At 41.1% G+C, this 524,219-nt stretch overlaps 2 protein-coding genes across 6 annotated transcripts; one reads left to right on the forward strand and one right to left on the reverse strand.

The window, feature by feature from the left end:
* Positions 1–43,642: 43,642 nt before the first annotated feature.
* On the forward strand, positions 43,643–348,582 carry LOC145353312 (glutamate receptor ionotropic, kainate 1). 5 transcript variants are annotated; one of them, XM_080203957.1, is made up of 18 exons: positions 43,643–44,095; positions 207,809–207,976; positions 208,103–208,360; positions 218,900–219,081; positions 226,044–226,097; positions 245,029–245,202; positions 264,852–264,995; positions 267,647–267,754; positions 271,253–271,297; positions 272,239–272,352; positions 272,769–272,972; positions 282,492–282,715; positions 301,810–301,928; positions 306,533–306,750; positions 323,184–323,409; positions 331,842–332,092; positions 335,230–335,394; positions 347,573–347,658. In XM_080203957.1, the coding sequence occupies exons 1-17, from the start codon at positions 43,975–43,977 to the stop codon at positions 335,377–335,379; spliced, it is 2,760 nt and encodes a 919-aa protein (XP_080060083.1). In that variant the 5' UTR covers positions 43,643–43,974; the 3' UTR covers positions 335,380–335,394; positions 347,573–347,658. The 5 variants fall into 5 exon arrangements, with proteins under 5 accessions (XP_080060083.1, XP_080060082.1, XP_080060085.1 ...); XM_080203956.1 differs by lacking the exon at positions 335,230–335,394 and having other exon boundaries at positions 347,573–348,582; XM_080203959.1 differs by lacking the exon at positions 271,253–271,297.
* A 107,596-nt stretch (positions 348,583–456,178) lies between these two features.
* Positions 456,179–524,085, reverse strand: LOC145353313 (transcription regulator protein BACH1-like). Its single transcript, XM_080203961.1, has 5 exons — positions 523,946–524,085; positions 480,910–481,164; positions 470,824–472,293; positions 460,889–461,095; positions 456,179–460,613 (listed from the first exon to the last, which is right to left on the reverse strand). Exons 2-5 carry the CDS (start codon positions 481,150–481,152, stop codon positions 460,179–460,181), a joined length of 2,355 nt encoding a protein of 784 aa, XP_080060087.1. The 5' UTR covers positions 481,153–481,164; positions 523,946–524,085; the 3' UTR covers positions 456,179–460,178.
* Positions 524,086–524,219: the final 134 nt, after the last annotated feature.

A 524,219-nucleotide genomic window follows, 5' to 3' on the forward strand; every position in this document is an offset into this window, starting at 1 on the left:
GATTGTGGACAAGTCCCCGGGACCAGATGGAATGCACCCAAGGGTTCTGAAAGAAATGGCGGAGGTGATAGTGGATGCCTTGGTGGTTATTTTCCAAACGTCGCTAGATTCCGGGGAAGTGCCGGAAGATTGGAAAACGGCTAATGTTACGCCGTTGTTTAAGAAGGGTGGCAGGCAAAAGGCAGGGAATTATAGGCCGGTTAGTTTAACGTCTGTTGTAGATAAAATGTTAGAATCCGTCATCAAGGAGGAAATAGCGAGGCATCTTGAGGGGAATTGCTTGATAGAGCAGACGCAGCACGGTTTCGTTAAGGGGAAGTCGTGTCTGACAAATTTATTGAAGTTCTATGAGGATGTGTCTAGGGCAGTGGTTAGACGAGAGCCGGTGGATGTGGTCTTTCTTGATTTTCAGAAGGCGTTTGACAAGGTACCTCACAAGAGGTTATTGCAGAAGGTAAGGGGGCATGGAGTTGGGGGTAGGGTGTTAGCGTGGATAGAGGACTGACTGTCAAATAAGAGGCAAAGAGTGGGGGTCAATGGGTGCTATTTGGATTGGCGGTTGGTGACTAGTGGAGTGCCCCAGGGGTCGGTGCTGGGGCCTCAGCTTTTTACCATTTATATAGATGATCTGGAGGAGGGAACCGAGTGTATGGTGTTGAAATTTGCTGATGACACCAAGATTGGTGGAACGGCAAATTGCGCAGAGGGTGTGGAGAGTCTGCAGAAGGATCTAGATAGGCTGGGCGAATGGGCCAGGAACTGGCAAATGGAATTTAATGTTGGCAAATGCGAGGTGGTCCACTTTGGTAGGAATAAATGTAGGAAGGACTATTACTTATGTGGCGAAAAACTGCAGCAGGCGACGGTGCAGAGGGACCTCGGGGTCCTTGTGCATGAGTTGCAAAAACCCAGCCTGCAGGTGCAGCAGGTGGTCTTGAAGGCGAATGGGATGCTGGCCTTCATAGCGAGGGGGATTGAATATAAAAGTAGGGAGGTCTTGCTGCAGCTGTATAGGGCATTGGTGAGGCCGCAGCTGGAGTACTGTGTGCAGTTTTGGTCACCGCACTTACGCAAGGATATTTTGGTCTTGGAGGGAGTGCAGAGGAGGTTTACTAGGCTGATGCCAGAGTTGAGGGGGTTGAGCTATGAGGAGAGGCTGAATAAACTAGGCTTGTACTAGTTAGAGTTTAGAAGAATGAGGGGAGATCTCATTGAGACATATAAGATGATGACTGGGATTGATAGGATAGAGGTGGAGAGACTCTTCCCGCTCAGAAAGGATAGTAGGACTAGGGGGCACAGCCTCAAGATAAAGGGGGGGTGGTTTAGAACAGAGTTGAGGAGGAACTTCTTCACTCAAAGGGTGGTGAATCTCTGGAATTCTCTGCCCGTTGAAGTGGTGGAGGCTGCCTCGCTAAATATTTTTAAGACGTGGGTTGATGGGTTTTTGATAAGCGAGGGGATTAAGCGTTATGGGGAGAGGGCGGGAAAGTGGAACTGAGCCACGACAGATCAGCCATGATCTTATTGAATGGCGGGGCAGGCTCGAAGGGCTAGATGGCCTACTCCTGCTCCTATTTCTTATGTTCTTATGTTCTTAATGGTTCTACTGGGGGAACAAAGACTTCAAGGATGGAGCTAAGGATGTGCTTGAACAAGTCTGTGTAGTATAAAGGCCTGGCATACAAAGGGTTAATGTGGCATATTACCTACAGTGTGATATAAAGGAATGCATGATCCAAGTCTAGAGGGTTTTGTACTGAACACAGAAATGTGCATAAAGGCAAGCATGGAAAACAATTTCTAGCTTAGACCAAATACAGCACTGATGAAGGGTTATCCAGAATCAAAACGTTAACTCTGTTCTCTCTCCCCAGATATTGTCAAATCTGCTGACATTTTCCAACATTTTCTATTTGAGTTTCAGATTCTCTCATCCACAGTATTTTGCCTTTATCATGCTGTATAAATCTATATTGTTGTAAGTAGTTGTTAAACTACACAAAACTCAAAACCTCTTCATGGGAGCTACTGGACTACACAAATCTTACTACAGTATGTTACAGCAGGAATATCAATGAATAGAGGACCATTGGCCAGATATTTATGATTCATCCAGAATAAAAAGTGACATAATAGAACCTCAAATAATAGAATCATACTGTATTCTGTAAGCAATCCCTATAGGTTGAGCAGCCTCTGAGGTCAAGCAAGATTTTGAAAGAAAATTAATGAATTTTTTTAGTATCTTATTAATAATTCATTTTCCAAAATTAAAGTTGCATACAGGTGATACATTAATTCCATTTCTCATTTAAAAGCAGCCCCATGGCATCATCCTCCAAAAACATAGTGATTAGAATTTTAACTGCCAAGAGAAAGGAGTTACAGCGTTAAAAGATATGAAAACTCTGCACTGGCAAGAATTGTGCCGAACACAAAGGAAGATGATATGGTTGTCGAAAGTAAACCTCTGAATCAGAACTTTGCTTTGGCATTGCTGGGTAGAGTGTCCTAAGCCCAACCACCATCAGTTGCTTTATCAATAATCATTTCTCCATCATGAAGTCAGAAGTGGGGATATTCACTGGGATTGTACAATGTTCAGCCCCATTTGTAACACCTCCTAATTAAGCAGTTCATGCCTGGAGCTGGACAACATTGTGGAGCAAATTTTTCCATTCCGCCCACCAAGGGAATAGTAGCAGGCGAAGGGTAGTTCATAGAAAGGCCTGTTGACCTTGGGCTGGATTTTCCGGTTTTAGGGTGAACACAACCTGAAAATCCTGTCTTTGGTCTTCAGCTGTGAAGTGGCAAGTAGAATTCATGCCATACTTCTGCTTAGCAAGACCATCTGCAGCAAGAGAGAATTTAACCACCTCCTTCAGTGCGTGACCAACACTGAATCCCCTACCATCAACATCTTGAGGGTTAATATTGACCAGTAACCTAATTGTTTAGGTTAGCCAAATAAATACTGTGGCTACAGGGCAGATTGGAGGCTGGGATTTCTGTGATGAGTAACTCATCTTCTAACTTCCTGTCCACCGTTTCCAAGGAACAAGTCTGGAATATGATGGAATACTTTTCGCTTGCCCGGATAAGTGCAACTCTAAACACCTCACTCTCTGTAGCTCTGGTGTATAGTGGCAACAGTTTATATCATCAACAGGATGCTCTGTAACAACACCTAATGACAGCACCTTCCAAACCCAAGGGAACGCAACCCACCTGCAAGCTCCCTTCCAAGCTACACACTATCCTGACTTGGGCCTATATCACTGTTCCTTCACTGTCACTGGGGCTAATCCTTGAACTCCTTCCCAAACAGAAGTGTGGGTGTATATCATAAGCACTGCTGCAGTTCAAAAAGGCAGGTTGCCACCACTTTCTCAGTTACTTGCCTTATTATCTACAAAAGTGGCTCTTTGCCAAATTGTATTTGCTAATGTTACTGTGAAGCACCTTTTACTTTGTTAAAGCTGTTTTATAAATGCAAGCTGTTGTTGCTGTTGTAATTAATCATGCATCAAATTGAAATCTTACTTGGTGTGTTTATTTCTTCTGATTACTGTGCCCTGAACTTGCCTGGTGACTGGAGAGAAATGTTTTATACCTCTCACACAACATGCTGGCAGGAAGAGTTATTTGCAGTCGTGACAAATATTATGGAGTTCAATATGCAAATTCAAAACATTGTAACAGATCAGTATTCGATCTAAAATATTTCAAAAGGAATGATCATAAGGTCCTCAGTTTTCACACTAACACGACTCTGCAGGTATTAAGAATTCCCTCAAGGATTATATTCATCAGCTAACACACCAATAAGAATACTACATCTCCAATTAAATAATGTAGAACGTCAATCCAATAATATTTCTTGGGACTCGAGAAAGATGTATAGTGATAATTTTGTCACGGCTTGTCTTATGTTACCAATACCCTGTATTTACACAGTGAATGAAGTGCCGCTTTGTGGTTACCATCCACAAGTCAAAGCCCCAAGACCTACAGTGCTTGGTCTGGGTTGAGACAACTGGTTTTAAATTGCAGCTGCTCCTTTCTTATTGGGCGAGACTTCGCTCGCTCAACAGGGGAATTCATACTCTACCACGTCCACAGGAAAATCTATTGATGATCCCCTGTGACCTCTGTGGCTACCACAACATATAGAGATGTATTGGGAAGAAATTCAACTTACAGCTGTGAGTTTTGTGCCTGACAAATGTATTTCTACCCCGCAGTTGAAAATTGAGCAGGCAGGGACACCCCCTATCGGGTGAGAGATGAAAAATCAGAAATGTGCACAGTTTTTCACCTCTCCTGATTGTACTGGCCCTGTTTTGCTGATGATTACCAATTCTCTTCAATTTTCTCGCTCATTTGGCACTTGGAAATATTTTCTTTCATAAGGTCAGTTTACACATGTCGAATCAAGCAAACACACAATAGGTTATACATAGCGCTGTCAGGCTCTCTGCATTGCATCAAGTACAAAACTGAAAGTAAAACAACATTCTAAACACACCCAAATTACATCACTACTAAATCATGAGATCATAAAATATAGGAGCAGAATTAGGCCATTTGGCCATTGGGTCTGCTCCACCTTTCAATCATGGCTGATAAGTTTCTCAGCCCCGTTCTCCCACCTTTTCCCCATAACCTTTGATTCCCTTACCAATCAACAACCCATCTATCTCTGATGTGATCTGTTCTTCACGCAACCTTGCAACCTTTTTCAATATCCCTCTCTGCTTTAATCCTTCTCCCAAATACTTCGAATTAAAATTTTCCAGTCCTGGCAGATTTCTTGTAAATCTCCTCTGTATCCTCTCCAGTGCAATCACATCCATCACGTAAGGCAGTGAGCAAAACTGTTTGCTGTGTCCTAGCCATGGCTTAACTAGGGTTTTTTACAGTTCTGGTATAGCCTCCCAGTTCTTATATTCTATACCTTGGCCAATAAAGGTAATTATTGTTTTTGCCTTCTTAAGCACCTTATCTACCTATCCTACTACCCTTTAGGGATCTGCAGACATGCATCCCTTTGTTCCTTTGCAAGTTTCAATTTCATATCATTTATTGTGTATTTTGTTTTCCCCCCCCCCCAAATGATCTGTGGTTTGGATTCCATTTGACATTTTTCTGCCATCTCACCAGTCCATCGTACCTTCCTGCAGTCTTCCAACTTTCTTCCTCATGGCTGATATTTGTATCACCTGCAAAGTTAATTATGTCTCATAAGTTTTAGTATAAATCATTGATCTATATTATGAAAAGCAAGGGACCTAGTACTGTGCCCTGTGAAATCCCAGTGGAAACAGCCTTCCAGTCACAAAAAGCCTGTCAATCATTGCTCTTTGCTTCATGCCACTGAGGCAATTTTGAATCAAGCTTTCACTTATCTTAGATTCCATGGGCTTTCCTTTTTTGACCAGTCTGTCATGTGGGACCCTGGCTTTGCTAAAATTCATATAGACTACATCAAACATTGACTCTCCTTGCTGCATCCTCAAAAAGAAATCAGTTGAATTAATCAGATACAAACTTCCCTTGAAAAATCCTTGGTGACAGTCCTCAATTAATTTGTACCCATTTAAATAATAATTTATACTGTTCCTCAGAATTTTTTACAACAATTTTTCCCAAAGACAGGCTAACTTGCTGTAATTTCTTGCTGCGTATCCCTTCCTCCCTTTATAAACAACAGTAAAATGTTAGCAGTCCTCCAGTCTCATCGTTAGCCAGTGAGAATTAAAGAAGGATGGTCAAAGGCTTCACTATTTCCTCCCTTTGGGGTGGAGATTCCAGCATTGGACTGGAGTGGGCAACACCAGGTTAAAGTCCAATTATTTGGTATCACGAGATTTGGAGCATTGCTCCTTCATTTAATACATTTACATTTAATGTGGACCTGGAATTATATACATAATTGAAGATAGTAACTCCTTAAATGCTTCATTTCCCACTTTGTTTATCCAATCCAATTTTTCATATTCATCTTCATGAACATAATGTCTGAATTTTCTCCCTCTCTGTGCCCGAACGATGTTCATGCCTTCTGTTTCCATTCACAAGTTACCTCATTGGTCTATAATTAGCCCTACCCTTTTCTTTGTTATCCTCTTATTGGTTATGTTTTGAAATGACATCTTTGTGTTTTCATTGATTTTGCTTGCTAATATATTTTTCATGCCTCCTTTGTGCTTTCCTAATTTCATTGTTAATTTCTCCCCTGCACTTGTTATATCTAACTGAATTATAATCACTATTAACAAATTGCAGTCCTATTGATACCTTTCCATTTCCCATCTTCATTTCCAAAACCTAAATCCAGGACTGCTCCTTTTCCTTTTGGGTTTACTGTGTACTGGCTAAAATATTCTACTGAGTGCAGATTAAACATTCTGCACCCTTTGTACCTTTTACACTGATTTTATCCAGTTGATGTCAAGTTAGCTGCAATCCCCAACTATTACTACACTTTTGTTTCCGCACTTCTCAGCAATGTCCCTACATATCAAGTAAGATTTTCTGGTCATGCCCACCTTGAAACTGGAAACCTCTGGCTGACCATTAAATAGTCCATCAAATGTTCTGTCCCACCCAAGGTGATTCCTACAATGGATCAGGAAAATTTACCCCATTTTCTCTTCTATCCCCCTCTGACTGTTTGGGAATCAATAAATTTCTTGCAGTGTAATTCATAAAATCCCATAGAATCCCTACAGTGTAGAAGGAGGCCATTTGGCCCATTGAATCTGCACTGACTACAATCCCACCCAGCCCATATCCTCATAACCCAATGTATTTAGTCTAGCAGTTCCCCTGGCTCTAAGGGACAATTTAGCATGGCAAATCCACCTGACCTGCACATTTTTGAACTTTGGATTATCTGTGGATAATTGCCTTTTTTTTTGTTCCTCAGTTTAACCCATGTGGTAATCCTGCTAGTATATCATCCCTCCTCACAGCTGTGATTGTTTTATTAGTCAATTTTGCAACCAATCCCTCCCCCCTCCGCCACCCCCCCCCCCCCCTCCTTTTTATCTTTCTGTCCATCTGGTTGGAAAATCCTGTATCCAGGAATGCTGAGCTGTCATTCTCATCCTTTTTTCAGCTGAGTTTTAGTGATTATTGAGATGTCAAATTTCCCAACTGGCTCCTGAACCTATCCTCCTCCTGGCAGGGTTGGTCCCTGGACAACCCAGTAATGTGCTTCTTGGAGTCAGCGAGCTGCTACATGGTGATCATTTAGTGCCCCCAGGGCTAGCAGGCCCATGGAGAGGCTGCACGTTTACTTGGTACTCATTTTAGATTAAGGATAAGCCTCCCTCCATTAAATATAGAACTTACATAGCGCTGTCAGTAATGCTGTGCTTGGTGAAGTTTTGAGCTTGGAATGGAGCTGCTTTTATGGAAGTTGAAATAGAATAGAGAAAAGTTGGACAACATTTCAAACACTATACTCACATCAACCACTGTTTGCAACATGAAGGGAGTCTGTTAGTAGTGATTAATGAATTCTGGTGAGCAGTCCCTCATTATAGCAAAGGTATTGCAAATACTCCTTGAAAATACTCAACATCTGAAACGTACTGAAAATATGCTATTGCTGAAGGCTACAGTACAGTCCTACTTGCCAACATGGAATCATTGTGACTATTTCATTTGAAACATGTCAGTGCTATCTTCCCCATATTGTTTTGGGGATAGCAAATGGAATAGCCTATCAATTCAACCATGCCGGAAAATAAATGCATTTCCATTTTCTTGCTTGTAAAGCAGCCTAATATTTGTGCTACATGCTGATGTCAGATTAAGCATGTAGTCAGAACTGTCAATGCTGCAAACTATCTGCATTCCTATTTGTGGGGTGGGAGGGGGGAGGGCTGCTTATTGGGTCTCTCTGATATCACTGAGAGATAACCAGCATCTCCACTCTAGGTTCGCCAATGCTGCCTTGGAAACCCTGTTCAAGGTATAGGACAGGAAGAGAAGCATCTTCGTTCTCTCAAGCGGCAGGAAAAGCTCCAGGCACCAACTCTATCAGCGGTAGAAAGAGTTTATAGAGAAACTGATAGCTGCTTCGCACCCAGGGTGCAGCTGCAATGCAGCACAAACTTTAATGACCGCAATAGAGATGTCACGGTAACAAAATACCTACAACAAAAACAGAAAATGCTGGAAAATCTCAACAGGTTTGACAGCATCTGTGGAGCGAGAACAGAGCCAACGTTTCGAGTCTGGATGAACCTTCATCAGAGGGTATCTAGTTTACTCTCTGTTTTCACTTGCAGCTGCACTATTCTTAATACATCCTGTTCCACTTTAATTCACACTCCTGCTTAACTCCTCTTCATTAGGTTATGCTCCATTATACTTTGCTTTTCTGAATGGAACAGTATTTCTTTTGAAAGGTTTTTTTGAAAGAAGGGAAGACTGACTTACGTTTTTGTTGCACCTTTCACTATCACTTAGAAATACAGAAACTAGAAGCAGGGCTAGGCCATTCAATCCTTCAAGCTTGCTCCGTCATTCAATACGATCATGGCTGATCCTCTATCTCAATATCATATTCCTGCACTCTCCTCATATTGATGTCACTAAAACTTCAAAAATATCTATCCCTTTCTCGAATACATTCAGTGATTTGCCTTCACAGCCTTCTGTGGTGGAGAATTCCACTGGTTCACTACACCTTGAGCGAAGATATTGTTTCTCATCTCAGTCCTAGATGGTCTACCATGTATCCTGAGATGGTGTCCCCTGTTTCTAGATTCTCCAACTAGGGAAAACATTTTCCCTACGTCTAGTCTGTCAGGCTCTGTTAGAATTTTATACATTTCAATCAGATCGTCTCTTATTCTTCTAACCTCTAGTGAATACAGGTCCAATTGAACCAATTTCCCCTTATAGGACAGTTTCACCAACCCGGGTATCATCCTAGAGAATCCCTGCTGCACTCCCTCAATGGCAAATACATCCTTTCTGAGATAGAGAGACCAAATCTGCAAACAATATTGCAGGTGTGGTCTCACCAAGGCCCTGTATAGCTGCAATAAAACATCCCTACTTCAGAACTCAAATCCTCTTGCAACAAAGGCCAACATACCATTTGCCTCTCTATTTTTATTGACTGGTATGCTGGATACCCAGATCCCTTTGTACATCACAATAGATCCCTGTTTAAATAATACTTTTCCTTTGTGTTTTTCACACTGAAGTATATAATTTTAGCTTTGTTGTACTGCATCTGCCGTTTGTTTACTCACTCATTCAACTTGTTTAAATCACCTTGAAGCCTCCTCACAACTCGTAATTCTGCCCAGTTTTGTGATGTCAGCAAACTTATAATCTTACATGTGGTTCCCTCATTCAGGTCATTTAGATACAGTGTGAACAGCTGGGGTGCAAGCACTGATCCCTGTGGTGCCACATTAGTGCCTGCCTGCCATTCATAAAAAGACTAATTTATTCCCACTCTCTGGGCGCAGTTTTGCTGCACCCAGTGAACAGCATGGCACTAGCGTGAAATGCTAAAAATCTGATTGGCACCTGACACCGTTTGCTATGTTCTTGGCCCCTCTCCAATGGAATGAACCAAATAGCATTTAAATGTACATAGCTCATTTGAAACACTGGGCACTGAATCTTCTGGCCTTTGGGCATGGTGCCAAAATGCCAAGAATCATAATCTCCACTAGTGCAAACATGGCAGGACACTGAATATCCTGGCTAGTTGAGGACATGGTTGCACAGTGCCCATCAGGCAGTGTTCACTGGACAGCCTGGTAATGGCCAACAAACATTCCGGCAATGACCACTGGACACCCTGGCAGTGGCAGGGCAACCTGTGTTGGAGGGGGATGCGTGAGGGGAGAGTCCCAATCTCTATAGGAGCAGGGAGGAGGTGTCCCAGTACACTGTGAAATCAGGGCGCCCTTGATAAAGTGCACCTGAGCTCTCAGCAGCCAGCTCCTTGTGTATTTAGGCCCTGCTCCCTAGTCCTGGTACACAACTCACCACTCTCCAAAAAAGTGACTGTAGAAAGATTGTGACACTTGAGAGACTGGCGTGGTTCACCCCATTTTCCATGTTGTTATGACACTTAGAAGTATTTTGGGATAATTCTGCCCTCCATTTCAGTTTGGCAACCAATTCTCAATCCATGCCAATAAGTTACCCCCACCCCATGTGCTTTAATTTTGCCCACTAACCTCTTATGAAGGACCTTATCAAAAGCCTTCTGAAAGTCCAAATACACCTCATCAACTGGTTTTCCCTTATCTATTCTACTAGTTATATTCTCAAAAAACTCTAATAGATTTGTTAAGCATGATTTGCTTTTCATATACCATGCTTGTTTTGTCTAATCCTATTAATCTTTCTGTTATCCTGTCTTTTGTAATAGGCTCTAGCATCTTCCCCACTACGGATGTCAAGCCAACTGGTCTGTAATTCTCTCTCTTTTCTCTACCACCCTTTCTAAATAGTGGGGTTACATTTGTCTCCAATCCGTAGGAACTACTCCAGAGTCTATAAAATTTTGGAAGATGACCAATGTATTCAATATTTCCAGGGCCTCTTCTTTTAGTACTCCGGATGTAGATCATCAGGTCTTGCTGATTTGACTGCCTTTAATCCCAGAACACTTTACATCCACTGAAGTATTCATGAAGTGTAGTCACTGTTGTAATAACAACACAATGGGTGTGCCTACACCACATGGACCCAATGGTTCAAGTAGGCGGCTCATCACGCCTTCTCCAGGACAATTATGGATGGGCAATTAATGCCGGCCCAGCCATGATGTTCATGTACCATGAAAGAATAATTCTAAAAGTATAGAAAGCATGGCAAACAAATTGACCACCGTACACTCCCACGAACAGTAATGTGATAATGACCTGATAATTTGTTTCAGTGGTACTCATTGAGGGCTAAATGTTGGGCAGAACACTGGGACTAGCATTCCTGCTCTTCTTCAAGGGATAATTTATGTGTGCCCCAGACCTCAGTTTAATCTCTCATTTGAAAGATAACACATCTGACAGTACCTCAGTACTGCATTGAAGAATCAACCTGCATTTTTATTTATATTAAAGAGTGTAGTGACTTCAATGAAGCTCTTAGAAGTCATAGAATCCCTACAGTACAGGAGGAAACCATTCAGCCCATCAAGTCTATACCAACCACAATTCCACCCAGGCCCTATTCCTGTAACCCCACATATTTACCCTACTAATCCCCCTGGCACTAAGGGGCAATTTAGCATGGCCAATCAACCTAACCCACACATCTTTGGACTGTGGGAGGAAACCGAGCACCCAGAGAAAACCCACACAGATACAAGGAGAAAGTGCAAACTCCACACAGGCAGTGACCTGAGGCTGGAATTGAACTTGGGATCCTGGCACTTTGAGGCAGCAGTGCTAACCACAGTGCCACCCATGTGAGTGGCCTCTTAGAATGTGAACTTCCTGATTGAGCTCTTCATTGCTTGTCCAATCAGGGAGTCTTTGTTGGATGTATAACTGAGAGTGGCAGGTCCCTAGCAATCTGAAAGTTAACTCAGAGCTTGTAACACTCTATGAACATTAATAGAGCTTGTAAATAAAAGGGAATCTGGTGAAAGAATACTGGCCTCTGCTGACCTGTCTCAAAATTCTTGTTTGGAACTTGGAACCCACAACCTCCTGACTTAAATGTTCGCGTGATAGACATGAAGTGTTGTGACATCTTCTAAGTTACCCATAAGCAACAGGACAGCAAATTCTTTCTGAAAGTTCTCAAACCTTACATCTGATGTATAGCTATTTACATATTTATCGTGATACATTTCCTGCCAAAAGCCATTTCCCTTTCTTTGCATTTTGTCTACGAATTTAGCAATATTTATAGTTAAATTACTGCAGTTCTGAAGTGTCTCTAAATTGATGCTGCCCTACTCTCTTCTTAATTGTTCCAACATTTATATTAAATGCTCACTCTTAATAAACAGAACATCTTGCCACAATTTAATTTCCTCCCTAGGCTTTGTGGTGTTATATTAAATCATCAATAATACTAAATACAATGTATGAAACACTCCAAGGATTGCATAAAATAATCATGACAGAAAAATAAATGTACATTGTATTTCTCATAGTTTCAAATGGCAAAATCCATTCAGTCTGTGAATTCAAAAATAGCATACTTGCCAACACATTAGCATTAAGCAATGACTTGTACTGCTTTAAGCCTTGGGAATTGGCTAAGTGTTTAAGTGATCAAGTACTGCTTGGGAAAATATGAGCTTATACTGACAGTTTGTTGTAGCATGTATGTGACCAGAGCACTGCTGAACATTGTGAGAAATGGCATGTACCATCCAGTAGGATGGGTTTTGAATGATTAATTCTTTGATACTGAGCATTGTTAGCTTGGGAGAGGATGCTGCTATTGGACTGACTTTCTTGCCACCAGATTTGGAGCATCTTGCCAAAGCATTGTTGGTGATATTTCCCCAGTGTGTTGCAGTTCATGCTGCAAACCCAACTCAGGAGAAACTTCCCCAAATGGCCAGATTTTCATGCTAACTGGAGTTGGGCCCAATGACCCAGGAAAGTGCCTAGGCAGCCACAAAGGTTACTACGTGCGGATCCAGGCTGGTTAAAAGGTCTGCCTGTTATGAACAGAACAGTAAGGCCCTCTGGTCTTCATCCCTCACACCCACTTAGTTTTCTGGGCATTGAGCGAAAGGCTCATTTTTCCTGTGCTTTGGAGAAGGAATAAACAATGACATGGGGTTCAGTTTTCGTGTGAACACAAAAAAAAGACATCATCTGCATTTTGAAGCTGTATGAATGAGGTTGGAGTGCTTTTGATTTTGAATTGATGGTTGATCAGATTTCCATCTGCTCAGTACATTATCTCCATTGAGGAGATTTTTATGCGTCCCCACCTTCCCCAGCCCCCCAGCCCCCATCCTGCACACCCCACTCCCCAACCCCACCCTCCCCACCACCCTCGCCAGCACCCCCACCCCCCACCTCCACCCTCCCCATACCCCCCACCCCCCCACCCTCCCTACCTCCCCACCCTCCACCCCCACTCCCACCTTCCCCAACCCACTCCCCCAGCCCCACCCTCCCCACCTCACCACCCCCACTCTCACCCTCCCCCGACCGACCCCCAACACCACCCCCGACCCCACCACTCCCACCCCCCACCCCCACAGCCCACGCCCCCACCCCCCATCACCACCCCCACCCCCCATCCCTCACCCAACCACCCCCCCACCCCACCCCACCCCCTCACCCCCCCCACCCCACCCCCTCACCCCCCATCACCACCCCCCCCCCCACCCCCCATCCCTCACCCAACCACCCCCCCACCCCACCCCCTCCCCACTCCTTCCACCCTCCACCCTCCCCACCCCCCCACTCTCCACCCTCCCACTCTCCACCCCCTTCTTCCTGCTGGCATATTTGCCGGCAGGGTGCATGTAAAATAGGACTGGTGCCTTCCTGCCCATCCTCGAGCTGTCCCCTATTGCCCAACCCTTATACATATTGAGGCTCTTAACTGGTCAATAAATGGTCACATAAGGGTCTGTTCCCTCCCCCACTGCAATGCCCCTCTCCCCCAAAATTTTGTGAATCCTGGGCCTCCAAATCCCAACCTCCCTACACCTGCCCCCCAATCCCCATACAGGATCCATGATCCTCTCCCTCAACCAAGAAACCTGGACATACCACTAAGTCCAGCCACCATCGATCTTCTCTTTGGGACTTCTTTGTAACTCATTGGATACTATGGATACTTTGGGCGCCGCACCTGCGCAAGGACATTTTGGCCCTGGAGGGAGTGCAGAGGAGGTTTACTAGGCTGATACCGGAGTTGAGGGGATTGAGCTATGAGGAGAGGATGAATAAACTAGGCTTGTACTCGTTAGAGTTTAGAAGAATGAGGGGAGATCTCATTGAGACGTATAAGATGATGAATGGGATGGATAGGATAGAGGTGGAGAGACTCTTCCCGCTCAAAAAAGACAGTAGGACTAGGGGGCACAGCCTCAAGATAAAGGGGAGGTGGTTTAGAACGGAGTTGAGGAGGAACTTCTTCACTCAAAGGGTGGTGAATCTCTGGAATTCTCTGCCCGTTGAAGTGGTGGAGGCTGCCTCGCTAAATATTTTTAAGAAGCGGGTTGATGGGTTCTTGATAAGAGAGGGGATTAAGGGTTATGGGGAGAGGGCGGGAAAGTGGAACTGAGCCACAACAGATCAGCCATGATCTTATTGAATGGCGGGGCAGGCTCGAAGGGCTAGATGGCCTCCTCCTGCTCCTATTTCTTATGTTCTTATGTTCTTATGTACTATGGCTTGTGACTGACCAAAATGTAGAATGTTCATTCAGGAAGGCAACAAACACATCCAGAGACTTCATTGGCAATGTGCAGAGACCGCAGAGGGAGGACATAAACCTCTAAGGAACTGACCTACCTAACCCTACAAGCACTTTCTGCCCCACATGTGACTGAGCCTGTGAATCGCACATTGGATACATCAACCATCTCAGAACCCATCAAACCAGAGTGAAGTGATCCTCATTCCCAAGGGACTGCCTAGGAAGAAGAATTCTAAGAAAGATGTGTCCTGTAATATGGCTCTGTTTTCTATATTGCTACTACAAATATTTTATGCAAATCTTTCTAATTAATTAATGGTTCTGTAATAGCAGAGATTGAAATGTCTGGCATTATCTCTCTAATCAGTTCAGATCAATTACCTGAGTTATAATTACACCTGTGGGCTTTATTTTGTCATAAAGATATACCTGATCTTTATTATATCATTTTTAAAATGTTTGAAAACATAACGCAAGGGTTCATGTTAGATTCATTTCTGGACTAAAGAACTGTTGTATTTCCCATTCTGGCCCTAAGTCAATTACAACTTAAATACTTGTACATAAATGCCATCAGCTATTAGAATTACATTATTACACATTAACAACAAACATAGTTACCCATTTGAATTGAAAATACTGAGATTAGGTGGGATTTATTGCTATCTCAAAAGCAGATTGTCATTAATGAGATGCACAAGTTCCAATTTTGTGAGATGCATAGGAGGCGATCTTACTAACTCACCACACCGGTCGATCAGTGTGATGAATTGGTAAGATCGCGAGAGGAGCGAAAAACCAGGTTCCCACATGATTTTTGCCTCTCACGGTATTACTGGCCTTCTTAAGCCAGCATAATCAGCCTGGCTAAATTTAAATATTTATTAGTGAGTCCTGGATGTAATTGTGACAATGCTCTGCTCCATCTTCTTCGCAGTAACATTCCACACTATCACCCTGTAGCTCCCCACTAGAGTACAGATAAGCAGGAAACCATTCAATCCAGGCCAGAACTAAGACCACCCCAACTTCTGTCATTGAACTGCAGTGTGCAGATGATGCTTGTGTGTCTGCACACTTAGAGGCTGAGCTACAAACCATTGTCAATGCATTCACTGAGGCATATGAGAAAATGGGCTTCAGACTAAACACTGAGAAAACGGCTGTTGACTACCAGCCTGCACCTGGCACACAAAACTGCTTCCTAACCATCAAGATCCATGATGAACCCCTGGACAACGTGGATCAGTTTCCATACCTCTGGAGCGTCCTCTTAATATGAATAAACATCAACGAAATCCAGCATCAACTCCAATGTGCCAATGCAGTCTTCGGACGCCTGAGGAACAGAGTGTGCAAAGTCCAAGACCTCAAATCTGGTACCAAGTTCTTGGTCTATGAAGCAACTGTGGTCACAATCCTCCTGCATCAGAAACATGGAAAAAGCACATCAGACATCTCAAATCCCTGAAGCGATATCACGAAATTAAAAAAATGATATTCACAAAATCCTGCAAATCCACTAGCAGGATAAGCATCCCAGTGTGAGAGGCCACTCCCATGCTGATATCCTCAGCATCAAGGCACTGGTCATACTTGACCAGCTGTGATGGGTGGGCCACATTGTCCACATGCCCCTCACATGACTCCTGAAACAAGTGCTCCATTTCGAGCTCCACAATGACAAGGAGGGCAGAGGGAAGGCTACAAGGACACACGTAAATCTTTCCCATCAACATGCAGGAATCGCATGCCTTAGAGTGCACAAACTGGAAAAGAAGCATCCATGAAGGCACCTATCACCTTGAGTGTCAATGAGTGGAGCACACGGAGGCCAAGCATAAACAATGGAAAGAGACCACAGAATCCAGAGCGGCCCATCTCCATCTCGATCACCATCACATCATTTCTGGCAAAAATTATTGAAAGTGTCATCTGCCAGTAAGGGACCAGTGGAATGGTTACCTGCAGAGTTGCTATTTGCACTCGCCCTGGCATCACCCAAAATCCACTTAAATACAAGGGGCAAATTCCAGGCATTATTGTTTTGAAAGACACACTGGGAGTAAATTGGACTTTTAACAAAATTGTCATTGTTGATGCCCATTAAACAATCACTTCAGGATTTTAACTCTATTAACTTCACATTTGAGGCTTTGAACCTGCTTTTACCTACTGCCAGCCTAGCTGGAATAGAATCTGAAAGCTGGTTTTGATCAGTGTTAATCAAAAGTATTTATTTATCCTCAATGAGATGTATTGAAATGATTTGTATTTATACACAGACCCATTAACACAGAAAAATGTTCCAAGATGCTTCACAAAGATCATAATCAGCCAAAGGTCTTGAGAGGTCAAAGAAAGCGATATTAGGAGGATGACTGAATGCTTAGTTAATGAGGGGCTTTTAAGAAGCAAAATGTTTATTCTTCTGTCATAAAATAATCCTGAACCACTACCTATTTTCTTCATTCCCACTGGAGATGGAACTAATAGTAAAATATATAATTCTGTAATGATTTTCTAAAAATGTGGAAGTTATTTTAAAAGGTGCAAAACAAGTTGGAAACAAGTTTTTAACCTTTGAAATCCTAAACCATTGCATTGGAAGTGTTATTGATAAGTGACTGAAGAACAAGATGAGTTGGGAATGTTTCATTCTATACCTCCACCTGGTTAGCACATAAGGTACTGGGTTTGAGTTAAATACTCCTGGTGGGTATTTTTTATACCAGGTAGCCTTTATCTACTGTTTAAATTAATGCTTAATTTAATATATTCATGTATTACTTCCTGGGATTCTCACTTCCATGTTAAAAATTGACTGGTAATCTGTTGTCACTTGAAACATCTCAAGCTGATGCCAGTTTATATATTATCACTTTGATCTAGTTGGGATTTTTATTTCTTATTAAATGTTTTTTAAAAGTTAATGGAAGAATATTTAAGTAATAACAGTAGAGATTTCTGAACTAGCACAGACATTCTTGTTTATATGAAGTACGTAAAGTGGATGTAACTCTTACTTTGGTAAGAGTTTTTTTTAATATCGATATATAATTTAGGACTCCAGGAGAATCACCACTGCTCTCTGTATTAATAAGATGTAGAAGGTTTAGATTGTTACTGAGGATGAGACCAAGGGTCCAAACAAAATCAGGAAGAAAGGGGAAGATCACCGAAGTGTGAACAGAGTAGCCTGTATGTCTACACTAGTTTACCAAATGAGCTATTCACTTTGTGCTTCTGCCTTCTCCCTGTCACCTTGCACATTCTTCTTTTTCAGTCTAATTTCCTTTTGAATGCCTCAATTGAACCTGCCTCCTTCATACTCTCAGGCAATGCATTCTAGACCTTAACTACTCACTGTGCAAAACAAATTCTTATGTCACTTTTCATTCTTTTCCAATTATTTTTAACCTGTGCCCTCTCATTCTAGATCCTCCCATGACTGGGAACAGTTTCTCCCTATTCACTTTGTCCAGATCCCTGATAACTTTGAATACCGGTATCAAATCTCCTTTCAACCTTCTTTTCTTCAAGGAAAACAGTCCCAACTTTTCCAATCTAGCTTCACAACTGAAGTTCCTTATTCCCAAAGCAATTCTCGTGAATCTGTTCTGCATTCTCTTTATTGCCTTAATATCCATTCTGAGCAGGATTGCCAACTGAGGAATTCATTTACTGAGGGGAGTGTGGGAAATAAAGAGAGTCAGGGATTTAAAAGGATGGAAGGAGTTGGCGAAAGATGGAAGGGAAGAGGAAGAGAAAGACCAAGTGCCAAGGTGGGAAAAGGAGATTGGAGAGCAGGAGAGGTTAAGAGTGAAGCAATGGGAAGGGGATGAAAAGAATTGAGAAAGCACCATCTACTGACGGCACGGGAAGATTGGAGAATTGCCCTCAAAATATTTTCAGTGAGGCGCAGTAAAAGGGAGAGATATACAATGGATTGGAGGCAAAGATCCTGTGTGCTACATTGTGAGATTTAGTTCAATGCTTGATCTAGTAGGTCACCTCTGTAATGTCACAGAAAATTCAATGATCTAACAGCAATAACGAAGGTAGGTGGCTTTTTCAGCTAAGTGTCAACATTAATTAGTACCATAGAACTACAGAGACAAGTGGTGTGCACTGGCTGCCATAACTGATCTAGCAGCAGTCACCTTATCACCTGGATTCTTTCAAATCACTTATTCATTCATCTATTAACACATGCCTGTTTTCTTACCATCTTTCATGTCAGCTGCCAATTTTAGATTTCAAGGTTGAAAAGTGATTGAAATTTAATAGGAAGGGTGAGTGAATGTTAAATGTCTACAAAAGTACTGCCTCAGTAGGAGAACTTTCTCGTAGTGCAGGTGAACATTAGGCAACAGCAAACAAACTCATCAGCAACAGGGGAAATCTGGCACGACAGTGATACAGACAGACTCACAATATTGATGGGCAGGATAAGATCAACTGGCCCATCAAGCCTGTCCTAAATCATGGTTGATGAAATTCCATGATCAAAATACTTCCTCCCTGCTCACTACCCCCTCACCTCCCCCACACCCCCTGTAGTTTTTTGGAAGAGACAGCAAAAAAAAAGAGAATCAACATCAATGAGAAAAATGAATACATTGAAAAATACATCTCTGACCTCCTAATGCAATTGAAACCAATCCTGGAGATTTTGTGGACTGTATTTTATTCATAAAGACATTTGTTTTATAAATGATGTGATCTTCGCCTCAGGCAAAAACTGATCCAGCTCCCTCTTGAAGGCAGAGAATCAGCACCCACTATGTAAGCCAGCAGGGTGCAGTGTCACCCAGTGGCCATACTATGTAAGTTCAAGCAGATCCAACATAAATGGGGTGTAGCGGGCTGAGAGACATAAGCAGAGGCTACGTAGTGGGCTTCCCACTGCATGCCATGGCCTCTGTGCATCTCTGGCCGCAGGATTTCCACATCACCCATTCCATGCCAGAAATCAGCACGGAGCTTCTTTAAATATTTAAATCCTAATTTGTCCCATTAATGGGCCCAGGACTGAAGTCTCTCGGCCCACTAGCCTCTTCCCCCACTGTCCCAGCCAGAGGTGTTTCACTCCAGCAGGGTTTACAACAGCTCTCCACTAACGGGGAGATGGTGACCCGACCCCGCAAGAGTGAAGAGGTTCATGAAGGATGTGGGGAGTAAGGGGGGGTGTCCCCTGTGCATTGCCAGCCTAGCCCCCGGCAATGTCCAAGGGACACTTGGCACTGCCCAGTGCCAAGAAGGGGGCAGGGCCTCAGGGGGAGATGGGTGCCACTCTAGGATTCATGACCATAAGACAAAGGAGCAGAACTAGGCTACTCGGCCTAATGAGCCTGCTTGCCATCCAATCATGGCTGATATTTTTCTCATCCCCGTTCTCCTGCCTTTTCCCCATAACCCCTGATCCCCTTATTAATCAAGAATCTACCTATCTCTGTCTTAAAGATACTCAATGACCTGCCTCCACAGCCGTCTATGACAAAGAGCTCCACAGATTCACCACTCTCTGGCTGAAGAAATTCCTCCTCATCTCTGTTTTAAAGGATTAGTCTGAAGTTGTGCCCTCTGGTTCTAGATTTTCCTATTGGTGGAAACATCCTCTCCACGTCCACTCTATCCGGTCCTCGCAGTATCCTGTAAGTTTCAAAAAGATACCTCCTTCATCCTTCTAAACTCCAAAGAGTACAGACCCAGGATCCTCAATTGTTCTTCATTTGACAAGCTCGTCATTCCAGGGATCATTCTTGTGAACCTCCTCTGGACCATTTCCAAGGCCAGCACATCCTTCCTTAGATATGGGGCCCAAAACTGCTCATGATAATCCAAATGGGGTCTGACCAGAGATTTATACAGCCTCAGAAGTACATCCTTGTATTCTAGCCCTCTTGACATGAATGCTAACATTGCATTTGCCTTCCTAACTGCTGACTGAACCTGCATGTTAACCTGAAGATAATCTTAAACAATGACTCCCAAGTACCTTTGCATTTCTGATTTCCTTAGCATGCTCCCATTTAGAAAATAGTCTATGCCTCCATTCCTCTGTCAAAGTGCACAATCTCACACTTTTCCACATTGTATTCCATTTGCCACTTCTTTGCCCACTATCCTAATCTGTCCAAGTCTTTTTACAGCACCCCCCCCTCCTCCTTCCTCGATACTATCTTTCCCTCTACATGACAGAGGGAGAAAAGGACTGATCAGGGCTGCCATCAGGGTGGGGTGATGGCAAGATTGAGGCAGGTCGGGGGGACGGTTGGGGCTGGATAGGACACACCAAAGAGCCCAGCGAGGGTTGAGGGGGGGAGACTTGGAGGGGCAGTGATAGGGCGTTGCTGAGCTGGCCAGTGATTGGGAAGCTGGCAGTGTGGGCACATGCACAAATTTCTGCACTGACAGATCGGTACATGTGCTGTGGCCTGCTTACTGCTATGCTGCCAGCCTCCCCAAAGATCCAGTCCAAAGATGTGCGGGTTAGGTTGATTGGCCATGCTATAATTGCCCCTTAGTGTCCTGAGATGCATAGGTTAGTGGGATTAGTGGGTAAATATGTAGAGATGTGGGGGTAGGACCTGGATGGGATTGTGGTCAGTGCACGAAGGGCCAAATGGCCTCTTTCTGCACTGTAAGGTTTCTATGATTTCTATGATTTCTCCAGTGGGAATAGGCACTGCCCACTGATTTTTATCATGATTCATGCTAGGGCACTCTGTGATGCCCAGAGTGTTAGATTCATTTTGCAAATCCCCCTAAAAAATCAGCAGCATTTACTCCAGTTTTTACACAAATTCGGCACTTAGAATTTTTTGGGGAGATTTCCTCCCAAGCTTTTTAGTAAGGAATAAGCAGCTCAAGGGAGTGTTTCCTGGGCAGCCATAGTGCAGAAGACAATGGCAACCTACTGCAGTACTTACCAAGCATGAACACGGACCAACAGAAGTGTATGGTTGCCCATACCCTCATAGGGCATAGTACCAAAAAGAGGAGGAGGAAGGACTCTAAAGCAAAGTATGATTAGCAGATACTTTGGGAATCTTAATCACACACTCCTTGCAGGTGTGTTGCTTATGACATCCTGTGCATCCCAACATTCAATCACTCCACCATTGTCAATTGTGTCTTAGCTTTAAGGCCCTAAGCTTATTTCTTCCCTAAAATTTCAGTCTCTCTTCCTCATGCTGTGCACCTTTCAGGCATTGATTGAAATCCACTTCTTTGGTCAAGCTTTGGTCATCTGTCTAATATCTGCTCACATGGCTTGTTGTCATATTTTGTTTGATACCCACTTCAGGGAAGGGCCATGATGACCACCAGAATAAGTTATCTTGAATTGAGAGGTAGAGGGATACTTCACTCAACTCCATGATAAACCATGGGCAATTTCAGGTCACTACAGATTGAAGAGTGGTAGGAAAAAGATATGCATGGATCTGAGAGGAAGCATGTTCAAGGACACTGGAGAGAAAATGAAGGTCAGAGATGGGGCAGAACTCTACAAGGATAGAGGGGACTCAGTTCTTTTTAAAGAAGGGGTGGTGCTCCCAGTTGTGAAAGAGAGGGAGGGCAACAGTGCTTGAAGCAAGTGAACGGTTATAGTCAGCTGGCTCCCTGGCCAGCAGTGTAGTAAGGATGGGACCACAAAACAGCACAAGATGCACCCAGAGGGCATAATGGGAGATTGGAGAGAAATGTGTTCAGGGCGAAGGCAATGGGACACCAGGGGAAGCTGGGCATTGTTGATGAGGAGAATAGGAGAAACTGATTGCATTGTTTAAGTCTTTGTGACAAAGGTTTGTGAACTTAAATTCGTTGTTGAAAGTGAGGGTAGAGAGAGACAGTATCAACGGAGGCGGTTACTAATGGAGAAGTCTGATATGGTCCAGTCTGAAGCAGATGGACTTGTGAGAACAAGGATGTGGGCCATAACGGGGGAATGACCAGGGTAGGAGAGAATAAAATGTTTCATAAACAGCAAGACATCAAAGGTGGAGGACAGGGTGCAGATGGATATCTCCAGAAGTATCAAAGTGCAGGGCCAAAGGCTAGCAGGTAGGAGTGAGTTCATGGAGAATAGCCACGGGCAGGGGAGCTTCATTTAGGGGCAAGATGAGCAAATTCTGAGCCCGGTTTCAGTCAGGAAGAATTGTGCTTCAAGAGTAAAAATCAAAACAAATTTTACAACCATTGCAATTTTAATGAAATATTTTAAACCTGCGAACATGATCATTTTAGTAAGAAATTAATTCCTTGTCAGAATTTAATATATTTTTGATTAGTAACTACATTAATAAATAGTTAGTAAAGGAATTAGCCTGGAGTGATTGCTTTTCATTTCATTTCTTCAGTGAAATGTAACCAAATTCTTGTTTTCACAAGTACAGTATTGAAGGCTCACATATTATAAATGGGACCAAGTTCAGCGGGGAAATAAAAATAAAACTGGTGGAAATGCAAGGCAGGTCCATCAGCTTGTGAAACAGAAAGATGACCTTTTGTGTGAAGTGACTATATATGAAATTGTTGACGACAAATGTACCCTTACTTTTGAAGAGTTAGGAATGGCAGAGCGTGGTTGGCAATTGGCCACCTGGCCCATTCCCTACTCATATCCCATAGCTCTGATTTCTCTTATTGTCCTAGTTATTGCTACAATGATTGAACACAGCTCCATACTATGGACAGGAATTCCCATCCACATGGTCGCGTTCAATCAATTTGTCTTTTACAAATGCAGCGAAGTATCGTGAAAACAGAAAATGGTGGAAATGCACAAGTTGGTCAGCATCTAAAATGAAAAGATGCATTAAATGTGCCTGGACTCAAACTGTATTCGCTGAGGCAGTGTTGTCCAATGCTGTTTTCAAACATTTGCTTTTTATAAAAAGGATACTGACGTAACTCTAAGGGCTGGGTTTTCTGATGGAGATGGGAAGCATGTGTGGGGAGGGAAGACTGAGGGAGTGCAGCACTTTTGGAGGGGCTAGCTCTCAATGAGACTTTAAACCAAGGCTCCATCCAGTCTCTCAAATGTAACAAATCCTATAGCACAATTAGAATTAGGGGAATACTTCACTTTGTTTTGGCCAATACTTATCGCTCAACCAAGATCACGAGATAAAGATTATCTAGTAATTTATCTAACCCTACTGTGCACAATTTGACTGCTATGTCCAAAGGTACTTTATTGACTATAAATTTGTTCGTGATGTCCTGACATTATGAAAAGCACTGAATAAATGCAAGTTTTTTTCATATTCATCGTGGAAAATTATGGACCTATTTTTCCGAAGGTGAATTGCATGCAAGTAACAGTTCCAATTGGGGTGTCGGATTACAAAGTCAGTGCCTTTATTCAAGATATAACTAACTTATTAGAGTCTCTAAACATTAATGATCAAAAGAGAAACTTCTGGTACCATGGGGATAGGAAATGCCTTTCAGAAAAATAAGAATGTTAGAAAATAGGTCAGTTCTGTCACCCTGAGACTGCTAGATAGTGAGATACTTTCTTGCCCTTGGTGAAAGGTGACTGCTAGTTTTGTGGGACTTAATATAACAACTCTAGCTGAAATTATACCCGGAACAAATTCATTTAATAAAATCATAGAATTCCTACAGTTCAGAAGGAGGCCATTTGGTCCATCGAGCCTGCACTTACAATAACCCTACCCAGGCACTATCCCTGCAACGCCACATATTTATCCTGCTAATCCCCCTGACACTAAGGGGCAATTTAGCATGGCTAATCCACCTACCCTGAACATCTTTGTGCTGCAGGAGGAAACTAAAACCAACAAAGGAAACCCATGCAGACACAGGGAGAATGTGCAGACTCCAGAAAGACGTCACCCAAGACTGGAATTGAACCCGGGTCCCTGAAGCTGTAGGCAGCAGTGATTTCCCCAAAACAGTCAAAGCAGTTACAATGATGAAGATGGTTTAAAAAAAAGTAAACAGTAGGCTGGTGGAAAGAAACAGTCATTTTCATAACACTACAGCTTGATTGTTAAAAAAGACCCTGAAAACAAAAATAGGTAGGATTTGCTGCTATATGGTGAGTTTAATGGCGCACCTCATTATTGCCTAAATCATCCAGCTATTAGTTTGTGAAGAGGAGAGTCCATCTGGTGTGAATTGATACAAATTGCCGAATAACGTGTGTTGCTTTGTGGTCAGTCTCGGCAAAATGACAGCTCATTGTCAACCTCTCCGTCAGGTTCATAAATTTCCTGCATAAGCACAATAATTACCCATTACCCAAAACTCTCTGCAGAATATTAGGTTGGTACTTAATAGCTTAAGCATTTTAATGATGAGATTTATGTTCCTGTAATGCCCATCAACCTCTGCGATTCAAAACAGGAACAAGATAAATTGTAGAATTTCAATCCTGCCAATATTAAATTGTTCCTACGTGTTTTTAAATAAAAAAAATACACTTTATTTTAATTTTTTTCTTACTTTTCTATTCTGTGCGTGTCTCTCTCAATCCAATCTTTCTTTCCTTGTTTTCATTTATCTTTCTCTACTTGATTTGATTGTAATGCACCCTATCCCCTTTTCTATCAATCTTCTGTTTCCCTCCCAATTGTTGAATCTATTTGTTAGGGAGATAAACTGTTAAAACTGTCATTCACCAAGACCCCACATGCTCCACTGGCCTTGCCACACCATTATCAGTTCACAGTTTAGCAATTTCACAACAGATCAGTTCACATCCAGTTGTGAGTTGTGAGAAATGGGTACTATTCTGGTTGACAGTTGTTGACTAGTGGAGTGCCGCAGGGATTGGTGCTGGGGCCTCAGCTATTTACCATTTACATAGATGATCTGGAGGAGGGGGCCGAGTGTAGGGTAACGAAATTTGCTGATGACACGAAGATGAGTGGAAAAACAAATTGTGTGGAGGGTGTGGAAAGTCTGCAGAGAGATCTGGATAGGCTGAGTGAGTGGGCAAGGACCTGGCAGATGGAGTATAATGTTAGCAAATGTGAGGTTATCCACTTTGGTAGAAATAATAGTAGGAGGGATTATTATTTAAAGGGCGAAAAGCTGCAGTATGCTACGGTGCAGAGGGACTTGGGGGGTCCTTGTGCACGAATCGCAAAAACCCAGTCTGCAGGTGCAGCAGGTGATCAAGAAGGCGAATAGGATGCTGGCCTTTATAGCGAGGGGGATAGAATATAAAAGCAGGGAGGTCTTGCTGCAACTGTACAGGGCACTGGTGAGGCCGCAGCTGGAGTACTGTGTGCAGTTTTGGTCGCCGCACTTGCGCAAGGATATTTTGGCCTTGGAGGGAGTGCAGAGGAGGTTCACTAGGCTGATACCGGAGATGAAGGGGTTGGACTATGAAGAGAGACTAAATAGACTGGGTCTGTACTCGTTGGAGTTTAGAAGGATGAGGGGGGATCTTATCGAGACGTATAAGATAATAAAAGGGATGGATAGGGTAGAGGTAGAGAGGTTCTTCCCGCTCAGAAAGGATAGCAGGATGAGAGGGCACAGCCTCAAGATAAGGGGGGGGTGCAGTTTAGAATGGAGTTGAGGAGGAACTTCTTCACTCAAAGGGTGGTGAATTTCTGGAATTCTCTGCCCATTGAAGTGGTGGAGGCTACCTCGCTAAATATATTTAAGTCACGGGTAGATAGATATCTGATAGACAAGGGAATTAAGGGTTATGGGGAGAAAGTGGGAAAGTGGAACTGATCCACTTCAGACCAGCCATGATCTTATTGAATGGTGGGGCAGGCTCGAGGGGCTAGATGGCCTACTCCTGCTCCTATTTCTTATGTCCTTATGAGACAATCAAACAGTTAATGGGAGGAGGAGGCCCCATGAGTATGCCCATTCGCAATGATGGGGGAACCTAGCACATCACTGCAAAAATCTACAGCCAAAAGTTTTGAGTGAATGATCCAGCTCAGCATCCCTCTGAGGTCCCCACCAACATCAGCTAATTCCATCCAGTCCATGTGAAATCAAGAAATTGAAAAGCAATTGGACATAGCAAGGTTTATGGGCTGTATCCCAGCTCCAATGCTGTACATAGTACAGCGGAAGAATTCATCACCCCCCTCCCTCCCACTCCCCTTCTCCCGGATATCGTTCCTTCTCTCACCATGAACATTGAGCACCCCCCCCACCCCCCACCACCAATTGTGGCCCTGTCCAACTGTCCTCCTTCCCACCTCCATGTGGAGCTCCTAAATCCAGCATCACCCCATCCTGGCCCTGCTCCCTCAAGCTCTATACCACCCCCCCCCCCTTAGACCCTGCCACTCAAGTCTGCCCCAGTAGGCCGCACCCACTTGGCATGCCAGGTGCCTGGTGAGCAGTGCCAGGCTCGCAGGCTGTCACTGCCAGGATGCCAAGTTGGCATTTCTCCTGGCTCTACCCACAACCACCCTGGGGGCTTCAATGTCCTCTGGTCTCACTGGTGAGGCCATCACATCTGGTCCCTGTATGTGGGGACCACCTGTGATTCCTGCTGGTGAGGAGCTTGACTGGCGAGCAGACTAAGGTAAGGGAACCCAGACTATTGCATCCTGGGCTTGCGAATGACATGCCATGCATTTCATCAATTTTTGATCTGCCTCACGCCCAGAGAGGGTGCAAGGCTGTTTTCACTGCCAGAACAGAGCCGGAAAGATCGCAAGAGGTGTGAACCTGATTTTTTTTTAACCTCTCGCCCTATCCTACCAGCTTACCGTGCACGGTAAGATCCTGCCCCATATGTTTGAAGATGCTTGCATGAGAAAAATCCCCCGTAGTTCATGACCCTGATCGCTATCCAGTTCAGCCTGCTGACATGTGCACGTGTGCATGCATTTGTGGAGTAAGGCTGGCTTGCTTCTATGCCCCCATTTTGAAAAAACCTGCATAACAATTACAGCAACTCATCTTATTATTGCCATGCTGCATCGAGCTGACAATTAACATCACCTTTACATTGTTCAGGTTAGTCACACTTATAAACGCAAAAATGATAAAGAAATATTGTCAAAGGAATCCGTACTCATTTACCTGTACTGCTAGGATTCAAAGGTCTATTTAACCGAAGCAATTTTTAAGTGAAGGGCTAATACATTCGTATTTATTGATAAACCAGAACACAAGACAATGCACGGAAGTAAATTACATACAGAATGGGGCAGACATCTGTGAAAACCACTAACTTTAAGATCTGCACTTTAAAAATGCAGAAGCCTCTCCCCTCAAATGCTGAGTCAAGTCTGCAATTAGTGTTTTCTAAGTAAATATTTGGCAAAATATATTTTTTTCCTCTTCACTTTGTGGCATGCTACAGACAGCTGACAAATAGAGAGGAGGGAATTATAATGATTGTCAATGGTTCCTAAGGAGAAAACAGATGTAATAGAAAAACACAACCAATTTATTGCAATCAGCCATGGACAGCGATGCACAAGAAAAATATCTCTTCAAATATTATCAATACAGAATATAAAATCTGCAAATGAGTATTCCTTTGTTCATCTGTTTAGTACCATTATGTTATTTAAGCAGAACAATTTAATCCATGTTCACTCAAAATCTATTTTTTCCTCAAGTGTTGCAGTTTGTCAATATAAAACTTACTGATAACTTTGAGACATAAGAAACTGAATTACCAATAAATCAGTTGAAAAAAATGATTTGTTGACAAACTTATCAAACTTATAGCATAATAATAGAGGATGTGATTTGAGGATGAAGCCTAATTTAAAGTTCAAATCATTACTCCATTTTGGTAGCTTGTGGCATAATCATAACTTTCAAGTAGGTGACCACCTTGTAACCTCTTCCTATTATTCTGTGTAATCCAGCAAACAGGTTAGATAGAAAGGGTGAACACCCTTGCAGTTAACATGTACGATTGGCAGTACCTTTCTTTTAGTAAGGAAATTCAGATGGAAATTGTTTCTACCTAATCTTGACCATTGGAAGGCTTTCTCTGAGTTTCCTTGAAGTATTTGAGCAAAATGTTGAGTCACCACCATTCTAATTTTCTTCTGTCCATGAGAGTCAATGGCTAATTAAAATCTGCCAGAGTTTCTGTTTTTAATTATTATACAATTACTCCCACTCAAAGAACATCTATGGATTAAACTGGACTTGGATGTGTTCTTCTCCAATACTGCATCACCCCACCTCATTCCAGCATGGTTAGTGACCTACAAAAACTCAGCACAAAGACTTACACATGAAGAATAATTACATGGTTGTGATACAAGCAGCCTGAGCGTTATTCCCAATCATTAATCAATGACTTTAAGATTAGAGGGGAGAGAACATTTGCAAAGAAAAAGCACAGGATAATGACTAATCCTACAATTTTAATTAAGTGTGATTTGATCTATTTTGAGGAGTTAAATGGAATTTTATGACAATTTATTTTCAGTCCCAATTTTGTGCATGTCAGTAATTTGATTAAAGTATGAATTTCAAATGGAGGTATAGAGCTCTATTAATTCTTTCACTCCTTTTACTTCTCATAATAAGAGACAAGTATGAAATTGCTTAAGGGAAAGCTGTAACCTGCAGATATGTATACTTGTTAAATTCAAAATTTATTTCATCCTATAAAGTTTAAATTGCAAGCATTTCGAGGCATATAATAAAATTAAGTATAACCCTGGTGTGGATTGGCTTCATTGAAACAATTTGTGTGCTAACTTCATCTCAGTTATTATGGATAAACTCCATTATCATCAAATCATAAAATGTTTACAGAACAAAAGAGACTATTTAGCCCTATGAGTACACACTAGCTCTCTGCAAGATTGGCTAATCCACTTCCAAGATCGTTCCCCATAGACTTCAATTATTTTATCTTCAGTTGAATTTGCTTCCACCACCCTCTCAAGTAGTGCATTCAAGATGCTAATCATGAACTTCGTAAAATCGTCCTCTTAGTTTGCCTTTTCTTCTTTAGTTAATCATCTTAGATCTGTGTCCTCAGGTTCTTGACCGCTACTGTCGAAGGCAACAGTTTCTGTCAGAGAGTCACAGTGAAGAGGGGTGAACCATGAAAGGTCCATGGACTTTGAGTGGGATTTTTCCGTTTCGGGGCAAGCGTGGCTGGAAAATCCTGCCCACTGAGTTTTACAGCACAGATAAAGGCCTTTTGGCCCATCGTGTCTCAGCCAGCCAGCTATTCTAATTCCATTTCCCTGCATTTGGTCCATAGCCTTGTACGCTATGGCATTTCAAGCGTTCATCTTAATGCTTCTTAAGTATCGTGAATGTTCCTGCCTCGACTACACCCTCATGCACTGAGTTCCAGATTCCCACCACCCTCTGGGTGAAAAGATTTTTCCTCAAATTCCCTTTAAATCTCCTGCTCCTTAGCTTAAATATATGCTCCCTGTACTAAAGGGAAAAGTTTCTTCTTATTCACCCTATGACCCTCATAATTTTCTACACCTCAATAAGGTCCCCCCTCAGCCTTCTCTGCACTCAGGAAAACAACCCCAGTCTATCCAATCTGTCTTCAAAGCTGAAACGCTCCAGCCCAGGCAACATTCTCTACACATCCTTTCTAGTGCAATCACATCCTTCCTATAGTGTGGTGACTAGAACTGCACACAGTCCTCTGGCTGTGGCAAAACAAGCATTTTATACAGCTCCATCATAATCTTCCAGCATTTATATTCTCTACCTCAGCTAATAACGGCCAATAAATACCCCATTTGCCCTCTTATTCACCTTATCTACCTGTCCTGTTGCCACCAGTGACATTTGAGCATGCATCTCAAGGTCCTCTGTATTTCCTAGTGTCCTTGTGTATTTCAGTGGCCTGTAATTATTTGTTTTGTTCTCTACTTTCGTTCTTGAATAATGGTACCACATTAGCTATCCTGCAGTTCTCTGATACTTTTCCTGTGGCCAGAGAGGATTTAAAATTTTGCATCAGAGAGCTTGCAATCTTCTCCTTTACCTCACATAGCAGCCTACATTGGATACAATTTTTGAGGTCAAGCCACTGTTTTCTAAAGGTTCATCAGAATCTTCTTGCTTTTGAACTCTGTGTTGATTAACAAAGTCCAAGATCCCATGTGGCTTTTTAACATTCATCTCAACCTGTCTGACACCTTCAATGGTTGGTGCGCATATAATTACAATTCTCTCTGTATCAGCACCTCCTTATTTCATATTGACTCTCTTTCTTCCTACTGAAATCAATCACTTCACATTTCGCCACATTGTATCTCACCTGTTTTGTGTCCACCCATTCCATGGTGCATCTTCCTCACAGTTCACAATACTTCAAAGTTTTGTGTAATCTGCAAAATTTGAAATTGTGCCTTGCACACCCAAGGCTAAGTCATTAATAAAGATCAGGAAAAGCAGTGGTCCCTGGAGAACATTCACTACACGGGCAGAATTTTACCAATTTGCCGCATCCATTGACGGGTGGAACGAGCTGGTAAAATTGTCCGAGACCCAAGCAATCAGGATCACATCTGAGTTCTTGCTCTTGCGATCTTACCAAAACCGGACTTCTGGTAATTTTAGCCTCTCACCCATTTCCATTAAGAGGCTGAAGAATTTATTTAAATTTATTTAAATTTTTATTTCTATGGTATTAGAGAGCTTGGTGCTCAATCATCTGCTTCTGCTTCCGCTGTGCATCACATTGCGATCGGTGCGAGGGTTTACGATCAGTTTGGGTGGCGGAGACTACATTTTCGGGTAGCGTGGGGCTCTTGATCGGCCGTAGGCCCCCACGATTGCAGGCAGGGTGTTGGTTCAGGCTGGCTGCAATGCAATGGCCTGACATATCTTTGTCTGTCAGGACTCTGCTGTTGGAATTGTGCATGTGCAGCCACATGCGAAATAATTCCCTCTGCTGCTGGCTGGCAAATTAAGCTCCGCTCACTGCCTGTAGTAGCTAGAAACAGTCTGGCTCATTTTTTCATGCACCATGTGCATAAGATTGGGCATAAAAAGTCATCCAAAAAATGGATCTGCAACTTTCCCATTTTCATGCTAGCTGGACACTGAGAATTTTTCTTGTAAAATTCCCCATGTGTGCCTCCAATCTGAAAAGCAACCATTCTGTTTTCTGTCACTAAGCCAACTTTGTATCCATCCCTTAAATTCTGTGGGATTCGACTTTATTGACAAGTCTGTGAGATGGCACTTTACCAAATGCATTTTAGAATTTTGTATACACCAAACCAATCTTTATTGATTACCCATGTAAGTACTTTTTTGAACAAGGATGCAACATTTGCAATTCTCCAGTTCTCCAACACCACACCCTTATCTAAGGAGGATTAGAAGATTACAGCCAGTGCCTCTACAATTTCCACCTTTATTTCCCTTAATAACCATGGATGCAACCCATTTGGTTCTGGTGATTTCACAATGAATAGTACAGCCAGCATTTCTAATGTCTCCTTTATAATTTTCTTGCCATCCAGAGTCTCAAATACTTCCTTCTTTGGTATGACCTTGGTAGTATCTTGATTCTTGACAGGTCCTCATTCAGCACTTTAGCCATGCTCTCGGGTTCCATGTTTGGATCCTCTTCATGGTCCATTGCTGCCAATCCTCCTCTTACTACAATTTTTGTATTTATTTTCCTATAGAAGACTTTTGCATTCACGTTTTGATAATTGCCTGTTTCTTTTTGCTGGTTCATGGAAGATTTTATGCTTGTGAGTACGCAAATCAGTTTGGGAGAAACCTAGACTCTAGTTGCTCTTTAGAAAAATTGTGCAACTTTAAGCACAGTTTATATCCATAAGATCATAAGAAATAGAAGCAAAAGTAGGTTATTCAGCCCATTGAGTCTGCTCTGCTTTTTGTTAAGATTGGACTGGTACGAACTTTGGACTTAACTCCACTTTTCTGTCAGTCCACTAATACCCTTAACTCTGCTGCTGATCAAAAATCTGTCTAATTCAACCATGAATATATTCAATGACCTAGCCTCCACTGCTCTCAGTGGAATAGCACAACCCACAAAGTGAAGAAATTTTTCCTCATTTCCTCCTCAAATGAGAGACCCTTTATTTTTAAATTGTGTCCCCTTGTTCTAGAATATCCCATGAGAGCAAACATCATCTCAGAGTCTACCTGTTAATGCCCCTCAAAATCCTATATGTTTCAATAAGATCACTCCTCATTCTTCTAAATATAGTTCCAACTTTCCTCATAAGACAACCCTTCATCCCAGGAAATCAGCCCATAAATCTTCTCTGAACTGCTTCCAATGCAAGAATATCCCTCCTCAAGTAAAGAGACTAAAACTGTACACACTACTCCAGGTGCAGTTTTACCAATACCCTGTACAGTGTGGCAAAATGTTCTTACATTCATATTAAATCCTATTACAATAAAGACTAATATTCAAATTGCCATCCAAATTAATTGCTGTACTGCATCTAATGTTTCATGATTCATGTATAAAGATGTCCAGATACATCTGTACTGCAGTATTCTGTGGTCTCTCGTTGTTTAAATAATATTCTTTTTTTTATTCTTCCTGCCAAAGTGGTCAATCTCACATTTTCCTACATTAGACTCTGTCTGCCAAGCTTTTGCCCACTCGCTTAGCCTATATTTATCCCTTTGTATCCTCTTCACAACTTGCTTTCCTAACTAATTTGGCTACAATACATTTGGTTCCCTCATCCAAGTCATTAATACATTTCATAAATTGTTGGGGCCCAGCAATGATCATTGAGGCACTTCACTAGTTACTATTGCCAACCTGAAAATGACTGACTTATCATAACTCCCTGTTTGTTAGCAAACACTTTATCCTTGCTAATTTTTCACCCCAACATCTTGAGTTCTTATCTTGTACAATAACATTTTATGTGATACCTTATTAAATGCTTTTGGAAATCCAAATACACCACTACTGGTTTATCCACCCTGCTTGTTACATCTTCAAAGATTTCTGATAATTTAGTCAAACGTAAGAACATAAGAAATAGGAGCAGGAGTAGGCCATTTAGCCCTTCGAGCCTTCCCCGCCATTCAATAAGATCATGGCTGATCTGTCGTGGCTCAGTTTCACATTCCCGCCCTCTCCCCATAACCCTCTCTTATCAAAAACCCATCAACCCGCTTCTTAAAAATATTTAGCAAGGTAGCCTCCACCACTTCAACGGGCAGAGAATTCCAGAGATTCACCACCCTTTGAGTGAAGAAATTCTTCCTTAACTCTGTTCTAAACCACCCCCCCCCCTTTATCTTGAGGCTGTGCCCCCTAGTCCTACTGTCCTTTCTGAGTGGGAAGAGTCTCTCCACCTCTATCCTATCCATCCCATTCATCATCTTATACGTCTCAATGAGATCTCCCCTCATTCTTCTAAACTCTAACGAGTACAAGCCTAGTTTATTCAGCCTCTCCTCATAGCTCAACCCCCTCAACTCCGGCATCAGCCTAGTAAACCTCCTCTGCACTCCCTCCAAGGCCAAAATATCCTTGCATAAGTACGGCGCCCAAAACTGCACACAGTACTCCAGCTGCGGCCTCACCAATGCCCTATACAGCCGCAGCAAGACCTCCCTACTTGTATATTCAATCCCCCTCGCTATGAAGGCCAGCATCCCATTAGCCTTCCTGACCACCTGCTGCACCTGCAAGCTGGGTTTTTGCGACTCATGCACAAGGACCCCAAGGTCCCTCTGCACCGTCGCCTGCTGCAGTTTTTCGCCACGTAAGTAATAATCCTTCCTACCATTATTCCTACCAAAGTGGACCACCTCGCACTTGCCAACATTAAATTCCATTTGCCATTTCCTGGCCCATTTGCCCAGCCTATCTAGATCCTTCTGTAGACTCTCCACACCCTCCGCACAATTTGCCGTTCCACCAATCTTGGTGTCATCAGCAAATTTCGACACCATACACTCGGTTCCCTCCTCCAGATCATCTATATAAATGGTAAATAGCTGAGGCCCCAGCACCGACCCCTGGGGCACTCCACTAGTCACCGATTAGTGATCTTCCTTTCACAAAACCATGTTGACTCTGCTTGATTTTATTATGATTTTCTAAATGTCTTGCTACTATACAATAATGGATTTGAATACTTTCCCAATGATAGATGTTACAACTACTGATCTTTAGTTTCCTGCTTTCTGTCTCCCTCTCTTGAATTTCCAAACTCTATCTTAAATTACTTGCATAATCTTGTTAACTGAATACTAGATGGCCTCCTGGTGGGAGTAAGCATACTGTAGCAATGAGACCCACGATTACTTACATCCCTGGCCCTAGTTCTGGTCAGTCACAGAACTATTATCCTCCTGGTCTTTTATAGCCTGTCATCCAAGTTTATGTTGACTCCTCTAATTTCAGTAATGTTGGAGGATATTGTTCAATCCCCCATTCGTTCCTATTAACGTCTGAAATATTTTGGCACTCCAAAAGTCTACTTGATAATCCAACCATTATATTTGTTCTCTACTCCAGTATGCAGGAGTTTAGTAGGATTGTCAATTATCTGATAAGCAACATCTGAAAAGCAAAATGTGTCATCTGCCATTCCTTCAAGGTATAGCATACAATAGCATCAGATAAAAAGCAGCCAATGTAATTTTTGGGAACTGTGCATTAAGGTGTGTTAGTTTCTAACAGGAGTTGTATGTGGTATTTTCTATTTTGCTATGCCAGAAACTTGTTACTGGGTGCATGAATGTTTGTACATATATAGTCAATGCCCTGTGGCTTGAGGATATCAATTTGGAAAAGTCTTAGCTGCTTAAACGTATGCATCATGGTGCATGAAATTGCCTTATGGAAAAGGAACTCATTCAAAAAATGTCTCCTGGGATGTCTGGACAGTTTCTGTGGCACAATAGCTGAGTGCAGTTGTATTTTCACTGCCATGGATAAAGCAATGCAAATGATATTCTCTATAGGACTTCTTTGACCAGCTGGCACACTTCAGTCATAAATGCCCTGTTAATCCTGAGCCTCTTGTGGATCTCTCCACCAGCTGAATTAGTCTCCCTGCTGTACAATAGGATATTAGGAATGGCTGTTGCATCCCTGCTGTAGGGAAAATAAAATCCATTATACTTTTTAATTGCTATCATTGCTGTGATATTCCTCCAAGACTTTATCCTTCATTAAGTTCTCTAATATCAAGACTGACCTTGAATAAATATCACTTTTTGATTATGTCCTACAGCTGCACAATTTTACACAAGTTATTTTTTCCATTGGCTTGCTAGCCAAGAGTAAAAGACAGAGATGGTTTTTGCTTATGAATATTCATGAATCCATTTTAGATTAATCCTACATGTCCTGTTAAGTGAATGTAAAAGATGCCACAGACTTGTTTTAAAAAAAAAAGCAAAGACTTATTCTCATTTCTCAACCAAGCAGATTAGCCATTTGTCACCCTTCTGTTTTGGGAATGCTGCTATGGACAAATTGGTTGCCATGTTTGCTTACGTTACAGAGGTGTTTGATTGGCTGTGAAACACCAAGGAAGATCTTGATGACATAAGAGGAGCTACATATTGGATAAATACTTGAAGGTATTTTTCCCACAGAAAATACTTTTCGGTGCGAAAAGAGACTGCATAAATGGGGGACAGATAGGAATTTCTGTAACTGTCATCATGTGTTTCACATGGTCTCCCTGATGACAGGCTGCAAAATATTCTACCGGGGGAAGGGAGTGAGACAGAAGTTACAGTGTATATTAATACCAGCAACATAAAAAGGACAGCTTTCGAGGTCATATGGTCAGATTCTATGGAGCTAAGGACGGTGAGTCAATGATACAATGATATCACTTTTCCTTTGAATTTAAGCTAGTCAACACCCAGTTATATTCCTACATGAAATGGGATAGTCTTTTCTTTTGTATCACCGTATAATTTCTGAAGCTATATCATTGTGTTTCTCAACTGGGGATATATTAGGCTCTATGTTATGTCTGAGATATTTGTTAAGACAGCCAGAAGATTCCCTACTTTTCTCCAGGCCTATTTTGAAAAAGCTCCCTATACCAACAGAAAGATTTTGCAGAGGATAACTTTGCAAATGATCACTTCCCATTATTCATGGTAGTTGAATCCTTGTCATTTCAGTCTGCCTGTATTAAACTTAATCTCATCCCTAATCCTTTTATCATTTAATTCAAATCAGACTTTGCAAAGTTGACATTTTAAAAGACCTCAAGGTGCTCAGTCTTGAAGGTTATTCCGAAGTCAGGTTATTTAGATTATGCATTAAATTATATTGGAAAGAACCTCCTTGTACTAGTCCAGTTTCATTTTAGATATGTGTGAAAGGATCTAGTTAGATGGGGTGCTCCTGAGGTTCATTAAATCCCTTTTTTGGAAACTCCTCATGGTATTTTATTGTTTATGCTGATGTACTATGTCCTCCCAACACACTCAGATCCCAACACCTCCCATTTTCTAACCTTACAAGGGAAAGGAGATAAGTGGTCTCAGCATCTGAAACATTTACACCAATCCTAATTGGAACATGCATGAATTCTAAATTTGTCAGTCATTCTGTTGTCTGCAAGGTAACAATTCCCCTTTGTTAAATACACCCTCACCACTATCCACTTTACTCCTGTGGTCAAATCAAATCAAAGTAGGCATCTCATTTATTGATGTTTGAGGAATGAAACAGACCATTGTTAAAATAACAATGTGAAGAGACTTCCTTCAACTGGAAAATAAATTCAGAGACACTAAGGAAGAAATCTTCACATATTGTTGTCTTTTCCCTCTGCTTCTCAGGGGGTCACCCGAATGGGACAGACCTCCACAATTCCAATTTCAAATTTTTATGGTACCCTGGTATTGATTTTTTTGCAGTGGCAAACAACATTCACCCATTACTTTGATCTCAAATTATGTTCAACTTTCCTGTCAATCTTGGTCATAAATGGTCAACCATATAAATAAGGATCAATCATCTAAAACAATTGCAGAAAAGCACTGAATTCACACCATAATAAGTATGGTAAGTAAGATTTTAATTCATTCAAACCCCATCCTCTTACACAGATTTAAAATCGGGCCACATATATTCCCTCTTTCAGTACGCAGATTAAAATTTCATCTGATCTAATTATTATTCTGAAATCAGAATCTGAAATCAGAGCATACTGGCACAATTATAATATAAACGAAAAAATAAAAAGCACAGAGCAAGCCTCGTGAGACTTTTGAGAAAACACTTCACATAATTACCAGAAAAAAGGGCTGAAAAATGTATGTTTTTTGTTGTGCCTAAATATATGGCCATAATGACACTGGTCTGGTGGTGGTAATGTGAGCAAACTTTCAACACTTACCATTATTGCCCCACTGATACTGAATCAACTTTGGGAGCTCAGGTACGCTCAGAAGTCCAGACATTGCTTTCAGAAAGTTCATGTTCCCCCTTAGGGCACACTGTGGTGATTCTCACAGCGTGCTATTTCCCTTGTAATCTTGCATTGGCAAGAAGTTCAGTCTAATGCTTTTAATCTTATAATAAAAATCCTAGAACATAAGAAATAGGAGCAGGAGTAGGCCATCCAGCCCTTCAAGCCTGCCCCGCCATTCAATAAGATCATGGCTGATCTGAAGTGGCTCAGTTCCACTTTCCCGCTTTCTCCCCATAACCCTTAATTCCCTTGTCTGTCAAAAACCTATCTACCCGTGTCTTAAATATATTTAGCGAGGTAGCCTCCGCTACTTCAACAGGCAGAGAATTCCAGAGATTCACCACCCTTTGAGTGAAGAAGTTCCTCCTCAACTCTGTTCTATAGTGCCCCCCCCCCCCCCCCCCATCTTGAGGCTGTGCCCTCTAGTCCTGCTGTCCTTTCTGAGCGGGAAGAATCTCTCTACCTCTACCCTATCCATCCCTTTCATTATCTTATACGTCTCTATAAGATCCCCCCTCATCCTTCTAAACTCCAACGAGTACAGACCCAGTCTATTTAGTCTCTCTTCATAGTCTAACCCCCTCATCTCTGGTATCAGCCTAGTGAACCTCTTCTGCACCCCCTCCAAGGCCAAAATATCCTTGCGCAAGTGTGGCGACCAAAACTGCACACAGTACTCCAGCTGTGGCCTCACCAATGCCCTGTACAGTTGCAGCAAGACCTCCCTGCTTTTATATTCTATCCCCCTCGCTATAAAGGCCAGCATCCCATTCGCCTTCTTGATCACCTGCTGCACCTGCAGACTGGGTTTCTGCGACTCATGCACAAGGACCCCCAGGTCCGTCTGCACCATAGCATGCTGCAGCTTTTTACCCTTTAAGTAGTAATCCCTCCTACTATTATTCCTGCGAAAGTGGATAACCTCACACTTGCTAACATTGTACTCCATCTGCACCTTGCTGAAGTTGCACCTTGCTGAATGAGGTGTAACTGGGTTTTTAATAGCTTACAAATGTCATAACTTCTGTTGAACACCCTCAGGTGAGTTGAGAAGCTCATTTTATATTTGTGGAATGATAAATTTAATTACAATTAGTAAAATATTTCATATTTTTAAAAGCATTTTTAAAGTCTTTCAAGATTCATTTTAACTTCAAAGACCCATTTATTTTGCTACGTAAAATTTAAAATAAGTGTGACGGCTTGCAAATGCATACTTCCTGGTTTGGTATGTAAGAACACTTCAGCGAGATTACCCCTTCAACTGCTTGCTGACATCATGCACTACAAAACATCCTCTTGCCTTATAGCCAGATTGAAACTCCTACAACAGAGGTCACTAACTCTTTGCAGGCAACTTTTTTTGAGGTCAGAGATGACAGGCCTTAATTATTTGCAGATCACAAAATCCAGGAAATTGGGAAGAACCTTTGAGCAAACATCTTCGTCAGCACCTTCCAAATCCACAACCTCTACTGCCTCGAAAGACAAGGGCAACTAACGAATGGGTTCCTCTCTACTGATATTTTTTCAGGGGATAAGCATTGAGTTTAACTTTAACTAATACAAAGACTCGTGACTACAGTATCCTGGTGAAAGACATTTCTTTACTGACCAACATATGCTAGGAGAGAAGGACAGTGCGATCCAATACTTCTCTGAAGTTACATTAGATCGACAATATAATTATACAACTTTCAAAAGTCATTTTACACACCGACTGGCTTATCCCAGTTAGAAATAAACCAATCATCATTAGTACAGATCAATCATTATTAATAAATGTCATATATCTTGGCCAATTACATTTATTCTCTGACAGAATGGGAACAATGGTTATGAGTGATTTCTGACTGCCTTTCCCATGGCCACCTGTTATAGTTCTGGAGCATCTTATCTCATTAAAGGCTTTGTTTATTCATTAAGCTGTCTGAGTTTGCTAGCATTGTCCTTCGCTTATGAATTTTCTATTCATAAAGACTGTCTAGAGTCCATGCTGATAAAAGCTATGCTTCAGTGAATGTATTGTTATAAAGAATGTGATCCACTTTACTTGACTATTTTCCCATGATGCCTTAGAACTCTAATGTCATTAGCCAAGCCCTTTCAATAACACACTTTTCAGAAATCCATGTTTAAATTCTCTAACTGTGGTTATATGAGTTTCTATGCAGACAATACCTCTGTAATATATATATGTGTCAGTCTGTGATTCTTATCCTATGTTAATCCACTCTGTTTCAAGAGTCTTTATTAGTGTTTTAGTCCCAGGGTATTTTGAATCCCTCTAACACCCTCCAAGTCACTTGCCATCCTGACTTGCAATATATATCATCATTCCTTCACTGTTGCTAAACCAAAGTCTTGGAACTCCCTCACTAACAGCACCATGGATGTACCTATATCACATTGCTGCAGTGGTTCAAGAATTTAGTTCCCTCCCAATGCTTCATAGGCATTTAGGGATGGGCAAAAAAACATTGGCCTAAGCAGCGATGCCCATATCCTGGAAAAGGATAAAAAATGTTGTATGTATCATGTGTAAAACTCTGAACTTGGCTGTAGCATCATTATTATGGGTGGAGGAAGATTGAAGGGATCAATAGATCATTAAAAAAGACTTGGGAGATTCTACTTACATACAGTACTTGTGTCCAGAATTCTTTGTTTTGGGCTCCAGTTATGTGCATCTGTAAGTACAAATACATAAGAAATTCTCGGTTAATGTATCCATGGAAGACCAAGATTAGTGTGTCAATGCCACTACTGATGGACATGTCATTAGTTTGCATGTGTTAAATTTGGGTGTAAATGTCTGAGTCAGCCTTATTCTTTATTTTGTCAGCTAAACCTGGCTCCATCATTTTCTCAGAGTGCAAATGTCTGTCAGTCTAAATTGGGCTCAGTACATGCACACATAAAAGGTTGAACCAGATCATGAACCTGTGAAAATCATGAAGCTAAGAAAGGAGGTAACTGTAGAAGAGGCTTACATCCACAGTTAATGCTTTTTAGTTTGTAAATGGTGGCAGACAGTCTTTTAATTATAGATTCATAGAAGGCTTAAGGCAGGGAAGGAGGTAATGCAGCTATTGTCTCTGCTAGTTCACTACAAGATCAATTGACTCGTCCCACCCCTCTGTTCTTCCCCGTGGCCCTGCAAGTATTTTCTATTCAGCTAATTATCAAATTATCTTTCAAAAGCAATGATTGAAACTGCGTCCTCTACGTACACGGGTGGTGCATTCCAGATGGAAATATAGAGATTAGGAACTGGAGTAGGCCATTTGGCCCATCAAGCCTGTTCCACCATTCAATCTGATCATGGCTGATCCTGTATCTCAATGCTATACTCCCACACTCTCCCCTTACCCATTGATGGCTTTAATGTTTCAAAATCTATTTCTTTCTTAAATACATTCAGTGACTTGGCCTCTATAGGCTTAATTGATGTAGAATTCTAAAGTTTTATGATGCTCTGAGTGAAGAAATTTCTCTTCATCTCAGTTTGAAATGGCCTAACCTGTATGCAGACATTCAGTTCTAGACCCTCAGCCTGGAGAAATATTTCATTTAACATATTGTTGTCATATTTATTGGGATACTGTGAAAATTATTGTTTCTTGTGCTATATAGACAAAACATACTATTCATAGAGTACATAGGGGAAAAGGAAAGGATAGGGTGCAGAACATAGAACAGGAGTAAAAGATGGTATTAGAGGGTATGCAGGGGACAGCTCGCAAGAAGTTGCCATGCTCCAGCACGATCTTGATTAGACCTGCATCCAGTTAGTCCAACCCTGTCAGAAGTTGATATGTTTCAAAGAGGTCTCCTCTCATTCTTTTAAACTCTTGTGAATACATGCCTAGTCAACCCAATCTCTCTTCATACAACAGTCCTGCCATCCCAGGAATCAGTCGGTGAATCTTCACTGCACTCCGTCCATGGCATATAAATCAATTCTGAGTTAAGGAGATGGAAACTGTGCAAATACTCCAGGTGTGGTCTCACCAAAGCCCCGTTACAGCTGCAGTAAGACATCTTTGCTCCTGTACTCAAATCCTCTTGCAATGAAGGCCAATATACATCTCCTAACTGCTTGGTATACTTGCATGCTTGCTTTCAGTGACTAATGTACAAGGACATCCAGGTTCTAACCACACAGTGTGTTTAAAAAACCTTTTCCTCTTTTCACTGTTGATTGTTTTGCCAATCACACTATATCAGTTCTCTCTGCTTTTCAACTCTGTAGCCAATGAGAATAGTTTTGCTTTATCTGCTTGGTCTCCCTCATGACTTTCAGATCTATCAAATCATCTCTCAATATTGTCTTCTCCAAAGAGAACCGCCCCAGCATCCCCAATTATAACTGAAATCTCTCAACCCTTGAACCATCCTCATAATTGTTTTCTGCACCCCTTCCAATGTACCTGCATAGCTCCTGAAAATCTGGTGATCAGAATTGGAGACAATACTCCAGTGGAAGCCAAACCAGTGTTGTATAAATGTTCATCAATGCATCCTTGCTTTGGGCTCTTATACCTCTATTCATAAAGCCTTTTAAATCACTTTCTCAACCTGCCCTGTCACCTTCACCAATGTGTGTGCATTTATCCTCAGGTGTCCCTGTTCCTGCACCCCCTTTAGCATTGCATCATTTAGGTTACACTGTCCCTCCTCCTTTTGGCTACTAAAACATGCCACTTCACATTTCTCTGTTAAACTTAATCTGCTATATATTCACTCATTCCACCAACCTGTCAATGTCCATTGATATCTACTAACATCATCTTCAAAGAATTGAGTTGACAGCTGCAATGTAAAGAGAGTTACCTTTTTTTAAATAATTGTTTACTAACTGGGTAAGAAGAAATGTTTGCTATGGAGGTGAATAAATATTACGTCCCTCTGGGATCAAAAATTAAATTTTGCTCAACATGTACATTTCTTGCACCAAAATCCCGCACACTCAGCACTCGGAAAGAGCAATAGTTTGAAAAATAAATATCCCTACAGTCTGCATTGAGGTTCTAACCCTTAGTAGTGGAATCTGGTAGCCAATAATTTCCACTTCAATCAGAGTAATTCCAACGGCGCAGGAAGCCAATTTTCAAAGGTTCAGATGACTTTTAACATCAAGTATTACCAATGGCTGACTTTTGAAATGTGTTTAGAAATAGTTACCGAAATCTAAACGGAAGCGCTGATGTTGTGAGAACATGCTAATTGGTTAAGACTATACAGGGTAGAGTGCGGCTAACCATTGCTGGGTAGGTTAGGTACTCCATTGTTGCAGGAAAACATTCAATTCAAACATTGTAAAAAAAGGAATTTAGTGTAAGCTAGTGGTTGGCATGGGGCTGTAAGGGAAGATTGGCAACAGCATTTAGGGCTAAGATAACTGAATGTAGGTTCTCAGTTCTGTCAATTGGTTTGAACTGGGATGGCCAAAAGTCATGAAAAGGAGTTGGGCTGGGGGATGGCGGGGAAGAGTTGTAGCAGTTCACACAGGCAAAACCTATAGTTCAATGCCCGCGGAGTACAGGTCAGATCAGGAACAACTATTCATCATTGTATTACAGAAACAAATTTATCTATGCAGAACAACAAGGACAATGATTCTATGTTGTGTAGATGTGTCTGAAGTTGAGTGTGTCGTTCCAGCTCTGTCAGTACAAAGGTTTGACTGCAGTTCTGAGCCCAGTAGCGTCACCGGTGGGAATGAGGATTAAATGTGAGGTTGGGATTTCTCTCTCTCTCCCTGGCTGATCCCCATCGCTTTGCTGATGTATAACCGCGGGCTGGTGCACACTGAGCCCGGACGCTGCGGCGAGGCACCTCCTCTCCGACGGTGTTTCACAGCCACCCGCCCATTCATGTCACTGAACGGCCAGCCCTGACCCAGCTGTGGGACATAAGCACTGGCCAGCTCCAGCTCCTAGAGGACGGGTAGCGGTGTGTATGTGTGTGTGAGGGGGACGAGTGAGTGTGTGTCTCGCAGACTCCTCCGAGCCCTGTGTGTGTGTGTGTGTGCTTGGTGCATTGAGGAGGGGATAGGCGGCCAGGATTATTCAGTGACTCCAGCCGTACACCCAGCAGGGTTAATATGAAATGGGGACAGAGTCGCCGAGTGCCGGATCCCAACAAATCCTGTCGTCTGATTTAGAGTGAGCGAGAACAAGCCATGAGAAGAACCATGTGCTGCGATCCGAACGTGTTATTCCGGGATACGAAATCTGCACTTTGCTTACTCCTGTATATCTTTGTAGTTCCCTCGCAGAGTTCTCAACAAGTCCTCAGGATTGGTAAGTTTCTTCCAACTTGGTTTCATTGAACACTTTCCGCTTATGGTGATGAGCACAGTTAGTGTTTTTTTTATAAATTGTAAATATTTTTTAGTGATCTTGGTGTTGGAGGAAAATGAGGATTAAGTGCGAGTGTTTGCGAGTCTCTTTCTTGCCTGTAGCAGACAATGCGGTAAAGTGTTAACACAGCAAAGCGGCCGGTTGTATGTCTTGGAAAGTTGAAAATGTCAGCAGCATTGATTTGATCTTTGTCTCTGGGATCCCAGCCCCAGCTGATTCAGATCCCGGGAGAATGCAGATCCTACTGAGCCTGTCCCCTCGATGGATTTTAATGTTTGGATCCGTTGTTTATAAGGATTGTTTCAGTCCCCCAACGCAACTTCCACAATCTTTAACAAAAAAAAGACATTGACCAATATAGTGGAGTAAGTTCCCAATTTTACAAAGGAGTGTGTGTGTGCTGTCGGCTCATGGTTCAAGCTGACGGCAGAATTAAGCCATTGGTGAATTGACAACTGTCTGTTAAGAGCTGGCACTTTCCAAAGGTTAAGAGTGAGGATATGTGTTCCAGTTCCAAGTCAGCATGGGTACACGTTTCAATGAGGCGGCTGGAGATACAGTATTTACCCTTGGATGGAAGGGCTCGGGGGTTCCAGATGTTATCTATCCACTCAGTCAGCTCACCTATTACAGATATTGCTAACCACCCGGAAAGGTGGCCGAAAATATGATTCTTAAACCCTGGAAACCTTCTAAAAACCGTCTGGATTTGCCGACGGTAAATCTGTTGACTATCAAGTCATCTCCCTCCTCAGTCGTTTCCCTCTCATGTAAGCAGCTCCATACGGTCCAGTTTGGAATTAATGTTTGCTGACTTCAAACTTCCCTGTCACAGAAGCTGATCGGACGGGTTCTTTTGATTTGAGCCGTTTAATGTGTTTAAATATCTCCGCAAGAGCGCTAAGCTGAGATCTGTAATCTTTTCTCGGAAATGCTTGACCTGACTGCTTTGCTTCCCAAGTTTATACTGAAAACAAGGATACAACCAAACCGTGGGGCAGTTGGATTGCTTCCACTCGAAAATATCGGATTTGGCGTCTCTTTGTCAACTACGATGGGACACATTCAATTGAGATCTTTTTTTCTTCTGTGATGAGTGACTTTATTCAGCATTTATCCAGTAGCAGAATGTACCAGTACCAGTCAGCAGAATGGACAGCTCCTTAGCTGTCCTTTCCTAGATGTGAACGCTGGAGTGGGTGGCCTGTTTTTACCTTGATCAATAGCAGTAGGAGCAGCGCCATAAAGCAGTCAATCAGTACTGCAACCCTTCTAGCATCTCCTATGACCAAGTCGGACCAATAATATGAAATTGTGAAACTTATTGTATTTTATTTGCATCACTGACACTGTAATTGTCCTTTGGAATAGATTAAAGGGTTGCATTTTTTTAATTCAGAATATGAAACAATAATAGTAAAGATGATACCAAAAGATTTTTTTCAATTAAAACTGGCTGGCCACCGTTCCCATTATTACCACCTTTTCAAAACTCAAATATCAAGGGTTGTTGCCATCTGAACACCAACTGTCAATTAAATAGAACTAATTCTCATGGATGGAAGTACAAATGTGTTCATTTGTCATACATACATTCAAATGGATGGACAGGTCCATTACTTTAGCTATTTGCTTTCAGGAGAGGAACATTATTCGTGGCAGTATGATTGGGTAGTCATGTGTTCATACACATTACCTACTGGGTTATCAAAAAGGCTGTAAAGATTCGTAGTGTTGAGTAAGTCTCTCTGAATTTGTATTGTTCACATGATAAACACCACAGCACCTTTTGCAGACTGCACGGTAGACTGGATGTACAAAAGCTCTAGAGAACTCCTGATCTCAGCTGACTTTTGCGAAAGAGGTACCAAGTAGCTGCAGTGAAGGGCCCCGTGCCCAAGTGTGGTAGAAAGAAAGGAATAGTGCCGTAGTGAACAACCCACTAGAGGGAGCTCCTGATCTCGACTGGGCTGTATTGTATGGGGAGAAGTGGTAATAAAGGAGGGTGCTACTTTTTTTAGTAGGGGAGGAAGGGAGCAGTGGGGAGGGGAGGTGGAAGTGAGCAGGCTGATGGAATGATGTTGTGATTACTTTCTTGGTGGATGATTCAAAAATATATGGCTAGAGACCTGGAAACAGATCAGCCTCCCATTATTTTTACTTGTAACACTGTACATGATTTGGAGGATCATGAATAGAAAAGGGCTGAAAAACCAAGAGGAGTGAAACATAACAAAAAGTGCTTAGGGGGCATGATGTGATTGGTGGCACTCATTGGAGATAATGGGTATGCAATTGGAATGGACGGGTACAATTGCACAGTTGAGACAGTGAATTTCTCACCTGGATTGTACAATGATAGGGAGTGCCTGGTGGAGGTTAAGAACGTCCCCACTTGAAGGTAAAAGAAGCCTAATGGTTGGCTAAAGAGCCTACTGGCAAAATCCTGAGTTTCAGCAAATTAATTACATGCTGGAAGCAGAATTTGGAAGAGGGAAATAATGGAGTAAATACAAAAAGCCTACCAAAAAGCAGAGGGAGATGAATAAACATTTCAGGTACAGATGGGATATGAATGAACAGCTGCTAATCAAACATCAGCAAAGTTGTTCTCCATTTTGGCATGCAAATTACAAAATGACCTCTGAAATAGAAATGATAAAGCTAGTCATCTTGCTATTGAAAATTATAAAAAAAATTCTTTAGCCTTGTCTATTTGTCTTTAACAATAAATCCACACTAAAGTACTAGAATCCAGATATACTTACTGCTGTATTTTATTCCTCAATTAATTTCTTGTCTGCTTTTATTCTTACAGGCAAAAACAGATGGTTGATAGTCATAAATGAAAATCCTGGGCAATAGTTCAGAATTCATTGTGCGTTTAATTACATTCCTACTTTCTTTTTTGCATTCCAACTAAACATTGAAAGCCGTTTCAGAAATGTACAATTCATGATCTCAGCATTAAAATTTTAGCCTTGCCCAGAATGAAATAATATTTAAATGATTTTGTAAACTAAAAATGAAGAATTTTATCCATGCTTTTTGCTGTACTGCTATTTAGCCCACAGTCTTATTGCCTCTTTACTTTCTCAAACAAGTTCCTTGCCCTCTCAGTTGTCCCCTCAGTTGACGGTTCTTTGATTTATTGGTTAGCTATCATCTTTGTTTCTATCAGATTTTACAGTAATTGCTAAAAGTAATGAATGTTAATTGCAATCTGTTCTTGCCTACAAAATGGAAAAAATATGTATACCAAAATAAGCCTTATACAAAAATCAGACAGACTAAAAATAAGAAGAAAGGCAAACAAAGAAACACACACAGGTAAATTTAAAAAAAATGAATGATTTCTATGATTTTTATTGTCACCTTTTCATCTCACTTTTTAACTTTTGATTTAAAATCGAGGGGATTTCTATCCCTTTAAAAAAGCCAATCTTATTTAAACATTAATATATTAGATTGAGTCAAATAAAGTTTTGATTTATTTTCTAGATAAGATTACCAATATATTGATGATCGTGTTGTGCATCGCGATTATGTTGCAACCTGACCTCTGCGCTTGTAGTGTATTTTGTGCCTTTATTGTTTTAAGTGAATGTTTTTTCATTAGTAGTTCCCAAAGGATTCAAAACACAATTTGGATTGGATAGTTCAGCATATTCAGCACCCATTTAAAATCAACAAGATCAACTTATTTCTTTTGATTTCAAAGGAGACCAGCAGATCAGCATGACGTTAGTTCCCTTTAAGAGAGTTTTTTAAACACGATTTCTGCAGCTCACAGCTTCGGCAATATCATTGTCGTTGACTTGACTAGAATTGTCCTTTTATTGCTTCTTAAGTGATAAATGGGGCTGTTTGTGTTTACTCTGGGATTAGTTTTATGATCCTGCATTGTTAGGAGAAAAGGTCATGTGCTTTTGGACAGTTTTTCTTTCCAGTGAATTTAAGGTTTCAGCTTTGACAGTTCTGAGGCTGCAGTTTAGTTTTAGCAGGGGCATCAAGCAAGGAAGAAGCTGAAGTCTCTCTCTCTCTCCCCCTGTTCTGTTTGGAAATTCTGCTGGGTATCTCAAGGCAATATTTTGCCTTCTGGAAGGAAAATGCAGGCTTCAAAAAAGATCAGTTTCAACCAAGTGAGATTTTAATCTATGCTATGTTAAGCCTGTGTAAAGAATTTTGTCTATGAAAGATTTTGATTTGTTGGAACAGCTTTAATATTCAATTAAGGCTTAATACATTATTGTGTTTTTTTTGTAATTGGTAAAAGGTATTGCTAATTTTCTTTTTATATGTGTTTATTATCTTCTTAAACAAACTTTGTTTGATAAAGGCTCTCTAATGGATTATCGAATCATACCTGAAGTGAAAATATGCTCATCCTAGCCAAATTCAAGATGCAAAACTTATTGTTCAGGTGATCTCCATAAAGTATTTTGGAGTTTCTAACCTGACCCATAACAATAGGAAATAGGTCAAGCAGGTGTTTCAGCAGCTTGGAATTATGAAAGTGCAGTATTATTTCATCCATACACTGAAAGTTAAGTCAAGTATTAAATTCCAATTCTGCAACATTAGTTATACTTTAGCCGTTAAGTACTTCATGATTTAAGAATATGCAAATTACAAAATACCTCTGAAATAGAAATGATGAAGATAGTGACCTTGCTATTGAAAATTATGACGAACTTTAGCCTTGTCCTTTTGCCTTTAACAGTAAAATCCACCCTGCAGTACTAAAAAATTTCAGGTATATCTATTGTTGCATTTCATTCTGCAATTCATTTCTTGTCTGCTTTTATTCTCACAGACAAAAGCAGATGGTTGATCGTCATAAATGAAAATCCTGGGCAATAGTTCAGCATTCATTGTGCTTTAATTACATTTCTATTAAACCTTAGATCAACCCTAACTTCTCACCTAACCTTCACCAGGGCCCTCAATCTTTTCTGTCATTTAAGATAATTTATCACAATTCTCTTGAACTTTTTTTTTGCTAACATCCTCATTTGATTTTCCCAGTTACTTATCTCACGTTCATACTATTAAGTGGAAAAAAGTTTTGCCTGTCTTGGCTTCCTGTTGATTTCATAATTTCAAAATTAGCATTTGACATCTGAATTATTTGAAATAGTGAATTATTTGTCTACGTTGACTTTGTCAATTCCTGTCACCTCAAAAGCTTCATTTTGCTCCCTCTTACAGCAGCCTTCATGTTCATGCTGAGTTTGCGTTGCAATGAAATGCATGCCTTACAATGGTAATTAAGCACAGCTGTTCCCAACTGGGGAAGGATTAGGGATCATTGAAAGACAATATAATTCAGTCTACTCTGACTGTCTGGGACTCTGTGATTCACTACCTTGGAAATAAACCCCATTCTTCCTCAATATACAATTATTGGAATTAACTTTGCACTGTGTCAAATCTTCCTGTTTTCCTCTCACTGGCATTTTGGAGAAGGTATTCCCTACAATAAGAATGTGAAAGTCTTTTCTGATACATTTGTTCTGGGATTTTTGTAATGACAAATCTTCCCAAATACATGTTGGCTTGACATAACTTGGGTAAAAAGAATACAAAAAAATCTGTTGCACCAAGGAACAACTAGAGGCCAGCTCTTTCTGGGAACGTGCAGACCAGGATTAAGGACTTCCTTTGCAGGACTAATTCCTCCACATTAATAAGCATCAGGGAAGGGAAAATTTAATATATTTTAAAATTACTGGTCTAGACACAGGTTCCAGGAGTAGTTAAATTAAATAATTTAGGTTAACTTCCAATAAACCTTTCAGTGGTTACATGTTTTGAATGCTGTCATATATATTTCAGTACAATATAAAGTGAAGCTGCCTGCGGAAGCTAACAAAATGAGTGTTGTTTATCATTCCTAAGAAGTTTATATTTAAGTACTCTGTAGCACTAATTATATGGATTTTTAAAATATTAATTATGCCTATCAACAGTGACAGCGACAGAAATAGACCATCAAAAGCTGCTATTCCGGACATGCCATAAGTTAAGAATCTTGGAAAGCTTCCTGTACATTTCTCCAAAAAGTGTGGTTAACCATTTTAATATTGAAATCTTCAAGTGAAAACTCTGAAGTGGAACATTCAATCCAATTTTTATCATGGACGGGATCACCAAGATTGAAAAGATGCTGAGAGAAGACGACCAAATGGGGAAATGATGTTTTAGTGGGGGCAAGATTGAGTCTTTATTTTAACATTTGTGGATTGAGAGAGTGTTTTTGGAGCTTGGCAAGAGTAAAACGTTCAAAATGGCACTAAGCTGAGTAATTAAAGTATAGAGAAACTAAAAAAGGTTGTAATGGAGAAAAGAAGTTGGAAATGAGGGTGAAATTAGAATTGTGAGCTGAATAACAATGATGTTGTATCTTACCTGAGATTATAAGAGAAGATTTGAGAGAATATCTCTTGATATAAGAGCAACATTTAAGCCTTGGATAGACTAGAAAGAATTCAGTTCTTGGATCCAAAAGTATATTTTTGACATGAAACAGGATTCTAAACTTTGTGGAGGTTCTTTAGCACTATCTGTGGAGATAGTAAAACCAAGATTGCCAATACTTCAATAAGGTGGAGCATTCAAACACAAAAGGCAATAACTATTGACTGAGTCTGTGAAAGCAATGAAGAAATAGTTTCTTTCAAGCACAGTGGTTAGTTTACTGGACCTATTAGAAATGCAAGTTCAAATCCTACCATTTCAATTCTATAAGGAAGCAAATATGAACAGAATAAACAAGTATCAATAAAAATGGAATCATGAATTGTAAAAATCTGACTGATTCTCTATAACCGTTTATCATGAAAACCAATAGGTCTTGTCCATTCTTGCCTATTTCTGATTCCAGTTCCACAACAATGTGGTTCACTCTTTACTGCCCTTTGAAGTAGCTTAGCGAGCCACTGAACTGTAGGGATGGGCAATAAATTCCAACAATGCAACAATGTAAAAGTAAATTAAAACATTTTTAAGTAAAACAGTTTTTCTTAGCCCAGGTGAAAGAAATAGATAGATGAGATTTAAAATATGAGTTCAGATATTGTGTTGTCCTTAGAATAAAAAGAGAACAGCAAATGCACTAGTTTAAGAGGAAAACTCAACCAAATGCTGAACAAAGCTATCCACAGGGATGCTACTTTTTCTAACCCCTCCACCACCAGCATGTTGCGGCTACAGAGTGTCCCACCTACAAGATGCACTGAATCACCTTGCTAGAGCCTCCCAAACCTGTGACATCCATCTCAAAGTGCACAAAGCAGGTACATGGGAATGCAGGTACCTCCCAATTGCACACAACTCTGATTTGGACATATGTCATTGATATTTCATCATCAGTGGATCAAAATTCTGGAACATGCTACTAAACCAATTTGTGGCAGAATTTTCATTACAGAAATGGCAACAGTTCAAGAAGAAAGTTTCACCTTCATCTTGTCAAGGGCAATAACTGACAGGCAATTGATGTTGACCTTGCTACGACAACCAATTCCGAGAAGGGATTAAATAAGTAACTCATCTTGAGCGAATTTGTTCTTAATGATTTTCCTTTTGTACATTAATATTTTGCAACGTAAGATTGTATTATAATGCAGGAAATCCTATGATTTCTGGGATAAATTATACATGTGTCATTGTAGCTAGAATAGGTTCCTTATACATTCCTGTTACTCCAGGAACTGCACTTGTTTGAGGATAAAGTTTTACATCTTCTCTCTTGATTTCTAATCTGATAAAAAGTGAATTGGTTCAGGCTCTGGTTGATTTACCTTACTTTTTAATCTTTAATCTAAATTTTACTTCTTAGTGATGTGTTCCATTGTGTTTCTGCTAAGTATCCTGAAAGAGGTTTTCATAGTAGCTTCTTATTTCTTCTTTTTTCAGTTTCTCCCATTTCACTTGATGTCACCACAAAACTGATTAATTTTACTCTTCTCCACCACCCCTTGCCAGTCACCCATTGCTCTTCCAATCCCACTGTGTTTAAACCTCTCACCGTTGTTTCCATCTGGTCTTTGGCCTTCCTCTAATCCTTCTTCCTGGCAGTCCCATTTTCATCACTTGCCTCACCACACTTTCCCTCTCTCACTCTCTCTGCAGCAATCCCACCGCCTCCCTGCCTCTTCATTTCTCCACACATCTAAATTGGCTTCCTCATCTCATAAGAACATAAGAAATAGGAGCAGGAGTAGGCCATCTAGCCCCTCGAGCCTGCCCTGCCATTCAATAAGATCATGGCTGATCTGTCGTGGCTCAGTTCCACATTCCCACCCTCTCCCCATAACCCTTAATCCCCTTGCCTATCAAAAATCTATCAACCCGCGTCTTAAAAATATTGAGCGAGGCAGCCTCCACCACCTCAACGGGCAGAGAATTCCAGAGATTCACCACGCTTTGAGTGAAGAAGTTCCTCCTCAACTCCGTTCTAAACCCCCCCCCCTTTATCCTGAGGCTGTGCCCTCTAGTCCTACTGTCCTTTCTGAGCGGGAAGAGCCTCTCCACCTCTATCCTATCCATCCCATTCAACATCTTATACGTCTCAATGAGATCTCCCCTCATTCTTCTAAACTCTAACGAGTACAAGCCTAGTTTATTCAGCCTCTCCTCATAGCTCAACCCCCTCAACTCCGGCATCAGCCTAGTAAACCTCCTCTGCACTCCCTCCAAGGCCAAAATATCCTTGCGTAAGTACGGCGCCCAAAACTGCACACAGTACTCCAGCTGCGGCCTCACCAATGCCCTATACAGCTGCAGCAAGACCTCCCTACTTTCATATTCAATTCCCCTCGCTATGAAGGCCAGCATCCCATTCGCCTTCCTGACCACCTGCTGCACCTGCAGGCTGGGTTTTTGCGACTCATGCACAAGGACCCCGAGGTCCCTCTGCACCGTCGCATGCTGCAGTTTTTCGCCACGTAAATAATAGTCCTTCCTACCATTATTCCTACCAAAGTGGACAACTTCACATTTGCCACCATTAAATTCCATTTACCATTTCCTGGCCCATTTGCCCAGCCTATCTAGATCCTTCTGCAGACTCCCCACATCCTCCGCACAATTTGCCGTTCCACCAATCTTGGTGTCATCAGCAAATTTCAACACCATACACTCGGTTCCCTCCTCCAGATCATCTGTATAAATGGTGAATAGCTGAGGCCCCAGCACCGACCCCTGGGGCACTCCACTAGTCACCAACCGCCAATGCGAATAGCACCCATTGACCCCCACTCCCTGCCTCCTATTTGACAGCCAATCCTCTATCCACGCTAACACCCTACCCCCCACTCCATGCCCCCTTACCTTCTGCAATAACCTCTTGTGAGGCACCTTGTCAAACGCCTTCTGAAAATCAAGAAAGACCACATCCACTGGCTCTCCTCTATCCACCGCCCTAGACACATCCTCATAGAACTCCAATAAGTTCATCAGACACGACTTCCCCTTAACAAAACTGTGCTGCGTCTGCTCTACCAAACAATTCTCCTCAAGATGCCTCGCTATTTTCTCCTTGATCACGGATTCTAACATTTTTCCTACAACAGACGTTAAACTAACCGGCCTATAATTCCCTGCCTTTTGCCTGCCACCCTTCTTAAACAACGGCGTAACATTAGCCGTTTTCCAATCTTCCGGCACTTCCCCGGAATCCAGCAACATTTGGAAAATAATCACCAAGGCATCCACTATCACCTCTGCCATTTCCTTCAGAACCCTTGGATGCATTCCATCCAGTCCTGGGGACTTGTCCACAATCAGTCCCTCCAGTCTGTCGAGCACCGCCTCTCTAGTAACAATAATATCATTCAGGCCTTCCACTCCTACCATCTTTCCATCGCTAACACCCGGCAAATTACTCACTTCCTCCTCCATGAAGACCGAAACAAAAAAGTTATTCAGGGCCTCAGCCATTTCCTCATCCCCTACCACTAAGTCCCCCCTCTCATCCTCTAAAGGTTCAACGTTCACCCTAGCCAGCCTCTTCCTTTTTATGTATTTATAAAAACTCTTGCTATCCTTTTTTATCTGAAGCGCTAGCCCAGCTTCATAGTTCATCCTACCCTTCTTTATCAATTTCTTTGTCATTCTTTGTTGACATTTAAACCTCTCCCAATCCTCGTCTCGCCCACTACTCTTAGCTACTCTAAATGCATCCGCTTTTAATTTAACACTAGCCTTCACCTCCTTCGTTATCTCATCACTATCCGATCACTGTTCCTTTCTTCTTCATGTTGTCCAAGTTTCTGCACTACATAACAAGATTATCATCACAACTTCCTCTTCTCTTCACTTTCACTTAACTGCTTACTTCAATCGGGGTCATGCTGAGTTAGAGTCTATCCTGACAGACACTGGGCATTAAGCAAGATACACACAGGATGGGATGCCAATCCATCACAGCATACATTTACGCAGACATAGACAAACTAAGGGGCACTTTCCTGTGTCCAATCCACCTAACCTGCACATTTCTGGAGTATCTGCCAAAAACCCACACAGACCCAGGGAGAACATGCAAGCTCCCCACAGACGGACATCTGAGGCTAGAACTGAAGCTGTGTCTCTGGAGCTGTGAGGCATCAGTGCTAACCACTGTGCCGCTCTGCTCTCTCAACTGTAGATTTCTCCTTTCAGTTTTAGCAATTCTTTTCTATTAATCAACTCTCAACTGCACTTTTTGAAGTTTCTTCAACCAGAGCTAACCTCTTGCCTAATTTCCTTCTCCATCTTTTTCCACCACTGACCCCAAGTACTTGAAACTACTCAGTTTCTCCCATTCTTCACTGATAAGCTTTGCATTGTCACTTTGATCCTCTTCCCCAGACTCAAACTGACTGTTGGATCTTTGGTCAATTGATCTTCATAGCCTTGTCTTCCAGTGCCTTTCTCCATCCAGTTCTTCAGACACTTGATCATGTTCTCTTCATTTCCATCACACAGCTCAGTGTCATCTGCAAACATCATTGACTTCCTGGCTCACTTGCTGATTTAGACATATATGACAATCAGGAAGAGGCTCAAGCGTTGATTTTTTGCTAAAATCTAACATTGAAACTCTCACTCTCCCAGAGTCTCCGGGCAATATTTTCTCATCTCGCCCACCATCATAGCAGATGGGACAGGACCATGCAAAGATCTGTTGGCCTCGGGTAGGATTTTCAGATCTTGGGATGAGTGCGGCTTGAAAATTCCATCCTCTGACTCTTGTTTGGTATGTGTACGTGCCCTGTAATAATCATATGTACCTCTCAGGGACTCCACAAATTCTAGCACATTTCCAGATTTCCTACCTACGCATCTGGTCATAGCCTTCCTTAGATTGATGAATACAATTATCATATTAAATTGCTTTCCCAATATTCCTCCATCACTTGTATCAAAATAAAAATGGTAACAGAAGTGGTTCCTCTGGGCATGAATGTGAATTGACCTTCATGAGTTTCCATGACTTTTCTAAATCTCTGGCCCATGACTCTGTCCAATATCTTGAAGATACTTGGTAGAATTTAACATTTTTCAGCAGCTTTTGCAACCTTGAATATCTCCCTTTCCTTTGAAGATTTTTTTTCTCTTTTGTTATATTTGTAGCACTTGTTGCAGGATAAAAGAATAGAAAATGACAGTGTGTGGGTTTTAGGCCTAAGAATAGAACAGCTTTATTCGGTTGTTGTTAACTCCACATTGGCTGGATCTAGACTGAACAATGCCCACAAAGTAGTCAATGACATCACAGACTGGCCACGTCACCAAATCCTCAAAGGGACCATGCAACACACAATAGCTCTAATATATAGCAATCATAACACAGCATCTGATGCTGCTTTGCTGGTTTCCTTTCGGTGCTATTCTAATTTCTTTCAGTTTGTAGTTAGTTGTCATTTCTTGACTTGCAGCTACCTCTTCTGTCTTTGTTCATGAATTTTCTCCATTCATAAGGCAATTAAAATATTGGCCCCACCTCTCTTTGGTTTCATCCTCTTTCACTAAAGTTGTACTACCTGCAGTCCTGATTTCATGTATATTTCTCACTTCCTTTGTTAACCTATCTCCAGTGGCTGCTATTTTGAAGATGTGTTTTTATCCCTCTTTGGTATCAACATTTCAACATCTTTCTTCCATGACTTGCTTACTGTTTACCCTTGCTCATACTGTTGGTATCAAAGTTTTTATAGGCCATCAGTCACACATAAGCAGCGGTAAAAAAAATGCAAGTACAGTATAGAATGTGCTTTCCAGTTGATCTTGACCCATTCAACATTGCTGGCCATGCAAGGGGTGGTGGTCTAAATTGTGATGTGGAACATTCATTGAGTTTTGGTCATACTACTTTATTCAAGGCACTGAATTCAATTTTAAGAAACAATGTATCTCTGTATAAATGTTAAGATATATGTACTGGGAAACTCTGCTGCTGACCTGGACTTTTGGGGTTTAACACAAATCTTTGCTAATATGCTTGTTTGCCAAATGCCACTTACGGAGCATCTGTAACACCTCCCATAGCAAGGCCATTGGAAAATCTGGCAGAGATGTTTTAGCTGTGGAGTGTTGAAGGCGATCTTCCTTGTAAATAAAAGACAGCTGTCTCCACCTTTTACCTCTGCCAAGTATAGTTCCCGTTGTAAGAAGACTTTCGGAGAAACTTCCACTCTGGTCAATGTTCATGCATCATATCCCTCTGAGGGCCTGGGAACACTGTCCTGTTCTATAATTATGGTTATGAGTGAGAAGTAAAGTCATGTGATCAAAAATAAACTGAAGACAGACATAGACAAAGAAATTCATCATTAGCTCCAATGTGCCAAATTAACCTTCAGCTAAGCTGGGAAAAATTATTACAGGACCAGTATTTCAAACCCAAGACTATGGTCATTATTCACTGGGCATGATGGGTTCCCAAGTTCTTGAATGCCTCAGAGTCTTGGACAGCCTACAATGGATGACGCAAAGCACCGGAAAAGTATCACGCATGGTGCCTTTGCAAGATTTTCCACAACTAGAGCTAAGAAAAGCAATCCAAAGCAGAGTCCTTTCCCAAGCCAACATGCTGAATATCAAGGTGCAAATCATTCACAACCTGCTTCACAGTGCAGGACACATCATTTGTGTGCTTGACAACAGACTCACAAAGCAACTGTTCTACTTGGAATTCAGTCGTGGCAGGAGACTCTCAGGAGGATGATGGAATGACTTTAGAGATGTACACACAGCATTGCTGAAGAGGACAAACATCATCAACAGTTCATCGGAGTCCCTGGCTTGTGACCGACTAAAGGAGAAAGTTAATTTGAGAAGGCACTGAACACATTCAGGAACTTCAGAAACACTCTGAGACATCAGAGTGAAAGCACGAACCTCTAAACAATTCATTTACCCAATCTTTCAAGAACCATCTGTGTTCAAGTCATCCACAATCCTGAAGGACTGTCTAAGAACAGAGAAGATTTTAAAAAAAGTCATTATCTTTCCATAAAAATTTATTTGCACATCAGCGAAGGCTTATCTGTGCATCAGCTTGTGCCAGGTACCATGATTCCATGAAACTCGATCCTAAAAATCAACTGAAGGGAAGGAAGATGTGAAATGATGTTGAAAGGTGCTGGAAATTAAATTAGTGAGATAAACCATTTTAAGTAAGAAAAGTGGACAACAATTTAACTCCATGATTCAGGTGAGTTTGTGTTCGGTTTTAATTTATTGTACTATGAAAAGCAATCAAGATTTCTTTTTGTATCTCTTTTCACAACAAAATCAACTATATATAAGCTGTAAGAAGTTTTTTTTATTGTAATTGCATAAAATATCTATTTCAATTGGAAGCCTCTAGGGTGTTTAAAACTATAGTTATCAACCTTTTAAAGATACAGGCTTTGAACAGAAGATGCATATATGTATGTAAATAGCACACCAAAGTTAGAGAGTGGATACTGACATTGAAACGTAGGAAATCGAGTTATGTTGGCAATACTGATCAAACTGGAAGGTGGTGAATTTCTATCAAATGGCATAAAATACTGTTTACATTGTTACTTACATGTCTTCTGCTAGAAGTATTTTGGATGATCAAACAACCCTTACAGAAATCCAACTTGCATGTATTTAATCATTTCAGCAAATGTTAAAGCAACCTGTTCAATACATCCATCAATCCAGTTAACCATAAAAAGTAGATTCAATGGAGCCTATGTGGGGCAGTAAGCTATAGCTTTATCCAGTATCGCTGGAACGGACTTTGAATCTGGTCTAAACTGACAGAGGTAGAGTTAGAGAAGCAACCTTTTGTCTTTTGATAAGTCCAGCAACCAAATTGGTTTTCATACTGAAGCAAAAACACACAATACTAGAAGAGTTCAGATCAGCAGCATCCACAGGAAAAAGAACAGAATTTCAGGTTGATTACTTATCTTCCACTGTATTTTGCTTTCATTTCTATATTAGTTTTTCCTTTGCTCATTATCATTGTAGAGTGCACATTTCACTGCCATTAAGGTTGACTGGAGTGATCAGTTGACAAAGCCTTCAATTGCACTGTTATCAATTCTGATTTCTGGACTGTATCCAGTCTTTTTCAATTGTCCTAAGGGTAACTGAATCTCTCTGAACATCCACAAGTTTCTGTAATGAGCCAATCCAAGGTGAAAAATGTCTACTTGTTTTAGCTTCCGATTTAGTGCAATCATGTCCATATCCAAACTTTACTTTTGGACATCATCTCGTGACTTTAATGTTGATACAAAATGTGAAATATCTGTGTGAAGTTTATCTTGCTGTCATTAGGACCTGCAGGTCACCATTATCTCCATTTATCCCTTCTCTTTGCAAACCACAAAATTGTTGTTTTTGCTTGAGACAGTGTCATCCATCCCAATAATTTCTGAGCCCATTACCACTTTGCGTATTGAATAGCTAAAATAATAGCCACATCTGGCGTTTTATTGAAATCAGGCTGTAAATGTACCCACATGTAATGATTTGTGGAAATTGCAGAGCTGTGAATGGGACAGATTTATTTTTGAAATGTTGCAAATTCCTTATTTAAAATGCGATTCCCTCAGAATTCAGTCACTTGTTTGAAAAAATGAAAATGTCACATGTCTGCATTGGTGGATGATCCACTTGAGGTAAGGTGAAACACTAAGCAGGTCAACAATATCACATTGCATTCATATAGTGCGTTTCATGTAATAAAATGGTGCAGTTGGAACCAGCTTCAGCCATAAGTGCCAAGTGGCTGATCCATCTCAGCTGCCTCCTGAGGCCAGCCTTCAGATAATTCAGTTCACTCCATATATTATCAACGGATGCTGAAGCCACTGGTTTCAGCAAAAGCTATGGATCCTGATAACATTCTAACAGTAGGACTGAAGTATGCTTAGCCAAGCTGTTACAGTTCAGCCACAACACAGAAATCTACCTAGGAGTGTGGAAAATCGCGGAAATATGTCCTGTCTACAGAAAGTAGGACAAGTACAATCTGGCCAATTACTACCACATCTGTCCACTCTCAATCATTGGAAAAATGATGCAAGGTGTTGTCGACAGTGCTATCAACGAACATTCATTGAGTAATATCCTGCTCACTAGTCTGGGTTCCATCAGGTCCATTTGGTCCTGACCTCATTATAGCCTTGGCCCAAATATGGACAGCAAAAGCTGAATTCACTAGGTTCAGTGGGAGTGACTGCCTTTGACATCAAGGTACCAATTGGCTGAGTATGGCATCAAGGAATCCTAGCAAAATCAAAGTCAACTGAATTCAGGAGCATGGAGAGGTAGTGGCGGGGGAAGGGGTGGTCACTCACTCTCTCTGTCACACACACACACACACACACACACACACACACACACACACACACACACACACACACACACACACACACACACACACACACACACTTAACTGACTTGAGTCATACCTAACACAAAGGAGAATGGTTGTGGTTGTTGGAGCCCAATCATCTCAGTTAGCTTTTTCATTAATGACCTTCTGTTCAAAATTATGTCAGAAGTAGGGATGCCTGCTAATGATTCCACAGTGTCCAGCACCATTTGCAACTTCTCTGATACTAAAAGGCTCATGCCTGCATGAAGCAGGACCACAGCAAATATGTTTGGGTTCTAGGGAATTTGTTGCCACCCTGAGCAATACCATGTTTGCAGCTTATTCATGAGCTGCCACTGGTAAAATCATCGGGAATATCTCACCTGCCAGCCATGAATGTTGCTGATACACGTTTCTGGCTGCTCTCAGAACCCTGACTCAATTGATAAAATACTGACCTTTATTTTTCTTTCTGACTGGATGTTAAATGAATTTACCCATTTTCATTTATACTTGCTTCTCAGTCCTTGTGCTTTCACAATCCTTCAATATGATTTGTTAAGGAGATACACAACTGCTTGCTCTGTTCTGCCAGCTCCCTGCATTTCTTGCTGTGATTTTATCAGCTTGTGCTTTCAGCAATGTGCCATGCAAAAAGTTTGAAAAGTCTAAACCTGCAACAGTAAGTCTAACTAATGATAGACACTATTAGATGCCCCATTCCAGCAAATTATGGCCCAGTATGTTCAAAAGAATACTTTTATACAATGGGTGAAGAGAGGGAGGAAAGCCATTTTCAGGATCAATCCATAAACCCACTCAAAAGCTAATGCAGCAAATGATGTATGTGCATCATGCCTGTGTGTTCACCTTACACTAGTCATCACATGCAATTACTTCACCAAGCATGCCTGCAGTCACTGTGGTTAGCTCTAATGATGTGACTGCAGTGCTGTTTGCATCCTGGAATATCCTACAATGTGCTTGGGAGTGACTAGTTCACTAACACGTTTATCAATCCTTTGGCAGGCAAGAATAGACAGGAGTATTTTACTTTTATGGATTAGTAGCACACCACATGATGGGAGAGGGACAGCAAATAAAACAACCGCTCTTGGCAACTATTGTGATTTGTGGGCAGTGGTTCCAATTGACAATATTTCCATATATGTGTAGGATTAACAAGTACCTTGCTAGAGGGGATCACTAGTAAGAGTTCTAATAAAAAAAGACATGCATTACTACAAAACTATATTTTTTAAAAAATTCAAATGACTTGTTGATACCCATAATATGATTACAGAGATTTCAAGCCATATTGAATTTATTGATCTTTGTGCCATTACTCTGAGCTAATTATTTGGAAGTTGTTCCTTTTCAGTTCTGGTGAAAGACTGATTAAATACATTGAAAAGCTGTCCAGATTTGGCACCATGGACAATTGACAAAGAAAGTCATGGACTTTAACTGGAGTGAATGCATTTACATTGGTGATCTCACACAACTAATATCTCCTGTAATTTGTCTAGGTTGGCTGTCGTTTAGGCCACTGTGGCTAAACATATCACCAGCTAATTAGAAACACACATTAATGCCACAATTGAAAGAGTTAAAGTATGGCCTACAAAAGAATCAGTTTAGAATTTCTGGAATATGACGGGTATAGTAAGTAAATTGATTTTTTATGATCTTGAACCTTGTCCAAATTGCAGATACTTGGAAATAATACTGATACTGGCTAGTGCACTCCTATTAATTCAATACTATTTTCTGCTTAAAAAACTGTGATCCCTTGCAATTCAACTACTTCAAATCAAATGCCACAGGAAGGGCTCAATTCCCAGCGATTTCAACAACACCACAACTATGGGTGTGGGTGAGGGGGAAGATAATCATTTTGAGCAGCTTTTACAGGACTGTTAGTTGGCATTAAAGGAAGAAATTTCTTAAGCATTCAAAAATGTTTTCATAACCAGGATGTGCAACCTTTACTGCACAACTTTGATGGATGTTTCCTTAGTGATGAAAGGCACCATCTTGTGTTAAGCTGAAATTCAAAGTACCTTGATGGAATTGGTGTGTAAATGCGATCTGTGGTTCTGGAAACAAACAGTCATCAGAATGAAAAGTTTATCTAAATTTGGACAGATTATTATGAATGGAGTGTTACAGTGCACAATGTAAGCATTTCTAGTCTCCTGCTATTTTTAACTTATTTCATCTCAGAGGACGATGGAGATGAAACATTGACCTCCATACTTTTACATGCATGCATTCATGTCAACATAGCATGCTTTGTATGTGACACTAGAAATCCTGTAGCTTGATCCAACATTGCTAGCACATACAACATTCATGTTGTACAATGAAGTCCCTGAAGGTGAGATGCAGATTTGTCACAGACTTCAGTCATGATCATCACTCATATCTAGATGTGCAACATATGGTTTTGAGGTGAGGCAGCCTGTAATCATCATGAAAGAACAGGCTGGAAAGGTGCCCAAGAACTTTAAGCCACTGTCCTGTTTGAAATTGCTCCAAACCACTCTTTTTTAAAAAAAAGGGAGATGAAATGGGGATGTTCTATCACCAAATTGCAAACATTCCACATGTATTAGCCATATTGTTTCATGCTTTCAGTGACAGAGCCATATCTCTCAATCAGGCAGATGTCCATGCTAGACACTCTGACCTGATGCAGACACCACCGCTAATACAAACTCTGTTGAGCATTTAGTTGATGACTATCAGGAGGGAGGGATGGGTTAAGCACATTTAACAAGTGAGGAAAAGTAAGTGGGCCTGACAGCAAAGGAATGGAAAGTAGCTGGTACTGTACCAGTTTCATGTTTCCATCGACTGCATGGGGCTGACAACCCCAGTAGGCCTGCCTTCAAACGAATTTGTCAGAAAAGGAATTTGTAAGAAAAAAACAATGTAGACTGTTCCAAACAGTAGATATAAAGATTGTTGACACCAACATCTTTTCAACAGATGAATCAAAAATTCTCTCAACTTTAGTGTATCTAAGTGTATGGGTAACTCCCCAAGGATAGAGGACCTTCATTCAGTGTGTTTAACAATTTTATTTTTCTAAGATGTAACATGAAATTAGCTCCTTGAATTATGCCCATGTGCATTGAGGTATAAAATATCTCTTATGTTCTTATGTTCTTAGAATGGCATCAAAAAGCCTAGGAAAATTAGAGTCAATGATAATCCGGGGTAAACTCTCCACTCATTGGAGTCATATTCAACACAACTAAAGATGGTTGTGGTTGTTGAAAGCCAAACATCACTGCAGGAGTTCCTCAGGATGGTGTCTGAGATTCAACCATCTTCAGATGCTTCAGCAAAGATCTTGTCTCCATCATTAGGTTAGAAGTGCAGATGTTCGCTGAAGACTGCGTAAGTCATTACTGTTCATGATTCCTCAGATAATGAAATGGCCAATGTCCAAATGCAGCAGGACCTGGACCATATTCTGACTTGGGCTGATGTGTGGTGTGAATGTTTTTTGCCATCACCTTCCCTTGACATTCAATGGCGTTAACATCACTGAATTTCCCTCTGTCAAAATGCTGGGGGTTACCATTGACCTGAAGCTGAACAAAACCAGCCATATAAATATTATGCCTACAAGATCAGGTCAGATATCGGGAATTTTGTAGTAGTAATTCACCTCCCTGACTCTCCAAAGACTGTCCACCATCTGGAAGGCACAAGTCAAGAGTGTGATTGGCTCCAAGAAGCTTGACACCACCCAGGACAAAACAGCCACTTGATCAGCACACCAACCACCCATCACCTTAAACATTCACTCCCTCCAGCAATGATGCAACGTAGCCTCAGGGGGGTGCCATATTCAAGGTCCACTGCAGTAATTCATATAGATTTCTTCAGCAGCATATTCCAAACACGTGACTTCTACCACCTAAAAGGGTGAGGCTAGCAAATCCATTGGAACCCTGAGATTCCCCTCAACACCATACACCATACATCATCCTGACTTGGATCTTTATATCACCACCTTCTTGAGGGAAACTAACAATGAGCAACAAATGTTGACCTTGCCAATAACACTCCCATTTCAGGAAAGAATTTAAAAAATGAATCAGAACCAGTAATACAAAGGAGAAGTATATCATTCAGTCAAATTAAAAGAAGTGCAAAATAAGCATATGAAGTCCTAGCAAAAACAAAGGGAACCTTCCCAAATAAATCATAGTGGCATTAGTGTTATGACATTCCATACACTGCAGTCACCACTAATGGTTAAGGGGATGTTGAGCGAGGATCACATTGTTACTTGAGGTTTTTTAATTTTGTACTTGCATCCTCTTTCTTTGAGTTCACAGTACAGATTAAACTGACTGCTTACAACTACAGTTGTCAGCATTTAAACCCAAATGTGGCAACCCAGCATCACCACCACTGAATGGAATGATGTATTAGATAAACTTCCCTGCTAGATTAGGCGATTATACAGCTGCTACTTCACTGTATTTGGCAGATTTTTATTACTGTTTGCATTTCAGTCCAGTAGATTAGCTGATGCTTGAAGGCTCATTAATTGATGGCTTTTTTTAGTTCTAATTTAAGTTGAAGGATGTGTTAGTACTGACAAGTGGAGTCCTTCTTTTGAGATATATTGAGTGCATCTAGACGGGTTTATGGAATATATATTGCAATAGACAGAAATAATGTATTGTTCACACAATGCAAGCTGAACCAGATTTTTAAATTTAATACAGAGTGTACTGTTCCAAGACTTGACAGTGTCACAATGTGCACATCTGTTCAATAATTTGGAGTGCTTGATCTGTGCTGCTCAATGCTGACAGTTATGTCAAATCACTAGCAAAATTGAGAAATAGAGATGAGAAGCTACAACAATATGTTGTTACATTTCTACTGGTCTGTCAGACTATTGATTGGATTATTAAAGATCATGTCCTGAACTTAAACCAATGGACTCTTCAGTTTAAAGCTGTCATTGTTGTTATAGTTATGATGGGATTTTCAGAAGTGAAATTATGTACACAGAGACTATTCACCCATCATTTTGTTAGCAATGACAGCTCAATCTTCTAATCTCTCAATTTCCTTCAATATGCCTTAATCTTGCTGCTTCCCGTCTAAATATCTATCACCCTTAATCATCTCAGCTGATCCCTTTTCTATGACCTGTCAGGACAGTATTTCTCTAGCATCAGAATGCATTGTGTATTACGAAGACTTATTCCTTCTAGTAAAGAAATCCAAAACAACATATCCCCTTGCTTTGAATTTCCCTACTAGAAGGAAGGCCTTTCCTTGTTTTTCTTTTCCATTTAATTCATTCACACAATTTAAGTATCACTGGTAAGATCAGCATTTTCTCCCTCCAGTACAAGTGAGTGCCTTTCGAGGCTATTTCAGAGTCAGTTAAGCCACATTGCTGAGGGTCTAGAGTCATATCTAAGCTAGACCAGGTAAGGACAGCAGATTTCCTTCACTAAAGACATTAATGAATGGTAATCAAAAAGATGCAAGCTCGCCATTACCAACGCTAGCTTTATTCCAGATTTTATTTATTTAATTGAATTTAAATTCTCCAGCGGCTCTGGTCAGGCTTGAATATGTATCTGTGGAAATAGCCCAGGCTTCAGGATTACTAGGCCAATGAAGTATTACTGTGCTACTGGAACCTAGATGCCCAAATCCCACTTGTTTTTAAACATGTCAATTAGATTTTTCTTTTACCAACTTGGAAAATAAACCAAAATTTATTCAGTTTCTTATACTTAGATAACATGCTGAATAATTGCTTCATTTGTAATCAAGTTTAGAGCTGAGAAATTCTGGAGTACTTCATGAACAAGTTGACTCCCACATGAACTTGTTCTAACTAGGCAACCCCAAATTATGCTAGTGTTCTTACCAATTAGAAGGAATTACTGCTAAACTGAAGGGACTGACAGAACATTTTTTTCCCATAACAGTGAACAACTTACCAATTACATGTAGCTTATTGAGAGTATACTGAAGCGAGTTATATGATCAACTTAGGCTCATGTATGTAGACTATAGAATAGCTTGTAGACAGAAGCTTAAAATCAAACAGAGGAAAATCAAGGTCCAGATTCATCATTCACGTCTATTCCCCTCCACATGGTGCCACAGGTAATTAAACATCAGATTCCTTCCACCAAATCATCAAAAACAAGGGTTCTTCACAGTTATTTCTTACATGAGGCAGCAGTTAAATTCCAATTAAGTTTAATTAGATTAGGAAGGCCTGCAATTTCATACTCTTAAATGGAAGCAGCAATTAAACTAAATGACGCATATATATTTAAATATTTTTTCTGCTTAAGCTCCAGAATTGTTTAATTGCAGTCAAAGCTGTGCCTCTAAATTGAACCTTCTACAACTCAATTGATGTATGACACTTGTAATTACCATCAATAAGGAGAACATTTTGTAACTCACTCCTTATCTGAAGAGGCGATCAATTTCCCTTCAAATTTCAAAACATCTTGTAGCCTCGCTTTAATAAAACCCTTTCTCCAGCCAATTTTCTCATCTCATATCCTGATGATGTTTGTCCAGGGCAAGGTTCCATTGTCACCAACTGGCCTTTGGTAACTCACTTAAGTGGCTGTTCTTAACATTGGACTTTGCACAGTAAGTGTTGTCAGGGAAGATGTCAATCTGCTGCCTAATGTTTACTCAACTGCACAAATCGCTAAACAGCAATTAGGAGCAGGACCCTGGCTCATATTCCAACACTGCCATATTGAAGCTGAAGTGTAATCAAGTAAAGTAGCAGTGATTGGGAAGGAGAATTGTGGAGATTTGTGGAGGATTATTTTGAAGGGGGAAAATTAAACTGATAGTAAACATATGTCTTAGAAGAGACAAACAGTACCCAAAGATACAATTCTTTCATATGAACTGCATCACTGGTGTTCCCTGAGCATATCTGACCATACTGATGGTCTGGACAAAAAGATCAAGTTCCTTTCTCCTAAATAAAGTAATGCTTGCCTGATCTTTTCTACATTTTGACAGTGACTACACCTGAAAAATACTTTGTTGGCTACAAACATGCTTTGGCACATCGAGGTCATGATACATAAATGTGAGTCTTTTTGATCAATTCCTGATCCTATTCAGCTGAAATTGTTTACAAGCATTGTATTGGCATGATGATGTTCAATTCTATTGGGGGATTATATTATTTTCCTCTTATTTTCACCCAGAGAGAGGCAAGCCTGTGGAATTCATTACCTCAGCAAGCAATTGAGGACAAAACATTGAATGTATTCAAGAAAAAATTAGATATAGCTCTTGAGGCAAAGGGGATCAAAGGATATGGGGGGGTAGGCGAGGGCATGAGCAGATGCTGAGTTGGATGATTGACTATGACCATAAAGAATGGCGGAGCAGGCTCAAAGGGCCAAATGGCCAACTCCTGTTCCTAGTTTCTCTGTTTCTGCCCCGGCTGTTGTCTCCCATCACACACGCTGCTGTTAAACTGGAGGCAGATGGCTAGTGTTTGAACAAGCTTTGTTGTTTTCACACTGAATACTTTATGGAAAGTATTCACTTCATATACAGTTGGCCAGCAATGTAATGAGATTTTTAGTGATCTTTTATCAGTCCCCTTGATATTTTATCTTCAAAAAATGATAAATCACTCTTTCGGCAAATCATCTTGTAGGTAGGTAATCTTGTAGGTTGTATTATTTTTAATTTAAAAGTTGGAAGCAGTATTTTTTTCTGTGTGATGGCAATAGTCTGGACTTTATAGTAGAAATAAATAACTGTATTTCTATCAGTGCTCAGAGTTATTGAGCAGAAAATTGGACTGCAACTTCCAAAATCTACACATATGTCGTTAAATAACAATATCAGGATGCTGCAGTCCAAGTTGCCCTGCTCCTCCACAGCTTTGCTACAGTGGAATCTCGTGGGGATATTTCTTTTTTGCTTTCTGTACAGTATTTGATAGTGAGTTCACTATTCTAACTTAACTTCCCGATTCAGTCTGGGGCCATGAAATTTGATAACACCTAAAATCAAGTATGGTGACCCTGATTTGTGATTAAACTGCATCCATGGCTTCTGATAAAGGCAGTGTGTAAACTTCCTGCTGCATGTTCATTTATAAGGATTATAGTGTGCAGCCAATACCAATTGAGCTGGTAAGTGGCTGCATACCTGAGCGGGAGGCATTCAAAATTGTATGAGACTAACACAAGTTCATGCTAGCCTCCAGCTCTTAAAAAGGGCAGTTGCATCTTGGCTGCAGCAGGTGCAGGAAGTCATTTTGAAAGATGATTTTGACATGAGAAACAAGAATGGTACAGCATGGCTGAAAGTGGACTCCAAGATATTTCAACACTGCACTGGAGGCCTTGGTACAGGGGAATGGCGATGTGTTCTATCCATGGGCAGACAGAAAGGCCCCCAGACAATCTTTAGAAAGGCAGTGGGACCGGATAGTCTTGGCAGTTAATAACACGTGTAGTCCCTGATGACCTGGATGCAGCACCTCACAATTGTTCAAGGTCAGAGGATGTATCTTCAAATCCCACATTCCACCAACTGCACACTAGTTTCACACACCATCAGTCACCTATCAAGGATCACCATCAATCACATTCATACCTGCAATTCATAGATGCATCTCGCCCTCAAACATTAAGCATTGCTGCAAGCCTCACACCCATATCTCACAGTTCGCACAATTCAACCTCGAGAACATCTAATGGTCGATGTCTCAACTTCCATGTAACAGAAACAATAAAAACTAAATACTACAGTGGAAGCTCAGCTTGTTGCCATACTGGCTCAAACTGTTTCCAGCATGGCTATGGATGCCAGTTTTCAAAGGGTAAAAGGTGTCAGAGCAGCCTAGCAATTTGTTCACCAATACATTGCTAGGATTGCTAAGCTCCCACCCTAAGGAGCAGTCATGCTCCCATAACTGTTTTCTGCACATAGCTATTTAAGAAGATAAGAAATAGGAGCAGGAGTAGGCCATCTAGCCCTTCGAGCCTGCCCCGCCATTCAATAAGATCATGGCTGATCTGTCGTGGCTCAGTTCCACATTCCCACCCTCTCCCCATAACCCTTAGTCCCCTTGCCTATCAAAAACCTATCAACCCGCGTCTTAAATATATTTAGCGAGGCAGCCTCCACCACTTCAACGGGCAGAGAATTCCAGAGATTCACCACCCTTTGAGTGAAGAAGTTCCTCCTCTGAAGGTGGTTGAATCTCTGACACCATCCTGGGGAACTCCTGCTGTGATGTTTGGCTTTCAATAACCACAACTATCTTTAGTTGTGTTGAGTATGACTCCAATGAGTGGAGAGTTTACCCTGGATTACCATTGACTCTAATTTTCCTAGGCTCTTTGATGCCATTCTCATTCAAATGCTCTAAGAAGTCTTACAACGCTAGGTTAAAGTACAACAGGTTTATCTGGAATCTCAAGGTTTCAGAGCACTGCTCCTTCATTAGGGGAGCAGCACTCCAGAAGCTCGTGATTCCAAATAAACCTGTTGTACTTTAACTTAGAGTTGTGAGACTTCTTACTGTCTCCACCCCAGTCCAACGCCAGCATCTCCACATCATTCAGCTGCTGTCAAGGGCAGTCACTCTCACCACATCTCTTCATTTCAACTCTTCTGTCTATGTTTGGGCCAAAGCTTTAATGAGATCTGGTGCTCTAGCAGAATCCATTCTGAGTGTCAGTGAGCAGGTTTTTCTCTGTAGGTGTTGCTTGATGATACTGTTGATAACTCTTTCCAGAACTTTGATACAGAGTAGACTGATGGGGTGATGATTGGCTGGATTGAATTTCTCCTGCTTTTTGTGGACAATTTGAACAATTCTCAACATTGTTGTACGCTGTAGCTGTATTGGAACAGCTTGGTTAAGGGAGCAACTGTTCTGGAGCTTCTGTCCTACTCAGATAGATCATCCACTTGGCATTTCTGGCTAGAGGTATTGCAAATGTTTTTGATTTGTCATTTGCACTGACATGCTGGGCTTATAAGGATCATGATTTTTGGAATCTCTACCTTCAGTTAGTTGTTTGATTGCTCACCACCATTCATGACTGGATGTGACAGGATTGCAGAGGTTTGAGCTGATCCATTGGTTGTGGGACCATTTAGCTCCGTTTACCACTTGTTTCCTGACACTGTTTGGCATGTATATAGTCCTGTGTTCTAGCCTCACTAGGTTGGCATCACATTTTTAGGTATACCTGATGCTGCTCCTTGCATGCTCTCCTTAGTGAACCAGATAATGGTAAAGTGATGGAAATGTGGGCAGTGAGGTTAAGGATTGTGGTTGAATGCAATTTTGCTGATGCTGATGGTCCGCTATCTTGGTTTTGAGCTGCTGGATCTGTTCTGAATCTATCCCATTTACCAGCATGGTGGTAGCACAGAATATGATGAATGGTATCTTGAGTGTGAAGACAGGTCTTTGTCTCCTCGCAGACTGTACAGTGATTGCTTTTACCAGTATTGTCATGGAAAGATGCATCTACAAAAGTCGGATTGGTGAGGGCAAGGTTTTCCCTCTTGATGGTTTTCTCAACACTTGCTGCAGGCCCGGTATATCCTTGAGGACTTGGTGAGCTCAGTTAATAGTGAGCAACTCAGGCATTCTTGGTGATGAACGTTGAAATCCTCTACCAGAGTACATTCTGTGTGCTTAGTGTCTTCAGTGCTTTTTCCAAGTGCTGTTCAACAGGGAGGAACACTGATTCATTAGCTGAGGGAAGGTAGTAGGTAGTAATCAGCAGGAGGTTTCCTTGTCTGTGTTTGACTGATGCCACGAGATTTCATGGATTCCAAGCAATGTTGCAGGCTCCCAAGGCAAGTCCACCCCCACCACAGTGTCACCACCCAAGCTGGTTCTGTCCTGCAAGTGAAATGGTGAAGTCTGGGACTTGGTAAGTTATGATTTGGTGTGTATGACTGTGTCAGACTGTTGCTTGTCTGTGAGACAACTCTTCCAAATTTGGCACAAGTTTCCAGATGTTAGTAAGGAGTCTGGAGGGCATGCTGTGCCATTGTAATTTATGGTGCATTAATTTGACTTTTTTTATTCATTCATAGGACATGGGCGTCACTGGCTGTTTTTATTTTATTGCCTATCCCTTGTTGGTTGTCCGGTTTTAATTTTTTACTTTTCTGCAGATGTTTAGTACAACTGAGAGTGATTTGTGAGCCATTTGAGAAGGCAGTTCAAAGTAAGCCACATTGGTTTTTATGACAATCTAATAGTTTCATAGTTATCATTGCTAAGACTTTTAATTCCACTTAACATCATGAGATTTGAACCCATATCCTCAGTATTAGCCTGAGGTTCTGGGTTATATATCATTGACATTACCATTATGTCCCCTTTCCCCTGTTTGGGTGACAATGTGGTAAACCCAATGCTCTCCTCTTGGTCCATTAATTTGGCCCGGAACCATTGCTTTTTGGGCACCATGAATGGTGCGTCTTACTGATCTTGCACTTTAGGGTCCACTCACTAGATTAAAATTAAAATGATCTGTGCGCTCGGTGCACTGCACACACCATGTTGAAAACATTGTAGGTCCTGGGGATAATTTATTTGACACCAGTAGCTCTTAAAGAACAGCTTGTTGCAAATTAAAGTTGTCCTGAGACAAACACAGTAAGAACATTGCACCCGTGTCTATGTTTTTGTGATAATGCAACAGGAAACCTTATACAGAAATAATGGCTCCTTCTGGAGATGGGAGCAAAGTAGCATGGACGAAGGCACGAGGGAGCGGGGGAGAGTGTGAACCCTTTCTCATTTGTATCGCTGGTGTTCAGCAGGTGAAAAATATATTTTCTAGGCTGTTCAAAAGTTTCCACCTGCTGTGTAAACATTGAGCAACATCAGTGCCGATGTGTAATACATCAGAGCTGCATTTCACACACAGCCTGGTGCAGCAACAGAAATGTGAGAATGCACTGCAGCTTTTCAACTGTCCATGTATTTTCAAACTTCTCCACTTCACATACTTTGTCGACACATCTAGGGTTGCATAAAATCCGGATCGGACCCGGAGTCTCTCGAAATTCACGATCAATTTTCCATCCACAACTCTGGCAGGCCTGAAGAAGAATCAGAGCCGCATTAAAAATGATAATTGTTTGACATTTTCTAGGGGTATTTCTCTCTATCAGGTATAAAAATATTGAAAATGGGTGTGGATGGTGGAGGGGTGGATGGGGGGAATTGTTGGGCTGATTATTAAGCATCGTCCAACTGGGTTATGAGTCCTTTTGCTTTCCAGGAATACACTTAATCCTAGTTAGCACCCCAATTCACATTATACCAGAGAAAATGCCATAATGTTGGAATATACCCTGTGCCTCCTCAAGTCTGGCAAATGACAGGTACACCAATGGAGGTGCCAGCATAAGGTAACCAAGTATTGCATATTTGTACAGTAACTACGGGAATTGATAAACTTTTTTTTATTCATTTATGGGACATGGATATCGCTGGCAATCCAGCTTTTATTGTCTATCCCTTGTTGCTTGGGGGCAGATGAATGCCAACCACATTGTTGTGGCTCTGTAGTCACATGTAGGCTGGACAAGGTAAGTATAATCTGCTATAATCCTTCCCTAAAGAACATTAATAACCAGGTGAGTTTTTCCGATTACTGACAATGGTTTCATGGTTATCAGTAGATTCTTAATTCCAGGTATTTTTATTGAATTCAAATTCTACCATCTGCTGTGGTGGGATTTGAACCCAAGACCCCAGAACATTAGCTGAGTTCCTGGATTAATAGTTTAGTGGTAATATCACCCAGCCATCGCCTCCCCAGTAATGATTATACATCTTCTCTCAATGAAATATAATACAACATTTCATGAACAATTCCCACATGCAACAGTTCCATTCTTTTGAGCTCAACAGGGGTCGTCAAATGCTTCTGATTTATTGTCTATTACCATTCTCAAGCTAGTCTCAAATTTGATAGACAGCATTCCTGTCAGAGCGAGACAGAAGGTTCATCAGTGCAACAAGCAGCTTTTTAAGAGCTGCTGGTGCCATGCCCCGGATCTACAGTGCTTTCAACATGGTTTGTGCAGTATACTGAGTGAATAGATCACATTTATTCTAATTTAATGAGCTGATCTCAGAGTGGAAGATCAGTAAGATGTACCAGGCAAGCATGGTGCCCAAAGAGCAATCGTAAATGTAATTAGGAAACAGACTGCAATCTGTTTGAGATAAATCGTTTCTAAATGATAATTTATTTTAAGGAATTACAATATTTGCAATGCAAAACATGAGCAGCATAACTATGACTGATATCTTTGTTATTTTAATTGTGTTAAGCGTCGCACCGGTTACAACCTGAACCTATTCACTCCACGGAGAAGGAAATAGCGAGGGCGAGCATCTCAAGGGATTCTTGGAAGCTGACCCAGCAATTTAAAGACAAAAGATAGGATTCGGCAGCTGTATTGATTCAATTTTACCATGGGCTGAATCTTTTGAGGAGTGGCAATACCATTGATTGCTCCTTCAATGTGCACTGGAACTTCATGTTTCTTGCCCAGTATTCCGAACCGGGCCTTCTAAGAAATGTGTAGCATATCTGCTCCTGGAGTCTTTCTTAGGTACTGCAAGAGAGTTGAGGGAGGCCTAGCCATGCCACCTGTTTACAGCACTAGCTGCCATATACTGATAAGTTTAAGTATCCCAAAGCCAGTTTGACAAACTACCGAGAGATGGTAAGTGTGTAAGTTAAGTTAGAGTGGGGGCTATAATCAATGAGGTTGGGACAGAGAGGTAGTTGGGGAATGGGGTGTAGTTGGAGGTCGGGGTGAGAGTGGTCAAGGGGTGCTTGGGGATGGGTGTAGTTGGGGGTTAGGGGATGTTCAGAGGTGTAGGTAGTGGGTGTAGTGAAATACTTTGGGTCTAGTTGGTAGATCAAGTGAGTGGCCGGGGGGGGGGGGGTGGGTTTGCGGGTGGAGGGGGTGGCTAGGGAAGAGATTTGGGATGTAGTTAAGGGGAGAACAGAAGGATGTCAGTAGTACAGTTACCCAGAAATTAGAACTAGCTTAAATTCTTCTAACTCTTCTTGCATAACTATTCTGTTAGGTAAGTTGGAACCATTCAAAGTCTCCCACTTTAAATCAGAGTTTTGTAGGATTCCAGGTGCAGGCAAATTGTTCACCAGACATTGAAACTTCCCAAGCAATTCCTGTGGAGTTCTTGCATTGGGACTTCTGAGGCAACACCACCATCCTGGCATCTACCAGGGTACCAGGAGACACAATGATCTGGAGACTGGAAGATCTGGGCATATAACACACAATGCTCTTCCTGCCTCTTGTTTATAATCCTCTGCCTCTTTAAAACATAAGAACACCATAATCCTTAATTCATTTACTGTTCAAAAATTTTCATTGTTTCCTCACTTCTTCCTGAATTTGGCCTATTTGTTCTTAGCTTTCAGCTGCATTCTGTGCCACCACCAGACTTCCACCCTGTCAAAGGATCAAACTACCTATCAGGACTAGAAGAATGTTGCACAACTTACCACAGAATGCATATGGACACTCAACCATCAAAATGGTTCAGGTCTCTCACTGGCAACATAGAGAAAGCATTCTGGTTGTTCTACCTTTCACCAGCCTGATAATGAAGAAGATGAAAGAAGATTCAGATTTATGATTTTTAAAGTTGAGGTTCTTCCCTCAGATATTTAAGTTCCATATTTCAGATAACCCTCAGAAGTGCGTCCAAAGATAGAGTCATAGATGTTTACAGCATGGAAACTGGCCCTAAGGCCCAACTTGTCCTTTTTTGTTTAAAACTCTTAAGCTAATCCCAATTGCCCGCATTTGGCCCATATCCCTCCATACCCATCGTACCCATATAACTATCTAAATGCTTCTTTAAAAATAAAAATGTACGCATCTCTACTACCACCTTTGGCAGCTTGTTCCAGACAGTCACCACCCTCTGTGTGAAAAAAATTGCCCCTCTGGACATTTTTGTATCTCTCCCCTCTCACCTTAAACCCATGCCCTCTAGTTTTAGACTCCCCTACCTTTGGGAAAAAGTATTGACTATCTACCTTGTCTTTGCCCCCCATTATTTTATAGACCTCTATAAGGTCACCCCCAGCCTCTTCCGCTCCAGAGAAAAGAGTCCCAGTCTATTCAGCCTCTCCTTATAACTCAATCCATCAAGTCCCAGTAGCATCCTAATAAATCTTTTCTGCACTCTTTCTAGTCTAATAATATCGTTTCTATAATAGGGTGACCAGAATTGCACACAGTATTCCAAGTGTGGCCTTACCAATGTCTTGTACAACTTCAACAAGACATCCCAACTCCTATATTCAATGTTCTGACTGATGAAACCAAGCATGCCAAATGTCTTCTTCACCACTCTGTCCACCTGTGACTGCACGTTCGAGGAGCTATGAACATGTACCCCTAGATCGCTTTGTTTTGTAACTCTCCCCAATGCCTTACCATTAACTGAGTAAGTCCTGCCCTGGTTCAATCTACCAAAATGCATCACCTCACATTTGTCTAAATTAAACTCTATCTGCCATTCGTCAGCCCACTGGCCCAATTGACCAAGATCCAGTTGTAATTGAAGATAACTTTCTTCATTGTCCACTATGCCATCAATCTTGGTGTCATCTGCAAACTTACTAACCATGCCTCCTATATTCTCATCCAAATCATTCAAATAAATGAGAAATAACATGATCCCTGAGGCACACTGCTGATCACAAGCCTCCAGTTTGAAAAACAACTCTCTATAACCATCCTCTGGCTTCTGTCAAGAACAGTAAAAAGTCTGACAACACCTGGTGTTGTCAGACTTTTTACTGTGTTTACCCCAGTCCAACGCCGGCACATCCACATTCTGTCAAGAAGCCAATTTTGTATCCATTTAGATACCTCACTCTGGATCCCGTGAGATTTAATTTTATGCAACAACCTACCATGCAGTACCTTGTCAAAGGCCTTGCTAAAGTCCATGTAGTAAACATCAACTGCATTGCCCTCAGCTACCTTCTTGGTTACCCCTTCAAAAAACTCAGTCAAATTTGTGAGACATAATTTTCCACTCACAAAGCCATGCTGTCACTAATCAGTCCTTGCATCTCTAAATGCCTGTAGATCCTGTCTCTCAAAATACTTTCCAACAATTTACCCACCACAGATGTGAGGCTCATTGACCTGTGGTTCCCTCTTTAAACAAAGGCACAACATTTGCCACTCTCCAATCTTCAGGCACCTCACCCGTGACTATCGATGATTCAAATGTCTCGGCTAGGCGACCCGCAATTTCCTCCCTAGCCTCCCACAACATCCTGGCATCAGGTCCTGGGGACTTACCTACCTTGATGCGCTTTAAGACTTCCAGCACCTCCTTCTCTGTAATATGTACATTCCTCAAGACATCACTATTTATTTCCCCAAATTCTCTAACATCCATGCTTTTCTCAACAGTAAATACTGATAGGAAATATTCATTTAGGATCTCACCCATCTCTTGTAGATCCACACATAGATGACCTTTTTGATCCTCAAGAGGCCCTACTCACTCCCTTTTTAATCTTTTGCCCTTTGAATTCTCCTTTGCCTTTTCTGCCAAAACAATTTTGTTTCCCCTTTTTGCCCTCCCGATTTCTCTCTTAACTCTACTCCTACACCCCCTATACTCTTCAAGAGATTCACTTGATCCCAGCTGCCTATGCATTGTCATGTGCCTCTTTCTTTTTCTTGACCAGGAGTTCAATATCCCAAGTCATCCAGAGTTCCCGACTTCTGCCAGCCTTGACCTTCACGGGTTAGCCTTGACCTTCACGGTTTAGGTTGATTGGTCATGTGAAATTGCCCCTTAGTGTCAGGGGGATTAACAAGGAAAATACATGGGGTTAAATGGATAGAGCTTCCTTCTCTACTGTAGGAATACTATGATTCTGGGCACTTCTCTAGGTAAATGTGGAGTGTGTCTCGAAACAGAAAGTACTGTTCGAGTGCCAGTCTCAAGTGATCCTTCTGACCCTCACAGAGCTTGACACAACGGGCAGGATTTTACGGCCTTGCTCATCTCAAGACTGGAAATCCTGCCCGAGGTGAACAGACATTTCCATTCCATTGTCTGCCCTTCGCCCACTCCAATTCCATGGCAGACGGGGCAGTAGGATTGCAGTGTACATTCCAGTCAAATGCAAATATTAAATTAACAGCAGTTGCAATATCTTTCCTAGCAGTTAATCCTAATAGACTTATAGTGTAGTTAAAAATAGCAAAGAATTGTCAATTGTAATGCTCAAGAATGTTAAAGTATGGGTGACAATTATTGTTCAGAAGTTATGAAGTCTGGTTATCTCTTTTTGAAGGCTTCAGATAGGCAATCTACAACAAACTTCTCACTGCTGCTCATTTATGCAATGCAGCCAGCGCTGAGCATATCACATGCCTGAGCATCTCACAGTTTGTACACCGTGTCGACCATGGTAACCACATCACTCAAACTGTTTGTACTAAATTCACTGGCACACTTCAATCACTCTTCTGGAACAAGCTGGTGAAAAACAAGGGGCAACAGGAGCTCACCGTTTTGGACGAGTCAGGAACTTGTAAATAGCTGCCACAGACTTGTGGGCTGAAAGGCTGAGTCTTCTGTGCTATAATCATTCACTGATTCCATGACAGCCTCGGGAATCCTGGGAAATTACCAGGTGAGTTTGCGTATAGGTTGTTTGGTTGGCAATTGTCTAGTTTTCCAAAACAGAAGCAAAATATAGTGCACTTATCGTATTAGCCTCGTAGCGTAATACAGAATGAAATTAACCAAATTGCACTCAGGCAGGGTTCGTCTTGTCACTCTGCTTTATTCCAAAGGCAGTAATTATAATTTTGAAACAAAGTTTTCAGAATGTTTATGACACTGTTGGCAAATTTTCTAAATTAATTTTTAACTTTTTTCATGTTGGCTAGGACATGATGGGACCATTTACCCTTGGCTAACTTATTTTTTAATTAAAATCCTGGAACTGTATGATAGTATATACCCCACACTCCTTTTCAACATTTACACGTTAAAGTCTGATGGCATCTAATCAGCATAAATACCATTCACAATTTGGCACAATCTATAACTTTCCCATTGCAAGTTTGAAAACAATCTCTAAGAAATTATTGTTTCTAGAGCAGGTTTGATAACTCCTTTTATTGTATATAAAAGAATGACTTGCATTTGTGTTGCACCTTATATAACAACCACACATCTCAAAACATTTTCTAGCCAATGAAGTAGTTTTGAAGTTTAATTGTTGTAACTAGAAAAGAAACTATGATCCTATTGAGATAAGTCATTTCTAAATTATAAAGCTTATTTATTAGTCACAAGTAAGGCTTACATTAACACTGCAATGAAGTTACTGTGAAATTCCCCTAGTTGCCACGCTCCTGCACCTGTTCGGGTCAATGCACCAACCAGCACGTCTTTCAGACTGTGGGAGGAAACTGGAACACCCGGAGGAAACCCACACAGACACGGGAAGAACATGCAAACGCCACACAGACAGCAACCCAAGCCGCGAGTCAAACCTAGTCCCCTGGTGCTGTGAGGCAGCATTACCACTGTGTCAGCGAACCGCCCCCATTTCTTACCATAAATTATCATTTATGATAAGGAATTTCAATGATTGCATTGTGCAGCATTAAGACAACTGTTAATGGATGAGATAAATTTTATGTCTGAAACCATTTTAAAAAGACTACAATTGCTCTATTCAGTACTTTTTCCATCTAGTGTTAAATCTATTCAGTCTGACTCCTAAAGGCTATTTTTTCCAATTTTCTTTCTTATTTATCCCCATGTGATCTAAGATTTCTGAAGACTTATAATCAAAATGCAACTTGCTACAAATTGTGATAAAATAAATATATATTAATGCAAGCCCTTTTCAGAGCTTGATAAGACTTTGATTTTGCCAATAAGTGAATAAGAGGAATGGAATTGCTGAGGCAGACTAAATCCCGAATGAGTCAGCATCTTTGGCAGAATTTTAAAGTAGTTGATTTCTTCTGGAAAGGTATCATGGTTTGAGATTCTTTTACAAATGGTAGCAAACCAGTTTTTATATTCTGGGTGATAAATAGCCACATTTGTAACATATTGTCACATTTGGATGTAGTTTACTTTGCAATGTTGCAGTATTCTGGAAATACTTGAATTTCTATTGTGTTTTTGGCATTCCAAGACCATTCACTAGATTATTATTAAACAAAATTTGATGCAGAGTCACATGAAGACATATCAGGCAAGATGACCAGAAGCTTGGTCCAAGAGGTAGGTTTTGAGGAGCTTCCCCCTGTGTCTGCGGGGGTTTCCTCCGGATGCTCCAGTTTCCTCCTTCACTCCAAAGACGTGCGGGTTAGGTTGATTGGCCATGCTAAATTTCCCCTTAGTGTCAGGGGAATTTTCAGGGTAAATGCATGTGGTTACAGGGATAGAGCCTGGGTTAGGTTGTTGTCAATGCAGCTCAGTGGGCCGAATGGCCTCCTTTTGCATTGTAGAGCTTCCATGATTTTAAACAAAGAAAGACGGATGGAGAGGTGTGGGGAGGAAATTTCTTAAGAGTAGGACCTGGGCATTTGAAGGTATGGTCACTAATAGTGAAGTGATTACAATTGGGGATGCTCAAGGGACCAGAATTGGAGAAGTGCAGCTATCTATATGTTGTGGGACTGGAAGAGATTATGGGGATATTAAAATCAAGGCATTGCTTAATTGGGAGCCAGTGTGGGTCATTGAGCACAGAGACAATAGGTGAATAGGACTTGGTGTGTGCTAGGATACAGGCAACAGTGCTTTGCATGGTGTCAAGTTCATGGAAGATAGAACATGGGAGACCAGTCAGGAGTAGGTTGGAATAGTCAAATCTTAGATAACAAAGACACAAATGATATATTCACTGGTAGAGACTTTTAGTTGCAAGGTAATAAATAACCCAAGATACACAACATTTCAACTAGGCAGGTGGAGTAGAAAAAGATGACGAAAAGCCCTGGGTATAAAGAACAGTAATAAAAAAAATCTTGTCTCAATATCAGGAAATAGAATCAATATAGCTGGTGATTAGGAATAAGGGGATAGGAAATGCTGTTCATAGGATGCTAACAGTCATTACACAGCTGGACAGAGCATTAAGAAGTAAATAATTGGAACTGACACCAAAGGCAATGTAATAATCATGAGTGACTTCAAATGGACTAAGGTAGTATAACACTGAAGTATTATAAGGGTTCAGATCTGAACAGATCAAATAATGAAATTGGCAAAGGTGTAGGATTATAAAATTCTTAAACTAATTTTATTGAACAATCCTATCCATGAAAAACAAAACTTACAAACTGGTTTCTTTCACTGCAATTGTGTCCTCAATTTATAAATGCCTGAGAAAAGCTAAATCCTTTACATTCAGTTTGCGTTTTATGTTTAAACTACAGGACAACTGGCCTCTTTCATCCAGCTCCCCATCTTACTTTAAACTAGGGATATCAAATGTTTAACTATCCAAATGTCTTGATGAAACCCACAAAGTTGAATCACCCACATAGACTTGCCACTCAAGCTTTACTCTAACTCACAAAAAACACTGCTCTCTTTTACCTAGGCCTGCTCTCTGTGACTCAGTCAGAAAACTGAAAAAGTTACATATTCCTTGAAAGATCATTACGATATTCTAATCCCTCTTCCTACCTGGAGCACTGGATCAGACACTCATGGGGTAAAGAAATGCAACTTATGATGTGTTACCCTATGTCCATCATCATGGGATGATCAGAAATTGATCACTCCTTGCATGGTCAACTATGTGAGCACTCAAAAAAAGGGGGAAATGTTTCGCTCCCATTTTTGGGGACCATCAATGGCGGTTGGCTGGAAAATCCCATAGGAGTTCCAAAACAACCTTTATGTTGGTGGGATTTCCCCGATCGATTGCCCCCGTCCTTTCCAGTGACATAATGGGAATCCCAACTTTGAAAGTTTGGATCCCCATTCGCAATCAGGCCTTTATACTGATGGCCCCATGTTCACCCCAACGTGTCCCCTGCCCCCCCCCACCCTGTCCCGCAGCCCCCAACTATCCCATTGTTGGATTGTCCATTAACGGCAATGCAAATAGCAACAAATTTTCCACAATGTGTGCCTGGCATGCAAGATTAGCCACAGGCAAGTGTAGCCCCCAGAAGGACAAGGTCATGATGGGCAAGCATCCTGGCAGTGCCTCAGGCAATGTTGGGGTGGTGTTGCATGGGAGAGGGCTCCAATTTAGTTGGGGGGGTACGCGGTCTCTGTGGTAATTTGGTGGGGGGGGGATGTCTTGTGGGGAAGTCTGGTGCAGAGAAGTGCAGGTGGCTGAGTTTGGGGGGCAGGGCAGTTCCACGGAGGAGGGTTGCATTGGGGGAGTTGGCAATGGGGGAGGGTTTATTTTCATTTTTAAAATCAGAGAAATTTTAAAAAGCTAAGCCATTTGTGGGGTGGGCTTTCATTGAGTGCTTTATACATTGCAATAGACAAAAAGGTGAATTTATAGAATGTTTTCATGACAGTTTCCTTGGATAATATGTTGTGGAATGAGCTATGGATGTAGCTATTTTGGATCTAGTACAGGTGTTGTGTAATGAAGCAGGGTTAATTAGTTATCTCATCATCAAAGGTCCTCTGGTAAAAGTGATCACAAGTTAACTAAATTCCATATTAATTTCAAGCACAACATACTTGAGTCCAAAAGAAAAATCTTAGAATAAAACACAGCCAATTAATTTGTTGGAGGAGGGGGCTGGCTAAGGATTGATTAGAAAAATTGACCAAAGGTCATAGCAGTAAACTAATAAATGGGAAACATTTAAAGAAGTTATTCAAAATGTTCAGCAAAATTATGTTTCATTTAAAAAAACAAAAACTTACAATGTGACATACATGCTTGGCATAATGGGAGTTGAAGTAAGAATTAAATTAAAGGAAGAGGCTTATAATGTTGCAAAGAAATGCCTGAGGATTGGGAGAGCTTTAACAACCAGCAAAGGATAGCATACGTTGCTAAGAAGCAGAAAAGTACAATATAAGCCTAAACTAGCCAGGAATATACAAATACAGGAGGTGATTTTGGACACTTGCTCAAATCAGGCGAGCCGGCGAGTTTGCGAATTCTGATGTCACCGGTCTCTTGCTGGTGGAGTGGAGTGAAGCATTGTACATGATTGCAGAAAGCTTATTTTAATACATTAACATGTCAGTACCAAGCACTCTCTCTGGGACTCCCCCCATCAAATATTCAGCGGGCACCAGAATGACGCCAAGCAGGTCATATTCAACAGGTCTCCTCATCCTTCTAAACTCCAGTGAGTACAGACCCAGATACCTCAACTGTTCCTCATACGACAAGCTCTTCATTCCAGGGATTATTCTTGTGAACCTCCTCTGGACCCCTTCCAAGGCCAGCACATCTTTCCTTAAGTACAGGGCCCAAAACTGCTCACCATACTCCAAATGGGGTCTGACCTGAGCCTTATACAGCATCAGAAGTACATCCCTGCTCTTGTATTCTAGCCGTCACGACATGAATGCTAACATTGCATTTGTTTTCATAACTGCCATCTGAATCTGCATGCTTGGTTTTCACATGACAGCACCCAGTTTAGCGTCACCTCATTCAGCCCTTCCACTGTTGCTAAATTATCAGATTATTTGTCCAACATTCAGTTTAATGAAAGGAATTTCTGTATCTCCTTTCAGTCTCCTTTTTGCTTAGGGCGGCATGGTGGCACAGTGGTTAGCACTGCTGCCTCACAGCACCAGGGATCCAGGTACAATTCTGGCCTCAGGTCACTGCCTCCACATTTTCTCTGTGTCTGTGTGGGTTTCCTCCAGATGTTCAGGTTTGGTCCCACAGTTAATGGATGTGCGGGTTAAGTTGATTGGTCATGCTAAATTGCCCCTTAGTGTCAGAGGAGTAGCAGAGTAAAAACCTGGGATTACAGAGATAGGGCTTGGGTTGGACTGACGTTGGTGCAGGCTCAATGAGCCAAATTATCTCCTTCTATGATTCTTTGTATATTTTTCACAGCTGCCAATCGCATCTAGCTTTGTATCCTCAGCAGCTTGGATACATTAGTCTTGATCTCTTTGTCTGTGTCATTGATGTATATTGTAAGTAACTGAAAATCTGACACTCAACTAGCCTGCAACTGGAAATTGCCACATTTACTCCTACTTTCTGATTTTAACCAATCCTCCATTTATGCTAATATATTACCTCCAACTTCATGCTCCATGAGACCTTACCATGCCTATTAACATAGGGGGCGGTGACCCTGATGGAAAGCCATCTCCTGGGGCAGGACTGGAGTGTGTCCCACCTTTGCTCCGCTCCATCCAGCATCCTTCTGAGGGCCCCCTCTGAAAAACGCTGTGCTGCTTTCTTGCTTGCCAGCTCCAGCAGTCAATCTGGAGAGACATTTATATGGAGCTCCCCAGTGATTGCAGCAGTTAAGTCACTGTGGGGCAAGCAAATCAGATGGAACTGTGACATGAAACTTGTGGGTGTAAAGATTATTGCTAATGAGGCATAAGGATCAGCCCAAAAACATATTGGCGCCAAAACAAACACTGCTGTTTTTTGGTAAGATTTTGCCAAGAATGTAAGAGCTTTTACAAGTATATAAAAAGGGACGGAAGGAAGTAAAGTAAACATTGGTCCCTGAGCCACAGCGACAGGAGAAATCATCGTGGGAAAAGACACGGACATTGAAGAAATATTTTGTCCCAGTCTTCACAACATAATAGAAATAGAGGGTAATTAATAAGCTAATAAGAGAGGAGATTAAGGTAATTAATATCAAAAGAAAAAAGATACTCAAGAAATTTAAGAGACTAAAAGTAGACAAATCCCTAAGACATGATGGCTTGTACCCTATGATTTTAAAAATGGTAACAGTACAGATAGTAGATACACTTGTTATGATTTTTCAAAATTCCCTAGGTTCCTGAAAGATCCCAGTGGATTGGACGTTAGCATATGCAACACCACTACTCAATAAATAAGGAAGGAAAAATTAGGGAACGAAAAGCCAGTTAGTCCGACATGAATTTTTGACAAAATGCTGAAATCAATTAAGAAAATCTTAACAGTGCTCTTAGAAAATCCTTGCTTGATCAAAATTAAGCTGATCAAAATCAAGGGCGGCACAGTGGTCAGCACTGCTGCTTCACAGCTCCAGGAACTTGGGTTCGATTCCCAGCTTGGGTCACTGTCTGTGTGGAGTTTGTACATTTTCCTCATGTCTGCGTGGGTTTCCTCTGGGTGATCCGGGTTTCCTCCCACAGTCCAAAGATGTGCAGGTTAGGTTGATTGGCCATGCTAAAATTATCCCTTAGCGTCTTGAGATGCGTAGGTTAGAGGGATTAGCAGGTAAATGTGTAGGGATATGGGGGGAGGGCCTGGGTGGAATTGTAGTTGGTGCGGACTCAATGGGCCAGATGGCTTTTTTCTGCACTGTAGGGTTTCTGTGATTCTAAAATCAACCTGGTTTTATGAAAGGGAAATTATGTTGGAGAAACGTAGTTGAGATTTTTGAAGAAGCAATTGATGTGGTAGGTAAAAAAGAGCTGGTCAGTGTAGTATACTTGGATTTTCAAAAAGACATTTGACAAGATGCCACACAAAATGTTAATAGGCATGATAAGGGCTCATGGAGCATGTGTTAGATGTAATATATTAGCATAGATGGAGGATTGATTAAAGGACAGAAAGTAAGAATAAATATGGCAATTTTCAGTTGCAGGCTAGTTGAGCATCAGATTTTCAGCTATTTACAATATACATCAATAACACAGAGAGATCAAGACTAATGTGTCTAAGCTGCTGATGATACAAAGCTGGGTGTGATTGATAGCCGTGAAAAGTACACAAAGAATCATAGAAAGAGGTCATTTGACCCATCAGGCCTTCACCAAAAATATTCTTATGCAGGCCCTACCCCTGTAATCTGAGATATTTACTCTACTAACCCCCTGACACTAAGGGGCAATTCAGCATGACCAATCGACCTAACCTGCACATCCATTAACTGTGGGAGCAAACCTGAGCACCCGGAGAAACCCACACAGACATGGAGAGAATGTGCAGACAGTCACCTGAGGCTGGAATTGAACCCAGATCCCTAGTGCTGTGAGGTAGCAGTGCTAACCACTGTGCCACCATGCCTCTCTAGGCGAAAAAGAGACTGAAAGAAGATATGGAAATTCTACTCATTAAACTGGACATTGGACAAATAATCTGATAATTTAGCGACAGTGGAAGGGCAGAATGAGGTAATGCTGAGCTGAGTGCTGTCATGTGAAAACTGAATTCTGTTTTTGGATAATGTTGTTGAGCATACAGGTAAAAATGCAGTGCAGACCTGGTGTTTTACCTCTTACGCATAAAGATGGGAGTTCCTTTGATATGTTGTGCTGGAATCTATGGTTTCAAAGCTTATCTATATTTACTTAAGCCCTAACTGAAAGGGAAACTGAACCTTCGGGTTTCTGGAGAAATTGAGGCTCATTGAGACCACAGATAAGAAGCACAGAACCATGTCAGCTCAGATCACCCAGTGGTGCAGGTGATGAAAGGTGAATAGGAAGGCTGGGTCTGAGTTCAGAGATAAAGAAAAGCAAAGTTACTGCTCCTGCTTCAGTTATTTTTAAAGGAACTGATTGAGCAGAAAAGGCTGTTACTGAGAGTCCAGATTAAAAGTGCCATTAAGACTGTTGTGAGGAGACCTGAAGAGGTTCCACAGATATGCACTGTTTTGGTGAGCACCACGCCAATGGAATGTGGGTTGGTTACATTGCTAAGAATTGGAGGCTAAATGCTCAATGAAATGGAACTGGATTTGTAATGGAGAAACTTCATAGCTTTGAATTAGTTTGTGGTTGAAGATAATGTCATGTGTGCTAAGTGGTCTGCCTGGTAAACCTGAGAGTCTATATTTGTTGTATCCACTACTTAGTGTGTGATTTGTAGTTTATAATGACTGCAATTTGTGTTCATTTTGATTAAATTGTTAAAGTAAATATCATAAAAAGTGAAATCTTATCCATTGGCTTTCTTGTTGGGGTCATTTGGTTTGTTGGTCCCCATTTGAATCATAACAATACAGAGATAACCTCCGAGCATTCCTTAAGAAAATTTAGCATAGTTGAGTCCCAGTGACTGAAGACATAATATTATTTGATGTATTAAGACTTCTACTGCAACGAACAAACCAAAATCAATATTGACTAACCATTACTTGGTAGGCAACTAATGCACTAAGCTATAGAAAAGATATCATCCGTTAATTTTCGAATGTGACTGAAAATCTCATGCTACATCTAATTATATGCAGGCAAATGGGGTTAGCTTAGATGGGCATTTTAGTTGGTATGGACCAGTTTGAGCCAAATGGCCCATATCCATGCTGTACATTCTATGTTCTATATATTATGTTCCACTTACCACAGAATTGTAGCTTTACAGGAACCAATCCAACAAGCTTGTTTCTCTTTGTTTCAGAGATTTATAACCACCAATGTCCATGGAAGTTGTTTTGCTTTTGTGAATTCCTGAATCAACTTCTAGTCTTTCAGTGGGCATGTTAATCCTGGACAAAATTAACCACCAATTGGACAGGGTTGGATTAATTTTTTAAAAAGCATGAATTTGTTAAAGGCAAATTGTGCTTAAATTCTTCGGTTGAATTTTTTTGATGAGGTAACAGGGAGGGTTGATGTAGTGTGTTTGGACTTCCAAAAGGTGCTGATAAAGTGTTCCATGATAGGCTTGTTAGCAAAATTAAGACTCATGGTAAAATGGGGCAATGACAGCAAACATATGAAGTTGCCTTTGTGATAGGAAAGAGAATAGTGGTGAACACTTATTTTTCAGGTTAAGTAAGGTGTACAGTGGATGTCCACTGATAGTGGACTTCTACATGAAATATATTCATGACCTAGACTTGGTTATATTGGACACAATTTCAACATCTGCAGATGACACAAAACGTGGAAGTTTTGAGAGCTGTGAGGAGGATAGAAAAAGATTTTGAGAGGAATGGTTTGGTAGAATGACTATACACGTCACAAATGAAATCTAATGCAGAAAAATGTAGTGATACATTTTGCCACGAAGAGTGAGGAGAGGCAGTGTAAACTAAAGGGAACAATTCTCAAGGGAGTAGAGGAACAGAGACACCTGGGGATATATGTGTAAAAAATCATTGATGGTGTCAGGGCAGGTTGAAAAATCGGTTAAAAACCCATTTATATCCTGAACACTCTAAATTGTGGCATAGACTACAATACTGGTTCAACTCAACTGGAGTATTATGTCTAATTTTGACATCATTCTTCAGGGAAGGATGTGAAGGTTTTCCTTTGCCAGTATGATCACAAATCATAGCACATAAGTTTAAGGTGATTGATGAAAGAACAAAATGCAACATTGGAAAATATTTTTTCATGCAGTGAGGGGTTAGGATCTGGAATTCACCACCTGGGAACGTGGTGAAGGCTGGTTCACTTGTGGCTTTCAAAAATAAATTAATATTGGAAGCTGAGCCCAATGGGTATGAAAGGGTTTGGATTATCAAGAAAGGTTGGGCCTAAATTCATTCAAGCTTTCAAGAATGAGAGAAAACATTATCTCAAGGGACTTGATAGGGAAGATGCTGAGAGGCTGTTTTATCATGGGGAATCTAAAACTAGGGGGCATGGTTTACAAATCAGGGGTGTCCATTTAAGATGTGATGAGGAGGACTTTTTTTTTATCAGATGCTGTTTAGTCTGTAGAATTCTCTTCTCCAGAGGGCTTGGAAGTTGTGTCATTGAAATGTTTAAGACTTAGTTAAACAAATTTTTGATCAACAAAAAAGTCAGGGGTTATGTGAGGAAAATGGAGGTAAAGCCACAAACAGATCAGATTATTGAATGGTGTAGCAGGCTCAAGGTGCTGAATGGCCTACTCTTGCTTCTATTTATTATGTTCTTATAAGCAGTTGATAAAACTTTGCATGATTATGAAGAAAAGGTGAGGGAGTGGGACCAGCTAAGCTGCTCTTATAGGGAGTCAATGTGGATGCAATTGATCTAATAACCTCCCTCTGTGCTGCATAATTCCATGATTGTGTTAACTGCTGTAAAGGAAGCTAAAGAAAAAGGTAATAGTGTTTCCTTTGAGCTTTATCTACACCAAATGGATTCTAAAATACAAATGAGGTGTGCTTGCTGTGATTATTTTTAAATGCTGAGCAAGTGTTTTAAAAGAAAATTTGCAAGAATTGCAGAGTAGAATCCTAACCTTCCGAAGAATCTTATTGTTGGTTTATAGCTGTCCTTGAAAAAATAAATTAGTTTTACATCTACTTTTCTCTCATATGGCAGCATATTTTATTATTTGAGTTCTCCAGTGACTCCTTCTAGGTTTTAAGAGGTAATTGGGACCATGGAGCGAGCTGTTGATATAAAATGCTTTATGGAACACGACAAGTCTATCAAGGAACTCTGTAGTGACTGTCACTTCTCTAATCCTTACTGTGCTTACCCCACATACCAATAGAGCTGCTCTTTATTATATGTTTTCTATCTGTCAAATTATCCTGCCTCAGAATGATATGCTTAACTATTGTACTTTTGGGCATACAGATTGTATATCATGCAAATTGTTTAATGTAATTTTGGCACTTGACTCAGTGGTGCTATTTTCTACAAGTTTACCCGCTGAGAGAGTTTGATTGGCCCAGTGAATATTTGTGGTGTCTTTCATTCACATGGTAAAATAAATTGGTGTCCCTGACGGTTCAGTCAATTTGTCTAGTTTGTGTAGCTGAGCCACTGACAGCAGGAAGCTGCATTCAGTCAAGGCGCTGTGAGGCTGCGAAGGTGAAAAATCAGCCACGTTTCTCTCCTGGATTGCTGTCTGACAGATGTAGCTGCAAGGGGGTGGGTACTAATTTAGAAGTAATAATGCTGTCTTTCTTCTGGACAAGTGAGCCAGATTTGTGCCAATGGCTTACTTGGAAAGGTCCTGCAATATTTCACTTCTTGTCCATTGTGTCTTTTCACCCAACTCATTCCCAGAAGTATGTTGAGCCCATGGGAAAATTTAAGTCTTTCTATTTCATTTTGGCAAGGTTTTTGATTTTAAAAAAAGTAAGAACATTTTCTATTTTATGCTGCCATGACACAGTTTAGATTATCAGTAATGCTAAACTGGCATGATGTAAATCAAAAGTAAAGGCGGCACGATGGCACAGTAGTTAGAGGGCAGCACAGTGGCACAATGGTTAGCACTGCTGCCTCACAGGGACACCCTATCATTAATTCAATTCTGGCCTCAGGTCACTGTCGGTGTGGAGTTTGCACATTCTCCCCGTGTCTGCATGGGTTTTCACCGGGTGCTTCGGTTTCCTCCCACACTCCAGAGATGTGCGAGTTAGGTTGATTGGCCATGCTAAATTGACCCTAGTGTCAGGGGAATAGCAGGGTGACTGTATAGGATTGCGGGAGTTGGGCCTGGGTGGGAATGTGGTTTGTGCAGACTTGTCGGGTTATCGGTTTCATGATTAAAAAAAAGCATTTTGGTACATTTGGCAATTCCAATAATGTCACAAGAATAGATGATGTGAAGAGTGTAAGATTTGATACTGTGGAAGCAGAGATTGAGCATCTAAAATTGGGGTAAGAAACAGATTTTAGATAGTATAGAAGAAATTGCAATGTAACGAGAGCTTATGGTTAATGATTCTTGATGAAAGATGCTTTTTGGCCCATCACTGGTACTCTTTGTATGGATGAACACAAACCATGAATTAAAAAGTTTTAACTATTTTTGTTATTCTCATAGCCAAACACTACGTAATAGTATTAGATTTGAGGGGTGTTGTGGGGGTCTTCCTTTTTTATTTGGTGCGATAGGAAGTCTTCCGTCTTGTTGAGGTTTTGACAGTATGGTGAAAAGAAGTTGGAAATCTGAAATAAAAGCAGTAAATGCTGTCAGTCTCCATATCTACTGAGAATGGACTAATGTACATGAGAGATGTAGACAACTCAAAACTGAATAAGAGATAGATGGCTATTTTAGTATCTGTATTGGTCACTCATGGTACAGGTTCCTCCATATTGCAGAGATTAAACTGAGATTACATTTACAAACACTTCCGTTATGTTCATAAGTATGACCCCACTTTAACTACCAACACCCTTCCTATTTTGATTGCCCTTTATTTCTCTCATTGGGTTCAAACACTTGAGTGAAGCTCAATTTCAGCTTCAAGAACGAGATATCTTCTTTCTCAACACTATAATCCAAACATTAACTTTAGCATTATTGTAATTTTTCAGTCAACTTTAATTTCACACCATGACCCAAAGGTCTTTAGTTTCTTCCATTTTCCTATGTTCTTCCACTTTCTTCACTATTTACATTCCTTTTGTTTCTTTTATACTTTAATGCTTCAGTTCATTACTTGCTTGAAATGAAATATAATTCCTGCTAATATTTTGTCTCTGCGTGCTACCAAATACGTATTTGTGGTATCATGTATCTGTGATAATGGGGATCTCAGGAGGTGGTTGAATATATCTTAAATCAGAGCATAAGAGTTTATAATGGTGGTCAGGGATAGAACGGAGGAAGGGGCTGCGGGGATAGAATAGAGGAAGGGGCTGCGGGGATAGAATAGAGGAAGGGGCTGGGGGGATAGAATAGAGGAAGGGGCTGGGGGGATAGAATAGAGGAAGGGGCTGGGGGGATAGAATAGAGGAAGGGGCTGCAAGGATAGAATGGAGGAAGGGGCTGCAGGGGTAGAATAGAGGAGGGGCTGGAGGGTAGAATGGAGGAAGGGGCAGGAGGTAGAATGGAGGAAGGGGCTGGGGGGTAGAATAGAGGAAGGGACTGGGGAGTAGAATAGAGGAAGGGGCTGAGGGGTATTATATAGGAAGGGGCTGGAGGGGTATTATATAGGAGGGGGCTGGAGGGGTATTATAGAGGAAGGGGCTGGGGGGTATTATAGAGGAAGGGGCTGGGGGGTATTATAGAGGAAGGGGCTGGGGGGTATTATATAGGAAGGGGCTGGAGGGGTATTATATAGGAGGGGGCTGGAGGGGTATTATAGAGGAAGGGGCTGGGGGGTATTATAGAGGAAGGGGCTGGGGGGGTATTATAGAGAACAGGGCTCTGGGATAGAATAGAGGAAGGGGCTATGGGGTATTATAAAGGAAGGGGCCAAGGGTTAGTATACCGGAAATGTGAGCTTGGAGCCTATACAAGAAGTGTCCGCCAATGTAAGAATTTTATTTACCTGTGCACATCTGCTAATTTTTCTGACTGTAAATCATGTCTACATCAATAATGGAAATCGCCTTGGTGAATATATAACGCTGTAACAAAAGAAGTCCTCACCTCCACCATTGATAGTCTTACAGTGGTTTCTGTACAAGTATAATTGCTGTAAGCTTTGTTATTTTACCTGTAATATCCAAAGAATAAAGACAATGCATGACTTTAAAATGGAGACTGAACTACATCATGGTCCGGTCTAATTGTTGAGCTTTATGCTCAATTTACATGAGATCCGATTCAGCTTCGCTAAATCCATTATTTCACTTAATTAGATATAACTATTTTCTTTAATTGATACTACTCTCTATAATAATGCATAAAATGCCTTGAAACTGGACTTTTGGGGACATCTGGTTTCACTCACTTAATTCAAAATCCTGCGAACCTATACATTTTAAATTTATTCAATAAAATTAAACTGCTATAAATCTTTTTAATTACAGGAATGGGTACATCTTCTGTGATCTCTAATTAGAGCCTTTGTGTCCCATTGTCTGTCGAATTTATGAAAAGTTGGCTTTTCACTGTTTGATACAATAGGAGTTTTCTTCTGAAAATGTCAAAATAAAGTCTGAGCACGCACAGTGAAAATAAAGATCCTAATCAGAAAACTCACGGCATTTTCAAATTGGATTTCATAACCTGCCGTGAAATTTAGAGGGTTTATCAGAAAGAGAATATGAATAGTTTAGAGGCAGTTATGAACAAGTAATTTTTAGTGTGACTTCCTCAGGTTATTTGTTCACATACCAAATATATTGCACATACCGCAAAAAAAAACTTCTCAATTGCAATTTATTTAATCTAAGTTCTGAGAGACCTGAATGGCAACAAAAACAAGCATATCTGGTGCTGATGCTTCTGTGACTAATAAATACCCCTCGCTCCTTTTGCACACTTCATCTCTCTGATAATATTTACCTGAATTAATTTCTTCTTTTGTAATGCTAGCAAAATTATATGGGAATAAATAACATTTCTGAATTTATTATCTGGATTTAAACTAAAGCAATTTTAAGCTTGGTGCAAAAAGTCTTATCTTAAAACAATTATTATAAACATCAGAAACAGATTTTTTTAAAAAACCTTTTCAGATAAAGCCAACATAAAGCCCTGCCTGTCAAGTTTATGAAAAGTTGGCTTTTAATTCTTTTCACTGTATGATACAAATGGAGTTTGTGGAGCAGCTCAAAGACAATGACTTCTAGATGCAGAAGAAAGACCTGTTAACACTAGGGCAATGGAGTGGTCGAGAAAGGTGGTGAAGTGTTAGAGCCTGGTGCCATCAGCATACGTGTAAAACCTGATCCTGTGTCTTTAGATCTTGTTGTTGAGATCTTGGGGCTAAAGGAATCAACGGATATGGGGGCGGTGGGGGGTCGGGGAGTGTGCAGGATCAAGATATTGAATTTGGTGATCAGCCATGATCAAAATGAATGGTGGAACAGACCCGAAAGGCTGAATGGCCTATTCCTGCTTCTATTTTCTATGTTTCCAAGGGTGCATTCCAAAGTGGCAGTCCGTAGAGTTGAATCCTTAGAGTAATCCAGAGTTAGTGGTGTAGGGGTAAAGGGACAAGCCTCATTTCTGAAGATGCTATTGCAGGAGTGGATGGGTGAGAATGGAACCAATGCATGACAGTTCCACTGGGCAATGGAAGCTAGGCTTTGGAAGTTAATAATATGGTTGGTTGTTTCAAAAGCTGAAAAGGTTGGGAATGATGAGGGATAGTTTGCTAGTCATAGTCACATAAAATGTCATTTGTGATTTTGATGAGGCCTGTTTCAGACTGTGCCAGGGCAGAAGCTTGGTTGGAGAGATTCAGACATAGTGTTGCAGGTAAGTGGATGGCAAAAACACATTTGAAGATGTTGAAGAGGAAAGGGAGACTGGAAGTATTTTTTCTGTCAGTCATCATGAATGCAATACAAAGCAGCACTCAAAAGGGATTTAACATTACAATCAGATATTAATCCGCCACTAACCTAATTTGTATAATTGAAATAGTGTAATGTCTTATCAGTGTCAGCATTACGCATAGACTTGTGGTGCTAAAACTTTGCCTAGGGACTAGGTATTTAAATTCATTATATTGTGTTTCTTTCACCATAAATCACTGCAGGCTCTCCTGCTTGCTTTGAAATATGGAGTATAACAAAGGCTTGTATGTTGTATGGTTTTCTTTGATCAAATAGTTTGATGATACTGTCTGCTCAGACTTGTTCATAAGAATCAACACTGTGTTCAACTTGTGGAAGTTTGCTGATGTCCATGAAACTGTTCTTCAACATTAGCCAGGGATTGTAGTAGAGTGCTAATGTTACTGATCTAGTAATCCAGAGGTTTGAACTGATGATTTGGAGACATCAGATGCAGTTAAATGTTAATCATGTGTGCTTTGGGCGCCGCACCTGCGCAAAGATATTTTGGCCTTGGAGGGAGTGCAGAGGAGGTTTACTAGGCTGATACCGGAGTTGAAGGGGTTGAGCTATGAGGAGAGGCTGAATAAACTGGGCTTGTACTCGTTAGAGTTTAGAAGAATGAGGGGAGATCTCATTGAGACGTATAAGATGATGAATGGGATGGATAGGATAGAGGTGGAGAGACTCTTCCCGCTCAAAAAAGACAGTAGGACTAGGGGGCACAGCCTCAAGATAAAAGGGGGGCGGTTTAGAACGGAGTTGAGGAGGAACTTCTTCACTCAAAGGGTGGTGAATCTCTGGAATTCTCTGCCCGTTGAAGTGGTGGAGGCTGCCTCGCTAAATATTTTTAAGACGCGGGTTGATGGGTTTTTGATAAGAGAGGGGATTAAGGGTTATGGGGAGAAAGCGGGAAAGTGGAACTGAGCAGCAACAGATCAGCCATGATCTTATTGAATGGCAGGGCAGGCTCGAAGGGCTGGATGGCCTACTCCTGCTCCTATTTCTTATGTTCTTATGTTCTTATGTTAAAGGCAGGTCCTTGGTTTATTATCTGCTCATCATTCATCCTGAGCCTTTTTCCCTGGCAGTTGTCAGTGGTTGTTTGCTATTGCTTTCCACATTCGGGGACAGTGAAAGGAAGTAGGTCTCAGGACTATCATGGCCAGGTTGGGAATCAAGCCCATGTTGTTGGTATTATTCTGACCCAAACAGTAACTATCTAACTGGTGTCTGGTAGTTAAATATATCTGTAGCTATGTAACTACCGGATTGTCTTTAAAAATCCATCTGGCTCAGGAAAGGAAATCTGCCCTCATCTCCCTGTACATGACATCAGACTCAGAGCAATGGGTTTGATGGTCATCTAAAATGGTCTAGCAAGCAACTCTGTTGTACCAAACTGCAATGAAGAAGTGCAATTAAAATGGACAAGTGCCTAGCACTGACCTAGGCACAAGTTTCAGCCACAACAAAGGTATAGCCCAATTGTTCCTGCAGTCCTCCTTACTAACATTTGGGAATTTCTGCCAAAGTAGGAAAGCTATCCTCCAAATATATCCTATTCCACCAGCAGGACAGACCCACCAGAGATGTACAATTAGGAAAAAGTGGCCCCAAGGGTCCTCAAGTTTGACTCTGGAACCCATTAAGTCTCATGTTATTGGATCAAACATCAGTAAGGCAGCTTGACTCTGGAACCCATTAAGTCTCATGTTATTGGATCAAACATCAGTAAGGCAGCCTAATGGTTACTGGGCAGTATTTAATAATCATGCTTAGCATCAAGCTTTGAGAAAAATTCGCAGCTGCAAATCTAATACTTTACTCTTGTGTATATTTTGGAGGACATCATTCCAAAGCTGTGTTTAAATGTTGAGGATCAAGGCATTCACTCAATGATCTGTTCTTCTACATGACACATGATGGAGCTACACCAATCTATGTGCTCTTGTACTGTCCTAACGATTCCGTTATTCTCCATTTTGCAAGTTGATGCTGTACTTGATATGGTGGATTAATTGATGGACTTGCATTCTCCTGCAAGTATAATGTTGCAGTTCCGTTAGAAGTGTCAATTTTGTAAAAGCATTTTTTGATGTTGGGTCATGAACTGAGATGATGGTTGTAATTTCTGAGATTGATCCACTATGTGATCTTTGACTGATTCCATGGATTGTTACAACTGTTACAACGATATGCTGGTAATCACCCTGGCCTTTAGTTTCCACAATTGAGAACATCCATGACATTGATTGTACTTTCACACCAGTACTATTACCAGTAGATCTTGTACATGGAATTAGTGAAAATTTCACAAATAGGTTTTGCCATGGCCTTCCATGAATATGGGTACATGTCTTTTAGAATTTACAGAGGAAGTATATTGGCATGTGTCCTGTGTCAGTTTTGGCCAATAACAAATAGTTACCTTAGTTATCTTAAGACATTTTGGCAAACACTTTAGATAGTATGATGGTATCTATATTTTCCACAAGATTGATGGTGTGAAACTAGTGTTCATCACTCTCCACCTCATTATGCATGTCATAGGCATTTTCTAGTTCAACCACCTCTATATGTTTCTGGGATTTTGCATGGTCATTCTTATTGCTTGAAGGTGCCCATCTTGTATGCTTTGTTTGGATCAGTGCATAGCTCTTTGTAATTGCATCAGCCTTTGCTGGAGTGTAATGTTGCTGCCAATGACCTTTTTTGCCATATGTATTGTAGAATTGATGAAAAGCTGGCATTTTCTTTGTGCATGTAGAAGTCGAAACTTTCCACACGTCTTGTTTAGTTTGGGTGTGCGAATGAATGCATCAGTAATTGTGATTGTAGTTAGGATCTATAAACATTGTTGATAAAGAACAAAGAACAACCCAGCACGGGAAACAGGCCCTTCGGCCCAACGAGCCCGCGCCGCCGCATCACCCTACACCTATTTTACCCTGCGTGTCTACAACTGGAACCCCTAACTTAGCCAGATTCAGGGGAGAATAGTGTCAATTTGGTAAAACCAATCAGCCTAAGAGCACATCTTTGGGGTGTGGGAGGAAACCCACGCAACCACAGGGAGAATGCACAAACTCCCACAGACACAGGCCCAAATCCATGTATCTGCACAGCTAGCAGTGCTAGTCACCGAGCTGTTGCGGCGCCCGTCTACCGGTCCAGGATCAAGCACACACACCGACACGAAGTAGTAGGCCACTCCCGGAACCTCCAAGAGCAGCCCACGCACGACCCACCGTGTGCATGCCCCTTGTTTGACAACGAGGTGGACCTCCACCTGCGGAATAAAAAGACAAAGACATTAATTTACAAATCTGCATTTCCGGTGTCTCCCGAGGTTCTGATCTTATTTAATAGCCCCTACTATAATCCTCCATCCTCGTTTCACTCATGTGTCTGTCTAACTGAACCTCAAACGAGTCCAACGTTCCTGCCTCCACCACCCTAGTCAGTAGCGCGTTCCATACCCCCACAACTCTTTGCGTAAAGAACCTTCCTCTCACGTCCAAATTATACCGCTCCCCCCTCACCCTTAAATCATGGCCTCTCGTATTTGTACCTAGTCTAGGGAACAGTCTCTCACTATTGACTCTATCTATTCCCTTCAGTATCTTATATACCTCTATCATGTCCCCCCTCAATCTCCGTCTTTCCAAGGAGAAAAGTCCCAGTTTCTCCAACCTTTCCTCGTAACCCAGCCCCTCCATTCCAGGCAATGATCCACAAGGATCATTTCATACTTGCATCCATCTTTGAGTAGCTCTTTGACGCTACACTTTTTGGGCTTGTTTAACAGACCTTTCTGGAATGCTCCATGCAAGTGAGTGTATTCGTTAACGCAACTCAACAATGCCGTTTGCTGGCTCTGCATTTGAAAAATCATAATATGTACCATTTTCTCTGCACCTGCTGATGAAGTACTCGCTGGGTTATGTAAGCTGTTGTCAAAATGACATGAACTCTGGTCAATGAATATGGAAGTTCAACCTGATTCTGAACCGGTCTTCCAGTGTAGTCCATATCTTGTGGGGATTCTTCATCTCTTCTGCTGTTAGCCTTGACATGTTCAGAATTGGATTCAGAAGACTGGATCACATGACACTTCATTTCTGGTGCTGTCATGCTGATAGATTATAAAGGCACTTTGCCTTTAAAGATTATCAGCATGATAGCCTACAGTGTTTTGTAGTATGCACTGAATCTTTTGAGATCTTAAAGCAATCAGTATGAATACTTGGATGCTATTGATTGTACTTGCATTAATTAAATTTGCCTGTTTAGAGGGCTATTTCGGTGCTCATGTTTTTAAAATTTTGACAATGTTGGATCTCAATGGAAAATCCTGCAATTATGTTGCACCTCAGGATATCCCAAATCACTTATGGGCCAATGGATTGCTTTGGGATGTGTAATCATTGATTTTTTGGAACTGTGGTGGCCAATTTCGCACATGGCAAGACTTCACAAATAACAGTGAGATTAATGGACAGTAATCTGTTTCAATGGTGTTGGCTAAGTGCTAAAGACCGACCAGTATAATGCCTCTGCTCTTCTTTGACCAGTGTCACATAGTAGTAATGTCTGCCTGAACAGACAAAGTGCATCCATTTAATGTCTCATCCCAAAGACGAGTCAGAATTTTTTCTGAACCCTTATAGCAAGTTTGGTATTACGGTGCAGAAGGCAGCCATTCAGCTCATTGTATCTACACTGGCTCTCCAAATCAGCATTATGACTTAGTGCCAATCTCCTGCCTTTTCCCATACCTAGCACCGCAGGGGCTGAGGTGCCTTATAGACCCCGACAATTACATTTTGATTTGATGTGTCTTACGTTTCCTTTGTACTTTTTGTTTCTGTTCAGGCTGTTCCCCCTGCTTTTGGGGAGCCGCCCCCTCTTTCTTTGTCCGAATGTAATTTGAGTTTGTTTACTTGGTTTGACCCAAAAGACTTGACCTGAAAGAACCCCCCCCCCCCCCGCATACCTATGCACATTATATGATTATTTAAATAGAAATAATGCCTCTATTGAATCTGTCTCCACCATACTTCCAGACAGTGCTTTTCAGACCTGAACCACCTGCTGTGTAAAAAAAGGCTTCTCACATCATACTTGTTTCTTTTGCAAATCAGTTTAAGCCTGTGCCCTCTCATTCTTGATTCTTTTATAAGCAGGAACAGTTTTTCCCCATCTACGTTTGTCCAATCCCTTCATGATTTTGAACATCTCTATCAAACTTCCTCCAAGCCTTCTTCCCTCCAAGGAGCAGAGTCCCAACCTCTCCAATCTATCTTCATAAATGAGATTTCTCATCCCTGGAACAATGTTTATAAACGTCTTCTGCATTCTCTCCAATATGTTCACATCCTTCCTATAGTATATCATCCAGAACTGTAGAGAATAACCCAACTGAAGTCTTAATTAGTGTCTTGCATAAATTCAGCATAACGTCTCTGCTCTTGTACGCCATATCCCAATTAATAAAGTCCAAGATATATGCTTTATCATCTGCTCCCTCAGCCTGTGCTGCTACATTCAACAATCTAAATAGGTATACACTCAGATCTGTCTGTTCCTGCACTGCCTTAAGAATTGTACTCCTTTTTTATATTGTCTATCAATGTTTTTCATATCAAAACATATCACCGCACAGTTCTCCAAATGGATCTTTAACTGCCACTTATCTGCCCAATCCATCAACTTGTCCTTTTGAAATTCTACACTGTTCTCCTCACAGTTTACAATACTTCCCAAAATTTCAAATTATCCCCGAACACCAAGATCTAAATCATTGATATATACCAGGAAAAGCAAGGGTTCAATACTGACCTTTGGGGACTCCACTACAAATTTTTCCCCAGTCCATATTCTGTTTCCTATTACACAACCAATTTTGTAACCACATTACCACTGTCTCTTTTTATTCCTTGAGCTTTAATTTTTCTCTCAAGTCTGTTGTGTGGCATTGTATCAAATGACTTTTGATAGTCCATGTACACCACATCAACAGCATTACCCTCATCGACCCTTTCAAAAAATCTCCAGAAAGTTAGTTAACTTTTCCAATTTATCCTCATCCACTGAATTTTTTAACCAAAACTCTTTGATTTTGACAAAAAAAAGGTCAGGACAAATTATTTTTTCTTATAAAGCTGAAAATAGATCAAATCACAAGTTTCTCAAGCTGTACTGCAAGAGTCTCACTTACAGATAAATGGTTTTGCCACAAGATTAAGTGTGTAATTTTACTTAGATGTTAATTTATGTTGTTTGATTTCCCAGTTCTCATGCTTTAGTTGGTGAATTTTCTTCCTATGTATCACAAGGGAAGTGAAAGCTAGGCATTAAGAAACAGAAAGAGATTGTAATAGGCACTAGACAATTTAGCAACTCCCATAAAAAATGGTCCCAAAGTAAATGTTTGCCAACAGCTCAATCTGTTCCCTAGTAAATTGTCTTCTCCACTAGCTCATTCAATTTAAATTAAAGCTGAATTAATTGCAGGCTGCATCCGGAGCTATTGGTTAATGAAATAGGACTCGGCACACCTGTGAAATAGAGACCTCCCTGCTGGATAGTTGTACTTGATAATTGTGCTAGTTTAAACTGCCTGCAGCAGCTATTTGCTCATCTGTGCTTAAATATGATCAAAACTCTTTAGCTACCATCACAATTCACATTTATCATCAATCTAAAATTAACGCTTTAATTGTTATAATTTTGTGCAACAAGAGGATAAAACCGACGAGGGCACATATTCTTTTGGACCATAATTAGACTATGTTGTTTGAATCCTTTTTTTCAGATTCAGCCTTTTTTGTGGAATCCATGGAGCATCCGTGTGTATGGCTTGTGGTAGACAAACTATATAAGCACACTTGTAAACTCATGTATCTTTGGACTGTGGAAAGAAACTCACAGACACGTAGAGAATGTGCAAATACTACTCTGTCACCAAAAGCCTGAAGTTGAACCCAAGTCCCTGGTGCTGAGAGACACAGCACCTTGACTGGGTGACCAACTGACTAAAGAAAATACTTGCTGGAATTTTTTTGAAACAGTAAAGGGGTTGAGGTGGGTAATGTTGTTGATGTAGTGTACGTGGACTTTCAAGAGACGTTCTATATGGAGCTAGACAATAGATTGTGAGGAATGTGAAAGCTCAAGGAATAAAAGGGATGGTGGTAATGTGGATACAAAATATGAAGCAGAGGGTAATGGTTAATTTTTTTTGGACTGGATGTAAGTATGTAGTGGAGTTCCCTAGGATCAGTATCAAGACCCTTGCTCTTCCTGATATAAATTAATATCTTGGTGGGCTTTGACAGTTTGCAGCTGACATGCAACTTGGAAGTAATTTTAAACTGTAAAGAGGACACTAGAATTTCAAAAGGGGCATAGGAAAGTGATGGAGTCGGCAGATAGGTGGCAGATAAAGTTCCATGCAGAGAAGTGCAAGGTGATGCATTTTGACAGGAAGCGTGTGGAGAGACAAAATATAAAGTGAGTACAATTCTTAAGGCAGGAACAAAGGTACCTGAATGTATAGGTGCATTGATCATTGAAGGTAGGTGTAAAGAGCACTTTGCAAAGTGTATAATGTCCTGGGTGCTATTAACAAGGGCAAAGAGTTAAGATGAATTTATGCAAGACACTAGTTAGACCTCACCTGGATTATTCTGGCCACCACCCTGTAAGAAAGGTGTAAATGCACTGGAGAGAGTGCAGAGGAGATGTACAAGTATTGTTCCAAGGATGAGAAACTTCAATTATGAAGATAAATTAGAGATGTTGGAACTGTTTCCCTTGAAGAGAAGGCTAAGATGAGATTTGATAGAGGTACTCAAAATCACAAGGGGGATTGGAAAGAGTATGTGGGGAGAAACTTTTCTTGTAAAATGATCAAGAATAAGAGGGTACAGATTTAAAGTGATTTGTGAAAGAAGCCAATGTGATGTAAGAAAAAAGTGTTCTGAATGGTTCCAGTCTGGAATACACTGCCTGGAAGTGTGAATTTATCTGCCGACTCCAGGCCTGGAATGCACTGCCTGGAAGCAGGTTGAATCGAGACATCTGGAAAGCATCCCCCACATTCCTAAGATTTCTTACCTGGCAGGTTTTCCAAAGAAAATATTGTGGGACATTTCCCTAGGTCTGTCAATGGTGATCCTGATTTCACAGAACTTAACTTGAATCTTTCCCCAGCTGAGGTCTAACCATCATTTTACTTGTTGCTTTTCTCTCTGCATAAAATGCAGGTTTCCACCACTCTGTGTTGCTGCTCCCACTCTATATATTGTTCTTCCTGTTGGTCTTCACTCTGCAGGAAATGCAGGTTTCCCATCTGACCCAATCCTGCCTGAGCCCTCCTAACTGAGTCTTCACCAATAGAAGAGAGATGACCCAATTCAAAACCTTTCTTGACCTGGTCCTGGGAAATACAATAGAAAACAATAATGGATTTCAAGGGCTCCTATGCATGGCAGTAAGTGATGTTCTTAATCAGGGTTGGAAGATGCATTTGATAATGCAACATCCTCCTATATCTACAGCGTTAGCTGCCAAACTGTGTTGGAACCTTGAGTGACATGTCAATTCCCCAGTCTCCCCCTCCCCGACCCCTGCAAAATCCGACTGAGTCCCAAGTTGTTAAGGGGTTGCTTATTCCCAAATGCATTTATGCAATGGTGTACAGAATTGTGGGAAGGAAAGTTGGCTACTTGTTCAATTTTTATTCTCTTTAGCCACTTCTCAAACTGCATCCCATCTTTCTACTTGGAGTTATCAAGTTTTCACAGCTTTGGTTAATTTTAGGAATACTTTACCTGTTTACTCACACAATCAGTCCTTGCTTTGTTTCTGAGTTCCTGCCACTCAGAACTGAGCCCCAGGTGAGAAGAGTAAAGGCTGTAGTCTGAGCACACAGGCTCCCTGGAGACTCTGAAAAAGAGTCATCCTGACTTGGAACATTGGTTCTATTCTCTCTCTAGAGAGGCTGTCAGACTTGCTGAGGTTTTCCAGCATTTTCTTTTGTTTTTGCTTCTGCAGTATTTTGTTTTTAAATTCCTGTGGTAAATATTGCCTTGCAGGCTGCTTTCAGGTTAGTTATTCCATGGCTATGAGGGGCTGTGAATTAAAAGGAAAATGTCCTACTTTCAATCAGTATTTGCAGGGGAATATTGGCCACATGTCAAAACACCTGAAAGCATGCAATCTGATATTATCTGATGAGCCATAGACTGAGGTTGATGAACCTCATTAAAGACTATAAAACCTATAAATGATAAGTGAGACTTCCATCTCCTTCATGTTCTTCTGATTTGGTCCAAATTAGCTCATTCATTTGGAATTACTCTTCAAGTGGTGTATTTAAAAATAGACTGCCTGGTAATGAACTACTTGCAACTATAATGCCTCTTGTGCTGCTAAGTCTAAGCCATATAAGATCATTAGAACCACATCAAATAATGTGTTCCAATTATCCTGTAAGCTGAAGTGCTGTAGATAGATAAGATGTCCTGAGATCGCAAAAGATCTCGGCGTAAATGGAAGTTCTGTGTTTTATTCCATAGCTATCGACAGTCTAATCATCTAACAATACTCCTGTTCTGGTTAGATGGTTGAATACCCAGAGATCATGAACCATGATGATGATGCTATTAAAGAATGGAAAAAAACCAAGGGTGTATTCTAAGGATGATAGGATGCACGATTTGTTGTTTCTTGAGCCATTTATCATGCCAGAAGACAGTTGTCTATCAGGGCAAAGCGTTAAAATTCAATTGACGGGGCATTATTTTAAGATGAGCAATAACTTTTACTGCCTGCCCCTCAAAATGGCAGTAGCGAACTTATTGCCTGCCTTGCTGGCCGAGATGTAATTTCCAACATTTTGATTTGATGTGTCTTAAGTTTCCTTTGTACTTATTGTTTCTGTTCGGGCCATTCCCCCTCCTTTTGGGGAGCCGCCCACTTTTTCTTTGTCCGAATGTAATTTAAGTTTGTTTACTTGGTTTGACCTGAAAGACGCCCAGAATAAATTTCTGCCCTTTTAATGTGTAAATTTAAATATGTAATTACATGCAATGTGGTATTATTTCATCCATAAAAAAGCATTGCTGAACTGTCTGTTAACTTCTGATAATACTTCCAGACACTTGACATATTTGTGGTATGAGTCAAGGCACATTGACTCTGTGCGCCCCAGCTCTTCACCTTTATTCATTTTCATGAATGCGCCACAGTTATGCTGATGGTAGAATCATGAGTCCATGAAAATATGGGTCTGTAATTCTGCCAATGAGGGGAACAAACCATTTGGTACCTTTTTTATATTATTATTTAGTGTCACAAGTGGGCTTACAATAACATTTCAATGAGGTTAGTGTGAAAATCCCCTAGTCGCCTCATTTTGGCACCTACTCAAAGACACTGAGGGAGAATTAGCATGGACAATGCATTTAACCAAATAAGAAATAGAAGCAGGCCATCTGGCCCCTCGAACCTGCTCCGCCATTCAATAAGATCGTGGCTGATCTTTTCGTGGACTCAGCTTCACTTACCTGCCCAATCACCATAACCCTTAATTTCTTTGCTGTTCTATCCTTGTCTTTAAAAACATTCAATGAAATAACCTCAGCTGCTTCATTGGGCAGGTAATTCCACAAATTCACAACCCTGTGAAGAAGTTCTTCCTCAACTTCGTCCTAAATCTGCTCCCCCTTATTTTGAGGCTATGCCTCCTAGTTCTAGTTCATCCATCAGTGGAAGCTACTTCCCTGCTTCTATCTTATCTATTCCCTTCATAGTCTTGTGTTTCTATAAGATCTCCCCTCATTCTTCTGAATTCCAATGAGCATAGCCCCAGTCTACTCAGTCTCTTTTCATAAGCCAACCCAGTCAACACCGAAATCAACCTAGTGAATCTCCTTTGCACTCCCTCCAGTTCCAGTATATCCTTTCTCAAGTAAGGAGACCAAAACTTACTCCAGGTATAACCACACCAGCATTTTATACAGCTGCAACAAAACCTTGCTGTTTTTAAACTCCATCCCTCTAGCAATGGAGGACAAAATTCCATTTGCCATCTTAATTACCTTCTGCACCTGCAGACCAACTCCTTGAGATTCCTGCACAAGGACACCCAGGTCCCTCTGCACAGCAGCATGCTGCAATTGTTTACCATTTAAATAATAGTCCGTTTTGTTGTTATTCCTACCAAAATGGATGATCTCATATTTACCAATATTGTACTCCATCTGCCAGACCCTCGCCCATTCACTTAACTATCTATATCCCTTTGCAAACTTCAGCATCCTCTGTACACTTTGCTCTGCCACTCATCTTAATGTTATCTGTGAATTTTGACACTTGCATTTGGTCCCCAACTCCAAATCATCTATGTAAATTGTAAACAATTGCAGTCCCAACACATCCCTGAGGCACACAACTAGTCACTGATCACCAACCAGAAAAACACCCATTTATCCCCAACTAGCACATCTTTCGGATTGTGGGAGGAAACTGGAGCACCCGCAGCAAACCCACACAGACATGGGAGGAACGTGCGGACTCTGCACAGACAGTGACCCAAACCGGGAATCGAACCTGGGTCCCTGGCGCTAAGGTAGCATTGCTGACCACTGTGCTGTCTAATACCCAGGCAGCATTTTACAGAAGAAGAATTAATAAAATTACAATAGCCCCTGTTGTAGTGACAGTGAGGGAAAATGTCTTAATTTATTTTACAGGAAAATATCAGTTTAACATAAATAAAAGAACCCTCAGAAGGCTTAAGATGGTTAACAAGTATTCAGAAAGAGCAAGTATTTGTAATTGAGATCCAATGGACACGGGGCTATGAATATGTAGTCTGAGTGCAGCAGATGGGATCATGGCTCTGGTATGTTGTGTGTTCTTGTCCATTGTGTGGGCATTGAGCTGTAGTGTGAAGTTGGTTTATTTAAACACCATTTCCAATGTTCAATATATGCTCCACTGGGTGTGCCCAAAGATTGAGCTTTGGGTAAAGGATTTGTTATCCAGCAGCAGTTTTGGTCAATCTAGAAGCAACAATGACATTCCAAGATGCTTGTTCAGAGTTAGTAAAGGGAAATGTGTATAGTTTGTTGGGAATCTGTATTGTTTGGTTCTAGTTTCATTCAGAGAAAAGGAACACATTAACTAAGATTTATCTGGTCTTTGGCAATCTGGAAGTCTGATGTTCACCACTGTGTGTCTGACAGATTTCTATGACCTTTGGACAACAGTAAGACTCAGGAATTTTAGTTTTATAAATGGATATTATTTGAAAATGATGTAATCATGTTTTGTCCTGCTGTACTGCTTGATAATGTTGCATCTTATGTACCTTAGTGTGATTAACTCATGAAGTTTAATACAGTTGAAAACTTTCCAATTATGCCAATCATCCCTTAATGTGTGGCACTGTAAACCCAGTACATTTTCCTCAAGCTCACATATGCAGTAGGAAAGAAACTGAGCTTAGTGAAATGTTATAAAACATTTCAAACTGCCAAGTGAATTTAAATTAATGAAATACATTATTTAAATAGGGCTGTTACAAGAACATCTAATCCAGGCGTATGCTTCATGAATGTTCATATGGCAGCTGTGAGCTCCATGGTAATGCTTACATTTTTTGGCAAACACGTGTTTTTCAATCGCTGATCTGATTGTTGGTGGAATTTGTTTTGGAGATGTCCTGCCTATTAGGACCATAAATGTCTGTCCTGACAACTAATAATTGAACTGGATGAAATTAATCACTGTAAACAAATGAACGAGTCTTAATATAAAAACTACATGAACTTCCTCCCTTGTGTCACTGGAGAGACTTTAATGGCTGTGCACAGCAGATTACATAGATTGGGAATTTACTTTTAAGGGTGACATATAATTGCTATTGTTTCTCTCTATGAGCACTGTCAAATTATTCCAGATTTTTTGGAACATTGATGCATTTTGTAGTTCAATCAGTCCAAAATGTGTATGTTTCTTCATAGGCTATAGTTGCTTTTAGTCTGATGTTTGTACTTGAAGCAAAATGCCATTGAATAGTGGGTGGTATAGCCTACTAATGGTTCTACTTAGGAAACACGATTTCAATATTGTCATATGCTCATGCAATAAGTCCCAAACAACTTAAAAATAGCACTTACAAATGGCATTAATGCTTGCCTGATAATTCCAAGCTACACGTGTATGAGGCAGGAATTGACAAATTCAAGTCCTACTGACCTGAAGTTTCTATTGGAATGCAGGTTTGTTGTTCAGCATGTGTCATTGGAATATGGCTTATTTATTACTGAGCAATACCACTGCAGCTGGAACAGCATCAGTTTTGTATTTGAAAGTCAGGAGGTTATGCTTCAGTTGTACAGGGCACTAATGAGGCTACATCTGGAATACTGTGAATAGTATTATTCACCTTATTTAAGGAAGGATGTAAATGCATTGGAAACAGTTTGGAGAAGGTTTACCAGACTAAAAACCTGAAGTGAGCAGGTTGCTTTGAGGATGGTTGCCCTTGAGAAGGTGATGGTGAGCTGTCTTCTTGAAATGCTGCTGTCCACGTGCAGCGGGTTGACCCACAGTGCTGTTAGGGGGGGGAATTCCAGGATTGTGATGATTGTGAAGGAATGGCAACACAATTCCAAGTCAGGATGGTGAGTAGCTTGGAAGGGACCTTTCAGTGGTGGTGTTCCCACGTATCTGTTGCCCTTGTCGTTTTAGATTGAAGTGATTGTAGGTTTGGAAGGTACTGTCTGAGGATCTTTGGGGAATTCCTGCAGTGCATTTTGGAGATAGTACACACTGCTGATACTGAGCGTTGGTGATGGGGTGAGTGGATATTTGTGGATGTGGTGCCAGTCTAGTGGGCTCATTTGTCCTGGATGGTGTCAAGCTTCTTGAGTGTTATTGTGGAGCTACACTCATCCAGGCAAGTGAGAAGTACCCCATCACACACCTGACTTATGCCTTGTGGATGATAGACTGGCCTTGGGAGTCAGGAATTGAGCTGCTTGTCGCAGTATTCATAACCTTTGACCTGCTCTTGACGCCATGTGTTTATATAGTCCAGTTGAGTTTCTGGTCAATGGTAACCCCAAGGATGTTGACAGTGGGGGAATTCAGTGATAATAGCACCATGGAATGTCAAGGAGCAGTGGGTATATTGTCTCTCGTTGCTGATGGTCATTGTCATGTTGTTTTCTCAACCAAATGAAATCAGATGACACAATGACTATTGATATGAATTGTTGGAACATTGAATGTTCCTACATGAAATAGTGACAGGAATATAATCCATTGTGTGTTTCACATCTGAAATGAAGAGTATGGGAAATAGGAAAAAATGGATTGCTCTTTCTTGGAGCTGTACAGTTACAATGCTTAGCTAAGTAGCTTCTTTCTGTGCTGTGAAGTTCTATGGTTCCCACATGGAAGTAAAATCTCAGGAGTACTTCCCAACATGTTGAGCAATTCTTTCCTACATCCTCAGCTATCTTTTCCCTGCTACGCTATCTATTAAATAAGATAACACACCTGTTATTTCTCGCTATTATCATTATTTTGTCATGTACCTAGCAGTTTCATTTTGGGTATTGCAGTTATGCTTTAAATGGGATAAATGAAATGATTGACAAAACTTCTGGTGTCAAAAGAAACCCTTATATTCCCAGAGCTGTTCCATTGGCTTAATTATGACCAGTCTTGATCCTTACAAAGTCTTTTTTGGATTCAAAAATGGAGGCCCTTCCTGGATTTGCTCCCGCTTGCAATAATACAAAGGAAGAAAGGACATTACTTGACAAGCGGAATACGTTGTTCTTTCTGAGAGAATGAAGGCTTTGAATAGTCTGATTCGGCCTCACTTCAGTGCTTGGGTAGGGTGAAGGATTTATCTGCAGGTGGCACACTCTGTCTGCCATATCCTACAGTGATGGCGGCTGACGTTGAACACTTCCAGTAGACAACTGCATCGCAATGTCAGGTGGCACCTCCCCTGGTGGAGGCTGCTGTCAGGAATGGCTCATTCCTGTTGAAGCATTGCTTATTTCCCAGGTATAAATGGGTCATGCACCTTTGCAACATTCACTGCTGCAAACCTAGCTGTTATCTGTGAGGGTGTCCCAACTTGGAACACCAGTTTGTGGTCGTGTATAATTTTGTTTATGGGAATGGTATGAGGAGTTACGTGGAAGACCCAGTGTGAAGTAACCAGCTCAGTATAGTATAACACTTATTAAAAATTACTTATTTCAATAAAGAGAAGACACATGCGCAAACAGAACTATAATGATCCAAGACAGCTAAAAATCATAGAATCCCTACAGTGCAGACAGGAGGCCATTCAGCCCATTGAATTTGCAGCCCCCACCATTATTTGGACCATGAAGCTAACCTTTTTTTCCCACAGGGCTCCAGGTCTTCTTCTTAGTTTTGGAACCTATAAGGGTTGTGCCAGAAGTTACCTTACCTACAATTGTGCAGAAGCAAACTTGGCCACTGGGACAAGATGCAGTTTATGGGCTCTTGCTGCTTGTGTGAAGTGGAGGGGAGATGGGCAAGAGGTCAGGATTGGAAGCATTCTGAAGAGTACTCTTGTTTCCACTTGCCCTTTCTTCCATCCTCTTTATGACACACTTACGCTTACCTGCTAGCTATCAGTTGGAAAGCACTTAGCTGCACTTCAGTCAAATGCTGAATGGCCAAGGCAGGGTTTCCCTCGATCTTCAGAAGGTGGAATTATGAGTATGCAGGCCATTGGTGGCTGCCATGCCTGATGCTCCAGGCAGTGGCCAGTCTTTCCATGACTATAAACTCTCTTTTATTCAATTGTGTATGGTGCTTCTGGAAATGAGACAGCCTCACGTACATTCAACTGCTGCTCCTGAATAGTCCATTTTGTAAATGTTCCCTAAGACTTAATATCTGCATCCAGCTGAGCAGAGCTTGTAGGGTCCCACGCTCTCCAACAGGAGCTCTCCACTACAATACCTCTAACATCTACTCCAGCTCATTTGTGATGTGTGCTTTATTTTGGTATGGATATACCCCAGCTTCTGCCACCATACTTTGGCATTTTGTGTTTAAAGTCAAGCATCGGTGAGGTTGCACTGTGCTATCTTCACTTGCCTAACCTCAATGAGGCTTTGTTTCCCTTTAGACAGACTTGAGATAGTATGGTTTAATTTCAAACCCCCATTACAAATAATTTACTCTGAGTAAGTATACGGGACATGGGACACAATGTGTGTGGTGCTGAATTGGTGGAATATGTGCATGGGTTGTTTGATAATACTTCCTCGGAGTGAGTGACCTGCTCTGAGAAATCTTCATCTTCATCTAACATCAGCTCTTGAGGGACAAACCTGCTCCCCATCCCCCACCACCCTGCCCCCAGTCTGATGTAAGTGGCCACGTTAAAAACCATAGACAAATATGCTGCTGAAACCTTTGGGTTTGTGACATGCTTTTGGACTTTCCCCGCTGTGAGCAGGTCTGACAGTTAAAATGCAGCCTTCTGTCTCAGTGTCTCACATGGTTGCCTCTTGCAGCTCAATTCAATCTTGGCATTGTGCTCTGAGTATAAATTTGGATTTATAGCAAGCATTAAATAATGGATCATTAATCATTCCTGCACAGTCAGATATTTGGTCCCTCTGGTCAAAACTAAAATATAGCTGAGGTAAATCCAATACCTACGTGGTGTCTGCACATCTCAGTGTAGGCAGTGTGGTTACCAGAAATTGGAGCTCTATTTTTTATGGTACCTCTTAATTTTTAAAGAATTGTTTCCACAAAATCCCCCAGAGTTTGGTGCTGTGCCTATTTAATAATCTTATTATTGGTCTTTTTAAATAAATTTTGCCCTGAAATTAAATTCTCTCTTGCACAAAGGTTGGACTGAGAATAAGGGATAACTTATTTCAAGGACAACTTTATTTTAAAGGGGAAACATTGGACTGGATTGATTTTCTGGAATAAATGGACATTTCAGCTTTAATGCTGCCATGCTTCCTTTTTTTTTGCAGTCTTCTACCTTGAAAAAACTCTTAGAATATAAAAGCAGGAAGGTCTTGCTGCAACTGTACAAGGCAATGATGAGGCTGCAACTGGAGTACTGTGTGCAGTTTTGGTCCCCTTATTTGCGTAAGGATATATTGGCCTTAGAGGGAGTACAGAGAAGGTTCACCAGGCTGATACTGGAGATGAGGGGGTTAGCTTATGAGGAGAGATTAAATAGACTGGGTCTGTACTTGTTGGAGTTTAGAAGGCTGAGGAGGGATCTTATAGAGACTTCCAAGATAATGAAGGGGCTAGATAGGGTAGAGGTAGAGAGATTCTTTCCGATTAGAAAGGAAAAAAGAACTAGAGGTCACGGTCTCAAAATAAGAGGGGGGGGGGAGGAGCAGTTTAGAACGGAGTTGAGGAGGAACTTCTTCACTCAAAGGGTGGTGAATCTCTGGAATTCTCTGCCCATTGAAGTGGTGGAGGCTACCTCGTTGAATATATTTAAGTCACGGGTAGATAGATTTCTGATAGACAAGGAAATTAAGGGTTATGGGGAGAAAGCAGGAAAGTGGAACTGATCCACTTCAGATCAGCCATGACCTTATTGAATGGCGGGGCAGGCTCGAAGGGCTAGATGGTCTACTCCTGCTCCTATTTCTTATGTTCTTATGTTCTGTTATTCCTGAAATTAAAGCTTTCAAGTGTAGGATTCAAGTTTATGGATAAGAGCAGTGATTACAGGGGAAGATTCAAAGGTTGGATGAAGGATGGTTTGCTTATCCCTTCTTAACCAGTTCTACATTACCATGAGTATGCCTTTTTGTCGATGGCTATAAAAATGAATAGGGCTGACACAGGGAACAACTGAGCAATATCAAGATTGCTGGCAAAGTACTTGTACCTTTATTGTGAGAAGGTAATATAGTCACAAAAAGTCTTGATCTGTGGAGGAAGCAGTCTAACTCTTTGGGCTAGATTTTCATTTACTGATGGAGGTGGGAATGGGGTCAGGAATCCTGGAATCCTGAAACCCTGAAGTTATTGGCTGAAAAAACAAATTTCTTCATCCTTCCCAAGCCTGCACTATTTTCATGCGGCCTTTTCACAGGTTAAGAAAGCTATGATTCATGACCTCGTACACACCTCTTCTGAGATTGGGGTCAGCATTGTGAGCCATATAGGACATTTGAATTTTCTGTTCTACGTTTTTTATGTGTGCTGGTGCAGTGTTCGGAAGCACAGTTTAAAAAAAATCTGCCTTATTGTAGGGCTCCTGTTCACTGGGGAAAGCCTGCTGAGGGCCTGTAACATTCTGACAGGTAAATGTTTTGACAACTTCAATTATCACTATTAGGTGCTGTATTGGAATATAAATGTGTTTTATCTGCAGTGACTTTTTTACTAGATCATTGGCCTCTGTTTTGGAAAGGTTAGTTGATCATTATGTTGGTCATTTATTGCTCAAGTGTTGAGAAGCGTTAGTGTACTTTCCCTTATGCATTTAAAACTGAAGAAAACACTGCTTCTCATCTCTAGTGTAATAATTTTAAATGATTTAAATGCTCAGAGCCCTGCTAAGTTGGAAATAAAAGCTTGACTTAAAAAGCAAAAGTAGCCACGTGCTCCAGGGCTGCTTTGATTAACATGGCATCTAGTGTAGCTTAGAGAAACTAATTTTTCCCTGGTTTTAATGAACTCTATTGATTATACTTCCCAGGGTTTGCTTTGACAGCTGAGACCATTTTGAATGTTTTGCTGAGTTTTAAAAGCTAATGAATGAGGAAACTGCTCTTATTTTGATGGTTTTAATATTTTTTTGTTTAAGGATTTTCTGCCTTTGATTTGAGGTGTATTCTTTTAACACCAGATTGGTCACTTGAGTGGATTTTTAATGGTTTTTGAGTTTTTTCGGTGTGAAGTGTGTTTTATAAGATTTATAGAAGTTAATTTGTTAATTTCCATTTCAAAGACATCCTGAGGTCATCCCATCGTGATACTGGATGAGTGGCTATGAATGACACATGGAGCATGGAGGGGACAGATAGAGTATGAAGGAATATGGAGGCAACATGAGAAGACGAGGGGTCACAGGAGTATAAAGAGACATGGAGGGGACATGGGAATGGCTGTGAGGGTTGAAGGGGTGAGTTATGAGATTTAGGGGGCATAAGAATGATGTCAGGAGCTGGGCTGGCCAAGAAACATAATGGACCTTCCAACCAATGTGCCTTTACACACACATTTGCACTGTATTTGTGGCTTACAAAACCCAACTCAGAATTCTGAGTGGGAAAAGTCTGATGGAAATGGGTTTTTCAGGCTGGGGCATGTTTCAGAAGCTGCTAAGGATCTGACTCACTCTTTCCTATCCCTAAATGAAAATTCACCCCCTTCAGTTGAAGATTTGGACTTTGTCATTATTCAGAAAGCATTCATTTGTCTTTAAATTACTTTGTTGTTAGACAGCAACTCAGTAATATATTAATTTCCAGTTTACACAAAGCAAGTAAAGCTAAAGTTTATTTATTAGTCACAAGTAGGCTTACATTAACACTGCAATGAAGTTACTGGGAAAATTCCATAGTTGCTGGACTCCGGCACTTGTTTGGGTGCAATGAAGGAGAATTTAGCATGGTCAATGCACCTAACCAGTACATCTTTCGGACTGTGGGAGGAAACTGGAGCGCCCGGAGGAAACTCTCACAGACACGGAGAGAACATGCAAACTCTGCACAGACATTTGACTAAGCTGTATTTACCTAGCATAAGATTGCAGTGTCATCAAAAGTGTTCTTCACAATTCACCTGCTGTGGCACATCAAAAATGTTTAATGCTATTTCACATTTCACAGCTAGTTGGGCTCTTTGCAAATACTTCACAGTCCTTATTCATCTTGCAATAGTTATCATTTATGCTCTGCATAGACAGTAAAAATGTTTGATGTATCAGACTGGAAAGCCTGCTCAAGGAGTTTAGCATAATTATACATGAGGGGTTGTTGCTATTTGAATTGCATCATCTTGGTGTGAGCTTCATATAATTGGTATATTGCTTCTACCTCATTGTTAAAGTGCATTTAGCAATGTAAAGTTCAGGATTTGTGGAACAGCTACAAACTAAACTTGCTATGGAAAGTTAAATCTTGTCCGATCCAGTCTCAATGCCCTTCTAACAATGTGATGTGTTAATTATTACCAAACTATCTTTCTGTCACTGAAAATCCAATATGAAGTCTCATTCTTTCAGGGTTCATTGTGGTTGGAGATGTGAAAAAACATCTACTGTTGCTGTTTTTATTTTTCTCTCTTAATCCAATATGTATTTTCCCCTCTTTATTTGCACCCGATTTGACATTTTATTCCCCCAACCTAATTTATACTTTCCTGGCTATCCTTGTGATTTTTTTTTTAAAAATCAGCATTCAATCCGGTTCCCCTGGTGCAATGTTGTCAGTTCACACTTTCAGCACAAAATACCATCATGATTGAATGGACAAATCTAACTAATGGCTGATGCCATTCATTACCCTCTTTCAACAAAACATGGCTCATGTAAGGCATGACAACATAATTGTACCTTGAGGAATGTGGCTTTGTAACCAAACAGTGGCAAGAGGAATTAGCTTAGAAAAACATTACAATGACAACCAATATGCAATCAGAAACAGAACTATGGAACAACTTGGAAAAGAGAAAGGAATATTTCATCAATTGAAGTCAAAAGCTGTAACAGAATTGCTTTCAAACTATCTGGGACTACATGATCTGAGCATTTAATGTATATAGACTGCTTTAACCCCACCCGAGCCAAAAGAATGGGTGAATAAGGACTTGATCTAAAAGAGAGTTCGACGTGAGTAATAATCCTCCCCAGAGCAATTGGAGATCTGGTAATATTTATAAAGAGGCTGAAACTTCGGTTGCTGCTTTTATAAAACAAAAAAATCAAGGTAGCTGCTGAAAACTCGTCGCAACGTGCGTATTAGGGAAACCTCCATTTAGTAAGAAATTGACAGGGCTTTAGATATCGTGGAACCTTTTGATGAAAATGTGGAACCATAGAGCTCCTATACGGGGCATTTTGACAAAATGCAAAAGATATTAGGGTGCCCATGTTCCAGAGAGCAACTGGGAGGAGGCAGGGTGGAGGAAAATCTAATCTCCTCAGATGTTTAGTGCAACTGGGGAAGCCATGCACTAAAACATTTGAACAAATCCCAATATTTTGCCAGCACATTTTTCACTGGAGTCCTTGGTAGTAATAGAATGTTTCAGATTCCACAAAACAAATCAAGAGGGGGAATCAAATGTGCAATTCATGGCTGCGTTAAAAGACTTGCAGAATATCGTGAGTTTGGAGATGTGCTGAATGACACAATTCTGTGGTTTGCAAAGTGAAGTAATAAAGAAATAATTGCTAATCGAGAGCAGCCTTACTGGGAAAAAGGCCATGGAAATTGCTATCTTCATGGAACTGGCAGAAAATAAGCTCTGCAACTGAGTTCATGTACTCGTGCACAAAATGTCAGCTGAATCAACAGTTTTAAAACTTGTACATATCACTGATGGGCAAAGCCAGGGCACTCAGCTGTGGAATGCTAACATAAAGATATAGAATGCAGAAGCTGTGATGGTGGGTGGGGGTCGGGGGGGGGGGGGGGGGTGGGAGAGGAGGAAGGGGAAGCGAAGACACAAGAAGACATCTGCTGGAAGAAAAAGCAACCAAAATAGCATGTAAACAGAAAAAAAGAAAAAGTGTTCATGCTGTGCAAAAGGGTTGAGAGAAATGAAGTGACTCTAAGGACAAATTATCACTGAGTGCTCTAGCCATTTTTGATGCTATAAATAGACATTGGGTCATCCTGTTGCTGGATGGACAGCCAGTAACGTAGGAAGTTGACACTGGGGCGGCAGTGTCTCTGATGCCAGACTGTATATAAAAAACATCTCAAACTCATACTCCCTTGAAAGCTTCAAGAATAGTGTTGAAGACCTATACAGGTGACGTGGTTCCGCTGAAGGGCCGTGTTGAGCGGCACGGTGGAATAGTGGTCAGCACTGCTGCCTTACAGTGCCAGGGACCAAGATTCGATTCTGCCTTGGATCACTGTCTGTGCGGCATTTTCACATTCTCTCTGCATGCATTGGTTTCCTCCCATAGTCTGGTTATGTAGATTGGTCATGCTAAATTGTCCCTCATTGTACCTGAACAGGCGCCAGGGGATTTTCACAGTAACTTCACTGCAGTCTTAATGTAAGCCTACTTGTGACACTAATACATAAAAATGGAATTAACTGTGCAACTTAACAGACAAACAACAGCAGATTTGTCTCTACATGTAGTGAAGAGCAGTATTGATGGTTTGAACATATTTAGGGAAGATTTGACTAGACTGGGCTGAAGTTAGCCTGATGACTGTTGGAGAATCAGGCCGAACAAGAAGAAACACATGGTTGTGTTTGGAGGACTTGGGGAATATGAAATACATTTCAGTTAAATTTAAGATTTAAAGAAGGAAGGCAAGCAAAGTGCTTGAAGGCAAAGTCGGTATCCTATGCTATCAGGCTGAAAGTGGAGGCTGACTTGCAAATACTTGTGAAAACAGAAGTCTTGGAACTTGTTGGCATTAATGAATGGGCCACAGCAATATTACCAGTCATCGAGAGGGATGGATCTGTAAGGATTTTCGGGGATTTCAAAGTTGCCCTGAATTGAGTATTATGTGTGGAACTATACCCATTACTTCACATCAATGACCTGTTGGCGGGATTGGTAGGAGGCCAACATTTTAGCAAATGAAGCTAAACCAGGCTCATTAACAGATGAATATGGACCGGAAGTCGCAGGAACTTCTGACAATTGTGACGCAAAGGTTTGTTCTGGTTTCAAAGATAGCTGTTTGTCATCACATTAGCTCCTGTGTTTCAAAGAGCAATGGATCAGATCCTGAGTGGACTAAGTGGAGTCCGGTACTATCTGGATGACATCCTAGTCACTGGAAGAAATGAAGAGGAACATCTTCAGAATTTGGATGCCACTCTTCAGAGATTGGAAGATTATAGGCTGAGAGTTTGCAAGGACAAGTGAGTTCTTTTGAGTCCTCCATTGAGTATTTGGGACACTGATGCCATGTGCTATCACAGAGGCACCTGCACCACAGAATATGAACCTTTTGAACTACTACAGAAGATCTGTCCCAGATTTGGTAACCATTTTAAAACCACTGCATAACTTGTGCCAGAACAAGAGGTGGAAATGGTCAGGTCAAAGCAATAATCTGAAGTCCCTACACATTTTGATCCTACTCTACCCCCATAGTAAGCATGTGGTGCATCCCCTTAGTGTTGCAGCAGCGGTATCCCACATCATGCAACAGGCAGGTGAAGAAAGATCCATTGCTTTTGCATTTCAAATCTTGAACAAGGCTGAAGGTAACTACGAACCAACTGAAAGAGAAGCATCAGCGATTATCTTTAGTGTAAAGAAATTCCATTAATTCCTATATGGAAGAAAGTCCACTGACAGACCATCCATTGACCACCATTTTTGGACCACATATGGGAATTGCGTCACTGGCAGCAAGTATAATGCAGAAATGGAAATTGCTGATATCTGCAGATATTTATACCATCAAGTATCAACAAACAAGTCTATGTTGTAATGCGGATTGACTGTCAAGATTACTACTACTACCAAGTAGTTTGTCAGCTAGTAATTCAACCAACTACTCAAACAGAAGTATCTTCTACTTTGAACACCCGGTTGCAATGAGAATATCACTGTTGCAAAAGATCATGAACGGTGCTAAGAAAAATCGCAAGGACCTGGCCATTATCTGTCTTTGTTGATTTGGCAAAGGCGTTCGACTTGATTGGCCATAAGCTTCTCATTAAAGCTTTAGAGCGTGTTAAACTCCCATAAGTCTTTGTGGATCTCATTCAAGTTCACTACACTGGCAATACAACAGTGATCAAGGGTGATAAGTCCAAGACCGCTCCAATAAGTATAGAGAGGGGTGTAAAGCAAAGAGACCCACTCTTATCCATTCTGTTCAACATTGCGATGGATCCACTGATTTGCAGTCTCAAAGAGGCCAATTCTGGTGTCTTTATGACCCTAGACGGAGCAAGAATCAACTGCTCGACCCTGGCTTTGGCAGATGACACTGCCCTCTTGAGTGATTCTTACACCGGGATGGCGAGCAATTTAAAGATCTTGCAATCCTTCTGTGATCTCACAGCTTTGTCTATTAACATCAACAAGACGAAAGGCTTCCATTTTACTTATAAGCGGAAGACCTTCCTGTACAATCATTGTAAAAACTGGCAGATCCAGAAAGAGGTAATCGCCTATATCCCCCCCAGCTGAAATTGAAATACTTGGGTGCCTGGATAGATCCATGGGTAGGCATAGAGGAAGGTGCTTGGGAGAATAAATTTGAAGGTCTGGATATGCAGCTTGCAGGCCGCAGGTCTCCAGTCAAGACAACGCGTGGAGATTTTAACTGCTTATGTCAACCCGAGACTGTGTATTTTCACTTGATCCTCTCTGAGGCATCGCAGAACATGCTCATCATATTAGACTGAATCATCCGGAATGCTGTCGAACAATTCCTACACCACCTTCCACCACATATAACAGATGGCATCCTCTATTCCCGTATGAGGAATGGAGGCTTGGGGATTCCCAAACTGGAAATACAGATACCACCGGCAGTTATTCATAAATGGTAATCATTATCTGCCTCCACTGATCGAATCATTTGTGCTCCCTTCCAGTATTGTGAGCAGAACATAGGCGACAACATCCAAGAGCTGAGATCTCTCAACATCCTGAGGGAAATAGAAGATTTTCTGCCTGATGCTGGCGAGGTAACAATGATGCTACAGAGTCAGTGGATATGATCAGGGCGGTAATGCCAATACTTGGGGAAGAGGAAGCAGGTCCCTGGAAGCCACTGAACATGTATGCAGGATGGAGGGAGTGGGAATTTGACAAATGGAGACAGTTACAATGCCAAGGAATCCATTACTACAATAATGATAAGATATCAAACTGCTGGGTTAAAACTGGATTTGAGCTGGACTGCAATCGGTTCATTAACAATTTACTCTTACAATGCAATCTGTATCCCACGAGGGATGACCCCAACAAGAGGTAAATCCCTTGCCAATAAAACCTGCTGACGCTGTGAAGCAGGGACTGAAACACTTGGACACTTTTCCGGTTTTTGCCCATTTCATTAAGAATTGCAGGATTAAATGCCACGATAAGATCTTGGATCAACTGCACAAGTTTGTTGGACAATACGGTTGGACATCCTACCTAGAGCCACGACTTTACGCCAAGGATGGCTCTCTCTGGGAGCCAGATATCATCATCTTGGGATAAAGATCAGCGTGTTGCGGTGGTGGATGTGACCATCCGGTTCGAAGACAACTGCGGCAGTTTAGAGAAGGTGTGGGAAGAAAAGTGTGTGCAAAGTACAACCATCTGGGACCCGAAATCATGAAGTTAACTGGAGACCTGGGAATACGATACTTTGGATTTGTAATGGGCACCAGGGGCAAATGGCTCAAAGAACAACAGCCTTATGTTCGTGGGGATTAAAAAGTTTTAATCATTCGCCCAATAAATCTCAAGACTCACTCTGTCATTAACGTTGGAGTTATTAGCTATCTTCAACGACAGGTGAGAGACATCTCTATTATCAACAGAGTTAACTAGCTCTGCGCTTATTGACTATTTGGCTCTTTAAGCCTTAGGAGACCATATGAACTTTATATGGTGGACTCCATTATTTGTTTGATTTTGTACTAGAATTGTTTGTCTGTTGCTTATGAAAATAACATGCCTTTCCATCCTAAGATCTTGGTCCCCCTTGGCTCAGTCGGCGTGGGAATGCCACCACCAAGGACCACCCATGCGTTCAGTTGCGTTGGTGGCTTCAGGACATCATGCACACAATGCCTGTACTGTTGGAAGGGCTTCATCATTGTGTCGCACATAATGCTACAGGGTGTCTTTGCAGTTTGCTCTTGGGGTTGGGGTGCTGCTGGTACTCCCTCGTCCATGTGGCTTCTGCCTAGTCTGCTGGTTGGTGCGATGTCTTCAGCATCCGCACCGATCCTTGGCGCGGCACGGGTGTGTGTTTCTGTTGCCACTTTGTGCTCCATGTCCGTGTGGGTTTACCATGTTGGACCCTGTTACAGGCAGCACGATAGCTCAGTGATTAGCACTGTAGCTGCACAGCCCTAGTGACCTGGGTCCGAATTGTGGTCTGTGGGAGTTTGCACACTTTCCTTGTCTGCGTGGGTTTCCTCCGGGTACTCCAGTTTCCTCCCACAATCCAAAGATGTGCTCCCTAGGTTGATTGGCAACACTAAATTGACACTGATTCGTTCGGCTGGTTTGCATTGCATGCTGCAAGCCGGCCTATTTGTAGTTTGGATTGTCTGGTCATACTGCATGTTGTAGTCCCATACAATCCTTTTGTTCTAATATTTCAATTTGATTTTCATCTGTTTTATTTTATTATTTCATTAAAATTTAAATATTCACTTTTTCTAATTCAGCTTGCCCCATCACTCCCAATCATTTATTCCTTTTCCTGATAATGGGGTTTTGTGCGCTGGCAATTGACAGCCCGGCTCATTAGGCCCAATTAGATCTCGGGATGTTAGTGTAGCTTAGCTGCCTTTTAATTTGACCTTATAAATCTGGCCTCAATTTAGATCAGCGGTCCCTTGGCTGTGGACTCGCTAGAGGTAGGCAACCACATTGATGAGCGACGTAAAGACTCAAAGTTGGCACTCCTTTTGAATGTGTTAAAATAGACAGTACACCAGTCACTCTGGACAAATGAGGAAGGTCATTTGGAGCGATCCGACACTCTCAGAAGTGACAGACATTGTATTACGAGGGATGACTTCAGAACTAACATCTGACTTGAAATCATACTCTAGAAGATTGGAGCAGTCAATACAGTCACAGTGATTTATTTGGGGGCTCAGTGATCATTCCACCACCACCTGAGAAAATGAGTGTTACATGAAGGCCATTGCAGAATTGTACACTAAGGAAATAGCCAGGAATTTTTTTCTGGTGGTCTGAATTAGACACAGAAATTGAAGAGACTGCTGGAAGATGTTCTTCATGACGAAGGTAAGAAACCTGCCACCTTTTAGCATTACTACACCCATGGAAATAGTCAGATGAGACTTGCCAATGATCGCGTGTAGACTCTGCAGGACCTTTTGAAGGACATGCGTTCTTAATAACAGTCCAAGTACCCAGAAGTCACCATAATAAAATTTACTTAATTGGAAAAGACTATTGAGAGACTAGGAGAAGTCTTTAATATGGATTCCCCAAATAAGTAGCAAATGAGCAGACATCAATTTTTCTCCCAAGAATTTGAAAAGTTCTTGAGAATGGTATTCAACACATTAGGACTATAACGTACCATCCTGCTATGAACAGACTAGCTGAACATTTTGCCCAACAATGAAAAATATATTGAGAAACTACGGAAATGTCTTAGCCAATTCCTACTATTGTATAGGAATACTACACAGTCTATGACCAAAACCTCTCCTGCATTATTAATGATGAGGAATCAATTATGATCGGAATTCGATCTGTTGCAATCACTGAAAAATAAAGCAATTGTACAACAGCATGGACAGAGAGAAAGGTGGGAAAGCAAAGTAAAACGTTGTGTGGGTTCCTACGACAAATGTCGCACAGACTAAACCTGTCTCATACACCGTCCAAGACAAAGATGAGGCAAGTGGACCAGTTGTTGGCAGGAAATGGAACCTGCTGAAAATCTGGGTTCATCTGTGCAAAGCCCTGACCTGAATCTCCCTGTAACCCTGACACTGGTTTACAGGTGAGGTGTTGCTTTCCACAATCACAGTCAATCTCTAGTTACAATGTCAATCAGTGTTCAGGTCAGGGCTTTGCACAGATGAACCCAGATTTTCAGCAGGTTCCAGCTTAAGTGAGTAGGACTGAGGAATGGCCTTTAGTTCAATGTAAAAACAATATTTTGTACAAGCTCTCTTGTCTTTAGCACTTTATCTCTCCCTAAGCCCTTTCCTGAAGATGGCTGCCTTACTTGCCGTTGTTCCCTTAGCACCTCATCTGTGTCTAAACTTCTCTCTTGCTCACAGCACTCTAACTACTAATTGTATCAATTGCAAAGAACACCCTGTTCCCTATTCTGTTCTTCTCCTAGATGGTGCCTAGACATGGTGTATCAAATACATGGCAGATTGATTTTACTTGTGCCAAAATAATATTAATTTTCATGGGATCCTACCATTTTGTGACACCATACAGTGAACACCGCCCTGTAAATAAAGCTCCTGGTGTCAATTCTCCACTGTACAACACAACCTTTCCTTATTTAACTCTATTGATCCTAACACTTGTTTCTTTGTTCCCCCATATGCTTACCTTGCCTCCACTTAATTCATCTTTACTATTCACTTCAATCACTTCCAAACGATCATCACTTTGGGTAACAAAGATTTTTTTTCTGAATTCCTTAGTTCTTGGTGAGCGTTTTATCTCGATTATCCTAATTTTTTGTTTTCCCACAATCAAAATATTTTCTGTGTCCGCTGAATCAAAACCTTTCCTGATTTTACGGAACTCTAAGTCACCCCTCACCCCACATTCCTGATATAACGAGCCTCATTTTCCCATCACTCTGCACCTGTTTTCGGGCACGAAAACTTTGATAAATTTGCATGCATTTAAATTGACTTAATAGGCTGCATGCCCAACCTTAATGGCACTTCCCCTTTTACCACCACATTTGCCCATTCAGAATTAGTCTGAAACAGACACGCTCCATAGAAATCCAATTCGGGTGCTTCAGTTAGTGAGGAGGTAGGTCCATCAGATGGTCGGCACCTAAGAGGAGATGCAGGGGGAGAAGGTGGGTCCACTGCCACTCTGAGATTAGTGGAGGAAAAGGGGGATCCCCTGCCACAGTGCCTGAGATCAGTGGAAGGAAAGAGGGGTTCGCTGCCATTCTGCCTGAGATCGGTAGGGAGAAGTGGAGAGGGGCCCTCGATTAGTCTAGGTGATGTTGGGGTAGGGGGTTAAGGGGGTCACTAATGTTGTGCAGGTGGGGCAATGTCTGTGGGGCCAGAAGGAGGCATTATCCAGCCCGGAGGAATGTGGCATTCTATCACGCGCAGTTGGAGGCGCCGATCAGGGCTGCAGGATTTCTGGCACGTTAAGCTCTGCCCCATAGGCTTCTGCAGCACGATTCAGAATGGCTGATGTTTTTGCAGGCGGAGTGCACATGGTGGTGTCTGAGAATGGCTCTAAAAGTCGGATTTGAAACACTCCCAGTTTCAAGTCTGCGCAGCGGTTAGAATCCAAATGGTAAAATAGGACCCAATGTTTGTAAAACTTTTTGGCACAGTGCCTTGACACATTTCTTTATAACATGGTGACCAGAATTGTACACAGTACTTGGTCTAATCAAGATTTGATCCAAGTTTAACATAACTTCAGATTATTCTATCATTCTACAAATAAACCTTGTGGACAATTTTGAGCCTGTGTTCTCTGTCAGTTTAAATGGTGACATGGGCTTAATTTTGACCCCCAATGCTTGTGGTTGGAGGGAGGGGTAAGGGAGCATGGTGAGGTCGCCTCAATACTTGCTTGGTGAGTGAAGTGGGCATTAGCCCTGATGCTTGTTGGAGGAGGTTGGGGGGGGGGTTGGTGGGGGTGATGAGAGGAATTCATTTTCAACTCCAATTGGGGTGCCCTCTCTGTGAACTCTGTCTTGCCAGCTCTATCAGGCTCCATCCAGTCAGACTGAACAATGCCCCCAGATTCTCTGTGCATTGAGTGCCAGAAAATCTAATCTGTTGACACTTGTACTCTGACAAATTTTGGTAAAATTCCATCCATTGTTTCCTTTTTCTGCCGTTGTTAAGTGTTCCCTTTTAAAATTCTGCTCAACCTGTTCTTTCCAGTGTATGGCTCCTTTTAAATATCAGCCATGCACAGCATTATTTCCAGAGAGCCCTGGTTGTTCAGATACTGGCCCAGTTGTTGTGGGCCTGCGCAACTTAGCAGAAACATTTCTTGTTAATCTGTGGTTTGTATATTTGTTCTCCAGATCCCTTTTGTGTCTCTATCCAATTTTTAGAATCTTATTTTCTTAGTGCTTATGTAGTGTCCTTACTTACTGACTTATTTTATATATTTTGAAATACATTCACCAGCAATGTGCCCATTTTACAAGTTTGTTCGTATCTTGTTTTCCTCTGTATTGACTATTTTCCCCCCACTCCCAACAACAATTTTTGGTGTTGCATGTTAATTCAGTAATTGTAATTTTGATACCAAAGTCTAAATTGTTAATATCAATTGTGAACACCACTTCCCGCATCTGTTACCCTGAATTGCTACTCTTCAATCCTACTCTCTGCTTTCTGTTTTCAAGCCAGATGGCTGGCCATTCTGCTGCTTGTATCCATCATTAAGTGGCCCTTTTCCCATCCTGAATCATTTTTCTCATTTATGTGCCTGTAAAATATTCTACTATTTTGTTTTATGTTCCTTGATGATTAAATGATACAGTTTTTCTTTGCCCTCCTATTGTATTTTGGCATTTATTCTTACCTCTTCATATTCTCAATGCCAATACTTTGCCTTGGAAGAAATTACTGTATGTCTCTTCCCTTACTCTCAATTCTTTCACTCTGTATTTATTCGTATGGTGACTCTGTATGAATTTAGATTGTTCTTTTTTTTAGTACAATGTATTTCCTGGACTCTGAACACATTTTAAAAGTTTACCATTGATATTCTACATTTTTTGTTGGCGTGTGCTAATCACCAAGCCAGGCAATAACTTCCACAGTGGCTGAATAGATCTTTCTGAGGCCTGTGCTGAATTTTGTCAGAGGACAGTCTTCAATGATGAGAATCATTGGGGTACAACACAGCTACAGTCTAGTTTCCCTACAAGGTACCACTTGTGCTGATTGCCACAAAAAGTCCTTGGCTATTGTGGAAATGGTTGCCCAATGTTGAGGCAGGTTGAAGCTGGTGGGTTGGACTATGAGATCGGTGATGAGGAAGTGGTTTTTACTGATGGCGTGTTGGTTCCATTCCTGCTGCCCCATGGCTTCTGCTGCTATTCTTTGGTATGGGGTCTTAGTCATACAAGCTGGCATGATGGGAGGTGAGCAGCAGGTGGATTGGTAATGTCCTTGTGTTGTGGCTAACTTGGGTTGATGTAAACCCTCTCCAGGAGCTTTCTTGTCGCAAGCAATCTCCCTCCTTATGTGAGGGAGTGGGATATTGCTCAGGACTCTGAATCAGGGGATTTGAGTTGATTGGAGGATATCCGAGATGATACTTATTGTTGTGTTGAGCCGCATGCCTCCAAGACTGGTATGGGATGAGTTGTACTAAACTGGTGCACAATACAGTTGAGCAAACAAGGGCAAGAACCGAGGATTTTAAGCATCTACACCACATGAAGAGCCAGTACGTTTGCCAAGGAGGTTGTTTCAAGTTTTGATCTTTGCTGCTGTCTTGCTCAGAAGTCTTTCAAGTGTTCAGTCAAGGGTAACATCATGATAAACGGGATGTTGTTTGTAATTCAGTCTCTTGCCATTCAAAGAGATGTTGAGTTCCCTCTTGGCGCTGGCATTGTGAAGGTGGAATATACTTGAGACTATTTTGTTGCTGCTGATGCCATGTCTTGCAGTGACTGGCCAGCTTTGTAACATTTAGTGTTATTCTACATCATTTAATTGTCAATATCATTGCCCATTTTATTTTCCCAAGTGCTACTCTTAACCTCCTCAGAATTGGCTTTTTTCCAATCTGTTCTAGTCTTTATCATTATGTCCTTCTCTATCTAAAGCGTATGGTATAATTGTTGGTATTCCTTTGGTATTTCACAACTTTTACTACTTTTATCTGCTTCAGGTTATTCCCCAGTATTAAATCTAGCATCAGAGCCTCCTTGTTGATCTCTATAGTAACTGATTTTTTGAAGGGTGTTTTGCACACATTGTAGGAGCCTGATTGATTCTTTGTCTTTTTTCTCTATCTATATGGATTTTGCTTTCGTCTTTCTTTGAGCCATGTCACTATATTCTACAGCCACTTGGTTTTCTCTAATAAATACAATATTCCTAACTTTTTATTCTATTTTCCTTAAATATGTTATCCCCTACAATGTTTAATTCTGGGTCCTGATTTTTTTTTCTGTAGCCGTATTCCATTTTTGCCATTACAGCAATTAAATTAACATTGTTGTAGTGATGTTGAATACACTTGTTATTTTGTGGTTCAAAAATGTTTATCACAATTGTATAATTTGTATAAGACATTTTTCATTAGTTATCATTAATAGTTTTAGTTGATAGATTTCTAGATAGTTTAACATGTGAGTTGTGGAATTTGAAATGTTAAGTCTTCAAATCTAGATGTGCCAAATGTGATACATCTTAAAGAGAACAGTTTTAGTAGTTTTCTGTACCTTAATGTACACATTTGCAAATTCTAATAAAAAATAATTTAAAGATGTGTTGTGCCTGCTGCACACTCCGTTTTAATCCTTATACGATGGACAAAGAATTGCAAGTGGACTTCTTGTTAGTACAACCAATCAATAATCACTCGCGCAACCAACAATAAGTTATCTTAAAGAAAATACTGAAGTTCAAGTTCAATATTAGACCTTGACTTGACTTTGCTTGACTAGTGAGTACCCAAGCAGAGATTGGCCTTCATCTGTGCGCTGGTCTTGGTAGTCCTCTGCATAGCCTGACCCTTTGGTTCTGGTCTTCCTTCCTGCTCAGATGTTGTGGCTCTCCTTGTATTGGTCACTGCTGGTGATGGTCACCATTGTTATAGCTCATTCGTGGAGAGAGAGAGGGGTAGCTTCTTCTGTTGTGCAGCACCTTTTTATCCCTCCTTGGTTTTGTGACTTTTTTTGGGTGGTTTCCTGAATCTTGTCAATCAATTGATCAGAGCTTGATCATTCTGATCAATAAGAATCCAATCAGGTGCTGCTGCACTGATCTGTAGGTGTGTATCCATTGACCATGCCTGTATGTGCCTCCAGCACTTAAGACACATACCTCCTTCCCAAATAAGGGGTTAAGTTCCCCAGACAAAGAGGAGCCAAGTATGTTTGACCACAGAGTGTCCATTGTCTTTAGGATGGCCTATTCCCAAATCCAGTATCCAGTCGTCTGAGCTGCAGCCTGTTTAATCCCTTTCTTTCAGGCTTCAGCCTGCTGTTTTAGTTCTTGCCCAATTATCCCAGAGTGCTTTATAAATCACCATTTTAGGTGCCCAGTTTGGCCACAGATGTAAGCATATCCCAGATATTTATGTTCGCCATAGAGAAATAATGAGCTGAATCTGTTTATTAATGCAAAGTTTGTGTCATTGAAAACAGTACTTACTTGCCTAGCATTATTGATTTGTATTTTATTGCTCTTTAGAGCTTCACATGTTGATTTGCAACGTTTTCACCCATGGACCTAAGCAAACACCAATCTCCCCTTCCTATTGTTGGTTTTGACTTAGATTTTCCAGGCGTTGTGAATCTGCATGTGGGTTTCAATGCAATGCTGCAAATGTTTGGTGCTGTAAGCACAATTCTTATTATTTTTGGATATGTCAGAAAGCTATATGTCTTTTTGCAAGTCCTGCAGAAATAATGGATCGCATAAGTGGATTTGATGAATTTTTCATGGCCTGCTGAACTTTATTGAACTCTGAGCAGCATACTGAGATGCCGGGTATGCATCTCGCAGCCACTTCATTCATCACCATCGCTAGCTTGTGTTCCTGCTCGGTTGGTGCAATCAGTCAGTGCCGGCATAATCGAATCCAGTCACGTGACAGAGCACCACCCACGGCAGTGTTTCAGGTTGCACTGTTCTACACCAGGACACCTAGTGATTATCAATGTACATTGTTAGTCATTTCTACATTTTTTTGTTCTTGCTGCATATGCACCAATCCATTTTTAAAACAAAATATATTACTCTATTTCACTTCAGAACGCCACCATGAAGATCTGCATTCCACAGTCTTCCTTGTACACGTTTAATGCTGATAAGTGTAACCTCCATGAGGAATCTGGAAATAGAGCACTGTACTCTGAAAAATATTGGCAGTAGGACATCTGTCTGCCTCATTCACTCCAGAATATCTTATTAATGAAGAGAAATAGCTTAACATAGAAAGATTTTCCAACCAATATATATGACGACCTGGAACACGCTCTACATTTGAGGAATCATATCATGAATTTGATTTGGGCACTGATTTCACACTTAGATTTTTTTAATGTTGTATACATTATACTGATATACAAATTATTTAGGCACCGTTGTTGCTTTACATCAGTCATGTTTTAACATTGCTTAATGTTAAAACAGTCACATAATTTATTATTTTAATGGTATCAACTGTGGAGGATGATATAAAGCAAATTCTCTTGATATGACCAGAGGAGTCTTCAGACAGAATGACCCTGAAAATCCTGTTGCCTCTCAGCACTGCTGGATAGGCAATAGGATAACACTTCTGCCTGCCAGTTTACCTAGACCCTGTCTCAAATCTCAGGGTTTTCAATCATTGGAACAGAAGGATGTGTCTCCTTCTATATTAAATATCTCTAGGACATTTTCCCTGTTGATGGTGAGAGGTTGCAGACTTTGTGTTTACCCACTTGTCTGAATGTCAAAACTTGCAGGAACTGGCTCAACCAGAGATGAGACAAAGATGAGTAATTTTAAAGATGCCACATTTGACTATGTTGGCGCCACTTCAGACAGAATCTTATCTTGGCACTCAGTTTGTACTGGGGAATAGCAATGCAATTGTTTAAACCTCTAGTTGATATTGTCAACATTAGACTTGCTTGCAATAACACTTTGATCTATGTAAGCATTGCCTGCTAACCTATAGGTGGAGGTTTGTAAATACGAGATTAACCTGTAGAGTTTCTATATCCCCTAAGAAGATCAGAATGCTGGTGGATCTAGATCATGTCTAAATGCTGGGCCCTGGCCAGCTTAATCTGGTAAAGTGCTCTTCCAGGAATTTCTGAGTCAATACCTTTTGGAAATTCAGTCTAATTCCAAGTATACAAAGCCTGCAGACAAAATGAATGAAAAATTGAACAAAAAAAAATCTTATTTAGGCTGATTATAGTGTAATTTGAGCCAATCAGATACCAATATTCAGAAAAGGGGTAGAGGAGCCACTGTGAAATGCAGACCCACCAGTCTCAGTTTCATTTCATGTAAGATTATGTAATTGATTATGGGGAGTCAACTTTTGAATATCTGTGCACTTATAATCTAGAAGACTGTAGCCAACATGCATCTCAAAGAGGGACATCATGTCTGACAAACGTTTTCAAGTTCTAACGTTGACTTTGGAAAACTCTACATTTTGCTACAACTTGTGGCAATTTTTAGCCCACGTTTACCATCAGAGAAAATGGTGGACAGGATGAGAAAGTGGAGAGAATAGGGAAATGGATTCTGTCCGGAGAGATTGTGTTCCATGAATTTCCCTGCTCCTCACTGGTGATGTCATGAAGTTTACACCCACAAAGGGCAAGAGCTTCATTTAAATGACTTTTAATATTTGAATCTGATTAAACACCCATCTTTGCTGCACTTTTAAACTTCACCAACCAATTTCAAACCTGGGAGTACTAACCTACGCCAGGGGCAGTGACAGGGTGGACCCAGTGGGAGCCTCATGGGGGGGATTCATTTTATTTGTGATGATTGGGGGGTGGGGGTGGAAGCGGATGTGGGAGAAATGGGGATTGTGGCATTGACTGTTTGTGGGGGTAAGGGTCAAGTGACGGTGATTGTTTATGGGGAAGGGATGGTGGGGATGGTGTTGACTATTTGTGGGGGATGCGGTGATGACTGTGCGGTGGATGATTGGGAAAGGGTCCAACAGTAGCAGTGATGACTGTTGGTTGGGTGGGGGGAAGAGAGAGGGTGATGTTGGAGGGGGGTGTGATGTGCTTTGGGGCTGGGGGAAGGGGTTTAGTGGCAGTTGTGACTGCTGGGGGGAAGGGGTCTAATTCTGGCAGCTACCGTGGTGAAAATGGGGGAATAATAGTGATGATTGCTAATCGGAAGAGGTGTGAGCAAGAGAGAGGGATGCCAGCATGTTATGAGGGCTGGGGGAGAGGGCACGTTGGTTTTCATTCTTGGAGGGGATGGCAGATGCCAACTTTGATCGCAACGGGATCGTGCAAGGTTTGATTGTTGGAGGGAGGCAGGGTGATGAGAGAGCCAGATGTGGTTCTGGCTTTGATTCTGGGGGGCAGGGAAGAGAGACAGAGATACTGGCTTTGATTGTGGGGTTAGGGGTGCCCCTTAGACCTCTCTTGGGATGGGGGGGTATTTTTTCCCCCTGATAAAAACAGCACCCTGATCTCTGTGCAGCTGGCTTTGCTGGCATGTTTAGACCCTTCAACATGACAACGATAAACACTTTTTTTGATGAGGTGTCACAAGGCCTGGTGAGAAAATCGACCTGTTTTCAGTCAAACCCTGATACTTTGCCATTTATTTGGTAACATTCCATCTTGAGCATTTTGGAGCTATGCTTTATAAAAAAAAATTACTTTGAATTTACTGGCTGGAAGCCATTAATAAAAATTTTTAAAAGCAAAATTCCAATGAATTGAACTCATAGTCAGAGACTGTTTAACATTTACACCACTCTATTTTCTACATCCGGAACCCACTGAAATGGAGATAACCAATCTGCAAAGCCTCAGCTGGAACAAATGCCTTGAAGGAGTATGAATGGAACACATCTCCTAACCCATTAGCAAAGCATCTAAACAATCACGTGGGTACTCAACTGGGTGGAGACAAACTACTAGATGAAATCAGTCGGACAATGGATTTCTGGATATGAAAGGAATCTGCCCAGCTGTAATTCAATCATGTAAGCAAGGCAACTGGAATCCACCAGACATGCCCATATTTGGGTCACTGGGTGATTGGAAAGAGAAGGTCACAGGACAAGCCAGCTAACCCTTTGTGTGGTTTAACACCTGTTTTCTCTGCAGACCAGTACGTGAGCAAATGAGAAGAAGCAAAACCCTGAGTGGGTTCATTATCTCTTTTTTTTTCTCTCTCTCTCTCTCTCTACCCCCTCCCACCTCCAGCACCGTCAGCCTGCAAGTTTTGAACTCTGCCTGCTGATTTTGATCATCCATGTACTACAGGTGGAGACCTTTTAAAAGAACTCAATCCAGCAGCTGCTTTCTCCAGAAGAACAGAGAAATACATTTATCCTCATCTTTTGCAGAATTCAGAAGGACCACCAAGTACACCTTTAAAGTCAGGAACCTTCAGGAACCATATGCCTTAAACTTAACTTTAATGAACATTAAATTGCTTGATCTATTCTCCCACTCTGCAATTTATTTGTATGTGTGCGTGCGTGATGGAGTATCATATTTTATTTAGACTGGGTTAAGTGTGATGTGTACTATTCCCTTTTCATGAACCCTGTCCTTGTCTTTTCTAGTCACAGCTTGCAAACAATTAAACACTCGTTGAATTGGGAAGTGTCTTTGCATTTAAAAATAAACCTGTTGTGCTCAAACAGGGGGTGGGATTCTCCTGGTTAGTAGGACTCCAGCCGACCCCGCATCAGGGTTTTCGAGGTCCAGGTAGTATCCACATGTGGCCATAGACTCCTCTGCCACTGTATGCCTGTGTGTGTCTTTCATCTGCCAAGGAAGACCGCATCCAGCTGCCTTTGCTTCAGTAGACTTGCAGGACTCTGGCATTCCCACTTCACATCAGAACCTGTGTGAGACACAAGAAGAGGCCTCGGATTGTACTGCACCCACTTTCTTTATTTTTCGGATTGTACTGCACCCACTTTCTATATATTTCAGCAGAAATTCCCAACTATTCTTCCCTGATTTGGTCCTTGAGATCTCCTTGGCCTCCTTCTCCAAGGTAGTCACTGTAAGGAGAGGGGTCACCCTCTGCCTGTGAGAGCGCCTCTTGCACTCCTGCAAAGGTGAAAAAGGAAGTGAAATAAGGCTTAGAGATCTCACATCCTCATTACAGGAAGGATGTGGAAGCCATTGAAAGGGTGCAGAGGAGATTTACAAGGATGTTGCCTGGATTGGGTGGCATGCCTGATGAGGATAGGTTGAGAGAGCTTGGTCTTTTCTCCTTGGAGAGACGAAGGGCGAGAGGTGACCTGGTAGAGGTGTATAAGATGTGGAGAGGTATTGATCGGGTGGATTCTCAGAGGCTTTTTCCCAGGGCTGAGATGGCTGCCACAAGAGGACACAGGTTTAGGTTGCTGGGCAGTAGGTACAGAGGAGATATCAGGGTTAAATTTTTCCCTCAGAGGGTGGTGGGTGCGTGGAATCAGCTGCTGGCGGTGGTGATGGAAGCGGATTCGATAGGGTCTTTTAAGAGACTTCTGGATGAGTACGTAGGACTTAGTAAGATTGAGGGTTATAGGTAAGCCTAGTAGGTAGAGATGTTCAGCGCAACCTGTGGGCCAATGGGCCTGTTTGTGCTGTAGTTTTTCTGTGTTCTATGTTCTATCATCTCTGACTAATGTTAGCTGCTCATTGATATCAGCACTGATATACAAGTCGTCAACAGCATTAAAGTTCTAGGCCTTGCGTAGGAGTCAGTAGGTAGCCTGAGCACATATTACTCCTGGTTTCAGGGGCTCCATGGACTCCTCTGCTTAAATATTTAGAGGCCTATCATGACGGTCTGCCACTGACTGTCTGTGCTAAATTGAAGAATGTCATTGGAACTTTGCCAGCATTGGACTCAACTCCTGTGGAACACATTCTGCTGCTTGCTGTCTCAGCCACCTGCAGTCACGTCAGATTTGTCAGGACGGCACCCGCCCCCCCCTTCTCTCGCTCATTGTCTCCAGGAGGGCCTTAAGGTTGAGTCAAAGAATTGAGAGTGAGCCTTGCCCTGGTGCCAGTCCTCAGTCTCTCTTCCTTGATCCCTGGTGATTGCAGTTTCTTTCAGAGTAATAGTTTAAATGGGCACTTAAACCCCAGTTCTATTCACCAACTGCTGTCAAGAGTTGGTCACCAACCCACTTCTAGCCAGTTAACCCACTTTCATAAAAATCAGGGGCTGAACTCCTTCACCCCCAGGCTGGAGTCAGGATCCAGAGAATGATTCTGGTATCAGTTTTCCAATCCTGTATGAAAGGTCCTATCCAAGAATGCCTTTAAAAAATAATTGAGTGCTGCAATGAGGGGACTGCAATGTGCTTCTGGTAAGACGAAATAATGTGGGTCAAATTGACTTCGTCATCCATAATTATCTTATGATCTTGTAACAGACACAATTGAGCATTGACCCTGAAACTGTGAAAATATCTGGAATGAACAATCAGCCTAGTTTTCAGCAAGTGTAGACCCACTACACAAATCTTCCTCTAATTTGGCATAAATCGCATTAAATTGGCAATCTTACTGCACTGAACCAGATGGACAGCTATTATGGGAAATGGAAATGTTTAAACTTATGCAGCGTGGTATTTTTACAGGATGGTGCGGATACGACTTTTTTTGTATCCAACCACGCTGCACCTGACTTAGGAATTCTCAATACATAACACTAGGTGAGGAAAGGTGTCTTTCACTGGCATTGATATCTCTTAGGTTAGTCTTCACAAAAATGTAAAAGAAACTGAATAAGATTTTAAACTAGTAATGCTGATAATTGAACAGCAATAGATTCAAAACGTACTGTTTTATTCGGTCATGGGATGGGGGCAGTGCTAGTAAGGCCACTGTTTATTATCCATCCTTGATGGGTGAAATGGGCTGAGTGTCTTTGACAAACACACAAATTCACTGAAGAAAATTCGAGGGTTTCCCCCCAAGCCATGAAACACAGCATAGGTATCCGACGAACAGGTAATGAAGAATGATTAATTAATGGGTGCACACTTAATTCACTTTATAACTATGTATTTGTCTTTATTGCAGGTTAAGATGGGCCAGCTGGCCTTCTGTTTCCACACCATTAAACAAACTAATATGCTTATTATTAATGACCTTGCGACTGCCAGCAAGTGTATCTGCCTACCTATTCAATCACAATAAATACAGATTCCTCGTTTGTCACTTGAGTATGACTTTTAGCTATTAGCTACTTGAAATTTTTTTTATGGTTACTTTTTCTCCCTGTTCTCATCCAATAATTAAATAGTGATCATTGTCTAAACATAAGTGGGATATTTGGTGAATATCCCACTTATGTTTCAGCAGGTATTGGCTTGTTTTTCTGACTCCAGATAACTTATTTTGGGCATTTTTTTATTGGCTACCATCAGGTCAAGTGTCAGTAATCCAGCAGAACATGTATTTAGCGTATCCCAACTTGCTATTTCCAGCCATTTTAGGCACTTTTCATCAGTAATGCGCAAAGTGCATAGGTCACTAGATGGTTCAGCTGCTGTGTAGGATTCAGTGACTGGATATGGTTTTGTCTTCAAAGACATTTGTCATTGTCACAAAGGCCTTGTAGGTAAAGATTTTAGATTTTCCAATCTGCAATTTTACACAAGGCAGATTGGCAACATATGCAGAAGGCACGCCCAATCCTGCCAAATCCCATGGTCAGGCCACTATTATGTGCTAGATGGCAAGTTAACAGCTGAGCAACAGGAATGCCAACAAATTGGAGGATCAGGGCAGGAAGTAAGGCAGTGAATGTGGCAGGCGATGGCCAGGGAGGAACTGCTGTCAGGTGGGCTAAAGGTCTGCTGGCAGCAGACCCACTGAGCAGCAGCATCAGGAGTACTGAGTGAGTAACTGCTCCAGATAAAGGGGCCAACGCCATCTCTGACAGCTCAAATCCTGCTCGGATTCTCACCATGATTGTTGATTATTCCACTTGCATAACCATTGGTTAACCAGATGAAAAGGCCATATAACCACCTCGCGAAGCAGTCTCAGACAAATGGGCATGGCTGCCTCTACAGTTTGATAATGACTTCCTACTCTCCTTTAGGTTATGATTGAATGGCAAGAGCTTCTCCTCCCATAGCAAGGGAAGAGGAGATGAACGTGTCTGCCAACCAACCCTGGATGGAGGTCACAGAAGGTCAATAGCCATGGGGTCATCCATAGGATCTGCTTCATTGTCACAAAAGATGAATAGATTTCTCTATGCTGTAAAGGAATGAGAACATCCTCAATATTAAAGTGGGCACACACCTCCGGGAGGGTATGCTGTGTTGTGCATAGAAGTATTAGCCAGGAGCGTGGATGAGTGCGTCACACCCACCTGCAATGGCAATTCAAGGTTTCAAAAAGGACCCACAATGCATGTGAGGAGATGTGGACCACTGGGTGAGAAATCTGATCTTCCTAACAAAATGGAGAAAGACATCCTGGATCTGAAGGGAGCAGATGTATTGGACAAGAAGATCCAAAGTTAATGCAGGGGTGTTGAGCACCTGAGGGAATTGTACTTGACGTGTGTGCGTGCGTGCATCTGTCTGAGATGTAGCAGTGTTACCTTCGTTCTCTCTTCAACAGATCATCTTCAGCTACCAGCCCTGAGGGACTGGTGTTCATCTCTGAGGAGGCCCTGTAAGGATGAAATATCCCATCCCCCCTCTACACCTTCCACCATCACAGATACTGCAGCTCGGTGGTTATGCATGTGTCAGCCAGTAAGGGTGCACAAATTGGTTTTAGCATCACAAGCCCTGGATCAGCTGCAGAGATTACGACATTCCAGCCCTCTGACCTAGACCAGAAAGATGCTGAGCCCCAGGCAATTGAGTCACGGTCATCTGTGAGGGGGCATATTTTGGATGTCCAAGAGGAAGTATGTGAAGAATATGCATGTCCTGGCAAGGACAGTGGAGGAAGGCATCAAGGTCATGAGTGCTTTAAACTCTCCCTCATCCACATGTGTAGCTTCCTACATTGAGAGACTAGCAACTTTCACGGAAAGCCACACCCAAGCGATCAATCAATGGATTCTGGGTTTAGATGCAGACCTTCAAGCTATTCCATTGATATTGAAGATAGTGTAGCGCAAGAGAGGGATCAGGTACCTGGTTTCACCATCAGGTCCCCTGCCAGCTCAGCTAAAGAGGGACAGCCATTTGGACTGCACGTTGATGGATGAGCTACAGTGTTCAGCATCTGGGAGTTTCCCTTGGGCGCATCTGACGGTGATAGTGTCTCCTCTGTCTCTCTGCCAGTGACGCAGTGCCTCTGGGTACCATGGCAAACCACTGGGCAGAACTCATGCAGAATTCCAGAGCCCTCAAGCAATCAGAAACCAAGCTACTCAAGTAATGCTGTTTAAAGCACTGTGGGAATATTTTATGACATGAGATTAAACTGTTTGATGATTAGTCAAATCTAACAAGATGACTTGAGTTTGTGGATCTGAATCCCTAAAACAAAGTGACACCACAGGATGCTGTTTATGACAGGAACTTGATGAAATAGCTGCAAGTGCCCAGATATAGGCAGCAGATTTGTCACAACTATGAAGAAAGAACATAGGTTAACATTTATGTTTGGATCCTTTTGATTTTTCTTTGTTTAAACTGGTGACTCTCAGTTTTATTTTGATTACAGGGAAAAGCCCATTCTATTTGTAACTTAAATTAAGTATGTAAATTAGCTGCATGTGTTTATTTTTCCAGGATCAAATCAAGTTGGTTGCATCATGAAAATAATGTACTTACACATGTGCAATTAAATCCTGATGAATGTTTACTGAAACTCATTTCACAGGGAAATCTTACAGTCAGTAGACTGATGAGTTCTATCCCATGGGCTGAGCTGGATTTGAAATAATGTACCAGGGATGACACAAATCCACTGCACATCCTTCCACTTGACAATGAATCCTATTTAAAACATTGCTGTCCTCCAAAAAATAGAAGTTGCTGCATGAGCAAAGCTCCATGTCAAACTGCAGCTGCACTTTGAACTGTAATGTAAATAGAAATTAAAATAAAACTCAGTTCAACCATTAAATTCCAATGAGTTAGGATTTCAAGTTCAGTTCTGGTATCTTCCCCATTAAGTCTAAGTGACAGTTACATGAATTTGTTTATTCTATTTGGTAAAACATGAGGCTAATATATATTTATCCCCTAGGCTGCAGTTCATTGGAGGGCTATTTGTGAATTATGCTGCAAAATACAATAGCATTTCATTTAAACTTTAAGTTGACCCCTCACTGTTACAGTACAGTTTTTGCAATCTCTGCCGCTAACATCTACAATAACTATAATTTACAGATTACATTCAGTGAATGAACATTCACAACCTGGAGGAGCCGCCTCAGAATCTTCCAGGATCATTTGGCCTCAGAATGTTCCCAAATACCCATCTTCTTTTTCAGGAACTCCACCTTCTTTCTTGAATGGTGGGTCAGTGATGTTGAATGTCTTTTCAATTGGGCACTTGGACACAATGGTGGACAGCACACCATCCAGGCCTGTCATGCCACTGAATATGGCATGAAACACCTGATGGTGCATAATTAATAAGGTCAGGGCTGCAAGATTCGACACGTTTTTCTGCCAGCTTCCAGAGCAGGAAGCATTCCATGTTCCCAACCTGCCACATTACTTAGTCTCCAAATGGGAGAATTCCCTCCATTTTGTGGATCAATATACATCTCTTTCATGTCTAAGATGTTATTTGAATACAGCCCTGACAGATGGGATGAAATTCTCTCATCTGCTGGCTTTCAGGATTATTCCATGTAGGTTTAATCTTGTTCATGTAGTAATGAATCAGTTGGTCAAGAACCAGATGTTTAGCTCTGTTCAATCCTCACCCTTGCTCTTCAAATTAATTTTACTCCTGCTCCTTTACCCTCAAATCAAAAGATAATTAAAAAATATTGCAGGCAAATCATTACTGGTTCCAACTGGCATCTGTCTCATTGGCCTTTGGTGTGGACAGGACTGTATGTCAACCACAATGTATGAGATTTATGTATTTTTAACACGCAGTGGCAGTTGAGTTAGCCTGTGTGCGTGTAAATATTTTTGCTCCCCAATGTGCTACTACTTTCTCAGGAGGCTAAGGAAATTTGGCATGTCCGTTACAACTTTCACCAACTTTCACAGATATTACCAGAAAGAATGCTTTCTAAGGTGCATCGCAGCTTGGTATGATGCCTGCTTTGTCTAAGACCGCAAGAAACTACAAAAGGGTTGTAAACGAAACCCAATCCATCATGCAAACCAGCCCCCCATCCATTGACTCCACCTACACTTCCTGCTGACTCAAAAAAGCAGCCAGCATAATTAAGGACCCTACACACCCCAGACATTCTCTCTTCCACCTCCTTCTGTCAGGGAAAAAGATACAAAAGCCTGAGGTCATGTACCAACTGACTCAAGAACAGTTTCTTCCCTGCTGCTATCAGACATTTGAATGGACCCACCTCAGATTAAATAGATCTTCCTCTACACTCTAGCTATGACTGAAACAATACATTCTGCACCCTTTCCTTTCCTTCTCTATGAACAATATACTTTGTCTGTAGGGTGTGCAAGAAACAGTACTTTTCACTGTATACATGTGATACATATAATACATGTGACAATAATAAATCAAATCAAAATCAGCTTAGCTGGACTTACGCATACGGAGGTGTGAAACATATATTTGTAGGACTGTGACTTCCAGCTATGGTGCTTGATAAGACATCTGATATGCTCAACATATACACTTCCACTAATACCCAAGCAACCTTGCATTAAAAGAAGGCTGATGAGCACACCTCCCACAATGACCATGTAAACATTCTGTACAATGACTTTGTGACATATGTCTGAATGTTAATGCCTGAAAGTTTTAATTGGAAAACAAAATTCTAACTTTTGTTTACCACAAGGTGGTAGGGAGATCTCCATGTGCAATTTGATACAGATTGATAGTGATGCTACAAAATGGCTGCACGTTCATACCCATGAGTACCTACACACACAATTGCTAATCTGATTTGAGTAAGTTGCTGAAATTTAGAACGGAGAAGCTAACCCAGAGAGACTGGAACGCCTAAGGGAAAAATTGGAGTGTTAACCATAGTGGTGTGATTTTTATGTACCTTCAAGCAGCTGTCAAAAAGTGACTTAAGCTGAGTACTGAAAAGGTTACCATTCAGCCTCCAGATCAGATATTACTGCAGCCAAAAACAATAGCAAAATAATTAATTTATGTTTTTAGTAAAAAAGCTAGGTTGTCTATAATGAGAAATGTATGTAAGGCATTAAAATGTAACTAAATTATTGATTATATTTGAGCACCGTTGCACAACATTAAATAGGGAATATTCATGCATTTTTCAATAAATTTATACCGTGATAATTTGCTGAAAAGTTCATATTTTCAATCACAATCAAAAGAGTGAGCTAGCTGTTTAATTTGGATCTAAAGTTTTTACCTGCATCTATCCTTCAAATAGCATCTTAAACTTAAATTACTGTATTGCCTGCCCCCAAGTTAGATTTGCTCATTTTGGTTTTAAAATAACTGATTTTGATGTACATCACTCATAAGCGCAAGTGGTATTTCACAAGTTTAAAGACATCTCTAAATCATGTTTCTTTTGCTATCAAAAATGTCCATTTTATTTCTCTATGTAGACATGCCTGATCCAATTGTGGGAATGGGAATATCAAGTGTATACCCGGGGCACGAGCTTGTCCTAAAACATGTACAATTTATCACTTTAAACCACATTCATAACATAGGGGCCATATGGATCTGTATGTGCTTCACTGTCCAATTATCATTAATGAAATGGCTGAACATCCCATTGTCTTCTTACCAAAGCTTTGTGTTTTCTGTTGAGCAGTTAAAGAAGTACATAGAGGACGTATATATACATATGCACCAGCATGAATCTCTCTTAGTCAACTTCCGAATGTAGTTTTTTGCTTTTATCCCTTAAGCATTTCCCAGGCACCATGCGGAGAGGAAAAAAGGTCTCATTCCAGTAACAGAGTCTGCCTGATTTTGATTCCATTTAACTTAATGATTGGAAAATAGGATGGGCTCCATTCCCATCGTGTGCACATACCCTACTCACCTTTTTGTCTGTTCTGCCTTAGTAGTGGTTTAATGTAAAAATGAATAGCCACTCAAATCTCTCTTTTTTTCTTGCTTGATATCTTGCTTTCTGACACATATACAGAATTGGTACTAGCAGGAGGAGGTTATTTGGCCTATTGTGTTTGTACCAACTCTTGAGATGAGCGTCATGACTTAGAGCCATTCCCCTGCCTTTTCCTCGTACCCCTGCACATTGTTTATATTATGTCCCTCTTTCACTTTTTCATAATGGTATTCTTTATCTGTTATTCATATCTGTGGAAAATGATGGAGTATGTAGATCAATAAAAAACGTCCAAGATATTCAACTGCTAATTATTTGTGTATTTCCTCATGATGTACTCGGCAATATATGTCTATGAGATCCCTGGATCTAAAAATCAAAGGCAGATCAAATTGAAAACTAATAAGCAGATTAGGCTTTTTGCATTGTCCCTGAATGAGTGCTGTGCCCTTTGGTTAAAGTTTATTTATTACTGTCATAAGTAGGCTTACCTTAACACTGCAAAGATGTTATTGTGAAAATCCTCTAGTTGCCACGCTCTAGCGCCTGTTCAGGTATACTGAGGGAGAACTTAGCATGACCAATCCACCTAAGCAGCACATCTTTTGATCTGTGGGAGGAAACTGGAGCATCCAGAAGAAACCCATGCAGACACAGGGAGAATGTGCAAACTCCACACAGACAGTGACCCAAGTCACAAATTGATCCCGGGTCCTTGGTGCTGTGAGGCAGCAGTGCTAACCACTGTGCCATTGTGCTGCCCCTGTCACCATGTCAGGTGATTGAAAGTTGTCAAAATTCAAGGACTACGTGCAGACTTGAAATTGATCCTTTTTTAACAGAGCCAATTTCAGTTTATCTGCCTCATGATTTCTGGGTGAGCAATTCAAATTGTATGGAAAATTATCTTCAAAAATGTTGTCAATTCCCTTTCACAGAGACTACACCATGGGTGGAACATAAGCTGGCAAGAACTTTCAGTCAGATTTGAAGAGCTTTGTGTTACACTCTGGCTAACAGATTGGTGGCTCAAACCAATGTTTTGAGATTGAAAGAATCTATTGCATGTCAAGTGTTTGGATTGAATATTGAGTTACTGGTTGATCCTTTCTAATCTGCACATTTCATAGTTACATTTTGACAGCAAAGTGTTTCTGCCAAGTTATACTTAGATGGTCACATAACATGGCAGACATGTGCATGTTTATTGTTTATCTGCATGACAAGTTAATCTGGGTGTTTTTCTCTCAAGTTTGTACCAATGCTATATTTGAGACTTAACCCTAAACTGACTGTCCAAAGCAAAGTGGAGTGAGGCTCCACCATCTTGGAATTATCCATGCAATTCACTGTAATGTTGGATCGACTTTGAATTCAGACTGCGATTACACTGTAACTGAACCTTGATGCAAAGTGAGACAACTTCACGTGGATGCTATAATTATAATGCAAATACTTGTTTCGATGGAGAGGAAAAAAACTGACTGCTGGTGTAAGATTAGTATTTCTTGACTCTGAAGGGTTGTCAGATTCAAAAATCCTAGAATTATATTTTCACGGCAAAAATCCTGCCAAAATGATAGAAACACAGCTGCGTATGGCTGTGATGAAATCATAGTGTTCTTACTGAACAAGATATCTGCTAATTCTGACTTAGATTGATGTCCTGAGGTTAGAAAAGATGTCAAAGACTCAATAAAATCCATTTTGTGCAGCAAATCCATCAATATTCAATTGAAAATAGTAATTTGTAGCTTGTGTTTACTCACCCAATACTTAATAATATGCCCATCAAACACACCACCCAGTCTGGTAATTTAAATAATTTTAGTCAGGTTTCTTTTTGGCTAAAATTTGAATCATGGTAACAGAAAAGGGTCAGAGCTTGTAGCTACTTTGTGACTGTCTCCTGCAACTCTACAAGTAGTTCTGTGCTCTAGCCAGCATTGAATTTATCACCAAGGGGATGATTTTTGTCTTGGAGCCAGGACTGACTGCAATTTTAACCTGTTCAGCTGAAAAATTGGCAGATGATACCACTGAGACTCAATTGCTATTATTATTTCATAGGCAATCTGAACAGAAATTGAGTGGGTTTCCTGTCAGGTCAGTCCAATCAGGAAGCAGATCATGGCAATAGCACCAAAAGTTATGTCGCTATCATTGCCTACTGTCAACAGCCAGCCTGTGCCACTTCCCTTTGGCTGATTCTCATTCTATGAGAAAAGTTAGTGTCCTTTTAATTAAGGCCCAACCATTAAAATGGACCTTAGCTGGAATTCTCCATCTCATACACCCTGCCACCGCTGCCAATGAGAGCAGGGAATTTGGCGCTTGGCCAAAGCTTCATTCACATGAATCAGAGAAGCTAAGACAGTTCATAAGTCTACACACTCTTATGGGAGCAATTTTAAGTCCGCATTAGCCGTGCACAGGATTGCTGACATGGGCACAGAATCTGGCCAGGTATGGAAAATGCAAATTTTGCCAGTGAGATTGTGATTTCCGATTTTCAACGTCTTCACTGATGGAGTAACGTGAAAAACAGCACAGATCCTGGGAACCTCACTTTAGTACATTAGCATGTCATTAATGAGTACTCAATCCGGCACTTCCCCCTAACTGAATGTTCAATGAGTTTGTAGCAGCTTTATAAGAATGTGAACTTGGCAGTAGGGGAAGGGGATATTGGAGGTGAGCGCTCAGATCACCCTTACATTCATGGTGCTTGTTGCAGAAGAAGAAATGAAGAGGACGTGAGGAACCCAGATAAATTCAAGTCAGGGTTCAGAAGAGCGATGTTGCGAGTGTTGGGGGCGGGGGGGTCACTCACAAGCCATACCTTCCCTTCATGTCGGGGCACATCTGGGTATAAAAAGGTCTGGTGGCTGGCACGCAGGCAGCTCCTCCTACGTCCTTCGTGCTGGATCTGTGTCGCTATCGACGCTGAGAGCCTTTCCAAAGTTGGAGCTGGAAAGCAGGTGGGAGGAGGCACTGGGGGCGATGTGAAGTTCTTGGGAGGGGTTCCATGAGATGCCAGGCTGCAAGGTCAGAATGGGTGACTCAGAAAAGGCATGCCTCCCTATCTCATGAGGTGCAAAGACTCTTTCACTTGGGGGGAGAATGACTGCTGTGAGATTTTAAACCCACACTGAGATACCATTGTGAAGCCAAAGGGGATAAGCTGCTGGAAGTTCAAGCTCATTGCCTGTGGAGGTTTGACTGTCAGGGATTAGTGTCAGGAGAGGAGGCTGTAACAGTTGGATGGCTCCTTTATTCTGCAGTCCTTGAGCTCGGGGAATGAGGGAGCCCTCCAAGGATGAGATTGACATGCTAATTGCTGTCTTCACACAATTAGATGTGCCTTGCTTTCCACAGGGGAAAGCTGGCTGCCTGATCAGTCCCCTGGCCCTTCCTTGAGCCATTCGTGCCAAATAAGTCAGCATAGCAATACAAAGTGTGTCACTGATTGGAGTTCAGTTCTTAACCCTTTTCCCCTCAGTTTGTTAAATTGTTTACCAAGAAAAAAAGTAGGGAACCGTTGGTCCCAAGCATTGAACTCCAAGAAAACTCCAAAGTCATTCTTTGGTGGATAGGCCATGCTAAATAGCCCCTTAGTGTCCAAAGATGTGTAGGTTTGGGTTGATTAGCCATGGTAAATGCACAATTTATGTGGATAGGGCGGGGAGGGTGGTGGGAGGGGGGGTGCATCTGGGTGAGATGCTCTTTCAGAGACTCAGTGCAGATTCAATGGGCCAAATGGTCTTCTGAACTGTAGGGATTCTATGAATTGTATACTAACATCGACATTGGAGAGATCACAAATGTGGACCCCAATGCAAGACATTATGAAGTTTGTCCTCACTCACCCCATTCCAAAGTGGTGACAGAGGTCATTATAGAGGTCTGCCGTGAGGTTACAATACTGACCTCTTGCATGTGCTTAACATCTCTAATACCTCATGCTTATGGATGTGAATGGTTGGGGCTGTGGTTCCACTGAGCTTCTCAGCACGGGGAGCCTGTGCTTGCTGTGAGTCTGTACTGCATCACCCATGTGGAAGGTGGCAGAAACATAGCAATTCATCGGATTGAAGCATCAAGTGTGCACAGGAGTTTGCAGAGCGTGGCGCCGTGAAATGACAGGTTGGAGGATCTGTATGGGTGAACAAAATGATTTTAAATTTTAGAGCAGTATTACAAACCTTGGGGTGGGGGAATGTTCAATGCTTTGAAATAAAGTAACTAAGGAAGCTCAATTAGGGCTCAGACAGCAAGGTAAAGTCAGTGTTTTATTAATGCAAATTTCAATGTCATTTGATTTTTTTTATTTGAAGCAATAACCGTGAACAGCTGTCCCATTTTACACTGCTGCCTTTGATCTTTGATTTCTCATGAAAGAACACTGAGGTAGATTTTCCTCTCTTTTACTTGGGATGGATGCACTTTAATTGAAATGGTTCTCCACTCAATCGGAAATGAGAGTTACTTACAACTAAATTTATACTTTAAGTCAGCCAATGATTGCAGTCATACGTGAATTTTATTGATAGTGACAATTAAAAGTACCAGGCAATGGTTATCTCCCCTTGACAATCAGTGGCATTACCATTACTAAATCCCCCAGCATCAATGTTCTGGGGATTATCATTGACCAGAAACTTTAACTGAACCATAAATACTGTGGCTACAAGAGAAGATCAGAGGCTGCAGCGTGTAACTCACCTCTTGACTCTCAGAGCCTGTCCAGAATCTACAAGTATTAGGATGCCCAACCAGAACCCCAAGTTAAAGTAGGACACCAGGCTAGACCCCAAAAATTTTCTTTTTATTTTGGCATAAATGTGAGGATAGGATGCTTTGTTCTAGGGAAAATCCACTGATAAATTAGATACATTTTATAATAAAACAAACTTTTATTTAATAGTTTATAGTTATAGTTTAACTATAACAAATGGAACAGATTAACTATTAACAATTCAATGGTATTTTAAAAGCAAAAGGAAACAATTTTAACTTATCACTGTTTCAGTTCCAAATAAGCAACGTTCCTCTTACAGACTTACAATGCCACTTTAAATAATTATCAGCCATAAATATGCTTGCTGTATTGAATATAAACAGTCTTGAAGCTTTCAGAAAGAGAATGAGTTTCAGCGCAGCTTGTAGACCTCTGTCTTCAAACAAACCCCGAACAGAATTAAAAAGTTGTTTCTTTCTGCTACAGACCTAGCACCTTCCATTTACCACATCATCATATGATCCTACCTAAACCTACATTCCATTCTTTTAATCAAAAACCCCAGCACCCTCTTTTTGTAAACAAAAGACCATTAGCTCTATCATGTAGCTCAAACACTACATGGCTAAAATGAGTAATTATCCTGCCCTCTCAGCATCTGAACTAAATGTTTTCTGAACATACCAACTACCTGCAACAAAAAGCTGAATTTTAAACATTAAACATTCTCTTTAAACAGAACAATAGCACACGATCATCAGGCAAGGCACACGTCAGGAGTGTGATGGAATACTCCACAGTTGCCTGCGTGAGTGAAGCTCCAAAACACTTAAGTATCTTGATCCAATCAACACAAAGCAGCCCACATGATCGACACCTATCCACCACTAAATATTCACCTATACCAGGAAAACACAATTAAAATAGTATCACCAGCAAGATGCACTACAGCAATTTGTCAAGCCTCCTTGGACAGCACTTTCCAAACCTGTGATCTCTACAATCTTGAGGGACAAAGGCAGCAGATGCATGAGAACAATATGATGGCAAGTTCCCCTCTGAGCCACACAGTACCCTGACTTGGAAATATACCACTGCTCCTTCAATGTTGCTGGGTCAAGATCATGCAACTCCCTCTTTTACAGCTGTGCAAATGTTCGTAAATCACATGGACTGCAACAGTTCAAGGCAGCAGCTCACTATCACCTTCTCAAGAGCAAAGAGGGATGAGCAATAATTGCTGGATTTACCGGTGATGATCAAATCCATGAACGTACACAGGAAACCACTGAGTATTGTTTTGTAGCAGTGAATTGATACTAGTGAAAAGTGTTATTCTTACTGCCTTCAGCTCTGTTAGTCTCCAAAGTGATTTATGTGTTCAAATTAAGTAGCTGTTACAAGAAGTTGCAATTTAATTTATTGTCTATCTCCAGAGACTAGCTGCATGAATCTCAAGTTAATTATGCATTGTTAGTGTGGGTTGAGATGCATGAACCCATTCGAGCTTCATTTATTAAATATATTAAATATAATTTATTGTTTTTATTTTGGTGCAGAACTATTCAACTAATGTTTCTTAAGGTATGATTTTGTTTTAAACTGGGATCTTTTACTGCCCACTTTGCTGTTTGTAATTAATTCCTTGAGCTGTGAATCTCCTCCATCTAGAGACTGCAAATGTGAGGAGGAGGCAACCTGCCCCAAGCCTTTGCCAATGCCCTTCCTCAACTAGCTGCCAGCAACCATGTAAATGTGCCTTTAATTTCAGCCTGGCAATTGTTCCCCTCTCATCTCTGGCTTCTACAACTTATCCTTGGCATCACATGGAAAGACAAAGTCACTAATATAATCGTCCTTTATAGGGCAAACACACCAAGCATGCTGGTGCTAATTAAACAAAGGCTTTGTTGGATTGGCCAATGGCATAGAATGGATGATGTCTGCGTCCCCAAGCCCCAAGGAAATATGATATCAGGAGGTAGCCTTACCAAGCAACCAGCAAGATGCTGTCAAAAGGGACATGAGATCCCTCAACATCAATCATGGCAAGGAAGAAACTCTAGCTGACGATTGATACAAATGAAGACACAAGATGTGGACAGGAGTTTGCCACCACAATAATGTGATTTCAAAAGCTCCGAAGCAGTCACTAGTCCTCCCAATAAGTCACCAACACAGAGCATCCCACACTACTGGCAAGGGACAACTCATATGTGGCACTTGTGGTTGAACTTGCCTTTTCAGAAGGGCAATAGATAATTACCAAAGTTCAGAAGTTGCACTCATGTCTGACAAATGGAAGAATGGCAATCATTTTTGCCCCTCCCCCAACATGTACACCAACCATGCCCATCCCATAACCATTCAACTTCATAACTTCCCTGCAGCTGAGATTAAATGTCCCTTTAGAGGTGTCAAAGATTGGCCAATTGCTCCTGATGTACACATAATTAGTCTTTGGATGTGCTTATAATGGCCATTGATTGGACTGAAAATACATCTTGTGATTCACCAAATTGGTGACCGTTATCAAAGACATGTTTATTAATAGCAGGAGATTTCCTTTGGTATTGATGAATTGACTTGAACATGCACTGTTTCTTAATGATGACAGTGTTATGCTACATAACGCGCATTATTCTGCTGCTAAAGTGGAGCTCAGTGTAAAGCGGACAATTCTTAAGATACCTGGCTGAATTTTCAAAGAGGTTTGGGGTCAGGGTTGAAAGTAGGCTGGCCTGACGCTGTGGTCTGTCAAGTCAATGTGATGGCATGATCTTGACTTCAAGTCATTCAGAAAAGTTAGGTCAACGATGAATGGCTATCTGCAGCTTGCTAATGGGAGGTCAATTTAGATCAATTTCATCTAATTAAATTACCTATAAATACTCTGATACCTGTTGGCATTGCAGGCAACCCACTTCAGCCTGGAACACAAAGGCTAATGTGGTGGACTCAAATCCAGAAAGTGAGAGGACATGCTTGAACTTGTGAAGGATCCTTCTACCCTTGTAATTGACATTGGGCCAGAGTGGCAGCCAATAGTTGGCTTGTGGAGGAGTAGCCCCTCCAGGGCTCTCCCTCTCTTCATCTTCAGATTGGCAGCTCCCACCTTGACCAGTAGGGTTGTTGATGTGCCAGTGTTGCAGCTCACCTGTCGTCCCTAACGGGGTGACCTTCAATTGTTTGTTTCTCTAAAAATGGATACTTCCTTTACAAAATAGCCATGTAAGTGTCTTGAACTGTTTTCCCAACACCAAAAGGAAGGTTCAACCCACAGACTCTCAGCAGAGTCACATGCTTAGGTCAGCGGGTTCATTCTTATGCACTGCCTAAGCATAATGGGAAAGACCATTCTTTCCTTATGAATTGAAAACTGCTGATTCATTCCTCAATCCTTCAAAAGGTTAGAAAAATATCAGGAAACAATTGGCAACATTTTCATTTTAAATTTAAAGGGGCGAATCTTGTAAGGGCCTGGGAGCGTATTACTTGGCACTCAGTAATGGCCATTGCTGGCACTATAAGCAGTCCCACGTGGAATCCATGGATTCTGGACTTAACGGGTGAGTTCAGGATTTTTGATCAGGGAGGCATCAGGAATACTAGGGGTGGCAGGGGGTGGGGAGGGTTGTGGGGGTGTTGGGTGGGGAGGGAAAGTGGCTGAGGGGTGTTGGGAACTGGAGATCCGGCTTAGAGGGACAAAATGAGGTACTACTAGGATGTATACTCCTTTCTTCCCGCCTTTGAGCCCCTTCACTCAGCGGGTTAATAAAAGTTTCCCACATGAAATGCAAATTATGTCCACAGTTTATTTCACATCATTGATGCTCAATTCAGGGTCTGGATGTTATAAAAGCCCTGGTTATGACATTGGCAGTAGAGCAAACTGAATGAAGGCTCTCACTACACACACACGGCTACCCCAGCATGAGTGAGTTAGGAATCAGTGTGCCAGAGCAGATTGTCGTGAACTTAAAGAAAAGAGTTGCAGACCACATCAGTTGGATTTGGTTTAGTCTCAGTTTCTTGGTTCCTCCAAGAAAGAGAATAAATCAGTTTTTGGTTAATATTCTATTTAATGTCAGGACAGCATTGGCACTGACCAATAGAACCCACCACTAACCAGATCAGACTATGGAGAAAGCGGGTGATGACTTGAAGACAACCATGTTCAATCCATCCTATTCGATGGATCTGGCAGGAAAATTCCTTATTAACCAATTATCAGCAGCACCCGTTCTCTCTCTCTCTCTCTCTTCCCCCCCACCTCCAGGGTGAACCTGGAATCCCAATCTGGGGGCTAAATGGCCATTAACACTGAAAAACCTGGAATCATTTTATGCTTTGAATGTCTGCAAGACCTTAAATTCCATCTAATATTTCTTTTTAATTAGCATATGATTTGTACAAATACATAACAACATCTCGTATGCATGTTTAAGGAAGTTTGATATCTAGGGTGCATCTGTGTCAGTCTTACTTTAGTGCCAGAATTTTACCGCCTCACCTGCCCTAGGCTCGTAAGATCCCACCTGAGACCAAAAGAGAATGCCATTCTGCAAGTGGCAGTAAAATTCCAGCTAGCCAAGCTGTCACATTTTGGCAGGAACTGATGCTCCCCACCTCAACCGCCAGCATATTTGCTCATGTTTTTCAACATTAATCACATTGTACTTTGACTAGAAGCAGAAACAGGGAGTGTGATTTATTTACTTGGGACGTTATCTGTCTCCTGCAGACAGAATCTACTTTCTGTGTATGTAAGAGAAAGAAAGAGGAGTTTGTATAGTGCTCATTAGGATTTCAAAGAGGAGCTGGGGGATACCAAATAACAATACCCAGGAAACTTAGGTATATCTCTCACTAGAGACCTGTGGCAGATATATCGCAATAGTGATGTAAATCACACTGAAGAAATGCTGCATCATAATTTAACAGCGGCTTGCTAGTATATAATAACACAGTTTATTGCTATGTTAATAGTACAGTTATCCCTTCAAGCAATGCATTATTTTTGGAACACTATTTCTGACACACTGCTTGTTTTCTGGAGATACTCTGAAAGATTTGTATTTTGTCTCCTTTAACTTTCAAAAAATAGACAGGTAGGTGTTCATGATCAGTTAGTCCCTGCACCCACATGCCTTGTTTTGTTGTCTTCATGAATGGCATAACGAGTGGCAAAATTTATGAAGGGTTTGGGTAAGAGTGAATAAGGAGACACTGTTTACGTTATGTGGGGCTTGTTAAATAGAGGGCAAAGATTTAAGATAAGGAACCAGAAAGGTGATGAAGAGAATTGTTTTAAGCAGTGTGTGTTGTGATGTGGAATGCATGCCTGAAAGGACGGGGGAAACATTCACTAATAACACTCTGAAGAGAATTTGATATATATCTGAAACAGAAATAATTGCAGGACCATGGGGAAAGAGAGGGGACGTGGGAGTAATCCACAGACATGATACTGCTTTCTGTGCTGCAAAATTCTTGGTTTGATCTGAGAACGGGATGTGGGAATCAAATGCTACCGAGGAAATGCACTCATCCAGATGCATCCTTTCCCGATATGGGTGAGTGGTAGCTATGTGAGCCTCTCAGGCTATGTTCCAAAGTGATGGAACCAGCAGCACACTAACCGCCACCAAGAAGAGTGAATGGGGAATAAATTGTCTGGAAATTCTCAGCTGGACAGACAGCATCTGTAGACAAAGAAGCCAGAGGTAACTTTTCAGGTCAATGATCTTTCATTACAGCCTTGGAAGCGAGTACATCCACAACTAAGAGGCGTTGATGTCCAATAGCACTGCATTCCCAGCCCCTGGGAAGGACCAATTCTGATGTATGGAATCGTGGCTGAAACAGGATAGGAGGAAGGCAGGAGGAGTTCTTTGAAAGAACTATATATTAGTCCCACTCACCAATCCTTTCTCTTAGCCCTACAATTTTTTCCTTTCAAATATTTACCCGATATCTTTTGGAAATTCATTTTGACCTCTCAGGAAGTTCGTAAGCTTGAGATCAAAGTGCTGCTCCTTGTGGTCTAAGTCACACCACGTTCCATTCATTCATTACCAGCGCTTACTGATCCACATTAGCTCTTGCAAAAGCACTTTTGTCTGTAAATTTTCATCTTCATTTTCAATCCATCCATGGTTTACCACTTTTAACATCTATAAACCTAGAAACCTCCAAAATAGTTGTGATCCTCTAATTCTGGCCTCTTGTGTATCCCTATTTTAATAGTTCACTTGATGGGGATGCTTTCAGCTGCCAAGATCCTAAACAGTGGATTGCCCCCTAAGTCACTCCACCAGTCTACCTCTCTTTCCTGCTCTAAGACACACTTGAAAACCTATTTTTCCTACTATCTTCTTATTTGATTTAATTTATTATTGTCATGTATTGGTATACAGTGAAAAGTATTGTTTCTTGCACACTATACAGACAAAGCATGCCATACATAAAGTAAATAGGGGAGAAGGAAAGAAGAAGGTGCAGAATGTAGTGTTACAGCCATAGCTTGGGTGTAGAGAAAGATCAACTTAATGCGAGGTAAGTCCATTCAAAAGTCTGATGGCAGCCAGGAAGAAGCTGTTCTCGGTTGGTATGTGACCTCAGACTTTTGTATCTTTTTCCTGATGGAAGGAGGTGAAAGAGACTATGCTTGATTATGCTGACTGCTTTTCTGAAGCAGCAGGAAGTGTAGACAGAGTCAATGGGTGGGTGGCTGGTTTGCCTGATGGACTGGACTTCATTCACGACCAGATAAGTGATATAATTCATGCCCTGGTACCATTTCATCTCCTTTATACCCTTGCTAAGGCCTAGCCATCCTCCCTAAAGTGTGGTGTCAGATTTAGACACAAATATTCCAGTTGGGGCCTAAACAGTGATGTATTTGTTCTCTATGCCCTTTTTTTGTATTCTCTATGATACTGTTCATAAAGCTAAGAATGCTGTATCTTTTAGTAGCTTTCTCAACTTGTTCTATCACCTTCAAAGATTTGGTTGCATACACCTCCAGATCTCTGAATTCCTGCATCCCTCTCTAAATTTGTAGCAATTAGTTCATATTGCTATTTCTCACTCTTCCTATCAAAATGTATCCTCCCCGACAACTTCAGAAGTTTCAAATCATTGCCAATGCATTAGATCAGTGAGTCAACACTGATCTAATGCATTGGCAATGATTTGAAACTTCTGAAGTTGTCAGGGAGGATACATTTTGATAGGAAGAGTGAGAAATAGCAATATGAACTAATTGCTACAAATTTAGAGAGGGATGCAGGAATTGAGAGATCTGGAGGTGTATGCAACCAAATCTTTGAAGTGGTTCAAAGTAACACAGGCTTATTGCCAACAATAAAGAAGAACATACATAAAACATCAGACTGAATCAAATATGCGGCTAAACAGCTCTCCTCCCCAGGTTCCAACTGCAGGAGCTCATTGACCCAGTGTGCACGCCCTCGCTCAACAAATGGCTCAACTTCTAGCTTTGACAATCCACAGGATTTGACCTGATCATGTGACCCTCAAGTAATGCAGCCTTAAAGGGCCATGCTACCACAGACTGTAGAGTCAATGTTAAGTAAGCCACGTCCTTTTTTAACAACAGCAGCTGCTAAAAACTAGGCAAGTTCAACATCTTTGACAATTTAAGTGTATAAAGCAAGTGGGTAGGATTTTTGGGGAAGATGGGGGTGTGAAACGAGTCCTATGATATGATGCCATGGATCTCATAAGTTATGTCCCAATTAATTTGCCATTAATAAATCTATGCTGCCTGACATTTATGAGCCCTATTTATCCACTTGACCAGTAACTTAATCACGGATAATTGTCCCAAAATGTTTCCCCAATAACAACATGATTTGTAACCAACCCCACGATCTGGTCAAAATGTCTGTAGTATCTGGCAATGTGACAGTTCCACTAAACTAAGTCTGTGGGCCACAGACTGTGAGCAAAATAACCCCTCCCTTTTCTTCAGCTGTTAGTTCATTTGCTACAAAGAAGTAAATCAACCTTTCAATATACTGCCCTCAGTAGGCAGATTCCCAGTGGCAAAATGGCAAGCTCCCCAAAATGTTCCTGAGTTTGGCTTATTGCCTATTTTTGTATAAATAAAATCCTTTGGCCTGCAATTTTAAACCAGTTATTGTTTTGTGAAAGAATGTTTCTTGAACTTTACACAATGAAGGAAATACACCCTTAAAATATTTGAAGTTATCTGGAAACTCTAACATAACGAAAGTCTGTGAACTTTAGTATGATGTTACACTTATTTACAGGTGAGGGTTTTAAACTCATTGTTGTATTTAATATTATTTATGTAAATTGTTTTTCAATCTTTCCTAAAGAAAATGTGAACCTAGTATCAGTCCAAAAGCCTCCATAAACAGAATCTTCTTCAATATTTAAATAATGACCCGATGCCACAAACTCAATGTTAAGAAAATTGACTGAAAGTTGAAAGATTAAATTTGAATTTGCATCCTGCAGAAGCAAGATTATAATCAGTAACTTGTATTTGTATAGTGTCTTCAATATAGAAAAATGCCTTGAGGTACTTCACCCACAGAATGGACTGCATTCTTGTGGCCTTTGGGATCCTGATGTTGGGAACAACTGGGGATCCCAATTCTGCACTTGCCGGCAGCAGGACCAGGCTCAGCTGTTTTCCTGGAGGCAGCCTCCTAATTGCTGCCTCTGGGCCTGCTGTCCAATTAAGGATGGTGCGTGGGCTCCAAATACAGCCAACCCAGTCAGAGAGCAGCCCCACTGGTAGGTACTGCTGAGGCAGGTAGGATACCTCAAAATGGAGGCATTCTGCTGAGGTCAGTATAATGTCAAGTACTGAATGGCTGAGGGTGGAAGGCCTTGCCAATTAAAGGGGTAACCCCTTTCAGGGGGATTGTTAGGGCCATAGGGGCTCCACATTTTAGAATATAGAACATAGAAAAACTACAGCACAAACAGGCCCTTTGGCCCACAAGTTGCGCCGATGATATCCCTACCTACTAGGCATACCTATAACCCTCAATTCTATTAATTCCCATGTACTCATCCAGAAGTCTCTTAAAAGACGCTATTGAATTTGCCTCCACCACCACCGATGGCAGCCAATTCCACTCACCCACTACCCTCTTGAAAAACTTACCCCTGATATCTCCTCTGTTCCCACTCCCCAGCACCTTAAACCTGTGTCCTCTCGTAGCAACCATTTCAGCCCTGGAAAAAAGCCTCTGAGAATCCACCCGATCTATACCTCCCAACATCTTATACACTTCTATCAGGTCATCTCTCATCCTTTGTCTCTCTAAGGAGAAAAGACTGAGCTCCCTCAACCTATCCTCATAAGGCATGCCACCCAATCCAGGCAACATCTTTGTAAATCTGTTCTGCACCGTCTCAATAGCTTCCACATCCCTCCTGTAATGAGGCGACCAGAACTGAGCATAGTACTCCAAGAGGGGTCTGACTAGGGTCTTATAAAGCTGCAGCATTATCTTCCGACTCCTAAACTCAATCCCTCGATTGATGGAGGCCAGTACACCATATGCCTTCTTAACCATATTCTCTACCTGCGAGGCTGATTTAAGAGTCCTATGGACGTGGACCCCAAGGTCCTTCTGATCCTCTATGCTGCTAAGACTCTTACCCTTGATATTATACTCCTTCATTTGACCTGCCAAAATGGACCACTACACATTTATCCGGGTTGAAGTCCATCTGCCACTCCCCCACCCAGCCTTGCATCCTATCTATGTCACGCTGCAAACAATTTTGCATGAGACTCTCTTGGTGGACATGAAGCTTCATTATTAAGTTGGTGGCCTTGCCATGTGGCAGTGGCCCTTGTCATGCACTGACCAAATGCTGACAGCACTGAATATGGCTTCTAATTGCAGCCTTGATTATGCAAATTGACAGCCCTTCTCAATACAGAATGTTGCAGCGATGGGTTAGATGCTCTGATGAGAATATTCATCAAGGGAGCCTGACAAATTTTCAACCCCTCTGCCATTCACAGAATTGTAAAGTTTACTGGCTAATGTTTAGTTAGGAGAGAATAATACCTAAATTTGGCTAATTGAACTGGCTTCTGTCAAGAATTCAAATTGCATTAACATTTGCTCTACTATTCTCCCATCAGGGTTCAAACGAGCTGAGAGAATGAATGACCCTTAAGTGTCAATTATCAAAGATCCCTGACATCAAAGCTATGAATTAACAATTCTCAATTAACTTCAGAATCGTAATCAGTAGCACCTAAGCTTAAATGGTGAATAATTAGTAGATAGGGTTACTTGAAGGAACAAATAAGACAGTTCAGTTGTTTTAAAGGATTTCAACTTCATTTGTGATCTGCACATAAATTTACAGCTAAGATCAATGTCTAAAATTAATAGAAATTGGTGAGATGAATTCAGAATTAAAGCCTATGGATAGATGACAATTTAACAACATTATATCGTTTATTAAATAATTTTAATCCATATGCTTTTGGTCAGCAATGTTTCCAAAATGACCTTGTCCTTGTTAAATGGAATGCTTGAATAGGTTGCCTCACTTTCCTCTGGGAGGATGATGCTAGCCTTCTGAGACTACAGTGATAAACTTCTACCTGTAAAAATCCTATTTATTCCCCCGGATTCTCTGCTTTGAGGTAAATGTACCTTTTTGGCTGGTTGCTGCATCTAGCCTAGCTGCCTTTATTCTCACCTCCCTTGAATTCAGGGAAACTTCTAAATCCAAGTGACACATTTATATCTGACCATCTGTTTACATAACTGTGTAATCTTAATTTCTATAATGGTCTTTGCAAGGTAATGCAATGTGAAATGCGATATCTAATCATAGCTGATTTGTCTTCAGTACCTTTAAGACATGATATGATGCATGACATAGTGTTGAGTCACGGGGTGAATTTTTCAGGTGCATTTGAAGACGGGGTCCTTTAAATAAAGTGGATAGCTTTCCCTGAGCCTACCCACTTGCCGCTGATCTGTGTCCCAAATTATGGACAGTGGGTAAGGTGTCTAATAGCTCTCCCACATCTAGGCCAATTAATGCTTTTTAGTGGACATTTAACTACCACTTATAGGCTTCATTCCACCTCCACTATCCTTTTCTGGTCCATGTGGGGAAGACAGACGCAAGAGGGACATCTTTGTCAGTACAGGCTGCTATCAAGCAGGAAGGAATAGTACCGCCTTTTGGGGAGAGTTCCCTGTTCCCATTATGAACACCCCCCAAAATGGTACCCCTCCTTTGTCTCTCCTCTCTCTAACCTGACTCCCACTCTGCACACCCCTCCCATCCCCTCCCAACCCCGCTTGCTGGTGTCTCCCAGCCCTGCCCAACTCAAATCCCAAGACTTACCTGAAGACCTGATCTCCACTTCTTTATGGACTGCTTGTGGTCCCAACAGTAGCCACTACTCAGTTCTGGTCTAATCAGATTGGCTAGAGCTGCCCAGGGGAGAGCATCCTGTCCCTGAGGGGTGGAAGTTTCACTCTGCTCTAATTAAGGTCAGCCTCCAGTTATCACTGCGGGGCAATGCAGATTTTGTGTTAATGAGGTGCCAACCAGTTTGTAGTCTGAGGGAGTATAGCATAGATAATCTGTTCCCCTCCTTGGCTAAAATCTGACCTCGTAATATTATAAGACTGTGCTCAGGTGGAATGTGTTTTATGTATTTCAGTGAGACTTCATAATCCACCAAATATTCCATTGACGAGAGGGTTGGTAACAGGAGGATATAGATTTAAGGAGGCAGAGGAGAAATGCAGCAAGATTTGCAATGTCATTCCTGAAGCACATAAAATAGCAATTTTTCAAAAGACAATGGATAAATATTTAATGAAAGAAAAACATTTTCAGGAAAATAGGGGAGAACAGGGGAGTGGGATAATTGGATAGCTCTTTCAAAATGCAACACAGGAATGATGGTCTGAATCTCCTGTGCTGTAACATTCTGTGATTTGATTTCAGATGGGAATATCCAAATGTAGATTAAAGTTGTATATTTTAATAGTCATCATGTGCTAAGATCGCCTGGTGAGGAAGTTCCAAATCTAAACAAATGACATAATTTTCAAGTCATTATCCCATTGGATTGCTAAAATTTTGTTTAGTTGACAGTTTCCACCAAAGATGGATTAATACCTCTCGACTGGCTGCTGGTTTTTGGTTTTCTTTTAGTGTCTGATGTCTCCTGAGGTACATTGAACCCTGTAAGCATTAGGAAGATTGTGCATTCCATACGTAATACCTCTACTATTTTAAGACTGTGTTCCATCTGCCAAGGGACAAGAAATTGTTCCACTCTACAAAACTGTAACCAGGGGAAGCTTACCACTTAACGAGTAAAAAAATCTCCTGTGTACTTGCTTTATACAATAATTGTGATGTCTGATATTTTGCCCACATTTTTCCTCAATGAATCATTTAACTATAAATCAACTTAGTAGTAGATTAGATTAGATTTGATTTGAAAAGGGGCTTAACATTGTTAAAATTCCACTTCTGGAATGATGGGGACGTATTGGGTAGTTGACCTCCTCTCCAGTAAACAATTTACTATGATTGGAATCAACTGCTAGACCCAGACAAGACTAATTTGGTGTGATAGAGTGGAAAAGTGATAGGATTAAATTTGTAAGAGATGTGATCGTCTTATTGAAGCCATGATTAAACTGTTAACACACAAAACAAACCAACACCAATAACTATTTATTTTGGCAGCTTAACCTTGATCTGAGGCAAGTTTTTGTAAGCATTTTTGTTGCACGGGAAACATATGTCGAAGTAAAGGTATTGGTAGATGCACATGTAAGTCAGAATACATAACCAAAACAAATCTGACTGTAATTTCTAAAGAACCAATAGCACAAATATGACTCATTACCCAACAACAGAAACAGTTTTTTAAAAACTGTATTAGAATTTTTAAAACAAAAGAAGATCTGGGCATTTTCTGTCTCCCTTGTGTTGGCCACCTTCATAAAGTTTTCACATTGTGCACTGTTATACTAAAACAACACATTGTATTAATAATGAGTGGGATTTTCCATGCTCTCCCCAAAACCAGAATATTATTCTCCTTTTTTACTTTCTGTTCTAGATGTTATTATTTTGTTAACCTGGTCTATCTATTGCAGCGTCTTTTAATCTTATATGAAGCTTTCATAGCTATAGTAAGATAGAAATGTTTATCTGGCATTGATCTGATGCCATGTTTATGGATGGCTCCTTTTCCAATGCCTGTACCGAATGGGCAAAAATATGATTCAATTAAACAATGAGAAGATGACAGCCCCAAACATAAACTAAACACCCTATTCTCTGATTCCATTCCCCTCCCTGACCATTGCCTACAGGTGAACCAAACTAATTTTGAATCCCACTTTGACCTCACTCCTCCACATCTCTGTAATCTCCTCAAAAACCAAAAGCTTGCTATACATATTATTTGATTGCGAACTGACATTCCACCCCTTATCACCTCCATCATCAGGAATGTCAACTTCCACTCCATAATATCACCTGTTTCCATTTGATGCTGAAATGTTCATTCTTCATTTATTCCCTTCAGGATCTATTATATTAATGCTGCCCTGATCAATTTCTCATATTTCACCCTCCATTTGAGCTCATCCAATACTCTGTGGCACTTTCTACAACCAAATTCCCATCCAGGCTTCTTTATCTATCACCCCTGTTTTCACCAACCAACTTTGAATCCTGGTCTACCAGTGTCTTGAATATGAAATTCTCATCCTTGTTTTCAAATCCATCTTTGGCCTTGCTCCTCCCATTCTGTAATCTCTACCAGCCTTACAACCCACTGAGATTTCCTTTAATTCTGGCCTCTTGAGCATTCTTACTTTCCTTTGCCTCCCATAATATGCAGTTGTGCCTTTAGCTCCTGAGATTCTAAGATCTGAAATTCTTTGCTTAAATCTCTCTACCTCTCTCCTTTTAAGAACCTCCTTCTTTGATCAAGCTTTTGGTCACCTGTCCTAACCTCTTCCCCTTTAGCTCAAATCAAATTTTGTCTCATAAAAGGATGTTTGGCAATATTGCTATACAGATGCAAGTTGTAGTTGTATCTAGTCCCTAATCATCAAGTCGTTGCTTTAACTGCCTCCCCGTGTTACGAGACATGAGATAGATTCAACCCAGTGATCCAAAAATGGACATCCATGAGGCACTGCAGACCTTCAGCAGCAGCAGAATCTGTAACCACATGGCCTGACGTAATCCTCATTCTACCATTACCATCAAGCAAGGCAGCCAACTCTATTTCAATGAGGTGTGTAGATGAGTACATTGGCTATGACAAAAAGCATACCTGAAAATGGATTGCCAACAATGTTCAGTTGCAATATAGACCACATATGCACTAAATGGCATATTCAGCACGCTGTAGACAGAGCTAAGCTTCCCACAGTCAACAGATCAAATTGAAGCTCTACAGTCCTACCAGATCAAGTTATGAATGATGCTGGAAAATTAACTAACTAATTGAGGAAATGGTGCCATGAATGTCCCCAGCATTTGAGTACAAAATATAACACTGAACACCTCCAGTCAAAAGTGTCAAGTGGATGATCCACCATGGCCCCCATCTGAGGTCACTGACAAAACAGAACCCAGTCCCAATTAGATTGCTATTAAGGAAAGGCTGATCATATTGGGTACGGCGAAGGCTCTGGACTCCCAAAATATCCCAGTTGTATACTGTAGACTTATGCTCCAGAATTGGCAATACCACTAATGAAAATCTTCCAACACACTGACACCTTACCAACAAAATGGAAAATTACCCAGTATGTTCTATCCACAAAAGCAAGACAAATCCAGACTTACAATTACCACTCCATCAATTTACTCTCAATTATCAACAAAGCGATGGAAAGGCTTGAAGACAGTGCAATCAAGCACTCATCAATAACTTGCTTACCAATACACAGTTTGGCTCGGCCAGTACTACCTAATGTAGATCACATTCCAGATTTGTTCAAAAATTATAAATGGCTGAACTCCGGATGTGAAATGAAAGTGACCTCCTTTGATGTTAAGGCAACATTTGACTGTGTTGTTGTTGTGAGTCCTTGGATAGACAGAGTTCAATAGCCTCACCTTAAAGTCGATGTACTGGAAGATAGAAATGCAACCTTGGAGAATGAAAGCAATAATGAAGGGGACATATTTGCATCATTTCTACCATCCCATCAATGAAGGGGAGTTACGGATTAACAACTAAAGCCATTTGTCAGTGGCCAAATGGATTCCACTCATTGACTCAACTGAGAGAATATGGTTATTCCAATTCAAAGAATTGGATGCAGAGCAACTTTTGTTTAATCATTTTATTCACAGCTTATCACCCCGCATCAGGCTCCAGATGTCACATCCCTGGAATGGAATGGGTGTGCTAGAGTCTCTCGGGTAAGACTGCATCAGGCACAATGCAATCAAGACTCCCAAAGCTGTGCAGCCCCTCATCCCCTATAAGTCCCTCAATCACAGCTTCCCATTCTACAGTCTTTAACCATTGTTGTCTTCGATGTTTGATTACACAAAAAAAGCAAAATTGCAAATAGATCCCGGCTATGTTTTTCAGAATCCTCAAAGAGAAAGGAGTTAGTGCATGGGGTTCCAGCAAGAGGCACTACCTCGGGGATATGACCAAGGGAGTCTGAGCATTATCAGGAGCGACTCAAACAGCAGGGTGACTCACCACACCAAAGGTTTATCATCAAAGGGTCTTCTCCTTGCAGTTGAGTGAGAGACAATACCGGACATGACTACGACTGTCCAGAGACCTCATATGTCAGGTATACCACATCCTTCACAAAGACTTGAAATAACATGGGCTTGGAGGCTTCCCTCTGCCATTGGCCATGAAGGCGATGGAAGCAGTCAATATCTTTGCCTTTGGGTCACAGGGGACCTGTGTGGCATTTCTCAGTCAGCAGCTCATTGCTGCAAAAGGAAGTTTGTTGATGCTATTAATAGGAAGGCCCATCATTATGTCAGGTTTGATCTTGATGAGGATAGCCAGGCTCAAAGATTCACCAGCTTTGCAGCCATCTCCGCTTCCCAAGACTGCAGGGTGCAATAAACTGCACCCATGTGGTTCATAGGCTCCAGGGTAGCAATCCCTAATGGTTATGAACCGCAAGGGCTACCCATTTCTCAGTCTGCAATGAGTGCGTGATCATCACAAGCACATGCTGCACGTGTATGCACGTTATTCTGAGAGTTTCCACAACTCCTACGTCCTCAAAGGCTAGAATGTCTGCTGGAATAAATGGGTGACAGGAGCTACTCATTTAACCACTGGCTGATGACTCTGGTGTGTTGCCCTCAGACACAAGTCAAGAAGAGACATTATGATGCTCACACCCCCAGAAGCTCCATCATAGAGCAAACCATAGGAATTCTGAAGATGCGATTCAGATGCCTGGACCATTCAGGTGGCTTTCTGCAATATTCATCAGAGATGGTTTCTCCCACGATCATGGTGTGCTGTGCCCTTCACAATCTGGCTATGCAAAGAGGTGAGTCTTTGCCAGAGGGTGAACTGGAGGAGGATGAAAGATAAAGATAAGGTACAGGAAGCCACGGGGCTGCAGAGGGATAATATGAACGCACTGATGCCATGAAGGAAGAAAGAGGTGGAAGACATGCCTGTGATACTTTAATAGCCAACAGGTTCCAGGAGTGGTAAAATCAAATCAGGTCATCCCAAAACATCTCCCCTAGCCCTCCAAGCCATCCTGCCATCTCGGGCAATAGTTGAACCATCGCTGGGAAGATGGTTACTGCATTCACACGTGGACATTCTGATATCATGACTCACTAGGATTTGATCTTAGCTGTGGCTATTGATGACCCACTAATTATTCTGTGAACTTGAGCACAGTGAGGAATGGCAGCGATGTGTGATGAGGCTTGAAGCTTTTGACATGACTTAATGATGGAAACACCGCCATGAATGAAATGTGGACCAGCCCAGGCCTCTCATTCTAATGTGCTTATCTTGGCTTCGGTCACTAACACTGAAGAGCCTCAGATGCTGCTACAGTATCATTGCTGATTAGCTATCCTGACCATTGCTGTCCCTTGAGGAATAAAGGTTCAAAACACATCCATTATACCCTCTTAATAAAGATTTAATCAAGCCCAAACATTTTTATGAATGACCTTCCCTCCATCATAAGATCAGAAGTGGGATGTTGGCTGAAGATGCATAGTGTTCAATTCCAATTTTAATTCGACAAATAATGCTCACATGCAGCTAGATCTGAATATTTAGGCTTGCACTGATAGGTGTAAGTAACATTCATAGCACACAGTTGCCAGGCAATGATGCCAACAAGAGAGAATCTAACCACCTGGTCTTGACATTGAGTGGTATTACCATCTCCAAGTTCCCCGACATCAACACCCTGGGGGTCACTATTGACCAGAAGCATAACTGGACAAGCCAAATAAATACAAGGGCAAGTCAGAGGCTTGGTATTCCATGCTGAATGACTTGCCTCCCCAAAGTCTTCTGATCACTTTACTAGATGCGTAACAGAATACTCTTTGTCTGGATCTGTCAGCTGCAATAACGCTTGAGAAACTTGACACCACCCAAAACATAGCAGCCCACTTAATTGGCACCACATTCACAACTTAAACATTCACTTCCTCCACTACAAACACACAATGGTTGCATGGTGTACCACCTAGAAGATGCGCTGCATCAGTTTGCCAGAGCCTCCAAAACTTGTGACCTTCATCTCAAAGCAGAAGTATCCTTCAATGACTCTTTCCAAACCCACAACCTCTAACATCTTTGAAGTCAAGAAGGGACAGCAGGCACATGGGAAAATCAACACCTGCACTTTCATTGCTAACTCATATGTCTTTTGATTTGGAAATATTGCTGTTGCTTCATGATCATTTGATCAAAATCCTGGAACTTTACAGCATTATGGGGGTACCTTCACTTCACCTATTACAATGATTCAAGAAGATAACTGATCACCACCACCTCAAAGGCAGTTAGGAATGGGCAATAAATGCTGTGGCCTTGTCAAACCCACATCCCAGCAACAAATATTGTTTCTAAATTATTGTTTCAAATTGCTAAAATGCAGATTAGCATAATTCCATTTTATTTGAATAGTGTAGATTATTTCCATTTGTATATTACTATGCAGAAATGTGAATGAGTCTAATCTTAAAGAGTTAGGAGTTAATAAACGTAGCTTGCAGTAAAATAACTGCACAGCATGAAATTGTTAATATATCTTTTAAAACTGGTGAAGCATACTTGAATTGAAATTGTTTTTCAAAGCTCACCTGTCATAAATAAGTACTCAACATCCATCAGATGAAGGACTTGAGATTCTGAGTTTGTATGACTCAAAGCACGCCCATATTTAGGAAAATAATATTTTGTCAGCGTGTGACAGTATAAACCAGCCAGGGTAGCAAACCTTCATCTGTCTTGGATAGCCATTTTAGCAGGTAGAAGCAGAACAATATCAGTTTGTCTTATTCAATAAGAAGTCGCACAATACCAGGTTAAAAGTTCAACAGATTTATTTGAAATCATGAGCTTTCAGGTGAGTGATGAAGGAGCAGTGCTCTGAAAACTCGTGATTCAACTAAACCTGTTGGACTTTAACCTGATGTTACGAGGCTTTTTATTGTGCCCACCCCAGTTCAACACCAGCATCTCCACATTATGGATTATTTAAGATGTGATATCCATGAACAGCTGAGGTCGCTGAACACAGCAAAGGCTTTTTTACAACAAGCTACATTTAATAACTCCTAACCCCTTAAGATTAGACTCCTCCACATTCCTGCATAATTTACAAAAGGAAATAATTTACATGATTCAAATAAAATGGAATAATGCTAATCTGCATTTTAGCAATTTGAAATAATTACTTTTCAAAATGTGTTCGTTACTGGGATGTGGGTCTCTCTGATATGGCCACAGCATCTATCGCCCATCTTTTCTTTATTTAACCAATTCATCCAAATACACTACAATCCAAATACAGTATAAATTACAATCCAAATACATTATAATTTCACAATGATAAATTATTAAAACATCAAGCTGATATAATATGAACAGCGAATTTACTGTCCTTAATACAGCAGCAAACAGCCTCCAATGAAAATAGAATCCATTGTAAGTTATCTTTTGCCTTCTGGGGTTTTGCCTTCCATGGTTACGCCTTCTGGGGTGTCGCCATCTGGGGTGTCACCTTCTAGGACACATGAATCCCAACCAGGGATAATAGTTCAAGGCTCTATAACTGAAAACCTTTACTCCATAACTAGCAAGACTGAACTGGAATGCTCAGTTCAGCTGCATCTACGCAGCAAAGTGGAAAATTACATAGTTATATCCTATCTACAAAAACAGAATAAATCCAATCTGGCCACCAGTCTGCTCTCAATCATTAGCAAAGAGATAGAAGGTATTATTGACATTGCATGAAAACAACATCTAATTTCCTCATTGCTCAACAATGCTTAATTTGGGTTTTCCGCTCTAGACCTCATTGCAGACTTGGCCCAAAAGTAGACAAAAAAAGTCAAATCCAACTGAGAGTGACTGTCCTTGAAATCAAGATAGCATTTTGCCGTATGTGGCATCAAGGAAAACTAAAGTCTATAGGAATCTGGGGGAATGTATCTACTAGTTGGAGTCATGCCTAGCAAAAGCAGGTTGACTTGAGTGGGCAAGAATCTGGCAGATGGAGTATAATGAGGAAAATATGAAGTTGTTCACTTTGGCTGGAAGAGTAAGAAAGCAGAGCATGACTTGAATGGAGAACAGCTGCAGTATGCTGATGTGCAGAGGAATCTAGGTGTTCTAGTGCACAAGTTATAAAAGGTTAGTATGTAGGTACAATAGTAAGGAAGAAGGCTAATGGAGTGCTATCTTTTATTGCAAAAGGAATTGAACATTGAAGATGGATGCTATGTTTCCGTTCTACAGGACATTGGTGAGACCCACATCTCGAATATTGTGTGCAGTTTTGGTCTCCTTATTTAAGGAAGGATGTAAATGCATTGGAGATAATTCAGAGGAGGTTTACAGGGGCGGCACAGTAGCACAACAGTTAGCACTGTTGCCTCACAACGCCAGACACCCTTGTTCGATTCTTAGCTTGGGTCACTTCTGTGTGGAGTTTGCACATTCTCCCTGTGTCTACGTGGTTTCCTCCAGGTTCTCCGGTTTCCTCCCACAGTCCAAAGATGTGCAGGTTAGGTGGATTGGCCATGCTAAATTGCCCCTTATTGTCAGGGGCACCAGCTAGGGTAAATGCATGGAGTTATGGAGATAGGGCTTGGGTGGGATTGTAGTTGATGGAGACACAAAAGGCCGAATGTTCTCCATCTGCACTGTGAGATTCTATGATTCTATACTAGACTGATGAATGATAGTGAATGGATCGTCTTATGAGCTGAATATTGTGCAATCATCTGTGGTCAGGCACATTAATGAGGATGAGGTCAATTATGTTTTTTCAACTTGTTGGTTCCCTCACAACCTGCTGCAGACCTACTCTAGAAGTAATGTCTTCTAGAATTTAGCCAGCTCACTCAGGAGTCATGCTTCCGAGCCATTGTTGTGATGAATATCCAAGTTACCCAGAGAACATTCTGCATTCTTTTCCACTCTTAGTGCTTCCTGCAAGTGGTGGAGTACTAATTCATCAGCTGACGGTAGGTGATGAGAGGTTTCTTTGCCACGACATGAGATTTCATGGGGTGCTGAATCGATACTGTGAGAACTTCCAAAGCAGCTCCCTCCCAACTGTATACCACCATGCTGCCACTGCTGGTGGGTCTGTCTTGTCAATGGGACAGGACATACCCAGGGATGGTGATGGTGGTGTCTGGAACATTATCTATAAGGTATAATTTTGTGAGTATGGCTATGTCATGCTGTTGCTTTACTAGTCTGTGGAATAGCTCTCCCAATTTTTGCACAAGCCCTTGGATGTTAGTTGGGAGGATTTTGCAGGGTTGACATGGCTGGGATTGCAGTTGTAGTTTCCAGTGTCTAGGTCGATGTTGGATGATCCGTCTGGGTTCATTCCCTTTTTTAAGGTTCGTAGCAGTTAGATACAAATGACTTTCCAAGGGCATTTAAACCACATTGCTGTGGATTTGGAGTCACATGTAGGCTAGACCAGTAAAGACAGTTCCAATGGCATCCATTACCAAAACTTGCTTTTTTAAAACAACCTAGATTTATTAGCTGAATTTAAATTCCATCAGCTGCCTTGGTGGGATTCAAGCCAGAACATTAGTCTGACCTTCTGAGTTACTAGTCCAATGACACTGCCTGACAGCATTACCTTCCTGGGATGAAAATGTAAAATTCAGCAAGATTTTTTAATGAGCATTCAACATCAAATTGTTGTTAAACAATAGATTCCTTTATTCTGCTTTGTGTCTATATATGCGTGTGTGTGTGTGTGTGTGTGTGTGTGTGTGTGTGTGTGTGCGCGTGTGTGTGTCTGTCTGTGTGTGTTCCCAATACACTACAGGCAGCAGGTGATTGGGAACACCACCACCTGCAATCTCTCCCCCGATTCACATACAATGATGACATGGGGTTAAAAAGATGGAATTCCTTGTCAGGGTACCTACACCATATGAATTGCAACAGTGGTTCACCACTACAGAAAGGAAGGATAGACAATGAAGCTAAACTAGCACTAAATTTAAAAAAGGACAGTAAGAGTTTTTACAAATATATAAAGAGGAGGTGGCTGGCTAGAGTGAATGTTGGACCCTTAGAGGATGAGAGGGGGGATTTGGTGGTGGGAGATGAGGAAATGGCTGAGGCCTTAAATAAGTTTTTTGCCTCGGTTTTCACAGAGGAGGACGCGAATAGTTTGCCAGATATTAAAGATAGAAGGATGGTAGGAGTTGAGGGCCTGAATGCGATCACTGTCACTAGAGAGGTAGTGCTTGATCGACTAGCGGGACTGATGGTGGACAAGTCCCCAGGACCGGATGGAATGCATCCCAGAGTTCTGAAGGAAATGGCAGAGGTGATAGTGGATGCCTTAGTGATTATTTACCAAACTTCGCTGGATTCCAGGGAAGTGCCGGAAGATTGGAAAACGGCTAATGTTACGCCGCTGTTTAAAAAAGGTAGCAGGCAAAAGGCAGGGAATTATAGGCCAGTTAGTTTAACGTCTGTTGTTGGAAAAATGCTTGAATCTGTCATCTTTGTTCTTTGTTCTTTGTCATCTCAGGTAAAAAATTGGTAACTGCACCACTCGCTTAGACTATGGCCATACAGACCAGAAACAGTCCCAAGTTCAAGAACTAATTTATCTCAGCCCTAGTAATTACTGCAATTGGTACAATAATGGGAAAATCAGCAAAGTTTCCCACTTCTCTTTGCCATTTATTGACTTTTCTTGTAAAGCATGCCAATGTGGCTATCAAGTGCGAGAATCAGGCTTTAGGATGGTGCCCCACCTTGACTAACTAGTCTTGTTATTAATTATGGACTATGAAAAATGGCCACCTGGATGAGATATTGAACAATGTTTCCCATCTTCCAACAGTGCTTCAGCAGAAGGTGCCATCTTCAAGGAAGCAGCAGAAACATTGGTGGGATAGGGAATGGAACATTGCCTGAAAATTTATATCCCATTTGTTACTCAATATTACATCTGACCAAAAATAGGATCTGCAAAATAACATTTTAGTCTAAATACGTATCATATCATAAAATCACCGCAGTGCAGAAGCGGAACATTTGGCCCATCAATTCCACACTGACTCCCCAATGAGCATCAGCCACTGCCTCCATTGCCCCCAACTGCTGCCTTACCATAATCCCAAGTATTTACTTTGCTAATCCACCAACCTACACATCAAGAGACACTGAGGGGAAATTTTAGTATTGCAATCCTCCTAACTTGCACATCTTTAGACTATGGGAGGAAACCAGAGAATCCAGAGGAAACCCAAACAGAGGGAGAATGTGCAGACTCCACAGAGATAGTGATCCATGCTGGGAATCGAACACAATCCCTGGCTCTGTGAGGCAGCAGTGCTAACCACTGTGCCATTGTGCCACCCCTTCTTGCGTCTTTTCTACAATTTCTAATGCTGTAAAACTTCAAGTTTTGAAGGTTAGTGGCATTTGCTACTAAATAAACCTGTTGGACTTTAACCTAGTGTTGTGAGACTTCTTACTAACTTCAGGTCCTGCAGGTACCCTAGCCCCACAGAAATAAACAAATGGTTGTCAACCGCAAATGCAAAAATAATCAAAGAGCAAATGCATTCAGTAAAGTGCTCATTCCCAAGAGCCTCACAGGATGTCATTCTATCATTTTCATGTCAGCTTTTAAAAGCATTTTACAATGCCAATATCACTAAATGGCAGCAAAAGACAAGAAACTAACACAATAAACTAAAGTTTAAGAGATGCTTGATTTTACTGAAGTAAAATATGACATAAATTTTGAGGCCAACAATTTGACTTTATTATTGTGCCACTTCCCCTTTGAATAAATTGTACATACAAAGCTTATTTGAAAGCTTCCCCTTCCAGCACTATTGTAGTTTGTGTAGTGCAGAGCTTTATAAACATACTAATCGATCAAAATTAATTGTAAACATGCATGGATGTGTATATTATCGTTTTGCACAGCTTCTTGGTCACCCCTGATTTTAATAGTTCAATTTGTGGCTGTGCTTTCAGCTGCAGAGTCTCTAAACACCAGAATGGTTGTCTAAAATTCTCCACTACACACTCCTACTTTAAGGTGCCCCTTAAAACATATCTCTTTATTAAGCTACTGGTCATCTGCCCCTCGTAACTCTTTGTGAGGCTAAGAGTCAAAGTTTGTTCAATAACTATTGTGAAGCATATTGGGACATTTTAACATGTCAAAGTTGCTACATAAATACAAATTATTGTTGCTATGTGGTAGGCAAGTTGAGATCAAAATCCATAAGCCTCTCGTGGTGATCTCAGACAAATCTCATCATTCTCTTTCTTTACTATATATTATAGCACACATTAGTTTTGTTTTCATCATGTGCCAATTAATGTAACTTATGAACTGGCAGCAGTTATTTTTTCTCGGGTATAACCTTTGTTTTGTTTATGACTCATGTGTTTTAGGTTATACCTTTTTCTTTCCATACGTAACTTATAGTTTTAAGAATTAAAGTTTTAACTATAGAAAATGGAATCATTGCAATTTAATTAAACTTGGAAGTTATATTACACTGAAATGGTCAGAATAAAAAAAGATAGAGATGTTAAAATAGGTGGAGAAACTAAAACAAAGCATGACCTAACTGAACACAGAGACTAAAAATGGGAACAGAAAAGGGAAAGAATGAAAAATCATACCCCCTGTTTCTAAGGAAACAAAACTGAACCTGAGGTTTGAAAATCAAAATTTTTAGTCAGATTGAAACTGGTTGAGGCCAAATAAAGGCACAGAAAGCCACCCAAGCTTAGGTGTTGCAATTTGGAACAGGTGTGTGCAGTTTGCTGCTCACTGACAGAAGATAGCCAAAACAAACAACTGTTAAATAGACCTGCACTGTAAGCAGAGTGAGAAACTAACTTTATCAGTGAACATGTGGAATACAGGGTGAAACTCAATGTCAGTTTGAATTTTATATGGGGACGTAAACTGAAAGATTGCCTAGTGGGACAATTTAGAATGGTCCTCACCAAACTTTGTGACAAAGAATGCAATCAGCATATTAGCTTAGAATTATTGAGGAAGTAACAAGAACAGGAAACTGAGGCATCCACAGTCAAGATTTTTTTTGCTGAAGTATACTTTATTCATCATTCGATCCATTCTGTGTTTGTTTCCCAGTGGCTAGATCCTATGAAAAGGAGCCGGTCGCTAAAGGTTGAGGGTGTCCCTGACTTTCAATTCCACAGATAGCGGATACCCTCCAAGGCTATGTGATGCCAACTCTTGCAGAAGGTTGCATAAGTGGAGCACTGTGCCTCTCGCCAGGCATAGTCTTCTCTGACACTGGCTGTTGCTAATCTGCAGGAAGGTCAGCCACCATTAGAATTGACCTTGTTAGTTGGAACCTTGGTTCCCCTTAATCCAAAGATGTGCAGGATAAGTTGATTGGCAATGCTAAATTGCCCCTTAGTGTCAGAGGGATTAGCAGGGTAAATACGTGGGATTATAGGAAAGGGACTGGGTGGGATTGTTATCGGTGTAGACTCGATGGGCCAAAAACCCTCCTTCTGCACTGAAAGGATTCTATGGTAAACTCTCGGGCACAACTGAGTGGATTAACCCATGATTACTGGTCACCCAACCAAACACTAGCCCAGGCTTCCCTTCCCAGTATCAGGGCACTGCACAAGGGTAGACACCCAGCAGTGAAGAATGAAGCCTTACATTTGCTCACCCTTCTAGCGCTGAGTCTTCCCCTTTCAGTATCCAATTCCGCTCCCCACCACCCCCCCCACCTTTCTGGCATTGAGGCAGTTCCCCTTTTCCACTGGATCCATTGCCCCTACAGTCCCTGATCCCTTTGACATGATGCATGGGCCCCTTCTGCAATCCGTCCCTCTGCCAGATGTCTCCCTCTGCCTGTCGGCCCTGTCTGCTGGAACACCACTGTGGCTGAGAAGACTTGCCACCTCAACCAGCAGCCACTGTCTGAGCTGGTTTGTTAGTCGGCTTCTCTCTGCTGAGACACACCCTCACCTCTGGTCCCACTGTTAAGTCTCTTTGCACCACAACACCCCCCCCCAAACAAACTTTCCCCTGCATGGTGAGGCCCTTTGCTGGTTCCCCTTGCCCTTACTCGTGCCCTCTCTCCCCGGTAGACAGCTGTGGCCCATGGCTAGCTGCATTCTCATCTCCAGACATCCCTCGGATGTAAGCACACCGAGTTCCCATTTTGAAAAGCTGTTGTAAATGGCGTCATGGTAATGCCACACCACAGTGAGCAGATATTTAAGCCTCGGGGGGATGATAGCTCTGAAACGCCTAATAATGATATGCTAGTGTATTATAATAAAGTTCCTGATATTGTATAATGGAACCCCATTACATCACTGGCAGGGGCTGGGTATAATTGCATCTGGAAATCCTGTTGATGTAAAATGTGATTTGGTCCTCTTGTGATATTTTGGGTTCCTGTCACCATTCATAACCGATGCAAATTGGGCAGCAAAATTCCATCCATAGAGCTCCTTACACTCAAAACACTTTGGGAGATGTTTGATGTCAAACTACTAGAGTTGAAATGTATGAATGTCAGTTTAGGTCATAACCTGGCTCCCTTAAGAGCCCTAAAGCCAAGTGATGTGACACCTACGTGAATGTCAGTTTTCACAGTTCATGATGATTCTGTTGCAAATCTGCACAAACATAAATGTGCAGGAGCACCCATTTAGCAACTTGGGAACCATGGAAACTATGCTTGAAGTCATTTTAATATTAGGAGAAAGCAGTTATTCACACCTACGGTCTCCTGACTTTAAAGTTTAGCTGACCACGAATCAATGATCACTTAGATGATCGAGATTTTTACACAATGGTCTTGGTAAATCAACATTATATAAATATGCACATTGACGTGGCTGCAGATTGTTTAATAATGAGTAGAGACATGTACTTTTAACTGAGAACACCGTTCAGTTGAAAATTGAGTGTGTGAGGTGTTACAAATGGGGTGTGATGTCCAATATAAGGGTAAGCCCCTCACATTACCCATTGTTGTAGTGAGGTATGTCAACAAACCAATACTAATGGGCAAAGACAGGCTTCGCAAGCTGCAGTTAGACTCAAAAAGTTTGATTGGCATCACATCTACAAACATTTAATCCCTCCACCACTGACATTCAGTAGCAGCAGTGTGTACTATCTATAAGATGCACTGCAGCAATTCACCAAATATCCTTAGACAGCATCTTCCAAACCCATGATCACTTCCATCTAGAAGGACAAAGGCAGCAGATATATGGGTATGCAGCCACCCTCAAGTTCCCCTCCAAGCTACTCACTTGGAAATATATTGCTGTTCCTTCACAGTCATGGGTCAAAATCCTGGAATTGCTTCCCTAATGACACTGTGGGTCAACCTGCAGAATATGGACTGCAACGATCCAAGTAGGTAGCTCACCACCACCCTCTCCAGGGCAACTAGAGATGGGCAATAAATGCTGACCAACCAGCGACACCCACATCCCATGAATGAATTTTTAAAAATAGCCGTAGCAACATTTTCAAAGACAGTTAAGAAGATGTAATCATTGTGAAAGCTTACATCCTAATCAGGCTTGATGCAAAGCCAATATATTGCAAGGTTAAGTCAGTACCTTAACATTGGTGAAGAACTAAAGAGGCTAGAGAGGAATGGTGTGCTAGTGAAAATGATCAGTGATTCAGCAGTCCCAACCTTTTAGCATCTAAGTCAAATAAAATTGACACTATGCAGAGACTGTAAAGTCATGATAAGCAGGTAGTGGATGAATATAAAGATTTGTATGCAGAATTTGGGAAATCCAAGATATTCACAACGTTCAATTTGTCCCAATACACAGAGTTAACAGTATTTCACGATAAACACATACTGGGGTTCTACACCTATTCCAAGCTTCCCTAGGTGTAATGTCTTCTCCAAAAATATTCCAAGCTACAATGGAGAAGGCTTTACCAAAATGCTGTGTTGCATATGCAATCAGGATTATGTATTTATCACAGCCACAAAGGTTGAATCTTCAAGTTTTAACGAAGAATTAAAAAGGCTTAATGATCAGAATACAAAGACATTTATATAAATGACATAGATGACGATGTGACCGGTAGAATTAGTAAGTTTGAGGATGACACAAAGATTGGCCAGATGGTTAACAGTGAAGCAAAATGTCCTGGGCTACAAGAAGATATAGACAGAATGGTAAAAATGAACTGATAAGTGGCAGATGGAATTTAATCCAGAAAAGCGTGAGGTAATACACTTTGGAAGGGGTAATTTGACAAGGAAGTATTCGATGAATGGTAAGATAATAGGAAGTTCTGTGGAACAGAAGGACATTGGCATGTTTGTCCACAGATCTCTGAAGGCAGAAGACCATATTAGTAGGATGGTGAAAAAAGCATTTGGGACATTTGCCTTTATCAATCGAGGCATAGGTTACAAAAGTAGGCAAGTCATGTTGATGTTGTATAGAATTTTGGTGAGGCCACAGCTAGCTTACTGTGTGCAATTCTGGTCAACCCATTACAGAAAGGATGTGCTTGCACTGGAGGGGTTCAGAGAAGATTCACCAGGACACTGCCAGGGATGGAACATTTAAATTATGAAAAGAGGTTGGGTAGGCTCAGGTTGTTTTTGTTGAAGCAGAAAAGACTGAGGAGGCGACCTGATCAAGGTGTACAAGATTATAAGGGACATGGACAGAATGGATAAGGGGAAACTATTATTTGAAGGGTCAATCGCGAGGGAACATAGCTTCAAGGTGAGGGGCAGGAGGCTTAAAGGGGATGTGAAGAAAAATGTTTTTACCCAGAGGGTGGTGATGGTCTGAAATGCACTGCCTGGAAGGATGGTAGAGGCAGGTTGCCTCACATCTTTAAAAAAGTACTAATGAGCATTTGGCAGGTCATAACATTCAGGGCTATGTCCAAGTGCTAGCAGATGGGACTAGGTGGAAGTTCTGGTGTTTCTAATGTGTCAGTGTGGATTTGATGGGATGAAGGGCCTCTTCTGCATTGTATGATTCTATGAAGGTTGAAAAAGAGCAAGTACACACTTGTACAAATTGAGTTAGTGTATTTTGGCCTGTAAATCAATAAAAAGGCCAGCGAAAGTAAAGAAATAGGCTGTAGTAAATGCTCCTAAACCAAAAAATGCCTGAGTTTAGCTCTCTGGGCATGGATCAATACTACTCACAATTTCTGCCTGAACTTGCAACAGTGTTCACTTCACTATATGAGTTGTTGAAGAAAAATGTGAAATGGGGATGTTCTAAAATACATCAAAATGCTTATGATGCTTACAAGAAAAACTTGAACATTGATGCACTACTCATTCATAACAAATTAAATGGCAACCTGAAGCTAACATGTGATTTCAAACTATGGAGTTGGGGAATGATCAGCCATGTCATAGATGATGGTCAAGAGAAGCCCAGAGCTTCCTAGGTGCATTCCTTACACCAACGAAGCATGAATGTAGCTATCAACAGATAGGAAAGGAAGAGCTTGGAATAATTTTCAGAGTCAAAATGTTTCATCAGTTTTTATTACATAGAAACTTTATGCTGGTTACAGCTCATAAATTCCCAGTTGCTATTCTGGGTCCAAAGTCTGCAATAATGACAATGGCAATATCAAAGATGCAGCAGTGGGGTATATTTCTCACTGTATGTCTACAATATTGAGCTTAGTTCAAAAGAGAATGCTATTGAGGACGCACACTTGCATTTGCCGCATAAGGATTCAACTATAGATTGTGAAGGATTTATGAATGAGGACTTTCAATCACTGCAACTGAAATTCCAACTGAAGCTCAGAAAGATCTAGTTTTAAAAAGAATCTGGGATCTGGCTTTGAAAGGATGAACATAAGAACATAAGAAATAGGTGCAAGAGTAGGCCATCTAGCCCTTCGAGCCTGCCCCGCCATTCAATAAGATCATGGCTGATCTGTCGTGGCTCAGTTCCACATTCCCGCCCTCTCCCCATAACCCTTAATCCCCTTGCTTATCAAAAACCCATCAACCCACGTCTTAAAAATATTTAGCGAGGCAGCCTCCACCACTTCAACGGGCAGAGAATTCCAGAGATTCACCACCCTTTGAGTGAAGAAGTTCCTCCTCAACTCCGTTCTAAACCGCCCCCCCCCCTTTATCTTGAGGCTGTGCCCCCTAGTCCTACTGTCCTTTCTGAGCGGGAAGAGTCTCTCCACCTCTATCCTATCCATCCCATTCATCATCTTATACGTCTCAATGAGATCTCCCCTCATTCTTCTAAACTCTAACGAGTACAAGCCTAGTTTATTCAGCCTTTCCTCATAGCTCAACCCCCTCAACTCCGGTATCAGCCTAGTAAACCTTCTCTGCACTCCCTCCAAGGCCAAAATATCCTTGCGTAAGTGCGGCGAACAAAACTGCACACAGTACTCCAGCTGCGGCCTCACCAATGCCCTATACAGCTGCAGCAAGACCTCCCTACTTTTATATTCAATCCCCCTCGCTACGAAGGCCAGCATCCCATTTGCCTTCCTGACCACCTGCTGCACCTGCAGGCTGGGTTTTTGCGACTCATGCACAAGGACCCAGAGGTCCCTCTGCACCGTCACCTGCTGCAGTTTTTCGCCACATAAGTAATAGTCCTTCCTACCATTATTCCTACCAAAGTGGACCACCTTGCACTTGCCAACATTGAATTCCATTTGCCAGTTCCTGGCCCATTTGCCCAGCCTATCTAGATCCTTCTGCAGACTCTCCACATCCTCCGCGCAATTTGCCGTTCCACCAATCTTGGTGTCATCAGCAAATTTCGACACCATACACTCGGTTCCCTCCTCCAGATCATCTATATAAATGGTAAATAGCTGAGGCCCCAGCACCGACCCCTGGGGCACTCCACTAGTCACCAACCGCCAATCCGAATAGCACCCATTAACCCCCACTCTCTGTCTCCTATTTGACAGCCAATCCTCTATCCACGCTAACACCCTACCCCAACTCCATGCCCCCTTACCTTCTGCAATAACCTCTTGTGAGGTACCTTGTCAAACGCCTTCTGAAAATCAAGGAAGACCACATCCACTGGCTGTCCTCTATCCACCGCCCTTAAGGCTGTGCCCTCTAGTCCTGCTATCCTTTCTGTGTGGGAAGAATCTCTCTACCTCTACCCTATCCACCCCCTTCATTATTTTATACGTCTCTATAAGATCCCACCTCATCCTTCTAAACTCCAACGAGCACAGACCCAGTCTATTTAGTCTCTCTTCATAGTCCAACCCCCTCATCTCCGGTATCAGCCTAGTGAACCTCCTCTGCACTCCCTCCAAGGCCAATATATCCTTCCACAAGTGTCCCTTTCTCTTACGTTTTAACTGAGTCCATACTTGCTTGTCCAGATAGTTACTTATTTTGTAAGTCAATAGTTTCATGTGTGGAGTAATTGCTCTTTATGTTACATTTGCCTTAAATAATGAAAATTTAAGTAATGATTAGTGTCAAGCTAGAACACATTCAATTTTATGCACACAACAGGTCTTCTTCATAGAAAGTTACAACTTCTCTGCAGGTTAAAACTGGGCTACCAACATTTTCCATTCTGTGAGTCATGTGTTTGGTGTTTCAGTAATTCCTAACCTTTGTCATCCTTTCACTGGAAGATGTGATACTGGAGTGATCTTCCCTCCAAAACATTCATTTGGCTTTGGTATGTACATGGTCTGTAATTCAAATAGACAAAAGCTGATTATTTTCTTTAGGATGCACACTGTATTTCCAACTGCTTCCAAGTGCAGTGACGAAAACTGCACACAGTACTCCAGCTGCGGCCTCACCAGTGCCCTGTACAGTTGCAGCAAGACCTCCCTGCTTTTATATTCTATCCCCCTCGCTATAAAGGCCAACATTCCATTTGACTTCTTGATCACCTGCTGCACCTGCATTCTGGATAAGGTCCACCTGAGATAAGGTTTGAGGGTGTGCAAATGAGAAATTGAAACTATTTTCCAATGTAATGAGTTATCATGTATATATAGTGATGCATTAGTGGCGTCACTGAGTGGTGGTACATAGTTTTTTAAGAGATAAGATTCTGGCAGAACTGCATAATGAGAAAATGGATATAGTTAATACGAAACCCATAGCCAAAAGTGTTGGCTATGTTCCGTTGGAGCAGAGTCGAGAGGCAGCGATTTTTGCGAGTAAGGAGGCAGTAAAAAGGTGCGTTTTTTTTTCTGTTTATTTTGCTTAACTGTTTAATTCTAGTTTCAGTTGCGAGTTTTTTCGGCGGTTTTTTTTTAAATTAGTTAGAAACCGGAAGTCGTCACTAGGGCGTCGACCGGTAGTTGTAGTTTTTTTTTTCAAGCCCCTAACCCTATAAATTAGTCCAGAGAGGATACCCGATTCTCTACACTAGTAGAGAATCCCACCCTCCCACCTCCTCTAACCTAATTATAAGTGTGGGGAAGTTTTTTTTTTGTTTTTTTTTACTTTTTTTTTGCTGTTACCTGTTTCAGGGATGGCAGTTCGGGCAGTGTGCTGCATCTCCTGTGGGATGTATGTGGTGAGGGAATCCAGTAGTGTTTCAGGGGATTTTACTTGTAGGAAGTGTCTTAGATTGAAGCTTCTGGAGGAGCGTGTTAAGGAGCTGGAGGTGGTATTAGATGAGCTCCGCATAATTCGTGAGGCTGAGAGAGACATTGATAGGAGTTTTAAGGAAATAGTCACTCCTAGTAATCAGTCTTGGGTCAATGTCAAGAGGAGGGGAAAGAAGCATGTGGGAGGAGAATCCCCTGGGCCTGTTCCCCTCCAAAATAGGTTTTCGGTCCTGGAGGCTACAGTTGAGGAAGCATCAACTGGGGATAGCCAGAGGGAGCAGGACTCTGGGGGTGAGCCTATTGTAAAAGCTCAGGTGTCTAGGGGATGCAAGAGATTGGGCCTCGTGATTGGGGACTCTACAGTTAAAGGGACGGATAGGAGAGTTGGTAGTAAGGGTAGGGATTCAGGGCTGGTGTGTTGCCTACCAGGGGCTGGGGTCCGGGATGTGTCAGAGAGGATATTCAAGACTCTTAGGGGAGAGGGTGATCAACCCCAAGTTATAATTCATGTGGGGACACATGACATAGGGAGGCTAAGGGAAGGGGATATTAAGCAGAGTTTCATGGAGTTGGGATGGAAACTAAAGGCCAAGTCAAACAGAGTGGTTATCTCTGGACTCTTGCCTGTGCCACGGGATAGTTTAGAGAGGAATAGGGAGAGGGAAAGTTTGAACTTGTGGCTGAGGGGATGGTGCAGGAGGGAGGGGTTTAATTACTTGAGCAATTGGGGCTCATTCTGGGGAAGATGGGATCTCTATAAGAGTGATGGTATACATCTGAACCAGAGGGGAACAAATATCCTGGGGGGTAAATTTGTGAAGGCTATGCGGAGTGGTTTAAACTGATTCAGAGGGGGGGTGGGATCCTGGGTAGAGGGGGTGAAAGTGAGGGGGGCATAGAAGGGGATGGCATTGCACGGCATTGTGAGGGTGGGGCGGAGCGAGGTTTGAAATGTATATACTTTAACGCGAGGAGTATTCGCAATAAGGTGGATGAACTTGCAGCGTGGACCAGTACCTGGGACTTTGATGTTGTGGCCATTTCAGAGACGTGGATAGAGCAGGGTCAGGAATGGATGTTGCAGGTGCCAGGGTACAAGTGCTTTAGTCGGAGTAGAGAAGGAGGTAGAAGGGGGGGTGGAGTAGCATTATTGGTCAAGGACTATATCACAGTGTCAGAGAGGAAGTTTAATGAGGATTTGTCTGTTGAGGTAGTATGGGCAGAAATTAGAAATAGGAGAGGAGAGGTCACCCTGTTGGGAGTCTTTTATAGACCTCCAAAAAGTTCTAGAGAGGTTGAGGAAAGGATTGCAGAGACGATCCTGGTTAGGAGTGAAAGTAATAGGGTAATTGTTATGGGGGATTTTAACTTTACTAACATTGATTGGAATAGCTATAGCTCTAGCTCGTTAGAGGGGTCAGTTTTTGTTCAAAGTGTGCAGGAAGGTTTTTTAACTCAATATGTAGATAGGCCAACTAGAGGTGAGGCTATATTGGACTTGGTGCTGGGAAATGAGCCAGACCAGGTGCTAGACTTGGAAGTTGGTGTGCTTTTTGGTGATAGTGACCACAATTCGGTTACGTTCACCTTAGTGATGGAAAGGGATAGGCATGAACCTCGGGTCAGTAGTTTTAGCTGGGGGAAGGGTAACTATGAGGCCATTAGGAGAGAATTAGGAAGCATTGGTTGGACTAGGAGATTACAGGGACTAGGAACGTCTGAAATGTGGAGTTTGTTCAAGGAGCAGCTACTGTGGGTCTGTGATAGGTATGTCCCTGTCAGGCAAGGAGGAATTGGTAGGGCTAGGGAACCGTGGTGCACGAAAAAAGTTGATTTGTTGGTTAGGAAGAAGAAGGAGGCTTATGTTCGGATGAGGCTTGAGGGCTCGGGTAGTGCAGTAGAAAGCTTTAGATTGGCTAGGAGGGAGTTGAAGAGGGAGTTAAGAAGGGCTAGAAGAGGGCATGAGATGACTTTGGCTGATAGGATTAAGGAGAATCCTAAGGCGTTCTATAGGTACGTCAAGAATAGAAGGTTGGTCAGGGCAAGATTAGGGCCAGTTACAGACAGTAGGGGGAAGTTGTGTGTGGAACCGGAAGAGATTGGAGAGGCATTGAACCATTATTTCTCTTCGGTGTTCACACAGGACGATATGAATGTAGCTGAGGAGGTCACTGGGGTGAAGGGGTGTAAAATAGAAAGTATTGTAGTTGATACAGAGGATGTGTTGGATATTCTAGAAGGGTTGAAAATAGATAAGTCCCCTGGTCCTGACGGGATTTACCCTAGGATTCTATGGGAGGCAAGAGAGGTGATTGCAGAGCCACTGGCTCTGATCTTCAGGTCGTCGTTGGTCTCTGGTATAGTACCGGATGATTGGAGGACAGCGAATGTTGTCCCGTTGTTTAAGAAGGGGAGCAGAGACTTCCCTGGGAATTATAGACCAGTGAGTCTTACTTCTGTAGTGGGCAAGGTTTTAGAAAGAATTATTAGGGATAGGATTTATAGTTATTTGGAGATTAATGAATTGATTAGAGATAGTCAGCATGGTTTTGTAGCGGGAAGGTCGTGCCTTACTAACCTTATTGAGTTCTTTGAGAAGGTGACCAAAGAGGTGGATAGGGGTAAGGCAGTAGATGTGGTATATATGGATTTTAGTAAGGCGTTTGATAAGGTTCACCATGGTATGCTTCTGCAGAAAATGCAGATGTATGGGATTGGTGGTAATTTAGGTACTTGGATCAGGAATTGGTTAGCAGATAGGAGACAGAGGGTGGTGGTTGATGGTAATTATTCATCATGGAGTTCGGTTACGAGTGGTGTGCCTCAGGGATCTGTTTTGGGGCCACTGCTGTTCATAATCTTTATTAATGATCTGGATGAGGGTATAGTTGGGTGGATTAGTAAGTTTGCTGATGACACCAAAGTCGGAGGTGTGGTAGATTGTGAGGAAGGGTGTCGAAGTTTGCAGGGTGACTTGGACAGGTTGCAGAGCTGGGCCGCGAGGTGGCGGATGGAGTTTAATGCGGAGAAGTGTGAGGTAATCCATTTCGGTAGGAATAACAGATGTGTTGAGTATAGGGCTAACGGGAGGACTTTGAATAGAGTGGAGGAGCAGAGGGATCTAGGTGTATGTGTACATAGATCCCTGAAAGTTGGGAATCAAGTAGATAAGGTTGTTAAGAAGGCATACGGTGTCTTGGCGTTTATTGGTAGGGGGATTGAATTTAGGAGTCGCAGCGTCATGTTGCAACTGTACACAACTCTGGTGCGGCCGCACTTGGAGTACTGTGTGCAGTTCTGGTCCCCACATTACAGGAAGGATGTGGAGGCTTTGGAGAGGGTGCAGAGGAGGTTTACCAGGATGTTGCCTGGTATGCAGGGGAGGTCCTATGAGGAGAGACTGAGGGATTTGGGGTTGTTTTCACTGGAAAGAAGGCGGCTAAGAGGGGATCTTATAGAAACATATAAGATGATTAGAGGTTTAGATAGGGTGGATGGTGATAGCCTGTTTCCTCGGATGGAGAAATCTAGCACGAGGGGGCATGGCTTTAAATTAAGGGGGGGTAGTTATAGGACGGATGTCAGGGGTAGGTTCTTTACCCAGAGGGTGGTGAGGGACTGGAATGCCCTGCCTGCTGCAGTTGTAAATGTGCCTAGTTTGGGGGCGTTTAAGAGATTGGTGGATAGGTTTATGGACGAAAAAGGAGTGGTTTAGATTAGTGGGTCAATGTTTTTTTTTAAAAATAAGACTGGTCGGCGCAACATTGTGGGCCGAAGGGCCTGTTCCGCGCTGTAATGTTCTATGTTCTATGTTCTATGTTTGTCTGGTCTAGATTGTGATCAAGAGTTACTGGGTAGCAAATGCCCCATTTATCAAAACTGTAGAAATAAGCCACCAAAAATTTATTTACAATCATGGTTATGGTTGAACTGATCATTTCAAAGAGGGCACATAGACTTTTGCAAAAAAGAAATATAAAATTGCAACTGGAATTGAACCAAGAGGGAGACGAAGATTTAGGAACGTGTAAGCTAATTACGAAAAGATAATTAAACAGGAACATGCACAAAAAGCATAAGTAGTTAATAAGCTTTCTGAAATTAAGAACCACTAAAATAGTCGTGCGATAGTAGAATTCTTGTGTATTGTTGAAAAAAGAGACATTCTGCTAAAGTTTTTCATCTTGCACTCATCAGGATAGATGCAAGAATACAAAATTTCAAAGAGAACAACAATTGGTACTATAACAGATGGAAAGTATTGCGGATGCTGGAATCTGAAACAAAAACAGAAAAATGCTGGAAAATCTCAGCATCTGTAGAGGGAGAGTAAAGCCAACCTTTCAAATCTGGATGACTCTTCGTTAGAGTTCATTGGTACAATTGGTACTACATGATAAACGGATCCTGATTGGTTTGCAAATTGATTCTGATTGACTGAATGCACCAGGGAATAGTCCCCCATACTTTTGTTTAATTCAAAAAGTGTGCATTGCCTGGATAAGTTATTTCTGCTTTCAGAGATCAGGGCCCTGCATATGAATATGTGTAACTTTTAGCAAGAAACAATACTTTTCACTGTATGTTAATACATGTGACAATAATAAATCAAATCAAATCAAATCAAAGCAAAATTTAACCTTGAAGCATTAACCGTTCATTATTGATACTCTAAATGTCCATATTATCATTTTTTTAAGTTCACATTGCAACTTGGTTGCAATCTGTATTGACTTTATTTTAGATTCTTATCATTTTATCATAGATGTCTTCACTGAATATTTTGCACTCATTGCAAATTTGGTGGCGCATAACAATATTATATTTTGATCCAAATTGTCCTTTTGCCAATGGAGCAAAAATAAGCAATTCCTTATCAATTATGAATTACTTTAATGCCCATCTTATTTGTCTGTCCTAGTATGTTGATTAGTGATAATGTATTCCACCTATTATCCTTCATTTGGTTAAAGTATTTTAATATCCATTTTATCCTCAATCACGAAATAACATTTCATTCTGCTTCTTTCTGTCCAAATGTTTAATAAAGTCACAGTGTAGATGACTGCCAGTGTTTTTTAGAAAGCTTTATTAGGTTTTATATATTTTATGAGTAATGCTTTCCATGCATGAATAATGAGGCAGGATAAGAACCCATATTAGGATTTAGCACTTTAAATAACAGAGCTACAGCAGTAAGTTCCAGAGCTTTCATTCCATTTCTGTTCTGAGCTTCTACCTGTTGAGATACATGTTGAACTCACTTTATTTATGTTAATGGAAATATGTTTATTTGAATGCAGAATTAGATGTACAAATAGTGTTTTAAATAATGAACTAAGGAGGAAATGGCTGCTTTCGAGAACCAGTTCTCCTCATTTAATACAGACCATTTAGACCTTCTCTTGTGAATTGACAACCTACAATCCACCATTACAATGAGCCTCCATCAGCCTCGTCCCAAAATCCCTGCCACCATGGTCCCTCTCAAAGTTGGGATATGTCCCTTTCTCTTAACGTTTTAACTGAGTCCATACTTGCTTGTCCAGATAGTCACTTATTTTGTAAGTCAATAGTTTCATGTGTGGAGTAATTGCTCTTTATGTTACATTTGCCTTAAATAATGAAAATTTAAGTAATGATTAGTGTCAAGCTAGAACACATTCAATTTTATGCACACAACAGGTCTTCTTCATAGAAAGTTACAACTTCTCTGCAGGTTAAAACTGGGCTACCAACATTTTCCATTCTGTGAGTCATGTGTTTGGTGTTTCAGTAATTCCTAACCTTTGTCATCCTTTCACTGGAAGATGTGATACTGGGTGAGCTTCCCTCCAAACCATTCATTTGGCTTTGGTATGTACATGGTCTGTAATTCAAATAGACAAAAGCTGATTATTTTCTTTAGGGTGCACACTGTATCTGCAACTGCTTCCGGCATGGACCCTGAGGAAAAGACATGTGCATGGGAGTCCTTGGTGTGCACCACAATCAGCTGAGCTAGTGCGATCCTGATGTCGCACAGCCTAACCAGTTTATGTGATATCCATTGCCCAAATTTGAACAATGCAGATCCATTCAACAAATTCACACACAACTCATAAAAGATCAAGCATTCAGCTGTAAGAGGGACAGAAGCAATGTTATTTAAAGGGCCAAGTATGGCCAGAGAAGATATCTTTAGGACTAGGGGGCACAGCTTCAAGATAAAAGGGGGGCGGTTTAGAATGGAGTTGAGGAGGAACTTCTTCACTCAAAGGGTGGTGAATCTCTGGAATTCTCCGCCCGTTGAAGTGGTGGAGGCTACCTCGCTAAATATTTTTAAGACGCGGTTTGATGGGTTTTTGATAAGAGAGGGGATTAAGGGTTATGGGGAGAGGGCGGGAAAGTGGAACTGAGCAGTGACAGATCAGCCATGATCTTACTGAATGGCGGGGCAGGCTCGAGGGGCTAGATGGCCTACTCCTGCTCCTATTTCTTATGTTCTTATGTTCTTATTATTATGTAATGTCTGCAAGTAATTGAGAGTGTTTTTGGATTTGGTTTTTGAGAGCTGGTGCTTATGATAGGTGAGAATAGATGCACAGTAGTGGCAGTATCCCTTAATCCACAACATGACCAGGAACTGGGCAAAAGCAAATTACTGCAGATGCTGGAATCTGAAACCAAAAGAGAAAATGCTGGAAAATCTCAGCTGGAAAGCTTTGACAAAGGGTCATCTGGGCTCAAAACATCAGCTCTTTTCTCTCCTTACAGATGCTGAGATTTTCCAGCATTTTCTCTTTTGATGATTAGGAACTGATACTTGAGGGAGAGAGAGGAGAAGCTCTGAAAAGAGTGAGGAAGAGAATGTTGACTGGAAATTAAATACTTCAACCAGTTTGTATTAAAGTTCATTTACCCAGGTGCCCTTATTCATGAGACAAACAAAGGACAAGAGTCAATTCGCAATTATACTTAAAATAAATTTTGGTCTTTATTTCAATATTCATGGTACCAAGCTCCTAACAACACTTAAAAAACACTTTAAGGTAGAGTTGTTTATGAGTTAAAAAACAGCTCTACCTTAAATTATCTGAGGCCTAGAAACTACCTGTGAAATTGAATTGACTAGGCTCATTGCACGAGAGATGAATCCTGTCTTGGGTCTTTGCTGAGTTCTGAACTCAGGGTCTTGTACACGGCAAAGGTTGGTCTCGAATCTTTGCTGTTTCCTCGCTGGATCCACGCTGCATCTCTGTTGCCAACACAGTCTTCACTGCAGGTGACCTCCAGTGTCTGTCCTTTTCCTCGTCTTTGTGCTGTTCTGGAAGTTTCTCCGACTTCCAGCCAATGAAATTATGGATGGAGGTCGCAGCACCCAATGGGAGTGCTGATTACATATATGAAAGATGCCAGGGCTCCCTAAATGTCCACCCACAGGTGCACAGGTGCATGTAGCCCCTTTTCTATGTAAGGTAATGGTGGGAATTTGAGCTGCCAGAGAGTGTGGCTGAAACTGAGGAATAAGGAAGCACTGTCCTTATTTGGTCAGGGTTGAGCACTTCTGATTCCAGATTCCAGGGCAAGTTCAGACTTGCCCTTGGTCACCTCTGATCTCTGTGTGTGTGTGTGTGTGTGTGTGTGTGTGTGTGTGTGTGTGTGTGTGTGTGTGTGTGTGTGTGTGTGTGTGTGTGTGTGTGTGTGACCACGAATATTAAAATAAAGACCGAAGTTTATTTTAAATATAAAATTTGGCCTGTCCAAATTCCTATCAGGCCTGACTGCTGTTTAATTTAGATTGTCCAATTCTGAATTTAGCCTAGCTGCTCAACTTGTTGGCTACTTGGCCACAGGAGGAATAGGTTAAGGTAGGGAGGAGACATCCTGGGCAGGCTGTTACAGCTAAGAATATTAGGCTCCATTTTCAACTTCCCCTGATCAACATGGACCTAACATTCCACGTCCTTACATAAAATAGAAGCAAAATACTGCATCCACCACCTCTGGCTGAACTGGTTCTCTCATACAATTTGTCATTTAACTCATCTTGCTCCCTCTAAATAAAAGGTGTTGCTATGGGTACCCGCATAGGTCCCAGTTATGCCTGTCTCTTTATGGGTTATGTGGAGCATTTCCTGTTCCAGTCCTACTCTGGCCCCTCCCAAAACTCCTTTATCGGTACGTCGCCAACTATTTTGGTACTACTTCATGCTCTTGTCTGGTCCTGGAAAAATTTATCAATTATGCTTCCAATTCCCACCCCTCTATCACCTCCACTTGATCCATCTCTGACACTCCCCTTCCTTGACCTTTCAGTTTTCATTTCTGGTGATGAACTGTCCATCAGTATCCATTACAAGCCCAATGACTCCCACAACTACCTTGACCACAGCTCTTCACATCCCACATCTTGTAAAGACTCCATTCCATTCTCTCAGTTCCTCCACCTCCACTGCCTCTGATCTGATGATGCCCCTTTCCAAACTGGTGCTGCTGATATGACTTTCTTCTTCCTCAATCATGGTTTTCCACCCAGTGTAGTTAACAGGGCTCATGACTGCATTTGCCCCATACCCCGGGCCACTGTTCTCACCCCCTCCCCTCCCTCTTAGAACTAGGATAGGGTTCCTCTTGTCCTCACCTTTCCCCCCACCAGCCTCTGCATTCAAAGAATCATTCTCCGCCATTTCTGCCAAATCCAACATGATGCCACTACTTAACACAACTTCCCCTCAGTGTTCCCCCTGGTCAAAATTCCACAGGGACTGTTCTCTCTGGGACACCCTGGTCCACTCCTCCATCATACCCAACACCTCACCCCCTGCCTATGGCACCTTCCCTTGCAATCGTAGAAGGTGCAACACCTGCCCCTTTACCTCCTCCCTGCCCACCGGCCCAGGTCTAAACACACCTTTCGGGTAAAGCAGTGCTTCACATGCACCTCCTTCAATCTGGTCTGTTGCATCTGCTGCTCCCAATGCAGTTTACTCTACATCAGAGAGACCAAATGCAGCCTTGGTGACTGCTTTGCTGAACACCTTCGGTGGGTCCACAAGCAGAACCAGAGCTTCCTGTTGCTTGCCACTTCAACAACCTGTCCTGCTCTCCTGTCCACATGGCCATCCTTGGCCTTTTGCAATGTTCTAATGAACCCCAAAGTAAACTGGAAGAACAGCACCTCACCTTCCGACTGGACACTTTACAGCCTTCTGGAGTGAACATTGAGTTCAACAGGTTCAGAGTATGAATTCTCTCCTCCACCTCTACCCCATTTCCATTTATTTTACTTCATTTTGTTTCTTCTTTTCATCTCGCTCATCCATTTTTATCATCTTTCTTTCTCACTTCCATCTCGCCATCTTTCTACACACACACACCACACACACACAAACATACACACACACACACACACACACACACATGCACACGCACACGTTTAGAGCAACTACCTTAACCATCTGTATCTCTGTTCTCTACTCGCGTATTCTGATCACTTAATGGATACTTTAAGCACCTTCTCAGCCTTCTTCATCCTCATTTACATTTCCTTTGTCCAAATACAGCACCTCCACCACCACCCTAACCCCCCTCCCCCCCCAACAAACCCTCATAATATAAATCTCTTCTGATTTTCTTTGTTCTTAACTCTGACAAAAGGTCATCTGGACTCGAAACATTGGTTTTATTCTCTGTTCCTCAGATGCTGTCAGACCTGCTGAGATTTTCCAGCATTTTCTGCTTTTATTCCACATCCTAACATCTGCCAAAGCCACCCTATCAAAGCCAACTACGCAAGCTGCAAGTTTCATATTGGTTTTCTCATCTGTGCATTTTTGGGGAGATTTTGACCAAAAAGACTTAATAGCCAGATCTTCCCTCAACACTTGACATTCATCAGGATTATGATTTGATTTGATTTATTATTGTCACGTGCATTAATGTACAGTGAAAAGTATTGTTTCTTGCACACTATACAGAGAAAGTATACCATTCGTTGAGAAGGAAAGGAGAGAGAGCAGAATGCAGTGTTCCAGTCATAGCTGGGGTGTACAGAAAGATCAACTTAATACGGGGTAGGACCATTTAAAAATTTGACAGCAGCAGGGAAGAAGCTGGTCTTGAGTCGGTTGGTCCATGACTTTAGACTTTTGTATCTTTTTCCCGACAGAAGGTGGAAGAGAGAATGCTTCTGGTCCTTAATTATGCTGTTTTGCCGAGGCAGCATAAAGTGTAGACAGAATCAATGGATGGGAGGCTGATTTGCGTGATGGATTGGGCCACATTCTTTTGTAGTTTTTTCCAGTCCTGGGCAGAGCAGGAGCCAAACCAAGCTGTGATACAACCAGAGAGAATGCTTTCTATCGTGCATTTGTAAAAGTTAGTGAGAGTCATAGGCTGATATGTCAAATTTTCTTAGTCTTCTGAGAAACTAGAGGCATTGGTGGGCTTTCTTAACTATATTGTCAGCAGGGGGGAACCAGGACAGGTTACTGGTGATCTGGACTCCTAAAATCTTGAAGCTTTCATTTGATTTGATTTGATTTATTGCCATATGTATTAATAAACAAACCCTTTCTGGGTCACAATCTGTCCACTCTCCCCTGGGCATCCTGCTTCATTAGTTGAAAGAACATGCCTCCCACTATCTCCTGAAGTTGTTGGCCACTATACTTATTCTTCAACATCTTTAGTGGGAGTTGGCGATCAATTGACTTCCGGAGTGGACTCCTGCCCGCCACCAGGGTAAAATTCAACTGTACTTTCCCAACTTCTCTCCTTCATCATTTCTTTTTCTTTTATTCTATTGTTGCGGCATGCGGCATCCCTAGAATTCACAGCACACAAAGAGGCCATTCAGCCCACTAAACATTCTCCTACACTGCTTTTTTTGTTTCATCTCACCAATCAGCAGAATCCTCTATGGTTTTTTGCCTCACATACTCATCTAGCCTCCCCTTAAATGCATGGAGCTATGTGTCTCAACCACTCTTTGTGGTAGAGAATTCCACATTCTCACTTCTCCTGAATAAGCAGTATGGTGGCCCAGAGGTTAATACAGCTGCCTCGCAGCACCAGGGACCCGTGTTTGATTCTGGCTTGGTTTTTCTCCCTGTGTCTGCGTGGCTTTCCTCCAAGTCCTCTGGCTTCCTCCCACAGTCCAAAGATGTGTAGATTAGGTGGATTAGCCATTGTAAATGCACAGGAAGGGGAAGGCCTTGTGGGATACACTTTTGGAGAATCAGTACAGACTTGATGGCCTCTTTCTATACTGTAGGGATTCTATAATTCTAATTTCTTACTGGATTTATTGGTGACTATTGAATTTATGAGCCTTAGCTTTATCTCCTTATAAGTGAAAACAGCCTCTTTATATCTACCCTATCGAATCCTTTTTAAAGATTCCATTAAGTTGGCCTTGAGACTCTGCTTTTACCAGCTTGTGATACTTTTTCTAATCAGTAAAGCCCATGTTTTGGTGGCTTTCTTATAAATCTTCTTTACATTTTCTCCAGTGCTCCTATATCTTTTTTTAAGCCTGGCCTGTGCAGAATTGCATGTGTATAGTTTAATCACACTTATTTCTTTTCAATACCATGCAGTCTTACAGACATTTTGTCAAAGCTTTTCATCTTATTATGGGATCATGTAGAAGTCTCAATCTTTTATCTTTCAACTGTAAGATTTCTTCTAGAGGAAATGGCAAATAACTACTGAATTGGGTTGCGCTTATCAGCTGATGGGTTGAGTCTTCTCTGTTGAATTCTTGGCTTTCATTATTGCTGACTTTTAAATCTAATCTGTATGTTTAGGGAGCTCAAGTGCATTATATTTTTAGTTGGAGGACAATTTTTAATCTTCATTCTTAAGTCATTTTATGTTCGTTGGGAGACAAGAGAAACAGTTTTCCTTAGTAGAGAAAGGGTTAAGTAGTGATTTAATTGAGGATTTCAAAATTATGATTGAATTGATAGAGGAAAACTATTTCCGGGGCTGGGGTTCAGTGAGAGGACACAGGTTTGAGATAATTTGATTAAGAATTGATGGAGGGAGTGTGATGAAAAAAATGTTTGCTCAAAAGACTTATGATCTGAAATGCACCACCTCAAAAGATGGCTGGAGTAGATTCTGAAGTGATTTTCAAAAGTGAATTGGATATTTTCTTGACAGGAAAAATGTTACTTGGAACTCAGCAAAGGACAGGGCTGCGTGACAAATTGAATAACTCTATCAAACAGACCACACAGGTATGATGGGCCAAATGGTCTCCCCTTCACTCTTTAAAATTGGAATGCAATGGAAGATGCAAGGCAGCTCAGGAAGAAAGATAAAGATGGGCTAGTGTTGAGTATCAGTTTGCTGAAAGATCATTAGCTAAATAGTTGAACTATTATTTTATTCCCTCTTTGCTGGCATACTTTCCCTGTGTTTCTGGTATGTTGCGTTTTAAATTAAGATTCCACCTCAATTTTTTGTCGATTTTTTTCGGATTTTTAAAAAATTTTTATTCTTAAAATATCATGTTCATTCTCCTTCAATTGCAGCTCTGGTAAATTGTTAAATGTCAAATCATAATTTTTTAAAAATCCAGAGAGGACAATTGTTGTCAACATGATGTAAAATATTGTAGTTTGTAGATCACATTTTAAAATGTACTGAAACACATAGTATTTGCCTAAGTAACAAGTGACTGTTCAAAAATAATCTATTCATTATTGCTGAAAAAAAACATTTTGTCAAAGCTTTTTGTCTTTCATTCATCAGGACTGTCGCAAAAATACTAGTATCAGGAGTAACAACTTGACACTGGTATTCTTGCATTTACCTTGATGCATACAAAATGAAAAGCTTTTGACAAAATGTCTAGTTTTTCTGCAATGCTCAGGTTCTGTATTACCAAACAACTACTTGTAAATCTATTCATAGTGGTGCATTTTGGGACATTGCTGGGACATAATAAGGTCATCTAAAAGCCAAAACTTTCCTTCCAGTTATGTACTAAACTTAATAACTCTTTCCTCAGGTAAAGGACTTGGTGACATCCAGTTTTCTTTAGTTTTATTTACTGCACCACTGAGAGACTCTTGCACATTTTTAGTCTTGTAACTACTGCATTGGGAATTATATTTAACTGTGTTTTTGACTAGTAGCCATATGCGCCAACAATTAAATTGCCAGTAACAGCTTTGTTTGTGGCTCTACTGGGGCAATGTGCATCTGTGTGCTCATGCCACATGGAAGGTTTTGCCCATTCTGGTAATGTTCTGTGCATCTGCATTGCAGACACTCCCTCCTCCACCTCCCAAAAGGAACACCTATCATTTTGGTAGTAAAATATAAAAGTGCCAACTCAGAACTAAATGTATATGTATCAGAATAATGTGACCACAAAAGTAATATGAGACTGGGGAATGAGCAATTGGACATTTGCACACAACGCTATAAAGGATACTTTCATCATGGTCATGCCCAATGGTATTTCAGTGTAATGTTGATTGCAAATGTTGCTATAGGAAATCCACTCTGGTAAAAAAATGCAAACTGAGCTTGGATTTTGTTTAAAAAAACACAATTTAGTTAACAAGGATAGAACATTGAGACATATTTTGTAGAGACTAAATGAACATTAACACGTGGTTCCATCCATGTACATTTGCAAAGATATTTTTATTCTATAGCAAATTCTCCCAGCAGCTGAAGCACAAGTGATTTTTTTTTAAATCATGCACACCTGTCAGCCATTTGAAACAAATTTTCCCCTAATTATGTTTCTTATAGGCAGCTAAAAACGGAGATGCAGCAGCAGCAATACCAGCTTGTTCTCAAGAGATTCAGGTGGGAGTATCTCTAAAGTGCTTTGCGTTTGTTTGACATCTAAAAGGTGTCACTACAAAAGCCAGAAAATGAAAAAACAATATGAACAATTTTGATGATAAAAATGCAAATTGCATGGCATAATGTTAATCTCACAAAAAGTGCTAGTCTATTATAATGATGAGGATTGAGTGCATCTTGATGAAATACAGCAATCAAGTTTAAAGTCATTTAGAAGTCGTTGCCACAGCACAAGCAGAATGCTTTGTTTCTTTCGTTGTTCTGCTGTTACATTCTGATGCCCACTGCAACACAGAGCAATGACTGCTTGTGACTATACCACACGTCGGGCCTATGGTTCCCAGTGAGACAGCTAAATATAAAGGAGTGCATTATAGTATTAAGCCGCTGTCCAGTGTGTACATTCTTCTTTGTGTTTCACAAATGCACTACAAGAGTCTCCTTGGAAACGCTTTTCTCAAAACTCATGGCAAAGTTGTTGTTAACAGACTGTAACAGGTTTAGTAGAATTACTACAAATGCATCTGAGGTAGGGAACCAAGACTTAAGTATCTCTGACTTCAGCAAAGCAAAAAATACTCTTCCAGAATAAAACTGGGGACGTATCTGAATATGCAAAGGCCTTTGTGAAGTATATGAGAATCAAGTAACCAGAAAATAGAATTACTGTTCTGTCTTAAATTTGGTGTTTGTTTTCATTAGCATTTCCAATTTTAATGTATTTGGGTAAGTAGCACTCCACAAATATTGCCATTTTAATCAAAGGGCCTTTTTTGTTATTACACTTCAGGATGCATTGAGGACGATTTACCTACCTTAACTTATTTGCACTCTTAGCACATGTGGCATACTGTCACCTTCACAAGCTGTATTTCTTTTAGTTATACAACCAGTTATCTGGCAGTTGCATAAAGCACATCTGTCCCAAAAGGTTCTTAAAATGAAAACTAATCTTTTACTGAGCTGTTGCCCTGACTTCTCTATGTTCTGAACACTGGGGAAGGAATATTAGAAAATCGTTAGGTGGCAGAGGGATGAAACATTGATCAAATTCTAACCAACAGATAATTTAGTTTGATTTACAAGGATTGATGATGCATCATTTCATTTTTCATTTGTGCAGAAAAATGAGGCTGACTTTTCCTTTAATCTTGGGAGTACGAAGAGACGGTTAACTTTTAAAATACATCTGGTTGTAAACAGTTGCAAATTTTGGGCGGGATTTTCCCCTCGGTGCACTATGAGTGTGAAAATCGATTTTCTTTTTTAATCATCCGGCCACAATGGTGGGTTTTCATGCCATATTGTCTGCTTGCCACCTCACTGCTTCCTCACTCCAGGTGGCATGTTTAAACTGCAGCCATGTGTAGCATTCTCAATGCTTACAGCCCAGGACTGATCCACTGAAGACATGACCTCGAAAGCCAAAAAGACGGGAACTCCCAAATTCAGTGACACCACGCCTCACTGGAATGTTATTTGGATGCCGTGGAGGCCCACCGAGATGTCCCACTCTAACCATAAGAGGTCCAGCAATCTCTCTAACCCAGCTTAGGTGGCAGTGACTGAGGTGGTTAATGCCAATGCTGCACAGAAGAAGTCAGGCAAACAATGCAAAAAAAGAATAATTGACCTCATTCATGTTCTCGTGGTAAGCCAACCATCTCACCACATACAACTCACACGCTCACAAATCCCTCACACATTCATTGGCAACTCACTCGATTCCGGCTCAAGGGACGCCACCAATCACTCTCTCACTTACACCTCCATCTGGGATCATCTCCTCTGGAGTCTGGTTTCTCATCACATCGATGGCTCCACTTACCACCCACACATACCAGACATCCTTATCTGCCATGGCATCCATCTTGCTCACACTCCATCTTTTTTTGCGGGAAATGCTTGCATACAATTGCAGGGAGGGGTCCCAGACATGGGCTGGGGGGAAGGGAATGTGGAGAGGATGTTTCCACTAGTAGGAAAAGTTAGAACTGGAGGGCATAACCTCAGACTAAGAGATGATCCTTTAAAACAGTGATGAGAAGGAATTTCTTCAGCCAGAGTGGTGAACCTGTGGAACTCTTTGCTGCAGAAGGCTGTGGAGGTCATTGAGTGTCTTTAAGACAGAGATAGATAGGTTTTTGATTAATAAGGGGATCAAGGGTTATGGGGAAAAGTCAGGAGAATGGGGATGAGAAAAAATAGCAGCCATGATTAAATGGTGGAGAAGACTCCATGGGCCGAGTGGCCTAATTCTGCTTCTATGTCTTATGGTCTTATGGTCTAACGGGGGATGTGATTGAAATGCTGGAACTCAAGATCTGCTCTCAGTTCAAAAACAAAGCCATTTTACTGCCAGAGAGGACATGGTCTTTGCCTGCAGTGACACTGAGGTGAGCATCAAGTAACCAAGTAAGGATAATATATCAGCCATGAAAGGCACCTACACTCAATGGGCCCTATTTTACCATTTTGATTCTAAGTGCTGGGTGGACTTGAAACTGGAAATGTTTCAGACCTGACTTTTAGACCCGTTCTGAGGCATCCCATGCGCACTCTGCCTGCAAAGATATCAGTGATTCTGAATCACACTGCAGAAGCCTGTGCGCGGGGCTTAAATTAACACCCCCAAAATCCTGCAGCTCCAACCAGTGCCTCCAACTGCGCATACACAGAAAAAAGATGTTAGAATGCTGCTCCCCTGCCACATCCCTCCTGAGCTGAATAATGCCTCCCTGTGGCCCCCACAGAAATTACCTCACCACCAATACATTACTGACCCCCCTTATTCTCCCACACCCCTGCCAACCAGACCGATTGCAACACCCGCTCCCCCCCCCGCCCCCCCCACTGAACTCAGGCAGAGTGACCCCCTTTCCCTCCACCAATCTCAAGCAGGGTGGCAGCAGAACACCGCCCCCCCCCAACACCCCCCGCCCCACACGATCTCAAGCAGAGAGTCATTAGACACTAGACACTTCTCCTCACTAACTGGAGCCCCCAAATCAGACTTCTATGGAACATGTCTGTTTCACGGCAATTCTGGATGCGCAAATGTGGTGATAAAGGCAGAAATGCCAGCAACATTGGGCGTGCAGCTCATTAAGTCAATTTAAGTGCATGCAACTAAATTGGGCCCGATGTCTCTATGAGCCTCATCCTCTGCGACCAGAGGGGGTGCTGCTGCCCTTTGATCTTGTGTGTTTAGCTCCTCTCATTGGCAAACTTGGCGCCTTTGTTCCAATGTTCTCATCGTTGTCTCCTGCCTGTTCGTGATGATGCAGGCAGCAATAAATCCAGGCTTTTTCATTCTGTTATTCCTTTCTCTGCAACATCAATGAGAAGCAGACATGACTCAGCATCAGCCTCCAAAGGTTCTCTTTCTGTCAATGATTCGTCAGTGAATATGGGTTCGAGGGCTTTATTCCTGTGTCAGAAACTAATCATCTCAAAAGAGTAGGCTTTGTTCCAAAGTGCGCCTTGTCCCACCCTTCGTTTTGCATGATTGACTGGTATGCAATTGCTTTGTCCAGACACTTGGTTGCTCTCAGCTGAGGTATTTGCATCCTCACTCGCTGCAGTCTAATACCACACACTTTGGAAACACACAAAAGAAAATAATTAATCAGGAATTTAGATTATTTTGAGGGGTGGGAATGGGGACAATCATGCCTGCAGCTTCTCTTTGATTAAGTTGTAACACTACGATTGTAACGCACATCTGAAGCTTGTCCAGTCTGCCAATTGCTCCAGAGTTCATTACAGTTCTGGGGAATCTTCATACTGTGAACAAGAGGTTAAAACAAGGAGATTGATTTGTGGATCTTTGCTCAATCAGTCTTGCATGAAAGCATTTAGTTTGCTGATTCCCTACATTGTCAATTAAAGGCCTCGAACGTGTGTCAACCATGCACCTCTCCTCATTTAGGAATGTATAATCAGTTGAGCGCCTCTTTAATAGGCCTGCCCATGCACCTTCTCTCAAATCATCCCTCAGATCCCTTGCAGCGGAGTATCTCTGTGTTTTAATTTTGGACTGCAGATTGGAAACTGGTAGTGTTGAGGTCTCACTACCAGACTGACTTGGACCCTCCTGTGTAAGTGTGGAAATTCCTCCCATCATCCTGAAGGAGCTTAAACGTTCAGGTTTCCCTCCCTCCAGGAATCTTTGAATCCTCCCCATGTATTCCTTAATCCCATTGTTACTGTGGTGGATATTCCTTTGTTTCCTCAGAACATGATGAGATAGATGTGCCTATGCCCAGTGTGGACCTCACTCTTCTCCATCTTGAGGAACCTTGCATAGTCCAAAATTTATTCCCCTCACTGCTCAACATCCTGACAATACTTTTTCCCATCTATAAGCATATGAAATAGGAGCAAAAGTAGGCCATCAATCCCTCAAGCCTGCTCCCCCATTTGATAAGATTATGGCTGATCTGTTTGTATTGAGTTCCATATTCCCCATCTACCCCTGGTAAATGTTGATTCACTTGCCTAACAAGAATCTCTCTACCTCCACCTTAAACATATTAAATAGCACTTCCCCCTCGCTTCCCCACCCCCTCCCATCACCTTCTGAGGCAGAGTTCCAAAGTCACACAAGCCGTTCAGAGATAAAGATTCTCCTCATCTCTGTCTCATAAGGACAACACCTGATTTTAAAACAGTGTCCCCCTAGTTCTGGATTCACAAGAGGAAACACCTTTTCAACATCCACCTTGTTAATATTGTTCATATATTGCCTATATTACGATATATATTACTCATACATATATATATCACTACATATATTACACTTCTAAACTCCAGTGAAACTCTAGTGAAAACAAGCCTTGCCTGTCCTATTATCCTGATAAGACAACTCGCTCATTCCAGGTGTTAATCTAGTAAACCTCCTCTGAATCGCCAATACCGCATTTACATCCTTCCTTAAAAATGGAGACCAAAACTGCACACACATTTGAGATGTGTCTCACCAATGCCCTGTAAATTTGAAGCTTAACTTTCTTACCTTTAAGTTCAATTCCTCTCACAATAAAGGGTAGTATTCCATTGGCCTTCTTGATTACATGCTGCATCTGTACACTAAATTTCTTGTGACTCGTGCATGAGAAAATCGAAATCTCACTGCACCTCTGCATTCTGCTGTTATTCCTCATTTAAGTAATACTCTGCTTTTCTATTCTTCCTGCAAAAATGAACTTCACACTCTCCCACATTGTAGTCCATCTATAAACTCTATATGGCTTCTTCACAACATACTTTACTACTTAGCTTTGTATCATTGCAAACTTAGCTACCATGCCTTCACTCCCCTCATATAAGTTGTTGATGTAAATTGTAAAAAGTTGAAGCCACAGCACAAATCCCTATGAGACTCCACTTGTCACTTCGTGTCAGTCAGACAAAGACCCAGTTATGCTCTCTGTTTCTGCCAACCAGCCAATCCAGGTCGCTACCCACTACATCAGGAGCTTTTATATTGTGCAATAACCTTTGATATGGCACCTGATCAAATGCTTTCTAGGAATCCAAGTACAGTACAGTTTACAAGCTCCTAAAGATTGCCAGATATCCCTAGACCAGCATGTGTGATGTTAGCACAGTGCCTTCTGCACAACACCCAGGCACGACTGAGGCTGGATTGGGACCCTTTGCTAGCTCAACACTGAAGTGTTTTTCACTCAGCAGTGCTCCCATTATGGCCCAAAATTACTTACGTCATTCTCTCTCTCCATCCTTGCACTGAGGACAACTCCCTACCTTATCACCAGCTCCCTCCCACCCACCCCAATTCAGAAAGCAATCTAGTGCTTCCTGCTTCCTGAGTTGCTGAGTGCTGCGCAATGCAAAGAAGGCAGATGAACCTCAAAGTCACAAGAAAAGTGCAGGTCATCAGTTGCACGTTGCTTACATACTATTATGTGGAGATGCTGGCGTTGGACTGGGGTGGGCACAGTAAGAAGTCTCACAACATCAGGTTAAAGTCCAACAGGTTTATTTGATAACATGGTTTATTTGGTATCGCGGTGAATGACTCACCATATGAAGGAGCAGCGTTCCAAAGGTTTGTGATACCAAATAAACCTATTGGACTTAACTTGGTGTTGTGAGACTTCTTACTGTATATACCATTATGAAACATATTGGTCTGATTGGATGTTGACGTGTCCTGTTGATCCAGAATGGGGGATGAGTCTGGTGAGCAGCCCTTATAATGAGATGCAAATATATTAAAGTACGTCCCCAGTGTTCCACGGTGGGAAATAATGCCTGCTAATGTCAACTGGGGCAGACTATCCCAGATTGTTTTTGTGACAGCTCTAAATTGATTTTTCCAGTCCTGCCCACCATAACCCCCACTAAGGGCTGGGCTGGAAAATTCCGCATTGAGTTTTTAAAAAGTTATTTTGCTGAATCAAATCACAAAGTCAAATTAGAGATACAGAAAAAGGGGAATGTTTCCTAATTTATACTATTAGCATTTTATTGTAAAAATTATAAACTATAAACACAGTTCCATTCAAATTAACTAAACAATCTGTTTTTGCTTCGATTTTAAAATTAAAATCTAATGATTCACTCAGTAAGTTGAACTTCTAAACATAGCAAAATATGGGGACCTGACAGGTTTTGGACATTGATGTCTTACTTTCTAATCTTGTTTTTATCACTTATTCAGCCGTTGAAGGAGGACTGTGGTGTGCTGGTCATGTTGTTGATTGAATAATTAAAACAAAGCAAAGGAATGTGGATGCTAAGAGTCTAAAATGTAAACTGAAAATATTCAGCAGATCAGACAGCATCTGTGTGGGGAGGAAGAGAGTTAATGGGTAACAGAGTTAACTTTACAGGCCCTGTGGTGCTGGGCCAACCAAAAGTCCATTGACTTTCAGTAATAACCCAAGGTCCTGGCAGGAGGCAGGTGTCGGAAAATCCCAGCCAATATTTCACGTCCGTGACCTTTCATCAGAATTGTTCTGATCTGAAATGTAGACTCTGTTTCACTCTGCACAGGTGCAGTCTGAGCTGCTGAGTATTTCCAGTTTTTATATTAGTATTTGAAAACATGAGTTCAGATTTCATCATCTCCATTTGAGAATTTGATATCTCTAGGCATAACCATAAAGCTGCTGGACTGTTGTTGTAATAAATTGAAGGTGACTCAATGTGGCTCAAAGTGTAAAAGGGCTTATTGCCAATGGTAACTAATTATTTGCAAACAAGTGTTGAATAGAACTAACTATGTAACTATTCTCCACTCCACCTGGCTCCAACTGGGACACTGACTGTCTATTCTTTTGATTTCTTTATCAATGCCCACCATCAAGATTAACTTTGGGGGAATGCTTTCATCCTGCTTTGCCTTGGATGAGAGTTGTGCAATTTCTGTAACAAAAGACATCTATTTCCCTTTGGATGGGACTTTAACACAAGCCCTCCACAACACACAATCCTCACATGTTGGGTGAAATTTTGCTAACCCACCCACCCTGGGATTTGTAATGGGTGGGACAGGAGCATGCACAGATCCGTTGACCTCAGACAGGATTTTCTGGTCTTGGGAGAGTGCTACCAGAAAATCCCAAATGTTATCCTGTTCTTTTTTGTTGGTAGGGTTTAAGCAGCTCTAAATTATATTGGCATCACCATATTTTTAACTTCTGTTAACACCAGGTCTCTTTCTGTCCACAGCTTCCTGTGTTTAGCTGAGATTGACAAAGTTTTTATCAAGTGTAGTGCCAGCATTATCTCTTGTGTGACCAGTAGTGATGATACTGTCTCAAGATCAATTAGCTGAGTGCATCCACATTTGATTTTTGTGTCCCTGGGTGATGCTGGAGCGTATAACTGAATGTTGCAAGTAATAGAGCCCATCTCTGTACCCTTGCAGAGGCAATTGGCTTATCTTCTCTGAAGAAACCTAAACATCATTTGTGATCTGTTACTATTGTGAAATGTCATCCAAAATATACTGATGAAACTTTCTGACTGCATAAATAACCACCTAGCTTTCTTTATCAATCTGGGAATACTGTTTTTTCTGCAGCTGATAATGTTCTTGACACATAGACTATTGACCTTTCTACTCCATCAGGCATTTTGTGGAACAACACTGCTCCAGTCCATAAGTGATGTATCGCAGGTTACTACCAATGGCTTTGTTAGACCAAAAGTAATGATGACTGCAAAGTGTGCTTTATTTTTGTTCCTCTCCTCACCTCCAATTCTGATATTCCTTTAACAGCTGGTGAAGTGGGGTTAAGTTTGTAGACACATTTTATGCAGTCTTCCAAGTTCAACTTCAACCGTATGATGAAGTGCATAAAGTAATGAGTGGGCCCAAAACAATGCAGTAGAATTCAGATCATTTTTGGCTTTAGCACCCCTAATGCATTCAAGCTTATTTTGGAAGACTTCAAAATATTTGCACAGCAGCTCCTGGAAACCTACATCCCATATGTTTAATATTTCTAACCAATTAAATGTTATCTGCTTGAATCAATCATTGGCCAATAGCCAAGGTCTGTGACTCTCAATTACCAGGTCAGGTAGCTGTACCATTTGGTTCTTGTAGGGCATGGTAACTGTTGCAGACCCTATGGTCTTCAATGTTTCTCCTGGATATGTAAACAATATGGCTTCTGACTTGCCCAGTCTCAATGGCTGGGATCTTTTTGAAGGTCACAAAATGCCTACTCCCCTATGACTGTGGCTGCAGCCCTTATGTCGATTTCCATTTTAAGAGATCTGCCATTTACCACCATTACAGGGGGCACTTTATTTAGTTGAACTTGGTTTTGGGTAAATGACTCACGTCCTTTGTTGGGATCCTCCTCCAGTTTTTTTTAATGGAGCTTAACCAACCATTGTGGAGTTTTTTTACATGTTCTGTCTTGATGTTTCACTTTGCAACTTGTTGTAAATGATCCCCACACTGAAAACAAGCTCCTGCCCTCAACAATGTGCTCCCTTTCTCAGGCTCTGCTACTTCCTCATTTGAGCTGTCCTTCATAACTGCCGTTTCCCCGCCAAAACAGTTCACTTCATTCGGCATAATTTGTAACTCACTTACACCTGCTCAACGAATTCAGTCAACTGGGCCAACTCCACGGCTTTCTCTAAAGAGATGTTGGTCTCAAGCAGGGGCTATTTCTATTTGATGAGACTGTTCATACCAAATGGTCTCTTAACATGTCTCCTGAGGCTGGGCCAAATTCACCCTTTCAGTCTGGCTGCAAACCCTGAGACTGTCTCCCCTGGCTCCCAGACTGCAATTTGTACCTCAAAATAATGACTGAAGATCAGGGGATTAAAATGATTTTTGACCAATTCAGTTATATGATGAAAAGACTTGTGTCTAAAACATCAAGCGATGTTAGACTTCTTACTAAGCTGTAAGTCTGTTGTACATAGACTGTCAGCAGAATAACCATTCAATTTTCTTCAGCTGTTATTTCATCTGCTACAAAGTATTAACACAGTCTTTCAATATACTGTCCCCAGTTTTCCACTTCTGGGTCAAATGTTTCAATCATTCCAATCAAAGGCACATTAATATGCTACTTACTACTTCATAGTTTTGACGTTGAAGTCTCCCCCCCCCCCACCTTTAGCTGATCACTTTGATTCCCGATGACTTCAAAAGTTTTTCCTTGTTACCAGTGTGATAAATCGAGGGCAACTCAATGAGGCTCAAAATATGCCAACGGTAAATAATTATTTATAAACAAGGGTCTAACAGAGCTAACTATGCTGCAATTCTCCACTCCTCCCTGGCTCCAAACTGTGGATTATTCCTTCTTCCCAGGCAGCCCCTCACCCCACCCAATCCCGGACCCGGAATATGTGTCCTTGTACCGATTGGCTTGGGGAGGGTGTAGTCAGAGGGTGGGGAGAGCAACTAGGGGTTCCATGGGGAGGGCTGTCAGGGGATCCCATGGAGAGTCAGGAAGGAGTGGAACCCTATGGATTGAGAGATGGTCAGTAATATAATTATCCAGAAGTTAGAAGCGGTTAACATTGATGTAATGCAGGCGGCACAGTGGCACAATGATTAGCACCGCTGCCTCACAGCATCAGACTCAGGTACATTTCCCGGCTTGGGTCACTTGTGTGTGGAGATTGCACATTCTCCTCATGTCCACATGGGTTTCCTCCCACAATCTGAAAGATGTTCTGGTTAGATGCATTAACCCAAGCAGGCGCCAGAGTGTGGTGACTAGGGGAATTTAACAGTAACTTCATTGCAGTGTTAAAGTGGGCCTTACTTGTGACTAATAAATAAACTTTAAGACTTTAAAAGAATCACCCAAACCTTTGTAATTTAAATCACAGTATCAGGTGGTTCCCATTGTAGGGTCAATGGAAGTTTGAACTTCACGGACAATTGTCATGCAATCCGAACATGGGAACTTCCTGAATGGGAAAAGGGCGCTTCCCAGCACAACTTCGGGGTACGTCCCCAGGTACAACTCCCCAGGGAACAGAAGTTAAGAATAATGTTATGGTGGTGTAAGTCCCAAAACTGGACACTTGCATCAGCCATTCCTGCTTGCTTCATCACTAAGCTGCTGTAGTGATTGTGCTCTGCCCTCTAATCAATGTATTGAATGGTTGGCTTCCTCCTAGGTCTTATTGCTGCCGGTGTTGTTGTGGTTGTGTTTCGAAACCTGCTCGTTTAGTGAATGGCTGATCCTTTCACTTCTTAACCCAATCAGACACCATTCCATATCATGCAGATGGAGGAAGGGATAACTGATAAATGAGAATGTCGTCTGCTATGAAGTGACATTGAATGGGACGAGTAAGGCTGGGGAGACAGGGAGCATGTCAGTGTGTCTCAGGGTGCGGTGGGATAAATAGGGAGGCAATCTTAGTCCAACACAGTAGGTGGTCCACCCTTGGAAAACCTTCTGGAACAATGTGATGAAGCCATCTATTTCCAGATCATAGTAGGCATGAAAGTAGAGCAGTTTTGAATTGGAAGCAAATCTATTGATGGCTTGCTTCATTGCTTTTTCAACTCAAACTGAGTGCCAGGAGAGTGTGAAATATTGATATTTTTATGTAAAGTTTGAATTATTAATGTTGTGAAAAGTTACCTTGCCACTGTGACTGAAATAGAGTTCAGCAGGGAAAACAAATAGTTGTCAGGGAATTGGCGTGGGGTACATGGAGACTTGATACCACAATTCTGTACCAGTGCCTTTTCACATTATCATTATCCATCACTTTTGACTTAGGAAGGGTCTATCACAGTGCCACCTCGAGGTGTGGCAGATACTGTTTATCAACTAGTCTAAAGTTGAAGTTTGTAATGCATTTTGAAATTGAGTGTTGCGACACCAGCATAGATTTTGACATATAATAGATATACTTATATACTTCGAGGTGCACTAATCTTGGATGGAGAGCTCAGTTTTGTTAAAAAAAGGTGCGCCTGACAAGCTCAATGGAATTCTTTGAGGCAATAAAGGAATACATTGATGAAGGAATTGTGGTGATTGTGGGTGATCAAATGCATTTTATAAGATGCCACATACAAGGCTTGATAAAAGTAAAGGAAATATGCCAGGCTGGACACTGGCTAAAAGACTGAAAACGGAAAGTAATGGTGATGGATATCATTTTGACTTTATACATATAAATGACATTGGTCATCAGGGACCAATGTTAGGATCAGCAAGGAAGAGAAGGGAGGCTGGTTCGTAGATCAGTGAAAAGCCATCAATGAACAGGAGCAGTGCTGAAGGTGGCTAGATAATCTCAGGATAATTAGAACAGCCAGAAGCCGCTGCAAAACATAAAGAGAGATGAGCAGCCACAGGGCCAGTCCAGTAAACTATTGATTCTGAAAAGAAAAAAGTAGGCATATTTGTACACAGTGCACATGTCTGTCTATGGCAGTCAATCACAGACATCATCAACACTGTCTCAATGACCCGGTGTGCTGATACCCTCCTCTGGACCTTGTATGTGTCTTAAATAGAAACTAAACGATGAGCGTTAAATATCACCATACAGTAGGAGTACATATTTATGAGGGAAAGTTGAAGGTACAAAAGAGACACATGTTGTATTGACACAAAGCAATATTAACAAGAGTTGAGTCAGTTAGGATAATGGAATTGAGAAGAGCGTGGTTGCAGAAAATAAATTATACCTGCCATAGGCAGCACAGTGGCACCGCTGCCTCACAGCACCAGGGGCCTAGGTTCAATTCTGGCTTTGGGTACAGTCTGTGTGGAGCTTGCACATTGTCCCCATGTGGATTTCCTCTGGGTGCTCTGGTTTCCTCCCATAGTCCAAAGATGTGCGAGTTATGTTGATTGGTCATGCTAAATTGACCCTTAGTGACAGAGAGACTAGATAGGGTAAACACATCGGGTTATGGGGATTGTGTTTGGGATTGTGGTCGGTGCAGACTTGATAGACCAAATGGCCTTAAGAACATAAGAAATAGGAGCAGGCGTAGGCCATCTAGCCCTTCGACCCCACCATTCAATAAGATCATGGCTGATCTGAAGTGGATCAGTTCCACTTTCCCACTTTCTCCCCATAACCCTTAATTCCCCTGTCTATCAGAAACCTATCTACCTGTGACTTAAATATATTTAGCGAGGTAGCCTCCACCACTTCAACGGGCAGAGAATTCCAGAAATTCACCACCCTTTGAGTGAAGAAGTTCCTCCTGAACTCTGATCTAAACTGCACCCCCCTTATCTTGAGGCTGTGTCCTCTAGTCCTGCTATTCTTTCTAAGTGGGAAGAATCTCTCTACCTCTACCCTATCCATCCCCTTCATTATCTTATATGTCTCTATAAGATCCCCCCTCATCCTTCTAAACTCCAACGAGTACAGACCCAGTCTATTTAGTCTCTCTTCATAGGCCAACCCCCTCATCTCCAGTATCAGCCTAGTGAACCTCCTTTGCACTCCCTCCAAGGCCAATATATACTTCCGCAAGTGCGGCAACCAAAATTGCACACAGTACTCCAGTTGCGGCCTCACCAGTGCCCTGTACAGTTGCAGCAAGACCTCCCTGCTTTTATATTCTATCCCCCTTGCTATGAAGGCCAACATTCCATTCGCCTTCTTGATCACCTGCTGCACCTGCAGACTGGGTTTTTACGACCCGTGCACAAGGACCCCTAGGTCCCTCTGCACCATAGCATGCTGCAGCTTTTCGCCTTTTAAATAATAATCCCTCCTCCTATTATTTCTGCCAAAGTGGATAACCTCACACTTGCTAACATTATACTCCATCTACCAGGTCCTCGCTCACTTGCTTAGCCTATCCAGATCTCTTTGCAGACTTTCCACACCCTCCACGCAATTTGCTTCTTCTGCACTGTATAATTCCATGGAGAGATAAGCGAATGTATTACTGAAAGGAACCTTGATCAGCTGTAATTGTTAACTCAGGACATTTTAGTTATTTTAAGAACCCACATGTTGTTAGGATTGCGATTCCTCCAACCTGATATAATCAGATTAAAACTGAAATGCTTATAGTTAAAAATCTTGTGAATTGCGACCACATCTTCAGTGGCTAAAGTAACCTGTTAAATGTTCTCAAAGCAGGAAACGGCAAATGTTATACTTTTCTGATTACCCAAATAAGGAACTTCAATCTGCTTTTTTACTAGACCAGGAAACGCTCAAAGAATCAGTTCACTTTATATTTTTCAGACAATTATATTGGTTAATTTATCTTTAATGTGGTTCCAGACATGTTATAGTATGATAAAACTCAATGTATAACATAAATGACATTTCTAGTAGAACACCAACAAAAATTAAATGAATTTGAACAAAATTTACATGAAAGTGTAATTTAGATCACCCATAATCCTAATCTTAGAAATCACTACAATAAGTTTCAGCAGTACAGGTCAACACCTAATTGTTGAAAGCAAAGGGTGAAGGAGAATGTCGGGAGGGGAGAGGAACACCTTTACTTTCTCAGAAGGCTAAGGACAGTTGGCATGTGTACTACAATCCTCACCAATTTTTACAGATGTACCATAGAAAGCATCCTCTCTGGCTGTATCATATATTGGTATAGCTCCTGCTCTGACCAAGACCACCAGAAACTACAATGGGTTGTGAATGTAGCCCGGTCTGCACCCTTTCCTTTCCTTCTCCCCATGTACTCTATGAACAGAATGCTTTCTTTGTATAGCATGCAAGTAACAATATTTTTCACTATATCCCAATACATGTGACAATAATGAATCAAATCAAAATGTTTGGGTGGGAAGTCATGTTCTGATAATCAAACCAATACTCAGTGGGAGTGGGGGTGGTTTTCAGCTGAATGTTTGGGTTTCATTCACCAAAACAATGGTCAGTGTAGGAATATTGCTAAGGCATTGTGGGTACCATTCATATATTAAGGACATTTGAAATTGCAGCAGGAATATCCATTTGGCCTGATCTGCCACTGAATAAAATCATGGCTGATCCCTATCTTGAATTCTACTTTACCATCTGATCCCCACATCCCTTGATTCCTCTAGAGTCCAAAAATCTATCCATCTCTGCCTTGAATATACTGAACATCGACAACTCTCTGGAGTAGAGAATTCCAAAGATTCACAGTGAAGAAATTTCTCCTCATTTACAGACTCAGTGAGCCGAATGGCCTCCTTCTGCACTGCACTGATTCTATGATTCTATCTAGCAGTGAAAGTTGTGTGAGATAGAGCTTCATTTCTTGCATTTGTGAGAAAGATTAGGGCAACATGCCGTCTTTCCTTCCATGGGAGACAGGGGTGATGGATGGTTCCACTGTGGACTGGAGATACGTTTGTGACACTTGTGTCTGTGGGGACATGTTGTCATTGCTGGTGGTTGATTGCTCTTTCTGTTAAATGTCAGGGATGGAAACCAAAGGGAAACTTTTATATGGGTTTTATGAATATTTCATGGAAGGATAGAGACATGAGGATTAGATGTGGGTTTCTGCTTTCAATCTGTAACTTCTGCTCAGCGTAACAAGGAGCGAATTTTCAATTTCAATTCCTATTTCAATATTTCTCAACCTGGGGAGGTAGTTGAATTAAGTTTTCTTTTTCTGAAATTTAGGTTTAGTTTACCAAGGGGATACAATTCAAAGCTTTCCTATCCTGAATTCCTTTTTAACCATTATGTGAAGGGCACACGTTTGTTTTGCTCTTGGCAAGGGAGGTAATGGTGAGAGTATGTTATGGGTCCTGCCTTGGAGATTATTTTTCATGAATGGAGAAGGAGTCGTCCAACTGCATCCGATCTTAATCATGAATGAACGAACACTATGGGCGGGATTTTATGGCATTACTCATCCCAAAATTGTAAAATCCTGCCCGAGGTCAACGAACCTTTCCATGGTTCACCCCCTTGCCCATGCTGATTCCTGTGAGGGATGGGGCAGTAAAACTCCAGCCTATGTCATCCATTCCATCCAGGTTATCAACTTATCAGAATTGTCCTGGGATCTCCAAGATTTTGGGATTAATCTCCTGGACACTACTGCAAGCAACCCAGGGGAGAGAAAACATATAGCCTTAAAATATTGTTTGTTATTTTAAAGAAGATATTGGCAATGCGGGGAACAAAGGCTGACAGGACAATTAGAGTCAGGTGGCCAAAAGACATTTAACAACATTTGGCAACAACAGCCAGAGTTGGCAACTCCTGTGGTTCATGTCTCTTGTGCGTCCAGCAGTTCACATTTATATTCTCTTCTGCAGCTAAGGTACAGTCTTGTGAATCTGTTCCTGTGGGTCATCAGCTACAGAAATATCAGTTTTTTGTTGTTCAATTGCTTGAATGCCATAAGAGAGTGATCCCCTTAATAATCCATTATTGCAGCAATGTCCATTTGAGACACATCTTCATCTTCTTCCCAATTTGTACAGATTGCAGCCTTGTTTTGTGTTTCTGATTGTATTTGTATCTGAAGTAAACTAGCTCTTGCTCATCTATAACCAGTCATTAAGCAAAGGAATTCTGCTGTGTACCTAAAGGCCAAAGTTGGAATTATATTCAAATTTCCTAAGATAAGTTGATTGCTTGTCATGTAACGTTAGGTGTGATGCCACCTAATGTAACAAGTTTACATAATATTTCCTTGACCACTCTATCCACATACACAAGATCAATAGGACGTTGCAATGTTACCAATTTAAATAAATAGAATGTAGATAGCTGGGCATAAATTGAAAATAAGAGGTTTGTGGAGGAAAATACAACGTCACTTGCAGGTATTATAAATATATCTGTTAGGCTCAGAGGTTTATGTGGCAGTGCTTTCATGTTGTATTAATATACACATGGGAGAATATTCCAGTCCCACATGCTGTGGGAATTGTTGCAGGCGGGACAGAAAACTTGGTGGATTATTTAAAGGTCCGCTGATCTTGGGTAGGAATTTCTGGTCTTGGGGTGGGCACGACAGGAAAATCCTACCCTAATTATCTATATATTACAAGAGGCTGTCACATAACCATTGCAAACTTCAGAAATTGACTTCCAGACCCGGGGTTATTAGAATTATTTATAATACTAAAATGGGATAGATGATTTTCTAATATTTTATCAAATTAATAAATAAAAGATCTGCCTATGTGTGATATTTCATCTTTAAGATGATGCAGATAACAGCATTCATTGTATTAAAGTGGCGAATAAAGAACTTTTAAAAAAATTGTTCATGAGAAGTAGGCATCATTGGCTGCCCAATGTTTATTGCCTGTCCCTAATTGCCCTTGTAACTACAACTCTACCTTTCCATCGATCTTGAAAGTAACTCTTACAAAAATGTCATGGGGTCAGGATGCACAAGAAAACTGAGTTTCCTAAAAAAAACTCAGTATTTTGCAACCCCATTTACACCGCTGTTGGAGATTAAAAAATCTGGCCCTATATAGAAATTTTTTTGCCATTCTGTCTACAGGAAGCAGGCTTGAAGTTCACCTACTGTACATCTTACCAGAAGGAACATTTTATATAACAGCATAATTGTTTTAAACACTTTCTATCAAAATACATTTCAGAAAAAAATGTATTTATTTTAAAATAAAAAGTTTGTTTTTACCTGTCATGGCTAAAATTTTGAACGATTAAGGTACCACAGTGAATATGTATAAAATATTATATTTTGCCTGAAAATTGCCAATGTGAACATTGCCTTTGTCTCCAAAAATCTGTACCAGCCATGTTGAATACTCTATCTGTTTTCTTTTAGGTGGTATTTTTGAAACTACTGAAAATGAACCTATTAGCATTGAAGAGATGGCCTTCAAATTTGCAATCACTAATATAAACAGAAATAGGACGTTAATGCCTAATACCACACTGACATACGATGTACAAAGAATTAATCTTTACGACAGCTTTGAAGCTTCTAGGCGGGGTGAGTGCTGTATATTCCAAATCATTAGTTTCTGAAGCCATACTTTTGGAGAAGCTTTATTTTCAGTTCAGAGAGATATGTGTCAGATTTATAATGAAACAAAACTGTTTCTTTAAAACCCAACAGCTTGCGATCAGCTTACACTTGGAGTAGCAGCTGTATTTGGACCTTCTCATAGTTCTTCAATCAGTGCAGTGCAGTCTATCTCTAATGCAATGGAAGTTCCACACATTCAGACCCGTTGGAAACATCGTATAGTAGATCAGAAAGAATCATTCTACATTAACCTCTATCCAGAATATACATCTATTAGCAGAGCCATCTTGGACCTTGTGCAGTATTACAAGTGGAAGACAATCACTGTAGTTTATGAAGATAGTACAGGTATGTCATTAAATATTCAAACACTATTAGATATCCAACGCATCCCATCCTACTCATTTCAATGTCATAGTCAGAACTTCTGCACTTTATAATGTTAAGTCATGATCCACTGAGCTGGAACAGAGCAAACTTCAGTTAATGTGCAGAAAGCCTATTTTTGTATAAATACTTTAATACATTACTGACTTTGTAGTTCTCATTGGATTTATCTGACAGTAAATCTAGAATTGTTCCAATGCCATTCAATTACAGCAATCTGCTTTTGTTTTGTTCTAATCTGACAAAATGCCTGTGAGAATTGTTGCACTATTGATATACATTTAATTTAATTTAAAAATAAACTGAAGGCCTGCGTTGCTTGTAGCAAAGCTAATTTAAATGGTAAATTGAAGAAAGCTTTAATGTACTAATAAGGATTATGAGTTGAAGTCTGTTTAGGGATTAAGTTCACATGCTTTCCTTTCCAATTATAACTATCTCTATTGAAGCTTCTCAAGGCCAATTAGGGATAGGCAACTCCTTTGCCCATGGTGCTCAGATCCTGTGAGCAAACAAAAATAGCTGTTGTTGAGTTTCACATTATGGATTTAACTGGAGTTTTCAGCTTTTATTCTGCTGTGATTTTCAAACCAAATGCATAGGCCCAGAGTAGCATCAGTTCAAGAGAAAATTGGTAGCTCAGATCAGTAGGCTTTCAACCCAACACTCTTATTTCATCTTCAACCAGACTCCTTGGTAAGTGGATTGGAAATGGAACATCAGCATGTCATGAGTCATGATGTAATGTGCTTCACTTGTGCCAGCCAAGAAAGCTCAAATCTATATTAAAATTACCTTCCCCCCTAATTATCCACTGTCTGTTTTGGTTTTCAATAAATTGTTTCTAACTCCTATTGTGGAAAGTGTAAAAAGCTTTGCATTGAAAATAAGTTTTAATTTTATTAGATCGGTTGTATATTTTGTTATTCTCTTTCTCACTGTGATGCCTCACCTGAAGCCAATCTGACTTACCCTTTACAAATTTTCTTGAAAAGGGATAAAACATTCTCTTATTAGCAGTGATTATTTATAAATGATGTAATTGGCAGTTAGGATATGACCAAAGTGAATGCAATATCGTCCGCAGTTACACAGATCAATCTGGTTTCAATGGGGAAGAATAAGAATAATTGTCTAGAGACTTAATAATTCTTGAGCTACTGTACACTAGCAACCAACAGTCGAAAGACACAGGCCATAAAGTTAGCTAAATAATCTAGAATTGTATCTGTTGAACTTTGGGGGAAGGTGATTCTATTTAATCTTTTTATTGTCATTCAAAAAATTGTGCAGAGACCATGATGTAACAAATTGCACGTGTGTAGAAGGAACAAGTGTGATTTGATCTTACTTGCTATGCATTCCTGATGTTTATAGAACCATGAAATAGTAAAGGTCATTTGACCCATTATGTATGTGCCAATATTTTTCTGGCATTATCAATAGTCTAATTTCATGCTCCTGTACTTCTTAACATTTCTCTTTTTCAATGAACAATCTAATTCCATTTTAATAGGATATTATGACTTGTGCTGAGAGTTCCATAGCATAAACATCTCTGCAAAGATTCATAGGCCCAAATTCTCTGATCAGGATTGGAACCTGATCAGACAATGAAACTGCCAATATATCTTCCTCCAATTTTTTTGTGGCCAGTCTTCTGATGGAGGATCCTGCAGAACCCATTCAGTGTAGGAAACCTCAGAGGGAGCAGTGGAGAGAAACAGTTCAAAAGCCTTGCTCCTTTTACTAGCTGCAGTGTTCTAGTATGTAAGCATTTAAATATTCCAAAGAATGTGTGAGTGAATGTGTGCATGGGTGAATGTGTGGATAGGGTAAGTGAGGTAAATGAATAAGGAAGTAGAGTGACAGCTAGTTAGGAGGCTAGGTACAATGGGAGTGAATTAAGGTGGCAGCTGGCTACAGTAGTGAACACAGTAAGAAGTCTCACAACACCAGGTTAAAGTCCAACAGGTTCATTTGGCAGCATAAGCTTTTGGAGTGTCACTCCTTCTTCAGGTCAGTGAGGAGTTGTGTTCACAAACAGGGCATATACAGATACAAACACAATAACAAGATAATGGTTGGAACTCGAGTCTTTACAGGTAATCAAGTCTTAAAGGTATAGGTACTCAAATGTGAGTGGAGAGAAGATCAAGCACAAGTTAAAGAGGTGTGTATTGTCTCCAGACAGGACAGTTAGGGAGATTTTGCAAGCCTAGACAAGTCATGGGAGTTACAGATAGTGTGACATGAACCCAAGATCCTGGTTGAAGCTGTCCTCATGTGTGGGATTTGGCTATCAGTTTCTGCTCAGCAATTCTGCGTTGTTGTATGTCGTGAAGGTCGCCTTGAAGAACGCTTAACCAAAGATCAGAGGCTCAATGCCTATGACTGTTGAAGTGTTCCCCAACAGGAAGGGAACATTCCTGCTGGTGATTGTCGAGCAGTGTTCATTCATCCGTTGTTGTAGCATCTACACAGTCTCCCCAATGTACCATGCTTTGGGGGACATCCTTTCCTGCAGTATATCAGGTAGACAACGTTGGTCGAGTCACAAGAATATGTACCATGTACCTGGTGGATGGTGTTCTCAAGTGAGATGATGGCATCCATGTCGATGATCCGGCACGTCTTGCAGAGGTTATTGTGGCAAGGTTGTGTAGTGTCGTGGTCCCTGTTCTCCTGAAGGCTAGATAGTTTGCTGTGGACAATGGTCATTTGAAGTTGTATGTTTGTTTGAAGGCAAGAAGTGGGGGCATGGGGATGGCCTTGGTAAGATGTTCATCTTCATTGATGATATGTTGAAGGCTTCAAAGAAGATGTCGCAACTTCTCTGTTCTGGGGAAGTGCTGGACAACAAAGGATACTCTGTCCGCCGTGTCTTGTGTTTGTCTTTTGAGGAGGTCGGTGCGGTTTCTTGCTGTGGCATGTCGGAACTGTCGATTGATGAGTCAAGCGCCATATCCTGTTCTTATGAGGGCATTTTTCAGCTTCTGTAGGTGTCTGTTGCAATCCTCCTCATCTGAGCAGATCCTGTGTATATGGAGGGCTTATCTGTAGGAGATGGCTTCTTTAACGTGGTTAGGGTGGAAGCTGGAGAAGTGGAGCATCATGAAGTTATCTGTAGGCTTCCGGTACAGTGAGGTGCTGAGGTGACAGTCCTTGATGAAGATGCGTGTGTCCAAGAATGCAACCGATTCCAGAGAGTAGTCCATGGTGTGTCTGATGGTGGGATAGAACATGTCGATGTCATCATATAGTTGTTTCAGTGATTGTTCGCCATGAATCCAAAGCAAGACAATGTCATCGATGTATCTAGTGTATAGCATCAGTTGAAGGTCCTGTGCGGTGACGAGGCCTTGTCCAAACCTGAGCATGAAGATGTTGGCATATTGAGGTGCAAATTTCGTTCCCAAGGCTGTTCCATGTGTCTGGATGAAGAATTGGTTGTTGAAGGTAAAGACATTGTGGTTCAGGATGAAGTGGATGTGTTGTAGAATTGCACCCGGAGATTGGCAGTTGTTGGTGTTGAGTATTGAGGCAGTTGCAGCAATGCCATCGTCATGGGGGATGCTGGTGTAGAATGCCGAGACATCCATTGTGATGAGCAATGCTCCTGGTTCAACTGCTCCATGTGTGCTGAGTTTCTGTAGGAAATCTGTAGTGTCGCGACAGAAGCTGAGGGTTCTTTGTACAATGGATTTCAGGATGCCCTCGATGTAGCTGGAAAGGTTCTCACACAGGGTCCCATTGCCCGATACAATGGGATGGCCAGGTGTGTTAACTTTGTGTATCTTTGGGTGGCAATAGAGATCTCCAACGTGAGGAATACTTGGGATGTGAGCACGGAGAGTGCTCTGACGGTTTGGATCAAAGGTCTTGATCAGTCTGTTGAGTTGACAGGTGTGTTTTTGGTCGGATCTGCAGGTAACTGTCTGTAGTGTTCCTCATTGTTCAGTTGTCAATACACTTCTTTGCAGTAATCCGTTCTGTTCAGTATGACAGTGGCCCCTCCTTTGTCTGCTGGTTTAATTACAATGTTGAGGTTGGACTTGAGAGTGCGGATGACGTAGCATTGTGCTTGGGCGATGTTTGGGGCTGTCTTGTGACTGCAGTTGATGAATCTGGTATTGATACACCTCCTGACAGCTTGGGCTTACATGTTGAGTCAAGGGCAGTGGCCTTCCTGAGGAGTCCAATTCGACCCTTTCCTCTTTGGTCGCTACACCGCAGATCTCGCTTTCAGCTGTTCTGGTTCATTGGCTGTCTCATTGTGTTTGCTGAGCAGAAACTGATAGCCAAGTTCCACACACATGAAGACGCCTCAACCGATATCTTGGGTTCATGTCGCACTATCTGTAACTTCCACAACTTGCCTGGGCTTGCAAAATCTCACAACTGCCCTGGTTGGAGACAATACACATCTCCTTAACCTGTGCTTGGACCTCTCTGCACTCACATTGTCTGTACCTTTAAGATTTGATTACCTGTAAAGACTCGCATTCCAACCATTATCTTGTAAATTGAGTTTGTGCCTGTATATGCCCCCTTTGTGAACACACCTCCTCACTCACCTGGAGAAGCAGCCTGAGACTTCAAAAGCTTGTGTTGCCAAATAAACCTGTTGGACTTTAACCTGGTGTTGTGAGACTTCTTACTGTGCTTACCCCAGTCCAACGCAGGCATCTTCACATTATGGCAGTGAAGTTAGGTTAGAGGGAGTTAAGGAGATCGGGTGGAGTCATTGGGGGGTGGGGCACAGTGCGGGAGGAGGTAGGGTAGGTGAAGGGTGTGTAGGTGAGGAGGTGGGGATTCGGTTGTGCAGCTAGCCAAGAGTTAGACAATGGATTTTCAGTCTAACATTTCCTGGACAACTATTCAAGTGAGTCAGAATCATCAGAAATTCTCCAACTCTAACTTACACTCGGAGAGTGGGGTCTTCTGGTCATGCTCGCCCCAAGTCTAGAAAATCCTGCTCAAGGTCAATGGACCTTTGCACATTCTGTCCACACCCACTACGATTCCCATGGAGGACGGGATGAGAAAATTCCATTCAGAGACTTTTTCAAAGGGTCCTATGGTGCAGTGGAATTGTCCATTGGAAGTTTCTGGGCAATTCCAATGGAATCAGGATTTCTGAAGGGTCCCATTAGCACATCTTGTAAGATGTAGGCAGGAGACTGAAAGACCTGGGCCCTAATTTCCCTTTTAAATGTCTTCTAGTTATTACCTTGCTGGCCAGAGCAAACAATAGCCAGAACTTCTGGCTATTCAAATGGCGTAATCTTCTGGTCCCACTGTGGGAATCCCGCTGACATGGGTTGGAGTCAATGAGAAATCCCATTGACAGCAGCAGGACTGGAAGATCCCGCTATGAATGAATGGTAGGCCACCTCCTGCCATGAGAAAATCACCCAATCCCCCCCAATATGTCAATACTTTACTTTCTTGAAGGTATAAATCCTTTCCATTCTAGTAGGAAAACAAAAATTTGCAACTATAAGCCCAGATTCCTAGTGATGGCTGGCTAAATCTATGCTACAATTTCTCCAATGATTCATTTCCTTCCTTTAGAAGAGTGCCCAAAATATTATACCATCCTGAGGAGAGGGCACCCCAAATCTGAAGGAGTCTTCAGATTGAACACCAGCACCCCCCCCCCCCCCCACTGCGTCAATCCCCCTTCCTGCCCATAATTGAGAAAGTTATCTTTTTTCTGTTTAACACCTTGATCCAACTGACACCTGCCAGTCTAAAAATTGAGGCTGGGCAGGAAAAGGCCATCAAGTGGCCACTTTAGGGCTTTAGTAGGGGCATAAGTAGGCTCCCCGTTTGAGACCCTTTGAAATTGTGTTTGGTCAGAGCAGACAAGGTCTCTGAGGGAATCCTGTCCTTACAATTTTATGTGGGAACTCGGAGGGAATCTTGTCCATGCAGTTTTACATGCTTCCCTCCCCCATTTCCTTGGAACCCACCTCAGGGAACTTAAAATTCTGACCCATGTTTCTGTAATGGCCATTAGACCTAAATCATTTGTGTCAGAAATTCATCTGTATTATTATAGATGAACTGTGCATTCAGATAAAGAACCTTTAGTTTCATTTTTTAACTTCTTTTCTGCAGTGACCTTATTTGCTGATGTATGGTTTTGTTAAATTCTCTTTCCCTTGCTGTGCCACTCTGCTTGCCTTTCTGCTTGCCTTTACCCACATCTCTATAACATTCTGATATCTTGACCTTTCTCTTTGGACTTCTAAGTCTCCCTTCACCCCATCCCTGATAGGTTTTTAAGATCAAAGTAAATAACGTAACAGTAAAGCAAATATCAATACGACAGCTTTCTTTTTTTGACATTTCTTAACAAAGCCTAGAACATATCTTCACACACAACATCTAGCTGCTAAAATTCTATTTTTTGCAGTGGCTATTTACTTGTAGGATTGTCATTCCAGGATTTTGGATCTTGAAAATAACCCTTTGTCTTCTATTCTTGTTTCTGTGTTCTCTCAGTTATAATTGGAATGAGGTATAAAATCAAGTTTTCTCCAACTATCAGATAGTATCTTAGACCATGAATGAACAAAGTGTAACTTCAAAAGCAAGGTTTTGTTTGTTGCATATGAGTTGTCTTTTACAAATCTATACTGACTAGCCTTAATTAACTCCAAGTGTTTGATAGTTTTATCCTCCTTATAGCCTCAAATAGTTTAAACAACTGCCAATTTGTGTAAATGTTTCTAAATGCATGGAAATTTGAGCCGGGAGTGTTTAACTTGCATTTCAAGGTTACAACCTCAGATACTTTATTTTGCAAAACATCAGCAATTACACTCACTAATACAGAATATTGCATAAATAACTGCTGAATTGTAACCTGAAACCTTGAATTTTGTCCAAATTGATGGTCTTCATCAAACATGGGTTGTGGATGAGATCCAAAATAGCTTGGCCATCATTTACTTACTAGGAGATGGAAGGAGAAAGAATTTCACAAAGTAGCAATGTAGATTTTACAAAATAAGGTAAGAGAAGAGCAGCAGAAATCCCATAGTGATAATGGTAGTGGTAGGCACCCTGCTGTTCAAGTATCCAAGCTGTAAGTGATTTTATTTTCCTCTATGGGTCCACTCATGACTGAAGTCCTGGATTTTTGCAGAGTTGTGGAGATTCCACAACTCCTTAGCCAAAATGGCACCCATATCCTGGATCCAAAAGTCCCAGTCCCATTTTTAGCAAGTTCTGTTTTTGCAGGCAGGGGAAGAAGGCAGGATGTTATTCCCATATATGGGAAACTCAAAGCCAGCAGGGCCATTTGAACTCAATGCAATATTCCATTTTTGCCAGAACAAGATTGGTTTCCCACAGTTTGTGACTTATGATCTTTAAGAGTAAATGTGCATGTGCGTAAAAGGTGGATAAGGTCTGTGGAACGAATAAGTTGTCAAGATATTTAAATCATTGAATCTTTCAACTTTGGGGGGGAAATGACCTGCTGTACCTATGAGCTGAAAGAAATGGTGCTTCAATTTCAATAGTTGTTTGGTGACATTAGCCTGAGGGCTAATCATAGCATCATTTCTGCTTAACTGCTTCCACAATCTATCATGACAGTTGGCAGACCTATAAGTTCATAGCATGTTTGACAGCTTAAAGGGGTAATTAAAGGATGAGCTACAAATGCAACTGTGTGCTTTTATAAGGGGTTGAGGACTTGAAAGGACTTAAATGTAAAAGTCTGTAATAGATACTGCGAAATTTATTCCATCTCAGCACGGCTACTAAAGTCTTCCCATGATGTATACTGGGTTGATAGGCATGGAGGAGGTTTAAGTTTTATGCCTATTTATTGGTGTCATAAATAGGCTTACATTAACACTGCTTTGAAGTTACTGTGAAAATCCCCTAGTTGCTGCACTCTGGCACCTGTTCGGGTACACTGAGGGAGAGGTTTGCATGGCCAATGCATCTAATCATCACATCTTTATGGGAGAAAATCAGAGCACCCGGAGGAAACCCACGTAGACACAGGGAAAATGTGCAAACTCCACACAGACAGTGACCCAAGCCAGGAACCAAACCTGGGTCCCAGGTGCTGTGAAGTAGCAGTGCTAACCCCGGTGCTGCCCATGTAAGGCCAAAGGGTGGTAAGTGGAGTTTATGGCTTGGCATGAATTGGCAGAGGGCAAAAAGGACTATGGAAATGAGGAGATTATGTGTAGATATGGTGGGTATGATTGGCCATGGGGATGGGTGGGGGCATGAGTTGGCATGGATGGGGTGTAGGAAGAGGGTGGATGGGACTGAGGGGGTGTAGGAATGTGGGCTGGAGGGCCTATCTGCTTTCATTACAACTGGGCCAAATTTTCAAAGCACTGAGGTGTGTCTCATAAGCAGCCCGCTATGGCACAAGCAGCCCCTGTGGGTACCTACATAATCTTTCTGGGGGTGGAAGGCCCAACTCCAGTCTACACCCACACCCTGGGAATGAAGATTCCTTTATTGAGGGCTGGTTCTCCTGAGGCGGGTGCGCTGAACCAAGAATTTTCCCAATTCTGTTTACCTGCCTCAGGTACAAAAAACCAATCTAGTATCAGCATGGACAAATGCAGAATGTGGGTCTTCTATGAGAGGGCCATGAAATCAACAAGATAGCAGGGAGAGCATAAAGTATGAAGTATGACATAGGGACAGTCAAATGCTTTTTGTTCTTTAAAGGATTGGTATCCTGAAATACTTCTCCCTTGCTTTATATCAACTTCCGATCACAGATGGGATGAGAGAATGAACCTATTTACCAGCAATTAAGAAAAACAAAGTTCTTATTTATCGTCACTATATGCTAATGGGGTAAAATTCTGACTTTGAAATCCTGGAGAGAAAACAGGACGAAAGGTTGAAACTGCAACATTCAGAACATTGAATCATAGAATTGTTAAAATAGAAAAGGAGACCATTCAGTCCATTGTGTCTGCACTGGCTCTCCAAATGAATAGTTCACTTAGTATCATTCTTCTGCCTTCTCCCTCATAACCTTGTTCCTTTAAAAACAGCAGTCAACACCACACAGGCAGTGTAGTCCAGATCTTAACCACTTTTTCTCATATCACTTTTGCTTCTTTTGCCAATTGGTTAAAATCTATTCTCTCTCATCCTTGATCCTTTCATGAGTGGGAATGGTTTCTCTCTTATCTACTCTGTCCTGACCCCTCATGATTTTGAATACATTTATCAAATTTCCTCAAGAAAAACAGTCCTAACTTCTCAAATCTGTCTTCATAACTGAAGTTCCTTATCTCTGGAAGCATACTCCTGAACCTTTTCTGTGTTCTCTCCAATGCCTTCACATCCCTCCTAAGCTGTAGTGTCCAGAACTGGATGCAGTACTTGTATTTATACAAATTCAACAAAACCTCCGTGCTCTTTCCTTGATACTGCTATTAATAAAACCTACGATATTGTATACTTTATTAATCACACCCTCAACCTGTCTTGTCATCTCAAATGACCCATGTACATATAAACCCAGGTCCCCTTTATAATTGTATTCTTTATTTTATATTGGCTCTCCAAGTTCTTCCTACCAAAATGAATCATTTCACACTCTTTGCAATGCATTTCACCTGCCACCTGTCCACCCATTCCAACAAGTTGTTCATATCCTTTTGAAGTTTTGCACTTTCTATCTCACAATTACAATGCTTTCAAGTTTTGTATCATCCACAAATTTTGAAAATGTGCCATGTACACCAAGGCCCAGGTCATTAATATATATCAGGAAAAGCAAGGGTGCCAGCATTGACCACTGGGGAATTCTGCTACAAACCTTTCTCCAGTCCAAAATAATCCTTTAATTACTAGTGTATTTATTGTCAATCAGCCAACTTCATATCCATACTTTCACTGTTCCCTTTATTCCATGTGCTATAACTTTGCTAACAAGTCTGTTTTGCAGCACTGTTGCAAATGTTTTTTGGAGCATACACTAGGGATCTCTACAGTAATTGATTAGATTCCAGTCCTATTTCAGGACTAAGTAATTCAAACAGAGTGTGCTTTGATGATTCAGGTAAGATGTTCTTACCTGTATAATTATAATGTTTTGGTTCCTGTGGTGCCTTGCTCTCTGGTGGCATAAAGTAAAAATTCAACTACTGGAATAAGTGATCAATGAACCATACACAGCAGACAAATAAGGTTTGAATATGCACCATTGGTGGAAAAGGCTCCCTATATGAATTGGGAAAATTACCATATAGTGAACTGACCTTGGGTCTCAACGGAGCTCCACCAACAGGTACATAAGGACAATTAACTGAAACCTGCATTTAAACACAACATAGGACAGTTTACAATTGATCACTTTTTGTTCTTTTTGTTTATTAAAACATTTTTAAATTGAGATATAAATGGCCAATTAGTAATTTAAACAGGATTTCTTTTCTGGTATATATGGATATATGATTTAGATGTTAACTTCTGAGCTTTTCTATTCTCTAGGTCTCATTCGCTTACAAGAATTAATGAAAGCTCCTTCCAGATATAACATTAAAGTTAAAATTCGTCAGTTGCCATCAGGTAATAGAGATACTAAGCCTCTTCTGAAGCAGATGAAAAGGGGGAAGGAGTTCTTCGTTATATTTGACTGTACATATGCAACTGCAGCCCAAATATTGAAACAGGTGATTGAAGTCTTCTATACTCTGTTGACTCCTATTGTATATATGAATATTTTCTATTCTGTAATAAGATTGTAGACATTTCACAGACTGTGCAAGATTGATTCAGCTCAAGCATTCCTGGATGAGATGTATTGAAGAACATTTGCAGCCAATAGGAAAAGTTCTACCTCATCAACTTCTGTTCATAAAACTCCTGTCTGTGTTTTCATCTATACGTGGTTTGATGACAAATTAGTTGTTCAACTAGTAATTAATAGACATCTGGGAGACATTCTGGAACCATTACCAGAAGTCTCCTTAGGGTTCTCTGAAGCCTTTCGAGAGGACATGGTTTTGATTGTATCTCCTCTCGATGGCTATGTGTGAACAATGTCAGATATCATGAGCCTTGTGCAAAGGAATAGCCCCATCTCCAAGCAGGTAACATCTGAGCCAATGACTTTGTTATCATTATGGATGTTAGATGGGGTTGTCTAAGCTCTGGTCTTACAGGTACTTCTGGAGGCTAAGCTATTAGTAAACTTCACCTTTTATTGAACATATATATAATGTGTATAATGTTCAATTATAATCGAAATCGAAGCAAGAGTAAGCCACCATGCCCTTCATATCTGATTTATACTGGCCTCAACTCCTTTTCTGTGCCATTTTTCCATGGCCTTATATTCTTCGATCTATCAAATATTTAACCACCTCCACTTTAAGTATTTCTAATGATCCAGCCTCCACTGACCTTTGGGGTAGAGAATTCCAGAAATTCACCACCCTCTTTGAGAAGAAATTTCTATGCACCTCAGTTTTAAATGATCGACCCTTTATCTTATAGCCATATCCCCTTGTTTGAGTCTCTCCCACTAATGAAAACATGAAACCATCTACACTGTCAAGCCCCCTCACTCTTATAAACTTCAAGGATCCAGACTATGTAGTCTCTATTGGTAGGACAACGCTCATCCTAGGAATTAGTCTGGTGAATCTCCTTTGGACTGATCCCAATGTTACTATATCCTTTTTTAAGTAAGGGAACCACAGCTGTATACAGTATTCCAGGTGAGGCCTCACCAACACCCTGTACAATTGCAACAAAACCTTCCTTTTTTTAAACTCCAACTCCTTTGCAGTAAGGGTCAAAATGCAATTTATTTCCTTAACTTGTTGAACCTGACTGCTAGCTTTTTGTGATTCATGCACTAGAACACCTAGATCCCTCTGTACTTCATTGACCTGCAGTCTCTCTTCATTTAGATAATAATCTGCCTTTTGTTTCCTCCTACCAAAGTGCATGATCTCACATTACCCCACATAAAACTCCATTTGCCAGGTTTCTCCTCAGTCACCCAATCTATCTATATCCCATTGTAGAACTTCATATATCCTCATTAGAACATGCCCTTCCACCTATCTTTGTATCATTGGAAAAGTTGGAAACCTGGATAGAATGGATGTGGGGAAAATGTTTCCATTAGTAGGAGAGACTAGGATCCGTGGGCACAGCCTCAGAATAAAGGGACAACCCTTTAAAACTGAGATAAGGAGGAATTTCTTCAGCCAGAGGGTGGTGAATCCAAGGAATTCATTGCCTCAGAAGGCTGCAGGGACCAAGTCATTGAATATATTTAAGACAAAGGTAAATGGTTCTTGATCGGTAAGGGGATCAAAGGTTTCAGGGAAAAGGCAGGAAAATGGAATTAAGAAACATATCAGCCATGATTGAATGGTGGAGCAGACTCGATGGGCTGAATAGCCTAATTCTGCTCCTATATCTTATGGTCTAACCTTACATTCCATTCCTTCCTCCAGGTCATTAATATAAATGGTAAATAATTGCAGACCAAGAACTAATCCCTGCTTAACTCCACTAGTTACATATTTCCAAGCTGAAAAGGACCCATTTGTTTCAACTCCCTGTTTTCCATCTGACAGCTAGTTTTCAATCCATGCTAATACTTCCCCCAGCTCCATGGATTTTTACATTATGCACAAGTCTCTTATGTGGCACCTTGTCAAATGTCTTTGGGAAATCTAAATACATTACATTTAATTTATCTACTCTCTCTGTTACATCCTCAAAGAACTCAAGCGAATTTGTCAAATGTGATCTACCTTTCATAAAACCATGTTGCCTCGGTTTGATTATATTCAGCCTTCCTAAATGATTAGCTATTTCCTCTTTGATTATTGACTCCAGCGTCTTGCCAATAATAGATGTTAAATTGCCTGTAGTTCCCTGCTTTAGATTTAACACAAGGCTTTACATTTAACTATCTCTCTCCATGCTGTTACCATGTGTTCTTACATCACATTACATTATCTCACATCTCCCCCTGAAGTCGCTGGCTGGAATTTTACCAGCATGCCTGCCCCAATTCCAGGGCAGGCGAGGCTCGCAGAAAGGCATAGCCAATTCGGCCTTGAGCAGGATTGTATGAGCCTCGGATGGACATGCCGGTAAGATTCCACCTTCTGTCTTCATCCTTGGGTCATAGGAATAAGCATTGTGGTGGTTTCACCAATCTCCTCAACCTTGTTCTCAGTTGTCTTGGAGGTTGCAATAGGATTCAAGTTGCCCATGTTCTCTCTCGAACTCTGAAGTAATACATGAATCTTCAGAGACTATTAGTTCTCTATTCAAATTGTCTTCCTGATCATATCAGTAGTTAGTCCATTCCACTGATGGTCTGATTATAGAGATAAGTAGGCTTCTACTTCTTCTCACCATCCTGTTTTTCAGTCTCAACAAGATAATATCTCAGATTTTGACTTTTTCAATTCTTGGCCTTCTTGATTCTGGCCTCAAATTCAGATTGATTCACCTGGTTGGTGTTAATGCTGATTGTAGTTTCTGGTTTGATTTAAATGATACTTACCCCTCTTCACTCTTACTATTTCTATATCTGTTGCTTTTAGAAATGACACGATCATATGCGGAAGGACGGGAGGTTGAGTCCATAGTCTTCTTCCCCTCAGAAGTTCTGACAGAGCCAAACCATTCTGAATTGATGTTGATATCATTATTCTTTTCAACAAGCTTTTACTATTCTTATATGTCTTGTGCTTATAAATAACTGACTCAACTAGTTGTTGGACAATTCCATCATTTTCTGTAAATTTTTGAACCCTTCATTCACAAACTGTGGATCATTGTCTGAAATGACAAGGGTTGGAATGCCATGTGTGAAATAAAAATTCTTTTATTGAATTAATGACTGATTCTGAGGTTGTACCATGAAGATGTTTAACTTCAATCTATCAGGAATAATTATCAACAACTATAAGCGATGTCTTCCCCTTGAGTTTGAAAATGTCTACTCTGTGATGTTCCCATGGTCCAGAAAGAAATGAGGATACTGTCAATGGTTCTCATTGATCTTGGTGATGGATTTCACAGGTGGTGCAATTCAAAACTATTTCCTCTCAAGATTTTGAGATTCTTGGATATCACACTGAATTTTCTAGAATAACACTTCAAAATGCTTAGGTATCCTTTCTGAATTCTCTAAAACACCTCGAGTCTGAGGACTCATGGTATAACCAGCCATTATAAATTGGCAACTCTTCCAAACTCTGAGATGTCTGTATTGCTCAATGTTTTATCTCAGGATGAGGCTGTTTGCAACATGTTCTGACCACCCATTGTTATAGCATTCCATAATTTTAGTACATTCTTCATCTGCTTTTTGTGTTTGTCGGATATCATTTCACCTCTATGTTGCTACTGGTGGGAATTTTGTAGTCAATGAGGTATGTGACTCGACATCCTCAACAAGATTTGTTTCTCCTGTTCAAGCTTCTCAACAGGAATATTGACAAGGCAACTGCTGTCGTTTATTTTTGCCTTAAATATGGTTCCTTCATCTGCTTTCCCGTGGAATCTTCTGCCTGATTTTACGAGGATTCCCAATTCATCAACTCTGGAGATGAATTGTCGTTCTGTGCAAGCTTTTTGATTATCAGTGAACATTCTTCGTTGTGGACCAGATACAAAGTTTCTGTGACTTCTCTTAAAATTCAGCATTCAACTGAACTTTGACCTTTCAGATGAATGCCTGCTGGACCATAAAGTCACTTGATTGAGGGCTGGAGGAAGTCTGATTTTAACGATTGTTCTGTATTTGACAGAACTGAAACTCCTTCTCCGGTGCCTAAAGTCTTTTTAATGTCTGTTGACCTTAATGTCTATGCTCTAATGGTTCCTATTTGACCTTGTGCTGGGACACTGCTGTACGGCAGTCTCGTCAGTAACACAGAGCCTCCTGATATTCTGTTCCTCACTGATCTACAGGTATGAATTTCTTGGCCATTCTGTTGGAGTGAGGTTTCCCAAAAGTTTCCCTCCTAACCCTCTTTCCCATGAAGTGGCAGAGCTCTGGGGCTCTTGTTTGTTACTCTTCCACCCACAATGGATCAAACAGCAACAAATCCATAATAACAACCTGACATTTGCCAGCAGCCACTGGTCAAAATCTCAGTGTAGTCAGTAAGAAAAAAAAGACTGGAAAATGTAATGTCAGTGGACAAGACTAGTAAAGCAACACATTAGCAGCCAAAATGAACAACCTGGTTGAGTTGAGAATTCTGATTAATTCTAAATACCCAACATGAGGATAATTAGCAGCTAATGTTTTAACATTTGGTTTGAGAATAATACAAAATATGTAAGTGACATCTTAATAATGTCTTTAAGAAATGTTTTTGACATGCCATCAAAATGAAAGATGTATTCATGAAAGATATCAGCATAAGTCAGGCACAAATAATGCAACGAAGTAAATTACCAATGCATATCTAAGCCAGGGGAATAAGTCCAATAGACAAAGGTGCCTTCAGTAGAACCAGTTGAAATTGATCAGAGAAATGCTGAATCAAAAGAAGCCATTTTTGGGAAAGAATTCCATAAAAGAGGCAGACGAATGACAGATCAATACTTGAAAGTGTCAAAATATGATTGATTAAATGACATGCCATTGTTAGATTGACAGAACATTTAATGAATTCAGTTGCTTTTAATTAAGTACTGGGCTATATAATCTGTTAACGAAAACTACAACCAATTCTTTTCTGGCATGAAATCTGGGATCTTTTGTGAAAGCCTGGTAGCGCATTAGTTGTGTAGGTGGAACCATTGATCTCCCATTTTGGCCAAAATGAGATTTGTCTTGTCCTATCGTAATTGTTTGAATGTTGTTAATTTGTAATGTTTTTGATTCTAACATTTCAATGTTTTAATAAAAACTAATTAATTTCATTGAACTGAATAATTTTTTTTGTCTTTATGAAATGAAATGTTTAATGAAAAGATTCAGTCTTTAAATTAATCAGACCATCTAAAAGAATTTCCCACAACGCTGGTGACTTGACTAAGAGCAGTTGCTGATGCCTTTAAATGACACTAGAAATAATGCCCTTCTTATCATTCCTGCCCCGGATTTGAGTCTTCTATAGAATTTTATGAGTAGTGTGCTGAAGTTGTGAAAATAGAGTTTCAGACTAGGCCTAAGTCCTGAACTCAGATTTGCATGTGTTAAGCAGGCGCTGGCATTTTGAATGGGACATTTTAGCTGACTGGTAGGAGGTCCAACCCAAAGCAATGGCAAGCATACAACAGACAAATGAGACCATAACCTAATTTGTAGCATCCTTGTGACAGCTTTAAACTCGGGGTTATCCTCATGGACTCAACGAAGCTGGACTCACTGCAGCTGACACAAGCACAATAACTGCCAAGGGAGCAAAATGACCAATGTTCACATCACAATTGCAGGCTGATTTGTTAATCTTGATAACAGAGGTTTCAAACTAAATATACTTGACATTATCTGAAAGAGTCATTGTTTATTTTTGGAATAAATGTTTCATGATGAACACTGCTGCTGTGGAATGATTGTTACGTGATGTATTTAAAATGATGGATGGCTTGTTGCACTCTAATTCAAAATTCATGTCAGGCTCTGTCTATAGAAGAGTTCATTATAAATATGTCAATATTTGGATACAATACCAGTTGTGCTTGGAGGCGGCAATGTGATTGTCTTTTCCAATGTTAAATGCTGCAATACTTTGGTTTCAAAAATGTGGGCCAGGATTTTCCAGTCATGCCCCGATGGAAATCTTTATGAGTGGGATGGAAAATTTGATGGATCATCCAAAGGTCTGTTGACTTTGGGCTGGAATTTCTGATTGCATGGCAGGCAGGATGGGAAAATCTCATCTGTAATTGAGCTAAAATACACCAACAATTAATATTAAAAATGGTTTATGTTTCCCTGCAGTTGAACATTGCAAATGTGAAGCAGCATCTGAGTCACCCAATCACTCTCCCAGATTTACTTTCACCCCATAACCTGGCTTCTCCTGTACTATAATCCCTGAATGTGCTCATTACTCACTTGGCCTATACTTTTGGCTTCCCTGTTTACATAATTGACCACCAATATATTGGTCATGGCTTCCTCAGTATTATACCCACTGTATTATATGTCCCTTTGATGTCTCCATGTTTCTCAGTGCTGCAGAGCATCTACTGCACCCCCCCCAACCCCGTCAAGCTGATCAACTCTCCTTGCTTGCCCGTCCGGTTTTAGTATTATGCTAATGAACAGGCTTCTCCAACTTGTACTGAAACCCCAGATGTGTTGTGCTACCTTTCAAATTATATTTTTAACCTGGCCACTTTTCCAGTGGATATGAAAAAGAATTCTGCACCACGAGGAACTGCACATGAGTTTTCTTGGTTTCCTGGTTTCCCACAGCCAAAACCACCAAAACAAATGAACCAGGTCATTTGCAGCTGATTGACACATCTTATTAATGTGTAAATTGTCAGCTGCTATTTCCACATTGACTAAGTTCAAAAGAAATTCCTTGGCTGTGAAGTTTTATTTCAAAATCCTGTGGTTGTGAAAGGTACTATATAAAGAGCAAGTTCTTTATTTTTGTTTAATACTGGTTTGTTTCCTTTGCAGATCCTTTCAATGGGAATGATGACTGAATATTATCATTATTTTTTCACTACACTGGTAAGGCAACATTTTTTAATGATATTTTTATTTCAGACACATGCAGGCGTTTAGTGCCACCGAGACCCTGGTGGGTCCACATGCTGCGTCAACTGGAGTTGATAGAGACCAATGTGTGGAGATGTGGCCATAGTGTTCGAGTGTAGGGTGTGAGAGATGTATTGATGCACCTGCTGAGTGTTCTGCCCTTGGGTGGTAGTCCCAGAGGAATCGAGGGGGGAGGGTCAGGACTCTTTCATCCACTCCATCCAGTATCCTGGTGAGGCCCTCTTTCAAAAAGCATGGTGCAGTCTTCTTAGCTGCCATCCCCTGCAGTGTTTGTGGAACAAGTGCTGAAGAGTGCTGGGGAGCTGTTTATATAGCGCTCCCCAGAGCTTACAGCAGTTAAGTTGTTGTGGGGTGGGCAAATTGCTGCATGCTTCTTGTGTTGCCTTAAAATGATTACTAGTGAGGCATAAGATTCTGCCTGAAAACGTGTCGGCACCACCGGCAGGAACCTTTCTGTTTTTTGCACCAGAACCAACGCTCTGCAATCTTTTAGTAAGATTTCATGCATAGACAGGTTAAACAAACATGCAAAAACTTGGCAAGTAAAATGCAATGTAGGAAAACGCGAGATTGTGCAGTTTGGTAGGAAAAATAGAGGAGCTGAATATTATTTAAATGGAGGAAGACCGCAGAAAGCTACAGCACGGAGGGGTTTGGGGCTCCATGTGCATAAATCACAAAAAGCCAGCATGTAAGTTCAATGGATAGTAGGGAAGGCAAGTGGAATGTTAGCCTTTTTTTCAAAGGGAATGGAGTCTAAAGTAGGGAAGCATTGCTAAAATTATGCAAGGTACTAATTATACCACAACTGGAATACTGTGCACTGTTTTGTTCCTCTTGTTTCAGGAAAGATACACTGGCATTGCAAGCAGTCCAGCGAAGGTTCACTAGTTGATCCTGGGTATGAAGTGATTTTCTTCTGAGAGGTTGAATAGGTTTGGTCTGTACTCATTGAAGTTTAGAAGAATGAGAGGTGGCCTTATTGAGACACATAGGATTCTCAGTGGGCTTGACAGGGTAGATGTTGAGAGGTTGTTTCCTTGTGTGGGACAGTCTAGCACCAGAGGGCATAATCTCAGAGTAAGAGGCCAGCCATTTAAGACAGAGATAAGGAGGAATTTCTTCTTTCAGAGGGTAGTGAATCTGTGAAATTCTTCACCATAGAGTGCTTTAGAGGCTACGTTGTTAATTATGTTCAAGGTTGAGTTTTTTTATCTCTCAAGAGAGATTTTTAATCAATAAGGGAATCAAGGATTATGGGGATAAGGTGGGAAAATGGAGTTGAGGACTTTAATATCAGATCAGTCATCATTGAGTGGTGGAGGAGCAGACTTGATGGGTCAAATGGCCTACTTCTGCTACAACGTCTTATGATCTTACAGTCAATTACTTTGTATGTCATAAAATTCCTATAGTGTTGAAGGAGGCTATTCAGCCTACCAACTCTCTAACAGAATTTTTTACCCCAGTTCTTCTATCCCGCCCTATTCCCGTAATTTATCGTGGCTAATTCATCAATCTAGACATCTTGGGACATTAAATGGTAATTTTACTATGGCCAATCCACCTAACCTGCACAGTTTGGGCTGTTGGAAGAAACCGGAGCACCCAAAGGAAACCCACACAGAAACAGAGCATGGGGAGAATGTGCCAGCTCCACACATACAATCACCCAAGGCCAGAATTGAAATTGGGTAACTGGCATTGTGAGACAACAGTCCTAATCAGTGTTTCACCATGCCTGGGCCAATAGTCATTAGTGAAAAGAATTAAATCATTCTTTCTGTTATCATATCCTTGGCATATCTGTAGACAGCAAACAGCTGATATTTTATGTATCGCCAGTTCTTTCCCAGATGCTGACAAATGCACTGGAGGATCATTTTATGACTTTTGGCACTGCAACTGGCAGATCTCTGATTGTGTCCAGATATCTTCATTGAAAAAATAGTCTTCATTGTTTATCTGCAATAACTAGCACAGGATTCTCAACAACTGTGTCTGGGACAGTAGGCTTGAAAATCTTTGCACCCATATGACCTCATAGAATGTGGCACATTACCTTACTTCAAAATGAGTACATTTCTTGTCTTCTGCAGCTAACTGCAGTGAAAGCACAGCACTGATTCTTGTACCCAGTGTAGTCATTGTAACTGAGTTTAGTAGCAGACTGCTTATCAGAAAAATCAAGCAGTCTGCAGCTTCTGCTGCAATGCAGGATTTGAATGAGATTTGGAAACACACCACACATGCATATGAGCCTTTGTAAAATGTTGCAAGGTCTATTTAAACATCAAGAATGCTGGAATTAATGAACTCAACATTGCTAATCTATGGCTTCGTCACCATAATGCTGACGAGACTTTTCTTCTCATCAGTAATTTAGCAGCATGCAATAACAATAGGTTTAGTTTGTTCTTAACCCTCAAAAAACATGAGATTCACTGTAATTATATTTTTGAGTCTTCTCTTCCTTTTTATGCTTTATGTCTTGGATTATTCAAGTAGGTGAATTCTGATTTACTAATCCTTCCCAAGTACATTTGCCAGCCTCGATATCCAAGTAGCTCTCAGTAAAATTATAATTCCAGGATAATGAACAGAACACCCTTTCTATTATGTGCCTGAGCTGTTAGAATTTTCCCTATGCCTGCAAAGCGTCTTTCTGTCCCTCTCTCAAGATGTGCTGTGATACAACAGTGTGACACTGTAATTTAGATTGAAACTATTAAGTGAATTTATTCAACAAAAGATGAACAAGTGAATAAATTACAGTAATATTTCTTGCTCGCCGAAAAGGAAAATATAAAAGGTTAACATTTGAATGCAAAAATATTCTTTTCTAAATAAAAACGCTGTTCACAGTGGCCCGAAGAATCTGTACCACTATTCCAGCAGAATGCCAGAAGGACCAGAAACCCAACCTGCAACCTTGAGACACCAGATTAGGACTTACTGCCAAGTTTCTGGGATAGTCAGATGGGATAGAGCTTCTTCCCATTCCTGACAAGTCACCAACAAATTTAGAACAGTGTGGTGGTATAACTGACTGACACTTCGTAACTGGGTCAGTATATGTTAGGTATAGTGAAGACCAGGAATACTGACTGGTTGTTGAATGGTGAACTGGTTGATATGGCGTCCACATCAAGATCTTGACCTGCACTCATATAAAAGTTTGGCCAGCCAATTTTCATTTGAAGCTTTGATAAGGGGGTTTGTAATTATATATTTCTCTTTAGATGGGTGAATAGGTTGGTTGAGGGGGACTAAAGTAAGCAGTCCTTCCTGCTTTGCACTGGATCAGGACAATTGTTGGGCATCTGGCTTCTTTGATGACATCCTTGGTGAAGATACAGGACCAGTGGACCTTGAACATTCACCAAGATGCAACCTTTGCAGATCTGCAGGACCAGTGTTTATTTTTTCCTGGTACTCCTCATAACTTTTGGAGCTAATCTGAATGATAGCTCTTGGAGATTCCAGTTGATTCCTCTGATTAAAATAGATCCATTCTTTAAATATTCCCAAATGCAATTATCGGCACTTACTGGATTTAAATAATTGTTGCCCATATTTAAAAATGGCAGTCATAGAATCATAGGAACCACATCAGTCTTTTAGTCCTCAAGCATTTTTCAGCATTCAATGAGATCAGGGTTGATCTGTGACCTACCTCCATTTACCCACCAATGCCCATATTCCTTAATATCTTTAATTGGCAAAAATGGATTAGTTTCAGATTTAAAATGAACAATTAAACCCGTATCAATTGCTATTTATGGAAGAGAATTCCAAACCCTTACCATGCGTTATGTGTAGAAGTATTCCCTGACTTTACTCCTGAACAGCCTGGCTCCAATTTTTAGCCCATACCCCATTTTGTCCAAAATTCTCCAACCAATGGAAGTAGTCTCCCTCTATCTTTCCTCAGTTCCCCTTACTATCTTGAAAATTTCAATCAAATCACTCCTTACCCTTAGAAATTCCAGGAAATAAAACACTAGGCTGGAATTTTCCAACTCAGCCCCCTCCCACTCCCATGGTGGAGACAGCTCTTCCAGATCTTCCAGTCTTGTCAAAGTCTACAGCATGCCCACCCCAATCCCACTGACAGGAAACCCTTGGTGGGAATTGACTTCAGTGGGAACTGAGGATCGCATCCCTGGGGAGGGCCAGAAGGTCCCTCCCCTAGTTTGATCCTAATTTATGTAATCACTCCTTATAATTGAAATTTTGGAGTCCATTTATTTTGTAAATCTACCCTGTACTCCAGCAAAAATTAATATGTCCTTCTTAAAGTATGGTGCCCAGAACTGAACATAGTATTCTGGATCTGGTGGAATAAAGGCCTTGAATAACCTGACATTTACTCCCTTGTATTTCAGTCCTCTAGACATAAATGCATGCAATCTATTTGGCTTTTTAATTATTTTCTGTACCTGATCATGAAATTTTATTGATCTACAGCCCCCAAAGTCTCCTTAGACTGCCACTGTTTTTCAGCTCTGCACTATTTCAGATTGGCAAATGGTAATTACACGTGAAACCAAGGATATTGGCTGACCATAAAGCGGGAGATTTAGGGCCCACTTAGTGATCCAAACCAGGATCTTGGCCTGTACCCCCGAAGATTTGGCCAATTAACAAGTCACATAATCTGAAGTAACATGGGCCCTCCCTCAAGCTTCATAGAACAAATTTGCAATTTTGATATCAAGTTAAAATTGGGATAAAGTTGTGATGGTAAATACATTTCCTTCCAAACTACTTCTCCACTATTTCTTTCTCTGCCAGGAGGGCTAAATGTCCATCTCCCTTAGTGCCCACTGGCTGCTATTTGTATTCTTGGCCATGGCAAATTTTCCAAGATTGCTGCAATTATATATTTCAGGTGGGTATTTGGGACAGTTTAAGCACAACTGTGATGCTACTTGATTTTTTTTTAAATTAAAAGTTGTCCCATTTTCAAACTGACTAGATGCAGCTGGAATTGTTGTTCTCTGATTGTTTGCAACAGGGAACTGATCTCTTAAATTTGAAGTGTTCTTTAATGCCCCTAGCAATAACAAGGTGAAAATGATAAGAACTACATTGAATAGTTCCCTCATCAGCACAGTGCCATTATACACCAAACCAAGCCCACACTGAAATGATTCAAATATTCCAAAGGGTAGGAACATAGAACAGGATTTTCAGCACTTGCCAAGGGTAGGATTAGATGTGGGCGGGAGCTAAAAATAGTGTCATTGGCCTGCATGTTGGTTCCTCAGTTCCACCTTACCTCCAGACCAATTTACAGAGGTGGAATTGGGAGCAAATAGACTCCACCCATTCATGGCAGGTAGCTAACGTGGCTCATTAAGAGTCACCTGAAACCAATTAAATAAGGCCCGCTACAGACGGCCTTAGAGGCCCTGGTGGCAAAGGCCATTTTAAAAAGTTGGAGAGTGTGCCTCTATCTCTTACCTTACATCGCAGCCTGCTGCCCCTTTCAAGCTGAAAAGCCCTTGATCAGCCCTCTAGTTTTGAAAACTCAGCTATCATCTTTAATTGAATGGTGAGCTTGTCTCCAGGCCAATTATAGGACCATCCCTGTGACAATCACAATGCTTGATTGCTTCCCCCCAGGGCGAATTCCAGTCCCAGAAACAATCCCAGTCTCAGATTCTGGCTCCAGAGAGAAAATCCAACCCTTAATGTATGTGCATTCACTCCTAACTTTCACTGTAAGTTTTGAAAATATTTTTGTCCCTACTGGCGTCTAAATTAGAGGGGCATCTTTCTGTTTGTTTTGGAATGCAACCTGATCTATTTTTGTCACAGTCCCATCCTAACTCTATATATTATGAGATCAGCTGAATACATCAGTGGTATGGAAATTAAATAATTTTTCCATACTGTCCACAGAGTATCTCCCTGTGCTTTAACACTTAAACCAATGATTAATACTGTCCCCTGTGGAGCAGTGACATTCACAAACCTCCATTCCTTCATCCTCACACAATAGGCTGTACAGGGTGAATTATATTTTTTTCAATTATAACTAATTTATTTCACAAAGTTTGAATCAGTACCACCCACTTTGGTATCTAGGGTTGCACCAACAGAAGTCTACTTACCCTGATACATCTTGGACACACACACAACCCCATGTCAGTGTCAAGCTACACAGGATTCTGCCATGTAGCCTATTCTTGTAAGGCTACAATTATAATTCATTAAGGAACATTTTTTTATTGCATTGTGTCTATTAATATACAGCAAACTAACCTAATAAATGGACAATGTCTCTATCAGGGACATTTGAAAATTCTTATCTAGTTCTGTTCTTTTAAAATATAACTAGTGGTATTCATTTTGGAATGCTTCGTATTGGCCATAAATAACATATCGTCATACCTTAGTCTAGGAGGTGCACTGCAAGGAGCTATGTATTTGGCGATATATTACTGCTACATATGTTGCTCTTAAACCTATTAGAGTGATATATTGACACCCTTCTGATCATCAGTACAGGCTCAATCTCTCTGTAATAAATCACGTAGAATACCAGCCCAAACTCTGGAAGAAACATAAATAACCTGCAGTCCTGTCAGAACATATGTAAATTACAGGGTGGTTCTTGTGTATCATTCATATTTTTGTGCCACCAGAAAAGCTTATTTTCATTTCTGACAGGCACTTGGAATTTTTCACCAGTGATCGCAGTCAATGTTAACCCTTTGAAACATTTTGGTTTGTGCTCACTTGCAAGAAAGCAAGAAATTGAATATTCAAGCATAAATATAGAATTATTTACTATTACACAATTAATAGATCTTAATGCACTTGGAAAGTAATTTTCTGCAAGCTCTGTGATTGAGAAGAAAGGTTTAGCAAGTTGTATTGGTCTTGGGAAATGGGGTAGTGTAGTGTTGGCACACTGACTTTTTAATTTTATAGTCTACGTTTGATTGCAGCTTAAACTAACGGATTGAAGGGTTCCTGCTACAGCCAGCTGTCAGCATTGGTCTTGATAGTCTCTTTGTCAGTGTGAGGCCATGGCTCCAAACCGTTCAGAATTTGTCACTTGGTTGACAGTCTCACAACAAAAGGGCCACTAGAATGACTGGAGTGAAGCGATAAAATAATGAGCTGGATTTTCTGGCTCCGTAATTTGTGCTTTTGATCACGTTGATTTTAATGGGCATGAGGTTATGAACTGTAGAGCGCAAAAAGTGATCACACTGATGTAATTGGGGCTGATACTTTGAGGCTGGTTAAATGAATATGTTAAACCAGAATAGAGAAAGTTTTAACTTCAACTTTAATTGACACTATTACTGACTTCAACATGCTTGATGCCAGTCAGATTATGGAAGAAAATTCCACTTACTAGTATGCTGAGTACAAAATCCACATATGATTTTTCTACAACAAAAAGAGAGGATGAAGATTTTCTGTAAAACGGACCTTCCTTAAAATTCTCCCAGCTAAACTGAGGCTACTAACTTTTGGCAATACATTGTGCATTGGCAGAGCAATCTTCACGACAATGGCTCAGCTTTTTCAGATAATAATTCTCGCATTTTGCCTAATGGTGCCCACCAGCCCTGAGTGTGCTGTTTTGCAGGAAAAGTGAAATGGCATCTAATTTACCCATACATCCTTGTCTTTCCAGTGCATCTGCCTCATATACATAAGAACACAAAACCCTTTAGCTTTGCAAAGAAGGGGACTTTACCCCATGGGCCCTCCAACCTCAACGATGCTCCCTTTGGCTCTCTATCTGAAGGAAACAATCCCCAAAGACGTTTAAAGAAATAATCTTATTTTCTTTACATCCAGATTGGTTCCTTGGACTGGGACCTCAATATGAAGTGTGCCTCACTTCCCAGAGTCTAAATTTTGCCACTGGAGTGGCAACATCTGGCCTAGGGCTTCCTGGCACATGGCTCCATCTCCAAGCAATTTTCCTTGTCAGACGAATATGTTTTCAGCATCAAGCTGGCCTTTCAGATTGGAAAAATTCCCAGAAACTCCTAAGACCTGGCATGACGGTTATTTCCTAGGTTGTTCTTCTAGTCCTGCATCATAGATACTGAAGGAGACTGATAAAAATCACGAGGGATTTCAGCCCTGTACTTAATAATAGCATAGAGGAGAGTTGGGAATTATTGGTTGTGGAGGGATGGTATGGTAATTTTGGTAATAATGTGTAAATTTCATTAGCATTAGATCTTAGCATTACACATGATAACTGGTAATTGGATATTAGCTGAATGTTTAATTGCTTTCAGTGCCTGGGGATTTACCTGTGCACGTATATATAGGAACAATCTTAAACTATGGTTATTGGATTGGAGCTGCACAATATCAAATGTGTGTCTCTAAATGCTAGCTTGTACGCATACAAAATCTCACTCCAGTTCTATCCTTTGCTACCTGGGCTATCTGAGTGGCAATATAATTTGGCACTGCTGGAGACCTTGACTCTTTTTCTCCTTCATCCTTGATAAACATGGGTGTACCACAACCAGAGAAGGTGCCATTAATACAAAGAAAGATAATGTAAGTAAAGAAAGAGGTTGAGCATAATTAGTGCAAGCTTGCATTGCCTCCAACCACAGAGCATGGGCATAAGGTTACTGAGAAACTGAAGAAATATCTAGCAGTTCCTGGATTGGTGCCAAGAAGGATTTAATGATGTTCATAACAGAGCCAAGAAGAGCACATTGAAGTGCTGCAAGAAATGGCACCTACAGGGAACTGAAAGTTCCTGCAGGCTTCGGTGGAGAGTGGTTGGATATAATTGAAGACTACAATGTTGAGTGAAGCACTGTCTGATCTGGTAAATGTCCATTAGTTTATAAAGTGCATTATTCATAATATATAAAATAAAATGCTCCTCAGTTTCATAAAAGCCATATTTGATATTTATGACATTTGGACCAAAAAAGTGTCATTCTACGTTTGCCTTCACAGTTTAGATTGAACTACTGAAGATTCCAAAATCTTCCACCACCCCCAGTGTTTATCATGTCAAGTAAAGGCACTACATTGTAAGCACTGACCACAACACCTGACCGTCTAGTACCTGACAATATGATACTACAGAGGAAAAAATGCCTTCTCTTCAAACTAGAAAGAGATTGGGCCATGATGCTGGAATGAGGAATAAGTGTAAACTAATCCCTAAGAAGTCCCTAAGGATCGGCGCAACTTGTGGGCCGAAGGGCCTGTTTGTGCTGAAGTGTTCTATGTTCTATGTTCTAAGTTATGGTCAAGGAATAAACTGTGTTGCAACAATGATATGTTGTCATTGGAGATCTCTGATCTTCAAGGCATCATATTATAGAACTGTCCATTTTTTGAACAATAACACAGCAAACGATGATACAAAGAGGTTTAGATTAGAATTTCTCTTGACAGAATTAGCAGGCTACTGTACAAAGCAGTGTAAATAACGTGACTTTAACATTAGAGTCAAGCTATGCAGGTTAAGTTAACGGGTACTGTTACAGAGTGTTACAATAAGCATCTTATTTTAAATGCATTTGCTGATGTCTGTAACGTTTGTGCACAGTGGCGTCATTGGTAATGCAGGCTTTGCAGGTTTGACAAGGGACGTGTGTATGAGCTGCTGTTCCTTGTCCTGAAATTTTGCTGTATTTTATTTTAACATTTCTTTATTTATAAAGCAGTTTGAATATATTAATACATTTGGCTCCCTTTTGTGGCTGAGGATACCACATCATTTTGGTGAGGAGTGGAAAACAGCACTTTAAAAAAGAAATGGAGAAATAAGTGGAACAGAACAATTCAACTATCAGCAAGGTAGCACAAAGACTTGCACAGTGATTAGCTAGTTTTGCAGGCAGTTTGAGGGTTCAAACCAACAGGGTCTCATGAGCTTTACCAAAGAAACAAGTTAGCAGCACCATGACAATGTTCAGGACTATCAGTGAGCTTGTGGAAGAGAACAGGGACTGATCTTGAATATGTGGAAAGGTTAGAACACTTTTTCGTGGCAAATGGAATTGCAGATAAGGCTAAAATGGTTCAATTCTCTTGATTGTGAGTGAACGTTGCGCACAACAGCCAAGAAGCAAAAGAATGTCTCTTGATGGTAAAAGGGAAACGACCTAGTTTATTAGTGTGACTGCATCGGAAAAATTCTGTTGAACGGGGGTGAGAGTAAGCACACACAGGTGATAGAGGATGTCACCCTGAGGTGTTAAAGGATGAACTGGGTACATTCAATGGCAGTTGTTCATAGATCCTCAGGCTGCTCCTTGCTTTTTCAAGCCCAGAAGGGTGCCCTATGCTATGAAAGGCAAAGTGGAGGAGGAACGGGATGACTATAAAGGTTTTGGAATCATTCGGTACTTTCAGTTATCATATTGGGTAGTTCCAGTTGTCCCCATTCTTGAAAGAGATGGTACTGTGTACACATTTGGAGATCACAAGCTTACCATTAATCAGGCTTCCAAGTTGGACGCTTACCCATTGCTGAGGGTGCAAGGTCTGTTTTTAACCCTTGCAGAAGAAAAGATCTTATCAAAGCTTGACATGAGTCATGTCTACCAGCAGCTCTTACTAGCAGAGGATAAGAGCAATATGTCAAGATTGAGACTCATTAAGATTTGCTCAAATTCAATCTTCTGGTTTTTGGGATATCCTCCAGTCCAGCGAGCTTTCATAGGGCAATCTGTTATAAGGCATTCCTCATGTTGCAGTTTACTTGGATGACATCTTAATTACCTGAAAACTGAGGAGCCCCTCAGCAACCTAGATCAAGGGCCCGAGTCAATTTGCGCCCATTTTCGGGCATGAAAACTTGGTAAAGTCGGGCGAGAGGCAAGTAGCGCAATCTGCGACTACCCTCGCGCCCGTTTCCCTTTACCCCAAGGTGCAAAAATAGCCACGATCAGGACTTGCCCAAAACGGGTGCAATGGGCATTTAAATACATTTGCATGTATTTCAATTGACTTAATAGGCTGCATGCCCAACCTTACCAACTCTTTCCTCTTTACCACCATGTTCACCATCCAGAATCAGCGCGAAACAGACATGCTTGACAAAAGTCTGATTTGGGCAGTCCAGTTAGTGAGAAGGTAAGGCTTCCTGCTTGAAGTCGGTTTGGGGGGGTAGAGGATTTCCAATGGCTCTCTGAGATCGGTGGTGTGGGGGGAAGGGGCTCCACTGCCACTCTGCCAGAGATCATGGGGGTGGGGTTAAGGAGGGATTCGCTGCCACTCTCCCTGAGATCAGTGAGGGGGAAGAGGGCCCTGCTACTTTGCCAGAGATCAGTAGGGTGAAAGAGGGCCCACTGCCACTCTGCCTGAGATTGGCGGGGGGGAGGTGGCGGGAATGGAGGGGAGGGGGCAATCCACTGCCATTCTGTCTGATAAGTGAGGGAGAAGGGGGGTCCACTGCTACTCTGCCTGAGGTCAGTGGGGGGGGGGGGGGGGGGGGGGCGGGCGGACGTCCACTGCCATTCTAATTGAGATTAGTGGGGGGGAAGGGCCTGTCATCAGTCTGGGTAGCAGGGGACTAGGGGGGATAGGAGGTCAGTAATGCTGTGGGGGGGGGGGGTGGTGGGGTAATGTCTGTAGGGGTCAGGGGGAGGCATTAGCTGGTCAAGAGGGATGTGACTGGGGAGCTGCATTCTATCTTTTTTTTCTATTGTATGCTCAATTGGAGTCGCTGATCGGAGCTGCAGGATTTCAGATGCATTAAGCCTTGCCCATGGGCTTCTGCAGTTCGATTTGGAACTACTGCTATTTTTTTCAGGCAGAGTACAAATGGGGGTGCCTGAGAACTGGTCTAACTGAAACACTCCCAGCTTTAAGTCCACCCAGCACTTAGAATCAAAATGGTAAAATAGGGCCCTAAGTGTTAGAGATTTTCAGAAGTATAACTGCACCTGAAGTGTAGCAGATGCATTTTCCAGACACCGGGTGTGGACTATCTAGGTCACAGAATCACAAGGCAGGGTCCACCCACTGTGGAGGAAAAAGTTTTGAGTTATTAAGGAAGCTCCAAATCCCAAGAATATGTCAGGGTTCAGGTCATTTCTGGGTATGATACATTAGTACAGGAAGTTTTTGCTAGACCTTTCAACAGTGTTGGCTCCACTGTATCTAATATTTACGAAGAAACCAAATAGAAATTGAGGCCAGCACAAGAGAAATCTTTCAAGGATGTGAAAGCATTGCTAAGATCAACTAATCTGCTAGTACCTTTTGATCAAGACACATAACTCATTCTGTCTTATTGTGCTTTATTGTGTTGGGGCAGTACCCTCTCATAAGAACATAAGAAATAGGAGCAGGAGTAGGCCATCCAGCCCTTCGAGCCTGCCCCGCCATTCAATAAGATCATGGCTGATCTGTCGCTGCTCAGTTCCACTTTCCCGCCCTCTCCCCATAACCCTTAATCCCCTCTCCTATCAAAAACCCATCAACCCGCATCTTAAAAATATTTAGCGAGGCAGCCTCCACCACTTCAACGGGCAGAGAATTCCAGAGATTCACCACCCTTTGAGTGAAGAAGTTCCTCCTCAACTCCGTTCTAAACCGCCCCCCTTTTATCTTGAGGCTGTGCCCCCTAGTCCTATTGTCTTTTTTGAGCGGGAAGAGTCTTTCCACCTCTATCCTATCCATCCCATTCATCATCTTATACGTCTCAATGAGATCTCCTCTCATTCTTCTAAACTCTAACGAGTACAAGCCCAGTTTATTCAGCCTCTCCTCATAGCTCAACCCCGTCAACTCCGGTATCAGCCTAGTAAGCCTCCTCTGCACTCCCTCCAAGGCCAAAATATCTTTGCGCAGGTGCGGCGCCCAAAAATGCACACAGTACTCCAGCTGCGGCCTCACCAATGCCCTATACAGCTGCAGCAAGACCTCCCTACTTTTATATTCAATCCCCTTCGCTATGAAGGCCAGCATCCCATTTGCCTTCCTGACCACCTGCTGCACCTGCAAGCTGGGTTTTTGCGACTCATGCACAAGGACCCCGAGGTCCCTCTGCACCGTCGCCTGCTGCAGTTTTTCGCCCCGTAAGTAATAGTCCTTCCTACCATTCTTCCTACCAAAGTGGACCACCTCACACTTGCCAACATTAAATTCCATTTGCCATTTCCTGGCCCATTCGCCCAGCCTATCTAGATCCTTCTGCAGACTCTCCACACTCTCCGCACAATTTGCCGTTCCCCCAATCTTGGTGTCATCAGCAAATTTCGACACTCTACACTCGGTTCCCTCCTCCAGATCATCTATATAAATGGTAAAAAGCTGAGGCCCCAGCACCGACCCCTGGGGCACTCCACTAGTCACCATCCGCCAATCCGAATAGCACCCATTGACCCCCACTCTCTGCCTCCTATTTGACAACCAATCCTCTATCCACGCTAACACCCTACCCCCAACTCCATGTCCCTCGACCTTCTGCAATAACCTCTTGTGAGGCACTTTGTCAAACGCCTTCTGAAAATCTAGAAAGACCACATCCACCGGCTCTCCTCTATCCACCGCCCTAGACACATCCTCATAGAACTCCAGTAAATTTGTCAGACACGACTTCCCTTTAATGAAACCGTGCTGCATCTGCTCTATCAAGCAATTCCCTTCAAGATGCCTCGCAATTTCCTCCTTAATGACAGATTCTAACATTTTACCTACCACAGACGTTAAACTAACCGGCCTATAATTCCCCGCCTTTTGCCTGGCACCCTTCTTAAACAACGGCGTAACATTAGCCGTTTTCCAATCATCCGGCACTTCCCCGGAATCCAGCGATGTCTGGAAAATAACCACCAAGGCATCCACTATCACCTCCGCCATTTCTTTCAGAACCCTCGGATGCATTCCATCCGGTCCTGGGGACTTGTCCACAATCAGCCCCTCCAGTCTGTCGAGCACCACCTCTCTAGTAACAGTAATGTCATTAAGACCCTCCAGTCCTACCACCTTTCCATCGCTAACACCCAGCAAATTATTCACGTCCTCCTCCGTGAAGACAGAAACAAAAAAGTTATTCAATACCTTAGCCATATGATGGAGGATGGGTCAGAAAAATAAACTGGTTTTGCATCAAGTATACTGACAACAGCTAAGAATGGATATTCAGTTAGACAAGGAAGGTCTAACTGTTGTTTTTGCTAGAACGTGGTTTCATCAGCATCTGTATGGTCGTACTTCATATATGTGCTGATCACAAATTATTATTAAGTCTTTTCAGTGAACCTAAGTGCATATCTCCGATGGCTTCAGCAAGAATACAGTGCTAGGCTCTCACATTGTCATCCTACTAATAACATCGTGTGTAGGGCAGAAAAGAACAATGCAAATGCAGGTGCACTGGCTCATCTTCCTTTATCTGATGTGCCAACCTAGCTGCTATTCCCTCTGGAGACAAGTTTCTTACTTGAGAGACTTTCACATTCTCCAGTAAGTGCTAAACAAATTGAGCAATGGACAAACAGGGATCTTATCTTATCTAAGGTGAAGAAATTCCTGATGCATGAATGGCGTATGGCTGTAGAGGATAATGAGCTGAGACCAAATGCAAGGCGGAAAGATGGGCTACATGCTCATGATGGTTTCATTCCTTGGGGGTCCACTCTGGATGTCCTACCCCCTGGTCATTGGATGAAATCCATGAGGCACATCCAATTGTCTCATTAATGGAAGGTCTAGCCAGGTCATACATTTGGCAGCCTAATATGGATCAAGATTTGGAGAACAAAATAAAATCCTGTTGTGTGTGTCAATTGAACCAGAAGCTGATGCATCAGCATCACTCTATCCTTGGGAGTGGCCTGATCATCTGAGACTTCTAGAGTCATAGAGGCTTACTGAATGGGAACAGGCCCTGCGGCCCAACCTGTCCATGCCACCTAGTTTTTACCATTAGGCTTGTCCCAATTGTCCACATTTGGCCCATATCCCTCTATACCTGTCTTACCCATGTAACCGTCCAAACACTTTTTAAAAGACAAAATTATACCTGCCTCCATTGCTACCTCTGACAGCTTGGTCCAGATACTCACCACACTCAGTGAAATAATTGCCCCATGGACCCTTTGACATCCCTCCCCCCTCACCTTAAACCTATGTCCTCTAGTTTTAGACTCCCCTACTTTTGGAAAAAGACATTGACTACCTTACCTATGCCCCTCATTATTTTATAGATTTCGACATCACTCATAAGCCTCCAGGGAAAAAAGTCCGAGTCTATCCAGCCTCTCCTCATAACTCAAAACATCAAGACCCAGTAGCATCCTAGCAAATTTTTTCTGCACTCTTTCTAGTTTAATAATATCCTTTCTATAATAGGGTGACCACAACTGAACACAATGTTCCAAGTGTGGCCCTACTAATGTCTTGTGCAGATTCAACAGAAGTCCCAACTCCTGTATTTAATGTTCTGACCAGTGAAACCAAGTATGCTGAATGCTTTCTTCATCACTCTGTCCGCCTGTGATTCTACTTTCAAGGAGCTAGGAATCTGTACCCCTAGATCTCTTTGTTCTATAACTCTCCCTATCGCTCTATGTTAACTGATTAGGTCCTGCCCCGATTCGACCTACCAAAATGCATCACCTCACATTTATCTAAATTAAACTCCATCTGCCATTCATTGGCCCACTAGCCTAATGGATCAAGATCCCATTACAATCCTAGATAATCTTCTTCACTACCCACTATGCCACCAATCTTAGTGTCATCTGCAAACTTACTAACCAAGCCTCCTAAATTCTCATCCAAATCATTAATATAAATAACTAATAACAGTGGACCCAACAGCTACCATGAAACCCGCCATACCCCTGACAATGCCAAGGGCCTAACTGGAAGATTCCAGTTAGCCTTTAAATTATTTTAACATGCTACCTGCCAAATCCAAATGGGAAGCTGTGTCTCCCCCCACATTCCCAATCCAGCCTTGTCTCGAGGAAAATGGCACGGGAGTGGGATAGTGCAAGCAAATAGTCCAAAATTACCCCCCTGTCTCCATTCCCACTTCCTCATCACAGTTAAAGTCCTGCTTCACACCATACCTGTGGTGTGAAGCCACAACATCAGCCACAAAACATAGTTAAGTGCGTTAATAAATTCATACTGTTTTATATATGTTTATACATTTATATGTTTTATATATAAAGAAACATTGGAATATACTACAGAAAGTATACTGGTCTCTGAGGTACACCACTGGTCACACGTTTCCAGTTTGATAAACAACCACCCTCTGTCTTGGGGGTTGTTGGGGAGAACATGCAGACGCTATGACAACGGATGAATGAACACCGCTCGATAACCACCAGTCAAGAGTGTTCTCTTCCTGTTGGGGAACACTTCAGCGGTCAAGGGCATTTGGCCTCTGATCTTCAGGTAAGTGTTCTCCAAGGTGGCCTTCACGACACATGACAATGTAGAGTCACTGAGCAGAGACTGATAGCCAAATTCCACACTCATGAGGACGGCCTCCACCGGGATCTTGGGTTCATGTCACAATATTTGTAATCCCCACAACTTGCCTGGACTTGCAAAATCTCACTAACTGTCCTGTCTGGAGACAATACACATCTGTTTAACCTGTGCTTAACGCTCTCTCATTCACATTGTTTGTACCTATAAGATTTGATTATCTGTAAACACTTGCATACCAATCATTATTTTGTAAATTGAGTTTGTATCTTTATATGCCCTGTTTTTGAATAGAACTCCCACTCGAAGAGGCAGTGCTCTGAAAGCTAGTGGCTTTTGCTACCAAATAAACCTATTAGACTTTAACCTGGTGTCATCAAGCCAATTTTGTATCCATTTGGCTGCCTCACCCTGAATCCTGTAAGATTTAACCTTATGCAACAACCTACCATGTGGTACCTTGTCAAATGCTTTGCTAAAGTCCATGTAGGCAATGTCAACTACACTGCCCTCATCTACTTCATGATGATTTTGCAAGATCTTTCATGGATGCCCATTCCAGGTGGTTAGAAGCACACATCACGAACAATATTACAGCTCCCTGTACCATACAGAAACTATGCCAAGTTTTTGCAACTCATGGCTTAGTAGTGCTTCTTATTGTACCAGGACTTCCAGTGGACTTTCCTTCAGGAGACAGACATTCATGCACAGATACTCAAGCTACACCTGCATCTAAATGTCCACCAGAATTAAATCAAGCATCACCAGAGTTGATACAGTCACCAGTGGTTTTGCACAGATCACAATATAGTCATCAAGTTCCTGAAAGACTGAAGCATAGTTAAGACATTGATTTCATTGGAGGTCCATCCAATGGGTGGGAGTAGGGGGAGGGGGGGAGGTGTTACAGAATGTTATTTTAAGCATTTTCTTATTTAATTTGCTGATGTCTGTAACGATTGTGCACATGCATGGAATGACGTCATTGGTAGTGTGGGTTTCATAGTCTTCCATAAGGGATCCGTATACTAGCTGCTGCTCTTCGCCCTGAGTCCTTTCTGTAATATGTTCCAATGTTTCTTTTTATATAAATCAGTATGAATTTATTAACACACTCAACTACGTTTTGTGGCTGACATTAACACGGGTATGATGTTGGGGGGAGTGGGGAGTAGAGCAGGACTTTAATTGTGATGCGGAAGTGGAAATGGAGATATGGGGGTAATTTTGGGCTGTTTGCTTGCACCATCCCACTCCCGAGCTAGTTGCCTCAAGACAAGGCTGGGTTGGGTGCGCGGGGAATTTTAGCTTCCCAGCTGGAATTGGCGAATAGCATGTTAAAATAACTTAAATGCCAACTGGAATCTTCCAGATAGGCCCTTGGTGCTGTCAGGGGTATGGCGGTCTCATGGTTGTGACTCTCAATGCCGGACTCTGTGTGTGTGTGTGTGTGTGTGTGTGTGTGTGTGTGTGTGTGTGTGTGTGTGTGTGTGTGTGTGTGTGTGTGTGTGTGTCCCTTTCCTGCAATGGCAGGCTGCCACTCTTTCCACCCTGGAGAGCCTCCTATTGGCCTTCCAGCTTCAAGTGCCTGCTTGCTGTTCTGAACTGGATAACAAGCAAACCCTCGGGCCACTATTTGGCCAAACCAAATGTCAGGTGACTGCTCCCAACTTGGTGTGGCTTCCACACCTGTATTTGGCCCCAGTGTTGGGGTCCTGACCCAAAATGAAAAGCGACTATCAGCATTGATTTAAAATTTTCACTCACTGCGGGGTAAGGAAACCTAAGTGCTGAATACAATTTGCACTTCATTCTTGTTTGACTAACATAGCAGCTGGCATACCTTCAGTTTGGAGTGTTAGTTTGACAGAGATTAGAGATGGCTCACAATCTGTACTGCATCAAATGATTAACAGCATCCTGGATGTCATTCACATCTTGCTGATTCCCATAAGGCTGTAAAATTTGATTTGGAACCATTAGGACAAGGACTGTCTGATCTGAGTTATCTACAATAGTGTCAAATATAAGTTAGCCTGCATTACATAACATTACTGGCAAGTGAAGTAACGAATATCTGTGAATCTGTTTTTAACCTCATTCTTCCATGGGAACCGAGCATATCAGTTCCCTCCCTTAAAGTAAGCAGAATCTGAGCACAAAAGGGCACAGAAGGGTCAACTCAATGGTAAACGTATTAATTAAAGCAAATGCATTCGTTCAAATGAACACAGTTGTTATTTCTTGGTTGCTGTTTATGTTTCTGTCAATTTATGTTGAGTATTTTTAAAACAACATTCCAGTGGCTTTAATTACCAGAAGTGCTGTCACCCGATCCCAAGGGCAAGACCCTGCACTTTGTAACAAGCATGTAGTAATTTTTATCCTTTGATCTATCACTGTTAAGTAGAGTATAATTGTCAATTAAAATTTCTGACTTGTGGTCAATCTCTTGCAGGATCTATTTGCATTGAACCTGGACCCCTATCGATACAGTGGTGTCAATATGACAGGGTTTCGCCTCCTAAATATAGACAATCCACGTGTTGCATCTATTATTGATAAGTGGTCCATGGAACGGCTTCAAGCACCACCCAAACCTGAATCAGGACTCTTGGATGGGATGATAACAGTAAGTGTCTGGTAAATGCACCAAAAGAATTTTAGATTTCTATATAGTTATCAGTGAAATAATGTAACATGTGTTTTGGAAAACAATTGCTGTTATATTAATATTCTATTTTCTCCCTAAGATACAGATTGCTGCAAATTGTGATTTTTTGCCGAAGAGTGGGAGAAGTAAAAATATTTTCTATGTGATACTCCAGTGATTGTCCATTCTGTTCGAGTGGAGATTATTGCTATTTAACGAGTGTTCTTTCTGGTCTCCACAGGACATTTCTACTGAAAGCCCTCATGTCATATTCATTCTAAATAGAGAAGTAGGGCAGCACTGCAGCAAAAAAGTGAATGGGTTAATCTTATGATTCTGGCATACACGCTTCATTAGGCTGTTAGATTTGATAAAAGAAAAGCAGAATAAGGTACCAGCTGAGATTATGCACCTTTACAGCTGTTGACAAATGGAATTAGTTCTAGTAGTCTTAGTCCAGATGGTGCAAATGAAAGAACAAAGCAGTAAATGTGCTGATCTCATCTCTGAGAGATACGCATGGAAAATGACTCATACAGAAATGGGTGTCAAATGTTGACACCCATTTGTTACCCAATGGGTTGCCAAGATGTTTGGCAAATCAAGACCAATAATGAAATGAAACTTTTTTAGGAGCTGATTGTTAGGATATTAGTTTGTTAAAATTGTAGTAAGTCCTCCTGTGTATTTTTCCAACAGATGTGAATGCATATTAATGCTGCTGGTGTCATTTAATGACAATATATAAATATTGGCAGAATGTTCCATTCTGGAGTCTAAAAGCAAGATTTTCCACTCCTCCCCATGTCGGGCACCATGGTGGGCAAGAATGGAAAATGTTGCAAGAGAAGAAAAATTGGTTGCAACAGCTCTGTACAGACTCCAATGCTGTGCAACATCAGGAACATCTATAACATATTTTTGAGTATTATTAATGCTCATTAAAAGAGCTCCTCACACTAAAGTCTTTCACAACACAGGTATTGTGAACCTGGTGAGCCATACTTCTCCTGGGATTGGAGGTTCATTCACCTATCTTGTGCAACCCACCAATGATTCTTCATCAGGCTCAGCTGCAAACATCACTTTGCTCTTGGGGTGGGGAGAGATGAAGTAGCTATAAGGTGGGGGTGTCTTCAAGGTGCGACTCCAGCTCGGAGGATGGACATTGGAGATTTGGGCTGTGCCAGCACAAGGGGTGGAGGTGGTGGTGTGGAAGGGAGGGCTCACACATTATTGGGGTGCTGTGGGTTGGGGGGTGTTGGTAAGGAGGGTTTCTACATCACCTATGCCAGAGGCCTCAAGATGGGAAGGGTCAAGGTCTACCTGGGTCACAGGCACTTTTGTGCTCACAGTAGGGTCAAGGTTTTGAGTATAAGGATTGAGGGATAATAGAGTGAGGAAACCTCAATATCCTGCTCTACTAGTACTTTGGGAGGGATTTGCACACTTGCACAGCGAGGGGTCAAGCCGGTCTGCCACTGAGATCCCAGCACCACCATTTTACAACATGAAGCAAACAATTTAAATGAGGATGAACTCTAGGACCAGCCAGCTGATATGAATATTTCCAGATGAGAAGAGATGCACATCAGATACAGATTATAAATCCTTATTCATAATTCAGGAAAGCAGGATAAGTACAAATGAAGGGCACTCATGTGAGATTAATATCAATAAATGGCACAAATCCATTACCCTTGGCCTCAAAGTCACCAGAGCAAGAAGGGAGTCAGGTGCAATTGGATGACTTAACCTGCCTCAAATGCTGGTTACAATCATTCCCCTCATTGGTGCACCCAAGAGCAGAAACAGCTCCTGCACCACCAGCCCCAAATAATCTCAATTCTTGACAAAACACCTAAGGGCAAAGAGTCTAATCTAAAGGGAAGAGGGAAGGCTAATGTTGAAGTATATCTAGCGCCTGCGTGTGACCTGATTATTTGCCTGCACTATTACCAAATTCATCCTTGACTCGTTAGTCTTCTGGAAAGAAATGGGACCTTTGGAGATTCATGATGACACTAGCCTTTCTCTCATGTACGCTGCAGAGAGAGACCATCAGCATGATGGATGCTATATTGATTACAATCTCTATTATCATAAACAGTCAGGAGATAAAGAGAAGACAATGATGGCAATGCCAGATATGACAAAAACAGCAGAATGATTCTCAAGAGCAAGGGATATCAGGGCCCCTTCCACATGCCCAGCATGTGGCTATCTGAAGTGTCATCCACTTTGCAAGACCCTGGCTTTATAGGCTATGTACATCTTTCCTGCAGATAGTGAGAGACACAGTCACTGAGCATCCACATTTTCAGGATCAAGTGGCTCACAATGCCACATTTTTCATGACATGATATCACAGGAACAAGGAGGACATCATTGCCCGTAGCTGTGAAAGTCACCACTTCCTGAATTTCTATACCAATAGCTCTTCCTGAGCTTAACTGGTGATCTTTGTGGGAGCTCTCAGGTTTCCACACGTAAGTGCATCCGGGAGGTAACATACGCTCTCTTTGTCAAGGTCCATAATTATGCATATTTTGCAAGACATCGAGCAAGCCAGGCTGCCAGGACACTGAGCTTTGCAGGTATTTCTGGATTCCCTCATTGACTGCAGTCATGTGGCCCTATGATGTCCCTCATAGCAAGCACTCCAACATATCAATAAGAAGATATGCACTTGCTAAATGTGCAGCTCGTGTGCAATCGCAACAAGCAAATCCTGTAGGTTTGCACAAGGTTTCCTGGAAGTTTCCACCATTCCTAAACCTTAAGCAGATCACAGATCTCAGATCTCAGATATCTTCGAGGAACAACACAGCATCAAAAGTTGGCTCCTTGGGGACAATCTGATGATACCCGTCTAGAAGCCACAAGCTGTCTTGGAGAGAAGGTACACTGATGTTCATACTGATGGAGAGCAGGTACACCAGTGTTCATGCTGATACCTGAAAAACTGTGGAGCATATCACAGGAATTTTAAAAATGTGAATCTGTTGCCTGAACGGGTCATTACAGCACAGTTCTAAGGGGGTCTCATGTGGCATGGGTGCACAACCATGGTGTATATTTTTGGAACTTGTAAATATATATTAAATTGCACTGTGCTCAGGTTTATTGTATTCTCATTTTCCTCTTAATTGCTGACATAGTCATAGCTAATTAAGGGCATTGTGTTTCATTCCCAATTAGATTCTCATGCTGAGGTTCTATCAACACATCATTAATTGTCTCACATCCTCAGTAGTGTTATCATTGAGTATTTTAGCATGAGTATGTTTCAGCCTTGGCTCACATTTGTAAATGTGCAGTTTAGGCACCCTTCCCAGCATGTATTGCTTAGCTGGCTTTCAGCCCTGTGAGAATGTTATATGTGCAGTGTTTACAGTCATTGTATGTCATGCTGGTGTCCTGATGTGAGATATTAGAAGGATGTAAATGGGCCTCAAGGGGAGTCAGACAAGCTAAGTGAATGGCCAAAAACATGGCAGATAGAGTATGCAGATCAAAAGTAACTGTGAGCTAATCTGCAGGCAACAAGTAAGGATGATCTTGATTGCAAAGCGTATAGAGTGTAGGATGAAAGAGGTCTGTCAGCAGTTGACCTCAGCCTTGTTGAGACCTCACTTGAAGCATTGTTTGCCCTGTGATAGACTGACTTCACATATAGGGTTTGCAATGGAGGTTCACCAGATTTATTCCAGGGACTGAAGGATTATCCATGAGGTGGGATTACTGCAGTTCTGGACCTTGCTGGGATCTCGATGTTATGAGACCCACGAGGAAGGGAAGAAACTTGCTGCTTATGTGGCTTTCACCATGGAGAGGAGAACATAGTGGAGCACGGTTCCCATTTAGTTGCCTCATGATCATTAGGGTGTCCATTTAGTCAACCAATTGTACTCACCTCAAACATCACCTTCCTGGAAACACCGTGCTCCCACTTCAGGGATTCACATGTACAGAGCAATTGTTTTGTGAAGAAGTTGAATAAATGGTGCATGTAACTTTCCAGACATGCACACACTCCCTTTCACCCACCCATTACCCTTGGCCTCTCCCTATATCACCCTTATATCTATAATCATCACTCTCCACATAACTTGCCCTCTGATCTCAGATCTGTTCCCATCCCTATGCCTGACCTGACTCCTCTTATTATTCAAGCCACCCATTTTGTTCATTTTTGTGACCCCTGCATGTAACTTTCAGTGCCTTGGACTTGCCACCCTACTGCATTCCACACCCTCCATTCACTGTTCTCTTTGCTACCCAGTACCCCCAGTTCAACCCCCTGGATCCCATTATAGGCAGTAACGACCCTGTCCTCTAAGATCATCTCCATACCAACATTACTGCTCAGAAAACTCGTTTCCAACCCTATCATAGGGTCCCCCTCAGAACAAATAAACTAGGCCTTTCTCCCATCCCACATCTCTGAAACATCCCACCCCCTTGCTACCTGCTTCCCTTGCCCAGCTAGTCTGTCTACCTTCCCTGGATAGACTGCCACCCTTCTCCAGACAGTCTGTCTTTCTTCTCCACTGGTTCTTCCTCCCATGTCCTGCCTCCGCTCCACTTGTTTCCACTGAGCCTTTTCTCCTTTCTAATCTCCACTGATCCCTTCCCCCTTCCCGCTGGTCCTGTATCCGTGTCCATCCTATGTGCAGTTTGTCCGACCAGCACATCATCGTAATCAAGAAGGCGACATTTGCAAGGAAGGCCAAAACAGTAGCTACTCACTTCAGTGGAAAAAGTCAATCTCACCAGGTGCACATCTCTCATATGCTGTCATAGATGTGAATATTCTGGTTTCAGATTTACAGGAAACTTAATTTGATGGGTCTAATAACCCCCCTGAGGTCCATAGGAATCACTGATTGATCTCTATGGGGCTCGTTGAGTATGAGTTCCCCTGGTAACAGGCAGTGGCCTGTTCACATGGGACTCATTACCTAAGCTTTTTGTAAGGCAGGCCCAGGATTGAGCCCACTAAACTGTAGGGTAGGGGCCTGGTGTGTATATTAGTGTGTCCTAATAATGTGTCCTAGGCTGGGGTTAGTGTGTCTACACCATGGTAGTGGTTTTACTTTGCATTCTGCAAATAAACTATATTCCTTTCTAGTCGGGCTTCCTGAGTCATTACAGTGGGGGAATTTAATTCTGGTGAGCAGGTGTTTTAAAGAGGATACATGAGTTGTAAAAGAGCTTCCTGACAATGTCCCCAACCTGCTTTCAAAGTTACAAGATCATTAGGTGGAATTTTACAGCCCTTCATGTTAGGGGAGTGGAAGATAATACGATGAGCCATTTAAAAGTCCATTGATTTTAGTAGGAGCAGAAAATCCTGCCAGTGAAAAGGTCTGGAAAATTCCACCCATAACGGCAAAAGTTCATCCAGCCTTCAGGAAACTTATTTTTGAGTTCAACCAAATTAAGTTTTCACACCTGCCAATCTTTCTGCTGCAGAGGATTCTGGTCATGGTGTTGTTTTTAGCTGATTCCTTTTTTTCAGGTTCAGGTGTTTTATTGGGGGCAAGTGTTTTGTCAATGAATGCACCAGCACTGAAACTGTATTTTATGGGCATCTCTAGAACATGCAAAGTTTTGGTGTTATAGTTTTTATTGAGCTACAGGAAAGGGGAATCAAGGGGATATCTACCATCGAGAATGTGAAAGCATTTATCTTCTGCTGGGAATACAGGTTGGAGAGGGGTGTAAATTGTTTTTCTTTTGGCTTCCTTGTTCAACTGGGACTGTGAATGGATTCTTCCATACGTTCTTTAGGAAAGAGGAGGTTCTATTGTGTTAAATCTTAATGTTAAACTAGCACTGCAGATAGATACTGTACAAATGTCTATGAAATAGTATAAATCAGAGCAAATTCCAAATTCAAACATTGCCTTCAAACCTTTGTCTTTAAATAAAATTCAGCATCTGAAAAGTACTTTATGCAGCAAATATATAAATGTTTAATTGATAACAAGCAAAATGTTGTAGATATTCCCCTTTTCCCGTAGCTCAATACTCAACATATCACCAAAATTTTGCACCATCTAGAGTAAACTATTAAAAGGAAAACAACAATTTGTGGTTGAGTGGATGATTCAGATATCTTATCGTCAGAATAAAATGCACAGTAAATCATCAGAGAAGCATTAAGAGGGTAGAGAAACAAGAAATGGGAAGAGGAGCAGTAGGGAGAAGAGAAAGGGATTAATGTAAGGGATTTTCATCAGGGTAACCAAGCAAGTAACCAAGCAGAGTAATGATATTTGTAAACGTTCAGCTGAAGTGTCAGATTTTCTTTTGCTTCTCAGAGCAAGGTACTGTTTTCAGTGACTTAGAAATTGGCAGTGCTACTGCTTACCAATGCCACCATTTTAACAATGGCAAAGCACTTGCTTTGGGTGCCTATTCTCCAGTGTTGTCAACAATCACACTAATGAGCATTTGGAAAATGCTGGCATTTGCAATCCACACAATGCTTCACAATTAATACCTCTAGCTCGGTGCTCAGAATTGTAAATTTTCCCAAAGTAGCAACACACGGCATTTTATAAGTAAGCTTGAATAAGTAGCAATTTTCTTTTGCATAAACATTAGCAGAAATTCAAATATTGCAGTGTACAGTGAATCAATTGTTGCGATATCAAATTCCCTATTAAGCCCCTTCACAAGCTGCACTTATGGGACTGGACAAAACAATTATTATAGATAAACTTCAAAAGAACAACTTCACTGCGGTGAAAACAAAATCCTGAATCAGGACCATTGTTAGTCTGATTGATTTGTCTCTGAGCCTTAATGGAGCTTTACATTTGCAAAATCATATATTTGATGAAAGATGTTTATGTTTTGTTCATTTATGATTAATGTTCCCCCCTTGGTGAATGTTAGCAGCATTAGCAAATGGATCATTTTCCCAATTTGGCCTCTCTAGGGGGACAAATTCCTCTCAGCTGCCCTGAAGGCAGAACTTCAGCTGCAGAGAATTTCTAACCACTCACAACATCCCAGATGATCTGTCAAGGAAATGGCTGCAGTTCCTCCTGTGATGGCAAAACTTCACAAATTTTAAAAAATGTACTTTTCTTTCTCCCAAAGTTGGTTACAGTGGGCAAGTACAGGCCTTTGATAATCATTTTGGGTCAATGACCTTTTGGCAGAACTGGAAAATATTACAGATATTATAAATAATAAGAAAGTACAGAGTCAGTCTAATTCAGCAAGTATTTTGCATATAATGTTTGAGCTTCAGTTGCAAACATTTGCTGCCATCATGTTTTGTTGTGTGGTCCCTGAAGTCTGAAATGATCACTCGTTTTGAAGCTGATACTGGTGCCTATGTCAAGTTTTTTTTCTAATCTCTCAATGTGTGTGGTCGTATGATACAATGTTATTTCAGTACACAGACTATGGTGTAGCAGTGAGTGATCTGGCATCCTGAATATACATGTTAAATGTGTATGACAATATGATTGTTAAATCATTTTGGAATAATATCTGAGGGTTGAAAGCACTAGTGAATACATCATTACCAGCATTTGCTGTCTAAATCTAAAGAAGCTGTGGTTCTACTCTAAAATTATGAAATTCAGTATTGTTACCAAGGTGGACCAAGTGTTTTTTTTATGATCTTTATGTTTCCATCTGCTGATATATGTATCTGTCACAACTTCTGAAACTACATTTTCCTTTGGTGACTGGGTCCATGGCTGAAGATTATACTTGCCACAATGGACAAATACATGGAATGCAAAGCACAAAAACAACCACATCTCAATCTTGCAACATCCTTATAATTCCCGTTCTTGCATGTACTTATTTAGTTTTCTTATGAAAGCGTACAAATTATTTGTTTCAATCAAGTCCTGCGGCAGCTAGTTTCTAACTACTCTGAATAATCCTGGCTATTAACTTTGACCAGAAACTCTACTGAGCCAACTATATAATGACTGTGGCTGTAAGAACAGAGGCTTATGAGTTCAAGCAGCATTTGCTTAGCAGTAACATACTTAGCTTGGGTTCCACAAGGGTTACTCATCTCTTGACTTCATTACAGCCTTGATTCAAATATGGGCAAAAGAGCTGAACTCCAGGGATGAAGTGACTGAATATGGCATCAAAGAGCCCTAATTAAACTGTAGTCGATGGGAATGGGAGGGGGGAGACAACAATTCTCCACTGGTTGAAGTCAAACCTAGCATAAAGGAAGATGGTTGTTGGAGGTCAAACAGCTCAGTTCCTGGACCTCACTGCAGGAACTCCTCAAAGTAGTGACCTAGGCCCAACTTCAGCTGCTTCATTAATGACCTTCCCTCTTTCATAAGGAATTGTGGATCTTCATTGATGATTACATAATGTTGAGCACCATTCATGAAGCCCTCAGATACAGAAGTAGTCCATGTCCAAATGCAGCAAGCTGAGTGGTCCTAGTGGAACTGGCGGGTAAAAGTGCTTAATGCCAGAAGCAAATGAACATTCTGGCTGCCAAGGAAACATGAGCACTGAAAATGAATCATTTCCACACTGTTTGCATATCGTGGCCCAACTTTAAAATCCACCCCTGTATAGGTGTATAAGATGTTGAGAGGTATTGATTGAGTGGATAGTCAGAGGCTTTTTCCCAGGGCTGAAATGGTTGCCACAAGAGGACACGTGTTTAAGGTGCTGGGGAGTAGGTACTGAGGAGATGTCAGGGGTAAGTTTTTCACTGAGAGAGTGGTGGGTGCGTGGAATGAGCTGCTGGCAACGGTGGTGGAGGCGGATTTGAAAGGGTCTTTTAAGAGACTTTTGGATAAGTACATGAAGCTTAATAAGATAGAGGGTCATAGGTAAGCCTAATAACCTCTAAGGGAGGGACATGTTCGGCATAACTTTGTGGGCCAAAGGGCCTGTATTGTGCTATAGTTTTTCTATGTTTCTATATCAAATTGTGTTCCTTCTGGGCTAGTCCCCACATTATACATTTACTAGTGCTTGGTTTTGAAAGGATCTCTACATGTAAAAGACATTATACAGCTACAGTTTCATCACCAGATAACAGGAAAATTAAAATATACAATTTAAAAGTAGGGTAACCAATGATTACAATAACTGGTTTGTGTCAGCTTTATTACTATTTGTTTTGGCAGTGCTTCATTGGCACATTTCAGACCAACTCATATCTTAGCACTTTTTTCCTCTCTCCTTTTTCATATTTTATTAATGGTGTGATTTGAGTTTACTCTGCATATGTATTGTGTAAACGATGTAACTCTATAACCAATAACATTTGGGTGGCATTGATACTATTTTTACTCACTTTGATATGTGTTTGTGAAAGGTACCATGATTTAACATTTCTTGGCTCTTCCAGGCTTTGAAACATTGAATAGGTATCAATGCAGAAAGGTGTGCACCAGGATGATGAGGCATTGTCATACAGTTGAACTAAAATTTGTAGCAAGTAGAATAGGATGTTGAAATGGCAAACACTCAACAAGCCACACTGAAATCTTTACAATGATTGATGTGCCACACTGAATGACATTTATTTTAGCTTAACATACTTTAAAAAAAGGGCTTTATTTTCTAATGAAAATGAAAGTTTTACCTACGTACCTTCGTGGCAAATCCTCATGACTAGGGGCAGAGTTCTCTGACCTTGCCTGTGCCTAGGATTATCTGTTCCAGCTGATGTTAAAGGAGATTTGTCTAAGTGCCAAATTCTCTGTTCTTGCTGGCAACACTAAAAGGCATGCAAGACCAGACAATTCTGGCCTAGCCTAAAATTAGGGCACTGTTAGTCTCCAGTGTAATTAATTATCTAAGATTTTACCTTATCTACTGCTGAAACTCTCTTCATAACTTTGTTCCTTCTAGGCTTGATTATTCCAATGCACTCCTGATTAGTTTCCCACGTTCTACTCTCCATAAACCGGGGGTCATCCAAAACTCTACTGCCCATGCCCTAACTTGCACCAATCGTGTTCCCCTATTGCCTCTGTGCTTGTTGACCTATGTCAGTTGCCAGTATTGCAACATTTTTATCTTAAAATTCACATCCTTCTTTTCAAATCCCCACATTGCCATCTCCTTTCAAGAACAAAGAACAAAGAACAACCCAGCACGGGAAACAGGCCCTTCGGCCCAACAAGCCCACGCCGCCGCATCACCCTACACCTATTCTACCCTGCGTGTCTACGAATGGAACCCCTAACTTAGCCAGATTCAGGGGAGAATAGTGTCAATTTGGTAAAACCAATCAGCCTAAGAGCACATCTTTGGGGTGTGAGAGGAAACCGGAGCGCCCGGAGGAAACCCACCTAACCACAGGGAGAATGCACAAACTCCCACAGACACAGGCCCAAATCCATGTATCTGCACAGCCAGCAGTGCTAGTCACCGAGCTGTTGTGGCGCCCATCTACCGGTCCACAATCAAGCACACACACCGACACGAAGTACTAGGCCACTCCCGGAACCTCCAAGAGCAGCCCACGCACGACCCACCGTGTGCATGCCCCTCGTTTGATGAGGTGGACCTCCACCTGCGGAATAAAAATACAAAAACGTTAACTTACAGGTCTGCATTTCCGGTGCCTCCCGAGGTTCTGACCTTATTTAATAGCCCCTACTATAACCCTCCATCCTCGTTTCACTCATGTGTCTGTCTAACTGAACCTTAAACGAGTCCAACGTTCCTGCCTCCGCCACCCTCCTCGGTAGCGCGTTCCATACCCCCACAACTCTCTGCGTAAAGAACCTTCCTCTCACATCCAAATTATACCTCTCCCCCCTCACCCTTAAATCATGACCTCTTGTGTTTGTACCCAGTGTAGGGAGCAGTCTCTCACTATTAACTCTATCTATTCCCTTCAGTATCTTTTATACCTCTATCATGTCCCCCCTCAACCTCTGTCTTTCCAAGGGGAAAAGTCCCAGTTTCTCCAACCTTTCCTCGTAACCCAGCCCCTCCATGCCAGGCAACATCCTGGTAAACCTCCTCTGAACCCTCTCCAGAGCCTCCACGTCCTTCCAGTAGTAAGGTGACCAGAACCTACCTCTGTAACCTCTTCCAGCCCAACAACTTCCTGAGATATTTGCACTCCACTAATTCTGACTTCTTGTGCATTCTGATTTTAGCCGCCCTGACAGCGGAGCAAATAAAGGTGAGCCTTGAGTTGCTTAGGCCCCAAGCTCTGGAATACCCCCCAGACACTTTGCTTTCCTCCTTTAAGGCCCTACTTAAAACCTACACCTTTGTCCAAATCTTTGGTGACTTGACCTAAGGGGTGGGAATTTCATGGCCTCACTCGACCCCAAGACAGGAAAATCCTGCCCGAGGTCATCTGACCTTCCTGTTGTCCGCTCCAATCCCTGGGGATGTGGCAGGCGGGGCAGTAGAATTCCGGCAAATATCTCCATTTTTGTGGCTCAGTGTCATACTTTGTCATACTTTTCCATGAAGTACCTTGAGGCAGTTTGTCATGTTAAATGTGTTATTTAATAGAAGTTGTTGCTGCCCATTCCTTTTTCAGTAATACACATTCGGCCTGATTTTGTCTATTACTGCAAAGGGTGAACTGAATGGACGGTCAGTTGCTACCACCTGTTTCACTGAATGTTAAAAGCATGTCGATTGATTTTTTTTCCCCTATTCTACAACATACACAGATCGCTTGTTATGTGTATCTACTGCTAATAACAAGAGCTGTATATTACAATCCCTCAGGTCACACTGTCATTTACCTAGATATTGAGCTGTTAAGCTACAGTTCTCCCATATAAAATAGGAATAAGACTTTTCAGAAAAGAAAATATAAAGTTCAAGGCTTCACTGAGGTAAACCACTGTCTGTTAAGAGATTTCCAGGCAAGAATTTCATAAAGATAAAATAACTATTGCTACAGTAATAAAATTTCAATGGGTAACCATAGCAACAATACAAATCAGAGATATTGTATTTATTTGTCAGAATTAATTGGATATGAGCAAATATCATTCTGTTTCAGAGTTTCTGCATACATATTAAAGATATTTTCATGTTGTGGCTGTGGTATTTGCTTAAATCAATTTTGTCTCTTTTCCGGAAATTAAATATAAATATATTTTTAAATGAGCCATGTTGAAGTTGTTGTTGAGAATTTCCAGCAGCGATTTAGACTTTCAACCAAAGGAAATTTGCCGAGTTGTTTTTGTTCTCTCTCTAGGACTTTTTTTTTTGCCTTTCTGGTTTCCACCACAGTGGGGGCTGATTTTTGCTGAACACTGTTCACTGTCCCAGGCTGCCCTGTGGGCCCTCCTCCAAACATGCCATTCCTCATTGCTGAGGCTGGACAAGTACTGGCAAGCTAATTGACTTAGAGGGACAGAAGAGCTGAGCCCATTTTGTCCTCGAGCTATTACTGATTACTGCACACAGCAAGAAAGAAACCAAAATGTTTAAAGTTCATTTGTTGTCGCTCAAGACATTTTTATAGGTATTGCGATTTCAAACATCCTTCAGTTGTCCAGTGGACCAAATTACTATCGGCGAACTGGCTGAGATCTGTATCACGAAGTCCCGTTCAATTCTAGGATCAACAGAAGTGATTTACAACACTTTTGATTTTAATCTCTGTGGCTCACTGGGGCATGGAAGCAAAAGAAATGTGAGCCTCAGACAGAATTTTATTTGTGTTGGTATTGAATCACTACAAATATTATTTTTCAAACATTTTAGATCTGATTTTGGGTCATAGTCAATGTGCAAAGATTCCCTGGCCATACATGATAAAACTGTGAAATGGTCTTTTTATTCTACAGGAGAAAATGACCATGATGCCAACAATAGCAACAAAGATTTAGAGGAAGATAAAGTATACAACTGTACATATTATGACACTCTGTTTTGACTCTGAATGGACGTAGGGCAGCAATGATTTTTGGATTGGCAATTGCTTCGATGCTGCTCCAAATGCCATTGGCCCGAGTCTTGAGAGGTTAGGGGGACCTATGCTTTTGAATTGAATAGTGATTTTTCAAGGCTTGATGATCACCAACAGTGACCGTTTGATGCTACCAAATGTCTAGCCGCTTTCCACTATTAGTATAGCCACACCCGCCTTGCTGCCTCACCAATGTCTTTGATTATCTGTGGTGCCTTGCAGTGTGCTAATTAGCTGCCAAATCTTCCACTTAAAAATTGTGACTTCTCTTGAAAAGTACTTCACTTGGCTGTAAAGCATTTTGAGATAGACCTAGGTCATAAAGTGTGCTATTTCTTAAGTGTCGTGGAAGCCTGTAAAGAGCTTGCTATAGTGTTGAAATTGGGAATAAAGACTGGAAATCTCTTTAAATCAAATGGCCAGTGTTAACTGTTGACAGTATCAGTGCTAAAATTACATGTGCAACATCCCCAGGATGTGGTTGTACATTGTTCACATTCTATAATTTGATGCAGTATCTTGTTTTGATTTGTAAACACCTGAAATATTTTGTGACAGTGAACTACCATAATAACCTTTTATGTTACACTTGCTATTGAGAGAGTTCCCTGACATTGATATTATTCCTAAGTCCTCAGGGTGTGTGTGGAATGGTAGACTAGAATGGACTCTCACCTTTGTGACCCATGTTGGGATGCTGTTGAGATTGGTTCACTCTCTTGCCTTTACAATGAGTTGGGCAGATTCTGCCCAGCTCCTATTGACTGGAGCCCACAATGCACAACTGTCATTTGCTGGCAATCTCTCTCAGAAAGGACATAAAGATGGTTGGCAGAATGCTCTGACATGGGGCTAAGTCCTGGGATGGGGATGGATACAGAGATTGTTTCCTGTTGCAAAGGCTGATGTTATACCATGCCATATCTTCTAACCCTAACCTCATGAACTATGCATCCAAGATTTTAATGCTGTATTCAGTGGTGTATTCATTGCATGCATCCCACCATCATTTGGGGTGGCAAGGTGGCACAGTGGGTTAGCACTGCGGCCTCACGACACCAGTGATCCAGTTCAATTCCCACTTTGGGTCACTGTCTCTATGGAGTCTGCACATTCTCCCCATGTCATAACATAAGAAAACATAACATAAGAAATAGGAGCAAGAGTAGGCCATCTAGCCCTTCGAGCCTGCCCCGCCATTCAATAAGATCATGGCTGATCTGTCGTGGCTCAGTTCCACATTCCCGCCCTCTCCCCATAACCCTTAATCCCCTCTCATCAAAAATCCATCAACCCGCGTCTTAAAAATATTTAGTGAGGTAGCCTCCACCACTTCAACGGGCAGAGAATTCCAGAGATTCACCAGCCTTTGAGTGAAGAAGTTCCTCCTCAACTCCGTTCTAAACCGCCTCCCCTTTATCTTGAGGCTGTGCCCTCTAGTCCTACTGTCTTTTTTGAGCGGGAAGAGTCTCTTCACCTCTATCCTATCCATCCCATTCATCATCTTATACGTTTCAGTGAGATCTCCCCTCATTCTTCTAAACTCTAACGAGTACAAGCCTAGTTTATTCAGCCTCTCCTCATAGCTCAACCCCCTCAACTCCGGTATCAGCCTAGTAAACCTCCTCTGCACTCCCTCCAAGGCCAAAATATCTTTGTGCAGGTGCGACGCCCAAAACTGCACACAGTACTCCAGCTGCGGCCTCACCAATGCCCTATACAGCTGCAGCAAGACCTCCCTACTTTTATATTCAATCCCCCTCGCTATGAAGGCCAGCATCCCATTCGCCTTCCTGACCACCTGCTGCACCTGCAAGCTGGGTTTTTGCGACTCATGCACAAGGACCCCGAGGTCCCTCTGCACCGTCGCCTGCTGCAGTTTTTCGCCACGTAAGTAATAGTCCTTCCTACCATTATTCCTACCAAAGTGGACCACCTCACACTTGCCAACATTAAATTCCATTTGCCATTTCCTGGCCCATTCGCCCAGCCTATCTAGATCCTTCTGCAGAATTTCCACACCCTCCGCACAATTTGCCGTTCCCCCAATCTTGGTGTCATCAGCAAATTTCGACACCCTACGCTCGGTTCCCTCCTCCAGATCATCTATATGAATGGTAAAAAGCTGAGGCCCCAGCACCGACCCCTGGGGCACTCCACTAGTCACCATCCACCAATCCGAATAGCACCCGTTGACCCCCACTCTCTGCCTCCTATTTGACAACCAATCCTCTATCCATGCTAACACCCTACCCCCAACTCCATGTCCCTCGACCTTCTGCAATAACCTCTTGTGAGGTACTTTGTCAAACGCCTTCTGAAAATCCAGAAAGACCACATCCACCGGCTCTCCTCTATCCACCGCCCTAGACACATCCTCATAGAACTCCAGTAAATTTGTCAGACACGACTTCCCTTTAATGAAACCATGCTGCGTCTGCTCTATCAAGCAATTCCCTTCAAGATGCCTCGCAATTTCCTCCTTAATGACGGATTCTAACATTTTACCTACCACAGACGTTAAACTAACCGGCCTATAATTCCCCGCCTTTTGCCTGGCACCCTTCTTAAACAACGGCGTAACATTAGCCGCTTTCCAATCTTCCGGCACTTCCCCAGAATCCAGCGACGTCTGGAAAATAACCACCAAGGCATCCACTATCACCTCCGCCATTTCTTTCAGAACCTTCGGATGCATTCCATCCGGTCCTGGGAACTTGTCCACAATCAGCCCCTCCAGTCTGTCGAGCACCGCCTCTCTAGTAACAGTAATGTCATTAAGACCCTCCAGTCCTACCACCTTTCCATCGCTAACACCCGGCAAATTATTCACGTCCTCCTCTGTGAAGACAGAAACAAAAAAGTTATTCAATACCTTAGCCATATCCCCATCCCCTACCACTAGGTCCCCTTTCTCATCCTCTAAAGGACCAACGTTCACCCTAGCCAGCCTCTTCCTTTTTATATATTTATAAAAACTCTTGCTATCCTTTTTTATATTAAGCGCTAGCCCAGCTTCATAGTTTCTCCTACCCTTCTTTATCAACTTCTTTGTCAATCTTTGTTGACATTTAAACCTCTCCCAATCCTCTTCTCGCCCACTACTCTTAGCTACTCTAAATTCCTCCGCTTTTAATTTAACACTTTCCTTCACCTCCTTCGTTATCCACGGCTTATTACCTCTCCTCCTACGGTCCTTTTTGACCATCGGAATAAATTTCCGCTGAGCACCAAGAAAGATCTCCTTAAAGATCCTCCACTGTTCCTCAGCAGACCCTCCCTCCAACGCGCTCCCCCAGTCAACATTCGCCAATTCTTCTCTCATCCTACCATACTCCCCTCTGTTCAAACAAAGGACGCGTGTCCGGGAACCCACTTTCTCCTCCTCCACCTGCACCAGAAACTCCACCATACAATGATCACTCTCTCCAAGAGGATCCTTCACCGCAAGGTCCCTAATTCTACCCGCCTCATTACATAGCACCAGATCCAAGATAGCTCGCTCCCTCGTCGGCGCCAACACACACTGTTCGAGGAAACTATCCCGGCAGCATTCCAAGAACTCCTCCTCGAGCCCACCGCGTCCAACATGGGTCGACCAATCAATATGCAAATTGAAATCCACCATAACTACGGCCGTCCCATTCCTGCATGCCGCACTTATTTGCGCGTTAACAGCCCGCCCCACCTCCAGATCATTATTCGGGGGCCTATAGAGGACACCTACCAGCGTCTTCCTCCCTTTGCTGTTCCTAATCTCCACCCACAACGATTCCACGTTCTGCTCCTTGGCTCCAATATCATCCCTTGCTACCACCCTGATGCTATCCTTAATCAGCAGAGCTACGCCACCCACTTTTCCCTCCTGCCTATCCTTCCTAAACACTTGATAGCCCTGTACATTCAGCTCCCAGTCCCTGTCACCTTGCAGCCACGTCTCTGTAATGGCCACCAGATCGTATCCATTTGTGTTGATCTGCGCCCGTGGGTTTCTTCCAGGTGCTCTAGTTTCCTCCCACAGTCCAAAGATGTGCAGGTTAGGCTGATTGGCCATGCTAAATTGCCTCGTTGACATTATCAAGGAGACTAACTAGACCAAATGCATGGAGTTATGGGGATAGAACCTAGGTGGAATTGTGGTCAGTGCAGACTCAACGGGCCAAATAGCCTCCTCTGCACTGTAAGATTCTATGATACTATGATATGTGGGTGCCATTTTGAAAAAATGCCCACCATCATCCAACCACCATCAAAGAAAGAAGATGGGCCTCCTGAAATATAAAATAGATTTCAAGGAACACTCTGAGGCTGGAAGATGGACCTCCTCGATGGCACTGAAGTTGGAAGATCCACCTGATAGATCTTCCCTCCACTCACTGTGTGGTGTTCTGGGGTCACTGGTGACCTCCATTCCAAACTCCAAAAGCAGCTCCAAACATTCCTCAGGAAAATCCCAACTTCTTCACGTCACATTATTCCAAATGTGCTCTGAACCGGTCTGTTTTCCTGCTGTTATCACAGAGAACCGGGTGTGGGAGGAAGCTCCCTGTCAGGACTTCATCTACATCCCGTTAGAGGAACGCAAATCAGTTTCATACCAGTCACCAGCGGGTTTCCCGATCAGCCATGATGTGCATCACGCTGGCATAACACATACTGAAATCTGACCTGCACTGCCCACACCCTTGCCATTGAACCCAACAGCAGCAGTGGCATGGGAGAAATCATGGGAATGGAAGAATTCCAAGAGTTATGGCGAGGGATACTCAAGTCATAATGATGCCCACAGTATCTGCATCCAGCATTTCAATACTTCACCTTGGGCTTCTTAATGAATAACTTCAATGTGTGGGAAATGGAGAAATGCCACACTGATGCAATAGAGAGCTCTCTTTTACATGTAACGTCACTGGTGCAGAGTAGAGGAAATTTCACTCTGCATCTTATCATCCTTCCCGATTCTCTATTTGTTCGTGCTGATAAGAGGGTCTGGAAATGAGAAGATGCTCTGTCTCCCACCATCCCTCACATTGATGAGTACAAACCTCACAAGAATGTTCAAAAAATGATAACTTGACCACTTATAATTATAGACTATGGTCAGCAGCAAGGCTAAATCTTCCAGGTTTCACAGCACTAGCAGCGCTGATGCTAAGACTAGCAGAATATCTCATTGGCAAAGTGGGGGTTCTAATGTGTTGAGTACTTGTGTAAGAGCTGCTATGACTCACCTTTCAGTAAATGTTTTACAATATTTGTTAATTACAGGACAACTTACAAATTAAACCATTTAGATTCTTTTTGGGATGTGAGCATCACTAGCTACGCCAGCATTTGTTGCACATTTCTAAATTCCCTTGAGATGATAGTGGTGACCTGTTTTCATGAACCAGAGCAATCTATTTGGTGTATAGGTATATCTACTGTGCTGTTAGGAAGAGAGTTCCCGGATTTAGAGTGAGGGACAGTGAATGAATAGCAATACAATTCCATCTCAGGATGGTGTGTAGCTTGGAGTGGAACTTACAGTGGTGTTGTTGCCATGCTTGCTGTCCTGGTCATTCTAGGTGGTAGGGGTCCTGAGTTTGAAAAGTTCTGTTGAAGGAGCTTTCGTGAGTTACTTCAATGCATCTTGTAGATGGTACATTGCTGGCACTGTGCTTTGGAGATGGAGGGAGTGAATATTAAAAGCAGTGGATGGGGAACCAATAAAGTGACTGCTTTGCAATGGACAGGGTTGAGCTTCTTGAGTGTTTTTGGACTTGCACTCATCCAGGAAATTGGGAGATATTCCATCATATGCCTGATTTTGCCTTTGGAGATGGTGGAAAGGCTTTTGGGGTTGGAGAGGTAAGTTACCATAAAATTCACAGCCTTGGACCTGTTCTTATCATCATAGTATTTATCCAGTAGGTGTAGTTCAATTTCTGGTCAATGGTAATTACCAGGATGTTGATAGTGGTAATGCTTTTGAATGTCAATTGCAAATGAGTAGATTATTTATTGTTGGAGATGGTCATTGCCTGGCACTTCTCAGGCATAAATGTTACTTGCCACTTATCAGCCCAAGCCTGGGTATTGTCCAGATCTTGCTGTAAATCGACGCTGATTGCTTCAACTGATTGATTAACTACCTGCAAATGATATTTAATACTGTGTAATCATAAGTGAACGTTTCGACTTCTGACCTTATAATAGAGGGTGTGGGGTGGTCATTGATGAAGCAGCTAAAGATAGTTGGGCCTAGAACACTGCCCAGAGGAACCATTGCAATGATGTACTGAGGCTAAGATGATTGGTCGCGAGCAATCATAATCATCATTCTTTGCACCAAACAGTGGAGTGTTTTACCCTGATTCCTATTGTCCCATCATTTCCCATTGTATATCCTCTAGTCATCATGAAGTTGTTGTCTTACTAAAACTGATAGAGTGGCAGCATGTTTGATATGTATAATGTGACGATACAAAACCTAAAGTGAATTACTTTGAAATGTAGGATAGTGATAAAGATATAATGAGAATATATAACATTTTAAATATATAACATGAAAAATGTATTCCTCAATAAAGGAACATCTAAATTATATATACAATCAGAGTCAATTGCCTTCACCTATCTCTGTGCTTTGATTATATCTTTAAATCCAACATTGATTCTTTGATTCATACGAGCCACTGAAATGTTGGTTTGACATTTCTGGCAGACAGATGCAGCTCTGATGTATGATGCAGTGTACGTGGTGTCTGTCGCTTTCCGAAAAGCATTTCAAATGACAGTCAGCTCTTTACAGTGTCACCGGCACAAGCCATGGCGTTTTGGAGCCAGGTTTATGAAACTCATCAAAGAGGCAAGTAAACTATTTATCTCCAGTAATTTTTTTTCTGTGCCCATATATTTTCACCTTAGTGTATATGTTTAAGTAGTTACAGGATCAGTAACTGTTGCAGAATTCCAGGGTTAATATTGGTTTACCTTCTAATACTTGGAGAAATAAATACAGATCCAAGATTATTAACTTACTCACCGAGAAGAATCATAGCATCATGTAATCCCTATAGTGCAGAAGGACGCCATTCGGTCCATCGAGCCTGCACTGAAAATAATCCCATCCAGGCCCTATCTCCCTAACCCCATGTATTTACCCTGCTAGTCCCCCTGACACTAAGGATTAATTTAGCATGGCCAATCAACTTAACCTGCACTACTTTGGACTGTGGGAGGAAACCGGAACACCCGGAGAAAACCCATGCAGATACAGGGAGAACATTCAAACTCCACACTATCAGTCGCCCGAGGCCAGAATTGAACCCTGATCCCTGATCTGTGAGACAGCAGTGTGCCACTGTGCCGCAGCTATTTAAAATAAAGTACTGCTGATGCTGCTGTCATGGTTTGCCAACATGCTAAAATACCATAGGTTATGTTTCTTTCCCAATTTTCCTTTCCATTGACTTTCACTTGTCTCCTAACCAAACCTACTGGGAGACAATACAAAACAATAAATACTTTACAATGTAAATAACTGGAAGGAGAGATTTTAGGAAGCAACTGACAAATGAAGTTGATAAAACAAACATTTCTTAAGCAAGTTTTGTACATTGTCATGTTTCAGCTGAGTGACACCCAGGGGGTGATTCCCTCACCCCACGCACTCAGGCGCGGATTGTGCTGAGGGCAGAGAATTTCACACGGGGGAGCTGCCAACAAGAACTCCCTTTGGGATTCTCCCAGCCCCTGCACCCAGATTAATCTAGTTCCTGCCCAGAGAGGGCAAGAACAGGATTAGCATTAGTAAATATTTGTTTAACTATGTTCCTCATCAGTTTCAATCCAGAATCTCTCTGCTCTTGGGATTCTCAGATCCTGGGGTGCAGCAGGAACCTGCATGAACCATTTCTGGCCTCCACAAACAGAGACCAGTCAGGGGGGTCAGAAGTAATTGAAGCCCCTGGGTGGAGGGGAAAATGGCTGGGTAGTGCCCTAGCAATGCCAACTAGGGAACAGAGTCTGAAGTGGAACCCATTTGGAAGCCTCAATCCCTCGATGCCAGCAATCTACATTTGGTGGTGTGGAAGGGCAGATCAGGCCAGTGATCTATGTTGGTGGGGGTGGGGAAACATGCCATTAATTGGGGTGATGGCTCCCAATGTCCAAGGCGGGGAGGAAGATCTTCAATTTCATTCTGAGTTTAGGGTGCCCTTTAAAAATAGAGCCTGATCTCTGTGAAGCCGGGCTTGCCAGCCTGTTTCGCCTCCACCCATCTTCAGACTAGTACAAAACTCACCCCCGCCCAATGCGGGAAAATCACGTTACTATTCATGTCGGACATGCCGACGCAATATGCACCGGTATTGCCCAAAATGACAACAGTCGATTTTTTTAGAAAAACCTGCCCCCAGTGGGGTTATTGCTGTGTAAGCCATTTGATAAAATGGTCCAGCTAACCTGCTTCATTTCAGCAATGGATGAAGTAACATAATCCAAGGTACCTAGGAATAATCCATAGGCATTTTGCTGAATTTTTGTAAAAAAGCATTGTCATAGACACCTTGGGGTGTCAGAATGCAAGGAATATCTTACTTTAGAATCTTGTGACTTACCAAAGAATATAGCACTATTCAGTGCCACAATTATTTAGGGATTACAGCATAATATTGTAAAATATATTCTATGCAATAATTTCAGCTCTTGATCTGGATTTGACATCTTCAATTTCTTAATTGTCTTTATTGGCTGAATTTAAAATTATTTGTAACACTCAAAATCTGAATAAATTTTTTTTATTGTGGAAAAGGAGGAGGAAGATATTCAGTGTCCCAAGTTAAAGAGTAATTTGCTTTTTAGCAATGACTTAAACTATTTGGCAGCCTGGTGATTTGGTATTGGTGCTCCGGGCATTTTGTGTTGATTTATGTGACTGGCATTCAAACCTTAAGCATAGGTTAATATTATGGAGAATGTGTTCTGTTCAGTCCTCTATCTAATTTGTGCTGGTGAAGGGGTTAATGACCATTGAAATAATGTACACCAGTGCCAGTAAAATCTGCACATTTATTTGTGTTCCATTTGAGATGAAAGCTTTTGTTTTCCTAGTCTTCCCGTGTGGCAAAATAGGCTAATAAGAGTTGAAGAACAGAAAATATTCAATATTCCAGAATAAAGGGAGTGATAATGATTACTGCATAGAACATTCCAGGCAATTTTTTGAATGATTTTGTGCTCTGGGTAAATATTGATGTCTGGAAAATTGAGCCAGGCACACATTGAGTGAGCTGACCCGAGGGCCCCAGTTGCTTATTTGCACTCCTGGCATGAATGTCTGAACTGTGAGGGCTAAGTTTTAAAATGTACCCCTCTGTGCCCATTGAAGTGTAAACCGATACTGACTTGGAGATCTATGCACTGTACAAACAGTGCATATAAATGATTGGCTAACCCTGTTGTTCAGTCTGGTGTAAATGAAGTGAGACTGACTACCTTTGCAATGTTGCCCCTTAGACTCAGTGGGATGGCCTGACTGGACGCATCACCTTCAATAAAACTGATGGTCTGCGGAAAGATTTCAATTTGGATATTATAAGTCTGAAGGAGGAAGGTCTGGAACAGGTAAACATAAGTTTTTCCCTTACTAACTGCCTTCTCGACATGTATTTTTTTTTTGCTTGATCATTGGTTTAAGTTTAGTCATCTTAAAGGAAAGCTATTTCTGTCATTGTTGAAAATCTTTGTTGTCTGGACAGAAGTTTTGTATTGGTGATCTAAGAACCCAAGCTCCTTTTTTTTCACTATTCACCATGCGTGTGAGCGTATTTAGTTTGATTCAATTGGTAACACTCTAAGTCAGCAGATTGTGGGTTGAAGATCCAATTTAGCTCCTGAGCATATTATCAAGAGTGACACTCCGTGGCATGCTGAAGGAGAACTGCATTATCAAAAGTGTTGTCTATCGGACCAAACAATAAATTGAGCTCTGTTTGCCTCTCTCAGGAGTTCAGGTGGATGTTAATATCCCATGACACCAGGCAAACAGCAGAGTGTCCTGGCTGAACTGCATTCTTGATGTACACTACTAAAAATGTTACTGAGTTAATCACCAAAATGCTTTTGTGGAATTTTGCAAAGTGCCCACTGCATTCGTATTTCACAGGCAAAAATTATTTCAGTATAATTTATTATTTGTCATATGTTTCAAGAAATGCACAAAATAGCTGCAAATCTTCCTGCATATGTTTTGCATTTCTTTAAAAATAGCTCAATTTAGTCATTGTGAATAATTGACACATTTTTGTTTATGATGGATTATTTCGAAATAGTACAGACAGTGTCAAAATTCAGGGCTGTACCAACTCGTCAATCATCAATTAGACAATATAATAGTCTGGTATGCTAAAAGCACTAATAGATAGTTCCTATGGAACAATGTGAGTTTACTATGCTGCTAACTATGACATACAAAGCCTTTATTTATATTCTGCCCATAGGTGTGTCCCTGATAGCTGTAATGAAAACCAAAAATGCTGAAAGCGAGAGTCTGTGGAAAGAGTAGAGTTTGCATTTGACATTGTATGATCTTTTATCAGAAATTCTGGGAGATCCCTGCTGTCTCTGATAGCTATATGGTTAAGCATAAATTTCTTGCGTCACAAATGTTGAGCTTCAAAATGTGCTAAACATTATTTCAATGCTTATGTGGTTTACTATCACTACTCCTGCCATCGCCACCACCACACCTAACACACCCACACACACACCCACACACACACCCACACACACACACACCCACACACACCCACACCCACACACACCCACACCCACACACACCCACACACACTTGGGCCACAAATGCTCCCCACAATCCCCATCTGTGTTCTATTTATACCAGGCCAGTTAGTCACCAAACGTTCAGGAATTTCTGTTTATATTTATCAACCTGCACTATTAGTTCAAGCAAGGCTAATTAGAGACTTCATGGTATTAAATAGTCTCAAAAAAATTTGTATTTTATGAAGCTGTTTTATTGCGGGTCAGCACATTGCATTTCAAATGCAGTCATATTTGTAGAAATTGTAAATATTATCCATGGTCCAAAGCTTTGCACCTCCCTCACTTTTTTAATAAACCTGCCTAACAAACATTCTGATCACCCCTCCATTCCTGTCCCTAGTACCTGTAAGTCAAAGGCTAAACTTTCCTTGACATCCTATTTGACCCTGAAACTGTTGACCTCATATGGTCTCCATCACCAAGGCCATGTCTTTAACACTCTTCCCACTTTAAGCACAGTTTCTACTAAAACCATCAGCCGCCCCCCCATAGCTTTGTTCCCTCTGGACTTGACTATTACACTGCTCTTCTGGCAGCCTCCAAGCTTCAACCCTGCATAAAATTACACATCCAAATGGCTGCAGCGCCCATCCTAACTTGCATCAAGTCCTGTTTAGCTCCCACTCCTGTGATCGCCTATCTACATTGGCCCCTGATCCAACAAAGCCTCCACTTTCAAATTCTCATTCTTGTTTTCAAATGTTTTCTCATTTCTAAACATCTGCCCCCATCACCCCCTTCCCCTCTCCAAAAGAAATTCTACAATCCTCCAGAATCTATGCACTCCTCCAAATCTCACGCATATGTTTAGAGTGCTCCAACGTTCAACTGCCTGGACTCTAAGCTCTTTTCTCTCTCAAACGCCACCTCTCCTCTAAAACCACTTGTCCTACTATCTCATCATATGATTCAGATAACCTTCCCCTAAAGCACCTTGAGGCATTTTGCTACATTAAAGATACTATTAAAATTAAAGTTGTTGTTTGCATCCTTTCGGTTGATGTTGATTTTTGATTTTATCTCTGTCAAGCACCTTGGGATAATTTCCTCTATTAAAGGTGCCATATAAATGCTACTGCCTGTTTTCTGTTCAAGGAACTTGACCCACACATTATTTCTTATGGAACTGTCTAATGGAGCATTTATTTATTTACCTAGAAAAGTCAAGGCAATCAATTGGCAGCACATAACACCCAGTAAGTCTAAGTATCAAGGGCTCTAATTTGCACTCTGACCCTATTACATTCAGTGAGCAGAGTAAAGGCAAACTCAGGTTTCCAGGGGTTGAGGGGTGTGCTTCCAGGCGAAGCCAGTGATAATGAACTCAAGAACAGGTGTTCAAAATGTATTAGGCATCAATGCCAATGGCTAGAAATTTACAAAAATATTGACAGTGGAGTTCATTTTTGGTTCCGTCTGAATCTGAGCACAACTACAAGATTTAGCAAACACTGATCAACTAGGAAATCCTGAAGTTGTGGCCTGCCATTCACCTCTCTGCCACAGGCTGGTCTGTGAACCGTACCCAAATGCCAACAATTAGTGAAATCTGTTAATTGGTTGAGAAACTTCTCCTTTCTGCTGTCACATCTTGAGCCTTGTTCATTGTGGTGTAACTGCGTTTTTAACATCAATCTGAGTAATAATTACCACTGAACAACCAATCTGACCTTGGAAAAATAATTTTACGTTTATGGAATTTCGTTAAATAGCTTCATAAAAATTAGTAACAAGATTTTTATACTGGATTTTGAAAAAAACATTTTTTGAAAGTTTGTTTGAGTTTTCAGTTTCTCTCATAAGCCTAAGGGTATGTTCTCATTCTTAGTTTACCCACTATAAAATCTTTATAAAGTGACTGAATTATTAATATCTTTCATGTTCTGCTTGGCTGTCTGTGAAAATTGTTTAATGTGATGGACTGTTTGATGACATCATTGCAGCTTGACATGTGGAAGCCCAATGCAACAATATTACATTTAATTGCAAGTTGAGAGAATTAAAGTTCTCACCATGTTGAATTCACTAGATCACTTAAGGACTTTCTCTGGGTCAAGTGCCTTCATCCCTGACCTCAAAATTTGGGCCAATACTGACCGATGTAAGAGTACCCTTGCCATTTATAGAAAACACTGTAAACCTTGGGAATATTGGCTTATGAACTAGTTATAATAGATTGCATACATCTATTTACTATCATTTCTTTGATTTCTCTTTCCTTTTGTTCTAATATGATAGTAAGATTATTTTACTTTAACAAGCTCCTTTATTTCTTACAAGCCTTCTGGTGGCACTCGTTATCATTACAGTAAAGTATGGCAGAAGGTTTGTACTAAGAGAAGTGACCTGTATTTTGTTTGTGTAGTTTGTATTGTTTCTTGTGTTTAGTTTAGTTCCAATGTAAAGATTTGTTTTTGCATTCAGTGAAACACTTTTGTATCTAAATCTAAAGTAACCTCTAATACAATGTGTGATTCACATTCATGGCTCAGAGAGATGTATTAATTCGAATTTTATTCCTAAATGATGGAATCTGTCACCTTATTTTAAAAGGAATTGCCTGTGGGAAATATACTCAAACCTATTTTTATCCATGCTTATTCTGCTGTCCACTTTACCTCCATTCAACTTCTTGAAAAGACCCAAGTATTTCACCGCTCATCCGCTATCACTACAAACTTTTAGAAATAAGAGCAGCAATCGATGCTCCAAGTCCATGTTAGAATACACATTTTCAGATTTCTGCCTTCCTTCACCATGGGAATACTGTATAACTGCAGTTTCCCTTTAGAATCATTCTGAAAAATCAACTGGCACTGATGAAGTTGATGTAGCATAAGAGCAGCACAATGGAAGAAGGCTATTTAGCTCGTCAAAACTGCCCTACCCCCAGATCAATCAGTTCTTAACTTTGCAATATATGAGGAAATGACATCTTTTAGTTTATTTATGTATTTATTGACTGGTATTTTTTCATTGATTTTGACTAAGGCAACTCGATTTAATCAGCTAAATAATATCAAAACAACACATGTAATCATTGTAATCTGTGGTAATCGGCAACACTGAAGCTCCAAGTTACTGCATTTATTTATGTATAAAACGGTACCGCAACCAAAACAGGTTGAAATTATTGGGAATCACTTTGTGAAAAGTAGGTTTGGTCTTTGATTTGTCTATTATATTCCCACATGTTGAAGTGAAAAATATTCTGGAAAATATCATACTTAATCTTATTTGAAGATTATTTGATCTTTTGGTTGCAGATTGGAATTTGGAATTCAAACTTAGGACTTAACATGACAGACAGTGTAAGGGAAAAGTCTTCAAATATTACTGACTCTTTGGCCAATAGGACTCTTTTAGTCACCACTATTTTGGTAAGTTGTTGATTTTGTGTCTGCAAAATTGCCTTTGCATTATTGTCTTAAAACTACAATAGCACACACATACTGATAAAATAATTTTAGTACTATTTATTGTTGATATCTGCTCCTTACAATTAGATAAACCTTTATGAGTTTTTAGGAGGAAAGCAGCATTCCAGTAACAGTGCTAATGTTCTGATTGTTTGTAATGGAGTTATAGACAAAAAAGAAATTGAAGGCCAGTGTTGACCAAGACAACACTGATTATCGATCAATAGCTGATTGATTTAGAGAAACAAATACAGATCTGTTGCTTCTTATGTTCTTATGTCCTTTTATCAGTAGGGATTACAACCTTCTAAGAGGTAATATATTTGAATTGCCTGATAATGTTCTGAAATAATTAATTTAACTGTTCTGTTCTACAGGAAGATCCCTACGTGATGCATAAGAAATCCGACAAGCCTCTCTATGGCAATGACCGTTTTGAAGGTTATTGCCTTGACTTGTTGAAAGAGTTATCAAATATTTTGGGCTTCACTTATGAAGTTAGACTTGTGGCTGATGGAAAGTATGGGGCACAGAATGAGAAAAGTGAATGGAATGGAATGGTTGGAGAGCTCATTGACCATGTAAGTGACAAGAACATAACACTTGACATAGAGGCAAGACTAGACCAAATAGCCCCTCTAGCCCACTCCGCTATTCAACATGATCATGGTAGATCTTCTGCCTCAACTTCACTTTTTCATCTGATCCCCATATCCTTTGACTCCCTAAGAGGCCAAAGATCTGCCTATCTCAGCCTTAAGTATCATCAGTACGGGAGCATCCTCTACCCCTGGGATAGAGAATTTCAAAGACCCAACTGTCTGAATGTAGGAATTTCTGTCATCTCAGTCCTAAATGATGGACACCTTATCCTGAAACTGCACCAGTGTGTTCTAGATTTCCTAGCCAGGAGAAACAACCGTTCAGTATTTTTCCTGTCAAGCCCTTTTAGAATTTTGTATGTTTCAATTAGGTCATCTCTCATTCTTCTAAACTCCAGAGAATGTAGCAGCAGTAAAAGCTGTCTATCATCAGAAGATGATTCCTTCATCCCAGGTACCAATCTGGTGAATACCTTCAATATAAGTTTATCCTGCCTTAAAAATGATAACAAAAAAACTGCTTATCATATTCCAGGTACAATCTTACCAAAGCCCTATACAACCATAGCAAGACTTTTTTATTTTGTACTCTGATAAAAAGCAACATACCATTTGTTTTCCCAATTACTCACTGTACTTAAACTTGTTTCTTGTACAGATGTACCCAAATCTCTTTGACCATCAACATTTAGAAGTTTCACATGTTTTAAGTTATTAAGTTAGTAATGTGAAGCAATAAGTGAGGGAATCAGGCCAGTTGGGTTCATGGGTTTTCTGTGTGGAGGCTGAGGACTGTAATTCTCGGCTTTTTTGGGAATTCCAGCACAAGAGCAGAGGGCACTTTGCATAAGCATTGGTACCCTGCTTGCAGAGGGCACAAAACTGTTAATCATATAACTGGGGCTTTAAGACACAAAAAAGGAGCCCACATCACAAAGGTCAATCAGGAGAAGAAGTCTGCATCATGCAGCTGAAGTGTTGCTGTTAGCTCCATGCTGCTGAGCACATTAGGGCCCACAGGAGCCATTGGTAACTCTATATTACTAAGAGTTAGTGCTCAGAGAAGCGCAGAAGCAGTTGGTGGAAATTGTTGTCTGGAAACCTGGGAACGTGCCTGTTTTTAAATACTGGTTTGCTGCCTGGTCAATACAGGAGATGCAGTCACAGGAATTGGTGAACTTAGCTGAAAAAAAAAATCAAGTAGGCTGAATTTGGGAGCAAATTTGAGAGAGATCTGAATAGTATGCCTTTTGGTTAGGATTGTATCCATAGAACTCAGGTGGAATATAAATGTTATTGGCTGGGGATCAGACTAGACTTTTAAAAAAGAGGAGTTGACATCCCTAAGAAGGAAGACAGGATTTTAAAGGATTTTGTGTCTCACAATGGTGACTGATGGCTGAGTGGGTTGCTGAGAAATTCAGAGGCCCTGACTCAGTTGTATCTGCCATTCCATGTGCACTGTATGGTGCATTTGACTTGTTTATTCATGTTTTTCTCATGTGAGTTCTGAGAGAAATTAGAGTTTAAGGTAGATAGTATTGACAGCTACATTGACTCTTGTATAATAAAATTTCTTCTGTTTGTTTGAAACCGTGGAATTGTGTGGCTTTATTCTCTTAGTAAATAACTGGGATTTTAGATTTCATTTACTTTAATTAAAAAGTTATCAATGGCTAATCAACTTTGTAACAAACAAGAATTTACAGTATTCTAGCAAAAACAGAAAAGAATAAATAGCATTTCCCCTTTCCCTGTGTGCACTGGATTCATGCTTAGTACCAAATCCCTGACTTTGGCACTTGGTTTGCAAAGCTTATAAAGCTGCAATCACTGTGTCCAGTAACAAATACTGTCTACAGAAATTAAGAGCTTATGCCTCGCGACCAAGTTATAACTGCTAAGTCAGCTTCTTGCTACAGTTTTAACATTTGCATGGACAATCACAGTCAAATGATTGACAGCTATGTGCAATTGTCACTGCCACTAACGGGCCGTTTCTGTCAACCCGGTATCATAGCTAGATTGCAGTTCCTTTTCCAGTTTTAAACTTCTAAATCATCTTCTAAGTGTTAATCTATTTTCAGCTTCAGAAATATTTACTAGCGATATCCCACTTATAATAAATTCCAGACATTAGCATTCTGTTCATGAAGTCTTCTGCTTGATCACTTTGAGCTTCAAACTTGTACAACTTGTACAGTGCAGGTTAATAACGATCTTCCCCCTAAACTGTGATTAGAGATGCACTGTCTGTACAATAATCCGTGACGCACGGTGAACATAATTTGTCTGGGTAACTAGTTGTTATTTCCTTATCACAAGCTCTGAACATGCCAAGTGTAGACTTTGAAATGGCAAGTTAAATGGGTAGTAATGAAATTTACAATGAAGATTTTTTTTTGCTCCTGGAAATGGTGACAAGCAATGCTATGCCAGTACAGAAATTAATGGAAGCAATGTGATTTACTCACAGATTGGACCATTAATTAATGGAATTTGCAAAGCACAGTGCAATTTTCAGTTAAAAATAAAATTCAAAAACAAAGGCCATTAAAAACCTGCCATATTGGTGCATAGCTGGTTTTTGTGGAAAGCAGATTTGCTCCTAATACTCAGTAACTAGATTCATGGAGTTCATTATTCATTCATTAATTGAATATCTTAGTTAATGCTAAGTTAATGCCCTTCAAACTAAATAGTATCTACATTGTTTTCATATTCAGAAAGACTTTGGCCTGAATTCTTGTGCAGATGGAGAATCCCTCTGCCTGTGCTAAAATGTCAGTGGAGGCCCATATCTGGAAGTCCCATCACCAAACTCAAGTCCTACACTTTTACTGGAACTGAATGAGGAAAGGGGTGCTGAAATAGGAGCGGATTATAAATTGCCCATCTATGATCTTTGCGGCAACTGTCTAAATAAATAAGCAGCTGCTGCAACTTGTGTGTGATGTTGGGGAGGTAGGTGTCTTAGTGGCAAAGTGTGCATATTAGCTGTGGTAGGAACAGGTCTGAGCCTTGTGGATTCATTTGGCTGGCTAAGGTATTTTGAATATAGTCCCAGGACAGCCATGGGAAAGGCAAGGCACTGCCAGGGTGGCACTGCCAGAGTGGCACTACCAGGGGGCAGTGCCAGGGCACTGCTAAGGCATTTCACTCACCACCCAGCGGCTATATTTACCTGTGCATCCCTGGCGGGGCCATCACGACTGGTTCTCACTTTTGAAAACCAGTAGTGATTCATGCCAGTATCACATCATGCTGGCTGGGTGGGATGAAACATTGAGGGCAAATGTAGCATCATTAAGCCCAATAATGATATTCAGATATATTTAAAAATATGCTAATCATGCTCATTCCCTTACTGGGGGAGGCTCCCATTATTGTCATCCATTTAGGTGCCAGTAGCATAATTAGAATGAGGCAAGAGGTAGTGCATATAGAGTTTGAAGAAATGCACACTAAATTTAACTACAAAACCTTGAAGGCTATCATCTCCTTATTATTACCTGAGCTTCGTGCAAATTGACATAGGGTACATAAAATTAGGAAGATGAATGTGTAGCTCAAAGTCTGGTGTACGACAAATGGGTTAAAATTTGTGGGGCACTGATCTCATTATTAGAGAAATTGGGAACTGTACCGTTGGGATGGTCTTCTTCTGAACCCTGCTGGAACCAGAATTTTTGCAAACTGCATAATCAGGGAAGTAGAGATGGCTTTACATTAAATAGATGGTGGATGGTTCTGGAGAGAGGATACACAGGCTTACAATGCAAAGGAATATGGTAGCATGGCAAGGCAGCTACTTAGGTACGAATATCCAGAATGTGGAAGGAAGGGACAGAGTGTAAAATATAGAAAGACAGCAGCAAATGGAGTCAAAGGAGGAAAAAATGGTAAAAAAAAGCAAAACGAATGGCTATTTACTGAAATGCATGTTGTATTTGGCGCAAAATTAATAAATTAATGGCACAAATTGAGGTTATGAGTATGATCTTATAGCCATCACAGAGACATGGGGTGAGACTCTCTGGCCTTCCCAGAGTTTTTCTCAGTGGCGCACTGTCTGCTGGTGGCAGGATTTTCTGGTCTCACCTCTGTCATTGGAAATTCCCATGGAAGTCACCCCATGCTGCCAGGGAACCTGTGGCAGGGATATGCCACCAGCAGGACCAGAGAATCCCATCGGTGTGAGCGGCTGGAGAATTCTCGGTATGGTTACAAGAAGGTAATTTGCTGATGACACGAAGATATGTGGAAAAGCAAATTGTGCGGAGGGTGTGGAAAGTCTGCAGAGGGATCTGGTTAGGCTAAGCGAGTGGGCGAGGACCTGGCAGATGGAGTACAATGTTAGCAAGTGTGAGGTTATCCACTTTGGCAGGAATAATAGTAGGAGGGATTACTATTTAAAGGGTGAAAAGCTGCAACATGCTACGGTGCAGAGGGACCTGGGGGTCCTTGTGCATGAGTCGCAAAAACCCAGCCTGCAGGTGCAGCAGGTGATCAGGAAGGCAAATGGGATGCTGGCCTTTATAGCGAGGGGGATTCAATATAAAAGCAGGGAGGTCTTGCTGCAGCTGTATAGAGCACTGGTGAGGCCGCAGCTGGAGTACTGTGTGCAGTTTTGGTTGCTGCACTTGCGCAAGGATATTTTGGACTTGGAGGGAGTGCAGAGGAAGTTCACTAGGCTGATACCGGAGATGAGGGGGTTGGACTATGAAGAGAGACTGAATAGACTGGGTTTGTACTCGTTGGAGTTTAGAAGGATGAGGGGGGATCTTATAGAGACGTATAAGTTAATGAAGGGGATGGATAGGGTGGAGGTAGAGAGATTCTTCCCGCTTAGAAAGGACAGCAGGACTAGAGGGCACAGCCTCAAGATAAAGGGGGGGCGGTTTAGAACGGAGTTGAGGAGGAACTTCTTCACTCAAAGGGTGGTGAATCTCTGGAATTCTCTGCCCGTTGATGTGGTGGAGGCTACCTCACTAAATATATTTAAGACACGGGAGATAGGTTTTTGGTAGGCAAGGGAATTAAGGGTTATGGGGAGAGAGCGGGAATGTGGAACTGAGCTACTTCAGATCAGCCATGATCTCATTGAATGGCGGGGCAGGCTCAAAGGGCTAGATGGCCTACTCCTGCTCCTATTTCTTATGTTATATTCTTATGTAAGGTCAAAGCTGAGATCTAAATAATCGGGTACATGCGACTTTTTTTAAGGACAGGCAGGAAGGAAAGAGCGATGGGGTAGCTTTGTTGGCATGAGATGGAATAAGTACGATAGCCAGAAATGATCTTGATTGGAAGATGTAGAATCCATATGGGTGGAGATAAGAAATAGCAAAGTGGAGAAGATACTGGTTAGCGTAGTCTATGGAACCCCTAACAGTAGCTCTCATGTAGGACGGAGAATAAATCAGAAGATAATTGTGTTAAAAAGCAGTACATTAAATCATGAATGAGTTTGACCTCCATGTGAACCAGGAAAATCAAATTGGCAGATGTAGCCATGAAGAAGAATTCATAGAATGTTCGGGAAGTTTTCTAGAACAGTTGTTTTGAATCCAATTTGGAATCAGGCTATTTTGGATCTGTTAACATTAATGAGGCAAGTTTAATAAACAATCTCAGTGTAAAAGATCCCCTAACAACAGTGACCATTATGTAATAAAACTTAGCATTCTGTTTGGGTGAGAAACTTCGGTCAGGAACAACTGCTAAATTTACATAAGGAAATTGCAAAGGAATGAGAGCAGAGGTGGCTGGAAAGGACTGGGAAAGAGATTTAGCAGAACAGTTGACCAGAAGTGGCAGACATTTATGAAAATAATTCATGACTCACAACAAAGATATATCCCAGAGAGGAAGAAGGATGCAACTAATGGGATAAATCAACCATGGTTAACCAAGAAAGTTAAAGGTAGTATTAAACTGAAAGAAAGAAATAACACAATGTGGCAAAAGTTAGTGATAAGCCAGAGGATTGCGAAAGTTTTAAAACCAACAAAAGGTGACCAAAAAAAAGAAGATAAATTATGAAAGTAAACTAGCAAGTCATATAAAAATGGAAATAAGAGCTTCTTTAAATAAAAAGGCACAGAAAGGCAAAAGTGAATCTAGGCCCATTGGAGATAGAGCTTGGGAAATAATAATGAGGAAGTAGGAAATAGCAAAGGAGTTAGATAAATATGTTGCATCATGGTAGAAGCCACTAATAATATTTCAAAAATACTAAGTAATCAAGGTACAAAATAGAGGGAGGAAATAAACATAATAACTATCCCTAGAGGAAAAAATACTAGAAAAATTAATGGGGCTAAAGTCTGATAAACTGCCTGGATCAGATCAGTTGCATCCTAAGACATTAAAGAAAGTAGTTACAGAGATTGTAATTGCACTGGTAGTAATCTTCCAAGAATCCTTAATGCTGGAAAAGTCCCAGAGAATTAGAAAACTCCCAATGTAACAGGGAGAGAGACAAAAAGGGTATCTATAGGCCAGCTAGCTTAATATCTGTCATTGGGAAAATATTAGAATCCGCTACAAAGGACGTAATAGCAGAACATTTAGTAATACATAATATAATCAAACAGAGTATGTTCAGCTTCATGAAGCGGAAATCATGCATAACAAACTTATTAGAATTCTTTGAGGCCTGTTGGTGTGTTCTGTATAGAAAAAGTAGGAAAGCAGTTAGAATCATAAGTAGGATTTATGAGGAATTACATTGGTGATATAGTGCATGTTTTGTCAGAATTAGTGTCTCTCAAAATGGCAGGCAGAAAACGCGTACACTCACCTGCTGGAAGTGTACTGCTTGCCATGTTGAGTGAGGACAAACATAAGCCATACTTTACCTTTTAGTCCATTTGCACGAGTCCTATCGCATTCTTCAGTTGTCTGCTACAACATTGGTTTCTAACACTGTAAACAGGGGTAAGGGCACCCAAAATGCACACCTGAATTTAATTCCCAAAACACGTAAAGTGCTATATTAAACAATGAGCTAGGAGATGTCAGATTGTCCATAATCCTAATCCACTTGTTTGTTGTATGTTTCAGAGGCTAGAAAACTATACATTATAAACATGATCATTTGTCATCACACATCCTGACTTCTGGTGTGGTAGCCAGATTTAATTTATAAATTTCATTGTATAGAAAGTGACACGTTGGGAGGCAGTGTCCAAGGCAACTCAGCAGGTCACCAGCACCAATGTCAAATGTCAGGTTTTTTTTCAATGTTCTATGGTATGTGTTAAGGCACAGAATAAAGATTGATAGTAACAATAAAAAGAACAAAGAACAACAAACAGTACAACACAGGAACAGGCCCTTACCCAAACCAAACTTGCGCTGTCACATGATGCCTTTCTAAACTAAAGACCTTTCGCTTTCACAAGGTCCATATCCCTCTATTTCTTGCCTATTCCTATATCTGTCAAGATGCCTCTTAAACATTCCTATTGAATCTGCTTCTAATGCCTCCTCTGGCATTTCATTCCAAGTGCTTAACACCCTCTGTGTAAAAAAAACTTGCCTCACACGTCTCCTTTAAACGTTCTCCCTTTTACCTTAAACCTAGTAATTGACATTAATACTCTGACTATTCATTCTATCCAAGCCTCTCATAATTTTGTAAACTTCTAAGAGGTCACCGATGTCCAAGTGAAACCAAATCAAGTTTATCCAATCCCTCCTCATAGTTCATACCCTCTAAACCAGACAACCTCCTGGTAAACCTTTTCTGTACCCTCTCCAAAGTCTTCACATCCTTTTGGTAATCTGGCAGCTAGAACTGCACACAAAATTCCAAATGTGGCTAACTAAAATTCTGTACAGCTGCATCATGATTTGCCAATTTATATTCTCTGTACACTGACTAATGCCGGTGAAGACAAGCATGCCATATGCTTTCTTGATCACCTTATCCACTTGTGTTGCCACTTTCAGGGAACAGTGGACCTGTACGCCTAGATCCCTCTGTATGTTGCCATTTGACTTGCAGCCAGTAACACCAGCAGAGCCTATAGAAAACTTCCTTCAAAAATGCCTTCCTACTAAAAAATAGTATGTTCCTTAAAGTATGATTGAAGAGCAGTAATGGGCTTAGATACAGAGAAGGTTATATCTGGAGACAGTAATTTGATTTATGGCGTAATCCTCCAGTCAGTCTCCGGGCTCGACTACAAGCTACTGTAGACCATTTGTTCACCGCCGTTTCATTTGACAGCACATAGATGTGATCTATTGGCATTTAAAATTCAAAAGTATTCTGTGCAAGTGACTAAACACTTTTAAATTATCTTCTGTATTCAAATCTATTACTTAAAATAATGTGCATGATATTTGATTTCATTTAGCACCAAGATCACATTGTTAATTAAAGTGAAGATCTTACTTTGATGTCAGTGTGTCTCACCAGAAATGTTCGTATCTCCTGTGATGACAGGTTGGCCTGGGAACAGCGAGTGTCACTGGATTTTTTTGTCACAGCGTGCTGATGTTATGACAGAAACAAGTTTATTTTTTGCTGATTAGTGCATCTAATTAAACAGTGGCACTGTGGCGCTCTCCCTGTAAAGCAAACCTTGAACCAAGATTTTTCTCATTTGACAGACCGTTATGTGAAGCTAAATTTAGTTTAATATGATAGAGTGTATGTAGGATTAAAAGTGTGCTCCCATGATGTATTACAAGGCATTATTGCATGAAGTCAATCTAATTGTGGCCTTATTTGTGTTCTCCAAATACGATAAAGATAGAGACAATTTTTGACTTGGTTTTAATTATTAATGGAAATATGTTTTCCAGTAACTTAATTAACTCAGACAGGTGGATTAGTTCCATTTAGTAGAATTGATTAATTTGTTATCCCTAATCTTGCAACACTTAGATTCCAACCTTATTAAAGACAGCGCTCTGTAACTGAGTTGCCAATGAAACTATGAAAATGTTAATTCAAATTCATATCATCCCTTATATACAGTCCGATACGCTTGAAGAAAAATATCAATGATTAAGCGTGATTATATGAAAAATAGTGGACAGATCATTGTCTCATTTCATATTTGGTCATTACAAGTGTTGTTCATTAGCTGCAGCTTGCAAAACTATAGTGCAAACTGCTTCTTTAATTTGGATGGAAAGAAGTATGCAATGCTGAGTCCTCACCATTAGCTGAAATACTGCATGGAGATAGCTGCTTACATGTGTTTTTTTTAAAGCCAATCTCAGTTACAAAATAAGTAACATTCAAACAATAAAAAAGTCAGAATATTTCACACAACATTGTTTATGATATTCAATGTAACACCCCATTCCAATCAACAAATCTAGTCATTGCACATTGAAATTAACTATCCTGATGCATACAATACTTCTGTTTCTCTGTATTAAAACAAAATTGCTGAACAGATCTGATTGATTCTTTTGTTGTTCCACATCATTATTATTTGAAACCGCCTTAATATCTTTCCTCCTTCTTTGCAGAAAGCAGATTTAGCGGTTGCCCCTCTCACTATCACCTACGTACGAGAGAAAGTTATTGACTTCTCGAAACCCTTCATGACTCTGGGAATTAGCATCCTCTACCGCAAGCCCAATGGCACAAACCCCGGCGTTTTCTCCTTCTTGAATCCGCTGTCCCCAGATATTTGGATGTACGTGCTGTTGGCGTGCCTTGGGGTCAGTTGTGTACTTTTTGTTATCGCCAGGTAAGGTAGAGCAAGTGTGATTGTGGGAGGGCAGGCTAAGGGAATAAGAAATATTACTTCAATAATTAAAATTGATTTTCTTTCATAAACTATGTTCCCAATATAATTGATAAAGGTGATTTCCTCACTCTGTTAGTTCATACATCAATGCATAAAATGTTTGATATTCAGCTCTTTTTGCTATTAGCTATTACCTAAGTAATATGTCAAGATGTTGTAGTTAGAGAAGCACAGCATGCACATGATAAATGTGACACATTTTACCATTTTGGTTCTAAGTGCTGAATCTGGACACAGTTCAGTCCTGGAAACCTATTCCCAGGCGTCCCCATATGCACTTAGCCTGAAAAAAAATTGTGAGTCTGAATTGCACTGCGGACAGGGCTTACTGCGCCTGAAACACTGCTGCTCCAAATGGAGCCTTCAACTGCGCATGCACCGTAAAAAAAATTTGAAAAACGCTCCCATCACATTGCTTCCGGGCCGCATAAAGCCCCACACCCACAACATAACTGTCCCCCTTAACCTCCCACCCCCACCCCGCTACCCAGGCTGATCACAACCCCCTGCCTGCTTTCCCCTCCACCAATCACCCGCAGAGTGGCAGCGGACACCCCCGCTCCTGCCCACCCATCAGAGAACGAAAGGGCCTCCCTCCCTCCTCCTTCACACCAGAGAACAATCAAGCCTCCCCTCTTCCCCCCACCTGAGATACATTTGGCCCCTCTCCTCCCCTCCCCCACCAGAGAACAATCTGGCCTCTCTCCTCCTTCCCCACCAGAGATATATCTGGCCCTCCTCCTTTCCTCCCCCCAACCAGAAAATGATCTGGTCCACCTTTGCCTCTCCCCCCCACCTGAGGATGAACTGGCCCTCCTCCTCCCCCTCCCCCACCCCACCAGAGAACAATCGTGTCTCCCTCCCTCTCCCACGCACCATCCCCCGCCCCCCCCCCCCCCCCCCCGCATCAGAGAATGACCTACTCCTGCTCCTATGTCCCTGTGTTACTAGTGAACAACAATCATGATTTTTTTTGGAATGATTATGCTGAGATTTACATTCAGCAATCAGAATAGTTTGATGTCAGAGTTTAGCCAATACCATTCTGTGTTTTATTTGAGTAGTCATCTAGACTAGCAAGATTTATTGCAAAATAGTGTGGAAGTTGATGCCACTATACCTAGGCTGCAGTTTTAATCATCAAGTCAACATTTCGGCAGGTCATACCTGGTTTAGCTGGTGTACCCACGTAAACATTGGCAAAATATGGATATTAGTTTGTTATGCCAACAGAACTGAAGCAGAAGCAGTGCTTCAATGCTGGATACATGCCCATTGCCTCACTGCTGTCAGCTCAGTGAGATAGAATATCTGCGCCGGTCAGCTACTGCTCATATATAATGCTGATTTTGCTGATATCCTATTAAATATTGCTGATACCCAATTAAAATCTCTGCCCGTTGAAGTGGTGGAGGCTACCTCGCTAAATATTTTTAAGACGCGGGTTGATGGGTTTTTGATAAGAGAGGGGATTAAGGGTTATGGGGAGAGGGCGGGAATGTGGAACTGAGCCACGACAGATCAGCCATGATCTTATTGAATGGCGGGGCAGGCTCGAAGGGCTAGATGGCCTACTCCTGCTCCTATTTCTTATGTTCTTATGTCATTACACAAATGTAAAAGACGCAATGTTTTAATCCTGTTGTGCTAAACCGAAAAGAAGTTTTTGCTGCCAAAACATCATTTGAAAGGCCTGACGCAAAGCTAAGTTAACGTTATGTTTTTCTTTTTTTTCTTGATTCTTTCATGGGATGTGGACATTGCTGGCAAAGCCAACATCTGTTGTCCATCCCTAATTACTGTTGAACTGAACACCTCAGAGGATAGTTAAGTGTCAACCACATTGCTGTGGGTCTGAAATTCTATGTACGGCAGACTGGGTAAAAGATGGTAGGTCACTCCCACTCAAAAAAATAGACGGATTTTTATAACTTTTGATGATGGCTCCAGATTTATTAATTGAATTTAAATGCAACCTGCTGCTGTGGTAGAATTTGACCCCAGAGCACTAGCCTGGGATTCTGGATTACTAGCCCAGTGATATTATCACTATGCCAACATCTTCCCTTTTGAGTATGTTTGTTCCACTGGAGCGTATGCACATTCCACATCTTTTTAAAGAATGTCACTTTCAATAGGTCTTTCACATAAGATGTGTTAGCCTCAGCTTTTTATAAAATGATATTAATTAATGCATGGAAATATGTACAACATTGTTTACCTTTATTCATATGGGAGTGGGTATGGCCATTTCTTTTCCATTCTTGCATTTTTAGATCTGTTTTCAGTTTGCCCAGCTCACTGACAAACAAAATGGTATGTCTCATGGCCTTTTCCCAGGACATTGCCCAATATCCCCAGAACTGGCTGCCAGGTGATGCCATTGGTGACTTTTACCATCCCAGACCCCCTCCCCAACCCAGTTTTTTTTCCCTACTGTCTCAGCGTTACCTGTTGCACAGCTCGACCTTGTTTAACAATGTCTGAATTGGGAATGCAGATTTGCATCCATTCCCACTCTGTGGCACTGAACAATAATTTGATGATGCTCAGTACCAGTAGCGACCCAATCTGAACACATAAATAAGGGCCTAATGTGGCAACAAATACAGTAAGACCCAAACAATAGGCAGGTCTTTTCCTATGGACACCTGAACCTCACTGTCAGGCTCAACTGGTGTTTCAGAAACGTTCACTGTGTGGGGAATAGTCACTCATGTGACTTTGGTCAAAGCAGCCAATTAGTGATCGTAGGTCAGATTTGCTGTCCAATTAAGGAGGGACTCTCAAAGTTAGAGGGACAATCGGAATCATTGGTCTCCAGCTTGAAAGCAATAGCAGGCAGTAAAGGCAGGTAAGTGAGAGAGGCAGTGCTTTAAACTGGAAGCACCTCTCCCCAATTTTTCCTGAATTAATTTTTGTTTAAATGCTCCTTGCAGCTAGACCAATGCCATTGGAAGAGGTCATGGGGAACCCCTCCACAGGTTAGCCTAAGGCTGCTGCTGCAAGAGATGAGGCAGGGAGGTCCTCTACCCCTACCTTGAGCAATAGTTCATTTGTCTGCCTGGGGAGAATGGCTCAAAGCAGCTAAGACTGCTTTTGTCACCTCTGAGAACTTGGAGGCTGACTAGAAAATCTCAGTCAGCCTTCAATAATAGACTTTAATATATGCTTAATTGGTCAACTGGATCCTCTTCACATGCAGGCAGGTAATCATGCAGTTCCCAACCCACCCATTATACAAGAATAATTGTTTTGTTGAAAGCTGAAGAAGTTTTCTTTAACCACTCTTCTTACATCAGTTTCATAAAATGTAAAATAATTGAATTTATTTCTGATGTTCATGCTGATTTCGCTGAGAGAAAATTAACTTTCTTTCAATTCAGTTTGATAAATTAACATCCTTGACTAGCACACTCTGTTATGTCTTATGTTTTCTCTTGGAATAAAATGTACCTTTGCAGGGTACAGCACATTATTTTACAAATGCAAAGTTTTCCACAGATGCAAAACGTTCTATTCTTCCCCTTCTGGCCTGAACCCGGTGACTCACACATTGGACAACTTGGCCGTGGAGAATATGATGTGGATGTGCCGGTGTTGGACTGGGGTAAACACAGTAAAAAGTCTGACAACACCAGGTTTTAGTCCAACCGATTTATTTGATAGTAAACTCACAAGCTTTCGGGGTTAGCCACTTCGTCAGGTGAATAGAGAGTTCTGGCCTCAGACAGAGCATATAAAGCACAGACAGTTTAGAGATTACTGATTAGAATGCGAATCTTTACACCTAACCTGCTGTTCAAGTCCTGAAGTGGCCGACAATGTGTGTGGAAGGAGCACTGATCACAGGTTAAAGAGATGTGTATTGTCTCCAAACAGTACAGTAAGTGAGGTTTTGCAAACCCAGGCAAGTCACGGGGGGTTACAGATAGTGCGACATGAACCCAAGATCCCTGTTGAGACCATCCTCATGTGTGCGGAACTTGGCTATCAGTCTCTGTTCAGCGACTCTGCGCTGTCGTGTGTCGCGAAGGCCGCCTTGGAGAATGCTTACCCGAAGGTCAGAGGCTGAATGCCCGTGACCACCGAAGTGTTCGCCAACAGGAAAGGAACAGTCTTGCCTGGTGATTGTCGAGCGATGTTCATTCATCCGTTGTCGTAGCGTCTGCATGGTCTCCCCAATGTACCATGCTTCGGGACATCCTTTCTTGCAACGTATCAGGTAGACAATGTTGGCCGAGTTGCAAGAGTATTTACCGTGTACCTGGTGGATGGTATTCTCACGTGTGATGATGGTATCCACGTCGATGATCCGGCATGTCTTGCAGAGGTTGCTGTGGCAAGGTTGTGTGGTATTGTGGTCACTGTTCTCCTGAAGGCTGGGTAGTTTGCTGCGAACAATGGTCTGTTTGAGGTTGTGTGGTTGTCTGAAGGCAAGAAGTGGGGGTGTGGGGATGGCCCTGGCGAGATGTTCGTCTTCATCAATGATATGTTGAAGACTCCGGAGAAGATGTCGTAGCTTCTCCGCTCCGGGGAAGTACTGGACGACGAAGGGTACTCTGTCCACTGTGTCCCGTGTTTGTCTTCTGAGGAGATCGGTGCGGTTTTTTGCTGTGGCGCATCGGAACTGTCGATCTATGAGTCAAGCGCCATATCCTGTTCTTGTGAGGGCATCTTTCAGTGTCTGGAGGTGTCTGTCAGACAAAGGAGGGGCCATCGTCATACTGAACAGAACGGATTACTGTAAAGAAGTGTACCGACAACTAAACAGTGAGGAACACTACAGACAGTTACCCACAGATCCAACCAAAGAACACACTCGTCAACTCAACAATCTGATCAAGACCTTTGATCCGGACCTTCAGAGCACCCTCCGTGCTCTCATTCCACGTACTCCCTGCATTGGAGATCTCTACTGCCTCCCAAAGATACACAAGGCAAACACACCTGGCCGTCCCATTGTATCGGGCCATGGGATTCTGTGTGAGAACCTCTCCGGCTATGTCAAGGGCATCCTGAAACCCATTGTACAAAGAACCCCCAGCTTTTGTCGTGACACTACAGACTTCCTACAGAAACTCAGCACACGTGGAGCAGTTGAACCAGGGACACTCCTTGTCACAATGGATGTCTCGGCACTCTACACCAACATCCCCCACAACGATGGCATTGCTGCGACTGCCTCAGCACTCAATGCTGACAACTGCCAGTTTCCAGATGCAATTTTACAACTCATCCGCTTTATCCTGGACCACAATGTCTTCACCTTCAACAACCAGTTTTTCATCCAGACACACGGAACAGCCATGGGGACCAAATTTGCACCTCAATATGCCAACATCTTCATGCACAGGTTCGAACAAGACTTCTTCACTGCACAGAATCTTCAACCAATGCTATACACTAGATACATCGATGACATCTTCTTCCTTTGGCCTCATGGTGAACAATCACTGAAACAACTATATGATGATATCAACAAATTCCACCCCACCATCAGACTCACCATGGACTATTCCCCAGAATCAGTTGCATTCTTGGACACACGCATCTCTATCAAGGACGGTCACCTCAGTACCTCACTGTACCGCAAGCCCACAGACAATCTCACAATGCTCCACTTCTCCAGCTTCCACTCTAAACATGTTAAAGAAGCCATTCCCTATGGACAAGCCCTTCGTATACACAGGATTTGCTCAGATGAGGAGGATCGTGACAGACACCTCCAGACACTGAAAGATGCCCTCATAAGAACAGGATATGGCGCTCGACTCATAGATCAACAATTCCGATGCGCCACAGCAAAAAACCGCACCGATCTCCTCAGAAGACAAAAACACGGGACACAGTGGACAGAGTACCCTTCGTCGTCCAGTACTTCCCCGGAGCGGAGAAGCTACGACATCTTCTCCGGAGTCTTCAACATATCATTGATGAAGACGGACATCTCGCCAGGGCCATCCCCACACCCCCACTTCTTGCCTTCAGACAACCACACAACCTCAAACAGACCATTGTTCGCAGCAAACTACCCAGCCTTCAGGGGAACAGTGACCACAATACCACACAACCTTGCCACAGCAACCTCTGCAAGACATGCCGGATCATCGACGTGGATACCATCATCACACGTGAGAATACCGTCCACCAGGTACATGGTAAATACTCTTGCAACTCGGCCAACATTGTCTACCTGATACGTTGCAAGAAAGGATGTCCCGAAGCATGGTACATTGGGGAGACCATGCAGACGCTACGACAACGGATGAATGAACATCGCTCGACAATCACCAGGCAAGACTGTTCCCTTCCTGTTGGCGAACACTTCAGTGGTCACGGGCATTCAGCCTCTGACCTTCGGGTAAGCGTTCTCCAAGGCGGCCTTCGCGACACACGACAGCGCAGAGTCGCTGAGCAGAGACTGATAGCCAAGTTCCACACACATGAGGACGGTCTCAACAGGGATCTTGGGTTCATGTCGCACTATCTGTAACCCCCGTGACTTGCCTGGGTTTGCAAAACCTCACTCACTGTACTGTCTGGAAACAATACACATCTCTTTAACCTGTGATCAGTGCTCCTTCCACACACATTGTCGGCCACTTCAGGACTTGAACAGCAGGTTAGGTGTAAAGATTCGCATTCTAATCAGTAATCTCTAAACTGTCTGTGCTTTATATGCTCTGTCTGAGGCCAGAACTCTCTATTCACCTGACGAAGGGGCTAACCCGAAAGCTTGTGAGTTTACTATCAAATAAATCAGTTGGACTAAAACCTGGTGTTGTCAGACTTTTTACCGTGGAGAATATCACAGCTGAGCCAAATCTTGTCATCATCTAATGTCAATTTACATATATACATTGTAACTAATGGGAATCCTGACTCTTCAGTTACTTGGTGCTATGAATGCTAAGGCATTTGCAAGGCTCCCATCACTGTCCTTGATGAAATCAGCTCACTTTGCATGGACCAAAGTTTAAACCTGGAAGCAGCCTGGTCTACAACTTCATCTACATATTGCACTTATGAACCAATTCAAGTTTTCATTGCCTTTGTGGTGCATTTGAAGCAATTTGCTTGTCTGGTTGTAACTTCTAGAATTAGAAATTTGTTGTTTAAAGCTTCACCATAAGGGTTTGAGCATTACAGTTGAAGAGTTCTTTGGGAGTGCATTTTGTCTTTTTGATTAAACATTAAACCAAGATTCCAGCCACCCATTGAAGTGGATATGGAAAATTTCAGAGTACTGTTCAAAAGAGCAAAAGATTTACCCTGGCAAATATTTATCCACCAATTCAGCTCCTAAAATAAAATTAATTAATCTCTTACATTATTGCTATTAATGAAGCTTTGCTGTGTACAAATTGGCTCTGGTATTTGCCCAAAAACCAAGTGACTACAATTCAGAAGCAGTCAGTTTGATCTAAAGCACTGTGGAATATTCAGAGGATGTGAAGAATGTGATATATGTCCATGCTCTATTTATTTTATGTTGACTAACAAGAAAAACCAGATGGAACTTAATAGTAAACTCATTCAGAACATCAGTGGGCACAAGTTGTAAAACTGCCTTCTTGATAGCCAGCCCATCTAATAGAAAAATAAAAGCAAATTATTGCAGATGCTGACATCTGAAACCAAAAGAGAAAATGCTGAAAAATCTCAGCAGGTCTGGCAGCATCTGTAAGGAGAGAAAAGAGCTGACATTTCGAGTCAGATGACCCTTTGAGTGGTACAGGAATCAAAATGCCAAGTGAACAGAAAACAGAAGTAATAATTTGCAAAAATATGGGGCATTGCACTGTTTTCATAACTATATGGGGGAAAACACACAAGAAAATAATTTAGCACTTTGATGAAATCCATAAAGCTGAGTCACACAATTGTTAAAGTACAGAAGGGGACCATTTGGCCCATCATGTCTGCATCAGCTCTCTAAATGAGCAAATTACTGACTGACGTTCTTCTACATTCTCCTCCTAACCCTGCATATTCTTTCTTTTCAGATAACTGTCTAAATCACTTTTGAATGCTTTGATTGAACTTTGTTCTCTCAGACAGAGCATTACCGCAAACCATTCACTGCCTGAAATTTTTCCTCAGATTGCTTTTGCTTTTGCCAATTAGTTTAAATCTGTGCCCACTTGTTCTCAATCCTTTTGAAGTAGAAGCAATTTCTCCTTATCTACTTTGTCTAGATCATCATGACTGTGAATACTTTCAAATCTCTTCTCAACCTTCATTTCTCAAAGGAAAACATTCTTAATTTCTCCAATTTGTCTTCATAACTGAAATTCCTCATCCCTGGTAGCAGCAACCTGGTGAATCTTTTCTACACTTTCTCTAATGTCTTCAAATCCTTCCTGAAATGCTGTACCTAGAATGGTACACAATCCTCCAGGAGAGGCCAAATTACTGTTTTATATAGATTCCACATAGACTCCTTGCTCTTGCGTAAGCATCTATTAATAAAACCTAGAATATTGAATGCTTTGTTAACCACTATCTCAATCTGTCCAGCCACCTTAATTATGCACATACACAATGAGGCCCCTCTATTCCTCCATCCCCTTTGGATTTGCACTCTTTATATTATCTCTACATGGTTTCCCTACCTGTCATACCTTTAAGAGTAGGTCACATGAATTGATGATGATGTTACTGGGCTATTTCAGAGGCTCCTGCTTTTAGTTTCAGTTTCTGTTCTGTGCAGTGCAGAGGACATCTTTCAGTAAACCTTGTTGTGTTAGTTTGAATCTATGTGTGCAAACCACATCTTTTTCTTTTTGTTTAAAACCCTCAACCTCTAACATAGTTAATAAATTAGACTGCCAAAATTAATCACTCTGCACTTCTCTGCTTTGAAGTTCTGCTGACACCTTTCCACTCATTCCTTTGACTTGTTTATTTCTACACAATTAATTCAAGTTTCATAGCATCTGTAAGTGTTGAAATTGTGCCCTATACCATTGATAAAAATCAGGTAAAATTACACAGGCTCCAAGCTTCCTCCAGGCTGTTCATACCGGCGGAATTCTCTAGTCCACTTTTCCTGGCAATGTGGGATTGGTTCAATGGGATTTCCCATTGACAGCAAACAAGACCAAAGGATCCTGCCACCAGCAAACTGTGCACTACTTCCCACCACCGAGAAAACTGCTGAGGAGGCCAGAGAATCTCATCCAATCTAAAAGCAAAATACTCCAGATATGGGAAATCTGAAATTAAAACAGAAAATGCTGAATAAATTCAGCAGGTCTGACCGCATCTGTGGAGAGAAACAGAGTGAATGTTTCGGACCGAAATCACCTTTTACAGCACTGCCACTGTCTGTTTCTGTCACTCAGCCAATTCCATATTCATGATGCTACTGTCCCTTTTATTCCACTAGCCATAACTTTGCTCACTGTTTTATTGTGTGGCATTATATCAAACGTCTGTTGGAAGTCCAGGTTCACTACATCAACAGCCTTGCCCTTATCAACCCTCTCTGTTACCTTTTCAAAAAACTGCAGCAAGTTAATTAAATATGATTTTCCCTTAGGAAATTCACACTGGCTTTCCTTAATTAACCCACATTTGTCCATGTGAGAATTAATTTTGTCCTGATCTATCATTCCATGTTTTAGACTCTTGTTTCCCTACTCTGTTGGAGTTGCAGAATTTCATATTTTTAATTGGTTCCTATCAGTTGATTGACAGATAGGTGTGCATGAACTATAGTTTACCTTAAGTGTTTTAGGTAGAAGGAAAAGAACGGTGATCAGTTTTCTGCTGACTACTGTAGTTTAAGGGGTTAATTCTAGTGGTGTGATATGCAAATGAAACACAGTATACATCCTCACAGGAAGTAATGCAGTATCTCATGCTCTTGCTCCCCTTTGTTGAACCTCAGGGCAAGATGAGGCCCCAGTAAGTTGTTTCTTAATAAAGTTAGTGTTTTCCTTATCTCAGCAGAATCTGTAAATATTCTGCATTAGCACAAGACCAGCACTATTATATGGTGGCAGTGAGTGAAAGTACAAACTTAGAAAAATCTCTGCCATTATCAGAATGCTTTGCAACATCACAGGTTTTAACCTGCAGAACATGCAGAAGCATGGTTGAATTGGCACTGAGGATTTTCCAGACATGGCACCGCATTGGGCCTCACTGTGAAGGAAGGCAGTGAGGAGGTCAGCATGGTATAATATGCGATGGGTGGGTGTGCAGATGATATCCTATTCAGGCAAGGGATTGAAAAAGAAAAAGCAGTCCATAAAGTAATAGCAGGTGCTTGATGCCCCCTTGAGAAGCAAACACCATTGTTGAGCATTTTAAATTTAACATACATACCTGATGACAAGAACAGTGTATTGACGCCTTTATCAATGACCTATGTGGACTTTCTGTGGATGTGGCAGCTTAAAAGATGAACTAATCAGGGATGGAATTGTTATAGGAGTCTCAGATGAAGCATTGACTGACCACTTGCAGTTGATAGATGATTTAATCTTAACAATGGCAATTTAACTGAGCAGACAGGCTCAGATCAGGAAATAAAATCGATTGGTGATTCAAGGTGACAGGGAGAATCATATTCCAAAAATGACTGACTCAGTGGAGTATATTAAATTTAAAAGCAGGGAGGTGGTCAGTCAAAACTAGCGGAGGAAAGGACAGCATCCATCAACTACCCCAGCTAACTATAAGTGGTACCTATAAAATATCTATAGAATCTCTACAGTGCAGAAGGAGGTCTGCACCGACAATACTCCCACCCAGGCCCCATCCTTGTAACCCCACATATTTATCCTGTTAATCCCTCTGACACTAAGGGTCAATTTAGCATGACCAATCAACCTAACTTGCACATCTTTGGACTGTGGCAGGAAACCGGAGCACCCAGAGGAAATCCACGCAGACACGGGGAGAACGTGCAGTCTCCACACAGACAGTGACCCAAGCCGGGGGTTGAACCTGGCTCCCTGGCACTGTTAGGCACAAGTGCCGCTGTGCCACCATGCTGCCTAAAGGTTTAGTTTCAACACATTACACTTCAGCATTATAGAACATAATCTGCAAACTTCAGGCTTTATTTTCCATTATTGCATTCAGTGACAGAAATCTTGCAGAGTCATTCAAGTTTGCTAGAAGGACTGGATTGATTTATATGTTACATGGATGATATCCTGACCCGTAGATACACTGAGACTGAACATGATACCAGAGTGTGAAATGTGCGCCAACAACTACAGGAAGTAGGGCTTACATTCAACAACAAATGCAAATTCTCACAGCTGACTGTCAAGCTCTGTGGGCATATTGTGGATGCATCTGGTGTCAGAATTAATCCACAGAACGCAAAATATCACAAAGTTTCCAGTTCCTTGTCATATTACTGAGCTCAAGGGACTCATGAGTATGGTAAACCAAGTTGGAAAGTTCTTGCCCAAACTAGTTGTCAACAAAGTGCTGCTATATCAAATGTTATGACAAGCCAATACATGGAGCTAGGAGAAAGCATTACAGAGATTTTTTGAGAAAATCCAAGAGCTGCTGATATCGCCTGATATTATAGCTAAATATGACCCATTGTCATTGCTGCAGTTGCATCTCCCACAGGATTGGTTGCTATACTCTTTTAGATATGGATGGATCGAAAGCATAGACCACTTTATTACACATCCCATTCACTGACAGAGACTAACAAGGAAATGCAACAATGGAAAATAAAGCATGAAGTTTGCAGATTATGTTCTTGGTCTCCCCGTCAAGATAGACACAGACCACAAACTCATTGTTACACTCTTAGAATCTAAGGAGTTAGCAAAAATGTCTTCATAAATACAGATTGAGAGCAGGGATGATGCAAAGATAGAGGATGTTCCAGGAAAACAGCGCAGCAGATGCTTTGTCCCATATCCCAGTGGCAAAGCCCAAAGTAGGTGATGTAGGTTGAAGAAATAGAAACCTTTGGGTCAACAACAATCGCAACTCTACCAGCAACGACATCAGGGGCCGAAGGGCCTGTACTGTGCTGTAATGTTCCATGTTATATAACTACTCAGTGACTGTGTAAGCAAAAATGCAGAAAAAACTGAGGAAGAATGTGCTCAGATCAGACAGCATTGCCACAAAGAATGGCCAGCCTACATACCACATTATCCCATTCTTAGACAGCACTATGAGCAGAGGGGACACCTCAGTCTAGTTGATGAGAAATTGGCAATTACAGGAATCTGGAGACTCAATGTACTGCAATGATTGCACCAAGGACATTTGAACATCACAGGATGTCAAACCAGAGCAAGATATTCTGTTTGGTAGCTCGATCTCTCAAAGTCTTTGTAAGAGATGATATCAAACTGTATTCCTTGTGTTTTTCGTCATTAAGAAACAACAGAACTCTTGATATCATCCTCCTTTCAGGACAATTGAAGCATTTTGGGATGAACTCTTTGAACTCAGACATAAGATGTTCTTGGTCATAATAAGTTACAAGTCCAGATGGATGGAAGTCGAGCAACTATAGAGTCACGCTCCTAAAGCAAGGATTATGTCATTGAAGGAGATATTTGCACACGTGGAATCCAAAAACTTGTAATTTCAGACAATTGACCGTGTTCACCAGTGAATACTTTAAAGAGTTCATGACACTGTATTGACTTGCCCATACTGCAAGCTTCGAAGATAACATCAAGCCAGTGGTGAAACTGAAATTGGAATGCATGCAGTGAACACATTGCTGAAGAAGAATGATGACATCCAACTTGCACTTCTGAGGGTTCAACTCCATTCCTAAATGGCTTAGTGACATATGAACTCCTCAAGGGAAGATGACTGAGGACTCAATTTCCGGTTCTCCCACATGCACTCAGTGAGTACAAGCTGATGACTGGGAAAAGTGATGGAAAAAGAGATGAGTATCATTTTAGTCAGCATGCAACCTACCATATCTCCAACTAGGAGAGCCAGGTTGGATCCGAGATACAGACAAGTGATTGAATCATCATCATATCTGCACTCCTACTTCATTTAAATTAAAAATGGTATGTTGAGACACAACAGTTGTACCCCAAAGAGGCAACCTAGCAGTCATCCAAACAGATAAGAGGTGCTGCATGCAAATTTTCCTACTGCCCAGCAGAGTCTAAGAGGACTCAAATCCCCAATCTTCTTAAAGAAGGAGAGGAGCTAGTTGGGAGATCTGTAAAACTGCCACAACGGTTGTTTCCATAAAAAGAAATGAAAGTCTGAGACTGGCGTGGTGGGCGGGGGGAGGGTGAAGAGATGTAGTATGAGAGTTAATTTTAACTCGGTGATATGCTGAAGAGATGCAGGGCAAATTTTCCCATTCTGCTCACCACAGGAAAGGTAGCAGGCGAGGGGCGGACAGACCATAGAAAAGTCCATTCACCTCAGACGGGATTTTTCCGGTTTTGAGGCGAGCACGGTGGGAAAATCCCACCCACAGTACGCATCATCTCATGACCTTGCTCTTGTTGAGCCACACAGTAAGATGAAGTTGCAGTAAGCTGTTTCTTTAAAAAGATCATGTTTTTCTTACCTTAGCAGCCTGAATCTTCTGTGTCAGCACAATGAGACCAAGAATATAATAACGGCTACTTCCATTTCCCTGGGCATCATTCATTGACAAAGCCAGCATTTAGTGTCCATTCCTATTTGTCCTTGAACCGAGTGGTTCATTGAAAGATGGAATCACATGCATTAGTTCCCATACAGAAGCAACCTCCTACACTGTGCAAAATGGGGATGAAAAGGATTGCTCTCAGTTGTGGGATGGTCAGCATACTTGAAAATCTGACTAACATTCACTGTCTATAGACATCTGCATGATAAAACATACACAAATTTTGCTATTAAGCAGTTGTGCAGAAGAACACAGAAATATGGAATACTATTTGTCTCTTGGAAAAAAGATACTTATATAAACTTCTCATACACAAATACAGCAGATGGCATTTTTCTTAGTTTAATGAGGATACTGTGAACACTGTCTCAGAGTGTATCAAATATTATAAATGAACAAGGAGCAGGCCATTCAGCCCCTTGAACCTGCTCCACTACTTAATAAGATCTTGACTGATCAGATAGTAACTTCAAATCTGCATCCAGCCTACTCCCAATAATCCCTTACTTATCAAGAAACTGTGCACCTCTGCCTTAAAATTATTCAAAGACTCTGATTCCACAACCTTTTCAAGAAGAGAGTTCAAAGAGTGGTGCAGTGGTTAGCACTGCTGCCTCACAGTGCCAGGGACCCAAGTTCAATTCTGACCTTGTGTCACTGTCAGCGTGGAATTTGCATGTTCTCTCCATGTCTGTGTGGGTTTCCTCCAGGTGCTCTGGTTTCCTCCCATAGAGCTAAAATGTGCAGGTTAGGTTGATTGGCCATGCTAAATTATCCCTTCGTGTCCAAAAATGTGTGGGTTGGGGAGATTAGCCATGATAAATTAGCCATGCTAATCTCAGGGAGATTACGTGGGGTTATGGGGGTAGGGCTTGGGTGTGATTGTCGTCAGTGTAGGCATGATCTGCACTAGGGATTCTATGGCCAAAACTTTACCAGCACGCCTGCCCTGATTCCGGAGGCAGGCTCAGCTCAGAGAAAGGCATTCTCTGTTGGCCTCGGGCGGGATCGTACAAACCTTGGGCGGACGTGCTGGTAAAATTCTGCTCTATGACTCATGACTGAGTGAAAAACGTTCACCTCATCTCCATTTTAAATGAGTGACCCTTATTTTTAAACAGTGACTGCCACTTGTAAAGCACTCTGGAGGAATATATCCCATCTGAAAGCTGCTAGAGTACCAAATAGAATACCAATCCCAATCTTATTAGCAATCATGTGTCTAGTGCATTAGAAAGGATGAACATCAAATGTATTTCTACTTTGGATGGTCAAAAGTGAACTGTTGGGCTTTCACGAGTCCCAGTGGGTTAAGGTTCAACTATGGATCACGCAGATTTTGCTGAACCAAATCTTCTTAAATGTCTAAAGCTCCATATACCTCACACCTGCTCCTCTGTAGAATCATAGTTAAAAGATGAGTTTGCAATTTATGGTTGTTCTTCATTAATAAGCCGCAGATTGCCAAGTTCATGGCACTACTGATTGCAACTGTACAATTTACTCTATCCCTAGAATCACAGAAATCTAATACCAGTTAATTGCTTGGAGTTCTCTAAAGAAATAACTCCTTTAAAGCAGTTAGGTAGTCTGGGGACGAGCACCATGACAGGTAGGTATTGATCCATGGATCAGTTCTCTGTCAGTGAGTTTGGCAGGTGACAGAATTTGTAGAGTTCCCCCTTGTAATCCGGTGATGATCTACCTTTCTTGACAGAAGTTTGAAACTGGATAAAGAGATGCCTTTCCATTACATCCTCTCAGAAGTCAACATTGATGACAGTGCTGTTTATAGATGATTGATATTACATGTTAGCAGAGATTTAGAGAGAAAGACACAACAGCAAAACACCTTCCATACGCTTTCAGATCATGTGCAGTAGCTCAAGATGTATAAACTTGAGATTAGGACAATCTTCCAGAAAATTGAATTGGAAAAATAAATTACACCAGCAGTAACACGTAAGGGTAAGTACTCATTCTTTGTAGTAGTTACTCTGGGCAATGGAATTTCAAAATATTAAATCCATGGAGATTATACATTTAAACTGCAAGTGCAACTCCATGGCATCTTGCTTCCAAGCATCACAAATGTCCTTTAGTTGCCAAAATGGTGATTGCTGCGAGTGCCCAGTATTTACATCTAAGCACGTCAAACACCATTGCATTGAAGGCAGAAAACATCCACTAGAAACATGCAAAGTAGGCAGAATGTGATGTCAACTACAGCACAACATTGATTTCATGTCAGCACGGCCATCTTAGAGCCCAACATTTCAACTTAATTATGCACGGCTGAACATGTGTTCAGCAGCAGGAAGGAGCCCGTACCAGTGCTTTTAAAGGGATCATCAACCACTTAGAGGTTACTTGCTGATTAATATGAATCATAGAATCTGTACAGTGCAGAGGGAGGCCATTTGGCCCATCGAGACTGCACCGACTCTCTGACAGTATTTGTGACAGAGCATCTTACCAAGGCCCATCCCCACTCCTCATTCCCTTAATCCCACACATTTACCCCACTGATCCCCTAACCCACATACCTTGGATACTAAGGGGCAACTTAGTATGGCCAACCATCTAACTTGCATATCTTTGGACTGTGGGAGGAAACAGAGCACCTGGAGGAAACCCACGCAGACATGGGGGGAACGTGCAAAGTCCAGACAGTCACCCAAAGTTGGAATTGAACCTGGGTCCCTCACATTGTGAGGCAGCAGTGTTAACCTATGTGCCGCCATGCCACCCCTATTTTCTGAATCTTGCTGCAATTGTAGAATGTATCCCCCTCCTGCTTGCAGTATGATCAGGAGAATGAACAGAGGAGGCATTAGACAAGCTACTGGATGGTGACAGTGGAGGAATAGTGCTCTCAGAAGGAGGGCAGATCAGGCTAGGGTTTTCAGGAAACAATTCTCATACCTGAATCTCAGAGACATTTAGTGTGTCAGACATTTGCATTTCATCACGGATGTCCTCATTGAAATCTAAGATGTGCTGCAGTCTCAGAGCAGAGGAAGTATTGCATTGCCTGTGGCTATGAAAGTGAACATAACTATGAGCTTTAATCTGTCTTGCACCTTTCAGACTGCAGCAAGCAATATTTGCAGCATCTTTTCGTTTGCCGTAAGCAATGTTACTGGTTGCAGGCCATTCGTGCTCAGTATCTCACCACATGCAGACCCCATCTCTAACAAATCCTCGAATGTTCTTGCATAGTATTCCTATCAGCTGGTAGTTTTGATGTGAGAGCAAGTTCCTGCTTCTTCACTCTGCACCTGCTCCTCCATTTTCTTCCCTTCCACCAATGCCTGGCCAGCTTGTAGTTCTTAAACATCTGAAAAGCGAAAGGCAGTGAGGGTAAGGTTGAAAATAAATGGTAGGTCCTTACACCATTGGCATCTTGTAAATTGGAAGAGTGTAGGATATTAGGAATATGCACAGTGTCACCTTCAGTGGCGTCAGAACTACCTCCAGCCATGACTTCAAGCTGCTCCAAAGGTGGTGAGCATCTTCTCCTCTACGGGTATAAGAGCAGACAGCCTGCCCCTTCCAGTTAGATGCTGCTGTCTTCATTTATGTACCACCTTGTTCTGCAATAGAAAGGGAATTGGTACAATTAAATTGCTTGATGTGGCTACCATAGTTCAATATGGGCAGTGTGTGCAGGCTGCGAGTTGCCTGGCTTGCAGCAATGCTAAATATGTGATGGTGAGGTGAAGCTATGAACTTTAGGTATGTGTCTTAATTGACAGAGATTGTTGGGTGATTATGGGGGTGTGATACATTGAGTAAAGTGCAAGGATCCTATTGTAATTAGTAGGATATGGCATTTTATCTCACTCCTGTGAGGTCTTTTCATTTCTTGCAATACTGCCTCCAGGTCCCAAAAGAGAAAATGCTGGAAAATCTCAGCAGGTCTGGCAGCATCTGTAAGGAGTGAAAGGAGCTGACGTTTCGAGTCCAGACGACCTTTTGTTAAAGCCTGCATCCAGGTCCTTAGGCTTAAATCCTGGCATTAACGGCCATGGTTATCTGTCCAACTGCCTTCACAACATTCATCACAATACATAAGGGCCTCCCAGTTCCTTGTGTTTAGGTGAACCTCTCCTCCTTTCCGCTTCCTGCACCAAGGCCTCATGTGGAAAACTGGAAAATCTTGGACAGCATTTACCTCTGGGGTCAGGACACTAACGTGAAGATCAAATTCAGGTGCAACCCTGCATGGGGTTGGCAACCATCAGCCAACTTAATAATGACCAGTTGGTGGTCAGAGGACAGGATCACTATCGAACTGGCTCATGAAACTAGAGGACCAAAAGGAGTCCTTCCAACACTGAAAGAACTTGTGCCTGCCATGTAGGCAAGGGAAGAGGTGCCTTCTCAGCACCTTTTGACAGAAGTGAGAAAAAGAAATGGCAACTGCTACACTGGACTATCATTGTGAAGGTCAAACCCTTCCATGCTGCAGCCTGCAGTCACAATTGTGCCTAGGGAGGTATGGTCATTGTGGGGGCCCTCAAAATGATGCTGCAGCACTGGTCCATGGTTTGCTATCGGGAGATTATCTCCACTCAGCTACCAGAGTCTGGACATCGCTGGGTGCCCATTGGCTTACTGTAAAATTCCAGTCAGCCTCTGATTAATGGTCTTAATTGGTCTCTTAACTGAGTTAATGAGCTACCAGCCACTAATGGGCAGGCAGTTGTTCTGCACCAATCAACCTCCAGGATATGATTGGATGTCGCCACCCCGAGGTGGGAAGCATCAGAAAGTTCCATGCCTGCCTTTGCTTCTGCCCCCCATATCAGCTCTAAAATCCTGTCCTTGGAGAGCTCTCTCTGTCAGTGCTAGTTGCACGTTACTTCATTTAAATTAACAGGCAGCACAAAGCTTGCATGTTCTCTGTATGAAAAGCAATGCGCATGGATTAATCGTAATCTCTGAGCATGTATTCGGGGGTTAGCATCTGTGGCCTTAGAGTGCTACTGCATATTCAATTGGTACTGATCCCTCACAATATCCTGTGCTTTCTGAATGTCATTCTCAAAAAGCACTTTGAATCTGAAAACAGTGCTACAAGTGACCTTTCTCTTAATGGTTGTACTGCAGTCTAGAGCAGCTTTTGCAGAATATAAATATCTGGGGGTGAAAACTGATGGGAATACTTCCTGACCTCAATTCTAATTTAGAAAATGTTAAGCACTCCACCATGACCACACAATAAATACAGCTGTAAACTTTTGCCATATATGATAATGAGTGATGTCGCACTTACAGAAAACTAGAACATTTATTGATCTGCCTTTTAAAGCACTATTGTATATTTGATGTATTTGCTGGAGCACTGTGTGTTCATCTGATATTTACAAACTGTTTCTATTAACTACCACAGGTTTACACCCTACGAGTGGTACAATCCCCACCCGTGCAATCCTGACTCAGATGTGGTGGAAAACAATTTTACTTTACTAAATAGTTTCTGGTTTGGAGTTGGAGCTCTCATGCAACAAGGTACATAGGTCACACATCATTCCTACACACATCCCACAGTGTGCTGGGGGCCTTTGTGCTTGGTAAGCTCCATCCTCAGCAACTATGCTCCATACTGTAAAACCTGGCTGACATTAACAAGAATAATGGTGAATAGCACTGAGATAGGTACATTTTATTGGTGCAAAGATACATTCAACTACGAAAAATAACAATGGATTCCTGACTGAGGAAAGGTAGGATTTAAAACTGAAAATGCAACATGTAGAAGATGTGTGACTTAGTGTACTAAAGGTTAAAGAGGATTCAAGTAATTGTAAAACCTGGTGAGGGTCAAATTTCATTTGGCGCAAAACATTTTGAGTACATCAGTGACTGATATGAAAATTATATATTGATATGCTTCAAAACTTTCTGATGGGAGCATGCCACATTTGCGCCTCTGTTTACATGGCTTAGTCAAATAGATCAAGTTTTAAGTGGGGGTAAAAGTTTCATATGGACAGAACTTCAATTTTAAATGAAATGAAATATTTTGTTGTGAATGTATTTGAGTAAATAGCAACCAAATATGATCCATGAAAGAATATGAATGAAAAATGTGGACATTTCCTTATATATCTTGGCTGTAAGGAAATAACTTCATTTCAGTTCTTCCCAAAATTTGATATTTTAGTTAACATCTGTCTGAAAACTACCATAAATATCATAGTTACAATATACCATAAACAGAGAGAATAGCAGTTACCCTGAAACATAAGGTATGCAACTACTGTTGAAAAGTTATTTAACACATGCAGTCCCTGCAACTGTAGATATATTTCAAATTCTTCATAAATGACATGGGGATCTCTGACTCGAAAGTAGAGTTCCCATGATTTTTAGGAGGTTTTTGTGGCTCTTCCTCCCCACTGTCTGTCATAATTTTGGAGAAATACCCACAGAAGCTCATCACTATTGAGTTTTAACACTTCAGCTCAGCTAGGACAGGTTACCTGAGAAAATTGACCTCTGACAGGCAATCAAATAATTTTCAACCCGTTTAGCTCCCATCATCCAATATATAAAAAATACCTAACAGCCTGTCAGCAATTGAAGAAGGAAAAAGATGGGTTAATATTTTAGATGTCAACCCTTCATCAGAACTCCTGTATATAAAACAAAACCTCGATATTATGAGTGAAAATGGATTCACAGGACTTCAAGCAAATAGACAATGTGTAAAACAGGAATAAGATCACTTTTGATATTGTAAAGTGGAACTACAAAAATAATAATAAACATTATGTTTTGGGCTTGTATTTTACTGAAAATCTCAACAGCTTATGTTAGTGCTGCAAATTGTCAGCAAGCTATTATCTCTCATTCCAGTATTCTTAATTGTTTTCTTGCCATCAGAATACATTTGCAATGACAGCTAAGAAGTAATTAAACTAAGTTTAGCCTGCAACCCCGCTGAACAATACTTCTGCAACCACAAACAAAGTCTCACTGGAATTAACAGCATGTTATAGTTTCAGGCATTTCTGGTCTGTTAAGGCTGAATTAAAAGAACATTATCATCAGGTTTTACAGTATAGCATCTGTGTGTTTGTGATGGTTGCATGTGTATGTGTGTTGATGAAAGCTAGTTTATTTTCCTAACCAGGGTGGCTGGTAAACTGAATGTATAGCAGCCATGCATGTCAAACACGTTGGAGTTTACCATCATCCACAGCAAACTGTGGGATGTCGTGTCTGATAGTTGCCACTACCTTGGATACATGACAGTCAGCCCCAACCAGGCTCTGCTTGTCTTCTTAAAGAGATTCTTAAACAATTGTCAATGCGAACTTGTGGTACCTGTGGAAGTAAGTTCATCATGCTTAACTCCTACTAATTATTGCAAAAAAAAATTGAGTTTTCTGTATGGAAAGTCTGTGGTCTTTGCATGAGAGCAAATGTTGGATTTTTATTGTGATGATCGGAGTTTCTCTTTCCTACAGACCATGAGCAAAGTCTGGATCAGGATTGGCTGTCATGTCTGCCATAAGGCACTAAAGAGACTTCAGCAAGTACTGTCACTGAGCAGATCTGACCCTCACTAAATTTTAAATTTGCTGACTCACTCCAAGACAAATTGTCAAATGGAAATAATTTTTATATTATTTATCCTAAAAACAAATCTGGCTGGTGAAAGTAGAAGGATTTCAAAATTGAATAGAAAAGGAAATGTTTTTATGAAAATCCAGGTACATGCTTCACCTTTAAAACCTGTAGTTATGATTCCTTTGACGAGCGCAGAGATTTTTTGAAACTAGTTCAGCTTGTAATTTTAAAGAAAATGGCAACTGTAAAAATCTGAAAATACCCTTTAGCATGGCTTTCATGGCTATTGTGAATTAACAAGTATTGTTCTTAACAAGTATTCAGTATTCTTTAACACTGAACCAAATTTCTTGACACCATAAAAAATCTTTTGCCTTTGCATCTAAATGTCTGCACCATGCAAACTCTCTTTTATTATTGCTAATTTATTTATTAATCCAGATTTAAAGCTACAATAAAACTACATCAAAGCTATCCTTCATAGATCACTGTGTATCCAATCAATTTAAGCCACTATAAAAATAGAATCTTGAGATCATAAAAGGAGACTTTCCTTGGACTTCCTACTGCAGGGTTAAGTTGTGTGTACCTTCTAAGTATGGCCCAAATATTAAACCTACTTCTCTATTTATCTCTAGTTTACAGTAGTCCAATTAAACAGGTTCTTCTGACTGCAAGGCTCTGCCTGGAATCATTATTCACCTCTCCAATATTTCTGTCTTAGAGTTAACTTCAGTTGCCTGTGTCACCTTGGCTGTTAACATGTCTTCTTGTTTAAATGAGATAATTTGATGAGGATGTTGGAGGAGGAATGACCTCAGGGCTGAGGGTGTAAACAATACCTGTTGTAAAAATGTAAAAATGAAAGCACCTGACAATTACTGATGTAATCTGGTTATGAGTTTTCCTCAAAGGCTTTTCCCCAAAGTAAAGATATTCCTGATACACTACAAGCCATACAAGTCAGAAAGCTCTGGTCTGTTCAGCTGTGCCAGCAGCAGGAGTGCTAGAGTAGGTCTCAATTATTCCTGATCAAGAGGATGAAAGAATCGGCCAGAGTTCCCACATCTGTTCACAATCCAGTTAACACAGTTGGGATATACACATTGGGATTGAACTTGGTTGTGACGCCACTGTGCTTCAATACCATGAAGCGTGACCATTGGGGGAGGTGCCAGGGCATCAACTGCCTGTGGAACTGGAACCTAGCAAGGGTCAGAACCTTCAGGAGAGGAGAGAAAACCGGAGGGAGAAAAAGGGAGAATTGTCTGGTTCACATGGTAAGTACACGCAGACGTCTTGAGTGTAGATGGTAACTGGCTAGACCATCAACTTACAGACACTGATTACCGTTATCTTGTCTATTAATTGTATTACATCTCAACCTCTGTTGACTTGGGAGGCAACCCAATCCTTAAGTCCTTACTTTGAAATAGGAGTGAACGTAACCCATTGGGTCGCAGATAGGATACAATGACATGCCAGTTTTCTTTGATTTAGTAAATGAAGTGTCTGATTTCTTCTTAATTTCTATTCCGAATTTGGGTACCTTCCTAAATATTTGAGAACATTCATTTGTTTTTCAAATTAGCTTAAGCTTTCAAAATTCAATTTGTTTCTGTCCTTTCTTGTTACATTTCAGAAACAAATTATTTTAAACAGAATAAAGGAATTAATAACAAAATGTTGTTTGAAATACATAGTTTATACGGCAGTTGCTCAATGAAAATGGTTCTGAAAAGGAATGAAGATTGTCCATCCTTTTTTATATTTAATTCAATTGTTCACATTTCCCATAAAATATTTTTTGTTTGTCCAGGTGCTTTGTCTATGTCTTGGAATGATTGAACCCTAAAGGTTTATGGTTCAAAAGGAGAAGGAGATTATTTGCCTCACCATGTCTATGGCTCTTTTCAAGTGCAATACAAAATTAAACAATACTTTGCTGTCCGTGTAGCCCTGTACCTTTCTCTGTTTCAACCACTCATCCAAATTTTTCTCCATGTATCAAAGCATCTCACCTTCCAACTGTCCTCTACATAAATACATGTCTTGTACTGTTTCTCCTCACTTCCTTAGAGGTAATTTTATACTAATGAGCACATGTCAACCGCCAACCAGTGGAATATTCACTCAAGAAGACTCATCCTAATGATAAATACTATCAAATCTCCTCTTGGAAGTAGTCCCAGTACGCTAGGCGTATTCTCTTAACTAAAATTGCACAGCCCTAGTATCATCCTGGTGAACCGAGACTGGTCTGATGTCCTAAAGCCTTATGCTGCTATTGTATCTTCCTCAATGTTAGTACTCAATACTCAATTGTCTTCAATGATATAGTGTTCATTGCAAAATTCATACTTGTACACTGTGTAAATGAGCTATTTATGTTTCCTGTTGCCTGCCCATTAGATTTCACAAGAGCTGTAAATGGAATAAATGCCAATTCTTTGCTAAATTGGATGGTTTTGATGGTGTTTTGTTCAGTTGTCCTCAGTTTGTGAACATAATTTTTCTTATTGCCACCATTGTGACAGGATCAGAACTGATGCCCAAAGCTCTTTCCACCAGAATAGTGGGCGGAATCTGGTGGTTTTTTACATTAATTATAATATCATCATACACTGCCAACTTGGCTGCCTTTCTGACTGTGGAAAGAATGGATTCTCCCATAGACTCAGCTGATGACTTGGCGAAGCAAACCAAAATAGAATATGGTGCCGTCAGGGATGGATCCACAATGACTTTCTTTAAGGTAGGACATATACTAGTGTTTACATTGTATAAGCTTCCTATATGATCGTGAAAGTGATTCAAATACAAACAGTATATACTTGAGATGTGTCTTATTCAGCTGGTTGGTTTTGGACATTGAGGTTACATGCAAGCTGGAGCTGTGATTTTAGCTGAGTGTTATGCCCTAAGTTGCTACAGTCTTGTTATTTCATTATCCAGAAGCTGTTATTCATTATCTAGAAGCAGCTTTGTGTAAAGCATGCCTAAACAACAGGAACTCTATTGTTCCAGTCACTGAATTTGGGTTTTCTGCTTAATGTAGTTGCAGCTGTGGTTGAAAGTATGAAGGTTCATGTAATAGATTACATAGAATTTTGGAGTTTGCAAAACAGAGTATGTTTTAGATCTCAGGTATAGAGTAGACCAATTATGGTTGGTGACAGGAACAAACAAATATTTAGCATATTTGTATATTAACCCTTCGTCCAAAGTTCAAACACAGACATTAATCAGCATTATAAATGGTTTAATACCTCCTTTAAAGCAGCAAATAATGTCTATTGATGACTCCTAGTGATATCTTTTAGGCTGTGAATTTAAGATATTTTAATTTACAAAGGACAAAATGAAAAGTTTACAAGTTCGCACTTCTAGTTCAAAACATCTCACTCACACAGCATGCAGCAGGAACTCAGAAGGCAAAGATCATTGAGGACTATAGGATCTTTTGTCCATTTCACCAAATTTTCTGAAAGATCTGATGACTTCCAAGCCCTTGGCACATGAAGCATTGTGCTTACAAGCACAGTAAAAGTTGTAGAATTGTTCTTAGGCCACTATAGCATGTTGCTTAAAATATAAAATGCAATTAGAGTGATATTACCAGATATGAAACAGGAAAAGAAGCAGATTTTTTGTGCCCACCTGGAATACCCCTGGAGGATCTGCATACACCTGATTTGAGCTTTATACTAAATTGGAGAGCAACACAATTGATTTGGGCTTGCACTTTTGAAATATTTTGGTCCTGGGCATTCTTGTTTATTTGACCATATAAGGTTTAAGTGACAGTTATCTTTTTGGTTGATATTTGCAAACAGGTCTTGGCTTTAAAAATGCTTACTCTCATTTCACAGAATCAAGATATGATTACACACTGTGTATGCCCATTTAATCCATTTTGTCTTTACTCAAGAAGCAATTAGGCTTTACAACTCGGCAGAGATCACAATGTAAAATGCCCATTCCCATTCCAGCTACTGTTAAGAAATGATTACCAGGGTAAACTCTATTGGGCTTTCAAAGCACATTTCATGAAAGCCCTAAGGGTGGCATTACACAAACAGAATCACCACATGAAAATATATCGCACATTAACAAAGCTAACTATAGTACACAAATACATGCCAGTAGGGTGCATTCATTTAGATAAAATTACATCAATCAGTAAAGCAAGTTGTTGCATTTTACAAGTACTGACACAGAATTTTCATTCCAAATTTATTGCTCTGTTCTTGAAAGGTTATCTCCATCCTCTAACCAATTCTAAATATGTGGTTGATATGTGTCATCAATAAATATGTGGTTTTCTCTTGAAGCTTTGTTCATTATGGAAAATTGAAAGCAATAAACAGATAATTCAATTTGTTGTCTGCAAGGCCTAAGGCAAAACAGAGCCTGGAAAAATGTACCTCCCAGTCCTTGTTGCAAAATCTGTTGGGTCACAGGGTGGGGGAGGTATTAGAAACATTAGCAGACTTTGGTTATCATTCTTGTCCTTAAACATTTTCACTTGTCCATTTCATTCTATGCAGCTACCAACCTTATTTGAGCTTCACTTTCTCTCCAAGTTCCCCAGATGCAGCAAGCTCAGTGCCCAGCTCTTGCAAATCTCTTTTTCAAATCCCTTCAGGCTGGCTGCCACCATGTTAATGACATCAAGACTGCCTAGAGTCATGAATGATATCCTCCTGGTTGCAGCCTCTGATACCAATTCCTTCAGACACTCCAACAAGTTCAAATCTTGTCTACCCAGTTCCATCCCATATTATGGGGGACGGTGGGGGCGGGGATTTTCTGCCCCAATTTTCAGCAGGCAGGAAGAGCCTGAGGGGACAGAGAATCCAAAAGGAGTCCCAACGTGGCTTTTGTACCAGCAGGATTTCCCTGCCCTTGGGAATTATGTAATGGGTTCCACCATGAAAGGTCTGTAATGCTGTTAACATTCATTTGCATCCCTTAGCATTCATGTCGAGAGAGCTAGAATACAAGAGCAGGGATGAACTTCTAAGGCCGTGTAAGCTCTGATCAGATCCCATTTGGACTATCGTGAGCAGTTTTGGGTCCCATATCTAAGGAAGGATGTGCTGGCCTTGGAAAGGGTCCAGAGGAGAGTCACAAGAATGATCCATGGAATGAAGAGCTTGTTTTTTGAGGAATGGTTGAGGACTCTGGGTCTGTACTCATTGGAGTTTAGAAGAATGAGGAGGGGATCTTGTTAAAACTTATAGGATATTGCGAGGCCTGCATAGAATGGATGTGGAGAGGATGTTTCCACTAGTAGGAAACATTAGAACCAGAGGGCCGAACCTCAGGCTAAAGGGATGATCCTTTAAAACAGAGATGTGGAGGAATTTCTCCAACCAGGGAGTGGTGAATCTGTGGAACTCTTTGCCACAAAAGGCTGCGGAGGCCAGGTCATTGAGTGTCTTTAAGACAGAGATAGATATGTTCTTGATTAATAAGGGGGTCAGGGGCTATGGAGAAAAGGCAGGAGAATAGGGATGAAAAAAATATCAGCCATTATTGAATGGCTGAGCAAACTCCATTGGCTGAAAGGCCTACTTCTGCTCCTATGTCTTATGGTCTCCCTGCTGTATCATTCCCCTACCTCGGCGGGTTTATAACAGGTTTTGATGAACAGGGACCTGGTGAACAGAACCTTTTGGGGGTCACACAGGTAAATTCAACCGCCAGGGGAGAGCAATATGCATGTGCAGTACTTTGGCAAAGCTGGGGTGGGGGGACTCCCATTGGAGAGCTTTGGGGTATGGGTGTCACATGTCCATACAGGGCAGATTCTCCTGGGGGGCGGGGGTTGACGGGTAAGTCCAGTGTCTGCATGGGGGTGGCCTGGTGAGGTTAGTGGGTGGGGGCTGGGGAAGAGTTGTTCTCTGGGGTATCCCATGTCCATGCAGAGAGAGAGGTCCTGTGTCCATTGAAGAATATTTTGTTTTTTTAAAGGGCACTCTTACCTGTCAGGAGCAGAGGTTGTCCACCCGTCATCATGATATGCTGTGAGACCCGCCCTTCCTTTCTTTTCCCCCAAGTGTTTAAAAATACAGCAGGATAACCCAGAAAGGTAGCTAGTGGGCTGCCCTCTGCTTCTCCAGCAGGAAATAACGCTCAGGAAAAAAATCAAAAAATTCTACCCGAAGTCCTGATCATCTATCATTCCAATCCACATTAGCGCCATTTCCTCTAACACACTAAATTTAGGATCTTTCAATAGTCTCACCCCATTCTGTGTCTGCAACTTTTTCCAGCATTGCATCTTGTCCTATATTCTTGTACTCTGATCTTTCATGCATTGCACATCCCTTCACTGTACCACTGATAGCAGGACTTTCAGCTGTCTCAACTTTATTCTCTGGAACACGTTATAAATGCATCTACTTTTTTATGTTTTTTCCTGCTTTTCTTGACCTTTCTTGGCCAAGTCTTTGACTGAAGAAAGAAGTTGCATTTATATAGTATGTTCCACAACATCAAATTGTGCCAAAGTGTTTCCAAGTCAATTAAGTATTTGTTTTGAAGTGTTGTCACTGTTATCACTTTTCGTGCATCTTGTTGCCTTGACTCTTTTGTTTGTTTTTTCTCATTTTTCTCCTGCCTACCCCCATCATGTAAAACACCTTGAGATACTTTCCATATTAAAGGCACTATACAACTGCAAATTTTTGTTATAATCTGTTTCCGATTGTCGCATTGCGCATATTTGAAATGGTTTTGGTCTTTTTCTACTATTACACTTGAGATTCTAGACACAGAAGCTGGAGAGGTGGACTAATCTCATACATATCCCATCAAACCCTGCAGTGAAAAAGCAATCAGTTTCTTTGATGAACCAAAGATTCAGGATAGAGTCATGTATGTTATTGAGATTCTGCACTGTGCAACTCTCAAATAGGTTTTGGAAATAATTGAATGCAGAGATATATACAAGAGGAATTTTTTGTTAAATGGAACAGAGATACAGCATGCTGATCCAGAAAAGATAAATCAATGGTCTAGTTTTACAAAAACAAATAATATGCTGGGTTACTTTAACAGAGATAGAATACAAATCAAAAGAGGTGCTTTATTACTATATAAAGGCTAGTCAGACCCCATCTGGAGAATTATCTACAGTTCCGGCCACCTATGATAAAGTACAAAGGTAAACAATAAATGTATTGTATATCAGAAGTTTAGGCTATGATGAGAAGGAAGTGGGACTTATTTTCTTTGGACAAGAGAAGACTTCAAGGCATTTTCATTATGTCTTGGAACAATATAGATAAATACAAAAAGTTGGTGGAAGTAAATTGTTTTTTTTGTGGCTAAGGTTTCAAGCAGCAAGGGACAAAAGTTACAAATTAGGAGTGAAGAGCAAATCAAGAATTAGGTTTTCATCCAAATAATAATAATAGAGCTGTCCAGTGAAGATCATTGAAGTGAACAGGAATTTGTTTATTCTCCTGAAAGAGAAGTGATTGAAGGGTATCATAAAACATGTGACCGCTTTGTCTTTCAAAGCACAATTGAGTCTAATGGGTTTTTACTGTTCCCATTAACTCTAATGTGAGTAAGTTTGGGTGCAATTGTCACAAATGTGTAATTATGGTATTATAGATTTTTAAGGATAACTGTTTTAATGACATATTTCTGTTTCCAAAACTTTACAATCCGTTTTTAAAAAGTATTTTTCAAAATGCAAGTTTGGACAAATGACATGCCACCTTCCATGTTTAGTCAAACCTCATCAGACCCCTATGTTTGGAGCTAGGCATGAAAAGTCATTAAAAATGAAAATACTCCTCCAAGGATGTCCATTGAATTCTAAAAGGTGTGACAAACCCCTTTATTTCTGAAGGAACAGATGATGGGAAAGAACTTCAAAGGACCGCAACATAATTAATTTCTGTGCTTGGTGGAACAATACCTAATTAAATTAACATTTCAGCCATTTTATGTTTTAGAATTGCATAAAGTCTATTTGAAAACAGCAATTTGTGTGCGAAATCACAGGAAGAACACTGAGAAACAACATCAGAGAGGGTTCTTGCCAAAGGAGTACAAAGATGAAGACATTAAGAAATCAACTGCTATTCTGAAACCGCAGAATTAGTGAAGAATAGGAAACCTTCTCATGCTACCAAAAATCCAAAGACCTAAAATTCTCTCCAAATCTGTTCCCAAAGTCAAAGAGGGAGATGTAGAATCCTTCTTTACTGCTTTCAGTAAAGTAGACAATCAGCTACACTAACCCCAGGAAGTATGGATACTGAGGATTCGAGGTCAGTTAACAGAAAAACCCAAGAGATGTTCTCTACAATGACACCTGAAATGACCACTGAAAACAAACAGAACTATGGATTCAATCCTGAGTTTCTATGAACTCATGCCAGAGACATATTGCAGAGCTCCCATAAACTGCCCATGCAAACGCATCTGAAATTTGATAGAGTTGGACAGATTGCATTCGCCATTGGCCTTATTGATGTAGCTGACATGTGATGGAAGAGAATTAGTGTAATTAGCGGAGTTTGAAAGTTACCTTTCTTACAATGTTAAAATGCAGCTTGAGGAACAAAAGGTTTTATCAGCAAGGACATCTGCCATGAAATCAAGGATTATGAATTGACTCACAGACCTCTGAATCAAGGAGGCATTGTCAAATAGTTTGTATCAGCAGGGAAAAGATAAGAGGGAAGCAGAGGGAAAGGAAAAGAGAATGGGGACACATGTGAAACCCCTTCTCAACCTTGAAAAGAAGAAATGTTAAAGGCAGAGTTTTCGGACAATGTCCTGTAGCAAACCAGGTCACACAAATGCAAAAAAAGCCACAGGCAGTATTCAAATCTCAGTGGTCATTATCGTCACAACACTTTGTGCCAATGCAAAGGAAAGCACAGCGACCTATCAGAATTTTGTATGTAAAGGAGAAATGGTCCTCTGTGGTTCCATAGGAACAGGAAAGGAGATTAACATTCTCTAGGATATGGGTTCTTGACAGACACTGCTGGCAGGGAGAATTAAGAATTTGCCACACAGAAACAGGACAAATTCCAAGTGATAGTCAAAGGACTGGACTTTGAGATACAATTGGTGAAAATTCATTTAAAGAGAGAACTCGTTACTTGGCTGATGACAGTGGTTTCAATCTCAACTTGCCCATGCAGAGGGTCAACTGTCTGCTAGAAAATTACCTCATAGTCTGGAAGGTGTTATTGAATGAAGCTCAGAAGTAGTCCACAGAGGCTGAGCAAACTGAACTACTTCAGTAACAGGAATGTGTAAAGTTGCAGACAGCTAAAAAAAACTTCAGGATCCCTTCAGAGGTAAAGGATACAACCCAAAAGTTGGAATGGCCAGGCTAGAACCCATAAAATTAAACAGATAGCATCAAAGTATAGATGAGGCTAGTACAGTTGATGAAGTTTATATGGATTTCAGCAAAGCCTTTGACAAAGTCCCACATGGGAGACTTGTAAGGAAGGTAAATGCAGGTGGGATACAGGATACTTTGATAACATGGATGCAAAATTGGCTCCATTATAGGAGACAGAGGGTGATGACAGAAGACTGCTTTAGTGACTAGAAGCCATGTCCAGTGGCATACCACAGGGATCTGTGCTGGGTCTCTTATTATTCATCATTCTTATTAAAAAACTAAGTGGAGGGTAGGTTTAGTAAGTTTGTGGATGACTCAAAGATTCGCTAGGTGGTTAACAGTGAGGTTAAGTGTCTTGGGCTACAAGAAGATGTAAATGAGATGGTCAAATGGGCAGATAAGTGGCAGATGACATTTAGCCCTGAAAAGTGTAAGGTAATACACTTTGGAAAGAGTAACTTGGCAAGGACGTATTCAATGATCAACATGACACTAGGATGTTCTGTGGAACAAAGGGATGTTGGCGTGTTTGTCAATAGATCACTGAAGGCCAAGGGCATGTTAGTAGTAGGGTGAAAAAGGCATATGGGATACTTGCCTTTATCAATGAAGGCTTAGATTACAAAACAGGGAAGTCATGTTGGAGTTGTATAGAACTTTGGTGAGGCCATAGCTGGAGTACTGTATGCAGTTCTGGTCACCACATTATAGGAAGGATGTGATTGTACTGAAGGGGGTGCAGAGGAAATTCAGCAGGATTCTACCAGGGATGGAACATTTAAGTTATGAAGAGAGGGTGGATAGGCTTGCATTGTTTTTGTTGGAGCAGAGAAGACTGAGGGGTGACCTGATCAAGGTGTACAAGATTGAGGGGCATGCGTAGTGTGGATATGGAGCAGCTGTTCCCCTTAGTTGAAGGTTAAGTCACGAGAGGACACAAGTTCAAAGTGAGCGGCAGAAGGTTTAGAGGGATATAAGGGAAAACATTTTTGCTCAGACAATGGTGACAGTCTGGAATGCATTGCCTGGGAGGGTGGTAGAGGTGAGTTGCCTCACATCCATTAACAAGTACCTGGATGAGCGCTTGGCATGCCATAACGTTCAAGGCTTTGGGCCAAGTGCTGGTAAGTGGGATTACATGGAAGGTCAGGTGTTTCACATGTGTCGGTGCAGACTCGACTGATCGAAGGGCCTCTTCTGCACTGTATGATTCTATAAAAATGCATAAACATATCCAGGGACAGTGAGGGGGATGCCAAATCAATTAAAAGAGGCAGAAAGGGGATCTGTTGAAGTCCCAAATCAAAATGTCCTTTGGAAGGATTGAGATCTCAAAGTATACTTAAAGGGTTAACAGCTGGCCATGAACTAATGAGCTCTGACTGTCAAGAAGTAGTTGCACACATCAGTCCATTTTGAGTTTCGGCTATTTTTCTCCAACACTTTAAGCCTACCCCTTAACTTGCTAATTATGCAAATGAGAAGCTAAGGGAAACTGAACCTAATGCAAACCATGACTTTGATAAAATAATTTGTGAGTTCAGGGGTAGGCTTAAAGTGTTGGAGAAAAATAACCAACGCTCAAAACGCTGCATCTGTCGATTTAGCTCAAAAAGAATTAAATAAGTCCTGATCTGAATGGAATGAGGAAAACCTGAGAGATTTGAAACTATTCAAAGGACAAACCAGACAAGAGTATCAGACGTTCTTGCTAAAACATGAAAAACATCTTAATGGCACACTTGTGTCAGCAAAAAGGGACTTGGACCAAAGCAGGAGTGAGTTGTTGGTACAGAAGGAGGTAATTGTTAACCTTCTCACTCAAAAGGGAGAATTTAAAAGGTTTAGTCTGGAAAGTGGACAGAAAATGCCTGCAGGTGAAGATGCAGCAATTGATTTTGCTTTAGATTTGTCTGGCACATTCTTTGAAGCATCAATAATGGAAAAGTTACAGATAGTGAGCTCAGAGAAGCTCCAAAGTTACAATCTATGCAAACTGTTGTAAAAAAAAAAGCTGGGAAAAGGGAATCCACCAGATAGAAAATAATTGGGAAATAATAGAAAAGGAAGAAGACAATAGGAAAGTGCATTGCGTCAGTTACTGTAATGTCAAACATTTGTATATATCTTTTGTTTTCTCGTATAGGAATACATATATTTCCATTCTTTCTGGGGAGGAGAAAGATGTCACAAACATGTAATTGTGGTATTAGAGACTTTCAGCACAGTTATTTTAAAGGCACATGTCTGTTTTCAAACCTTTGCATTGAGTTTTTAATAAAGCCTCTTACAAAAGGGAAATATGAACAAAAGACATGACACCTTCTGGTGTTAATTTAAATGTTATCATTTCTCCGAAGCTAGCTACAAAACTGGAAAGACACCAACAGAGATGTCCTTTGAATTCTAAAAGACGTGTGTGGTATGTTGGTTTTGACTGGCTAAGAAAGCTTGTGAGACATCCCTATGTCTGAACAATATGTGGTTTATTATACAAACATTGCTATTTACAGATATACAAGGGGAGGCAATGACCTAATGGCATTATTGCTGGAATATCAATCCAGAAACTCAGTTAATGTTCTGGGGACCTAAGTTCAAATTCTACCACAGCCAATGGTGGACAATGATTTCAATAAAAAATATCTGGAATTAAGAATCAACTGATGACCATGAAACCATTATCGATTGCCTGAAAAACCATCTGGTTCGCTAATATTCTTTAAGGAAGGAAGTCTGCCATCCTTTCCTGGACTGGCCTACATATGACTCCAGAGCCACAACACTGTGTTTGACTCTTCACTGCGGTCTGAAAGCCACCCAATTCAAGGACAATTAGGAATGGGCAATAAATACTATCCCGCTACCGAATAAAAATCACATATTGAACTTTCTCCTTCAGACTCTTCATCATCTGACTCTCTTACATCATCATGTGAGCAATACGGTTTCTCCAGTCCACACATTAACCCTTTCAGCCTCTTTTGTCTTTGTCCAAATATATTTATATTTACATACTACCCCTTCTGCCCTCAAGCCTCTGACTTCATAGGTCGAAGCAGTCTGGAGATCTTGCTGATCGTCTCCTTGTGAGGCTTGGAAGATTGGTAGTTTCACTTTGGACCTGTTTTCTTCAATTTTGTTGGTCTTCGGTAAGAATTGCAGTACCTGATGCATTGTCTATTCGACTCTGAGTATCTGGATTTCCCAAGGAATGTGCTTTCAGGGATATGTATTAAGTAAGATTGTTGATTGTCATCCCTTTGGCTGATGACACTTTCTCTGCCTGGGTTTCTTATCCATACCTTGTCTTCTTTGTTCAGCCTGAGCAGGTTTCTGGTACAATACCTCCTATTATAAGTGGAGTTTGCTGCAGGACTGTTCTCAAATTTAACCTTCTGATAGTTCTAGGCTGTTAACCCTAAGATGAATTTCTTGTGTAGCATAGGAAACTGTTACAAAGCCTTCTGCCCAGCAGCAGTTCAGATGGCGATAATCCACATTGCGGTAAATTAGGCCTGAACGTTCAAAGTGCCATTGGAAATCTTCAAGTCAGTATCAATAGTGGGAAAGCCCCTTTCTGCCTCACCATTGGATTAGGGTATTGCAGGGAACTCATGAGATGCTGGAATCTGTAACTTTCAGAGAAATTGTTGAAGCAATCGTTGACGAATTGTGGGCTGCTGTCGGATACCACCTGGTCCTGAATGCCAAATGTTGCAATAATTCTTTCAATAATCTGATGACTAACTCTATGATCTTTGTTTGTAAATGGCTCATTTTAACCCACCTGGAAAAGCAATCAATACAATGAGGAATGATTTGTCATTGTACATAAATAGATCCATTCCCTAACGGTCCCATGGTCTGGTATAGAACTGAATGGGGATAAGGGGCTTCCTTTGGATTTGTTTGTGCAGTGCACATACCAGGCAGTGTGAACTCATCTTTTCAATCACTCTTGATATTCCCGACTATGTTACTGCAGCTTGAACTTGTGCTCTGCATTCTGCAATGCCCATGGTGGATTTATCATAAAATCTCTGAACGGAATAAGTTGAGAATTCCCAACTGTCCATCGTACACCAACAGATCATCAATTATAGTGAAATGTTTCTGTTGTTTGAAGTAAATATTCATGGTCATTTCACTGGGGCACTGCAGTGGGCAATCTTGCTGCGTCATTGATGGATGGAGATGCATTCCTCCTTCTGCAGATGCTCTTGGCATATCTGTTGTAACTTTATGGAGCTTGCTGGCAATTGTGTTGCCACAAACTGGGAATAGGACTCAACATCATCAATAAGATTAACATTTTGTGTTATGGGATGGCCGTACTGTGGCTCTGATTAATTTGTCTGCAGCTTGCCCTGGACATTACACTGCCTTGTAAGCAAAGCGCGTCAGTTGCAAGCAGAATCTCTGGACTCTGGGGCATTCTGGTGAGTTTCTTTTCTTCCAGCAATGAGACTAATGGGTTGTGGTCTGTCTCGAAGAGTTCTTTCAGTCTAGTTATATAGTCAGAGAATTTCTCACAAACCCACATGGCTATGAGACCTTCCTTCCCCATATACTGCATATCTCATTTCTGTGTCAAATAGTGCCCAGACATCTAATAGATGGGTCAATGATACCTATTCAGTTGTTCTTAAAGCAGGACTGCCCCTAGTCTTAGAGATGTGGCATCAGCTACAATTGTGGTCAATCAGGATGGGTGATAGTGAGCCAAGCTATCTGATGAGAACAGTATGTCTTTAATCTGTTTGAAAGCTGGCTTCTGCTGTGCATCCCAACAGCATGCTTGGATCTTCCCCAGTAGTTGTATCAATGACTTGAGTCATGTTTGGCAGCTGATTCACCATACCCAAGAATACCTGAAGATCTGGAACTGTGACGAGGTTAGAAATGCTGTAATAGCCTTTGTTGTTTGTTGATCTGCCAAACCCAGCTTTGACAAAGGGTCATCTGGACTCTCAACGTCAGTGCTTTTCTCTCCTTACAGATGCTAACAGACCTGCTGAGATTTTCCACCATTTTCTCTTTTGGTTTCAGATTCCAGCAACTGCAGTAATTTGCTTTTATTAGGCTTACATTAACACTGCAATGAAGTTACCCTAGACACCACAGTCCGCTGCCTGTTTGGCTACACTGAGGAAGAATTTAGCATGACGAATGCACCTAACCAGCACGTCTTTCTGACTGTGGGAGGAAACTGGAGTACCCGGAGGAAACCCATGCAGACACAGGGAGAACGTGCAGACTCCACACAGACGGTGATCCAAGCCGTTTGGAATCAAACTTAGGTCCCTGGCACTGCAAGGCAGTAGTACTAATCACTGTGCCACTATTGGTATTGAGCTTTGAGAGCTTGGTCAAGCTACTGTCCACCAAGAACATTGGGTAGATTTCCTTCACCTCAGCCTTGTTGAGTTGGATCAGATCGACACAAATGCAAAGCATTTGGTTTAGGAACCAGACCATTCTGGAAAACCATTCAGTCGGCTTAGTGATGGAGGGAGATGACTCCCATTTTGATTATCTCGCAAGTTGCAGCAAGACCTGTTTCATGAGTGGATGTGGTATCTTCCTTGCAGTGAAAAGACACATAGGTTTAATATTTTTCATAATGATATCCCGTATTCTGTCACCCGAGTCCGGTGAATAGCTTTGGAAAATCTATTTTGAAGTCCTACCCAGATCCTTGCTGGTTGATTTTCCCAATCTTTTGGATGAGGTTGACATAGGTTTTTTTTGCCTCAAGAGAGAATTCTTGGTTTGTTTCTTCTTATATTGGAACATTGCTTGCAATGTACCTTGACCTGAAACTTAATTCCTCCTGGGTTGTAGATGGCTATAGACATTGTTTTACTTGTCATGGTTCTTCATCGGACAGGATTGTTACACTTGCTCCTGTATCCAATTTGAAATCAGTGATCTGTCCATTTGTACAAATGTTGGTATTTTAGAAAGTGTACCTTAGACCTTTCATCTTGCTCAGGGAGCATGCTCTTCCTGTTTTTGGTGAGATGGCCTTGTGTGTGAAGGTTCTTTTGTGATCCTCTGTGTATCCAGAGAATTTTGTCTTAACCATCCCAACAATGAAAGCAATCTGCAGTGCTTGCTGAGTACTATTTGCTCCTGTAGGGCTCTTTGGTGCCATGACGCTGATATGGTTTACTGACCTCTTGAGCTTTTGTTCTATAACACACCATTTTTGCCCCACGTGTCTTTGAATGCTTTTGTTTAATAATCTGCATCATCACTGGGCATTTCATGAACCATGGTTTGTCCTCCATTCTTAGTCTGACCTTATTTTGCTGATAAACCTCTCATTATCTAACTAAGTGTATCCCCTTCTCCAAAGTTATCTTTGGATTGCAGTAGGTCACAAAAATCTGTATTGATTTTCTCCTCCAATCACTGGTCTGTTTTTCTCCCATGTTTGCTACTAATAGGTTGACTAATGAGCTTATCAACAGCAAATTAGGGAGAGAAAGAGTCTCCAATTGGAGGAGCCTTGTGTACAGAGATAGGAGAGTGTGCTGAATTTTTCATGGCCGTAGGAAGTGAAGGTTTGGCAGAGCTGCAGACTAGGAAGCCAGATTTGGGAACCTGGGGAAAACAAGATCGCATTGAGCCTGGGGAGGTCAAAGTTTCAGTGGGCTTGTGGAGGGCAAGTTCATATTAGGCTCAGGAAGGCCCAAGTCTCATCAGGCCTGGGGAAGGAATGGTGCTCAGGTGACTATATGAGAATGAGTGACTGGGCAGGACTTTCCAGCCGTGCTCACCCCAAAACCAGAAATTCTCATCTGAGGTCAATAGACCTTTGCATGGTTCAGCACCCCCCCCCACTCACTCCACTTCCCATGGCGGGCGGAATGGGAAAATTCCCCCGTGTTGGGGAGGGAATCACTGTGTGTGAGGAAGGCAGCTTTGATCTCCTTATGTGAGGAAGAGTGTTTTTGCTCTGGAGGGAGTGTAGAGAAGGTTCACCAGACTGATGACAGAACTGATCTATGAAGAGAAATTGAGTCAGTTAGGATTGTATTTCAGAAGTTCAGAACAAAGAGGAGGGATCTCATGGAAATCTATAAAGTTCTAACAGGGCTAGACAGGGTAAATGCAAGGAGGATGTTCCCAGTGGTGGGGATGTCCGGAAGCAGAGGTCACAGTCTGAGGATACAATGTTTGGGACTGAGATAAGGAGAAATTTCTTCACTCAGAGAGTGGTCAGCCTATGGAATTTGCTACCACAGAAAGTAGTTAAAGTCAAAACATTGAATGTTTTCAAGAAGCAGTTAGATATAGCATTGAGGTGAAGAGGATCAAAGGGTATGGGGGGAAAATGGGATCAAGCTATTGCATTGGATGATCGGCCATGATCAGAATGAATCGTGGAGCAGGCTCAAAGAACCAATTGGCCTCCTCTTGTTCCTATTTTCTCTGTTTCTGTGTTTCTGCATGGCGGGAGGGACGAGGGACTGCGCGCAGAGGGAGGGACGAGGGACTGCGCGTGGAGGGAGGGACGAGGGACTGCGCGCGGAGGGAGGGACGAGGGACTGCGCGCGGAGGGAGGGACGAGGGACTGCGCGCAGCGGGAAGGACGAGGGACTGCGCGCGGAGGGAGGGACGAGGGACTGCGCACGGAGGGAGGGACGAGGGACTGCGCGCGGAGGGAGGGACGAGGGACTGCGCGCGGAGGGAGGGACGAGGGACTGCGCGCGGAGGGAGGGACGAGGGACTGCGCGCGGAGGGAGGGACGAGGGACTGCGCAAGGAGGGAGGGACGAGGGACTGCGCACGAGCAACTTTGCATGGAGGGAGGGATGAGCGACTGTGTGTGGGAAGGCCACAGTGTGGCGCAACTCCTGATGGCCCAACTTCACTGGGGTCACTTCCTGCAATTCGACACATTGTTCAGTGCAAGGTAGGGATAAATATCTGTACAAATTGCAACTTACTTGAAATAAGTCATATGAATGAAGATTTTGTGGCTCATCACTTCTGTAGCCCAAGCTGCCCTGGCTGTCGGTTATGTCTCCATCGTCAGCCCCCTCTGACTGCTCCATGGCACGCTCCTCACAGGGAATCAGGAGACGGGATCCGGTATTCTCCCACTCCCTCCTATTATGGGCCATCTTCTCTTGCGGAGCCAAAAGAGGAAATTGAAAGCTTGATGGCTGGAAGATTTCAGGGTATCGGGGGTGGGGGCAATCAGGTGGTGTCTGTCAGCACGATGCCTTGGCAGGGAATGCCAGCAGGGGTGGAAGCAGGTGCCAGGGTATCGGGTGCTGGGATCACGGGGCGAGGGGCGGTATCAGTGGATGGATTGATGTGGACATTTGAGGTGCGATAGATGGGACTATTGCCAGGATGGGATGGACACTTACCTTGCTGCCGAACAAGGACAGTCATTTCCTTTCAACATTGGGCACCGATGATTCATGTCAGCGTGTGGGCACTGACACTCGCTGCCACCACTTCCCAGGCTGCATTGCTGGCCCAACCTCTGGGTCATCAACCATCTCGAGGGAAGAAGATGGCCCTTCTCTCCATCATCCAGTAGCTGTCCCAGCTCTCCCTCCATATAGCTGCTCTCTGTGTGCCATCTCTCTGTAATGTGACTGGCAGTGTGTATTGTTAATGTTTAAATGCAGCTGCCTCTTGTTAATGGCACATAGCTGTGGCCACATTGAGTGAATCATGTACCTGGAGCCTCTGTAACAGCGTGATTCACATGGAGGCTCTTTCATTGCACTGAGTGTTGAAATATTGCGATGTGGAGCACGCCTAAGAGACCGACATGGAACACTCCTGTTTTCTTACCATTACGACACTTGGACATTTTTTAGGAAAATTCTGCCCAAAATACTTGTTTGATTTCTCTGCCATTTCCTTATTCCTCATTATAAATTCTCCTGTCTCTGAATGTAATGGACCCATGCTTGTCTTTGCTAATCTTTTCCTTTTCACATACCTACAGAAGTTTTTACAGTGCATTTTTATATTTCTTGCTAGATTGCTTTCAAATTCTACTTTGCTTTTCCTTATCTGTATACAAGCTTACAATTTACTACAGTTTGAAGGGAATGTTGCCCTCTTGGAGGTGCCATCATTTATTCCTCACCCAAGATCACTAAAATAGGTTATCTGATCATTATCACATTGCTGTCTGTTGGATACTCCTGTACACAAACTGGTTGCTGTACCTCCTGCTGTATAATTGTGAGTGCACTTCACAACTGGTTGTAAAGCACTTTGGGACATCCTAAGGTTGAAAGATGCTATATAAATGCATGTGTCTTTTTTTTGAAGAGGGTTGAAGAACAACCACTGAGTGAAAATGGGATGCTTTCAAGCAACTAGTCCAGAGTGGGAAAGGTGAAGGCCTGGGTACAGGTGGCTCAGCCTCCCTTTTTCCCATTATTGGTGCAGCCCTGGTGAACTAGGGGATAGTTAAAGTGGTTTGATGTCATGGGGGAAGAAAAATATAGGAAAATACAAAATAAATCAGTATCAGCCACTTGAAGGAAACAGACGGGCTGATGCAAAGAAATCTGAGGCAATATATTTTGGGAGGAAAATAAGGAACATTTACGTATTCCGAGAAGAATATGTGACCAAATTAGAGATTTTGATCTTTAAACTTTGATTGTACACTTCTGAAGTTGGGTTGAAATCGTGTAGATCTTACACATTTTTTCATTAAAGTAACACCAATTATGTTGAAAAATGAGGCTCAGTTACTTTTATCCCATTGTAATATGTCACACATAATGATTCCTTTGAATTGTGCAGAAATCTAAGATTTCAACATATGAAAAAATGTGGGCATTCATGAACAGTCGGAAGCAAACAGCTTTGCTGAAGAACAATGATGAGGGAATTCAACGTGTTCTCACCACTGACTATGCTCTTCTGATGGAGTCAACCAGTATTGAATACGTGACTCAGCGAAACTGCAACCTGACCCAGATTGGTGGCCTCATTGACTCAAAGGGATATGGCGTTGGAACACCTATAGGTATAACAATGATCTAATATTTAAATTTTCACCCAGTTAAAAGTATACCATTACTTGGGAATGGTTTCACAGGGAAACATCTGGCCATTCGTGGGTAATATAGTTGGGGGTTAAGCAGTAGATGCTTCTGCATTTAATTTTGGGAACGGTGCAATACATTAAGCAGGAGGAATTAAAGTAGGAAGAAGGGCTCAACAGCCATTTAAAAAGAGTAAAATTCTCCCAATTATGCTTTTTGTTTGAAACCAGAAATTGCTCTTGGCCAAGTAACTCTGCTTTAACTAACAGAATGTAGCACCATCATGATCATTCACATCCATTGCATTGCTTTCCTTGTACAGTCCATGTCACCAGCCCATAGTTAGCTATAATTCTTGCAATAAGTTGTCAGTTCAGTGTGTGGAGAAACTGTACATTTGTATAATTATTTTAATACTTGTCTTGAGTAACTGACTTTATCAACTGATATTATCCAGTCACTGCTTGTATCTCGATAAACTTCAGAACCCCATATTTTATCCAACTCCTGCTTTTACTACTTTATTTCTAACCTTGACCTCCCTAATTCTCCAAAGATTCATTGAATCAAATGTGGCTCAAAATTTTGGATTCTGGTTTCATTGGGTGGAATTTTATTGGTATGTCCACCCAAGGTTCATACGATCCTACCCAAGGCCAATGGAGAATGCCATTCTCTGAGCCTCACCCGCTCCCAGAATTGGGGCATGCACACTGGTAAAATTCTGGCCATTGTCTTCCTTCCAAGTCCATGCCCCCTTCACCATCCATGAGTATAGGTAAAATCGTGATATTTCAATAAAAGGAACTTAATATACATGGTAATGGTACAATTTTCCAGATTTTCTGCAGTTAAAGGAATGAAGCGCCTTCACTATTTTAATCATGCCATCCTTTAATATGCATTTATTTCATCAATTCGCCGTAGGTTACATGAATTCGGTTACTTGTCCTATATTGTCCTCAGGGTATATTTTCAGTTTGTTTCTCCCAACTGAATAAGGAGAACATTTCTTTTGGCCCAGTGACCCCCAGAGCATGTTAACATTGGATTAATATTCATCAACAGATCCTGCTGCTTTTTGGCTAATGATGCTATGTCAACAAAATTTTGTACTGAATTTAATGGTCATCACACTGGCCCTATCCTTTGACCAAAATTCCAATGGCAATGTGCTGTAGCCGCTTCAGGGAGCTGAAAGGTCACCAGGCAATAATCTGCCTGCTATTGGAGGTCCATGCCTATTGCATTAATGGCCACTTCTGGGACTGAAGTAGCCCCGGGACCAGGAGTAGCACCAAGAGACCTATAGGAGAGATAAGTGGGGTGTGTAGTATGATGGGCAGAATCAGAGACTTGGGGGAGATGCAGTAAAAGGGGCTAATTCCACCTATATGATATGCGACTGAAACACACCATCCTAGAAAGTGATTCAATGTCTCATGATTTTATTCTCCCTTGCAGACCTCATGGCAAGGAAGCTTACAGTTAGAGATGTTCCTTACCTCAGCAGACTCTGTAAATATTCAGCATTAGCGTAATGAGATAAAAAGTGTGGACATGCTGAGTCAGCTAGGTGAGCCCCAGCGAGGGGGGAGAGGGAGTGCAGAGGATCAAGGTGGAGCTCAGGTATTTCAGCAGAGCTGGCCCTTGTTGCAGCATGGCCAAAAATACCAATGGCGGTGGAAATGAGGCCCTTCAATACTTTTAATTTGCCACTTAAGGGCCTCAATTGGCCTAGGGAGGATCTTCCCCACCACTGACTTAACCAGGGAGAGTCAGGAGAGTAACAGACTGTCCACCCCATGCCTTCTTACCTAATTTAGCAAACCCCACCCAGCTTTCTGGGAAGAATTAAATTCCACCCCTTAGTGCTGAGGGTTAGTCCTTCATATTCAATTTTGCTTTGGAATTTTATTTTTAAATTATTATGATTATTTATTTTAATTGAAAACAATGAGTAAAATATGCAGTAAAACTGAATGCAGTTGCAGGTAAACACAAAGTTTTCATTTCACTAATTACTAGAAGGAACAGAGTCAAAATTAGTGTCTATGTATATATATTTATATATATATGTATTTACGTATGAATTATATACTGAATCTTGTCTCCTAACATTGCTTGGAGAAAAATTCACATTGTTAGATAACCAATTTTCTTTAAGGTCAAATCAATTTGATTGTTTATAGCTACTAATTATTTTTTCCTGGTAGAACAATCTCTTTATGCGCAGTCCTCGTTTTATATGATTTTTATAATGAAGTTAAGTATCAAAAGCATTAATTTCCAAGAGTTTATTGTGGTACCACCATTGAAATTTCAGTCATAATTACGAGTAAAAGTGGAATTTAATTGCATAATTGCACTTCAGTCTTTTGTAAAACGTATTGCTAGTTATGGAAGGAATTACCATGTCCAGTTGAGAAATGAAAAGAGCAGGGAGATGAAACCAAGTTGCATCAGTAATGGTGTGCTGAGATGGTCAAATGAATGTAAATGACTTACTATTCGAACACCAATTAATTTCATATTTTTACTGATTTTAATTATTATTTTATTTGCCTTTATTCGATAACAGAATCCTTAATTGAATATGGATGTGCGATGGACTAATGTTGTAAAGTGCAACTTCAACCCCTGGCTTTGGAGACCCAATCTTAAAACATGACCAAAGAATGTTAAGACTTGACTTTTTGTCTGAATGGCATCAAAATGAGCTGCAATCAGGGTTGAAAGAGCAAAAATAACTCCATCCTCCATATCTGCCTGTGTCTAACTCTGGCCTCCTGAGGATTTTTGATTTTAATTGTTGCACTGTTGGTGACTATGCCTTCAATTGACTAGACTGAAACTTTAGAATTCCCTCCCTGAACTTCTCTGCCTCTCTACCCCTTTTACCCTTTTAAGATGCTTGTTAAAACATATCAGTTTGCCTTCTGCCATAAAACTGCCTTATCTGGCTCATGAATCATGGCTTCATGATTCTCCTATGAACTGCCTGGTGATTTTTCTTATATATCAAAGACACTATATAAATTCAATCTGTTGTTAAATTGGTGAGGATGTTCCAACCATTGTGGATCAACTTGTTTCTAGATTAGAAATTCATTCTGCTCACTGATCTATATTGGCTCGCTGTCAGGCCATGCTTCAATTTTAAAATTCTCATTCAAGTTTTGATGCCCCACCATGTCCTCTCTCTCTCCATGTTAGCCTTCTCCAGCCTTTCAGCCATCTGAGATTTCAGTGTTTCTCTATTTGAGCCTTTTCAGCATCCCTGATTTCCATAGCTCCTGGATTGTAACCAAGCCTTCAGCTACCTCGGCCCTACGCTTTTGAATTGACTCTCTAATCTACTCTGCCTCACTTTCTGGGCAGCACATGGCACTGTGGTTAGCATTGCTGCCTCACAGTGCCAGGGACCTGGGTTCAATTCCAGCCTTTGATGACTATCTGTGTGGAGTTTGCATATTCTCCCCGTGTCTGCATGGGTTTTTTCCGGGTGCTCCGGTTTCCTCCCACAGTGCAAAAATGTGCAAGTTAGGTTGATTAGCTATGGTAAATTGCCCATTCTGTTAGGGGGATTCATAGAGCAAATACATGGGGTTATGGCGATAGGGCCTGGGTGGGATTTTTGTTGGTACAGGCTTGATAGGCCAAATGGCCTCCTTCTGCACTGTAGGGATTGTATGATTCCTCTTTTAAGACATTCCTTAAAGTCTATCTCTTTGGCCAAACTCCTGGTCACATGTCTTAATATCTCTTTATGAGTCTTGAGATCAAGTTTTGTTTGGTAACACTTCTGTGAAGTACCTTGAGATTACTCCTACTAATGGAATAAATTCAAGTTGATGTTATTTTTCTGATATAATCTAATGTTATGATTCTTGAATTGTCCAATTTTTCTGCCATCTTGGTTTACTGCAAAATACCAAATTATCTCCAGTTTCAATGCTTGTTCCTTTGATTTCAAAGCAAACTCAATTATGGAAGGTGTGGTTCTCTTAACTAATTGTTTAGATTAATACATTCTTGCAATTATTTCTATTACTGATTTTTTCTTAATTTGTGCAAATAATTCCACATCAATTTCTTTCCCTATAGAAGTACCTAGTTACTGATTGTATTTTCTTTGTAGCTTTCTTATTCCCAGTTGCCAAAGCTAATTATCACTTTTTAATAAATTTGAAATCCTCTGTCAATCTATCCCTTCGAATAGTCGATCACATTTAACAATTTTGAATTTACATTCCAGTTTTAGCTGTCCCAGTGTTGGCTCTAGTTTATCAATATTGCAGTGACCTCTATCAATCATTCACCAATTTTTTTTTCCATCATGCACATTTTCCCTCCCATAGCCAGTTTCCAAAATGTATATTTCCAATACTGGGTTGCCCACTGGGACCATCAGTAAGATATGGGTGCACTCCTCTAAATTTTCTGTCTGTTGGATTTAATTATAATGTGGGAAGTCTGCCCACAATTTCCAAATACACATTCCAGTGGGAGAGACTTGAAGCTGGAAGTTCTCATTTCCCACGTTCCCCTGATCTTAGTTAAATTGGATGGCAGCAGTTCAAGAAATAGGAAGGTTCTGCATCTTGCCAATCAGATTACAATATTTCCAGGTGAAGTGAAGGGACATTTTTCATTCCTCTCCCCACTCTACAAATCTGTGCTGCTTACTTCCGAAGCGCACCTTGGGATACTTTACTGTGTCAGCGAGTGTTTGAGCTGCCACTCCTTGGCCTGTACGGTTTATTTTGATGGGGTCCATGGGCGTGGGTGTGAGTAGGACTGTGCTTCCACTGCATAATCATCACATGGAAATTATCCTATGGGTCGACCCTGTCCCCTCATTTACTTGTAGGCTTTATCTGTCATGCCTTCATAATATATTGCCATCATAACAAGCTGCTTTGAGCAGACAGTAGAGACTTCAATTTGTCACTGTCTCCATCTACCCATTGAAATCAAAAGGGCCCATCACGTTACTTTTTTGAGCTGAGAATTGCAACTTTAACTTGTCTATCTCCCTTGGATGCGTTGTATGGTCAATTTATTTCTGACTGTTCCACGTTTTACTTATTTAAGACTTTCACTGCAGCTTGTGAGTCATTACACCTCAGCTCGATCTCCACAATCCTCCAATTAGTTGCATCTCTTTCTCATACAGCTCTCACTCTCGATGTGCTTTCTCAAACTGCGTCTGTAACTGCCTCACTTAACCATAATATTTGAACTTCTATTGTTCAGCAACTAAGGCTCTAACATGCCATGTGTCAGTTTGCTGTTTTGCAGCAGCCAACTGCTGCTTCAGTTTACTGATCTCTGTCTCTTCCTCACACAACCGCTTCATACAATTGGTTATTGCTGTGGTATTACTTAACTTGGAGACATACTTCCCTTGTCCCATATCAGCTTCTTTCCAGTGTTGCTGATGAGTGGGTCCCTGAACCCCGGAAAACATTATCAGCATATTCTACCTATTTTGGTCACTTGCCATTCAAATACTCCTGGAATACCTTCTGCCAGCCTTGTACTTCACTAACAATTTTCTATCTGCCTTTGTCCACCCACGTCATTTGATTCGGCATTATGTGACCAACAAATAGGCAACTTAACCATCGACCACCAGGGACACCAAATGTTGCCCTCATCAACTGATGCCATGGACAAAGACTCTCAAATTCTCGAATTATTGACAACAAATCTCCTTTATTGTACTCTACCAAGTTACCAAACATCAAACTTCTTTATACACAAAGTATTTAACCCCTAACTTACTTTGGTGCAAGGTAACTAACGTCTGACCTATTTTGTTATACAAACAAGTGTTCAAAAAGTATCAAAACTTCACAAAATATCCAAACATGCATCTTCGACTCAGAGATACTACCCATGGCAAGACAAACTGATCAGATTCCCTGCTGATGGATTTTGTTCCAACGTGTCCGAGTCTCAGATTCAGAGTCTTTCTTCCACAGTAGTTGATCCCAGGTTACTGCTGCCGATGTCTCTGTGCCTCTTCTCCTGACAGAGATCGTTTTAGCATTGATCATGCTTCCAACTACATGCTTCAAGAACAACCACTATCTTTTTGTCACAAATATTGAGATTCATCCCTCTATCAGAGGGTCGTAATTCTCTCAGGAACATGGCGCATAGAGATCTGTGTTCAGTCACTGACTGTTCAGACATAGCAACGGCCACTCTCTTGTCAATTTCTGTGTTTGTGCCATAGCCGCACATCTTGATCTTTGCTGCTCCCACAATCTTGAGCCTGATACAAAGCGAGCTCCTTCAACCATCAGGTTTTGCTACTGTCTTGACTTCGCTGGTGATTTTATGAATACCCATGAAGCCACATATAAATTGATTCTAATTTTCTAGATGTATGTTTATGTAAATGTATTTCATCCTTATGAAACTCTGGAGGTAGCACTGTCACACACTTCTTAGTCTTTCCTTCTGCATTAAGCTTTCCTGGTGCTCTGGAATACATGCAGATAAAATACCTCATCTGTAAACATGAGCAGGCAACCTCCTTCCTACCATAGTGAAAAAGCAAAGATATTACAAGGCAAAAGTCACATCTGTAGCACTCAGCTTTTGGACATTGCAAGTGCTCTCAAAGATCCAAAGTAGCACGTGTGGTGCACATGTACACTTCTGGAGTGACTCGCTGTAAACACCATTGGTAAAGATGCTAGCACGTGATCATGATGGCAATTAGCATATAATGCTGATTTCATGCAGGCGTTGCCCAATCATAGAAACAGACCTGAATGTAGACATTTTGTAGCAAATAACAATCACTGGAAAACACGTTGGGCCGCATGTAAATTTGGCTCCTGGGAGGGTGGGGAGGTATGGTGAAGGGACATGTTCGGCACTACCCTTGAGTGACTTGGCTTTGTTGCCAGAAATGCCCCCTGGCACAGCCCAGCCACTACCCCTGACATTACTCCTGGTACAGCCCTTTTTCTGGCACTGCCCCCAGGGGGAAGTGTTAGTGGGGACTGCTGGAAAGGGGAGACTCGGGTGGTGAGGTCCAAGAGACAAGGTTCCCCATGTCAGAGGGTGGGGGGTACCGGTGAGAGGAGGGTGAGTGGGAGGTATTGGTAGAGGCATGTATAGAGTGGGGGCGCATCCTTATTTCTGATTCTTGAAGGTCAAGGCACCCTTCTGCATGATTTTTAAAATTGAGCTTCAAAAAATGTGGCATGAAAAGCCATGATTGGATTCAGTGGCTACCTATTACATTTCCCACCTAAGTTAACACTCAGTTGACAAATGAGAAAAATGTTTTTCGTCATTGTTCAGCCCTTTGATATCAGGAATCTGCCTCATGGCCATTCTTCACATCACCTACAACACTTGGACACCGACTTAATCTGTGTCTGCATAATACTCTGATTAGATCACATTTTGAAACTTGATACACTGTCAAACTTGATCATGACTAAATTATAATTTTATATTTTACTCCTTACAAAGTGCAAAGTTCTACTGGCTTTGGTGATGGTCAGTGAGCAGTGTTTCAACATGTTAAACATCGACTTTAATGTACTTGGGCAACATGATGGCACAGTGGTTAGCTCTGCTACCTCACAGTGACCAGGGACCCAGGTTCAATTCCGACCTTGGGTGATTGTCTGTGTGGAGTTTGCACTTTCTCCCTGTGTCTGCATGGGTTTCCTCCCACAGCGCAAAGATGTGCAGGTTAGGTGGATTGGCCATGCTAAAATTGACCCTTAATGTCAGGGGGACTAGCAGGGTAAATACATGGAATTACAGGGTTAGGGCCTGGGTGGGATTATTGTTGGTGCAGGCTTGATGGGCCAAATGGTCTTCTGCACTGTAGGGATTCTATACTTTACAGCTCTTTGCATTAAATTTCACTTGTAAAATGAAGCTCTGTCCCCTGACTTGTTATTTCTTTTCTGTGATTTCTAAATCTACTGTCCCTCCTGGTTTGGTATGACCTGCACAATTTGCACTCTGTGTCCGGAGTTTATGAATTCATATCATTTTTGTAAATTAGCAACAGTAGGAGCGACCAATGGATAGTTTGCAGTTCCTAAAAATTGAATAAATCAGATTATTTAAATCGGTGTATTTACACAGTTCCAGAAAAAATTGAGCCTGAATAAAAATTGAATGAATGAATCAGATTGTTGGGAATTCATCCAAAATCCAGTCACTGCATGGCCCCCTTTGAACTCATTGAAGGAGATTAATTTTAGCGCATGTTTAAAAATAATAATCCTACTTTGAAGAGAAACACATCATATGGGTTTAAGAATAATTATCTAAACTATCATGAAATTTAATTTCCTCATAATTCTTTCTCTGAACCAAGTAATATTTCAATATGAGTTTGCTGCATCTATATTTGTTCTTTTAGGATCTCCATACAGAGATAAAATCACAATCGCTATCCTGCAGCTCCAGGAGGAAGGAAAACTCCACATGATGAAAGAGAAATGGTGGCGTGGAAATGGCTGCCCGGAAGAGGATAACAAAGAAGCAAGTGCCCTCGGTGTTGAAAACATTGGAGGAATCTTTATCGTGCTTGCTGCTGGGCTGGTTCTCTCGGTCTTTGTTGCCATTGGTGAATTTGTATACAAGTCCAGAAGAAACAGTGATGTTGAACAGGTACGTTGGTGTGTTTTTGAAGGTAACAGTGTAAACGGTGCAATTAAGCATGACTGCCGTGGGGTCTATTAATAAACACAATCAGATTTAAACTCAATGCAAGATACAGATTTGGCCACAGCCATTGAGTAACTTTCTAAAATATACAGCAGAAAGAACTGAAACTAGAAAGTAACCACGTAACATGGCAAACTAATTGGCCCAGCTAGAAGATCTTACAATGCAGAATTGAAGAGTGCTGCAACTTGACATTTTGCCTGCAAATCTATTCATGGGGCAAAACCCATTCACAGGTCAGATATGAAAAAGAGTTTGCATATCAGTGAAGTTGAGTTAAATTAATGTGTCTTAACTTATAACGGTGGTTCAAATTGGCCTCCTGTGCCAGATTAGTAGACAGTAGTTTGGTTTGCAAACGCATAGATATGTTGTGAGGTGGAATATAGAATGAGAAGTTTCATTTTATTGTACCGTACTTAATATGGTATCTTTATATAAAATGCAGTGATGTCTTGGGTTAGTAGCAGGACTTTGTAAAGCTAAGCTGCTCTAAAATAGTTTCTATTCAGTGAAAGGAAAGAAATAAGTTTCAACAATCTCACTTTCTGTGGGAAACAGTTGAAAAAAACCACTGTTGAATATTTTTTAAGTTTAAACTATTTTGAGCCTTTTAAATAATTACCAGAGTACAGGATTTATTTTTACACTTTTCCTTATGTAAATATTCATTAGTTACAGGACTCGGCTGTTTATTGTTAACAATCACTGAAGCCTCGACTAGAGGGCAGCAGTGCTGACCGCAAATGATACTGTAGGTTGGTGGCGTATAAGTCAACCCAGAGTTTAAGGCGATCCCTTTTTCAGTGCCAAAATGCACATTTAAGCCCCTACTTCGCGCATAGATTTACCCTCCACCCGAGCAACATTCCTCAGCTAATCAATGCATGATTAAAGCTATACTCATAATAGGAGTTGGCTTCAATTTTGCAGCTCAGATGTATGTTTAAGATTACAGTCGTCTTGTAAACCAATGTATGAGATTATGCTGGTGATGTGGTCATGTTGCCAAGAAGCTGCTCAAGAATTTATAACATGCCCACAAAGAGCAGGTATTGCAGGTCAGTTGATCAACAGAAATGGGTCTTCCTGCACCAACACTGCAGTTCACATTTTATGCTCAGCATATAAGTCGACCCCTTTTTTTGGAAGGATTCTTCAGTTATCTCAAGTTCAACTTATACATTGCGATCTACGGTAACAAAACTCTGCTTTTGACAGCATTTGATTTGATTTTGTTAACATTATAATAATATTTTTCTTTGAAAATTAGGGAACAGTACTGTCAGAAGACAAGATTCTCTTCTATACGCACTGTCACAATTGATGTTTTTCATCATTTATCTCTATGAAACGTACATGGCCCTTAAAAGAGATGTTTAAAAGGACTCGAGGTAACTGGTTTGGGGCTCTGCGTACTGTTACCTGCACAGATCCTGGAAATGGGTCTTTTTTCTACTTTAAAACGTACACCTTCTCATATATTGCAGTATTTTTATTGGTTTGCCTTGACTCCAGAAAATAAATGTGTGTGTTCTGTCTATTGTTCACATCACTCTTTCTTTCTGTCTCATTCACTCACTCTCTCTCTTTCTGTCCCTGTCTGTCTCACTCTCACCCTGCTCTTTCTCTTACTTACAACTCCAACTTTTTCAACAGGCTTAGCAGAATGGAGAAATGCTTTTCTTTATGATCCAGAATATGCAGTAAATTAAATGTTTATGGTCTGCACCAAATTGTAATTTTGAATTGTATGGACAACAGTGTTCCAAACCACTGTCATGTTCTCAAATGATCAAATGAGTGGAATGTTAACGTCTTTATGATCAGTTAGAAATTCTGCCCGATAGAATATTTATGTATTGCATACATTGTATGTTGCAATGCAATTCTAGCAACACATTAACTGCAAATGACGTGAAGCAAAATTTTTCAACTTTTATTTTAAAATCTGGAAGTTCCCAGGCAGTTCTTTCGACCAACCCTATTATTGGTAACACAAAATATCCCCAACAATTAGCAGGGCATTGCACCGCCCCAATTTGATGGTAGCAAAGATTGGTGGTCTAACTTAGTGTTCCCAACTCGCAATGTGACTGCAGCTAAACATCAGGTTCACCTTTATCGATGTGCAGTGGCACTATTGCTGATTGCAGTGCTCTTTAATGGAGATTCTCAGCAGGGAGTTGCTGTGATGCCATCAGGTTCTCCAAGCTGCCAATCACATATAAAGGATTTTCACAGAGCCTGCAACAAGAAACTAAAAGCTGCAAAATAAAACCTCTTTAAAAAATGCTTACATCGAGCAAGTTAAAGTTTGAGATTTAGAATTCATGCAAAAAATTGATTTTAAATTCATTTTAAAAATCAGCTTAAAAATCTACTGATTAATTATGTAACAGCATTCCACAATCATTATTTTTTCAGCACCATTTGTTTTTTTCATTAAACATTATTAATCGCATTGCCCCCAAAACAGTTACACCTGATTGAAGAAGCTGTAACTACTTAAGGAGTTTCAAATGGTGCTGTGAGAATGGGGAAGTTGAAATTCCCTTTATTTCAGTGATATCTGGCTCTGACACAAAACAGCTGGTGTCAAACCGTTTGATTGTCTGACTGCAACTTCAAGATGTCATGCTAACCTGCGTAAGTCTCACATCCTGAGGACTAATGATGACAAACACTGATGGTTCAACGTCAACACTCACCCTGTCCCTGCAAGCTCCAGCCCCTGGTGCTCTGCAAGGCCAAATTACCATTTCCAAACCCTTTCAGCATCATCTAAATGTTAGTACATTGAACGCAAACTATTGTATTTCATTTCCATTATGGGTTTTACTTTCAGAACCGTAGCTTTGAATAGTGCATTCTAATTGAATTATTTTAAAGTGACATTTCTGCAGTATATGGCACTTAGCATGATCACTTGCTTCAATAAAGTGTGTTCATTTACTTCAGTTTTGAGTTAAAGCCACTCATACCTTTTGCCTTTGCTGTTTAATTTTCTGTACTTTTGTCATTTTCTTTGCGATTTCTTGTGATTAAAGATATTTCTACAATTTTTTATTGCATGCAAGGCCTTTTGTTTCTTTTATGGATCACAATGTAAGCAAACTCATCCATCCTACTCTACATCTGGAACCACCATTTCCACAGAGTTAGAATGTGGCAAACTAATCCGGGAGGAGAGGCGATTGCGAACACAGTCCTCCATCCACACTGTTTAGACAAAGCAGTGAAAGGTTTGTGCATAATGTACTTAAGGTGTTAAAAGGCAGGCGTGCACATTGTCTTTCAAGGAGAAATATAAAGGGACATCATTGACAAAACAGCTGCATTAAATAAATTGGAGTTGATATCCTTAAAGGATTTACTTTAGCATTCAAATTAAGCCTCCTAAGATAGTTTGCTCCAACTTTAGAGTAGGACATCATGACAACCCTGATATGTTCTTAATCTGCAGTTAATATGAATTGGGATAATTGCATTTTAACCAGAAGTGGTCGACTTAACATATTTCAACTTTTTTTTTGCAAACAGGTAGATGGAGAAGTAAACATAAATTGAAATAATCATTGATTCAAAGTGCACTCAGTATGTACCCAAGGAGACAATTTGGTCCATCAATTCCATCTTGGCTCTCTGCAGAGCAAACTAGTCAGCTCCATTCCCCCACTCTATTCCCATAGCCTGGCAAGTTTATTTCACTCAAGTGCCAGTGGGCACGACCACCATTTCCACATAGTTTCTGTTGATCTTCCACTGTAATTACAGAGGTTGATGAGGTGAACTCTTGAGGAAATTTCCAGCAAACATGTCTAACAAGTTGCCACTTTACCCCACATGCAATAACCAACTGCAACAAGTTAACACTGCATGTCCCATTTAATCAGTATTATTAGCTTTGACAGGGGTAGGTTTGAAATGGTTTTTCTTTATACTTTTCATGGTGTTGCTAATATTCCCTGAGCTACTGGCAATACAATATCAGTTAATCTGATGGGAGTTTGAATGGATGGCATAAGTATATACGAACTACAGTCAAAACTACTTGTTGGTTTGCAGTTATTTTCATAATTCTCTTTCCTTAATCATGAATGATGATGATGACAATGTATAACCAGCATATTTCAGTGGAAACTCTCAGCAAATGTGACCCTTCAAAAACAGAGTGTATCTCTTTCTTACATAATCATCTTCTGAATTGACGCAAGCTCCGCATAATCTTTTCTTATTGATTTTTCTGCATTTGTTACCTGTCACATTTGTATGAATGTCAGTGCGAGAAACAAGAATCTCTGTTCCACAGCTCGACAGTTTTCATTATATTGTGCAAAAAAATATAGAGTTGATCCAGGCAATTGTTCATTGTGCCCAGATGCAAGCATGATGTTAAGAACAGGGAGATATCATTCAAAAAGTAATAACATTTTGGAAAAAGGGCAGGCCAGTACAACATAAATATCAGCACAGTGTTCAAGGGATAATTTAATGTGATTCTGGAAAAAAGAAAATCAAGCACGCTTGACCTATCTAAAATGGTAGTCTACATCAGGGCTAATTACTCTTTCCTGTTCCTAACAATTCTTAAGTTTTTGATTGTTAATTTATATCAAATTCTGGATTTAAAAGATGCAAAAAAAAATGGAAGGCTTTATCTGTCATTCAGTGCTATCAATCAACCAGTATTTCCAGTGTCTGACACTTGATTACAATTTTGTATCACATGATTTTTAGATCAAAATACTAGCTTAAATAGTAATGCTTGAAAGGCTAAAGAAATCCAAGACAAGATTTTTTCCCAAATGACTTCAATCCATCAAGTGCATAGAATAATACCATTTTATCCTCTTTTTACCACCATCATTCTGATGGTAAAAATGTTGGGCACACAAGAGAATAATCTGCATTTGAAGTGGGACATCGATGTCTAATTGTCTTTGAGTTGAAATTCCTGACCCCTTAAGAATACAAATGCTAAAATGCTTCACTGATCTCTATATCTGTCCATTTAGGTTATCAATAGTTCACTGTGAAACTTAAAAGGTAATAGTGCATGCATCAGAGTCACATCAAAATTTTGACACTTTGATGGGAATAGTAACCGAGATTCTCCAGTCTCATATTCGCTACTGGTGAGAATGGAGAATTTGGACCTTAGCCAAATCTCTGTTCATTGCAGCGGGATTGGAAAATCCCTATGCGTGCAAGGTTGGAGAATTTCAGCCAGTATTAATCTCAAGTGACAAAGTATCAGCACCTCAACACTGGAAACTTTCCATGACTTGGGAGCACAGTGATGACCTTTACCAGAGTTTCCACCAGAGAGTTTGACAAAAATCAACAATCTTAATTCTAGAAGAGCTAGGATTTCTAATTCAACAGTTGCAACCCATTGTACAAGCAGGCAAACAAGGTTCCATAGAAGAATAGAAGTGATCCTAGATTTTCAATGTATTTCCTTCAAAACTGAATAGTGAGGGAGTTGGCTAGTGCAGTCCTGACACTGCTGAAATAGAAGGGAGAAGTTTCAGTTCAAAGCTGAACAAATTTCAATATTAACAGATCTGAGGAAATCCAGTGTGTTCAATTATAAAGCGACAAAATCCCCCAACACAGATATTCACACAAAAAAAAATGCAAGTTTTCTATTTAAATCAGCCTCTTTCATAACCTTAAAACATTCAAAAGCACTTTATGGCCAATTACATACTTCTGAAATGTAATCGTTGTAGTAACGGCAGCTTCAGGTAGATAGGGAAGGGATGACCTTGAAGCCTACTCCAGAAATGAAATTCAAAGCTATTTAAACCATTCATATAAGATAAACCAAAAATGGCTGAATCAAACTGATTCGGAAGATTATATTCACAGAATAGATTAATTCTACAGTGTGCCTCAACAAGATGTGACTCTTTCTCCATACTGCAATCTAGAAGCCATGGAAATATATTAGTTCATGAGGATTGTTTTAGGAGTCAGTTCCAGTGATTGTTTGGGCAGAAAATATTTAACTATGATAGACATTAAAATGTAAGATAAAATGCCTGCTTATGAGATGTCATGTATCAACATATCGCAACGCAGCAGTGTTAATCTGTTAAACTGTAGGTTGCATGCACCTCAGCTACTCAAATTCATCAGCATGTACAATGTCATCAGATCCGGTAAGGTTTGAAGATTAAGAGGAAACTTAATTCTGCCCATTGGCCACAGCAGTACTCAGCTGAAGCATCAGTCATCAATGGGATACATTTTAGATCATGGCTCCAAGGTATATAGGGATGTTTAATGTAAATTTTGAAATGAAATTTTTACTCTCTACAGGCAAAGGAACTAAAGCCAGGGCTTCTTGGATGATTTAGGAGATAGAGTTTATAATGGAACAAAAACCAAAGAGGTAGCATAATGCATTTCAGGTGAATTCTAGCTAGAATCAAGCCAAGACAATAGGTTGAAACAGGAAGTGAAGAGAAAAATATGACCAGTCTCTCAGCACTTGGGACACAGGCTCATTTCCGGCCTCAGTTGACTGACTCTGTGGAGTTTGCATGCTCTACCCGTGTCTGCGTAGATTTCATAGAATCATAGAAACCCTTCAGTGCAGAAGGAGGCCATTCAGCCCACCAAGTCTGCACCATTAACAATCCCACCCAGGCACTATCCCTGTAGCCCCACATGTTTACCCTGCTATTCCCCCAACACTAAGGGGCAATTTAGCATGATCAATCAACCTAATCCGCACACCTTTGGAGCGTGGGAACAGCCAGATGAAACACATGCAGACATGAGAAGAATGTGTAAACTCCACACAGACAGTGATCCAAGCCCAGGAATTGAACCCGGGTCCCTGGCACTGTGTTGTCCGTTTCCTTCATGTACTCCAGTTTCCTCCCACACTCCAAAGGTATGCAGGTTAAGTTGATTGGTCATGCTAAATTGCCCCTTACTGTCAGGGGAATCACAGGGTAAATACATGGGGTTACAAGGATAATGCCTGGGTGGGATTGTTGTAGGGATTCTATGATTTTATGAAAAAGGAAATATGGGAAAACAATGGAAGCCATAAATCTTCTAATGACATGATTGTAAAAGGTTATTAAGGGAGGGATATTTATTTAGAGGCACAGAGCAATGCTAGAATACTTATGAGTACGTTATATCAGTGTTTATTAAGGAAGAGAATGCTGACAAAACATTAGAAGCAGAGATGTGGTGGAGATAATGGATGGGATTAAAAATTGACAGAAACTTTATTCTGGAAATGCTGGCTATGTTTAAGAGAGAATATGTTTCCTAGTCTAGATGGTTTGCATCCCATGATACTAAAGAAAATGGGAGCGGAGATAACAGAAGGACTGGCCATGATTTTCCATTCTCGCTGAGATACAGAGTAGTGCCAGCGGATTAGGGATTGGCTAATGTTCAAGAAAGGGTTAAAGGACCTTCCTCATAACTACAGGCCAGTTAGCTTAATAATACTGATGGGTAAGGTTTAGCAACACTAATCAGAAAAAATTAACAAGTACTTGGAGAGGTTTGAGTTAATCCAGACAAGACAACACGGATGCAGTGGATAAATCTATATGGATTTTAGAAAACAATTATAAAATATCACAAACAGGCTGGTTCACAAAATTGAAGCTTATGATATAGGAGGGTCAGTGTCAACTTGGATAAAAATTTGGCTTAATGACATAAAACAGCGAAGTAAATGATTAATTTTCAGCTGGATGATAGTAGACAGTGGTGTCCCCCATAAGTCAGTGCTAGGACCACTGTTTTTTTGATGTATAATAAATATCTTGGACATTGGAATACAGCATAAAATTTCAAAGCTTGCTGATGATATCCAACTTGTAGGTGTGACAAGCTTTAAGGATGATACCAATTGATTCAACAGGACATAGATAGGCTGGTAAAATGGGCAGCTAAGTGGCAGTTGAAATTTAGTAGAGAGAAGTGTCAGATGATGCAAGTTGGCAAAAGGAATAGAGAAAGGCATTTTGTATTTAATGGCATATTTCAAGTATGTAGAGATAGAAGAGCTTTGGAGCTCATGTGCATTGCTCTTGGTGATAGGCAGGAGAGTCGTTATCTAAACATATGGGATCATAATAAATAGAAGTATTGAAAACAAAAGTAGGGAATCTGTGCTGAACCTTTCTGAAGCTCTGCTCAGGCATAATTGATGTATTGCTTCCAATTCTGCTCACCACAATTTAGAAAATACATGGAGGCTGCAAAGGAAATTTACCAGAATGGCTCCAGGGATGGGAGAAATTAATTAAAAGCTTAGTTTAAAGAAGCTGGTGGCATAGGAGATTGAGGGGAGATTTGATAGCAGTGTAGAAGATGATAATGAGGTTCGATAAGGTAGAAAAATAAAAGGAGTTCTCATTAGCTGCTGGTATGAGATAAGAGGAAACCGATTCAAGATTTTAGCAAAAATGGGAGAATGGGAGGAAAACCTTTTTGTGCAACAAATGGCAATGATGTGGAATTCGCTGCCTATGAGGGTGGAAGTGGAGGTGATGAATGATTTCAAAAGGGAATTGGATAGTCACGAGGGAAATAACCTTGCAGGCCTACATGGATAGTGGGGGCTGGGACTGATTGGTTTACCTTTCATGACATGGACTTAATCGGCCAAATGACCTCCTGCTGTGCTATAATAACTGGCATATTTTATGGATGGATTCAATGGTAAGTAGTGACTCTAAATATAAAAGCTGATTGGATTTACTTATGCAAACTGGACACCTTTCAGTATGTTAAAAATAAAATAATTTATATATATTTCAAGGGCAGCAAAAGTCCATCAAGTTCATATGTTCTCAGCCCATCACTAACAAATTTACTGCCATATAACACCTCACTGTGCTACCTCCTTTCTGACTGGAGGAAAGTGGCTTTTGCACAGGTCAACTGCAGGTTCAAGTATTTCTATGGGGTCAGGAGGATAGCCACCAAAATCTCACAATCCAAAATGCTCAGATTATTTGCCCAATTGAGATTGGATTCAGTGGGCCATATTCTTCCAGTTTTGACTTTGATACCTTTTATTGAGTAGTGAGACAACAGATGCAATTTTCCAAGATTGCTGATGGTCTGTCGAATTGGGTGGGATTCTCGCCAGGCATCAAACCCATTGTGAGTTTCCTGGCCCACTCACCCTGATACGATCAGGTTCTCATACAGAAACAGATCAGAACCTGATATATCTCATTAGCGAGATCGAAGTGGAATGTTGCAGCCTCCTAGTGATTGGTATCAATCACTACTGATCCTGAACAGCAGAGACCAAGTGTCATGGACTATAAAGGGGAGCAAGGACGGAAATATCAGTTTTAGTTTACACTGTAGTGTCCATAGGCTACGAAGCTACTGTCAGACTACTGGGAGGAAGGAGGGGGGTGGGGACAGGGTCGATGGGGATGGGGTTCGCTTGGGCTGGGGAGAAGAGGTTGACCTGGGGGAGGGGGGCCTCTCCCGGGTTGGGGTTTGTATGGTTGGTCCTCTCCACGTAGCCCATAAATTCTCAGCATGTGAACTTCAAGCAGCTTTTAGCTTGACCTGGAGACTTACCTCTCTGTGGCTTTGAATTGCTTTGAAATCCTGAAATTAAATAAACATTCATGCCACATGAACATTAAAAGCCTTTGATTTGACAGCTCCAGCCCATTTTAAAGCAGCCATTCGCTCTATTTGTTTATAGAATCACTTCATGCCCCATTAACTTTCACAACCCTTTTAATTGATGGGTTCAGGCTAATTCAAAGCAGGCAGAGGGGTTATTTATTTACACAAGCTCTTTCATGGCTCATTAACTGTGAAGTACTTCCTCTTTTGAGCAGCTGTGTTCTCCAACCACGATTTTTCTGTAACAGAGAACACCTTTCATCTGAACTGGTTAAGAGAGAGCAGCAGGTGTTCTCTGACCCCAGTTTCTTTTCATGGTCGATTATTTTAATCTCTGAAGTGGATTACAAAAAGGGCAGGTGCTACGTTAACACCAATTTTTTTAATACTGCCAGTACTGGAGGTGGTGTTTTACCACGCAAGCAGCTGACACCATTCAAGGCATTGAGAAGTAAAGTTTCCTCAGTGATGATCTTGTCACAGCCACTGCACAAATCTCTGTATAGACAGTGCTCGGAGGGGCCTGGAGGCCTTTGTGACTCTGGATGGTCAGGGATGTGGCTGCACAGCTCCCAGGCACTGCCGCAGGTGCACTGGATTTGCCAAACTGGCAGTGAAAAGTTTGCACTGTCAGGTTGGAAATGTCAGGATGTGAGAGGGGACTGTTAGATTGGCTCTTCCAAGGGGGGACCTGAAGGAGGTGCAGCCTTTAGTGACCCCATGGTGGAATGTCGCTCTCTTGTGGCGGGGGAGGGGAAATGACGCTGGGGAGCAAAAGTGGGGGCAGGAAGGGGAGGTTTGGGTCACCCTGATGCCTGGATTGTTGGGGGGTTGGGAGGTGACCCAAGCATTTAGTAGTGGGAGGAGGTTGCCCCGTAAGGATTAAGGGTGTTCTCCTTGTCCACAGGGTTGCATGATTAGCACTTGGGGAAAGGGGGGGTACCTGTTACTGTTACTTGAGATCGGGGCATCCTTTAAAACGGCACCCCAATCTTTGAGGAGCAGAACCTGTCAGTGTGTTTAGGCTCTGCCCCTCTCAAGGCCAGTGTAAATCTTGCCTCCTCCAAAAATGTCCAAGTGTCATTGATTAGCATTGCCTCGGACAATAGGAAACATGTCCTGCATTTACTTTGCACTGATCCTCTGACAGATCTAAGTGACCTATTGTAATTATCTACCAAGGAAGCCATAAAACATTTATAATTTGTTTTCACACTCAAAGTAAATCTGCAATTTTTCTCTCTAATATTCTTTTAATTTAACTACCACCTATCCCTTTGTCATCTTTTTAGTTGTATTTACTAGGCAAAGGGCACATCCAACTTTGACATAGTTAAAAACAAAATAACATTTTTGTCCAGCTTTTCTACTATATCTTTGTCATCATTTATAAATGTCCCCAAGTAATTGGGGTGAATCGGGATATTGAATTTGATGATCAGCCATGATCGTTATGAATGGCAGAGCAGGTTCAAAGGCCTGAATGGCCTCCTCCTTCTCGTTTCTAATCCTGGAATGGTTATATTTGTACCCTGACTAGCCCTTAACTCCTAATGCAAACAAAAGTTGTTTTCCTTTTGTCATGCCTATTTTATACTATTCATTTCTTTAGGTTCAGTTGTTATCCTTCTGATAGATATGTTAGTCAACATTAATGGAAGAACCTGCACTTAAAATCATACCTAATGTATCCCTGACTGCTTTACTACCAATTTCTTATTTTTCATATATAATCAGCCAATGCAGCAGCCAATTTCCATACGACAAAGGTCCAACAAATGAAATAGTCTGCCAATTAGGCAATTTTATGGTTGCAGAATATTAGCCAGAAGACCTGAATAATGCCCTGTTCCTATTTAACAAGTTCCACAGGGTCCTTTATAGTCACCTGAATAGGTGGGATACAATCAGTGTAACATTTCATCTGAACTATGGCTGGCCCGATTTTAGCTCTTGCGCATGAGGGTTTTGAATTTCTTAAAATGAAGCCCAGCTTCTTTGACACTCCCTCAATGCTGAACTGGATCGTCAGCTTGCTCTATGGTTAATCCCCAGAATTATGTTTGAACTACAAACTTCTGCTTCAGAAACAGAAATGTCACCACCTGAGCCAAGCATGTTTTGATGCTGTTAACAAAATTCATTTAGAAACAAACTATTTCTTTACCTTTCAGAGATTCAAGTTCCAAACTTTTCCTCAAGAATGCTGATTTTGATAGCTAATGTTTTCTCACTAGGTTGTGCCCTAACAGAGACATTGTAATAAATGCATGGATAACCATACCACTATCTTTATATTGAAAAATAATCAGCATGATTGTACACCATAGTAAAGAATGGTATGACTCAATTCTTCCAATATGATTCCCATTTTAGAACACATTTCCTCATTAATGATATTTACAAAATAGGCCACTAACTTTAGTTTTTCCTGGTAACTAAGGGCTCCTGTTGCAAGCATTCTCTGATTTTCATCATTTTTGGTTCCACAGTTCCACATAAAAGATACTGAAATATTCTCCATAATTGGTTTGGCATCTTCACCATAGAAGTAAATAGGTGTGAATTAATGCAATGCCACTTGGTTCATTCAATTCATCACTGAGAAGAAATGTCAGTTCTTCTTGTCCAAACTGCTGAATGTTAAATACTGCCACCTTTTTCATTTGCAATCTGCAATTCCAGTCCTGGTTCAAATTCCCTGCAGTTCTAAATTTGGGAAATAACATTTTTCTTGCTACAAATATACTCGCAAAGTCACGAGACTCTGATGGTTCGTGTACCACCTTGAGCAATCTGATTGTGTGACAGAGTGACATCAAAGTGTACATCATCGATCCTATCCATGACTCTTGTCAAACCTGCCACTTTTATCTCGACAGACGCCCATCATTTCACACACAAATATGAATACTGCAGTAATTCTACAATGTCCCAGTATGTCACAATAGTCATGAGCCCTACTTTATTCTTAGTTCATTCCCTGCTGTTTCGATTTGCCTTCTTAACTGAAATCACTTAATTCTACACTGATATAAATCTTATGTGTAAAAGAAGAACATAATCAAGGAAGTGACGATAAGCAGTTCATAGCATTGTAGAATCGTAGTATTTTACAGCGCAGAGGAGGCTATTCGACCCCTTGTGCCTGCACCAACTCCCCAGCTAATCCATTCTGCTGCCCTATTTCCTTAGCCCTCTGAAGCCATCACTTTCAAATATGTATCCAGCTCTCTTCTGAAATCTCCTATAGAATCCATCTCCACCCCAACAACGCATTCCAAATCCCAACAACTCCTTAACTTACTCCTAGCTCTTGTTTACCATCTTGAAATTGTGACCCCCTAGTCACTGATGTACCAACCACTGGAAACAGAATGAACTTCCTCACCTTGTCAAGATTGTTCAGAATTTTGAACGCCTCAAGAAGGTCACCTCTTAATATTCTCTGCTTCAAGGAGAATAATCCCAATTTCTATAATCTTTCCTTGTATCTAAATTCCTGTTGTCATTCTAGCAAAATAAAAGCAAAATACTGCAAATGCTGGAATCGGAAACAAAAACAGAAAATGCTGGAAAATCTCAGTGGTCTGACAGCATCCCTGGAGAAAGAATAGAGCCAATCTTTCAAGTCTGGATAACCCTTTGTCAGAGCTGTAAAGGTCATCCAGGCTCAAAATGTTGGCTTTATTCTCTCTTCACAGATGCTGTCAGACCTGCTGACATTTTCCAGCAGTTTTTGTTTTTGTATCATTCCACTAAGTCTTCTTTGCTCTCTTTCTCTCTCTCTCTAGAGCTTTAATATCCTTTCTTCAATAAGATGCCCAGAACCGAACACCATACTCCAAATGTTGTATGACCAATGATTTGTAGACCTTGTAGCACCATTTCCTTACTGTCACACTCAAAGATTGTATTTATAAACCCTAGGATCCTATAAGCCTTCTTAACAACTATTTCAACTTGCCTGGTCACTTTCGGAGAATTCTGCACTTGAACTTCAAGGTCCCTTTGCTTCTGTATCTGAAAGTTGTACCAGTAAGCTTATGTTCTCTTCCCATGTTTCTTCTACCAAAATGCTGTATTTCGCTGCATTGAAATTCATCTGCCAGGTGTCTACCCATTTGGCCAACTTGTCAAGATCACTCTGAAGTAATTAGGTATCATCATCACAATTCAATATTCTCCCTATTTTGGTATCAGCTGAAAATGTTGAGATTTTGCCTTCAATGCACATCTCTAAATTGTTTATATAAAGTATAAAAAGCAAGCATAGCAATACCAATCCCTGGGTAACACAACTTTCAACTCATCTCCAGTCTGAGAAATGCCCATCTATACCTACCCTCTGTTTCCTATCTCTTAGCCAACTTCTAATCCATGCAATCCCAAGCATTTCTAATTTGCTAACCAACTTGCCATGTGGCACCATATGGAATGCTTCTTGAGAGTTCAAATATACAATACTCACGGCAATACCCTTATCCACTTCAAATATGACCTGCCCTTGACAAAGCCAAGTTGACTGTCCAGTATTAACTTAGATTTCCCTAAGTGTAAATTTGCTTACATTATCTTATCCCATATATTTTAAGTACTTTAACATTTTTTTAGTAAATAAGCTCATTGTTGAATACAAATATATTTACATGAATTGTTGTAATTTCTTCTTTTAATACAATTTGATATTCACATTTGGAACAATCTAATATACTGCAAGACAAATTTCTCAACCAAGTACCAGAATAAATCCAAGTTTTGTTTTGATCTGATATTCATACACAGGTTTCCCAGATCTGGAGGGCCATGTGGGTGGATTTTCTGCCATTTAATTGAGGGGGAATTGGCCAAAGGAGACCACCTTCTGTATTGCCCAAGCATGTCTCTTCACATGGTCAAATGTTTCAACTTTGTTTCATGTGGAGACATTTTTCTGCTGTGCCACCTTATTGTTCCATGAGCATTGCACACAATGAGTGGCCAACCAATATGAGCAAGAACACAAGAAGATATTAAAATGTTGAAAACAAACACTGTTGCGCATTACTACATTGCGCAGAACTGGTCTTTGTGTTATTTGCTTCATTCCAACATTACATTTTTTTTCACTCTGGGCCATTTTAACTTTTACATCTGTTAGATCATGTTCTGGGTTGTTTTCATTAACACAGACTGCTGAGGTACTGGCTGCAGTGGGGCGGAGGGGCCTCACCAATGTTTCCAGTAAGCTACATGCATGTACAGCTATGCAGCAGTCTGGAATGTGACCGTGGGCCATTAAAATAAATGAAAGAGATAGGACATTGAGAAAATTGGAACATGCGTAACAAAATATTAAAGGGAGCATTGCTGACCATCCCGCTCCCGTTATATACAAATATCCACTTGATTTTATCCCTCTATTTAGAGACCAGAACTCTTGTCTCCATTTGTCTGGAACGGGATTTGATCCTCTGATTCCGAGGGAAGCATACTAAGTTAAGGTTCATTCCAATAATACATTGCCATTAATAAATATTATTTCATATGAATTATAAGGTCAATCTTCTGTGACACTCTACATGGGGAGTTATGATCAAGTGTTTTTCTGCAGCACCAAGCTGAGAAACATACACATCCAGTGCTGGCGACAATTTCACAGGCAGTTTCCATTAAAAATATGGAGCAGATAAATTTATAATGAGTGGGTTGACAGAAAGTGTATACAGAAACGAGACTTGTAATATTTTATATAGTGATGCCCAGTACAAAGAATTTATTCATGCTCTTATTTCCTAGTGCTTTACGTTCAGCACAGTGATCGAGGAGCTTCGTATTTCACTTAGGTGCCATAAAAAACTGAACAAAAATTCCAGAACCAGAAGAAAATATGGGCTGTCAAGCATCCTCATGTGTCATCAAAGGCGAATTATACGAAAAGAGACAATAACATGAAGTCGGCAACTGTACTCTCAGCAGCCGCAATCTGCAATCATTGTTTACCTTGTGGACAAGATTGTGGATTATTGAACTTCCTGACAGGAAACACAGCATTGGGATTGAGAGACACTTTATACTGATTTTCTTTTTCTAAATTATCAAATGAAGAAAATGTGAAAAATGTTGTGATCAATCTTCCTTTTCCATTTGCTAAAGAAGGGTTGTAACTGATGATGCCAGATAAAGGGAAACTGCTATTGAGAGCTTAATTACGTGCAAGCACCCCTGAGAACAAGAAGCCATTGTAAGACATTTCCCCTTGCTGCTTTAATGTTCAGTTACATGAGCTTTTTGAATCATAAGTAGTTAAGCATAATAAAGATCACATTTCTCTCTTACCTAATCACTGCCACCCCATTACAACTGCTCCACACTGTTTATCAAACAACAAGATTTAACTTTTTAAATTACACAGATCCCTACAGATCCACTTGTTCAATCAATCTTCTACAAAATCTTGGAACTGCAGATCCTTGTTCTCCATTACAATGTTTGCTAAGTACAATCTCCTATTCTTTTTTACCTGGCGCAGAATGATGCGTGTGTTCTCTGTCTTGGCTCCAGGATGTAAGTTCTTATGGAAACTTGACTTTGTACTAATGAGGTCCCATGGCGCAAGTGGATTTTACTTATTGTGGGAACATGTAAACAATGTACAAGCAAATTACACGGTTGCTCAACTACACTGCTTAGTTAACGTTCCTTGAGTTTAGCTGCATAAACATTCAGAGGGATTAGGAATGACCAGTTTTGGTGTTTCTGCCTTTTAAGCCTTGATTTAATCTGTTTTTACTTCTTTCCTGAATAAAAAAAACACACACAATGGCTTTTCAACCCAATTGTGCTGTCTCCATTTCTTTTAATGAATGAACAACACAGGATGTTAGAATAATACAACACAGGAGAAGGCCATTTTGTTGAACAATAGCCAATATTGGGAAGCCTGAATCATTTATAGGTTCACATCTTAGTAGCTGGTGTACTGTGAGCGCCAAATAGACAATCCACAACAATTTTCCGACAGTGGGAGAATAGGAAATCAGTTGTCTACTGATTGACTCATTGTAAAAGCCCAAGAAGACAAAAGGGAAGGGACTTAGTGGGTGCTAGAGGGGTGTGAGCATAGACTCTTCCTAGCTACCCATCCCTCCCCTGCCAAAACAATTCAGGTCCTTTCGTGAGAGTCCCTCATTGTCTGATAGAAGTGTGCACAGTGCACACTTTGGCTGGAATTTCCCACTCCCACAATAAGGGCAGGATTTTCAGCTCTCCAAGTTTTCCAGTTCTGGCCAATTATGATGCCCATCAGAACTGAGGCCAAAAAATCCACACACCCCCCCCCACCCCCCCTTTTACCCCAATTTGCTGTGGCAGGAGCAGGAAGTCAGAGTGACTTCTGCTGCAGAGTGGGATGGGAGAACATGTCAAATCATGAACTGCTCTTCTCATTAATTATGCAAATACAAATTTTCCATCGAGCTGGCAGGATGAGCAGAACATTGCATGCTGCAGTGTCATGTCCAGCTACCATATTTAAAAGGCACCGGGACAGCAATTCATTCATCGCACCAGGTCTTTACGAGACAGAAAATGTTTCTTAGCAGACAGCAAGCTTGGGCACACCCTTTAGCAATGCCTACCTGGAGAATCCCCTTCAGGCCATCAAGGAAAAGCTGGATGACCAATTGTCCAAAAGTTGGCAGTAGAAGGTCCATTCACCTGAGCACAGCAGCCTGGGAGGAGGTTATCAGCATGGCCAGTGTCTGTCCAGTGCAAGAGAGGATAGACCTGCAATGCAGGAAACAGATGGATGGTCTAATCTATGCCACTATGATTGTGAACCTTCCACCCACTCCAAATTCACATCATTAAGTTTGTGATTCTGTAATGGGACATGGACATCACTTGCAAGGCCAACATTAGTGTTGCCCATCCCTAAATGCCCTTTAGAAAATGCAGAGTGCCACTTTTTGAAACACTGCAGCCCATGTGGGGTGTGATTAGGGAGGTAACTGTTGGGATTTTTGCCTAGCAGTAATGAAGGCACAGCCATGGGGTGTGGAGTAGAAGGTAACTTGCAGGTGGTTCCAATGCATTTGCTGCCTTTGCCCTTCTTGCTGGCTGATTTGAGCCTTGTTGGTGGTAGACAGGCTTTAGAGAGTCAGAAGGCCACAAATTAACAGCATTCTCTGTCACCAGTTATGCTCATGGTCCACCTATATATCTTTATGCAGGAGCAGATAACACTCAACAGAAGGGAGTGAGTGAAAACAGGAGGGGGAACACTTGCATTTTAAAACTCACACTCAAATTGAGCAGCAAGCTGCATAGCTGACAGGTAAGGATCAAGTGAGGCCAGCGTCTCCCAAGAATCTAGTGAGGAAACGAGCATTATTCTGAGGCCTTTCAAAATGATTGATCTGTGCAATGTTAGAGCCAGTCTTGACAGTCACTCATTCTCCCTTTTCTCCATTCCAGGTGCCAACAGAAAGAAGGGGGAGGCCAGTCTCTGCCTCAAAAATAAGACCCAGCCCCCAGGAGATCTTGGAAGGAGATCATCACAGAGTTCATCTGTGTCCTCCACTAACCCAAACACACACCTCAGTGGATCATATATTTAATGTAGGGTCAGGGTCACACTCTGGTAGCCACCTCGCAGACACGTATCCAAGTAGGAGGAGACAGTGACAGCCAAGGTCTCTGACACTCATACTGCAGCAGGTCTGGCTCAGCAGGTTCTCATTACAATGACATCCCAGGAAGGTGGAGAGCTGCTGTTTGCTGTGAGCCAGAGCAGGAAGTTGAGGTGCCAAATGCCCCTCTTGCCTTGGCACTGCTGGTACCAGCCATGGCCACAGCGATGTTGTGCAGGCCCGAACACATAACCGGCAGAATCCTCTCAACTTGGGTCTCTATGGTGTTCACCATCCTCCCCATTGAGACCTCCACGCTTTCACATACCAGAGCTACAACATCAGAATGCATGCGAAGAGCTTCTCCATTTCTCATGCCAACCTGTTGAAGATTCTGATACATCTGACTAATGTTCCAGTTCAGAATCACAGCAAATTTTCTATGGTTGCTTCTGTCATCAGCCTCTGACTGGCTGGGGCCTTTTCTCCAGCATGAGATCCCAGGAAAGTGGAGGCCCAACTCCTGTGGTGCTCCCCACTACTGGAGGCAGTGTTGACTGCCTGATAAGCCTTGAAAGTCCCTGGTTGGGGGCACACAATGTTTTGGAAACTGGGAAACTGAGTGGTGTAAATTCCCACTGGTAGAGTGGAAGATCTGACAGGTGTGCATGATGCCATCAGTTGGAGTTTTAATGAGCATGCGTACAATGCAAAATGGGTTCCTGTTGAGAGTGGAAAAATTGATCCACCATGAAAGTCAGGAGAGGAAGATCCCGATCACATTTTCCATTGTCAGGACTTTTAACGTCTCACCATATCTTTGTCCAGCCTGCCACTAAACCCATCAATAGCAGGAGGCAAAATTTCTGCCCAACATTTTGGGTAAAGTTACTTTTCATTATTCAAAATAGGAGAAAACTAGTGAAGCGGACACTTAACTGAGTGCAAATCCACTCCACTGTGTTAACTCAACATTATTACAATAATGCAGCCTTTCTTCATGGCTTTTCCCTACCTGGTTGATGTTCTGTAGCTACAGAGCCAAAAATTAAATTTGTTCATTAAGCATTTCCATTGCACTGAGGAAGCTTTAGGTCAAACCACATCCAACAACCAGTTCTGAAAAATCTGCTCATATTTTGACAGCAGTGACAAATTCCATCACGATAGCTGAGACAACAACATTCTAAAACAGTCAAAAACATTCTAAATAAAACAACCCACAACACTCCAAAATAAAAGGTCAATATGTCCCATTACCCAATATTCATTCAAAAAATTCAAGATTTGGATCATCATCTTCACCAAGAACTAATCTGTTCTTTCCTGGGTGTTCTTCTACTTTGGGTGTTCTTTCATCTTGTTGAAAAGGTTTTGTTGAAATCCATGCATTCGTTTTTGAGATATAAACCGGAATTTTACCACTCCACAACCCCCCCCCCCCCCCCCACCCCTGCGGGAATTGGAACAGGTGAGGGGCAGACAATGGAAAGGTTCATTGACCTCGGGCGGGATTTTACAGTTTCAGGATGAGTGAGGTCGTGAAATCCCACCCATATTGTTTATAGACAAACAGGAACAAGAACAAGAACATGACCTCCATCCAGTCTTAATGGTGGAGATAACGTCATAGCACTGTCCTAACTCATGTTAATGAGCACACATATCACACGCTCCACAGCATTTTGTGTTGAACAATAACGGAGGCATTACCTACCTTTAAACTCTTCCCATCACCATGTTTCATGCTTCCATGCAGCTGGTATAATATCCAACAATTGCTACTTCCATGAAAATTAAAATGATCTCACAACACAATTAGCTACCTTCTTAATATGAGCAGGCAGGTCCTGGGACCCACTCCTGACACCTTTGTGAAAATGGTCAGCGTCAGATACAGAGGCAGGAACTCCAGCTGTGTTACATGGTGCCCATTTCTTTCTGGTCCTGCAGCTGTCTGGTCTTGATTGTGAGCATGAAAATCTGACCCTTCATCTCTCTTTAGTCAAAACCACTATCATCTTATTGATAACACTGTAAAATTCCAACTCATATTGGAATTGGAGTTGGATTTTCATCTTATAGTCTGGAAGTTGAAGTCTGAAAATTTCTTGACTCAGTGCACCCACTGCAGGAAACTGTCTCCCAAGCAAAGCAAGCTTCACTCTGCGGTTGGAGGACGGGGTGAGGGATAGAGTTGGGCCTACCAACCCCAGGCGCACATTGGAGGCTGCTAAGTGCTGATGCAGGCACCATTGTTAAATGGTTTGTCTTCGCTCTGTCATAGCCTGAATTATGTTGTTAGATATTAGGCTCCCTACTTGTCACTTTCACACCCCTTCAAGCTTCCATCCACTCCCCACTTCCACATTCATGATTACTCATGCCCTTCCAGCCAGCCCCAATGATCCCTCCTATCATTCATGCCACTCATGTCCCTCCACCAAACCCCAATAGTCCCTCACATCCTCCATGCTAACCCATCCCGAATAGCCTCTTGTACCCTCCATGCCAATACATAACCTAATTCATTCCCATGGCCCTTATTGTCCCTATGCCCACAGTGCCAATGTCTGATCCTTTACACACCACCCTTTGCCCTTACACCCTCCATGACAACTTACCCAGTCTCTGGCACCCTTTGCCCTTACAGTCTCTGTGCCACCTCACCCACTATCTATCAAGGGAAGATGTCAGGAGCCATACTAAGAGGAAATAAAACAAACTTCTAAGTATCTATTACAAATTTCACTATACTGGCAGCCCTTGACTTTACAAATTTCAAGTTGTGACGAACAGCACTTACAATGTTTATAAATTGACATCTAATTTCAACTTTATAATATTGGTTTCAACCTTACAACACTGCGCAAGATATCTCATACATGTATATAGACATCCTATGCCACCCATCTTTATGACTAGACAAATTGAACCACTTTTATTAGATTGGAAACAAGTGTTTTAGTCTATTAAATTTTTTGGCACAACTGCCATGATTTGAATGTATTTATATGCTTATGTTGTATTCAATATGCACTCAGACTCACAGAAATTCAAGATTAAACAGACAAGTGACAGTGACCGATAGCTTCATTATAGACCCCACACTAACTGAGGAATTTGTGCTAAGGCGTGCAGACATCAACAGTGTCTCAGTGAATTGGCAGGACAACATTTGAGAGCACTAAACACCACCAAATGCCACATGAGTAATTTGCAGAAATGATTCAGGAATCAATTCCCCACTTATACCATTGATTCTATGGGAAAATCGGTTTCAACTTACAACATTTTGACTTACAACAACGTTTTCAGGGACAAATTGCACCATGAGTCCAAGGACAGCCTATATTAAAAATAAAATCCATGAAAGCCAACTAATTGGATTTTAAGCCCCTCGAGTACTTAATCCCTTACAGAAATAAACATTTATATTCATACCCCACATCAAAGTAAACGAATCATCTAAAATGCTTTGGAGTTGCCAATAAACTGTGAACTTACAGCCCCCCACTTTGATAACGAGAGGTTGGCAAGCAGTCAAGCATTATTACTGCCATCATAATAATGCTTATAGTTATATCAATAAGTATCTACTGAGACTGCTAAGACAGATTCTTTTCCACTCTCACAGGCTGGTAGTTTTTTTTTCCAAACTGAAAGGGCAGGGAATTTAAATAGCTTGACAGTTCAATATAGATTATCCGGCATTCACAAACATTTACATGTCCTCCATAACATCTTCACACTACAGTTTGACACTGTTCCTGAAGTGAAAATCAGATTTGCCCGTGCTGTGCACTGAGTTTAAATGGCCCAGCCAATTCTTAACTTGTGCCCGGGCATTTCATGCCCTGTCTCTTTTCCCATACTGGCAAAAATGGGATCTGCTGGAATGGGAGCAGAACTTCCGGATCCAGAACCCTGACTCGTGAAAATCCTACCCATGATATTTGTATGCAATTTTAAAACAGCACAACTCAAGTCATATTGAATTTTAAGCTTTCTACACATTCCTAACTTTTGTTGCTGTACTTATTTTTATGTAACTTGAAAGGTTGTCGGGTTAATCCAGGTTTGCGCTGTGCTGTCACTGCAGCAATAGTTATTCCTCTGTCCTTTCTTGAATAGTGGCATATAAGCAATCTTGCAGTATTCCAGCAGATTGAAAGATTGTGACAAATGTCTCTGCTTTGTAACTTTGCTTCTTTTCATCAACTTCAATGTGTCTCATTATGACGATTTGGCTTTCTAAATTTCAGTCATGGCAATCATTTAGGTACACCATCTCTATTATTATTCTGGACATGACTTCACTTTCCTCTTTTAATGGATTTTCACATCATCTGCTTCCTTTGTAAAGACAATTGCAAAATATTCATTGAACTCTTCAGCAAGGTCCTCTTGGGTCCTTAATAGGCCCAATCTTTCCCCTTGCCAATCTACACTTTAGATGTTTATACAACTCTGAAAAATCCTTTCTCAATCTGTCGCAGTTAAACAGCCAAATTATAGGTCAAGGTTTCTTTGAAGAATCTAGGAAGAAAATATTGTACTCTTCTTAATCAGATTAGCTGGTCAGCCATTCAGGAGATTCAAAATATCTACTGTCAGCTCAAGTAGAGTTACCAAACAAATATGTACTGTAAACAGCTGCATAGGACTGGAATGGAATGGCTCAACAATAATGGCTTTTTTTATGATGACTTTTTTAACCACCCACTATCCCTGACTTGGCCATGGAGAAGAAACAACTAACAAGAACCAATTTTTACTCTGAATGCTAGCAAAAAAGAATCCAGTGACTTTTTGTCCTTACAATCTCTAATTTCCACCCAAATGGATTCAATCTTTTCTTCCATAGAACTTATATCATCTCTCACTACTGCCCTGATATCATCCTTAAATAACAGGGCTACACTCCTGTTATCTTCCTGTCTTTCCTTACCTTCCTGTCCGTCCCTCCAAACAGTTTGATACCTCTGGATATTCAACTCCCAGCAGTGACCATCCTGCAACCATGTCTCTGTAATGGCCACCAAACCATACCGGTTCGCAATGATTTGTGCTGTCAACTCATTGACCATGTTTCGAACACTATGAGTATTCAGATAAAGTGCCCTTATGCTGGTTTTTGTACCTACTTTTTGAACTGTAACACTTCCATTAATAACACTTCCATTAATAATTTGTTTTATTTATTCGTGGGGTGTGACTAAACTTGCACTTATGTAGTATCTTTAACATTAGAAAGTGTCACAAGATACTTCACAATAGCATAATCAGTCAAAACTTGACACCCAATGAAGAAAGGAGATATTAGGAAGGTGGTGGGGAGGTGGTAATGTAGTGATATTGTCGCTTCACTAGTAATCCAGAGACCGAGGGTAATGCTTTGGGGACCATGGTTTGAATCTCACTGCAGCAGATGTTGAAGTTCATATTCAATAAAAATCTGGATTTGAAAGTCTAATGGTGACCATGGAACCATTGTCAATTGTTGAAAAAACCCATCTGGTGCACTAATATCCTTTGGGGAAGAAGACCCATTATTCTTACCTGGTCTGGCCCTACACGTGACTTCAGATCCACAGCAATGTGGTTGACTCAAATATGCCCTCAAAGATGGTAAATATATGTTGGCTCAGCCAGCGATGCCCATACCCCATGAATAAATACAACAAATTATTAATGGAAGTGTTATTAATGGAAGTGTTAGAGTTCAAAAAGTAGGTACAAAAACTAGCATAAGGGCATTTTATCTGAATGCTCATTGCGTTTGAAACAAGGAAAAAGAGTTGACAGCACAAGTCGTTGTGAGCAAGTTTGATTTGGTGGCCATTACAGAGACATGGTTGCAGGATGGTCACAGCTGGGAGTTGAATATCTAGAGGTATCAAACTGTTTGGAGGGACTGACAGGAAGGTAAGGGAAGACAGGAAGGTAACAGAGGTGTAGCTCTGTTATTTAAGGATGATATCAGGGCAGTAGTGAGAGATGATATAGCTTCAATGGAAAAAAAGATTGAATACATTTGGGTGGAAATTAGAAATAGTAAGGAGAAAAAGTCACTGATAGGTGTAGTCTATAGGCCACCAAATAATGACATCATGGTGGGGCAAGAAATAAACAAAGAAATAACTGATGCAATTATCATGGGGGATTGTAATCGACATATCAAGTGGTCAAACCAGGTCGGTCAAGACAGCCTTGAGGAGGAGTTCATCAAATGAATCCGCAATAGCTGTCTTCAACAGAATGTAATGGAACCGACAAGGGAGCAAGCTACCCTAGATCTGATCCTGTGTAATGAGTGTAAGAAGTCTCACAACACCAGGTTAAAGTCCAACAGGTTTATTTGGTAGCAAAATCCACTAGCTTTCGGAGTGCTTGCTGCTCCTTCACAGGTGAATGGGAGTTCTATTTACAAACAGGGCATATAAAGACACAAACTCAATTTACAAAATAATAGTTAGAATGCGACTCTTTACAGGTAATCGTGTCTCAAAGGTACAGACAATGTAAGTGGAGAGAGCATTAAGCGCAGGGTAAAAAGATGTGTATTGTCTCCAGACAGGACAGTTAGTGAGATTTTGCAAGCCCAGGCAATTCATGGGGGTTACAGATAGTGTGACATGAACCCAAGTTCCCGGTCGAGGCCATCCTCGTGTGTGCAGAACTTGGCTATCAGTCTCTGCTCAGCGACTCTGCGCTGTCGTGTGTTGTGAAGGCCGCCTTGGAGAACGCTTACCCAAAGATCAGAGGCTGAATGCCCATGACTTCTGAATTGTTCCCCAACAGGAAGAGAACACTCTTGCCTGGTGATTGTTGAGCGGTGTTCATTCATCCATTGCCATAGCGTCTGCATGGTCTCCCCAGTGTACCATGCCTCGGGACATCATTTCCTGCAGCACATCAGATAGGCAACATTGGCCAAGTTACAAGAGTATGTACTGTGTACTTGGTGGATGGTGTTCTCATGTGAGATGATGGCATCTGTGCCGATGATCTAGCAGATCTTGCAGAGGTTGCTGTGGCAGCGTTGTGTGGTGTCGTGGTCACTGTTCTCCTGAAGACTGGGTAGTTTGCTGTGGACAATGGTCTGTTTGACATTGTGCGGTTGTTTGAAGGCAAAAAGTGGGGGTGTGGGGATGGCCTTGGCAAGATGTTCATCTTCATCAATGAAACGTTGAAGGCTCCAGACCTGATAGCCAAGTTCCGCACACATGAGAACGGCCTCAACAGGGATCTTGGGTTCATGTCACACTATCTGTAACACCACAACTTACCTGGGCTTGCAAAATCTCACTAACTGTCCTGTCTGGAGACAATATACATCTCTTTAACCTGTTGTTTAATGCTCTCTCCACTCACATTGTCTCTACCTTTGAGGTTTGATTACCTGTAAAGTGTCGCATTCCAACCGTTATTTTGTAAATTGAGTTTGTGTCTTTATATGCCCTGTTTGTGAATTGAACTCTCACTCACCTGACGAAGGAGCAGCACTCCGAAAACTAGTGGATTTTGCTACCAAATAAGTCTGTTGGATTTTAACCTGCTGTTGTGAGACTTCTTACTGTGTTTACCCCTGCCCAATGCCGACATCTCCACATTCTGTGTTATGAGACAGGAATAATTAATGATCTTGTAGTTAGGGATCTTCTTGGGAGAAGTGATGACAATATGGTTGAATTTAAAATACAGATGGAGCGTGAGAAAGTAAAATCCAATACCAGTGTCTTGTGCTTAAATAAAGGAGACTATAGAGGGATGAGGGAGGAGTTGGCTAAGGTAGACTGGGAGCAAAAACCTTATGGTGGGACAATTGAGGACTTTCAAAGCGATCTTTCAAAGTGCTCAGCAAAAGTATATACCGGTGATAAGGAAGGACTATAGAAAAAGAGATAATCAGCCATGGATATCTAAGGAAATAAAGGGGAGTATCAAATTGAAAGAAAATACATACAAAGTGGCAAAGATTAGTGGGAACCTAGAGGATTGGGACATCTTTAAAGATCAGCAGAAAGCCACAAAAAAGCTATAAAGAAAGGTAAGATGGATTATGAGAATAAGCTAGCTCAGAATATAAAAACAGATAGCAAAAGTTTCTACAAATATATAAAACGAAAAAGAGTGGCGAAAGTAAACATTGGTCCTTTAGAGATGAGAAGGGGGATGTAATAACTAGAAATGAGAAAATGGCTGAGGATTTGAACAGGTATTGTGTGTCAGTCTTCACAGTGGAAGACACAAATAACATGTCAAAAATTGATACAAGAAAGCTATGGCAGGTGAGAATCTAGGAACTATCATTATCACGAAAGAGGTAGAGTTGGGCAAGTTAATGGGGCTAAAGGTAGACAAATCTCCTGGCCCTGAAGGAATGCATCCCAGGGTACTAAAAGAGATGGTGGGAGAAATAGCAAATGCACTAGTGGTAATTTACCAAAATTCGCTGGATTCTGGGATGGTTCCTGCAGATTGGAAAACAGCAAATGTGATGCCACTGTTTAAAAAGGGATGTAGAGAAAAGACAGGTAACTATAGGCCAATTAGCTTAACTTCTGTAATAGGGAAAATGCTTGAATCTACCATCAAGGAAGAAATAGCGAGATACTTGAATATAAATTGTCCCATTGGTAACATGCAGCATGGGTTCATGAAGGGCAGGTCATATTTGATTAATTTGGTTGAATTCCTTGAGGACATTACATGTGCAATGGACAATAGGGAACCTGTGGATGTGTATCTGGATTTCCAGAAGGCATTTGACAAGTTGCCGCACCAAAGACTGCTACATAAGATAAAGGTGCACAGTGTTATGGGTAATGTATTAGCATGGATAGAGGATTGGTTAATCAACAGAAAGCAAAGAGTGGGGGTAAATAGGTATTTTTCTGGTTGGCGATCAGTGACTAGTGGTGTGCCTCAGGGATCTGTGTTGGGACCACAATTGTGTATGATTTATATAGATGATTTTGAGTTGGGGACCAAGTGTAGTGTGTCAAAATACGCAGATGACACTAAGCTGAGTGGAAGAGCAGAGGACACGGAAAGTCTGCAAAGGGATGTAGATAATCTAAGTGAGTGGGCAAGGGTCTGACAGATGGAGTACAATGTTGGTAAATGTGAGGTCATCCATTTTGGTAGAAATAACAGCAAAATGGACTATTATTTAAATGGTAAAAAATTGCAGCATGCTGCTGTGCAGAGGGATCTGGGTGTCCTTGTGTAGGAATCTCAAGGAGTTGGTTTGCAGGTGCAGCAGGTAATTAAGAAGGCAAATGGAATTTTGTTTTTCATTGCTAGAGAGATGGAGTTTAAAAACAGCAAGATTATGTTGCAGCTGTATAAGCTGCTGATAAGGCCACATTTGGAGTACTGTGTACAGTTTTGGTCTCCTTATTTGAGAAAGGATATACTGGCACTGGAGGGGGTGCAGAGGAGATTCACTAGGTTGATTCCGGAATTGAGAGGGTTGGCTTACGAGGAGAGACTGAGTAGACTGGGGCTATGCTCATTGGAATTCAGAAGAATTAGGGGAGATCTTATAGAAACAAATGAAGATTATGAAGGGAATAGATAAGATAGAAGCGGGGAAGCTGTTTCACTGATGAGTGAAATTAGAACTAGGGAGCATAGCCTCAAAATAAGGGGGAGCAGATTTAGGACCGAGGTGAGGTGGAACTCTTTCACAGAAAGAGTTGTGAATCTGTGGAATTCCCTGTCCAGTGAAGCAGTTGAGACTTCCTCATTGAATGACTTTAAGGCAAGGATAGATAAATTTTTGAACAGTAAAGGAATTAAGGGCTATGGTGAGCGGGCAGGTAAGTGGAGCTGAGTCCACAAAAAGATCAGCCATGACCTTATTGAATGGCAGAGCGCACTCGAGGGGCCAGATGACCTACTCCTGCTCCTAGTTCTTATGTTCTTAAATTAAAAATTAAAAATTAGGAAGGTCAGGGAGTTTTTGAGCCGTGTTTCAAAACATAATACATCACTTTGGACGTGAACTAACAAAAAATAGTCACAAAATCAAATTTGCAAACATCAAGATTTGAGTTAGAATGTTTGGAGACAGATGAAGATATGAATTAGGAGCAGTGGTAGGCCACTCAGCCCCTCAAGTCTGCTCCAGAAATCAATAACATCAAGGCTGATCTCACCTTCCCTCCTACCACCAAGAGCCTTTCACCTCCTTACCTTTTAAGAACGTTTCTAGCTCTGGGTTAGAAATTTAGAGAATTTCTCTGTCCCCAGAAATGATGATGGAGGAATCTGGGACATTGGTTGCAATGCATATTCTGTGAGAATGGCTATGTCAGGCTGTTGTTTAGTATGTGGATGGCTTACCTAGTTTTGGCACCAGCCCCCAGATGTCAGTGAAGAATTTGACTGATAGCCAGTTCAATGCCAAGCGATCCATCTTGTTTCATTAGACATTTGTTAGAGGTTTAATTCAAATAAATGGCTTGCTAGGCCATTTCAGAGGGCTGTTAAGTATCAAATCCATGCTGTGGGTCACAAGCCAAATTGAGTAAACAGAGCAAATTTCACAGTAACTTCATTGCAGTGTTAACGTAAGCCTTACTTGTGACTAACAAACATTTTTTTCAGAGAAGAGCCTGAAAAAGAATCATATTCAACTTGAAATGTTAACTCTCTTTTTCCCTCCATAGATGCTGCCAATCCTGCTGAGTTTTTCCACCATTGTCTGTTTTGATTTTAGATTTCTAGCACCTACAGTATTTTGCTTTTATTTTAGTAATTCAGACAGCTGGATTCATATTCTTGAGGCACAAGTTCAAATTCCACTATTGGGGCTGGGGAATTTAACTTTCATTAAATAAATCTAGGATAAAGTTAAAAAAAATCTCTCTATTGATATGTTAATGTAGGACAGCAATCCATTGTGCAAGTTGCTGTCTTTATTTTTTTAAATTGATTTTAAAACTCTATTTCTTTCCCCTGTTGGTCATGTTCCATTAATTCACAAAACCTGACCTAAACACAAGGCTCTAAAATACTTGCAGCGGGTCCCCACAACACAGGGAGTGGAGAGGGATGTGTTACTGATCTCAGCGTGGATTGACCATATTCATGTTCCAAGATGGCGCTGGAGCATGGTGACTCTTGGTGAGCTATGCATGGATAGCACGCAAAACAATACTTTGCACTGTATTTCAGTACATGCGACAATAATAAATCAAATCTAATTAGGTAAAACATGGGCAAAGACACTTCTTTCTGATTACTACCTGTATCTTCCCTCAGTTGATAAATCAATGACATTTATGAAGCAGCATGGACAATCGACAGCATATAATTATACTCCATCATATCTCACTCTACCATTACCATCAAGCCAAGGGATAAACAAGGTTCAGTGCGGAAAGTGATAGGGCATAATAAGATACCTAAAATGGAGATGTCAACATAGCAAAGCTACAACACAAGACCACACGCATGACAAACAGCTGAAGTAGCATATCTTTGATATAATTAAACAATCCCATGATCAAAGGATCAGAGAAAAGCACTGCAGACTGACCAAGCATGGGTAGTGGTGGACAATTACACAGCAAACTGGAAGATAACTGTACCCATCCTCATTGACGGTAGAACCCATCACACCAAAGCAAAAGACAAGGTTGAAGCGTTTGCAACCAGTTTCAACCATTTAACACCTGGAAGAACAAGGAGGTGAATTGGAATACCACCACCTGCAAATTCCCTTCAAAATCACTCACCACCCTGACTGGTAAATATTTCGCTGTTCCTTCACTGTCGCTGGGTCAAAATTCTGGAACTCCCTTCTTGACATAACAGTTCTTCAGATGGACTGCAGCGGTAATTCACCGTACACCTCCTTCAGATCAATTAGGGATGGGCAATAAATAAAAGCACTGTCCTATGGAAAAATTAAAAAAAATAGGACCAAATCAATAGGGTAGTCGTTAGCACTGAATGTTTCTGGAGCCTAGTCAGATATCATTGCATTTACGCAAAGCTTGCCAAGCCAAATCCATAATCCGGCTTCCTTCCAGGAGGCTGGCTCTGTTTCTTCTTTAGTCAGCACTACCATGGCCAAACATTAGTGATGTTACTTCAAATGCTTTCCAATCAATGTGGCAGGATTATGCATTATTTAACTTGATGGCAATTCAAGTTCATATTTGTTATTACAATAATACTTTATTTCCAGTAATAAACATTCCAAATTCAATTCTAGTCTTTGAATACTACAGAAAGCAAACATACCCATCCAGATCAGCCTGTGTTCAGATTGTTGGAGACCAGCCGTACCACCACCACCACCACCCTGCCTCCACCCCACTGAGATGCACTTCCTCTGCTTCCTGAGCAGAGACAATTCCTCTGCTTCTCAAAATCATCCAAAATGTCTCCAATTCTGATTTATAATCAGGGATTACTGATGTTTTGGGTTTAATTAACTGAATCGTTATCCAGGATAAGTTAGACAGAAGAATCTAGTCTAACTCCTGGGTAACAATACTGCAGATCAGCCTGGCACCCCACCTCCTGCCCAACTCTGATTCCCCTATTCCCCTTCCCTACCCTTCCTGACTAGCCACCCCCTCACCCAATCTGGCTAGCCTGCAGCACGTAACTCCCCTTGACGCAACTCCCCCATTGATTCAACCTGACCAGCCCCCAACCTGAAATATCCCTCCCAACCCAACTACACTGGAATCTATTTACCCATTTTACCCACTTACCATCCTGCTCATCTGCTACTTGAGTTTAGTGCCACCCTACCCAGCAGCCACCATACTGATCTGCCACTGTACCCAGATACCATGCCACACGGAATCCATGCTACCCAGTGATTACCCTTCCCAAATGCCCACCTTGCTTTCCTCACCCACCTACTTACTTACCTCATCCACCCTACCCAGTTACATACTTACCCATTTATCCATTCATTCACCCATTCACTAAGACACTGAAAAGCTGTTTAAATGTCCCAAGGCTTGTGTGTTAGTGAACACTCATCAGTTAACACCCTAAGAAAGGTGCGTAGTTTATCTTCCACCCGATGGCCCAGTGTTACAAGAAAGCAGTTCATTGGAACAGTTCTTCACATTTGTGGAAGACCCAGCCAGAAATGCAGAGCTCTGTTATGGCTCAGAAAGAAGTCTCACAACACCAGGTTAAAGTCCAACAGGTTTATTTGGTAGCACAAGCCACAAGCTTTCAGAACACTGCCCCTTCATCAGGTGAGTGGTATTTCAGTTCACAAACAGGACATATAAAGACACAAACTCAAATTATAAAATAATGATTGGAATGCGAGTCTTTATAGGTAATCAAGTCTTAAAGATACAGACAATATGTGTGGAGAGAGGGTTAAGTACAGGTTAAAAAGATGAGTATTGTCTCAAGACAGGACAGTTAGTGAGATTTTGCAAGCCCAGGCAAGTCGGGGAGGTTACAGATAGTGTGACATGAACCCAAGATCCCGGTTGAGGCCATTGTCATGTGTGCGGAACTTGGCTGTCAGTCTCTGCTCAGCGACTTTGCACTGTCGTTTGTCATGAAGGCTGTCTTGAAGAACACTTACCTGAAGATCAGAGGCCAAAGGTCCTTGACCGCTGAAGTGTTCCCCAACAGGAAGACAGCACTCTTGCCTGGTATTGTCAAGCGGTGTTCATTCATCTGTCGCCATAGCATCTGCATGGTCTCCCCAGTGTTTTCCAAGGCTGCCTTCATGACACTCGACAATGCAGAATCGCTGAGCAGAGACTGATAGTCAAGTTCCGCACACTTGAGGATGGCCCCAACCGGGATCTTGGGTTCATGTCACACTATCTGTAACCCCCACAACTTGCCTGGACTTGCAAAATCTCACTATCTGTCCTGTCTGGAGACAATACACATCTCTTTAACGTGTGCTTAACTCTCTCTGCACTCACATTGTCTGTACCTTTAAGACTTGATTACCTGTAAAGACTCGCATTCCAACCATTATTTTGTAAATTGAGCTCATGTCTTAATATGCCTTGTTTGTGAATTGAAATCCCACTCACCTGATGATGAGCAGCACTCCAAAAGTTAGTGGGTTATGCTACCAAATAAACCTGTTGGACTTTAACCTGATGTTGTGAGACTTCTTACTGTGTTTACCCCTGTCCAATGCCAGCATCTCCACATTATGGATCAGAAAGAAAGTAAGAAGTCCCACAATACCAGGTTAAAGTCCAACAGGTTTACTTGGTAGCAGAAGCCACTAGCTTTCGGAGTGCTGCTCCTTCATCAGGTAAGTCCAATGCCGACATCTCCACAGCAAAAAGAAAGAGCAGAGCAACAACTTGACAGTAATTGCTGCTCCTTGGAAGATTTTAATCATAATGCAGTATAACTGTGCATGTGAAATTAGCTCAATAGCAAATACTTCAGTTTACAGCTGAGCTTCCAACTTTTGATATTTGCTAGAGAGAATAATATAAACCTCTGAACTTCGTAAATGTCAATATCTCTCCCTTGACGTGGAGTAGAAAGTTTATATTTACATTTGTGCAGTAAAATCAAAATGAAAGGAAGTTACACAGACTATTTGCTCCATTGACAGAGGAAGATTAGTTATCATTGACATTAAGGTAGTAGTTGACTGAATATGACAGTAACCTTGTATAACTGAAGCCATTGGACAAAGAGAAAACACTCCAGTGATACATAAAGGGAGATGGATATTTTTGTAGGAGGCAATCCTTCACAGCTGCATTATTTGTTCCATGCTAAGTGCCAAACAAAAGGAATCCAACCATTTGTACTTGAATCTTTAACAGCTCCGCCGTCACAGACTTCCCTCGCACAAGCATCTTGATCAAAAGGTTTATTACACAAATCTTATGAACACAATAGCTACAACAGCAGGACAAGGCTGGGTACTCAGTGACAAGTACCTCACCTCCTGGCTCCTCACTGACTAACCTTCATCCATAAGGATTAATTCAGACGTGACAAGGAATACTTCCCTCATACCTGGATTAGTACAGCCTCAACAAAACAGCTTGAGGAGCACAGTGGTCAGTGCTGCTGCCTCACTGCACCAGGGACTCAGGTTTGATTACATGCGTTGGATGACTGTGTCAAATTTGCGTGTTCTCTCCATGTCTGCGTGGCTTTCCTCCGGGTGCTCTGGTTTCCTCCCAAAGATATGCGGATTAGGTGGATTGGCCATGTTAAATTGCCCCAAAGTATCTGTAAATGAGATGGATTAGCCACGGTAAAATGTGAGGATATGGGGATAGGGCAGAGGAGTATGCCTGGTTAAGATATGTGGATTAGGTGGATCAGCCATGTTAGATTGCTCCACACCTCCTTGTGGAATGTGCCTTTGCAAAGAAAGTCTGGAGTGAGATACAATGGTATTTGTCGAGGTTTGTCCAGAGCAGCTCGGTGACACAGGACTCTGTGCTCTGCAGGCTGTTTCCGGGGACGCACACTGAGACAAATATCAACTGCTGCTGGAAGGTCATCAACTCGGTGAAGGATGCACTTTGGTCCACCCAAAACTTGCCGATCTTCCAACTGAAAGAACTGTCCTCAACCAAGTGTTGCAGACTGGCACATTCCAAGGTCCAGGACTACGTGCTGAGGGATGCGCTGAAGCTTGGGGCAGCCGCCACAAAGACATAATGGGGAAAGGCCACACTGTAAGGCCTTTTAACGTAGGCAGACCGAGGGCCTGGGGACTGCAGAATACCCTCGACCTATGTAACAGTGTGCCAATCTGAGCAATAATGGCATACAGTAATTTATTGAGGCATGTATATAACTTTAAGTATTGAAATGTAATGACAGTAATTTGTATAAATCTGTAAAAATGTTTTGATTCTGCACTGTTTGCAATTCAAAGCCATGTACATTTGCAATAGCTCATTTGAGGTTTTTATGAATAAAGTATATTTTTGGAAAAAAAAGATTGTGTCTGTAAATTAGATGGATTAGCCATGGTAAATGTGTGGGGTTATGGGGATAGGGCAGAGGAGTAAGCCTGGGTAAGATAGCCTGTCAGAGAGTTGGTGCAGACCCAATGGGCTGAAGCCTTCTTTTGCACTGTAGGGATTCTATAATTCTATAATCGTGAATCAATACCATTGTCTGCAAAAGAAAAGAGAATCAACTGGCCATGGATGCTTCAGTGAGACACCCAAATACCAGCAGTGCTTGTGACCCTTCAACTATAAGCAAGCAACTGGACAATCTATGAATATTATTTTTCTGACTATAATTTTTACTTGGACAAATTTTAAGATCTGATATCCTGCAGAGTTTCATTTATGCTGTGCATGCTTGTGGGTTGTTGGTTTTATGTTAGGTTTATTTATTAGTGTCACAAATAGGCTTACGTTAACACTGCAATGAAGTCACTGTGAAACTCCCCTAGCTGCCACACTCTGGTGCCTGTTTGGATACACTGAAGGAGAATTTGGCATGGCCAGTGCACCTAATCAGCACATCTTTTGGATTGTGGGAGGAAACTGGAGCACCCAGAGGAAACCCTCGCAGTCTCACAGAGAACATGCAGATTCCGCACTGACAGTGACCCAAGCTGGAAATTGAACCCAGGTCCCTGGCACTGTGAGGCAGCAGTGTTAACCACTGTGCCACCGATTAGTGGGGAGTTATTTTCTATTTTTGTTGATTTTGGAATTTTTTTCCTGAATTTTAGCAATAAATCCTTTTTCCTTGTTAAATTAAGGAAATTGGCTGGTTCATTTCTTCAATAAGCTACACACAGTTAAGTATATATATCGAATTGGTAATGTTACCTCCTATAAGTTCAAATTCTGTTATAACCAAGCCAGGAATGGACACAGGGTGGAGTTAGTTCACTCTTCCTCGTCTGGTCTTAACACTGGTCAATGATTTTGTTGACATTTGTGAGGTCTTGCTATGTTCAAATGCACTTCTTTATATACCTACATTAATTACATTTCAAAAAGCACTAATTAGTTGACTGTAGAGCAATCAGGGCATACTGAGAATGTGAAAAGCACAACACACAATATTTTTCTATCCAGGACCTCCTGTGGTCTTTCACAATTCTTGTCACAATTTGCCATAACCCCTAGCAAACTTCAACAGTGTTCTGACCATTTCTCAGTTCTGATCAAACATGAAAATATGAAGAGCGCAACTAATACAATCATTCGAGACACAAACAGCATGTTTTCCTTTGCTACTGAAGTATCAGAGTTTATTGATTCAGTGAAATACAGGCTGAAACAGAAACAAATATATCAGTTTCTTTAAGTATAAAATGAGTGTGGCAAGACTGAGCACATTGACCCAGAAGTGAAAACCAACAGCTGACTTGAGCCTCACTGCCTCCCAGTTTCTATTCATCATGCCTGCCCACACCATTTATGCATCTCAGTAAACGATAGCAGGAATCTTTCCTTTATTCTCAAATCCTTTCTTTGTCTGGAAAACGTTTCTCATCTTAGAATAATTTAGACATAAATCTCACTTTCTTGAAGAGATTTACCTATGGTATTCATGACATTACTGCGATTTATTCAGACTGACAAAAGCGTAGGCTTGTTAAATTTATCTTTTTCACAGAGCCTGAGAGAGAAATTCTGGGAACATTTTTTTCTCTACACATGCATTGCTTTCTGTTTGTTCACAAGGCTTCCACTATGGCCAAAATCCACAAAAAGAAATGATAGCATTTATAAAAGCTATAGTATATAAAAATGACTATTCAGGGTAAAGAGGGAAACAACATGACATTCTGGACTAGTATTAACTATATGCCAAAATGATGATAAACGTAATCTACAATTATGGACAGAAATGGTTAAACAGTGGAAAATTTCCAACAAATTAATCTATTCCAGTTTGATGTGCTGATTAAGTAATATCATCAGCAGAAGCAAGTTCAGTTAAGCCCAATGAGCCTTGAGAATATTGATTTTATATTCAAACAGGCAATATCTGCTTATGTTGTTTACTGTTCCCAGTTAAGGATTTATATATACTTTCTTGTCATAATGTCCTGCTGTTGAGCCCATTAATCCAGAATGAAAAATCCACATTTTATAAAAGAACATTCTCTACTATGACTTTAATTGTGGCTAATCTATTTTGAAAATAATGGCTTTTAGGCATTTAAGGGGAATCTAGACAAGTATATGGAAAGGAAAGAGAATAGCGGATCACAATGGTAGATTGAGATGAGGAAAGATGAGAGGAGAATCAAGTGAGGTAGAAATGCTAGCATGGACTAGTTAGGCTGAATGGCCTGTTTCTGTGCCATATATCCTATGCAATCCTAGCTACAGAATTCTGAGGGAGGTTTACAAAGATTTGCACACCTAGTGAATTTTGTCAGGTTTGGGGGGCATTATTCTGGCACCTGACTCCACACAAATTATTGAAAACTGTCTCTTACCGTCTTTGGAGCAGACATCGCTAGTCTCCTGATTAAGCGGTACACCCACACCATCCACTGGTTCTTCAGAATCACATAAGCATTCTATTAACCTCACAGCACTCCATTTTTTTCAAGTTAATGAGGCTCCTGCCTGTTTCAAGCACACTAGCAAAATGGCACTGATCCCATCAATGGAAATTGGGAAGCAAGTACTGAGCTATCATTTTCACAGCCGTACTGATGCAATCCCATCCAACTGAAAGGGGTGGTTAAAATCAACCCCATCTACCTGTTGTTTAGGAAAATTTCAACACTTCCAGAACTAAAGTGGTCAGAAATTATGTTTTGATAAGGATGCAGAAGTATAACATAATTTTAACCTCATGATTCCTCAAGACATCTATTCAACTCAAGGTTTGTCAATCTTTTCTTTCAGCGTGGAATATGGAGACAATTTAGTAAAAGATTAAGCTGATGGGGGGGCAGGGGAGAAATTTGTTGGCATGGTGCCCAGGGCACACACTTACATAAATTCTCTGGAACAGGCAGCAGTGGTGTGAGGCATTTTTGTGCAGCCTGCTGCTGTTCTTCAATAATATGAATGAGGAATTTCTCCTCCAGTGTTTTTTGTTAATTCAATTTGGGATATAGTGGCATTGACAGTCCTGGGCTTTATTGTCCACCCTATCTATACCTGCCTTGAAGAAGTGATGATGAGCCACCATCAGCAGTCCATGTAATAACAGTACACCTACAATTCTGTAGTTGTTAATATTGCACTCTTACAATCTGACTGTTTGCCTTCACTGACCTGGCATTGATCCTCACACTGATAACTCAGTACCTTACACATGAGGAAGCTGAAGCCGCAAGCACACAATCTTTTACATTTTCTCCCGGCTGTAATTTTAATAGATAATTCGGGGTTGCTAAGCAACAGATTTCTCAAACAGATGCTCATTACTTTGGTTCTAGTCTTTCTTCCCTTCACTACTCTTTTCTTTAATGTTTCCCTACTCTCTAGATATCATTATAAAGCCAAATGTGCCTCTATCTATAGACAACTGCTGCAATAAAAACGACAAATAGCATTAAATGTTTCCACTCAAGTACCCCTAAGCTATTTTCCTAATCATTCTTGCCGGCTTCATTTGTTTTCAAAAGATATATTTAGTGGCTGAAGAAGGTGCTGTAATCATGTGTTCAAATATTACTAAACTAAATTACTTTTAAGTGGACCAAAACAAATTGGTGTCTGTTACATATAGCTTGTTTAAAAATTTTGAAATCTTACAATAACCCCTTTATATCATTTATACAAAAATTTTCAGCATGTAATCCTGAAGGCAACACTCATCTTCTTCCATCAGCCCTTTGACAGAAATGTGACCTCTGTTTCACTGTTCCTAGGCTTGTGTGGTAAAGGTTAGCAACTCCCCAGACTGATTATAGTGTGGCCTGAAGACCGATATTGATTGGGCCTCGGGCACACTAATTCCGCCACTGGGAAACAGGCAAATTTCTAGAACATTATAAACAGACTTAGAAACTCAGATAGGAAAAAAAATGACCCAGGAGTAGCAACTAAAATATGACAAGAAGTCAAGAGGTGCAGACTGGAAGATGGTCAGATAAGCTCATTTTGATCTACTTCAATGTATATATGATGTTTTAAAGTTGAAATTTCTTTATTAGTGTCACAAGTAGTCTTACCTTAACACTGCAATGAAGTTACCATGAAAATTTCCTAATTGCCAAACTTCGCTCCTGTTCAGATACACAGAGGGAGAATTTAGCATAGCACAATGCCCCTAACTAGCACGTCATTCGTACTGCAGAGAAAACCAGAGCACCCATTAAGAGTGTGACTGGGAAACAGATTTAATTATTCAGGCAAAGTCCACAGATGTTCAACTTTTCTTCTTCAGGTGTGTTCTGCGTGCTACATGGGAGAAGGTCTGTTTCTTATTTCTTTTGCTCAAAATAAAAATATATTTTTATTTATTTCATCATTTCATAATTTACTTCCACATGTGTGTTCCATACAGAATTCAGTTTATCATAAGTAGCATCAGTATGGATTATAATTTAGTTCAGGCCCTAATGATTGAGATGGAGTAATGTATTGATTAAAATTAAAACTTTTTCCTTTTTTTCCCTATGCACGTCTGCATGGAATTTTCTTCAGTGGAGACAGTGAGATACTCAATTCTAACACAGTCAATGTCATTCCATAATGAATCCAACAAGAGGCACAATTTAAAGCATACTGGATGAGCTCAGATTTTATACTTGTCTCCTGACAATATCTCACCTCAGATCCTCTATTTCACAGCCTTGGTAGAGCAGAAAAACTCATGGAAATGAAAAGAGAATATATGTAGCATGGTGAACACAATTATTCCACGGCTAATTTATCGGAGAATGCATGAAGGTTTCAGTAAAATTATGACATTTTTTTACATGTCATTTACAGGCAGGGAAATGGATTATCAAAGGGTCTGATAATATGAACAAGATTCAGTTCCCCCTGGAATATTCAGGTGTTGTGGATATAGTCTGATATAGAGCAGGGGTTCTTAACCTGGGTTCCGTGGAACCCTGCGGTTCCATGGGACTCTTTCAGAGTTTCCATAGTCGGTCTGGCTGGCGCCAGGGCCCAAGAAGAGACAGAGCCTGAGGGGCCCCAAGTGAAGGATAAATGGGCAAAATGAGTGTGTATGGCTGTGTATGATAGGAGTATAGATGCACATGAGGGTGGGTCAGTGGGTGCTCACATTAAAAATGACAAAAAGTAAGATGTATTTGTTGAATAATGGAACATTTGATTATAATAACAGGATACATATAAGACATAAGGCAGGATTCCCTGGCTGCTCATGCGAGCAGTACTCTGTGTTCCTCCTGCAGTGAATGGAGATTTGGCTGAGCTCCAAATTCTCCATGCTTGCTGGCAGCGGCAGTGGGGTATGAACGGTTGGATAATTCTGGCCGTGGAAACATCTTTTTTTGAAAATTTGCACCTATTGTATAATAATAATCATTTTTTGTGGTTTGATTTTTCAGTATAATAAGAATGTTTCTCAGGGTTTTCTTCAGTACTCTTGGGAGATCAAAAGAATTTTGCAGCTGGAAAAGTTTGGGGAAACCTGATATCAAGGACTATCAATCAGCATGGGGTAAAGTAGTAAAATAATCAGGCAGATTCAGCTGATTGCACTCCCACACTCTGAATTTAAACATTTCTTCAAACCCACTGCCCTCCCCCCTACCCCTGAACCAGGAAACCCAGCAGAGGCTGGAACATTGTTGGGAAACTGATTAATGAGGTTTACATTTTGTGGAAGAATCAAGAAGCAGGGATGCACTGCCTGAGAATGTGTCGTGAAGGCAAATTCAACTAGATATTCAAGAGGAAATGGGATTATTCTGTAAAAAAGAAGAATGCACAGAAATACATGGATAAGGTGTGGGAGTTGCACTCAGTGAATTGCCCCTTCAGAGAGCCAAGCATGGGCATGAGATGTCAAATGGCCTCCTTCTGTACTGTAACTATTCTATAATCCTATGGTGATACATTGGTCAGTACATGGTTTATCTTATGTGGTGGTACACTGGGTCAGTACCTAAATTAAGTTGCTTGACAGTATATTGAGTAGTCTGGGTCAGCGTCTGGATTATGTTGTGTGGCAATAACCTGGGTCAATACACAGTTTATTTATTAGTGTCACAAGTAAGTTTACATTAAAACTGCAATGAAGTTACAGTGAAAATCTCCATACTCACGTGCCTGTTCGGGTACACTGAGGGAGAATTTAGCCTGGATAACCATCTTTTGGACAATGGAAGGAAACCAGAGCGCATGAAGGAAACTCACGCAGACATGGGAAGAATGTGCAGACTCAGCACACACAGTGACCCAAGCTGGAAATCGAACTCAGGTGTCTGATACTGAGAGGCAGCAGTGCTGCTAACTACTGTGTCACTGTGCTGCCCTATGTGCAGCAGTATATGGGTTCACTGGATCAGTACATGGTTTAATGTATTACTCTGGAACTTCCACTCAGAATGGCGCCTGTCGACCCTTTTATTGGATTGAAGTGCTCTGACTACACTTTGATCTGGTGAAAAACATTCTTATTCCTTTGTGTTTGATTTGCACTTCTTTTCATGTTCTGGGATTTTTTTTATTATTCAGACAAAGAAGAGTTCAATTTTATTTTCACTTTCCTTACTCAAAAAATGATTATTTTTCCAGTCTTTTATTGACATTTGTATTGCCTACCGATGTGGAATATGTTCAGATATTTCCAGTTTTCACACACACATTGTAAATCCTTGTGAAATTCCTGGATTTCAAAACGTGTACATCTTACTTTTATAAATAAAAATAAATTCTTGGAAATTTTAAGAAATATTCCAATTACACATCTCTTTACATTTCTATGAGCTATCTGCCACTACTTCTGTGGACTAATCGACCATGTCAAGGAACAGAATTTTCCCATTATGCCCACAACGGGAATCATAGTGGGTGGGACAGAAAATTCAGTGGACCATGCAAAGGTCTGTTGACCTTGAGTGGAGAATTCCCAGCCTTGAGGCAAGTGCGGCCAGAAAATCCCACCCAAGGTGTTTTTTCCTAGCAAGGTTGACAATGATCCCCACCATCTTCCAGGTATTGTGATATCAGAGGAGGATTCAATGCACTGGTTTTCAGGAAAGAATGTTAGCGAGCATCCTTTCCAGATTGTTCTCTTTGCCAATGAAGCATTTCGAGCGTTGCTGAATCACTGAGGTGCCATCATTAGTCCTTATCTAGAATGACTAGAAGCACTGCAGTTAATTTCAGGCTTTTTAACCTGGGGAAGAAGGATCAGTAACCATGATCCCTGCTAGAAACGCAGACAAGGAAGTTCACTAACAAGATAAGGTTTTACCTCAGTTAAGTAAGCAGCAGACGATTTGAATTCAGATTTATTTTAATTTAAAAATTTTTTTAAATAAATATTTTTATTGAGAGTATGCCATTCTACCACAAGATGCAACAAATCCCCAAAATCTAATACAGTGCAGAATTATTCCATATATAGCGAAAAGACCAGCAAATTCTCATATAAATGGCTCAGATGATCAATCATTGAAATCATTGCAGTCAATGTCTCCTTACAAAAAGATAATGAAAGGATACCAAAAAGAATGGGTGATCTCAGAATGGTGCACCCCCAGCTCCACAGGATAACAAAGACAGAACTATACAATATATGGGATCCCTCATGGAATAAAATACTAATTAGGACCTAACTCAGCATCCCAAAACCTCTAAGAAATGAAAGGATATCCTAGAAAAATGAGATCAGGGTACCACCTTTGGTACAGGATATGGCATGGCAGTGTACAACATTTTTATACAGGAACCAGTAAGCAAAGGTTTCTTGCATCACACCAAGACTCACAACACAACAGATCTCATTCTTCTCCAGCTATATCAAAGGCACCACTCAGACCCTACCATCACCAGAAAACTCCAACCATTTTCCACCACTAAAACCCAACCAACAAGGAGAAGAAAATTCATCAAGACATCCATCAATATGACATCTCTGAGAGAGATACAATTCTCCTCACAACAAAATAAGGGAACCTCTAGAATTAAATACAACAAATCAGAGCCTGCATCCCAACTTCACCTACCCAGAAAAAGAAAGGAGACCCCAAAGAGAGAGGAATATCAGGATTGATACCAGATGTGGTCTAGCAGTGTACACATTCGTAAAAAATGGAACATAACACCATAATCTCTCAAGAAACGGAAGAGATTATCCCCCCGAGGTGCCTAAATGAATGAGAACAGTCTGGAATTTCCTATATATGATCACTTGGAGGAGGGCAACCTACTCCTCCATCCAACCAAATGTCCAACTGAAGAAAAACTCTTAAAATACTGAAGCCCTCAGACTCGCACTCAAGCCCTGCAACCAACAGGATACTACATCTCCAAGGGAGCCAAGTCTCAAGTTATTTGTCATTTATATTAATGATTTGGATGAGAATTTAGTCGGCATGGTTAGTAAGTTTGCAGATGATATCAAGATTGGTGGCATATTGGACAGTGAAGAAGGTTATCTGAGATTGCAATGGGTTCTTGATCAATTGGGGCAGTGGGCTGACGAATGGCAAATGGAGTTTAATTTAGATAAATGTGAGGTGATGTTTTTGGTCAATCGAACCAGAGCAGGACAGGGTAGGGCATTGGGGAAGTTATAGGACAAAAAGATCTGGGGTACAGGTTCATAGCTCCTTGAAAATGGAGTCACAGGTGGACAGAGTGGTGAAGGCGGCATTCAGCATGCTTGGTTTCATTGGTCAGAACACTGAATACAGGAGTTGGGACAACTTGTTGAAGTTGTACAAGATATTGGTACTTGGAATACTGTGTACATTCTGGTCACCCTATTATAGAAAGGATATTATTAAACTAGAAAGAGTGCAGAAAAGACTTACTAAGATGCTACCGGGACTTGATGGTTTAAGAGGAGGCTGGATAGATTAGGACTTTTTTCTCTGGAGTGTAGGAGGCTTAGGGACGAACTTATAGAGGTCTATAAAATAATGAGGGGCATAGAACAGATAGATTGTCAATATCTATTCCCAAAGATGGGGGAGTCTAAAACTAGAGGGCATAAGTTTTAGACAGTTGTATGGGTGAGATGGATACAGAGGGATATGGGCCAACTACAGGCAATTGGGACCAGCTTAGGGGTTAAAAAGAGGGCAGCATGGACAAGTTGGGCTGAAGGACCTGTTTCTATGCTGTAGACCTCTATGACTCTATGACCCAAGAAGAAGAGTAGTTCAGAAGACCCGAAAAGGGGACATCTCTGGGGAAGGTGATCTATATCACCCTCCCCAGAGACCTACTACAATCTGCGTGAAAAAAATTGTCCCTCTAGACCCTTTTGTATCTTATGCCCTCTAGTTTTAGACTCCCCCATCTTTGGGAAAAGATATTGACAATCTACCTGATCTATGCCCCTCATTAGTTTACAGGCCTCTATAAGATCATCCCTAAGCCTCCTACACTCCAGAGAAAAAAGTCCTGGTCCCAACTGCCCGTAGCTGGCCCACATCCCTCTATATCCATCTCACCCATGTAACTGTCTAAAAGCTTTTTAAAAGGCAAAATTGTACCCACCTTTATTACTACCTCTGGCAGTTTGTTCCAGAGACTTACTACAATCTGCGTGAAAAAATTGTCCCTCTAGATCTTTTTGTATCTCTCCCCTCTCACCGTAAACTTATGCCCTCTAGTTTTAGACTCCCTCATCTTTGAGAAAAGAATTTGACAATCTACCTCATCTATGCCCCTCATTATTTTACAGACCTCTATAAGATTGTCCCTAAGCCTCCTACACTCCAGAGAAAAAGTCCTAGTCTATCCATTGCCCAACATACCCTCTCCACCTGAGTGGGATATATAGTTAGTACTGCCCTAACCCACTTGATCAAGTCGGTTCAAGATAGGTTCAATGACGTATTAGATCTTGATCTTGACACTTGATCAAGCTAGGTTCAATGACGTATTAGAATAAGGGCTGACAGACCAAGGATACTCTTATATATTGAATAAAGCAAACTACCCCGATCTCTAGGCACCACTTAGATTCTGCCATCGACAAGATTTGACCCATTTCCTCTCATCAAAGAAACTTTAACTACAAGATGATATGTCCACTGTATACTCCACATGAATTCAGCTTTTAAAGAGCTATAAATAAAAAAAAGCAGTGAAGGTAACTGTAAAGATATTGGGATAATTCCCCAATGTATTTTAGGGAAGGAAAGCTGCTATTCTTACCTTTTTCTCCCTTACAATCGTTAAATATCTTTTCATAACTTACCCATGCCTTGATCATTTTCTTGCATCTCCCACCAGTGCTCAGTTTCTGGTTCCACTCCTCTCTGAGTGCCTTAGGATATTTTCGTATATGACTGGCTCAATATATAAAAACCAGATTGCTTTTCCTGTCATAACTTTAATTACCACTTTTCGTCAATTTGTTTTTTGTAAAGGAAAATCAGTCAGCTTCTGCTTGCTGAGTTTAGCTTAATCATTCAAGTGCTGAAGATTACATGCCACACATTCACTGCTGTACCATTTCAATCGTAATTTATAACAAAGTTTGATTGTACCGAGCTGCCTTACAATATACTGTAATTTATCCTGCTCTGTTTCATTATAAACACCATTTAATATCCCAGTTTCTTTGTGGAAGCAGCTGCTTCTAATTTATCTTAATTGAACACTCAAATACATTCAGGCTATTCTACACCCCGACATTGCAATTAACTTTCTGTAACCTCAATGCATAAATTAACATACGAGTACCTCTGACCTCAGAGTTGATTTCTTCTCAATTATCTCATAACATTTCCAAGATCTTCTGACTCTCCCTTTTTTCAGTGCATCTCTTCCTTTATTGTTTTGTTTGCACTTCACATTTTCACTTTGCCCTTTGTTTATTTTTTATGAACCTGCTTTAACTCACGCTTTGTACACAACTGGCAGGTTGAACACAAATGCATAGCGATACAGCCTATTGTGTTTAACTTTAATGCCTGCTAACTTGCAAAGCTAACATTTTGGGGTATTTTAGTTAACATTTGCAGGGAACAAATGTTTTACCAAGTCTATTGTATCATCAACAATTATTAAAACAATAAATGCATGATCCACACAAACTAAGACTGCTGAATTATTGCTTGAAAGAGCACTATTGGTGGCAGTTGGCTGCACATGAGCTATTGTAGTTTTTCAATATTGTTAATCTGTTGTAGTCCAGGCTGACAGAATGAAACAATGGGTATTTCAGCACCCTTGTCCTCTAGAAGGGCATCTGTTAGGGCAGGCCTTGAAATTGCATTTGGAAAGATTAGTGAAGAAGCACATTAAATCTGAATTTAGTTAGCAACTAATTTATCAGTAGCATCTAGAATAGATCTTCACCAGATTGCCACATCGCTGCTGTCCTGCAAATGCCTCACATCAAGACGGTGATGAGATAAAAATTGCCTCCCACGCTTCTTTCTTTACTATATACTACACTTTGGCATCTTTGTGGAGACTGAAGGACATTATTTTGCTTCCTGGACCCACAAAAATACCCTTAGAATTATCTATTTGAGGGACCTTTTTTATGGAGCAACTAAACAAAGCACTCCACATCATACTGCTGTGGTTCGCAGATGTTGAACATTTTGTAATATGGACCAAAAAGCCTGGAATGAGAGTGTAACTAATTAATTTTCAGCAGCCTGTTATGCTGTGAGATTGCACATAAGGTATGCAATATTAAACCGGATTGACCACTGCTAAGATTGTTAGCTTCAATTTTGTGGAAACAGCAGGGTGAAGAGAATGGGAAAGAGTAATATTCCTTTCACCTTTACGAACAACATAAGACCACGGGAGATCTTTAAATCTGCATTGACCTCCAATCTATATTGTAGCTCTTGCCTGAATTAAGCGAGTGCCTAAGCCATCCAATGGAAAACACTGGGAAAAATGAGACTGTAACGATAGTAAAAAGTCTGACAACACCAGGTTTTAGTCCAACCTATTTATTTGATAATATACTCACAAGCTTTCGAGGGGACTGCCTCTTTGTCAGGTGAATGGAGAGTTCTGGCCTCAGACAGAGCATATAAAGCACAGACAGTTTAGAGATTACTGATTAAAATGCGAATCCTTACACCTAACCTGCTGTTCAAGACCTGAAGTGGCTGATAATGTCTGTGCTTTATATGCTCTGTCTGAGGCCAGAACTCTCCATTCACCTGACGAAGAGGCAGTCCCCTCGAAAGCTTGTGAGTATATTATCAAATAAATAGGTTGGACTAAAACCTGGTGTTGTCAGGCTTTTTACTGTGTTTACGCCAGTCCAACGCCGGCATACCCACATCATGACTGTAACGATAGCCAGTGAGCAACCTTGATTTTATTCCTGCTGTCATCCTTTCTGTTAAGTGGAGAGAGTAAAATTGTCCCTACAGACATTAGCAAGAAAATTAAGTGCAGAATAAAAGAGCCATCCTATATGTGAAAGATTATATTGGGTGAACATTACATTGCACAGCCTTCTTCAAACATTCTTTTTAATTATATAATCAACTCTTATTTCTATCAACACCTGCCAACCACAATTTATTTTTAAAATAATCAATAAGTAAAACTTCTCAAACAAGTGCTCCAAAATCAAAGAATATTGCTCATAAGCCTGGCGCACCTATCACATCGAACTCTAGTCCATGCATCCCATCCCCACTCCTCATTTATTTTGGCATTCACTAGATACGCTACCAAGTAGGACTCGTATTTTGATTGTTTCAGATCAGCATCTACTTTCTTTGGTGCCTTTTCATTTCCATACTGTTGGCCATACATTTCCCCTTATTAATAAATATCCTGTGTCCCCTTGAGGAAGTCTGAGAGTGTGCACTGTTACATTGATGGCGAGGATGGGATGGATTGTGGGAACGCTGCCTATGGCCCTACATATGAGAATATCCTGTTTTAATCAAAGTCTGAAGGAAAAAGATCCTCATCTTAAACAATCTTAAACCTTTGGGTGAATAGACGCAGTGAGATGTTAAGACATTGCCAGAACCAGAGGGACAGATGCAGAAAGAGCCTGGATTAGCTGGTATGGTCAAGAGTTTAGAAATACATTGAAGAAAATGCAGAGAAAATAACCCGCAGAAGAACATAAGAAATAGGAGCAGGAGTAGACCATCTAGCCCTTCGAGCCTGCCCCGCCATTCAATAAGATCATGGCTGATCTGTCATGGCTCAGTTCCACTTTCCCGCCCTCTCTCCATAACCCTTAATCCCCTCTCTTATCAAGAACCCATCAACCCGCCTCTTAAAAATATTTAGCGAGGCAGCCTCCACCACTTCAACGGGCAGAGAATTCCAGAGATTCACCACCCTTTGAGCGAAGAAGTTCCTCCTCAACTCCGTTCTAAACCGCCTCCCCTTTATCTTGAGGCTGTGCCCCCTAGTCCTACTGTCTTTTTTGAGCGGGAAGAGTCTCTCCAGCCAGAGCTGTGATCTTATGATTAAAGAAAAATGCAACTTAAGAAAGGAAAGGCAGCTGCTGCAGGGTTTTTTGAAGGAACAAAGCAAAGAAAAGACAGAGCAGCGTTTTGGGTGAAAAGGTTTTAAAATGGTCCTGAACAGAACGTGCTGGATCTCCCATTGAAACCAACACATCAGGGAGAGGAGGGAGAATGAACCCTCCAGACAGCCAAAAGGAAAAGAAAAGCTGCAGAGATCACCAAAAGAGCTTTCTCACAGTAAAAGAGAAGTTTTAAAAGTTTTTAAAAATAGTTCAAAAAGGAGCAGTCAGGATTCGTGCCAAGACTTGAAAAGCATGGGAAAAACACAGAGAACCAGCAGCTGCTGACAGCAGCTTAAAAAAAGTTGATAGTCTTATAAAGTGGTAATGCAGTTAATGTGGTAATGCATTTAAAGCAGTAATGCATTTAACATGGCAATGCATTTAAAATTGCAATGCACTTAAAATGGTAATGCATTTAAATAAGCAATATATTTAAAGCAGTAATCACAAAAAGAGGACAAGGGACAGGAAAATTGCAAAAGACCTCAAATAAAGGGCAGCTCTCAAGTAAGTCAACAAGTAATGAAAAGCTCAAGGGAAAGGCAATGGAAGACCTCAGAGGGGGCAATGAAGATGTCAAGAATCCCAGAAAGAGGAAACTGAAAAACCGCAGAAGAGCACCGAAAGACATTGAGCCCAATTCGCCCATTTTGAGGCTAAGTGCCCACACCAGTGGCATTGCCAGCGTCTGTCAGGTGGGATTCACGCACCTGAAAGATGTTAATAAACTCATTGCAACCAACCCACCAGACGGCATCACTATTCTGAGACCAGATGACCAATTTTAAATGGCTCCCCAATCTCCACGCTCGGAGACAGTTCCAACAATCCACAAAAATATAAAGTGGTACCCCCGCAACTTACCAGGGGAGCAACACCATCCCCTCACCAAAGAGGGGCATCCTTTCCCCACCCCCAAATAATGGATATCCCCCCCACACACAATGCAGGCATGAGAGTGACACCCCACTCAGGCCCTCCCATCAGCTCCCCTCAAACTCAGTCTCCTCAGGCCCCCCACTCCACTCAGCCCCACTTCTCACTCAGACCTCCTACTCAGGCTGCTTTCAGGCCATGCACCTTGGCAGTGCCCTCAGTGCACTGTCCCCTGATACTCTAGCATTGACACCCTGGCCTGGTGCCTTGGGTCCCGAGCAGATCAAGGAGCCCCTTTACCCCTCTGCTAGTGAGGAAGGGCCTTCAGGTATCCTGGGGGTTGGGTGGGCTCAGCCTGGAGGCAAAGAATGGAGCTCACCAATCTCCACCATGCCAGTGTATTGATGCCATGGGGCTGTTGGCACTGATAAAGCATCTTGCCTGAAGGAAGGCTGAGTGGGTGACCTGTTAGAGAAAGGGGGCTGAGTGGGAGGTTGCCACTCTTCTCCAAGGGTACAGAGATGCTCCTCTGGACCCTTGAGGTTCAGGATGTCCCCACTTGTGGACAGCAAACGTAAAGCTCACCAGGTGCCATTCCCGCTGACAGGCTGGGTAAATGGCAGGAGGTTGGTGAACGGACTGTAAAACCCACTAATGACATCCAAATTAGTGGGTTTGCATAATTACCAGGTGGCACAATGGTTAACATTGCTGCCTCAGAGTGCTAGGGACCTGGGTGCGATTCCTGGTTTGAGTTACTGTCTGTGCGGAGTCTGCACGTTCTCCCAATGTCTGCATGGGTTTCCTCCGGGCGCTCTTGTTTCCTCCCACAGTCTGAATGACATGCTGGTTAGGTGGGTTGGCCATGCTAAATTCTCCCTCAGTATACCTGAACAGACACCAGAGTGTGGCGACTAGGGGATTTTCACAGCAACTTCATTGCAGTGTTAGTGTGATCCTACTTGTGACACTAATCAACAAAGAACTTTGTAAAAAATCTCATTAGGTTTCCACCTGCTTTTGGAGGTGGAGCCAATAGGGTTGGTCAGGTGAATCCTGAGAACACTCACACCGATCGGGAATCCCGATATTTGGCTAATGCTCCATTCACAGGGCATTGGGATTCCAGCCAGCCATCTGAGGAGGTCAGAGAATCAGGTCCGTTAAATGACCAAATGAAGGACAATGAGAGAATTGCAGAATGGAAACAAGTTAACACTTCATTGGAGACAAATCCAACCAACAGTGAAGACATAAATGATTCAGCTGAAGTTAAGACAAGTAGCAATGAAGATTCCATTTGTGAAATGTGTATGTACTGTAAGAACATGATGGATTCAGCTTGGGAGAAATGTAGAAATTAAAGACTTCAAAATGAACCAGAAATTATTGAACATAGAGGAATCAGCAAAAACAAATAAAGAGAAGACATCAAAACAACAAGATGAAATGACTGAGGGCAAACTTGGAGAATAAAAAGTTGTAAAAATTACAAAATGAAATTAAGAAGGAAAAATTAATGAAACAAAATAGAATAGCTGAATAATGAGACAAAATGGAACAGGCAAAATAGAATAGAATGCCATGAAAAGGCAACTAGAAAATAAGAATAAGTCCAGTGAAGAATTTAAATCGGGAGAATAAGATCTTGAAGAGAGGAAGCTTGGCAATGAGAAATTAAATGAAGAAGTAAAAACATTAAATTGACAGCAGAATCAGCAGTTCAGAGAGATAGAAACTATGATTACGCACCAGAACAAAATTGCTGAAATGGTCACGTGAATGGAAAAGCTTAAGAATTAATATAATAAAACAGTCGATGAAAAAAAATGCTGAATTGAAATGCTGGAAAGAGAAGACACTTTGTCACATGATCCAAGTACCAGAAACAGAGTATCATGATCATTTCTTCACACGTGACAGATTGTGAAAGAACTGTCAAAATATAAAGACTGCTGCATTGTGATGATAAATGTCTGCATGCATTATAATGTAAGGTGCTCGGCAGAGCAAGGGCCAACATAACACTGCCCACAGAGTGATGAATATAATCACATGGTCAGAGAACAGTCTAGAATGGAACTTGGTGACTAACATGCCTGCATGGAACAGCTTCATGCAAGCGCATTTTTGAAACTACACAGTTAAAGCTTACCAATAAAAGTGTTTATGTTTGGACACAGAAGCCTCAAGACTTCTTCAATGAGCTATCACTATAGCAACAATTAGGCCATATCATGTACATAATATGGCACGGTGTCATACTATGAAACTTCAGTAGCAGATCAAGTTAGATCCCGGGAATTATTGTCTCTCAGGCCGGACTCCTGTCGTAGTCAGTAAGCATTGAAGGACAGATCATTTGTAAGCGTGTGGATCACTGGAGTTGAGAGATATCCCAGCAGTCAGTGTTGCCATTAAGGAATGTTTCTGAACCTGTAAGCCCCAAAGGGCCTAATTGAGCTGATCATAGACATTATTGACGTCTCTGCGGAAGCAAGTAGTAATGAACTGCCTATGCAGGAAGAGGTATCTGTTATTTGCTGTTCCTGTTAATGTCGATCTGGTGAAAGCATTTCAGACTAAAGAATTACAACATTCTCCAAGAAACAGAGAAACCTCTCAAAGACGAGATTTCTAAATGTACAATTTGTCTAGTTAGAATTTGGGCTTTAGTCAATTAGTTATTGAAGATTGTAAAAGGAGTTAAAGGGAGAGGAATGTGGTAATTGTTCCTTTGAGGGAAACTCAGCAGAAGAGGGTAATCTGACAGAACCGATAGTGGGTTCCAGGGGGTGGAGTCCTATTTTGGGCAGAAGACATGTAGGGACTGTGGTCCCTCTGTGTTCTTATGAGCGTGTATCATTGCACCCTGAACCTATCAGATATACCTCAGCAAAAGCAAATCTCTATCCAGGGCATTGTTGTTGTTGTAAATAAACAGACTTCACATCAAGGAACTTTTCACATATAAATTGAGCAAATCAAGTAAAAATCCTATCACATTTATCTTTTATTTCATTTCCACCAGGATTATAGGCCAATGATATAAATGAATATTTGCTGGAGTTTTAAACAATGTAAAATCATTTGCTGGAATTTTAAACTATATTAAAATTCAGTCATTGTTGATGGAGCTATATTGAAAATGACAACATTTGAAAATATGCATCTTTCTCAAAGTGGACTGATTGATGTTTAGCCCTCAATCTAATTGAACTCTTGTCTTAATTATCCTATCTGTTCTTTGAAGGTAAACTATTAACATGCATTCATGTATTCTCTTGTACACAGTAAAATTGGCTTAAATTACTCAATATTAGTGTAAAGTGCTCATAGACCCTGTTCAGCTGATTACTGTTTATGCCATAGCAACATAATGGCTTTAGTGCTTTAATTCCTGATGCAAGTTCCACATGATGCCTAAGAAATCAGATGAAATAGTGAAACTGCATGAGAGTGATGTATTCAGCACAAACACAGGTCAAAAGTGCACGGAATGTATTGCCCAATAAGAAAATGATCAACACAATCCATGAGGCAGAGCAAAATTTGGATTGAATGTAAATGAATAGTGGATGGGCGATAGTCAGAAAGTAAAGGATGGCATCATTAATTGGGTCCATTTTGACCTCTTCTCCCTAGTGTTAATAGCCTGAAATAGATCAATAGTTTTAGGCTGGTTTATTTTGACAGAGCCTTCCTGTTTTAGGCAATAGGCCCTCTATAATATGAACATTGGGGTCTTATGATGCAAGTATAACCAAATAGTCAATTTAGGCTGGAACTAAACAGAGAACGCAGGCTTCAACCAGCTCCACAGCAATAGAAGTCAAAAGCCTGCCAAAGGCAAACATCAAATTATTTTTGTGAGCCAGGAATTTTCTTCTGGGATCCACAAAAATCATTTGTGCTGCTACTGCCACCCCAGAATCACAAATTCCCCAACTCATCTGCATCCTGTAGCTCACCTTCATGGCATGCCCCAGCCCAATTTCCATACTTCAATCCAACAAGCTGGATTTGGCTCCCCACAACTCACCTATCAAACTTAAATAAGGCGACAGCCCTTGGATTGCAAAGTTCCAATTGCTACTGGAATGGTCCAAAAGTCAAAAACTATTCCTCCATTCACAGTGCACCACCAAAGGAAGGAATGCAATTAGTCTGCTAACTGAAAAGAAAGACCTTACTTCTATATATCATCTTAAATTCATTGAGGATATGCTTCACAAATAAATATGGTTATGAAATATGATTTTTTGTACAAATATATTTGTCCAAATATATGATATAGTTTACAACCAAATATGGTTGACAAATATGGCAGCCAAAATGTGCACAGCAAGATCGCACCCATGAAACAATAACGAGATGAATAGTTAGGACATCTTCTTTGCTGGTATTGGTTGAGGGATAAATGGTGGTCAATAGATCTAAAGAAGTTGATCCACTCTCAATGGGATATCTTACCCCTTTTTTGTAGTCCTTCCACAAACAATCTCTTTACCACCAGTGAGCAGTAGCAGCAGTGTGTACCATCTACAAGATGCAGTGCAAGAACTCACCAAGGCTCCTTTGGCTACAGCTACCATGAACTCTGCTATTTAAAAAGACAAAGGGAGCAGGTATCTGGGATCCCCTCCAAGTCACTCACCATCCTGACTGGGAAATACATTGCCAGTTCTTCACTGTTGCTGGGTCAAAACTCTGGAATTCCCTCCCTAATAGCACTGTAGATATTCTTACATCTTCGGGATTACAGTGGTTCAAGAAACCAGCTCACCACCACCTTCTCAAGGGCAACTAGGAATGGGCAATACATTCTGATCTAGCCAGTGACACCTATATCACATAAATGAATAAAAAACAACAAACATCCATGTGGACCATTGTTTAACATCTCATGAAAAGATATCAGATCCAATTTGTGCAATACTCTCTCTCAGCACTAACGATTTAATTGTCTTAATTTAAATAATAGCCATGTTGCTGCTCAGTTGCTGATGCTTTAAAAATGTTCCCTGTCTGTGTCTGTTCTAACTGGAGTAAAACAAGGCAAAGCAGAAAGAAACATACTTACAAAAAGACCTGCTTTAAGTCCGTTATGTTAACATAAGCTCCCTTTGGGTCTCCTCTTTTTTTTATCCACAAGACATACAGAGGAATTGCCAAAGAGAAACTTCTAGCCTTCAGTTCTAATATAAGGGTCAGCAATATGTGAAAACAGAACAAGCTACTGGTGGCTGTGTGGGGAGGGGACTGGGAAAGAAATATCAAAATGGAGGACAGATTTCATGGTCCAAATTTGTTGACCTCAATGTTAAGTCTAGAAGACTTGAAAATGCCTAATTGGAAAACATAAGTTGCTGTTGTTGGAGGTTGCATTGGGCTTCACTGGAATATATTGCAGCATACCAAGGACAGAAATATGAGCACGAGAGCTCGATGGTGAGCTAAAATGACAAATGATGGAAAGGTTAGGATTATGCTTACTGACTAACTGAAGATGTTCTATGAAGCTTGGCCCACTCCTCTATCACCCCCAACACCACACCCTCTCCCCACGGTACCTCCCATGCAATCATGGAAGGTGTAATATTTAACTCTGTGACTCCTCACTGTCCAAGGCCTCAAACATTCCTTTTAGTGGAGCAGCATTTCACTTGCACCTCCTTTAATTTAGTCCACTGTATTTGTTGCTCCCAATGCAGTCTTCTCTGGATTGAGGAAACTAAATGCATACAGTGACATTTGTTATTTTTATTTCAGATTTCCAGCATTTGCTATATTTTGCTTTTCCCACCATCATTATGCCTCAATAATACAAACAGAAAGGACATGAGCCTACCATAATACCCTTGATCCTGAGAAGACTCAGGATATCTTAAACAATACCTCCAATGGACTTGTTTCATTGTCTAATTATTATCTTACCATTAGGAAGAATGATTGGATTTTTTGATTGATGTGTGGAGATCAAAGGTTTTAGCTATGGGGAATCACTGACTTAACAATCTCATTACACAGAGCAAATGTTGCTTTCTTAAGTTTGTCAAGGACAATTAGACATGGGCAATAAGCATTGGCCTTGCCTGCATATCCCACAAACCAATAAGCAAAAGTTTGACATGTGACTTAATTCGACATTAAAGAAAACATTTCTCGGACAAATCAAAAGAAAAATGTCAAATCCCCATTCAAATAATTCGGAAGACACCCAGATGGATTCATTCAGCCTTTGCACTGGAGGGTTTGAACATTAAGGTTCTTTGATCTAAAGGAATTTAAATGTTGGAGAATGAATGAAAGAAGTCATTGATACGAAGGAGGAACAGAAGGTTAAAAAAAAGCCTGCGGATCAGTAAAATGTCAACACAAAGGAGCTTAGAACAAACTTGATAACCACAAACAAAGTGAAGGGTCAAGTTTTGGTAATTTGATGAAAAAAATTATCAAATGAATTTGAACCTAAGTGATTTACTAAGAAAATTCCAGGAAAAAGATAGTAATATGGCCAACGGTACATCCATGCCAGAAATAGTACTGATGATCATGAATTAGACAAGAACTTTCAAATTTAAGAAGAATTTAAAAATTAATGGCAATTTTCTATAGATTTCAAAATGATCAATTTCATTGCAGCAGGGTGATAGCTGGAAAGATAAGAAGTATCGTGGTCAGAGATTGGGTGAATTCAATCATACTTACAAGGAGAAAGAAAGCCAGACTTGTTACTGGATTGAAGAGGGGTCATGAATAATTATTAAGAAATATTTGCACCCAGAAGAATTCATGACAGAGAAAGGGTGTCTCAACTTGCACATTATTCCGCTGTCTGCTTGGGATTTGATCTCACGACTTCTGGGTTTCTGATCCAAAACGATAATTAGTGACTTAATTTGTCGTGTTCTTGGTCATATTACAACAAACGTAGGTGCATAAGTGTGAATGTCGTTCTGCACCAGTTAGCCACACTAACAGCCATCATATACACAGAACATTCCTGCAACAACATAAAGCAATCTCAGAGGATGAATAATACATAAAGTAATAACACCACTGCTGCTTCTGAAGACACCTTGGGAAAAAAAACACCTTTAAGGTGCCTGTTAGCATCACTACTGACAGTCATATAGATGTCATTGCTGAAGTTCAGGCTGCCTTCCATATATTAGCTGAGCTTTGTGTGAGATTATTGCCTCATTATTACTCTCAGCTATCCATTATATTTAAGCGGATTTGCAGTACTTTTGCCATTTTTCCCAATGTACTTGTGTGCACCTGGTCACTGCTACCACTCTCATCTGATAGCCTTCCCCAAGCCATTATACGCTCCCTGAACTGCAATACATTTTGATGCTTTCTTTCAACCTTCTTGAAAAGTCAAGCTTTGTAGTGTTGCATAATCAAAACCGATCAGCAATCCTTTTCTTCTAAACATTCAATTTTACGATTAAATACTTATGTGAAGAATAATGGTCCGTTATACTGACCATTCTCCAATGGTTACAAAAAATCTTATTGGATAAACACCAAATTAATTAGCTATTAGCTAAAATGTAGAAAGATTTTTCATTCATAGGGAACTAATGAAGTTGCTACCCAAGCAAAGACAGGTTGAAGAGATACCAGTTCCCTAACCTACAGCTGTACTGGCCTCCATAGGTCACTGCTGCACATATATCAAATTCATTGTTTGGTGGGGATTGCTGAACAAAGGCTGGTTTTCTCAGCAGGCCATAGATTTTTAGTTCCAAAGAGTACAACTTTGTTTTAAACTGGAACCCAACCTGGAAGCCAGCTTGACTTCAATTTGGGGAGCAATCCAGTTCTAGCCACAGCCCAAGCTAAGGAACCTCTATCTGATAATTGCTAATAATAGGGTAAGGGGTGAGATGCCACCCGAACCCTAAGAGGCAGATGGAGTATTTGGATGGCCCTGGGGCTGACTCCCTCAATCCACGCCCTCCAAGTCACTTCAGGCAATTACATTCTCTATTAAATAAAGCGACAATTATTATAATTTAAATTACTTAGCAACATCACTGACCACATTGACAACAACATTAAATGTAAATAATTAAACATATAATTCATGAAACTAAATTCCTATATTTTTGATGCACAAAGTAATGGATATTTTACAGAAGATTAGGTAACTATACAAAATAAAAATCAATATAATCTCAGTCTCAAATTCCTGTTCAGTATTTCCCAAAATTCATGAAAAAACACCATACTTTCAGGATTGGATTTTCCACCAATTTTCTACTGTAAGAAGGGAGAACATCAACTAGTGGATCAAAGCCAATATTAATGCATTTAATGCAAATTAAATGTTCTAGTGTATTTTCTAAATGTTCTTGCAACTAAGCTGTGGTTCAGTTTTCTAAGGCTGAAACCATAAGCCATGTGTGAATCTGACTTTCCTCCTTTTAGTCTCAACATCAGAGTTTTTGGCCACTGACAAGAGATTGATGTGAAAATTACCAAACTATTGAACTGGAATGCGAGGGTCTTTAATGCCGATGTAACATTGCTCCTCATAACCAAAGGCCATGCTGTAATGGATTGTATGCTGATGCACAGCTGGTATTCTTGAAACAAAAGAAGGCATTAAACAGAAACGTGGTGCTTCATTATCATCAAGCCTTCCAGTTGAGTATGAAGTATAGCATCTCAATTAATCTAAGTTAACAACAGAAGTCAAGATTAATGGGGCAGTGATTGACTGGGTCTATGACTTAACAGGAAGCACACTTGTCTGCAAGATAAGAAATGGGCCTGGCAGTGAAACCTGGATATCTGCATTTAAAAAATCAGTACAGTTTCAGGTTGGACAATAATTTCCATTGGGAAAAAAGAATGAAGATACTTTTTTTGATGTATGACTGGATTTATCACCAAGGATAAAGAGGATGCATATTATATATATTGCTGCATAGCTCATCATTTATTTGGAAAAATCCTGTTATATTTTCAATTATAGTATGGCTTAGGTCTGCTTAAAGAGCTTAGAATATATTAATATTGCTTAGCCTCCAGGATATAATACCAATAAGATATTAAACCAGCTAGATTAGATGAGCAATTAATAGAAATGAATTTGCATTGGTTGGAATGAAGACATGACTGCAAAACAATTCTTGCATGAAAAAGGCATTTATTATTGTAAACTGGATCCTCACATGAGACTATATTTCCACCTCCTTGTACAGTGAGCTCCTTTAGTTATCAGAGTCCTTCACCATTTTTCTTTGTAATATCAGTGCACATAAGAAATAGGAATATTAATAAAAATAAGAAATAGATACAATTTGCTTTTCTTTAGTCTTCAAGTGTTAATCGCCTTTGCATTCATCTGGGGCTTTGATTGTTTAACGTATGATGAATCCTCATTTCTGGATATGTATTGTGCTTATTGCTTATTTTCAAGGACTTCCACAATTGCTCTACCAAGATATTGTACAACAATAATTACACCCATGACTATGAAATTGCACATGTATGTCCTAGTTTTTTCTGGAGACGACTACAGATGTCCACACAATGAATGATTCCTATCTTCTCAAACCCTACTCTGTTCTTTCAAATGACTTGATATCCTGAACATATGCAAGAATAAGGTCTTGAAGTGACTATCCGCCAGCTGTGGATACTTGGAGCCCTATTTTACCATTTTGATTCTAAGTGCTGGGCAGTCTTGAAACTGGGAATGTTTCTGACCTGTTCTCATGCATTCTGCCTGCAGTGATTCTGAATCGTGCTGCAGAAGCCTGTGGGCGGGGCTTATCATGCCCAAAATCCTGCAGCTCCAACTGCGCATGTGCAGAAAAATAAGTGATAGAACGCGACTCCCCGCCATATTGCTCCCAGGCTGGATAGTGTCTCCCACTGCCCCCACAGACATTGCCTCAACCCAAAACATTACTGATCCCCTGTCCCTCCACCCATTTGCCACCAGACTGATTGTGGGCCCCTCCCCATTCTCCCTCACTGATCTCAGGCAGAGTGGCAGTAGACACCCCCCTCCCCCTCACTGATCACAATGAATGGCAGCTGACCCCAATTCCCCTCTCACCCACCCATCTCAAGCAGAGAGCTGTTGGACACTCGGCACTTACCTCCTCACTAACTGGAATGCCCAAATTGGACTTTTGTAGACCATGTCTGTTTTGCGCCTAATCTGGATGGGCGGACGCGGTGGTAGAGGGAGAAGTGCTGGTAAGGTTAGGCCCATTAAGGCAATTTAAATGCATGTAAATTGCCATCATGCCCATTTTCAGGGCTTGGTAAAGGGAGGACCAGCACGGAGGTGGGCGTGGAATATGCTACTCGCCTCATGCCTGACTTTGTCAAGTTTTCGTGTCCAAAAACAGGCGCAATGCGATGATAAAATTGGGGCCTTTGGATCAAAAAGTAATCATGGAATCCCTACAGTGCAGAAGGCATATCTTGCGACTGTAAGGGGGGAATCAAGCATACCATATTAACCTAACCCACACATCTTTAGACTGAGGGAGGAAACCAGAGCACCCAGAGAAACCCACATGCAAACATGGGAGAACATGACAACACCACACAATCACTCAAGGCCATGAAATTTGGCATGTCACATACTACTCTCAGCAACTTTTACAGATACAGCATTCTTTCTTGTTGTATTACAGCTTGGTATGGCTTCTGCTCTGCCCAAGACCAATAGGAACTACAAAAGGTCATGAATGTAGCCCAATTCATCATGCAAACCAGCCTCACATCTATTGACTCTGTTTACACTTCCCGCTACTTTGACAAAGCAGCCAGTATAATTAAGGACCCCACGCACTCCATACATTCTCTCTTCCACCTTCTTCCTTCAGGAAAAAGATACAAAAGCCTGAGATCATGTACCAACCGACTCACGAACAGCTTCTTCCCTGCTTTTGAATAGACTTACCTTGCATTAAGTTGATCTTTCTCTACACCTTAGCTATGACTATAACACTACATTCTGCACTTTCTCGTTTCCTTCTGTATGAATGATATGTTTTGTCTGTATAGCGCGCAAGAAACAATATTTTTCACTGTATGATAATACATGTGACCATAATAAATCAAATCAAAATCAAAGAATTGAACCTGGGTCCCTGGAGCTGTGAGGCAGCAAGGCTAACCATTGTGTTGCTGTGTCACCCTCTACCATAGCCAGGATTCTGTTGCCTCATGCTTATAGTCTAAACTGTCATCCTAAAGTCTTAAAGTCAATGGAATTGAAAAACCTGAAATGGAGAGTGATTCAGTCCTATATATTTATGCACAATTTCAGTTCTTGGCAAACTGTGTCAACTAATAGCTCATGGAGAGCAAGTTTACCAACTCTCACCACCCCCCTCCACCCTGCCGTAAATTAAGAAAAGTGTTCCCAAAGACTGTACCACCTAAAATGTTCCTTCTTTCTCGATGCCTAGCCACTTCTATAGTGCTGATCATTACAGCCAGTTAGAAAGTGCTGTTGCTGCCATCTGCAGTGTTGTTCTAGGGTTTATTCAGTAATCATTTCCTACCCTGGTCCTACAACCTGGAATCTCTCTGGTAACAAAGTGAAGAGATGGGCTTTTTAATGGAAGATTAACAATTATGCAACAGTCCAAGAAATAAAGAACGTAGCACCTGAAACGTGGTGGAAGAGATTCAATAATAACTTCAAAGGAAATTGAATATCTAGTTGATAAGAAGTGTAGCAACTTGAGGCAACTAACAAACTAAAAGATTTACTGACTGAGATGAATTATGTACAACTAAGGTTCAATAGCCCAACTCTACTTCCAACAATGCCCTGACTCTAACTGAAGGCTTCTAGCCCTGTGAGTGTGCACCTTCGCTCCTGATTAGTCAAGTTTTACACGCATGTGTAAATTCCATTGGTTCCAGTCCAGTTACGTGACCTCTGAAGGGTCATCCATTAAAGGTGCCATGCTACCACAAGGAGTAATCTGGAAGACCCTTTAAGAATGGGTCAGGGAACTAATTGGGTAGTTCTTTCAAAAACACCAGCATAGGTACAATGGGCCAAATTTCAATACTGCAGGATCCTACAATATTATATTGAGCTTTCGAACACAAGGAAGGTCATGAGGAAATTCACAAGACCAATGTGTGGCAACCTTTGACCTGGAAACAGTAATAGGAAAATTTGCAATTATTTTAGAATTCAGGGAATCTATTTTTTTAATATCTTTTTAGAATTTGCATCAAATTATAAAGTGATTAATTGTAATCGGGAATTAGTAGCAATTCCGGTTCATGTTACCTAGCAACTGTTATCTGGAAGCAGTACCAATGAGAAGGAATGGCCAGACAGTGCTGCTAATCAAGAGATCTGCAAGATAAAGGCAATCTGCATACACATACAGTCACAAAGAAAAAACTGACAAAGCCAGAAAGGGAAACACAGAGTTCATGTAAATTGGCTCAGAAGATAGTAGAGCTCCCTATGGAAAGATCAATTTTCTGTTCGGTGATATTGAGAAAAACAGAAGCCCAGAGCTCTTAGGGGAGTGATATACAAAAGAGCTGAAAGAGATGAATTCCTAAAAGCTGGGTGAATTGTCCAGGCATGCGAAAGAGTGAGAGTTTGGATCAGAGGCTCAGGTCATAAATTGGGCCTTATGGCTTGGTTGGCTGAAAACAAACTCAGGAAAGCTACACCATCAGGACTGGCATGACCTGAGTAAGAGAGGGCTCATTGATTTGCAATTTGTCAGTGTTAACCATTTCCAGAGATCTCAGATGGAATGTGGCTGTCGGTGAACACAACGCGTGGCTCAGACGCACCAAGTAAGAGATTCTATACATGTAGATGTCAAGTTAAAGAACTTTAGATCTGCATTTGTTGCCACTTTTGCTGGCAGTGATGGGTATGCTTATGGCGTATCTTTGTATCATCGACTATTTGCCAGTTAATTCATGTTTAATTGACGGTGGTTCTGATGTGCGCACAAGTTACAAAAAGTGAAATCTTTTTGGTAGTTTCTTCCTTCGGGAGGGTAATTCGGTATTTTTTGTAACCAGTTTCCCCATGGAGATCGCAACACATACAGCATGTTCCCATCAACAGGCCTACTTGTTTGAACTACCCTCTCAAACCCTTATCCTCCTCAGTCAGCTGACGCCTAGCTTTGGAACTAAATCACAAGGAAGTGACAGGGTGAATCAAGCCTGAATTTCAAAAGCCTGCAAGAAACAAAGAAAGTTTATTTAAACTGAGGAGGTTTTAACTGGGAGTTAAAAGATGGGAGGGGGTGGATGGGAAAGATACACTTAAAGAATGAACAATCTCAAGTCAACCCACAGACGGATGAGTCATGTGCCATCAATGATGACCATACCCCACAAGGATCCAGCGTTAATAATAGTCCCTCCAAAAGATCAAAATTGTTTAAAGACTAAACAGGATGTGTGGAAAAAGAAATCAAGGCTCAAAGTCATTACTCACCTATTTTAACTAATTATTTTCTCCTTCCCTATTGAATCATATGCATTAAAACAATTATGCTGATAGTTAGATTTTTAACAGCATTAGGTGAGTTAATAACACTGTAGTTAGAAAAACTGATCTTACATTAGTATTTTCCCATGGTACCAATGTCCCACTTTGAATGCAGAAAGCTGCCACAAGGTTGCACAGACACAGAATGAAACAAGACACTAACAGATTTCAGATTCCAATAACAAGTGTCAGCTGGTGTTAAAAGACCCAGCGGGTCCAGAGGTTACACAGAACAGCTTTGTAATGTGTTTCATAGAAAGGGTTGAGCTATTCAGCTACCAAATCCATAGAAAGTATGGCCCTGGCGTTTCAGAGCATACAGTACATCCATGGCAATCACCGTCTTGCTCTTGGCGTGTTCAGTGTAGGTGACATAGTTCCTCATCACATTCTCCAGGAAGGCCTTCGGTACCCTGTGAGTCTCTTTATAGATCAAACCTGAGACCTGCTTGACATCGCCATAGTGATGCCCTTGGGTATAACTGGGAAGCAATGTGAGATGTTCCTTTACCGAATATGTTGATTCCTTTCTTTTCATGATGATTCATCATTCGATCACTGCAGAATAAGCTAGATGGAATAAATATAAATAATGGTCTAAATGCTCCATTAGAATTAAACAAGTAACTTCTACACAAAGGAAACAATCCGACTCATAATTCCACCCTTCAGTGTAGTAACCTAGTATGAATGGATATGTGACTCACTGCTTTGTGACGCTATCTTTTCTCATTGTTTTTTTGTGTTGAAATTCACCACATTTAGAACTTCTGCCCCTTAGATGAATATTGGGCATCTCCCGGCAAAAGTGGAAGTACATCAGCATGCACGGATTCCCAGCATGCCCTTGAGTCAGCAGAGACTCCATTATTTGGGTCATGTGAGCCAAATGGATGACAGCTGCAGCGCCAAAGACATGCTCTCCAGGGAGTTTGCTATCAGCATGAGACCAACAAGTTGCCCACATCTGAACTACATGTTTGCCTGCAAGCAAGACTTCAAGTTGACTGGAATTGTTGATGTATGGGAAACCCTTGCTGCTGACCAGAGTGCATAGAGACCAGCGTGGAAAAAGCAGAGGGCAAAGGCAATGACCAGACAGTGAGAGAGAGAGCATACCAGAAGGAAAATACATCACTCAATCTCTGGCCAATTCTAGTCATCTGTACCACCTGCAGAAGAGGTTGCCACACACTAAACACTCTAGACTGCCAAAACAGATGTGTTCAATTCAAAAGTGAAATACACCCAGAGTGCAGTCCACCCGAGGTGGACCGACCAATGCCAATAATGGAAGTAACATCGGAATATACACACATACAAAAGATTGAAAGGATGGAAAAGTCCATCAAGCCTGTACACAGCATGATGGTCAAATCATTCTAGATTCCCATGGCACAGAAGGTGATCATCTAGTCAAACACGTTCCAGCCCATCTAGCCTTCTAGACTACTGCACTTCAATCACATATCCAAGTACATTTTAATTGTAAAGACAGCTTCTATCTCTTCTTCACACAATGCGTTTCAGATCTCCACCACACTCAGGTGAGAAACAATATTCTCCTCAACTCCTCTCTCATCCTTCCACCAATTATTTCTGTACATCCTGATGAGTGACCTCTCCAATAAGGGAAATCGGAACATTTTCTTTTAATTCATTTATGGGGTGTGGGTATCGCTGGCCAGACCAGAATTCATTGCCCATCTCTAATTGTTCTTGAGAAGGTGCTGGTGAGCTGACTTCCTGAACCTCTGCAATCCATGTGGTTGGTGTATGTACACCCACAGTGCTATTAAATAACTATTTCCTCATTCCGCCACCTCTCTCTGACCCTGCAACCCCCACAAAGCAGTGTGTTGAATTCAGTATGTTTGTTTTAAATAACCAGCAACAGCTGTTTTACCAAAATTATACTGGCTCACTTGCCCTAATGTTACAACTTTGGTAAATCTGCAGTTGGGCGGCACGGTAGCACAGTGGTTAGCACTGCTGCTTCACAGCTCCAGTGACCTGGGTTCAATTCCCAGCTTGGGTCATTGTCTGTGTGGAGTTTCCACATACTCCTCGTGTCTGCGTGGGTTTCCTCCAGGTGTTCCAGTTTCCTCCCACAGTCCAAAGATGTGCGGGTGAGGTTAATTGGCCATGCTAAAATTGCCCCTTAGTGTCCTGAGATGTGTAGGTTAAAGGGATTAGTAGGTAAAATATGGGGGTTGGGGTTGTGGTCGGTGCAGACTTGTTGGGCCAAATGGCCTCTTTCTGTACTGTAAGGTTTCTATGATTCTAATGTTTTGCAACATGTTGTATTAAAGTAATCGTGGCTAAATTAATCTGAAAATCTAAATATTTTCAATATGTAGATTTCTGTGGTTATGTCGAGCACTAGCTCAGTTTTTAATCTCTTTTTGACTGTTAATTCAAGCCATGGAAATATGCCAAGAGTATAAAGCACATCTGATTACAATCAGGATACTAGACTGTACAGATTGTGCTAGGACTGAATTACATTTCCAAAGTCAGATAATTAGCACATCATTTCATCTCAACAAGATTATAATTTAGCAATGGACAAAACATACATTATGTAGCTTGCATGTCATGTAGCACCTCTTAATATTTATTATAGTTCCATCTGCAAATCAAGCATGGTACCTGATCCACAAGCATTTTTATTTTACTTTAATTGTTGAGGGAGGAACATTGGCCAAAAACTAGAAGTGCTTCCTGCTTCTTATTAGAATAATGGTCCAACCAAACCACCACAACAAATAAACAAAATCTCCATTTAATGTTTCATTGAAAGCGTGACTATGAGTTCAAAAACTGGCTGCGGTTTGAAACTATAACCTTTTGAGTCATGACTATCATACTGGCACATTGCCCTTTCACCTCTGAACCAGGATTTGAAACCAAGCAAGACTGATGAGATAACAATCTCCATTTTCTGCTGGCTGTAGGTCTGTTGTAAATTGAGTTTTGGCAACCTTGACTAAGTTCTTAATAGGAATGAGGCTGTTGCATAATCCTGCTGATACAGATGGCAATCTCACTCAAATGTTTATTGTGGGAATTAAAAAAAACAAACTACTGTAATAAGATTGCTCTTCTGATGCTAAAACAAAAATGTATTGTTGGGTCATTTACTTTACGTCCTGCTGCACTAAATCCAAGTATGAACAATGGATGCTCAAAAATGGGAATATGGGCTACACGCTAAATCTAACCTCCATCACCAACATCACAAGACAAAAGCTGCAGTATTTTTATATTCCCTTGCATTTAAAGCATTGCCATGTATTTTAACTTGAGACTAAAGAACAAGATGTTACCTCCTTCCATATAGAAACACATACACAAGAACATGTGTGAAATCTCAGTGAGACCAAAATCACACAAAAATGATGAAAAAAGAGAAACTGGTTAATTCAGTTAGCTAGGTGGCTGGTGTGTTGTTCAGAATAACAACAGCACCGTGTGTTGATTCGTATTCCAGCTGATGTTGGGATCTGGAGCCCTTTAATATCCCTGAGACTGGAAGGCAAGAGCAAACCACCATGGACAAAACTGTCAAGAGAACAACTCTGCATGAAGCATTGGCAGGCAATGAGCCATTGACCTGGCTTAAGGCAGGGAACAGATGAATGAATAGAAAAATAAAACTGTTTGCCTTTACAACTGCAAACCAACATAACCTGATTCCATGAATCCATAACAAATCTCAGTCAATCAAGGAGTCTCCTGGTGAATACATAGTTGGCGTGCATAAGGTGGAGGAGCAGCAAATTATCTGAAGTATATTTTCCACAGCCCTCCAAACTCAACATTGAATTGAACAATACCCCATCGCCAGATGGGCCTATTTTGTTTTATTTCTCCTGTTCGGGTTTCAGTCTCAATCCTGCTTTTCCTTTGCTTTTTGCTTTCTGCCATTCACACCTCCTCCAGATAAAGGTTTCATTCCTTTACTTGTCCCATTACCACTCCTTTGGTCATTCACTATCAAATCTTTTGTCATTTAATCTCTTCTGTCTTCCATCCTATTACAGACTTTCCCTTCGTTCGTAATCCACTCTGCCCACTTTCGATAGTTTAAAATATCATTTTAACAGTGGCACAGTGGTTAGCCCTGCTACTTCACAGCGCCAGATACTCAGGTTCAATTCCTGCTTGTCTGAGCAAAGTCTGCACGTTCTCCCTGTGTCTGCATGGGTTTTCTCTGAGTTCTCCAGTTTCTTCCCACAGTCCAAAGATGTGCAGGTTAGGTGGATTGGCCATGCTAAATTACCCCTTAGTGTCAGTGGAACTAGCTAGGGTAAATGTCTGTGGCTGTGGGGATAAGACCTGTGTGGGATTGTGGTTGGTGCAGATGGGCCAAATGGCCTCTTTCTGCACTGTAGGATTCTATGATTCATAAGAACATAAGAACATAAGAAATAGGAGCAGGAGTAGGCCATCTGGCCCTCTGAGCCTGCCCCGCCATTCAATAAGATCATGGCTGATCTGTCGTGGCTCAGTTCCACATTCCCGCCCTCTCCCCATAACCCTTAATCCCCCCGCTTATCAAAAACCCATCAAACCGCGTCTTAAAAATATTTAGCAAGGTAGCCTCCACCACTTCAACGGGCAGAGAATTCCAGAGATTCACCACCCTTTGAGTGAAGAAGTTCTTCCTCAACTCCATTCTAAACCACCCCCCCTTTATCTTGAGGCTGTGCCCCCTAGTCCTACTGTCCTTTCTGAGCGGGAAGAGTCTCTCCACCTCTATCCTATCCATCCCATTCATCATCTCATATGTCTCAATGAGATCTCCCCTCATTCTTCTAAACTCTAACGAGTACAAGCCTAGTTTATTCAGCCTCTCCTCATAGCTCAACCCCCTCAACTCCGGCATCAGCCTAGTAAACCTTCTCTGCACTCCCTCCAAGGCCAAAATATCCTTGCGTAAGTACGGCGCCCAAAACTGCACACAGTACTCCAGCTGCGGCCTCGCCAATGCCCTATATTGCCGCAGCAAGACCTCCCTACTTTTATATTCAATCCCCCTCGCTATGAAGGCCAGCATCCCATTCGCCTTCCTGACCACCTGCTGCACCTGCAAGCTGGGTTTTTGCAACTCATGCACAAGGACCCCGAGGTCCCTCTGCACCATCGCCTGCTGCAGTTTTTTGCCATGTAAGTAATAATCCTTCCTACCATTATTCCTACCAAAGTGGACCACCTCACACTTGCCAACATTAAATTCCATTTGCCATTTCCTGGCCCATTCGCCCAGCCTATCTAGATCCTTCTGCAGACTCTCCACACCCTCCGCGCAATTTGCCGTTCCACCAATCTTGGTGTCATCAGCAAATTTCGACACCATACACTCGGTTCCCTCCTCCAGATCATCTATATAAATGGTAAATAGCTGAGGCCCCAGCACCGACCCCAGGGGCACTCCACTAGTCACCAACCGCCAATCCGAATAGCACCCATTGACCCCCACTCTCTGCCTCCTATTTGACAACCAGTCCTCTATCCACGCTAACACCCTACCCCCAAATCCATGTCCCCTGACCTTCTGCAATAACCTCCTGTGAGGTACCTTGTCAAACGCTTTCTGAAAATCCAGAAAGACCACATCCACCAGCTCTCCTCTATCCACAGCCCTAGACACATCCTCATAGAACTCCAGTAAATTTGTCAGACACGACTTCCCCTTAATGAAACCGTGCTGCGTCTGCTCTATCAAGCAATTCCCCTCAAGATGCCTTGCTATTTCCTCCTTGATGACGGATTCTAACATTTTACCTACAACAGATGTCAAACTAACCGGCCTATAATTCCCCGCCTTTTGCCTGACACCCTTCTTAAACAACGGCGTAACATTAGCCGCTTTCCAATCTTCCAGCACTTCCCCGGAATCCAGCGACGTCTGGAAAATAACCACCAAGGCATCCACTATAACCTCCGCCATTTCTTTCAGAACCCTTGGATGCATTCCATCTGGTCCTGGGGACTTGTCCACAATCAGCCCCTCCAGTCTGTCGAGCACCGCCTCTCTAGTAACAGTAATGTCATTGAGACCCTCCAGTCCTACCACCTTTCCATCTCTAACACCCGGCAAATTATTCACGTCCTCCTCCGTGAAGACCGAAACAAAAATGTTATTCAAGACCTCCGCCATATCCCCATCCCCTACCACTAAGTCCCCCTTCTCATCCTCTAAGGGTCCAACGTTTACCCTAGCCAGCCTCTTCCTTTTTATATACTTATAAAAACTCTTGCTATCCTTTTTTATATTAAGCGCTAGCCCAGCTTCATAGTTTCTCCTACCCATCTTTATCAATTTCTTTGTCAATTTTTGTTGACATTTAAACCTCTCCCAATCCTCTTCTCGCCCACTACTCTTAGCTACTCTGAACGCCTCCGCTTTTAATTTAACACTTTCCTTCACCTCCTTCGTTATCCACGGCTTATTACCTCTCCTCCTACGGTCCTTTTTGACCATCGGAATAAATTTCTGCTGAGCACCAAGAAAGATCTCCTTAAAAATCCTCCACTGCTCCTCAGCAGACCTACCTTCCAACGTGCTCCCCCAGTCCACATTCGCCAATTCCTCTCTCATCCTACCATACTCCCCTCTGTTCAAACAAAGGACACGTGTCCAGGAACCCACTTTCTCCTCCTCCATCTGCACCAGAAACTCCACCATACAATGATCACTCTCCCCAAGAGGATCCTTCACCGCAAGGTCCCTGATTCTACCCGCCTCATTACATAGCACCAGATCCAAGATAGCTCGCTCCCTCGTTGGCTCCAACACACACTGTTCAAGGAAACTATCCCGGCAGCATTCCAAGAACTCTTCCTCGAGCCCACCGTGTCCAACATGGGTCGACCAATCAATATGCAGATTGACATCCCCCATAACTACGGCCGTCCCATTCCTGCACGCCGCACTTATTTGCGTGTTAACAGCCCGCCCCATCTCCAGATCATTATTCGGGGGCCTATAGACGACACCCACCAGCGTCTTCCTCCCTTTGCTGTTCCTAATCTCCACCCACAACGATTCCACTTTCTGCTCTTTGGCTCCAATATCATCCCTTGCTACCACCCTGATGCTATCCTTAATCAGCAGAGCTACGCACCCCCCTTTTTCCTCCCGCCTATCCTTCCTAAACACTTGATACCCCTGGACATTCAGCTCCCAGTCCCTGTCACCTTGCAGCCACGTCTCTGTAATGGCCACCGGATCATATCCATTTGTGCTGATCTGCGCCACCAGCTCATCCACTTTATTCCAAATGCTTCGTGCATTCAGATAAAGTGCTTTCATCCCAGCCTTCACCTGGACCCTATTTGCCGGAACGCCACCAACCATACTCACGCCCCCTACTCCCTTTATTATTGGGACATCCTCGGCCTCTACCCTTACCCGTACCCTCTCCTTAACTTTAGGCCTCTTAATGTCACCTACCCTCGCACCCTTCTCCCCCCCCCTAATTAGTTTAAAGCCCTGTCTACAGTCCTCTTTACACGATTCGCCAGGACTCTGTTCCCAGCACGGTTCAGACCAACCCCATCCTGCCCGAACAGGTCCCACCTACCCCAATACTGATGCCAATGCCACATAAATTCAAACCCATTCCTCCCACACCAATCCCTGAGCCACCCATTCACTTCCTTAATCCTGTCAACCGTACGCCCGTCTGCACTCGGTTCAGGCAGTAGCCCAGAGATAACCACCTTGTCGGTTCTACTTTTTAATTCCATTCCCAGCTTTTCATACTCCCTCCCCAGATCCTCAGTTCGCATTTTGCCTATGTCGCTGGCACCCACATGTACCACAATGACCGGATTCTCACCCTCCCACTCCAGGTTCCTCTGCAGCCCAGATGCGACATCCCGGACCCGAGCACCAGGCAGACAACACACCCTTCTGTGGACTTTGTCATTGTGACAAAGGACAGTGTCAATACCCTTCACCCCACTATCCCCAATCACTACTACGTTCCTTTTCACTTTCTCTTTGCCTATGCCCTGCTGCATCACTGTACCGTGTGCAGTTTGCTCACTGACCTCACCTCCCTCGTCCTCGTCCAGACTGGAAGCAAGAACCTCAAACCTGTTATGCAGATTGAGAGGCTGAGGCCTCCTCTCCCCACCCCCCCTTCCTCCTCTCCCTACCCCCCTTCCTCCTCTCAGCAGCCCCCTCTTGTTCCTGACCCTTAGATTTAGCCAGTCCAGGGGGGATGGATGTCACTTGCACCCCATTGACAATGGCACCCTCTCTCCCCTTGATGAGCCTCAGTGTCTGTAGCTCAGAGGCCAGCTCATCTACCTTGAGCTGGAACTCCTCCAGCAACCTGCACTTACTGCAGACATGGTCACTGGGGAGGACCCTGGGGTCCACCAGTTCCCACATCATACAGAGACAACACATCACATGCCCCTCCATTATTCACGAAAATTTCCACACGAACTTACCTGGCCCTTTTTCCCCCCAGCCCTTTTGATCTTAAGCCCTAATAGCTCACTCTGCTTCCCACTCACTCCGCTGCCTGCTCCGACGCTGCCCGCTGTCTACACCAGGCCTCCTTTTAAAACTGGCGCTGATTTAAAGCCTGCTGGCCCACACTCCCTTCTAACCACTCCCTCAGAATTCTTAAAGCTGTAATGCTTTTAAATGATTTAAACAGTTCTACAAGGTTAGTTCTTACTACAAAGTGCTTTAAACTTATTTAAACAGGTTTTTAAAACAGGTAATTTCTTATCTGTCCCTCTGCTCCTTCACTCTATGATATATGAATTAAATTTATTACTTTTCTTAGTTTTGATGAAAAGTCTTCAAGCTGAAATGTTAACTCTGTTTCACTCTCCACAAATGCTGCCTGGCCTGCTGAATATTTCCAGCATTTTCTATTTTTATAACATACTTAACATGTTTGAGGCAGCTACATTGCATTTTTACTGGGGAGAACCTGTTAATAGCTTTGACACTGTTTAGTAATGAGACGGTATAATGAATATCTTGTCATGAAGTTTAAATTAACTGTTCTTATTTTTGTACATTATTAAAGCAAATTCTATTTTACAGTTCTCCACGCTGCTGGCAATATACAGGAGCACAAATGCGTTTTATTTGCCTTATTTTAATAGTTCTTAGCCAGGTTTTGTAAAAGAGCACCGAGTCATGAATTAACTGTATAATGGAAGTGTTCAGAATTATAAGAGCTTTTGATAGAATGCATTAAGAGAAAATCTCTTCACAGGCAGGTTTGATCTTTTAATTTAAATAGTCTATGATAAATGTCCCACTGCTTTTTAACATGGATCAAATAATATGTTTGTTAGATCACCTTTCATACATTGGTGCCTGGTGCATTGTTGACTCAATTAAATTGTTGCTGTGTGAATTCAACTCGAATGTTCAAGCAGATGAAAAATGAAAGTTATCATGCACTAGATGCAGTCACGTTTTAGCTGGCAATCTTAAAATTTCCCAATCCCCTTAAATACAAATTTCTGATATTCTCATTTGTGCATTATTTTGCAGGTGCAGGGAAACCGCTGGTATTAAACCATGGGAATTTACAGAAGAAGGTTAATGTTCTTTCCCAAAGCAATCTGAAGCTAAACAGGGCCTCCTCTCTCTCAGTGCATGATGTGGTGGGGTGGTAAAGAGTTGCATTTGTCGAACACCATTTATGACCTTTGGAATTCCAAAGGCACTTCACAGCCAACAAAGTGCAACTTGAAATGTGGGCAATGTTATAATGCAGTGAATGAAACATGTTCAATAACACACAGTAAGGTCCCAAATACAGCAACAAGTTTAACTAAATCATCTATTTTCATGTCTTAGCTGAAGGCTAAATTGTGGCCAGGAACCAGGAGAACTCCTGCTCTTTTTTACAGAGTGACCCAGGTTCTTTCATGCCCATCAAAAGGGTAGATTTGGATTTACGTTTCATTGAAAAGAGAGCACTTCCAACAGTGCAGCATTCCCTCAGTACGACATTGAAGTGCCTGAATTTTGACTTCAAGTCTCTTCAAGTAGTGCTTTAACCTACAGCCTTCTGATATGAAGACCAGAATGATAGCACTGAGCCAAGAGCTGGTATCTCACAATAAAACTGCAGAATAATAAACAATCTGTGCACATATTTTCCTAGAAATATTAACCATTATAACTCACAGCCTAATACTAAATATATTTCACACTGGGCAAATTTTTCAAACTTATTTATCTATTTTTCCCCACCATTTCATGCTGATATATATTAAATCCTTTCAGATTCACAAATGTAATATTAACTAAAGATGTTTTTCTTCCCAGGGTAACCTGAAAAAAAAGTAATTTTATTAAGACAATACATTGTACACATTAATTTGATTTTTCTAATCCCTGAAGAGATAAAGATAATGCTTTCATCAATCAAGATCTTCAGTTTTTTTCTTACAATAAAGGGTCATCATGGCTATTGGAGATTAAAAAAATGAATTCTTGATTTCTGTCTTGTCACAATTAAATGATTTAATAATCTATAGGTCAATATAGTGAGCCAGAAAGCTAATGCACTGGGATGTGGTGTAAATCCCAACACGGCAGTTGGTGGAATTTAAACTCAATTGATAAATTTGGAATTAAATGCCAGTCTCGGTAATGGTAACCATGAAACTATCAAATGTTGTAAAACCCATCTAGTTTAGTTATGTCCCTTTAGGAGAGAGAATCTGCTGTTCTCACAGGTATGTGGCTGATACTTAACCATTGTTGCACTGGGGAGAGTTATACAACAAAGAGATCTAGGGGTATAGGTTCTGAAAAGCAGAGTCACAGGTGGACAGAGTGGTGAAGGCAGCATTCGGCATGCTTGGTTTCATTGGTCAGAACACTGAATACAAAAATTGGGACATCTTGCTGAAGTTGGAAAAGATATTGGTAAGGCCACACTTGGAATATGCGTACAGTTCTAGTCACCATTTTATAGAAAAAACATTAAGACTGTAGAAAAGATTTACTAGAATGCTACAGGGACTTGATGGTTTGAGTTATAGGGAGAGGCTGGATGGACCTGAACTTTTTTTCCTTGGAGCGTAGGAGGCTTAGGGGTGATCTTATAGAGGTCTATAAACCAATGAGGGGCATAGATAAGATAGGGAAGTCTAAAACTAGAGGGCATAGGTTTAAGGTGAGAGGGGAGAGATATATAAGGGTCCAGAAGGACAATTTTTTCCACATACAGGGTGGTGAGTGTCTGGAATGAGCTTCCAGAGGAAGAACATAAGAACATAAGAAATAGGAGCAGGAGCAGGCCATCCAGCCCTTCGAGCCTGCCCCGCCATTCAATAAGATCATGGCTGATCTGTCGTGGCTCAGTTCCACATTCCCGCCCTCTCCCCATAACCCTTAATCCCCTCTCTTATCAAAAACCCATCAACATGCATCTTAAAAATATTTAGCGAGGCAGCCTCCACCACTTCAACGGGCAGAGAATTCCAGAGATTCACCACCCTTTGAGTAAAGAAGTTCCTCCTCAACTCCGTTCTAAACCGCCCCCTCTTTATCTTGAGGCTGTGCCCCCTAGTCCTACTGTCCTTTCTGAGCGGGAAGAGTCTCTCCACCTTCTGTCCTATCCATCCCATTCATCATCTTATACGTCTCAATGAGATCTCCCCTCATTCTTCTAAACTCTAACGAGTACAAGCCTAGTTTATTCAGCCTCTCCTCATAGCTCAACCCCCTCAACTCCGGTACCAGCCTAGTAAACCTCCTCTGCACTCCCTCCAAGGCCAAAATATCCTTGCGTAAGTACGGCGACCAAAACTGCACACAGTACTCCAGCTGTGGCCTCACCAATGCCCTATACAGCCGCAACAAGACCTCCCTACTTTTATATTCAATCCCCCTCGCTATGAAGGCCAGCATCCCATTTGCCTTCCTGACCACCTGCTGCACCTGCAGGCTGGGTTTTTGCAACTCATGCACCAGGACCCCAAGGTCCCTCTGCACCGTCGCCTGCTGCAGTTTTTCGCCACGTAAGTAATAGTCCTTCCTACCATTATTCCTGCCAAAGTGGACCACCTCGCACTTGCCAACATTAAATTCCATTTGCCATTTCCTGGCCCATTCGCCCAGCCTATCTAGATCCTTCTGCAGACTCTCCACACCCTCCGCGCAATTTGCTGTTCCACCAATCTTGGTGTCATCAGCAAATTTCGACACCATACACTCGGTTCCCTCCTCCAGATCATCTATATAAACAGGGCGTAGAATTCTGTCTTTTAAAAAGCATCTGGACCGTTACATGGATAAGATTAGTATGGAGGGATATGGGCCAAATGCAGGCAATTGGGACTAGCTTAATAAGAACATAAGAATATAAGAACATAAGAAGTAGGAGCAGGAGTAGGCCATCTAGTCCTTCGAGCCTGCCCCACCATTCAATAAGATCATGGCTGATCTGAAGTGGATCAGTTCCACTTTCCCACTTTCTCCCCATAACCCTTAATTCCCTTGCCTACCAAAAACCTATCTAACCGTGCCTTAAATATATTTAGCGAGGCAGCCTCCACCACTTCAATGGGCAGAGAATTCCAGAGATTCACCACCCTTTGAGTGAAGAAGTTCCTCCTCAACTCCATTCTAAACTGCAACCCCCCCTTATCTTGAGGCTGTGCCCTCTAGTCCTGCTATCCTTTCTGAGCGGGAAGAATCTCTCTACCTCTACCCTATCCATCCCCTTCATTATCTTATATGTCTCTATAAGATCCCCCCTCATCCTTCTAAACTCCGAGTACAGACCCAGTCTATTTAGTCTCTCTTCATAGTCCAACCCCCTCATCTCCGGTATCAGCCTGGTGAATCTCCTCTGCACTCCCTCCGCCAAAATATCCTTCCGCAAGTGCGGCAACCAAAACTGCACACAATACTCCAGCTGCAGACTCACCAGTACCCTGTACAGTTGCAGCAAGACCTCCCTGCTTTTATATTCTATCCCCTCGCTATAAAGGCCAGCATCCCATTCGCCTTCTTGATCACCTGCAGACTGGGTTTTTGCGACTCATGCACAAGGACCCCCAGGTCCCTCTGCACCATAGCATGCTGCAGCTTTTCACCCTTTAAATAGTAATCCCTCCTACTATTATTTCTGCCAAAGTGGATAACCTCACACTAATGGTTAAAAACTGAGCAGCATGGACAAGGGCCTGTTTCCATGTTGTAAGCCTCTATGACTGTGAGTATAATCAAGAAATAGGAAGCCAGCCAGGAAATGATTTTGATGCATTTAGATTCATAGAATCCCCGCAGTGCAGAAAGAGGACATTCAGCCAATTGAGCCTACACCAACAACAATCCCAACCACGCCCTATCCCTGTAATCTCACACATTTACCCTGCTAGTCCTACAGGCACCAAGGGACAATTTAGCATGGCCAATCAATCTAACCTGCACATCTTTGAAGTGTAGGGGGAAACCGGAGCACCCGGAGGAAACCCATGCAGACATGGGGAGAATGTGCAAACTCCACACAGACAATGATCTGAGGCAGGAATTGAACCCGGGTCCCTGGCACTGTGAAGCGCCAGTGCTAACTACTGTGCCATCATGCCACACATGGTGGCAGAGCTGTCATTTTTATGATGATACTGTGCCTTTAAGAAATGTATTTATATCATGGTTCTTGTGAAGGATATGCTAATATTCAACTCTGTTTAAATGTTGCCACTTGGTCTGCTTCAGGTAGCCCATGCTTCCAATCAAGTATGTGGATGAATACTTGATTGTAGATATTGGGATATTGATTTAATCTGAGATAATGCCATTTTGTTTATTTTTTCAGTTGTCCCCTGGGTATTCAGAATAAGGTTTAATTAGGTTGATTGACAAAAACAAGTCATGTACTAATGGGAGGAGTTAGGCTTACAGAGACAAGTAGGACATTCTGATTGGACCGTAGTTTGGGACATGTTAGAAAATAAATATATCTCTCCAGAAATGTTCTGGAGGACTAGCAGCCAACATACCAACATGTAAGCCTGCTGTTTGCTAATTAATTTTGAGGGGGGGGGGGTTAACATCTATGAGGAATATTGCTTAAATTGGAACAAATAGAGACGGACTAGCAGTTAAGAATTGTATCTTCATGTTTAAGTATTTCAATTGGTAAAAGCTACACTAATTCTTTTTGTTATAGTTAAAATAAACTTTATTCAAAAATGCAGTTTAATAAAAGCTTCTTAGTGAGTCAATAGAAGTGAAACACCTTATCCACACACTAATGCCAAAATCAAAAATAGTTAGGGGTCTAGTCTAATTTTGTAATATACCTTGGAGTTTCTGATCTGGTCCCTAACATTTTCAAATTATTTATGTTTTGTACTTTACAAATACATTAAGAGATTCTCAATCAGAAACTTAGTCAGATCTAAATGGATCAACAATACTTCTCCCTCCAGACACCTTGGCAACATTTTAGCTAAATTTTGTAATCCACATTTATCAAAAGAGATAGGTCGATACAAATGTCACATATGAGAATCTTTATTTTTTTTTAGCTGTGACAGATATTAGAAGCTGGTGTATTTTTTTCCAGATGAATGCCTTTCGATATGCCTCATTTAAAACTTCCAGCAATACAGGAGCCAATTTGACTGCAGCAATCTTCAATAAGTCTGCTGAATACAGTACTGTGGTTTTCATATTAGTTGTCATGGTTTACATACCAGAAGCTGAAGGGATTTGTAGCTGCAACCTAGAATTTATACAATTTATAATCCTCAAACAAATTTCTTACTTGCAGAAAGCAGGTTAAATTGGAAACAATTACTGATATGTAGCCAAAATGTAAATAAAAAAGTGACTTAAAAACGGAGCGTTCTAAATTATTAATATATAAGTTATGCATTTAGTTTGGCAGTTAATAGTTGCCTGGTGTGTTCTCCATGGCAATGCCTCTACCAGAGTCTACTTGTCAACCAATCAGCACTGTCTTCTCATGCAGTCTGGATTGTTGTTCTCTTTACTATTAATATTCTTGTGAACTGTTTGATGAGTGAAAGACATAAAGCTTCAGCAACATGTCTCTTTTTTAAACAGAACTCAAGTTGTGAATGATTTGTATAAGGCAAAACTTAGGGTTAGTTTTATTTTTAAAAAAAAAATACACATCCAATGATTATTATCTGATTACACGATTTATCATAAATAAAAACACAAAAAAAGACAGTCATGACATTGAGTGGCATTATCATCACTGAATCCCCAGCATCAATATCCTGGAGGAGATCACCTTAGACATACAACTTTCATTAGCCTGTGTCACTTTCCAATGTACAGTGAAGAAACTGTTACAAGGCATCCTGAACTTTGCAATTTATCTTGAACAATGTTTTAATTATAGGAGCCACACCTGAAGAACGCGGCAAATCTGATGGAAGTTTTGAAAGATTTCAAAGAAGCAGGCAGTAGGCTGAAAAGGGAGAAATGAGACAAAGTTACCTATTTGAGTTTAAGGGCAGATGCCAAAGGGTTGCATCCCCTGTGAAGCAAAGCAAAAGCCATAAAAGAGGTTCTGCAGGCAATAAATGGCTCTGTTTTAAAGTAATTTCTCAGAACGGTGGACTATTATGGTAGGCTTTTATAAAATATATCTACCACCTTAGCCCCACTCCACAATTGTTAAAGAAATATCTATGACAGAAGTGGGGAGAAGACCAGGAAGAGGGATTTATGAAAAATAAGTAGGCTCTGCAGTCCTTGGCAGTATTGATGCACTGTGATCCAACAACGCCATTGCAATACATCACCATATGGAGTGCAAGCAGTTTTGTCCCACAGAATGTCTGATGGAGAAGAAAGGCCAATTGCCTTTGCCTCAAGGACATTGTCAGATGCAGGAAAGAAACATTCCGAAATAGATCAGGAAAGCTTGGCAGTCATTTATGCAGTCAAAAAGTTTCATCAGCACATTTATGGTTGATATTTTACAGTGTGTTGGATCATAAGCCATTCAGAGAAGATAAGCCAGTGTCACCAATAATTCATAATTTTAAAGACCTCTATTAATTCACTCCCTCAGTCTTCCTTTTTCAAGGAAATATAGATCCTACCAGTTAAGTTTTTCCTGATATGTATATCCACACATTTTTGCTATCACCATTGTAAATATTCTCTACAAACTCTACAGTGTCTTGGTATCCTTTTGATAATATGTCAACTAGAACTATGCAAATCACAGAAAGTTAACCATGCAGCGATTAGGAAGGAAAATGGTTCAACAGAAGTCTTGCTGTAATTATATAAGGCATTTTGTGAGAGCACATCTGGAGTTGGTGTAGTTTTCCTTTCACCTAAGGAATGACATAATTGCCTTGCAGTGGATATCATAGAAGGAGAAGGAGGTATTTGGCCCATTGAGCCTGCACCAACCACAATCCCACCCAGGCTTTATTCCGTAACCCCTCACATTTACCCTGCTAATCCTTTGATGCTAGGATCAATTTAACATGGCCAATTAACCTAACCTGCACATCTTTGGAGTGTGGGAGGAAACCGTTGCACCTAGAAGAAACCCACACGGACACAGGGAGAATGTGCAAACTCCACACAGGAGTTGATCCAAAGCTGGAATTGAACCCTGATCCCTGCCATTGTGAGGCAGCAGTGCTAACCACTGTATCACCATTGCCACTTTATTTATGACAAAGATTCACTAGATTGATTACATAAAAGAGCTAGCTTAGGAGAAAGCGCGGAGTAGATCAGACCTATATTCCCAAGTTTTAGACGAACAAGATGCTGCTTCATTGAAACATGTACAATCCTTAAAAGTCTTGACAGAGATGATATTGAGAGGTTGATTTCACTGGTTGCAGAGTCTTAAGATGGAGGTCATAACCTCAGGGTAAGAGGTCAGCCGTTTGGGACTGACATGAGGAGAAATTTCTTCATTCAGAGAATTATAAATTTTTAGAAATCTCTACCCTAGAGGGCTGTGAATGCTCAATGAGTATATGAGGCAGCGATCAATAGATTTTTGGACATTAAAAGGAATCAAGATATATGGGGATTTAGCAAGTTAAGTTTGTGAAGAAGTTCAGCCATGATCTTGTTGCATGGTAGAGGAGTCTCGAGGGGACAGGTAGTCTAGTCCTCTTTTTCCTAATGTTCTTAATCACATAAAGCAGAGATACATTAAGCAGAGATACATTGACTAGAACAGATTGTGGTAAATTATTAAATTGGAAAACTTTGTAATGATGTTATAAGCTGTAAGTTTAGATAATGGTGCTACTCAGATATGCAACACATTATTTTACCCACAGGTATGTTTGGAATCTGGAGCACAATCACTCTGTGTAGAGCACAAATTTCATGGTGTTAGCACTCACTGGAAAATTGTTTCTTGGCCATGAAATGTACATTATGCTTATTGTTGCTTGGTCTTGTTTTTGTTTGTGAATTTATCACAGCTGTTTAGCATTACCACCCAAGTGGAAAATTGATGGCAAAACCAGTAATTAGACAGAATTAATCTCCATTGTGAATTTGCATGTCTTTTTTGTGATTGTTAAGCATCTCTCTTGTTATAGAGTGTTTGAATTAGCCTGTAATTGCTTGTTCCTGTAAGGAACTAAGTCACAAGTCTGCAACACATTTTCTGATAAGTGTGGAAAGGTAAAGTACAGGAAGATTCATTAATGGTAATGAAAATGCAGTCTGTGGTCATTTGTAGTGATTCTCCCTTTATGGGAAACACAGCAGAGTAAAAGTCACCTGGCTTGGGAGACTAATGGGGACTCAAAGAAGGAACCATCCCAGAGGTGGAGTCCTCTTAGGGAGAGACATGTGGGGAGTTATGTGCAGCCACAAGGTTTCTGTTTTCTTATTAACAAATCCTTTTAAGTGTTCCCAAATGAAGTCTGTGAAAGTGCATCAATACATCTAGCGAGGATAAAATCATTATGATATTGCCTCTGGCCTGACACCAATGAGTATCCTGTTTTAATGGAAGTCTGAAAAAAAAATCACCAGAATGCTTCACTTTGATCAAATGGACTCAGTTTAAGTTTATTTATTAGCGTTACAAGTAGGATTACATTAATGCTGCAATGAAGTTACTGTGAAAATCCCCTAGTTACTCACCACACTCAGACCTGATCAGGTTCACTGAGGAAGAATTTAGCATGGCCAATGCACCTAACCAGCACATCTTTTGGACTGTGGGAGGAAACTGGAGCACCAGGAGGAAACCCATGCAGAAACGGGAGAATGTGCAGACTCCACAATTGAACCCGGGTCCCTGGTGCTGTGAGGCAGTGCTAACCACCGTGCCACCATGCCGCCCTATTTAAGATATTGCCAGACCTTGAGTAATGTAATATTGGAAAAGAGGGACAGTTGCAAGATGTGTGGGCAATGGAGGGAACACGGCAAGACCCTTGGGTCAGAATCCACAAGAAAGCTGAGGAAAATGCAGAGAAGTACCTACAATCATATTGCAGTTGGGGAAGGGGTCCAGAAGGCTCAGTGCATTGGAGAGTCTGAAGGACAGATACAGGACAAATCTAAATTGGCTGGCAGGATCAAAAGTTTAGAGATGTATAGAGAAAAAAAGAGGAGCTGTCTCTAAGGTTTTTTTAGACAAGAACTTAAGTTAAAATAAATAGCAGAGTTGCTGCAAAGTTGTTTGTAAAAAGAGAACACAAAAAATAATGCTTTAAGTGAAAACAAGTGAGCTGCAGATCAGTGTCCCGAAGTACGGGAAAATCAAGAGGCTAAAACTGACAAGCTCCTGATACACAGGATTGATGGAGCGATCATGGGGGTCTCGGCAGCAATCACAATACTAATCGGCTTCAATCAGAGAAGTTCTCAGTTTTAAAAAGTTAACAAGTTTGGGGCACTGAGGGCTCCAAGTGCAGGAGAAACAAAAAAAAACTGGCACCTTCAAAGGAATAAAAACCAGTTCTTCAGATGGCCAGAAGAAAAGAAGACCTCAGAGATTGCTGAAAGAGCTTTCCTTCAGTAAAAGTAGAAGTTCTAAAAGTTCAAAGAGGAGAAGTTAGGAATGTGCCAAAACTCCAAAAGATCACAGAGAAATGACAGATAAAACTGACCGCAGAGTGAAAGAATTACAGTCTTAAAATGGTAATACCTTTAAAGACGTAACACATTCAAAGTGACAATACATTTAAAACAACAACCATGTGAGAAGCAAATGGCCATGGGCAAAAAAATTGGAAAAAACCCCAGATAGAGAGCAATTCTCAAAAAAAAGAGGCAATGGAAGACCTCAGGTAGGAGGCAATAAATGTCCCCAGAAAGTGGGCAAAAGACTCCAGAAAGAGGGCAACAAAAGATCCCATAAAGAAGATGATGAAAGATTCCAGAAGGGCAATAGAGAGAGCAAAAGAAGGCATCAGACAAGAGGCAGTAAAAGACCCCATAAGGAGGGCAATAAAATACCCCCAGAAGGGCAACAAGAGAATTACAGAATGGAAACAATACAACATTTCATTGGAGACAGACCTGACCAACAATGAAACCAAAAGGGATTCACTGAATTTAACACAAGGAGAAATGAAGGTTCCATTTGTGAAATGTGCATATTCAGTAAAAATATGATGGATTCAGCTTGGAAGAAATGTAGAAATTAAAGAATTCAAAGCAAACCAGGAATTAGCAAACATAAAGAGAAATCAGCAAAACGAAATAAACTTTAGAGAAGACATCAAAACAAAAAGATGAAATGACTGATAGAAAACTTGGAAAAATTTACAAAATGAAGTTAAGTAGAAGGTGAAATTAGTGAGACAAAGAAGAATAAACTGAACTCCATGAAAAGACAATTAGAAAATAAGAACAAGTCCAATGAAGAATTGGATCAGAAAAATAAGTGCTTTAAGGAGGAAGCTTGGCAATGAGAAACAAACTGCAGAGGAAAGAACATTGAAATTGACAGCAGAATCAGACAGAGATAGAAACTGAGTTTATGTGCCTGAACAAGATTGCTAAAAAGTGAATGGAAAAGCACAAGAACTAATATGATAAAATGATCGATTGAGAAAGACGTTGAATCGAAATGTTGGAAAGAGGAGAAACTTTATCACATGACCCAAGTACCAGAAACAGAGATTCCTTCATATGTGACAGATCAAGATTGTGAAAGAACTGTCAAGATATAAGACTTTGTTGTATTGTGACTGTATCTAGACTGCCCACAGTCTAGAACCAAACTAGGTAGCAGTAAGCCTGTACGGAAGAGCTTCTTGCAAGACCTTATCTGGAAATGTAATAGTTAAAGCCTACCAATGTTTAAACACACAAATGCCAAGTTCTTATCAATGAGCTATCACCTTTGCAACATAAAAAATACATAGTAAGAAACTCCAATAGTGGATCAAGTCGAATCCTCAGAGTTAATCTCTTGAAACCGGACCCCTGTTGTACCAAATGGACATAGAAGGATGGATCATTTGTAAACATGTGGATCACCCAAGTAGTAGGGGGATGCTTTAGCAGTCAGCGTCATCATAAAGAAATATTTTTGAATCCAAAAGCACCAAAGTACCTGATCGACTTGTTATAGACATAATTGATGTCTCTTTGGTAGAAATAATAGTAGGGGGATTATTATTTAAAGGGCAAAAAGCTGCAGCATGCTACAGTGCAGAGGGACCTGGGAGTCCTTGGGCATGAATCGCAAAAATCCAGTCTGCAGGTGCAGCAGGTGATCAAGAAGGCGAATGGAATGTTGGCCTTTATAGTGAGGGGGATTGAATATAAAAGCAGGGAGGTCTTGCTGCAACTGTACAGGATACTGGTGAGGCCGCAGCTGGAGTACTGTGTGCAGTTTTGGTCCCCGCATTTGAGAAAGGATATACTGGCTTTGGAGGGAGTACAGAGAAGGTTCACCAGGCTGATACCGGAGATGAGGAGGTTAGCTTATGAAGAGAGATTGAATGGACTGGGTCTGTACTTGTTAGAGTTTAGAAGGCTGAGGGGGGATCTTATAGAGACTTACAAGATAATGAAGGGGCTAGATAGGGTAGAGGTAGAGAGATTCTTCCCGCTTAGAAAGGATAGCAGAACTAGAGAGCACAGTCTCAAAATAAGGGGGGGTGCAGTTTAGAACAGAGTTGAGGGGGAACTTCTTCACTCAAAGGGTTGAGAGTCTCTGGAATTCTCTGCCCATTGAAGTGGTGCAGGCTTACTCGCTGAATAAATTTAAGTCATGGTAAGATAGATTTCTGATAGACAAGGGAATTAAGGGTTATGGGGAGAAAGCGGGAAAGTGGAACTGATCCACTTCAGATCAGCCATGATCTTATTAAATGGTGGGGCAGGCTCGAAGGGCTGGATGGCCTACTCCTGCTCCTACTTCTTATGTTCTTATGTTCTCTGTGGAATAAACTGCCTGAGCCAGAAGAGGTACCTGTTATTGCAGTTCCTGTTAATATCAATCCTGTGGAAGCATCTCAGAATACAGAATTATGCCACTCTACAAGAAACAGAAAAACCCCTCAAAAACCCGATTTATAATTGCCCAACATTATTTAATCAGTAGGCCCAAATAACTTAGTTATTGAAAATTGTATAAAGAAATTAAAGGGGGGGTGGGTGCAGTGATTGTCCCTTAATGGGCAACACAGCAGAGTAAGGTTCACCCATCTTGGAAGACCAACGGGACTCAGAGTAAGGAATCACCCTCGAGGGTGATGTCCCCTTAGGTAGGAGACATGTAGGTGTAGCCATGAGGCTGTTGTTTCCTTATTAATAAATCCTTTTTGTATTCACAAATGAAGTTTGTGAAAGTGCATCATTACACAACCACAAATCGTTTTAACTAGGATTTTTATGCAGTCCATGGAACCAAGAATGTTCCGAATGAAGAGGCACCAGGCCATTAATCTTTTAGGTGAAGACATAATCACTGATGGCCTTACCCTCTGTGAAGTGGATCAATGAAGGATACTTGCATTGGAATTTTTCCAACCCACCCACCACTGGAATTGTAGCGGGCAGGGGGGGAACCATGCAAATGTCTGTTGACCTCGGGCCGGATTTCCCAATTTTGGGTAAGCACAGCTGGTAAATCCCACCCATTATCTATCACCCCTGTGCATTCTCTATTCTGTCAACTGTTCAAAGCCACCCCCCAATGTTGAATAGAATTCAATAGTGCAAGTGGTGCTTTCCCTAAATTCATCAACTTCCTCCTCATTCTCCAAAATGTAAAAAATCAGTTAACATGTCCTCTTTGCAGAGGTTAAATACCAACTTCCTAACATCACCTCTATTTAAATACCTGTCCACATCTTTACATATGTTGACATTTGATATTTCTGCTGATGAAAATCATTTATTTAAATGAAAACAAGAGAGACTGCATTACAGAATGCTGTGGAATGCCAAATCAACACCACAACAATTCAAAAGCATTTATCTGGCTGCCATTTTTGCCTTTTGTTCCGTGACTAACTGCATTGCTGTATAACATCGGGCTTTAATCTTTATAATAAATTTCTTGCATCACACCTTTGGAAAACTAAGTAATGCAAATTCAACATTTCCTTTACCTATACACTTTAAAAAATGAAATTAACTCAGACAATCATAACCTTCCTCCTAAAAATCAATGCTGACTGCACCTATTCTTAATGTTTCATAAGAATTCAACAGCATCATCCTGTTTCGTGCACTTTAGGAAGTCTTTGGATTACTTGCCTAGACCAATATCACCCCCTCTAGCTCCAGTGGTGGTTCTTGCACTCAAGTACACAGACAAGTATACATAACATTGCAATGGCTGGTCCAGTTCAACTTCCGCTGGATCTCACACTGATTCTTTTTGTCTTTTCGGGCAATGGATCTCACACTGTTGGTGGTGGGAAAATTGTGATGAGATGCTGTTTGAGATGGTTATTACCTGACACATATGCTACTCCCTACTTAATCTGAATTTAAAATGAGTGTTAACCATGTTTCATTATTGAAGGAGTTACAAATGGAGCTGAACACTGTCGAATCATCAGTGAACAACCTGACTCATGAACTCCTGATTGAGGAAGGGCTACTGATGAAGCAGCTGAAGATAATTGTCACCAAATTCATCCTTTTTTACATCTCTTTTTACTTTTCTGTTTAGCCATGGAATCCCTAGTTTAATATATCCCTCTTGCTTCTAGTCCAGGCACCTTATCCAATTCAGTGGAAGAAAGGTCCTTCAGCCCATTGAGTCTGTACTGACAATAACTACCACTAAAGGCACGTTAATTCCATTTTCCTGCACTTGACCCATATCCTTGAATGTTTGATATTTCAAGTGCTCAACCAATTTTTTTTAAAGATTGTAAGGTTTCTGGCCTCCACTACCTTCCCATGCACTACATTCCAGATTCTCACCACCCTCTGAGTGAATACTTTTTTTCTCAAATCCCCTCTGAATCTCCTGTCCCTTACCTAGGGGATTTTCACAGTAGCTTCATTGCAGTGTTAATGTAATAGTGGAAAATCATGTCTCATAAATTTGAATTTTGCGAAGAGGCAGTGCAGTTAATGTTGTCTACATGGACTTCAGCAAGGCTTTTGACAAGGTACCTCATGGTAGATTGTTGCGTAAAGTTAAATCTCATGGGATCCAAGGTGAGGTAGTCAAATGGATACAAAATTGGCTTGATGACAGAAGACAAAGGGTGGTTGCAGAGCGTTGTTTTTCAAACTGGAGGCCTGTGATCAGTGGCGTACCTCAGAGATCGGTGCTAAGTCTACTGTTATTTGTCTTTTATGTTAATGATTTGGATGAGAATTTAGGAGGCATGGTCAGTAAGTTTGCAGATAACACCAAGATTGGTGGCATAGTGGACAGTGAAGTAGGTTATCTAGGACTGCAATGGGATCTTGATCAATTGGTGGGCTGATGAATGGCAGATGGAGTTTAATTTAGTTAAATGTGAGGTAATGCATTTCGATAGATTGAACCAGGGCAGGATTTACTCAATTAATGTTAGGGCGATGGGGACAGTTAAAGAACAAAGAGATCTAAGGGTAATGTTCATAATTTCTTGAAAGTGGAGTCACAGGTGGACAGAATGGTGAAGATGGCATTCAACATGCTTGGTTTCATTGGTCAGAACATTAAATATAGGAGTTGGGATATGTTGTTGAAGTTATACAAGACTTTGTGAAGGCCACAATGGAATATTATGTACAGTTCTGGTCACCCTATACCAGAAAGGATATTATTAAACTAGAAAGAGTACAGGAAAGATTTACTAAGATGCTACCAGGACTTGATGGTTTGAGTTACAAGGAGAGGTTGGATTGACTGGGACTTTTCTCCCTGCAGCGTAGGAGGCATAGGGGTGATCTTATAGAGGTCTATAAAATAATGAGGGGCATAGATCAGCTAGATAGTCAACACTTTTCCCAAAGGTAGGGGATCTAAAACTAGAAGACAAAGATTTAATGTGAGAGGGGAGACATACAAAAGGGCCCAGAGGGGCAATTGTTTTCACACTGAGGGTGATGAGTGCCTGGAACAAGCTACCAGAGGTAGCAGAGACAGGTACAACTTTGTCTTTTAAAAAGCATTTAGACAGTTATCTGTGTAAGATGCATATAGAAGGATATGGGCCAATCACAGGCAATTGGGATTAACTTAATGGTTAAAAAAAAAGGGCTACGTGGACAAGTTGGGCCAAAGGGCCTTCTTCCATGCAGTAAACCTTTATGATTGACTCTAAGCCTACTTGTAACATTAATAAATCAAAAACTATGTCCCCTTGTGATTGACACCTCAACCAAGTGGAACAGCTGTTCCCTACTCACCCTGTCCCTACTCCTATTTAGCTTCCTCCGACTGCTGCCATTTTCCAGGTAGTCAATCAAGAATATGTTCTCTTTTATTCTATGAACTAATTTTCAAGCCATTATTTTGGGCTCCTTTTCTGGATGAGCAAGCATCATACTGATTAAAGAGGTGGAATTGAAATGGTTTTACCATCTGCAAAATGGATCAACAAATGATCATTTGGTGCTACTTCTAGATTTTCTCTGGACTGTCAGATATTCCATGTCAAGCAAGTATTGGATGGCATTCTACCTTTTGGATAAGATCATGTTGAGGATCGAGCATTAGAGCAGGTGTAACATCTGTTTTTGTCAGCATGGATCTAGAATGTCTCGTTTGTGGAGTTTTAAAGTTTAAGTTTGTTTATTAGTGTCACACATCAGCTTCCATTAACACTGCAATGAAGTTATTGTGAAAACCCCTGAGTCGCCGGTTCGGGTACAGGGAGGGAAAATTTAGCATGGCCAAATGCACCTAAGCAGCACGTCTTTTGGACTGAGAGGGGAAACAAGAGCACATGGGAGGAAATACATGCAGACATGGAGAGAACTTGCACACTCCACACAGACAGTGACCCAAACTGGGAATTGAACCCGGGTCCCTGGCACTATGAGCCAACAGTGCTAATCACTTAAGACCATGAATTGGATTCAATTTGAATTAGCTTTTGGAGTAAGCAAGGAGATGAATTAGGGTCTTGCCCCACCCACTCTGTGCATTAGCTTTGTAACCCTAAGAAAGGAATAAATTTTTAAAAATATAAGGCATTCTACAATGTGATTTTCTCCACCCACTTTCTCCTAATCTCCAGAAGATGAGGACTTAGTTAACATGCCGCCTTCCTTGTTACTTGGCAAAAAAAAATCTATCCTGTACAGGCTGACAGCCAACTCTTTGACATTTTGACCATTAATTCCTATGCTGGCATTTGATATTTCTGCAGCTGTAAATCATTTTCAGAGTGGTGTAGTTCCAGTCTGACCCTGCCCTTTTTCCATTTTAGATTATCTTCTCCTCACACATTTCAGGTTAAGATATTTCTTACAGAACATTGGTGTTTAATTTCATTTTGGGAAGAACTCTGGCACAAGCATTTTAGTGTATACTTGATTTATGCACAATCATCTTTCAATCTTATAAAGGATTTTACTGAAATATGGAGCACAGACTCCCTAAAGAGTGACTTACAACCTTGGTGGTGCATTTCACAAGCTTTGCTTCCATTTCCAGCAGTTGAAATAAAGTCAAGCTCATTAACAAAGGTCAGCTGGTGCAAGTGGTAAATTTTCTCTTATTAAGCTGTTTAATGTTAATGCCTGCATCCATCATTGAATTGGCCATCTTCAGTTACCATTAGCAGTGAATTAAAGCACACAAAAAAGTAGCAAATTACAATTTGAGTCCATGGCCAGAAATTGCGGGCAACGACCCACTACTTGCTGCCCTAATATCTTTCCGGTGTCCCATACATCTCTATCATTAATATGAAATTAATGAAGCAAACTGAGCGATTCCAAAATGCTGGCTGGAGCTGTCCAGTTTTTAATGTCTCCCTTACCAAGTGAAAGGTCAGCCTTGTATTCTTATGGCATGGACCCAGCTGTGAAGTGGCCTTTAGCTTATGTTGTAGTGCTCAGACAGCTGTGTAAAACACAGTACTCTCAAAATAAAAACAACTTTCTTTTATTTAATGTCTGAAAAGCATATAACCCACCAAAAAAAGAAGTCCAAATTCAAATACCCAAGAAAAATCCCTCCAATCTTTTGCTGATGAAAGCAATTTCACTACAGGAACCATGCCGCAAAAAGTGATTTTCCACCACACTTGTACTGTGATAAGTTTTCTCCCCTCCCCTCCCGGCCAATTGCATATATTGTTGAGTGCATCCTTTTTTTTAGCCCAGACCAATCTTCTCAGTGCGAGACGTACAAAAGTGTTTCTTCTCAAGGACTGCAGTCCCATCAATCAGGCTAATACCTTTTACTGCCATTTCAATGTTGTCCTTCCAGCGATTCTGCTGTCCCGCTCTCAGTGTACATCTATTATAGAGCTGCACCAATTTTACTTCCACATTAACTTTTAAATTATAAAGTCAGTTGCGTGAACGGGAAGCTACTGCTGAAGAACACCACAGCCACTGGTTTCATCACAAGCCAAAAACTGGAATGATTCGTAGCAGCAGCAGCAATATTTGATTTATGTGGCCTGGTTGGAGTAAAATGCTGCATAAACTCTCAACTGAAATAATTTTAAACTGGACAGCATCTACCCCCTCAGAACGTCTTCGAAAAAAAATCATTTTGTAAAACACTCAGGAGGTGCAGTATAATCCTAAACCCTGGATTAAAAGCATTTTGGAGCTGCACTTCATGCAGTGTGAAATTCACCAGGGGAATTTCAACCATGGCATTGCAATCAGCTTGAGGTAGAAAACTGTCAGTGCAACAGCACTATAAGCTTCAGCTCAACCACTTTCATCGAAATAGCCATCTACAGACTGAGGGAGGGGATTCTCCAAGCTCCTCAGGCGGCGCGCAGGAATTCCAATGCGCCGCTGAATGAGGCGACGGCCAAAGGTTGGGATTGCAGACGGGTGTGAGGGCTTTCGAGGTTCACCCAACCTGCCCAGAGGACCCCAATCAAGTTTCCACCCATAGTGCAAAGCCGCTCAGTGGGTTTGATAGTCTATTCCAACAACACCCCCCCACCCCACTCCCAGCAGGAATGTCACCAGATGAGCTTTTGTGCTGTCACTCACAAACGGGGACCAGGCGTGCTGGATCTTGAGGGTCCAGGGAAACACCACCAGTATCTCAGCAAAGAGGGGCATCCACCCCCATACCAATCAAATCATGGGGTAACATCCGCACCCCCCCCCCACCAACACACAGTTGACTGTGAACCGACCCAACCCAACCTTGTCCCCCCACAGACCCTCCCACTCAGCACCCTTTCGTCCCTCAGACCCCCCACTAAGACCTTCTCCCTCTCAAACCCCCACCTGCCCCCATCACGCCCCCTCCCTGCTTAGTCACCCCACCCCACCCAGCACTCCTTCCCCCCCAAGACTACCACTCAAATCCCTTTACCTTCCCTGTCTCAGACCAACCCCACCCCCCACTCAGGCTCCCTCCCTCCTCAGGCCTACTCAAACCTCAGACCCCCTGTAATAAGTGGTTTGCAAAAGAGGAAGTTGAAACAGTTATTCCTTTTGAAGAAACCACAGGCTGTCAATCAGGTTTCAAGTGAATGTAAATATTGTGGTTCGGATCGATGGAGGGAAATGAAAATAAACAGCTGTCAATGGAGGCCTCTCGCACTGTACTGAACTTTGAATTTGACAGATCAAGACTTTCCAGTGGAGGAGAAAGGGTTTCAAAGGTTTCAGTTTTCCAGGAAATCTCAGCAACTCCAACTGCTGGGTGGGGTGTACATACATTGGAGCCGAGTGTACAGTTGTACAGAATGGAACTCCCCACCGCCCCCCCCCCCCCCCCCCGCCCCCGTCCCGCCCAGTCCTGCCCCAGGTGGCAGGGAGAAAGGGAAATCTCTGGTGCAGAATGGAGTGCTAGACCAAGGGGACAGTGCACTGTTGACACTGGGTGCCCTGAATGGTGGCCTGAGTGTGGAGGAGGCAGAGGTCAGGTCAGATCACCCATTCCTGCATGGGGTTGGTGTGGAACAGGGTCTCCCTTTATTTGCCGGGGGGGCACAGGGTGAAGAGGATGCCCTTCTTTGATGAGGAGTTGGAGGTGCTTCCCTGGCACCGTTTCATTTTTTGGAGGAAGAAGGATCGGTCTCAGAGTGCGACGATCAGGGCACCGATACAGCTGGGCTTGTTGGCATCTTCCTCAGGTTGGCCTCATTTACATCTTTCATGTCAGTTAATCCCACCTGACAGACACTCAGTGCCAGTGGGAAACACTCCCATTTTCCCACCAGCATGGGCACGTAGCAGCTACATTCCCGCCTCTCCCCTCCCCGCCCACCCACACTCCTGCCATGCTCCCTCCCCCACCCACCCACACTCCCGCCTCTCCCTAGCTCCCCCGGGCTCAAGCTCCCCTCTGCCCCAGGGCTGCAGCCTACCTCGCTCTGCCATCAGCCTCCTTCCCTCTTGCCCTGACTTTGCTGTTGGCTGAATTTAATTCTCTTCCCAGTTTGTCCAATCAAATGTTTGCCTCTCACTGCATTGGTTGCTGGTAGGCTGACTAATGTTGATACTGGTGACCAACAAAGTGAAACAATGCCTTTGATTTGATAAGGCAGAAGGGCAGCTTGTTTTGTAATTTGAAATTTCCGGACCTTTCACAGAACCCGTGGACAAGTCGCAAACCCCCCCAAGATTCCATATCCAGTCTGGCAGACACTAATATAGGAGATCATCCGATGTCACAGTCAAACAACTGTGGACAGAGGACAAAATAGGCACCAAATGGCAAAGCCAGTCTTGCTATCATGTCTCCCCTTTGGTAATGTTCTCCATTCATCCTTGACATTCTTGTGCCTTGAAGAAATACGAGTCTCAGATATTGGACTGGTCAAAATGATTTCAGGCAAAGGCTTTTGTTTTTAAAGAACTCAAATAATGCTGGAAACCCACAGAGAATCAGATAAATTTGACAAAGGTAAATCAGATAGGATTATTGCAGGATCACGTCAGCAGATTTGACATTGATACGATATTTTCAGTCTATCAGTTGCAAGAGAAATGTGTTACACAGAAGGGATCAGTTCAAGCAGTATTGTTTCCTCTCCTACCACTTGTCCGTGAACAGAAGGTGTTTTGAATGAGTTTCTGTTTAAGAATAAACAGTAGTGTATTTTGTCAACGCCCTGGTTTTTGTGTGATCCAATGTTACTGATAATCCCGCAGCACATTCAAGTCAGCGTAAACTCAGCAATTTCACACACTCGAAACCTTTTGGCAGAAAAGTCCAGTTTCAAAATAAGAAATAGTAATAAGAACCATTTTAAAAACATCACCAGGGTTGGGTTTCCGTTCCATGTTGGAGGAACCTAACAAATGCCATGAACAAAGTAGAACATTCGATTTGCCTGCATCAATCTGACCGAAGTTTTGAACACAGTCTATTTAAACTGCTGGAGAAAATTGGCTGCTTCCTGAAGCTGCTCAACGTGATCTCCAATTTCAATAACAACATGACGGGTAATGTCAGTTATGATGGGACAACATTGAAAAGCTTTGAGGTCCACAGTGGAGTCAAACAGGTTCGTATTCTGGTACAGATCCTCTTTGCATATTCTTCTCTTGACTGCTATCATAAGCCATTAAGTCACTGACAGAGGGTATGTACTTGCATACCAGAACTGATGGAAGGCTGTTCAGCCAAGCTGGCCTGAAATCCATAACAAAGGTGTGCGAAGTGCTCATCACAGAGTTGCTCTGTGCTGACGATGCTGCATTACCTGCACATACTGAGGAACAACTTCAACTGTAAACGGACAGATTCTCCCATGCCTGTAAATTTGATTTGACTATCAGCATTAGGAAGACAAATGTCAAGGTGCAAGATGTTGCCTTTCTGCCATCTATCAGCATTGACAATGTGACGCTGGAGGTTGTTAATAGGCTCCGCCATCAGCAATCTATCACTTGATGCTGTCACATGCATCACAAAAGCTGCAGCTGTAATGTCCAATCTAGGGAAGAGAGTGTGCAACAGTAACCTGACTGAGAACACTAAGCCTGCCTCCCAGCACATACCTCTATAGTGATGTAACCTGAACAAATGCTAGCCATTAGAAAAAGGCTGAATAGTTTCCACCTTGCTGTCTTAGACATATCCTCAGTATCTTCTGGCAGGACAAAGTCACTTGTTCAGAGGTCCTTGAGCAAACTAATTCCATCAGTATGTACTTATTGCCATGTTTAGAATGTCTGTAGCGGCTTAGCCAGGTTTATTGGATGGACGACGGCCATACATCCAAAGACACAGTGAATTGGTCACAAACTTGTCGGTACCCATACTTCCACAAAGCACACTTGCAAATGAGACATAAAGAAGGTCGACATTGACACTGACAACTGGGAGACAGTCGCTGATAGTTGTGACTTCTGACACTGGCTATTTAGAAGGGTATTGGAAGAAGCAAACAGAAACAAAGCTCAACTGGCCGAGAGAAGAGCCCAGTGAAAACAGAGGCCAGTAAATCAGACACTTTTTCAACCTTCTGCCTCTCCCTGCAGCAACTGTAACACAAACTGCCATGCTAGTTTGAGGCTCCTGAGCCTCCCCAGAAGATGCCTAACACAGAGATGACCACCATGGCACAAACCATCACCTTGAGAGGCTGCCACCACATCAGCACTTGGAACTGAATCTAGCCTTAGACATCAGCCAAACATACAAACTAATATTTTCCATCATGTAATTACATATTAGCAAACAAAGGTCCAGGCCACATTGTCTTGCTTGAGAATTTTGAAGAATTTTCCAGAAATACCTGAAAGTTCAGTCCTTGTATTGACATATTCTTTTGCCTTAGTTCAGAAGGCAATATCATTGTTCCATTCCTGCAGATATGTCACACTTGATGAGCCAATTACTGCCAAAGCTCAGTCATTGTGAACACTCTCTAAGATTACTGCGTGAGGGAAAGGTGAAGAAAGAGGCTGGAAAAATGAACTGAACATACCATTTGAATGAATCTCCCAACTGATTCATAAAGCAAATTTAGAAAACCCATTTATAAGGGAACAAATTGATAAGAAGCTAACAATTGCATGAATTCAATCAGGATTTTTACTCAATTCTGCCCGCAGACTATTCAAATAATGAACACTATCAAATTATCAGAGAGGGTTTTTAAATCAAATTCAATTACATTGCTCTGATGCAATTGATGTTCCTTCATGGTAGTCTTTTGCCTTTTCCATCAGACTTCATCTTGAAGATGTGAACGATTTTACTGAATTTGCAACTGGAACGTGAAACCTCAGAATGGACAAAAACTGTAAAATTACAAATGTATTGGAGGCTGTGTTTCATTTGAAATGGTCTTTACATCAATGGTACACAATCAAGCAGGTCCCAGTTGTTAACATAAAATAGCACAATTTTGTTTCTTCTTATACATTAGTACATTTTGTGCATATTTGTACGCCTATGGGCGGCACAGTGACACAGTGGTTATTACTGTTGCCTCACAGCTCCAGGGACCCTGCTTGGGTTACTGTCTGTGTGGAGTTTGCACATTCTCCCAGTGTCTGCATGTTTTTTCTCCAGGTGCTCCGGTTTCCTCCCACAGTCCAAAGATGTGCAGGTTAGGTGCATTGACCATGCTAAATTGCCCCTTAGTGTCCTGGGATGCCTAGGTTAGAAATATTAGTGGGAGTTACAGGGGCCCAAGTAGGATTGTTGTCAGTGTGGAATCAATGGGTCAAATGGCCTCCTTCTGCTCTGTAGGGATTCCTTATCAATATCTTCTATATCTAATTCAATTTTCTTTGCATCCGTAACCCTGGACATCGGGGAGACAGTAGTGGTAATGTCACTAGACCAGTAATCCGGAGATCCAGGCTAATGCTCTGAACAAAAACAGAAAATGCTGGAGAAACTTAACAGGTCTAACAGCATCTCTGGAGGGAGAATAGATCCAATGTTGAGATTCTGGATGTCCCTTTGTCAGAGCTGAAAAGAAGGAAAATCGAACAAGATTTATACTATGAGGGCAGGGTGAGGGCCGAAGTTGGACAAAGTGATATCCAATGATAAAGTGATGATAAAGGCTGAGACAAAGGTTAAAAGCATCCATTAAGTGATCGGAATGTGTGAATGGCAGAACAAAGGTACAGATTGTCTGAGGAATGTGGCACTTGGCCCTTTTGGGTGGTCTAGAGACAAGATGACGAGTGAGATTTCAGAAGTGGAAAAATAACAATTAGAATATAAAGTGATAAAGTGGGTGAATGAGATGAAAAGAAGAAATTAAATAAAATTCCTCACCTTTCAAATCCACCAGGACTACAGCTATTTTCAACATACACAACACTCCTTGGACTGAATGGGATTGTGGTAGATGTCACGATCCTTTTAGGAACTATTAAAGAGAAATTCTGAACATTGGGATGATAAACCAACAGTTCTATGTTACAAAATTTTACATTTTTAAACAAAAACAAATTTTATTTTATATCAAAGAATTAAATAAAGCAAGTATTATAATTTAACACTATAGCTTATAACCACACATGCTGTGAACTCAGTTTTACTTTGTACTCCCTCCCACCAAAATAATTCCCTTGTACATACAATAATCTTGAAAGTTCACTCATTTCTTTCATGACAACCCATAGTCATGCAACAGCCCTCCAGAATTCAGTTTAATTCACATCAGTGTTCCAGCTATTCTCTGGGGTTCTTTCATCAGTCGTTTGGCTAATCAACCTTTCAACTGTTCTTTAATGCTCTATAACAGTATCTTGTTCTTTGTTCTTCTTGTCAACAGATACCCAACAGCCTTCTCAGAGCTTCCAAGCTAATTCTGCTGATTGCGCTTTGCGACAAGATTCTGTGAGGACCACTGTAGATTTCTTCTTCTACCTTCAAACTAGGCAAATCTTCCAGTTGCTTGTCCCCTCTCAAAATCCAAACTAAGATTGAGCCCAAACAACATTCCATACAATGAACGATAAAGTTAGCATTTTTTATGCTTAAAGTGCAGATCTGACTAACAATCATTTATTCAGAGATATAGCCTGCACCAAAACAAAATTGCAATTTTCTGCTTTCTGAGAAATTACCCAGATAGATACCTTCCAACTTCACCAGCCTCTTTCTATGACAAAACAGCATGCTTTGGAATGTTCTGAAACAGAAATCTAATTTTTTTTACCTTCAATGCTACACTTTATGTAACCCATAGGAATAATTTGAATGGCTAATTAATGCAATTGCCCTTTCTCCGCATTCCCTGCGTTTATGAGGAAACCCCCCCACCCTCCACCCCCATGTTAACAAAGCTGTTTCAAGCTTTTTCTTCATTTGGAAACATTTCTTATTTAAATTCTTTATTTAAATAAGGGCAGAACTTCTGATGTCACCACAAACTTAATAATAGGACATCCAATGTTCAAGTGTTAACACTCTCCCTCTGACGTTCTAAGATAAGTATTATTAACTGTATAAGGTGCTGGTGAGGCCACACCTGGAGTACTGTGTACAGTTTTGATCTCCTTACTTGAGGAGGAATATACTGGCACTGGAGGGGGTGCAGAGGAGATTCACCAGGTTGATTCTAGAGTTGAGAGGGTTGGCTTATGAGGAGACACTGAGTAAACTGGGGCTATACTCATTGGAATTCAGAAGAATGAGGGGAGATCTTATAGAAACATATAACGATTATGAAGGGAATAGATAAGATGGAAGCAGAGAAGTCGTTTCCACTGGCGGATGAAACTAGAACTAGGGGCCATAGCCTCAAAATAAGGGGAAGCAGATTTAGGACTGAGTTGAGGAGGAACTTCTCCACACAAAGGGTTGTGAATCTATGGAATTCCCTACCCAGTGAAGCAGTTGAGGCTACCTCATTGAATGTTTTTAAGGCAAGGATAGATAAATTTTTGAACAATAAAGGAATTAAGAGTTATGGTGAGTGGGCAGGTAAGTGGAGCTGAGTCCACAAAAAGATCAGCCATGATCTTATTGAATGGTGGAGCAGGTTTGAGGGGCCAGATGGCCTACTCCTGTTCCTAGTTCTTATGTTCAAACTTGTTTGAATTGCATCTACATCAGTGTAACTATCAGTTTCTCAAACAAATGCCCCCATTAAGCTACCGTTAACACTAAATTCCTAAAACTAAAAATTATACTCAAAAACATATGAATTATGAACTAGTTTTTGCCAAAGGGGAGGCCTACACTTCTTCAGTGAACCTGAAAGAGCATCCAATCACTCCTGGCCCTCCAAGAAAAGTAAAGAAAACGTTTTGCAAGAAGTTACCTTCTTCCCACCCTCCCTCCTTCCCCTTCTCTCATTCCCCTTTCTTTCCTACCCCCTTCCACCTTCCCCCATTCTATCTCCCTCCTCCCCCAATTCCTCCCCTACCCTCTCCACACTCCCTTTCCTCCCACCACTAGTATTATCCTTTTTGAGTTGCCCTCTCAGGAATCTCAATTGCTGCCTCATTTTTAGACCGCCAGTCAAGTTCTGCGTATGTCAATGGGAGCCAATTGGAATGCTATAAAGGAGTAGCCAGTTTTTGGCAAGTGTAAATTATGGAAAATTAGCTCCCAGCAAGAAACCAAATGCCTTAGGTTTTGGGTGCGATCCTTTTGCACTTCCAACATAAAGCATTGGGTTCTCATCACTTTACTGTTCCATCTATTCAGCATAAAGTAAACAAAGGTAAAGCACACTTTAAAAGTAACTGAATGCTATTTGTACATCACACAGATTAATCGTATTGTTAAAAACCGTGCCCCATTTAATATTTACCCCAAAGAACATTGAACCACAAGTCAAGCAGACAAGAACCTCGTCACCAACAACAATTAATGGTTAAAAATTCTTCAGTAATTCATAAGAACATAAGAACATAAGAAATAGGAGCAGGAGTAGGCCATCTGGCCCTTCGAGCCTGCCCCGCCATTCAATAAGATCATGGCTGATCTGTCGTGGCTCAGTTCCACTTTCCCGCCCTCTCCCCATAACCCTTAATCCCCTCTCTTATCAAAAACCCATCAACCCGCTTCTTAAAAATATTTAGCGAGGCAGCCTCCACCACTTCAACGGGCAGAGAATTCCAGAGATTCACCACCCTTTGAGTGAAGAAGTTCCTCCTCAACTCCGTTCTGAACCGCCCCCCCTTTATCTTGAGGCTGTGCCCCCTAGTCCTACTGTCTTTTTTGAGCGGGAAGAGTCTTTCCACCTCTATCCTATCCATCCCATTCATCATCTTATACGTCTCAATGAGATCTCCCCTCATTCTTCTAAACTCTAACGAGTACAAGCCTAGTTTATTCAGCCTCTCCTCATAGCTCAACCCCCTCAACTCCGGCATCAGCCTAGTAAACCTCCTCTGCACTCCCTCCAAGGCCAAAATATCCTTGCGTAGGTGCGGCGCCCAAAACTGCACACAGTACTCCAGCTGCGGCCTCACCAATGCCCTATACAGCTGCAGCAAGACCTCCCTACTTTTATATTCAATCCCCCTCGCTATGAAGGCCAGCATCCCATTCGCCTTCCTGACCACCTGCTGCACCTGCAGGCTGGGTTTTCAGGCTGTAGTTACTGAGGTACTTCATTTTTTAAACGATGATCCAGTGCAAAGCATATTTTGCACAGATGGATAAAGTCACAGAACAGGATTGGCCTGGGAGAGAAGACAACAAATCAAGGTTAGAGGGATTTACAGTAATCCCATCTTGCAATGCCATCTTAGGTTCTAGTACTTTGATGAATCCTGAGATTGGATCTTTAAGCTCTTAAATTTGATTTTCGGGTACTTAATCTTTTAACCTTGTATTCTTAATTACAATTCAGAACAAATCTCTAATCTTTCTCCTGATCCATACGAGATTAAAGACTGTTGACCTGACTTCACTGCACAGCTGCTGCTTCCTCCTTTGAGCAGGAGTTTCATCGTGTCTCTGGGTCTCTCTCTGCATTCTACTCTTTTACACTGGATGGATTGTACAATAAAAGTATCTGTTGAATTTGAAATTTTAGATTCAAAAATTGCGTAGCACTTTGAATACAACTAACGAGGTAACTCATTCCGGTACAAGCAGCTACCCAAGCTGCTGATCACGTTCTGTGCTCTTGTTAGGTCTGACTGCAAAATGATTTCAGGAAGCTTTTGACAGAAAACACCTGATCAATCAGGTTAAACTTTAATCTCTTCTTTCTAATTTGTTAGGGGGAAGAGAGAGAGAGAGAGAGAAGTTAGTTTTGAACGCTGATTCAACCAGAACCATTGGCCTGAATTTTTCTCACCAGGATTGGATGCAGGGTGCCAAGAAAATAGGGAAGAACTGCATTAGGTCGTCTCCCTGAAACATTTCCGCCACCTGAGAACTTTCCCAGTGATGGACTGGGAAGTGGATTGGCTGTCCACTCCTTTCGGCAAGACGGGATGCAATACTTTTGCTTACTCATTGCAGTTCTGCCTTGCAAGCCCCATTTTACTCACAGGGTAGGTGTGGAACATTCACCTCACTCCCAATCACTGCTGAGAGGGAGGGAGGTTGAGTCAGAATACTAGGGTTTCTGAAAACCTGCGGACAGCAGAGTCAAACTTACGGCAGCTTCAGGATCTGGAAGTATCCCCATTTTTTCAGTTACATTTCTTTACGGCAGGAATGTGGGCCAGAGGAAAAACTACTTGGACACTGAATACAGGAAGCTCAGTAACCTCACAAAGGTAGCTAAGATAATTCTGGGCATCGCTACCACTATTCATCTACTACTTAAGCTGACTTCACTTGCCTCCTTACCAATATATTCCAAGAACCTGAGTGTTGGCAAAATAAAGGAAACCTGTCAAAACACTGAAGCCCCATCTTAACTAAACAGCCACTTAATGCTTTAATGTCTCAAATTCTTCTGCCAAATTCCAAACGCACTTCATGTAAAGGAGGGATGCCTTCGGTGACTTCTCTTTCCTACAGCCTGCAATCTAGCATCTTCCGAATCTTATCTTTCTCTTTATAGTCGAATGGGTAGATTCCAACTGGAACATTCCAGACCTCAGTGCAAAGCAATTCTTTCAACAGCAGCAAACATGCCATCATCTCAGGGAGGATCTCAATGAAGGGAATCATTTGGGATAGATGGTGGGTGAGATGGATCAGAGCAATCCCATGGCCTGATTTACATGTGGTGGATGGGATTCCTTATGGCACTTAAATGGGATTGACGATTTTCAGGGAGGAAAAACTCTTCTGCAGTTTTTGTAGCAAATGCTTTGGAAGCGGCAAGCTTTAAGGTCACATTTTATTCCATCTGCTGTCCCTTATCAGGCATTAATTCAGATGGCAAACCAGCCCATCTAATCTCATAACAGAGGTTTTTAAGTATATAGACATCACGAGTTAATCTTATGATTTATGTGTAACAGATGCAGCAATACTGAAACCCCTACAAAACCATCATTCAAAACATTAAGAAAGATGCCAGCAATTTAAAGATTAGCACTGCCATATCAGCATCCTGTTCATGGTCTCCACAGATAATATAAATAGATTTCTAATAACATTTTATCTAACATCATATTTCTAAACCCTAGAAATATTTTTGTCAGAAACAATCCGCACCCGGAATACATCAAACTGGTAATTAAATAGGTAGATGGGTCAAATATTGATTGGCAACCAATATAATTTAGCAGAAAAGTGCAAAACCATCAACAAGTCGGCACACAAGGGGCAGCATGGTGGGTGGTTAGCACTGCTGCCTTACAGCACCAGGGACCGTAGTTCAGTTCTAGCCTCAGGTCATTGTGCGAACTCCACACAGACATTCTCCCCATTTCTATGTGCATTTCCTCCGGGTGCTCCAGTTTCTTCCTACAGTCCAAAGATGTGCAAGCTAGGTTGATTTGCCATGCTAAATTGACCCTAGTGCTGGGGGATTAGCAGTCTAAATATGTGGGATTACAGGAATAAGGCCTAGGGGGGATTGTGGTTGGTGCAGAATTGATTGATGCTAATCAATTTGCCATGTTGATTAACATGGCAAATCAACCTAGCTTGCACATCTTTGGACTGTAGGAGGAAACCGGAGCACCCGGAGGAAATGCACATAGAAATGGGGAGAATGTGCAAACTCCACACAGACAATGACCTGAGGCTAGAACTGAACCGCAGTCCCTGGTGCCATAAGGCAGCAGTGCTAACCACCCACCGTGCTGCCTCTTGTGTGCCGACTTGTTGATGGTTTTGCACTTTTCTGCTAAATTATATTGGTTGCCAATCAATATTCTGCACTGTAGAGATTCTATGATTCAATGAGGTCATAACGACTTTAGCAGAAGCTCTGAATATAACTTTACCCAGTTGACGATGACTGAGCTGAAGCTTAATTCTGTTCATTCTGCACTACAATGAGTACAGTTAATGAGTTTGTGTTTTCTAGGTATTATTCAGGCCCACCTAACGAACATAAATAAATTACTGCAAAAAAAACATCCAAAAAGGCATAAGCATAATGCATATCAAGTAGTAATAATCATACATTTTTTCTTCATTACAATTACTCCACACTTCAGCTGCTCTATTAGTTAATTGTGAAAACAGTAACAGCATGTCAACATTAAATCCATGAATGGAAGAAATTGATTAATTATGCTGAGAAAAACAGAAAATCGACAAATGCTACACATTTCCTTATAATTCACCACTTTGCCTCTCTCAAAACCAGGCCATTAAAATGCTTTTCTAATTAACCGTCACTGATGGAATATTCACATTTTTATGAAATCATGAGGCGCACACTCCTGCTGGATTATCCAGTTTGTTTATTCACAGTTGATAAAAGTCTCAGGATCACTTCCTGGTCAAATGGAGTTAGCTGATCTAATGCTGGTGCTGGTAAGTGCCATAAAACCTCTCTGGTATCAGTGCCTTTGGGTCAGTGATTAATGAGGTTTCTCACTCCTCCATCATTGAAAACAAAAAAGTGTGCTTCACGCTTTTCTTTGTTAAATTTTATCTGCCACTTCTCTACACATTCCACCAACCTGTCCCTGTTCTTTTGAAGTCCTACACTATCTCTATTACTTCAACCGTTTTTTTTCTGTATTGTGGAGTTCAAAACTGTACAGGACTCCAAATGTGCTCTTAATAAATTTTAAGTGAATTCACCAACACACCTTGACTAGTTAATGTTCCATTAACATTTTAATAGTCTTATCATCTGGGGTACAGCTTTTAATGTTTCACCCACCTCATTCCTTCCTAAACCATTAATTGGGAAGAGATCTTGAGCAAGAGGCAATGCTGAAGGAAAAGGTATGGCAGATTACAAGCACCTTTAAATAAAGAAGCTTTGATTTTCGCAGCTCCTAATAAATTGCTCAATTAGTATTAAATTGTTAGCCAGTGCCTGATGCAATGAAATTGACACAAGTAAGGTGTCACTTGAAAAATATTTCATTGCAATGGTCTGTATACAGACAGTAGAAATATTCCGTAGTGTTGAGTCCAATAATATTGCAGTGAAGAAGATGGCCTTTGAAATATGAAGAAAGATGAAGTGAAAGGCACAGATCAGTTTGAAAAAACATTAAATATTGCAGAAACCTATCTGCTATCTTTGTGTATATGTGCATAACCAGATTCTGGGGGAGCAAAGAAGTCATAAAAGGAATTAAAGAACATGCTGAATGATAAAGATGCTGTATCAGCACATTCTAAATTATTGTTGATCATATAGGTCAGATTGACCAAGAATTACTGAATGACAACATTACTTATTGCATTAACTTGTTCCTTTGGGTGAAACAGTCCCTTGAATAATAACATCAGTTAATATCTAACTACAATAAAAATATAATTCAACATTTTAAAAATTTATACATCTAATTGAATATGGGAAATGTGTGTTGTTAGGTGAGAGTAGTCTAACATGGTGTTTGTACATTTTATTGGTCATTATACTCTTTTTACAATAGTAAAAAATTGCCAAGGTCTATCCCATCAAGAAGTAGGACAAATCCAATCCTGCCAATTACTGCCCCATCAATCATCGTCACAGTAATGGGAGTGTTGTCATCAGTGCTGTCAAGCAGCACTTATCCAACAACAGCCTACTCACAGATGCTTAGTTCCACCAGGAACATTTAGTTCCAAACCTCATCGCAGCCATGATCCAAACATGGAAAAAGGAATGAAATCCAGAGGTGAGCTGAGAGCGATAGTCTTTGATATCAAGGTAACATTTGACCAAGCATGGTATCATGGTAGTAAAATTGAAGTCAATGGGAACTGAGGCAAAAGTCAACAATAGGTTGCAAAGTACATAGCACAAAGAAAGAAGGTCAATCATGTCAGTCCTAAGACATCCCAAAGGAGTTCCTCAGCGTTGTGTCCCAGGCCCAACCACCTTCATCTGCTTCTTCAATGACCTTTCCCCCACTATAAGGTCAGAAGTGCGGATTTTGTGGATGATTGCAGAGTGTTCAATTCCATTCTCAACTCTTCAGATAATGACGTAGACTTGGATTGGTAAGTGGCAAATAACATTCATCTATGCAAGTCGCAGGCAATGACCATCTCCAACAAGAATCTAATCATTTCCCTTGACATTCAATCGTATTACCATAATTAAATCCAACACCATCATCATCCTGGGGATTACCATTGACAAAAATGTGACTGACTGACCACAAGAGCAGGTCACAGGCTTGGATTTCTGTGGAGAATAGTTGACCTCCTGACTCTCCAAAGCATGTCCTCAATCTACAAGGCAGAGACCCCACCCACCATCAAAGACATTTGTTCCCTCCACCACTGGTGCACAGAGACAGAATGCTGTGTATCATATACAAGGTGCGGTGCAGCAATTCACTCATTTGACAGCTTATTCCAACCTCCCGAGAGTAGCATAGTGGCACAGTGGATAGAATTGCTGCCTCACAGTGCCAGGGACCCAGCTTCAATACTAGCTTGGGTCACTGTCTGTGTCTGCATGGATTTCCTCTGGGTGCTCTGGTTTCCTTCCACAGTCCAAAGATGTGCAGGATAGGTGGATTGGCTATGCTAAATTGCCCCTTAGTATCAGGGGGGCTAGCTAGGGTAAATTCATGGGGTTGTGGGGATGGAGCCTGGGTGAGATTGCAGTCGGTGCAGACTCGATTGGCCAAATGGCCTCCTTCTGCACTGTAGGATTCTACAAGGGCAGCGGGTTCACAGAAACACTACCACCTGGAAGTTCCCTTCCAGATCACGTTTTATCATGATTTGGAAATATATTGAGATTCCTTCATGTCTATGGACGTTCCTTCCTAACAGCACTGTGGGAATGCATTAATGACATTGACATTGGCAGTGGCTTATCACCACTTCATCAAGGACAAGTAGGGATAGGCAATAATGCTGGTATCACATGAATGAATTTTTTAAAACTTAAAATTTTTCATATCCATATCTATTCCTGCCCACTGACTGAGTGAACTTCCAAGTAGATGGATAGTATTGGCATTGTTATTTTAAATTTGCTTTAGAAATATCCTATTATTACAGAATATAGTGTAAAATGTAACAGTGGGTGTGACTCTTGTTTTCTCTTCTTAGAGTCCTTAAGTACAGTACTGTGCAATGCTTGCTTGGGGAATGAAGTGTAGCTGTAATTGGATTAGATTAAACAGATATTTTTGAGTTTCTGATACTACTAGCATTTAAAAATGCACTTTAATGAGATCAAATGGGGATCTCAAGGTCAAAACAGTTAAAAAGATGAATTTTATCCTTATTTACCCACGCATGGCCAATACTGATCGCTCTTGCAGTTGTTTGAAAAAGATGATGCATCAATGTGGAAGTCAGTTAGATGAAAAGTGATTTATTAATTAAATGACTAATTGTTGATGAGGAAAATGCACTCCTGATTTGACCCTCTCATTATCAATAGTTGATATATTATGGTCTTAAACCTCTAACAACTTGTAATGCACATTTCTCCAGAGAGGCCAAATCGATGGAATGAATTAGAACATTCACTCATCTTCCTACAATCTATGTACTTTAAAGCTCAAGCCCATGTCAATAGAATACTACTTCATGACATTTCTGGTCTTCTTGCCTACAATTTAAAACTTTAGTGGACTGTCAGCCCAATTGAACCATGGGTTCTGGTGGACTACGGTCTTAAGTGATACTCCAACTGGTTATTATAATCACTTCCTTACTTTTATAGTCAATGCCCTTATACATGAAACTTGAAATTCCAAGTTTCTTTTTCTAAACCTCTTCTACCTGAATTCCTAGAGAGGAATATGTATACTATATTTGCACCTCTCATTCAATCTCAAATGAATCTCACCATTTAGCATATGCTCCTTTTCAAAATGTAGCACTTCACATTTTTTGCATTGAACTGTACCCAGCATTCATTACTCATGCAAGCTATCTGTTCCCCTCTTCATCTTCCGCATAACTCCACAGTTTATAATGCCTCCAAATTCAGTAAAATTATTTTTTTTAGAACTTAGAATCATAGAAACGCTACAGTGCAGAAGGACGCCATTTGGCCCATCAAATCCGCACTGACAACAATCCTACCTGGCTCTATTCCATTATCCCACATATTTATCCCACCAATCCCTTTAACCTATGCATTCTGGGACACTAAGGGGAAATTTAGCATGGCCAATCAACCTAACCTGCACATCCTTGGAGTGTTTTACATCTTAGCAAAGCATCCAGATGTCTCAACTGTGGGTGAAATTTTATGGCTCCTCCTACAATGGGATTTTCCAGTACCGCTGAAGTCAATGGATTTTTGAGCAGCTCACTGCATGTTACAGACTTGCACCTCTGCCAGACACAGCCAAAAAAAAATTGCACCCACTATGCTTTCTTTCCCTTAGACACCCCTCTACAATTATCTCCATTTTGTACATTTTTCACATGTGGCATCTTATCAAATGTCTTAAGTGCTCAAAAATAATTTGATAAAGATGTATCGTTTCTCTCAAAATGGTTAATATGTTGAGCTTCTATTGGTATTTATGTAGCTGTGCTCAGAGGGCACTAAGTCAGTCAGTTCTTAATTCACTGCTCTGACGTAAATCTCTCGCTAATCTTGATTTCATTTGATTTGATTTATTATTGTCACATGTATTAACAGTGAAAACTATTATTTCTTGCACGCTATACACACAAAGCACACGGTTCATAGACAAGGAAACAAGAGAGTGCAGAATGTAGTGTTACAGTCATAGCTAGTGTGTAGAGAAAGATCAACTTAATGCAAGGCAAGTCCATTCAAAAGTTTGATGGCAGCAGGGAAGAAGCTTTTCTTAAGTTGGTTGGTACGTGTCCTCAGACTTTTGTATCTTCTTCCCAAAGGGAGAAAGTGGAAGACAGAATGTCCAGGGTGTGTGGGGTCCTTGATTATGCTGGCTGCTTTGCTGAGACAGCAGAAAGTGTAGACAGAGTTAATGGACAAGAGGCTGGTCTGTGAGATGGCTTGGGCTACATTCACGACCTTTTGTAGTTCTTTGTGGTCTTGGGCAGAGCAGGAGTCATACCAAGCTGTGATACAATCAGAAAGAATGCTTTCTATAGTGCACTGTAAGAGTTGGTAAGAGTCGTAGCTGATATGCCAAATTTCCTTAGTCTTCTAAGGCTTTCTTAACTGTAGTGTCAGCTTGGGGGGAGCAGGACAGGTTGTTAGTGATCTGGATGTCTAAGAACTTAAAACTCTCGACCCTTTCCACTTCGTGGAACCCTCTGAACCCAAGAAAACAATCTCATATCTTTCACTACTCAAATTTTAGATTCCATATATTTACACAGAAACAAGAAAGGAAATGTTTGCTGTTTCTCCCAGTTTTACAAAGCTTTTAACAAGATATATGCACACAAAGTATTGGACAATAATCACAAACAGAAAATCATTGGGTGGAATTCTCCAATGCCCTGCCACCAAGAACAGAAAATTTGGCGCTCAGCCAGATCTCCATTTACAGCTTCTGCAGCACGTATACTAAAATTGGAATGATAGAGAAGGTAGCAGCAGGATCTGAGAATCCCAGCCATTGTCTTGGCATTCAGGGGGAGTCACATAAAAACCTTACATCTTGCCTTTCACCCATCAAATGTAAATAGATAGTCCATCAAATATAATCCAGCCTTGGGTAACAGTCTGCAGTTTGCACGTTTTCCCCATGTCTGTGTAGGTTTCCTCCAGGTGCTCTGGTTTCCTCCCACACTCCAAAGATGTGTGGGTTAGGTTGATTGGCCATGTTAAATTGCTCTTTAATGTCAGGGGATTAGCAGGGTAGATGTATGGGTTTATGGGGATAAAGGCCTGGGTAGGATTGTTGTTGGTGCAGGCTTAATAGGCTAAATGGCATCTTTTTGCTGTGTATTGAATTTACTCCATGATATTCATGCACAGCAGTCTTCGGTATCAAAGTATCCAGATTTACTAAACAGGGGGACGTTACTAGTCAGATAAGTCTGGAAATAAACAATGAAATAGCTAGCTATGTGAAATTAGTGTCACAGAACATATGTGCATGTGATCTAATAGGGACTGTTGTAGATGTATATAAAACTAGAAGGCTGTAGGCTGTCTCACCAACAAGCCACATTCAAAAGGAAAAAATACACTTCTGGACAAAAAATATACTATTTTGATCAGAATTTTAAAAATCATTTCAGGCAGAGGTTACTTTAAAAAGAATATGAAAGGTGAAACAAAAGTCATCCCCTCCTCTTAGACGTCACTTATGAAGGTTCGAGAGCACATTTTACTGAAAAAACTCCATTTCCTGCCTCTATACATTGTTGCACAGCCATGTCAATTGGTTCTGTTCAGAAACCAAATTACTGTCCTTACCTGCACTCACTTAGTCTCAATGTTAGGTCTTGAGAAATCCATTTGGCTTGCTCTCCAGTATTTCAAAAGAAGGCTTTCAAGACTGCTTTTTGGACAATATTCTAAAGCCTCACAAAATGTTATGCTTTTTCTCCACTATTGAAAAAAAAGGCAGCAGCCCCAGAGAGGTGATTCAGAACGTAAAAAATGTTTCACAGCTTTTGTTTAATTTGATTTTTGTAGAGTGGTGCTCAAAGGAACTTGAGAACACTTGAGTGTCGGGTTTCTATTGAATATGTGAAGCTTATTTTCATAAGGTCAAACAGTGCAGGACACCAGCAAGTCTTTGGGATGGGAGTGGGATGGGTAGTGCGGGGACAGAGAACATAAGATAAAGTGGGAAGCATGAATTAGCCTCGAGATTCAAAAAGCTTTTTATAGGAACAAGGAAGAGCTCATTGAAATACTTAGTATGTGACGACTCTCAGTTACAGTACAATACATATTCAGGGAGAAGGGAGGAAGAGAACATTTACAGCTTAGCAGAAATAAGAGAAGTTCACAGTCATAGTGACATCAACAGAATAGGAAAAGACAAAACAGGCTACAATAGAGGGAGAGTGAGAACAAGATAAATAAAAGAGAAATCCCTTCCAAACAAGGTTTTTCTCTTGTATCCTGCCTAGGATACAAGATCTCCACAAAAGATCCCCCCTACCTAGGAGTCCATGAGATGGAGCACACGAATTTGATTTTCTAACTAGGGTTTGTAGAACAAAGTTGCGGCAGTAAGTGGACACACATCCTCGTGTGGAAATTATAGGAGAGGCATGTAAAATAAATAAAAAAGGCTCACAAGGAGCTGAAAACAAACACAGCAGGTAACTCCTGGTGTGCTGAAGTCAGCCATGCTTTTGTTCAGTCTAGACTACTCTCACATACCCGTGGGCATAATCTCTTCTTTCATCCTGTGAATTTGAGTTAATCCAGAACATCCTGCTTCCTAACACACACCCAGTACAGTTTATTCATTCCCATGTGTTCACCGGCCTACATTGATTCCCAGTTAAGCAACATTACAATTTTGACATTGTCATCCTTATTTTCAGATCCTGCCACTACCCCACCTTTGGCTAACTCTAATTTCCTGCAGCCTGATAACCCTCCTATGCTGCATCTTGCTTGTTTTATTGCTTCACCATTGGTGGCCCTGCTTTCAATTGTTTGGGCTCTAAATTCCCTCCCAAAAGAACCCCCTAAATCTCTTCATCTCTCTCTCTTTCCTCATTTAACCTGTTCCTTAAACCCATCCAGGTCCCTGGAGCTGTGAGGCAGCAGTGCTAACCACTGTATCTCATGGGGCTTACTGCTGAATTTCCTTTGGTAATGCTTCTATGAATCATCTTTAAACATTTAATTGCCTAAAGGCACTACACAAGTTAAAGCTAAAGGGCCCCATATATGCATCCACAGCACCACTCTTTAGTACTTAGAAAACTGCTCAGATGCTTCAAACACATTATGGGAAGGTTCCTAAACAACTTAACAGGTATGTCTGTAACAAGTCTAGCACAAGCTCGACACAGTTTCAAGGTTGCATTACCACGTATAGGAGCTGGGATTCACTGCCTTAATAAGCGGAACCGCAGCATCTGATACACAGCAGTGCTATAAGTTGCAAATATCAGATTTTGAGTCTCAGTGAGCAAATTGATCACTGATACTTCCTTGGCTTTTATGGTTTGTCTATTGTAAGCAGAAATCATGGGAAATGTGGTCAGGTGATGAATTCAGAGGATTAAATCAGTCAAGAAAGGGGATAAAGGCGATTTAGACTGTATTAGAAAAGGGATAAAGGAGAAGAGAATGAAAAGATTGAATAGGCTGGGGTTCTTCTCCTTGGAACAAAGGAGGTTGAGGGGTGATTTGATTGAGATGTACAAAATTGTGATGGATCTGGATAGAGTAGATGCAAATGGCCTATTTATCTAAGCAGAGGTCAGTGACTGGGGGGGCATTTAAAGCAGTTGGCAAGAAGATAAGTGCGGAAAAATATTTTCAGGTTCTGGTGGCTCAAGCTCACTGCCTGAAAGGGTGGTGATGGCAGAAACCTTCAACCCATTTAAAATATGCACCTCAACCCACCAGATCTGCATTTCGCTTATTTGATTGCTCCACGGTTGGCAACCTGCAGATACGGATCAAATGCCAGAAAGTGGGATTAGGTTTAGCGGCTCATTTATCAGTCAGAGCAGACACAATGGACCAAGTGGCCTCTATCTGCGCTGTAAACTTTGTGACTCTAAGTTGTAAAGCATTCTTGTGCAAATACGTTTGGCATTTTAAGTTATTGCATGCATAAAAGCAGGGTCCTAAAAGGTCACATAAATTCCATTCATATTACAGAAGGGTTTAGCTTAGCACTGTAAGCTGAGGAGCTGTAATGGAAATTCTGTCGTCTCCGACGCTGGTCCTGTCAGCTAGGCTTGCGTGAGCTATCCCCACGAGCGAGCATCTTGGCTGAGCCTGTGAAAGATAAACTCCAAACAGTTCACTTCAAATACAGAAAAGTCAATGCAAAAGCAGCAGTAAAGACCTATTGAAAAGCTTGGGAAAGTAGCTGTGAAGCATGGGGCTCTGTTTGCAATCAGAACTTAAGGCTAAAAATCCATCTGTTTGTTTTTTTTAAAAAACTCATCTCAATGGTTAGTCTTCAGCTGTGATGGTGATGTTCAATGTTTTTTTAAATTTAAACCTGCGGCCAAACATTCAGCCAACTAAATATTGGTTAATGGATCTGATTTACTTGGTCAATGTCTTTGATCAATATAAACAACTACTGACTTGAAGCTTTATCTGTCCTATATTTAAGAGGCAAAATGATCTGCCTTTTGCATGTGTCAATTGCATTTGTATATAATTAGGATACATTAATTCCTTTCATTATGAACTAAAAACCAGCTGCATCTAAGCAACACAATTGTTTATATCTAATGGTACAATGAGTCCATAGCCTGGCTGGTTTATCATTTCATGATGAGTGCTTCCTTCTACACAGCTGTTTGTTTGTTGTCTACCTGATACGTTGCAAGAAAGGATGTCCCGAAGCATGGTACATTGGGGAGACCACGCAGGCACTACGACAACAGATAAACGAACATCACTCGACAATCACCAGGCAAGACTGTTCCCTTCCTGTTGGCGAACACTTCAGTGGTCACGGGCATTCAGCCTCTGACCTTCGGGTAAGCGTTCTCCAAGGTGGCCTTCACGACACACGACAGCGCAGAGACGCTGAGCAGAGACTGATAGCCAAGTTCCACACGCATGAGGACGGTCTCAACAGGGATCTTGGGTTCATGTCGCACTATCTGTAACCCCCGTGGCTTGCCTGGGTTTGCAAAACCTCACTCACTGTGCTGTCTGGAGACAATACACATCTCTTTAACCTGTGATCAGTGCTCCTTCCACACACATTGTCGGCCACTTTAGGACTTGAACAGCAGGTTAGGTGTAAAGATTTGCATTCTAATCAGTAATCTCTAAACTGTCTGTGCTTTATATGCTCTGTCCGAGGCCAGAACTCTCCATTCACCTGACGAAGAGGGAGTCCCCTCGAAAGCTTGTGAGTTTACTATCAAATAAATCAGTTGGACTAAAACCTGGTGTTGTCAGACTTTTTACTGTGTTTACCCCAGTCCAACGCCGGCATATCCACATCATGTTTGTTGGCCCCACAGGTGTCTGGATACGCACCTCAACAAGTATGTTCTAGTTACCTTCCTAAAATATAAAGGGTGGTGGTTACTTCTGTATGGCTTCTAAAGAATGTTACTCAGGCCTTGGGTAGTCAGGTAGCACCGACTATTGACCAGATCTGCACCTATGGTTAGCAGAAGTTGACATTCTGGTTAAATTGGGATTTAACTCTGAGGAAGTTTGCACTGAAACTGGTATTTCAGGACAGGCACCTAATCATGTCTACAGTATATCAGAGCACCTTAGTCGCTGATCTGCCATTCTAGCTCACTGTTAGGGGAAGGGGATGGGTGTGCTAGGATTCTTCCTACTCAGTTACAGATAGCCTTTGCTTCTGTCAACCTGCACCAGTCTTTGGTGATTAGCTAAATAGTATAGGTCCCTACAGGGTGAGTGTGCACTCAAGATAAGGCAAATAGAAACTTCACAGATGTAGACTTTACAGTGGTTTGATTTGCAAAACCATGAACATGATAATGAGTTTAATCTGTATCAAACAGACCAAAAACAAACTGAAATTCATGGAAGGTTCTTTGTTGAATACTCTAAGCCTATCTGGCGAAGGTTAGGAATCCCAATTGCAAAGAAACATTTAAAGGTTCCACTTAAATCAAAGTAGGATTGGAATCAGCCTTTGGACAGGCAACAATTTTCTAGCTGCACAAATGAGATACCAAAGATTTTGCATCTTACGGAGGACATTTTCTGCTCATGCCTAAAGATTCAGCTCCATCAACCGAAAATACTTGGAGGAATCCAACAGCACAAGCCAGCCCTGTTTCCAGGGCTTCCAGTCATAGTAATCCTGGATACGAACAAAAAAAAAATCAGCTTTTCCTCTTCATTCAGCCCAATTGAGGTGGTGTAAACAGTCGCAATTCCTTTCCGTCATCAGCACAATAAAAAATTTGAAAGGTCATAGAATTCAGTAATTTAAGTAGACCTAGTTTTTAGCTGATCATTGAAGTAAAGATGCAGACATTCCTGCAGACCTGTGCCATGGTAATCACATAACTATGTCATAGGGCCATTTTACTTTGCAAAATGGCATAATATTATAGAACAAGTGACTTATGGAAGGTAACTTACCATTCTGAAATATGTCCATGGCTGCAGAAACACTAACTGTTCCCTATGTTATTGCTTTTCTGACCCATCGTCCCCCTCCTGCCATATAGTTGAGCCACCCTTGTCATAGAACAAAGAACAACCCAGCACGGGAAACAGGCCCTTCGGCCCAACGAGCCCGTGCTGCCGCATCACCCTACACCTATTCTACCCTGCATATCTACGAATGGAACCCCTAACTTAGCCAGATTCAGGGGAGAATAGTGTCAATTTGGTAAAACCAATCAGCCTAAGAGCACATCTTTGGGGTGTGGGAGGAAACCGGAGTGCCCGGAGGAAACCCACGCAACCACAGGGAGAATGCACAAACTCCCACAGACACAGGCCCAAATCCATGTATCTGCACAGCCAGCAGTGCTAGTCACCGAGCTGTTGCGGCGCCCGTCTACCGGTCCAGGATCAAGCACACACACCGACACGAAGTACTAGGCCACTCCCGGAACTTCCAAGAGCAGCCCACGCACGACCCGCCGTGTGCATGCCCCTCGTTTGACACGAGGTGGACCTCCACCTGCGGAATAAAAAGACAAAAACGTTAATCTTACATGCCTGCTTTTCCGGTGTCTCCTGAGGTTCTAACCTTATTTAATAGCCCCTACCATAACCCTCCATCCTCGTTTCACTCGTGTGTCTATCTAACTGAACCTTAAACGAGTCCAACGTTCCTGCCTCCACCACCCTACTCGGTAGCATGTTCCATACCCCCACAACTCTCTGCGTAAAGAACCTTCCTCTCACATCCAAATTATACCTCTCCCCCCTCACCCTTAAATCATGACCTCTTGTGTTTGTACCCAGTCTAGGGAGCAGTCTCTCACTATTAACTCTCTCTATTCCCTTCAGTATCTTATATACCCCTATCATGTCCCCCCTCAATCTCCGTCTTTCCAAGGAGAAAAGTCCCAGTTTCTCCCACCTTTCCTCGTAACCCAGCCCCTCCATGCCAGGCAACATCCTGGTAAACCTCCTCTGCACCCTTTACACAGACTCCACGTCCTTCTGGTAGTAAGGTGACCAGAACTGGACGCAGTACTCCAAATGCGGTCTAACCAACATTCTGTACAACTGAAGCATTAGACGGCAGCTTTTATACTCTATACCCCTTCCTATAAAAGCTAACATTCCATAAGCCTTCCTAACAACCTTCTCCACTTGTGACGCAACCTTCATGGATTTGTGAACCTGCACTCCCAGGTCCCTCTGTACGTCTATACTCCTAATCGGCCTACCTTTTATCACATAGCTCCTCTCTGCATTATTCCTTCCAAAATGCATCACCTCGCATTTGTCAGGATTAAATTCCATCTGCCACCTATCTGCCCAATGCACCAACCTATCTATATCCTGTTGTATCACCTGACAATCCAGTTCAGTACCTGCCAACCCTGCCATCTTGGTGTCATCAGCAAACTTGCTGATCACACCACCTACGCTCTCTTCCAAGTCATTTATGTATACTACAAAGAGGAGAGGTCCCAGTACTGAGCCCTGCGGCACACCACTGGTCACTGGCCTCCAGCCCGACAAGGTCCCCTCCACAACTACCCTCTGTCTCCTATTACCCAGCCAGTTCTCAATCCACCTAGCTACCTGGCCTCGTATCCCATGCGCCTTAACCTTTTCTACCAGCCTACCGTGAGGGACTTTGTCAAACGCCTTACTGAAATCCATATAGATGACATCAACGGCTCTCCCAGCGTCAACCGTTTTTGTCACCTCCTCAAAGAATTCCACCAGATTCGTAAGGCAAGACCTCCCTCTAACAAAGCCATGTTGCGTATCCCTAATCAGATTGCAACGCTCCAAATGCTCATACATCCTACCCCTAAGTATTTTTTCCATTAATTTCCCTACCACCGATGTCAAACTCACCGGTCTATAATTTCCAGGGTTGTCCCTATTACCTTTTTTGAACAGCGGTACCACATTTGCTACCCTCCAGTCCTCTGGGACCTCACCTGTGTCCAAAGAAGAGACAAAGATTTGCGCCAGAGGCCCAGCAATTTCATCTTTCACCTCCCTAAGCAGCCTGGGATAAATACCATCAGGCCCCGGAGCTTTATCCGTCCTTACGCTACCTAAAAGCCCTAGCACTTCCTCCCTCGTAATAGATACCTCCCTGCAACTGATCCTCAGCTCCCTTCAAGAGACCGCACGATTCCGAACCCCTCTCCTTCGTGAATACCGACGCAAAGTATTCATTCAGGAGCTCCCCCATTCCCTCCGACTCAATACATAACTCTCCACTCCTGTCCCTAAGAGGACCAATTTTCCCTCTAACTACTCTCTTGCCTCTAATATAGGAATAAAATGCCTTTGGATTTTCCTTAATCCTACCAGCCAAAGCCATTTCATGCCCTCTCTTTGCCCTTCTAATTCCCCTTTTTAGCTCCCTCCTACTCTCTCTATATTCCTCCAGTGCACTCTCTGTACCCAGTCGTTTCGACCTAACATACGCCTCTCTCTTCTTCCTAACCAAGTCTTCAATACCCCCTGTAATCCACGGCTCTCTAATCCTACCTTTCCCATCCTTCCGCTTAACCGGAACATACCTCCCCTGCAACCATTTCATTTTGCCCTTAAAAGCCTCCCACTTGCCAACCGTGGACTTTCCAGCTAACAGTCCCTCCCAATCAGTGTCCTGCAGCTCCCTCCTAATCCTGCTATAGTGCGCCTTCCCCCAGTTCAGCACACTCCCGTTTGGCCGGCACTCGTCCCTTTCCATTCTTAACCTAAAGTAGACGGACTTGTGGTCACTGTTAGCCACATGTTCGCCTACCTCTACCTCACCCACCTGCCCCGGCTCATTACCCAACACTAAATCCAGTATAGCCCCTTCCCTAGTCGGGCTAGTAACATACTGCTCTAGAGACCCTTTCAAAACACATCTCACAAACTCCTCTCCCTCCGCGCCCCCAGCTCTAGGCCCCCTCCAATTCACTCCAGGAAGATTAAAGTCACCCACTACAACCACCCTATTCTTCCTGCACCTGTCCAAAATGCCCCTGCAAATGCCTTCCTCCACCGACCTCAGGCTGTTGGGTGGCCTATAGTACACCCCTAGCAATGTGATCTCTCCCTTTTTATTCCTCAACTCCACCCACAGCGACTCAATCCCTGTCTCTTCCATATCGTCCTCCCTCTGCACTACTGTGATGTTTTCCTTTACTAACAGTGCCACCCCTCCACCTCTCTTCAACCCTCCTCTGTCACACCTAAAACACTTGTACCCAGGAACATTCAGCTGCCAGTCCTGCCCTTCCCGTAACCACGTCTCCGTTACAGCCACCAAATCTAACTGCCTCACAAACATCAAGGCCCTAAGCTCATCCGTTTTCCCTGCCACACTCCTAGCATTGAAACAGACACAGTTCAACCCACGAGTGTCCCTCGGAACCTCCTTCTCCCTGATAATTTTCCTTTCACCCAACTCTCTCCCAGCCACCTACCCACCCCCCCTCCCTATTAGTTTAAACCATTCCTGAACACCCCAGCTAACCTCCCCGCTAAGACACTAGTTCCCCTCCCATCCAAATTCTCCCCACCCCTCCTGTATAGTTGCCCTTCTCTCCTAAATACCTCCCAGTGATCCACAAAAGTAAAGCCCTCTACCCTACACCAATCCCTCAACCATGCATTCAACTGCATGATCTCATCGTTCTTTGCTCTGCTAGTACTGGGCAGCAATCCAGAGAGTGCCACCCTGGAGGTCCTGCTATTTAGTTTCGACCCCAACTCCCTAAATTGCCTACGGACCTCTACCCTACTCCTCCTTCCTATATCCCCCTCCCCTACGTGTACTATGACCTCTGCCTGGGTCCCCTCCCCTTTCAAAATTCCCTCTACCCTTTCCGTTACATCCTTGACCCCTGCTCCAGGGAGGCAGACCACCATCCTGGAGTCACGCCTCTGCCCACAGAACCTCCTATCAATACCTCGGACCCTCCCATCCCCTACCACTATCACCTTGCCAGCCCCCTTCTGTCCCTCCAAGTCAGTCTCCCCTTCCTGCCTATCTTTCTGTGCCCCTGTCGACGAACCTTGGGGGGCCTCCGGGGAGGCTGGGGGACCCTGACTACTCTTCTTCTTCCTCTTTCTCCTCCTAACCGTCGTCCACCCTTCCTGCTCGTGGTTCCTAGCCATCAACTCCTCGTTTTCCCTGACTAGAAACGCATCCTCCAAACGCCCTTTGAGTTGCCTGACCCGGGCCCTCAAGCGCTGCAGTTCTAAACATTTACTGCAGATGTGGACCTCGGGGACACGTGACACCACCAAGAACTCCCACATGTGGCACCTGACAACTTATATTCCTCCCTATATTCCCTGCCATGTCCCAACCTCCTGTATGCGGCGAAAGGTAGAAATCTGTCACTCACCTTCTCTAAGCCTGCTCTCGCCTAAGCCCAGCGAGCCAAAGCCCTTCTCACTCAGTTCCCACTCACTCTGCTGCCCGCTCCCGACGCTGCCCGCTCTATGCTGCTACCCCTTTTTTATACCCCCCCGCTCCCCCTTAACGACAATCCTCTCACCTAACTTCCGGTACGGAAGTAAACTACACTCTAACAAGCCCCGAGAACCGGAAGTACAGGAAAAAAGCGGTTTTCAATGCAAATCAGTCACTCACCACAGCCACAGCCATGGTGTCATGGCCTTGACTTTGGCCACAATCCCCAGAGGAACCATCAATCTCACCAGAATTCAGACGGATTACTGCTTAGACTGCAAGATGCATTTGGAAATGAATGCACTATCTAAATGGTCCTCCTTGTGTCGCTGGTGGTAACCCTGCGCAGGTTCCTTTGAACATCATCATTTCCTAATCTATCGCTAATTAAATAATACTCCACCATTCTGTTTTTCCTACTAACGTGAAAACTTCACTTATGCATGGTATAGTGCACTTGCCATGTATTTGCTTACTCAACTTCTCTAAATCACCTTGAAGTCTCTTTACATCTACCTCACCACACTCAATCCAAACTCGTTCTGTGTCAGCAGCAAACTTAGAAGAAATATATTACATTTGCTTCCCTCATCTAAATCATTGATGTATGTTGTGAAAAGCTGGGTCCAAGCAGTGATCCTTGTGATACCCCATCTGTCTCTGCTTGCCACTTTGAAAGAGACCCAATTTATTCTTACTCTTATCTACTAACCAATTCTCAATCTATGCTATGTGCTTTAATTTTTCACAATAACATCTTATTTGGGACTTTATCAAAAGCTTTCTGAAATTCCAAATATGCCTCATCCACTGGGTCTCCTTTATTTGTTCTCAGGGAAGACACAGGGGAGTATGGGATCACAGCTAACACTGAAACATAGCTTAGACAGCAACAGGAATGGCAGCTCAACCATGTTAGTTACAGGGATTTAGGACAATATATGAATTTTTAAAAAGTAGGGAAGGTTACCATATTGGTTAATTAAAAATGGTATAGCTATTAGGAAGGACAATATGCTAGAAAGATTAAAAATGGTCACAGGTTTAACAGAAGAAAATCATGTTTTGTAGATTTTCAAAAAGAAATAAGGGCAAAAATGGACAAACTTCTAAAAGAAGTGCAGTAACAGGGATTCAAATTCTATGAACATTAATGGATAAAATCAGTGTGAAATGGGTGGAGGGCACAAAGCTTTTCAGATGCACTCAGGCTAAACTGTTAGCCACATTTAGCAAGCCCAACAAGAAACTGTTCTGGACTTCGTTTTAGGGAGAAGGTGGAAGTATGAGTGGAGAGAATTTTGACAGTAGTGATTACGGTTCAGGTAAATTTCGCATTGTTACAGAAAAGGGCAAAAAGAGAACAGTAAAAGTTCTCAACTGGAGAAAGGTTAATTTATCAAGTCCAAGATGTGATCTGACAAAAGTGGACAGGAAACAGCTATCTGAAGCAAATCAATGTGAAAATAGCAGGAGGCTAATACTGCAGAAAACCTAAGAGTGTAGGAAGTGCAGGGATGAAATTAAAACAGTAATTGGGAAAACAGAGGGCATGAAAAATTACTAGCAAGTAAACTCAAAGAAAAATATCAAGTTTTATAAATACATGAAGAGTAAAGGGATAACTAAAGACAGAGCAGGCAATCTGTGTGGGGGCGGAATATGTGGGCATGGTTCTTAATGCTTTGCGTCTGTCTTCACAAAGAGGGTGACAACGTACACATTGTAGTTGAGGAGGAGTGTGAAATATTGTACGAGATAAACACAGTGAATGGGGAAATATTAACGGATTTAGCAACTTCGAAACATAGAAGATGGAAACAAAAATTAATGAGAGAAAGTAATTCAGAAACACTGTGCCTGTGTTAGCTTTTTTAACATTATACAGCACAACTGGCTTGTACAAAACCAGCAGACCTAATTTGGACCATGGTGCTCTTGGTAACTAATGCCTCCTTTTTTTGATGTCTTTTTGATCTCTTCATACATTTCCTGTATTGAAGGACGTCAATAGTCATTGGGGCACCTCCCAGCAGTTCGTTGAATTTTGTATAGTTAACACAAAATTGGCTTGACAGAAGACAGAGGGTGGTTGTAGACGATTTGTTTTTCAAACTGGGGGATTGTGACCAGCAGTGTGCCTGAGGGACCAGTGCTGGGTCCATTGTTGTTTGTCATTTATATTAACAATTTGGATGAAAATTTAGTAGGCTTGGTTAGTAAGTTTGTTGATGACACCAAGATTGGTGGCATAGTGGACAGTAAAGAAGGCTATCTCAAATTGCAATGGGTTCTTGATCAATTGGGCCAGTGGGCTGACGAATGGTAGATGGAGTTTAATTTAGATAAATGCAAGGTGATGCGTTTTGGTAGATCGAACCAGATCGGGATTTACTCAGTTAGTAGTCAGGTGTTGGGAAGAGTTATAGAACAAAAAGATCTACGGGGAAAAGGTTCAAAAGCACCTTGAAAGTAGAGTCACAGGTGGATAGAATGGTGAAGGTGGTATTCTGCGTGCTTGGTTTCATTGATCAGAACATTGAATACAGGAGTTGGGATGTCTTGCTGAAGTTGTACAAGACATTGGTAAGGTCACACTTGGAATACTGTGTACAGTTCTGGTCATCCTATTATAGAAATGATATTAAACTAGAAAACGAGTGCAGAAAAGATTTACTAGGATGCTAGCAGAACTTGATGGTTCGAGTTATAAGGAAAGGCTGGATAGACTGGGACTTATTTCTCTGCAGAGTGATCTTAGGTCTATAAAATGAAGGGCATAGATCAGGCAGATAGTCAATATCTTTTCCCCATGGTAGAGGAGTCTAAAAGAGGGCACAGGTTTAAGGTGTGAGGGGATATACAAAAGGGTCTAGAGGGGCAATTGTTTCACACATAGAATGGTGAGTGTCTGGAACAAGCTGCCAGAGGTATAGTAGAGGTGATACAATTTTGTTTTTTAAAAAGCATTTAGACAGTTACATGGGGAGGATGGGTATAGAGGGATATGGGCCAAACGTGGGCAATTGGGACTAGTTCAGGGGTTTAAAAAAGGGGGCAGCATGGATAAGTTGGGCCGAAGGGCCTTTTCCATGCTGTAATCTTCTATGACTATGTACATTTAATACGACTTCAATAACAAACTCTATCACAGCACTGGCCTTGAATCAGTCAGCATTTTTCCTTCTTGCTTCTCAAAGTGGGTGCAGTATTGTATCTTGGAGCATGTTCCATTTAGTTTCTCGTACTCTGCCTGGGAACACAAACGAGCACCTGCTCAATTGAGTCATGAAGCTGTTGGTTGTTATCTGAGTAGGCCAGGTGGCTGATATTGATACAAGGACATTTTTGCTTTGAACGATAAAACTTCAAGGTTATAGCTTAACCATGATGTGCACCAGCGAGTGATCTATTTTACAGTCAGCAGATTTTAAAAACACAGCGGTAATAATCGGGTCCTACTGTGTCAATGCCCTAATCTTGATGTCTCCAGGACATCTTGTGGCATGCTTCGGTCTGAAAGAAAGGCCGGTATCTTTCACTCACTGCGAGGGCGCACTCAGCAGGTATAAAATGTGTTCTTGGCTGTGTTCAGTGCCGGAGCGCAATTTCTCACTAACTGACCGACTAACAACTTATCCAGGGTGAAACGTGCTTTGTAAAAGGCTGAGTGCCCGCAGGGCTAGAGTGCTTGAGGGCAGGAGGAGGCTGGGTGCAGAGAAGATGTAGCATGCAGGTTGGCATTTCCAATGTGTTAACTCAGGGGAGCATCATCATGGAGCTGTCTTAGGGAGCTACTGATCCTTGAAAAATATCAATGTTAAAACTATACAACACAATCATGCACAAATCTCAGTCCCCAGACATATGTTCATTTTATATGGACATTTCATCCCACCCTGGATCAAGATTACAGCTTAAATAAAAAGGGTACCTTGCTAATCGGCCCACCCCCAACAGCAAAGCCAGACTAGCACCTTAAAATTCCAGTCAATTTGCGGTTTAATTTAAATTGGCTTTTTGATCATCAACAGGCATTCTTCTGACACGTCTGCGCACCTACTGACCCAAACATCATGCAAGGGCACCATGTTGGGGTGCATGCCTGATGTCTTCTTGTGCGATTGTGCACACTTCCAGGTGAGGCGAGTCTGAACTTGATGCATAAAATTCTGACCAGCGTTACTTACACATAGCTCGTCATATCAGCTAACAAACTAGGAACAGGAAAAGGCTACTTGACACTTCAAACCCGTTCCACAATTCAGTATGATCTGACTGTAACCACCTGTCTTCCACCAAAATCTTTTGCCCCCCCCTTATCAATAATTTGTCCAACTCTGCATTGCAACCAACGACTCTAGCTCAAAAGAAAGCAGAAAGTTCCAAAGACACACTACCCTCAGAAAAAATTCATCTCTGCTTTAAATGGGAAACCCTTTACATTTGATGAATAAACTGTCACTGAACAGTTCCTAATGCACTTGCACCCTTCCTTATAGACTAAAATTGTGCACCATCTACCAGATATGGTCTCACTAGTTTCCGACAGAATTGAAACATAACCTCCTTGCTTTTATGTTCAATTCCCTTGCAATGAATAACATTCTATTAGTTTCCCTAATTACTTGCTATTCATGAATACCAGCCTATTGCAATCCATGCACTAGGGCACCCTGATCCCTCAGCAATTTCTCACCATTTAGATCTTTTTATTCTTGCTGCCAAAATGCAACCATACCTTTGATCCCTTCATCCAAGCAATTTACACAAGTTGCATAAAGTTGAGGGCCCAGTAATTTCCTGTTAGCTAGCAAATCTCCTAAGGTCAAGCAGCCTCCATTTGTTTGTATTCATCTTTCCCAGACCATAATATCCAAAGCAAAAGTGTCATGCCTCATTGCCTGTGCTCATTCCAGTGTGCAAATCTCCTAAATAAAAATGTTCTGACTTAGCGATTCTGCTGATAGTGTCAAGCTCTTTCACCTTCTCAGTGGGGCACTGCTCTAGGTCTTGGATACTCAGGAAATTAACTGGCCTTGTTTAGAGTTCAGAGGTGGAAAGTCAGAAAATATTCTGGACCAATTGTGTGCATGTGGCGGGGGTAGATGGGTTGCGTGTGCAGCTTTCAATCCCAACCCCAGATTATATCCCAGTCTATTCTCAGTGCCACTCTCAGCAATAATAGTCAAGACTGCAGTCTTATAGACAACAGGACTTGCCAAAAATCAGGGTTCCCATTTATAACAAATGGCAGTTTTAATCTCCAGCCATTAGAGTTGTTTAGGCTACTCCAAATTCCATGGTAGCAGGTAACCCTGGAAGTAAGAATGGATCCATAACTTGTTGGACAAATCATTTTTGAGCGTATCTTCATTTTTTCCCTCTGGGAATAACAGGGAGGTGGTTGAACAGTTCTTGGGCTGATTATGAGTGTTCTTTCCCTTGCCAACAAGTCTTGGCATGGGTTTTGCATCAAGAACTTCTGGTCCAGAGGTTGGGATGCTATCACTGTACCACAAGACTTCCATCTCTCAACATTGAAATAGTAAACATTATCACTGTGCACATACTATTTGTGCTGACTATCGTTCATTTGTTTTAACCTTCAATATATAGTCTGAGATGCAACCTATTGGAATGTATCCATCGAAGATGGGATCATATAATGGTACTTGAGACATGCAGTCAGATAATGCAGTGACAAGTGACAAACCCTGGAACACTATGTTTACTAGAAATTGGACAACTACAAGTATGCTCCAGTCTATGGGCAAAATATGCAGATAAGTGCAGCAGACAATTTGCTCAGGGTAATGTTGCACAAGTAAGTGTTCAGGTAATTTTGGCTGAGGTCAGTACATTGGTTAAATCACCAGTAAAGCAACTTGCTCTCCTTCAAATATAGGAACTTTTGTGACCCAAGGATCATCAGGCAGATGGTCCTTAGGTGACTATATCACCAACCTATATCCTCAATTCTGCTGCCCGGTTTGAATTCACAGCCATATCAGATGTCAGAACAGGCTCAAGAAACTGAATGGTCAATGCCAGTTCCTAATTCATATATCACCTTGACCTGGGTGAACATGTTATCAGTGCAACTAAGCTGAAAACCTAGAAGTGAAAACATCAATGTGTCATGGGAATTCCAAGACTTCAATTCCTGCTATTTGGTAATGAAAAGGTAGGCAAAACATATCAAATAGATGTACACATGTACATGAATCAGCAGTTTGGAAGCCAATTCAATAAAACTTGAGCTCAAGTCTCAAAACAGCACCAACATGCATGTAGAGTCAACAAAAACCGAAAATTGTTGCACAGTTCTGATGAAAGGTCATTGAGCCGAAACGTTAACTTTCTCTCTCAAGAGATACTTCCTGATCGGAGTATTTCCAGTATTTTCATATTTCAGATATTTAGAATCTGCAGTATTTTGCTTTTGCAATAGTCCTCAGAGGGATGATTTCTAAGTGCAACAGCTTAAAAGGATAGTGAACCACTATCATTTCACCAGCCCCATCTCCTCTGGAGATTAAAAGAAGCTCCAGCACTTGAATGCAAAGGTGAAAAGAATGCCATCCATTGTCTCCGAGTTAAACTCTTCTGTAGCTCCTGGTTGAAGCTCACATGCAATTGTTTGTTGCCACAACCTAATAGCGCACTAACAGTTCAGCTGTCCACATATAATAATGGCCTTTGGATGAGATACCAGAACCTGTTACTTGTTCCAGGTTTAACCCCATCTCTTCTTTTTGGAGGGGAGAGCTACATTACCACCCAGTGGTGAAAAAAGGTAATGCAGCAATTTAATGAAACCAGAGCAGAATTAAGAAAATTCTTAAAACATATAACCTGGAATTTGGATCAATGCATTGTATTATTCCATTTTCATCACTTCAACTGTAACTATATCTTTATATAAAGGCATTTGTGCTGTTGTTCACAATTTTAAAAACAATGAAATGATACTTGCCCCAAAGTTCAATATTCTGTACTTAGTAATCTGACAAATTACACCATTAAAAAAGATTCACAATTTAAAAGATTCACAAATATTGGAAACTTCTGAGATGAGCAACTGTCCCACACATTTTAATATTTACATCTTATGCAAAATGTGTAAAGATTTCAAACTAGTATCTCCAGTGAAGCTAGAACATGCCAAATAATTACTGTTTGCTACCTTGAAGATTGTACAATATATAAAAAACAGAAAATGGCAGTGAATACATAGTTACTCAACAATACAACTGTACAATGCTGGAAACACATGAAAACAGGTTGTAAAACATCAGCTATTTGAGCTTAATGCAAACTTAATCTTTAATAGATAGGTTAAACATGAAGTGTGGTAAAGGACAAATGCAGACCATACAGCCATTAGTTATTAAACAAATCACTGTGCTAACTCTACTGTTGCTTTAGAAAGGAGCACAGTAGCATGTTGATACCAAATGTTTTTTCTAAAAAACATTGCGTCTGTAGTCTGTTAGCATTCCACATCTGTTCAAAGCAACTGTCCATTATAAAAACTGAACATTAGAAATGTATAAAATGCATATCTTTATATAATAGAAAAGGCCAATTTTGAGAGCTGCAGAAAAATTTAGCACTCAGACAAGGTCAGTACAACATGCAAAAATCAAATGAAGGTGAAGCAAAGCTTAGAAAGCATTTTACATATCTTAAAAACGATTAGATTCTGCAGAAACCATACGCCAATGAAACCCTCAGGGCAGTAAATTTGACTCTTCTGCACATTTAACGAGGTTAAAAGTTGAACACTCTTGATTTCAATCATGCGGCCCATATCCCTGAAGTGAATTCCCAGGTTATTTCAATGTGCTTCTTCATTAAGTGTATATAAATTGAAATATTGCATTTGAAGGCTCAGCCTACCTAAGTATGCCTATTGCTGGTTTTAGTTTTCTGAGGCAGCTTTTGCGGTAACCAATTGAATAAAAGCAGGTGTGAACTAGTACAACAACACTGCAGTGAACAAACACTGAAGTGTGCATGAGATGTCGCTGGTATCAAAGGCCTGCTAATGTCTATTTTTCAGATGGTAACCATCAGTTGGACATTTATAAACCTTCAGAACTTACAGCGGAACAGCTCCCTATTTTGGGCACCAGGTAACAGCATTACAATGAGATTTCGCAAAAGCAATTAAAAGTTTCACAAAAAAGAAATAAAATGGTTTCACCTGAGGCAATACAAAGATATCAGTATTGAGTTAATTAGAACACGATTTGAATTAGCAATAATGTACTTGTTTTTGAAACAAGGGGAGGTTTAAGATAAAGGAATTATAAACATGACAGGAAGCTAAACTCTTTTGGCCATGCTTTACTATTTACTTATTTATTTTTCCCTTAATTTCCACAGTTTTAAAGGAAACAGTATGAATTTCTCCTCAATCAATCTCAGATGCCCTCTCCTGGAGGAACAAAAAAAAGCTTAAAACACAATTTCTTTTCCAAATTCAATTTGATTATTGATTCTTAGCAGGTGAAACCTTTTACCTTTACAAAAGAAACTAAAATTTGATGCAATCTCCTATTTTTTGAGCAGGTCCAAATCCCTCTTTTAATCTTTTAGCTTTAAATAAAACTCGAGAATAACCTCAAATTGCACAAGTTGAGAGTATCTGAACGAAATTGAATCACAAAAAAAATTAAATATTTAACTTTGTAACCAATTACTTTGTTATAGGACAGTAATCTGGCTCTCTGGTACCCTAAAGTGATAAAAGACAAAAACACTGATTACATGGAGGGCAGTCCAATATCCCTGACAACAGCAATGCGTTGGGTGGTCCACTGAAAGCAACTTTAACAAGCTATACTACTGTCCCACTGAACAGTCTTCTCATTTCCTCCCTCATGCTCCCCACTCCACCACTACACAGAGCGGTGATTTCTGGTCAAATTAAATATGCATCATAAGCAGATAGACAAGTTTAATCTTTGTCTTCAGAAAGAGTTGCAGCAGACTGTGGAGCAAATTACACATACCACTGCCTCTCCTGATGTATTCATTTTGTATTGAGGTAGTCAAGTTTGTTGGTTGGAATAAGTGGCTTCTACTTCCTTCTATTGCGACCAATGTATAGGGAATACTTCCCAAGTGCTTGCTTTCCAAAGAAGACCAATTTTAATGAAATGCTCTACAAGTTATCGTACAGTAAGACATGGATATGAAGAGTCAATTATCTTCATGCAAGATTTTAGAGCAGCAATATTAAACCCAGCTTTTACATTTAATCATTTGTTTTCAAGTAATGTTTAGTAAAGCTGTATTACTTCAATTAAAAACTTTTGTTTAGTAACTCATGTACTGTACTACTACTGTGATTCATATTATAGCAGTTAAACATCTCTTATGAACTGATGTTAATAGGGCTCTTACTGAGGGAAGATTATTGTTGCCATATTTACAATACCCATATTCGCTCCAAACGAAATGTCTTGTCAAAATGTTGTGAAATCGTTCAACTTTTAAAAAAATTCAAATTAATGCACACAAAAGTATACTAACGATTCCTTATAAACAAGTGGAAAAAGCAAATGCTCATGTGAAAAGGAAGACTATTTATACTAAGTATTCATTGGCACAAATCAAGTTCAAACTGAGGGAAGAAAAAGGACATTTAGGCTGACAAAGCCTCAATGAATTCTTTTCAACTCAAGACAGCAACAGCTCAGAGAGGCATCACAACCCAACTACAAGTCTCTCGTGTCCACTGGGGTTGATGGGGAATGGAGGCAAAGAGAGGGGGATGGGTGAGGTGAAGCTCAGGAACAAAGAGACTCACACCTCAACCATATCCTTGACCCTTATAGAGTGCTTTGTTTCAGGAATTCATATGCAATCACATTTAGAGTTGTCAGGTACTTCTCTTTTTCTCTCCTCTGCACCAAAACATGAAACTCTGCAGGCTTAGAGCATCTCCAAGACAGGAAGAAAAACAAACAAAAAACAAACTCAGGTGTCTGACTATCACAATTAAACAGGAAGGAGGGTCAAATACAACATTATATTTAGGTATTAAGTTAAGTAGTCATGCACACAAAGTTCCCACCTTATGTTTGAAACAAATCCAGTGTTTGAGAATAGGAGTTACATATCAATTACATAAGGAAGTGTTGATCAGTCATCATTGACAGGCTGACGAAAGATGGCACAGACCTTACCTTCATACTCTGATTAAGTGAATTTAGTTGATTACAAGTCCACAAAAATGCATGTTTCTTTTAAAAGGATCAAAACACAGAATGAGGCAATTTGGCCTATTGTGTCTGTGTTGTTTCTTTGAAAGAGCTACTTATTTACTGTAAAGGCACAATTACCAGTCTAATAAGGCTATTATCAAATTAAATAAATGGTCTGGTAACAGTGTCCTTTATACTGCTTGATCAAACCCTGATTAAAAATGCTCTCATGCTTGAGAGATAAATTAGTGTTTAATTATAAGACTTCAGCAAAGTACAATTCTAAAGAAATTGTGTTTTTTCATTGAAAATCCAAAATACAGATTTAAAAATTTAAAGTGGCATCACCTCACTTAAGTAAGTAGAAGATGTAGGCTAGCCAGTGTCTGATGAAAAATGAATGCTTAAAATTTAATGAAATGCTTAACAAGTTAGAGGTAAGCTGCAGTTTATGGATTGCTTGAATGCATATGTTACCTCCTTCCCTTTTTCATATTCTCACAAAGTTGCAATCAATAAAGGATTAAAAAATATATCATGCCATACCCCAGCACCTCTTACATTACACTGAATTAAAGTAGTATTATTGAACCTTGCATAAATTTCACATATAGTAGAATCCATAAATTCAAAAGGAACGTTTGATTACAAAACACACTTTAGTTTCAAGACAATATAAATTGCATGCATAAAAAGATTGCAGATGATCTTCATTGCTCATTCAGATCCACTGTGCTTAGTTATTTCCTGTAACTGAACTCCAAGCTCCAAGTCTAGTTGGTGGACACAAATACGATTGCAGCACAGCAAAGGGGCAAAAGGAGAGTATTGGTTCCGACTGAAACTGTGAAGTAGAGCATGATTACTCATCTGTGGTACACTTCTCTATCATTTCTTGGCAGAAATCAGTCATTACAGCCTGGCAGCATTGTTCCATCCCAGACTGGTCAGCTGTAATACTTTCCTGTGGACTATTTGACCCATCCGTTGTTTTCTCTTGGAGCTGTACAGTGAAACTTTGCTCATTATTAAACTTCGTACTGTGTGCATCAGCTGTGTATCCTGGATATGAAGAAATCAGATTTGTGCAAGTGATGGAGCTCATACTTCTTTGGGTGTTCAGTATTGAAAGAGGGCATTCTGGGGAGGAATACTTTGCTAGTGTCTGAATTTGTTCAGCAGTCAGAGCTGCTTCTTTACACACCTGCTTGCAGAGGACAGATAAATTATCCCAAGTTTGACCCATGCACACTTTTAACTGACCCTTCTCTTGCAGTAACTTTTCCTTTTCACACAACTAGATGGTTGGAGTGTGGAGGAGGGTGGGGGGGAAAAAAGAGAGAAAAATAAACACATTAAAACATTTTTTAAAGCTGCGCAACGTAAACAGGCACAGACTTAACTGTTTTGGTGTTGGCACAGGATTTAGAGCACAAATCTGACAAGTTACGAGTGCAGTAAGATCACCATTTCCAGGTAATGGCAGATGCAAAAATAAAATGTTAAAAACAGGCAAAATGGTTATTTTTCATTTATTAAAAAGAGACGGATCATTCTTTTTATTCAACCTACCAACTTGTGTATTTCACATTCCAGATTTTGAATGCAGTCAAGTTTTCGCTTCCGACAGCGCTGAGCTGCAATTCTGTTTTTGCTGCGACGTCGTACATCATGGATATAATCCAGTTGTTCTGGGTTCAGCTTATGCAGTTTCAGCATTGTCTGAAAGTCATTTCTAGATAACAGTGTAATTTTCTCAACAGGAAATGGTAGTTTTACCTAGAAGCAGAAGTGCACAAATTAGATTCACAAAAGTCAGGAAAATTACATGATAAATTTTAGATGCATCAAGAAAAAAACTGATTCTTCTACCCATTTATCAGCTGCAGGCATTTTCCATTATTTCTGTTCAGTTGAACCAACTTGCTGATATCAGACTTTCAGAGTATTCATGGCAGTTAAAGATTTATTGGGAACTAAATTTGTGCAAACCAGTCAACAATTTCTCCTGTTATGTAGGCAACATTTAAAATTAATGAGAGATAGATGTTTTCAAGTTATAGAGCAATAATGAATTGAGAAACAACAACAAGCTTCAAGTCTTCTTGTAAACTTTGGGATATTTGGTTTGGCTCCTGCTCTGCCCAAGACCACATGAAACTACAAAATGTAGCACAATCCTTCACGCAACCCAGCCTCCCATCCACTGACTCTATCTAAACTTCCCGCTGCCTCGCAAGAGCAGCCAACATAATTAAGAACCCCACACACCCCAGACATATTCTCTTCCACCTTCTTCCATCGAGAAAAAGATTCTAAAGTCTAAGGTCACAGTCCAATCGACTCAAGAACAGCGTTTTTCTCTACTGACATCAGACTTTTGAATGGACCTATCTCACACTAAGTTGATCTTTCTGTAACACTACATTCTGCACCCTCTCCTTTCCTGTGAACAGTATGCTTTGTCTGTCACACAAGAAACAATACTTTTACTGCATATGAATACATGGGACAATAATAAATCAAATCATATTTCAGAGGGCAAACATTTGCGATATCACAGGTTGTAACAAAGAAAATAGGCAGGAGAAAGCGGGGTGGGGAAAATGATCATGGAGATGTCACTAGGACCTATGAAATAAAGCACTCTGGTTTTGCATAGATGAAGTTAAGCTAAAGTTTCTGCAGAAACTTATTGTAAACTCTTCCATTTATCAACTCAAGTGTATGTATGTATGCATGCATGCATCAGGGCATTCTCCAGCAAATGAGCCATTTTTCAACTGACTGTATTTTTTTAATTATATAATGCACTTGGTCTTGCTCTTTAATTGGCTTCAGTTGATCACTGCTCATCAGTTAACTGATTACCACAGCAGAATAGTACATGCTAGTGTAGATTCAACTGATTGCTAGTCACATATTTTACATATCAAAACGTAGAACAACTGACTGAATGTAAATGAAGTTAAACTGAATATCAAGTAAATGAATGTAATTTCAGCAAGAGAAATCACATTTAACTGGCTTGAATTGTGTTTGTAACGTAAGGACCAAACCTAAACAGATGAGATGGAAACTCGCCACTGTAACTTGCAGACATGGCCAACTGAATGAAAGAGATGTCTTTGGGTTCATGGACTTCTGAAGCAGCATGATAGTCCAGCAAGATCTCGTTAGGAACATAACTTGCTTGCCCTTAAAACTGTGCAACTGTTAGCAATAATTCCTTGCTACCTAGGATCTATTATCTTGCCTGAAATAATGCAGAAACTCCAGGCTCTAGAACTTTTCACTTCTATTTTTCCAAGTGATATAATCTTCTGTGTCTAAACACAGGCCTTTTTAAAAAAATATACATTCATGGCAAACTTTGGCAAAGCCAGCATTTATTACCCATTCCTAACTGCCCTTGTGAAAATGGTAGTGAGCTATCTTCTTAAACCAGTTAAGTCCCAGGATTTTGACCCAGCAACAGTGAAAGAACAGCAAGATGGTTCCTTAAGTCAGGATGTGTGCAGTTTTGACAGGAATTTGCAAGTGGCAGTGTTTCCATGCCTCTACGGCCTTTGTTCTTTCGGGTGGTAGGAGTTATAGGTTTGGAAGGTACAGCCAAAAGGAGCCTTTGGCAATTTGCTGCAATGCATCTTGTAAATGATACACACTGCAGACAGTGTGCCAGTCATGGAGAAACTGAATGGGTTGCAATCAAATGGCACCTTCAATACATGGTTTCTGTGATTTCTTTCATCTTGAAACAGCTAATTTTTAAATTGCAATCATTGTTATATGCAAACCATTTAGGGGTGTACATCCTTGGTTTAGATCAGAGTACATAACTCTCAGGGTTACAGAAAGCTATTCTCCTTGCATTACTTCCTGACAAAATTACTTCATTTTGGAGTAAATGAACTTGAGAAAAAACACTAGTTAAAATGACGACCTTACTATACAAATCTTTACATAGAACTATTCACCCTTTCTCCACACTTCAAATTTCATCTATGTCCCTTTTTTTTAAGGGATAGTCTCAACATCTCACCAATCTTAAGCCTATTTATCAATTTCTTCCATATTTACAGAAAATAACAGGGGAAGTACGCAAATACTTTTTTTTTCCCCAATTTCCCTGAATTGCTTTTAATGACATAATAAAGTTAATACTTAACTGGTATTAAAAGAATTTATTTCCAAAGGTATCAGTGTTAAGAACAACCTTTCTAAATTTTCAGATCCACATAAATTCAACAGGACATCCCAGTAGATGCAAACAAAAGCTACATAAAGAACAGAGTTGCCTGGGTTGAAGGGCTGCATTACCAGAGTTCAGGGCCATTTGAGCTTTATGGGTTGATACCAAAGGCTTAAAGTAGTTCAAACTTTGTTCAAAATGCAGGTGATCATATGACAGAGGCTGTAAAGGTGTTTAAGGAGTGAAGCAAGAAATATGTACTAATGGATTTGCCATGGAACTGCTGATGATTGACTAGAGGATGCAATGTTATAGTCTATGCAACACACATCAAGGCCAATGGCTCATGGTGATAGTGTGCACTTCCATTTATTAAGAGCTTGTTAAGTGTTATTTTCATGTTTAGGCTAATGTGGTTGCATCTGTATTTTTCCAGGTATTATACATCTGATAAAACTGACTGGCTCAACAAATTTAATGTTTGCCATGTTTTTCTTCAGCAGTTCCCAAGAAACACAGGAGGATGGTAGGGAAAATGTTGCAGGGAGGTGGGAGTGTGTAGTCACCATAAGTTTGTGGAAAAGGCAAGTGCTGGAGGTGGGAATTTGGCAACAGATCACTGCGGTGTTGGAAGAAATGGGAGTGTGGAAGCGTATTTTTGATTGGATTGAATTGGAATAAAAACAAGTCCAATTCAGAGTCTCAACAAGTTGGGACATTCCTGATCCAAGCTGACAAGACAGGGCTCTCATCTCCTGTCTTGGGCTTGATCTACATGATCCAAGCTGATTGGAGTAGGCATAGCTCCTCCTCCTGCAAGGCTTGATCTCATTTGTATCTGAGCCAAAAGGGTGAGATGCTGTTTTTAAAAATTGCTTCAAATGAAGCTGAAATGTAACCTAATGACTTCAACCAAGCACAGCACGTCGATACTACACTTGGTCTTAGCCAAAAAGTGGAAGCATTTCACAGCACAATAACACAGCATTGATTGGTAGGGGTCAGCAACCCTTGGCTCTTTAACATCTCATTTGAAGCCCATAATTGGATCACCCAATTATGAAAAAAAGTAAAAAGAAGAAAATAACAAATCAAAGTAATAATTTTTCTTATCGAGTTACTCATTTATTTCATCTAAAATTTAATTTCTACATTACTGGGATCCAGAATAGCATTTTTTAGATTTTATAGAAAATATGGCAATTGAGGCCTTAAAAAGATAAATTAAAAGTTCAAATCACCCTTAACAGTATGGTTTCCTGGTTGTTAATAGATTTATTTATTAATTCACAGATGTTAAAGAATTTAGCATCGACAATTTTTTAATATTGGAATTTACTACATTATACAAAGAACATAAGAAATAGGAGGAGTAGGCCATCTAGCCCCTCAAGACTGCCCCGCCATTCAACAAGATCATGGCTGATCGGAAGTGGAACAGTTCCACTTTCCCGCTTTCTCCCCATAACCCTTAATTCCCTTGTCTGTCAAAAACCTATCTACCCGTGACTTAAATATATTTAGCGAGGTAGCCTCCACCACTTCAACAGCAGAGAATTCCAGAGATTCACCACCCTTTGAGTAAGTCAACTCCGATCTAAACTGCCCGACCCCCCCGCAATTATCTTGAGGCTGTGCCCTCTAGTCCTGCTATCCTTTCTAAGCGGGAAGAATCTCTCTACCTCTACCCTATCCATTCCCTTCATTATCTTATACGTCTCTATAAGATCCCCCCCCCTCATCCTTCTAAACTCCAACGAGTCTCTCTTCATAGTCCAACCCCTTCATCTCCGGTATCAGCCTAGTGAACCTCCTCTGCACTCCCTCCAAGGCCAAAACATCCTTGCGCAAGTGCAGCGACCAAAACTGCACACAGTACTCCAGCTGCGGCCTCACCAGTACCCTGTACAATTGCAGCAAGACCTCCCTACTTTTATATTCTATCCCCCTCGCTATAAATGCTAGCATTCCATTCGCCTTCTTGATCACCTGCAGACTGGGTTTTTGTGACTCATGCACAAGGACCCCCAGGTCCCTCTGCACCGTAGCATGCTGCAGCTTTTCGCCCTTTAAATAGTAATCCCTCCTACTATTATTTCTGCCAAAGTGGATAACCTCACATTTGCTAACATTATACTCCATCTGCCAGGTCCTCGCCCATTCGCTTAGCCTATCCAGATCCCTCTGCAGACTTTCCACACCCTCCACACAATTTGCTTTACCACTCATCTTCGTGTCATCAGCAAACTTCGTCACCCTACACTCAGCCCCCTCCTCCAGATCATCTATATAAAAATGGTAAATAGCTGAGGCCCCAGCACATGAATGATAATGGAAGAAATATTTCACACAGGACATTTGTCTCACCAACTGAACTACTGAGAGCTGTGTTTCTATTGAGGATAAACGACTAACCATTACCTTGTACTTAATGGTTTGAAATGATTATTTATAAGAAAAAAAGATCACTGTACTTGAAAATAAACCTGCTAGAGGGGGTGCAGCTACATCATGATTGTTGCAAAGGTCTTATGGTTGCAACCACGATTGTTTCTAACATAGCTGAGGAAATCAATTGTAGCGAGGAAATCAATTACAGCTGAAAAGACATAGGAATAAGATAACATTAATTTGCTTCAAAGAAAGATGTCTTTGCTGACAATTATAATTTTAAAAATTCATTTATTACCAGAAATCGTAAAAACAGACAAAAAGCAGTTTTGCCTGTAAATGTCTTATTACTTTTTATTCAAAAAGTGAAAGCGTGCTGTTTTCCATTAAGTTAATCTGGGCTGTTTTTTGAACATGCTAATACACAATTCATGCAAATTGACACACAAAACTTGAACACGGAGATATAAAGGTTTCTGGATGTGGAAACTGGATTTTTGTTTGGCTCAGACCCTTCTGAAATTCAGCAGCATTTGCAGGCCTTCTTGTAAGTATGAGAGAACTTAAATTACTTTTTACAGCACCAAATAAGTGCATAGTATTCCTTAGATTCTCAATAACCATATTTTTCCTCTCAAATTATGTTTCTATCTCTACTGCATTTTTTTTTTCATCTTATGATACCTAGTTGAAAAATGTTCTTCCAGGTAAAAAAGATTGCTGATCCCTGCACTAGCAAGCATCTCTTGCCTCACTCTTATACATTCCTTCACACGTTATCTGCCATCACTCCTGAATTTTGAGAAATAAGTAAACTTGATGCCTGAAGAACTGAAATGGCAATGTCAATGTTTCAGAATATTGGTCATAGGTGCACTAGGAAGGACATCCAGAGGCAGGCAATAAAGTGAGGGAGATCTCGGTGCAATGGGTGGCATAGAATGAGGTTGGAAGCAGTGAATTAAGTACTAGGATCCAGTAGCATTGGAAGTGCCCAAGTGTGGGACCGCTGGTGTGGAGACAGTGAAGGATTCCGTGGAAATGTAACAAGAATATTGGTGTGAAAAGTTTGAATGGGTTGGAAAGAATTATTTTGAGTCTGGGAGCATTGGAGATGCCGGTTATACACAGTGGGGAAGCCAGGCAATATTTGGGCACCGAATAATACAAGTTAAGCACTTTAATGAACTGCCACCTGTAGCATTATCAGGAACATAGGAGCAGGCCATTAGGCCCTCGAGCTTGCTACAGCATTCATTCAAAAACCTCTACGCTATTTTCCCCGCACTATCCCCAAATCTGTTGACGTCTTTGATACCTGGAAGTCGAACAATCTGTCTCAAATATACTCAATGACATAGCCTTCAGGTGAAGAATCCCGAAGATTCACCAGTGAGTGAAGAAATTCCTCCCTATTTCAGTCCTAAATGGCCCAACATTATAAACAAGAAACAGGTGCTGGGATGGTTTGTCAGATAAATAATTCTGTAGGCAGAATGGTAAGGCGCATAGTCAGTGGGACTGTTTTGCCAAACTGAACATCCAATCCTACTTATTGAAAGTATAGAGTAAGCTTATACCGTACTGCTAACAAAGTATATTGCCAACATTATGAACTTTAAATAATAAAAAATGAATTCAGGTTCTAATATCCAGGTTCCAATTAACCCCATTGTCTTTACAGATCCTATTTCTGTGTCCATTGTCATGATCTGAGAACCAACCAGATTCTTCAAAACACTTACTGCATTTAAACTTCTTGTTGAGCAAACTAACAAACATTAAAGCTTCACATATTTCATTCGCCTTTAAGGCAATTTGAACCAAGGACTGTTAATACTCTAATCGAAAAGCAGAACATTGCAGATGCTGGAAATCTGAAATACAAACAGAAAATACTGGAAACACTCAGGACAGAAAGCATCTGTGGAGAAAGGAACAATGTTAATATTTCAGGTCAATAATCTTTCATTAGAATGGAGAAAAAAAAGTCACTGAATTTGAGTATCAGGTGGATGGGACAATACATACAGAAGGTCTGAGAGAGGGTGGAAGATATGACAGGGTCAAAGGAAATGGTGTTGGGACAGCATAGGAATTCTACTCAATAATTCTATTCTAAGAAAAGAAACCAAGCTGCGCCAAGTGCAGGTATGCTACTGCGAGTGAAACTAAAAGACCCCAAAGCATGCAAAAGGAAACACAAATGGTGGTGATCATGAGGGGAGGGGATATACAGAGCTTACAGTCTGAAATTGTTGAACCTAACAGCAAATCTGGAAGGCTATAAAGTGCCCAATCAAATGACGAAGTGCTATTCAACTTTCTGCTGAGCTCACTGGAAGAATGCAGGCCAAGAATTGATATATCAATGAGACAGCAAGGTGGAAAATTAGAATGACAAGTCACTGGGAGTGCAGGGTCATGCTTATATACTGAACAGAGATGTTCTGCAAAGTGGTGAAATAATCTGCATTTGGTCTCCTCCTTGTAGATGGTACCACTTTGGAGCAGTGAAAATAATACAGTAAAATGAAGTACAAGTAATAATCTCACTTGGAAGAAATGTTTAGGGTTTTGGACAGGGAGATACGACAGCAGTTGTTGCATCTCTTGCACTTTGGTGGAAAACTCTCATTTGGAAGAGTACACTTGAGGGTAATCAAGGAGTGAATCAGCGTACCATGAAATGCTGAAAAGGTAGGAGAAGATATTTTTGATGGTCGCATCATGCTGGGGACAGCATAGATGGCAGAAATGATTCCAGGGAGGTTGTTTGGAGGGAAGCAGGGTTGAGAGTGAGGACAGGGGAACTCTATCATGGTTCTGGGAAGGAAGCGCAGACAATAAAAGCATGGGAAACGTAGCAGATGACTAAGGGCCCTGTCACCACAGTGGGTCTTGGGGGAGATGAGAATCTTTGTTGTGGATGAAATAAGACATCTTAGAAACAATGATGTGGAAGGTTGCATCATCAAAATAGATACAATGGAGACAGAAAAACTGGGAAATGGGAGAGAGTCCTTACATGATGTAGGGTACGTGGTAGGGTAGTCAAGAGAGCAATGGGAGTCAGTGGGCTTATGATGAATATTGGTTGTTAGCCTATATCCAGAAGTAGGAACAGAGAAGTCAAGGAAAGGAATGTAACAATTGAGAGAATAGTGGAAATTGGAAGCAAAGTTGATAAAGCTGCCCAATTCAGGGCAAGAGCAGGACATGGTACTGACAGTCATCAATGCGCTATTGTTTTACTGAGATGCAGCCCATGGCTCCTGCAGCATACTACTTTGCTCCAAAAATATTTTCTTTCATATAAAACCTTCCAAATTTGTATTACATGCCAGCCATTTTCCTCAAATTCAACGAAGGAAATTATTGCTTTCATCATAGATCAGCAATACAATTCAAGAAAAAATTATCATTCTGCCTTTAGTTTGAACAAAGGTGCTGAGATTCCAGTTTAAGCACTTGACTCTCTCGCAACATTAGCTTCTATATATACACACCAAAAGTTTATATCCTGCACCTTGCAGTAATTCATCAACACTGATAATCTTTACCCTGACAAATAATCACCATTAACCTTCCCTTAAAAAAACCTGCTAAAATCTGGTACCTCATTTATTTTCTTATATCATAGCTTTCTTCCTCATTCTTTTTAAACACAATGAGCTTTTATCAATTTTGGCCATATCCTCCTTGGTTACACCTGCTTGTTATCCAGTACTGGTCAAATATTAGCCATGTATCATCAATAAGCTGCTCACACTTATCTTCCTGGACACACCCATCAACTCTCTAATATTGTTGTCTCCTCCAACACAATCTTAAATAGGAGATGGTGTTTGAAACAAAATTTCTGTTCCTGAGTGTAAAACACAACACCAGGCAAGCAAGAGACTCATATTCCACATCACAAGGTCACTATGCTGCTAACAATCCAATGGTACCTCGGTTTTACTTCCTCTTCTAGAGTCATTGAGTAATACAGCACAAAGAAGCCATTATACCTGTAAGAGCTCTTTAAAAGAGCTATCCCAATTAGTTCCTCTTTCCTGGTTTTTCCACATTAGTTCCCTCCCAAGTATTTATCCCATCCTTCTTGGAAAGTTGCTACTGAATTTGCTAACATCACTCCCTTAGACTTAATATTCAGACAACTTATGAATTTTTCTTCATTTTATAGTTTAAATAGTTTATTTCTAATTTGATGACTGTATCAGTTTATTTAAATTATTTACTCTAACAAGATCCTTCATGACTTTGAGCAGCTCTCTCCAAGTCTCCTTTTATCTTCTGTTTCAAGGAGGACAACCCCATCTTCTCCAAATAACTAAAGGCGTGCATCACTGCACTCCAATAATTTTCGCACACTCGAGGCCTCAATGTCCTTCCTAAAGTGTAATGCGAGTACTGTCTAATGTACTGCCATTGTAAAAAGCAGAGAGGGGGAAGAGCAAGAGTGAGAGTGGTGCAGCAAGAGAGACACAGAACAGAGATGGATAATAACGGGAAAATGGATTGCTGACATTTAACAAAGGAACAAATCACTCAACCAGGGTGATTGCTACAAAACTAAAAAAAAATTCTGACAGATCAAAGGTAGAAAATGAAACAGTAACTATCAACACCTTTTAAGTTCCTAATCCAAATCAATTTGCTGTACTTTGAACTAACAACCTTTAATATTCACCCTTACAATGCAGGGAGAAGGCATCTATCCCATCATTTTATGCTGAACTTGAGCAAAGATTCAGAAAGGCCAGTTCACTTATCGAGTAAGATGTACTTTAGAAGCATCTTACATTCCACCAAGGTTTGCATGCTCTCGTTATTTCACCATGACATCTTAACTTTGATTATCTTTTCCAGTGATAAACGCTGAGGTAACTGTATGAGAATGGTTTCCAAATTTTCTTACCTCACATTCTTGCTCTCTGGCAGAACATGATTCACTGTCGTCCTCTGATTCTGACCCAAATTCATCTCCTGAGTTTGTAGTACATGTGTCATATTTGTCTTGTTGTTGTCCCTGGTCACTTTCAAGCTCCTCAATACCTGAACTGCTGGAACACACTGAATTTCCAGTATCATATGCAAATGGGCACTTCAAAGAGCTATAAGTTGACTCAGGTAAGTGCGATGAAGAGGTATAGTGCAGCAGGAAAGAACTTTGTGAACTTCCTTCAAGAGTTTGGCAAGGTTCGGTAGAAAACTGTGGGCATTGAGAAATTTTGTCCAAATTTGCACAACCTTTTGCTTTAATGAAAGATTCAGCCTCACAGTTAGACTGTGCACCACAAAGTTCACTCCAGAATCCTTTAGCTAAGTGTTCTGCCACCTCCCTTTCCACGATGCTTCGTCCACTGGAGACTGCAATGGGATTCTCTTGTCTCTTAGTGTAACCTGAGCTAAAAATAACTGATTTCCTCTCTGAATCGCCACCTGCTCTTTCTGAAGCGTTTGGCTGATCACATTCCCGACTAATTTCAATTTTTGATTCTTCAATATTTACAGGAGGAGCACTGTTCTTTTGGAGATTTTCATACTGCAACATTAAAGGGACACATGGTTCTGCCTGAGAACAAGACAAGTCATAATGCTCTCCAGTGCAGTTTAGTTGAATACCTGAGATATTTTCTGATGATGGTCCTTGCATTTCTTCAGCTGTAGAATCTTGTGACAATGGACAGCTTGTATTAATTTGCTTCTTCGTTTCAATGTTCTCTTCATCACAGACTCCACTCTCCCCCTCCATATATGTGCTATCATTATCTTTTTCACTGAGATTTGCATGTTCATCCTCTGACTCGAGGGGGAATGTCAGACTTTGACAAGATTCAATTTGCTGTTTTGAAAGTATTTTCTCTAATGAAGAACTTGGCAATGACAAATTATTACCCCATGACGTCAGTCGTTCCTTCCCACAGGCTAACTGAAATTTTCGGTACTTAGGGCAAAGAGATGAACTAGCCCATTCACTCGGTTTCAAACAGGAATACTTAGCTTCAGTGGCTTCATTTTGAACCTTTGGACAAATTTTTGCAACCTCAATGCATTTACGTAGTTTGGGACAAGGACTTTTGGGATTTTCAGATTCAAGAAATTCTTCAACATCATCGTCAGCCTCTGAATTTTCATTGTCACCAACAGGAATTTTTAGATGCGTTTTCTGACAACTAGATGTACAACATGCCTTTCTTGGAAATTCTGGATGATCTCTCCCCTTTCCAAAGAGTCTGGCTTGAAGAAAGCTGAAACAGTTTTTTTCAATATTATGGATTCCAAGAAATTCTACACTTCTACAGACATCCAACACATTTTCTTTGTTCAGAAGTAGTTTGGCAGTGTATGCAAACTGAAGAAGTGGCGCAAAACCTTTAATTGTAACCTGATGAAACAAAAGATAACGATTTAAGAAATCTAGACTTTAGCACAGAAAATCCAGTTTAAAATAAAGCAAAAACAGGGCTACATCAATTTTTATGTCTAGTGACTAAGTGCATTATCCATTCTGTACTATACCTATGACAGTTCTTTATTACAAATGGATCTTGCATCAAGTCAAGTGCCATTACAAAGCTAGTTTTAATTACATGTAAAAGTTCGGCTATGACCAATTACACAATTGATCGAAAGATTTATGGGGACAAAACTGGCATGGAACACAAAAGATAAAAAGCAAATCACTCACTTCACAACAAGAGGTGCTTTAGAAAATGTTTCAAAAAGGAGACAATGTTATGAGAAGAATTCACAGATCTCTGATGATCATAAATCAAAATGGCACTCTCTCTTCCACTTTTGGTTTCAAACACAAAGATCTGAATAGCATTTACCATAAACAAAGAGTTTCAAATAGGGTTCAGCCCAGATAGTTTTCCCCTCATGCTCAAAGTAACAAGTCTACTCTACTGATAAGCCCTCAGTCCCTACAAGGTGAAAGAAGTCTTAATGCACAAAAGATGAGGAAGTCCACTTAAGTGAACAATGAGCCATTTTACTACCACCAAACAGGCAATAGGAACTGCAGTACATTTCATGTTAATTTAGAAGATGAATCACCCTATACAACAAGCTGAACTATAGTAGAGGTTCCTTCACAAATAGTTTTTCGAAGGTGAAAACAGTAGAAGTATATTGACATCAGTTGTAATTTGGAACCCATTCCTGAAACTCATTTCACTGGTTTGTTCTTTAAAAAAACTGATAGCTATAAAACACTGCTCCGAAGGAAACTGCAGTCTTATTCCACACCTTAGTCGATTAAGTGAATGGCCATATTTACTTTCTATCCCATGTCTCACGGAAAATAAACACCGTAACAGTAAGCAATCCTAGTCTTGTAACTTCCTTCCCAAAAATTTATTTTATTCAAAAATTTGTAAAATTACATTCCATACCAGTTCAAATTGCACATTATTACAAGTGCACTGCAGTTCAAGTTCTTTTCATAAAGCACCCTGCACTCTGAGGTGCCTCAATACAATAAAATTTACAATCATTTAGTACAGAACTTCAGTATTACTGAAAAAATGTCTTGACAAAGCTTTTTGTCTTGTCTTCATCAGGATAATAAGACTACCAATGTCAGGGGAAATAACTATGCTCTATCAGTCCATGTCCAAATGTAGCAAGACCTAGACAATATCCAGGCTTGGGCTGACAAGTGGCAAATAACATGTGCCACACAAGTGCCAGGCAACAATCTCCAACAGGAGAAAATCTAACTATCAATGGCATTATCAATGAATCCTCTACTATCAATATCTTGATGTTAACATTGACCAGGAAATAAACTGCGGCTTACAAGGGCAGGTGAGAGGTTAGGAACCTTGTGGCAAGTAACTCACCTCACAACTCTCCACAGCCTATCCAAAATCTACAAGAAACAAGGAGTGTGACGGAATACTCTCCTTTTGTTTGAATGAGTACAATTCAAACAAAATTCAAGAAGCTTGACACTGACACAAAGTAGCAGCCATATACATCATACACAAGACGCACTGTAGGAACTCACCAAGTCTCCACAGACAGCATCTTCCAAACCCACTACCATCTAGAATGACATAGGCAAACACATGGGAACACCAACACTTGGAAGCTCTCCTCCAATACATTCATCATCCTGACCTGGAAATATAATTGCCATTCCTCCAGTGTCATTAGGTCAAAATACTGGAACTTACACCTTAACAGCACTGTGATTGTACCTACACCACATGGACTGCAGTGGTTCAAGATAGCAGCTCACCACCTTCTCAAAGGCAATCAGGGCCCAGCCAGTGAAGTCCATATTCCTTGAACAATTTTGAAAAAGTATAGTGTGTTGATTGGTTGGTAGAGGCGTTCATGATGTGGAGAAGCCGGCGTTGGACTGGGGTAAAAACAGTAAGAGGTCTCAATACTAGGTTAAAGTCCAACCTGTTTATTTGATAGTAAACCCACTAGCTTACAGGGTTTGCCCATTCTTGAGGTGAGTGGAGTGTTCTGGTCACAAACAGAGCATATAAAGGACTTCTGCTCTTTGTGACCAGAGCTCTCCACTCACCTGATGAAGGGGCAAACCCCATAAGCTAGTGGGTTTACTATCAAACAAACAGGTTGGACTTCTTACTGGTAGAGGTGTTGCCATGGAGAATGTACCATTGATGGACAGTTAACTTTCTAGCATGAAATTTAAACAAAGCCGTTTGACTAATTTGTCAAGGCAATTGCCTTGTGGAATGAGTCAATGAATGGCTATCACTTCTTTTGCTTAGCTGAAACAGATACATCATGTGCAGATGTTCTGTCTGCAAAAAACAGAGCCCTGTGCATTATTATATGTAACTTCCAGTACACAAATGTGCCACACTGTCAGGCCAACTGACATTCTTAAATTGGTTGTCAGTGTAATTCTTAAGAACACTGAGGATTATTTAGCAAACATTGTCCAATCACAATCATTTTTAATGCCAGACACAGTTTTGCATTGTACAAGCACAGGCTGGTTGAGTACTGTCTGTACTTAGTCCTGTTCAAAAGGGACATGCTATTTGATACAACCCGTCAATCTTTGAGATGTACAGCCTATATACCTAGCATCACGCTAGCACTGAAATTCACATACCATATTACTTAATTGTGCGATTTGAAAAAATACTTTTTGACTTGATGGCAACACTCAGTTAATAATGAATACCAGTTGTGCTGCAACTTTATTAGTAGCAGTACCTTCACCTGTTGCTCAAATTTGAGATTCCTTGCCCTTCCAGGGTAATCTGAGGTAGACTGTCACATTGCAAGGGTGAAAGTGACAGCACAAAATGTTCCAAAGATATTATTGCACAGGATAGCTTTGACTTCGCTTGATTTCACCATCAAACAAAGTTGCTGCTCAGGTAGTCTTATAATACATGGACCTGAAAATCTCAGTGCATGTATTGACCGGTGAAGGCAGACTTGCAGTAGACTATGACACAGAAACCCTGGCAGATTTCTCAACTTGTATGCAAAGAAAATTCATCTGGCTACTCCATTTTGAAAGTGAATTTGAGCACAGGATGGGGCCCAGTGTGACGTGCTAGAAAGTCATCACACAAAGCTGCAGATTTAAATATAGCAAACATATCCACACAGAATTATGCAAGGGGTAGGAGGTGGGGCATCATTCCATTAAAGACACTTTTCTCATGGAACCCAACAAAGATGTTTGCAAGAGCAAGGCCTAGAGGGGATCCCAGAACACAACTATTTATCTGGGCATTACTAGCCTATTTATCAGTGTGCTACTTTATCTCAGCAGACATGGCATTGTTAAAGTTGAACTCGACTGCATGAGTTGCCAAGTTCATAAGCTCAATGATTACCGATTCAAGCAACGGCAGCAATCGAAATTGCCACAATATGGTGCTGCAGCACAAATATCCGTAGCTTCCTTAAGTAACATATCGATAAACAGGCTAGTAATATCAAATGAGCACATTGCTCATTGAACAACATTGTTATCAAAAGGCAAATCCTTCGCAAATGTGAAGGAATTCTTCACAGTATCTGGGAAACTTGCTCAAAACTGTTTGAACAATTTGCCCAACCATTTGACCAATTTATGCAGTGCAGAACCGGCATCAATAAGATCGAGTGCAAATGGACACCACTTTTGCGCCTTAGGCAGCTCTCACATATGTAGATGCAGGAAGCAGTGAGGATGAATCCAGTAATATATATCATGCAGCAGCTCATCATTCTTACACAAGTGCAACAAGTTTTTTTTTATGGCCTTATGTTCAAATAAGGCCATTTATTCATGTTGAGCTGGAGGTCTATTGGATCTGCACTTGGAATCATCATAAACAAAATTGTGCATTTCATTGATGTAGTCACACTTGTTAAGGATGGTTATTTTCATTCCTGTGTCAGGTTTACTGATGTTTATGCCTGGGTTCATCTTAAGGTTTCATAATGCTAAAAGACACTTTTGCACATGACGATCAGACTGGTTGCTCAGAATACCACAATAAGCATGCACTAGATCAGCTTCAACAATATTGACAATATACATTCCTGGAGAAAACAAAGATAACACCTGAAGGGATTCAGATAGTTTTAGGCCCCTTATTATAGTAGGGCAGGTGGACCTGAAGAGCGTGCTTTCCCACTGAGTTTTTGTAGTAGCAGCACCAAGCTATATAGTCCAGGATCTTCAAATGTGCCAGCCTACAGAACGCGTTTGGGGACAACTTGTACAGTAAATGATCAATACGAAGAGTTTCTTCCGAGCTGAGTCCTACATCATGGAGCTGCTCGGGATGAACCTCAAAATCCAGACCTTTGCAAAAACACATACCAGAATCAGGTGAACAATGATCTCTTTCCCATCACAACTGCCTCAAGAGCAACGAATTGCATATTTTCTGATGGGATATTAATTGAGATCTCGCCTGCTTGCCCAGGTGGTCAAAAATGCTGCCATGGCATATATGGAAGAATGTTCACCTGTTATCCTGGCCCACATTTATCCTTGAACGAATGTCTGAAACAGATGATCTAGTCACCTACATCAGATGTTTCAAACTGGGTTCTACAACACAGGATCAGGCCACAGGTAGGTGCCATAGTCAAAAGTGAGTAACGGCCAGACTGCTCTGTCATCCGTGCTCTCCTGTTATCCCATGCTCCTCAAATACACTCTCGTGTCTCCTGCTCTTCCATTACTTTCGGCAAGTATTCCTACCTGGGCTCCTACCATGGATGGACTTTGTAGTAAGGTGGTGTACACTAAATACCTGCTTTCTTAAATGCATTGCTAATGCATTCTCCATACACAGCAAGTCATATGATTATTATATAAAATTATAATTTGGAAGAGGTCTACAATCACTAGTCCATTTGAAAAGGGATCCTTAACCAAAAGGTTTGACAACCACTAACCTATATCAAGGGTTTTCAACCAGGTTTAGACATAACAGACTGCCAGATATTTCAATGTTTTTACAAACTAAACGTTGTGCTCAGTGATTGGATCCAGATAGATGCTGCCATCCAGTGACAGCCTTGAGAACTGCAACTATCAAATAGCCACCAAGTGGATCCACGAAATTTTAATAACATAGGAGCGTATTAGTCTAGTTTATTAATTTATTCGTGTCACAAGTAGGCTTGCATTAACACTGCAATTAAATCACTGTGAAAATCCCCTAATCACCACACTCTGGTGCCTGATCAGGTACACTGAGGGGGAATTTAGCAAAGCCAATGCACCTAACCAGTGGGAGGAAACTGGAGCATCTGGAGGAAACCTACGCAGACACGGGGAGAACGTACAGACTTCGCACACAGTGACCCAAACTGGGAATCGAACCCGGTTGATCACCTTCTGTACGAGTTGTCCCTGGTGCCGTGAGGCAGCAGTGCTAACCACTGATAAAAATCAACTACCATCCTACATTACATCACAACAGTTCACTTCAAAAGTACTTAAATGGCTGCAGTGGGATGTTCTGAGGCATTATAAAACATCCTCCAGGACAAGTTACTTTTCAGATATTATTTATGACTTATAGCAAAGGAGCAAAGTTTAACTCATTTGCATTTTAACCATTCAATGGCCCCAAAATTGCTGGAACAGCACAATTTACAGCAAACACCATGAACTGGATTTAAAACTTCACCTCAAGTTGCATTATATCTGTAGTGTGGATTGCTGTAAACATAAATGCACATTGGGGCCAATTGTCTATCTCTTTAACCAATGAAATTTGAAGATAGCAGAGTATAATTAGAATAAATGCAGAGACAAAAGTAGATACAGAGAAACAAAAGAAAAAATTGGCACAGAGAAAGAGAGGGAGAGGTAAAGAGATAAAGGAATAAAATAGAAACGTACATTCAGAAAACCTCCAGATACAGTTTACTATCTGCAGCACAAACTTCAGTTTCAATTTTCTTTTATGGGGTAAATCTGACATTTTATTGACACTTGAGAAAGTCAACATTGAGCTTCCATTTTACAAGGAAGTTGGTGGAGCAGCATAAACAATCTAGCAATTTGTGCTGATTCACAACTCACATCACCCTTATTCCTTGTACAAATTACTGTTTCCTTAAAAAACATTAATAATTCTAGGAGTAGTGAAGTTGGCATTTGTTTCCCACCAATTTCTATGCCATTACCTTGGTACCTTTCCTGAATATTTTATTCTAAACGCATTATAAATGTTAATTTTCCAGATTTTTTGGAAAAGTGTCAAAAATTCCAAATATGACAACTGCACACCACAAAAGTAATAAGTTAACATTCTAGCAGATACCAATTGCCAACTGTTGAAACAATAATCAGAAACCATTCTAGAGGCACACTAATATTCAACTTAACAAGTAAAATACTTCCATACCAAAACACACTATTCTTCCAAATCTGCATTTGATAGCTGCCAAGCTACTTTCTTATAACACAACTTCCAATCTGAAGGTGAGACTGATGAAGATGTAGTAATGAAATAAAAAGTAAACTTACAAAAATATTCATGTTTTGAATTTATTGCAGACCAGGAAAATAGTTAATGATTAGTTATCCAATGTCAGAGGTCCTTTGGGCTAGGGAAGGAACCAGATCAGGGTCCTTTGGGCTAGAGAAGGAACCAAAAAAATGCCATAATATGACAACTCAGGGTTATCTGATCTATAACTAGAAAAGCAGTCACAAACTTATGCTATAAGGCACAGCTTCACATGTACTCAGCTCCACTTCTCCACTATCTTACTGCAATCAGTTATAATTGTATTGAATGATGGATCAGGCTCTATGCACTGAATGGCCTTTTCCTGCTCTTATGTCTCAGGGAGTCACAGATTGCTGGACTGACATTCAATCTTAGACTAACTGTCCTCCAGTGGAAGACCAAAATCATCTTTGTGCCCTATCTTCTCTGACTCAATGTCAAATTTTGGTTTATAACACTCCAATACATTAAAAGTATACAACAAAAAGCTGTTGCTGCTAAAAGCTTTAAGCTTTACCTCAAGTATCTAAAGCAAAAGTACATTTGTTGGAATTCTAAACATTTCACCATTTTCTACCAAGGACGAATACATGTTCTTTATAAAGAAAACTTTCCATGTCAATCACAATTGAAAAGGCTTCAGGAAGTCTAATTCCAAAGCTCCTCAACTCTTCATAAAATAAACATATGGTTTCTCTATTTTCATAATTTATGGATTATGGATGCATGTTATTTGTACACAAATGGATGAATGTAGGTTTACATGAAATATTCACTGATTTTAACACAGGAATTAAGAGCAGAAGTAGGTAAATTCAGTTATTTGAGCCTTTCGATCAGATCATGGCTGATTCCCTGGTCTCAAATCCACCTCCCCACCTATTCCCATATCATATCCCTCTTTGCTTTTCTTAAATTAAAACTACGTCTATATCCCTCTTGAAACCATTTAATGATTCAGACTGCACCATACCATGGGGCAGTGAATTCCACAAATTCATCACCCTCAGAGAAATAATTCCTCATCTCCTCAGTTTTAAATCTACCACCTTGCAACCTATACCTGTGACCTCTCGTTTTAGATCGCCCCATGAGAGGAAACATTTGGTCAACATTTATTTTATCAATCCCTTTTAAAATTCTATATAACTTGATCAGATCCCCTCTCATCCTTTCAAATTCCAAGTAAAGCCCAAACTGTTTAATCTCTCTTTGTACATCAACCCTTCTGGTAAACTAATGACTGTACGATTATGTCATACTGGAGGTGAAGCCAAATAAATTTCTACTTTTGTGTGAACAATGACATTTATTCCACTCAATCATTTGCCACTGTCCTTTGTGAGGCTGATTTTATGAATTCTATACAGATTTTAAACAAAAGTGGGACACTAAAATGTGCTACATCTGCTCCAGGAGCATTTCCTTTTGAGGGCATTCAGATGGTCATGGGCAACCACGAAGGAGTAGGAATTCAAGAGCATTGCAGGCTTCTGAAATTGAGGCTCTCGTGCTGCAGATAGAAATTTTGGATATATTGCCAATTTAACTGCAGACTTTCTGGGAGGGACAATGAGGAATAGATGCATAGGATAAAAATAGTAGCCTCCCTCCAGACAGTCATCAGGGATTAAGGGTCAGACTTATTTCTAGTTTTTTTTCTGGGCACTCCTTTGTTTGAGCAGCCAGGAACAAAGCATCCAGAAAGGAGGTAGAAGACCAAAAATACAACCACCCAGTTTACCAACATTGTCTTGTCTGGGTTGCAGCAGTTCTAACTGCAGGTCACACTCTGCCTAGCGAATTCCAGCAGTGTAAAAGAGTACAACTCAGTCACATCAGTGTCCATTTCTTTTTCCCAGCCCACAGAATGTCCAGCTCCCAAAGCAAAGGCTGAGAAAATCAACTCCAGTATTTCAAATGAAGCAGCATTGGCCAATAAGGTAGAGAAAACATGCACAGGGAACCATCTAACAAAATGATCAGAACAGCAATAAATAAATCCCATTCACTCTTCACTTTACCTCCTCAGGAAGTGTAACAAGCATGTCAATATCTTTTTTCCATATCACTGTTGACAGAAAATAATCACTGCAGGCTGCAAGCACAGAACGATGTGCACGAAATGACTTGTTTTCCACAACCACTGTCACATCGCAAAAGAGGTCTTGCTTTCTTTGATCATTGAGGCTCAGTAGAACACTGGTACTGTGCACAGAGGACTCGTAGGAATAAACCAAGGTGTCGCTCTTTTCGCTTACCGACATTCTGTCTCATACCTGGTAAAACAAATACATGAGTTGCAGAGTCTCCTTTTTTAATAATCACATTAACTCAATCAGCAAGGAGCTTTAATATTTTCAAGTCTGAATCTGTGAGTCACCAGCTATATAAATTCCAGTTTTCTTTGTGACTCAAAGGTATTTTCTCTCCAGCCATTAAAGCACCACAAAGTTAAATTTCAAACTTTTGATAGCTTTTAGATGTCTAGTTATATTTATAGCCTACAACTTTGTTTTTAGCTTAGGATAAGTTTGTTACTCACCCATCATACATTTCCATGTATGCAAATTCATTGTGCAAACTCAGGGTACATCGCTGCAAACGTATTTTTGCAAGACTACAGAATACAACAAATCAATTGTCACTTCAATCACAGCAGCCTCTTAGTGTGAGCAGCTGAAAAGTACATTAATTTTAGACTATCTGAAGGCTTTTATATCGAGATAGAGTTTTCACAAAAGAGAAGACAAGCCTTCATGAACAACCTCAGCTGGTACAGGAATTGAACCCATACTCTTGGCATCATACTTTTGAGGTACAAATCACTGTTGTAATTTTAGAAAAGCGGCAGCCAATCTTGTGTAAACCAAGCTGTCACAAAGGGCAATGTAGTAATGATCAGTTAACTGGGCCCAAAATTGGACCCATTTGAAAACTCCCCTCCCACAGCCTCAATTTGAACAAATCCACAGATCACCGATTGCAAAAATCGGTCATGAACCACTGCAACTGCACAGCATTGTAAAAGATGGCGAAGTAATTTTTCTAATAAAGTACCTTGACACATTTATGAGTGGAAACTAGATGCAGTTTGATTAATACAGCTAGAAAGCAAATAGATAAACATCGTTAAATCAATGTCAATCCACCATCGATGACCAAATCGATTGTAAATTACTAAAAATGACAGTTGTGTCAGCAGCACTGTTGCCTGAATCAGAAGGTTGAGTGTTCAAGTCTCACTCCAGATCTTGAGCACAAAAATCAAGGCTTACACCTTAATGTGGTACTGAGGAAGTGCTGCACTCTGAGATGCATCTCTTGGCTGATATGTTAAACCGAGACGCCCCCTTAACCTGCTGGAGGTGACACAAAAGAGCCCACGGCACTATTTCAAAGAGAAAGAGGGGCATCATCCTCCATGTCCCAGCCAAAATGCAGCCCTCAATCAAAATCACAAAAACAGATTATCTCATCATTACTACATTGCTCTTTGTGGCAGCTTGTTTTTCACAAGGTTGGCTGCCACTTTTCTTATATTACAAGAGTGATTTGTACTTCAAAAGTATGAATGCCAAGAGCACAGGTTCAATTCCCGTACTGGCTGAGGTTGTCCATGAAGGCCTGTCTTTTCAACCTTGCCCCTCACCGGAGGTGTGGAGATCATCACATTAAATCACTACCAGTCAGTTCTCCCCCTCAAAGGGGAGATTAGCTTATAAACCTGTAATCATCTGGGACCATAGTAACTTTACCTTTACACTGGCTGCAATGCACCGAGACAGCGGTTGTGAGAGGTGCTACATAAGTGAAAGTCTTTTTTAAAGACGAACTATTCCTAATTATTTGTATACAATAGTGAGACTTAATAAATTTATAACACCTTATATTCTTCTTTTTAAAAATGCTATCATTGTTCTTGTACCCAAATGGATCCATTTAATTTTCTGAACCTTAAAGGCCTGGAAAACAAGTGCAATTACTGGAACCTCCCAATGATTAATTCATCGAGGGGCTTGGCCAATTTGAGAAGAGGCTGCTTCTAGAACAACATTTCTTATACTAGTACAAGGGGTCATGGAAACTTGAATTATTTTTACAATTCTGCAATCTTTTGCACGTACACATCGATTTTGTCAGAATTACACCTACAAAAGTGACAATCAAGTAGAAATTCAGGCCTAGAGCTTAACCATCACAAGTGGAGGGGTTGCAGGGAAGAGTGGCATCTTTTATGCGCAGCAATCTTTAAACACTTAAACTTTGTTAGGGCAGGAGCTCTGTAGAATCAGAGTGCTCTCTTGTACAGGGGAAATATACATCAATGAAGCCATTAAAATTGAAGAAACTGACTGTTGGTTACAATACAAATACAAAATTAATTGTCGTAAAATTATCAGTGAGTACAGCTAGCACCAAAGCTAGCGTATTCTATACACAATTCTAGATATCCTGAGAGAGCAATTACATTCTTCAGTCGCAACAAGAAAACACAAAGGAATTAACTGGTGACTTGACTTAAGTGACCATATGATACAAGTCATCTTATAAAGCTTTTAAATTCTTGTATCGTAACTTTGAATAGTACAAACATATTTAGTCCTTGTGACATTCCTACAGAAACATGGAACTCAGAAGCAATATGAAAATTTAGTGACAGATTTAGCACAAAAATAAACAGAATTTAAAAACCAAAATGCCAAAATACAATAATTTAGTCCATTAAAATTTGATTTTCCCCATAAAAAGAACCCACATTTAGAATATAATAAACTGAATCATAATAAAACATTTGCAGTGCATGACAATAGTTGCCTGTGGATGCAATTTTGGCAGATTTTGTTTAACTGCAATCAAATGGCCTTTGTTTATACTATAATGCTTCAAGAATATCCCTCAATTGCCACAGCAATATTTTTTGAGTTCTTAGACAGACAACTGTTTATGCTAATCCTAGGTATTTTTTGTTACCAATGGCAAAACAGTATTTTGTACTTAGGCCAAACAACCAGACATGCAAGTGGAAAGTGACACTTTGGAAATCCAGCACTTGTTTTGAGTCTTTGAGGTTCTAAAATTAAACTGGCTTATTTGCTTCAAATTCAAATAATACAAATTTGAATCCTCAGGTCTCACTCTTGTTATATATCATTCAAATAAACACCATGCCACGACCCAACAGCAACAACTCTTGCTTTTGCCTGACCTCACCCCCTCCTCTCTCCCCCATCATTCCAGGTCAAGCAGCAGGAACAAAACAATCATTGGGAAGTGGTACTGCACAGGACAATATGAATCACTGACATGACGATTACAATAAAAAGGCTCTTAAATTGAAAAGGCTAGAAATGCAGAACAATCTTGCATTAATGCAGCAGACCTTTCACAATCTCAGTTTCACAAGTACAAGTACGCAAGTATTTGATAAATGTGTTTAGTTTAAAAAAAGAATGGCAAGTGGATGCTTATAACACACAAAAGCATCCGCTGTTTGCACACCAAGTTTCACCACCTCTCCATATTGGAAAGCTTAAGTTTTAATTGTGACCCTGCATCCAAAACTCAATACCCAAATGTAGACACCAGTAACAGTTTAAAAATCACTGCCCTATTAGGGCAACAGTTCAACATTTGGAACTGATTTTACAACATACTGCGTTTGGATATATTGACTCAGGTCTCAAATTGAGTAAGACACACTGGCGTTATTAGTTTTAATTTGGTATTAACTGAAACTATGCCTATACCTGTTACTTAGTTTCTATGTGAAGTGTCAAAAAGGAGAAAGACAACTCTGGAAGATAGAAACTGAGCAAGGTATATGTTGCTGATAAAATTTACACAGCCAAAGAATCCTACTTTCAAACAAAAGGTCACAAAACTGATGAGCTTGGGAAAGTTGCCAGCCAGAGCTCAAAAGCAAATTTTTTGCTGAACTTCTATGAAAATTCTGCTATTTGTGTTAGATTTGAACATTTGAAATAATTAAGTAATTCCAGGTTCGATAAAGCACAACTAAAAGTAATATCTCCTCTACTCTGTCCCAACAGCATTGTTCAGTCTCAGAACAGCATCACTTACTCCACCAGCGAAATGTCTTTTCCATTTCTCACAGCAGCTTCTGAGCAAAACTGTCAAATTGATACAACTGATGCTAATTTTTGATTTATTGTCACAGTGAAAAGTTTTTTTTTACACGTTATTCAGACAAAACATACCACTCATAGAGAAGGAAAGAGAGTGCAGAATGTAGTGTTACAGTCATAATTAGGATGTAGAGAAAGATCAACTTAATGCAAGGTATCAAGTCTGACAGCAGCAGCGAGGAAGCTGTTCTTGAGTTGGTTGGTACGTGACCTCAGACTTCTGTACCTTTTTCCTGAAGGAAGAAGGTGGAAGAGAGAATGCGTGAGGTCCTTGATTATGCTGGCTGCTTTGCCAGGATAGCAGGAAGTGTAAACAGAGTCAATGGATGGGAGGCTGGTTTACATGATGGATTGGGCTACATTCACAACCTTTTGTAGTTCCTTGCGGTCGGTCTTGAGCAGAGCAGGAGCCATACCAAGTTGTGACACAACCAGAAAGAATGCTTTCTGTGGTGCATCTATAAAAGTTGGTGAAAGTCATAGCTGACATGCCAAATTTCCTCAGTCTTCTGAGAAAGAAGGTGGGCTACCTTAACTACAGTGTCAGCATAGGGGGACCAGGGCAGGTTGTCAGTGATCTGGACACCTAAAAATGTGAAGCTCCAACCCTTTCTATTTCATCGCCTTTGATGTAGCAGGGGCATGTTCTCCTTTACGCTACCTGAAGTCAATGACAATCTCTTTCATTTTGTTGACATTGAGGAAGAGATTATTGTTGTTGCACCAGTTCACTAGATTCTCTTTCTCATTGCTGTACTCTGTCTCATCGTTGTTTGAGATTGGACCCACTATGGTGGTGGTGTCAGCAAACTTGAAAGTCCCATTGGAGGGGAATTTGGCCACACAGTCATAGGTGTATAAGGACTATTGTAAGGGCCTGAGAACTCAGCGTTGTGGGAATGATCGTGGAGGCGGTGCTGTTGCCTGTCCTTACTGATTGTGGGTAGTTTTGCGTAGTGGGCCAGTCAAAATCCATTTCACATAGAATACACCTGATATACAATGCTTAAACATACACTTCAGGCCCAGGGTTATGACTGGATTTAACTTAATTCCAAAAACCTCCCTGTCCTATGCCTCTCATCATACAACTCTTACGCAGCTCAAGGTATTAATATCATTTACTAAATGTATGTCAAAAGTTCTATTATGAATTGGAGGCTAAATAATTAAGGTCACATTAAGACAGCACAGAACTTTTTAGAAAGATTACAAAAATTTGCATAGAATGAATCTGAGGTAACAAAAGTTGAATGAAAGGTCACTATTCTGTAAATTATATAGATAGTCTTTTGATAAAACCAAAATGCCATACAGCAGATTCATAATTATAGTCATCTGAATGATTTTCTCCTGCTGGTTGGAGGGAGTCAGAAGCAGGGCCAGAGGTAAGGAGACCGAGCACACACAAGAGGGAGTAATTTAACCAAGCAGCAATGAACATATGCTTATTAAGTCTTTCCTTTTCTTTGACATTTACAATCAGTCACCACACCATATACGGCACTCAGACATGATCACTGCCCTGTAAATAGTTTATTGCTTTATAAGTTGGATGACCATTAAAAATTTGAAAAAAGCAATTTCATAATTATTTAAGAGCGGAGCTTATGGAAAAATGGGGTAGTAGATTAGCCAACTAACATTTGCTTGTTAAACTTGACCTGTCCTTGCCATCAATAATTTTTATTAAGCTGCAAAGTTGGAGCTGGAAACTTCTTTTCCTCCCCACCTCAAAACACATCACACATTAACTTAATATTCCAAAAACAGTACACTTATTGCATTAATTGCAGCACCTTTGGAAAATAAAATCTAATCAAGCAGAGTCAGCATAGCTTCATGAAAGAGAAATAGTGTCTATTTTACTTTAATTTTGCAAGGAAGTCTCAGAGTGGATAGAGGGGAACCAGTGGATGTGTTATATTTGGACTTCCACAAGATGTTCAACACCTCACAAAAGGTTAAGTCATAAGGTAAGAGTCCATGGTGTTGGAGGTAATATATTGGCAGAGGTAAAATATTGGCTAATGGGTAAGAAATAGCAAGTGGGGCTAAGGGGTTCTTTTTCAGGTTGGTGACCTGTAACCAATGGAGTTTCACAGGGATCAGTGCTGGGACTGCAATGCTTTATAGTACATATCAATGACTTGAAGGAAGGAAATGAATGTACTGTAGCCAATTTGAAGATACAAAAATAGGTGGAAAGACAACTGGGAAGAGATATACAAACAGTCTACAAATGGCATATAATGTGGGAAAATGCGAAGTTGTTCTTTTGGAAGACAGAACAAAAGAACGGTATTATTTAAATGGAGTAAAACTACAAAAAGCTGCAAAAAAGTTGACTGGGAGGTACTTGCGTACGAAACACAAAGCCAGCACACAGGTTCAGCAGTTAATCAGGAAGGGTAATGGAACATTTGTCTTTATTTCAAGAGGATTGGAGTATAAGAGTTGGGAAGTCTTGTTGCAATTATACAAGATAGTGGTGAGACCATATTGGGATACTGAGCAGCTTTGGTCCCTTATTTAAGGGAAGATATTTCACTGAAGGCAGTTCAGAGAAGGTTCACTGCAATGATCCCTGGTATGAAGGGACTGTCTTATGAGGAATGATTAAACAGGTCGGAACTCTATTCGTTGGAATTTAGAAGAACGAGAGGTGGTTTCATTGAAACATAGGATTCCTAAAGGGCTTGATAGGACAATTGCTGAGAGGATGCTTCCCCTCATGAAAGTGTAGCATCAGAGGGCATTGTCTCAGAACAAAGGGGTGCTTGGCTGAGATGAGGAGGAATTTCTACTGAGGGGTGAGTGTCTTTAGAACTCCTTGCTCTCTGTAGCAGAATCCTCGTGAATATTTAAAGCTGAGTTAGATACATTTTTGATCAGTAAGGGAATCAAGGGTTACAGGGAAAAGGCAGGAAAATGGACATGAGGAACACTGGTTCAGCCATGAAACTATTGAATGGCAGAATAAGCTCAAGGGGCTGATCTCACAGTCTTATTAAAAGAAAAAAAATCAAATCCAGATGCATTCCACATTATGTCTCAATGAGGAGGAGCCTTGTGCAGTGCATTTATATTCTCAGAAGACATAATCTTAGCAAACAGTGCACAAATTGTTACAAAAGAGACAGCTTCTGGCCAGTCTCAAAACAAATCAGAAAGCATTAAAAAATTTCTCATTACTCAACCACAACTTCCCATGGTTTAAGACTCCAAGAGTGCAACGATTACAATTTTTCTGCTTCCCAACTGAAATTGCATTCCTTTGCCCTTTCTTGACTATCAAGAGTCCTCGACTAAGTCGTGCAATAACAAATTTATAAAACTTGCATTTAGCGGGTACAGTAGCACAGTGATCAAGTCACTGGACTATTAATCCAGAAGTCTGGACCAATAATCCAAGACAAGAATTCAAATTGCACCAAAACATTCTGCTAATTTAAATTAAGTTAATTGTGTAACTAATAAAAAGCTAGCTAGCTCACTGATGTCCTTTAGGGAAGGAAGCCTGTTAGAACTGTGATGTTGGTGCTATTACACAGACTTGGTTCAGGGAAGGACAGGATTGACAGCTTAACATCCCAGGATACAGATGTTTCAGGCAGGATAGAGGAGGATGTAAAAGGGGTGGGGCAGTTGCACTACTGGTTAAGGAGAATATCACAGCTGTACTGCAGAACGACACCACGGAGGGCTCATGCAGCGAGGCTACATGAGTAGAGCTCAGGAAGAGGGTGTAGTTACAATATTGGAGGTTTACCATAGGCCACCCAACTGCCAGTAGGAGACAGAGGAACAGATATATAAGTAGATTTTGGAAGGTGTAAAAGTTACAGGGTTATTGTGGTGGAAGATTTTAACTTCCCCTATATTGACTGGGACTCTCACTTCTAGGGGCATGGATGGGGCAGAGTTTGTAAGGAGCATCCAGGAGGGCTTCTTGAAACAGTATGTAGATAGTCCAATTAGGGAAGGGGCCACACTAGACCTAGTATTAGGGAATGAGCCCGGCCAGGTGGTCGATGTTTCAAAAGGGGAGCAGTTTGGGAACAGTGACCACAATTCAGTAAACTTTAAGCTACTGATGGGTAAAGGTAAGTGTAGTCCTCAAGTTAAGGTGCTAAATTGGGGAAAGGCTAATTACAACAATATTATACAGGAGCTGAAGAGTGTAGATTGGGAATAGATGTTTGAGAGCAAATCAACATCTGGGATGTGGGAGTTTTCAAATGTAAGTTGATAGGGATTCAGGACCAGCACATTCCTGTAAGGATGAAGTACGGCAAGTTTTGGGAACCTTAGACAACAAGAGATATTGTGAGCCTAATCAGAGAGAAAAAGGAAGCATTTGTCAAAGCTAGGAAGCGGGGAGCACACGAAGCAAGCGTGGAATACAAGGAAAGTAGAAAGAAACTTAAGCAAGGAGTAAAGAGGACTAAAAGAGGTCAAGAAAATGCTTTGGCAGCAGGATTAAGGAAAACCCCAAGGTTTGTTTATGCATATACAAAGAGCAAGAAGGTAGCCAGGGAGGGGGTTGGCCCACTCAAGGACAAGGGAGGGAATCTATGCATGGAGCCAGAGGAAATGGGTGAGGTATTAAATAAGTATTTTGTGTCAGCATTCACCAAAGAGAAGGACTTGGTGGATGATGAGTCTGGGAAAGGGTGTGTAGTTAGTCTGAATCATGTTGAGATCAAAAAGATGATATTGGGGTTCTTGAGAAACATTAAGGTAGACAAGTCCCCAGGGCCTGATGGGATATACCCCAGAATATCAAGAGGGGCAAGGGAGGAAATTGCTGAGGCCTCGAGAAATCTTTGTATCCTCACTGGCTACAGGGGAGATTCCAAAGGACTGGAAAATAGCCAATGTTGTTCCTTTGTTTAAGGACGGCAGCAAGAATAATCCAGGTAAATACAGGCTGGTGAGCCTTACATCAGTAGTAGGGAAATTATTGGAGAAGATTCTTTGAGACAGGATTTATGCTCACTTGGAAATAAGTGGATGTATTAGTGAGAGGCATATGGTTTTGTGAAAGGGAGATCGCGTCTCACGAATTTGATTGAGTTTTTCCAAGGAAGAGATGATGATGACTGATGAGGGTAGGGCAGTGGATGTTGTCTGCATGGACCTCAGTAAGGCCTTTGACAAAATCCTTCATGGCAGACTGGTGCAGAAGGTGAAGTTGCAGGAGATCAGAGGTGAGCTGGCAAGGTAGATACAGAACTGGCTTGGTCAAAGAAGACAGAGGGTAGCAGTAGAATGGTGGTTTCTGAATGGAGTGCTGTGACAAGTGGCGTTCCTCAGAGATCAGTGCTGGGACCTTTACTGATTGTAATATATATGTATATAAATGATTCAAAGGAAAATGTAACTAATTTGATTAGTAAGTTTGCAGATGACGCAAAAGTTGGTAGATTTGCGAATAGTGATGAGAATCATCAGAGGACACAGCAGGACATAGATTGGTTGGAGACTTGGACAGAGAGATGTTAGATGGAGTTTAATCTGGACAAAAGTGAGAATGCATTTTGGAAGTTCTAATGCAGATAGAAAATCAAAATGTTAAAAAAAAGATACAGGCGGGGTTTCAGCAGCAGATGAGGAGTCGAGGTTGGGTTGAACCAGCCACTGTTACACAAGGGGAAATCATGGTGCTACCATGGATGTGTTCAGAAACTCCTCTTCGAATTAGCTGCCAGGTTAAGGGATAGTCAGTAGCTCGAGGAGGCCAAAATACAAAGGTTTAATCCCAATATTGAAGTGAAGATATCAGCTCATCCAGTACCACGTCAGACAAACAGTCTGCTCATTTTGCAACATTTCAAGAGAAGTGGTGATGGTAAGGGAGAGCTGTGTATTATGTGAAAACTAACACCGTTTCTGAATGGTGTAACTTTACTAAGATCCATGTACATCAAATGCAACATCTTCAATCTTTCTTGTCCACTTTCTGAAAAAATTCAATCAGGTTAGTCAGACACAACCTTCCAATAATAAATCCATGCTGGCAATCTGCTTAATCCACGCATTTCAAAATGACAAATTAATACTGCCTCTCAGAATTGTTAGCCAATAATTTCCAATGCCAAGGTTAGGCTGATTGGCCTGCAGTTACTCCATCTATCCCCTTTTCACTTTTTAAACAATGGCACAATTATCATCAATATGTCTGAAACAATGACAACAATACTACAACAACTTGTATGTATAATTACATCTTTAGTGTAAAGGTCTATGTTTTATAATGCTGCTATGAAGCAAAGTCTGACACACAGCCATGTAAAGAGATATTAGAACAGATGGCCAAAACCTGTGTTAAGGAGGTACACAGACATCCTGGAAGCTCTAGAATCAAAAGTCTCACCCTTTCTCTTTGTGACAACATGTTTGTTCTGCCCCCACACTACCTCTTCTTGATTCATGCCACTTCGCTGACATAACATTTTGAAGGTAAATCAGTTTCCAGCTCACTTTTGCAATTCAACTAAGTAAAACTGCCCATCCCCTGAGAACTTTTACCCCTGATCTATCTTATCTTTTTCCATAATGTGCTGAATTTTACCAAGTTATAATTACTACCAAAATGTTCCCCATTCCCTGAAACTAAGTCCAAAAGAACAAGAAAAATGGAGCACACTACATACAATTAAGCACACAGGATCCCCCAACAATATTCTCCATACACAGTGTTTAAGTCTTGCGCTTCAAAACTAGCTGCAGCTCTTGTTAAGCCGCAATTTGGCATACAGTCAACAAAGTGGAAAGTTGACCTTTGCACTATTATCCGAGTGTATATTTGGATAATTATGCAAGGCTTCTGCTTAAACAAGGGTTTGAATTCAGAATAATCTTCAAAGCTTGAATACTGGTAGTCTTTCTGCAATCTTCACCTTCATTATACTGGTTACCTTGCATCGGCGTAGACACAAAGTGACATAGTAGTAAATAAAGCTTGAGAGCACTGGGAGCACATTATGAATCGTTCCAAAGTGTAGATTAATTGGACATGGACACAGCATGGCATATTTAAACACACCGTGAACATAGTAACTTGCATTTTGTCACAAGTTGAAAACGATATTTAACCTTGTTTTGATGTTCTTTTAAAACACCAATTCTGGTGACTTTTGGTGCACTTAAAAAAACAGATGCAAGAACATTTGTGTTCAATATTTTTTTCACTGGCCAAGAGCAGAATTTGAAACAGTGCTTATATGCACAATATAACAATCTTACTATCATAAGATTTCTGGGGTTAGTAAGCACAAATGCATGAACAGTTATTGGTTACTACTTAGAGTCTCTGAAGAAGACAGTGAAAGGCTGAAAAATTAAGAAAATTCAGAAAAAGTATATAAAATACTAGCAAGTGAAAATGTAATGGCAACAGGAGATGACAGACTGCAACTTAGGTGAATGTCACTTCTGGATTGAACATAGTCTATTATGACTATAGAGATCAATTTGTGAGTGGTGGTCCCTTCCACAGCTGGCACAGATAAATAGTGTTGGCCTTGAGGTAGACTGATGATTTTTCTGTCTGGCAGGCTCTTTTTGCCACGATCCAGTCATATTTTTTGTCCTCTGCTTTTTCTACACCCTTGCTGATTGCTGGTCTCCAGGCACTGCAGTCCGCAGCAAAAACCTTCCATGTATCAATTCAGATCTCTAACAATTTCCAAGTTTTGCTTGCAAGTAATATCAAGGAAAGCCCCAAGATATTTCTAAATACTGTGACTCAATCCTCAGCCTAAAAACAGTGTGGAGACGCTGGCGCTGGACTAGGGTGGGCACAGTACGTAGTCTCACACCACCAGGTTAAAGTCTAACAGGTTTATTTGGAATCATTTCAGCTTTGAGTGCTACTCCTTCCTCAGGTGAGTGGACAGGTGGATTCACAATCACAAAAATTGTGCCTGTCTATATATGCCATGTTTGTGAATCACCAAGGGCCACTCTTGTCCTTATCCAGGAATACCTGAGATCTTATTGAATAGTGGTCACTAAGCCCAAAATGCTCCTCCACTGGTACATCGATCACCTGGCCTGGCTCTTTCCCAATACCAAGTTTAGTATGGTCCCCTTCCTGGTTGGATTGTCAACATTCTGTATCAAAAAACCCTCCTGGACACATCTAACAAATTGCTCTCCATCCGTGCTCCTGGCTATAAGGGAGTCCAAATCAATCACTGCAACTTCCCTGTATTTTTCACATGTTTTGAGTATCTGACTACACAACTGTTCCTGTCTCCCGTGGGCTATTGGTAGGTCTAATGTCCCAACATTGTGATTTCACCCTTCTTATTCGTGAGCTCCACCTATAATGCCTCACTACAAGATCCCTCCAATGTTGTCCCTCTCAACACAGCTGTGTCATAGAGGTTTACAGCATGGAAACATGTCCATGCTGCCCTTCTTTTTAAACCCCTAAGCTAATCCCAATTGCCCACATTTAGCCCGTGCCCTCTATACCCATCATACCCATGTAACTACTTGCTTTTTAAGAGACAAAATTGTACTCGCCTCTACTACTACCTCTGGCGGCTTATTCCAGACACTCACCACCCTCTGAAAAAAATTGCTCTTCGACACTTTTCTATCACTCCCCTCTCACCTTAAACCTGTGCCTTCTAGTTTTAAACTTCCCTACCTTTGGGAAAAGATATTGACTATTTACCTTATCTATGCCCCTCATTATTTTATGGGCCTCTAAGATCACCCCTAAGCTTCAGAGAAAAAGGTCCCAGTCTATCCAGCCTTTCCTTACAACTCAAACCATCCTAGTAAATATTTTCTGCACTCTTTCTAGTTTAATAATATCATTTCTATAATAGGGTGACCAGAATTGCACACAGTATTCCAAGTGTGGCCTTACCAATGTCTTGTACAACTTCAAGATGTCCCAACTCCTGTATTCAATGTTTTGACTGATGAAACCAAGCATGCCGGATGTCTTCTTCAACACCCTATCCTCCTGTGATTCCACTTTCAAGGAACTGTGAACATGTATTCCTGGATCTCTTTGTTCTGTAACTATCCCCAACACCCTACCATTACTGAGTAAGTCCTGCCTTGGTTCAATCTACCAAATGCATCAGCTCACATTTGTCTAAATTAAACTCCATCCGCCATTCATCAGCCCACTGGCCCAATTGATCAAGATCCCGTTGCAATCGGAAATAACAGTGATGTGCTTCCTAGTCAGCAAATGCAACTCCCACACCCCTTTTGTTTCCCCTTCTATCCCATTGTGATAGTGGTTTTCTTGGGAAGGCCTACATTGGTGAGCAAGGGGGAAAGCATGGCGAGTTCAGCAAGGAGAGACATGCACGGTGCAGGCATGGTTGCCAAATGGTGGGTAGTCCCTTTCAATTATCTCATCTTTCAATAATAAACTCCTTAAAGCTTTGTTCCTTTTTATGATAGTGAACCAGGATGTCTTAGGACCTATAGTATCTAAGGCAATCACGTAGAAGCAGAGAAGTTGTCAGGAGTGAGCCTGGAGAAGTAGTGAGGGAAGCATTGTTTGGGGACCAATTTTTTTCAGGCATGAAAAAAGTTGCTGACAGTGCCTGTGTGGGCAGAGATGGAGTTGGGAATACCGAACATAAAATTCATATAAGCAAATGGCAAGTTGAAGTGTTACAGAAATCAGATGACAGTGTCACAGGAAGCAAGAATGATGATTCAAAGAAATACTTGCTGCGCGATGTGTATATAGTCTAGTATCTAGTTACTCAGTCTTCAGAATCATGAGTGTTACTTTCAAATTTTCATGTCATATTTGTGCTTGATTGACTTATGTTCATAAAGCAACAAATCACAATTGAACAGAGCATATAAGTAGGGCTGAAGATTATAAGTTGATTTTAAACAAAACTTCTAATCAAAAATTAGTAGTCAGCAAACAGCAATTAATACTCGAAATAGAAAGGGAGCCAATTAAATTGCTGATAATCATCTCAAATTATTTTCCTAATGAAGCCTGCAACAAATCATTAATACTACAACATTTATAAGGAAACATTCAAGATTTTGCCTGTGTTTTCAGGAAGATGTCGCACAACACCAGGTTACTGTCCAACAGATTCATCTGCCAACTGTAGTACTCCAAAAGGTTAGCTGCTCCTTCATCACTCACCTGAAGGAGGAGCAGCATTCCAAAGTTCATATCAAATAAACCTATTGGACTTTAACCTGGTATTGACAGACTTGTTACTCTGCCCACCTCAGTCCAATGCCAGCATCTCTACATCATGGCTAGATGGAAACAGAACTGGCTTGGTTATAGAAGACAGAGGAGCAGTAGAAGGATGTTTTCAGAATGGAGATTTGTAGCTAGTGGTGTTCCGCAGGGATCAGTGCTAGGACCTCTGTTGTTTGTAGTGTATATAACTGATTTGGAGGAAAACATGGGTGGTCTGATTAGTAAGTTTGCAAATGACATGAAGACTGGTGGAGTTGCTGATACTGCTGGGGATTGTCAGATAATACAACAGGATATAGATAGGTGGGGGACTTGGGGACAAATGCCAGGTGGAGTTTAATTCAAACAAATGAGAAGTGGTGCATTTTGGAGGATCAAATTTAGGCATGAATTATACTGTAAATGGCAAAACCCTCAAGAGCATTAACAGAGGGATCTGGGCATGCAGGTCCCCAGAACTGGCAACACAGGTAGGCCAAGGTGATTAAGGAGGCATATGGCATGCTTGCCTTCATCAGCTGGGGAACTAAGTCTAACAGTTGGAAGATCATGTTGCAGTTATATAAAATCTTGGTTAGACCGCATTTGGAGTACTGCGTGCAGTTTTGGTCATCACACTACCAGAAGGATGTGGAAGCTTTGGACAGAGTGCAAAGGTGATTCACCAGGATGTTGCCAGGTCTTGGCTATGAAGACAGATTGAACAAACTAGGATTGCTTTCACTGGAAAGACGGAGACCTGATAGAGGTGTATAAAATTATGAGGGGCACAGACAGGCTGAATAGTCAAAGGCTTTTTCCAAGGGTGGAAGTGCCAATTACGGGGGGAGGAGGGATAGGGCACAGGTTCAAGGTGAGAGGGGGAAGTTCAAGGGAGATGTGTGGAGGAAATTTTTCATGTAGAGTGGTGGGTGCCTGGGGCTGGTGGAAGCAGGCACATTAGCAACATTTAAGCAGCATCTGGATGGGTACATGAATAGGGAGGGAATACAGGGAGATGGAACAAGCAAGGGCAGGAGTTTTTTTTTTAAGTTTAGTTAGGGCATCATGATTAGCACGGCTAGGAGGGCCAAAGAACCTGTTCCTGCGCTGTACTTTGTTCTCTTTATGCTTTCACTTATCGAGCAATCAGAATTAAATGTGCAGTAAGCTCTATAACCAACTTAAACCTGGTCACCTTTTGCTAGATTTGAACAAGCTCATGCATTTTTCTTAATCATTACTCTGAAAACACACTGCTCCTGGTTTCAACGATCTATCATCCATTCTTCCGGCACCTGTTACCACCACATACTTTTTCATTCTCTTGCAATCCAGTAATACTCTGCAGCACTGCTGCCCCCCAACACTACCTTCCCACTATTTCAGCAGTTTCCATAGATTGGTTACATATTGATAGATCCCACAATATCCCTCACCACGATTCCAAAATCCAAGTACCCACTCAAACTTCCAGGCCCTTAAAACCCAAATATGCTGTACCATATCATACAGTGCTATGTCAACAGTTCCAAACCATAACACCGTCTACTGTTTAGTAGATCTACAGAACCTCCCTTCCATATTCTTGGGGAACCTGGACTAAAAAAGATATTAGTTCAGTACATAGCTAAAAAACAAAAATATATGAATTAAGAGTAGGCCATTTGGTCTCTCAAGCCTGCTGTGCCATTCAATATCATGACTGATCAATTATGGCCTCAATTTCACTTTCCTTTCTCCCCCTCCATCACTTAACCCCTTGATAATCAAAAATCTAATGACCACTGCTTTAAAAATATTCAATGACCCTGTTTCCATCATTCTCTGGAAAAGTTTCACAGACTTGTGAACCTCAAAAAAGATTCTCTTCAGCTCCATCTGGAATAAGAGACCCTTATTTTTAAACTATGTCCCCCACAATGTGGGGCATTGTTCAGCACATCCAATCGAATCCCCTCAAGATGATATATTTTTCAAGATAGTCTCTCATCCTTCACAAAGGATTCCTTCAGTTAATTCACATTAACAATGCTGAACATTGTAAATGGGAAAATTAGGGCAGGTTGCAAGTAAATAATCCCTAGTGAACCAGTATTTTATGTCCTATTTAAATATACAGTTCCTTAAATGAACAGTTTGATCGTTGACCATTTGAGGCATTCTTCTTCCAAGGAATGGTCATAAATACAAGGTATATTTTATAATCTAGTGTTTTTGTTACACATTAAATGCTGCAAACTATGCAACAGGACTGTGACAGACTATCAGCCAAGATCTGCAGTGAAACAGCAAAGTGCTGATCTCATGCAGTTATGCTGACAAACAATGAGCAAGCATTTTCCGGTTTCTTCACATCATTGCTTCCCTAAATAACCCTGCCACGGGCAATTCCACATAACTCTTTACTGCAGCATAATTAACAAAGACACATTGTGTTTTTAAAAATATAAAAGGAGTGACTTCACGAAAATCTAGTAAAATTACAGGCTATATCAGAAAACCTAAACAAATCAGTTTAAGATTTCTACATTAATCTTTATTGTACCATTTATCCGATTAAATGTACCATATGTACAACTACCATAAAAATACAGTAAGCCTGCTTTAAGTTGGCCCTTTAAATTTTCTTTTAAATTGCAGTTTTTATGCCTTCTGTTCCAATTTTATATTATTTGCCATCATTGCTCTTTTGTGTCACACTTTTCTGGCTTGTTTTGTATTGTTTTACACATCTATAAAACAACAGGGAAAAAACAAAAATCAGGAGAACTAAATTAACCAATTAAGGGACAAAAATTAAAAGGCAGCCCCTGAAAGGAATACCTGACCCAATTGGCACCCTTCTGAATTAAGTGCAAGTTTATTTAAAATGTTTATTTATTAGTGTTACAAGTAGGCTTACATTAACACTGCAATGAAGTCACTGTGAAATTCCCTAGCAGCACCCTCTAGCTCCTGTCTGGATATACTGAGGGAGAATTTTATATGGCCAAATGCACCTAAACAGCATGTCTTGTGGATTATGGAAGGAAACTGGAACATCTGGAGAAAACCCATGCAGACACGTGGAGAACGTGCAGACTCCACGCAGTGATCCAGGCCAGGAATCAAATCCGGGTTCTTGGCACTGTAAGGCAACAGTGCTAACCACTGTATCACTATACAAGTTAGTGTGTTTGACTGCACTCAAAGGATTCAATTTTTTTTTAAACCTCTGGAATAAATTTTTCCCAAGAAGAATATCCTAACAAAAATTTTTTTTGTTGCAAGGCAGAAGTTGAAGCCTGAACTACTTGACTCTCGAAACCAGTTTTAAGTCGAGTCCCTGCGGAGGAACTTTGCATTGTGTGGAGACAGGCCATTTTAATGTCTTTGACAGAAAGATGTACATTTGCAAACGTACATGAGTAAAATTGTCTCTGCCCTTGTTTGGGTGAAAGACACAGGGAATTTGCCCTTCAGGAGCTTGACTCTGCAGTTTGGAGCCCCAAGTCAAGCCCTCGTTTAACTCTGCAAAAAGAACATTTTAAGAACATTGAAAGAACCCAGCATTGAGATAGGAATCACGCACAGCCCACCTCCACTGGAATGCTTTAGGGATTGTTCTCAAAGCATCTCTGAAAAAGTCAAACATCTCCAACTCACTGTGATCGAAGTAGAAGGTTCATTCAGGAAGGCACTGAACACAAACTTCATTGTGAACTTGCAGAGTCAAATCAAGGCAGAGAGGAGTGCAAAAATCTCTAAAGAGCTCATCTGTCTGACCCTCCAAATAACACCAAATACGGCAGAGTCTGCCAATCTCACATTGAATGTACCATCTTAGAATCCACTGAATTGGAGCACAAAAATAAATCCTCACACCCAAGGGACGGCTGAAGAGGGAGACTGATGAGTGTTACCTGACATGAATTTATACAATATTTTTATATTTTAGTATTCATTTCTACAGTTATTTGAAGAATACACTACTACACATGTACAATATAATATTTCAACCTGTACACTGGATGTTTTTCATCCAGAATAAACAAAGGAAGCTAATGCAAGTTTTAATACTGATTCCAATGAAAACATACGATTCATGGAAAGCCGCTTCATTTGAAGTCACGATTTTCAGGAACACAACCACAACTTTAAGTGAGGGCTGAAGGTGCACTTATTGGCTCTGAGCTATAACCAATAAATAAAGATAACATTTTCTTCACATTTGTTGGTTTTTAAACTGTTTTATTTATTTTTAGGATAAAAATCTTCAAACCCTTGGGAGAATATACTATGCAAACAAAATTTACTGTCAAATTTGGAAGTGCTTTTATGCCACAGAATTGTATGATGGCAGATAATTCAATCTAAATTAAGGAAGTCATTTTCACTGAAACTGCTATTCTTTAAAAATTTGATTAAGTGATGGAAAAGGACGGATACACAAAAAAAATTTGTACAATTTTAAAACTAATTGGATGAAATAAACCAATGTTCGTGGAACTTAGTCAGCTGAATGCCCTGACTACAACCATCGTTGAAATAACTTTGTTGTGCATTTACTCAATGAACCATCATGGGATCTAGCTCAGAGCTACCTTTAAAAAAATCTAGAGGTAGTCAATCTTTTACGTCCACATATCCAACACTTGTACAAGATACAATGTGAAGTTAGGGACAAATCAAAACAGATTTTTTAAAAAAATAAAAATAAATCTACAAGTGAAGACACTGAAACAGACTTATCAAAGAGAACAAAGCTATGCTTTCTCTTATTGAAAATAGTCAGTGCCTGGCACTTGTGGCTTGAATGCTACTTGCCAAATCAGTCCACCCTTGGCTATTGCTCATGTTCTCCTGTAGCTTGCCCCGTTACCAAACTGGTTGGGAATGCAGTTGAAAACTGCGGAATCACCAACTTGTAATTTTGACAGATAGAACATCACTGCTGAAATAGTCGAAGATCACTGGGCAGATGTGTAAAACTGATTTTTTCAAAGTAGTGTTACAGACCGGGACAAATGGGAGTGAACTGAAACTACTGCCCCCTTTTCCTTCCTGTCCATAATCAGTGCGTTTTTCAATAGGAAAAGGTGTACATTTCTCAACAAATTGCGTGGTCAATTTATAAAATCATCAGTAGCAAGATTTCATGGGTTTAAATAAAGAGGGTTATTCACACATTCACCGGAACGTCTAACCACTGCTTCACCCACTCACACCCAAGATAGAGTTCAAGTGGATAGTGCACTTCTCAAGTTGTTAACAAAAAAATTGTTCAGTAGCTTGGTTTGTGTGTTTGGCTCATCACTGGAAAAACAGTTCCTGCAGGCCCAAAGTGGTTTATCCTGAAAAGGTACTCTGGGTGATTTCAATAGCTGGAGTCGAATATCAACACTGTTGTAGGATTTCTTCAATGGGATGGCTATTCCAACAGATCAGAAAATTGGTTACTCAAAGTATTCTTAGCAAAAGTTTTAAAGTTTATTGATTAGTGTCACAAGTGGACTTACATTAACACTGCAATAAAGTTACTGTGAAAATTCCCTAGTCGCTGCACTCTGGCACCTGTTTGGGTACACTGAGGGAGAATTTAATATGGTCAATGCAGTTAATCAGCATGTTTTTTGGACTCAGAAAACTGGAGCACCTGGAGGAAACTTACACAGACATGGGAGAACATGCAGACTCCACACAGACAGTGACCCAAGACAGGAATCAAACCCAGGTCCCTGGAGCTGTGAGGCAGCAGTGCTAACCACTGTGCCAACATGCTACCAGGAGATCAGGTTTAAGTTCTGGTGGACTCCGAACATGAACACTTCGGAGACTTTAAAAATGTAATAGCCCCCGGCTTGATAAAAAACTTCACAGAATCATAGAATTCTACAGTGCAGGAGGCCAATCGAGTCTGCACCAACCACAATCCCCGACAGGCCCTATCCCCCATAACCCAATACATTTACCCAGCTAGTCCCCCTGACACTAAAGGGGCAATTTAGCATGGCCAATCCACCGAACCCATACATCTTTGGTCTGTGGGAGAAACCCAGAGAAAATCCATGCTGACACTGGGAGAACGTGCAAACTCCACAGAGACAATGATCCAAGCCGGGAATTGAACCCAGGTCCCTGGCGCTCGGAGGCAGCGGTGCTAACCACTGTGCTGCCTTACTCAATGGGCTTGGGTGTTACTGCCTCTTTTTTGCAGCTGCTGCTTCTTGCTGTGTTCTTTGCAGGCTGCCTGGTTTTTCTCTGGCTCATGAGATCTGAAGTGACATGATCAACTGTTATTGTCCACCCAGAACGTGTAAGCAATGGCTTCCAGTTTTAAACCAATGGAGCATGGATGAGGGAGGTGTTTACACACAATTATAATAAACTGGCTAATTGCCTTGTATTGCTTTCTTTGGCGAGTTTCAAACTTGGAGACATTAAGTCTGGAAGCTCATTGATTTTGAGTAAACCACAAATGGTTGGTGTAAATTCGACCCGAGTACATCCAATCAAGGGTAAAGCCCTTAAATGGATGCAATTGGAGGAAAATTCTGGAGACTTAAGCAGAAGTTACAAAAATTACCCAATTTTTGGGCACCTTGTTCGTGTCCATTTTTAAAAATACAGTTCCAGAAAATTATATACTGATTGTAGTCTATGTTTACAGGTATTAAGACAGATATGCATTAACTGTACATGACAATATCCAAGCATGATTAATACTGAATTATAATCTGTAAACTATTGAGGGACAGTATAACAATAACTAGAAACAATGGAGTACAGAACAAAACCTAGTTCACATTGGTTAACTAATGCAAACATTCAAATAAAACTACCTTAAGTGCACAGCAATTTGTCAAGTGTAAATTAACAATCACACTGACTTCCAAGGTCACTAAAGCTGAAGCATACTACTGAAAAATAAGCAGAATGGTACATCCTGATAAGAAAAACAAGTTGCAGGCACATGCACCTTGTCATGCAATTTTCACAACATTGGAAATATTTCAATATCTCAAGAATTCACTGCTAGCCAAGATAAGGAGTACGAATGACAGGCAGCTGTGAATCAAGGCCATTATCATTCCTTTGCAGACATAGAACATGTGACCCAAAACACTTCCAAGAACCGCTGTTATATTGCTGTATCATTGCTGTGATGCAAGAAAAGCCCCATCTTGCTTCATATTATAAAACCAGCATATAATTTTACAAATGAAAGCCTATATATTCTGTAGTGATTAAAACGTTGAGAAAAGGAGTTTGTTTGGCTCGGTGTAAGCTGAAGTAAAGGGGGAAAAAAAATGAACCAATCTATTGATTTTGAGCAGTGTAAACAGAGTCCCACATCTGACAGAAAAAAAGTGAAGTCCTCCAGAATATTTGTAATTTATACCCTTCAAATAATAAAATTAATATAATGAACTGTTCAGTGGGGAAGTTTTTGATATTATCTGCTGTATCTTGGAGACCCAAAGGATTGGCATAATATTGGCAGCTTTATCTGCTCATCCATTTGAGGTTGCCTTGCTACAACCACTTATTCTGACATTTGCAGAGATGAAAAAGAACACCACAGTGTTCAGGTGCACCACATTAAAAATAATTTTAAAAATGCTCTCAAAAGACTCAAATTTTCAACATGTTTCTTTCTTTTCAGTGTACATGCATATATTTTGCTGTATAATTATAAACTTTATTAGCCTGATTCAGAATGATAATGACAACAAAGGGCCTTCTCTGCCTTTTGGAGAGGGATGAATCTTTGCAAGCTTGGGTGTGCAATATTACACTGAGGAGTAGTAACTGTTCATCCTGTAGTGTTTGCTCCTTATGGAGTCAATGTCTTTAAGAGAGGAGGGGAGTGTAGTACATTAATTTATCAATGTTAGCTCTTAAATTCAAAATTATTTGAATAAGACATCATCAGTATTGAGGACAGCTAAAGATCATGAGAAAGATAAAGCTTAGTGTACCATCTTGGCTGAATGAATGGCCTATTATTATTATGTTTAGAAGAATGAGAGGAGATCTCATTGAGACGTATAAGATGATGAATGGGATGGATAGGATAGAGGTGGAAAGACTCTTCCCGCTCAAAAAAGACAATAGGACTAGGGGGCACAGCCTCAAGATAAAAGGGGGGCGGTTTAGAACGGAGTTGAGGAGGAACTTCTTCACTCAAAGGGTGGTGAATCTCTGGAATTCTCTGCCCGTTGAAGTGGTGGAGGCTGCCTCGCTAAATATTTTTAAGACGCGGGTTGATGGGTTTTTGATAGGAGAGGGGATTAAGGGTTATGGGGAGAGGGCGGGAAAGTGGAACTGAGCAGCGACAGATCAGCCATGATCTTATTGAATGGCGGGGCAGGCTCGAAGGGCTGGATGGCCTACTCCTGCTCCTATTTCTTATGTTCTTATAACTGACACAGCTCAGCAGCCTAAACTATTTAATACTTGAAACAACACTTGACAAACTATCAGTGATAAAGCAACACATACTTATAAAGTGCCTTAAACGTAACAAAACATTCCAAAGTGCTTCGGAGGAACATTACCAAATAGAAGTTGACTGCAAGCTATGTAGCACTTAGGATCAATAGCCAAAAGTTTGACAAAAAAGAGGCAGTTTTAAAGGAGCATCTCAAGGGAGGTGATGGGGGAGGGAAGAGAGAGAGAGAGAGAGAGAGAGAGAGAGAGAGAGAGAGAGGAATTCTAGAAAACTGAAGGTTAATGGTTGAACAACTAAAATCGAGGATACTTGAAGCCAGAATTGGAGGAACAGAGAAATCTTAAATGATTGTGGGACTGGAGGAGATGAGAGAGAAAACTAGGATGGGTGAAGCCATGGAAAGATTTGAAAACAAGGATGAGATTTTTTTTAAATGAGGTGTGTTTAGTGGGAGCTAATGTAGGTTAGCAAGCACATAGGTGATAGATGATAGATCATTGAAATTATTGTGAAGAACAAGAGCTGCGGATGACCTCAATTTTATGAAGAGTAGAATGTGGGAGGGCAGCCAGAAATGCAATGGAATAGTCAAATCTGGATGCAGCAAAAACATGGATAAGGGTTTCAGTAACAGATGAACTGAAACAGAAGTAAAGTCATGCGCTACTTTGGAGATGAAATTAGGAGATCTTATTGGTTCCAGTATTTAAAATGGGCAAAGGCATCCCAGAAAACAATACTGAGATAGATATAAAACTCTGCACTTCACAGCCTTTAACAAGTTTAACTACACACATATCTGGAAATGAATTTCATTTGGGTGCACGTGAGTAATGCTCTCTTCATAGCATAAATGTAAAGGTTGCAACTTTTAATTGATTAAAACCCTCAGTTTAGTCAGCTTGCCTACCCTGTTCAAAATGTTTCAATATCAAGGTTTCTAACAGTAGTTGTAACTATTTAAGTTCCTAATAAAATTACAACTCTAATTTATTGGTTAACGGGATATACCCAGACAGATTCATTGCTATAATTTATCTTCCACTCAGTTATCGCATTTTGAATTATTTCATTCTGAAGAAAATGTGAAAGATTCATTTTATGAACTGTGGAGTGGGGGTTTCCATTTCTCTATCATTATACAAACAACTTTAAACACAGGAGGCCATCAGCTTATGTTCTTTAGTTTAATTTTAAATGGCATTTATAAAAGACAAGTTTCTTAAAGAATTTGTAATATCTACCAACCACACATCATGAGGGTTTGCTTGGGAAGCTGATGGTCTATGTCTGAAGTTGTTTGCATAATGATAGAGAATTGGAATCCCCCACTCCACAGTTCATAAAATGAATCTTCCACATTTTCTTCAGAATGAAATAATTCAAAACTGACAGCAATTATCACAGCTATCTCTCATAAGTGAAAATTGTTTCATATTTAGCATTGCATGAACCAAAACTATGCTCTTTGCTGTAATATCACCCTTAGTGCAATAGGTAATGTTTCCAGACTGATATCACAAAAAGCAATGACTAGCACTTCTGTACTCAGAACCAGACCTGTTCCTTCAAGATTAGAAATGCCATAACTACTTATACGTTAGTAGTCTGAACAGCTTCTAAGTGTTTATAATATCTTTGGTGCTTTGGATCAGATTTGCAAATATCTGCTCCTTTAAATGTAAAGCCAAACTGCATATTATTGCAACTATATTCAGTTTTTTTTGCCTGATTGGAAGATATATTTTTCAGCTGAGCAAGTGGTAAAATTTCTCATCATGAAGAGCTCAACAGTACCTGAAAACTGCAACCCATCACCAGATTATACCTCTATTCTGGAGAAACTGCAGATGTTTCCCTGGTTGAATATTTCAGCTTACTGTATTGCATTTATGCACAGAACTAAAGGGTTTCTTTGTGATATTTTTAAAGATGACAATCTAATCACATGTAGCACAAGGTGGTCAACTATCAATTCATTTGGTCCAGGTTACCATTAATATTAAAAACCAAAGTGAATTTGTTTAACAATATATTTCAAGGTTGCAGAAGCCACAGCATATCACCATAACAATTGGCTGTAACAAACAGCTGTAGAATTTCAGTTTTAGTTAGTAATTATTGAAAACTTCCAAAATGAAGACTAGATTACACAGAAACACAGGAAATAGGCGGCCATTCAGCCCTTTGAGCCTGTTCCACCATTAAATATGATCAGTCTGATCCTCTATCTCAACACCATATCATCTGACACCATTATTGTTTAGAAATCTAATTCCTCCTTAAATATATTCAATGACTGTCTCCACAGACTTCTGTCATTAAGAATTCTACAGTTACACACCCTCTCAGTGAAGAAATTTTTCATCTCAGCCTAAATAGAATCCCTACAGTACAAGTCTGCACCAACTCCCCAGCAGAGCATGCCACCCAGGCCCTATCCCTGTAGCCCCACGTATTTACCATGGCTAATCCACCTTGCCTACACATCTTGGAACAGCAAAGGGCAATTTAGTATGGCTAATTCACCTTACCTGCACAGCTTTGGGCTGTGGGAGGAAACCAAAGCACCCACAAGAAACCTAACAGTCACGGAGAGAACGTGCAAACTCCACACAGTCACCTAAGGCTGGAATTGAACCTGGGTCCCTTGCGCCGTGAGGCAGCAGTGCTAACACAAGGACTGTGATCCCTTGTTCTGGGCCCCCCCGCCGGAGGAAATAACATCCCTGCATCCAGTCTGTCCAGCCCTGTCAGACCCACTAGCCAATGCCTACTGCTTCGAAACTGTTTTTGTCTGTGAACTAATTCTCAAATCATGCAATATATATCCCCAAAATCCATGCGTTTGCATCTTGCAGGATTTTATCAATAGCTTTCTGAAAATCCAAATACACCACATCCATTGATTCACTCATTGATTTCTACTAGTTACATCCTCAAGAAATTCCATGTTTCAGAATTTACCCAGGTGTATGTTATAAAAAGTGCTGTATTTTTTAAACTTTTAGATAGGCTCTAATGATAAAAATGCAACAACCACAGTCAATCCTTCGCTGACCTCTGTTTTTGGCCTTCCACACTGTGCTACATACCACAATTACACATGCACCTGCATTCAGATGTAGACTATGCTAACATCTCAGCACAGCTTGGCCTATCATCTTGGAATCTCCTTCCATTTAATCAGGACTTGCTCTATGTAGGCCGTCTTATCATAAAATCTCATCTGATTCACTAATGTCCTTTAGGGAACACAATCTGTCACCGTACCTAGCCTGGCCTACATATGACTCCAGATCCACAAAATTTCATGATCATTACACTTGATTCCAGTTTTTTATTGAATTCAAATTCCACCATCTGCTGTGGTCGGATTCGAACCCAGGTCACCAGAAGTTTACCACTGGTCTCTGGATTACTAACCCAGCGGCGACACCACTATTTTGCTACCGCCCTTACTGCTCTGATGCAAGGGTGAGGGCCTAGAACACTTACTTACCTGTACTTCTTCTGATTTTACTCCTTACATGCAGGTTGAATGCACACAGAGAGCAAAAACAATTAGAAATCATTTGATAATCTTTAACTGAAGACATACATCCTTTCTGCAAGCGTGCCAACAACTTCCTGGCCAGTTGCCAGTTAATTCCCAATTCTTCGTTGACCTCTGTCTTTGGTCTTCCACACTGTGGCATGTACCACGATTACACATGCGCCTGTACTCAGGCATAGACTATGCAAACATCTCTCAGCACAGCTTGGCCTATCTTGGAACCTCCTTGCCATTTAACCAGGACTTGTTCTATATAGATCATCTTATCAGCACGAAACAATAACCTCACATTTAAAAAAAAACACACACAGGCACCTTCCACTTGTCAAAATGAAGTTTGTCACCTGGAATGTCAGGACCTCCTTGAACAATCTCAGTTACAGATGCAAGTGCCACACCACCTTCGCAGCTCAGGAACTTCAATAGTGACACCATCTTAAAATGAGATACTATATGCAGGAGAAAGCCATGTGAAGGAGTAAAGGTGGTAAATATACCATTCCTTAAGAAGGATACTGCCACGAGATGAGCTTTGCTATTGAAAATTAGTTTATTTGGTAGCACAGTGACTTGTGGGGAAGTGCCTCATGACAGCCCAATCTGCCCTTAGAAGAATCAGTATGCCACTGTCATCAGCACATAAGTTCCTACACTAAAGGCAGTAGATGAGGCCAAGGGATCCTACAGCATCTTGAGCAAACACACGGCAAGGAATTGGAAAAATAAGCTCCAATTAAGTCCTCCTCTTAAAATAAATGTTTAGAACCATGACCTTCTCTTAACCAACACCCTACTCTGCCAGAGAGACAAGCTCAAGATCTCAAAGTAACATCCATGGTTCAAACACTGACACCTTCGACTGCATGGTCAAGTGGGAACAGACGGATGCCTACATCACCCTCGCCATGAAAGGGACCAACTGAGGAACAAACACCAATTTACCTGATCTATCATCTCCATTAGCCTGCTCCATCATCAGAGGCAACATAAGTAATGCTACAAGAAAATTATCAAAGGCTTCAAAAATCACTCCAAGACAGTCCTCAGTCACTGTATTACTACTAAGCTCTCAGCCTCAAATGTACTAGGAGCCCACAATGCCTGTTCAACCCTAAAGTCTACCTGCACTAGCACACACTAAGATGTCCTTGGTCTATCAGAAAACATTGTTACTGGTTTGACAATAACGATCAAGAGAAACAGGACCCAATTAAACATAAGCGTAAAGCTTTCACAGACTAGAAGTTTCACTTCACCTCAAAAGAAAAGCAGCAGTCCTACAAGAAACTGAAGGCAACCGTGCAGATTAAAATGCATGACAGTGAACAAAGTGCAGGGAAGATCCAACAATTTTTGGACACCAACATTGTCCAGAAAATCTTTACCAAGGGTCCGTCATTCTGAGAGCCAGCAATTCGGGGAACTAATCAAGGACAGGTTGGTGGCTGGTGCTCACAGCAGAGAACTCAACAATCAGACTGAGGAATGGTGTTGCGGGCATTCAAATCAAAGCCTAGCCAGTCAGTTTCATCGACAACTTGTCTACAGCAAAGTTAAAAAAAACATTTAAACAGCTAAAAAATTTCCTTGCAGCATATGGAATTCTTGTCAAAATTTGGAGTATAAAAGGAGAGCTACACCACCTCACATTACCCAGCCAGGAAGAGCAGTGCATGTTGAGGATCTCAAGGCAGTGTGATCATGACTATATTCAAGAAGGGAGACAATTCAGAATGTGGCAACTGAAAAGTCTTCCTGCCGTTTTCAAAAGTAAGGTTATCGCAAGGGTCTTCCTCAATCACCTTTGCCCAGTGCCTGAAATGCTTGTTCCAGAATCAGTGCAATTTTTACCCATCAAGAAGTTCCATGGACATGATCTTCACTGCACAGCAAGCTCAAGAAAAATAGCAGCATCAGCTGCTGTACATGGCCATAACTTGTGTCAGCCAGAAAGATTTATGGAATATGCTCAAATTTGGTTGCTCTCAGAAATTTGTCACAATCCTTTGCCTACACCACAATGATATGCAAGCCATGATCTTCACCAATGGAATCACCACAGACCCCATCTAAGTGAAGACTGGAGTTAAACAAGGCTGCATCGTTGCACCAATCTTCTTCCCCATCTTACTCGCTGCAATGCAGCGCCTCATCTACAGTTGTGAAGATAATTGATAGAATAGATGGGAAACCATTCCAACTCTAGTCAAATGACATTGCACCAACACCACCGTCTATCTTTAAAACCTATTTCAGCAACTTCAAACTTTTAACTACAGCTATCACTTTTTTTAAAATAAAAACAGGAGGTATTGGGAACGTGTGATGGTCTATGTCAGAAAGGAATAGATGGGGATTGGGTTTAGCAATTGGGAGAAATACCCATCGAGACACTGTGCTGGTGGCAGAATTTCGATGACAATTTGGTACCACATTTTACTTAAGCAAGATCTTCTACTTCAATTTTAGGCCATATTTCCCTCCTACCATCCGGGCTATTTACACATTCATTATTTTGTTTACAATTATTTATGTCAGCGTAAGAGATAATCTTATCCACTCTCTAACCATTTTATTTTCATTTAAGAAAATTAGAGGTCAGTTTACTAATGCACCCCCTTTTACCTTCCCCTTTGTTCAGATTGAAAAAAACAAGCATTTAAATGCACTTTTCATGTGAAAGATTAAAACCAAAATACTCTTGTCTGTTCTCTTCACAAGTGTGTTTCTAATATCATCTGTTTTGCTTACATATTAACTGCATCAAATCGAGATTGTTTGGTTAGCTATCCCAAGCGTCCTAAAAGGGATAAATGAAGCAACTGAGGAACCAAACAAGTCTGTAACAACGCCAGTGGAGAGATCCTGAAAGGATTCTAAAAATTCATGTGCATAATATTACATCTTTGCTCCCGAAAGAAAAATACTGCAAATGCTAGAAATCTGAAAGGGAACATTAAACCCAATCTGCCCCCTCAAGTCATTGCAAACAATCCCATAGCACCAATCTGAAATGGAGCCAGGGAATTAACCATGGTGGTAGTTGTTATGGGGGACTTTAACTTTACAAATATCGATTGGAAAAACTATAGCTCAAGCACGTTAGAGGGGTCAGTTCTTGTCCAATGTGTGCAGGAAGGTTTCCTGACACGGTATGTAGATAGGCCAAGAGGTGAAGCTGCATTGGATTTGGTATTGGGTAATGAACCAGACCAGGTGTTAGACTTGGAGGTAGGTGAGCACTTTGGTGATAGTGACCACAATTCGGTTACGTTTACCTTAGTGACGGAAAGGAATAGGTATATACCGAAGGGCAGAAGTTATAGCTGGGGGAAAGGTAATTATGAGGGTATTAGGCGAGATTTAGGATACGTAGGTTGGAGTAGGAAACTACAGGGGCTGGGAACAACTGACATGTGGAGCTTATTCAAGGAGCAGCTACTGCGAGTCCTTGATAAATATGTACCTGTCAGGCAGGGATGAAGTGGTCGAGCAAGGGAACCGTGGTGTACTAAAGAAGTTGAATCTCTAGTGCAGAGGAAGGAGGCTTATGTAAAAATGACACATGAAGGCTCAGTTAGGGCACTGGAGAGTTACAAATTAGCCAGGAAGGAGTTAAAGAGAGTGTTAAGAAGAGCTAGAAGAGGACATGAGAAGACTTTGATGGATAGGATCAAGGAGAACCCTAAAGCTTTCAATAGGTACACCAAGAATAAAAGATTGGTTAGGGCAAGATTAGGGCCAGTCAGAGACAGTAGTGGGAAGTTTTGTGTGGAGCCTAAAGAGATAGGAGGTACTAAATGAATATTTTTCATCAGTATTCACGCAGGGAAAAGTCAATGTAGTCGAGGAGAATACTGAGATAGTCTTTTAGACGAGACAGGATTGAGGTACTTGAGGTGTTAGCAATTCTTTAGAGCATGAAAATAGATAAGTCCCGTGGGCCTGATGAGATTTACCCTAGGATTCTCTGGGAGGCTAGGGAGGAGATTGCAGAGCCTTTGGCTTTGATCTTCATGTCGTCATTGGCTACAGGTATAGTGCCGGAAGACTGGAGGATAGCAAATGTTGTCCCCTTGTTCAAGAAGGGGAGTAGAGACCATCCTGGGAATTATAGATCAGCGAGCTTTACTTCTGTTGTCAGCAAAGTTTTGGAAAGAATTATAAGGGATAGGATTTATAATCATCTAGAGAGAAATAAATTGATTAGGGATAGCCAACATGGTTTTGTGAAGGGTAGGTCATGCCTCACAAACCTTAGTTTTTTGAAAAGGTGACCAAAGAGGTGGATACGGATAAGGCAGTTGACGTGGTGTATATGGATTTTAGCAAAGCATTCGATAAGGTTCCCCATGGTAGGCTACTGCAGAAAATGCAAATGCATGGGATTGAGGGTGATTTAGCAGTTTGGATCAGGCATTGGCTAGCTGACAGAAGACAGAGGATAGTGGTTGATGGGAAATATTCAACCTGGAGTTCAGTTACAAGTGGTGTACCTCAGGGATCTGTTTTGGGGCCACTGCTGTTTGTCATTTTTATAAATGACCTAGATGAGGGTGTAGAAGGATGGGTTAGTAAATTTGCTGACAACACCAAAGTCGGAGGAGTTTAGACAGTGAGGATGGATGTTACAGTTTGCAGAGGGACATAGATAAGCTGCAGAGCTGGGCTGAGAGTTGGCAAATGGAGTTTAATGCGGAAAAGTGTGAGGTGATTCACTTTTGTAAGAGTAACAGGAGTACAGAATATAGGGCTAATGGAAGGACTCTTGGTAGTGTCGACGAGCAGAGAGATCTCGGTGTACATGTGCATAGATCCCTGAAAGTTGGCACCCAGGTTGATAAGGTTGTTAAGAAGGCGTACGGTGTATTAGCTTTTATTGGTAGAGGGATTGAATTTTGGAGCCGTGAGGTCATGTTGCAACTGTACAAAACTCTGGTGCGGCCGCACTTGGAGTATTGCGTACAGTTCTGGTCGCCGCATTATAAGGATGTGGAGGCATCGGAAAGGGTGTAGAGGAGGTTTACCAGGATGTTGCCTGGTATGGGGGAAGGTCTTATGAGGAAACACTGAGGGACTTGAGGTTGTTTTCATTAGAAAGAAGGTTGAAAGGTGACCTAATTGAGGCATACAAGATGATCAAGAGGGTTAGATAGGGTGGATAGTGAGAGCCTTTTCCCTCGGATGGTGACAGCTAACACGACGGGACATAGCTTTAAATTAAGGGGTGGTAATTATAGGACGGATGTCAGAGGTAGGTTCTTTATTCAGAGGGTAGTAAGGGTGTGGAATGCCCTGCCTGCAGCAGTTGTGGACTCGCCAACTTTAAGGGCGTTCAAATGGTCAGTGGATAGGCATATGGTTAACAACTGGAATAGCTTAGGTTAGAGGGTCATTAGATTGTTGCGCCGACCAGTGGAACCATCGAGGACCGAAGGGCCTGTACTGCACTGTAATGTTCTATTTTTCTTACATTACAACAGTGGCTACACATCAAAAGTACTTTGGTTGCAAAGGACTTTGAGACAGTGGTCATGAAAAGCACTATCAATGCAAATTCTTTTTTTAAAATCTATATTTCCCAATAATGTGATATTTTTCCACCCATTGAGGAAGGCTACAAAAGTACATGGCTTGCAACCCATAAAAAACTTTAGTGCAAAGTTACTCTGTAAAAGGTAATAATTAATTCTTCTGATGCAAATACATTCATCGCATGCATAAAATTAGAAGTTTCAGGCAGCAACAGTGCCCCTGTGCAAATTTTCTTCAGTAGGAATGAACTGCATTATGGAAGGATCATTTGAATTTAAAGACAAATCTTGACATGTATGTGTTGTGCACCTCAAAATCAATTCAAAAATGATGTTGGACTTGGGATCAGTTCAACAGCACATGCTCTCCCACTGAGAATAGTATTGCACTTGTAAAATATCTGAAACAACATGACAAATATTTCAAAATGGCCACAGAAAGTGCAGTAAGATTCAGGTTCTCTACAAACATCATGTTGCATTCTTCAGGCGCTTCAAGGCGGTCAAAGAAACATTACAGATATTTCAAAATGGTCACTACAAATGTTGCAAAGATATTTAAGCTGCCCACAAAGATCAGGTAGCACTATTGTGCTTCCATAAAGCTGCGATAATATTCACTGTATACATGAGTCATGCAGTTCGAGGTGGTTCTGTACAATTCCACTTCCTTCAGTGAACTATGGCTGAAAGGTGTTGAGACAGTGACCTTCTGTCATTACACTTCAGCAGTGGCTGCCCCAAGTTTGAATGCATTGTCCGGCCTGTAGTTCTGGGCTTTGGAATATGTCAGTTTGCAATGCTCTGTCAGGGACAACTCCTTATATGAGAAGGCCAACAAGTTTTGGGCAGAGCAAACAACACCTTACACCGAGTTGATGATCCTTCAGCAACAGCTGACGTTTGTCTCAGAAACATTCCCTGGGAACAGGCCGTAGAGTCCCGTGTATTAGAACTGCTTGGAATGAACCTCAACAACAACTACTTCATCTCTCTCCAGAGCACCTTTGCAAAGACACATGCAGCAAGGTGATGGACAATAGTCTCTTCCCTACTACAGTCACCTAGAGGACAATGTGTAGATGGGGCAAGACTCTGAACATATAGGAAGCATCTGATGGGGAAGGGCTTCTCGCCACGAGCCAAGTTAAGTCATGGTGCTTGTTTGAAAGTTCTGGTGATGAAGCATTCTGACAAATGGTAGATCCTATCGGATATTCCCTTTTCTCTAGGACATTAGTGCAGACCACTGCCTGATGGACTTGTGGTCAAAAATGCTTTTCTGCATTTTTTACAAAAGGGAGAGGTGATAGAGCACAGTCCAACTACTTGGGAGAATTTTGCAGCAGTGTGGCCAGATCCATCATTCACAATTTTTTTTAAATTTTTTACTCCATCTTTAAAGTTACAGTGCCAAAGCTCATAATAGACCAAGTAAGCCTAAATCATTCCTCGCGTGCTCCATAAACCAAATTCAAATTCCAATTGATGGTCTCCACAAGGGAGGCAACAAGATCCAAGCTGACAAGATAAAGCACTGCACTCCATCTTGAGCCTGATCCAATGCTTGATCTTGATCCAAAGGCCGAGAAGTGAACTTGTATTATCTATCATAGAAGATTGTGACAGAGTCCACAAATTTGATCTCATACATACAGCACCACAATTTCCTTGGCATAAGGTTGAATCAAGTGCAGTAAAATAAACCAAATTTATTCTTTCTTGGGTGAAAGGTTCCTGTACATTATTCAGGAGGAAACTGACACTGGTTGTTCCATTAGGTGACGATGTTTACTAGATTTGGTCCCATAAAAGCAAGAGTGAATAACGAGGAAGGTGAAGAATTAGAGGGTACATAATAAGGGTCCCATTGGATGTTAAAATTCAGTGCAAGAAAAAAATTGCAACATGAATTTAATATTTTGTTCTTTACTTTTAAGTATCAAAGTAATTAATGCGATGGCACAAATAATTCACATGGAGTATTTATAGTTTTGAAAATAGTGTTTTTCCCAGTTATTCTCTCTTAAAAATTCCTAGCAGCATTTAAAACTAAATGTTGAAATAATCTAGGTCTGCAGATAAACATAAATTGACATACTTGAACTCAGACTGGAGTTTTCAATTCATTCCTGCCTCCCACATTCAGTTCAAAGGAGCAACCCCACATACAATATTTGAATTTTCAGAAACACTGTTCCCTCTATTGCTTTACAAAAAATTAAGAGCCATTCACTTGCAATACCAATTAAAGCAAGACACTGTAATAAGGACTTGAGACTTTGAGAATTCAACATTGTTGAGCACAAGTCAGAAAATTGCCAAAATCATACAAAATGAAGTTTGCCAAGTTTTGGGATGAATTGCAGAGGTGGAATAAATTACAAACTAAATTGGCTTCAGGAAAACAGGATAGCTTTTCTTGAGGCACAAAATTAAGCAAATCAATTCATTAGTCTGAACAAATTTTTGCACTATATTACACATTTCAGCCCCTGAAGCATGTCTCTTTATTCATTTTGCAGATTATATGGGCACAGGACCAGCAATGAACATAAGAACATAAGAAATAGGAGCAGGAGTAGGCCATCTAGCCCTTCGAGCCTGCCCCGCCATTCAATAAGGTCATGGCTGATCTGTCGTGGCTCATTTCCACATTCCCGCCCTCTCCCCATAACCCTTAATCCCCTCGCTTATCAAAAACCCATCAACCCGTGTCTTAAAAATATTTAGCGAGGCAGCCTCCACCACTTCAACGGGCAGAAAATTCCAGAGATTCACCACCCTTTGAGTGAAGAAGCGATAAGGAACTTCAATTCAGGAAAATACTTCAATCGTAGACAGCCAATTCACTTGACCTCCATGAATGGTACTTATCCAACACATGGAGACTGAAATAACTTAAATCATAATACTTCAAATTGAACATTTTGAATAGAAAATTGATCCAACACCATGCAGTGAGATCAGCAGGACTGGAAGGTAGCGGGAGAGAGAAAAAGCTTTCATTCAGCCAGTAAGAAAGACTACTACAAAAATCTCAGCTCTTCATGGTCAAGAATCCGATTCCCCACTCTTCAACCACCTTTCCTGACTCCGCCAACCTATCACCCCCCCTACCTATTGACTAACATTCATACTGTATGTTTAAACTTACCATATGGCAGAAATTGCCATAAAAGTGGCATGACTTTTATCCTCATTCTCTTCACAGGTCCCTGCACTGAACAAGTTCTTTAGGCTGCTGCATAGATAGTTGATCAGGCAAGTGTGCTGTTTTCTGACTGATCAGTGCAGACAGGGTGGTTCTGGCACTGAATGGAAAATTTGGCTCATAATATTTCACCTTATCTTTTTGCAATCAAACAGCCAAATAACAGTGAAAGATGGGATCCTAACTTTTCAGGCAAACATGACACCCTATAAACCACACATGCATGCTTCTGAATGATGATCAACTATCACAGTTATTTTGAACACTGACGATACAAATTAGACTCATTTCAATAATGTGTAAATGTTTTGTGACATATTTGAATTTAGACTGCAACTACAGCAATTCAAACAGACCTCAAAAAATTGATATTCTATGAATCAACGTGCATGTTGCAGCAATCAACTTAATATTCCAAAGCAGCAATACAAATTACTTTCCTGAAGACAGGAAGTATAAAATGATAGTGCTCTTGAGATACATCAATTGAGGGCTCCATTACATATTTAACTGCAGGAACAGTAGGTGTTAACTGAAGCAGATTTTCCTGAAACTTTGGGAAAGTGGAAAATCTCATCTCTCTTCTATCACTACCTTCTCTTGGCATAATGGCTTGAAATCTTAAATGCACAATAAAATTAACATATAAACCTTGAGAATAGATGCATAAAATACACAAATACTTTGGGCAGCCTTTGCAACAAAAAAAAATAGCAAATCAACATACTGAGTTTATCAGTATTCCCAATTTAAATAACATATAGCATGTAACATTCCATTCAATCCCAATTATAACTGATTGGAAGTGGGTAAACATGATGTGCAGATGCCAGCATTGGACTGGGGTGGGCGCAGTAAGAAATCTCAACACCAGGTTAAAATCCAACAGGTTTATTTTGAATCATGAGCTTTCCGAGCGCTGCAGTTCATCTGATGAAGAAGCACTCCGAAAGCTCACAGTTCTAAGTAAATCTGTCGGTCTTTAACCTTGTGTTGTGAGACTTCTTGAAGTGGGTAATGACCATTCTAGGCTGTTGATATTTGTTCCCAGGATATTTAACATTTTATTATGGGAATTTGATGAACAGGGCTGGCCTGGTGTTAGTGTTTAGTGTAATTTGCCTTTCTGACACTACAGTTCAGATACATGCTAGGACACACATTTACACATTTAGTATATCAAACAAATTACTACATATTAAACAAAATCAGCACCAACTACAAATGTTGAACAATTTTCTTTCCAAGCAGTTGCAATTCACAAGATAAATAAACTTGGATGAATTTTACGAACAGAACTGTTCCCTCATCGGTATAGTTCTCCCCAGACAATCACCTCACCATATCCTGGGGGAATACAGTTTCTACCTCTGCTACTTTATCCAGACGTTAACTGCAAAATTTGCCACTTTCTCATGAAAAGGCTCATCCCATCATTTGTCATTTTTAACTTTTACTCCTTTGGCTTAACTTGAATTAATTTTCCAGATTTACTTGAACATTTAATATTGTCTATACTACAATAAGATATTTTGCAAAGCTAAACTCCACAGCATGCACTCTTTACACAAATTTAATTCTTGGCATCAGGGATCAGTACCATCTCCATGATTTCAATGTTTCATTGCTGTTTTGCTAAGCCACAAAAAAGGCAATATGTCCAGCACATTTTTGTTTAACCTAAGAAACTCCACTTAAGAAAAGACAAAATTAAGGGCCATAGCCACTAAAGAATCTAAATAAGAAGTCAAGATAAACTTATAGAACAATGGCAGGAATCACAAAATCAAGAATTGTTACGGCTCAGAATGAAGCCATTCAGTCCAATATGTGCATACAAAACGAGCAATTCACCATTCTCCACCGTTCTATCATGGACATTCTTCCTTTTCACTTAACAGTCTAGTTCTCTTTTGAATGCTTTGACTGCTTTTGAATGCTTTGACCCATCTCCATTATACAATCAGGCTACGTGAAAAGGTTTTCTTCATGCCATTTTTACCAAACACCTTAAACCTGTGCCCTCCCACACAAACTTCTGACAAGTGGGAACAATAGGTCATCACTGGGTGTTGAGACAAATAGCATTGATTATTTTAAAGATAAATTGGTTCAACATCAGGAAGATAGGAATAGAATAGCAGGTGCAATAAAAGGTGGATAAATGCAGGGTTATCCACTTTAACAGCAATAATGGGGAGGCAGATTTTTGAATGGGTGCAAATTGAGAAAGATGGATATTTAGCAAGACATTAGTGTCATCATGCATCAGTTGCTATGAGAGGGATCTCACAGAAAATTCTAACAGGGTTAGGCATGGTAGATACAGAAAGAATATACCCAATAGCGGGGAGAGTCCAGCACTGGGGGTCATAGCTTGGGGATAAAAAGTAAACTTTTTAGGACCGAGGTAAGGAGAAATTTCTTCAGAGTGATGAATCTGTGGGATTCACTGCCACAGAAAGTAGCCAAGGCCAAAATGTTGAGATTTCAAGAAGGAATTAGACTTGGTGCTTGGAGCTAAAGGGATCAAATGATATGGTGGGTGGGCGGTAGGATCAGGATATTGAATTTGATGATCAGTCGTGATCAAAATGAAGTAGTCTTGAAGGTCAATGGCCTACTCCTGCTTTTAGTTTTTATGTTTCTATATTGATACCATTAGATGGAGAGGGTTGTATGGAGAACAAACACTGGCACGTATCTGCTAAGTCAAATAGCCGACTTCTGTAACCATTACAAGATGTTTACAGTAAAGTTCAGAATTCCAAATTGCAAAGATCAAAAGATGAGTCCCTCGTTTATTTAAAGCCCAGGCCAACATGTAATGCGCCTCTTGGGTACGCTGGATGCATAGGTCTTTCTCTTCACCTACTAAGTTGTAAAGGAATTTCACTGGGATCCAATATGCCTGGATCCCCTCAGCTCTTGCCTCAACACTTGCTCCTTCCACCAACACCTTCCATATTCAGACTGCTAACTTCCCCTTCACCCCATGGTTGGTTTCCTCCTTTCTCTAAAAGGAAAGAGTATTTCAACTGAGGTCAAGACCAATTCTTAGAACTAATATTAACGTTGCCCCCTTTTTCATTTAGTTCATAAAGGTATAAATACGAAAACATTACAATGCATGCTCAAGGTGTGTCTTGAAGCAAATATTCTGACATGTTGCTTTTGAGCTAGTATGTGTGTAGAAATGCAATTTGGAACTATTGCCCACAAAGCACCTCACTTTTCTCACACCTAAAAGACCAGCTAGAATTAAAGAGAGTGGACATCTGGCAATATAGATCCACATCCAATTCTCCACTCTGCTCACCCCAATTCATTGCACACATATCAGTGGCACGTTCACAATCTCTATTGCCCAATTATAAAAATAATATAACAACGCTGTTAAATCTGTTAAAATCTCCATAACCCTGAACAGAATTAGTTTCAGACCCAACAATAATCATGGAGCAATTCCAACAAGCATTCCAGAGAGAAAGCAAAAGGATACCACAAGCCATTTGCACACCTTCTATAAACGATACACATTTGGAGAAACTCAATGTGAGACAAAGCTTCAACAACAAGAAAACAGCTTTTATCCACATTATCTGTGCATTTACAAAATTACCCAAAAGATGATTGAGAATTCCTTGTATGAGCCATGAACACCTTGCTCAAAGTGGATTCAGGACTTGGGGTACTGTCACCACCAAAAGTGTCCCCAGACATTTACAGCCTGATCAGATCAATCTTTCCTTTCATGTGACCAAGGTCTGACTAATGACCCAGCGAGGGGAATCATAGAAAATTCCTTCCAACTGGAACAGAGAAAATTCCTTCGTAGTCCACCTTTCTGGAGAATTCTGAGTGTATCATGAAATAAGCTGTTACCTGTACATTATTAGGAGAATCAAACATGAATTCAAGCAGATACTGGAAGGCTCCCATGCTACTGGCAAATTTCATTATAGGAACCGGGTACATTCTTCAATTAAATGCAAAGGAAAATATCTCTGCTTTAAGAAAAATTTGTAGTTCAACCACAGCAGAGCCTCATGTGTCATTGTCTGCCTTCACACATCAGCAAAAAAAACTAGTGAACTCCACCCATGTATGCAGAGATCTTAATTTATTGTAAAGAGCAATGCTTTTCAAGGTTGATTGACAGGCTACATTACAATTTATGTAATCTGGTCACCTTGACATATTAGTGCTTTGCATTGTGTAAACATTTTACCAGTGATTAAGATGTACACTATTTTTCATAAAACATCCACACTAATGATCTAGTATTGTGCTACCAAAAAGTTAATCAAGAGTGTTGGTAGCTATAAAGCAGAAAATTTAGTGTGAAAGGTAAATGCTTCAAACTCAAAATTAAAACACTGGGAACTTCCAAAAAAGAGAGATTATACATTTATACTTTTATACTTCAGAAAAAACGCTTGGGCCTCTTATGGTCAAACCAAATAAACAAATTCAAGTTAAATCAGGACAAAGTAAAAGGGGCAGCTCCCAAGAGGGGGAACAGCCTGAACAAAATCAAAGTACAAAGGAAACTTAAAAAAACATCAAATTAAAACGTAATTATTGGGGTCAATCATGCACCCCAGCTTCTGCAGTGCCCAACGAACGCGGAAGGCATCAACTGTACCCGTGGACACCGCCATGCTCCCTCTCCAGGGACACCTGGCCGCAAACGCAGCCACGGTAGAGGGGCAGACAGTCAGGATGGACAGCCCCCTTGATCGCCCGCTGCCTGGACCTATGAATGTCACTCTTTGCCAGACCCAGGAGCAGATTCACAAGGAAGTCGCCTTCCTGACCCTCCCCTCTCTGCACCAGGTGTCTGTAGATCAGGAACATGGGACTGAAGTGCAAGTGAAACAACACTGGTTTCAGTTGACGATGGAAACTGTGTTTAAATCGGGATTCTTCCAGCACGTTGCCTTCGTATACAATACTATTTAGAAGCTATGTTATTCACCAGAATAAACTGCCAAACAATATTACAGTGTGAATTCATCACAATCTACCTCAATGGATAGCACGATGACACAGTGGTTAGCACTGCTGCCTCACAGCGTCAGGGACCCGGGTTCAATTCTGGCCATGTGAAGTGTGCATGTTCTTCATCTCTGCGTGGGTTTCCTCCGGGTGAACTGTTTTCCTCCCACAGTCCAAAAGATGTGCATGTTAGGTGGACTACCCACGCTAAATTGCCCCATATTGTCCCAAGATGAGTAGGCTAGGGGAATTAGCAGGGTAAATATGTGGAGTTATGGGAATAGTTGCTCTGTTAGAGGGTCAGTACAGACTGATGAGCCAAATGGCCTCCTTTTAGGGATTCTATGATATTATTCACCATAACAGAATATAACTACAATGAGAATACAATGCACTGAAAATCATCATCTAATTGGTTCAGAGACAGGGCAATATGAAGGGAAAAAAGTACAGAAGAATCTGGTATTGCTGATCACCACTTCAAGCAACATTTAATCTGTAACCAATTGTCCCTTGCTATGGTCATGACCTATTTATGTTTTTCACATTTGGTTTTAGAACAATTACATCAGAGGCACCATACTTAAATCACAATTACTTCAATGTGGGGGATGAAAAATCAGTTTGCAAAATTTCCATTTCAAAATGATAGGTTACAAGTTTTGATAAAGAAATTAATTTCACTCAAAACATGGAACTTTCAGATACAAGACAGGAACAGTGCTCCTTATCAGATCTGAAGATTTATGGAGAGGGGGAATTGCCATTCACAGCACTTGAGATTCAACTCCTTCCCTATCTAACCAATTGCCCATTCTCTCTTGCCAAACTCTGGTGGGAGAAACAACCAGAAGGAAGAGTTTTTTTTAAGTCTGGAAAGGGGAAGAGAAAGAGGGAAAAGGAAAGTGAAAAAGAGCAAGATTTCAGCAAATTGGAAATTTCTCCAGCGTCTACATTATGACATTCGACAGAATTGCTCAGTGAAGTTTAAAAGGTTGAGTGATGATTACAGTAAGTTTTCTATGACTAAATATCAGTACCTGAAAGATTGTTAGTGCAGAGGAATTTAAATCCTCAGGAGATCAAGTGTGCTGTTTAACATTACGATGTGTGGATTGAGAGAATAGGAAAGTGGAAGTTACACAAACTTTGCAGTAGGTTTCAGCAGTAAGTTTACATTCCAACAAGTAATGGCTAAAGAATAGCACCACAAGATACAAAAACAGCTTTAAAATAAACAGCAAAATGAGAACTTTTAAGACTAATAAGATTAAACAGATGGATACCATAACACTGGGTTCAAGCCTCTTCCTATTTAATGTTTAGCTTGGAATGAGGAAAGAAGTTGGAAAGGTAGCTTAATGTAAGTAAAGTTTTCAAATTTGCAGATGATCCCAAAATAAGAGACAGAGCAAATAAGGAATACCATAGCAGTTACAAAATATTTAGATCTTTCAGATAAATAAATTAATGACAATTAGTGCAAAATAATGATTACTGTAAGGAATTGAAAAATAGGATAATATATTATTTAGTGAAGTACTAGTATTGCATACAGATTAGGAAATACAAAGTGTTAAAAAGTAAATAAATAAATAAAACTATCAGCATACTGAACTAATTTTTCATTAAGTACTCCATTTCAGACAGGGGTATGCTCATCAACTAACCAGAGGCACCAATACAAGCAAAGTAGATTTCATAACTCAGCAGTTTAAGCTATGGGAAGCTAGATTTCTTTTCATTTGAACTGGAGATTTTTAAGTGATCAAACTGAAAATTTCAGGGCGTAGTACATTATTCATTATGGTGAGTGACTCAAATATCTGCAGCCACCCCAAATGGAAAAAAGTCAGGCAGAAATTTTCTTAACCCAGAAGTTAATGAGAGTTGTAGAGTAAGAGGGAAATGATAGATCTTTACAAATAGTAAATCTTTAGTATTAAAAATTCTTGCATTTTACATACATAATGATAATTATAATTACATATTTATACTTATAAATTATATTATAATTACTACATCATGTATAATTATATACATAATACAGCTGAGATGGCATTAATGAACTGCTTGAGCTCCTGCCATTTACTATCCCCCTCCTACGTGCATTAAATGCTTGACTGTAACATACATCTGAACCGCTGGAACAGATCAATTCAATGTTGCATTCCAAGAGCAGCAGTCACCTGAAGTATACTGTCAATCGACTTGTATATGTAGAATGGGGTTAGATTCTACAACTTGCTCTCACAGAGGCGAGGCCAGCTGAATTGAAGATGCTGGAATCTTCTTCATTTAAGCATCTTTACAATGCAGAATCCCAACGGGCAGTAAACAAACCCAGAAACAAAGTAACACAAGCTATTTCAATTGCAAACAAATATTGCACATAGCCATGGCTTCTTGAAATGTTCCTTTGGTAGTTGTTCATAACTATGTATAGGTACTACACGCGATATTATGAACCAATGGTCACCAGACAGTAATGTTGAGCTGGGAGGCATGTCTAATTGCACCTCGCTACGTGGGAATACGGTTTGCTAAGCAGGGATAATATCAGAAACCGATGCCGATTTTTCCAACGTAGGAGCTGCAGACGAGGAAGTTAAAATTCAGGAAGTTCAACATCACAGGAGACCCGAGCATGTACTTTTTTTTAAACGCACACAAGACAAACTTCTGTGTGAGTTGGGGTGGGATGTCTGGCTCCGGGGCTTTACATGAGAGACTAGGTAGCCGTGGGGGTGAGTTGATCGATCCCGGGCTCAATCCAGGCGCCCGAGCGAGGGCGGCGCTCACAGGGTCCAAGCCGCTTCCCTGTGTGCGGGCGGCTGTGTGCGTGTGTGTGTGTGGGTGACAGCCGGAGCGGCCCGGCCCATTCCCGGTGCCCAGTCTCCCCCACGGCAGCGGCAGGCCCTCCCTCTCGCTCTCTCTATTATTGCCCGCTCACCCACCCCGCTCTCACCTCATACACATACCGCCAGAAGGACACTCAGACCCAGTGTTATCTCTGTCTCCCGGGCTATTTACTCTTCGCCGCCACCACCGCTCCGGCTCTATTTTCTTCCCTTCTTTTCCCTTCACAAGCTCAAACCGTCCATCCAGCCCCGCCCCCACACGTGACCGCTCCAAACACGGCAGGGAGCCCCGCCCTTCTCCATCCGGCCTCTTCCATCTCCCCCCACCCTGCAGTGGAGAATGTGTTGGTCGATGACATCATCGGTTGTCAGGCCCGCTCC

The sequence above is a fragment of the Carcharhinus amblyrhynchos genome, chromosome 15 (assembly GCF_965287045.1).
Source record: "Carcharhinus amblyrhynchos chromosome 15, sCarAmb.v2.hapA, whole genome shotgun sequence".
Lineage (NCBI taxonomy): Eukaryota > Metazoa > Chordata > Chondrichthyes > Carcharhiniformes > Carcharhinidae > Carcharhinus > Carcharhinus amblyrhynchos.

Bases quoted from the DNA above. Each gene is read 5' to 3' on its own strand.
- LOC145353313 (XM_080203961.1), bottom strand. From the start codon at position 481,152: ATGTCGGTAAGCGAAAAGAGCGACACCTTGGTTTATTCCTACGAGTCC. The intron at 461,096-470,823 runs GTAAGAAAATTT...TTCTGCTTCTAG, and splicing joins CCAGAGAGCAAGAATGTGAG to GTAAAACTACCATTTCCTGT. The intron at 460,614-460,888 runs GTAGGTTGAATA...CCAACCATCTAG, and splicing joins AATGTGAAATACACAAGTTG to TTGTGTGAAAAGGAAAAGTT.
- LOC145353312 (XM_080203956.1), top strand. From the start codon at position 43,975: ATGAGAAGAACCATGTGCTGCGATCCGAACGTGTTATTCCGGGATACG. The intron at 44,096-207,808 runs GTAAGTTTCTTC...GTTTTCTTTTAG, and splicing joins TCAACAAGTCCTCAGGATTG to GTGGTATTTTTGAAACTACT. The intron at 282,716-301,809 runs GTAAGGTAGAGC...TAACTACCACAG, and splicing joins GTACTTTTTGTTATCGCCAG to GTTTACACCCTACGAGTGGT.